We start from the raw sequence: 440,807 nt of genomic DNA on the forward strand, positions 1-440,807 counted from the left end.
GCTTTTTTTCATGAGTGACGTCACTACACACACACACACACACATTTGACGTTTCTTTGTTACTGCCCTACTATTATGACGTCACAAGGTCACAATGCTGCCTTTTTGGTGCGAACATTTATTGTTAAAATTTTAAACCATTTTTCTTTTCATATAGCGATGTTATTTTCACGATAATAAAATAACGAAATCAAAGATATATACATATATACGAAAATATATAAATTTATTTGAAAATAATGTAGTAGCCTATTGCAATACTAATGCTAATGCGTTGTGCGAGGAAGCTTTACGGTTGACCAAATTTAGCGAGTTTTTTTACTGTCCTGTCGAAATACAGGTTTAGAAGGTACAAAAATAAGTTTAGTATCTGTAGGGTTAAGATGGTCGGCTCTTTATCATTTGTCACCATACCTGTCACGTTCTAACAAGTATGTACCTAAGCGCGAAAGTGACAAGTGATAAAGATGAAACCATGCTGCCAGCGCTGTAGGCTTAAGATGGTCGGCTCTTTATCATTTGTCACCATGCCTGTCATGTTCTAACTGTAAGTGCGAAAGTGATGGGGATAGTGACAGGTGTTAAAAATTAAACCATCCTGGCCATGCTGCGGCGGTATCAAGGTTCCATTTTTATCACTTGTCACTATGCCCGTCCCGTTCGTGCTTACATACTTATAAGAAAGTGACAGGTGTGGTGACAAATGATAAAGAGCCGACCATCTTAAACCTACTGGATTACATAAAGAGAGATGTGTTAGATAAGATAAGATAATAATTAATTGTGAAAATTCAAAATTTATTGTCTTTCCAGGGTGTGTACGTTTTCAACAACATAGATTACGACTTCGTGGACCATGTGTTCATGATGTCCAGGGATTACGGCAGGGTCCTGAGGATAGTAATGATCACCAGCAAGGCGGGGACTTCCGTGTGTCTGGAGTTCGAGTCTGTAGTCACCGCTAAGACCCAATAAACCGAAAATTTGGCTGAATCAACTTTTTCTTTTGTAACGCTTTCAACTGGTACCTATAATACCTTCATAAATAAATAACCGGCCAAGAGCATGTCGGGCCACGCTCAGTGTAGGGTTCCGTAGTTACTCTTCCGTCACAATAAGCTAAACTGGAGCTTAAAGTATAGTAAATTGTTAACCAAGGGATGAAACGGTACCTTTCACCCGAGTTAAACAAATAGGCAAATTTGCATAATCAGTACCTAATTAAAGTAAGTCTTTTTACTATGAAGGGAAAACTTTTTGCGATAACTCAAAAACAGCTAAACTGATCATGTCCGCTATAGTTTTCATTTAATGTCTTTCTTAAGCTCTACTTACACGATTTTTTTCATATTTTTTGGACCTATGGTTCAAAAGTTAGAGGGGGGGGGGGGCACATTTTTTTTTCTTTCGGAGCGATTATCTCCGAATATATTTACTTTATCAAAAAATGTTTCCTGAAAACCCCTATTAGTTTTGAAAGACCTTTCCAACGATACCCCACACTCTAGGGTTGAAGCGAAAAAAAAAAATTCACCCCCACTTTACGTGTAGGGGAGGTACCCTAAAAAAAATTAAATTTTTAGATTTTATTGTACGACTTTGTCGGCTTTATTGATTTATATATCCATGCCAAATTTCAGCTTTCTAGCACTAACGACCACGGAGGAAAGCCTCGGACAGACAGACAGACAGACAGACAGACGGACATGGCGAAACTATAAGGGTTCCGTTTTATGCCATTTGGCTACGGAACCCTAAAAAAGCCTTTATTTCTTACAGATTTAAATTTACAGTAATATTTTTATTTTTATTTAGTCGTATGGCACAAGTAGATAAAAATATAGGCAATCAATGAACATTTAAATATTACAACATAATAAGGTCAAATGTCAACATTCAGTGTGTTCAGCCATGCAGCTGCATGGGTTGTGAGATGTAGTAGGTCTTCTGGTGGTCCAGAGTATGACAGCGCTGGATATACTCGAAATGCACATAAGCTCGTTGCTATCAGCCGCAAGCTTGCCAAGTCCTCGAAACTGACTCATGTGACGGGCCCCACAGTATATAACCATCTACCAAAAAATATAACTGGGGCCCCAAGCGTAAGCAGCTTTAAACATCGCCTAAGAAGTTGGCTTATTGAGCGCCCGTTCTACAATTATGACGAGTTCATAATGACCAATTAATAATTGTGCTATTTACTTTGATTACTCTCTATTGAAAGTATTGACATTTTATTATTATTATTAGTGACTTGTAAATTAGATTTACAAATAAATGATTATGATTATTATGATTATGATAATGTGTTCCATGGTTTGGGCCTCTTCACCACATTCACACAATGCCGAGTCCTTCCATCCCCACCTGTGCAAAAAGTAGTTGCATCGGCCGTGTCCCGTTCTCAGTCCGTTCAAACGGCACAATTGCTGTTTAGGAAGATCAAATCCAAGACGACGTGCTGGGTTAACAACTCTCGAGTCTACATTTGCAGCGCTCCACTCATCTTCCCAGGCTTCAGACACATTAAAGCCTTGCACATTCTGAGCATATGGAGGGCGTCGGGACTTCAAGCGCTGATGTGGTGGGCAGCAGAACTCTCGATGGATGGGTAAAGCGCTATTTGACCTAATTTTCTCAGCTTCTCTCAATAGCGCATGCTTCTTACGCACGAAGTAATATTATATTTAGTTACAAAAATTAGTATTGTTAGTAGGTAAGTATAGTGAAAAAAGTTGTGTTTTTTTATATACTACGTCTAGCATTAATTGAGCATTAGAGTCCCGAGTATGTCCTTAAACTACGTCCACAAGAGAGGTATGGGCACTGTGAATGTCATCTCGCTTTGTGTGGTAGGGCACAGCACAGCGGATGTCATTCCAAATCTAGAGCAGATCCCAACTGGGCAAGTACCTCCACCTTAGAGAAAACCACAGCCAAATAACACTAGACCCATACTACTCATAGGACATAGTGTTGTGTTCCTGCCAGTGAGTAAGGTTGCCAGAGCTCAACGAGGGTAGGTACGAGGTAACACGCATGTAACTCCTCTGGAGCAGCCCGTATGCTTGTTTGCCACCGACGTAGTATAAAAAAGCACAACAAAGCTCTACTCTTTCTTGTCGGACTGTACATGAAAAAAAAATCTATGTTCCTATAGGTATCCGACTCGCAGACATATGTAAATAGAAATTTTGAACTTTCTCCGCGCCTAACAAATAAGTCTGTAGGTATGTCTTTACTTCAAAGTCATAATAGTCTTAATAATGCCATAAGATTTACTTTCTTCTAAATGTTGAGGTTTCGCGTGTGGGAACAAGATAAATTTATTTGCATAAATTTAAAATTTCGTCGCTAACTTTCAACTCGGGATAATTTTGATAGGGATGTTTTTAGGTTTCGGATTTTGCATGATTTTAATGGCATGTGCGTGTACAATACAATGACGCGTTCAGGGTGATGTTGCGGCTGCCGCAATACTGCAGCGCGTCGGGCATGTTCGCCGACGCGCATGTGAATGGTTTCCACGTAGGGTTCGCAACAGCCGCCATAGTCCGCCGTAGAGATAGGATTGTGCATTAGTTAGTCACTGGACCTGGACTGAATTTAACTTTATTTGTAACTAACAAACTGTGGACTTAATCGTCCGAAATAAATTATTTTTATTTTATTTATTTATTTGAGTAAAGTTTTATATTAATTAACCTTGTTTTAATGACTCACTTCTGGATGATCAGACATAATTGATACTCGATCTCCGATGAATGATGACTGGATCATAAAAAAAAAAAATATTATCAGAATGTAAACATATACTGACAGAGCAATACAGAATATTTGTTCAAAATTTGAAGTACCTAATATGCCTTTCCAAAAGTATAAAAAAAATTAACCAGCAAACTGATGATTTTTTGCCCTAAATTTGCCGCCCCCTTAAATCTGCCGCCCTAGGCTTCAGTCTACTCAGTCTTGTGGTAAATCCGCATCTGGGCAAATGTATGATAGACATATATGTCAGGTGTATTGTGAAACTCTGGATGTCACTTAAAATTGTTGTTTCTGTTATTTCTTGCGTATGTTACGGGTAATGTTAGAAGGTTAATTAAACTTAAGTTTACCTGGGTATACCTAGTATTACCCAACCTTTTTGGGTAAAGACCGAAAATTAAATCTAATTTGTATTTGGCGTTTACCCGTACACATCTAGGTCTACCCAAAAATACTGGGAGGGTAATGTCAGAAGTGTTGATGCAACACCTAACATTACCCAGCCAGTATTATGTAGATCTAGATGTGTATGGGTAAACGCCGAATACAGATTAATTTTGTGTAAATTTTCGGACTTTATCCAAAAGTCTTAGGCGAACATTGTTTAATTAACTTTCTAACATTACTCGTATCTTATATACTTTTTCTTAAAGGTTATATGCTACCTGCGTAGGCACACTGGCACCGTCCCACCTCCAACGGACTAAGGTAAAAGCGGGCGCAGCGGCGGAAAGTGCCAAAGTTGTGAAACGTAATAAATATAAGAGCCTCGGTAGAGAGTACCATTTTGTACCATTTGGCTTGAAACTCTAGGTCCATGGGGTCCCAGTGCGCACAATTTTTTTGGAGAAATCGCGAAACGTCTGGTTGACGTAACTGGTGACCGAAGAGCTGGCGGCTTCCTCGCACAACGTATCAGTATTGCGATACAACGAGGAAATGCCGCCAGCATCCTTGGTACAATGCCTCAAGGGCCTATTTTAGATATAAGCTAGTTATAGAAATCATCTGTATATATCCATTATGTATATTGTTATTGTAAATAAATACTTTTTCTTTTATTCATTTATTTGTATAGTAGTGTCTTAGTTTTCACTGTAATGCTGTACAAGTTTTGTATGTAACAATAAAAAATCAAGCAAAATAATGAATATACGTTGTAGGTATTTAATCTGCTTTTCGGTTTCAGTCCAAACTGCCGCTATCCGACACTAATTAGTACGGTCAAATTAACTCAAATTTCACTAAAGTCAGGAACTAATTCTGAGGACTAATAAAATCACTACGGATTGTTTTGTATGGGCTAAAAATCGAATTTTATACAATCGTTACTAAATTCACCCCCCCGGAAAGGGGTGAAATCGGCTGAAAATAATGTAATGGTTATAACTAAGAAGAGAAAAAAGGTGTACTCGGTGTAATTTGGCGTACGTTTTACAACACTTATATCTAAATTCGCACGTGTTATTTATGTTAATTTAAGCTACGGAACAGGTAAAAAAAAAAACAACATTAAAAAAAATCTATTTTGGCCATTGCGGGTCTGGGGAAAGTAATGTACTCGGTGCAAATTGAGTAAATAATTAGAAAAAATATCTAAATCCAATGTCAAATTCGCACCATGGTGCGACACCCGGAAAGTAGTTTTTCATGTTTTACTGTCGTTGTACTTCGGGGGAAATTTTAATACTATTGGAAATTGATGCAATCATATTCATTTGATTTTGTTTACATTCGCACCCCATAAAAAATTGGCATTTTTATACGGAACATGCAGTTTTGTAATCAAGTACCAAAAACGTAGAGCAATAAATACACAGAAGCGACAAGCGCGTGATTAGTGGCAAGAGAAGGAACGCGCGTAGATGCACCGACGAAGCACGGCTCTTGAGGCACGAGTAGTGGCATGTACTGCAAAAATAGTAGGGTTTCTGAGTATGCAGACAGACAGTCAACAAATTAAATACAGGTACGCTCAATGTTTGTTAAATTCGAAAAATCGCGTTTTTCCATATACTTACGAAAACGTTAGACTACTTAGTTCACTCAATGATTGTTTAAAACAATAGTTCCGTTTTAATGCCAGAAGAAAGATTTGTGCTCGTTGCCCGTCAAAAGTGTCAAACAAACTGTCTCGGAACAATCGCTGCGCGTAGGGTTTGAGATCCGGATATCCGAAATATCCGGATATCGGGTCATAAGATCCGGATATTACGGATCCGTTAAATATGGTTATTGTATTGACCTATAACCGGAACAATTTTCTAATGAAATTTATGAATAATTTCATACCATTTTGTCATTTAAATATAGTATTTTCATATATTTAATCAATTCAAATACTAACAGCACATCAATTTTGATAGGTACATCATGTCACGCAGTAACTTTATACAATGAATGCGAATGTTGCTTAATGCAAACATTAGATCATTGGATATCTTGATGACTTGGGGCTATAGGCTCAAAACAAAAGCAACCTGAAGGCCAAGGCTAGGATAGTAGAGTAGGAAGGAGAGAAAATTGGTCTGATAATCAACCACTAGAATATCTCCAAATGAATAGGGCTAAGATGGTCGGCTCTTTATCATTTGTCATGAAGGGCATAGTGACAAGTGATAAAAATAGAACCATGCTGCCACCGCAGATCGAAAAGAAAAGACCTACCTAAAGTAATCGGGAAGAGGAGATAGATGTTCGAATCCAAAATGCCCTAAGATGCTCAGCAGCGCTTCGTCGAGTTCTAGTGTCCAAGCTGATCAGTAGATGTCCATGATTCAAGTCTATAAGACAATAATTAGATTTTGATGAATGACATCTGGACATTGGACTCTGAATCAGAAAAAAAAGAACAAGTTCTTAGTGAAGAAGACGAAATTCTGGCGGAATATTCTGGGACCTATCAGAGATGAAGATAGAGAAGATGAAAGCGTAGGAAAAATAGGGAGCTAGAGTAGCCCTAAAACGCCCTCGGAGTATCCAACTAGCGTGGAGTGGTGCAGAATAGAGCAGAGTGACGTTGTTCTTGTATCAAAGGCTAAGATTCTTTTTGGGTCACTGATCCAGTGAAGTAAGTAAGTATTGCTTTCATAGTTAGTATTTCATGACGAATGAACACGAGGTGAGGCATTGGATGTATTTCCAACTATGCACCAGCTAATCCAGATATAAACCCTCCTTATTAAGTACGGTTTTAGAGATAACATTATGTTAGCTATTATAGTAATCAAGTAATCATTTAAAATTAGTTGGGGTGATATCATTGTATTAAAACATAGTTAAAAACGTTATTTCTTTGTTATCTAAATCAGTTTATTCGGATATTTATTTTGGTGGATATTCGAATAATTAGAACATCACAATATTCTAATTGCAAACCCTACATATAACTTCCCAGTAGGGACACAAATAGGTAATGTAAATACTGCGAGGATGATCTTGTTTAGGAAAAACCAGAGCGATCGAGTATATTCCTTCAACAGGATGCTCTCCTACAGCATATAAAAAGGGCTTAACAGACCCACATTGGGACCAATTTACCTGAATAGCGACCCACAAATGCTAGATTCTTGCAACTAGGCTTGGCGAAAGAAAAATGATGGACCAGCGTACACCTCTGCAAGGAGCTATTGTCTTGCAAGTGCAAAGAATGCTGTACAGGGTGTGGGGGAGTAAAACACGGATTTAAATACACTATGCTTTGCGCATGCGAAGGTGCATGCTCTGGGACAAAATAATACGTAAAAAAAAAATATTTTTGTTTAATTAGTGTGTAACTTTAAATAGCTAGATCCGGAGTAAATTACAATAAAACGATCTCAGTTTTGTTAATTTTGATAATAATACTTTTATCGAAAATATTTTAAGTTACCTTTACTTAAACATCATTTGCCTTGCAAATTGTATTGAAACAGCCATTCGACTCTTGGTGGTGTCATCCGGTATGGAACAAAAATAGTGTAATTTGCTTGTTTATAAACCGATTTTCAAAATTTTAATGGAATTTTATAGCTTATTAATGTAGCATTCATATCTTGATACAATGTTTTCCTGTAAAGTTACTAGTAAAGTTGATGAAAACAAAAAACGGATTTCTTTTCGGGAAAATTTAAATAAATCTTAAAATTTCTCGCAAACTATGGTATTTACAAGGTCAAATATATAAACGATATTGTAGCGCATTTAATTTTGCTTTTTATGACACCCCACACAAGCTTACATGTGATATACTTGCTGTGGTATACGCAATATCCTGAACACGGCACCGGCCATTTTGATGACGTCATAACTGGTGACTTAACCACGTTAGAAACTGTCTCCCGATGGTTTTTTAGTCAAAATAACATGCTTAACAACATACTAAAATATGGTGCTGGTTTCATCAAAGGCACCTATTGGGCCCTATATGACCCTAAGGGAAGCGACTTCATACCTACTCGTATAACATTTTTTTATACAATCAAACACATTTGAATAAGTAGTCGATAAAGAGGTCATACACCGATAGATTATTAATATGTTGTAACATGACATCACTATTTTTGATCTCACATTGACAATTTACGCACAAACTTGCATTTCATTTTTGGTCGCACTTTTGAAGTTTGACAGTCGTTCTTGATATCCTATTTCTATGTATCCGGATCCGAAAAATTGTCGGATATTGCAAACCCTAGCTGCGCGCTGCGCTATCTCCCCGCGCCGCGCGCCCCTCGCCGCGTGCTGCCAACCACCTTCGCTTGCAGTTCGTTGCGATTAATTCTATTTACTTTTTGACAAACTTCCGGTAAAAAAAATCTATTTTTTATTTAGTGCAAATGTAGTGTCTTTAGATGAGTACCGTTTTTAAAATTTTCACGTCTCTCTTAATTTCCCCCGAAGCACAATGTACAAAATAATTAAAAATACATGTTCCATAATTTGCCCAGGCGTGCAAAGTTAACTAAATGTTTATAATGCTTTAAAAAGCTTAACTTGAGATTGCACCAACCGACTGACTTATCCTCGAGCCGCAATCGAAAAAAAAATTTTTTTTAGGGTATCATACATTGCACATCTTTTTAATTAAGATATACTATGCACCAAGGTGTTCTCTATACACTACTTAGCTTGAACCTAATAGCTTTTAATTTACTCCAAAATTACGGCACTTTATAGTTTATACCTAAAATTTAACGGTCTTCCGTACATAATAGAAACGGTGCAACTCGGGGGAAACAATCTAGTTGCGCCATCTAACAAATCCAAAAAAAGCACGACTACACGACTTACTTCCATACTTTTTCTTAACTTGACTATACTAAATGCCACCATTCTTGGCAAACTGAAATTTGCAACGAAATATTCACCGATTTATGTCATTCTGCCGGACGTATTTATTCCCCGACTAGTAAAATGGAAAGAATAGAGTTTGGGAATGCAAAATGTAGCCGGAAATTAAACGGTGAAAGAAGATTTATGCATCAGTGGTTATAAATAAGTAGGTAAATAAATCTTGTAGGAATGATTAATTACAATTCTTCCCTATTAAAACGAGTCATTCAGGATTTTTGAGCCACGGATAACTTGAATTCGCGACGTTATTGTATTACTGTCGACGACACACGTGTTGCTTGACGCAGACTTGAAACGTTGTGAGTGGCTGTTTTAATATAATTAATTAGTTACAGTAGATATGTGGCGTTGCGTTGGTGGCCTAGCGGTAAGAGCATGCGTCTGGCAATCCGGAGGCCTTGGGTTCAAACCCAAACTGATGAGTTTTGCGGAACTTATGTACGAAATATCATTTCGTATTTACCAGTCGCTTTTCGGCGAAAGAAAACATCGTCAGGAAGCCGGCCTAATAAGGCCTAGTTTACCCTCTGGGTTGGAAGGTCCGATGGCAGTTGCTTTCGTAAAAACTACTACGCCAGTTCTAGGGCTTAGTTGCCAAACGGACCCCAGGCTCCCATGAGCCGTGGCAAAATGCCGGAACAACGCGAGGAAGATGTACTTATATTGAACGACACACGTAAGTTGTTTGACGCAGACTTGAAACATGGTGAGTGGCGAGTGGCCGTTTTAGAAAATCTAATGACCGTATATTGTTTTATGCCGTAAACGCAGCGGTAAGCGCATTGTCATTTTCCCTAGATTCTGTCATCGCATGCGTTCCACGCTCCATCTATCGCATAAAACTACCGCGATGCCTTTTCTAACCAACATTTGTTTTAGTGCATTTACATTCTGCATGACGGTGCTCTTACGTGAGACGGTCTCGCAAACACAATTTGTCGGTGTCTTGGCATTTGCATACATATTGGAGTGTTTCGGCATTGAAAGATTACCCGTTATCGAGTTAGAGTGGAGGGATGGAACGGCAGAGGAAAACCTAGGAAACGGTGGATGGATTGTGTGAGAGATGACATGAAACGAACGCGTGTGAACGGTGAGATGACGGGTGACAGAAAGATATGGAAGGAAAAGACATGCTGCGCCGACCACAAATGAATGGGATAAGGGCAAGCGAATGATGACGAGTTACGACATAGTGGGAATACGTTAGCTTCTAAATATTCAATACCACAATAGATATGTAAAAACCCACAATGTTCGCCTAAAAACAATCCCTAGTTAATTGATTTACTGCCGTTCCATCGCCGGCACACTGTTTCAAATAGAATTTGCATCAAATCGCAACGTATTCAAAGCTTTTAACTGAAATAAATCGCATGTAGAAGAGAATAAAAGTGGTTTTTAGAAGGCTACTAGTCATAGAAAACATTTTCGATTTTCGTTTCCTATACCTAACGATTGTCATTCTGCTAGAGGCTTGTAGCTCCGCGACAGTAGCTGTATCTCGCACGCGAGGTAGACTATCTGTCCCTTAATTAATACAGTTAGGGTATGTTTTTGGCAAAAAGAAGCACTTTTGGTAGGTACAAACTTTTGTCGCTGACTGTAATCTTCTTACCAGGGTCAAAATTATTATCGCTATTTTGTTTTTCGTCCCCAGAAAATGTGCCAGAGTGTAGCTTTTTGTATGAGATGAAATTTATTTTTTAGTTTTTCTCATTAAATTATAATACTGCTAGAAAGACATGCAATAGAACTCTGCTTTTTTATTTCTTTGATAGAAGTCTCAAAAACAAGCGTAACAGAGTGGGCAGAGGGTCAAAAAAATAATTTTGACCCACCACGGGCAACTAATACTCATAGAGACAATTCTTAAAACCCCAAACACAATTAGATTATTATTTTTACTTAATTAAAAAATCTAAAAAAGTCAAACATATGGGCATAGCTATAGCTATGGTTAATAAACATCAAAATATGTAAAAAAAAACATAATGTCAATATCCAGAAAGTAGAATGGCTACTACGTTTGTATGGAGAAGCAACCGTGGCCTATCCACTTAATTAACAAATAATAAAACTGAAATAACTACAAAGTAATTCCATTGCAAACTGTCGCCTAAATAATGGCCGCATGGGAAACGAGAAATAATCTTTATTTAGTAAGAACCGAGAACTAATGCAGTGCCATTTATTAATCGGAGTTCCGAACTTGTGCTATTGGAAATGGGGTGGCTTTTGGGGATACACATGGAGAAGGGAACAGTCGGACAAAACAATATATTTTTGCTCTTCTGTAGCTCGGCAATCGGCTCTGCATGCATGGCCACGTGCCGCTATCGGACGCTTCGGGTATTCGGCACTATACGGCCTTCGGCTTCGCCCTTATTTGGCCATTGGTTCAATTGCAAGCTCTGCTCTCCCGGGACTCGGTCTTCGGCCTCCCAGGTAATCCCGGTGTTGGGCCGTAGGTGGAATTCGGCCTCGCATTTTAATATCACGTTTGACTGAGCTCAGCTTCCCTGAAGGCCTTTGGCCTCGTATGAAAATGTCTCTTCTCTCCAAGCGCTCTGGTCTACCAGTCATAATTATGTAGGGGTGCATTTGTCTTAACTATTTAATACACTTGACGATTGGTTCATGTGCAAGCTCTAGTCAAAAAATCTTTTTAATTTAAGATTAGTAGTTAAGCTTGTAAAAATGCATGTTTTTAGTAGTAGTAGTAGTAGTAAACACTTTATTGCTCAAAACAAGTATGTACATAACACAGAAATAATACATACAGTAAATGTGTACAAAGGCGAACTTATTATTACTTTTTCAACACGCTCAAAACGACGTTTTTATTCAACCGATTTTTGGCTCATAAAATATTAAACACGCGTGCTTTTTCAATATATGTATTATAACACTCGTGATTTTTTATTATAGTATCCGACTGAGTTAAGAAGGAAACTGATTGCTAATAATATGCATGGAAACGGAGCCTTCTTAATTTCGTCGAGTAATACATTTTTTTAACCAACTATTAGGTTTAAAATGTTAGTTCAAAGAGGTTTTACCACACCAAACATAATTCATAGATTAAATTATCTCGTAAATTACATTAATGATTCATGAATAAACATAACATTTTATCGATTTGATCTCCATCCGTCGAATAGAAATATGAAAATATTAGCTTTTTACATTTTTTTAATTGGCTGTTTGTCGATTTCGTTCGCGCCATTGCCTTGCGCGCGCATTGGAATTGGGCGTAAAAAAAAACATCGCGCCAGCCATTTTCCGTATTTGTCATAAAATTGGAATAGTTTTGCATCTTTTTAGTTTATTTATTGATGAAATGTCATTTTCAAGCACTGAAAATGAAGAACACATAAAATTGACGCTGCCAGTAATACTAATAGAGGCAAGAGTCGAGAACGATAACCTTTTACCATCAAAATCGGGTGAAAAATAATTGGCGGCATAAGAAACTTTTATTCAATGGAAAATCATCAAAAACGCCCAGTCTTTCTTGGAAAACGTGTTAGTAGCTTACTTCAATGAACTGGCGAATAAGTGCCTACAAGCCCAGCACGCTTTGGTGCAATTATTCGACGTTAAAACTGTAAGCCACCATTTTGAAAATTGTACTTTTACTGCTTTGACAAAAAAAAATCTATTTTTAAGTTTTGTTTTTTCCTCGCAAGTGTGTTGAAAAACGTCGTATGAAACGCGTGTGCATTGGTAATTACCCACATCGGCTTTCTTAGGGCGTGGCCACATGTCCACGACACGGCGCCGTAAACGTAAAACGACGCGGTGTCGCGTCGGGGCGCGGCACGTTATCCACCGTGCGAATATACGTTGCCGCGTCGTGAAAACACACGTTACTGCACCGGGCACCGCAGGTCGCGCCGCGCGCATGGCAGATTAACGTTGCCATGTTGAGTTGAGTTGAGAGAGTTGAGTACACAGTGACACCGTGTATAAAATTTGTTAATAGTGTTACCTAATTATTTTCAAATAGTTACAAGTTTGACTAAGTACTTATAATACATTCTTGTTTGATTGACAATGACAATAAACAATAACATAAATATATATATTTTTTTTAATTCTTACCTTATTGTTAATCCCAACATCTCCAGAGGTCGAACTGGTTTCCTAAATACATGTTGCCTTTTTAAACGGGGCGATATTTTTCATAATAGTTCTTCAAAACTTGACACAGACATTCTAAAATAATCATAAAACCTGTGATCACTTATTTTTAAAGCCTCGTACTTCCTTTTGAAATGACTGTCATCATGATTGATAATAGAAAGATATGGATTTATCCAATATTTTCTTTTCCTCTGCTTTTTCTTCATGCTTCTTCTTAAAAGCAACAAGAGAATATACGTGTGATAGGATCCATGCCGAATTGAAAACTGATCGCAAAATATTTTGAAGATGTACGAGAAGCTGCGGCATTTCAGATCGTTTTAAGGCAGAGTCCTTTTATGTTTAAAGTCATCCGTTTTAACTGTCTGCATTTTTTCATGATACTTAGTTTTCTGAACTAACATACAGTGTGTCCCGATTTCCAAGAGCCATAAATCGGCTTGTGTAAGTTCCCCTGGTTTGTATTCCGCGTGTTCAGCCGTGATAGCATTATAACTTCATAGGAGAGACCTTTAAGGGTTGACCTTCAGTTTTTGGGAAAATTTAGATACGGTTCCATTCTTTACTCTGAACTGAGGGGGGATGATCTTGTTAAATTTAAGTCTTTGACCTCGAGACCTCACTATCATTGTCAAATACTAAGGTACGATACCCACCGACCGGTTGGAGTCGGGCCGGCCGGAGCGCATTTTCGATATGTCTATACATTATGTATGGCAGAAGCGATGAGTCCGAATGGAACCGTCTGCGTCCGCGAGGAGCCGACCGGCTTGCGGTCATATGGCTCGGAAACGGTTTTAAAATACCGGTAAATATCGGTTTGTTTATCTTCTTTATGTATCTTTTATAAGAAAGCGAACGTTTTAGCACTCTATTTTAACCTACAAAAACCGGTTTATTCGACAAGCGACAAAACAGCCGGCCGACCAGTTGGTGTGCTACCTAAACATAGGAAGAAACCGGTTTTTATTGCTCTAAACCGGGTAATTAAAAACTGGTTTAAAAATAACAGTTTTTCGAGTGAAGCCGAAATTGAAAGGTTTTGCACCAAGTACATGATAACGGTTTAGAAATTTAACCGGTTTCTGAGCCTTGCGCCGTCCAAATGTGAAATGCGCTCCGAGTGGCTCCGACTCCGCCCGTTTGGTGGCAATTATCATGAAATTGACTAAATTTTTTTTTTTTAATTTTTGTTTATTTAATTGTAAATTTGAGAAAAGCATTATACAAAACTCGGCGAGAAAAAGGGTTCCCGGTCTATATTTACTTAGCTTGCTCCCTTCGTTTTCCGGCCTCTATAGTAATGTACTAATCATTATTAAAGCCATGTAAAAAGTAATAAGCATGTTTTTTAGTTCGGAATACAACCGGTATACATTTAGTACGAGAAATACCGGTAAGTTACCGTTTGCCGGTAATTTCTATGCAACTTTTACCTGGTTGCATTCTCTACTTTTAAGCCTTCCCTAGATCCACTCCTAACATCTGTGTACAGCGTCACGTACCAACTTTATGCGAGAAGTTTTGACTAAAAATTTTACACAAAACATGTGCAGAAACGTGAGTGCTGGCTGCTCGTTATGGTTTCATACTTTTCAAGTCTTTGTATTCAACATTTTCGCTTAGAATTACGTTGAAATAAAAATTTGTGTTTAATAGAACACGATGGTATTTGGATATTTTTGCAGGCACGATGACAATAGTAAATAAATATTTTGTCAATTTTATTAAAAAAGTTGATTTCAATTATTTATTATTCCATCACTAGTATAAGGTCAGGTAGGGGAAGTGCGCCATGCCGTCTAAGTGCACAACACTTAGACTCTAAGAGAGTTGTAGAATACTAGTAATATTAGTAGTATATAAGCAGTTTTCGATATATTCAAGGTAGGCGCACTCTACCTCACCTTATATATGTTCTCTCTGCGACAAGGGGAATATAACTAGAAACAAATTAAATATAAGTATATTTTTTAATGTTTTAGTTTGTGGTATTTCAAGTAAAATCACTACTATATAAATTATAAACCGAAATAAATGTTATAGACGAAGAAAAACGCTTTTTTTCGTATATGACATTTATTTCGGTTTGTAAGGGAAATATATTCCCGTAAAATTAAGGGTTTAATTGGTTTGGTGCTGCCGCATCGAATGTCTTGAGAAAACCGTATTTTAGACAAATTGCGATCGCCGTAAAAAAAAGCCGCAGCGTAAAACATAAACACCAAAAATTTAAATGTTTCTTTTTTTTTTTTTCTTTACATTGATTCGATTTTTAATGTCTTTATTAACTGTCAGGTTTGACTTCAGACTCGAACTCGCGACAAAAGATGGTCCCAGCTGTGCACCGCACCTCCAGACGTCGTATCATCCGCCCGTAGACGCGTAGAGGTACCCAGAGGTGATCTAACTTGTTATAGTCAAACTTGAACAGGAATGAGCCCTGAAATAAAAGAGAGCATAGACAATTAGGGCGTCGCCTAGCTGGCGCGGGTGCACGGTGCGTGCGCACGCGCGCGGGTGCCATTTTAGGTCAAATCCGTCGCACGCGTCTGCGCTTGTTACGCAGCGGCTGACGTGAGGAAATAACTCGTGAACGCGAAGCGGGCGCGGCGCGGGTGAATTCAATCCTTTGATACCTATGGAAGTGTCCTACGTGGGCGATCTCTTTGTGAACGCGAATGCCGTTGGGCCGCCGCGCCGCGCCGCGTCGCATTCGCGAGTTACTCGCTCACGTAAGCCGCTGCGTTAGTGTTGCTCATGCTATTTTTCCTTAAGTCCCTAACGCCAATGACCTTTGATCTGAATCCCTTAGTTTTCTAATGTTTTTTGTGTTTTATGTTTTTTTCTAGTGTTTTTCATATTAACATCAACGGCTGTAAGCAATATAGTATCCCACATTTACTTCAAAGTACATAATCTTCGAGATATTTGGCATCAAAGTTGAAGAATTTTAGGCCAAAAAACTGGTTTTCTGGCCATGACTTTTTTGTTAATTAATTTAAAATTTTTACAAATTTTTAGAGAAGTCAAAGACGAACCTAAATATGTAGATCTCATATATGTAAGATCCTTCATAGCAATCTAGTTACGAAAATAGTGTTTGTTTATAAAAATCATAAAAAAATAAGTATTAATTTCTTTCAAAATCCGGCAGACAAAAATGGAGATTAAAGATTAAAGAACCCATAGCCGTTTGTGTTATAATTCTATCTGTAGTGCAAATAAAGGAGTAACGACTCAAAACTGGAAAATCGCGGGGAGCCTCTTAACCCGCTCACCGGCTTCGTGCAACCGCGCCAGATTCCGGACGCCCTAATAATCGTTTATAGTAAACGCCAAACTTAAAATAAATAAATATATTTTCGGGACATTCTTACACAAATTGACGAAAATTTGAAGATAACCGCTTCACTAGCCTAGATATAAAACGCCCGTTACGGAAAGAGAGTTACCCTCTTACATTGTTAAATTAAAACTATGGTTTTTTGGCTCCAGTCATCGGATGTATGCCGCCATTAATGTTAAAATAAATAAAAATCAATAAAACATCAAACTCTATGGTAAAATGCCAGTGTTGAAAAACTGATGATAATTAAGTACTTATTTTACAGGATTTGTCTATACCATCCCATTACTGGTGCCTGTTCCATTATAGGGGTGTTTACTATAGAGATGCAACGAATATTCGGCCACTATTCGGTATCCGGGTTATTCGGCCACAATTTCACTATTCAGCCGAATATCGAATAGTGGCATAGTACGGATACCGAATAGTACGTTAACATGTAGATAACGGTAAACGAGGGGTAAAAAAGTAACAAACTACAAGTAATCAGTATAATCTTTCAGACTACCTTTAAGTATATATTATTTTTTTATACTACTTCGGTGGCAAACAAGTATGCGGCCCGCCTGATAATAAGCAGTCTCCATATCCTATGTACGCCTGCAACTCCAGAGGAGTTACATGCGCGTTGTTGACTCTCGGCGGGCGGGAGTTACATGCGCGTTGCCCCCCTCGTTGAGCTCTGGTAACCTTACTCACCGGTAGGAACACAACACTATGAATAGGGTCAACTAGGGTCTAGTGTTATTTGGATGCGGTTTTCATAGATATTACCTACAATATTTTCATAGATAGAACAAAAAGATGAGAAGAATAATAAAAAATAGAAAAATTACACACACGACGAAAACTAACGCACCACCGCAATATCCGCAATTCAATACGCAATTTCTATCAAAGACTGCTTACAGCGAGAAACAAGTTGCAACTTGCACAGCGCACGTACGCGCGCGTTCGAATTTACTTCATTTTAGGTAAAACTTCTTGCCGAATATTCGGATATTCGGCCGATGGCTATGCAGTATATTCGGTATTCGGCCAGGCCACTATTCGTTGCATCTCTAGTTATTTACTCAAGGTTCGTGTGGTTCCATATCACCTACCTTAGCTACAGTACAGTTTTTCTTGTTATATCCCAAACCAATGAACTCCATCAGAATAGAAATCAATTTGCTGTGACAACTCAAATTTCTGGCGATGAAGGTTGTCTGCCATTTGCCGTCGATATAGTACATATCTTTAAAAGTGGCCTGTGGATAATTATTGAATTAATAAGTTCTAGTCATGTTGGCCGGGACATGTTGCTAGGCAGAGTGATGGCAGGTGGACTAAATTGAAAACGGAGTGGTGACTGAATGAAGCGCTGGTGGCCTAGCGGTAAGAGTGTGCGACTTGTAATCCGGAGGTCGCAGGTTCAAACCCCGGCTCGTACCAATGAGTTTTTCGGAACTTATGTACGAAATATCATTTGATATTTACCAGTCGCTTTTCGGTGAAGGAAAACATCGTGAGGAAACCGGACTAATCCCAACCAGGCCTAGTTTACCCTCTGGGTTGGAAGGTCAGATGGCAGTCGCTTTCGTAAAAACTAGTGCCTACGCCAAATCTTGGGATTAGTTGTCAAGCGGACCCCAGGCTCCCATGAGCTGTGGCAATATGCCGGGACAACGCCAGGAAGAAGGAAGGAGTGGTGGCCGCTTTTGGATGAAAGAAGCCCCTGGCGTCCGTTGGCTCGTTGGGTGGACGACATTCGGAAGATTGCGGGTCACTTCTGGATGAGATAAGCTCAGAACTGGGACAAATGGCATACTAAAAGACAGACCTATGCTCTGCAGAGGGCGATGAAGTTATGATGATGATGATGAGTCATCATAATATACCACCCGAAACTTCGAAGCGTCAACATTTAGCAACCTACACCATGGAAGAGTTTTGGCCGAAGGGTGTCAATTGTCTCAAGTTTCGGTGGTTCTGTCGCCAGCTCCCTGATACCACAGGGTTGCGGAATACAGGCCAATTCGAACGTACACTGACACCAAAATGATGTAAGCGAGACGCACGATAACTAAAGGACATCATTTAGATATAATTTTGATGTTAGTATTTCGAATTGGTCTGGCATTTTCTTTATATTTGTTCTCTAGTTGCTCTAGTTTGTTTTTTAGGATTAGGAAAAAGGTAAGTGATCTTGACGTGTTTTTTATTAAAAAAAACACGAAAAATAAGTCACCGCGTATATTATATATATTTTTTTATTTTATTCTACGACTTTGTCGGCTTTATTGATTTATATATCCATGCCAAATTTCAGCTTTCTAGCACTAACGACCACGGAGCAAAGCCTCGGACAGACAGACAGACAGACGGACATGGCGAAACTATAAGGGTTCCTAGTTGACTACGGAACCCTAAAAAGAGGTTGATTTTCAAAAGGTTTAAATTTGACAATTTTATTAAAGTAACGAAATCTTGAGCAATATTCTAAAAAGAAAAATATGACATTGGTGAAGAGATTACTAGTAAAGTAACATATTTGATCATGTAACAAATACTTTACTTGCCTGGACATTATTCGTTTTCCCAGTAAAAGTTATATTTGCTGTAATTATATTATCTTTGACACGAAAATCGATAAAACCTTTTGGATCCTTCATGAAGGGCACTGCAGGGTTCTCGCATGGTACTACACGATTAACTACATTAATGTAGGATTTCTGGAAAATATATTAAAACATTATTAAAACATATTTTTGGTACAAGCTTTTATTTCCACAGGCAAGTTACTCATGGAGACAATTCTAAGACTCCAAAACTAAAATGTTGCATTCATGTGTAAATCGGATGATAATGCAATATTGGGTATCATGACATGAAGCTGATCTGATGATGGAGACAGAAGGTGGCCATAGACAAACTAATTGTGTTTGGGATTGTTATAATTGTCATGATGACTATTAGTTGCCTGTGAAAGAAAAGTACAGCCAGCGATTAAAGCTTAAACCAAAAATATATTCTTTTTGCGAAAAAAAATATTAATGATCCTCCATATTCTAAGTAGAACAATACCCTTAAACACCTCTTTATAAAACAAAAACAAAAAAGATGTTCTTACCGAAGTCTCTTTAGGTTTTGCGCCAGTTTTGACCGTGGACACAAAAACCAAAAAACCACAAAACACAAAAATTAACGAGGTAAACGACATATCTTTACTGTAATAGCGGCCAGTAATATTTGTGCGTGTAAATTATGTTGTTATGGATATAAATGTTTAAAAATAGATTAGGTGTAGATGTTTGATCATATCAATATGTTAAAATTGCTCAATCACAGATGGATGACTCACCCTAGACCGGGCCGGAGCGTCCGGCGCTTCGTTTTTAATGGAAAGCACCACATCGTCGCCTCGGCCCGGGCCCGGGCCCGGGTTACCAGCTTTTGTTTATTTTTTGCAATCATATTAAATAAATATGATAGGACATATTTACACAAATTGACTAAGTCCCACGGTAAGCTCAATAAGGCTAATTGTATTGTGGGTACTTAGACAACGATATGTATATAATAATGTTTTATACACTTAAATACATAGAAAACACCCATGACTCGGGAACAAATGTTTATGCTCATCACACAAATAAAATAATATCCTTACCAGTAGGGCTAAGATGGTCGGCTCTTCATATCATTTGTCACTATACTTGTCACGTTCTAACAAGTATATAAGCGCGAAAGTGACGGGCATAGTGACAAGTGATAAAAATGGAACCGTGATACCGCCGCTGAATTTGAACCCAGGGCTTCATAGGCCGGGTCACTACTAGGCCAGACCGGTCGTCTAAAATATTATAAGTAAACTGAAAAAAACTACGAATTTTCAAAAACTGCTGGCTGGCATAGCACTTTAAGTATATATGCCTAACCTTGTAGTTAAGGTGATGTATATCTCAATACCAAGGTGCAAGACGTCGTACACGTCATTACCAAATTAAAATGGAGCTGGGCCCGACATGTTACCAGGCAGAGTGATGGCAGGTGGGCCAAAATGTTAACGGAATGGTGGCCGCTTTCAGACGAAAGGAGAGTACCTGGCGTCCGTCGGCTCGTTGGGTGGACGAAGCTCGGAAGACTGCGGGTCACTTCTGGCTGAGATTGGCTCAGGACCGGGATAAAAGGCGTACTGGACAAGAGGCCTATATATGCTCAGCAATGGGCGATAAAAGGCTGATATGATGATGATGAAATCTCAATAAAGAACTTTCGTTTGTGCGTCTCCTTTATTATATAGTGATTTGATTAATAGTTAAGTATCTGTCTCACTCTCAATTAATTGGATTGACCGAGCGAAAGCGACGGTCGACGAAAATTATTTTGTATGTCCGGATATACTCGTCTAATGGTCGCATTTTTTAACTGATTGTCGTTGGACTATTAGGTTGTGTAAGTTTTTGGAAATTTTATAAAATGGCGTAGCCAATGGGGGTCCACAAGGTCTACTCGTACAGCTCACACAGCCACTAGTTATTAGGTTCTAGGTCCCGTAATTCCACGAGACTGTAAACAATTCTTTCGTGTGTAATACATTAATTAAGCAAAATTTAAATGTCTGTATGTCTGGCGTAGCCCTACAGGTGGATATCTGAGGGCCTACAGCGAAAATCGAAATTCGTAAATTGCGGGGATCTTTCTCTTTTACTCTCACTAAGACGTAATTAGAGTGACAGAGAAAAATGCCCGCAATTGACGAACTTCGATTTTCGCGGTAATAGCCCTGGATACTTAAATTTGTTTAATTCATGTACGAACACACGAAAGAATTGGTAACTGACGTTACAGTCTCGTGGAATTACCCGGTTTACCACACTAAAGGCCACTTGCATGGTTTATTTATTTATTTCTATTTCGATTTCTCGCTTGCACCAATGTCAATACGAGGTAGAATCATTGTGACTATTGTGAGTTAGTTTACGCAGTCGCTAGCGAAATGTCAATGTCTAACTCATGGTAAGGATACTGACCATAATAACTTCTTCCCAAATGCAGAGTTTCCGGAAACTTACAAGATAATAAGTGCATGTTTCCATTTAAAAAGTTTCTTGTGGGAATTTTTCAAAAAAGTTTTTTTTATTTTTTATTATTCTTTATTAATTTGCCGGTTTTATATCAGAATCGAACTCGCAGCACACTATGGTCCCCTCTTTGTTGTGCGCCTCCAGACGTCGCAGCAGCCTCCCATACTCCCGGAAAGGCATCCAGGTGTGATCGAGTTTGTTGTAGTCCACCTCAAATACGTATGAACCCTGAAATGACAAATATTTTTGAGTACAGCTAAAAATACTTGTGAGTTGTCAAAGTGCGTCTTGCATGAGGATACCAATAAAGAATAGTCCTTGTTGACAACTGTACCCCTAGTGTAAATTTATTCGATAGTGAAACGTGACGTACACGTTTGCGTAAAGTCTCATTTTGTATGGGATTTAGAGTTTCCTAAACGTTCCGCTTGGCGCGGTGTGTCTAAATCCCATACTAAATGAGACTCAACGCAAACGCGTACGGTCACGTTTCGAAATCGAATAAAGTTACACTAGGGGCTCTGATAATCTGTATTGATTGTAAACGTAAAATTCTACCATATTTTTATAGCTATGAATAGAATATAATAGAATATGTTTTATTCATAAACGCACAAACAGTAATAGGCAGACATAAAAGAGAACATAGTGAGAGTAAAGTGTCATGAAATGGCCTCATCTCAGCATGTTGCTGGCGACTTCCAGCGCTGATCTTCCGATGAGACCATCGAGTGCGAAATAATCACGGAAGGTAACAGAAAAAAGGAAAGAAACATAAAATAAACATGACGAACATACTTAACACTAAGTTTAAATATGCATACCTATTTAAACATTTTTATTCTTGGAGGAGTTAACAACTGGAGACGCCTTGTCTGTAATTTTCTGTACAAAACAGTCTGCCGATTTTTGCGGGGGAGGGGCACGTCAAGTGTACGTATGGCTATTTGTACTTAACAATCAGCCATGTCAGATAAACGTCAATTTGTACAATACATATTATGACCATTGGCCGAGGGTTTCGACAGGATAACCGCACCATTTCGATACTTCCCTGAGATTCTCACGGTACAGAGGCTGAGCCTAGTGTGGAGATCAATGTACTGCTTCTCTTGTTATGCCAATTTCTTGATAAATAAATATATTTTTAATTTTTGTGCTCCATATTTATTTCGCGACTTGATTAGTATCCAAAACGCTCATGCATGAAGTTAATTGTAGCGTTTCATGTCTAAACGGTCCTTAATATGCTCCATGTTCATAAGTCATAAGGACCATTCTCTGATGGAAAGAATTATCTAGTTTGACCTTTTTTTGAGTCATGGATGTTTTCTATGTATTTAAGTATTTGTATATTAAATAGTCTTCTTGACTTACCGTAGGAGTGCCCCTATAATATTTATTTATTTACCTTAGGAACCGCGCAAGTTTTCTTATCATGCCGCACCCCCAGGAACTCCAGCATCATGCTGATCCATTTACTGCGACAACTCATGTTCTTTGCAATAAAAGTCGTCTGCCATTGGCCGTCAATGTAGTACATGTCTTGCATGGTAACCTGATAATAGCAATTGGGTATATACTTCACTAGACTAAAGGGGCCCACTGAATACCAGTTTGCCGGACGATAATGGCCTGTCAGTTATTCGCAAAAGGTGTCAATCGCGAATAACTGATGATAGGCCGATATCGTCCGGCGAACTGGTAATCAGTGAGCCCCTTTCCATTGACCGGGATATGGACCATGATTAACTTTTGTATTGTTTTCGAGCTCTCGATATCCTGGTTAATCTAAGTCTAGTGAAACTAAGTTGAATCATTTAAAACTGTTAGGGTGTTAGGTATATACTTAACTTACCTAACCCTTTGATTGATTTGATTGATCGCCAATGACCGCTGACGCGTGTGGAAATACCAAAATCGTGAAAAAATAATTGGGTGCGTCATAAATTTGGACTAAGTAGTCAAATGTCGAGTTTGCTAAGATAGGCCAAGCAACAAGAAGGTATAGAGGGAAATGCTTGGAACACAATTTTTGGCTCCGTAACTTTGCTTGGACTAGTTAGGAGATGAACATACCAAAAGTCCCCGGCCGTAGTCCTTGAGCCGTGGGGAGAGGAGGGTTTGAAGGTCCCAATTTCCGATTACTCACTTATATCTTGGAAACTTTGCGACTTAGCGATATGACTACTTACACAAAACGACAGCTTTTCCTTATTTAAGTCAAGTGTTTCGATATCTTGAATAGTTTTCGAGATATCCTCTCTTGAAAGTTTATTTGTGGCTTACAATTTCATCTTGATATCTACATCATCATGTTTGGTATCACCTGGCCTAACAGTGGAGGCGTAATTTGGGGCATAATAAAGATGTATTTTTTAGATAATTTTGGAGATTAATTCAATAACGTTACCTCATTTTAGTTAATAGAATGACACAATACTTACTTATTTGCTCTGGTAGTGGGTACATCGTTTTTTTCCGGGTACATATTTGTCCATTTAATAATTTAGAATAAATGAAAAACTATAGCGACAGACTCTGACGGTTTTGTAAGATTGTCTTATAATGTTTATTCGTTTTACTTACCTGGAGATTCTTATTAGTTCCAATGATAGTGAAATTTCCTTTAACTATGTTGTTCTTTACGCTAATTTCTAGCAAACCTTTTGGATCCTTCACGTACGGCACCACAGGCTTCTCGCATGATACTATACTTTTAAGGACCGTAACGTAAGATCCCTGCAAAATATTTACTTTGTTAATATACAAACTATTAATAGCACAGACTGTGAAAGTATTATTTTAAATGTCCAACTTCTATGAAATTATGACGTTTAAAATAATACTTGCATAGTCTGTGCTGTCAATTTATGTTATTGTTTTTATTAGGATTATTAAAATTTTATGCATGTACCTGATGTACTCTACTAGTAAATGTAAATTACAAACATTTTGCATGTTGGCTTTATGTCGACTGAATACTGATACTAAAACTGTTTTAAGACCTTATTGTAACGTATTCTGGCAAATAAACATTTCTAATTTCTAATTTCAAAATCGCTGCCAGCTTAGCTTGGTCCAATCGAGTAAGCCGACTTCTAGCCGAAGGGCATCGTGTTACAGAGGTTCTGGGGCAAGTTGCCGACATAAGAGATAATTCAACGGAGCTACGCCGTCTCTGTCGCCAAAATAGTGAAATGTATATGCATCTCTGGGCCGGTGATGTTTGAAAAAAAAAGTTTGTATGTAGTACTAGTTAAGAAGCAGGGCACCACGCAAAGGTCCTCTTTTAACATGGAAAGTATTAACCTGAGAACGGCGTCTAAAGAAATTAAAAACTGTAATGTCTTTTTCAGGCAACTAATTGGCCCAGAGATAAAAATACCTAAAAACTAGCATACAAAAACACCCAGTTTTGCCTGCTATGCATTCCGCAACCCCTTAGTGCCAGGGAGCCGGCCGCGGTACCGCCGGAATTAAACCCCTAGTGTAAAAAATTTCGGTAGCGTGCCGTGATGTACACGTTTGCGATAAGTCTCATTTTGTATGAGACTTAACGCAAACGCGTACGTCACGTCTCTCTATCGAATAAATTTACACTAGGGATTCTTAACACCCTTGAAGGTGAAGTAATCTTAGTATAGTCGGTAGAGCGATCCTGCCTACGAAGCTAAAGAACCCGGGTCGAATTCAGTAAAGGGTTCATATACAGAGTGTATTATATGACTACTAGATACTGAAAGGCATTAAAATACGAGTGTGGGTTTATGAAACGAATGAAATGAGTGAATGCGCATGATATGTTTATTCTCCACAAATGAGAGGATATATAAATATGTATTGTATACCGCGTGGTATCCAAAGTACAAGTTTTTCTCAGGTTGGTTCTAGGTTGATCTGTATAAAATAAATAAATAAAATAATAATAAAATAAAAATAAAAATTATTTATTTCGTATTAAATCATGTATAGATTGCACGATTGTAACAGAATATTTATTTATATTATTATATTTTATCTTACCGATTTCTCCTTAGGTTTGGAGCCTGTGCCAAATACTAAAAATCTACAAAGTGCAATAATCAGTAACCATTTAAACGTCATGTTTTGACTGGCTTTTAACGTCACGATTTGGACGAACTGCGTATTGGACAAACGGCTAACAAATCGTTAAAATCGCAAATGATCCTCGTTTACCGCAAAATGATATTTTGAATAATGCTTAAAAATACATTAAGCATAGATTTTGGATCTATATCGATGCATATATAATTACGGAAACCGCCGCATGAATAATTTAACGACATAATTGGTTATTATTTACTAAAATCGCATATAATTTATTTATTTAAACTTTAGTGCACAAAATACAAATAAATGGCGGACTTTATGCCTAAAGATATTCTCTACCAGTCAACCATAAGGGCTAAACAGGGATGTAATAAAATAATTTAATTTGGAACTATTGAAAACAACTGAAAATCAGTAAACTTCCTACATATAGAATAAACAAATAAAAATATAATATAATATGTATATATACTGAATATACTCCAAATTACTGCAGAATTATCTTGGTCTAGCTCTATATGAATAGTTCATATCATATCTGAGCGAGCATCCGCTGGATTTGTATGCACGGCGTGCGTTGACGTAATTCCGTAACACAATTCATCTTGGAGTACCGTTAGCAGCGGTTTTTAGGGTTCCGTAGCCAAATGGCAAAAAACGGAACCCTTATAGATTCGTCATGTCCGTCTGTCTGTCCGATTATGTCACAGCCACTTTTTTCCGAAACTATAAGAGCTATACCGTTCAAACTTGGTGAGTAGATGTATTCTATGAACCGCATTAATATTTTTACACAAAAACAGAAAAAAAAAATTTGGGGGCTCCCCATACTTAGAACTGAAACTCAAAAAATCTTTTTTCATCAAACCCATACGTGTGGGGTATCTATGGATAGGTCTTTAAAAATGATATTGAGGTTTGTAATATCATTTTTTTCTAAGCTGAATAGTTTGCGCGAGAGACACTTCCAAAGTGGTAAAATGTGTCCCCCCCCCCCGTAACTTTTAAAATAACAGAATGAAAAATCAAAAAAAATATATATGATATACATTGCCATGCAAACTTCCACCGAAAATTGGTTTGAACGAGATCTAGTAAGTAGTTTTTTTTTAATACATCATAAAATTAAAAAAAAAAAAACATCAAACCCATACGTGTGGGGTATCTATGGATAGGTCTTAAAAATTATATTTAGGTTTCTAATATCATTTTTTTCTAAACTGAATAGTTTGCGCGAGAGACACTTCCAAAGTGAAAAAATGTGTGTCCCCCCCCCGTAACTTCAAAAATAACAGAATGAAAAATCTAAAAAAAATATATGATATACATTACCATGCAAACTTCCACCGAAAATTGGTTTGAACGAGATCTAGTAAGTAGTTTTTTTTTTAAATACGTCATAAAATTTATAAAAAAATATTTTTTTTCATCAAACCCATACTTGTGGGGTATTTTTAATATACGGAACCCTTCATGGGCGAGTCCGACTCGCACTTGGCCGCTTTTTTTTTATAATACATATTTGGTCACTTTAAGGTGCATGGGACTTCAGATACGAATATCATAATCGCATAAATCTACGAAGCGCGGCAGAGGTGTAATAGTCAAAGTACAAAATATTTTTAGTTCCGTAGCTCTTTGCATACCTTTCTGGTTTTCGAAGTTACCCTACTGTCATATTCATGCTTGCTCAAAGACAGAATCAAAGCACTGTAATTCTATAATGGTTCGTGTAACACACGGCCGCTGCGTCGTCGCCAGTTCTCTTCTGTTGAACTTGGCTTGACACGCTGCCGCTTTTCTAATTGCCCTATGTTGTGCAAATTCGTTAATATAAGACACTGTTTGTTTCTAAATAAATAAAAAAGAATAAAAATAGACCCTGTAAAAAGATGTAAAAAAAATATTGCTAAATTAATTTCTCGTGAAATCACTTTCGTTTACGATCGCCTGCCGACAGATACATAACGCTCGTGTGTCCAATTCCATTTAACACCCAATACTTTATTAGTGTCTGAATGCTCCCACTGCTAGAGCTCTAGCACTTTAATGAGGTTTTTAACATCAAACATAATGCTGACGTATACTACGATAGCATCGGTGTCTTTCTTAGAAAATTATATATTTCATTAATGTATATTAGTATATTTATGTGTATATTTTTGTATATAATGTGTGTAAGTTTAAGTTTGACATCCTCTCCTCTGTTTCATTTAATTTAATTTATAAATGTGTGATGTTTTTTGTTAATTTGATTTGAACTTATTTGTTTGATTTTGGTTTGTTTTAAGATAGTTTTGGTTTATTAGTTCTTAGACTATTTTTAATTCTCAATGTATGTATGGAGTCAAATATATAATAATAATGATGAAATTGATAATTCAACGTATATATTAGGTAATCCGTATTTTTTGACATTTAGATTTATTGTAGAAAGTTTCTAGACTAGTTTTTTTTATAAAATGTTGGTGTTTGACGATCCTTTTGAAGTTTGTCATATCTATAATAATTCAACGTTTTTTAAGAACAATAATAACTGCATCAATAAATTGCTTTGATATTTAGATTAAGATGATATTTGTAAAATTTGACAATTTAAAAGTGCTTGTTGCTAGGCCTATTTCAATAAAGAATATATTGACTTGACTTTACTCCAACGCATAAGCGTCTTGACATCCTTTGCTGCAAGTTTATGCATGTAACTAAACTACATACAATAAAGAAATAAAGAAGTAATTTATTTTAAAACTATTACTTTAATATTTGCAACTCTTTTTAACCGACTTCATAATTTCAAAGGCAGAGATAGAGATAGTTTTTTTTTGCATTTGTATTTACTTAGCGTAGTGAGCAGAAACATTACATCTTCCTCCTAAAACACGTTAAATAAAACAAGGATATATTTTCAGTTTGCCTGACATGGTATTGCTGACCAGTGTTGGCCGAACGTTACTAAGAATTGACCAATTAGTGGTCAATTGCATTAAAGTTTCGGCCAATACTTTTGCTGACGCTACAGCAATGTCCAAGCCGGTTGGTTACGAAGTTTCAATCCCGTTTCCCGACTCGAGACATTCGTATTTAAGTACGTCGTATGGATATAACCTATTTCTTATTATTCATTTGTGTACTTCTATGTTTATGAAAATATGGTACATTTATTCGCATTGAAATATGTTTGCGAGTTATTCAGGCAATGAATAATACTAATCCTTACTAATATTATTAATTCAAAACTCTGTCTGTCTGTTATCTCTTTACGCTTTGATCTTAAAATTTAGAAATTCGAAATACTGCATACAAAAATAAAAATAAAAACTTTGTAATAATTAAATAAATATTATAGGACATTCATACATAGACTGACTCAGACAATGATATACATAAATTACATATTATATGTATAAACACATAAGTTTATTACCGTTACTATAAATTATTTACTTATCGCTATATTGGGTGTTTTAAGTTATTCTGTTTCTGTTTAGCCTGATGGTTGACTGGTAGAGAATGCCTTTAGGCATTAAGTTCGCCATTTGTACTATATTTGTTATATTGTGCAATAAAGTTTAAATAAACAAATACATACATAAAAAAACACCAAAATAAGTGTTCATCACACAAATAAACGCCCTTACCGTGATTTGAACCCAGGAATATCGGCTTCATAGGCCGGGTCACTACCCACTAGGCCAGACCGGTTGTTAAATCCACCGGGAATCCGAAAATCTCGAATCCGGAAAAAAATGGGCACTATAAGTACTTTGTTTCCAAAACACATAAGTCCAAATTTAAAGTCAATAGTAATGCAATAGCTAAGGATATAGGTCTAGTACCGGTCTTTTATTGATCTATCTTCGATTTATTCTTATATATTATATCTTATAAACTTAAAATGCTATATGCATGCCAAGTTTCTTGCATCTGCCGGATGGGACCGTACCTCCATGCTAAATCTAGCTAATGAGCCGTACCATATACGTAAAAATATAATTGAGGTCATTTACCCCGAGTTGCAACCAAAATGCCGATCATTGGTACAAATGTGTCTGCCGAAAATCTATTTACATGTTAAATATCTACATTAAACGTATTAATCATAATCATTTACATGTTAACATACAACAATAGTTCACACAATACACAATAGTAGTTCGCCCCGAACCGAACTGAGAACTCACGGTTCGCCAGAAAGACAGATCAATTGAATGCACCTACTCGGCAAATACCAACTACCGCGGGCTATTATTAAATATACATTACAATATTTTTTTTTATCATTTACAACGATTTGTATCAGTTTACACAGTTCACATACACATTACATTTGGATGTAACGTCACGGTCCTTACCTCATTTAGCTCGAGTAAAGGCCTAATTTTGACAGTACCTACATTAGTACTGCGCTGTAATTTGGACCTCATCTACTATTTACGGCACTGCGGTCTCGTACTGTTAATAGTATACTCCGGGAATTGGGTGCTGAAATTGTTTAGTATTAAAAAAATGTATTAGTATCTACTCCAAATGTGCTTAGTACCTAATATGTAGTAGAGTAGATATATTATAAGTGCTTAATTTTTACTTTGTTTTTACCACTCAAGCATAAGTAAAAAAATTAAAACATTGTGTAAAGTCATTGAGTTATTATTACTACATATAGAGAAGCCATACCAAACAATGAAACTGTCGCAATTGCAATCTGTACCACGCGACCAAAACGTCGTAAGCGCCGTGAAATTCACGGCACTTTACACGTTTAGATCACGAGATTTACACTCCGCCAACTATGGATAGTTTTTTGTCGGCCGACAACAACTCATGACGCAAAATCACGCAAAATACTACTTCTCTGTGCCGGTTCTATACGTAGTAATAATAGTTCAATGTATAAACTTCGTCCAACTTGGACTTGCCTCATCTTTTGCAACTTTTTGCATATTTGATTGTACCGTCATGTCTGATAACATCAACTTCCTTAAATAAAGCCTCAAAGCAAGTATACTATAAACAGAATAATTATACGCATTACCTACGCAATGCGACAAAATTAAAAACACGTTTCAACATTTCTGACTACATATCAAAAACAACCTACGTAATTTAGTTGGATTCATTTTTGTCCACCAATACACAACAATACGTCTACCATTTTGGCGTTTTACTTAGAACTTTTGAGAAGTAGGTAAACATGAAAAATGAGAAAGCGCCATAAGACTATCTCGTTCGGTCATCTCCCCCCTCCCCCTGTCTCTTTTATGGTATTGTTGCTCTGAGTATGGAAGGTAGAGGCAAGGAATAGAATCTCCATAGGCATAACTGTTGCAAAATTGACCAGCTGTCGGCTATAAATAATATTTCCAAACCTCTCCAGAGTAGCTAAGAACCTAGGCGTTATTGATGGAGTGAAGTGGGCTGTCTATGATTTTTTTTTTCAAGTAGTCTAGGTATTGTAGCGCACCTATCTGTGGTATTTTATCGGACACTTCTTGGTATACTATTCCTTAACTGTACCTTCCATAGCTCTGAGTATAAAGCCTTAATTTTGACAGCACAAACATTAGTGGTGCGCTGTAATTTGGGCCTCATCTACTATTTACCATACTGCAGTCTAGTTCTGTTATTAGCGGATATTTATTAGAGTTGATTCGGCTGTGTGGTTGTAATTAAATGAAAACAAATTAATAGTAAATATATATCCTATAGCCCTGACAGATGCACCACTTAAAAAATATAATAAATAAATATATACGGTAAAATAATCACGAGTATTTTTACAGCTGATAGTATTCGGCTCCTAGAGCAGTGTTGGCCGAACGTTAATTGCAATTGACCATTACAAATTGAACCGAAAACCTCAACATTTGTATATAGTTTGACATTTGGACATTATAAACGGACGGTTTACAATATACGGTTCAATTTCAACACTGTCCTGGAGCATACATATTTAAGTAATTTTATGTTTTTTGGAGAAAACAGGAAAACAAATTTGCTACATAAAAACATCCTGTTAATGCGATAATTAAATGGGGTGTGTAATGTTTAATATAATTATAATAAAGCTATACACTTGCCATAATGTCATTTCATATATTATTACTTGTTATAATGTAATTATTATTATACGTTGATTTTGTTATACATATTATGATTTAATCTAAACCGTAATTGATATAATGCCGATTTTTTTTATATATTATTTTAACGTATAAGTTAATACTTTATACAATCTAAAACAATTTTTATACCGGGTCACAGTTCTAACCTTACCCTTACCCTTACAATAATTATGACAGTGTATAATAGACGAAAAGTAGTGTAAATATACCCTATAACCATTTATTTATTTATTGAAGTGTAAACTTCTTTAGCGGCGCTGTGCACTTTTTGTGATGGGGATAAAATGTTAAACTCGCGACAGGTCACGTGACCGACAGATTCGTAAGATTGAAAATTCGTAAGACGGACACGTGACCTGATCAAAAAACTGTTACAATGTCATTGAAGCCAGTAGACGTAAAGTAATATAAATTGTCATGTTTGTGTACGATAGCGCAATAAATGAATATTGTATTTTACCACATAAATGATAGTACTTTTAAACTGATAATTAAAGCAATTCGTGCAAAATTATTCCCTAACCATTACAAAATATCAGAAATGCACAACGTTCATATACAAGTTTTAACTTCTGCCGGCACTCCCGGAGAGCAACCCGTTGTAGACCAATAGTGGGACCGGATTTTTGCCCTATAAGTTTCGATAATTCTAAAGAGTGAAAAGTGATATTTATCTGTTATGGGACATATTTTTAAGCATATTTGTAATATATGAAGAAAATTTAGAACGAGCGTTAGATATAAATAAGGTATTTATGTATTTTTATTGATGAATTTTGAATATTGAATTAAAGTACAAAATTTAAGCATCGTCTTTTATAATATGTATGAGGCTTTATGCTATCAAATTTTTAGAAAAAAAAATCAACGTGCTACTTTGTCAAACTCAAATTAGCTTATTATTTTGTCAATATTGAATTAAAGTTTGAAAAATCCACAATATCATATCTAAATTCTTAAGTTAATAGGCAAGGCAAAAAATTAGAAGAATAGGATATGTGCTTTACAATTAATATGCGTTTTTTGTCCTGTAAGATCTAATATTGAATTAAAGTCCGTAGAGATAAGTCTATTACTATAAAATAATATATGCAGCCATTTTATGGAAAGTAAGAAATATCTGTGTGTAGCTTGCATTGTAATAGTAAAATCAACTTAAAAAGGCGCGAAATTCATAATCACGCCGCGCTGGTCCGTCAACATGTCGGCTCGGCGCGCGGGAGCCTATCGTAGCCGACCTAGTGAGCGATAGATACCTCGCCCCGCCCGCGCCCCCCGCTCAGCTTCGCAAGCGCTGTTTGTCTTTTCTTTCAAATCATTCATTTGTTTGTTTATCGTGCACATAAATTAGATGCGGACATTACATGAATTTAATTATAGAATAAAAGTTATTATGACTTCAAAATGAGTGAAAAATGTTTGATATGTGTACTGTACTGACTTAGTAACAGAGAAAAAAACGAGGAATTGAGCAGCTAATAACTGCGAGCAAATAATCTTTCTTGGTGATGGGAAAGTTAAATATTTCTACGGGAAGGAGGAACTACGTTTCCATAAAAAGTGTAGATTATACATTGAGTCGAAGGCTATACCGGCGTACAAAAGACTAATGGAGGTGGCATCAGAGGGCTTACCGCGAACCACGTTCGACGTGTTGCCTCCCTGTCATACTTACGTACGAATTTACAAGTGCGACAGAGAGGTAATACGTCGAACGTGGTTCGCGATAGGCCCTCAAATGTACAGCCAAGTGACGATGATGAAAATTACATTTTCAAAACTTTTGTCTTTTGTTACCATTGTGTTAGCCGCCTGTACTTACTTTCAACATATATTAGTAGTTTATGTTACTGCTACATAATAAAAGGCATTAAAATACACGAGTGTGGGCTTAGGAAACGAACGAAGTGAGTTTCTTAAAAAGATCACACGAGTGTTTTAATGCCTAATTATCTTATACCTTTAAACGAGCAATTCTTGTATATATATATTTCCGGGATCTCGGAAACGGCTCTAACGATTTTGCTGAAATTTGGTATATGGGGGTTTTTGGGGGTAAACAATCGATCTAGATTAGTCTTATGTTTGGGAAAACGCGTGTTTTCGAGTTTTCATGCGTTTTTCTTTCGACGCAGAATATGGTCGCTAATTTCGTGTTGCCGGCCACTGTCCGTCTGGTCCAGCGGGTTAAGACGCGGACTGCTAAACGAGTGTTACGGGTTCGAATCTCGCCTGGTGACTAACTTTTGTTTTTTTTATATGTTCAATTTTATATATAATTTTTTTAATTTTTAATGTTTTAGACAAGTTTAATTTAGTAAAAGAATTTAGTTAAGATTATCACCTATACACCACCATATTACAATAAATAGTTAGTTATAACCGAGCAAAGCTCGGTCGCCCAGGTACTGTATAGTTATTGTAGGTAGTTCGCAATCACATTTTTAGCACAGGCATTATAAGAGAGGTATGGGCATTGTAAATGTCATCTGGCGCTGTGTGGTAGGGCACAGCACAGCGGATGTCATTCCTTACAGAAAATCGCAGCCAAATAACACTAGACCCTACTCATAGTGTTGTGTTCCTGCCGGTGAGTAAGGTTGCCAGAGCTCAACGAGGGGTGGGAGGGTGTTAGGGTCGGCAACGCGCATGTAACTCCTCTGGAGTTGCAGGCGTACATAGGCTACGGATACTGCTTACCATCAGGCAGGCCGTATGCTTGTTTGCCACCGACGTAGTATAAAAATAAATAAAAAAAAACACACAATTAAAATACTTCATACGACATGTGCTAATTATTTGTCTCAGTGTAAACAAAAATATATCATAATTATGATATCAATTTTCAAATTCAAAATGGCGGACATGTTTTATAACTTATTTTAAGAAATTATGAGTAGTTTAAGACTTTAAAAAGCAAGAAATTGTTTCTTGCTTCTGTTTGTATATGTATCATGTAGTATTTGATGTTTTCATTATTTTTTAAAGTCCTCAGGGTGCCGATTACGAAAATGACATCCATTATGGAACCCAAGATGACGGACATTCATTTTTCTTAAAAATCGGTATGGGTGTCATCTCCGAGGTTCTTTGAGGTTCCGATTACGAAAATGACGTCCATTTTGCAATCCAAGATGGCGAACATTATTTTTTCTTAAAAATCAATATGGGTGTCATCTCCGAGGTTCCTCGGGGATCCGATTACGAAAATGACGTTCATTTTGAAATCCAAGATGGCGGAAATTATTTTTTCTTAAGTCGATATGGGTGTCATATCCGAGGTTCCTCGGGATTCCGATTACGAAAATGACGTCTATTTTGAAATCCAAGATGGCGGATATTAATTTTTCTTAAAAATTGATATGGGTGTCATCTCCGAGGTTCCTCGGGGTTCCGATTACGAAAATGACGTTCATTTTGAAATCCAAGATGGCGGACATTAATTTTTCTTAAAAATCGATATGGGTGTCAGCTCCGAGGTTCCTCGGGGATCCGATTACGAAAATGACGTTCATTTTGAAATCCAAGATGGCGGAAATTATTTATTCTTAAAAGTCGATATGGGTGTCATATCCGAGGTTCCTCGGGATTCCGATTACGAAAATGACGTCTATTTTGAAATCCAAGATGGCGGACATTAATTTTTCTTAAAAATCGATATGGGTGTCATCTCCGAGGTTCCTCGGGGTTCCAATTACAAAAATGACGTCAATTTTGGCGGTTCTTGTTGGTGCAGATTTCAAAAATAGAGACCATTTTAGAATTAAAGGTGGTTGATATCACGGCTACACACATCGACACCCATTTCAAAAAGTAGCGTCCGCCATATTTATTTTCAAAATAGATGCCATTTTTGAAATCCACACCCCTAAAAACCCAGAAAACAACACCCATGACGACTTTTTCAAAAAAGTGACGTCCGCCATCTTTATTTCCAAAATGGACGTCATTTGTAAAATTAGTACACATACATCATACAACATGAAAACTAAAAACATTTCCATCCTCTTTTGGGCAGTTGTGTAAGTCTGTGATAACCCTAGGTAGGTACGGAGACCTTGAGCGGTGTCGGTATTTACGCAAACATCAAAGGCGTCGGCTCACTGTTACTTTTTACACTGTGCTTTTAGTGTGTAAACGAAAACGTCACATGATATATCAAAAGAAAAGTTATTTTATCTTATACCTTTAAACGAGCAGTTCTTGTATATATATATATATATATAATTATATTTCTGTGATCTCGGAAACGGCTCTAACGATTTCGCTGAAATTTGGTACATAGGGGTTTTTGGGGGTATACAATCTATCTAGATTAGTCTTATGTTTGGGAAAACGCGTGTTTTCGAGTTTTCATGCGTTTTTCTTTCGACGCAGAATATGGTCACTAATTTCGTGTTGCCGGCCACTGTCCGTCTGGTCCAGCGGGTTAAGACGCGGACTGCTAAACGAGTGTTACGGGTTCGAATCTCGCCCGGTGACTAACTTTTGTTTTTTTTTTATATGTTCAAGTTTTATATAATTTTTTAATTTTTATTGTTTTACACAAGTTTAATTTAGTAAAAAAAATGACCTATGTAATAAGAGAAATCGACAATAGATGGCGTTACTCTGTGACAAGTGCTGTAAGGTTAAAATCGATTGTAAATAATAATAATTGTCAGTTCACATTTTACTTTTTAAGTTTATGTAGATTATCACCACCATATTACAATAAATCGCCCAGGTACTATATTACTAACTGTACTAGGTTGCCTTTCTAACAAGTTGGTCCAGTCCATGGTTGCCTACATTTTATATAAAAATCGGTTAATCTAGGCGACCATTAACTGGACCAACTTTTTTAATACGGCAACTTTCAATAAGCTTTCATTTGATATAATATATCATACGATGAAATAACAAACAAAAAAACTATCCGTACGCAATCTTACAAGGCAACCTACTTGAAATGTATCACTGTGAATTTTGTCTTACATTTATTTCTTATCAGAAATAAATAACATGAGGGTGCATATACCTTATAACGTATCTCTATATAACTATCGGTTATCAATATTAGCATTAGCGGTTAACAACAACATTCCCCTTAAAACAAATAACTATCGCGAGGAAAATACCAAGTCCAAACATCTGAAAAAAATCGGGAAAGAAAAGCTGCAACTGGCTTTTAAAATGGTACAAGGAAGGGTGGTCATCGGTATGAGAATGTGTTTTTTTTGTCTCTATTTGACCCAATGGTTGACTGGTAGAGAATGCCTTTTGGCATTAAGTCCGCCATTTGTTTTTTTTTGTTTGTGCAATAAAGTTTAAATAAATAAATAATATTCATGTAACGCGATAACGAATTCTACGTGAACGAAACCGCGGGCAATACCTATTATAGTAACAACAAAATAACAATTTTCTATTGCTATTAATTTAAAACACGCTTTAGGAATTTTTTTGATGGACCGTAGACGCAGTCAAGGGCACCCCGCTCCCCACTACCGTTGTTCGCTGCCTCCTGCCACAGCGCGCGACGCGCGCAAACTTGCCGCGCGTTTGAAACGTAACGTATTTATATAAGCAAGGAATGCATACATACATATCAGTAATGAGTGTCGCCGTGATTTTATATTTCTAAATTTTTGTTTAGTAACTGAGATCATTGTTGATGATCGATTATTATTAACTCTACAAACTTTAATTCAATATTAGCTATACTGCTTAACCTGAAATCAATATCTAGACAAGCACATTGTCTACATGTCTAACTTTTTACTAGAATACTAAGTTGATCGATAATATCGTAATTTTGCAATATCAGCAACTCTAATTCTATATTTACAAAATAACTCGTGTTTTTACGTTTACCAGAAAGCAGCTGTTCCAGATTTCTAAAAACTGAAAATTGTACATAAATTGAAGTGTTATTGGATATGATAAAGTTTTCTGTAACTTTAATTCTATATTTACTTAGTTATTAGCAAAAATTAAAATATTTAAATATAACCGAAAGCTCAACCTTAAAATTTCTAACTTTTTACCAAAGTATTATTTAACATACTCCCAATGACATATCAAAAAAGAAAAAACTTTAATATTATCGAAACCCATTTTTGTTCAACCGCTGGTCTATTGTTTTTAATACACATTTCAATGATTTTTTTTATTTAATCTTTTTTGCACATAAGAAAACAAAAGGCGAACTTAATGTCATAAGGCACCACCAACTACCACCATTAACCATTATACCGAGAATATACTTATGTAATGCTGACACATATAATTCACTTATCTAACTTTCTTTCTTCTTTTCTTGATATCGGCGCCGTCTCTCCTCGCTAGTAAAGTTCATAAAATATGACAGTTAAACTTTGCAGCTAAATTTGACAGCGGCGCGCACCTTCATTAGTGCGGGTCGTAATTTTGGCCTCATCTACTATTAACCGTTCTGCAGTCTCATTCGGTTAAATATTAGCCTTACTTAATTCTCTTGTTTTAGTTCCAGGGAGGTTAATTATTAAATTATTTTCATTCATTGTGAAGTCCCCACAAGTCACAGTCACAGTCTCCTTTTGGAGGCCAGGACCCTCTTTGGATCACTGCGCCACAATAGTTAGATAGTTAGTCATTGTGAAGTGGGTAGATAATCTTGATTAATTTTAAATTTTATGTTGTTTTGTTGTCGGTCAAATACGATAAATCATCAGTAGTGACGACTAAAACTCACTAGTACTTAAAAAAATAAACAAAAATCATCCTTGTATTCATCTTTTTTTTTATATATACTACAACGGTGGCAATCAAGCATACGGCCCGCCCTATGGCAAGCAGTCTCCGCAGCCTATGTACGCCAGCAACTCCAGAGTAGTTACATGCGCGTTGCCGACCTTAAACCCGCCCCCCCTCGTTGAGCTCTGGCAACCTTACTCACCGGCAGGAACACAACACTATGAGTAGGGACTAGTGTTATTTGGCTGCTGTTTTCTGTAAGGTGGAGGTACTGCCCCAGTTGGGCTCTGCTCTAGATCTGGAATGATATCCGCTGCGCTGTGCCCTACCACACAAAGCGAGATGACATTCACAATGCCCATACCTCTCTTTAGGACGTAGTTTAAGGACGTACCCGGGTCCAAGGACGTACCCGGGTCCAAAATCTTGTTTTAAGATCGTTTTTTTTAGCACGAGAAAAGAGGTAAACAATATTGACGTGCCTTTTTATTGAAAATTATTGAATTATATTTTTGAGAGATAAATAAACTAAACTAAACTAAACTATAAAATTAGTTTATATTGCTTATGTAAGCAAAATAATGTAAATATTTGCTATGACTTACTTTTCATACGTGTTTTTTAATAAAAAGACACGGCAAGGTTACCTACATACGTTTACCTTCTTTATAATGCTAAAAAAACAAACTATAGTAAGTACTCCGGTTCGCCATGGTTCTGAGTAGGTAGTATTTAGTAAGTTTTGATTGTCATCTGCCAAAAAATAAACTTAATAATAATAATAAAGACTACAAATAAACTTAAAGTAAATAAAAAACGTCTCCCAAGTCGCTGCCGATGGGCAGCGTGCCTAGAAGGCTGGCCGCATTGCCGTTGGACGCCAATGCTTATACTTTGAGCAAAATACTGGCCATCGATGAAAATAAAATAAAAAAGTTAACTAAAATCCTTTGGGTTCTACGATATTTGAAGAAGATAAAACCTATGAAGGCATTTTTAGTTAAACCTAGATAATGTACTCGTACTTATAAAAATACGATTTTTAATTGTAAGTATCGTAATAATTACGACTACAAATTTGAAAATTAATGGCCGTCATTTAAAATACTCACTACTAGTTTTTTTTTAATCGATTACCTAGTCAATTATTACGATTCAATAATTATTAATAACTAATTTGTAGGTACATAGTGGTTTAATTAAAATCAATAATAAAAATATTAATTGATATAATATCAGATTGGACGTCTGAGGTTTCAGATGCGTTTGTTACTGATTACATATATACTTTTACAAATAATTATTATAAAAATAATGGCATTCAGTACTCAATTACCGTTATCAGATGATAAATTAAGTTACAAATGTAATTAAAACAAAAATCAGTTATTGCATTTATTATTACGCAAATATAGCGATGGCTTTGCTGTGGGTGATCGTTTTAAGTGTGTTACTACCAGCAGCATGGGGTTTTGGTAAGTAAATTACCTACAATAGGTATAATGACTAATATATAAACAGGTTATTTACAATTGTACTATTGCCCCAGGCTCAAAGCAATATGCCGTAGCGGACGACGGGGTGAGCATAAGCATGGTAGGCTGTTAAAAAGAGTCCGCAGCAAGTTCGGTTCTCCATATAAACTTAGTTACGCTCTCGATTTAAAACGGCTAGCTAGATTGCTCTGAAACGTTATACTTACAATAGAATAAAGTATATCTATGCCTGTGATTAGTCTATGTAGCTTAAGAATCTTAAGATACCATAGTTAAAAAATTACAGCGAATTAAAGTTTTCCATACAAAACTTGTTTTTGCTCTAATTCGTTTGTTTTATAAACAAGAGCTATATAAACTACTTACAGCAGTGGCAGCATGGTTCCATTTTTATCACTTGTCACTATACCCGTCACTTTCGCGCTTACATACTTGTTAGAACGTGACAGGTATGGTGACAAATGATAAAGAGCCGACCATCTTAGCCCTACTGGACTAGATATACCTCATATCATTGTATGTGCAAGGTTTCATTACAATCCAACACGTAGTTTGAAAATTAGAACGAAACTCCTTTTGTATGGGAAAGTGAAATCCAGCCGAGCTTGCAAGTCAGTATTTAAGTCGGTGGTCGTTCCAAGTTAATTTAGACGGACTCTAAAGTCTGATCACGCTAAGGCGCTCGCCAAGTTAATTTAGACGGACTCTAAAGTCTGATCACGCTAAGGCGCTCGCCAAGTTAATTTAGACGGACTCTAAAGTCTGATCACGCTAAGGCGCTCGCCAAGTTAAAAGTAAAGTACAGAAAGGCCATATGTTGTCACTATTTTAAATGCCAAGTCAGTGCGAACACAATTCTCTTTAGTGCGGACTAAGAGAGTCTGTTTGTATATTTTCAGGTTTACAAGCAAATACCGGAGATAATTATGGTATTTACGGTGGACACGAAATTAGTATCGAAGAAGCCCCCTATATGGTGGGAATATACGCCAGCACATTCTTGTATTGGGTATTCAGATTTAAGTGTGGAGGTTCCATCATTCACGAAAAATTCGTTTTGACTGCTGCTCATTGTGCCGTGTAAGTATTTGAAATTGGATTGGATTTGAAAGCATACCAAAAAAAAATCAAAGTAAGATCGTTAAAAATGAAATAAAAAATTATTAAAAAGTACCTAGACCTAATATAGTGTTTCTAAAATAACATTTAAATATCAGAAAGTCAAGAAACTTCTTAAAATTTTAACCAAATAATTATTATTTGTCAAATAATTACATTAAAACGACAATATCTACATAATAAAAGACTATCCTATCCTGTTATGATTATAATCTAGTATGTTCCATCGTCCAAACTAATTCGCTTATTCGGTTAATGCGGATTCAATGGACACTTTTTTGAGGCGCGAGTGACAAGCCACATTTTAAGGAAAAAGAGTTGTTTTTAATTCAGCCTACCCCTCTCAACCTCCTAAATTTCCCCCCAAATTAAGGTATAGGTATTTACGTCAAACGGTCTTTCAGAAAAACGCATTCAACTGATTCCGCGCTGATTCAACGCAAGACCGAAGTGAACTCAGGAGTTCCGCAAACAGTTTTGTGCGGAGCTCTAAACACACAAATTTTCTAAACAGTTCAAAGTTTCTAAATCTTTTGCTTGTTATTAAACTAAAAATCAAAGGACATAAAAAATGTAAAATACTTACTAACTAATTTATGTATCTATTTCACATATACATATTTAACGTTTACACAAATATTACAGGGATTTCTACTCAGTCCAAGTCGCTGTTGGATCAAACCATTTAGACCAAGGAGACTTCATGGCCGTGGATGTGAGAATCACTCGCGACTCTTACGACAACTCCTTACTATTCAACGACATTTGTCTGTTGAAGCTGGTGAAATCTATACAGTTTGGGCCTAAGATGGCCCCGGTACAGCTGCCTGAGGATGGATTTGAGCTGGATTCTTTTACTCTAGTTAATGTGACCGGGTGGGGAGAAACTGAAACTGAGGTATATTTACAGGATGTAACAAAAATAGTGGGAATCAATTAAAGGGTGTATTCTTTATCAAAATCTGAATAGAAAAAAGTAGACGGAAGGTTTTTGAAGCAAAAAAAAAGCCAAAAAAATTTCATGGCAAATATTTTTTTCTTCTACTCTTTATCACGATTTGCTGCGACAAAGCAGCCGCTGTAGTATGACTGTAGATACCTTATTCACTTTAATTTTTATTTGTTTTGAGCTCGGGGGCTATTCACCATTTTAAATAAATTGAATATATAGAATGACACGGGAGTTTAAAAAAAAGTAAAAATGTATGTGTTTAAACAGTCTTCGGCAGCTACAACTCTCCGCCAAGTATCAGTACAGATCTTGCCAGAATCGTACTGCCCCATGGACACCGTGATCTGCGCCGGCTCGCAAGGGCAGGGAACTTGCAATGTAAGACAACACTCTTCTTTAATATGTTTGTTTAAACAGTCTTCGGCAGCAACGACTCTCCGCCAAGTGACAGTTCAAATCTTGCTAGAATGATACTGCCCCATGGACACCGTGATTCGCGCCAGCTCGTAAGGCTAGAGAATTTGCAATGTAAGACAACAGTCTTTTTTAATATGTCTGTGTTTAAACAGTCTGCGGCAGCTACAACTCTCCGCTAAGTGACAGTACAGATCATGCTAGAATGGTACTGTCCCATGGACACCGTGATCTGCACCGGCTCGCAAGGGCAAGGAACTTGCAATGTAAGACAACACGTGCCATAATTTCTACCGTTTTTAGTTTTAGCTTCGCGGTGATGTGTCACGTCAGGTTCTGATGATGGGTCCTAGATAAACCAAGTGAACTCTTGAATAATGGCACATTTATAGTGATTCCAGTATTGCTTAGCACTCTCCTGTGCATACACATTTTTGTTCAGTCAGGGACTTTAATTGATTGTAATTTTGAAATGCCTACATAATATGTAGATCGTATGACAATTATGATGACATGGAGTTGATTTGGTGATGGAGCCAGGAAGTGGCTATGGCAACCCTCTGATAAAATATGGCAAAATAATTATTTTTGGGGTTAGTAGAATTGTCTCGATGAGTCATAGTTGCCTGTTTCCACAGGGTTATAAAAGGTTTTTATAATATGAATATAAAAGTAAAATACAAAAAGTTATACAAAATACGTTTAAACATATTATAAAAAACCTAACCTAGGGTGCCGCCAGCAGCGGGGCAGGGCCCAAGCTGCCGGTGGTCAGGGCCGCAGAGAGAGGAACCGACGCGCCGTGTCCAAGATTACCGCCTTCTGCATCTGACCCTTGATCCAGCCACCCAGCGAGAGCCTCTCTAGGTGTTGGTCGAGACTCTTCGCTGTGAGATCGTTCATTGACACGACTATCACTATCATTACTATTATTACAGTCAGCGATAAAAGCTTGTACCAAAAATGATTTTTTTGTTTAAAACTTATTGTAATTTGGTTCCTATTTACAGGGTGATAGTGGAGGTCCCTTAGTTTACAACAACGTGCTGGTTGGTTTGGTGTCCTACCGTCGACAGAAGCAATGTGCTGGACCATTCGGCACCGTCTACATGAGAGTGGCCAGCTATTCCGAGTGGATCAAACGTCATTTGTCTTAAGATTGCATTTTTCAATTTGACTGTTTTATTAAACTGACGAAAGAATATTGATGTATTATTTTGACATAAAAGTTTAAAAACCTAAGTTTCATGTTAAACTATTATGTTATCTTCAAAAAATTATTCTACTTTAAAAGTCGTATAGTTACAAAATGTTCCCAAATATTTTATACAAGTAACAAAATGTTACAAAAATAGTGGGGATCCTTTCTAGGGCAAATGAGGTATCGTGATCTGATCAGGAAAAACTAGGTTTAATTTTTTTTACGTGGAAGTTTTTTTCTGTGGGTCAGGTTGTCAAAGTTGGCCAAACCTCCATACAAAGGCCAAAAACTTTCGCGTCAATTTTTCTGGTATACTTTGTATTATCCACAGGGATAACTCCTGCTTTCCTAACGTTTTTGTCTCATCCAGTGTCGTCTTTGTGCAAAAAGCTAAAATCAGAAGTATACTTCAAATTTCTTAAATTGGTAATTAAGATAATATCAAGCAGCAATAAGAGATCAAGCTCAAAATGTATTTTAAAATAAGATCAACGTGGTCAAGTCCGGATATACATTTTTTGGTTGGGGAGACCGTCATACAGAAACAACCCTCATATTTGTATACGTACTTTGACAGACACTGTCAGAAAGGAAGAACTTCGATCATTCTCCTCAACCGACATTCTGTAAGTGGAGTATGTGTTTTACCTGATAGACGACCGTCCGACCCACATTGACCTTATATATAGTTAGATTTCAATTTGGTTAAGATCTGCAGCAAAATTTGACAGCAGCACGCACCTTCATTAGTAAGTATACGAGGGATCGTAATTTTGGCCCCATTTACTATTTAAGTACCAAGTATTAAAGTACTAATTTAGTACCAAGCATTTAATTGAGGAATTAATTATTTTACATTATAACATTTTCAGGTAGCATGATGGGTTGATTGCCAAGCAGAATAATTTTAATTGAGAAATATACCTAGTCTTGTTTTCGGAAAAGTTGAAATACGAAAAAAAAACAACTAATAAAGTCGGGTCTAGGATTTTTGAAGTAGATAAATCCGAATAGGACATTTTAAATTATAAACTGAAATAGATGTCATATATAGCTAAGTATGCAACGATTCGAATAAGTAGAACAAAGTAAGGAAGAGTCAGTCTTTGTCAATAGCCGTCGTCCGACTTTTGTGGTTTATTTTTAATATATTCAGATTGCATGTCTGAGGTTTTCGGTTGCATTTGTTACTCATTACGTACTATACAAGTAATTACTTATTTAAAAAATAATCACATTCTGTAATCAATTACCATTATCAGATGTTTATTAAAGTTAATAATGTAATTAAAACAAAATGCAGTGGCATTATTTGTGCATTTATTATTTCACAAGTCTAGCGATGGCTGTACTGTGGGTGACCGTTTTCGGTAGTGTTTTACTTTCAGCAGTATGGGGTTTTGGTAAGTGATATGGGAGGAGGATAGGTAAATGTAATATTTTATAGTGAAACAACAAAGTGTGGTTGCATAAGCACAAACTTCATCGACTCATGCCACGCTAATTTTACATAAGCTTGCCAGTAAGAACGCATACATAACATATCCCTACGAGTGTAAGGCCTGAGTGGAAGCTCAAAGCGGAGCGTTCGGCGGGGCGTGCAGCGTGGCGTCGCGCTCCCAAGTGTTTTGAGCAGCGTGCACTAAGGCCGCTCCTATACGTTTGCATTTGTTTAATATGCACGCCACACGCCCCGCCCCGCTGCACGCCCAACTCGGAAGTCCACTCAAGCCTTACACTTAAGCTCCTTACTTGACGTAGCACTTGGCATAAACACTTAGCGTACTTCGACTCTATTTTCATAAGAATATTAATGATCATTGGAAGCGCGCCACACTCTGTCACTTGCCAAGTTGATTCCAATTTGCAAATTAACTTATAAGGACTTTATATTCCACGCTAAGTCGCTTGTTAAGTTTTACGTATAGTGTGGTACCATAAGAACCAAGTTAGTGCAACCTTATACTTCGTTTCTTTAGCATTAGAAATAAGTTAAACAAGTTTAATATGTCTTTTTATTGGAAATATTATATGCTATATAATTGTTACATTTAAGCTGCAACTTATTTTTCAAAAGTGTTTATCAATAAACACGTCAAGATCGCTTACCTTCTTTCCAATGTTAAAACAGACGAAATATTAAGTATTTTTATAATATTTTCATCAGGTTTACCAGCCAGTACTGGAGAAAATTATGGTATCTATGGTGGACATGAAATTAGTATCGAAGAAGCCCCCTATATGGTGGGAATATACGCCAGCACATTCTTGTATTGGGTATTCAGATTTAAGTGTGGAGGTTCCATCATTCACGAAAAATTCGTTGTGACTGCTGCTCATTGCGTCGTGTAAGTATTTCTTCATTTGAATGCATATTTAGGTAGGATTTTGTCCAGAAATTTCTTTGAATTTTAGCCAATTAAATGTATAGTATACAAGGACAAAACAATTTTACAAGAATACCCTTTCCTGTTGTTTTTAACCATACAGGGTTTCATCGTCTAAACCTATTAACCTGTTTTGGTCAATGCGGAATCAATGAATACGTTTTTGAGGCACGAGTGACATGCCATATTTTTAAAGATAAAGAGCTGTTTTTATTATTATTTTGCTCGTTAAACTACCCACACCACAAATAAACAAACCACTTTAAAAAAATCAAGTACCTGCTTACTAATTTATTATATGTACCTATTTATACATGCGCAAGTTTTACCCACGACACAATTACAGGGATTTCTACTCTGTCCAAGTCGCCGTTGGATCAAACCATTTAGACCAAGGAGACTTCATGTCTGTAGACGTGAGAATCACTCGCAATTATGACCACTCCGTAATATTCAACGACATTTGTCTGTTGAAGCTGGTGAAATCTATACAGTTTGGGTCTAGGATGGCTCCAGTGCAGCTGCCTGAGGATGGGTTTGAGCTGGATTCTTTTACTCTGGTTAATGTGACCGGGTGGGGAAAAACTGAAACTAAGGTATTTTTATATTTTGTTATAATGATTTGGCTGAAATAGCCGGATAATCAATCCAGTATTTTATGGGACATTTATGTCTGTTATTAAAAGCGCTTCGAATATTATGACAAACATAGAAACGACGAAAAGTGTACATGTTATTGAAATTATGCTTAGACACCATTGACATATATCTATGGCCTTACGGGCACTAAGAATGGTGCTAGTTCATCGGTGTCACTCACGAATTCGAGCCATTAGTGCAGTCTTAACGCAACTAGTTGCGACCAATCACGTTGTGGCGATGGCGTTAGACTGCACCATTGGCTCGAAATCGTGAGCGTGACACCGCTGTACTGGCCCCAATCTTATTGCCCGTGAGGCCCGTCCTTTATCTGTCTTTGTTAGAAACAAAGAGACACGTTTTTATTGATTTTAATTGTTGATTTGTGTTCAACACAATTTAGGATCAAATAATATGACTCAGGATACCATATTCACTTTTTTTTCCTTTAGCTTTAAGCCCGGGGGCTATTCACCGTTTTAAATTAATTGAATATATTAGAGTATTACGAGAAATTTATAAATAGGTAATATGTCCGTGTTTAAACAGTCTTCGGCAGCGACTCTCCGCCAAGTTACAGTACAGATCTTGCCAGAATGGTACTGCCCCATGGATACCGTGATTTGCGCCGGCTCGCAAGGCCAGGGAACTTGCAATGTAAGACAACACTCTTCTTTAATATATTTGTGTTTAAACAGTCTATGAGAGTGACGACTCTCCGGCAAGTGACAACATGATCTGCGCCGGCCCGCAAGCTCAGGGAACTTTAATGTAAGACAGCACTCTTCTTTAATATGTCTGCGTTTAACCCGTCTACGGCAGCAACAACTCTCCGCCAAGTATCAGTACAGAACTTGCCAGAACGGTACTGCTATTGGACACCGTGATCTGCACCGGCTCCCAATGCGAGGGAACTTCAATGTAAAACATCACTCTTCTTTAATATGTCTGCGTTTAAACCGTCTACGGCAACAACGACTCTCCACCAAGTCTTAGAACAGATTTTGCTAGAATGGTACTGTCCCATGGATACCGTGATTTGCGCTGGCTCGCAAGGGCAGGGAACTTGCAATGGAAGACAATACGTGCCACAATTTCTACCGTTTTTAGTTTAAGCTTTGCGTTTATGTGTCGTGTTAGGTTCTGATGATGGGTTCTAAAGAACCTGTTAGAGTACTTGCTAACTCTAAGTGTTCAATAGCGAGAGAGTGGACTGTAATTCGGAAAAGGGGGGCGATAGGGAATGAAATTTAGGGGCCGGTTGAGCAAGAAAGTTGTGAGATATTAACATTAGAATATTAAATTAAAACTAAAATGTGAAATAGTGTAGGGCGAAGTTACCTTTCAGTCCGGGAGTTGTGGGGCTGAATCGTTGGTCGCCGTTGAAGACCGCTGGTGGTGATTCTGGCTGTCCTTGTCGCCAGCTAGAAGTAAGCTCAGAACCGTTACCTTGAGTCGTCCAACTTAGACCTCGGATTTTCCACTTCGGATGTGCCTGGTGCCCTTCGTCCACACAACACTGAGTCTAAATGCTAGAGACGTGATTGGCAGTAGTGCTTTCAATAAGTTGCGAAAATTAGCGAGAACGATGAAATACGATGTTAACTAGTGGTAGGTTGATGACACAGTGACTCTGACGTGTCTATGACAGAGCAATATTCAAATTTCAACTGTGAGCTGGTGTTGCCACAGTAAATACGAAAAAATCTTGTAGAATACAAGGCCAAAGCTGAACACTAAGATTTACTTGATGGGTATTTTGTTAGTAATGTGGAACACGAAAGACGATTTATTGATATAAACTTGATGTATTTTAACTTGATTGGTGTGCATACTTACAGAATAGCGAACGTCAATAATTAGTGTATAGAAAGAGGCGGGCTTGTTGACTAATTACGACACTTTTATATAAACTAAATGCTGATAGGGCAAATGACCAATATGATCCATGTGCAATTTATTTGTGCATATTCTGGGGGCGGTTGAGATGAGAAGGAGATGCTGCTTGAGACTTTAAATGAAGGGGATGTTGCTTTATCTACTCGCGAAATGTCCGCGAAAAGCGAACTCTTGAATTATGGCACACTTATAGTGATTCCTCCTGAGTACTGAGTCGTAGTGGATTATCCTGCTGATAAATTTTTGTCACGGACTTTAATTGTTGAGGGTAAGGCTAGGGTTTACTTTACATTGGCCATTTATAGCATTAGTATTTACAACCAAATTAGCTTGAACCCTAGTTTGGTTCAACTATTAAAGTCTGTGACAGTACATAATCCGAAAATTTTGAATATTTTCTGATGGATTTATATTCAAAAACAAAGAAGTGTTCCGGGTCTTGGGAGGGTCTCTTCCTAAGGCCCAGCCATACTAATGAAACGTTCAAAATTTTCCTCTAAAATTTGAACCTATAGTGCAGAGAATAGTCGATTATATTTTGTTAGAAAATTTAACGAAACAAACAAATGCAACTATGTTCCGAATTATCATGACTTAAATTCCATCGAAATAAATAAATGGTATAGGTAGGACGTTGGGCCTTAAGTTAGGCGGTTTAAAATCGACACGAGTTGCGAATTACCTATTCGCACATGTATCATACAACATTTTACAGTGTATATGTCTCTTTAAAGTTTTGATATATACACGGAAAGTGCTCATTCCCGCACGCGTACGGGAAAGTAGCACCATATGTCAGTACATACCATATTTGCTCTTCGAAACAAACTTAGATTAGGGCCGTTCCACGGCCGATGCTGCTTCGGTACTCATTAAACATATTTATTATATTTGGGAAAATTCTTGTGATGCAATTGGCATATTTTGTGATCTCTCTAAAGCATTTGATTGTGTGGAGCATGGAACGCTCATTATGATATTAAAACACTAAAGTCTATCAGAAAATGCCCTAAACTTTATATCTTAATATTAAGATATGAAGATATAAAGTCAATAGAACACAAACAGTTGTTTTAAACGAAACCCAGTCTAGCGGAACTATAGTCCAATTAGGAGTACCACAAACGCAGCTGCTTCCATAAGCGAATTAACTCACGAACGCGAAGCGGCGCGGCGCGGTGCGGCGGCCCACGGCATTCGCGTTCGCAATGAGATCGCCCACGTTGGACACTTCCATAGGTATCAAAGGATTTATTCACCCGCGCCGCGCCGCGCCGCTACGCGTTTGCAAGTTCGGTCACGTAAGCCGCTGCGTAACATGTTTACTTAAAGCCCGACCAGAAATAGTTATATGATCATTCTCAAGAGGGCGCTGTTATTCTCATAGGGTGACAGTTCAGTTTGGTATGAAAAATTGAAATTCCGTAATATGGCGCGTGATAATACCAATACATTTACTGGTCAGGTAAGTATATATGTATATACTTTTTACAAGCTTTTATTTAACTTGCTCTATTAGTATTTTATTTATGATGTAAACTGTGGGGTGTAAACACTAAAGTGTGGGTCAAATCTTGGATACAATGTTAATCGGATGACAATGCAAAATTATGAGACATGAAGCTGATCTAATGATGGAGACAAGAGTTGACAATGGGAACTCTGTGACAAAACAACGCAAACGTATTGTGTTTAGGGTTGTTAGAATTGTCTCGATGAGTTATTAGTTGCCTGTGGAAAGAAAAATACATATAGCGATAAAAGCTTGTAGCAATTTTTTTTTTTTGCAAGAAACTTATAATATATATTTTTATATATATCTTCTTCTTTCTCATTCATACTAATGAAGATTCTTTAAGATGGTAGTTTTAATCCACTTCAAGTACTTGTTCACCCTGGTGTGTCTCGTCCCGATGAAGCCGCACGGGGTGTTACGTTTTATGCCTCCAGATACCACCCCGATAAGGACACGGCCGTAGGTTAGTGGTCCTCCGCTATCACCCTTTAAAAAAACGAAAAATTCTGGAGATTGATTCTAATTTTAACAATTTGTTCTGGTTTTGATACGACATCGATCTTGACAATCGTCTTGATGATTGGCGTGCACCTCACCACGTATGGTGATCCCAGTACTAGGTTTCTATACAAATAAGGTACCGGAACTGAAAACCGTAATAAGTTATAAATCTGAATCGGGCTCCTGGTGTCAAACCAAGCTAACTCTGCATAAGTGCCACCATAAAAGATGACTCACGCTAAACCAGGCCGTGTCCGGGCCGAGGAATCTGACACGTCATTTTCTAAGACAGCTGATCGGGAACACGTGCTGCTTTGCCGGAAGCTCCGGCCCAGCCCTGGCCCGGTCTAGCATGGGTCATCCTTAATCGAGACATTTCTATGAAAACACTTAAAAATCAGTGCAAAGTTAGTTTAGACGCTCAAGATTTGTTTACTAATCATCTGAGGTGTTGGTAAAGAAATTGTGCAGTAATTTTTCTAGGTGAAGGTACCTAGCTGAGGTTTGGATCAAAACCATTTTTACCTACTTAACTACACAAATAGAATATAAATCCTCTTTATTGCACAACTTTAAAATATCATTTACAGGAAGACAGACAGAGGTGACAACAGGCAGTCATATGCTAAAGAGTGATCTCTACCAGACAACCTTTAGAGACCTACTTAACATAATTCAAATCAGCTTCATGCAGCTGATCCCCTGTCTGTAGCTGGCCATAATAACAACTTACCAGCCACATCAGATAAATAGTAGACCTCATCATCACAGGCCTTTGCATCTACTGCAGACGATTTATGCATTGCTTTTTAGACAACGGGTTTGGTGACTGTGCAGGCCGATGCGTGAACGGCATGAACTCCCACATTTTTGGCAGTTCTAGTCCTGGTTTGCTTTCTGCGACACCTGCTATCTGACGCACTAAACTAGACTTGGTTGCATAGCCTTATAGTAGACCTACAGCTACCCTATTATAGATACTAAATATTGAAATCTTACATGGCAAGATGTATGGCCTTGAAACCCGGTGCAAATGATAGTCTTACGTTGTCCACGACATTCTTCCGTAGATATCGGGACTGTTACCAGTCGCAAGGCATCTTGAAGTTCGTGCTGTTGAAAAAAAAAAACTGAGTTAAGATTCAATTCCGTTTGCGAAAGCATTGCCACAGAATAAGTAGTAATACTATCGTACAGAAAAGAAACTTCCTACAAAACCGAAGTTTGACAGCGATTCAGGTACGAATGCTACGTCTTTCTAATGTATGGCACTATCTAACTTATCTGATGTGCACGCAAAGGGACGTCAAGTTGTGCTAACCCCAATAATTGCTCGAAGCAATGCTGAGCTGAACGGAGCCGATAATGCCCGAATGCCGCAGTTTCTCCCCCTGGCTACGTAGCATTGCAGCATGCGGTATGCTGCGGGCGTTGTTCCCGACGTTACTGTTAATTTTGATAGATAAATTTCGGTTTTTTGCAACATTACTGTAGCTTTTATAACACTTCGTCACTCTTTTTACCAAGGAGAATGGTAATGTCATATTTTGGAAAACGCACGCTGCAATTCTGTGCGATAATGCTTTCGTATTCAGTTTTTAACATTATTTTTAATTGAAGTATATCTGAATAAACAGATAAGTTTTGAGATTTGTTTTTTTATTGTTCTTTATGTATATTCAGATTCACGAGGTCTTTCAACCCTAATATAACAATTTGCAAGATGCAGAACTTAAATAACGTTCTCAAAATTTCTGGAAACTTTTATACATGATGTTTTTTTAAACTCCGTTAATTTCATTTAAGGAAACTGAATGGCATAGTATTTTTTTTTTCGTAAAAAGTAAATAAGCGCTGCATATAGCGTTAGTGTGACATGGGCATTGGGATACAATGTTATTTAAAAAATTTGATGTAAAAATACGCAAGTAGGTATAACGGGTTAGCACTGATTGACTAGCACGATATTTTTTCGCGGATTAGATTATTTTTTTGTTTTAATTAGTATGGATTTCCGCAAAGTAACGCCTAATTCTATTCATTACAATTTAACTTAACCAAACAATTGAAAACTTTGACATATCAATATCATTTCGAACATCGAATTTCCGAGACTTGCGTTTAGTAGCAAATACAACTCATAACTCATATTAAACACTAATTAACGTGTTAACAAGCTCTAAGGTACGTGTACACGTTCATAAGGGCCTTATTAGACAAAAAAGAATTTTTGGTTATATTCGAAATGGCGTTAATTAGAATACCAGTGTATTTGAGAGTGTAACTTAATTGAAGCTCTTAATTTCACTAAATTTAATTAAAACACTTGTATATGAAGTGTCTTTCTAAAATATTTCATTGGATACTTACACTGTGTTCGGTATACCCCCATCCAGTTAAGTTGACCAGAGTACCTTCTTCTAATTCATAACGTTCATAAGGCAACGTGGCTCTATTTACATTGCTTCCAAAGTGTAAAGGATCTTTCAGTTTCAACAAACATATGTCATTAATATCATCAATAGGGTCGTATTCCTCATGGCAAAATTTCTTTTCTGGTTTGATGACTACTCTGTTTGCATTCTTTAAACTGTCGGTGCCGACATATACCCACCCAGATAAGGGGATAACACTATTTCTGAAAAAGAAAACACAACTGTTAAATTTACTGGAAATAGGTTGCTGTAAAAAGTTTTAATGTGTTTGTCTTAACTAGCACTCACGATTTATTATGAGTAGGTTTTAAATATTTTTAACTATGGCCTTATTGTATGGGGTATCTCTTTGAATGTCCCGACCCCGACAGTATTCAGACTGACGTGCAGAAGGAACAGTTAGAAGTTTTATTTTACGAGTCTATTTTTCAGCAGTGAGACACAATAATATGCTCAATCTCGGTGTTTTTACGGATCTTGTGGATGCAACCTCGCTATTACCTGCGAGACTAACGCCCACCGCCTCAGCTGGCTTGGTCACGTATTAAGATTGGATGAGGATCGCGGCGCTACATGGGTATACGGGACGCTCGGTAGGGCAAACGTCGATCAGCGTCCTAGGTAACGCTGGCGCTGGGGCGATGCGGTTGAAGCAGACTTGCGCGATTTCCAAGCCTATAACTGGCGTGAGATTGCGCAGGATCGATACAACTGGCATTTCGTGTCGGAGGCCAAAACTCATTTTGGGTCGCTGCGCCATTAAGTAGGCTCCAAAGAAATATGTGAGTAATACTAACCAGTAGCGGAGCATCCGCACAAGTGGGTTCCCAACGGTTTCCATAATTAGAACAAAAAATACAGGTTACAAGTTATGAAGAAACATCAGACTAAATCAGCTATGAGGACCTTGCCAAGATGACAATCATACATCGACTAACGCCAAACGAATAGAAAAAATGTATCGAATGACAGATGCTACGAAATCACGCAACTCTTTCTATACATTATTCAAGTATCGATTGGCGTTTTCTATCAACGATTATTATCTTGGCTAGTGCACGTGGTTTGCCCAAACGGCTATACGATAATAAGGCTAAACATATGCTGAGACACAGGCGACGCAGATCCAATCCACGCAGCGCAGGGCAGAGCAGATTTTGTAAAGTATGATACATCCTTGCACAACAGCGTGCGTAGCTAAAGACCGTAACGCTTAGCCTTAATACTTACCGCATGCAAGTTGCATAACGCTTAGGCTACATGCTTACCGCATGCATGTTGCGTATAACGCTTAGCCTACATACTTACCGCATGCAAGTTGCCTGACGCTTAGCCTACATATTTACCGCATGCAAGTTGCGTAACGCTTAGCCTAAATACTTACCGCATGCAAGTATCGCAATGCTTAGCCTACATACTTACCGCATGCAAGTTGCGTAACGCTTAGCTTACATACTTACCGCATGCAAGTTGCGTAACGCTTAGGCTACATACTTACCGCAAGCAATGTGCCGCAGTCAGGATGAACCTATCGCTGATGATAGTGCCTCCGCAAAAATATGTTCTATTATTATTTTTGGGTATGTATAAAGCAGCCATGAAGGGCACTTCTTTAATCGAGATCTTTTTTCCTCCGTAGATTCCTAAGTTATCACTGGTGCTAGCTGCGCGAAATATGAAAATGTATCTTATTATTTAATACTCTTAATTTTCAATGAAAGTAAACATCATGTTTTACAATCCTATGCGGCAGAAACAATGTAGACTATTCGTTTTAGATTTTTCGGGATATATATTTGTATTGTTCTAGGAATCTATTCAAAGTTGATAACTTTATATGTACTAACAAAAAATAATTCATTTCCGTTGGGAGGAGTCAAATAAAAAAGAAAATTCATATAAAATATCGAGGGGTTGATCATTTTTTCTTTAATATACATCTACCTATTTCTGTTTATGGTGCAGAAAGAGCGTTGGCAGCCTAGCGGTAAAAGCGTGCGACTTTCAATCCGGAGATCGCGGGTTCAAACCCCTGGTACTAATTAACCTTTTTCGGAAGTTATATACAGTCAGCTGCAAAAATATATATTGAGAGAATTGTCTCCTAAATATGGTACTACGCTCTTATTACACTGGAATAAGATGCTATGGGACATATTTTTGAGTAAGATGTGTACACCCATATTTTTACACTTGACTGTACGATATATGATTTGATATTTAGCTGTCGCTTTTCGGTGACAGAATAATCGTGAGGAAACCGGACTTATCCTAACCTGGCCTATAGTTTCCCCTCTAGGTCGAAAGGTCAGATGACAGTCGCTTTCGTAAAAATTAGTGCCTACGCCGTTTCTCGAGATTAGTTGCTAATCGAACCGCAGGCTCTCGTGAGCCCGGAGAAACGCTAGGAAGAAAAAGAGGATACAGAAAAAGTCATAGAGATATACCAGTACTTACCATAACCTCGTGGAAATGATACAATAAAAAAGAAAACTAAGAACAATTGTAGGCCAGCCATGTCGAACGTTTGAAATATATTTACTAAGTTTTTACATTTATAACCAATGCACAGCAAAATAATTAGTTAGATAAGGTGTTCAAAATTATTAATTTATTTTATCGTACAATTTATTAATAGATGTTAATTACTTTCATAACTAAAGGGAATAATTGAAGAACCACACTAAACAATAAGATTTATTTATTTGGCACATTTAAGAGCAAGAGGAAATAAGTTGACATTAACACTTAGAAAATAAGTTTGTCTAAAATGAAATTTATGATACAAGTTTTTATTTGCTAGACTTTACTAAAACCACGATGGATTGCTGGGTATTGATTAAAACATGGTGAAACGCTTTTCAAGTTTAGTCTTTCATTAGCTGCACATTTACACGATAGTTCTCTGCTAGACCGCGAGCCAGGAACAGATTGCCATGACCAATCGCCTCCCGGGCGAAAACTCGAATAGTGGTTAGCGGCTATGTATGACGAACCCTCGTGGACGTCAGCTGCCGCTCCGATGGTGGGTTCAGCAATGGCAGCCACCGGAACACGTATAAAAAATTTGTCATCGCCTCCTGTTTGATACTTTGTGTACTGTTAATGACAGTTCAGATGCGATTGTCAGCCGATTGTATCGCGATGGTAAGAACGTCAGCTGGTCGTATGAACGTGTAAAAAATAAGCGCTTTACCTTTTTATGGTAGTAATAACAAAATCGTGAAACTTTGCATGTAGCATTCCATCAGGCGATTTAAATAAATCAAATAAATGGATTGCGCAATTTACACATTATGCATACTTTGCGGTCATAAAGTAGCAAGGCGCGTATTTTTTGACATGTTCATGTCAATCAATGACGGTTTTTTCACGGAGATACAACCGGCTGACGCTTTTTTAAATTTAAAACAGCATCTAAACTATCATCTGACAAAGTATCAGCCGGGAGTCGATGACTGACGACATATGCTCCTGGCCCGCGGTCTATGCATAATAAGATAATATGCTAAAATCACACTCAATAGTACTTTGAACAACATTATTTAGCAAAAAAACTATAAAAATAGTCTCTTGTCTTGTCTTCGCCATCTTGAATCTCAACAACTTTTTTGTCAGTTTGATTGTCATTTTCTATCAATAATTGTCATCTTTTGGAATTTGGAAAATAACCTTTTGGTGGAATGCAGTATTCATTCAGAATGGAGTATTTTTTCGGAGGAAAATTATTTTAAAATAAAACAACCAGTATTTTATAGTTCGTTTAATCCCAGAAAGGTACTCTAGGAATACAGTGGAGCTAATATCAGGTGAATTTTTCGGGCTGGTGGAGTGACGAAAATTCACCTGGCGCCTATTTCTCCAACCTGACAATATGACACTTGATAGATTCCAACAAAATACTAATCGTTCAGGCTCCGTGGCGAATGAAACGCAACTGTCTCTGAAGAGTGATACCTACCCTTTGGAGCGTGAACGACTGGTAATTTGTATACGTATCCTGTACATTCCTGAGTCGGTAAATAAACGACGGTACATAACGTCAATGTTTACTTGTTAAACCAGCAATGTACGGTGCATTGTTAATATCTGGCGACAATTGTCAGTGTGGTGAAACAGGGGCTGTTAACTCGACTATAATAGCTTACAAGTTATCGTTAATGGTAGTGGCGATCCAGTCAAGGTAGCTGTTGACTCTGACGTAGACGGCACCATTGGGCTGGCCACACCCTCGGCCGTAGGATACGATCCCGACTTGGACGTTGTACCGAGTTAGAGGACCTCCGCTGTCACCCTGTTTAAAAATAAAGAAGGGTCAGAAGGATGAGTAGAAATAAACACTTTTACTAAATATGCATGGTGCAAAGCAAGGACATATTGAAGTTCAGAGTTTAGTCTCGCCAAGCAGTGAATTTATCTACTTTTTCTTTATTTCTAAGCAGGTGTAGATTATTCTGCTTAAAACAAAATCAATTTGGGTCAGAATCAGATCGTTAGTGTTTGTCGTTTTCGATCAAAATAATGTTTTTTAACAGTCCACTTATCTCGGTGATTACGTGACCCTTTTTCGTAAAGAAATCAAAGTGGTGAACGCCTTGGCCCACACCCAGATCGTTTTAGCATGAGTCGTTCTTAATCATAATTAATAATTAAAGTGGCCCCAAATGCCAGGTAATGGAGAAAAATCTTGAGTGCTTACCACGCAGGAATCGTGGCCTTTATTTCCGGCACATATTTGCTTTGCAGTGGTAGACGGATAATATTTTCGGCAATTCTTATCCGAAATAATTGGTACCAACACTTGACGCAAGTCCTCTACAGCGCCTTTCTGTATGACATAAAAATGTATTATTTTTTATTTAATAAGTTTTTTGACAGAAAATACATTTTGTTCCAAGTTTTTGTCGCTGACTGTCCTTTTCTTTTAACATGCAACAATTGAAACAAGCCCAAACACAATTAGGTTGCGTTGTTTTATTACAGATGTCCTATTGCAGATCAGCTCAATGGTACCATAATATTGCATTGTCAGCCAGCTTACATAAGTATACAACTATACACGTGTTCCAGCTCAGTCAAATAATGAGATGTGGGTCTAATACAGCTTTCATGATTTGACAGACATTGCAAGTTAAACCTTGGACAAAAATCTAAAGTATTTGATGGACATGTGATTTCTTTGAAAATAAATCCAGTAGCCCTATTTATTTTTGTCCCTTATTTACAATAGCCCTATACACTGTGCTTATCCTTGGGTGCATTGCTATAGTGCATACAGGGATAATCGACGGTTGGTGTCACATCACAATTAGTAAATTGTGATGTGACACCAACGTTGGCTTCGGCCCCACGCACGCCTTCCAAATGTCCGGGACCGGTCCCGAGATAAAGTAAAGACAGATAATAATAATAATAATTCAGCCTATAAACGTCTCACTGCTGGGCACAGGCCTCCTCTCATGCACTAGAGGGTTTACTAGGTTAGGTAAATACTCAAACACATATAAAATAGTCATTAATTAATTAGCATTTTATATAGCATGTATGACTTAGTCTTTTTACGCCATCTGTCAAATCCAAAAACGCCATGCCCAGGTCAATCAAATATCAAATATCAAACATTTATTCAGCAAATAGGCCACAGGGGCACTTTTACATGTCCATTTTTACAAAAAAAAAAAAACAATTACAAATATGGAATCGATGAAATAATAAATACTTTATTAGAGATGTATACTGTCTCTAAATGTCAAATTACACAAATAAAACTATGATAAAAAAAAACCATAAAATACTAAAATTCTTTAGAGATGTATAAGTCTCTGTGCAGAGATAAAATATAAAAAAAGATATTAAATTATCCTTAGAGATGTAGAGGGTCGCCAAGGCTTGAATTCTTATATAAATAATTAAAAGACAAAAAAATAAAACAGACAAGAACCGAATGAAGTGTCTCACGTTAATGCCACTCAAAAGTAAAGTTACATACTTTAACAAAACATGTACGCCGTGTAAGCTTAAACAGACCGGTCTCCACTAACAGCACCCGTTCACGAGTATGACGCGTATCTCAGCCATCGCCTCTCTCAACCTTCATTCGGGAAAGTGGCGACCCGATCAACGACGCCACCGTAAGTAAAGACTTTTAAGCGAGCATGACATGTTCAAGCTGCCGGGTTGTATTAATATAAATATAATAAAAAATTTGTGAGATACAACATTTGTGCTTGTAAGTTACATTAAAGACGGCATAGCGCCACATAAACGCGACTACATATTATTTATAAGGAGTGCCTACCTATAAAACTAAATTATAAATTTCCGAATCATTAAAATATGTATTAAAATAAAATGAAATCTTAGAGGTATATAAGGTCTCTAAGTGTCCAAAACTAAAATAATACAATCAAACGAGAACATGATGTTCTCTTGTGTCAGTTCTACTGGATATCTCTGGCATAAGCTACCAAATATAAACCGTACTGAAAAATTTGGAAGGTAGAGGTAAGAAATGCAATTTCCATAGGCAGAACTAATGCAAAAGCGTCCAGTTGTCAGCTATAAATAATAGTTCCAAATCTCTCCACAGTAGCGCTAGAGTAACTAAGAATGTAGGCGTTATTGACGGAGAAAAGTACGCTATCTATGATTTGATTTTTTTTCAAGTAGGTATAAGGTATTGTAGCGCCACCTATTTAAGGTTTTTTAATGACACTTTTTGGTATATTCCATTCCTTACCTCCACCTTCCATACAGAAGATGTTGAAGGTTACCTTGACAACGTACGCCATAGCACTTATTAGCATGACTTACGGTGCCTTTATAAGTTCTTGGCGTTCAAAGTGTTAAAAAAAATTTGTACAGCTGTGGGAAACTGAGGGCTTACCGTGAACCACGTTCGACGTGTTACCTCTCTGTCGCTCTTGTAAATTCGTACGTAAGTGTAACAGGGAGGCAATACGTCGAACGTGGTTCGCAATAAGCCCTCAGATACTTACACTATTTTCAGTCTTTCCCCACCCAGTAACGTTAACCATAGTTCCCGGGCTTATCGAAACAGATTCATCAAACGTGATCAATGCTATCTTGTCATTATTATCAAAATCACTTATCGGCTCCTTCAGTTTCAGCAAACATATGTCGTTGGCATGGCTAGGGAACTGAAACTCGTCATGGCAAAATTTTTGCTCGGGTTTAATGAACACTCCTTCTTCGTCAAACAAGTTTGATAAACCAATGTAGCCCCACGTGTTTAAAGGTTCTTCGGCATTTCTGTAATATTTTTTAAATTTACTGAAGTTAATGTTGAACTTAAACCAGGGTTCGAATTAGAGTGGTGCCGTTGTATGAGAATCGTTATCGCTAGAGAATCTTCCTCCAACTAAAACTATCTCAAGAACGCCACGGCACAACCCTACTTTGAATATTAACGGAATTATTTTAAAACAAATTAACCAGCGGGGACCCAGCGCGCATAAGTTTTTGCAGAAATCGCGAAGCGTCTGGTTGACGCTATTGGTGACCGAAGAGCTGGCGGCTTCCTCGCACAACGTATCAGCATTGCGATACAACGAGGAAATACCGCCAGCATCCTTGGTTCAATGCTTCAAGGGCCTATTTTAACTTAAGCTAGTTGTAGTCATACCACTGAATATATTTATTATGTATAATGTTATTGTAAATAAAACGTTTGTCTAATTCCTTAACCATAATTTACATTACATAAACTTTTAGCCTCAGATAGCGTCAAATTACGGAGAAACATGAAGGAGTAAAACTATACTGAGTTTATTTTGTTTAGGTACTTAAATAAATGTAAACAATGGGTTTATACATTTTCGAGCAGGTAACTGAAACAAAGATATGCATAGAGGGTTGTTGGTGCCTACACTTATGTATAGTAGCGAAAGTTGGGTATGGCAGAAGAGGCATCATGGCCAAGTGAATGTAGTGGAAATGAGAAATTACAAGATAGAATTAGGAAAAATGTGATGAGGGAGAGAAAGAAAGGTATGTTGAGATAGTTTGGACATGTGGAAAGAATGTGTGAAAGAAGCTTAACAAAGAGAGTGTATAAGGGAGAAGTAGAAGAGGGAGCTTGAAGGGGTAGACCTCGGCGGACTTTCTCTGATCAAATCGGGGAAATCCTGAAGAAAGGCCAGGTCAAGAGCGCCCTAAACCGACGAGCGTGTATGAGGAATGTTATGAAAGTGAAGGAAGCAAAAGAGGTATGTTAAGATCGTAGTAAGTGGAAATCCGTGGTCTCTGCCTACCCCTCCAGGAAATAGGCGTTGCTTGAAACATTTGTCAATTAACTAACCAAATAGAAAACTGCCTGGACCTGTTTATTGGTACTAATCATACACTGTCAACGTTGGTTGAAAATTACAATTACTATCAAAATTAAATATGTACAATAAATTAGGTCAATGGGTATACAAAATTTTAATTATCGATTCGAAAATAAATACAATAGTAAACGAAGGCAGCCCAATTAAAAATTAAAAACTATAATAATAAATAAAACATAAACTATAAATGCAATTATGTAAAGTCAAATGATATGGTTTTTTTAGGGACTTTTATTCATCAAAGAACTCGTTTACTGTGTAATTCGCCTTCATCAAGGTAGCATTTTAAGTTTATTCATAAATTGACGTTCCGTGTTAACGTTTCTAATAGCACAACAAATCCATTTAAAACCAAAATTTTAATTGCATATCGCAAAAAAAAAACTTAAAAAGTACAGTGCTCTAGAGGAGAAACGTATCATTTTCTGTGCACTTTTTAGTTAGAACAACAGCGACCCACTTTTAGAGCATGAGCAATGAAAACTAAATTAGGTAATATTGATTGATCAAATTACCCCGAGATATTCCTATTAGCAAATTAGCACGATTATAGCAGTTTCATTTTTACGTTCAGTAAGTAATATAATCTGTAAATTAAATTGACTTGAAGAATATTCTTGCCCAATAAATAATATATCTTATTGTGGTTTGTTTACATACAATACCTAAAGAAATACACTGTAAAAATCAAGCTCCGTGGCATGCCACAGAAGATACTAATGTATATTCAAAATAACTAACCGGAAGCAATGCGCAGCAGTCAAGATAAACTGTTCGTGGATGATGGATCCTCCGCAAAAAGACGTATTTCCATCTTTGTTCGCCGTCCATAACGCAGCCATCCAGGGAGCGTCTTCGATATCGGTTATATGACCACCGATAATGCGCTGGGTGAGATCATCTGAAGCTGCCACTTGTAAAACTGTAAATATAACAGCTATTCCTACACCCTTTTTAAATAAATAGATGCATAGGAAACATCCATGACTCAAGAACAAATATGTGTGTTCATCACACAAATGGCATCAGGCATGCCAGAAAATTGGCGGTGCAGACTCAACTTAAAAAAAAACAGAGAGCTCATCAAAACAGATTTGGAAAGTAGTAAACAGACACCGCAACAAAAGTAGCGGTAAATCGCCTGAAAATATGCTATGAAGTAATCGGACAGACAGACGGACATGACGAATCTATAAGGGTTCCGTTTTTTGCCATTTGGCTACGGAACCCTAAAAATGAAGATCCAAATGGGCAATTCTCAATTTTAAACGGTCCCAGCGCTTTTTGTACAATGTTCCTGGAGCAATTTTGTGACGAAAGTGTTTCAGATAACACTGGTAACCTTGCTCTGTCAATACTTCGTACACACGTTGAAAGAGTAGAAAATGACATGGTGTTTGAGCAGGTGGACCCACAGGAAATTACTGTGATGGTCAAGAAACTAAAATCCAAGACATCGAGCGGGTATTATCAAAGATAATGTTGATATATCCTAGCGGGTCCAGTGCGTTGAAAATACTGTATTTCCAGACCAATTCAAGATAGCTAAAATTTTACTAGTGCACAAAAAGGGTTCGAAAACTGATCAGAATAAGTAAGTAAGTAAGTAAGTAAATATTCTTTATTGCACCACAAAGAAGACAAATTTAAAAAACAGATAACCCAACTAACTATAGGCCCATCTCACTTTTACCTACACTATCCAAGCTGCTTGAAAGAGTTATGAAAGACAGGCTCACCAGGCATCTGTATCTGAATAAAATTATAAATGAGAGACAGTTCGGGTATCAGAAGAGTAGAGGCACAAATGACGCGATTAGCACTCTCATTGCTGACGCAGTTGGCCAACTTAACCACAAGAAAAAAGGGCGGGAGTGCTGCTGGATCTTAGCTCCGCTTTTGATATGCTCAACCACAACATACTGCTATTGAAGCTGGAGCACAATGGAGTCAGAGGCAACTCGCTGGCCCTATTTCAGGCGTCTCTAACAAATAGAAAGCTCTTTGTAGAAATACAGTGGAACCATGATCAACATGAAAAAGTCGACAGATCACGCATTCGTATCGAGGGGTTCCACAGGGCTCCATATTAGGCCCTACTTTCTTCATTATTTTTACCAACGATCTAATTAATTACATTGAAGATAATGTCCCCGACACCACCTTAGTTGTTTTTGCGGATGATACGAATGCCGTTATATCAGGAAGCTGCATATCAGAATTAAACATTAAGGTTAATTATGCTCTGGGAACATTCACGAGGTGGTTTCAGGCTAATCATTTCTGAAAGCCAAAATGACCAATGTAATGTTATTTAGAACCACTGCCAAAAATAAAGATGCATTGCAGATTTCCCTTGAGGGCGATAAGATAGATCAGATGGAGGCTGCTAAACTTTTAGGGGTGTACATTAATTCCTATTTAAACAAGAAGCCTTAATTATCTGCTGTGATAAACGCAGTAAATTGCGCATGCTATGCCCTCAGAAGTCTTAGGGATGAGTTGTGATCGACTCAACTGAGAATGGTTTACCATGCACTGGTCGAATCCAAATTGCGTTATAGTATCCAACTCTAGGGCAATAGTTACAAATATAATGTACAGTAAACTAATGTGGTAGTGTAAAAAAACACTCTACCCTCGCAGTTTACTCATACATACAAACTATACTACAATACCTTAAAAATAAATATTAAGCTCTCGGTCTTCTGCTGGATATGTCTAAAGCGTACGACAGAGTATCCCATCCAATCCTCTTAACGAAGCTGTATGAAATAGGTATCCGAGGCAATGCCTACTACTGGCTTAAATCATACCTCAAAAACCGACCACAATTCGTACAAATAAACATATATTTCGGTTTATTTTTTACTCCAAATATAGGACTCGGTTGTGTTTTTAGATAACGACTTCGTATTATTAGATTGCCCAATTAGAAATGAAATAATTGACAAAGAACGAAAAAATACCGTTTTCGTTCCCATAGATAAAATACCGGTTTCCGATCCCTGGTACAAATCGAACATCACCATACAGACTCTGGACAACTGCAAAAAATACAATCTAAGTGGATTACAATTAACAACTCCATCCCCCAAGCTAGTGTCCTTGGATGCGTGCATTCTTAATATATATCAACGACCTCCCAAAAGTCACTAACCATAAATGTATCCTATTCGCGGACGATATATCCCTCTTTTCTAAACACGAAAACTACTCTAAATATTTTTCATGTATAAACGTAGCGTTCACTAATATATCGGAGTGTCTACGAAACCACAACTTGGTAATAAACACAACAAAAACAATACAATTTAGACTATATCAAAAACGACCTCTTGATCTAACACCAGTTCTAAAGGACCTGACCATCCAAGAAGAGGCTGAATGCAACCTTTTAGGACTAACTATAGACACCCATCTCAACTGGAAAAAACATAAAGCAAAAAAACCAAAATTATCTTCTTTCCTTTTCGCCTTCAGCATACTAAAGTCTAACACACCAATTGCGCCTTGTCTGCTTACTACGCATATGTGCAATCCTGGCTGAGCTACGGTCTATTGCTCTGGGGCCATACCAGCGACGATAACCTATTAATCATGCAAAAAAATGCATTCGCATATTAATTAACACTCCCCACTAGACTGAAAATTGTAAATCTCATTTCCAGAATCTTCGAATATTGACCCTCCCCTCACTATACATTCTAGAAATAACGACCTTCGTAGAAATCAATATAAATCTTTTCCAGTATAGTAAAAGTGAGCGCCTTAAGGACATCTTAATGCTCCCAGAACCCGTTTTAGATATCTTTAAAAAAGGACCATATTACCGTGCGATAAAAATATATAATAGGCTACCAAAGGTTATAAAAAACATACGAAAAGTACATTTATTTGCAAATCGACTCAAGACTATCCTTATAAAAAAATCATACTATTCTATAGACGAATTCATGCAGGACAACGATATAGATATTATATAGTGGTAGCTTCACAATTGTCGCACGAATTAGTTAAAAACGAGTATAAATTCAATATCATCAATTCATAGCTCATGGGAGCCTGGGGTCCGCTTGGCAACTAATCCCAGTAAATGGTGTGGGCACTAGTTTTGTATAAATTCAATATAATAATAATAATTCAGCCTATATACGTTCCACTGCTGGGCACAGGCCTCCTCTCATGCGCGAGAGGGCTTGGACTTTAGTCCCCACGCTAGCCCAATGCGGATTGGGGGATTTCACATACACCTTTGAATTTCTTCGCAGATGTACGCAGATGTTTTCCTTCACCGAAAAGCTTGTTGGAAAATATCAAATGATATTTCGTACATAAGTTCCGAAAAACTCATTGGTACTAGCCAGGATTGTAACCCGCGACCTCCGGATTAAAAGTCGGACGTCATATCCACTCGGCCACCAGCGCTTTTCAATATAGAAAGTAAAAAGTAAAATATCGTTCGGCCCTTTTAACCTCGTCAAAAACAAAAGAGAGAAGAGCGTAATGAGTATATTTAAATGTTATTATATTAAATTTTATAAAACTTAACCTTTTGAACGCTTTTCCACACGTGTCAAGAAATGCCATGGACGCCAAAAAGTTAACTGGTGAAGAGCGAATATGAAGCTTAACTGACAGTAGGAAAGTCGCTTTGACAACGTCCGCCATAGCCTTTTTAATGGTCATTGGCGTCGCGGGCACGACAGACGATGACCGTTTTAGTGGTCTTTGGCGTTGAAAAGGTTAAAGGACCGACCTGTCGCTTTTTGGTGAAGGAAAACATCGCGACGAAACCAGATTAATAAGGCCTAGTTTCTCCTCTGGGTTGGAAGGTCAGATGGCGCTAGCTTTTGTAAACACTAGTGTGCCTACGGGCATTCTTGCTTCCATCACAGGCTCCCATGAGCCGTGGCAAAAACGCCGGGACAACGCAAGGAAGATGAATAAAAATAGTCACCTGATCCTGCTAATAACACACTTATAGCGACTAACGCCATTGTCAGCGAACGCGCCATGGTAATAAACCTGACAAATTCTACAACGTATCAAATTTTGGTTAATTAAAAGTGTTTATTACAAATGCGACCTGCAATTTCCATTTCCTTAATTTATACCGAACAAGAAGTTTACTTTAATTACGTGTATTATCAGCGTTGATAAGTCAAGTTTATGATCCCGTTGAGCTCGTTTTTACGAGTTGTCGATAATAATCATTATATACTTAATTGAGGCGGGCATGATACTGAAAATATACGATATATATTAGTTTCACAGTTTTTTTGATTACTGTTATGCAGTAAAATTTAATGAATAAATAATGCCCTCATACCGGTGTCGCCCTTGCGCCATCCTAGATGTCGCTTTTTCCGGGGGCGCATCTTGTAGGGGCGAGTCATCAATGTCATCATCTGTGGGAAATAAAATTGTATACCGTTTTATTAGGCAGGCGTCCGGTTTTTTATCACATAGCCCAGTATTTAGTCCATCGCTTTCACCTAATTGTCTAATTCATTTTAGATCCCATCAACCTTTAATAGTCCTTACACCCTAGCGGGTGCAGCCTCTGCATGCGTCCCATGACACGGGCAAGGGCAGCATCCCCTCGGTGTATCCCTTATATTTCATTCAAAAAAGGGACTCTATGTATTGGTTTCTGCTCCGCGCACGCCTCCCAAATGTCCGAAACATCATTGTTAAATACAAGTTAAAGTGTTTTAATATTTTTATTCCTTAAAAGTTTAATCTCAATAATTAAACGACTATGAAGTAATATTAGTTGTACATTAATTACCTTTAAAATGTTTTGAATATTCTAAAAATAAATCTTATCGTCAATTTTCTAATTTATTTCTGCAAAATTGATAAGAATTTGCTTTCATTTTAATTGTGAACCCAACAACAACTTTAATTATAAATTATCTGCAAACGTAAGTTTAATTAATTACAATGATTTTGTTAAACTCGATTACTAATTATAAATGAATAAATGATTTATAGTAATAAGCTAAAAGTATTACTTGCTAGTTACTAATAATCATGCAGTGGTTTATAATAGGAACGTCAACATTACAGTCCACATTTTCAATGAACGTTGTGAAAATGAAGACCATTGGATTATTATCGGTAGTTTTTTCAGTTAATCTATTAAGTCAATCAGCTGGGATTTCCGTTTCATATAGTGTAGTTGTACAAGTTTTTTATATGTTTCTTAATGTTAAAATTGTTTTATACCACGTCGGTGGCACGCCGCTTTTAACGGTTTTAACACAAATATATTATCTGTATTTGTGTTAAAACCGTTAAAAGCGGTATAAAGCTTGGAAATAGTTTCTTATATATCCTATAATTTATTTAAGTATAGTCGGATCAAGCGCAAACTTTGCAATGGCAGAGTGTGGAAGTGTCTATGAAAATGCGAAGGTTTATTTTGCGACTCTTCCACACGCTGTGGTGTCAATATCCTTATAAAATGTAAACCTTTTCTTAACAGAATACCACTGTACAGAACCTCCGTCAATTGTCAGTTCCTCTCATGTCGGCAGAAACCTGCACGGAGCACTATCCTAGTGTAAACAATGACTTACAGATTTGTGCTGGGTCGCTCGGCCTAGACGCATGTGTGGTAAGAGAACCGTTTTAGTATTTTTATAGAAATATTATTCATAATATACATATAGGACAAACATACCTATAAAGACCAAAGGGCCACGCCACGAAATGTTGCTGGCGACTTCCAGCGATCATCTGATGAAGATGGATGATGATTTTAAATGTATATTCAAGCCAAACAAAAGACGTTATAAAATGAATTTCGCTACATATGTTAATAGTACATTATCTTAGAATAGCTAGGATAAATATTCATGATCTTAACAACAGGTACTTTAACTTCGCCGATTAGCGTTTTTCAAGAGAAAAATAGCATTCATTATAAAAATGCGCAAATCAATAAAAATTTGCAAAAAACCGATGACACCGTTTTAGCACTTTCAACATTATTTATCATGGAGGACTTAATTTTCTCCTGTCAACCATCGGTCGAAACAGAAATGCGTTAAGAAAAAAATCCATTCAACTAGGAATAAAATAATAAATAGGGTTGCCATCTCTAAAATTTGGAAACCAGGACAAGACGCGTGAAAACCCCGCATTTTACAGTCCAGAACCCGGACATGTCAACAGGTTTTTTTAAACAGGTTGTGCGTGTGTCGCGGGCGGCCTACGATCTGAAACTTTTAAACCCGGACTACAAATGAAGTTTCCCCGGACGCTCTCCGGATGCCCTCTAAACTATGTCAAATCCGGGGAAACCCGGACGGATAGCAACCCTATCTGTACGCTTAACCCGTTCATCAAAACACCTTGTAACACAAAGTCCCCCTATAGACTCAAAAACTACTGAACGGATTCTGTTTTCATTAGGTACATAATATCAATAGAGTGATTCTTGAGGACAGGTTAAGGTGTATAATTTTACTAAGTCGAGGACTAAGTACTTGACAGACAAACATGCATGTCCTGTGACAACATACTATTTATTACATATGATTCTGACTATACCCACGTCACTACACACAACATATTACTATAATAGTGATTTGTCAAGGGAACTGCATGACGAATCACCTCATCAGGGCAGCGTAATTTGGAATCACGGAGGCTGGAAAATAAATAACAAAACTCGTTTATAAGGGCTATTTTCTAAATTGGGGGTGGTTTTGTTGGTTACAGGGGCTATTGTTGCTTGTTTTGGATTGAAATGTACAGTCTGTGGGTATTTTTGAGAGATACACGATGAATTTTTCTTTTTCCGTACCACTACTATTACACCTTATAAACCTAGAGCGGTACCTGTTATAAAAAAAAATTCTACTCGTCGACTGTAATGGTTGAATTAATATTTTGTATACCAAACTGTCATTGGGTACTTTTCATGTATGGGCTCCCAACTCAACTGTAATATTCATTTCGAAACGGTTTAATCAACTATAATGAAATTGAACAATCACAGCTCGCTGCGGTCAAGACCACTATTACACCCTATAAACCTAGAGCGGTTCCTGTTATAATATATTTTTTTATTAAAAATGTAAGGTATAAATATGGCCGACCGTTCTAGACAGCTCAGTCAGTTGTCGGGTGTCAGACCGTCAACCTCTCCAGCATCTCCTGAGGATGCCTCGTAGAGAGGCGAAACACGTGTCGAGTTTTGTACTTTTGGTGGTGGGTTGTTATATTTATTTGCGTATTTATTTTTGCGGTGGGAGGGTGGGAACATTAATTGCATGTAAAAATACGCAAGTAAGTATAACGGGTTAGCACTGTTTGACTAACACGTTATTTTCTCGCGGATTAGCAAAGTAATATTTCTTGCTTTAATTAATTAATCTATCGTTCACTGGTACTAATATACTCCCTCTGTTTTCTTTGCGTAACAGTTTTTAGAAAAGTACGTAACATAGAAATATATTTTACGTACGTATAAGTTCATGTTCATCAAGATTTGTAATGAATCGTTTTATAATGAGAGCGTAATTTTAATTGTATGGTAGCGGTTTTGTAGCGCATGCAACATGCAGAATTCCACTTGCTTTATATTTCGTGTTTGGGCAAAAAATCTCGATTTTCCGGTTTTGTCTATACCTCTAACCCTATGCTAGGTTGGTACCGCGGGGGCTACCTAATTTCTCACTAGTGAAAAGAATCACGTCCGTTAAAAAGGCAATTTTAGCATCCCACTTATATGATTCAAATTCAGGTAACAGCATTCGGATTATTCCGCGATAACGTTTGTGTAATGTAGGACGATAGGTAAGAATATTCGAAGATATCAAAAAGCTGTTATATAAATTAGAGCCATATTTATAGGATGCTAAAATTGCCTTTTGAACGGGCGTGATCCTTCTCACTAATTCGGTGTTCGGTAGCCACCGCGGTTCACAAAAGAAACACATTTGAGGGAAAAAATCATTTAAGATAATTCGTACTATAATTCTCTACAAGTGTTGCCTGAATTGGTGACTTCACAACGAGTTGTCTAGCCAAAGGGTTTGTTATAAAATTGTAGATCATTCGGTTAAATATTGGTGCTATAAATCATAAACGGCCGGTCGTTAGTCAGGCGACAGATGTGGATTAATGTGCTTGCACCGCGGTCCGATGGATCTTCATATCTGAGAGCTAGCACCGGAAAAGCGTAACGTTTCGGTAATTTAGTGTTTTTTTTACGAAAAAAAACTTATTGTACATAAAGCAGACTTAAAAGTCCGAAGCAAACTCGGTTCTCCACTACATTTTTTTTTTTTTTTTTTTTTTTTTTTTTTTTTTTTTTTTTTTTTTTTTTATTTATTATCACAAATAGTATGGTACATTTTAAACTTGTGTTAGGTTCGCCAAACTGGCGTTTAACGGCGAAATGAGGCACTCATTTTCAACGTTAGTACCTTAATCTAAATTATATGATTAACTTATAATACTAAGGTTAATACATATTTATATCATATTAACACAGTATAAGTAGTTGTAGTATATTTACCTATCCTATTTATTTATTCAGACATGCGTTGTACCTATTAGCAACTTCTTAATTTTTGATTTAAAGATGTTTTTACTAGCACATTCGTCTTCTACTGATAACTCATTAAATATTCGCGGTGTGATATAGCTACGCGTCCTTTTACCATAGTAGTTGCTAGCGGTTGGTTCCACGTATTTACGACGCTTTAACCCTCTTGGCGCTCGGGTATATACTCGCGGAGTTTTAAATTTGGGATTATTAAATTGCTCAGCTGCTATTAAGTACTTAACTTTATCATGCACTGGCAGGATGTTCAGTTTCTTAAATAAGACCGTGTAATCGTTTCTACAGTTTGCTTTAGTTTTTTTATCAATTATATTTTTTAATAGCCGTAGTTGTAAGTTTAATATTTTGTCCAGATAAGTTTTGAAGGTGCGTCCATAAGCTATTAAACCGTATCCAATTATAGCATCCGCCAGCGCATGGTATAACATTCGTAATATTTTATTATTAACTATATTTTTTAAACTAATAATTTTACACAGTATAGATCTTAATCTATTACATACAGAATCTATGTGTATTTTCCAGTTAATGTGTTTATCTATAGTTAGGCCTAGGTATTTAAATTTATCAACTACTTCTATTGATTTACATTTACAATCTCGTTTCTCGATATGCAAACAATCGTATGTGTGACCAATAATTTTAATAGGCTCCTGGGTTGGTTTTATGTATGGTGAATGTATGAGTAGAAATTTGGTTTTTTCAGTGTTCAATATTAAACCATTATCGTGAGACCATTTAAGTATATTTTCGAAGTCCTGCTGTATATAAGTCTGTACGTTAATAAGGTCTTTATCAGCAAATAGTAAGCAAGTGTCATCCGCATACATGTATGTGGAACAGTTCCGTACAACATTAGTTACGCTGTTCACATGCATTATGTACCCGAGTGGGCCATACACCGAGCCGGTCGGCACCCCGGTCTGCACCTCTGCCTCGTCACCGCTGACACCGTCCACGGAGACACGCAGGGTTCGTCGCGACAAATATGTACGGAACCATTCCAACACCGGACCACGAACCCCACATTCGTCCATCGCCTGCAATAGTTGTTCGTGGTCCAAGGTATCGAAGGCTTTTTTAAAATCAATAAAAAGCACCCCTATGTACTTTTTATTATTTAAATTACTATAAACTTCATCTGTAAATTGAGCCAGGGCCGTAGACGTACTTCTTGATTGCCTAAAACCATGCTGCGCATCCGAGATAATGTTATATTTCTCAAGGAAAGTACTTATCTGGTTCACAATTACTTTTTCCATGATTTTATTGATGACAGGTAAAATCGCTATAGGCCTATAGTTTGAGTACTCGGAATGACTCCCCTGTTTATGTATTGGCCTTATAATATGCAAACGTTGCATTCTCATTTTAAAACGACTAGCTAGATTGCTTTGAAAATTTGTACTTACAATAATATAAGGTTCTAGGCTTGTAATTAGTTTATGTAGCTTCAGATATCATAGTAAAAAAAATACATTTTATTATTGGCAAAACCTGCATAAATTTGATGAAAGTAATTTTTAGTGTTCCGTACAAAACTTTGTTCACGGAACACTTATTTAAAAGTAAAAAGAACTATTTCTATAGAAATTTGAAAACTTTGTAAACTTCTTGGCACAATGCTAACTGCCGGTACAAAATTGTAGCCCGACTAAATAACGAATTAAAGAAAAATACATGAAAATCTTGCTTATGTTATTCTTATTTCTCAGAATATCTTGCAATATCTTGTTAAAATTATAATGACACAAAACGGCAAAGTTTTATCCGGGCAACCTATTTTATTGGAAAATATAAGACGGTCTTTGTACAACCAGATCCAATTAAAAATAACTTCGCGTACTACTTTAAAGTCTTCGGTTTTACGAAACAGAATTTAATTAAAGCTTAATGAACAATAAAGCAACAGACCATAGAGTGCCTAGAAAATGGCAGTTCATTGCAGAGTGGCAAGACTGGAAATAATTTTCCGTTCGCGCCAAAAGTTCGGGAGTTGTTACAAATGCTTTTTAGCTGAGGTGTAATTTCTCGTTGAATTTCAAATTGGTGAAGAAGTTTAATTTTTTTTTGCTCACTGTAAGACCTGCAGATCTGTTTAACCACTCTTTAATCCATACCCGGCAATTCAACATGGTATACGTGGCTATTACAGTGCGTTTTTTTAGCATTAGAATAAAGGTAAACAATCTTGACGTGTCTTATTACTGAAAATTATTTAATAACGTTTTAAAAAATAGTTAAAATTACTTATAAAAGCAAAAGTATGTAAATAATCGTGTATGATTTTTAATTGTTACATTTGCTGTGGCTTATTTTTCAACAGAGTTTTTTAATTTATTCCCTCAAACCCTGAGCTGTTAAATAAAACTGTCTTTCTTTTGTGCACCGCGGTGGCTACCGAACACCGAATTAGTGAGAAGGATCACGCCCATTCAAAAGGCAATTTTAGCATCCTATGACTCAAATTTATGTAACAGATTTTTGTTATCTTCGAATATTCTTACCTATCGTCCTACATTACATTACACATGCGTATAACATGTGTATTGTTTTGTATAATAAGCTCCCTCATGAATTGACAATGTTGCGTGGAAATGAATTTAGGATAAAACTGACTAAATGGCTACAAGACAATTGCTTTTATACTGTTAAGGACTATTTAAATTTCAAATTGTAATTTATAATTTTTCATTATCATATTATGACATAACTTTGACATACCTACGAATCTATTTTAGTTTAGCTTAGTATTTCTATTTTAATCTCATTTATTTTTATTTGCATTATGTCATTGTTTTTATTAGGATTATTAAAATTTTATGCATGTACCTGATGTACTCTACTAGTAAATGTAAATTACAAACATTTTGCATGTTGGCTATATGTCGACTGAATACTGATGCTAAAACTGTTTTAAGACCTTATTGTAACGTATTCTGGCAAATAAACATTTCTAATTTCTAATTTCTAATTTCACAAACGTGTTATCGCGGAATAATCCTAATGCTGCTACTTAAATTTGAATCATATAAGTGGAATGCTAAAATTGCGTTTTAAACGGGCGTGATCCTTTTCACTAGTGAGAAATTAGGTAGCCACCGCGGTGCACAAAAGAAACGATGCCTTTTATTTAACAGCTTAGGGATTATGGTGAAAATAAAAGATCATTTCAGAGAATTCGTATTATACTTATCATCCTAGCATAGGTTTAAGGCAATGGTAAAAGTAAAAATGGGAATTTTTTATAGGAAAGTTTTATAAGGAATACAAAGCAGGTTGAATTCTGCATGCTGCATGTTCTTACAATCCGCTACCTTAGCTACCGCTACCTCAGTCTCAATTGAAGAATCAAAATCAAAATTCTCCATGTAGATTAGTGTAAACACACACTTTAATTCTGTAGTTGTGATTTTTCCATTATTACTTTTTTTTACTGAACGGTAAAACCCGTTTTGCCGCATAGGACCTAATAGAATATAAGCATCGGAATGTGCGCCGTATCCGGAAAACAAGTAAGCAGTCAAGTGCCGCATTTTTAGATTTTATTGTTTAATGATGCATCAACCTAACACGTTCAATAAAATAAATATCGACACTGTAAACAATTGCAAATCAAGGAACAATCTATCGGATCGTTGAGACCCGATCCGATAGATTGTTCCTTGATTTGCAATCAAACTATAAAGTCAATCTACCTGCGATTTGAAGATTAACTAGGATAACTATTTAAGAAAATATTGTTTTCAAAACGTGTGCATGAATTATCAAAATGTTATAGATGATGGCAATTAAACAAGAGCATATCCACCAGATATTTTCAACCCGTTAACCTCGGATCTGTATTCCTACAAATGAAGAATTATGAATTGTGAATTATGTCCTAAAAAAACCCATCTCATACCCAGGTAAAGTCACTGAAATTCTTTGCCGTAGTGAACGTGTTAAGATGTTAGAGCGCGGGCCAGGAGTATATTTCGTCAGTTGATAGGTTAGATGTTGTTTTAAATAAAATAAACACCGTCAGCCGATTGTATCGCGGTGGAAAGACCGTCAGGTGTAAAATGAACATGTAAAAAATACACGCATTATCACTTTATGTCCACAAAGTATGCGTAATGGGTAAATTGCGTAATCCATTTATGGCGTTTCAGGCGTTCACCTGATGATATGCTACATGCAAAACTTCATGATTTGTTATTTCTATCATAAAAAGGTAAAGTGCTTATTTTTACATGTTCATGCGACCAGCTGACGTTCTTACCACCACGATATAACCGGCTGACGATTTTTTTAATTAACAATAGCATCTGAACTATCATCTGACAAAGTATCAAACGGAATGCGATGTCAATCTTTTTTACGTGTTTCGGTAGCTGCCATTCCTCAACCCACTAACGAAGCGGGAGCTGACGTCCACGAGGGTTCATCATACATAGCCGTTAACGTTAACCACTATTCGAATTTTCGCCGGAGAGGCGATTGGTCATTGAATCTGTTCCTGGCACTCGGTCTAGGTGAGAGTAAGTAATAGGTACGCTCTTTTCTTGAAGGTTTGAAGGTAGGTTTCATCATTTCCCTTCGCTCGCCAAGCAAGAAGAATAAACCAGGAAGTAAAATGGCCGCCAGATAATGTCCTCGGCTAATTGTTGAGCGAATCGCAGTAATCGGACGTCGCAATAAAGGCGCAGGAGGATTAAATGATTACTGTTTCGAAATTAAACAATTAAGAATGCCCGTTGAATGCTTTTTGGCAGAGGTTTTGTAAGTAGCTATTGAATTTAAAAAATAGGGTTTGAATCAGACGTTATTTTGCGGAATTATTTTTGTCTTTTATTTTTTTTTAATTTAAGTTCTTTATAGGAAGCGCTGGTGGCCTAGCGGCAAGAACGTGCGGCTTGCATTTCGGAGATCACGGGTTCTAACCCCGACTCGTACTAATGAGGTTTTCGGAACTTATGTACGAAATTACATTTGATATTTACTGCGCTTTACGGTGAAGGAAACATCGTGAGAAAACTGGACTAAGATAGGTAAATGAAGTTTAGTGTTTCTATTGGTTTATGACAAATACCTCCCTCGCTACGTGTCCTGTGTCCTCGCACAGCTTTGATGAAAACGCAGCCTAAGAATGCATACATAAATATCCCTATAAACTATGGAGTTTATGAGGATATTTATGTATGGACGACGTAGCACTTGGTGTGAAAACTTAGCGTGGTTCAACTCTCCTTGTGTTTATTTTGATAGGCCCATGATACTTCCTAGATATCTATATTTTTTGTGAGCCGTAAGTACACTGCATGCGAAAAAATACATATCCTCGCTTATTTTTATTATATAACAGTCTTTTTTTTCTATTTAGTAGAAAAAAATACTCTTTTCACTAAAAAAAAGTCCGATAGACTTTAAGGTAATAATAAAGTACCTAAACTGTCATTTCGACATCAAAGCGTCAAATTCTAGGATCCCAAATATCTTACAAAATTACAATAAAATGCTTAATCAGAATTTCTCTGAAGTAAATTTTGCGCAGCGCGCCAAAGTACCGCAACGAATTGGTGATTCAAAATGTAAAATTACAGATGGGAGTTTCAAGCGTAAATGTCCTTACAAAGCTTGCAATAAGGTCGGTTGTCGTAAGTTCTGGCACACGCCCTATGCGGCATATGACCCTGGATTTGTAGGACAGCTATGGCCCACGGTGTTATCTGTTGGGATAGCGGAGTGTTTTTTCGGTGTGATTCTGGTAGCAATTGTGATCGCTAATAGAGAAAAATATGAAAGTATATATGGAACTGACGCTGCTAAGAGTAAGTGATTTTGAACGTTTTAATGTAGGAACAATGTGCGGAATTCTTCATAGCAAAAATCAAACTGTCAGAGGGATTGACCTAACTGTTTTATCGACTTATCGATGTTACGGAATAATATCGCATTAGGTATCCATAATCAACTTAAAAGATTATTCTGTAACATTTAACCTCTTTGATAAGCAACTTGCATCTCCGTATTAAAGTAAATCATGTCAGCGTCACATATGTCATTTATGTCACTTGAGTTTTCGTAAGTGATTTCCATGCCGTGTTACTAAAATGGTTAATCCTAACTAAAAGAAAACAATAAAAAAATGGATACAGAAAGATTCTTATTTCAGTTTCAAAGAAGATTCTTCCACAATATATTGCTCTAAATGTTACGTTCATTTACATCATAAAAGTATTTTCTGTTTTATTCTTTACTATTATACCAAAATACGGTGGCGGTCAGCTAATTAGGGACACCTGTGTTTCGTTAAGTGACAAATATTTATCGATAAGTCGATAAAACAGTTAGGTCAATCCCTCTGACAGTTTGATTTTTGCTATGAAGAATTCCGCTCATTGGTAGGAACTTAGTGGCGAGCGTGCAGCGGAGCGTTTGGCGGCGCGTGCAGAGTGGCGTCGAGCGTCCGAGGGATGTGATGTGACGATGTGAGGGCCACCACGAACCTTTCTCTTTTACTCCAATTAAGGCGTAATTAGAGTGACAGAGAAAGATGCCTGCAATTCGCGAACTTCGGTGTTGACGGTAGACCCTCTGAGCAGCCACTTGCACGTGATCCTCTGGGGTTGCAGGTGTCCATAGGCTACGGAGACAGCTTACTATCAGGCGGGCCGTACACTTGTTTACGACGTAGTATAAAACCCAAAGCTATCAACTAGGAGATTAGGGTTTCCTCTCCCCCTCTTTTCGACGCGGAATCGGCAAAAGCCGATAGAAAAAGCACGCAATAAAAGGGAAAAAGGCGTTCGGTTCGTCTCGACGACGCTGACGACACGTCGACATCGTTTTCGGTCTTATTGCTTTTTAATTTCACATGCTCTGAAAAAGAGTCATTGTTGTATGTACTAAAACGTGTGCAGAAAGTAATACGTTTCTGCTTCCAAGTACGACTTTTCCTTTTTTTACGATAAGCAATTAAAATTTGGTTTTAAACGGTTGGTGTTAAACGGATTTGTTTAAAACCAAATTTCCATTCTGATATTTAACTCCCCGTTCCATAAATAACGATACTTTTACCAAAACGGTAAGCAAAAAAAATTGAAAGTCTCACGAATTGCTATAAAAAAATATATTTAGTCATGTTAAAAAAAAACAAATGTATTTTACTCTCCTCGTATTCGAAATGAAAATAGAGTGTTAACTCCGGTGAAAGGCATCTTTTAATTTCTCTCTCGGAATTCTCGGATACTTGGCGGATAAAACTACCTCGGATGGACTATAAATGAGTGCCTTTCGTGCTAAAGTCAATTTCAGGTCGATAAGTGTGGGGAGACCCCTAACGATCATATCTAAGCCATAATTAAGTATCTCTTACTGATGCCTACTGATATAAAGTTCTTTAACTCTTCCTCTGTGTCTGCAACTTAGGTAATCAGAGCTTAAAATCTGCTTTTTTACACACTTCACACGTGAACCACTGTCAGCGGCGTACAATCTTATAATGTGTCTTTAAATAATTACCGTATGTCTCAAATTCATTGTAATTCTACAGTAGTAAGTCTAACAAGTATTGTTGGACTTGTGACACTGATGCTGTGTGGGGTGATGCTGCTCGTGGCGATCATCCTGGACATGCGCAAAATCATGTGGGTAAGTAGATCTATGAAAATATTGCAGGGACCGGACAACACTTTCCTCGATAAAAGCCTGTCAATGAGCATCCCTTTAAGACGCCTAACCCAGTGAAAAGCTTACTAGTTCTAGCTGCTAGCCCTTTCATTTTACTATCCCTTATAGAACAGTAAAGCTAGCCCTGTGCAATTGCTTACTGCTATTCTATATGCCTCGCAATCCCTTTATAAGGGATACCCTAATAATTTAGCGCTTTTTATGAAACTTTCCCTTGTTGTATACTAGTTCTAAATACAACTTTTGTAGGTAGCCAGTATTTTGACTTTTACAGTCCCTAGTAAAATAGTAACTGTCAATATGTGATTTATAAACAAGGTAGACGATTAAAAATTACCACGCCTATATGCTAAAAGGGAAATCCTTCATAAGGCTAATCATTATAAGTAATATGCAAGGTATTGGTGAGGGGATGATTAGGGTTTTATACGGGTATTGAGATACCGATTAATTAAATGGGCTACCGCTTAGACAAGATCTTGAAAAGTAAAATGATAGGGTTTTGTCAGACAAAAAGTATGGTGACTTAAGGCTTATGCAAAACCCTGTGACGTCACGGCTACGTCACAACCCATACAAAACCTTTATAAGGAATAGCGAGCCGGTCTCTCAAGTATTGTCTGCCATCTGCTACATCTTTTCTCATGTGCGCTTATAAGAAATGAATACACAAACGCAATGAACTTTGATGAAGATCTTAAGAGAAAGGTCTTCTCAAGACAAACATAGTCCCCATTTTCCTCTCACCTATGGAAAAGCGGTCGTCCACTATCATATTAATGGTTGCATAAATTCCACATACTTATCTGCTTCTGTTTGAATTTTTGAATTAAAGTCTGTTGCTATTGTCGTTTGCTATTGAATGTCTTTCTAACTGTAGATTATACCTATTTTGCAAAAAATAAAAATAAGATTACATCTCATACAAAAAGCTTCTACTCCGTCACATTTTTTTGGACAAAAAAATAATACAACTAAAAGGATTTCGATTCAAATATGACGGATTATTACTTTATTTTCAGATCCGCATTATGACCTCTACGGGTTTGGGCGGTTATGTGGTGATACTTTCAGTAATTAAAATGCATTTCGCTCTTCTTGCGATTGAACGAGGTAAGACTTAAATTAATTGTCGCTATCATTATCTATATCTATATACATCTCTTAGATCGGTCTACATCTATAGGTCTAATTAAATACCCTTTACCCTTTGAACTCTTTATGTCATAAATAAAAACAGTACTCCAAGCTCCCGGGAGCAAGGGACCTACTGTAAACCTTACTCGAAAGTGTGAAGGTTACTTCGACAGCGTCCGCTATGGCGCTGTGGGCACGTCGGCAAACGACACCTGTAAAGATTTATGGCGTTCAAATGGTTAATGTCAGTTTAGGCTATAATATTATGATGTGCTACCTGCACTTTTTGCAGCAATTTAGTAGCGATACTAGCGATACAGCCATCAGATATATCGGAGCGGCCTAGGTACTTTAAAGTATCTGAACACGAACTCTAACGCCTTGACAATAGGGGCGTGTTCAGATATTTGTGAGCATTTTGGCCGCTCCAATATATCTAATGGCGACTGTGCCTGCAGTTGCCCCATAGTTGCAATTGCCCTGGCTGATCGTATGTGGAATTTCATACCCCAGACGCTCCCGGAGGTTCCTTAAGAGACTAAAGTGAGGGATTCTTTAAAAAATAAAGTGTAAGGGTTTTTAAAGTCTCTGCAACACACATGTAACACCTTAAAAATTGCAGGAGTCGATAGGCTACAGTGATTACTTGCCCTCGAGCGGGCTGTATGCGTGATAAAAAATATCACTACGATCTTTATCCAAATACTGTAGAAGGCTTTATTAAGTTTTCTACACTACAAGGTTAATTTACGTAAGATTGACACAATTTTAATATTTGTTTTCTTTTTCTAGACCCATCTGTATCGACAACTCAAACAATCATATTGAGCGACGCGGGCATGCTAGAGGTTTTTACTCTTCTCGGAGCAGGTAAATTCCCCACACATCCATATGTTAACGGCACCAATCATAGGATATTTAAGAGAATATTTGGAGTATTTTCGATATTTCACAGACATCTGTAACATTTCTACCGCTTTATGCTTTAAAAGTTGAATATCCAATTCCTTCTTTATGTATTCTATGTATTTAATGAAAGCTACTGAAATTGGTTTCAATATTATTAACCAATTAAAACTATGGTTTTTTGCTCCAGTCATGGGATGTATGGCGCTATTAATTTTCAATTTCACAAAACAATTCTCAACGACTATGCGTTTAGTCAGCCGACATGAAAATATTCATGGTAGCACTGTCGGCGTGGTTGACACCACAGGTACCCACAGGGGACCCCAGGGCTGGCGCGTCCCTCTCTCAACGTATTTCCCTTGCGATACAGAGAGGTAACGCCACCAGTTTCATGGGGTCCATGCCGCAGGCGGACCCTTTAGTAGGGGTATTCTCTTTGTAATTGGTTTTTGTTTTTGTGGATAGGTAAATGGGCATTCCATACTATTTCCTTTAGGCAGTAGGTAATTCATAGTAATAAATAAAACAACTATACAGAATAAGTAATAGTACTACCGTACAGAAAAGAAACTTCCTACAAAACCGAAGTTTGGCAGCGATTCAGATCCCTGTCCCTTTCAGATCACTATCCCTTTCGGCTATTTAGGGTTGTCGAAGTTCAACTCATTGTCTTATCTATGGTTGTGCACCCAAAGGGACGTCAAATTGTGCTTACCCTAATAATTGCTCGTAGCCATTCTGAGCCGAACGCAGCCGAGAATGCCCGATAGGATCATTTTCACCCCTCTGCTAGCCTCTCCAAAGGTCGGTCAACTTTATAGACGAATTTTCCAGGACATTGCTATCACGTACGTGATTTTTGAAAACTCATTCTTCGTATCGTAACATGTGTCCAGCATGTTGCCTCTTCTATTATCTATTGTTTTCAACAAATTTTTCTCCTATTATTCGTAAAACATCTTTGTTGGTTTTCTTTTCAGTCCAACTAATCTTTGCTATTTAAGGGCAGCACCACATCTCAAATGTTTCCAGCCTTTCCCTAATCTCCCTATCACATTGCTTCATATTAGGCTCATAGTCTATTTTTCATAGCTGTGCAGTGCTATACACCATACGTACACTTTTTGGATTAAAATATGGACTTATTTGTGCTAATAATTTCTTGAAATCATTTATTCTCGCTGTGTATTCATAGTGATCAAATCTGTAGGTCTTAAAGTCTTCCATGCTTGATTGTTTATGATTAGCTCTCGTTTGATCCAAACTGCTTTATCCTTCGTCCGATACGTATAATTTTAGTAAAGTCTATAGACTTCCACAAGCAAATATATTATATTATATTACTAGCCTATACTGTGTCCCACTGCTAGGCAATGGAGGCCTCCTCGATCTCTATCCGTCTCGGTTTTGAGCTAACTCCGGCCAGCCGTTGAGATATGCGTCCAGGTCATCCCGCCATCTCCACCTGGGCCTGCCAGCTCCGCGTCCATCTTGCGTCATCCACTCCTTGGCTATTTTAGCCCACCTCTAGGTGCATGCGGCAGACATGACCGGCCCAGTCCCATTTCAGCTTGGCAATCTTAGCTCCAACATCAGTGATGATACAAGCAAATAATAAAATAAAATATTTTTTGGGCCACTTGCGCTTAATCTTGAAGTGTAGGTATTTTTTATGTTCCCTTTGGCTTTCAAATAGCTACGAATCAGTCTAATAATACAATAACTAGTAACGACTAACAATACTAGGGTATACGTAATGCGGTGTCGCGAACGAGTGATGCAAGTATAATAGGGGTTAATGTCGCTATATTATGCAAATGTTAATGTATTCGAAATCGTAACTAAAAGACAGGTTTATTTTTTCTATTATTACGCCTAGGTTAGGTTTTATACTACGTCGGTGGCAAACAAGCATACGGCCCGCCTGATGGTAAGCAGTCTCCGTAGCCTATGAAGTCTATAGAGATAAAAGCCAGCAATGTAGGTGTAAAAAAGAATTAATTTGACCGTTCAAATGCTGCAATAAAACAAATCGCATGCAATTACCAGTGAATTAATAAAGACAACATTAAAGCAATTAGTAATATTTCAGGATTTATGGTACTACTCGTATACTAGGTAAAACTATATTATCCACAAATTAAGTACCTACTAACTAATGTTAACTGTTTTGAATGATTCACGGTTTGTTTCACTAGACTTAAATCGATCGGGATATGGACCGTGATTACCTTTTGTATTGTTTCCGAGCTTCCGATATTTCGATGCAGTTACTACATGCATCTTGTTTACGGGGAGGTAACTGAAGATAGCGGATGGGTGTCAAAGTTGTGTAGGCCGCGTTCGGTCTATAATACGTTGGGAGCTCTAAAACAGTACAAAAGGTAATCACGGACATCACGGTCCATATCCCGGTCGACTTAATACCAATGCTATATTTAGTACATATTTTCTGGATATTTTTCGCTATTTATGAATTAGTTTGGGCTCAGAATTAAGTAACTACCCAATTCAAATAATAGTCAAACCTAAACCAAGATATTTGATATAAGTAGTTGGGATATTTTGGACTGAAGTTAGTTGGTTTTAATTTAAGGTATTTAAAATCTCCAACATGATTTTCGTTGTAAGCCGTTTTCAAAAGAGCCATCTACTAAACATGTTAAGTACTTGAAAGTGATAGAACTGATAGAACAATTATTTTTACAAACCATGATACTATAATACGATACTATGTATACAGGTGACCTGACTGCAATAATCGACAACAAAAAGAAACACACTGTGTTAATCTTTGGCAGTGTTTTTGACAATTTGTTCGAAATATTTGATAATGATGACATTTTTCAAAAGTCAGAAGCTTATTAGTGTCATAAATAAAAAAGATGGACCCGGGTATGTCCTTAAACTACGTCCAAAAGAGAGGTATGGGCAATGTGAATGTCATCTCGCCTTGTGTGGTAGGGCACAGCACAGCAGATGTCATTCCAGATCTAGAGCAGAGCCCAACTGGGGAAGTACCTCCACCTTACAGAAAACCGCAGCCAAATAACACTTGACCCTACTCATAGTGTTGTGTTCCTGCCGGTGACTAAGGTTGCCAGAGCTCAACGAGGGGGGTGGGGTTAGGGTCGGCAACGCGCATGTAAATCCTCTGGAGTTGCAGGTACATAGGCTACGGAGACTGCTTACCATCAGGCAGGCCGTATGCTTGTTTGCCACTATATGATACTATATTCGTAGTTGATCCACCTACATACTTATTACCAACAAGCTGTGTTACCAACTTGATCCACCTACTGCCAACAATTACCCATTAGTCTCTAGATTAGAATTTTGACTAGTGCCAACTTAAAATTTAAACTATATACGTATTCATCAAATCAAATCAACGCCGTAGCGAACGAAACGGTAGGTAATTTCTTTCTCTCGCAATATGGTGATAGAGAGACATTACCATTTCGTTCGCTACGGCGCAAACTATTGGCACCTTGGCTAGTCTCTCTGGTGTTACAGGCCACGGTAATTGCTTATCATCACGCGGTTCGTCTGCTCGTTTGCCTCCTATATCATAAAAAAACTAAGGTTGACTGGTAGAGAATGCCTCGTGGCATTAAGTCCGCCTTTTGTACTATAAGATTGTTTTTCTTTTGTGCAATAAAGATTAAATAAATAAATAAATAAAAACCGGCCAAGTGCGAGTCGGACTCGCGCACCGAGGGTTCCGTACAAACCTGTAGGCATATTATTATAAGATGTAACGAAAAGATTACGGTTTTCGCAATTTTTCCGTTATCTGTGCTATAAGACGTTGCTTCGTACCAAATTTCAAGATTCTAAGTTCACGGGAAGTGGAATCAAAACCTATAGGTTTTGATTCCCATGCTAGTGTCGAAAATTTGCGGAAATGTGCGGCATAAACGGCTGTATCTTTTGATTGCGTTGGCTTAGAAGTTTAATTTTTTCACAGCTCCAAGGGACAGTAACCTTGAGTATTCGCTATAAATTGACACTTCCACGAGTTCCTGAGGAAAAGGGTCTTGACAGACAGACGGACGAACAGACAACAAAGTGTTCCTATAAGGGTTCCGTTTTTTCCTTTCGAGGTACGGAACCCTAAAAATAAGAAAAAATAAAATAACTCCCCCAAATTAATTTTGTGTCAAGCAGATATGTGTGCGAACGATGCTATTAAGCTTAGGAATAAATTAAAAGTGGAAAAATTCACTATCTTGTGTTGGACTTGAACCCACGACTACTGGATCACTACTACAGTGCTCTACCATCTAAGCTACCAAGACCGTACTCAGTACAGCGAATATTTCCTCCATATATGAGCCATAGGGACGCTCTAGCAACATCTACCGTGAGAAGGGGTTTTCAGAAAAAAATGTACCCGTTTTGCCTTAATTATCCTTAATTTTCCACACAAAGTTTATTAGTCAATTTTTAACGGTCTATGCAACATGTATGGTTAACTGCGTTACAAAACTGACAGTTAAAAGTGGGACACATTTTTTAAGGGTTCCGTAGTCAACTAGGAACCTTTATAGTTTCGCCATGTCCGTCTGTCTGTCCGAGGCTTTGCTCCGTGGTCGTTAGTGCTAGAAAGCTAAAATTTGGGATGGATATATAAATCAATAAAGGCGACAAAGTCGTACAATAAATTCTAAAAATTTAATTTTTTTTAGGGTACCTCCCCTACACGTGGGTGTGAAATATTCTTTGCTTCAACCCTACAGTGTGGGATATCGTTGGAAAGGTCTTTTAAAACGAATTTGGGGTCTTCAAATAACATTTTTTGATAAAGTTGATATATTCGGAGATAATCACTCCGAAAGAAAAAAAATGTCCCCCCCCCCCTCTAACTTTTGAACCATAGGTCCAAAAAATATGAAAAAAACCGTGGAAGTAGAGCTTAAGAAAGAAAGTAAATGAAAACTATAGCGGATATGATCAGTTTAGCTGTTTTTGAATTATCGTAAAAAGTTTCCTTGGTTAACAATCTGCTGTACTTTAAGCTCCAGTTTAGCTTATTGTGACGGAAGAGTAACTACGGAACCCTACTCTGAGCATGGCCCGACATGCTCTTGGCCGGTTCATTAATTACTTAAATCGACAGTGTTCTTGATTCTGAGTAGAAATAATCCAAAATTTGTTAGGTTTAAAAAATAGTACATGGTACACAACCAACCGGAGTCGCCTTTAAGAGCTTAACCGTCTGTCGAAAACGTCGGCCAATGGTCATACCTACGTCATACTTATTGTATCATTTTCTAATAAATTAAAAAAAATGGCTAATTGACAACGCCTTTTATGACATTGATGAAATATTGGAAATGTGATTTTTAATTTGTAATTTAATTGAACACATTATGTGAATAATTTTTACATTCTTATTTAGATGTCGGTATTAATTAAAATCCGCTTAGTGATCATTTCACTAATTGTAATTTTGACATGTAATGTATGTGTACGTTATTAATAAATATAAATATGAATATGAATATGAATATAGACTGACGTTTATCTATCTAATCATCATCATCGGTCACAGCAACTTTGAAGATGATGTTGTCTAAGGTGATGATAAGTAGATGACGTTTCCAATGGTCATACTTATGTTATATTGTATTGTATGGACTGACGTTTATCTGACATAGCTATTTGTACGTTACGTACAAGTCATTTTTTTTTCAAATATTTACACGGGATTACAGCATATGCCAATACACCGAATAATTAGACTATACAAATACAAAACATATATAAAATAAAAAACAAATATTCATTAATAATCAAATGCAAGTGCTGGAAAGCCTATCATCCATCATCTCACAGAACCTAAGACACTCCTGGCACACATTCGCCCATCTCCCCGCAAACAAGTCACACTCTGGTGCTGATGTCAAGAGTGCATTGAGCAGCGATAAAGCGCGGAGGAGTGGCGAGTTCCTGCGCGATACTGTGCGCGCCGCCGGTACGGCCAACAGTGGACGCGTTCGCGGCGTCAAGAAGACTCAAGGAATATCCGGGACGTACAACCTCAAGACTCGATCTACCAGTTCCGGGCAGTCCGAGTCACCGCGCAATATGCGACAAGCTGTAGTCAGCAAGATGTTGTTGCGCCTCACCTCACGTCATACATTTGACATGCCCCTCCTCCGCAAAAATCGGCAGACTGTTTTGTAAAGAAAATTACAGAAAAGACGTCTCCAGTTGGTTAAATACTCTGAGATTTAAACTGTTTAGTAAAGTAAGGTTTTTGACGAACATCATTTTGGATTTAAGGTTTTATCGCTGACTGTACTTTTCTTTCTACAGGTAACTAATACTCATCGATTCAATATTAACCTACCTAGTGCCGAAAATATTTTTTTAATTTAATTTATTTTTGTAATCATTTATTTAATCTATTTTTAGTATTTTTTGTAATGTCTCTTATGGGTATACCTGTTTTTTTTATTTTATTAACACACCCAAACACAATTAGGTTGCGTTGTTTTATCACAGAGTTCCTATCTACCTCCTGTGTCCATCATCAGATTAGCTCGATGGCACCATATTAAATTGTCATCCAACTTACATTTACTATATATTACAAACAATATGACTTGGTATAATATCACTAATGATATATGTTAATAATTGTTACGTTAATAGCCTTTAGACGCATGCCAAAAATGCAAAACGCCATTCATACGCGAAACTCCAAAGACGTGCCAAAGCTGTATAAAAACCAAATACGCATAATACCAATAATTTTAAAAAACCAAATACGTATAATGCCAAAATATATTATTGACTTGATGGAAAATATTTTTACAGAATATGATGTATTATTTTAATTATAGCTTAGCTCGATTTTTTAATAATTATAAAAGTTAGGATCATAAAACAGGATCATACAATTTTTTAAAAGCTGATCAAATAATATTACCAGTAAATAGTTTCTGTTAACATATTTTTCTTTCTGCGTTTTTGGCGGTATGGGGGATTTGTTTTCTTCAATACGCGAAACGACAAAATGGCGTTTTGCGTTTTTGGCATTATGCGCTTTTTGGCATTCTGCGTTTATGGCATAAAGCGTATTTGGCGTTATGCGTATTTTTTTTTAATTACGCGAAACGACAAAACGGCGTTTTGCGTTTTTGGAATTATGCGTATAAATGATTAATAGTTGCTGTGTTCTGAAATAAATATATCACTGCTGGGTGCAGTATTTACTCGTAGCCCAACAAGTTTTATAACTAAGCGGACATAGTCAAAAAGAAATATGTGTAAACTCTCTCACTCTCTCTCTTTCTTTCTTACACATGTCCTGTCTTGTTGCTATTCTGTTCTGTTTTAGTTTTGTTGCTGTTTTAGTTTTAAGTTTTCGTTTTTAATTTTGGATGCCCTGAATCTGAATTAAAAGTTTAAAACCAGTGCCGCGTCTAACAGACACGGCTTATGCTGAGCGGCATCCTATTTGGTGTACGTTACATTATCTAATTTGTTGTTCTTATGTATGTTTTTATGATAAGTATTTTTTTTTCTATTCTAAGTTAAATAAAAGCTTGTAAAGTTGCAAAAAGACCGTCAATGGTTTAATATAACGGCAATTAAATGGTTGTTTTCAGTTCTCCATTTCTTCGGCGATATTGCAGTATTCACCTACTACAATCTGAGGTACCTGCAACCAACGTTGTTCTACACTGGACACGTTGAACAAATTTAATCGATGAGGTTAAACCGAAGCGAAATGCAGATGGCGCTAGAGAAAGATTTCAAGTGACAGATGAGCACTTGATACCACAAAAAAATAATAAACTTAAAATTTGCTAGTTGTGTTTTTTCATTGTTCCTATTGCTGTTTTTATCATATTATATACCTGGCCTAGTGGGTAGTGAAGTGACCCTGCCTATGAAGCCGATGGTCTTGGATTCGAATACCGGTGTAAGGGCATTTATTCGTGTGATAAGCACGGATATTTGTTTCTAGGTCATGGGTGTTTTCTATGTAATTAATAAATTGACTAATTATGTATTTATATATTATATTTACTTCCCGTTGTCAAAGTACCCACAACACAAACCTTCTTGAGCTTACTGTGGGACTTAGTCAATGTGTGTAATAAAAATGTCTAATATTAAGTAATTTAGGTATTTATTTTATTTATTCGCATACCAGGTGTCTCCTGTAACACAAGCACACATAACATTACAAAACGTTTGTACAATAAGGTTGCCAGAGCTCAACGAGGGGGGGGAATGCTAGGGTCGGCAACGCGCATGTGACTCCTCTGGACACCTTTATAGTCAAGGCGTTAGAGTGCGTGTTCCGATATTTTTGAGCACTTCGACCGCTCCGATATATCTGATGGCGATTGTACAAACACTTAAAATGATGAAGTCTTTAAATTTTCACTGTTTCATAAAAATTAAATATTATTGTTAATGTACGTATTATCAGTGCGTGTAAGTAATGGCGGTTTTTAAACGTAACAAAATTCGCAATACCTACTATTCCATGCTCTTTGGTGTAAGGTTGGGGTAAGACTATCAGCGGGATAATACAAACATTTGAATGGAATACTCATACTGTTTGTCTTGCCCCGAGCAAAATAAACTATGTTCGTCTTACCCCACCTTAACCTATACATACATATAAGTCGCATACAGACAGAAGTTTTTGTGGCAAAATAAGTGTTTGACAAAATGAAATATCGACATGTCTGTTATCAATGTTACCTTAACGTTACCTAATTAATTTTCATTCTTGAAATTTCTCTGTTATTAACAGCGAGTAGTATTTACATATCTTAATTATGAATCTATGACTGACTTATCGATAACAGATTTATCGATGTTTAATTTATTCAAACACTCGTTTTTGCCACAAAAATCTATGTCAGTACCCCTAGTGTAAATAAATTCGGTTTCGAAACGTGACGTACGCGTTTGCGTTTAGTCTCATTTTGTATGGGTTTTTGAACAGCGCGCCAAGCGGGACGTTTTGGAAAGTCAAAAATCTCATACAAAATGACACTTAACGCAAACGCGTACGTCACGTTTCGCTGTCGAAAATATTTACACTAGGGGTACTGGTCGCACCACTAACACTCGGCTTCCCGTAAATTAATTTCTAAAAACTTTAATTCATTATAATAATTATAATTAAAATTTTAAACTCATTTATTGGTATCCTAAAATTTCAAACCACGTGAATTTTAGTATGTAATTCAACTAACTTCGACAACCGAAGCTCTCATTACATTCCCATTTAAATTTGAACCTTATTTGTCTTAAAATAAGGTTTTAATTCTTATAATAAAATAATAAGTTATAGGATGTTTTGAAATTTGTGCAATATATTTTCACGCAGTAAATTTCCTGAGTAAAAGACAACTTATATTAAATTTACGGGAGGTCCCTTTTAGATAATTTGAAGCTGGAAATAGTTTAATATCGGTATTTACAAGTTTAGGGGCGTTTAAGGACCCTTATAGATTTTATCGAAAGTATTAAGGTTTGTTTGTTTAATATAGGTAGGGTTGCCATAATTATTTGGACCCGGGTACGTCCTTAAACTACATCCAAAGGAGAGGTATGGGCATTGTGAATGTCATCTCGCTTTGTGTGGTAGGGCTCAGCGTAGCAGATGTCATTCCAGATCTAGAGCGGAGCCCAACTGGGGAAGTAGTTATACTCATAGTGTTGCGTTCCTGCCGGTAAAGTTGCTAGAGCTCAACGAGGGGGGCGGAAGGTAGGGTTGGCAACGTGCATGTAACTTCTCTGGAGTTGCAGGCGTACATAGGCTACGGAGACTGCTTACCATCAGGCGGGCCGCTTGCTTGTTTGCCACCGACGTAGTATTAAAAAAAAGAACGGATACGGGACAATGGGGTATTAACGGCATGTCAATACATATTGCTAGCTTTGACTCACATAGGTATAGAAAAATGTAGTTAAATCTGTGAAAAATTAAAAGGTGATTGTGACCATTTACGTATTCTACAGCGGCATTGATATCGGGACAAAAACGGGACGAGTAAAAATACTGGCCGCGATACTTAAATTCAATAAAATTCAATTTATTTATTTCGGACTATGTCCATAATGTTAGTGTACATTCCCATAATCCTATGTTAGTTAAACCTATACTAAATTATAATAAGTTATAAACTAACCCCCTTATTCATAAACGTATACTAAAGTTAACAAGTTACCGAAAAACTTACCGAAATCCATCGCGAGACACTTGCAAGGTGTCAAAGGGCAATGGAGCGTAGTAAATATGTTAGGGATCAAATTATCGGATAAGATCAGAAACTCAGAGATAAGAAAGAAAACAAAGATTACGGACATACTTGCTCGCATTGACCATCTAAAGTGGGGATGGACAGGCCACATGCTGCGCTGCCCAATAGAAAAATGGAGCAAACAGGTTACTCTATGGTACCCTAGAAGCTGTACTAGAAAGCAAGCGCACCCAATTACAAGATGGAAAGATGACATTCGTCTGACTCTGGGGCCATACTGGATGAGGGTTGCTTCAGACAGAGCCCAATGGAGACAGTTGGAGGAGGCCTATGCCTTACGGCACACCGAACTGAAGGATATATTATAAAAAAAAACTCATTTGAAATGTATATAGTTCGGAATAAATGGCTTTATTATTAAAGTTAACAAGCCGCTAATCATCGTTTGTCCCTTTCCGACGTATTGGTATGATGGAAAAGGGACGAACGATTATTAGCGGCTTGTTTTAACTTTAGTAGATGTTTATGAATAAGGGGGTAAGCCTCTAGATCCCATATGAACATCCTCCCAGTGTTTCCAGAAGGCGCAAGCAGGCGACTCTAACACTAGGCGCAAGAGGCTGTTGGTACCGCACGCGACGTATCAGGGAGGCAGTTCTTTTGCGTATTCTTGCACCGAAGCAGTCAGTGCGCGCCTCCGCGAACATACCTGACGCGCTGCAAAAACGAGGCAGTTAAAAACAGTGACAGTCTCGTATATATGGGATGTATAGCAAGTTGGCAACCGTAAATATAGGTAATATATTTTATGTTTAATTTAATATTTTGGACTTGGATTTTAAGGTATGAGATTGAATAGGTACAGAGAAATAAGTATATAGTGCTAATTCCACACATCCGTTCTCTTACCAAAACGCTTATTATTTTCGTAGTAGACATTTAGCGTCAAGTAGTGCATTTATCAGTACTGCTACTTGACAATAGATATCGCGAAGAACAAAAAGTTGAATGCTTGTTGCGCATTCGACTTCAACTACTCTTTTCAGCTAATCAGATTAACCGGACTCTATTTTCAACTCCTTCTGCTTGTAACATTAGTCGTAAATTGTTAAGCATTACACTTTTCGTCAGTCGCGATACTCGTGACATCTAGTGTCAAGTATCATCATCGGTACTGATAAAGACGCTACTTGACGCTAGATGTCGACTAAGTAGGACTAGGTCATGCGTACTTGGGACGACCGACTGGTAGCTGTCCGGTGGGTCAGCCCAGGGCTATAACCGCGAAAATCGGAGATCGTCAATTACGGTCATTTTTCTCTATCACTCTAATTACGTCTTAGTAAGAGTATAAGAGAAAGATCCCTAATGCGACTTTCGGTTTTCGCGGTAGGCCCTCAGGTATCGCTGGGAAGATGGTGTGGCAGCGGATCTGCTTCAGCTTCGCGTCGGTAACTGGCAGGAAGGTGCGCAGGATCGGGACAGGTGGCACGCTCTCGCTTCGGAGGCCAAGATTCTTTTTGGATCACTGAGCCCTGAGCCAAAATAGTTAGCTAGTTAGTTAAGTTAGAATCGCGTTCGGTATTTTCAACTTCATAGAGCCATTAGAAGTATTAGAACAAGTTAAATTATTTTCAGAAAATATTCATATATATATCCAGGGGGCGCCATAAGGCTTCAGTAAGAAATGCATATACTTGGAACAATTCGATCCATGCCGCTTTGACCCCGGTGGCCGACTGGCTCAGGCACCTGCCGCAATAGCAGAGGACGCTAGTTTGATTCCAGCCTGGGGCACTGGAGACCTTGCTCGTTTTTTCATAGTATATGACATTTATTTCAGTTTATAATTTGTCTTAGAGCCGTGTTTTTTTTAACATTGGTTAAAAGATATTTGTGAACTGTAAATGCAATTTTCATCAGTTATACAAATCCTTCATAAATACAGATACTGTTCAGATCTTATTGAGCGCCTAAACTGCTCCTATACTGCCACACCTAATCTCTCCCCCTCGTATCTCCGATACGGTGCATACTATATAATACATTCTGCTTTACATGCATCTATTATGTATGTATGTGTGTTCGATTTATTGGTTAAACTTGTTAAAACTTTAGCTCGTGAATTATATGGGCTACAACTTGTACAAAACTTTAGTCCCGGGAGACAAAGCCACAACTTTAGAGAAAAGTAACCGGTGTGCTCATTTTGGTGTGCTGTTAGATGTAACATTATTTGAACACAGTGTGTAAATTCAATACGGGCGAATATTAAACGGTGGTTATCATACAACCTTAGAAGTATATTGAGATAATTATTGCTTAGGAATACAATGAAAACACTAAATATACAAAATAATTCGGCCCGCAATGTAAAGCAACACATATGTTACAAGATACGAGCCTTTCAAAGTAACTCCCAGTGGCGCCCTCCGACGTTTCTTCAAATAAAATCACTTTTGACACTGAAATATCCGATCCATATCGTATCTAGACCTAATATTTGATGTATCATAAAGTTCGAATCGGGCCGTTAGCTATGTTTGATAAAAATCGAATCAACAGTTTAAGAGTACCTAGTACTTTTCCAAAATGATGTAATACGTTTTTGGAATAAAATGGATTCAATTTGGTATACTGCGCAGTTTTTTATTTTATTTAATAGTTACCTTCGAATTTAATAATGCGTATAAGAATGAACCATGCCTAAAACTTGATTTAATAAAGCTTGATAATATGAACATTATTTATGTGTAATACAGACGCACTGTGGCTCAGCGTTTTATGAAGCGTCATAAATTTGTTGAAGCGCGGCTGGGCGAAAATAACCTCTTAAACTGAATCGTAATTATTAGGCGTACGCACTGGGCGGGGAAAAGGGCGAATTTTTGTGTCATTTTTTTAACCGCTCAATCTTAGAAAATAAATATAGGACATTATTACACAAATTGACTATGTCCCACGGTAAGCTCAATAAGGCCTGTGTTGCGGGTTAGTAAATTCTTCGTTGAGGAATCTGGAGGAGTGAAGATGTCTGCAAATTTTGCTGACGTCGTGTGCTTTAGTCATTACAAACATCGGCTTTCTTATTGCGCGCTCGCTAGTTACATCTCGCGCGCATAATATCGCCTCGAGTGTGATGACTAACGTAGCAAACTTGTATAATAATATTAATAATAACCCAACAAAACTAACTCTCGACACCCCTGAGCCGCTCACACCGGTGTTGCTGCTGGTCGTCATCACGACGGCATTTTCAGGGGCCCATCTAGTGGGCGGCGAGTCACCGCCTGCCTCGATAACTAGTGAAAACATTGTTATGGCAGGTGTCCGGACGTCTTTGCAATAACCCAGTCTCATTATCCTCCCAAACTTCAATCCATAGACCGTTATACTGTTCACTTTTACTACAATAGTCCCAATGCCTGCTGCGACCGGTTCATGGGTGTCTATTGTTGCGTCTGTGAACGGGTTCCAGCAGGCGTTCTACATGACATTAAAGCTCTCCAAGGGGCCTCTACGTGTTGGATCTATATCCCCACGCAAGCCTATCAAAAGACCGGGATTTATAGGCCCGTGAAATCCAAGGAGATACATTAATAATAATCATTGCATCGCAATTTTTTACTCGCACATCATGCAGTTACATGCTAAGTATAAGGCATAACAACTGTAGTCGATAAGGGTGATATCAAAATTGCATCCTTTTTCTTTAAATCAACACGTATTTGGTCTTGGGAAAATATGTATATGGCAGTCCGCAGTTACTTTCATTGTTATAATTTGCTTGACGCTGAACGCTGCGTAAGTGCAGTGTCGCATTCAATACGAATGTTATTGCACTTATTGCCGAAGACCAATAAATAGATACAATGTGGCGCATTATGCAGCGTACGGTGACGACCAACCGCAGTCCCACTCAAGGCTTTCTTTAACTATAGATACATAACAAGAATTATTATTATAAAAAGAAAAACCCGACCGTCTACATATATTGTCTTTTTACTAACTTTTATTTGGTACCCATATTGCTAAAATAAAAAGAACCACTTCCCCTTTTCTTTTCATTTGTAGACGCCATTTTCTTTATATAGCCTATGTCACTACCACAATTCTGACAAATTCAAAGACAGTATATGCCAAAAACCGTCCAGCCGTGTGGGTGAAGCGCGTGCCAAAGAAATGGACATACATACATACATTACATACCTCTTTCTCACGCAGTCGGCTAAAAAAGCGCCGCATGCATAGGTACCGTGCGTTTACCAGAGCCGTCTACGCACAGTTTCTTCCGTTTTGCACGTTTAATTAAAACCCTCCCACTCTTAATGTCGGCTGATATTGTCAAACTTGAATTCCTGGGAGATTTACGTGGTTTTAAAAATTTCCTCAAAATTTTTAGGTGAGTTTTTTACGTTTTAGGGGATATTTATTAAACCCCGGAGTCTGGTTTTGTGTAATGAGGATGGTTTACGTATTTTTTCGTTTGTTTTAGCTCAATTTATTTGTGTTTCTCTCATGCAAGGGTGCTGAAATGAATTTGCAATTTAACATACATTGGAAAATGTAAAAACAAACACGCTGTAAATTACAAAGAAATGAATCGAATTAATTTATGAAAATGTTTTAATTTGTGCTTTTAAGAAACAGTACTTATAAATTTTAAACTAAAATATATGTCATATAAATAAAAGGAGGGCTGTAAATTCCTAGTAAAACAACAATTTGTATATAGGTGAATATCATTAGCAAAAACTCTCAAAAGAACATTGGACGAAAATCAAGTTATAATATAATAAAATAGATAAAATATAATAGCGATTTTGACAGCACAGCCTGTGCAAGTGTTAAGTAAACGTCATAATTTAATAGAAGTTTGACGTTTAAAATAACACTTGTACTGTCTGGGCTGTCAAATCGCTGCCAACTTATCTTGGTCTGACTCTAAACTCATTGTTTTCATCGAGAGAGATGCATAAATCGCGGCTGACAATGTATTGCTCCGTTGATGCTGTATTAACCGAACATTGTTGTGTAGGGAGATAAATCAGAGCCAGTCAGCGACAGAACACAGATCCTAGTATATTAAATAAGCCATGCCTGTAAATTCCCGTTGTACTCAAAACAACAAATTTTCGTGAGACACATACAAATTAAACCGGTATTAAAACGGTTTACTCGCGACGAGAAAAAAATCCTGAATCTAAATAAAATAAAAATAATTTATTCCAGATCAATGATCCATAGGATGTTAGTAACAATTTTGAATTAATAACTAACCCCAACGCTCAACGAGGGGGGGGCGGGTTTAGGGTCGGCAACGCGCATGTAACTCCTCTGGAGTTGCAGGCGTACATAGGCTACGGAGACTGCTTACCATCAGGTGGGCCGTATGCTTGTTTGCCACCGACGTAGTATAAAAAAAAAACCCTTATTCATAAACGTGTACTAAAGTTACGATGCCGCTAATCATCGTTTGTCCCTTTCCATCCTACCAATACGTCGGAAAGGGACAAACGATGATTAGCGGCATCGTAACTTTAGAACACGTTTACGAATTAGAGAAAATATACAAGAAGGAGAAACACGGCAAATTGGCCCGAGATTGGTCGCGGCCTCATTCTATTTGGCCCTGCCGATGACCACTTCGACCCAGTATTTAGTTAAAGGGCAGTCAAGACTCCGACAATACTCTGGGGATAATTTGCCAGCCCAAACATTTACTTTCATACTCCTAATTTTTTTCCTTAATTTCACACGTTAATGTCACAGTTTTCAATTGTTTGGTTGAGTACAGTCACGTCTGAAAATATCGATACGAAAAATGTGCCAAAAATATGTTTACACTACCTTAATATATCGGCAATAAAATCGTGTATACATATTTTTGGCACATTTTTGTATCGATATTTTCAGACGTGACCGTACAATAGGCATATATACCAATAGGTACCAGTTCCAATAGGCAAACAGAACTTCAAGCACTCCGTTAACTCGTGTTTTGCCATTAAGTTTCCTTAATATACTTACCCATACCCGGAAGTTAACGGAATTCAATAAAAAAACGGTTGTCTGATGGCGACCGTATCAACTCTTTCTTACCTGCTTATACGAGTATAAATAAAAAAATAAAAAATAAAATATTATAGGACATTATTACACAAATTGACTAAGTCCCACAGTAAGCTCAATAAGGCTTGTGTTGAGGCTACTTACACAACGATATATATAATATATAAATATTTATAAATACTTAAATACATAGAAAACACCCATGACTCAGGAACAAATATCGATGCTCATCACACGAATAAATGCCCTTACCAGGATTTGAACCCGGAACCATCGGCTTCGTAGGCAGGGTCACTACCCACTAGGCCAGACTGGTCGTCAAAATACGTCGAGTATATACCCATCCTTAAATTCATTCTGAATTACCAACACGGTAATTTTTCATAAATCTCTAAAAGGTTCTCTTGGATTGTCAATTGCCTGAAAGCCATTGACCGCTTACCATAAGGCGGGCTGCGCGTTTATTAACCATTGTCGATCTTGAATAAAAAATAATTGGCTCCAAAACTCGATTACTAAGCGAAACGAGAGAGAAAAATATGTTAAGCACAACTTAACCGGCCGAAAACCGCTCCCTTTACAAACAAATCACGTTACTTGAAGGGATGGGGTAAGGGTAAGGCTCGAACGGTTTAGCAACTCGACTCAAGACGAGAATGTCTATTCGAGAATTTAACCAACTTGAGACGCCTTGTCTGTAATTTTCTGTACAAACAGTCTGCCGATTTTTGCGGGAGAGGGGCACGTCAAATGTGTGACTTGTACGTAACGTACAAATAGCTATGTCAGATAAACGTCAGTCCATACATTATAACATGAGTATGACCATTGGAAACGTCATTTTCTTATCATCATCTTAGATAACGTCATCTTCAAAGTTGCTGTGACCGATGATGATAAATACATAACGAAACCTTCTCACCGTCCGCAATATTGAATAAAAAGTTGTGAATGGTTTGTAAAAAACATTGACATAGTTCTAGACTTCGCCTCTTATTTAAATAAAATAAAATAAATAATTATCATTTTCAGGCCCATACACATAGCTTACAAACGAACATATATACAATAATAAAATCTTGAAATCTAAAAATCATTTCGGCAACGCAGTTTTCTGTTGCGCCACCTGTTCCGGTGCGGGGTTCGGCAGATTTCCACGGAACCGCCGGCACCCTTTGGCCAGAACTCCGCGCTCGCGATGGTTTCCAGCAGCGGCCGCGGGACGCGCACCATCGCAGCTGGAATACTTTCAGCTCGTAACAGCCCAAAAATAAAGTCGACCGTTCTCAACTCGACTCAATGTCCCACCCCTATTATTTCTCCCAGTGGCAGACCCCAAGGACCCATAAATAATAATAAGTGTGACACCGCAAGGATCGCGAGGCTTAGCCATTGGTATTATTCTTATGGTCTTCATAAAAGTGGATGGTTTTTTTCTCTGGGTAATGGCACCATGCCAATGTAGGTATGGTAGTTATATGACTAAGGTTATGTTTAGAAGGGTTTGATGGAGATTTGGATGTATGAAAAAGTGCTGTTGAAAAATTCAGATGTGTACATGTAGGTATAAATCTTCAAATAAGAGTCTCCCTGGGATTTTCATCGATTTTTGACTAGTTTTGAGTCGTTACTCCTACTTTGGCTTTATATATAGAATTGTAAGACAAACGGCTATCGGTTCTTCAATCTTTTATCTTCACTTTGGTCTGCCGGATTTCGAAAGAAATGAACACTTATTTTTGTATATTTTTTAAAAATATTGTCTAAAAAAACACTTTATTTAGACTTATTAAGAATAAGACAGTAACAGAATAGGACTTAGAAAGACAGGGACATATAGCGAACAAAACGAAAAAAGAATCAGTGATGAATTAAGAATTGAACGAAAAACGAATGGAACGAATAACGCTGATACCGTCAAATTACATTTTCGACACATGATTGAACTTTTAGAACGCCATTTGACTTTGATCCTTATCCTTTGACTGATATGTGTTAAATTTGTTGGTATGGCGGCATCGTTTAATGTTCGATGCGCGGTAAGATGGCGTCGCTTTTTGATAAATAGTTAACAAATTTAACGCATCCCAACTAGCAAAGTAGTGATAATAGAAAATTTCTTATCCCTAACCAGAGTTACAAGAGTCGTATAACAGCAATGCGGTGACCGTTTGTTGTATATTGGTGACTAGTATCATTATTCAGCGTTATAATCTTGTACAGCCAAATAGTGATAATAACTGATGATAGAAACGTTTCCTGGACCGCATTATATAGCACATATAACGCAGCTGTTTAACCCTGTTCATAACAGTGATTTGGAGCAAATCTCTTGCATAGCAGCTATAAACGGTACTGTTGTACAGCTATGTCATTCTATTGCTGATTTTAAGTCACTATAATAACACTTGTGATATATCTGGCACAAATATAACTATTCAATGATATATAAGGTCATAACGCAGCTGATATACGTCTTATTTATCGCACATGCGCTTCTATGGGGACAAGTTTACGTTAACAGCATTAAGGCCTAACGGGATCTGTATTAACCCTTAATAGTTGTTAAACGATTTCGTGAGACCTTATTTATCACCAATTATATAGCACATATAACGCAGCTGTTCAACACTGTTTACAACAGTGATTTAGAGCAAATCTCTTGCATAGGAGCGATAAACGGTACTGTTGTACAGTTATGTCACTCTATTGCGGATTTTAAATCACTATAATAACACTTGTGATATATATGGCACAAATATGACTACGCGATGATATATAAGGTCATAACGCAGATGATATAAATCTTATTTATCGCACATTAGCTTTTAAGGGGATAATTTTACGCTAGCAGCATTAAAGTCTTAACGGGATCTATATTAACCCTTAATAATTGTTAATGGATTTCGTGAGACCTTATTTATCACCAAATACTTATAAACGTCTGTCTTGCCCCAATATATAGTTGTATAGACACATATTGGTTGTTTTAAACTCTTCTATAGAAAAAAGATGCTCTAAGGGAAAGAATTAAACACTTAAATATCAAAATACGGTCGTTGTATCACATTAATAATTGAAAATTTGGATTTATTGCAATAAAATGGATTTAAAGTCTTGGAAAATATTTAAGAGAAGTGGTTCTTACAAAAGAAAAGTTAAAAGCAAACTTCAACAATCGCGATTTATATTGGACAACAATGAACCTGAAAATAATAATCATAAACAAGTCAGCATCGAGAATTTACAAGCAGGTTCCGTACATACGGAAAAAAATGTTGAATCAGAACCGTGTGTCAGCGTGAAAGATGACTCATTTGTAAATTTGGATGATAATTCTGGAGCTCAAAAAGCCAGTTTTGGCCAATACTATGTAATGTTCATGAGATTCCGCAACTTCCTCCAATTGTAATTGGAATTTATTCTGGTTATGGGAAACCGCCCGAAGTAAAAACATACTTGAGGAGCTTTGTGGACGAAATAAAACAGCTTTTCGAAGATGGTGTCGTTGTAACAAATGAACGAGGTTCCGAATTAAAAGTCATTCTAAACATAAGAGCCTTTATATGTGATTCTCCTGCACGGGCTTTTGTTAAAGTTAACTTTTATGTACAATTATGCATTTCTCTACTATATAATTTCGTATACTATCGCTTAGTACTCACTTATATGTACTTAAACAATAAAAATATTATTTGGTGTATGAAAAAATTATATTACTTATAGAAACAATAATTTTTAGGTGTATGTAATTTTAATGGAAAAGATGGATGCCAAAAATGCACAGTATATGGGGAGTACTGACATGTATCTCATACTGTCGTTTTTCCAAAAATTGGTTGCCCGAAGAGGATTGATACAGACTTTCGAGCTAGCAATATATAGTATAAAGTTGTACACTAACGTGTATAATTATGAAGGTTTACTTCTATTTTCCTAAGGAACCCTAAAGCATTGTAATGGCGGCGAGAAACTACATATCAATGATATATCAGTAATCTGAACATGTATTAGTTATATATCGGTGACTACAAAATAATAAGCTAATTTAAACATTTTATAATTAATTAAATAAGCATTTTTAATGGGGGGCGTGGAAAAAACATTAATAATATGCTACTACTTTATCAATACAATTTAAAGCGCAAGGTAAATTAACTGCGCTATGCACGCACATCAATACTTACTTACTTAAAAGTCTTAAAACATGATGTGATAAAAACATGATATTGTAACTTACCGATATTCTCCTTTTTATTTTGTGCTTTGACACCACTTTTTCACCGAGTCACTGAGCTTCGAACATACGAATACAACAGAAATTATATCAACAAAATATCAACTAAAAGCTTACTAGCGGAATAGTGGTAGCTCTTATGTGTGTATTAGTGATATAGCGATTATAGTGTCATTGATATAACACCAATTTGATTTCTGCAACATTGAAATAACGCTGATATACATCTAAGTTATTGTCAAACGACATCAATATACAAACGATATATCATCAATTAGTTGTAAAAGTGGGGCCACTTTCCAATGATAGAAACATTTCTATCACGGATATAACACTCCATATATCATTGATATACCACAAAATCTGCGCATTTTTGCTAGTTGGGATGTCAGTCAAAGAATAAGGTCAAAGTCAAAGGCGTTCTAAAAGTTACAATCATGTGTCGAAAGATGGCGGTAAATTTACTGCGGCTACAAAATTTTCTTTCACAATCCACCTCTATTTCAAGCTCTCTTTGTCACAACACAGCTTTAAATCGTCAGGTGACAACCAAAACTCACTAATTACTACACTATACTGGGTGTGGTCTGTAACAGGAGCAAAAAATTAAACTTTAGGCTGTACTACATTTGTTCAGCAACTTTTAAAAATAACTTTAATTTTTATTTTTAGAACACTTTAAAGTTTATTCTAAGACGCAATGTATTGCGAATTTTGTTATGTTTAAAGCGTGACAATCAACGCCAATTACACTGATGACAGCGTACATTGAAGGTAATATTTAATTTGTATGAAATAAAGGGAATTTAAATTATTCATAATTTTCAAAAATCGGTGAACAGATGTTGGTTAGTTTGAGGGGTACAGTCAGCATCAAAAGTAGCGGATCAAACAAGGTTTCAAAAGTATCTGTTACAACTTAACAAAATGTGGTGGTTCTATATGTAGAACAATTAAGACGGTAAAAGATATACTTTTGAATGTAAATTTTAGAGATTTATCTAATATAAAAGTTATCCGGAATATCAGATACTTTTGGCGCGTTGTTTCATCCGCTACTATTGATGCTGACTGTACAACCTACAATTTTTTTTTATTGTCAAAATTGTGTAAAAATATTAACATGTTATAAATATATAGGTATCAACAATTTTGCCCATTTCGAGCGTACAATATAACTTATATAACTAAATTAAATTTATTGCTCGTGTTACAGTCCACACCCTATATAAATAATGAAATAAAAATCAATCTTGTTTTGGTACTACGGTTCACTGTAGCTCTGAACTTGTGGTAGTCATAATTGAGTTTTGGTTGTCACCTGGCGAAAACCTTCGTTTCACGTTGGAAAGTCACAAAGATATATTTTCTGTTTCAAAACAAACAGACCACATTTCCTCGACCACTAATTATATCGGGTCCCGTATAATTGAGAACAACGGAAAGCCTTTGATCATTCGTATAATTGGTGACTGACGCTGACCGTAACGTAACGTATTTTGTCCCTGTCTGTTCTTATGAAAAAATACAACTGGTAGCTCTGTGGGCTGTAGACCTCACCAACCCCTATGACTTCGCCATTTTGAAAGATTCCCGAATACTGAAGTGACAAAAAAAAAAAAACAACGGGTTGCACTCTGGGAGTGCCGGCAGAAGCGAAAATTCAATATTAACGTTGTACATTTTTAGGGTTCCGTACCCAATTTTATAGAAAGAGATAATTCTCTATTTATACATATGAAAATAAATTTGAGTGTGGAAGATATTTTGAAATGCGAATTTTAGTGTTAATATATAACATATACAGAGTAATTCATGAGACGTGAGCAGGACTACAGCCTACACAATCAGCAAATATTAATGAATCGTTCACCATCATATTAAGTAAAACAATCACGCTTCTTTTCTGTTATTTAACTTTTTGGTAAGGAAAAATTGAGTATCTACAATCATGGACACCCAACAACACTAAGATACAATACAACACAATTAACGAAGATTAAAAATCTCTTTAACTTTATGACAGCACTTTGATTATGAAGGAAATAAAATGTCACACTTGAATGAGATATGATTTTTCAAAAGTAACCAGGCTTCGATGACATTCAATTCACGATCACCATGATGTCACGTGTCCGTCTCACGAATTTTGAATCTGACGGTCACGTGACCTGACGCGAGTTTAAGATTTTTTCCCCATCACAAAAAGTGCACAGCGCCGCTAAAGAAGTTTTCACTTCAAAAAAGGAAAACTAAAAGCATTGCTCGTACAAAAGGCCTTCTATTCCATCAAGGAATATATGTCATGTTTTGACTGAGGTAGGTGATATAATATTAAAATATAGGCCTTGACCATGATTGTTTCAACTTAGTTTTAGTTGTATGTTTAGTTTTAAGGTTTTTGCATGCCAGATGCCGGTGAAATATGTGTTAAGTATAATATTGTCTGACCATCTTTTGTACCATATTTCATGCAAAATAAAGTTATTTATATTTGTATTTCTTTGTATCAAACCTGATCACCTAATTTCACGAAAATAGGTTGAGAAAAACCTCTAGAGAGCACAGCACAACCGGATATAGGAAAGAATCATTGGCCAAGCTGAAACGGAATCCTTCGCTTTTGCTCGGTCAATAAATGGCTCGCGATCCTGACTTGAAAACAACACAAAAGTAACAAAAAAGGTCACATAAAAAAGTATCAAAAAATATTAACCATAAATCGGATCCCTTTTGTTTGACATTATTATTGAAAGTCATAATGATTGTCAGATTATAATTAGTCCTAAATTCATAATTCTGAAACCGTTAACTTCTCAGGATTTTCGTAAGGTTATCCTATGGATAACCTATCCATAGGTTAGGTTAGTTTTATGGCAATCCAGAAAAGTTACGGGTTTTTGAGAAAAAACAAATTATGACTAACGAAAATTCGGACAAAATACATAATAACTACAACACATTACATTTATACATAATGACTCAATACCTTATGGGACATATTAGAGACCCTATTGGCTGTCATACATATAGTAAATGATACTAAGTATGTATTTTTCATGTCACTATATGTTGCGAAAGAGCTTGAGACCTATTTGCAGAAGAATTATTTTTAATTTGGGATATGGATAGGTATTTTGTTCATTTCGTCAAGCGATCGTTATTGTTATTTTATTTCTGGCACCCATACAGCGTTTATAGGACAGAGGGCCTACCGCGAAACTACAAAATCGAAATTTCTTTATTTTCTCTCTCTATCGATGGAATATGCAAGAGTGACAGAGACTAGTGCGAGACATCCTGAGGGCTTATCGCTAAACACAAAAATCTTAACTTAACTAATTAAGGCCATACCGGCAACAAAAACGCACGGTCTTTGATCATTGCTCTAATTAGAAGCAAAAAAAGGTTCTCATTTTGTATGTATTGGGGCAAAACAGGGCTTAGAAATGGAAATATAATAAAAGTGGAATACAGATATGATTAGAATTGTCAAAATTAAACAGTGTCCGAACAGATTTGCTTTGAAAAATACTTGTACTGGAAAGATGGCCAAACAATATTTTTGGCGACATTTATATGGCAACATTTGTACGGCTACTTTGACCATACAAATGTCGAATGGGGCAAACAAATGTCGACACGGTGCCATACAAAAGTCCATACTGCTATACAATCAATGTCGAAAAAATGCCATATATATGTCAAGAACGCCATACAAATGACTGTATAGTTCCATAATAATGTCGATACTGCCTGTATTATGTTTCTATTATTTATTTGTGCGAGTGACTAAAAATACGTGAGAGTAATAAGTAGTATTATTTTAATATAATATCGTTGTCTGAGCTGAGTACTCACAACACAAGCCTTATCGATAAACTCGACTATCGATGCTAGTTCTATATACTAGTGATGACTCAAGGGTTTGCTTGTTTTATACTTTACAATAGAGTACATTTTAAAATAACATTCAAAGAGTGCGTGTCATGAAGCCCTTACGAGAGGTTTGTAATCATTTAATTTAGGTGTCCCATAATTTCACATATCAGACAAAGATAAATCTGCGAGGGATGGCCATATTATATGATTTCATAAAAGATAGCTGCTTTATAAATTAGGACATCATAAAGTTAAATGAGGGTTGAAGATCATTTTTTTTCTAAAAAAATCTACATTCGAAGTTTTATAATATCTTATCGCTAAAGATACACATAAAGACGGGTGTTTTTTTTAGGAAAACTTGAGTTTAAGCAGATATAACAAAACTCGTGCTCATTATTTTTTCCTGCTCTCAAACATATAGGTACTCAAATCAGCCAGTAACTAGCAAGTTGCTTGAGCATCACTTTCTATAGGAGTTAGAAGATTTAGTAATTTTTTAATACTTTAGAGGACGATTTCTCTCAATAGGTTGAGTTTGGGCAGCTAAAAAAATACGTGTCCGTTATTTTAGGCTACTATATAACATATATTATTATAAAATTGAATGAAATCGTTAATATGCTATTAAGGCCCTCTTTATAAATAAATATGTTCACATCGAGCAGATACGAACATTTTTTCAGAGCGAGCACCCCATTAAGTTTATCTCGCGGATGTGCTATCTCGTCGGATCTCGAGTTCCGCCGCGGTTCCACCTGCCGCGTGTTTCCATTGTCTGTTTTTCCATAAATTTACAAGGGACAGGTTCGCCCAAATGTCGAATACTGTACTCATCTGTGGGCAGGGGCACCCCAGGTCCAGCTTTTCTCTTTGAACTCTGAACCTAATTTAATAGAGAGAGAAAAACGTACAAAACGTGGGCCGGCTCTCGTGAGTCTACCTATACCTTCAAACTTAACTACCTAGTACCTATATTATGTTTTAGTTGTTTTATAGACTGCAATGTATATACAATAACGAAACCCCAGGTCTTAATTTAAGAAATATTTTTGTTTCGTTTGTAAACGACTGTTTCTTAATGACTTCAATTCTCGACTACCAGCATATTTCAAATCAGCTCGACTCCCTGGCGCTGCGTAGAAATGTAGCCTCAATCTGCATATTACATCGTATGTATGACGGGGAGCTTTCCGAGGATGTTTTCGGATTAATCCTTGACGCTTTTGTTCATCGCCATCACTCTACAACCACACTTACATTTTCACCACTTAGATGGTTGGCGTTCTTCAACTCTGTTTTTCCAGAAACTTCCTCCCTAGGAAAACTAAACTATGGAATAACTGTCACCCGTGCGGTAGTTTCGGACCGGTGTTGTTGTAGGTGTCCATGAGAGACGGTATTTGCTTACCGTCAGGCGAATTGTCTTCTCGTCCTATAGAACGTTAGGGGTTTTTATGATATATCATAAAAAAGAATTAGTCAATCCGTCTTTGTGAAAGTCGGGAAAATACCCACATTAAAAAATACACAGTTTCCGACAAATTGCCAACCTTCTAAAATTGAAGTTCTTCTAAAATTTGAAGTTGGTTCATGGTACAAGGCATCAAGGGCCTGTTTTAGATTTAAGCTAGTTAATAATTTAGTTAAGTATTACTGTAATACCTCTGTATATATATATTTACTCAGTTGGTCAATAAATAAATCAGTTTATGGCTAAAATTTGTATTTTTCTTTCCACAGGCAACTAATACTCATCGAGACAATTCTAACCACACCACACTATTAGTTTGCGTTGTTTTAACACAGGTGTTCATAGGCCACGGTATTTGCTTACCGTCAGGCGATTTGTCTGCTCGTTTGCCTCCTGTATCGTAAAAAAATTGACCAAGTGCGAGTCGGACTCGCACAGGAAGGGTTCCGTACCATTATCTATAAAAACGGTCACCCATCCAAGTACTGACCCCGCCCGACGTTGCTTAACTTCGGTGATTGGATGAGAACCTCGAGATTGGAAAGATATATTTATTTTACTCTGTTTTTAGTATTTGTTGTTATAGCGGCAACAGAAATACATAAAAAGTTCATGAGATACAGCCTGGTGACAGACGGACGGACGGACGGACGAACGGACGGACAGCGGAGTCTCAATAATAGGGTCCCGTTTGACCCTTGGGGTACGGAACCCTAAAAAGAATTAGTCAAGCCGTCTTTGAGAAACTCGGGAAAAATGGAAAATACCTATGTTAAAAAATACAGTTTCCGACAAATTGGCAACCTGTTCCTTCTAAAATTAAAGTTGTTCTAAAATTTTAAGTTAATAAATAAAAAAAGTTTCGTTACACAATATAGTGGAAACACGTCATGTTAAAACAACTTGCACCAAATAGAGTATATTCCATATTTTCTGCTAGACGTCGGCTTCTCATGATATTCAAGCTAACATTTTTAAGAAGTTTCTAGATATGACCAAATTTTCATAAGAATTGTATGGCTGCTAAGTCCTTTTAAAATAATAACGGTTGAGATATTTCTATCTTACCGAATGAATAAATGATGTTTACCGTACACATGTTACGTGTTTGCAAATGTACAGAATTCGTGCATGAAGCATGAAATTACTTTCATGTATTGTAAATGTAAATTACTTTTATCTAACTTCTTTAGTATTTAATTTATAGATAGGATTGCTTCAGGCTAACACATCAAAATATAGCTCGATAAAAAAAACAGTAGCACTCCGGGAGAGCCCACAAAAGTTAAGAAAACTTGAAAGCCATCTCAACAAATGCCGACATGCATGTGTATCTATGTACCACGGGTGACCAAAGGGCTGGTCAGTATTTTGCCCAAAGAATTAGCATCGCAATTCAACGGGGAAATGCGGCCAGCCTACTGGGCACACTGCCTGCTGATGGCGAGTTAGAAGGTGCTTTATATTTGTAGGTTTTTTTTTAATGTATACTTTTAGAGTAAGTTGACGAAGCCTGTTGCAGATTTTACCGTTGTATTGTATTGTGAAGACGCCTGTAGCTGATTCTGAGTTTATGTTCACCTGACGAAGCCTGCGTTGCGGATATACAATTCTGGTCCCTGAATAAATCTATGTACGTACATACAAAATATATGTACATACTTATAAACAGGGGTGTCGGTTACGGTAACGGTAACAGTGTCGCGAGTTGAATGATTTTTTCCCATCTCAAAAAATGCCCAATGCGTTAAGAGGCTGTCAACACCCAATGTCCTTGAAATTGATGTTACTTAAACAGTTTTTTAAGAAAGACTATTTGTTTGAGTCAAGTAAGAAAAATATATGTTCATATTAATTATATTTCAAAGACCGTGGTTGTACTCGATACACGATTGAACGAAATCGGCTCGATAGAAAATAATTGCAAAGATTGGTCTTAAAATGACAATTAAACGGTTTTATGTCTTTATTGTTTTGACTTATGGGTCTGCAATTAAAATCACAATTTGAAAACATTTATATCTAAACCGTGGTTGAGTAAAATATTACACTAATAATCCACTTTTTTTTATTTAAATATTTTTCTTATTATTCCCTTGCCCAGGCCCAGTAACATGCGACAGTGCTATCTCATTTACTCCGATACAAATAGACAGTGTGCGCGCTTTAGGTATTGACAGCCTCTTAATGTGATTATATGTATAGGTCATACTGAGCAACTTTTACCATGGGACCCTGAAATCACAAAAAAAATGGCAGTTTCATGCATTTTGGCTAGTCTGACGTAGCCATTATCTATGGGTGAGTCCATTTTGTTACGCGATTTCGGGGATGGTCCCATAAAAGTTGCTCAGTATGACCTATATATCCACATCGTAAAATATTGCAAGTGACTAAATTTACACCTTGTATCAACTTTAAAGAAAAGCGGCTTTTCGCGTCTTCTGAAAACCAGCTTTTTAGGGTTCCGTAGCCAAATGGCAAAAAACGGAACCCTTATAGATTCGTCATGTCCGTCTGTCTGTCCGATTATGTCACATCCACTTTTTTGTCCTTTACGGCAGTTGAACCCAAAGGTATAGACATTATATTTCGCAACTTCATTCTTTGCGATTTATTGTTTACATATTGTAGTTACGCTCCCACGCATCAGCCTTGCACGATTTTTAAAGTTTTTTTTCTTTTCTTATACTGGTAACACTGAAAACTTGCTCCCATCCCCTCTACGGCATCATGGTAGGTCCGTAAACCGCCATATTCTAATCATTCAACGGTTCCGTGCTCAAGCCTTCGCACGTCACGCAACACTCAATACTCATCAATATGAAGAGGAAAAGCAGCAACAACGACGACGATGAATATATTCGTAATAAAATAAAAAAATTGGAGCGCAGACTTTGGCAGAAGTCTCGCCGCCGCATAAGAATAACCGACTCGTCGGATAATGATAGCAGCGGTAAGTCTATAAAGAACACATTATATTATAAAAGTGATGCGTACTGCTAAAATTGGGCTGTTACTCTCACGCTATAAAACGATGCGAGCTACTATCCTGGGTAGTCTCTGTCGTAATTCAAAAACCTGTAAGACTTTTGTAAAAAGCTTCAATGTAATGCGAGAAACTATCCTGGGTTATCTCTGTTACAAAACACAAGCTAAGATTTTAGCTACACACCCTTTAAAAAACGTTTTTGTTCGAAAACAGGCGAAGACAGGTCCGTTTCGGCCGATATTGAACCACGTGCTTCACGTCGAGCCTCGGCGGGTCAAGGGTCACAACAGTCTGCTTCGCCAGTACCGGGGACATCGCACAAGGAGCAAACAGCTGCAGCGCAACCCAGCCGAGATCCTGTACGTCCAACATCTCCTCAACCTGGCCCGTCGTCTGCACCAGATCAGTATGTACCCGCCGAGCCCGCAGACCCCCCGGAGCCCGCACCGTCCTCGCTCGAGGACATAAAATTAGACGAGGACGTCCTCAATTTACTGGGCGAGGCCCCAAAATTGGATACACCTTTGGGAAAAGGTATTCACAAAGACGTAGCTTGTAGATGGCAGGAGGTATTAAACAGGGGATTACAAAAAGAAGTTAAGGACAAGTTAACTGAAGAATACCTAATACCTAACAATTGTACTTTGTTAGTCCCTCCCATTTTAAACCCTGAAGCAAAAGTAGCGTTGCCGGATGCCTTGATAAAAAGAGACACCTCATTAATGCTGAGACAAAAACAGATAGCGTTAGCGTTGTCGGCACTCTCGCACGCTATGGATATAGTAATAAAACAAAAGTCTTCAGCGCCTGATATACTAAAACCTATTAGCGACGCATGTCGTATTCTATGCGATTCTCATTTTACAGAAACAAAAATGAGAAGAAACTTTGTGATTTCCGCTATAAACACTGATTTAAAGGATACTCTAATTAATACAGAAAGGGACAAATTTTTATTTGGCGAGAACGTGTCTGAAAAACTGAAAGCTGCGCAGACTGTACAAAAATCAGGAGATACATTAAAAAATACACAAAAGTCATACAATCCATTTAATAAAGCAAATTTTATAAAGAAAAATAGGTATCAACAAAATAAAGGGAATTTAAACTACAACACCCCGTATCGGAAGATGACGAATTACAACAGCAAGTCAGATGCGGGGCGGCCTCGTGCAGCAGCGCGGCCCGCGCCGGCGCCCTCCAGCAGGTACAACACCCGCTACCGGGCCCGCGAGCGCCAGCGCGAGCGCTCGCGCACACCTCCTCGGAGATACCAGCGGAGACAATAGACCATGAGGTAAAATACGCCGGCCGCTTACAGCACTTCACTGAATCCTGGTCAGACATCACTGATGATCCTGTTATTTTATCGTGGACACAGGGTTATAAGATACCATTTTATCTTCTCCAATTTGCCAAGATCCTCCTTTAGTGTATTCAAAATCAGAGCAAGAAAGATTTGATTACAATATGTCTATTAAAAAGCTATTAGAAATAAACGCAATTTCAATATGCGAACACCACCCTGACGAATTCCTATCTAGCGTATTTTTAATACCTAAACCTGACGGTAGTAAGAGATTTATATTAAATTTAAAACGTTTAAATGAATTTGTAAAAACAACCCATTTTAAAATGGAGGATTATCGTACAGCGTCAAAACTAATTACTAAGAATTGTTACATGGCTACGATTGATTTAAAAGATGCATATTATCTAATCCCCATTTACGAACCACATAGAAAGTACTTTCGGTTCATGTTAGATGATGTTTTATACGAATTTAATTGTTTATGTTTTGGGTTATCGTCCTCGCCGTATGTGTTTACAAAAATTCTGAAACCAGTATACGAATACCTCAGATGCGAGAAATATCTATCTTGTTGTTATTTAGATGATACCCTCTGTATAGGAAAAACATACGATGAATGCAAACAGAACGTAAATTTAACAATATCTACATTAAAAAAGCTTGGTTTTCTAATTAACTATGAAAAAAGTTGCTTGATCCCAAGTACCAGTTGCAAATATCTAGGATTTATATTCGATTCAAAGAATATGCAATTAAAATTACCCTCATCAAAAATAAATAAAATAAGAGAACTTGTCAATTCATTTTTAAATGTTAATAAGTGTAAATTACGCGACTTTGCAAAACTAATTGGTCTTCTTACGTCAGCTTGCCCTGCATTGCAATATTCCTGGTTGTACACCAAATTACTTGAAAGACACAAATATTTGTGTTTACTAGATAACCCTAGTTACCATGCAGTTATATCAATCCCAAAAACCTTACATTCTGATTTATTATGGTGGGCACAACACGTAGATCGTAATTTCAACCCTTTTAAATTTAATCAATTTAAAACAGAAATTTATTCTGACGCTTCTACTACAGGATGGGGGGCTTACAACGATGGTAATGAAGCTCACGGGTATTGGAAGGAATCTGAAAGATTATGTCACATAAATGAACTGGAATTGAAAGCAGCATTGTTTGGCTTAAAGGTTTTCGCTCATGATATGTATGATTGCGAAATACTCTTACGTATTGACAACACCACGGCCATTTCATGCATAAATAGAATGGGTAGTGTACAATTCGAACATTTAAACTTAATTGCAAGGGAATTATGGCAGTGGTGCGAAAATCGTAAAATTATGGTTTTTGCTTCATACATAAACACGAAGGAAAACATTCAAGCTGATGAATTATCCCGTAAAAAATTTAGTGATACTGAATGGGAATTAGGAAACTATGCTTATGATCAAATAAAACAGTTATTCGGTGAACCGGAGGTAGATTTATTTGCCAGCAGATGTAATGCCAAATGTCACAAATATATCACATGGAAAAATGATCCCGACGCTTGGAAAATAGATGCTTTTACAATATCTTGGAGAAAACTATATTTTTACGCATTCCCTCCATTCGCTTTGATTTTAAAAATGCTTCAAAAAATTATACACGACCGAGCAGAGGGCATTGTAGTTGTTCCAAATTGGCCAACACAACCTTGGTTCCCATTATTTAAACAATTAATCGTTTCAGAGTCCATACATTTTGATCCTAATGTTTATTTGTTGCAATCTCCTTTCAGAACAACCCACAGTCTTCACAAGACTCTGTCACTAGTTGCCGCCAGATTATCAGGAAAACATTATTGAAGAGGTCATTGACCCCTAGGTCTGTAGAAATAATGTTGTCATCGTTAAGCGATAGCACTTACAAACAATATAATGGTTGTATACAGTCATGGCTTACCTTTTGCAAATATAATGGATATGATTATGAAAATACGTCTGTAGATGTTGTAATTAATTTTCTAACTGAGATATTCGATTCAGGTGCCAAGTATGGCACTCTTAATAATTATAGATCTGCTTTGTCATTGTTATTAGGAAAAACCCTTGATGACGAAAAAATCAAGCGTTTTATGAAGGGTGTTTTATAGATTGAGACCTACAGCACCGAAATATAACTTAACATGGGATCCTAGCATTGTGTTAAACTTTCTGGCTCAAAAATGGCCCAACGAAGGTCTAAATCTAGAAATACTTTCCAAAAAGACACTCACTCTGTTGGCTTTAGCTACCGCACACCGTGTACAAACTTTTTCGTTGATTCAAATGCAAAATATTGATATGAGCTATGCTTCTGAAATAATTATTAAAATACCTGATATAATAAAGACGTCTCGACCAAATACTTCACAACCGGTGTTGAGACTTCCATTTTTTAATGAAAAACCAGAAATTTGTCCAGCTAGATGTATACAGACATACATAAATAAAACTAATTCACTTCGCAGTTTAGAAAACAACACTTTATTTATCAGCTATAAGAAACCACACTCAAAAGTATCATCACAAACATTGAGTCACTGGATTAAAGACACACTTCACAATAGCGGTATAGACACAAAAATATTCACTGCCCATAGTACTAGGCATTCGGCCACTTCTACAGCCAACAGATTGGGTGTTAGCTTAGATGTTATACGCAAGACTGCAGGTTGGAGTGATTCCTCTTGCGTTTTTTGCCAAATTTTACAATAAAGAAATTGTAGTTGATTGCAATCAGTTTGCTCAGGCAATTCTCTCATCAACGAAGAACCTGTAAAGAAGAAATTATATGATGAAAAATAAATAGCAAATTATATATACTATCTTGTTTTGATTACATAACCTGTATGCTTACCTTAGAAGAGGTATTTTTTTGTCTTTAATTTGATTTATTTTATCTCCTCTGTGAGTTTGAGAATTATTTCACATTTGCTCTGAACATCCTACAATATGTAAACAATAAATCGCAAAGAATGAAGTTGCGAAATATAATTGATGATCAAACGAACTTACCAAGTGAAGTTCGATCACAATTATGTGAGCAACTTCATTCGACGCGATTTATCACAACCCACCCTCAACATTCAAAAATATTGTTGGCTGACGGCACCCTACCACATAAGTAAAAATGGTGAAATAAATTCTCAGTAATTATGTATGCTTTAAACAAAATGATTAGAATATGGCGGTTTACGGACCTACCATGATGCCGTAGAGGGGATGGGAGCAAGTTTTCAGTGTTACCAGTATAAGAAAAGAAAAAAAACTTTAAAAATCGTGCAAGGCTGATGCGTGGGAGCGTAACTACAATATGTAAACAATAAATCGCGTCGAATGAAGTTGCTCACATAATTGTGATCGAACTTCACTTGGTAAGTTCGTTTGATCATCAATTATTGATTGCCTCCAAAATCGAGTTATCTAAAATACCGTTTTTTAGAAGCTGCGCCCTTAAAATTAACGGACTTAAAACAAAACTTTTTTTTAGGTACAATCATACACAGATCGACCTAGCTCCAAACTAGGCATAGGCAAAGCTTGTAGGTACTATGGGTACTAGGCGCCGATATAAGCTAGTGTTTAAAAAACAATTCTGAAAATAAATACAAATGTAGCATATTGTTTATTTCGGGCCTTATTATTTTGGTGGTGTCAAATTTCGAAGCTCTGTTACGTGGTATATATTGAAATATATGAATAAAAATGATATAATTTTCTTCTATTACAGTCTTTTTTATTTATTATCATAAATTATAAAAAAAATGTCATATAAAATATTTTAGTACCTTTTGGAAATTGTCCTTAATTTCATTGTTTATCGGCTGGTAGAACCCTAAAACTATATGTCTAGATTTTTTAAATTATTTTTCCCGTAATCTATAAATAAATACGCAACTATTGAGCCCTACTGCGATGTTGGTTTCAAGAATTAATAAAATACGGGACACCCTACTAGGCAAAGCTTGTACTATGGGTACTAGGTGCCGATATACATACGTATATAGATACATACTTATACATAGAAAACACCCATGACTCAGGAACACATATATCTGTGTTCATCACACAACTAATTGCCTTACCAGGATTCGAACGCGAGACCATCGGCTTCATAGGCAGGGTCACTACCCACTAGGCCAGACCTGACTTTAATGTTATATATATCTATTAGATAGATAGATAGATAAACCATTTATTCGCTTGCCACAATACACACAACACAACAAAAAAATAATACAAAGAATAGCAACACCAAAATAAAAATTAAATAAAGAACAAAAAGCATCAATACAAGGTAATGTATGCTGGGTGAATTAGCTAGTGATAAAGAAATTTTTTAATAGATATAGTTATACTTTTAGAGTTATTTAAGTAAAAGGTAAAACCCGCGCGGCGGTCATATCTTCTGTCGCAAGTTTCCGGCGGCGCGCCATATCTTTTGTTTCCCCATAATTTCCCGGTTTTCCGCCCGCTCTTAAGGCCCAGTAAGATTGTGTTCTTCCCTCACTCTCACCTCACTGAGCGAAAGCGTGAGCGAAATGAAAGTATGTGCGCGGGAGCGGGGATATCAAGTTTTTTGTTAATCTTTAATTTTTTGCACGTTATTTGCTATTTTGTATCACTATAAATTTAATTAGCAATCTTTAGGCCTTCCTCGAGGAACTGTATTGATTCAAATCTTGAGTTTGTGACTTTAAAGGTTGACTCACGCTAGACCGGCCCGTGCCCGGGCCGAGGCGTCCGACACGTCATTTTCTATGACGGCTGATCGGTGATCACGTTGTGCTTTCCATAGAAAACGAAGCAACGGAAGCTCCGGCCTGGCCCCGGCCCGGTCCAGCGTGAGTCATCCTTAAGAGGCCTTATTCCTACAGACGAGCGTATTTTGTAAAATGCTTCCTTTTTCATTCAAGATTACGACGTAACTATTAGTATTTATTCAAAAACTGATAACGTACTTAAATAATCGTTTCCTAAACTAGGGGCTTCAACAGTTCAAATTTTCATTTTCTCTTTTAAACCTCTTTTTTAATGAGGTTTTTTGGGAGTCTTTTCCAAATTTTGCAGTGAGATGTGGCGTTTCGGTTCTCAATTTTGCTATAAACAAGAATCATTTGGTACATGAATGACTACAATTTGATTCAACATATCTCATACGAGGGGCTGGAATGATTGACAATCGAATATTCATTTGAAAAAACTGATAAAATACCTTCCGAGTTTTCTTCAATTTTTTGGCGAAAACAGGGTTTTATTATATTTTATTTCCGCAAATTGTACGCATATTTTGCTTTAAAAATAATATTATAGCAAACTGTAACTTTATGTTAACCTATAAAAAAATCGTAACTATGGAACCTACATTGCCGTAAATTTATATTTTTTTTAAACACGTATAAATCACGCAACAGCGACGCCCCGCTCTCAGTCCGCGCGGAGCGCGCTTAGAGGACGGACCTGTGCTCGATTGTCAGGCATTCGTTGCGTTCGTAATCAGCTACGGAGTTCCGAGAAGTGCTATATACTGCGATTAGAAAATCTTAATAAAAGTTAATTTTTTACAGTATGCCTAATAACAGACTCGCTTATTGATGGATTTTCAGTGTTACTTTTTTTTTATACTACGTCGGTGGCAAACAAGCATACGGCCCGCATATGTACGCCTGCAACTCCAGAGGAGTTACATGCGCGTTACCGACCCTAACCCCCTCCCGCCCCTCGTTGAGCTCTGGCAACCTTACTCACCGGCAGGAACACAACACTATGAGTAAGGTCTAGTGTTATTTGGCTGCGATTTTCAGAAAAACGCATTTTCACTTGAAATTACGTTAGGGTTTGCATTATTATTTTTGACCCGGATGAAGTCCAAGTTCTCATGATGGAGTCAGGAGTTGGTCACCAGAACTCCTAATCTACTAATTATAATCCCATCGTGATTGGGCTCAAAAGATTTGCCCTGACGAACACCATCGATCTAGATGAGGTCCAGGGTCTCATGATGGAGTCAGGAGTTGGTCACCAGAACTCCTACTCTACTCATCATAACTCCATCGTGTTTGGACTCAATAGAGTTGCCCTGACGAGCACCATCAATCTAGATGAGGTCCAGGGTCTAATGATGGAGTCAGGAACTGGTCACCAGAACTCCTAATCTACTTATCATAACTCCATCGTTTTTGGGCTTGTGGCGCATTATCAAGACTGCATGCGCACATCACTATTCGCAAACCCGTCCAGGCGACAGCGGGGCGATGAAGACGCGCGGAGGGAACCTACACGGACCGGCTCCCAGATCGCTGCACGGAGCCTCAGAGCGCATCCGATCGCCTTCGACGCCGCACCTGTGCCGCTCTGCCCCGCCGCTCGCGCTTACGCAAACGCAACCTATCGCTTCGTTCGCTATAGCATTATTCATTGCGCTTTTGTAGATTTTAATATTATAGTTTATATTTATACGTGGAGTTCGTGTTTGATTTAACGATCATATAGATAAGAACACCACATTGGTGACCCGAGAGTGCTTACGGACCGCGGGATATTTTATCGCGTTATAATTATGAGCGAGGATGGTAACGGCGCGGGCACGGCGCCGCCGCCTCGGTCGGTCGACGATTTTGCTGATGCACAAGTTGGCGCGCCGGTGGCCGTTAACCGCGTGGCAATTCGATTGCCGCCATTTTGGCCGGACGACCCCGAAGTCTGGTTTGGACAAGCAGAGGCGCAGTTTCACGTGTCAGGTATTAAGGACGACGCCACGAAATTTTATTGCGTCGTTGCACAACTCGATCACAGGTATGCCAAAGAGATTAAAGGTATTATTAAGAATCCCCCAGCTACTGATAAGTACCCAAAGTTAAAGGCTGAATTAAACTAAGTACCTGTGTGTTTCCCGTCAGCAACAGATTACCCAGGTGCTGTCTAATGAGGAACTGGGGGATCGTAAGCCCTCACAATTTCTGCACCATTTACAGCATTTGGCTGACGGCGGAATGAACGATGAGTTTATGAAAAGTATGTGGATGAAAAGGCTACCGACGCATGTTCAACCTATTTTAATTTCGCAGGCCTCAGCTAGTTTGGAGGAGCTAGCAGATCTCGCCGACAGAATTTGCGAGGCCACGTCACCGTCGCCGCCATTACACGTTGCGGCCGCGACGTCCGATTTCGGCGGGTTATTGAAACGCATCGACGACCTGACACGTGCACAGTCCGAGATGACTAAGCAAATTGCGCAAATGTCCATGCATCAAGGCCGAGGGCGCTCAACATCTCGTCGAGGAGGCAACGCGAGATCGAGGAGCAGGGGTCGGAGCCGAAGTAGAACTGCAGGTACGTGCTGGTATCATTCTATTTTTGGTGAAAAAGCGAAGAAATGCACTACCCCCTGCAACTACTCGTCGGGAAATGCAAACGGCTGTCAGTAAATGCGGCGACTGATTGCCGCGCCACAAGCCGCCTCTTCATAACCGACAAAAGGTCTAAAATGCAGTTCCTAATTGATACCGGTTCCGACCTCTGCGTGGTGCCACGTGGGAGTTGGCCCGATGGCAAACCGACTGAGTACAGCCTCACCGCTGCCAACGGCACTCCTATTCAGACATTTGGAGCCGTCACGCTGCATCTTGACCTAGGCCTACGGCGGGATTTCGTGTGGAACTTCGTGGTAGCCAGTGTTGGCAAGCCCATCATTGGAGCTGATCTCCTCGCACACTATGGGTTGCTCGTGGACTGTCAGGACGGTAGATTATTAGATAAGCTCACTCTTCTCTCCACAGCAGCGATACGGATGAAATGTGACATCTCCAGCATTAAGACGATTTCCGGTGACAGCGAGTACCACGCCCTGCTTTCAAAGTACTCGCAACTTACCAAACCGTCAGGCATCACACGTCAAGTGAAGCATAACACCGTTCATTTTATCCGTACCTTACCTGGCCCTCCAGTATTTTCCAGACCACGCCGCCTGGCTCCTGATAGACTGAAGGTGGCCAAAGAACAGTTCGAAGAGATGGTTAGAGATGGCACCGCTCGTCGCTCCGATTCACCCTGGGCTTCTGCGCTTCATCTCGCTCCAAAGAAGGACGGCTGGAGACCTTGCGGAGACTACCGCGCGCTTAACGCGCGAACAATTCCGGACAGGTACCCCATTAGGCATATTGAAGACTATGCTCACAGTTTGGCAGGCTGCAGTATTTTCTCTAAAATTGATTTGGTCAAAGCTTATAACCAGATCCCGGTCTTTCATGAAGACATTGCCAAGACTGCTATAACCACACCGTTCGGACTTTTCGAGTTTCCTTTTATGTCTTTTGGCCTAAGAAATGCAGGACAGACCTTCCAGCGTTTCCTCGACGAAGTACTTCGCGACATGGATTGCTGCTATTCTTATATCGATGATATTTTGGTATATTCCAGAAGCCACAGCGAACACCTAGAGCACCTGGAGCAGGTTTTCAAACGTCTAGCAGAGTACGGCCTGCTTATCAACGAGAGGAAGTGCGTCTTCGGTCAGAGCGAGGTAACCTTCCTGGGTTTCCACATATCGGAGCAAGGTACACGCCCTCTGGATACCAGAATCGAAGTCATCCGAGATTTCCCTCCCCCGAAGACTGTAAGCGGCCTACGCAGGTTCTTAGGCATATTAAATTTTTATAGGCGTTTCATCCCACACGCTGCTGAAGAGCAAGCACCACTTCATGACCTGCTAGCCGGTCCAAAAGTCAAGGGCTCGCATCCCATCAGTTGGACTCCTGAACTTCTCCAGGTCTTCGCCAGCTGCAAAGCAAGTATCGTTAGATGTACCCTTCTCGCTCACCCAGTAATGAATGCACCACTGGCTCTCGTATGTGACGCCTCAAACTCAGCCTTGGGCTCGGTGCTTCAGCAATTGGTGGACAAAGAATGGCAGCCACTGGCATTTTTCTCAAAGAAGATGAACAAGGCCCAGTCTCGTTATAGCGCTTACGACAGGGAACTTCTCGCAGTGTACGAAAGCGTCAAGCATTTCAGGTTCATGGTTGAAGGCAGGCATTTTGTGATCTACACCGACCATAAACCAATCACATTTGCATTCCAGCAGAGAGACCGTCACTGTTCACCTCGCCAGTTAAATCAGCTCGATTTCATCTCGCAATTCAGCACCGATATCAGACACATATCTGGTAAGGATAACATTACAGCAGATGCCCTTTCTCGTATCGAGGCCATTTCGAAACCACCAGACGTGGAGACCCTGGCTCGTATGCAGAAAGCAGATCCTGAGATGCAACAGCTACTAGACCCTAACAATTTCTCCATCAATCTCAAGGAAGTCCAAGTACCAGGCACCCTCATCACGTTGGTCTGCGACGTCTCACAGTCTAGGCCTCGTCCCTACGTACCACGCGAGCTACGACGGCAGGTTTTCGACGCCATACACTGTCTGAGTCATCCAGGTGTGAAGACAACAACCAAGCTGGTCACGGAAAGGTATATCTGGCCCAACGCACGGAAAGATTGCCGCGCCTGGACCCAAGCCTGCATCGCGTGCCAAACATCGAAGGTACAGCGTCACACCTCTTCTCCACTCGGGCAGTTCGCGCTTCCTGGTGAGAGATTCAGCCACGTGCACATCGATCTAATAGGACCTCTCCCACCTTCACACGACTTCAGATACTGTTTCACAGCTGTAGACAGGTTCACACGCTGGCCCGAAGTACTGCCACTTCATGATATCACCGCCGAGTCGGTGGCAAAGGCACTATGTGAAACATGGGTCTCGAGATTTGGTTGCCCGCAGGTTATTACAACTGATCAAGGACGCCAGTTTAATTCACAACTTTTTCAGGCGTTAACGCGCCTCTGCGGCGTACACCTGCGCCACACAACGGCGTATCATCCTGCGGCGAACGGGATCGTGGAACGTCTCCACCGCACCCTCAAGACCGCCATCATGGCCCACGACGAAAAGAGCTGGACTGACGTGCTCCCCGTCGTTTTGCTGGGGCTGCGGACGGCTTGGAAGGCGGACCTGCGGTGCTCGGCTGCGGAGATGGTTTATGGTGAGCCATTACGGATCCCGGGTGAGTTCTTCAATTCTAACACACACCCTCACAACATGTTGCAGCCATCCGACTTCGTGTCACGGCTTAAAGAGCACATTACTCACCTTAAACCGCAGCCGGCATCTCATCACACACCAAAGTCGATTTTTGTACACGAGGATCTCAAAACAGCACCATATGTTTTCATTCGCAAGGACGCCGTCCGCCGTTCCTTGGAAAAGCCTTACACTGGACCACACAAAGTACTCTCAAGAACTGATAAAACAATTACAGTAGAATCGAATAGAGGACCTGTGACAGTTTCAATAGATAGAGTAAAGCCAGCTTTCACTTTAGCCGAAAGAGACACTCGTCAGCAAGCTGCTGCCCCGTCTTCCGATGCTCAGCAGGAAGATCCTGTTAGGAAAACACGTTCTGGTCGCATTGTCAGATTTCCTAATTTTTTTTTCCGCAGATGGACCTTAGTACTCCCAGGGGGGTGATGTGGCGTATTATCAAGACTGCATGCGCACATCACTATTCGCAAACCCGTCCAGGCGACAGCGGGGCGATGAAGACGCGCGGAGGGAACCTACACGGACCGGCTCCCAGATCGCTGCACGGAGCCTCAGAGCGCATCCGATCGCCTTCGACGCCGCACCTGTGCCGCTCTGCCCCGCCGCTCGCGCTTACGCAAACGCAACCTATCGCTTCGTTCGCTATAGCATTATTCATTGCGCTTTTGTAGATTTTAATATTATAGTTTATATTTATACGTGGAGTTCGTGTTTGATTTAACGATCATATAGATAAGAACACCACAGGCTCATTAGATTTGCCCTGACCAGCACCATCGATCTAAATGAGGTTCAGGGTCTCATGATGGAGTCAGGAGTTGGTCACCAGAACTCCTAATCTACTCATCATAACTCCATCGTGTTTGGGCTCAATAGATTTGCCCTGATGAACACCATCGATCTAGATGAGCTCCAGGGTCTCATGATGGAGTCAGGAGTTGGTCACCAGAACTCCTAAACTACTCATCATAACCTCATCGTGTTTGGGCTCAATAGATTTGCCCTGACGAGCATCATCAATCTAGATAAAGTCCAGGGTCTCATGATGGAGTCAGGAGTTGGTCACTAGAACTCCTAATCTACTCATTATAATTCCAACGTGTTTGGGCTCAAAAGATTTGCCCTGACGAGCACCCTCGATCTAGATGAGGTCCAGGGTCTCATGATGGAGTCAGGAGTTGTTCACCAGAACTCCTAATCTACTCATCATAACTCCGTCGTGTTTGGGCTCAATAGAGTTGCTCTGACGAGCACCATCAATCTAGATCAGGTCCAGGGTCTCATGATGGAGTCAGGAGTTGGTCACCAGAACTCCTAGTCTATTCATCATAACTCCATCGTGTTTGGGCTCAAAAGATTTGCCCTGACGAGTACCATCGATCTAGATTAAGTCGAGGGTCTCATGATAGACTCAGGAGTTGGTCACCAGAACTCCTAATCTATTCATCATAATGGTAATTTGATGGTGCTTGTCGGGGTAAATCTATTGAGCCCAAACACGATGGAGTTATGATAAATAGATTACGAGTTCTGGTGACCAACTCCTGACTCCATCATGAGACCCTGGACTTCATCTAGATCGATGGTACTCGTCAGGGCAAATCTTTTGAGCCCAAACACGATGGAATTATAATGAGTAGATTAGGAGTTCTAGTGACCAACTCCTGACTCCATCATGAGACCCTGAACATCATCTAGATTGATGGTGCTCGTGAGGGCAAATCTATTGAGCCCAAACACGATGGAGTTATGATGAGTAGATTAGGAATTATGGTGACCAACTCCTGACTCCATCATGAGACCCTGAACATCATCTAGATTGATGGTGCTCGTGAGGGCAAATCTATTGAGCCCAAACACGATGGAGATATGATGAGTAGATTAGGAATTATGGTGACCAACTCCTGACTCCATTATGAGACCCTGGACTTCATCTAGATCGATGGTACTCGTCAGGGCAAGTCTTTTGAGCCCAAACACGATGGAATTATAATGAGTAGATTAGGAGTTCTGGTGACCAACTCCTGACTCCGTCATGAGACCCTGGACCTCATCTAGATCGATGGTGTTCGTCAGGGCAAATCTTTTGAGCCCAAGCACGATGGAATTATAATGAGTAGATTAGGAGTTCTGGTGACCAACTCTTGACTCCATCATAAGAACCTGGATGGACTTCATTCGGGTCAAAAATAATAATACAAACCCTAACGTGATTTCAAATAACACTGAAACTCTAAAGCACTAATGTGCGCAAACGATTGGCATCTTGACTAGGCAGCATGGGTGCGTAGCCACCATGCCAATCGATACGACAACGAAACACTATCTGTCTCTCTCTCGTACTAATATGCACAAACGATTGGCATCTTGGCTGGGCAGCATGGGTGCGTAGCCAACATGCCAAACGTTTACGATACGACAAGGAAACACTATCTGTCTCTCTATCGCACTAATATGCGCAATCGATTGGCTTCTTGGCTAGGTATCATGGGTGCGTAGCCAACATGCCAATCGTTTACGATACGACAACGAAACACTACTCTCTCTCTATCGCACTAATATACGCAAACGATTGGCATTTTGGCTAGGCACCAAGCAAGTGTGTGGCCACCATGCCAATCGTTTACGATACGACAACGAAACATTATCTGTCTCTCTATCGCACTAATATACTTTATTTATACCTGCAGTCATTTACTAACTTCTTCATTTTCCATTGGTGTGAAAGAGACAGAATAAAGAGCAAGGGTTATAGTACACTCTGTAGTCTGTACACTTAGTAGTAGTGTACAAAAACTACTGTGCATATACAATAAAATAAAGAGTGCCCATATGATATTTATCATATGACACTAAAATTAATGTTGCTTGAAATTATATTGAAAACTATCAAGATTATTCTAGTCTGCATTGAAACGCGCGTCGCGTTGCCGGCGCTCGCGTACCGAGCGCCAACGCCATCTATCGAGCGTTATTTCGTGAAATCGGAGAACGCTCCAAGGATTAAGGGCTCTTAACTCGATGGAAAAACACAAACAACGAGTCTAAAATGCACTTCAAAAAATTTAAGTCAAAAACTACTTTTATGAAAAGTCCGTTTTCTGCACCTTCTGCACCTTAACTTCGGCGCAAGGCCGTGTTTCCGGCAAGCTTTCATCTTCCAAGACTCGAGGGCTGTACAGTTAACTTTAGACCTTTCACACTGAGAACTTGGGAACTCGCTCCGGAAATCCGGAAGGGTGTTGCTAAAGTGTAACTGAAATTTATGGGTGTACCCTGTTCTGGGGTAAAAGGCATTGTACGTATTGTACGTAAGTATGTTCACTTTGTAGGGTTAGAAAAAACGGTAATCGAAAGTTATTAGTAGTAAAATGTGTGTGAGCAGAGCCCATCTGGGGAAGTATCTCCGCCTTACAGAAAACGACGACCAAATAGAGCCTACTCGTACTCACTCTGGCTTTAGAGATGTTTGCTATTTCCAAAATTACCCCACTTACAAAGTGATTCCAATGCACCTTATTAGGGTTCCGTAGCCAAATGGCAAAAAACGGAACCCTTATGGATTCGTCATGTCTGTCTGTCGGTCCGTCCGTATGTCACAGCCACTTTTTTCCGAAACTATAAGAACTATACTGTTGAAACTTGATAAGTAGATGTATTTTGACGACCGGTTTGGCCTAGTGGGTAGTGACACTGCCTACGAAGCTGATGGTCCCGGGATCATTCGGGATATTTGTTCCTGAGTCATGGGTGTTTTCTATTTATTTCAGTATTTATAAATATTTATATATTATATATATCGTTGTCTAAGTACCCTCAAGACAAGCCTTATTGAGCTTACTGTGGGACTAAGTCAATTTGTGTTATAATGTCCTATAATATTTACTATTTATTTATTTATTTATTTTGTGGACCGCATTAAGATTTTCACACAAAAATAGAAAAAAAAACAATAATTCTTTTTTTCTAAACTGAATAATTTGCGCGAGAGACACTTCCAAAGTGGTAAAATGTGTGTCCCCCCCCCCCTGTAAATTCTAAAATAAGAGAATGATAAAACTAAAAAAAAATATATGATGTACATTACCATGCAAACTTCCATAGAAAATTGGTTTGAACGAGATCTAGTAAGTAGTTTTTTTAATACGTCATAAATGGTACGGATCCCTTCATCGGCGAATCAGACTCGCGCTTTATTTTTGTAAATATTGAAATTAAAATATCTTTTAAGACACGTCACGTAACTCAAGTCGAAACGACAATGAAGATTCTGATGTCGTCACAACTCCCGGTTTGACACTGGGCTATAACCGCGAAAATCGAAGTTCCTCATTGCGGGCATTTTTCTCTGTCATTCTAATTAAGTCTTAGTAAGAGTAAAAGAGAAAGATTCCCACAATATACGATTTTCGGTTTTTGCGGTAGGCCCCCCGTTGTCTGTTCTCAGTATGAAATTTAATACTCAAGCCGTAGTCATTTTGGTGGTGGGCAATTAATTAATTAATTGATTGGGATATTTGCACTAAAAATTAACATCATAGAAATGCTAATGGATAATGAATACTTTATGATATATATTTACTCAATTATTATAGAAAACATATTTTATTAGTTGGTTAAAAACCCACACGCACGCATACAGAGCTTGCCCACCTCCTAAATGGCTACGGCTTGAGTATCAAATTTTGTACTGAGAATCTCTGAGAATAGACAACGGGGGCCTTGGTATTACGTGTGTATGTACCTATATATTTACTTTACTCTTTGGTATGTACATAGTTGTGTCAAACAGTAAACTGTGACGTCATACAATTTTCAAAGAGCGTTTTGGGCGCGAAAGCATGGGTCAAAATATATTTTATTAATTTAACATATTTAAAGCCGTTTTTAGGGTAAAAGTTAAATTTTAGGGCAACTTTTGGTTAATATAGAAGGAATTACAAGCGTTTCAAAAAATTGGAAACAACCCTATTGAGTACCTCGGGACTAAAACGTAATTAATAATATGAACAAAGTCATTAACACCCCAGTGTCGTTAACTTTCGTAAGTATATCTATTTATTCCGCTTACGTATGCGGCGAGTGTATTATAATTAATTACATTAATTCATGTCTCTCTTTTCAATGTTAACGACCTTTCATATACTTACTACGTACTTACGCGAAATGGGTATTTTCGAGTCTTCATTGAACTGATGGGCGAGTAATGTTTCACTTTTATATATTAAATATTATAGGGACATTCTTACAGAAATTGGCTAAGTCCCACGGTAAGCCAAGAAGGCTTGTATTGTGGGTACTTAGATAACGATATATATAATATACAAATATATAAATACATAGAAAACACCCATGAGTCAGGAACAAATATCTGTGCTCATCACACAAATAAGTGCCCTTACCGGGATTCGAACCCAGGACCATCGGTTCCATTGGCAGGGTCACTACCCACTAGGTCAGACCGGTCGTCAAAATGCCATAATATTTAGGCCTAGCGGATCTGACGTTCAACTTTCAATTCGGAGGTCGCGAGTTCTATTCCAAAAACCAATGAGTTTTTCGGAACTTATTTACAAAATATCATTTGATTTTCACCACTAGCTTTTCGGTGAAGGAAAACATCGTGAGAAAACCTGCATACATCTGCGAAGAAATTCAAAGGTGTATCTGACTGAAGTCCCCAACCCGCATAGCCCAAGCCTTCTTGCGCATGAGAGGAGGCCTGTGCCCAGCAGTGGGGACATGTATAGGCTATTATTATTATTATTTATTAATGTCTGAGTTTTAACTGAGGCCGTTGGTAAGAAGTTATGGCCAGCTACTACTACTAGGACGAAAGTGGAGGGTTTTCATACAAACGTAGTCCTGATTTTCTTCCCAGGATATTAATGATATTGAAAATATTTTGACACAATGTTATATCAACACAGCTATAACCTAAGTTTGTTTTTTTTTCTCATTTTTAATTAGTTAAATCTCAATTCACGAGAGTTTTTAATATTAAGGATTTGGAATAAGTTTTAGTATAATTTTCATAATAAATAAACGCGAAAGACAAAATACGCATCTGCCAAAAATACTTACCTGCCGTAAATTGGCTTTTACTATACACCTTTTTTTTATTTCCGTTAATTTCAAGGGTGCATTCCTGAGCTTACATTAAGTAACTTTCTCATAGATACTGGTATTCTAATTAACTCCATTTCGAAGATAATCAATAATTTACGTCTTATTTAACCACCCCGTATTTATTTACTGGTAGGTAAATATTTTTGTCAAGGCTTCTTTTCAATGTATTGAAACATTGTTAACTGGATATAATAACAATACACCTCTTTCTAAGAAAAATTAAATGGTATGGCTTCAATGCGTTCCAAACTATTATGGTTTATGATTCCATTAAGTTAGGCTTAGCGTAATCCTATGATTGTGTTGGACCTAGGCCTAGATCGAGGCTTAGACCGGGCATTCAAGAACGGTAGAAGTCTAGTTACAATTATTTGCTTATTACTATGTATAATAATATAATGCTATAATAGAAATTATGTGCTTATTACTTGTACTATAAAGCTTAAGGCATTAAAATGTAGAATTATGAAATTAAAAATGTGGAATTGTTAATAGTTATCCAATATTGCTTATAGTTGTTATGTTTTCTGAATTATTTTTGCTCACTACACCCACATTCGAGAATTTCTGGATTGCCCTATGGTTGACTGGTAGAGAATACCTTAAGGCATTAAGTCCGCTATTTGTACTTTTATTATCGTGCAATAAAGTTCAAATAAATAATAATAAAGGATATTCATAAAAATATCTCACGTTATGTGTTCCGAACTATTATGGTTCTTTGCTCCATTTATTTAGGCTTAGCAATAATCCTATGATTGCGTTGAACCTAGGCCTAGAGTTCAAGTATAAAGGTTTTGAAATGGTGATTTTAGTCCAGACCCCATAAGTCAAAAATAAATAGCGATATAGAACCGTTTAATGGTGATTTTAAGACCAATATTTGCAATTATTTTCTATCGAGCTGAGTTCGTTCAATCATGTATCGAGTACGATCACGGTCTTTGAAATATCTAACAAAACTTACTTTGAAATATCTATAAAACTCAACATTCCTTGGTTTTGAGATAGACAGCGGCCTAACCTGGGGAGGTCATATTGATAAAACGTGTGTAAAACTGGCAACTGCTTGTTTTGCCTTAAAAAGACTGGCACGAATACTCCCAACTGAGATGGGCCGGGCCTGTTATTTTGCATCGGTGCATGCACACCTGTAATACGGGATCGAGTTGTGGGCAGCGGCCGCCGAGAGGGACAGGGCCTTCCGCCTCCAAAAATGAACTGTGCGAGCGATAGCGCGCGCTCCTCAAACCAGCTCTGCGAAACCACTCTTCAAGTCGTTGGGCATATTAACGCTGCCTTCACTCTTGATACTGCATATGGCAATTAACGTGCGTGAAGAATTGGACGCGAACCCCTTCATCGAACCCCCGCGAAGGTACGCGACCCGCAGCGCCCGCGCCGGACGGGTGCCGCTAGACCCTCATAGACTTGCGAAATCTAAAAAACTCACACACGTCATGGGTCGTAAGATGTACAATCATCTATCGCGGGAAATTATAGCAGCACCATGTGCGTCACTTTTTAAATCGAAACTTAAAAAATGGCTTCTCGAGCAGACGTTCTACGACCACAAGGAGCTATATAAAATGTAATTAATTAAGTTAAAATTAAACCTATAGTTTAACATTTTATAATATTGTAGTTACTTACAGTAACCCTGACATTTAATTTTAATATGAACATTTATTTGCTTTACTAAAACAAATATTTTTTCTTAAATAAACTGCTTAACTAACATAAATTTCATGGCCATTGGGTGTTGACAGATCTTGAAATATGTTAATTTTTTTAAATCCACGCCCATAATTGTCAATAATAATATATAATTTCCTATTCTGAGTACAAGTATAATCTGTTGGCCTTTTTCGCATACTTTTAACCATTTTTACCAAAAAATTATTTTAGTTTTATATTTAAAAGGTTTCCTTACAAGTCCATACAAAATATTTTGAAAATATGCGTGTTCTATGGCGGTAATGTAGGCGCCGGGGGTCAGGGGTTCCCATCCAGGTGGAGTACTGAAAACACCTGCTTTGCATACAATGCCGAGTACCGTATAATGTCGCTGTGATATCGATGGATAAGGATTTGGTTAAAATTTCCAGTATTTTATGTTGTAGGCTAATGTTGTTACCTGTGAACAAAAATATGTGTTCCGATTATGAAAAAGCAGAAAAAAATTTTTACACGCGTTAAACATTTCTTTGTCTATAGGACAGGACATCCAAGTCGGCCAACCCTTCATACAAAAGTCCACGATATTTTGCGTCAAAAAAATTTTTCTCTACTGTTTTCTAATCAGAATACGATACCAAATATGGGCTTAAAGGATTCCCCACAATTTTTGTTATACGCCGTAGTATGGAACGCTTCAGCTGTGGAATGAGCTTCCTGCCGAGGTTTTCCCGAGGGGCTACCTACAGTATGGGGTTCTTCAAAAGGAGTGTACATGTTATTAAAGGGTCGGCAACGCGCATGTAATAACTCTGGTGTTGCAGACGTCCATAGGCTACGGCGACTGCTTACCATCAGGCGGGCGTATGCTTTTTACTATAATCTTACAATTGTTCATAAACCTGCAACATGCCTCAACTAGCTATTAATTACTTGTCTTAATCTGTCATTTTGACTTATGTATTTATAAGAAAGGTATAAAAGAATATCTAGTAATTTAAGCTTAATTTTATGAATTGGCACAGTCTGGCGTGCGCAGTGATTGCGTTAGGACGCGTTCCTTTGTTTACCTTTTCGTAATACTGATTTTTTGTGTTTTGTTACGAGTCTTATAATTCTGAGTGTGTAGAAATTGTTTATAATGGCTTTAGTATTGATAATACGTGACAAACTAAGTTAATTAGTGGTTTCTGTTCGTGTAATCACATTATCAGTGGTTTTGTGGAACTACCCTCAATTTGTGATTATGAGTGGGTTGAGCGAGGAGCAGGCCCCGGAGCCGGCCTCTTGTGCTGAGATGTCCCCAGAATCAATCAGGAAGATTATCATGGGCTCCGAAGGTTCCTTCCTTCAAGGAGATGGTGAGATGGACTTGCAATGGGATGACGGAGATATGAATGTCGGTAACCAACGCGCCGTAGAACCCGAGGCAGACTCTGCAGAGCAGCGAGGCGATAAGCGACGGTTAGAGGAGGGGGAAGGTGGTGATGATGATGATGATGGGTTTACGGTCGTATCCAGGAATAAACGAAGAGTTGTACGCCGCACCCCCCCTTCGATTAGTCCACTACCGAAGTCTGACGATATATCTGACGTAGTCTACGAGATTTCAGTAAGTTCCAAAAATGTTCTCCCGAAACAACTGGGATTTGCAAAGATTTTGTCGAGTCATAAGGTGCAGGGTGTTTTGAGAGTAAAATATAAGAGTCCGTTCAAATTACTGATCAGTTTTAACACCAGTATTAACGCAAACAGTTTCCTGGAGAGTGAGGTTGCGAAGAAATATGAATGGATTTGTAGAAACACTAATGAGTTGCCATTCTGCTACGGGGTAGTTAGAGATATAGATTTTGATGTTGATGAAAAGGAGCTAAAAGATATTTTTGTGTGTGATTCAGATACAAAGATTTTAGATGTCAAACGTTTAAACAAAAGAAATGAGCAGGGTAAGTGGGTAAAGAGTGAAACCGTTCGTGTTTGTTTTCAAGGATCAATTCTGCCAACTTACGTTAAGGCGTATGGATGTCGTATGGCAGTAGACTCGTATATGTACCCAGTCACACAATGCTCGAAATGTTGGCGATTTGGCCATGTCATTAATTTTTGTCCATCCAAGGTACAAATCTGTCCTAAATGTGGAGAAAAGCATGAAAATTGTGAAACAAAGAAGTTCCAATGTGTGAACTGCAAGGGGAACCATTTATCCTTGATGAAAAGCGTATGTCCTGCATTTCTAAAAGAGAGATCCATTCGTATATTCATGGGGCAAAACAATTGCACATATAAAGTAGCCTTAAAGAAAATCAACGAGGAAAAAAAACAGAATAATGATGTAAGCAGTGGCTTCCAGGCGAGAGAAACTCTGCTACTGAATCCGAATCCCTCATTATTTTGTACCGAGGAATCCTCGAAACTTCTTTGTAGAGATGTATGTGCTGGGACTTCAATTAGTAATATCAATTTTGAAGAAGAGCATCCTGAAAGAAGATTAGAAGAAAGTGTACATCAAGAGAAGTGTATTGAAAGCAAAAATAAAAAGCAACGTGACAAAAAACTTCGCAAATCGAGGAGAAGCGAGAAACATAATGTGAGTGCCGATGAATCATCCGAAACAGAAAGTATTATTCTTCCTCCAATTGACGTAGCCTCCACTCAGCAATCTCGGAAAACTCGCAAAGAAAGAAAGTCCTTAATAGATAGGTTTTTAGACAAGATAAAAGAAGCAATGTCAACCGAGGGAGATTTTGGAAATAAAATTAAGGTATTTATGGAATTCATTTGGAGTGAGGTTAAGAATTTTGTTCAGAAATATATCACTATAGAGATGTTGCTTAAGCTATTTGGAAATCACAATAATGGGTAGTAACACAACAAACAAGGATTCGATAAGTATCTACCAATGGAATGCTAATAGTTTAAAACCTAAAGCTCGCAACTTTGAACTTTTATTACTACAAGATAAAATCCATATGGCATTTGTGAGTGAGACTTGGCTTTCTACTCAAACTATTCTCAAGTTTAGTGGATATAACGTAGTAAGAGCAGACAGGGACGACTCTTATGGCGGCTTGTGCGCTATCATACACAGATCAATAAAATTTTCACATAGGCCTAATAATGTAACTAATTCTCAAATGCAAGTTATGATTATTGAAATATTTAATATCCCTGGCCTTAAACATATTATATCTATATATTGCCCTCCCTCCGTAACCACTAATCAGCATGATTGGGACTCAATCTTCAGTTTTGGTAAGTCAGAGTGTCTAATATTTGGTGATATGAATGCTCATCATGCCCTATGGTCGTGTAAATCCGATCGAAGAGGAGAGGCTATCTACAAAGCTATGTTTGAAAATGATTTCGTGTGTCTAAACGATGGTTCACACACTCGCATTAAATGGGTTAATGGCAGCCTGCAGAAATCTTCACCTGACATCTCTTTCGCTTCAACGGACATTGCTACTAATGTTAGCTGGCAGACTTGTAATGAAAATTTAGGTAGTGATCATGTGATATTAAAGATGACCTGTGGTTATATCCGATCTAAAATGTTTACCAAGAAGAGGAATTATAAAGAGGCTAACTGGGCAGAGTACAATAAAGAAGCAGAAATAGTGTTTGACGTTTCAGTGAGTGATAACGTTCAAACTAATTATGATTTATTTATAAAAAGCATCCAAACATTAGCTGATAAACACATCCCTTGGATCAAAACAAGTGAGGACCCTTCATCAAAATTTCGACCCAAACATTATTGGAATTCAGAAATATCCAAAGCCGTGGCAGAAAGACGTCTAGCCCTAGCAAAGGTTCGACGTAATCCTACTCCTTCAAATCTTTCATGCTGGCAAACCAAGGTGTCAAAAGCCAATGAACTAATAAAAAGGGCTAGCTCAAAAGCGTGGAAAGATTTCTGTACGAGCATCGACCATGAATCATCAGCTACTATCATGTGGAGGAAAATGAGATGGATGAAAGGAAACTCTGGAGGCCGGGCTGGTGTCGATCCCGACAACGCCAGGAATCTGCTTCACTCGTTGACCCCGGATAGTGTTGCTGAACCCGTCCCATCCTTTCCTAGTGTACAATCTTCTGTGTTAGAAATCCCAATTACTCTCCCTGAATTACTAAATTGTTTAAAAAAGAAAGATACGTCTCCAGGGGTTGATAACATATCTTATTCTATGATTTTTAATCTTTCAAACAATGGTAAATTAATGTTGTTAAAAATATTTAATCTCATAATCCAGACTGGAGTTGTCCCGGATCAGTGGAGAGATGTCCAAATAGTCCCTATACTTAAGCCGGGGAGGGACCCCAGCTTACCATCTTCATTACGTCCGATTTCTTTAATGTCATGTCCATGTAAAATTTTACACTTGATTCTTATGAAGAGAATTGAATGGTTTGTGGAGAGTCAGGGTCTCCTTCCCGGCTCATCGACTGGTTTCAGACGGTCTCAGTCTTGTTTAGATAATTTAGCTCTACTTACATCTGATATTCAGCAAGGATTTGGTAATAAACAACCTACAGTTGCTTGCTTTATCGACATCGATAATGCATATAATAACATAAATGTAAGATCATTAATTAACATTTTACAAAACATAAGCATAGGTAATAAGATATGTAAATATCTATGGAATTTCCTTTCCGATAGACGCTGTAGAATTTTCCTAAATTGTGGAGGTAGCCCTTTAATTAGACATACACACCAAGGATTAGCCCAAGGAGATCCCATTTCTCCTCTCTTATTTAATATTGCAACCATGGAAATAGGTAATAGTATTAATAATGTTTGTATTTCACAATACGCTGATGATTTTGTGTTGTATAAAACAGTGGAAAGAGGGCGCACTTTAGATACAGTTAATGTTCTTCAATTCTCTATTGATAGTTTGATTGGTTGTCTAGAAAAAGTTGGCTTGTATATCTCAGAGACTAAATCAAAAATATGTGTGTTTAAAAGATCACGAAAAGATGTTAATGTTAACATAGTTGTTAATGGCAACTCTCTCGAGGTTGTTCGTAGAGTTAAGTATTTAGGGCTATGGCTCGATTCACCCTTGAGATGGGGGGTCCACGTTAAGGAGCTCTGTGAAAGAAATTACAAACATATTAATCTTTTAAAGGTTCTAGCAGGTAGGTCTTGGGGAGTTCACCCTAAACATCTTAGGCGCCTATACTTATCTCTAATAAGAAGTCGCCTGGACTATGGTAGTTTCATTTATGGAAACTGTGCTATTTGTCATTTAAAGAAAATAGATATTTTGCAAAATAGAGCTTTGCGTGTGTGCGGAGGTTTTATACGCAGCACTCCTATTATAGCTATGGAAAGTGAGCTCTCCATTCCTCCTCTGGCTGTGCGTCGTTATTGGTTGGGTTGTAGATTTTTACTAAGAATAAGATCGAGATCAAACAGCCCCATTATTTCAGCGTTACAGAGCATTTTGACTAAACGTAATCTATTTACTGATAAAAATTTTCCTTTGTTAGCAAACATTTATGAGGAATGGAAAGATTTACCTGTGTATCACTGTGACAAATTGGGTATGTACTCTTTGAATACGTGGGTGTCCTCGATCGACTCCAGATCATGTATAATGGATAGCATTGATTATATTGATGTTCCTAAGCGGCATCAACAGAATGAGGAGTTGAGAAATTCCACATTGAGGTTTTTTACTGAGCAGTATATCCAATTTTATAAAATATACACAGATGGCTCGAAGTGTGCACAAGGTGTTGGAGCAGCTCTGTTTGATCCCCAGTGTAATGTTTCACTCATGTGGAAGCTGCATGATGACGTGTGCGTTATGCGAGCTGAACTGGTTGCTATCAAAGAAGCTTTGAGTTATGCAAATAAGCTACCGAATAGTGCTCCAGTTGTGATACTATCTGACTCAAAGAGTGCACTTCAACACCTTAATCGTTGTGTTTACGGACAAAGAGGCATGCCTATTGCATATGAAGCTCTCCAGTTAATTCATGAGTTTACTTGTAATGATAAGGTTGTCAAAATTCAGTGGATTCCTTCCCACGTAGGGTTAGTAGGAAACGAGGCAGTAGACAAGCTTGCTAAAACCGCTGTAATGGGTGGCTCTGTACTAGATTCTATACCATATACAAGTGAAGTCATTCCTAGAATTAAAAAAAGATGTTTACAAAAATGGGAATACCATTTTGGAGAACAATCTTTATCAAGAGATGTAGGAATCTGGTACAGAACAATCCAAGCTAGACCCTTGTGGATACCCTGGTTTGATTCTGCCAACCTCGCTCGAAAAGTGTTAGTCTCAGCTTTCCGAGTCCGGTCCGGACACATCCCTACAAATAAGTTTCTATGTATGATGGGTGTTAAACCGTCACCACTGTGTGTAGACTGTCAGAAGCCTGATGACTTGTCTCACGTATTGTTGGACTGCGTCCGGAATTCGGACTTGAGAAAAAGGATATTTAGTAGTTTGGGCTCCATGCACAATGGACAGATCAATTGTTGGTTGGCAGAGCCTTTATCAGACATAGCAATCAGCGTATACCACTTTATTGATCTCTCCCTTGCGTAGGGAACTATGAAAGCACCCATGAGGCTGACATGTTCACCTAGAGTGTCCAAAGCCTCAATAAAAATCAGATTAAAAAAAAAAAAAAAAAAAAATGAATTGGCAGCCAAGGGCGTAGACAGGGGGGAGCAGCTGCCTCCCCCCATCCCTGGACTTAAAATTTTTCATACAATGTACGCACCTCTTTCCCTCCCCTAGGTCTGTACATTCCTTTATATTCATTCCTACTACCCTTGTGGCCTGTGGTATTGTTCTCATCAAATGATATAAACTTTTTGAAATTATGAAGACTTTAGATTTTCTCTTTTTCATACAAATTAAATATTACTTATTTATATTAATATTATTTATATTTTGCTTATTTTTTATTTCTTATTTTAATTTTATTGTATTTTAGTTCGTATTTTTACCTTATTCTATTATTATGGACTTTTGTCTGAATTAAAGTGATTTTATTTTATTTATTTATTTATTTTATTACTATCAATGTACGCTGTCATCAGTGTGTTTGGCGTTGCTTGTTACGCTTTAAACATAACAAAATTGCGTCATATAATAAATAAACTTTAAGGTGTATAAAAAGTCAAAACACAAGTTGTTTTTAAAAGACGCTGAACAAATGTTGGTTAGTATGAAATACAGCGTATAGTTTAATTTATAGCTCCTATTACAAGCCACAACCTGTATAAGTAGGAGCTAAAACGCTTGTTAACACCTTTCTAATTTAGTAACTGACAAGAGGGACGCCGCACTTTACTAAATCCGTCTTGTCAGTTATTAAATTCAGCGTCATGGTCGCATTTTTTATCACTTGTCAGGACGTGACAGGCATGACAACAGATGATAAAAAAACCGACCATCTTAGCCAAAGTAGGTATATAAGATCTTAGACCTACAGAAAAGTGTAACTGCTCTTTATTCTTAGCAGTAAGGGGTTAAATAGGTTATAAAAGAGGTGTCTATAGTGGGTGTCTGGGGGAGGTATAATTTTAGCCATTACGTAATAATACGTATATAGTTAGCAACTGTGACATACAACTTGAAATCCAGTCTGAAGTGAACATATACAGGGTGTTCATTTATTTTCGAGTTTTGTGAAAGTGTCAATGAACTTCAGACAACATAATGATACGCCCAAGCTGAGAGCAATGAAAATGGGAGAATTTCATGAAAATTCTTGCTTTAATTTGTATTCTTTCATTATGTTGTCTGTAATAAATAAATAAATTGATTGATAGATTTAATGAAGGCTGGTTATTTAAAAGAAAAGGTTTATAAGAAGCTGGCGCTTTTCATAAACGCCTGTAATTTTTTCTGACATCTGTTAATTTATATTTTTAATTATATTGTATAGTAATAGCGTGCATAAACTACAGACGGCTGCACAGAAGCCGCCTATTCATTCGCACGAAGCTTTATTTCATGTTTCCATTTTTAGATTTGCCACTAGATGGCCCTACTATGAGCCAGCGTTGAGTGTCTTTCGCTTCAGGTTACGAGATCCCCTCCAACTCGCATGTCCTCTATATATCCGAATTAAACGATGTTTTATTTTTTAATGATTTAACAGAAGTTTATAAGTTGAAGGAATAAGGGGGTTAAGGCCCCGTATGTTCGTGTTATTCTCTCACTCTCACAGAGCGTATGCATGAACCGCTTTGAAAAAAGGAAAAAAGTTATCGCTGAGTTCCCTCAAAAAGAAAATTTCGCATTTTTAGAAGCAATTTTCGTGTTTTTAGCTTTTGTGCATTAATTGTTACAAATGCAAGTAAAAAAAAACAGGATTCGAATCGCTGAAGACCCTAGAAAAAATCCTCAAGATTACTAAATTTTTTGGCAACCATTTTTTTTTTTTTTTAATAAGCAGGCAGGCAGTTTGACAACTGATATGACCTGTATCCAATATTCATAAAGATAGTTATCATGAACGAGTAGTAGATATAATATGCTTGTCTAATTTATTTTTAAACTGGTTCACATTTTGTGCTGAAACCACATCTTCTGGGAGTTTGTTCCAAGCCCTCACCACTCGATTGCTGAAAAAGTAATATTATTATCTAAAAAAATCGCTCAATAGCATCTCGGGCTATGATCAGTGTAGGGTTCTGTAATTACCATCCTGTCAGAATAGGCAAAACGGGGCTATTAGTAAGTATCATGTACATTACAAGCATAAGGAAGTACCTTCGCAGCGCTCTATACGTCTTTTTACTAAGAAGAGAAGACTTTTTGCAATAACTCAAAAACGGCTGGTCAGATCCATATTTACTATAGTTTCCTTTGAAAGTATTTATTAAGCTTTTGTATTTAAAAAACTTCCATACTTTTTGAAGATACCTGAAATAGTTATAACTTGTCCATTTTATACAGATACTAGTTTAACATGTAAGTACTTCATCATTATATTCTAGATTTGTGAAATGTTGCTATTTTTTTCTATTATAAATATTTTTATTGCTGTAATATTACTGATAATCCTAATTTAGGTAATTGATTTGTAATAATTTTATTATTAACATATGTATGTGACTTTTTTAAATATTTGTATGTCAATAGGCAAAACACAGAGTTCTATTTATTACTTTATATATAAGACCTTAAATGTAACACCTGTGTTCCACAAATAAAATTTACTTTACTTTACTTTACCTTGGATCCATGGTTAAAAAGTTAGAGAACACATACTTATTTTCTTCCGAAGAGATTACTTCCTACAATATTTTATAAAAAAATAGTCGTTGGAGACCCTTATTTATTTTTTGAAAGGCCTATCCAACGATACCCAACACCATTGTAGAAAACAAAAAAATAAAAATAAGATATTTTGTACGGGAGATACCCAAAAAAAATTCTTGTAGTTTTTAATTTTTCTGTTTTGTCACCATGCATGATTTATGTATCCATGCCAAATTGCAGCTTTCTAGGACTAACGATCACGGAGCAAAGCCTCGGACGGACGGACAGACGGACATGGCGAAACTATAAAGGTTCCTAGTTGACTACGGAACCCTAAAAGCGGTACGATTTTTCAAAACCTCCTTTTTCCAAACCTACTGCCGTTGGTTAAACTTTATTGAAATAAATAAGGCAGGTAAGGTTGCAGCGCGATATATCCCCAATGTAATCAAGCCTTCTATATACAATATAGTTTCCATCCAAACTATTTCTAAAGTAAACATAATCTCGCTGATCTCGCCGAGCGAACTTAAAAGCTATACAGCTATAAATTACAGTGTAGGTAATGAAGCCGATTCAGATTTTTTAAATTTGTCACGGTTTTTAGCTGATGTTGATACGACTTTTACGATCGTTTTGGTGATTGGCGCTATGAATGGTGCTAGTTCAGCGGTGCACCCACGAATTCGAGCCAATCGAACAATCTACACATACGCATGCATGCATACGTATGCGCATGTAACTCCTCTGGAGTTGCAGGCGTACATAGGCTACGGAGGCTGCTTACCATCAGGCGGGCCGTATGCTTGTTTGCCACCGACGTAGTATAAAAAAAAAATCTAACGCAACCGCGTGTGATGCGAACTCATCAACCAATCTCGTTGTGGCGTTACGGCGTTAGACTGCACGATTGGCTCGAATTCGTGAGCGTGACACCGCTGTACTGGGCCCCATTCTTAATACCCGTAAGGCCCGTCCTTATATGTACGAAACGCACGACTTTCGCTTCATAGGTCGCAATTAAGGTTTGCACGACGGATCTGAAATGTATAGGAAGATCCGTGGATCCGGATCCAGATCCGGAAAATTTCATGCATTTCGGATCTGGATTGAAAGACCTAGTTGAGATGCGCGAAAGAAAATTTTCAAAAATTACAGAGATCCCATGAAAGGTTCTCGGGTTTTTCTGCTTGTTTATCGCCACACCATCTTAGAGTTAGGTTTTATTTTGATAACACTTTAAATAGACGCCAGTGACGTAAATATCAATTTGTGAGAGTCGTCAGTCGTCACCAGTTAAAATTTTTTAGTAATATCCCTAATCTGAACGGGAACTTTCTAAGTGGAAACTTGCATGAGAATTTTTTCAAGTGTCCAGAAATTTGAAAAATAGAATGTTCTTCAACTTGTACATTGCTATTCATAGGGACACATCGTATCGTATCGTATATTTAAATCATGTTATTTGGTTATCACGCGTCTCGCCCGCACCAATACATGTACGGACAAGTATGAAGGAAATGTACGATAACTAAATCTTCTTCAGTCAGGTTCCTGAATACTGAGCATTGTGACATCATGTCCTTCTGTTGAAGATCAGGTTCCTCGCCTCACCAAGCGCCTGTCCTCGTGCAGTTTTAATTGCATAGGTCTGTGCAGTAAAATTTAAGCATGAACTAAATAACATGATTCAAATATCATTCTGATGTCAGTGGACGTTAGAATTGACCTGTCATTTTACATTCAACAATCAGCGTGTGCGATGTCCAAGGTCGTATCCAAGGCTTGGAAACCGGTTATATTTCCAAACCGTTATCATGTACTTGGCGCATAAACTTTTAATTTCGGTTTCGCTCGAAAAACCGTTATTTTTGAACCGGTTTTTAAGAGAACAGTTCTTGTCAAATTAACCGGTTTAGAACAATAAAAACCTATGTCGGTGTTTATGTTTACGTGGCACACCACTAGGCCGGCCGGCCGTTTCGTCGCTCGTCGAATAAACCATTTTTGTAGGCTACAATAAAGTTCTTAAAATGTTTGCGTTTTTATAAAAGTTCGGAGGAAAACCGAAACAAACCGGTTTTTGCCGGTATTTTATAAACAGGTTCCGAAACTTGGGCGTATCAAAATAAAATCAAAACAGTACAAGTTGTTGAATCTGAATCGTGCTCTATGCTTTAGTTCCAGATCGCTAATCCGCCTTCAGGGTGTCGTGTCACGTTTAGCGATAGCAGTTTTAGTTTGTAATTTCTGGAAACATCATCATCATATCAGCCGAAATATGTCCACTGATGGACAAAGGCCTTCCACAATGATCTCCACAGCGGCCGGTCGCGTGCTGACCTCATCCAACCTGTCCCTGCAAAAGACCAGATCGCCAATCCATCTTGTAGGAAGCCTTCCTACGCTACGTCTTCCAGTCCCACCCACCAATGGTTGGGAGTTTGGGAAATGCTGGCTTAGACACACTCTATCTATGTACGTAGGTACGTACAGTCAACCAATTAGAATCCTAGGCCACTATAGAACCTTGTCGCTTTAACTACTAGATACTTGACACGCATCATTCAATAAGCACTGTCGTAGAAGTCATTATGGCATGGTTCTATAGAGGCCTAGGAATCAAATTGGTTGACTGTACCTACAAGTCTATATCTCTCGCGTCAAATGTTCTTTCAAGTCTCTAAAGGTTGGGCATTACGTTTTAAGATTTTACACGGCGTATGGAAAAATTGCGCTTAATATTTATGTACGGTCGACGTCATAGATATAGAATAGAATAGAATAGAATTATTTTTATTCGTAAACACAAACAAGACACATAAAATTACATGATATAACAAAAACAAAGGGAGTATATAGTGCTACGAAATGGCCTCATCTCAGCATGTTGCTGGTGGCTTCCAGCGCTGATCTTCCAATATGTTTACACTTCTGCACCTTACTCCTTTGTAATAAGGCAAAAAATACCGGTGTACATAATAAGGAACTCTTTCCACCGAATTTTATCAAAATCTAAACAAAAACAATAAACAAAACTAAAAACTCAAAAAGCGATCGTCTCGCGACCAACAGTCAAGTTTGAACTATGTGACTATTCCATAGCATTGTTTACAAATCACCCTGTATGCAAATCTTTTTTAATTGTCCGTTTTATAAACATCGTCGAGCAGTGCCAACGGTCAGACGAGTAGTGGGTGCCTGCCGGTGTCCACGTCCGAGGTTCAGTTCCCGTTCAGTTCTGTGAAAGTTTATTGTGATATTACAAGGTTGGTTTTATATTTAGCTTTAAGGAGTGATCTACTATAAAGTTACGTATTTATGTATAAGTATAACCCGTAGTCGTAAAAAAATCAACCCTGTTTTCATCCCTTAAGGGGTTGATTTCATGATCCTTCAAGTTTAGACTGTACGTTATGTGTCGGTATTATATATGGACTATTTTCCTCAAGGGATCAACTCTAAGAGCGTTTTCACATTATCCGATATAATATCGGATGTCGGATACGACCTTAACCTAACTTCACAAAATACACTTTAGTCAAAAAAAATGTGGCTTGGCGGTTTCGTTACTACATGAACACAAGAACTATTGTATACCAGAAAAGTAATGAAGAATGAATGAATTTTTCACCTTACGCGCGTGACGGTAGCGAAACGAAAAGTGTTGAGTTTGTGGAGTTAGGGCGTGTAGAATTAGAAGCTTGGATCTTCATGAGATCTGATAACTTTTTAACAGTGCGATCCATTTATGGTCTCGTCTTGGCAACATGTTACATGAAAATGATTTTGGTGGGGTTTCACTTCTTTTTGTAATTCTAATTTAAAGGGTGGGGCGTGATTTCATCAGACGACAAGCAAAACTCACTAATTACCACCAAAAGTTCATAGCCATAATTAACCTTATTACTACTAAAATTAGGTTGATTTTTGTTTAATTATAATTTAGTAATTAGTGAGTTTTGCTTGACACCTGACGATTAATAAAAAAATCTGAAATATGTGCTATTGAACTAATATCCCGAGAATTTTGTTTATCTGGTCTACTTCAAACCCAAGTTATGAGGGTTCCAAAAACGACGAGCGTAGATAGTGCCCGTCCGCTTCGCTTGGCTCGTCTTAACGGGGGCATTACCGTGCCCCAGATTATTATTAGCAGGGAATTGTTAGTAAATACAGTACGTAGAACATAGTCAACACTGGCGGTAGTATTTCACCTATTTTTTCAAATGGTGTACGACCATAACCCATCCCAACAGCGGTAATTTCGATTTAATATTAAATAGTAGTTATGAGTAAAAAATATATATTTTCAAAAGAAAAATTGGTAATTAACTTCATAATATATACACTCCGGCCGGGCCGAAGCATCCGATACTTCGTTTTCTATAGAAAGGATCGCGTGCTCACCGATCATCCGTCATAGAAAACGACGTGTCGGGCGCCAGGCCCGGCACCGGGCCGGTCTAATGTGAGGCATCCTTTATGAATATTCAATTCAATATAATGTGCTAACAAATTTGCTACTGATATTTTAAGAAATGGTACTTTAAACTAAAACAATTAAGTTTGAATATAAATTAAGAAAACTTTTATATCGTTTTTTTGTTTTCATTTACCAAACAAAATAAATAAATTATAAATTGAACTGTCAAGATATTTAACACTTGCTGACATGTCAACAATTGTGACGTTTCAACTTCTTCTTCTTTTAAAATATGACTTCCATCGAATCTATGATAATTTTGCCAATGTCAAGTTTCGGTGTAAGTTTTAAGTGTGCTTCGTAGAGCATGACGTTGTTCGGTAGTTGCTTTTAGTAAAGAGATAGTTGGACTTTACTAAAAGCCACGATGGATTGCCGGGTATTGATTAAAACATGTTTAAAAGTGTTTCAAGATTAGTTTTCCATTAGCTGCACACGTCCACGATAGTTCACTGCATAATACCTACGCTATCAATATTACACTTTGAACAACATGAATGAGCAAAACACAAAAAAATATTCTCGAGACATCTTCGCCATCAAGATGGCTCTCAACGACAACCACGTTTCAACTTAATTTTGATTTAATTTTGAAGCTTTATGGAAATAGCGTCTTATTGACAAGCGAAAATAAGTACCCGTTTGGTTGAAAACACAATTGTATGGAGTGTGGAATTAACAGCAGTGGCATCTCTTATGGTAGAACTGTTGCAAAAGTGTCCAGCTGTAGATATAAATAATAGTTCCAAATCTCTCCAGAGTAGCGCTAGAGTAGCTAAGAACCTAGGCGTTATTGATGGAGTGAATTGCGCTGTCTATGATTTGATTTTTTTGTTCAAGTACTCTAGGTATTGTAGCGCCACCTATTTAAAGTTTTTTGATGGCACTTTTTGGTACATGGAGATTTCGTTCCTTATCTCCACCTCCCGTACACAATTGTTTGTCTTAAATGTCATTGTCACCGTGTCATTTGATTTATCAACGTGAAGTGGCCAGTTATGTGTTAAGCAAAAGAGGTTCTGTAATATGTTCAATGTGGTCTCGTTTAATTATCTCATTAACAGGGTGTTTTTACGTAGTAAAGTTTTCCAATTTTCCCCAAAAATACGTCATAAAACCTATAATGTTTCATTCTTAAATATATTCCAGGAGTCGTGTACCATAAGCTGCAAAAATATCGATAGCTAATTTGTAAGTACCTTATAAGTTAACGGCACCAGTCATGGGACATTTTAGAGAAAATTTTGAGTATTTTGATATTTTCTCGGCACCTGTAAATTTTCTACCACTTTATGCGTTAAAAGTTGAATGTCTTATTCGTTCATTATATTTTCAATGTATTTAATGAAAGATACTGCAAATGGTTTCAATATTATTACCAAATAAAAATAATGTTTTTTTACTCCCGTCATGGGATGTATGGCGCTATTAATTTTAAAATAAAGAAAAATTAATGAAACATCAAACTTAAGTAGCTCTATGGCTCTTGTTTATGGTAAAATATTGCCATTGCCGGTTTTACAGGATTTGTCTATACCATCCCATTATAGGGGTGTTTACTATATGTCCAATTATTTTGCAGGTGTTCTAATATAGCTAAGGTACTTTCTGGGCACTTTTGTGCACCTTTGTCTGAAAATGCCTTTGTCCCGTGCTCGTAATCTAAAAGTGCCTTCCAGCCTTTGAATACAAACGTTCTTGCAGTTTGTTCTTTTCGTACGATGCCTGGAACCTAGACAAGATGACAATCGTTCGCAGAGAAACTAAACGAAACGCTATCTGTCTCTATCGCACTAATATGGAGAATGATAAAGAGAGATTACTGTTTCGCACGCCAACGATTGGCATCTTGAAAGCCTTTATTTTCGAGACACTTTGCACCTCTTCTTAACGAAATGTAAATGACCTAAAAACATTCGTAGTTTACTCGATTGTATCACTTACGATACAAACTTTAGAGTTGATATTCGTTTAAAAATCTTGATACAATTGTGCTATTTTTCTACAATAGTTCGTTAGGTAAGTAGCTTTTTGCTTATGAGAGTAGATTGTCCATAGCAAAAACTAGCTTTCTTTGTTTGGTAAATAGTGACTTTCTTTAAAAATCAAGTTAATATCTTGTCTGAAAAATACGAAAAACATCAAAATTATTTTGAACATGATCGGTTGACGACACACACTAGACCTCTTTTTTGATACGTCAAATAGGTGCCCTGTTTGATATTATTTCATGTACAGTCAGCGTCAAATATTTTGTAGCAACCAAAGTAGCTAAATAGTTCGGTACACCATATATTTAGTATAGTGTACCGAACTATTTGCACCCGCTATCGGTACCCGAAGCAAAATCACAATGTTTAGCAAGTTTTTTTAATTCCGCGATGTACTGTGTTATGCTCTCGTCCTTATTCTGCCGCCGTTGACGGAAACGGTATCTTTCCGCCATGATGGAGCGTTTTGGTTGCAAGTGCTTACGTAACACCTCTGTGACTTGTTCGTAGGACATTTCTGCCGGCTTCTTCGGACTAACCAGATTACTCAACAAATCGTATGTTTCCTCGCCCATCACTGCAATTAACGTGGGCAACCACAAATCCTCAGCAATGGTATTCACCTTGAAGTACATCTCTAACCTCTCGACGTATAGCGACCAATTGCCCGACGCCGCGCAAATCTCGCCAATCTTGCCAATCGTCATGTTTGTGTGCCTTCTCCAACAACAATAAATCCCAAATCCTCGTTTGCCAGATGAAATATAGGAGCCTTGAAATAAAACAAGTAGTCACGGAGTAACGGTATATTCGGAATGACACATCCCATGACAGCAGATTATTTCTACCCGCTTATATAAACATCTAAAATATAGATATACCTACACTACAGACACCATGACTGCTACAAAGTATTTGACGCTGACTGTACGAATTTATATAACACTATAAAAAAGCGTCACGCATTTATTTCGTAAAATATACATGGATATTAAAGAAAAATATCTGTACGAACGACTTCAAAATTATATTGTGTTTTAACCTCGAATATTAAACAGATTATAACTGCATTTGATGAATAATTTACTAATTGAATATAGAATGGAAGTTTTTAAAAAGAAGCACCTTCATACGTCCGAAATAGCATTCGGTAAACAAATCAATAATGTATGGGTCTAAGAATAAGAATGATTGTTTTCTAGTAATTGTTTTTATACGATTAAAATAACACCAAGGAATTTTAATTATTTAAATGTTTTGACGTCGGAGGACATTGACGTGTACCTTAATGATTGTTCGCGGTGATATCGATCAAAATAAAAACTTACAGTATTTTTTTTTTTCTTACTTTTGGTAAAAATTTGGCTGGTTTGAAGAGCTCCTTATTCTGAGCAGAAAAAATACGTAATCAAAACTTGACCCTTAAAGAAGTATATAATTTTCTGTTGAGTTAAAAAAATACTCTACGTTTGAGTAACTCAGAGAAATATTTTTAGAACATTCGGTTGACGGTTGCTCTTATTGAACAACTTTATCTATCCAACGAAATCTGGCGAAAAAAAAAATGACAAGTAATCAAAAATCAATAATTGTTGGACGACGATCAAAACAGACCTGAGGGCCTATCGCGAACCACGTTCTGTCGCACTTATAAATTCGTACGTAAGTGTGACAGGGAGGCAACACGTCGAACGTGGTTCGCGGTAAGCCCTCAGACTACACAAAACCCCAAAATCACTCAAGCTCTTTATTACTCGCGTGAAAAAAAAAAAATAGAACACAGACTAAAAGGAAAAAAAAACAAGTGGTTTGGTCAATAAGAAGAGAATCATTTAGGCAACCTTTAATAGTCCACAGCAAGCTCGGCCGAATTTCACCTTCCCATAAAAACAGAGTTTCGTTCTCATTTTAAAACTGCGTGTTGTATTGTAATGAAACTTTGCACATACAATAATATGAGGTATATCTAGGCCTGTGATTACTTTATATAGCTCCAGTTTATAAAACAAACGAAATAAAGCAAAAACAAATTTTGTATAAAAAAACATAAGTCGCTGTATTTTTTAGGGTTCCGTACCCAAAGCGTCAAACAGGACCCTATTACTGAGACTTCGCTGTCCGTCCGTCCGTCTGTCACCAGGCTGTATCTCATGAACCGTGATAGCTAGACAGTTGAAATTTTCACAGATGATGTATTTCTGTTGCCGCTATAACAACAAATACTAAAAACAGAATAAAATAAATATTTAAGGGGGGCTCCCATACAACAAACATAATTTTTTGCCGTTTTTAGGGTTCCGTAGCCAAATGGCAAAAAACGGAACCCTTATAGATTCGTCATGTCCGTCTGTCTGTCCGATTACGTCACAGCCACTTTTTTCCGAAACTATAAGAGCTACACTGTTCAAACTTGGTAAGTATATGTATTCTATGAACCGCATTAAGATGTTTACACAAAAATAGAAAAAAACGATAAATTTTGGGGGTTCCCCATACTTAGAACTGAAACTCAAAAAATCTTTTTTCATCAAACCCATACGTGTGGGGTATCTATGGATAGGTCTTTAAAAATCATATTGAGGTTCCTAATATCATTTTTTTCTAAACTGAGTAGTTTGCGCGAGAGACACTTCCAAAGTGGTAAAATCCGATTACGTCACAGCCACTTTTTTCCGAAACTATAAGAGCTACACTGTTCAAACTTGGTAAGTATATGTATTCTATGAACCGCATTAAGATGTTTACACAAAAATAGAAAAAAACGATAAATTTTGGGGGTTCCCCATACTTAGAACTGAAACTCAAAAAATCTTTTTTCATCAAACCCATACGTGTGGGGTATCTATGGATAGGTCTTTAAAAATCATATTGAGGTTCCTAATATCATTTTTTTCTAAACTGAGTAGTTTGCGCGAGAGACACTTCCAAAGTGGTAAAATCCGATTACGTCACAGCCACTTTTTTCCGAAACTATAAAGGCTACACTGTTCAAACTTGGTAAGTATATGTATTCTATGAACCGCATTAAGATGTTTACACAAAAATAGAAAAAAACGATAAATTTTGGGGGTTCCCCATACTTAGAACTGAAACTCAAAAAATCTTTTTTCATCAAACCCATACGTGTGGGGTATCTATGGATAGGTCTTTAAAAATCATATTGAGGTTCCTAATATCATTTTTTTCTAAACTGAGTAGTTTGCGCGAGAGACACTTCCAAAGTGGTAAAATGTGTCCCCCCCCCCACCCCTGTAACTTCTAAAATAACAGAATGAAAAATCTATAAAAAATATATGATATACATTACCATGCAAACTTCCACCGAAAATTGGTTTGAACGAGATCTAGTAAGTAGTTTTTTTTAATACGTCATAAATGGTACGGAACCCTTCGTGCGCGAGTCCGACTCGCACTTGCCCGGTTTTTTTTAATATGGTATCTGAAGCTACATAAACTAATTACAGGACTAAATATACCTTTTCTTATTGTAAGTACATAGATTCAGAGCAATCTAGCCAGTCGATAGTTAAAACCAGTTTCCAGTTATTAATCAGAGGTTTAATTAAATGTTTAATTTTTACAGCACCAAAACGGATAGATATTGAAAAATGTTTCATTTTCAAAACTATAAAAATATATCGGGTTAGCAAACATTTTGGATAATTCTAAAAGTAAGAAAGTTCATATGTATTTAACAGATTCTAATTCTATGTCCATATTTGAATGCAACAGAAGCAAATCAATTATTAAAATTAAACTTAAATTGATTGCAGTAAGGGCTAATTTACAATTTTGTAAAATACAACGCTACTTATTATGACGTGCCGACCTCAGGGTTAAAAAACGCGAACATATTTTAATTATTCGATTACATCTACATTGATTACTGGTGTATATTCTATTGTGTAAATACGTTTTTTATTGATTTAATTTTTGTTGGAAACAACAAAATAACAAGCAGTACGGGGTTTGAGGTATTTTGTAGTTGGTTTAAGGGAAGTAATACTGTGCAGAGGTGTAAGTGGGAGTCCTTTAAAAAGGGGCAAAATTTTACATTTATATCGAATTTTGCACCTTTAAATCCTTTAAAGGATTTAAAGGTGCAAAATTAAAGGATTTAAAGGTTTTATACATTTGTTTTTTTTTGTATGACTGTATTTTGTGAAAGTTTTAGTATTAAATTTGATCTATGAATTATATTCGTTAGTATTATATATGGAATAATATTTACAACATCAATAAATTGCTCTGATAATTAGATTAAGATAATTATATGTAATACTGTCTTACTATTCATAAGTGCTTGTTGCTAGGCCTACATGAATAAAGTATATTTGAATTGAATTGAATTGAATTAAATATAAGAGCCAGGTTGAGAGTACCATTTTGTACCATTTGTCGTTGAAACTCTAGGTCCATGGGGTCAGCGCATACAAGATTTTTGCAGAAATCGCGAAGCGTCTGGTTGACGTAACTGGTGACCGGAGAGCTAGCGGCTTCCTCGCACAACCTATCATTGCGATACAACGAGGAAATGCCGCCAGCATCTTTGATACAATGCCTCAAGGGCCTGTTTTTAGATTAAAGCCGTGCTGCCGCCTAATCTTTCGTCGCAAATTTTCGCGCGGCGCATGGTATCTTTTGATTCCTTTATCCGCTAGACGGGCATCATAGTCGCGCTCACAGCCACTATATTTATCATATATTTATATAGTTTAATCATACTATACACACAATGTTTCTGCGAATTGTCTATCTATTCCTTCTATTTAAAATTAGATTATTTTAAATTATTTGCTTTACCAATACTTTCCGATTTTACTCCACAGATGGCGCCGACCACCAAAGTCGAAGATCGCCTTGAGTCCGGACATCGGCTGTCGCACCCTCCCCCCGGCGATGAGGTCCTCATTACTGGAGTATCCGGATATTTTCCGGATTCAGACTCTGTTGTGGAGTTGCAGGAGAACTTGTTTAACAAGGTATGTGGCTAACATCAGCTATCGTACCCTCCCCAGACGATTTTCCGAATTCAGACACCGTTGTGTACTTGCAGGAGAATTTGCTTAACAAGGTATGTAGCTAGCATCGACTGTCACACCCTCCTCTCAGCGATGAGATGAGATGTCCTCATCACTGGAGTGTCCGGATTCAGAATCCGTTGTGCACATGCAAAGAATTTGTTTAACAAGGCACGTGGATGGACTTCAGCTGTCGCACCATCCTTCACGATGAGATCCTCACCACTGGAGTGTCCGAATACTTTTCAGATTCTGACTCCTTATGACTTTTTATGATTGTGTGATCCGGACATTTAACCGTGACAGATGTGGCAATCTTAGATGTCGTGCTGGTATTAGAATATAGTTTAGACAATATAGATGCTAAGATACCAATTCTCATCAATATTCAATATTTCAATTTTGATGATTAAATTCTGATAACTTGTATAATCTTCCGCTGGTCAAGTTTCCGATATTCAGTTTGATGTCACAAAATGAGCTACATGTCACGCTCCACAACGCTCATATTCAATAATAAATAGTAAATAAATAATAAATATGATAGGACATTATTACACAAATTGACTAAGTCCCACAGTAAGCTCAATAAGGCTTGTGTTGAGGGTACTTTAGACAACGATATATATAATATATAAATATGTATAAATACTTAAATACATAGAAAACATCCATGACTCAGGAACAAACATCCATGCTCATCACACGAATAAATGCCCTTACCGGGATTTGAACCCGGGACCATCAGCTTCGTAGGCAGGGTCACTACCCACTAGGCCAAACTGGTCGTCAATGAATCCAAAAAAATCAAATAAACCCATTCCATTGCTTCTTTATCTTCCCCAGGTGGACTTGATCTCAGGCGACCCCCGCCGTTGGAAGCTAGCTCATCCCGAAATCCCGCAGCGCACAGGCAAGATCAACCATGTCAACAAGTTTGATGCCTCATTCTTCGGAGTCCACTATAAGCAGGCCCACACCATGGACCCTATGTGCAGGATCTTGCTAGAGAAGGCGTATGAAGCTGTTATTGATGCTGGTGAGTTTTTTACTGTTTCTAAACTCTATAAAATGACGTACGTACTCTAGAAGATGACGACCTGTTTATCCTTAAATTTTTTTAGGTTCAATCATATATTCTAATTAAATTGTTTGTCATTTAAGCGACGCATTTGTAAAGGTAACAAAGATGAATTAACATCTTTAGGCCTGATAAACTATTTTTAGAAAGAATATAGGTATGTCATAAATTATTTTCAAAAGCTGCCGCTATTCATCTTCTAAACACAAAAAAATACATAACTGCTTCCTACCGCAATTTCGTCCGCGTAGTTAGTATGTAAATTTTTTTTCAAATCACAAATCAAATGTAACAGAAATCCATACATTCCATGTTCTCATTTACCGGATGTGGCCTGTAACAGGAACAATAATTTAACTGTTGGCTGTACTCCTCAAACAAGCCTCAAACGGATCAACATTTGTTCAACGATATATAAAAATAACTTGTTTTGATTGTCATTACACTTTAAAGTTTATTCTAAGATAGGTACAATAGATTGCGAATTTTGCTATGTTTAAAGCGTGGCAAGCAACGTCAATTATACTGATGACAGTGTACATTGAAAATCTAAAGCCTTCATAATTTCTAAAATTTGTTTAACAAAAGATTTATCGTTTGAGAAGGACAACATGTGGTTTAATTGTTTGCTCGTGAGGCCGCACCCAGTGTAATATTCTTTTAATTAATTTGTATAACCTCTAAGAGTAAGTAGTAGTTCAGCAAGATTTAAAAAGTTAGCTCAGAAACTCATCACGTTGACTTGGTTCAGTCACATAAAAGGCACAGTTATTTAAGGCACTCTTCACTTCGTGTAGCAACTGAAGTGAACTTTAAGGTGAAGTTTCGGAGGTAGCTTGGTGACCCAGTTGCTATGTTGGCATAATACAGTCAGCATCAAAAGTTGTGGATGAAATAACGCGTCAAAAGTATCTGCGACCCTGGACGATTTTTCCAAATCTTTCTTCTTCGTCCAGCCCTATTTCCCAGTTCAGCTCCTCGTACGTCGGCGCCAAGATAATCTATCCTGTTTTCTGTGTGGACAGATTTTGTGTCCTCACCGACTTTTTTTTATCATATATTACATTGGACCACCAGGTTTCTGGCCTTCTGCCTCTTCTTCTGGGGTGGCTTGGGATGTTCATAGCCTACCTCACTGTGTAGTTTTCATCCCTTTCTTACCGACTTTTCCAAATAGAATAGTTCGTGTTCAAAATTATCTTTTCAGTCAAATTGTTATGTGAATATGGTTAGGTGGGGTTAAAAAAGACTAGGACAAGAGCAATACTTGTAGAAAAATTAAATAGAGATACTTAAAGATATTAAAAACTAAATTTTAAATAAACGCCAATTCCATTACAATATAGTTACAAACATTACAATAAAATCAACTAGAACTAAGCTAAACAAAGCCATAAATAAGAACTCAGTCAAACAACTCGTCCCGCACCGTTTCGGATGCAAAGGTGCCCATCACGCTCGCATAAAACTAAAACTAAATAAATTATAATACTTAAAGTAAAACTGATGCATAAATACAACCAACTGAAAAATACCTACGTAGAACTTTCTCAACACTGTTTCTCTTGCTCCGAGCAAACTACATGTTTATTTTACTCCATCGGGTCTGACCTTATCTTTTTTTTTGATAAGATACCTATTTGATAATGTAGATAATTTTGACGCGTACTCTGCTCCGCTACTTTTGATGCAGACTCTACAAAATTCCTGTTTACCAGTATATATTCTCAAGTATATCCGGATTTGTACGGTTCTATTGGATTTCTTGTTAGTTTCCGCCCCAGTTTCCTGTACGCACTTAGCATTGTACCGAAAGAGTTGGAATTCGGTTTAAGGAAATTATATTTCCTATAAGAACTTATATTCCACTTACTTTTATAAGATATTTGTATAACTATTTTGACTTCTACTTTTTAGGGCTCCGTACCTAATGGGGAAAACGAGACCCTATTGCTAATACTCCGCTGTCCGTCCATTTGTTCGTTTGTCACCAGGCTGTATCTCGTAAACCGCGATAGTTAGACACTTGAAATTTTCACAGATGATGTATTTCTATTGCCGCTATAACAACAAAATACTAAAAAGTACAGAACCCTCGTTGGGCTAGTCCGACTCGCACTTGGTCGGTTTTTATCCATACTATTTTTGCAAATGCGAAAGTAACACTTCAATTGCTGAACCGATTAAGATGAAATTTGGAATAGAGATTGAGGCCAGAGGAAAGACAGAGGATAGTTTTTATCCACCAATACTATCATCCTAATCATCCTACGTAGACGAATTCACGGACAGAAGCTATGTTAGGAGCACAAATCGGATATAAATATTTAGTTAACTAACTAGTAATCAGCTTTAGTGGTTAAAATACCAACCTCGCTTCATTTCATCTGCACTGCTCAAGAATCACTTAAATCGCAAAACCAATCTTGTATCTACCACATAAGGTTTATATTTCAATACGAAGCTAAGAAGCTCAGATTTTAAATAATTCTGCCCTATTTATACAAAATGGCGAATGTTGATATGTAAAAAGGAAAAGTTACGTCTTTTTGGGAATAAAGTGAATATGGATGTTCAACTTTCTGTGTGGGATTAATCAGCGTAAACCCCGAATTAATATGATTGGAAGCCATGATGAATCAACTTTTAAATATGTATAATTGGATTGTACGAAATGTGTCTAAAAGTTTGTGACGTGCGGTCAGAGGTTTTAAATTTCACAGATCCGCCGTGCAAGGAGTAAAAAGGGGATTTTGCCTGTATTTAAATTAAATTATTTTACACCATACATGAAATAAAGCACCAGAAAATAATTAGAAAAACGTATACAGCAGTAATTTTGAGATATATTGTATTTAATAGAATTATATAAAGTCTGTTACTTGACCGTAATGTTTTTGTTATATTATCCTCACGTGTCGAGCTTGTTATAAAATTTCAACGCCCGCCCATTACGGTTCTTTTATGAAATCCTAAAAAATCCCAACGTATTCTCTTTTTTTCCCTACGCAAATTGTTTTACGGGCAATGTGGCTTTTTTGTAGGCTTTCAAAATGTAGAATTTTCGAGTAAAGTCCTGTGACGTAAGTTTCGGCTTAAAATATTTATAGAGAAGCTTCAAAGTGATACAAATGCAACGCGTGAAATTGTTTTAACTAGTTAAGTTTGAATTGATTTTTGGCAGTTATGAATTGACCCTTATATTATATAGGTACTATGAATATAAAGTTTTTAACTTCATAAACTGTAATAGATATTGTATACTAAAATCGGCCAAGAGCATGCCGGCCATGCTCAGTGTAGGGTGCCGTAGTTACCATTCTGTCAGAAACTCAGAATAAGCCAAACGGGGGCTATAAGTATGTATCGTGTACATTATAAGCATAAGGGAGTACCTTCGCAGCGCTTTGTACGTCTTTTTACAAGGAAGAGAAGACAATAGTAAAAAAAACAAATAAAAAAATTGCATATTTCAAATAATAAATTTGAAATATGCAATAATTCAAAAACTTCTGGACCGATCATATTTGCTATAGTTTTAATTGAAAGTACTCGTTAAGATTTTGTTTCAAGATCTTTTTCATATTTTTTGGACTCATGGTTCAAAAGTTAGACCGGGGACACATATTTTTTTCTTACGGAGCGATTACTTCCGAAAATATTCACTCTATCAAAATGTGTCGTTTTACATATCCAACGATACCCCACATCATTGGATTAAAGCGAAAAAAAACTTTAAAAAATCATTTATTTTGAGAATTACCCCAAATATTTTTTTTTTACAATTTTTTACAGAACTGTCCTAATGCATTATTTATGTACCCATGCCAAATTACAGCTTTCTAACACTAACGATCACGGAGCAAAGCCGCGGACGGACGGACAGACGGACATGGCGAAACTATAAGGGTTCCTAGTTGACTACGGAACCCTAAAAAAGTGAGAAAGACCACTAGTGGAGGCCGGATTTGCACCGGCGTCTCGCGTCTTCATCTTACGTGTTTTATGTTCCGGGTTCCGGGGGCCTACCGCGAAAACAAAAATTCGCAAATTGCGAGGAATTTTCTTTTACTAAGACTTAATTACAGTGACAGAGAAAAATGCCCGCAACTTCGAATTTCGCGGTTATAGTTCTGGACCTCGACACGGCAGTAGATACCTGTCCCAATATCTCGAGTACCCATATGCAATCTTAGAAAAACTTGACGTCTGTGACCAACACACAATGCAACAAATCAAAATATTTCATAAAATTATTTGATTTGTTCCCAAAATTGTGAATTATAACTAAAAAACTTTTTTTTTTCGTATTCCAAACAACAATTTCGTACTTTTCATGTATGGGCTCCCCCACTCAACTTTAAGATTGCTTATAGGTAGATAGGTTAACTGGAAGAGTTTCCTCTTAGGGATAAGTTCGCCTTTGTACTACACATTAATTTTCTATCATCATTGGCCTTTAACATCAATTAAATGATGGTTTAAACAGCGGCCATAACATTGCGGCACTTACGTAAATGACTAGTAAGTCCAATTCGAGAGAATGTCATGCCCGGTGACGAAGGTGGGAAAACAGCGCGCTGGTGTCTCAGTTCTCGCCTAGTGTGAAGGAGTTTAAGCCATGCTTCATCGTGGGCAACTACTCCATCTCCCAGGGTCTTCCTCCAGTGCTCGCGGTCTTCAGCCTCCCTTTCCCAGTCGGTGGGATCGATCCGGAAGGACAACATATCACATATCAACATGTAATCAATATTTATGTTTCTCGTACAGAAAAGTGTTTACTTACTTTCTTAGGCAACTCAGCATATTTCGTTCTCTAAACACGGTACTCGACTGAAAAGGTCTCTATTATATCACTATTGTATAAAATACTATTAAAATTCCATTCCTTCGTCTGGTTAATATACTTACTTACTACTTACTCCGTTGGCTCAGCGACCCAAAATGAGACTTGGCCTCCGACACAAGACAGCGCCACTTTTCTCGGTCCTGTGCGACCTCTCGCCACATCTCTGTCTGTGGTGGTCCGGTTAATATGCATTGTTAAAAGAATTACCTCTATCCGAACCAGGTAAAAAAGGCAAAAGCAGAAATCCAGGGTTCAGCGTTCCGTAAGAAGGGTACCGTAACTTATGTACGGAACCCCTGCCTCAATTAAAGTGTCGTTTGCGGTCTAATTTAGTGCTCCCTGAACGAATGGAACGGGTGAATGGATTCGAGAATGGTCTCGTTATTGTCTTGCGAAGCAATTGAAAGTATTTCAATTACGTTTTGTAAGGTTTTACTTTGATTAAAGTGAGTGTTTTGGGCAGTTTAAAGGTTAAAGCGTCTGTAATTTATTTACATAAGTTTTAAAAAGCAATAAGGTTTTTTAGCTCGGCCCAATTTCACCATACAAACGGAGTTTCGTTCTCATTTTAATAATACGTAGGTATTGAATTGTAATAAACTTTGTACATATGAGACATTATCTATGAAAAGGGACCTTATTGTCGATGGCGCTCACGCCGCACTACGTAGCGCGGCGTTGTTTATAATATGGGAGCATCGTTGAAATGGCGTAAGCGCCACCGACAATAAGGTCCCTTTTCATAGATAATGTCACATATAATGACATGAAGTACAGACAGCATCAAAAGTAGCGGATCAAAGGTTTCAAAAGTATCTACCATTCTGTAACAGCTTAACAAAATGTGGTGGTTCTATATATAGAACAATTAAGTCTGTAAAAGATATACTTTTGAATATAAATTTAAGAGATTTATCCGTATTTGGAAAAGTTATCCGGAATATCAGAGGGCCTACCGCGAACCACGTTCGACGTGTTGCCTCTCTGTCGCACTTGTAAATTCGTACGTAAGCGTGACAGGGACGCAACACGTCGAACGTGGTTCGCGGTAAGCCCTCAGATACTTTAGGCGCGTTGTTTCATCCGCTACTATTGATGCTGACTGTACTTATATCTAGTCCTGTAATTAGGTCATACAGCTCCAGTTTATTAAACAAACTAAATAGAGCAAAAACAAGATTTGTATGATTTTTTTAATTCGCTGTATTTTTTAACTATGGGATCTAAAGCTACATAAACTAATTGCAATATACCTATTGTAAGTGTTTTCGAGTAATCTAGCTAGTCGTTTTAAAATAAAAACGTAACTACGTTTGTATGGAGAGCTTGCTGCGGACCCTTAAGTACTGTAGGTAAGTACCTTTGTCAAAAGCCACAATTTTACTCATATAAAATAAATCACATTGAATTGAGAAAAATCTCGAAAATTATTTTTTTAGGAATTACAAAAATAACACATGTGTCATCTACTCATCTATCATTTTTATGCTCGTATTTTCAACTGTTTATAAAAATTTGGCAATATTTTTAAAGCATTTTCCTGCACCTATGATTCCTATTTCTATTATATGGGAGTACATTCATTTGGCATTTAATTACAATATAAATATTATTTACTAGCTGTGCCCGCGGCTACGCCCGCGTGGATTTCGGTCTATGTCAGTAATAAGCGGCTAATTCACACCTAATTTCTTTCCCTCTCCCTTGAAGGCAGAACTTGAAGTAAAATAGACAGACTAGAAGACTGTAGTCCAGATCAAATATTTTATAATTAAGTACCACTAAATAAAAGTCCTGTGCGACCTCTCACCAATATATAATAGGACCGAGAAAAGTGGTGCTGTCTTGTGTCGGAGGCCAAGTCTCATTTTGGGTCGCTGAGCCAACGGAGTAAGTAAGTCAATATCAATAGTTTTCTTCGCCTTTGTTTAAAATTTTTACGTGATTTATACGATACACATTGAGCTCTGGTAGCAGGAATACACACTATGAGTAGGGTCTGGTGTTATTTGGCTGCGGTTTTCTGTAAGGTGGAGGTACTTCCCCAGTTGGGCATTTCTTCATTTTATATTCGGCGGTCGGGGTGCGATTTTCGTTAATAAAGTTCTTTGACCGACTTTGTAAAATGGGACTTGACATAACGAACTTGAAGTAATTTAAATATTTTGGATTTTCTAGATAATATATCTACCTACTACCTACACGCCAGTGTTGGCCGAGCGTTAATTAGAATTATTGACCATTAACCATTCAACTTCAACATTAATTCAGCAAATAGGCCACAAGGGCCTTTTTTCACGTCAACATGGAATTTACATACAAGTAAAAACAAGCATATCAACAATTATAAAATACAATTAACTGAAAATATTAATGCAAACTAAAGTATTATTATTACTTAGAGATGTATAAAGTGTCTCAATGTCGAATTAAAAAAAAAAACTAACATATCAATAATAATAAAACTCAACAGATACAAAATAAAATCTAAAATTATTTAGAGGTTTAAATATCTCTAAATGTCTCTAGACCTGGAATGACATCCGCTGTCCTGTGCCCTACGACAAAACGCGAGATTATTCACAGTATCCATACCTCTACCCCAGTATGGCAGTATTATCTTATACCTTTATAAAAGCAATTCTTGTATATTTACATATAACGGGGCTCTAACGATTTCGATGAAATTTGCTATATGGCGGTTTATGGGGGAAAAATCGATCTAACTATGACTTATCTCTGGGAAAACGCGCATTTTTGAGTTTTTGTATGTTTTCCGAACAAAGATCGGTTTCGCAGATATTATATATTTAAAATGCTAAAGTGTTTTTAGTATTTCTGTAACAACACCACATTTAAAACCAAATCCACTCACCAAATGGAAAAGTTTTATACTAAAACTTACTTAGTGTCTGTGGTCTTGCAGACGAGACACCATTTGCTACGCAAGTCCCCAGATATCATTATATTCTGGAGTGCATTAAACTCTCTAGTCTAGGGTTTAAGTATAAGTAAAACATAGAAATGCTTTTATCATTCTAACTTAGGTATGTATTTATTTATTGGTATAAATGATATAAATATGTTAAAACGGGTCTATTAATAAATTGTACATACTAAAAATTGTATATTAGGTAAGTAGAATATTGTTCGACATACTTATTTCGTTCTAAAACGAGTAGCTTTAACGCATTAGCGGAGCGACACACCCCCTTATTCATAAACGTCTACAAAAGTTAACATGCTGCTAATAATCATTTGTCCCTTTCTATCATACCAATACGGCGGAAAGGGACAAACAATTATTAGCGGCTTGTCAACTTTAGTAGACGTTTATGAATAAGTGGGACGGACTCTGCTGATGTCTGCCTCGGCTCGCCTTCTTATGCAGGCGTTACAATATGAAATAAAATAACTGGTGATAATATTTTCATGAAACTAATTGGACAGAGCACATTAGACATGGAATCTGACCGCGAATAGTGCTTATCAAGTACCATTAAATATTGGCTTCCCTTCCTTTCTTGAAGACCGCGTTTACACTGCAGTGTAATTCTTACCTGCTCATAAGTATATATACGTGGGCCATTCTGTTTACAGTTCTACAATGAGCTACGAAATTGCATGGAGATATTATGAATGAATTGATTGATAAAGTCGCCATGCACTCATGTGGCTGATGTGTACATTAAGGTTTTTTTGGTTTCAGAATATTTAGAGTCTGTGCGGAAAGAGAAGAGTCGTGGAATGTATGGGGTCTAATACATTCCAGTACTCTTCTCTTTTCAAACAGACTATATATATATATATACTACTTAGAAACACGAGCTATTTCGATCCTAACAAGAAGAAAATGTTTAAAAAATTTCACACTTATTATTTCTTTTGTGTATCGAATATTGTATCCAATTTCTTGATCCGTCTAAATGAAGCTTTACCATCATACAATTTTCTATAAAAAATAGGAACAGCATGGAAATAAAAAACTTGAGACACTTTCTTTCCCTTAATAGAATTGAAAATCTCGTTATTCTGAGTTGAAATAACACAAAAAATTCCAAACTAAAAAAGTGTACCGAAAAATGCGCCTACTTTGCCTACTATGCCCTAAACTGATCTCCAAAAACAAAATTACATTATTTTATTGTAGACCATCACATCATTCAGCATTTGTATCATGTTGTAACAAATAAATATTTCATTATACTTAGACAAATATTTTATTGTAGACCATCACATCATTGAGCAAATGTATCTTGTTGTAACAAATAAAATGGTCTTTATGCTTCGGTGTGATAGACGGCTCATTTATAAGATTACAGAACGAATGATGTACTCGACGGACGCGGAATTTTCCAATAATTAAGATCGGACGTGGGGCGACTATTGTCTTGAAATACTGTTATAGTTATTACAGCTTGCCTAATCATTAGCTACATATACTCACTAAGTAATTGACCGAGCGTCAGCGTAAGTCTTCGTTTCAGCTTAGACAAAAATGCTTTGGTATGTACGGATTTTCTCGTCTATTATATTATATGTCGCATTTCTCAACCGATTCTCGTGAAATCTTGTGAACAGCGGTGGCATCATGGTTCCATTTTTATCACTTGTCTCTATGCCCGTCACTTTTGGGCTTACATACTTGTTAGAACGTGACGGATATAATGACAAATGATAAAGAGCCGACCATCATAGCCCTACAGCGGCGGTACCATGCCCGTCACGTTCTAACAAGTATGTAAGTGCGAAAGAGACAGACTTACTGACAGGCGATAAAAATTGAACCATACTGCCACCACTCAAGAATTAAATGGAAAATAGATCCATAGGGGTTCGCGTGGTCTACAGCTTATAGAGCCACTTGACCCATTTCTATTAACTCTTCTTCTTCTTACCCTAAGCCTTTTAGTATTTAGAGATTCAATGATGTCCTTTGAGGTCTAGAACGACGCTCGCTTAAAGATAATTAAAGCGTGCAAAATGGAAGCCATCATGTATGAACAAGTCAGGAGTACGAAAAAGGCATAATGAAAAAATGTGACCACATCTGAGGTTTCTAGAACGTACCAAAACGTAAGGTAAATACGAGAATAGGTAATGGAATACGAGTATACGAGTATTCAGGAGATATGGTGAGCGATTAAATCTTGGAATATCTCATCATCTCATCTTCCTCGCGTTGTCCTGGTATTTTGCCACGGTCCATGGGAGCCTAAGGTCCGCTTGGCAACTAATCTCAGGAATTGGCGTAGATACTAGTTTTCACGGAAGCGACTGCCATCTGACTTTCCAAAGCAGAGGGCAAACTAGGCCTTATTGGGATTAATCAGGTGAAGGAAAGCGACTGGTAAATATAAAATTATATGTCGTACTTTTCTGAAAAACTACGTACGAGCCGGGGTTTGAACCTGCAACCTTCGGATTGCAAGTCGCACGCTCTTACCGCTAGGCCACCAGCGCTTCCAATTAAATCTTGGAATATACTTTTAAAAAGCAAATCGTTACACAGGTTTAAATTATTTTCGTTGTGTTGTTTCTTGTCCCCGAAAAATGTGACAGAGCTTTTTGTATGAGATGAAGTCTCGTTTTAATTATTCTCATATAAAATATAATAATCTACAGCTAGAATGACGCACTCGACTTTTTATTTATTTGATAAAAGACAGATACAAACGTGACAGAGTGGTCAGAAAAAACAACGAAAAGAATTTAGACCCACGTAATCAAATCACGTATTACTTATTTCTGAATTTAATTCTTCCAATGACACTCGACATCATTCCGATTATGGAGTGTGGAATTAAGAGGAGTGGCATCTCTTATGGTAGAACTGTTGCAAAAGTGTCCAGCTGTCAGCTATAAATAATAGTTCCAAATCTCTCCAGAGTAGCGCTAGAGTAGCTAAGAACCTAGGCGTTATTGACGGAGTAAATTGCGCTGTCTATGATTTGATTTTTTTGTTCAAGTACTCTAGGTATTGTAGCGCCACCTATTTAAAGTTTTTTTGATGACACGTTTTGGAACATGGAGATTTCTTTCCTTATCTCCACCTTCCGTAATTCCGATTTTAGTGTGATGTCGAGTTAAGAATTTCTACACCCCTTTTCCTCCCGTGGGTGTCGCAATGTCGTAGAAGTCGACTGTAGGATACGGTTTCAAGTGTGTTGTAGGCGATGGGCTGGCAACCTGTCACATTGTGCAATATCACGATTATGGAGTGTGGAATTAAAAGGAGTGAAATCTCTTATGGTAGAACTGTTGCAAAAGTGTCCAGCTGTCAGCTATAAATAACAGTTCAAAATCTCTCCAGAGTAGCCCTGAGTAGCTAAGAACGTAGGCGTTATTGACTGAGTGAAGTGCGCTGTCTATGATTCGATTTTTTTTTCAAGTATTCTAGGTATTGTAGCGCCACCTATTTAAAGTTTTTTGATGACACTTTTTGGTTACACTCCTTACCTTCCATTATTGATATTTCGTTATTTTTTTAAACCCCTTAATTGCTAGAAGTGCCACTAAAACTAGCAGTTTCATGTCTACCTACCCTTTTTGGGAATACAGGCGTGATTTTATGTCTGTAGGTATGTTTTAATATTTGACTGGCAATCTTGTAGATCTGTGGTACCTACGTAGCTATATTATTCCGTGATGTCGATCCTAAACGTAACGCCACACCTGCACACATACAGAATCACTTATTGAAACCTCCATCCATAATGAGGGCAATCTGTTTGATCCTTGGATTCAATTCTCGGTCATTGGGCCGCAATTCCTTTCCAGCCTTAAGTCCTTTCACATTAACCCCCTATTGAGAGTAGCGAGTGGTTTTTGTATTTAGAAATGGCGACGGCGGGAATACGAATTGACATTTCACAAATGTAATTGGGTAATTTACTGGGGATGTTCAATATTTCTTTTTTGGCGTTCCTTTTCTTTTATTTGACGTGTTTAGGAGTGCTGTTTTTAAGCGTTGATTAACTCGTGTCTCTTTTATATTTAGGGAAGCACAGAATAAAAACTTGAATTTTTAGAACTTTTTTCAAAATATCTCCTTTGCTTTTGAAATGATGCTCGTAAACCAGTATCTATAATAAAGCTTCCAGTAGAACAATATTCGTTAAACTTGCTTTAATTGGTAATTTTAAGCTTGTTTTTTTTTGTGTAATATATGTAAGTTACGACACCATTATATTTTTAATGTATAAGTATACAGTTTTAAAAATTATTCTGTTTTCATTGATAATTCGGGGGTAATTTAAGGGAATTCTAAAACGTACCGTGAAACTAGCCAACATTGTCCGCTTTTTTCGAAAATACACGAATTACTCAATTTTTTTGAAAAATTCGATCGATGACTTTTTGCTCAGCACGTCCACTGTGGTCAAACGCATCAGTTTATTTAAAGAAAAACAATCTTAGTATTACCCACTTTTTGGATGTTTTAGAGGGCGGGCAATGATATCCGTTGTCGCCGACGCCAACATTGCCCACGCTCGTGCTCAAATACAGCTCGTATGATAATGATGTCCAAGGATCACAAAAAGTTTATAGGTAATCCTAGCATTCTCTGTTAACACTTATCCCTAAGTTATTAACAGATAATGGAATGGAAATACGGAATAGTTTTCAAAACTATATAATTACATATTAAAAACTTGTCAAAACTTATACCTAAGCGAAGCAAAATATAAGCAAAGTACCGTAGTTATGTACCTCCCTACCAGTGTTTGCCGAAACGATAATGCAATAAAAAAATATTTGCCATTAACCATTATAAATTGAACCGTAAACTGTAACCGTCCGTTACAGTTACGGTTCAATTTATAATGGTTAATTGCAATTAACGTCCAACACTTCTCCCTACTAATCATACACAGTGGCAGCGTACAGTCTAAAACGCTTTAATGCACTAAGTTATCAACAGTTTCATTAAGTATTTTGGCATAAACTCGTCATATTTGTATCTAATACAACTTAAATAAATACCTATTCAATAGAGCCTTTGCCGTTTACTTTGAAACCTACAAGCGCCACTGAGTTAAGCACACCCTTAAAAATAAAACCTCATCACTGACGCAAACAAACTCCAAAGTAAAATTTCCCCATTTTTCCATAAAACTCCCAAGTTATCCACAGCCCTATCTCCGAATCCATTAGAGATATAACTGGTGATATAACTTTATATAACTCGTGATATAACTTTGTATAACTGGTGATTATAACTCAATATTGCCGACCACTCGGCTTACCATTCAAATTTCTTCATTTTATATTCGGCGGTTGGGGTGCGATTTTCGTTAATAAAGTCCTTTGACCGACTTTACAGAATGAGACTTGACACAACGAACTTGAAGTAATTTAAATATTTTGTTTTTATAGATAATAAACCTACCTACTACCTACACGCCAGTGTTGGCCGAGCGTTAATTAGAATTATTGACCATTAACCATTCAACTTCAACTTCAACATTTATTCAGCAAATAGGCCACAAGGGCTTACGCGTCAACTTGGAATTTATATAAATACAAGCAAAAAAAAGCATATCAACAATTATAAAATACAATTGATTGAAAATATTAATGCAAACTAAAGTATTAATGTTTAAAGTAAAAGTAAGTATTATTATTACTTAAAGATGTATATAGTCTCCAAATGTCGAATTACAAAAAAAAAAAAACTAAAACAATAATAATAAAAAACACAAACAGATACTTACAAAAAAAATCTAAAATTATTTAGAGGTGTAATCTCGACCCCACGGCAGACCAAAAAAGCGATGGCTCGATGAAGTGAAAGCGGATATGAGCGTAAACGGGCTTACACGAGAGGACGCCCAGGATTTCGCAAAGTGGAGGAAAGCAAGCAGGAAAGCATTACAAATTGAATCGTAAACTTTAACCGTCCGTTATGGTTTACGGTTCAATTTCTAATGGTCAATGGTCAGTTCTAATTAAATTAAGTTCCAAAAAAGCCTAATATTAATTTCTGCCCCTTCCTTATCAATTATTTATATATTTTGAGAAAAAAAAAATTAAATTTGGCATTTTACGGTTAATAAATTGCCGAAAAAAATCTTTTTAGTTTTAATTTGTTTATTCGTTATAGTAAACTAGGTAGCATTCGATTTTTGTTGAGAATCATGCTGCTGTTCATTTTTAATGTCGTAAATAATTACAGTTGCCAATCTCGTGTATTCTTTGCAAAATTAAATTTTAAAATTCGGTTTTTAGAGCCTGATGAATTAAAATAGCAATCATCATTAATTTTTAACTAATATCTAGTAATATTTTGTGTGAGCAATAATATCAACCCTACTTTATTATGACCATTCTTATTATCTAACTTATTTGTTCTGTGTCTGATTACAATGCGAATTTAATTGCCCCAGAATCAAACATTCCTTCAGCTAGGGACGCGATAAGTCGAGATTCGAATTCGAAGCTTCTAGAACGTTTTCTTCGTAACTTCGTTAAGTTTTTAGCTGTTTTATTCTACTCCTTTATTTCAAACTGTGTACTCGTAGCTCGTTAATTAGTATTAATTAATTTTATTACGTTGAACAAGTAGGTTTGTAGAGTTTCGTACCGTAATTTGAAAAAATGTAGAGTAAGGTATCAAATTCCACACCATATTAAAGAGTCACGAACCTAGCCACTACTATACAACTGAAGTTATTATTTCATTTAAAAATGCCCATAAAAAATCATTAAGAGTCCCCGGCAAGCTCGGATGAATTTCACCTTCACATACAAACAAACGGGGTTCGTTCTCAATTTAAAACTACATGTTGGATTGTAACGAAACTTTGCACATACAATGACATGAGGTATATCTAGGTCTGTAATTCATTAATATAGCTCCAGTTTAAAAAACAAACAAAATAGAGGAAAAGAAGAAGTATGTATGTATGTTTATACTTTATTGTACATAGAAATAAAAACACGAAAAACACAGTTACAGAGTAAATTAAATACAGCAAAGGCGAACTTATCCCTGTATGGGATCTCTTCCAAGTTTCAGAAGTTTTGTATGAAAAACTTAAATTAGCTGTATTGGTATCTGAAGCTACATAAACTAATTACAAGATAGATATACCTTATCTTATTGTAATTACAGAGTTTCAGAGCAATCTAGGTAGTTGTTTAAAATGAGAGCATAACTAAGTTTGTATGGAGAACCAAGCTTGCTGCGGACTCTTAAATTAGGTACATGAAACTTGGCATGAACAATTACGTAACATATATCAAAATATGTCCAGAAATGTTTGTCTTAAAAGTAGGTTTAAGTAAGTTTTTGGCAGAAAATTCACTTTTGGTACAAGCTTTTATTGCTGACTGTACTTTTCTTTCCACATGCAACTAAATACTCATCGAGACAATTCTAACAACCCCAAACACAATTAGTGTGCGTTGTATTATCACAGAATTCCCATGGCCATCTCTTGTCTCCAACATAAAATCAGCTTCATATCTTCATAATATTGCATTGTAATCCGATTTACGTGTACAAAATTTCAGCTCAAACGGAAATCGGGATGTGGGTCAAATTTAGCTTCCAAGATTTGGCCCACAGTAACTAACAAACATACTAAGATGGCAAGTTCAATAAAAGCTTGTAAAAAACGCACATGATTAATTTTTAAATATTCAATAAAATTCCCCAACCCTAAACAATCATGAAAGCGCTCAAATATTGCTGGCAGTGTTAGCAGATTATCATTTGGCTGGAATAATTTGGGCGCCGCCAGCGAAATGATAATCTGATGTAATGTGTCAGCTAATGGAATACTGAGACGGAAGAAACGAACGTCATCTGTCGGAATTTAAACGAAATTTCGATATTCTACAGGATTAATATCCTGGGTAGATTAGAAATTCAATTTGAGATAATGTCAGCTAGATGTTTGTATTCTCGGGAGGGAAATATAATTGATATTTTATGTTGTTTTGATAAGATCGTTTGGTTGATGTAGAATTTTATTAGTACCTTGTTTACTTAAAGTGTAGCATACGGGTAAGGCCCTCAGCACACGGCGCGTAAGCATAAGAGACCCGTAAGCGTGTCGTACGCGCGTAGAACAAGGGTCCTCCGAACACGTACAAGTTCATGTAAGTCCGCATATGAAGCGTCGTCGTAGCGTAGCGTATGAGATTTCTCTCGTCATTACGACAGGCGTAGCGTAATGCACGCGTAAAAAACAAAACTTCCTATATAATCAAGCAATAAAAAATCTTCAACTGACGAGAAAGTAAGATCGTCGATACACCCGCCGAAGACATCTGACGCCAGTGACACTATGAATTCAACTAATAGTATTTAACTTATAACACGATTACGCTTACGCGACGCTTACGCCATGGATGGTGCTCAACTTTAACTCTACGCGTCTCGTACTCGTAACGTTTTTACGATACGCTTATCGCGATTTTACTTGGTTTCCTTTATTTACGACGTTTCGATACAGGTTACACTGGTCATGGTTGCGGATAACTGATGTTCTCATTAACCCGACGAAAAGTTTGTGAAAAAGTATACGGGTAGACTAGAATTTAAACCACCCACCACTTACTCACTTGGCTGGCGCGATGACCCAAAATGAGTCTTGCCCTCCAACATAAGAGCATGCCATTTTGCTTGGTACTGAGCGGATTCATGCTAGTTTTCGCCGACGCCGAGTTTGCGGTGATCTACTTCCACTCTATACGCTCAACGTTATTTAGGATGACCGACAGGACAGCGTCCAGTTGTTCGACCCAAGTATGCTCTTTTGGCTGCCCGATCTTCACCTATCAATCCCAAACTAACCACCACACATATGTTAATTGTTGTTAATGAGTGTTGTCCGTCGTTGTCCCCAGGTGTGAACCCCAAAGAACTGAAGAACAAGAAAGTTGGCGTGTTCGTGGGCGCCTGCTTCTCGGAGTCGGAGAAAACATGGTTCTACGAGAAGATGCAGGTCAACGGATTCGGTATCACTGGGTAATTAATTCTCGATAACATCTTTTTGTAGCCTCTTTTGGTGCCTCACCATTTGAGTAGAACGCATCCAAGATAAGTCATTACAAAATTTCGGTTGAGGTTTGTATTTTCCCGGTTGCCCATCTGAATACATGACTTAGTCAAGATAAAATACTGGAGTATAAATGTATTGTCTAATTAATTTAATTACATTAGACAATGTTATAAAATGCATGTAGCATTCACTAGAAAATTATTTCCACTTTGTCAGATACCGTATTATTTTATTTTATAATAAAGCAGACATCATTATATAGATATATAGAACCTACAAAAGATAATCAAAACTGACTAGCAACTTAAAAAATCACCTCCCATTAACCGGATAAACTATTTCCAAGTACTTCTAGTCTCCAGCAATTATATTTTTCCAAGATTTAACTCTGCAGCCCAACTTTTCCGGCCCACTTGTCATTATTGGAAGCTACGGGCATTCCGGCTTCGATTCAAGTCGATAACTTTAAACTTTGTGCGACATAACAGTATTCTTAGGCAAGAGGTGTTTTGTCGACGGTGTTTTGATGTTTTGTTTAAATGTGTGTGTGTATGGTTTTGACGACCAGTTTGGCCTAGTGGGTAGTGACCCTGCCTACGAATCTGATGGTCCCGGGTTCAATCCTGGTAAGGGCATTTATTCGTGTGATGAGCATGGATATTTATTCCTGAGTCATGGGTGTTTTCTATGTATTTAAGTATTTATAAATATTTATAACTAACTACTAAGTCAATTTGTGTAATAATGTCCTATTAAAAAGAAAAGAAGAAAGGAAGAAAAGAAGAAAGAATAACGGATGTATTTATTTATTTAGTTTACAATAAGGATGATAGCAAATGAGCAATTTATCGCAATAATGAGGATATTAAAAGTCATGTGACGAGAAAGATATTACGAATGAATGTGGAGTGATGGAACGGGAGAGGAAAACCTAGGAAAAGGTGAATGGATTGTGTCAGTAGATACTGAAAATTTGAACAATGTACCTAGAGTCGAACTAGGCAAAATCTATATGGAAATAACAAAATGTGGCAATGCCACTTCATTCTGTTAAAATCGATGCAAAATTAGCTTAGACTGACACTAATCATCTTAGTTTATATTCTCGCAATTGCCCTGTAATCAATTACATTAATTAACTAACCCAACTGCACATCTACCTTACTAATGTATTTGCATTGAAATCCTTACCCAAAACCTAAAACACACCTTTAGTTTCCACCATTCAAATATGAACTTAATCCCGTTAAACTAAGATCCATTTTCATAAAACACGGAGTAGAAGTTTGAATTGAATTGCCTGAGCCTTTGCCGTCAGAGTTGCAGATTAGTTAAAATGCTTTTATAACTCAATATGAAACGCTACAATAGAAGAGAAACTATGAATCGAAAAGTTATATGAGGAAAGCATTTACCTTTCGCTTTAGTAATGTGAAAGTTGCTAATACGTGTTATTTATGAAAAGCAAAAACATTATGAAGGGTTTGTTTGGGAAATTTAAACGTTCTGAACATAGTAAAATTATTTGCCCTAATATACATAATGGATATATACAGAAGATTACTATAACTAGCTTAAATCTAAAATAGGCCCTTGAGGCGTTGTATCAAGGATGCTGGAGGCATTTCCACATTGTATCGCAATGTTGATACGTTGTGCGAGGAAGCCGCCAGCTCTTCGGTCTCCGCCAGTTTTTTTTTTTAATAAAATGGCTATTGTCCAATGGTACAATTTGACCAGTGTCAAGGTATTGAGAGTTAAAAGTATATGACGATTATTGTACGGTTATTATAAGACGGAGTACGAAACGTTGGTAGCCTAGCGGTAAGAGCGTGCGACTTTCAATCTGGAGGTCGTGGGTTCAAACCCGGTACCAATGAGTTTGTTGGAACTTATGTACGATTTATTATTTGATATTTACCAGTCGCTTTTCGGTGAAGGAAAACATCGTGAGGAAACCGGACTAATCCCAATAAGTCTTGTTATCCCTCTGGGTTGAAAGGTCAGATGGCAGTGGCTTTCGTAAAAACTAGCGCCTACGCCAATTATGACTGATCCGTGGCAATAAGCCGGGACAAATACTAGGAAGAAGAAGTACAAGTGTACGGCTATAAGCTCTTGTACTGCGGAATACTCGTTTTTTGATATTGGAAGAAAAATAATATATACGTATTAAAAAAATCATGCCTTTTTCATTTATAAATAAGATTAAATGCTAACTAGTTATAATGGGTATTTGTATAAACTATCTACAATGTTTGTTTAACAAAGATTTTTCAGACTCAAACAACAAAAACGTGATGTTATGTTCATTGTATTATTCACAGAAGTGACCTTTAAAAAAAATTATGTACATCCTTTTGTACACCTGTCAGTGTCAAAACGATATCTGACCCAAATATTTATAATCATCTTTCTCCACAGTTGCTCCCGCGCTATGCTCGCCAACCGCATCTCCTACTGGCTCGGCGTCACCGGACCATCTTACACCGTGGACTCAGCTTGCTCGAGCTCCCTCTACGCCTTGGAACACGCCTTCAGAGCTATCAGAGACGGTCACTGTGACTCCGCCATCGTCGGTGGTTCCAACCTGTGCCTGCATCCTTATGTCTCACTTCAGTTTTCTAGGTAAATAATTATTTAAATTTAAAAGCTCAAACTGGAGTCGTGTAAATCAAGAGGAGAGGCCTTTGCCCAAGAGAGAAGTAGAGAAGTAGTAGGAGAGAAGTAGAGAAGTAGAAGTAGCCTAGGAGAAGAAGAAGAAGAAAGTTTCTCTTCTGATAGCGGAATGGAGGACCAGCCACGATGATGCTCAAACTACGTTGACGCACCATAAATACGAAGATGTGACTCATGCACCATGTTTTTAACCCCCAACTGATGTGGCCACGTTCAAAATAACGCTTTGTAATCAGTTCTTGCGACAGCTTTACGTCGACGCATATATTTTAAGCACCGATGCAATGTGGCCAATCCTTGAATTGGGTTTAATTCAGAATGCAATACGCTTGTTTATTAACATAATATATTTACTATATTTTATGTGCCTCTAGGAATACCCCTTCAGATCTCCCGATATTCCTGTAGGTACAGTCAGCAATTAATACGCGCTTAACACCTTTGCATACACACTTCTATACAGGGGGGTACCTTTTCTCTGCAGCTGACTAAATATTTGAGATTTTCTGAGAATGCAAGGAAGCAGAATTGGTTTGACACTAAGTTATACTACCGTAAAAATGAATCAAATTTTTTACCACGTAGATATAATAGAGAGCTTTTCATTCGAGTGCCGTATTTACCGTATTTAACTCAGTAAGCTTGGTTGCCTAAATACAGTACTCCATTAAACTCCACTACGGTAAACCATTACAGTCGACGCGTAGAAACATACTTTTATAATCAATAAGTATTAATTGTTTTTTTTAGCTCTTTGTTTCAATTTGAGACCTAAGTTTTGCCGAGCTTTTATTATTTCTGTCTAAAACTTTGAAATTGCACGATTTGATCGTTAATGAGTGTCCAATAGGTACTACGCCACAACCTTTCTTTTGATAGATTGGGCGTATTATCGCCGGACGGCCGTTGCAAGAGTTTCGACAACAGCGCCAACGGTTACGCGCGATCAGAGGCCATCGTTGTCGTCTTCCTACAAAAGGCCAAAGATTCTAGAAGGTAAGCCCATTTTAGATACTTATAGCTAAAACCCTTTAGACGAATTATTTTAAGCAAGTATGTACAACCTAGGTCATAGCGTACATTGTCCATACCAGTGTTGGCCGAACGTTAATTAGAATTGACCATTAACAATTTAACATGAACATTACAAATTGAACCGTAAAATGTAACCGTCCGTTACGGTTTACGGTTCAATTGTAATGGTTAATTGTCAATTCTAATTAACGTTCGGCCAACACTGGTACATACGTTTAAAATAATATAAATCGCTTTTCAATAAATTTCCTAAGTCTTCATAAATTAAAGATTTTAAAACATAAGTGATAGAGTCACTGATAAATTCGGTAAACATTATTGACAAATTTGGGGTAAACTAGTTTTATGTTTTCAATTGCTAATTCATTTATCACTGAAAAAAAAAACATTTAAAGCAATTGAAATTGCATTAACGTTTAATGCTTTAAACTGTTTCATATGAGCCTATCGAACATAACAGTAAATTTTACTGTTCCGAAAAGACAGTAAATTTTACTTGAGTAGTTAAAATGTAGTGACTGTTCGTTTATTATTATCGTTTATTCAAAAGTTAGAAATGTTCAAACAGTTAAAGGTACTGTTTTGTATTTATTAAACATTTGCTGATATTGTATATGTAATGAGGTTTTTTAAACTTGTAACCGAAAGTAACTACAGACTGACTAGTGACGGCGATCGGTGTTTATTAAGTACAGACGCTGTTGAATATGAATGAACTGGGTAAGTATAGGGTTAGCTAGGTGAGAATCACTCGAAGCTTGATCGTGTTTGAACTCACATGTAAAACGTATTTCTTAAAATAATACCATAAACTCAGTGTTAAGATAACAAATATTTTATTACTAAACATTACAGTATAAAGTCGTTAATCTTAATGAAAATTACTTTAATGTGTGCTCGATAGATCATATTTTTTTCAATATGTATTGCAATATATTTAAGTATAGCAAGCATACACTATTACACAGAGCAGAGTCGCTGACAAACATGTATTTCTTAGGTTTCTGTAGGCACTGTGCTACTTTTCTTAATACCATTTTATAGTGAAAACGTTGCAACTGATAATTTACGAACTTTAATTTTGATCCATATATAAATAACGTTAAAGTTGATATTTCTTGGTATTTTACCTTTCAGTTGTGACGTTTTCTGACTAGATATGTAACTTCACCGCCCGTCTCACCTGTCATCTTGAATTCAACTATTCTCGTGAAAATTTCTCATCTTGAGAATGAGAACAACAGTCATTGCTATTTTAAGGGAAACATATACGTAGACTAAGATGCTTACTTGTACTTTAGTTATTATTTTCTTTCTTCATATATCATATGGCAGATATCATTTGAAATTTTCTTGGGAACCGTAACCTTCAAATCCACTTCTTATCAGATATGTATTTGCCATTGTGAGGGTCCTGTACCAAAAAAGTACAAAAGGAACCCTATGGTGCGACTCTATCCGTCCATCCGTCCGTCGGTCACATAGCCAATTATCTCGAGAACCACTTTAGCTATCGATTTGAAATTTGGAATATTTATAAAAAAATGCCAACCCAGACGCAATGAAAATATTATTTTGTTAATTATTTAAAATTTATTATGGAAAATGCTCAGTTTGAGAGGGGGTCAAAATTTCAAAGTTACTAGGTCAAATGGGGTATCGGTTGAAAGAGCTTAAATTATACAATTCAATCTAATTATTTTTTTTTTTTTAAAGAAAGATATTTATGAAGGAAAATATTTAAAAAATACGATACCCCCTTATCTCCGAAGTTTACCGAAGCAAAATTATGATTTTTATTTAGATAATATGAACATTATTATAAATTTTACAGAAAAAATAGAATCAGACCTTATCTGTTTTTTTTTTAATAATTACCAAAAACACTTCCATATTCAGTTTGCAGTTTAAGCAACTGTACGTGTGTTTATTATAAGTACTTGTTCAAATTGAAACTCCTTCTTTTACCTTAGGTAAGTACTTAAACTTAAAAACTAAATTTTCAACAGGACTTATAATTTTAGAAATCAATTTCTTACCATAAAATGTGGTTTCAAAAATACTCCTTGCAAAAAATACAGACGTTTTTTGCTAATGTCTAGTATGAAAGTGTCTTAAACCAAGTAACTAATATACAATTTTCTCACTTTAAACAGAGTATACGCCCAACTGCTGCATGCCAAGACAAACTGTGACGGCTACAAAGAACAGGGTATCACTTACCCCGCCGGGCATATACAGAAGATGTTGCTTCGGGAGTTCTATGAAGAGTGCTCAGTGCCTCCACAGAGCATGGAGTTCGTTGAAGCCCATGGAACTGGTAAGACTGTTATGTTCTTTCAACTGTGACGGCTACAAAGAACTGGGTATTACGTACCCCGCCGGGGATATACAGAAGATGTTGCTTCGGGAGTTCTATGAAGAGGGCTCAGTGCCTCCTAAGATCATGGAGTTTGTTGATGACTATGAAACTGGTAAGACTCTTATGATCTGTAATCTGTACAGGGTATCATATAACCCACTTTACATTGCTCACTTCCCCCGTAAGCAAACTTATCATTGGTATTTAGTGTGTATACCTACAATTAGAAATTGCACAATATATCATCGATTCCTTGACAACAGATTGGTCTCGTTTTTATCACGTCACATATGTTCGTTGTGCGCTTTTTATATCAACTGACTATTAGAAATGTTACCACAAGGAATTATAAATAAGTAATAAGTAAGTAAATAATACTTATAGTATTTTTCAAACACGAACGGTACTGTTACAGGAGTCATCCCCATACAAGTTATAACCTTCAAAATTGTATTGTCACTGTGCTCTTCGTGAGATTATAACACTTGCCAGTGAGCCATAAATTGGCTACACGACATAAACTAAATGTATAGATCTTAAAAGACATATTACATTAAGGACACACCGCCTTTTTGCGGACATATTTATATGTAACAAAAATGATAAATAATAAAGAACTTTCTATTCTATTCTATTCTTGAAACATACATTTTTTACACTTTTAGATACGTATCAAATAAATACTGTGCAAATTGATATTACCTATTATGAACGTTTGTCTTAATTAAAAAAATATCAACAAAATGAAAAACATCACAGCTTTTCTAAGTTTTTCTCGGAGATACTACTTTAGTTCCACTGCACAATATATTAATGGCTGATACGTACTGTGATTGACCGCAAAGACAATATCAGAGCTCCGGATATATCACGAAATGAACATTCGCAAATCCATCTCGAATCTAGGTTAGCCATGCAGCCGCTCGTATTAATTAAGGTGCAAATATAGCAGATACACATGTAGGTACCGTTCGAGTTCAGATTATACCAGACCGACCGAATTACTGCCGCAAATGTGAAAATATCGAATAATAATGATCGAGTGCCAGATTTTTATCATCTGTGGCTACAATGCAGTCACCAATGATAGCGCGCTGCAATACAGTCATTCAGTCAAGTATATTAACTGCAGGAAACTTCAAATTTATTATAAATTTGTAGGTAAAATGACCTGAATCTTAGAATTTTTAACTTGCTCGAGTGACAACAGTAAGGATGACTCACGCTAGATCAAGCCGGAGCTTCCGGCACTTCGTTTTCTACAGAAAGCACCACTTGATCATCATTATAGAAATTGACCCGTCGGACGCCTCGGCCCGGGCATGGGCCGGTCTAGCGTGAGTTATACTTTATTACGAAGAGTTAGTGCAAGGCCTGAGTGCACGCTCGAAGTGGAGTGTTCGGCGGGGCGTGCAGCGTGGCGTCGGGCTCACAAGTGATCTGAGCAGCGTGCACTAAGGCCGCTCCTATACGTTTACATTTGTATAACATGAACGCCACACGTCCCGCCCCGCTGCACGCCCAACTCGAGCGTCCACTCAAGCCTTACGCTTAAACAACCCTTTTGCCTTCTTGTAAAGCAATAGAAATTTCGATACGATGCGTAAAGCGATTTCTTTATTTTTCAACTGTGATTGTGAATGAAAATTCAATTTGCCTCACCCAGTCAACCTAGATAAATAATTAAAAGCAACAAAGCTGCAACGCTAAACCTAGTTTATCATAGCCATTGTTTATTCATGTCGAAAACAGCAATACGGTTCTCGAACTGACAAAAGGCTTTCTTCAATCGACAAATTGGACTTCCTCGAGTCTAAAACGTAGCAACGGGATGTTTATATATATTAGTACATTTTGACTTTAAAAAACGGTTCACATAACCACATAACTGACACTTATCTGACACGTATCATACACAATCTCTTACGCCGCAAGATGGCAGAACAATACACAAGATAGCGTGCGTGAACTGTAGGAGGCATCACCTACTTTAATGTGAAGAGTCAAAGTCAAGTTTAAGTTTCCGATTAAAACCACAAGATGGCAAATCCTCTAACGCGCACAATTCCTATAATACACAATTTGCTGCTAAGTATTAGGAAAAAGTTGAGGTCACTAAAAGTTAATAATATAATATAATAATAATATAAGCCTTTTATTCAGACAATTTTTACATTTTCAAGTTTAAATTGTACATTTCTTATCGTATATGTAGTTTGACATAAAATGTACTATTTCATACAACATCGGTTTGGTCTGTATGCCATTTTATTTATATTTATTTATTTAGACACATAATAAACTTACAGTAGTCACCAAGTCGTTTACATGTTAAATCTTAATTCTAATGTCAAGTCAAAATCAATATAATTTATAAACCAATAAAAAAATAACTTCTAACAATAAAAGACAAATTCAACAGACAGAAGCACAATAAAATAAATAAATTTAAACTTATCATAAAAAAAAATAACACAAAATTCTCAAATTAAAATTATAAATATGAAGGCTCTTTATCGCCATCATCAGCGTCTCCCATGATATGTAGCACTATGGGCGTTGGAATTCAAATTAAACGAGTCTTCGTACGAATGAAATATGTTTTATAATTATTAAATTAGAAAATAATATCACAATGATCTTCAATCAGGTGCCTAATATGATATTTTATAATCCAATATGATTTTAATCCGCAATCGGAGATGATTGAATTAGATTTAATTAACAGGCGTCGGCGATCCGTCAATGCCTTGTCACGCGCCGCCTTCATTGACCACCGTCGTAATCAATATGGCCGCCGGCAAAATGCCTTGACGTTCCGCCAGAGTGAATTGATAGCAACTTCACTCTCGTCTGTGTAAACGTCACTTTAGTTTGCAGTGTTAAATCTAGATGGCGCCACGTTGGGGGCGCCGTCACGGCCGGACTGACAAACGACCGTCCACGGGCGAACGATAACTGTAGTCACTCTGTAATCAAAAACACGGAAATATCACTATTAACACTCTACGCTCGTCCAGCCTGACGTCGTATGTAAAATTGAACTACTGCGTCCTTTCGACCATACCATCGTACGGACCGGACAACATAGTCCATTCACAGCGTAATCTCATTATGTCTCAATAATACTTCCCGGCCCAGACAACTGCGTCCCTTCGACCATCCTAATCTAAGGCATGGACCGGACAACAGCGTCCCTCCGACCAAACGTTAGAACGATTCAATAATGTGGACCGGACAAGCGCTTTTTCAAAGCGCCGTCCCCTCGACCACAATCATACACACATGGTACACGCGTCCCTCCAATCAAGCCAAAGCACATAGATCACTATTGCTTGGGCCCGAATCGGACAACGTTACCTCAGAAAACAATATCACTATACTACACAAGTACCAAATTTTCATACCTTTGATTTGCTGACTATCTTGATTATCAGTTGCACCTCTTTTCTTAATCTTCACAGTTGAAATCATTCATTTGTATTGAAAAAGCTATTGCTTGGATCGTAATTTTCAGAACAACAGGTGATGGTATCTGAGCCTGCGGTCATTGTATCGGAATCAGCGGACAAGGTATCGTAACTGCGTATTGAAATAGTGTCGCTATCTTGATCATTATTACTCTCGTCTCTAACATTATCTGGCGCCGTCTCGGCCTCCTCATCACTATTCTCGTTAAGCATGTTCGTGGCTATTTCGTTTAATCCTACCTGACCTATTGGTACAAGACGCAGGTTTTCGTGAGCGTACTTATATGTTCGATTAGTTCCGTTAAGATTTTTTAATAGATATCTGTCATTATCAAGAACATCCATTATGAGAAAAGGCCCTTTAAATTTTCGGTCTAATTTGGTCTGATTACGTTCTGAACTTTTAATGAAAACATAATCGCCTTTCGAGTATGGTTTAACAGTAGCACGACCTTTATTAAATCTGTCAGTATCGGATTTTGCAGATTTTTCAATATTTTTAGAAGCCTCCGTACGGATAGAATTCAAATCAAGACGGGCATTGGGCTGAAGGCCCGAAGAAGTTTTAGCTAAGCCTAACGATTGCGCACGAATACCGAACATGAGCTCTGTTGGGGTAAATTTGGTCACGGTTGACCTCGTACTATTGAGTGCTAATTGAACTTTGCCAAGTTCATCGCGCCAGGTCTTGTTTGGGTCATTTTCTACAATGGTAAGAAGACTTTTTAGAGTACGCATTACGCGTTCAACTTGCCCATTAGCCCTACTTGACCCCGTTGCAATAAAATGAAGTTCTATATTGTTATCTGAACAGAATGTTTTAAATTCGGTACTTGCATATGAACGTCCCTGGTCCGCAATAACGCGTTTTGGTGCTCCGAACAGATTTACAGCTTTTTCGAGAGCTATGACAGCACTAGTAGCGTTTAGGGAACAAGTATGTTCTAGTAACACATATTTTGTAAATCCGTCAATGATAACTGAACAATACTCTTTTTGATCACTTTTTCCACTTAGTTTGCCCGAAAAGTCTATATGAACCGTGTGCCAAGGCACAGAAACTTTAGGTATCGAATGGAGACGTATAGGCTGTGCTCCGGATGGACCTTTGGAAGCTTTGCAAAGAATACAAGAATCAACATACTTGCGAACGCATTTGGACATCTCTGGAAACCAGTAGTGCTCGTATAATTTATCTAAAGTTTTATCACTGCCCAAATGTTGTATTTCGGAGTGAACATGATTTATGAGTGTCCATATGAGTGAACGCGGTACTATAGGGAGCCAAGAACAGATTTTATTTCGATTAATCCTACGATAAAGTATCCCATTACGGACGTCGTACGTGTTCGCAACATTTTCAGGGAGTTCTTTATTAGTGTGTTGTTGTATAATATTCTGGATTTCAGTATCCCGTTTTTGTTCCACTAACAGCCAACCTTCATGAAGTTCTACGAAATTTACTTCCTTTGTCCCCGACCCTGTAGGCTCGATCAAATGGTTTCGTGATAAATAGTCTGCGTGTTCCATATTGCGACCTTCACGATAGATAATGTCAAAGTCGAAGGACTGTAGGAAAGCCCACCAGCGATGGACACGAGGAGTTAGATCAGTTTTGGACTTTGACGCCTTTAGTGAGTTACAGTCCGTAAAAATCGTGAAATTGCGTCCATAGAGGTAGTGGCGGAAATGCTCCACCGCCCGTACTACAGCCATCGTTTCGAGCTCATATGAGTGATATCTGGACTCAACTTCGGTTGTACGGCGACTGTTGTACGCTACAACGTGGGGCAAAGAGTCTTTTTTTTGAATAAGAATCGCGCCATAGCCCTCCGAACTCGCGTCAGTATGCAGTTCGACTGGGAGTTCGGGATCGAAAATCGTTAATACTGGACTAGATGTCAGTATAGCTATGATAGTTTGACGAATGGACTCATGTTTATCTGTCCACTTAATGGGGCCCTTTAAACCTGTCAAGGGATATAAGGGACCAACTATTTTCGAAAAATTTTTAATAAACTTCCTGAAGTACGAAGCTAGGCCTAAAAACTGTCGCACTTGCGTCGCCGTTTTCGGGGGTGGGGTATTCGATAGAGCTTGGATTTTAAGAGAATTAGCCCTTACTTTGCCTGATTCGATGGCGTAGCCTAAATAGTTAATTTTGGTTTTCATGAATTTACACTTGCGCAGGTTGAATGAGAACCCTGCGTCTGAAAGTGTTTTCAGTACCTCATCAAGTCGGCGAAGACCCTCAGTAACGTCTGTCGAGTAGCATAAGACGTCGTCCATATATGCTAAAGGCTTATGCTTTAAGGGTTTTAGGGCATTATTTATGCATCGCTGATACACGGAGGGTGCATTGCGCAGGCCGAAAGGCATAGCTACATACGCATACTGCCCCTCAGGGGTCACGAAAGCTGTCTTATCTATAGAATCAGGGTGTATCAAAATTTGATGGAACCCAGAAGCCATGTCCAGAGACGAAAAGAAGTGCGCGCCGGACAGTTGATCAATCTGCTCCTCAATGAGTGGTAAAGGGAAATGCTCGGGGACAGTATTCGAGTTTAAATTCCTATAATCTACGCACATTCGATCCGTGCCATCTTTCTTTTTAACTAACAGTATTGGACTAGCAAATGCCGAAGAACTTTCACGAATGACGCCAGCATCTAGTAACTCCTGAACTTTTTCCCTGACAATCTGTTTTTCGGCAGGTGCTAGTCTATACGGGTTTCTCTTGACTACTTTTTGAGGATCTTGTAATTTGATTTCCATTTCCCCTGTCTTAACTCGCCTAACTGGAATACCGTCGATAAAATGATCTGCATATTTGTCAAGAATTTCAATAAGTTTTAATTTATCATCTCCTGTCAAATCCGTGTCTATAGAATTAAGATCCATTTTATTATTTTGCACTTGGCATGTGTTAATTTTCTGTATTGCTTTAAACACAAGGTTATCATTATCAATTTCAACACGAACTCCCGTTTTTAGAATATCCCTACCAATTATAATTGGGTCTGTGATACTCGTATCAGGGACCACGTGAAAAAGCAAGGTTCTAGAAATATTACTTATTTTAACCTCACTATAGATCTGCATAGTGCATTCTACATCATCCTCCCCAATGCCGGTTAAATAAACTTGATTTATGTGTGTATCCCCTACAATCTGATTAGAAAAGCTACGTTTGATCAATGAACATGACGATCCAGTATCGAAAAGAAAAGGCAAAGTCTCACCAGATGATGTTGTAAGAGTACCTCGTGAAGTTTTACGCTCGCAGGTTAGTACGCTTTCCTTGGCTGCTGCTCCAGTAATCTTCTTTTCGTTGCACGCCGAAGATAAGTGTCCCAGTTTGCCGCAGGAGAAACATCTCACTTGTGCCTTTTCATTGGTACGTAACGACCCGTCACGCGTGTCATTCGATTTTTGTGTGTGCTTCTCATTTTGCCCACGCTTCCTACAGTCGATTTGTTTGTGTCCGGGTACTCCACATGTATGACACGTTCCAGTGAATTTCATGTCCGACAGTCGAGCCTTTTTTCTATCAGGCTCTTGGCTTTCATTCATTTCAGCTCGCCGCTTCAAGGAAATGCCACCAAGGATACGAAACATATGCGCTCTTGTTGTAATCACATGTGAGTTTAGCTCGCGGCGTATCATTCCATCTTTATAAGATAAAACGGATATGACAAAGCCAGTAATAATTTCCTCAGTCATTTCTAGTTTCGGTATGCGTTCGATCATATTCCATAACCTCATAGCTGCTCCAGCCGCCGACTCCTTTTCACCGATATGAAAACGTAGAATTTCGTCAAAATGATCTTGCACACACTTTGGTTTCGCAAATTTGGCTATTAAAGATTCTTTAACTGTAGTCCAGTTAAGATCATTTAGATTCATGGTAGTCAAACAATTTGCAGCTCGTCCTTTTAAGGCGCTGGTAAGTGCCATGAGTAGATCGACCCCTTTCAAGGCTTTTTTATTGACAATCATTTCTGTAACCCTGCACCATCCATCAATGTCCGCATCGGTGTCATCAGGGTTAAACTGGATAAATTGAGGGTTATTTTGACTCACGGTTTGTGTTTCAGACTTACTCAGAATACGTGATAATAGCGCTTCCATATTGCTGAAGAAATTCGTCGCGCTATCTTCATCACTTCGTTTTTCTTTTACAGTGGGCGCAATATATCCCACTTCTGATGAAGGCTCTTTATCGCCATCATCAGCGTCTCCCATGATATGTAGCACTATGGGCGTTGGAATTCAAATTAAACGAGTCTTCGTACGAATGAAATATGTTTTATAATTATTAAATTAGAAAATAATATCACAATGATCTTCAATCAGGTGCCTAATATGATATTTTATAATCCAATATGATTTTAATCCGCAATCGGAGATGATTGAATTAGATTTAATTAACAGGCGTCGGCGATCCGTCAATGCCTTGTCACGCGCCGCCTTCATTGACCACCGTCGTAATCAATATGGCCGCCGGCAAAATGCCTTGACGTTCCGCCAGAGTGAATTGATAGCAACTTCACTCTCGTCTGTGTAAACGTCACTTTAGTTTGCAGTGTTAAATCTAGATGGCGCCACGTTGGGGGCGCCGTCAAATACAAATTTATACAAACAATCGTCAGAGATACAAAATATTTAAAAATTGGTAACATTTGGCAAAGTCCTCTTCCATTCTTTTCCATTTTCTTCTATCTCACGCCAGTCTGGTCCAGTGCCTCCCTGCGAATTTTACGATTTCGCCTTCCGATCTCATTTTTTGTGGTCCATGTTTTCTTTTTCTATCTTTTAGAAACCACCATATAATTATCTTACTCCATTTTTCTTTGCCCCTGATCATATGTCCTGTCCACCTCCATTTGAGTGTTTTAACTTTAATTGTTACATCTTCCACACGTGTTTTGGATCTAATAAACCTGTTTCTTATTCCATCTTTAAAAGTTAAGACCAGCTAAAATAAAATTATATATGTATAATGTTTTCAAGCTGAGCGCAGTACAGTTGAGACGCTCGCGGCACAACAGTGTTGGCCGAACGTTAATTAGAATTGACCATTAACCATTACAAATTGAAGCGTAAACTGAAACCATCCGTTACGGTTTATGGTTCAAATTCTAATGGTTGATTGATGGTCAATTCTAATTAACGTTCGGCCAACACTGCGGCACAACATAATACACGTGGAGTGGAGTAATATTATGGAGGGTTCATATTTGAACTCAAGTCAGATGAACTCTCAATAACTGTAGATATTGAGAGAACGTTGCGTATCTAAGACCGTAGATAAGCATAATACGCTGCTTGGCTTTTGTATAGCACAATCTTGTGCAATCTCAGTTAGCACAGATTGCGAATAAATGGAAGCCGCGGTATCTAAATCCTAAGATCCGATTCGCAAACACAAGTGAAAAATAACGCTGTGCTGTTAGGAAGAGAGTTGAAAATCAAATGGATTTCGTATCCGAAAGGCTTCTAAATGCCACCGCTGTACCTAGTTCCCTAGCCAGGTTGTTAGGGGTGTTCGGTGTTACAAATTCATTTTCATTTGTGGCAGTATACAACTAGGTAGCAAACAGCGTACGTAGGTTATATATTTGTAAGAATTTGTTTCAGTTTAGGCACTTCAAATTTGAAACCAACACCAGTGAGAAACAATTTGAATTTCGAATATATTGCATAATATTATTTGATGCGGGAATTAAATATAAAAATATTAATTCATAATAATCTGGCAAAATATAATTTGAATTATTGTAATGGTCTTTTTTTTATACTCTGTAATAATAATTTTAAATATATGTCTATCAAGATATGCAATACAATACATATTGCACAACCTCAAAATAAAATTTACATAGAGACATATATAATACATGAAGATAGAGGTGACAACAGACGGTCTTATCGCTAAAGAGCGATCTATACCAGACAACCTTTAGGCAGTGGAGAAATTAAATATTATATTTTTATTACCCACAACACAAGCCTTCTTGAGCTTTGTCAATATGTATCAGAATGTCCAAAAATAAGTAAGTAAGTAAGTAAATATTCTTTATTGCACCAACAATTATACATTTTACATACATGTAAAACTACAAATGAATAAAAATATTAAAATATTATTTATTTATTAAAAAAAAGTAGTATTGCCCACAGATATATCAGCATGATAAAAAGTAGATTAAAAATGTGAATTCCCACGCTAGTTTCCAGGATATTTCCCGTTAAAATATACGGCCCCATTTAAACAGGGAAGCTAAACATAAACTAATTGTGTGGGCTTTGTGCTAAAGGAAAATGGGAGGCAAAATGGGAACGCGTGGCTGGGTGTTTTTATTGTCTATGCATAAACGAGCATGGCGAAAATAGAGGCAGGGCACAATATCGCTCGGGAAAGTAACATGTGATCTATCTATTTAGCAGTAATTACTATTCTTTTTCCCACACTAGGCACCAACACTTCTTCCTCGCGTTGTCCCGGCATTTTGCCACGGCTAATGGGAGCCTGGGGTCCGCTTGACAACTAATACCAAGATTTGGCGTAGGCACTAGTTTTTACGAAAGCGACTTCTATCTGACCTTCCAACCCATAGGGTAAACTAGCCCTTGTTGTGATTAGTCCGGTTTCCTCGCGATGTTTACCTTCACCGAAAAGCCACTGGTAAATATGAAATGATATATTATTTCGTACACAACTTCGGAAAAACTCATTGGTACGAGCCGGGGTTTGAACCCGCGACCTCCGGATTAAAAGTCACATGCTCTTAACGCTAGGTCACCAGCGCTAAACTAGTGCCTACGTCAATTCCTGGGATTAGTTGTCAAGCGGAACCCAGGCTCCCATGAGCCGTGGCAAAATGCCGGGACAACGCGAGGAAGAAGAAGATGATAAATCCGAAAAACATGGTATAGTCGGTATGGTTATATTCATTGGCACAACACTTGGCTACTCTAAACGTCGTTAAAAGTCTAAAGCAGATGTTAAAAAGCCTTTGTGAAAACTACACTTAATGCAAGAAGAAAATAACTAGAAGATGCAAAGTTTAAAGAGCAAAGTGTGGCCAATTTGGCTCGTTTGTGATGAAACTACAACATTGTTGTACAAAGTGTAACATCTAAACATAGACTACCAAGTAGACTCTGCATTGTGAAGCGGTTTCGAAGCCCACTGCGCATAGGCGCTCTTATACTTGTAAAAATTACGTAGCGTAGGGAATGCTCTCGGTACAGAGGGCCTACCGCGAACCACGTTCGACGTGTTACCTCTCTGTCGCACTTGTAAATTTGTACATAAGTGTGATAGGGAGGCAACACGTCGAACGTGGTTCGCGGTAGGCCTCCTGAGATTGTATGGCGAAAACCGGGAATTTTCGGTTCCGGTACTGTATTTTTTATAGAAATCCAGAACCGGGAACACTCCTTAGTAGCGGGCCGCTTGATTCGTCTTGCGTCTGACTTAGGACAACGGCATCAGCTGCATATTACACTACAACATTTTTACAAATCATGATTCTTGTTGATATTTGTAAATTAAATTAAAGGGACATAATATTTTGAAAACTTGCAATTTTAGCGGTTTTTTTTCAAACTACTTACTTCTATTAAGAAGCTGTTATATTTTATAAAGCGTTGTGCAACGGGCCCCAGGTTGTAAACTTGGAAACTAAAATGAGTCACAGCGTGCAATACTACTAGGCTGCCTTTCCAATGTTGCAGAGATAAGAGGAGTCATGAGAGAATCAACTAATAGCATCATCGTCTTCCTCGCGTTGTCCCGGCATTTTGGCACGGCTCGTGGGAGCCGGGGGTCCGCTTCCCAATTAATCCCAAGAATTGACGTAGGCACTAGTTTTTACAAAAGTGACTGCTATCTGACCTTCCAACCCAAAGGATAAACTAGGCTTATTGGGATTAGTCCGGTTTCCTCACGATGTTTTCCTTCACCAAAAAGCGGCTGGTAAGTATCAAATGATATTTCGTACATAATTTCCGAAAAACTCATTGGTACGAGCCGGAGTTTGAACCCGCGACCTCCGGATTCCATGTCGCACGCTCTTACGGCAAGGCCACTAGCGCTTCAGAGAATCAACTAATAGCATTGGTTGTAATCTAGCGGAGCGGAGAAGAGATGTGGTGTCCTCTTATCTCCGCTCATCTCCGCCTCACTAAGGCAGTCTGAAATTAGTGTGAAAGCCCAGTGAGTCGTGATCGCGAGCCATCTCTAGCTATACGAGTATAACGGTTTGGTGCAACATCTAGTGAGTTAGTCATCTGTGTTCCGAACGCTAACATAATAATGCTCACACGTTAAGGAGAGAAGCATGTAGGGTATTTTGTGGTTTTTAAATAGACTTGTGTAGAAAATATAGTTAGTTAAGGCTTGACTTTAAAAATACTATTCACATGAAATGCGCTAGAAATATAAATTTGCGTAAATATTTAGTTTACAAAAACGATTGGGTGCTGAAATACAAATATTATTTATTTTGTTGAATTGTTTTTATTAGAGGGAACAGTCCATAAAAATGGGTATCAATTTGCACAAGATTAATTTGATATTTATCATGAGAAGACCTTACTTTTTTTTTTGTGGAACGATTAATTAAATGTCATTCTAAAAACTTAAAAAATACTAACTCGTCATATTCCTAACACTGTTCAGGCATTGTGCCACGGCCTACTTGGGGAATCTATAATCCTCTCGGCAACCAAATCCCAGGAATTGATAAAGAATTCTAACAAAAACATACCTTTAATGTCATATTTTCCACACAGGTACCAAAGTCGGTGATCCAGAGGAGCTGGTCGCGATAGACGAGATCTTCTGCACTGGTCGAGACAAGCCGCTCCTGATCGGCTCCATCAAGTCTAATCTTGGACACAGCGAGCCTGCTTCTGGTCTCTGTTCCGTAGCCAAGGTAATTAAATGAAGAAGATATCAATGAAATGTCGTGATAAGTAAACGAGATTTTCTGCACTGGTCCTGGCAAGCTCTTCTTCTGCGCTTATGCTTCCTCATTTTTTAGGGTTCCGCACCCAAAGTATAAAAGGAAATTAACTCCACTGTCCGTCCGTCTGTCTGCCCGTCTGTCATCAGACTGTATCTCATAAACCGTGATAGAGGCAGTTGTACTTTTCACAGATGATGTATTTCTGTTGCCGCTATAACAAGCTATAACCACAAATACTAAACAGTACGGAACCCTCGGTGAGCGAGTCTGACTCACACTTGTCCGGATTTTTTTAAATATACTATGCCTAATTCCGGACTAAACGAACTAATGACAAGAAATGACTATTAGTAGCATACCTTAAATAAATTCTTCTATTCCATTAACTTATCAAGCGAAAAGTTATTTCAAGGAATTATTTCAATTGGATTTTTGACAACTTCTTTCTCATATATATTAAAACTAACAATACAAATGATTTATATTCAGGTTGAGCGAGTTTTATGAAATAATATCAGTTGACTTTCCACATTTGACTCCGTTTTTCCATTATTTTCTTCAGCTCCACCGAATAAAGCTTATAGAGCATCCCAAACAGAACTCCAGCGAATTTCACAGTAATATATTAAGGACTTAAGGCTTTGTAGTAGCTGGCCATTGTATGTCTTCACAGAATAATTTAATACGCTTTCGGACCAAAACGCTGTATAAAAGTAGGAAAAAACTGTTCTTAGTTTCTTATTTCACGGATAAAGGATACAGTTAGTGAGCCAAAAAGAAAACGATACATAAAATCTTAATGCATTGTACTAGGATTCGCTGAAAAATGTGTACATTCAAAGAAAATACTAAAGCTCTGGCATGCTTTTTTATTCTTGTTTCTTGGATTATATTTAGCACTTAAGCAAAACCGTGGTAAATTTGCTTTTTTTTTAAATCTTTAAATCTCCTTTTTTACCTAGACAATTAGTAAAGCTTAGTTGCTAAAATAGCGCAACTTCGTTTTACACTATTTTTAAAATCTGAAATATAGCAAATATCACATGCGCTAATAATCTTTTCCACCAAAAATAAGATTTAACAAGGTCATTGGTGTAGAATATTTACTAAAGTGTCAAATTTATGGTCTTTTAATATGTTTCTTCTTATTTGTCTCCCAGATGTGCATCGCCTACACCACCGGCTTCATCCCCCCCAACCTAAATTACCACACCCCCCGAGAGGGCGTGGAGGCCCTCGTCAACGGACACCTCCAGGTGGTCACAGAGAAGCATCCCTGGAACAAGGGGATGTGCTCCATTAACAGCTTCGGATTTGGGGGTGCCAATGCTCACGTCCTGCTAAAGAATGTAGCAAGGCCTAAGGTAAGATTATACCATTGACATATATCTAAGGATGAGCCTTACGGGCATAAGAATGGTGCTAGTTCAGTGGTGTCATTCACGAATTCGAACCAATCGTGCAGTCTAACGAAACTAGTTGCGACCAATCGTGGGCGTGATGCGATCTCTCGATCAATCGCGTTGAGGCTTTAGACTGCAGCGTTGGTTCGAATTCGTGTGCGTGACACCGCTGTACTGACCCCATTCTTATTGCCTGTAGGACCCGTCCTTAGATATTATATATACGATATATAGATATTTACCTATATTTATTTCCCATGGATTATACTAGATATTTTTTCCCCTCCATAAAATAAAGTTAAAATCTAAAGTAACACAAATCGCTTTCTTTTTCTACTATTACATAGTTTTGCTGTGCTATAGTCGGTTTATAGTAGATTATACACCAAGGGGATAAAATACTGTTCTATGTCACGGGCGCGATATTGAATCCTGAACGTAAGGAAGGACTCAGATTTAACTCCCGAGCGCAGCGAGGGGGTCATTATTTAATTCCCGAGCAAAGCGAGGGAATTTAGACTGAGTCCTGAGTGCCCTGGGGATTTAAGCGCGCCCAAGACAAAAACAGCTTTATCTCCGAGGAGTATAGTCTACTTTTCTTACCTCCTGCGAGACAATAAAAAAAAGTAAGGCTACCAGAAACAATATTTTATTGATTTGAATGTTTGATACACAGCGTCAAGCGTCTTGTAGCACTCGCGGCTTTTTTAATTTTTTAATTTATTTATTCATAAATAATATTCAGCTTGTGATGGCCAGTACGATCAGTGCGGCGGCCGCCGCGCCGCATGTGCCGCCGTACGGGCTTCACGAAATTAGACTTTATAAACATAAGAATAAGAACTATGAGAAGTGAAATCACATTAGAACCCATCACAAACTGCCATGCACATTTCGCAAGTTTAAGTCATATTATTAGCCCAAAAATATTAGCAATTTGTGGAATACATTCGTAGAATCGACAGCTTTAAATACGAACTAAAACAGCCGCTTCTGTAGGGTGGGCTACCTAAACCAAGCAACACTACGAACCCTTATGGGTTCGTAGTGTTGCTACATTATTGTAGACCACTAATGAGTGGCATTTGACAACAAGTTTCTCTAAACCCTTAATGCAGTCAGAACTTAAGAGTATTTTTCCAACAGATCAACAATGGTCTACCAGAAGACGACCTACCGCGCCTAGTCTGTGTATCCGGTCGAACAGAGTCCGCCGTAGCCAAGATCCTGGATGACTTGGAGTCGAGGACGGTGGATGTTGAGCAAGTTCGGCTGTGGCACGCTATACATGATGAGGATATTGGTGGACATGTTGTTAGGGGATACACGTTGTTGCGTAAGTATTTGCTGATGTTTGGAATTGTCAAAATATATACTCTTTTAATATCACATTTGATAGTGTACGTACCTACCTACTTCTGCTGCTGACGACAGATTAAGTAAACAAAATCGATGACGATGCATTGCTCTCTTACTATTGCCAATAGCGATATATTTTCGGGGTATGATCTGAGTAGTATGAACATACCGGTTCAACAAAATATCATGTCGAAGAACTTCAGACAGTAAGATGAGTATGAACGAAAAATGGCGTTGGCAAAATATCTCCTGCACTGATCTGTTCCCTGTCCGCAGGTGGCAAAAGGTAAACGACGCATTGGAAATTATTTGAAAGTGAAATAAGTTAAATCCAAGACGCGCCGTTGATCAGTGTGTTTATTTTAAAGAACTACTTACCTCTTATTGGTACCCTGTACGAATTAAAAATCGTATCTGTGCAGGCTCTACCCCCACAAAGAGCCAGTCCATGGCGCGCAGCATGGAGTACTTCTCCGGCTTGAAGCGGCCGGTCTGGTTCGTATACTCCGGCATGGGATCGCAATGGGCCGGAATGGCTACGCAGCTCATGAGGATTCCCATCTTCGCTGCTGCTATTCATAAGTAAGACACACCATTTTATACAGCATGGCAGCATTATTTTCGGTATAATTATTCTGAAAAAATTCAAACTTTGAAGGTTTCAGTAAATATAAATATGCTACTTAATTTTGTTTCTATTTGGTTCAAAATTAATCGAATTCCGGTAGACCCTGACACTACTGCTGAACATGAATGAATTAAGCCTTCCCTGTGAATGATGACCCTTAAACTGATAACGATTTCACCTTTTAAGTATTAGGTTCTCGGTCATTGTGACTCATCTGTGGCACTAATAATTCCTTTTTTTTCTTGTCAGATGCCACAAAGCCCTTGAGCCCAAAGGCATCAACCTAACCAGAATAATCACGGAACCCAACCCAAAGATCTACGACAACATCCTGCACTCATTCATCGGGATTGCCGCTGTTCAGATCGGTCTCACTGATGTGTTGAAGTCTCTTGGCATTGAGCCTGATCATATCATTGGTAAGTAAGCCTACTGTTAAAATATCGATTTGTATACTTAGTTACCTATCAATATATATTCTAGAAATATCTTATAACCACAATTTTTCACTAATTTACCCCAATACGCACAACAGCAATGTCCTCATAATTTCTCGTGTGCTTGAGAACCAAACCCTGGTTCCAATAAGAATTAATTTCAACCACAGAAAAATTACGTTAAACCGGTAGTACATTTTAGTCAATCTGGGCTCTGGGCTGAACCATCTTCTTTATTTATTTCCTTTTTATCTAAAAAGGGCATAACTGTAACCGGTTCACATACCACAAGTAAAGAGTTGCCTAAAACGCCCATGCTGACTCTTTATACTTGTACATATGTATATGAGTTGAATACGAGTTGTATAATTACCACTCCCAATTTAGTCTTATTGGATTTTAGTCCACACCCACATCTAGAACACCAGCTTAGGGAGACATTTCTCATATATTTTTATTCTATAAGCCTATATGACGTATCTTATTCTCAGGCCACAGTGTAGGCGAGCTAGGCTGCGCATACGCAGACGGCTGCTTCACCGCGGAACAGATGATTCTGGCTGCGTACTACCGCGGCAAGGCCTCTGTTGAGACTCCCTTCATCAAAGGATCTATGGCTGCTGTCGGTCTTGGATACAAACAGGTTAGATGAAAAAGTACATTAATTTATTCGTTATACAATGAAAAATCGCGTTAAATGCTGGCTGGATGTGGCGACGTATAATGGACAATGGTCCTATTAAAGAGGATGCAAAAGACCTAAAAATGAATAGTGGAACAGTGGATCTTCGAAGTATTAACAGGCTAAGATGAAGAATAAGATGACAGAGAAGAAAGAGAGAATGAAATTACTTCCGAGTAAATTCTCTTTATGTCTTGTTGAATTACTTCTCTATTTTGCATTATGGAATTCAATTTCACGTGTCACTTATGGTTAGCCTCCTTATGTGTGTTCTACCGCTTGTACAATGGGCTGTGCTCTGAGGAATTGTTTGACATGATGCCAACGGCCACTTTCTATCACCGCACCGCTCGCTGTCGGAAGGGTGTTCATCCTCACACCTTTGAACCTAAATGGTCGCGTACTGTGCGGTTCAAGAGGAATTTCCTCCCGCGGACGCTCCGGCTGCGGAATGAGCTCCCTTCCGAGGTTTTTCCGAGGGTCTACAGTATGGGGATCTTCAAAAAAGGAGAGTACAGGTTTTTAAAGGGTCGGCAAAGCGCATGTAACACCTCTGGAGTTGCAGGCGTCCATAGGCTGCGGTGACTGCTTACCACCAGGCGGACCGTATGCTTGTTTGCCACCGTCATGGTATAAAAAGAAAAAAGCCTACTGTTTAGGTGCTTAACGGATCTCAACCTAAACGAGGTGTTGACAGTAGATTAAGCGATGTTTGATATTTAAATTTAGTTTTGTCCTTAAAAATCTTAGGGCCTTTTCGTTGCTGCACGCTGCTAACGCTTTTGTTACTAACGCTGCACTAAGACATCACATTACAACTAATATGAACTATCCTTACCAGATGAAGACCATGTGCCCCCACGAGATCGAAGTCGCCTGCCGCAACGGCCCCGAGTCCAGCACCATCTCCGGCCCAGCTGATGCCATGAAGGAGTTCATCGGCAAGCTGACTGCCAAAGGCATCTTTGCTAAGGAAGTGCCTTGCTCCAATATCGCTTATCACTCCAGATATATCGCTGAGGCTGGTAAATAAAATGCTTAAAAGTAAAAATTCTTTTCTACTTTTTGGGAGCAAATTTAGTTAGGATAATTATTCGCCGCTGAAGTGCTTCGTCACTTTTTATTTACCAGAACAGGTCAAATAAGTAGGATGAGAAAATCTTGAATGTTACGGTTGAGTTAGCTTCACTTAATTTCGGTTTTGTCATATTTTCAGAGATCCTTCCTTTTGGTTTTATATCCCTTTATGCCTTGTAATGTGCGATATAAATAGGTACTGTAAAGGGATACGGTCTATCTGCGGTGGGGAATGTAAACGCTCGATGTAGATTTATGATAATCTATAATTATATTTTGTCTTCAAAAAGTAATAACACAAATATCGATTACCATTAATGATTGCCGCTTTCAGAATGAATCGCCTGCAGATCTTTATTCCTTCAGCAGGGCTATAGTTCTGAATTCAAATAATCGTTGCCAGTTATCTACCACGAGACTGTGAATATTTCCAACCTTTACAGTACTTTTAAGGAACCCTTAAAATCATTGACACAATTAACTCTTTCTTCTAAACAATAATAATAGTCATCAATCTTTAAAGGAACAATGCATATGACTATTAAATTTTGCTGAATTCTCTGCTTCTTGTTTTCTAGTTATTTTCTAATTCTATTTAGTATATTTTCTTCAATTTGATAATTTTCTCCAGGTCCTACCCTCCTGAAGTACCTCAAAGAGGTTATCCCCGACCCCAAACCTCGTTCGGAAAAGTGGGTGTCCACGTCAGTACCCCAGCACTTCTGGAACGACAAGAAGGCAGAACTCTCTTCTGCCGAGTACCACACCAACAATCTTTTGGTAAGTTTAAGCATCCGGTAACATTGTAGAACATCAGAAATTCTGATTGTCTGGCTTTGATTGATTTGGATAGATATTTTGAAAAAAGACAAAACGTTAGAAAAGCAAGTTTGGTGCCCGTGATCAAATATTTTTACATCAAAGAGATTTAATGGATTAATTATCTTAAAATATCGCGTCGACAGTTATCAGATAAAGTTCCACTAACGATTGTAATATTATAGACTGTTATTATTCTTAGTACTAATTGATAGTGATTGAAAAAAATACCCAATCCTAGAATCTGAAGCTGATCTCCAGTGCCAAGCGCCCTATTTCGAATACAAAATGAACGCGACTATCGGATTCATAGCATCGAAAGTGTTAAAACATACCTATGAATGACTCCAAATGTTGACAACCCAACTCTAAGTGCCTCTTGCAACAGACAGACGATTGTCTGTCATCGTCAATTTTTTTTGTAGTTTCTATTTTAATCCTGCAAGCTATTTTTGACATTTAGGCCTAGAGATTAATAATGTTGAGTCAAGCGTGATTTCATAAAAATCTTATATTAATGTTGGCATTTTTTATGTATGGGAAATTACATCGTACTTTGCGGAGTTACAGACTGACTAAAATCTGTCAATAGTTTGTAGTGCGACCCACCCACACAAGTTTCCTTTGGCTTTAACAGAGCCCAGTCCTCTTCGAAGAAGCCTCCCGCTTGATCCACCACAACGCCATCACCATCGAGATCGCGCCCCATGGCCTACTGCAGGCCATTCTGAGACGCTCTCTGAAGAAGGACGTCGTGAATGTACCGCTCACGCAGAAAGGACACGAGGACAACGTTCAGGTGTTCCTTACTGCTTTAGGAAAGTGAGTATTTTTAATCTTGCTCATTTGATCAAATAAATAAAGAGGATAAAACTGCAGGACACGGTCAAAAGGCATATTTTTAGCACTTTACCTACATTGCTGCTGCACTTGGACATCTTCTGAGTTTTGGGTTTGATACTTAGCTGTTAATTAATTAGTTAGTAATTAGTTATTGCCGCTTACTTTGACATTAATAATCACTTAGACATCATTTTTGGCCACACTGTGACGTTTTGGATATAAAATAAGTGCGTATTATAAAAGGCTATAAGATTCTCAAGATAAGGTTACTTTCAGATTGTACGAGGCTGGTTTGAACCCGCACCTGGCCGAAATCTACCCGCACATCCAATTCCCAGTGTCTTTGGGAACCCCAATGATGGCTCACTTAGTGGAGTGGGAGCACAGCGAAGACTGGTAAGAAAATTAATTACTCGCACCAAGACCCAGCGAAGGCCGAAAGCAGAGCCCCGCGTATAGTTGTGCCGACCTCGAGAATGTTCTTCGTTTACTATAGGGAATGTACATGGGAATGAACAAAACTAAGAACGTTCTCGAGAAAGGCATAACTATAGCCCCGCGTAGTGCCCAAGGCCTGAAGCGTCCCACAAGTTCACCCAAGCACGCGATGCCGAAGGCCGAGCTGCGGGAGTGCAGCGCTAAGAAGAAGTACAACTTTACTGCATTACCTTTACCCTTTGGACATCAAATATTAATTGTAGCTATATAACAGAGTCAGCGAATTATCTGAGAATCCTCAAGTCATTCGGGACGCAGCTGAATGTCTAAGCCTGCGTATATTTCATTTTACTATTGGCTATTTGAGCTGTAGACCTCTCGAACGAATGATTACGTCATTTTGCGTGTCATCTCCAAAAAATCCAAAATCTGAATTGAACCTGCTCTCAAAATTTTACCAGAATTGGTCGAGAAATACGATATTATGTGGAGCGGAACACACATTCGAAAGCTTTTTTTCTGAAGCAGAAATTCTTTACTCGTGTTTCGCCCTCGCTGGTTAATTGAAAAACAGTAATTTTGTTTGCGATTTCAAAATTACTTATTAACAAAGTAAAATATTTACTGGCTGTTTTGTTTTCATTTTGCTACGAATACCCAATATAAAGTCTCTTATTTTTTTAGCTAAAAGCTACTTAATCCTTTGTATTTATGAAAACAAAACAAATTTGTTTAAAAGTTGACGTTCAGGGGACCGATTTCTGAATTTTGAGCGCTCGATTTTGTGTGGCTCCTTTCAATATATCTCCACTACTAGGAATTTAAATACGAATTTAAACACGTGATCGTCCATAGAAAAAGAGAAAATGTTTTACCGCTTCTAAATATTTTAAATTCTTCATTTTTTTTGTATGTTAGTGACACAAGGTGTCAAAACTTGCAAAACAATTTTTTTTAAGAGAATCCTATAAGCCTAGAATATATTTTATTCGACATCAAAATCAAAGTGTTTATTAAAAATGTAGTTAGTGGAAAACGTAATCTCCCGAAAAATGCGTTGTTTCGCTAGAATCGCAAAGCTATTCTATAACTAAGCTATTCTTCACTCTTGAATTTTACAAATAGAATTGATAACCACTAGATTCCCAATTTCTATTGTTCGAATTTCTAAAACATCAATTCGCCGTTTTCCACAGACTTTCGAGTGACAAAATCGAGCGCTCGATATTCAAAAAGGGCCCCCTGGTTGTTAAAAGTTTTACGGTTGATTAAAATGTATGGCGTGGTATTAACCACATCAGTCTAACTAGTAGCATGATTTTATTTTAGACTTTAGGTATCTTCAAAAATCAATGGATCTTCAGCCAAAAAGCTTTCAACGAAATTCTTTCTTCCATTCAATCCTTAATGTACAAAAAAATTAGCCTCAAGCGAATCTACAGCGAGAATCTTTAATTAATTGCTTTTGCTATTTTTTTCTTTTCAATGTTTAAATATCTTGGAATATTTATTTTCTCTTTTGTCCGTTTTGATTAAGAGCCTTAACGACGAATTAGTATGCTGCTGGTTAAACCAGTTGTATTTGTTTAAATTTTTTATTTATTTATTATTATTAACTATTAATTTTGAAACAAGATTTAACACAAAAAGCCACTATTGAAAACCTCTAGGGTTTATGTAATAGTTGGCGAGATCGCGCGGACCGATCCGCGTATGCTTAATACTATTATTACATACTTAGTTATATTTTCCTGTCGAAGCTGTTATTGTATCTATCGTTTAAATATCGGCCTTATGTATGAGACAGTAGAATCAATTTACAACGACAGCTCTTACAGGTGATCAGTAAACTTAATTTATCTTTAAACATTATCTCTACTTATATCTAATATACATTACTCTGGGCTTAGGTAGTATTTTTTTAGTAATGACATACATTTGACATGGTTTCCTTCAGTGTTAATGAGATTATACAGTAAGTTCTTAGGTAAGGTGTTTAGTATATGTGGGAGTAGAAAGTCGGTTACTCTTTTACCATATACATTGTTACTTTTTGGTATTGGATATGAAGGTAAATAATCTAAAGTACGTAACTTACTTGAGCGAGTTTTTTTATCTAATGAGGGTAAAATTCACACTCCTCTAATACTAAGGACAGGCGATATAAATCTGTGTATTAATTTAATATACATATTTTAAACTCATAGGTACATAGATTCTAAAGGACCGCTTACACAAGTTTATGGCAACGTTAAGGCCCAGTAGGTTCTGGTTCTTCTCTCAGTCTGACTGAGCGTAAGCATGAACGGATATCAAGTTAATAAATATAATTTTGATGTAAGTTTACACAAAAAAAAGTACCTAATCGATGAGTTCCCTCAAAAAATGAACATATGCGCAATTTTAGAAGCAATTTTCATTGTCTTAATTTTGTGCACAAATTGTTTTTTTTTTTTCAAATTGTGCTGTAGATCTACGTACATGATTTTTTGTATCGAACGAAAATTAAAAAAATTAGGATTCTGTATCATGTTTTGATTAGGAAAATAAATAAATAATAAATATTATAGGACATTATTACACAAATTAACTAAGTCCCACAGTAAGCTCAATAAGGCTTGTGTTGAGGGTACTTAGACAACGATATATACAAGATATAAATATTTATAAATACTTAAATACATAGAAAACACCCATGACTCAGGAACAAATATCCATGCTCATCACACGAATAAATGCCCTTACCAGGATTTGAACCCGGGACCATCGGCTTCACAGGCAGGGTCACTACCCACTAGGCCAGACAGGTCGAAAAAGTAGAAGAAACGTAGAAGTAAACGTAGAAAAGTAATAGGAACGCCATTATTTTTGTTACACCTTCTATATAATCCGCCGCTGTAAATAAACGATGTTATTATTAATTCCTTCAACGACTCCAAAAACTGGAATATCAGGGATAATATTGAAAGGGTCGTCCTTTGTATAACAAGGGCTCTCAAGCCCTAGCCACTAGAATTAGAGGGCACAAGAATTAATCTCAATTTAGATGTCAATCAGTTGAGAAAATGAAAAGCTTTAGCCTGTCAGCAACAAATAAATAGATAATTAATTTCAGTCTTGGAAAGATGCGATAATTTATATTGAATTTTATAACTTGCCTGCCTGCTTGTTGCCTGCGACTTCGTTTGCGTAAAAGTTAACCATACTCCCTCTTTTACAAATAAATAAATATTATAAGGACATTCTTACACACATTTGGCCCGATTCGAAGAATGATTAAGACACGTTTAAGATTTTGTAAAGATGTTAAAAAGATAGATAACTATACGACATGTCAAAATTGACGTTTATTTCGATTCCGCTGTGATCCCAATAAGATCTATCTATAATATTTCTAACGGCAAAGTGACATTGGTTGCCCGAATCGAGCAGCTTCTGTCAATTATACGACATACAAACAATATCTAAATGAGAACTTATCTAAACCAGAACTTATCGTTATCGTATCTCATTCTTCGAATCGGGCCGTTTGCCTCCGAGTAAAACACAATATTTTTCACCACATCAACAAGTTAGGAAAATACTAACTATAAAGTCAATTCTACCAGCTAACATAAGGAAACGACTCTAACGCAGCGGCTTACGTGAGCGAATTCAAAATTCAAAAATTTATTCTGCAAGTAGGCCTCAAGGGTTTTTTTACAAGTCAATACAACATTTATAGTAACATCATATAGTGACATGAAAAATACATAACAACATTTATAAATACAACAGCCAATACCTGGGTAAACATTACATTATAATAATCTTAAAATAAATAATTACTACAATACAATAGAGATGTATAGTCTCTATGGTTAAAAACACATTAAATCTGGAGATGTAAAAGGTCCCCAATGTCAAAGTACTAATACTAATAAAATTTGGAGGTGTAAAGTCTCTCCAACTGTCAAAATAAAATTAATACTAAATAAATAAACCGCGTCTGAACTGTTAAACTAGCAGTCTCATAAACTAATGCTACAGAATACATAACTAGTATGTACCAAGTCAAGTATATTATACAATATGACAGAGACGTATAGTGTCCACGGTTAATACATTAAGTTTGGAGATGTATAAGGTCCCCCAAGAATAACTCGCGAATGCGACGCGGCGCGGTGCGGTGCGGCGCGGCAGCCCAACGGCATTCGCGTTCACAACGAGATCGCCCACGTAGGACGCTTCGATAGGTATCAAAGCTGCAAAGGATTGAATTCACCCGCGCCGCATCACATTCGCGAGTTATTCGCTCACCTAATAAGCCGCTTAGTAAATTAGCATCTGATTACTTTGCCCCACATGTGGATAAAATGCAACTTTCTCATTAGTTTTTGAACAATCAAGAAGGCCTTTTGAAAACACATTTACATTTAGTAATAGTGTTTCTATCTCTCACTATCTTAGTCGCCATTTGGACCATAAACTGGGATTTTAAGTCACACTCTAGTTCCATTGGCAACTCACCAAATAGTACGCATTGTCTTTATGAGCTGTGAGTGGCGTTTAGTGAGGAGAAATATTTCAGTTTTACTAGGAATATTTAATAAACTAGGAAAAACTGAATTTTACTACTAGGAAATAATAATTGCTTATGATTATGTTATTTAATTTGTTGCCATAAAATAAGATTAGCAAGTTGTCAAAAGTTATTTTTTATTATAACTCGTATTGGATGATTGGCGATGGCGGGATGAATTTGAGCACTGGATAAAGATCAGTGGAGAAATCGGTGAGAGGTCTTTGCACTCCCAACAGTGGGAGTGTTATGACATGCTCCAAATAATAGTTACCTGTATTAGGATTAGGAGTTATTATGAAATCAGAACTAAATGTTTGAACCGAAACAGGACTAAATAACGAAAAAAAAATGTATTTTATATAATCGTGTTATAATAGAGAGCTTTTCAGTCGAGTACCATGTTTAGGCAACGAAGCTTGCTAAGTTGCCTAAGTGAGGTACGAGATTGAAAAGCTTGATTATATCACTATTGTATACAATACTTTTACTACGATCAAAAATACCTTTTTTTTACTATGAAACGTAAATAAGTAATGAAAATTGATAAGTATCTAAGTAGACAAAAAGAAAAACACGCGACCCCCGCCCGCTCGTTCCCCGTTCTATCGGAGCGCGGCGGTACATGATTGGTATTTTTTTTTAATAGTTGACTACAGCGTATCGATAGAGATTTTATAGTTGAGTTGGGAGCCCATACATGAAGAGTACGCAATTATAGTTTAGTATACGAAATCTTAATTCAACCATTACAGTCGACGAGTAGAAAATAATTAACAGCATTTCGCCTTGCGCCATGATGATGATTAATGTCAATGTTAATTTTAAAAATGTTGATGACACAACATACTCGTAATATTAAAATTCAACAATTCCGATAGAGAAATGGCGAGATTGTCTACAAGAGTACTGGCGAACTACACAGTAGCATAACTTATAACAATAAGTATATAAATAAAGGATTTGTTCTTCTAAAATAGTTCATTCATTTCCGATTTTCATATATACTTTCATATCTTATATATATCTTATGTATTTTCACTTTTTTTTTCTTAGTAAAACTTACAGCTAGAGTAACAAAATAGGTTGCGAAATAGAAACAGTAAGCCAAACAAGTTTCCACAGGTAGAATAGAATCTACAAAATACACGTATTAACGACTTATTTATGGGTACTTATAATTTCCTATAATTCCTATGAATTTTCCCATGAATAGGGCATCACTAATTGTGTCTCATCGTAAATTCGGCCACTATAACATTGTCCACTCAACTAACGAGTCTAGACTTCTAGAGTCTAGCTGCAAAAGCTTAGATGTATTAGGTACCCTAATTTACTAAACTACTGTTGGCTTATACAGTACAGTTTATCTCTATTTATGAAACAAATTTTCACTACCCACTAGTCCAGACCGGTCGTCAAATTTATCAGAATATTTTATGTCTCTACCGTATTAAATACAGTTTAAAATTTCAGGGTCACTGACCCTGCCTATTAAACCGATGCTCGAGGGTTAGAATCCCGATAAGGGCGTTTATTTGTGTGATGAGCACTAATATTTATTTTGTTCCTGAGTCATAGGGGTTTTCTATGTCCAGTTTTATATATTATGTATATCGTTGTTTGAGTACCCACAACACAAGCCTTCTTGAGCTTACTGCGGGACTTGAAGAATGTCCTACCTATAATATTTCTTTCCTTATTTATATATATACATACTGTGAGAATAAAGGTAGTGATGCAGTTGTAAACTAATATAAAAAACAACTGTGAATTATTTAAGTATGCCAGATTAGTACAAATACGAGTATATTTAATTTTTGAAGTTTTATCATAACTGGCCCATAACCTGATGAAATAAATAACACAAGTAGACTTTTAACGATATATTGTAAGAAAATGTAAATTAAAATATGCAAGTAGATGGTGACGCGGCAACATGTACGGCACAGAGAGAGAGCCAATAAAAGGTGCGTGTCATGTCAACGCGGCGACCATGACACTACTTGTAGGGGTTTGCGTTCATACTATTACTCTAACAATCATCATACAATTTATAATTTGAACACGCCCCTATTGTCAAGCCGCTAAAGAGCGTGTTCAGATATTTTAGAGCACCTCAGCCGCCCCGATGTATCTGATGGCGACTGTACCTGGCGAGGTAGAGAGTAGAGATAGACACTAGACTAAATGTTCAGTAAGCATATTATAACCATTCTGTTGTATTATTACTGTAAAATTAAAAAGCTATTTATATGATGAATTAATAAGATAAGGTTACCTAAGAAACAAATTGCAATTTTATGCACGTGTAAAAGTGTACATCTGTGTAAATTGGTAAAGTGAGACCAAGCTATGTTGGCAGCGATTCTGGTAGCCCAGCTTGTGCAAGTGTTAAGTAAACGATATAATTTCATAGAATGTTGACGTTTAAAATAACACTTACACTCTCTAGGTTGTCAAAATCGTTATCAACTTATCTTGGTTTGCCTCTACAAATGGACTTCTTGGTTTTACCGCGTTCGGTCAAAATTCTTTTTTTTGTCTTGTTTCCGACCACTCTCTCACATTTGCATTTATGTCTTCCATCAAATAAATAAAAAAAGACAAGTGCTGTTGCATGTCTTTCTATCTGTAGATCATAATTTACGTCAGAAAAAAAAATCTATTCATACAAAAAGCTACACTCCGTCACATTTTTTGAAAATAATTTTGACTCGGCAAGCAATAGCTGAATGAATTAGTAATTTGTGAATAATAAAACTAAAATTGTTTTGACTAGATTATTTAACTCAATATTTTCAGCTGCATTTTTTTCTAAAATGATCCTATTGGAATTTTAGGATTGCTCGTTTCCTTATTGCCATACTACAGCCAAAGTAAGTTAACAGTATCTGTCTTGGAAACCGAACCCATCTGTCAGTTTCTTTTAATTAAAACTAGCAAGTCGGGAGTTCTCCCTTACGGCCCGGTCTCTACCGACCGCATAGCCTCTCCCTGTGACATGGCATCAAAATTTGTAGAACATTTCACTATTACCTCACACATTGATGCACCTGTTGTATGGAACTGAAGAAGGAAATTTCCATACAAATTCGTTTTGATTCTTCTGCTCTGTTTCCGTAACACTTTTACATGAGGACATACAGAATATTATTGTTACTCTAAGTGACATCCAAACCTTGTCAAATTGACGCCATTGAACAACGCTTCGAACGCAAATCCTTAATCCAAATATAATTTTACAAAAGTACATTACGATACAAGTAGGAAAAGTAGGAAATTCACAACGAGTGGCGATAAATTAAAACACGGCCGAGTGAGTGTTTTAAATCGACACGAGTTGCGAATTACCTTTTCGCACGTGTATTGTACAACGTTTGACAGTACATATGGCTCTTTAAATTTTCGCAATACGCACGTATAGTGCTAGTTACCGCACTAGAGCAGTAAATTAGCGCCATATGTACATATGTTTATACTACTAAATAAACTTGAATGAACGAACTTATGTAAAGTCTGTTTGCATTTACGATTATGGTCAGGATAGCGGAATGGACTGTTGTTCCTGTCAGAGTTTTCACTTATACATTACTCATCCCACGAGGACGTGTGGAAGGTCAGAATGGCCGTGTCGCTGATCGTTACTTATGACAGCTGCGTTTGATGGAATGTCTCTGCGTTTGGAGAGAATGGTGTAAATTATTTTGTGACATGTATGTGGTAGGTGCGAGCGCGACTAATAACGAGCGACTAATATTAATCGCAGCGCATCCGTCAGTCGCCGCAAACAAATCGCTGCCGGTGATCCGTCGCGCACTCACACATTGACACACGCACATTGCCGTTTGCATGGAACCAAATATTGACGCTTTTTAGGCTTTGAAAGAGTTGTTCGAAAAAAGTGTTCATACGAATATTCAATTCAATATTAAGGTATATTTACTTATAGTCTGCGTGGGAATATTAAACGAATCTCTTAGTACATTTTTCACTTCGATAAAAGCAACACTTACTTTACTCTTTGCATATGACTGACAATTATCTGACCCGTATTACTGACAGCCCCTTCTCACTAAATATAGCCTCCTTTGAATATTGCCCAATAGTCAATACATAGCTATTAAAAAATGAGGTGATTTGTCAATAAAAGCTTAAGGGATCAACTGATTAAGTACCAGTTCGCCGGACGATATCGGCCTGTCAGTTATTCGCAAAAGCTGACAATCGCGAATAACAGGCCGATAGCGTCCGGCGAACTGGTAATCAGTGGGCCCCCTATATACTTACTTTATTCTTTGGTGGACACCTTTAGATTAGCTAACATAAAGGTCCCTTTTTTAGTTTTTCGTAAATAACTCGAAAACAGTGGCCCATACCCAAAAATGTTCTACAAGAAAGATTCCCTACACTTTTTCGCTAGGATCAATAATTAAAAGATAATAAAGAGGGAAAGTTAATTAAAATCAATTATAGGGTTCCTTTTCTTTAGTTTTTCGTAAATAATTTGTAAAGTATAACCCATAGCAAAAAAATCTTGAACATAAATAATTATCATAAAATTTCCCACAAGAAACATTTAAAACACTTTTCGCTAGGATCGATATTTAAAAAGATACTAAACCGGGAATGTTAATAATAATCAATTTTAAAAGTCCCTTATCGCTTTTTAGTTTTTCGTAAATAACTCGTAAACGGTGGCCCATAGCGAAACACTTTTTGATTGGCGTTTCGATATACGTTTGTCTTCTTGGGTAGCCCCCCTGTATTCTGACAATCTTTTAATCTAGAATACAGGCAAAGAGTAAAGTAAGCATATAGGTAACTACAGGTACCTTAATCTTTCAACGAGCCATCTTAGATTATAGTGATATTGAACCTAATGTTACTTTACTCCCTACTCTGTCCCCAATTGCAACATTTATCGTTACATAAATACGTATTTATATGTATACTAAATTATAAAACGACTCAATTTACTAACTAAATGTAAATTAAACTAAATGAGATCTCTCCAAAGCATGGTACCAAAACGGTATTTCCCAGTTCAGTCGCAACAGTGACGCCATATGCGCTTCTAAGCAGAGTGCCGAATAAGAACCAACAATATGGCCACGTTTTGCCTAAATACTCTAAATAGTTATTTGAATACGTTTTATAATCTTATTTACCTATATTAGCCTTGTTAGCTGATATTTTTTATATATACCCACAACAATACAACTATAAAATGAAAATATTATTAGTATCCTTACTGTTTGGGGCTGTTCATAATGTCCTATGTCATTAAATTTTCCTTTTGCTGCAATAAAGTTTATAAAAAAATAAATCTTATAAACATCGATAATGTTCCCAATGCTGCCACACCACAAATTCGAAACAATATTTGAAGATTCATTCAACTACTTATATTTACTGTATTCTCGTGCAATGCGAAATTCGAAATTTAAACTAAGTAGTTTTTCAATGCCTGCTAGTGCTACGTGATTGGTTTTACGATGTACTTCACATGAGTAACCTAAATAAAATTTTTATTCTATTACAGGTACGTGACATCATACAAAGCTCAAGAGAAGATGAAGTCTGGAGAGCGCACCGTGAGGATGTCCATCGTGGACGAGGACAGCGAATACATGGCTGGACACGTTGTGGACGGTAAAATTGTTTTTTGATCTCCGTCAGAAAGCGTCAACTTTTGGCACGCTATGCTGAACGAAGTTGCCGCTTTCCGGCTCCGTCGAACAGAAAAATAATATACACACCTCGGGCAATGAATAAGAACACTTCAGAACACATGGAATTGTCGGCCGAGGTGAATCCGAAGATCTGGGATATTTATTGCTGCCTTATCTAGGTGTGTAATATACTGTACATCATGATATCACATGACATGAAGCAGTAACTTTTACTGGCCTTGGTTATTTAAAAGGCTCTATACAAGCAACAAAAGGCGCCCCATTTTAGATATTTTCTGGCTAAGTTAGACCAACGAATTCAATCGATCGATCAAATCTTGCAATGTATTTCAAATCGCATGCGATTATCGGTGACGTTTGGAGAGGTCAAAAGATGACATAGTGTGACCAGGCTTGTTCGATGATAAAGTAAGGCTCCAAGGAGCAATTCATGGAATTTTCTGTTTGTCATGTCAGCGTTTACTTTGTGGAGATTGCAGGTAACAGGATTTTCTGTGTCTGATAATGACGCGTAATAAACTCTAGCAGACTAAAATATATACTTCTGTAGAGCACATAGCTGTGGAATATTTCCAAAATCCATATCGGGGCACGTTTTCTGTTAAATTAATTATGTTAAACTGTTAGTTGTACCGCCGTAGATGTCTCTTGTTCATAATTCATAAAAACATGTATTGTAGGTTATACATATCGATATCGATAAACTTTCTATTTCGTAATATTTTTCCGATTGAAAATCTCAATAATAATGTTTTAAAATTAATTTACTCATACCGTTCTCAATACGAGTACCAATCCAATACCAATCTCATACAAGTTATATCGAACATGTCAGATACGAAATACAATTAACCAATTCAAATTGAATTTAGGTTTCCATATGGCTATGTCGCAGCCATTTCAATTCCGAGCCAGATTAGTTGCGGTCCGCTTCAATTAATACGGACCGAGTTTCATTTGAACTTTGAGCACTTCATCTAGATGGTATTTCTGTTCCATTTTCGGTGTCCGCTCCATTTAATGAAGCGTACATTGTGGGACGTTCAAATACCTGTTCTCGGTGCTAGGAAACCACCTAACTGTAGTTCTAGAGCTTCCTACTACGATCCAAGCCGATAACTGCATCCAGGTGCATGGGCAGGTGCAAGATAATAAGAGATAAGAAAGTACACGAGTTTTTTACTTTTATAATCAGGGTTGCCGAACGTTAATTGCAATTGACTATCAACCATTACAAATTGAGCCGTAAACTGATGGTTGCAGTTTACGGTTCAATTTGTAATGGTTAATGGTTAATTGCATTAACATTTCGGCCAACACTATCTATAATATAATAGGTATCGTCTTGATTAACCCCGTATTTATGAAGTTATTTATATTTAAGCACATAATATATCTACTTTTAGAGTAAAAATTAAGTCCGCCTTTTGTACTATAAGGTTTTCTTTTGTGCAATAAAGATTAAATAAATAAATAAATAAAAATACTTAATTCCATGTTTCGATCAACATAATATCCCGATGACAAAAAAATCCTATAGCCCGTCAGATAGTAAACGTTTAGGCAACCCGTAGCCGATAGACGCTTTCAACTACAAGGTGCGCACATGGTCACATGCTCATTACCAACCCTTTAAAAACTTTTATATTTATTTTCTGAAGATTTCCATACTGTACACGCTTGAGAAAATCTCGGCCGAGACTACATTTTTTTTTTTCTTCCAGGACGCAACCTGTACCCCGCCACCGGCTACCTGGTGCTGGTCTGGGAGACCCTCGGTATGATGATGGGCGAGCTGTTCACTGAGGTATCGGTGGTCTTCGAGAACGTGCGGTTCCAGCGAGCCACCAACATCCCGAAGGACGGGAACCTAGAGTTCATCATCATGATTCAGAAGGGCAGCGGTAACTTTGAGGTTAGTTAACTTTCGGTTTCAACTCTTTTGAAAAAGAGTACCTTTATTTTTCGTAAGTCATCTACTTCTTGAAGAAGTACTATTTTCGTAGGCCAGATTCCTTTACCTATGATACCTATCCCTTACGTCAAGTCAGGAAAAGGCCGATAAACAACAACGGCAATATGAAAATCATGTTTGATCTTTATTTGTAGATCGTCGAAAGCGGAGCGTCCATCGTGACAGGCCGCATTTACGCTCAGAAGGAAGTTGGCCAGAACTACAGAGTATTGCCAGCATTACCAGAGCTCAGTGGACCTAACATCAAACATATGCTGACCAAGGACTTCTACAAGGAACTCAGGCTTAGAGGATACCAATACAGGTAAGAATCTTGATGTAGCTATAGTCCATCTACTCTCTACTTAGTCTATCTACTGCTGAAAACCTTTTATACTACATCATCACTTCCTTAATCTAAATGATAAACAAATTTAACGTATTCTGGACGGTAACCCTTGATCACGTGTAAATCACTACAGCTTTTATAATTCGCAATGCATTTTGCTGCTGCTGCATGCTGATTAACTGACAATAGTAAGAGTAGACACAACTCATTTGTGATTCTTGCTCCAGCGGTCTCTTCCGAGGCGTCATCGGCTGCAACATCGAGGGCACCCGCGGCCGTCTGGCCTGGGTTAACAACTGGGTCACATTCATGGACTGCATGCTCCAACTGAAGATCATCGGGCACGACACGCGCGGTCTCTTCGTCCCCACCAGGATCGAGAGGCTGTCTATTGACGCTTCCATGCATTATAACGCTATTTCCAAAATGAATCCTGAGTCTACGAGACAATCGTTTGAAGTTCGAGTTTATCCTGACGTAGGAGTGATCAGGTTAGTTCAAAAAGAAAATCAAATTTTTACTTACCATGTAGTCGTATGCGATATCCATACCGTATGCCATGCATAATGTTGCACAAACAGAGTAGATATAGCTTTGAGGTTACTAAGCCAAATAACCAAGTCAAGGATGACCAAATCTTCAGCTAGTCCAGAATGCAAGTAGAGGGTGCAGGGCCGGAACGTATTTTCTAACAGATCGAAACTGTATAACCAACTTTTATTTCTCATATTTAGATCTGGTGGTGTAGAAATCCGTGGTCTCCATGCCACTCCTATTTCCAAAAGAGTACCTCTTGGAGTGCCTGTGCTCGAAAAGTATGAATTTGTGGCAAACTTCGGCAAGAACAAGATGAAGACTGAAGATATATTAAGAGCCAACATCCAAATCATCCTTGAAAACATTCAGACCTTCAAAGTAAAGAGCATTGAGCTGGTTGATGAAGAATATAAGAACAACAGCTATGAGCCCCTGATTACCCAAGTTGCTGACATACTTGGTGACATGCCACTGATGCAAGCTGAACTGCTGGTTATATCCGAGGAAACTTTGGAGATGCCGAGCAACATTACTGTGGAGAACAAAAAGATTTCGGGAGAAACAAATACGGTGCTATTTGTAGGAGCTAACCTTCTGTCTAGGCCCGATGTAAGTAAAAAAGGTCTTGATATGTAAGAGTATGAAAACATTAAATAATATAAATTGTATCATAAGCCACAAATGGATAATAATATAGTTCTATTATTTAGCCACCTTCAAATCAACACTAGCCGAGACAAATGCAAATTCGAATTTTCAATATACTTACAATGGAAGGAAATATTTAAAGGCGTCTGAGCGTTTAGGTGTTATACGAAAACTTTTTTTATATCTTGAGCTTATTTTATTCAAACAGGTAAAACCACTCAACTACAGTCCAGTACTACAACTATGATCCACAAGTTCAATACGTCAATATTTAATTATCAATACCAATGATCTTTTTTTATATTTTCTGGGTTTTTTCTTCCATCAGTTCTAAGGTATAAACCTTAGAACTGCCATACTCATTTTCGTGTACTCGCTTTTGGACTTGAGTGGTTTTACGGTAGGAACCTAAAGATCGTGTCAACACACTACAATAAAACATAAATACCAACTTCCTATTTTACAGACTCTTCAACAAGCTGCTTCAACTCTAAGAGATAAGTGCTTCATCATCAGCCGTGAAAAGGAACGTCCCAACCCCAAGGAATACGCTGAGAAATACGACATTATCACCATCCACGACACAGGCTGCGAATACCTGGTCCTCTTCAGAAAGAGAGTTGGTGCCAAACCAGCCAAATTCATCAAGATTGTTGCTGCTGATGACTCTTATTCCTGGATCGAGCAAGTCAAAGAGGAACTAAAAGAAGGCCAGAAAGTGGTACTTTACGGCCAAAATGAGCACATTAACGGGCTTCTTGGATTGGTTAATTGTTTAAGAAGAGAGCCTGGTGGTGAAATTGTTTATGCCTTTTTGATTTCTGATCCGTCAGCGCCTGAGTTCAATTCGGATTTGGAGTTGTATGAGGAGCAGTTGGATAAGGATTTGGCTATAAACATTTACCAAGATGTAAGTTAATACACGCGTCCTTAATTGTTTATGAAAAAAATGCTTTATTTCTATTATTGCAGCTTTTTTCACTATCTTTTACAAAGTCATCATCATTATCAACATCACACCGGCTCTAAACGTAGATTTCATTTGTTTTTTGTCCAGGGCCAATGGGGCACATATCGCCACTTGCTTCTGGGAGACTTGGAAACCACGCGAGCTGAACATGCCTTCGTGAATACCCTCACCATCGGAGACTTGTCCTCGATGCGATGGCTGGAGGGGCCACTGAAGCATGACACTGTGTTTAAGGATAAGGAAAGAGTTTTGCTTCACGTGAGTACCCCTTAAGTTACTATTAGGAAAGAAAATAAATGATTGTATGAAATTATACATCTTCTTCCTCGCGTTGTCCCGGCATTTTTGCCACGGCTCATGGGAGCCAGGGGTCCGTTTGACAACTAATCCCCAGAATTGGCGTAGGCACTAGTTTTTACGAAACCGACTGTCATCTGACCTTCCAACCCAGTGGGTAAACTAGGCCTTATTTGGATTAGTCCGGTTTCCTCACGATGTTTCCCTTCACCGAAAAGTGACTGGTAAATATTATGATATTTCGTACACAAGTTCCTAAAAACTCATTGGGGTTTGAACCCGCGACCTCCGGATTGAAAGTCGCATGCTCTTACCGCTAGGCCACCAGCGCTGTATGAAAATGTACAAGTATAAAATAATTTAATCTTATAGTACCTTTTATTATTTTTGAGAAAATTCGACCTATGCTCAGGGATCGGAAACCGGTATTTTTTGTATGGGAACGAAAACAGTATTTTTCGTTCTTTGTTAATTACTTCATTTCTAATTAGGCAATCTAATAATACGAAGTCGTTATCTGAAAACACAACTGAGTCCTACATTTAGAGTATAAAATAAACCGAAATATATGGTTATTTCGATGTTTTTGCAAAAACCGGTTCCGATCCCTGCCTATGCTGCCGTGACCTGAGTAGCCGAGTGGTCTAAGCGAATGAAGAGGACCCTGGTCAGATTCCAGCCCTGGGCACTGGAAGCCTTGGTCACTTTTTCTTTCATATAATATGACATCTATTTTAATTTGCCCATTAAGTGACCGAACAAGAGTTCTTTTCCGAAATCGGTTATTAATCTTGTTCTTTTATGTTCAGGTATATTGCGCAGCGTTGAACTTCCGTGACGTCATGACGGCGACGGGTCGCGTGACAGTGGACGCTGTCGCCCGAGGCAGGCTTGCCCAGGAGTGTGTTCAAGGATTTGAGATCGTCGGAAAGACTAGCAAGTAAGAATATTTCTATTTCATCACTTGGCAACATCAAGTATATTCGTTTGTGCAGTTGGGAATGGTCATACTTTTAAAAAGTTGGATAGTTTATGACTGAATGGTCGTGAATTAGGAGTTAATTCGCTACGATTGTAAAAGTGTTTGGTTATTCGTCACCATTTTATTGATACACTAAAGGTTACTCTTGGTGCTTTACAAACCTGATACTCTCACGACAATAACAACAAATTACAATTAAGTGTCTTAATTCAATCACATAATAGGTACTACTTGAAACTGGCAACACATCGTTATCCGACACGGACAAACTGTATAACATATGTCCCAGAGTGCTGTTATTCTGAAACTAGCACACACTAGCATTTCTCGTGGCTTAGTCCTCAGTCATTCCTGACCCAACGCTTCAGGTATTCCCAATTATGATGTGTTAAGTAACAAGAAAATAGAAAAGTATTTACTTCATAACAGGGATCGGAACCGGTTTTTTGGAAAAACTTTGAAATAAACATATATTTCGGTTTATTTTATACTCCAACTATAGGACTCGGTTGTGTTTTTAGATAACGACTTCGTATTATTAGATTGCCCAATTAGAACGGAAATAATTAATAAGGAACGAAAAAATACCGTTTTCGTTCCCATACAAAAAATACCGGTTTCCGATCCCTGCTTCATAAAGCACACTAGACTAAAAAAAGTGGCTCAAATAACACACTATAATATTTTGATTTCCACCCTGGATCCGGCAAAGAAAGCAAGCAAAGAAAAGAAAGAAGTGGATACTTACTTATATCCTGATATTTCGCAGTGGTTCCCGTGTCATGGCTATGGTAAAGAACAGCGGTATGGCGAACTTGGTGGAAGGCGACAGGGCGCTCATGTGGAGCATCCCTGACGACTGGACCTTTGAGGAGGCGGCCACTGTGCCGGTCGCTTACGGCACTGTCTACTATGCTATGGTAAGTCTCATTTTCTGATTCTAAATACCACAAATGACGTGAATTTTTATATTAATAGAAAAATAGAAAAGGTCGCAAGTTCGAGTCTTGCCGCAAGCGGTGAATTTTTCCATATTTGCTGTAATATAAAATTTCATAGAATCGCTCGCAGACGTGTCAGTTTGATAATAATTAGCTTATAAATGACGTGATTCTCGTGATTATCCTTTTATATGTGTGAGTTGGTTAAAAATTGGATTAAAGTGACCTTAGTCCACCACCATCAGCCCTGAATGGTACTCTTCTGTAAGTGATTATAACAAACTACGTTATTCTAGGTCATGGTTGGTCAGATCCAACCCGGCGAATCCGTTCTCATCCACGCCGGTTCTGGAGGTGTAGGCCAAGCTGCCATCAGCGTAGCGCTTCATAATGGCTGCGAAGTGTTCACCACCGTCGGTACAGCTGAGAAGAGGGCGTTTATTAAGAAGCTGTTCCCGCAACTAAAAGGTAGGATGTCTATTATTCCTGGTCTGGTGGACCCGACCACCGATCAATTTAAACCATGTTACTTCAGGAGACGTTGGTAAAGTGGTCTCCAGCCAGCTGAATCCATCTTGATCCGTGCTGGTTCTGGAGACGTAGGCCAAGCTTCTGTCAGCGTGGCGCTCCACAATGGCTGCGAAGTATTCACCACCGTCGGGACAGCTGAGAAGCTGTTTCCATAGCTTATAGGTAGGGTGACATTATGATTCACTCTGCATCTAGAAGCGTGGATCAAGTACTTACCTTGTTGTACATATGTCATCTTCTTTTCACTTTCGTCTAGTCAAAGGTACAGAAAGAGATTATTATAAATTTGCCTTTACTTTCCTGGTATAAATTGCACTCAACCTGCTTTATCGATTATTAGAAACAAATAGATAGTGCACAAAATGTATTACAATATTATTGGTAAATGTCCTAAAAGTTCCACTGTAACGAACATATTCATAATGTGATATAATTAAAAAAAAAAATCTTGTAAATCAGATAGCCATATTGGCAACTCCCGTGACACATCGTTCGAAGACATGATCCGAAGAGAGACCAACGGCAAGGGTGTCGATATGGTTCTCAACTCCTTGGCTGATGAAAAACTGCAGGTAAGAATCGATAGTAATTTTGTTTCCGTATTTATATGAAAAATAAACGTAAAAATTCACGAATTTCACGTTTCTTTAAAGGTTTTGCAAATAAATAGGTAAACTTGTGATTTCTTCAATTCTTCTTCAATTGTAACTCATTTCATAATATTATCATGAAGAAAATGTATGATATACAAAAGAAAAATAAAGACAATTTTTTTTTAAATAAAGATAAACCTAAAGCAACAGCTAAAGAGTGATTTAGTCCAAAAAAATCATACAATCTTTACCTTAACTCCGTGAGTTGTCACTATACATCTGAACTCGTACTCAACACATATTCTTTCCTACAGGCCTCAGTACGCTGTCTCGGCTACCGCGGCCGCTTCCTCGAGATCGGCAAATTCGACATCAGCCAGAACACGCCCATCGGCATGTACTTCTTCCTGAAGGAGACCTCCTTCCACGGCATTATGTTGGATTACATCTTTGACCAGAGCTTCGAGTTCAGAAGGGTTAGTTTTTTTTCTTGTGGTTTGATCTTTATCATTTATATATGGTGATGACAAGTTTTTGTCGAAATGTTTCGATTTTAGTCGATTATGTGTCGATATGTTGATACGCTAATCAATTGAGAAAGGTTGGTTTTTTGAAAGAGGTTTTGATTCGTTAAAATCATTTCGAGATATATAAGATATTTTGACTAAAATACAAGCAAATTGACTGTTTAAATGTAAGATTTTTCCGTTCTTCTAGTGTATGATAGATGATAGCGAAGTTATAAAGGTGGTTTATTCGCCTACCCTCTGTTGGTTTGTTTTTCTTGACGGCTACCCTTCCATTTTTGTTCATCTACATTTTTGGCTGAAATATTTCTATTATCATGAGTTGTTACTTCGGCAAGGGCATTGCAATGACCAAGCGTTTCAAGGGAATTCGTACTAAATCTAATATTTTGTTACAGAAACTTCAAGACCTCCTAATCGCTGGTATCGAGAGCGGAGCTGTACGCCCGTTGACTTACTGCACGTTCGAGAAACACGAAATCGAGACAGCCTTCCGTTACATGGCGGCCGGAAAACATATTGGCAAGGTATAAAGCTTTTACAGGCAGTTTCTATTAATCCTTGAAGTAGTAATATTGTCATTGTGGTCCAATGTCTATAGCGTGTAATTTCATCACTTGATTATTCTTGCCTATCCAAGTTACCCTGTCAAAAACATCAAACCCAACTCTTGGTGTTTTCTCTCTTTCTTTATCTCTTTCTGGTGGTTTAATGAAAATTGGTTTCAACTATTTTTCTTTGGCAGGTGATAGTGAAGGTCCGTGAAGATGAGCGCAGCCACAGGGCCGTGAAACCAGTGGCCATGCACGTTGAAGCTGTTCCAAGGTAAGAAACAAAGTAGTATCTAAAGTATCAGCCAACAATTCTCGAGAATTTTTGGGCTAGTAGTAGTACTGGACAATAATTCAAATAATATTTGACAACGTTAAGCAAGTGTTCCCATCATAAGATTTTCGATGGATGTACGTGGTTTCAATAAGATTGTGGATTTCAGTTTATCTGTTCAGGTTAAAATGGCTGACATCATCAGCCAAAAAAAAAGGAAAGTGATAAAAGGTAGGTTGATTAGATGATCAAAATATTGATTGTGAATCATCATTGTTTAATAAAAATCTTCACTGATGATAAGTTATAACTATACTACTATTGGTAGTTATATAACTGTGTAAATTTAAAAGTTCTCTGAAATTCGCCCCACGACAGTTGGTATTTAAAAAAAAGCAATATTACTAATCTAACCTTTGTTTTCAGATATATGTGCGATGCAGAGAAGGCATATGTGATCATCGGAGGCCTTGGCGGTTTTGGTCTCGAGCTGGCTGATTGGCTCATCATGCGTGGAGCCAGGAAGGTGCTGCTGACTTCACGCCGTGGCATCACCAATGGCTACCAGTCTTCGAGACTTCGGTGAGTCATTATCCCAATCCTGTCAGCATGCCTATCATGGCATGTATGAAGTATAGAAGGTATACCTGAAGATTGTATGCCTCCTGCATGATGATAGAAGGCTTACAGCGTGTTATCTTTAACACCAGAACCATCATACCTATTACCCAAAAGAAGCTCATCGCTGCACTTTTGCAACGCAGGCTTGATACATCTGGTTTCTTGCTTTGATTGTCATTATTATGAATTAAAGACAATTGCGTCAACTTTCTGCAGCCTACAGTTGTTATGAACTAGAATATATGTAATATATTATGATACAATAGAAGGCTCTATCCTTCAAAATGTTACTTCCTTGATTTTGTACATTAACCATCTTGACATCTCTTTCTTCTAACAGTGCATGGGCAGGATACGGAGCAGATATTCAAATCTCCACACACGACGTCACCACCGAAGCGGGTTGCGAAGAAATGCTAAAGACGGCGCTGAAAATGGGTCCCGTGCAAGCAGTTTTCAACCTTGCCGTCGTACTCAAAGATTCCATTTTCCAAAATCAGACCCCGGAGACTTTCAAGACTTCCTTCGCGCCTAAAGCCTTGGCGACGATGCATTTAGATAAATTGACTAAAAAACTTTGCCCCGGATTGCAGTAAGTTTGATTTCCCTCTTCTAATTCAATCGTTTTTACACCCTCCTGTTCTCCCCTTTTTACTAGTTTCTGAATTAAGCAATTAATTATCATATGTGACAGTAAAAAAAATCCTGTTTTATTTTCCACCATTTGTAGCTGTCACTGTCATGAAACATATTTTATCTAAATACAATCAAGCAGATTGGTTCCTGTGCATTTTTGAACCTCGTCAAGGTGACTATTAATATAAAAGCCTCTAAGCGTCACTTGCACCTTCTCACTAATTCGGGGTTGACCGGTTAAACTTGGAGTTAGCAGTACAATTTGACACTGGGTTCAACCGTTAGTTTAACCGCTTAACCGCAGGTTACTGGGATGGTGCAAGTGGCGCTAATATTCTCAAATAACTGTTGATGTTCAAGGTACAAAGTGGCATAGAAATAAAATTTCTTAACCATACATTATCATTATTAGAAAGTGAAGGCCCTATTCCTGGTCTGAGTTTTCATTCTTGTTCACTAGGCATCATCAAAGTTCACGTCAAGTTCTGTCAGAAAGTAAAGCCAACCTTACCTTTCACAGGGATTTCGTGGTATTCTCATCCGTATCATGCGGCCGTGGAAATGCTGGTCAGACCAACTATGGTCTGTCAAACTCTGTGATGGAGCGCATCTGCGAGTGGAGACGGAAGCTCGGACTTCCCGCTCTCGCTGTTCAGTGGGGAGCCGTTGGTGATGTGAGTATCTTAGTCTCAACATTCTTCGGAGTAAATTAGACACATTCAAGTATTGGTAGAGTAGTAAACTCACGCACTGATAACTGGAGTTAGTGGGCTTAAATACCGGCTCGTACCAATTAGTTTATGGGAACTTACCCATTTATGTACGAAATGTCATTTAATATTTAACTCCAATTGTTCTTCGATAAAGAGAAACATGGTAATCAGGAAACCTGCGGATATAAGCAAAGAAATTCAAAGGTGAATGCGAAGGTCAAAATTTGCATCCGACTAGCTTAAATGTGATACGCGAACTTATAATACAATGCGAGACGAAATGCATCCAATTGTAGAATAACTGGTAATGATAAGGTTCAATCAATAATTGTTCATTTCCCTATACTTCCAATTCAACTAGAATCCACTGTTGCGATATTCCATACCTAACTCGAACAATCCATCCAGGTGGGCCTAGTAGCGGATATGCAAGACGAAGACATGCAGCTCGAGATCGGTGGCACCCTGCAGCAGAGGATCTCCTCCTGTCTGCTGGCGCTAGACAAGTTCCTGAAGCAGGACCGGGCGGCCATCGTGTCGTCCATCGTGGTCGCCGAAAAGAAGGCGGGAGGTTCTGGATGCGGCAACCTGGTTGACGCTATTGCGCAGATCATGGGTGAATACATTTTATTTGCCTATATTTTAGGTATTTCATGGACTTTTGCAGCTCTAGAGTTCTCATTACTCCTCATTGTCAACTTCTCTAAAATTTGATCTATTTCCTACCTACTAGACCCAATCTAGTGCTCTACCGATGCAACTCCCCGAACCCCTCGAAGTAAGGAGAAAAATAGTCCTTTTTCACTTTCGCCTCTCACCAGCATATTGTGGCAAACTTGGGCTTAATTTAATAAAATTGTACTACTTACTTCCCAACCTCTTAAAGCTCACGGCTCTGCCATAAGACTTAATCATGTTGATAAATTTTTTAATCATTGTCAATTGAAACAAAATTTCGTTTAATTTGCAAACAAAACTATGTATGTACATTTTCAACTCAATTTCTTCTTCTCTCAACCCTATAGGTTAAAATTTCACTAGCAATTTTATATTTTCACTTGTATGACTTTAGGAGACTAATAAACTTACTACTTTTAAATACAATGATCGTCGTCGTTTTCATCAGGCATCAAGGACCTGAAGACAGTATCCCAGCAAGTGTCTCTGGCCGAGCTTGGCATGGACAGTATGATGGCGGTGGAAATCAAACAGACTTTGGAGAGAGAGTTTGAGATCTTCCTGACCGCGCAGGACATTAGGACACTCACATTCGCCAAGTAAGTATACGTACCAAACCTGCAAAAATCGTTTATATGGTACATTCGGGTAATTGCTATTGCATTTCGATTGTCAGGTAATTTTGTAAATCAACATTAATATCATATAATTAATGGTGATTTTCTGCACTATGCGAGGTTCGTGAATGATCAGAATAATCAGGAGATGACAAGAAGATACCTTGAAATTTGTCGCAAGACTATCTATAATCATTAACTCTTCAGTTTTAATCTAGGCTAAAAGAAAAATCAGAACCAGAAATTTGAGGTATAACGAATTACTCCAATTAAGTTTGTTATTCAGGCTGACCTTATAATTCCTATTTACAAGGTATTTTATAGTTTAGCCTGAATAACAAACTTAAGCTACATTTTCATAATTACCCTTTCTTCCATAGGCTGGTAGAACTGACAGCACAACGCGAAGCAGAATCCTCGACCACAGCCGCTCGTCCCAACACAGCTGAAGGTGCAGCTGGTCTCAGGGTACTCATGAGGAACTTTGGTGAAGAGCGATTGGTCTCTGAGCCTTTCATTTACATGCCGACCATGGTCACTGATGGCACTGAGGTGAGAATCGTTGATAACTTGTCCTATTTAACACAGCTGAAGGCGTGGCTGATGTCAGGGTCCTCATGACGAACTTCGGTGAACAACGATTGATCTCTGATCCTTTCATCTACAAGCCGACCATGGTCACTGATGGCACCGAGGTGGGAATCTTTGACAACTTGCCCAACAGGGCTGAAGGTGCTGCTGTTCGCCGAGTCCTCATGAGGAACTTGGTGTTACCGTGGTGACCGATGGCACTGAGGTGAGATCACGGTGAGATAGAAGCATTTACTAGTATTTCTTCTGTAAGCCTATGTAGTTGATGCCCAGTACTGTCGAAGGTGCAGCTAGTCGCAGAGTCCTAATGATGAACTTTGGCGAAGAGCGATTGATCGCTTAACCTTTCATCTACATGCCAATGGTGGCACTGAGCCAAAGTTCACTAAGTTTGTTCAGCCATATTTGCTCAAAGGTTAACTGGAAGAGATGCCAGAAAGGTATAAGTTCGCCTTTGTACAAATGATGTGTGTTCTTTCCTGTTTTATGTTTTTTTTTGTACAATAAAGTGTTTTACTACTACTACTACTACTTGTATGATTACGCGAGTCCCCAGATTAAGCCACCTCGCCAGGGAATTGCAGCGCAAAACAGCTCGATATGTGAAGATGTGCTTCGCCTGAGGCATTGAGCCCGCGTGTGCGTTTGCCTCGGGCGAGGTCTATTTGTCTAAACAGAGCTGCTTCGCAAGGAAATTGCCTCGCATGCAGGCGGTTCACAAGAGCTCGCACGAATGGAATGATGAGACGAGTAAATGAAAATATCTATGTGTGTATCACATTAACCAATAAAATGGTAGCTCTGATTGTATACCGATACTGGTGTCACTCTTACAATGAAAGTTTTGTTCATTCAATTCGTGCCAGCTCTCGTGAATCGACCTGTAACGGTTGGCTCTGTGTGAACCGGTATTAAGATAAAAATTATAAAATATATCCTACAACTAAATGTTATGTAAACCAAAATCAAGGCGGAAGTTCTATCAAAACATAATTTATAGTCAAGCCACATAAAGCCGATTAATTCTACTAAAAGCCTAACTCTTAAGCTTCATCGGTTGTGAAGTTCCGTATAAATTTTAATGACTATTGCCAGTAATTCGGTTTCTGAATAATAATTTGAATATCTCAGAGTAAAAGGCACTCAAGTATGCGGACTCACGAATTTATGCTAAAAATTTTCCCAAAATAGCTTGTCCTAATGTTTGAAATTTACTCCCACACAATATTTTTGAGGCGAGGGAAAAATCACGATTTGTTTCTAGTTATAAATTTAGCTATAAATATATTTTATTAGTTAATTTTCACGCCATTTGACTAAAAAACAACGCCTTTTCGTAAACTGTACACAACTACATCGGGGTTTCGTTTCAGCTATATTTTTGACCTATGATAGTTGCGTAATAGGTAACTAAAGTTCAGTTCAGTGTTAGGAAGTGAATAATATGCCTCGGTAAACTCTATGCTTCCTGGTATGGGTCTTAGCATTGGTTGGACTAACTTAGTAAGTTAGAGCCGAAACTTGTGTCAAGCAGCAGGATTCGGTCAACCATATTAGAAACGTTTAGAAACATACGAACCGTGCATTTGTCAATAATATAATATGAAATGGCTTTTTGGTAAAAAAAGAAGGTAGATAATTATATCAGTTAGTATTCTTTCGGGTCCGAGACCAAATTAGAATACTCAACTTAGTTTTTCAAATCTCTGCGCTAAGTAAACTTTTGAGTCGTGGTAGTAGGGAAATACGTATATTTTATGACCAGGATATTTTTGCGGCTTTGTTTGTTGATCATAACTCAAAAGAACTCAAAATCTATGTTTAAATAAACCAAGCACACAAAACGTAATATACGTACGGAGTCTTGGAGGATTTGGGAACTGGAAACGCCTTGTCTGTAATTTTCTGAACAAAACAGTCTGCCTTTTTTTGCGGGGGAGGGGCATGTCGTATATATGCGGACCGACGGAGATGCAGAGATTATGGTCGTTTTGGATACGGCCCTCTACAAATATTAACTACTAAACCCTACACATATTTCAGGGTCACGAAGCCATCCACGACACAGAGAACCCACCTATGTTCATCCTGCCGGGCCTAGAGGGCGCCGCGTCCGTCATGGAGCCGTTGTGCAGAAGGCTCAAGTGCAAGGTCTGCGTGCTGCAGCTGGGCGTGGAGCACCCCAATGAGGATATTGAGGCTATGGTCAACAGGCTTTACTTGGTACGTTGTAGGGTCACAAAGCCATCTATGACACAAAGAGCCCGCCCATGTTTGTCCTGCCTGGGCTGGAAGACACCGCGTGGAGTCACTTGGTGCTGTTATAATTTCCCGCGGTAGATGATTCTACATCTTACGACCCATGACGTGGTGAGTTTTTTTGAATTCGCAAGTCTATGCGGCTGTAGCGGCAGCATTCTGGCGCGCGCGCTGCTAGCTTCGCGGGGGTTCGATGATGGGGTTCGCCTCCACTTCTTCATGCACATTCGTTGCCATATTCAGCATTAAGAGTGACGGCAGCGTTAAATATGCCCACCAGCGATTTGCCAGCCCTTTTCATTCTTTCCCGCCATGCTTCTCTATTTATTGCCTGCCGCACGCACAGATTTAAAGGTGACCCGGTCAGAGCTTTCACCTGGTCGGTCCATCGCATTGAGCGCCGCAATCTGGGTCTTGTGCCATCCCCTCTGCCCTGAACAATCAGTTTCTCCATGGCGTCGTCTTCCCTGCGCGTAACGTGACTGAAAGTGAACGATTGCCGAAAGTCTTTGTGTAACCTTGAACTCCTGGAGAATTGATATATTAGTGCGACGCTGAGTCCACGATATCCGCAGCATCCTTCTCCAGCACCACTTTTCCAAAGCATAAATGCGTTTCCATTCACTCTCTCTCACTGTCCACGTTTCAGTACCGTAAAGCAAGTGGGAAAATGATATTCATTAGTATAAAGCCATGCCAAAAGGAATGTATTAGAAAAGACTGTATTTATCTGTATTTACTTAACCTAGTTATATATTTCAGACGGTGCGGACTCGGCTGGCCCCTGGAGGCCCCTTCACGCTGCTCGGCTACAGTTTCGGCTGCCAGTTGATGCTGGAGTTAGCTGCTAAGCTTGAGGCCGAAGGTTAGTGACCCACCATTAATTATTACGTTAATTAGCCTATCAACGTATAATTTTAGTTCTGCTTGACATAAATATATGACATTTACATTGTGTTTTGCATGCCGTTCGCGGATAAATTATTTTAATTTTTAAGACCTATTTATGTTACCATATTTAATTCAAATGTTTTTTACACAACCAATGTTTTTTATTGGTTGTTAATAGGCAAAACCAAAGCAACCAAAAATGAACACTTATGTGTATTCTGCCAATTATGAAAATAATTTTGACTCAATACTCCGTCATTTAAATAATAGTCACACCCATGTCACACCTATAAAAGAAACTCTGTATCTTTAGGTATTTAAATAAAAGTAAACAAACTATTTGTACATTTTCAGGTAGTTATAATATTTGTTGGTTAACCAACCAAATACAAAACCGCCTGGATCTGTCAATGAGCGACCTGACTTTAAACCTACATCATTTGATCGTGTAATGTTTTCATCTACCCTCAATTGGCTTAAGGAGCCATTTGAGGGTAGATTTTGTTTACCTTTTTTAAATACCTAAAGATACGGAGAAACGAAGATCTTATATGAGTTTTGGCCCTTAGTTGGGTGATTTTTCGGTAAGGTTTTTCTATAATGAATATAAAGGAAAGTACTTACCGTTTTTGAACACGAAGAACAACTTAAGGCGTCGTTACTAGTCGTGCCCAAAGCGTGGTAGGTGTTATGGTGGACGCTGTCAAAGTAACCTTCACACGTTTACATTAGATTCCCTTCCGCCCGGGAGCTTGGCGTTTGAGTGATGTTTGTGTTTACGATATAAAGCGCTCAAAAGGTTTCAAAACTATGTTGAGTACACGGGGGTTTTTATTTGTTTCCTGTCAAGTAACAAGACATTTGTATTGGTAACCAAACTTAAGTATTAAGTACTTAAGTTTGGTTACAATAGCATAAGTAACTAACTCAAAAGAAACGGCTAAACAATAAATCGAATTAGATATTGAGCAGTCTCGAACTCTCGACTTTACTCCGTCTGCGAAACGTCAGTGATAGTGAAAGTTAGTTAGTTAACTAATAATGAATGGACTAAACTTTAACGTCATTGTTCTCGAAACAGCTCGTAATTGTAAAGGATAGTTGTAGTTTCATGTTCAGACGGATTTTACGTTGTTGTACCTACTTTTATACCACATTTCATTTACCATGGCGGGAATCCACTTGAAACTACACTAAGAGAACCATAATGTTGATCTATTGTTTAACCATTGATTTTAATACCTACACTTTTAAAAAAAAAGTTTTGTGTTTAACGGAAAAAGCTTAAAAACTTAACTATTTACTTAATAACATCCAGCCTTAGAAATAGGATGCAGTCCAACAACAACTAGTTTTAAAATATTTTTATCAGACTGACATGACTGCCAAATAATAACACAAAAGGATCAAGACTGGACAGTTATATGCAAGTCACGACGCCGCAAAAAAACGTTTGCCGGGTATCTTTTGTTGTCACTCGTATTGGTTACGCCTAATGACCGTCTCAAGTAGAATCCTGCCATGTTATATGAAACGGGGTATACTTTTAACTAGCGAGGCTGGCGTTTGTTTATTACGAAATATTTTTTTTTTTTTAATTCGTAAATAGATTTTAATTTCATTAAATATATTTTGTTCAACTGTTAAATTTTAAGAAGCGCCTCTCAATACCTACGAGGCAAGACCTATGTTCTAAATTCACTTGCATACATCAACGAAAATGCAAAAATTAAGTGACAAAACATGTTTATATGTATTGTTTAATAACTTAACACATTGACTGACAACGCGAGCTACACGCTACGAGCGTAACCGATAACATGGAAAAAACCGTATGTAGCGAAAAACGACTACGAACAGAAAACCCGCCTAGCGGGTCGCTAATAGTCAATGTGTTGAAATTGTATGACATCATCACATACAATGATGACAATTATTTTTGTAAACTGCACCTATGTTAAGCTAGTGTATCAATCTTCTTTGAGTATCACTAATACGTATCATTACTTCCAACAGGTCACAAGAACGGTCTAGTGTTCTGCGTCGACGGAGCCCCAGACTTCCTCCAAGCCATCCTCACCACTGTCATCTGCTTCAAGAGCGACGCTCAACTCCAGAACGCCCTCATCTGCCACACCATGGACATCGTCGCCCCCAACAACGAAATCTCCACAGCCCTCATAGAAAAACTCAGCCAAATCGAGAACTTCGAAGAAAAAGTGAAGACTGCCATTGAAATGTCACCTATACAATCCAGATATACACCTAAATTCATTGCGTCAGTCGCAGCCGTCACTTATGATAGAGTCAAAGTTGTACTGAACTACAACTCTAAAGATGTTAAGAAAATCCACGCGCCAATAGTACTTCTACGTCCTAAAGAAAACCTTCCTAACTTAGTGTGTGATGAAAACTATGGTCTCGATAAGTTTACTCATAGTAACGTGACTGTGCACTATTTGGAAGGTACGCATGTAACTATTATTGAGAATAAAGACTGTGCGAATATTATTAATAAGGTGTTAATCGAGAAGGATGGACAGACGGGCAAGCAAATGCAGAGTGTTACTACTATGATCCAAAGTCACAGGCAATTTATTTGTAGCTAGATTTAATCAGATTATTGACTGTATAACTTTTTTCTCTCTATTTAGGAACTTATATGTACTTTTACTTGAATATTTTAAAGAAAGTTGTATTTGTGTTGATCGTTTCACGTAATTTATTGCGTTTGGTAGTTTTAATCACGAAATTCCTTTAGTAATTAGTTATTTAATTAAATATTTATTGTTTTGGGGGGTAAATTAATACTACCTAATATTGTAAGTGGCCGTATATATTTTTTAAATTAGTTTATAAGAAAATTGTTAAGTAGGTTCCTTTAGGTTATCACTGTCCAAAGAGACGCCAGTACCAAAAAAATATTCACTAATTAAGATTTAATCTTCTATGACATATTGTTTTAAATATTGGAAAAAGGTGAATAATAAGGTGCAATAATCAATAGCAATTATTTGGTGTTAAATAAGGGACTATTCAATTAAATATTATAATAAATTACAGATTTTCTTTTACCTTCCTTGTGACTTTCGCTCGCGCAGATGTGTAAAAAAAAAGAATATAGAATATAAAATACTACATAAATAGGTAAAAATTAAATACTTTAGTTTTTAACACAAAAAAGTATCTAGGTACAGTCGCAGTAGATATATCGGAGCGGCCGAGGCGCTTAAAAATATCTGAACATGCACTCTAAGGGCCTACGCTAGCTGACGCGGGTGCACGGAGCGGACGAGCGGGTTAACGAAAAATAGTATGAGCAACGGTAACTGAAGCGGACGCGTGCGGCGGATTTCACCTACAAATAGCACCCGCGTGCGTGCGCACGCGGCGGGCGTCCGCGTCAGCTAGCGTAGGCCCTAACGCCTTGACAATAGAGGCGTGTTCAGATATTTGTGAGCACCTCGGCCGCTCCGATATATCTGATGGCCACTGTACTAAGTCAGCTCTACTTTGTGAAATTTAATTAAGTCGTATCTAGAATTGAAATGAAAAGTAGGTTTGAATGTAGGATGTAGGTAGCTGAAAATGTTAATACTAACCTTATTGTAATAGCCTACTAAACGAATTTATACGATTAAATATTTATTCAGATGAATATGTAATATGGTAACTGAAACTAGGCGCTAAAATATTCAGTCACTACCATGTTTGACATACATAATTAACATCGGCTTCATAGGCAGGGTCACTATCGACTAGGCCATACCGGTCGTGTAAATTTATGTATGGATCAATTAAATTAAAATACATTAATCAAATAATTTCTCAGTAAAAATTCAAAACATGCCAGGAGCATAATTAAATAATTATATTTGCTAGATTTTTTTCGTTAGCCTGCTTTAGTATCCCACAGCTGAGCTGTCGTTTTCTCCACTCGACCCTGTCATTGGCATTTTCCCACCGTTTTGGATAGAACGCGTCCCGTTAGATTATTAAAAATTAAAAGAAATATTAATGTGTATGTTATGTTATTAAGCTAAATCAAAAGAAATGCTAAAGCTAAAAAATACTAAAGCTTCTTACCAATCTATATGAACTTACTAATTTTTTTGGTACGGACGGCTAAAGCATGGAAGGCGCTCCCGCCATCTGTATTCCCTGATAAATATGACCTCGGTCTCTTTAAAGCAAGAGTGAATACTGAATAGGCTACTACTGAACCGGTGAGCTCCATCTTAGGCCCTGTCTTCACTTTCCATCAGGTGTGACTTGAGCCAATCGCCGATCAGTTTTTTGATAAATTAAAAAAAAATACTAAATTAATATCTATATATTAATTTAGACAATTTACAAAATTAAAACTAAAATTAAACCTAGAAAAAAATCATAGACTATAATATATACTTACGTACAAAAATAAAAACCAATTACAAAGACCCCTCTAACAGCTCGGGCTGCGGCATGGACCCCATGACGCTGGCAGCGTTACCTCTCTGTATCGCAAGGGAAACACGTTGAGAGAGGTACGCGCCAGCTCTGGAGTCCCCTGTGGTGTCGACCAGCCGCACCTAAATTAAAATACATTTTGATCCGCACACTACTACTTTTATAAGACAGAAAAGCTTGTCATATATACTGACTGAAAATGAGCAGCCTAAACTGTTTAAGAGGCTGTCAACACCCAATGTCCTTGAAATTTATGTTACTTAAACAGTTTTTTAAGAAAGACTATTTGTTTTAGTCAAGTAAGAAAAATATATGTTCATATTAATTATATTTCAAAGACCGTGGCTGTACTCGATACACGATTGAACGAAATCGGCTCGATAGAAAATAATAGCAAAGATTGGTCTTAAAATCACAATTAAACGGTTTTATGTCTTTATTGTTTTGACTTATGGGTCTGCAATTAAAATTACAATTTCAAAACATTTATATCTAAACCGTGGTCGAGTTAAATATTACAATAATAATCCACTTTTTTTTATGTAAATATTTTTCTTATTATTCCCTTGCCCAGGCCCAGTAACATGCGACAGTGCTATCTCATTTACTCCGATACAAATAGACAGTGTGCGCGCTTTAGGTATTGACAGCCTCTTAAGTAAGACCTTGGCATTCAAGCAAGCTCCAATAATAAAGGATCTTTTAAATTCAGATTAGACTTAAATGTTTTTGATTTCTCATACAAATTTACATATAGAGTAAGTAAACTAAAAGCGACTGCGTAATAAAATAATTACGATAAGATAAAATATTTTTTGCCCTATAATTCAGAATATCACTTTCCGTCTGTAACATAATAACCTAGTTTCGTTCGGTTTTAATATGACAACATTCCAACACGCATTGTTCAAGAAACAAAACCTTATGAAATTCCACTGAAATCAACGTTTCGGAGACTCGTCCATGACTAGACATGTGTAAAGCTATATAATGGCGATATTTACGAGTGTTTTATTTTAATTCATTTGTTTAATTAAACAAATCTATTAATAGATATAACATGACACCATCATAATGAACTTAAGAGTTATTCTCTTTTCGGTGGAGTATTTATTTATTTATACTTTATTGCACATAAAATACAAATGGTGGATGCCTTAAGGCAATCTCTATCAGTCAACCACTGGGTCAAAAAGCCAAGTATCTTCCAGCTTTCCCGATCTTGCGCCAACTCTTTGACTTTTACAACTACTTATATAAACGACCCCTACTTTTTTAGGGTTCCGTAGCCACATGGCAAAAAACGGAACCCTTATAGATTCGTCATGTCCGTCTGTCTGTCCGATTATGTCACAGCCACTTTTCTTTGACTTGATCTGTAAGGTAGCTGCTTCTGGGTTTCCTATCCCTCCGTGTCGTATTAAACTTCCAATCATTTTTCCACGTCTATTGTCAATAATTCTCAGAAGCTCTTCTTTCACTCAGTCTTCGTAACACCTCATTCGTTATTGTGCCTCTCCATCGAATGCCTTCCATATGTCTCTAGCACCACATGACGTGCCAATGAGAATGGTTAAAAATATATTTAAACATATTTAGATACGATACGAGGTAAAACAAAGACTTTTAAAAATATTGCCGTCACTTTAAAAATACAACTTAACATAAAAAAAATCTTAGGACTATGAAGTTAAATGAAAACTAGCATACGTATAAAATATATATTTTTTAAACTGAAAATTACTTATCACATTATGCATTACGCATACCCGCAGTGTCAGGGATCCGGCCGCGGATCCACCGAAACTTGACACCCTTCGGCCAAAACTCCTCCTCCTCGCTAGATGTTCAGTCGGACTCGGAACACTCACGACAAACGAATCAAAATTCGCATTGTGTCGAGATTCAAACTTCGCGACCTTCAGGATGACTACGATTACCTGATTACTACAGCAGTAAATAAGACTACAAATTCGCTACCATTTCGACACCCAACAAAGGCACTATTTTATTTTTCTTAAAGTCTGCTGCTGCCGTTTTTCAGCCCACAGTCAGCATTGGATTATCCGGGCGGGGCTACTATCTTGTATTCTCATTGCTTTGACGAGCGTAAGCGAGTTTACGTTATAGGATCCCACAGACTAGGTACAGTCAGCATCAAAAGTAGCGGATCAAACAAGGTTTCAAAAGTATCTACCATTCTGTAACACCTTAACAAAATGTGATGGTTCCATATGTAGAACAATTAAGATGGTAAAATATATACTTTTGAATGTAAATTTTAGAGATTCATCTATATTTGGAAAAGTTATCCGGAATATCAAATACGTTCGGCGCGTTGTTTCATCCGCTACTATTGATGCTAACTGTACACAGACACCTCATTGTGAAATTTGCAAAGAGCACCAGGTCAGAATATAGGCCAGGCCGTAAACGTGGACGCAGCTGATATAAGTGCGCTTATATACTAAATTAATTTTATGTGTCTCATATGGTCCATCTTGATTTTCTTTGATCTTTTTTTTTATAAAGACGTGCAAAAGACTTTTTTTATATGATAGAAGCCACAAAGACAAGCGTGGCAAAGTGGTCAGAAACAAGACAACGTAAATAATTATGACCCGCCTTCCGACGTCGTCATTTTTCTAGAAACATTTTCATCGTGAAAAGTAAGCGAGTGGAATAAGACTCGGCCATAACGAAGTAGGTACGATCAGCTACGAAGAACTCTTCCAGCTTTTTTTTTTTTCGGAGATAACACAGAAACAATCATACAAGAAACAACCATATAACAATGTATAGATACAGATGTTTCTTTGGAAATATCTCACTAAGAACACAAAGTATATTCAGATGCGCAATGCGATAATACTTTGCTAAATTTGGATACTACAAAACCGTGTATTAAAAGTACATTTTATATTGTATTTTTTAATTTCTACTTTCTATTATATGTATTATATTTCGACCTGACTTTTTTGACTGCTATACTCAGTGACTGTTCTGTAAATATTAATTTTTATCTTTTGTCACACCCCTAGGGGTTTCATGTACTATACTGTCTATACTGTATAGTGTATTGAATGCAAATAAAGAAATTAACAAATGAATGAATTGTTGGTAAGTAGCTGAACTACTGTTTGTTGGAATTGAAAGGCAAAGCTGATATTACTAAGATGACATAAGAATGATAAGAAACATTTAAAGAAACATACAGCATACAGCGCTATGGTGCTTACGGTTTAAATAATATTCACATCATCTTACAACAATGGGTCATATATGTACAAATACAATATTACGCGGGTTGTGACTCAAGGCCAAGAGTTGTTTAATCACATACAAGTTAATATAAATTAATGTAAATGTCATTTTGTCCAATCAATTAATGATGTATCAAGCATTTTGTAGCTCAATGGTTGCGTTAAATAAACCACCATGGCTGGAGCTCTTAAAGTTCATTGAGTAATAACTAATAAGGCAAATACCAACTCTGGATCGCTCTACCTGGCTATTGGATTTAGCGCTTACAGCTTTTTACGCTCATTTTATATACTTTACAACGACAAAAATACTTTTTTATAAGTACCTAAAGGTTATATAGGTTAGCGTTTGTTTAGTTAATGTCAACGTTTTTAAATTCAAGCATATTATAATTTAGAATCTATAGAAACAAAAAACATGACTGTTAAAAACCCAGCACAACTTATAAGCCCACTTAGACGTACGTACATTAGGGATTAAAAGGAATTAGAATATTTAGTAATTTTACAGTACATTATGTAACTATGTCGAAAATTTAAAGAGCCATATGTAGGTACTGTAAAACGTTGTACGATACATGTGCGAATAGGTAATTCGCATTTCGTGTCGATTTAAAACACTTACTTCGATCGTTACTTTGCCTACTGGACAATACATATGAAAATCTAGAAGCCTAACAAATATGTCAATCGTTCGCAAGGAAATGAAACGAAAATCTATATCTCTCTATCGCACAAATAAGGAAGGGTAATAAAGAGATAAGCGTTTCGTTTCGTTTTCTGCAGATTCTCATCCTGGCTAGGCCCCCTGATCCCTAAGTTGAAAATAATTTTTAAGTAAGATATATTTGAATTTCTCCTGCTTTAAATATTTAGTAGCTCCGTGGTGGTGTAATATAAAGCGGCGAGGGCTGGAGCTCTTTAAGTTCATTGAGTAATAAGGCAAATAGAGCAACTCTGGATCGCTCTAACTAGCTATTGGAACTGGCGCTTACAGTTTTTATGTTTTATAAGTTTTTCAATCTTCCCGACTCTTACTTTATATCACGAACATTACCACTTTTTTGGCATTGTTGAAACACAATATCAACACGATTTTAACGATATAAACAATTAATTTAGTTTATTGCAATTCTCAAACGACAGAAGCTATTTGCACAACAAAACAATATGGCGTCCGGCATTGGCGCACGAGACGTAAATAGCGTGGAGCTCGGGAATATTTTCAAATATAAATCTTTAAACGTTTTGAAATGAAAACTCGAACGAGACGCTTCGTAAACCTTCGATCAAACTTCGCCTACCTTCGGCGTACTCGTCTGATAAAGCAATTTCAATAATAATCTAATCAAATTAGATCCATAAAAAAGCATTTTTAGGAATTAATTTGTAGTAAGCGGGAAATCGTTTTAATACCTTCATTTGGTCCTAAATGCCTGGAATCTGAGTTCTAACCTAACCTTACTTACATTTTTGGCAGCAGTTCATTTCCTTTAAGTTCGCAGTTATAACCTAACCTAACCTACGTTTCTCTCAACAGCTCGATTCTATAGAGGGTCGCAGTTCTAACCTAACCTAAGCTACTGTAGTCTATCAACAAATTTTACGAGAATAGGATGAGGACATATTAACGCAGTTTTTCCCAAGCTGAAACTTCGCTTGTCTACGCGATGAGAAATATTTGAGAAATAAAGATAAAAACTTTATTTTCTTAAATATTTCAGTCAACTTTAGGTATTTCGATTTTTAGGTGTTATTCCCATTCGAATAAATCTCGTTATCTAAGAGTTGAAATGTCACTTCGTTCGCTAGGGAAAACCCAATTATTTATTTATTTTGAGCAAACCGAGGTGAAGAGATAAAAGTAATGTGACATATTCTCCATAGGGATAATATGACGTTCCACACGGAACGTACGCCACGTTCCGCGTTATGGCGGTTGGCGCTTACGTCACGTGGCCCCGCATTAGTATTGGAGCGTCGTTAATAACAGCGTAAGCGCCAACAGCCATAAGGTACCTCGTGGAACGTCATATTTTACTATCATGGCTGAGCACTAGACCGATTCTTATTTAATAATTTGTTAAAGTATTGACATTGCTATGATACGACCTTGACAATGCATTTCGCGCGCATATATCAAGTAAGTGATCATAAAGCTCGTGTCATAACAAGATCAAACCTTAAGAGATAAGAATAGCTTTGCGATCCTAGCGAAATAACGCTACTTATTCTATGAAATTAAATTTCAGGAGAAAACATTTTCACTAACTAAATCTTAACAAATCACTTCGATTTTGATGTCAATCGCTTCATTATAATTCTAGGTAGGTTTCGCTTAAAGAAAAAAAAGTAGCAAATTTTGAAATAAGTATTTAGAAATGGAAAAACGTTTTCTCTTTTTGTATGGACAATCTGTGGTATTTCCATTAGAATAATTTTTTTTACCAGAAGTGGTCTCCAATACGATGTTAACTGTCCGTCTAAGTAAACTAAACTGTCAGAAGCACATTAAGTCCTTTACTTTTGAAATAAAATAACTAGTGGATCTGTGAGCTGTAGACCTCGCGATAAGCTTAGAAAATGTAAAAGTGAAAAATACTTCTTTGATTTATTATCACAGACTCACAGTACCCTCTATGGTACCCTTAAATGCATAGTGTTGCCAAATGTCCACAAAGCATTAGACAGCTCACAGATTTTAAAAATCTAATAATAAACTTTGGGCTTTTATTATTATTTTGATCGTAAATTTAATTAATACACTTTCAGATGTTTTATTTTAATCTGAGCAGTATTTTAGTTTAAAAAAATACATTAGTTTTAAGACCGAATGGCGGAAAATTTGGAAAATCTCGAAAAGTTGGTATATGTAATGTAATGGTGATTTAGGCGGTTTTTTTCGGGGTTTGCAATTATTTTATATTTAAAATCATTGTATATCACAAATAGTTTACCTTTCTGATAGTAGTAAGATTTTTCATATATCTCTTACTGAAAATTATATATTTACATAAATATGATTTAGCCTATGTATATTCTAACACTGATTTAGCAGTAAAACCGACGTTTTATATATTTTTTTATTTTTCCCAGAATCAGTAATCAATTATGTGATACATATATTAATTTCAGGCAAAAAGAAAAATCATGCATTTAAGGGTTAAGCGCCATAGACCGTATTGGTGCTTAAGGGTCCCCAGCAAGCTCGGTTCTCCATACAAACTTAGTTTCGTTCTCATTTTGAAATGACTAGCTAGATTGCTCTGAAACTTTGTACTTACAATAGGATAAGATATATCTAGTCCTGTAAGTAGTCGATGTGACCTCACATACCATAATTAAAAAAATACAACGAATTTAAGGTTTTCATACAAAACTTGTTTTTGCTCTATTTCGTTTGTTTTATATGGTGGAGCAATATAAATTAATTTAAGCCCTATATATACCGCATGTTATTGTTTGTGCTAAGTTTTATTACAACCCAATACGTAGTTTTAAAATGAGAACGAAACTTTTTTTGTATAGGAAGGTGAAATTCGGCCGAGCTTGTAAATTTCCGCATTTAGAAAATTTTCTAAAAACTGAATTGTCAGTTAAATTCTATTTCATTATAGAATCTGGTCACAAAATTTCACGAGAATCAGTTTGCCAAATTACCCGAGTTAAAACGGAGAACTTTCCTTCGGTCAATAAAGCAGCAGCACGATAAATAAATCTAACTGACACAAAAATTACGCATACGTGACATTATCTATGAAAAGGGACCTTATTGTCGGTGGCGCTCCCATGTTATAAACAACGCCGCGCTACGCAGTGCGGCGTAAGCGCCATCGACAATAAGGTCCCTTTTCATAGATAATGTCACATATCATGAACCATAACCATATTTAGCACCCTGATGTAATAATCCGCTTATTTTGGGCCATAACAAAAAACTTCCTTTTAAAAAACCCTTAAAATTTCCTTATATTTAACAACAACATGAACTGTACCCCTAGTGTAAATAAATTCGATTTCGAAACGTGACGTACGCGTTTGCGTTTAGTCTCATTTTGTATTGGATTTAGAAAGAGCGCGCCAAGCGGGACGTTTTGGAAACTCAAAATCCTATACAAAATGAGACTTAACGCAAACGCGTTCATCACGTTATGATGTCGATCAAATTTACACTAGGGGTACTGATCTTCAAAAAGGTCGTCATTACAAAAGCCTTTACACATTTTTTCACTGCATAAGAATTTCCTAAACTTTAGTAAAGTCATATTGTATACTGCAATTTAGACTTAAAAGTATACCGCAAAGGTTGAATTTGAAATATACAAGGTGGCCCAATGTGTGGGTAGGAAGATTACATCCCTTGTCCGAATAATCTGGGTTAGAATTAATTCTTTTCAGGGTGAAACGGTAGGAATGTCTGTCCCTTTTGTCAACATTTAATTAATTCAAGGCTCAGTATTTAGTTGGGACCCTCGAAATTATTTCGACCTCTCCGATTATAATACGGGAAAAAGATAAACAAGATGTTGTCGACCTTTTTAATATAGATATTTTAGGAAAACTATTACGAATACCATTCCTCCAATATGCATACATCTTAAGATTATTTTGATCATAAATAAATACAATTATTACTTATATAAAATAATTATTAGAATTAATAATAAAAACTATAAGTATACTAAAACTAAAATGTCAGTAAATTAAATCTAAAATAAAATTGGCCACTTCGGCATAGCACCGATGACGCTGGCAGCTTTTCCTCGCTGGACCGTTAAACTGATGCGATGGGCGAGGAAGTTGCCAGCTCTTTGATTTCCTGTGACGTTTCTGAGTCTCTTAGACAGATTTTTGAATAGACTGAGAGCGCCAGGCCCCGCGGACCAGGGGTCTCGACACCGAATGGAATAAAATTATACCCGGTCCCGAGACCCCTGTTTTCCTACCTTGGCGTTTTGAATTGAATTTCATTTGAACTAAATATTTCGACCAGTTAGCAGCGTAAACTAAACAGTGTAAATTTATTCGATAGCGAAACGTGACGTACGCGTTTGCGTTAAGTCTAATTTTGTATGGGATTATGAGTTTCCAAAAGGTCCCGCTTGGCGCGTTGTTTCTAAATCTTAATATATATATAAAATGCTAATGTGCGTACGTAAAGACAGGGTTTTCTCTACCACCACCAATTCCAATCAACTTCCTTTTGGGGTGGTAAATACCCCTCGATCTCCCGGTGGGAATAAGAGAGTTTGGTCGCGGTGGGTGGAAGTGGGTGGTTGTGGGTGGCAAAAATATGAAAAAATATACATCTGTCCTTTTCTAACTCATGAGAACTTCTGGAAAGTTCTAAAAATTTCTGGACTAATCTACAAAACTAGAATGTGTACAACTGTAACAATCGATCTAGAATGTTCGAGAAGGTTCTAAAAATTTCTAGAATGATCTAGAAAGATTCAAAATTGTGTGCAACTGCTAAAATCGATATAGAATGTTCCAGAAAATTCTAGAAATGTCTGAAATGATCTAGAAAGATTCAAAATTGTCTGCAACTGCTAAAATCGATGTGGAATGTTCCAGAAAATTCTAGAAATGTCTGGAATGATCTAGAAAGATTCAAAATTGTGTGCAACTGCTAAAATCGGTATGGAATGTTCCAGAAATATCTAAAAATTTCTGGACTAATCTAGAAAACTCTAAAATGTGTACAACTGTAACAATCGATCTAGAATGTTCGAGAAGGTTCTAAAAAATCCATATGGAATGCTCTAGATAGTTCTAGAAATGACTATAATAATCTAGAAGCTTCTAGAAAGTTCCGAAATGTGTGCAACTATTGAAATTAATCCGGACGATCCAGATCGAAATTAAGTACATCGGAATGTTCTAGAGTGTTCTGATACTAGAAATTTCGATTTCCAACGGTATATAAACCGAAAATAAGTGACTTTTTGTCAATTGAACCGTGTTTACAGTCGCGAAAAGATCAATTGAAGTCGAGAGTAAACAGTGATTACATAAATTCAAGTGATTTGAACAAATGAGAAAGTAAAAACTATTTGACTATTCTAGAGTGTTCTGATACTAGAAATTTCGATTTCCAACGGTATATAAACCGAAAATCAGTGACTTTTTGTCAGTTGAACCGTGTTTACAGTCGCGAAAAGATCAATTGAAGTCAAGAGTAAACAGTGATTACATAAATTCAAGTGATTTGAACAAATGAGAAAGTAAAAACTATTTGACTATTCTAGAGTGTTCTGATACTAGAAATTTCGATTTCTAACGGTATATAAACCGAAAGTGAGTGAGTTTTTGTTAGTTTTATCATTGTAACAACCAAGATATGCGTTTTGGTTAATTTTATTACACTTTTTATATTTACAAAGCCAAGACGAAAAAAAGTATTTGCAAAACCCAAAGTGGTTTCAAAAAGAAGGAAAATAGCACGTCACAATGAAACAGAAGAACAAAGAGAAAAACGTCTTTTGAACATTCGTAAAGGAGTAAAAAGAATTAGAGAAAATTTAACCGAAGAGGAAAGAGCACGTATTAATGAAGAAACACGATGTCGAGTAAGATCACTCCGAAATCGTCAATCGGCTGATCAACATGAACTGGAAAATACCAGAAAACAAGAAAGAATGACTACTTTACGCCAACGACGAGCTGCTTCATGTAAAATTGGAAGTTTAGAACTTCAGGCTTTCCATTATGATTGCAAAAAACAATACAATGAACATCCAAGTATTGTCATCGGAAAAATGGATACGATATGCGAGTATTGTCATGCACGGAAATTTAAAGGCGAATACTGCAGTTCTGTTAAATCGATAAAATATGTATGCAAATATATTAATAAAGGCAGTGATATGGCTGTTTTTACGTTAACCAATGAAAACCAGCATGATGAAATAGTACAGTATCAAATGGGTCGTTACATTAATACCAACGAAGCAATTTGGCGAATTTTAAGTTTTCCAATACACGATCGAGATCCACCGGTTCAACATTTATCCGTCCACCTATAAAATGGACAACGTGTGTTTTTCACAACAGAAACGGCATAAAAAGTTGCGACGGAACCACCGACTCGAACAACTTTAACAGCGTTTTTTGAATTATGCCAGAAAGACCAATTTGCTAAGACTTTACTCAGAAGTACCCAGCTATTATACATGGGATACAACAAGTAAACAATTTAATCCTCGAAAACGTGGAATGCAAGTAGAAGGACATGATGTGTTCAAGAGTGTAACACAATAGGAGGAGTCTACACAGTGCATCCAAAAAACGCTGAATGTTTCTATCTACGCTTATTACTTCACACTATTCGTGGTCCAACGAGTTTTGAAGACCTAAAAACTGTTAATGGTTACATTTTTGAGACATCGTGAAGCATGTCAAAGATTAGGTCTACTTGAAAACGATAATCATTGGGATACACATATAATGTGTAATATGTAAATGTATTTATCATATATGTAATACGTATAATATCATATGTAAATAATTGTGTGAATAAAACATAAATTTTCCATTTACTAAGGTGTTTTTTATTTTAACTTATAATTATTTCAATTAGTTAATTAATTAAATATACTTTCTATACACCGCATATTTAATGGTCGACTACTTACTTACTTACTTACTTTCAATATCTATGATAGAAATCTATATTATCTTCGTTAAAAAATGCATCCTCAAATATTTTTTATACCATTAAACATGCGATGTATTTTAACCCGAGCAACGCCGGGTTTCGCAGCTATCCCATATAAAATGAGACTTAACGCAAACGCGTACATCACGTTTCGCTATCGAATAAATTTACACTAGGGGCTCAGATGTCATAAACGAAAAAAAAGGTGACATATACAGTTGTGTATGAAAATGAAAATTCGGGGAAAACTATAACTTAGGATCAATTACATTCGATCTTTTTTTATAATTATTCTGCATTACTTGAAATTCTTTTAAAATTAACTGTAACCTATACTTAAATAATATTGGAGGTTAAAATATCGAAAACCCGGCTGTTTTACTAACTCGCCGAAATTCTTATAAAAACGTAAAACCCCACGAAAAAAATTCAACTGTGTACCTACTATAATTGTAGTTTTGTATCTTGCCTATTATTATATAGTATTTGATCAAATTTTTTTTTACGAGGATAATATATACTTTGTTAACAGAAAATTATCACACAAGTTGTGACAAATCTAAAACTTTGTGTCATCTCAACATTGTATATTAATTACACATATCAATTGACGAACCGGGAACTTGACATACTGGTAAATGGACGAACGGAAACAGACAAGACTAACGAGTAACAGGACGAACTAGGTAATGGACGAAATGGGAATTAGACGAACGGAACAATTCGCCGTGTGCCTGCTACACTGCCACATCTCAAAAAACCGTTTTTTCGAGAAATTGCGTCTCAAAGTTGTGAGAGTATAGTTCAGGGTGTTTAATAGGATCTTACTCCTTTAGTTTTAGGTCTATGAATTTAAAATTTAGCTTTTTTTACTCGGAATGATATAACCCTCCTTATGACGACGCCACTTTTCAAAAGAAAATGTATATTTTTAAGACACAAGGCCCAAAAGACAGGTATTTAGAGTTGTGGCCGTATTGCGGAAACGTTTTTTAAAGATTTTTGGATGCGGCCAAATTTAAACACAAAATTATTGGATAAAGGTTACCATGCAAATATAAATAAAAACACCAAAATAGTTAAAATCCCTTTATTTTATCAACTTTTATAGGAACAAGATCACTGTACGCGATAATATGTGTAACTAGCTTATAATCAGCAACATTATCCCATGGCATTACCAAATAATATTAATTGTTTAAAAGTTTCTTTATAAAATTTGAACAAATAAAACTTTGTAACTTCTTTTTTAAAACATTCAAAATAATAAAAAGTATTTAGAATACCCACTATAGTATAAAATAAGAAATCAAAACACAATACTGTTCCTTGCTAATTTGTGAAATCAACATCTTTAAGAACATTGCAGGCAATTTATTTATTATAATGTATTCGGTAAGTTAATTCTTACAAGTAGATAACTTCTTATAAGTAATCAGTTCAAGAAATAACGAATATCACAATGTATTTCAACTTAGCACTAATAAAAAAAGCGTTATAGAAAATATTTTGTTTTCGTTACTTTTGTATACGTTTATCAACGTATGTAATAATCAGTCTTCTTTAAGTAGACTTACAAAATACAAAGGTAGTAAATTGCTGTATATTTTCCTTTAAAAGGCCAATACACAATACACATAAATAACACGTAACTACTGGACACTAAACTTAATCATAGGTAATCAGTTCAAGAAATAAGGAATATCACAATGTATCACAACTTAGCACTAATAAAAAAAGCGTTGTTATACAAAATATTTTTTCTTCGTTACTTTAGTAGAATCAACGTATGTAATAATCAGTCTGTAATTGTAGTTCATCAATGCATTGTGTATATTGCGAGTGAGTTTCGGAAAAATTAAAATCGCTTATAGTTGGTGGTGAATCTTGTAGGGCTCGAGCAGCGTCCAATAATAGTCTTCCACGTCCTTTGAACATGTCTTTCATTAGGTCATAATCAAGACCGGAAAAACTTCTGTTTTCTGGTGAATCCTTCGCTTTTGACAAAGGTGTCACACGAGAGAGACTGTCCGAGGTGGCATTACGTGTGTTAGCAGATCTACTCGTAGTCCTCGAAATTTTAGATCTAAAACAAGCAAGCATATAAAACATAGCTATATCTAGTTTCTATCATTCTTCATAAAAGCATTTTAATTGAAATAAATTGAATAGCTAGGACACACACCGAAAAAAACATTAAACACAGTCATTACCACGAAAATGCCTTTACGATTATCAAATAAGTAAATAGTAAATGTAAACATATCAAAGTAACGACTTTCCAAGTGATTTAATTTTTGGCGCCAAAGTACCCAAAATAAAAGCAGTTATTATAATATTTAACAAAATTCCAATATTATGACACCATCCCGAATACAACCATCCCGAACATAGTTAGTAATTTACCTCACACAATAAAATCCGTTGTATATTATTGACAGTAAAGCGTGCTATAGAATTATATACAATAATATTATATACAATAAAATGTTAGTTAAATACATACACACTCTTCGAAAACATGCTCAATGCTTATCTTTCTTCAGACGGGCTAAAATATGAATTAGGCTGACGACCCTCACTGATGAGCCATATTGAACCGCACTTGTAAGAAAACAAAGTTGATATTTTTTTTTCTCTTTCTTCCTCTATATGTATTGTATAACTGTGTACTTATACTGAAATAAATGATATTCTATTCTATTCTATTCTATTCTATTCTATTCTATATTTGCTTAATCATTTTGTTGCGTTGTGGTAGTTTCGGTAGCGAGCTGGTAATTTTGTAATAATAAGTGTAATACTTACTGCTTTGACACAACCAATTGCCGTTTGTTTCTTTTATATTTATAGTGATTCATCGTAATTATCACTAAACTAATTATTATTTTCTAGGACGCAACTCAAAAGCTTCATTTATAACGTGTGCTATATAGCCACAACTCAAAAGTGGCTGTATTGCAGGGAATCTTCTGACAATTTATGGTCAAATCCATAAGGCCACTTGTGAGAAAAAGGCTCTTAAAGACCTTTTCTGCTATGGCTCTCGAAATAAGGTCGTAAATTGAACAATTTTGAATACGAATCTGCAATAATCCAGAAAATTAAAAATTTTGAATTGTGGCCGTATAGCAGGCACACGGCGAATTGACGAACCATGATATTGACGAACTGAGAAATGGACAAACAAATGCCGACTAGACGAACGGGGAATCGGACGAACAGTGCAGAATTGGTATGTTTAACATTTACTCATAAAATACGGATATGATAATAATAAAAATGCTTTTATTTCATGATTACCACTATATTTAAAATATTTGTATGGTACTCTAAATAGTAAACATATAAATGATAAATAAGTTCAATAATTGATAAATATAAAACTATTCGAAATAAAATATTTTGTTTCTTTTCGTTCTCCTGCAACCCAATGTAAGTGGCGTATGGCACAAACGTATTCTCACCCCGTCGGGTCGGGGCGAATGGTACATCGCTATATCGTCATATACCATTCGCACATCGAAGCAGCGTGCAAGTTCGCATCCAATGTGAAGACCGCCTAAACAATGTTACGAAACTATTTTCATACAAATCAGTAATATTGATGGGGGCGCACCCTGAATTCGTCGGTAAACGGATAGCGCTTACTCAGTGGTTTACGTGCATGCGGTGCCTTAAATATTCGAGTATACCAGGATCATTTATAGTTTCAAATTGACAGGCAACAAATAAAATACACTTTTATCTGTAATTTATTTTGTGCGTAATGTCCGAATGCGGAGATTCCAGCCAGACATGTAAGAAACTGTTTACAATTGGATTTTCATATTATTAGTGATTTAATACGTTTTAAAATTTATTATAAATTTTAAGATTAGTTTAGTAATTTGACATAGATACACGTTGACATTTTGTTTTTTTTTCTCAACATTTTTCACTGCTTCCTTTTTTTTGTAATATATTATTGTGATAAATATTTGAATGCTGGAATTCCAGCTAGACATATGAAGAACTGAATCTGTACATATTATATATACACCGTGGGCTGGTAAAACCCGACAGATTTTAACCACACATTCCTGAGGTTATAAGGAGCAAAAACTGTCATATGAGTTTTGGTCAAATTCGGCAATTTTGTTTTATTTTATGGCGAATATAATTTTTTTGAGATTTCTGCACAGCACCTCATTTCTTTTTAAATTTTGGCGAAAAATAACTTAGTGAAAAATATGTGATTTGGTTTAGATATCACCTACTGACAGACATTAATAATAATTTGATAAAAGCCATTTAGTTCTGACATTTAGACATATTTACACTTCTAAATAATTTTAGATTTTTTGTATCTGTTTTTTTTTATTATCATTATTTTAGTTTTTTTTTTTATTGTATTTTATACTTAATTGTTGATGTGCTTGTTTTTGTTTGTATGTAAATTCCATGTTGACGTGTAAAAGTGCCCTTGTGGCCTATTTGCTGAATAAATGTTGAAGTTGAAGTAAAGTTTTGAAAGAAAACTCGCAAAATTTATCTGTAAAAAAAACTATATTACTACTTATTCGTTGCAATGCTTTTTTTGCCAAAATGTAAAAAGAAGTGTTTTCATGGAAAACGGCCTCCCTCGAAATATTTACAGTATTTTTTTTATTGAGAGCCATCATGATAAGTATTATTTCTCGTAAGTTTCAGTTTCCTATCTCTGATATTTTCTGAGTTATTATTATTTTTACTTTTTATAAATAATATAAAAATCCCACACTGGCGTCACTGGCTGATGCGATTTACGTAAACTTTTGGTACGGTTACCTCTATATAGTTACTCATATATTCTTTAAATAATATTTTTTTTTTTCTTAAAAAAACTTTAATAAATATAACTCCAAGAACTGTTCGTGTCGCTCTTCTAGAAAGCTAGAAAATAAATACTGAAGTTTTAATTCCTACATTTATTAAAGATTTTTTTAATGAAATATAAAATGTTATTTAAAGAATATATGAGTATCTATATAGAGATTACCGTACCGAAAGTTTACATAAATCGCATTAGCCAGTGTGGGATTTTTTTTATTATTTATAAACAGTTTAAAAAAATCATAGCTTAGAACGAACGAAAGATAGGAAGCTGAAACTTACAAGAAATAATACTTGTCATGAGGGCGCTCAATAAAAAAATACTGTAAACATTTCGTGGTAGAGCTGCTTTTCCATGAAAACACTGCTCTTTGATCAAAAGTCATATAACATTTTTTGCTCCTTATGACCTCAGGAAATGCGTGAATAAAATCTGTCGGGTTATATGGGCTCACCGTGTATGAAAACGTGGCAAATGCCAAATCCGAGCGAGCGAGGAACGACATGAACGTGACACTCATACTCAAGTAAAAGATGTTGCTTGATTAATTTTTGACCACCTTAGGTATATATAAAATGTAGCGAACATGTCAAAACCATTAGTTCTAAGTTCTAACTTGCCGTCACTGCTGGTATGTGTGGAAGGAAAAAAAACACAAATTTTTAATTTAAAGGAAAAAAAAATCGCTTCAGGTATAATCACCGGTCCGATCGCTCTAAAGAGCTTAAGAGCTCAAATTTTGAAAAAAAGTTAAACTTATAAACCTAGTTTTTCATTGTGTCAATAACTAGTTGCGACCAATCGCGCGCCTGATGCATCAACCAATCGCCTTGTTGCGTTAGACAGCACGATTGGCTCGAATTGGTGTGCGTGACACCGCTGTACTGTTCTTATAGGCCGTAAGGCCCGTCATAAGATATATTTCAATGTATGCTAACAGTAGAATTAGAAAATAATTAAAATGTAGAATTAGAAACGAAACAAAAGAAATAAGATTGCTTTTTTTTTTTTTTTAATTAAAAAACTGATCGGCGATTGGCTCTAGTCACACCAGATGGAAAGTGAAGACAGGGCCTAAGATGGAGCTCACCGGTTCAGTAGTAGCCTATTCACTCTTGCTTTAAAGAGACCGAGGTCATATTTATCAGGGAATACAGATGGCGGGAGCGCATTCCATTCTTTAGCCGTCCGTAACAAAAAAGAGGAGGCAAACCGTTTAGTGCGAACAAATGGAATGTTTACCACGAACGGGTGCATTCGCTCCCCACGCCTGGATGTCCGATGATGGAAAGGGGAAGGTGGGATCAGATCGTGCAGTTCCTGTGCGCACTCCCCGAAATGTATCCGATAGAACACCGATAGGCTAGCGACTCGACGGCGATGCTCAAGGCTCTGTAATTTTGACTTGATAGTTGGGTCATCGCCAAAAAGTCTATGAGCCCGGCGCTCTATCGAGTCCAGGGCCGCCAGCTGATATTTGGCGGAACCGTCCCATAGGTGGCAGCAGTATTCCATGCTCGAGCGGACCTGTGCTTGGTATAGGGAGAGAAGCTGATTCGGCGTGAAATACCGCCTCACCTTAAATAGGACACCAAGTTTTTTGGCAGCAGTTTTAGCCCTGGACTCAATAGTCAACAGCGTTTGACAGCGTATCCTATAACTTATAAGTAGGCATCGGAGTTTTTATCGCATGGTAAGGTAAGACTAATAGCGAGCTATGGAGTCGACATTAGCAATAAAATTCAATTCATATTCATACTCATACTCATTCATCTCTTCAATAAGTGATTTTAATTTTATAACCAAGAACCAGAACTTTGACGAGTTAGATACTATGATTTAATTCTGTCTTTGAATATATAAATATTACAAATAAGAATAATTACTATTTTTGGTATTGATTATATTAAGAAATTTCATAAAAAAAAAATATGAATGTAAATTAATCAATACATGGTCATTATTTTTTATTAGTAATATTTATCTCCTGAAAGACAAAATTAAAGGATCGTTTACAAACGTTACACATAAATAAGGAATGAGTATGAGTATGAATATGAGTTGAATTTTATTGCTAATGTCGACTCCATGGCTCGCTACTAGTCTTACCATGCGATAAAAACTCCGATGCCTACAAGTATAAGCGTCATGCCTACTTATATGCCTACCTATAGGCACAACTATGGAAGGTAGAGGCAAGGAATAAAATCTCCATAGGCAGAACTGTTGCAAAAGTATCCAGCTCTTCTTCTTCCTCGCGTTGTCCCGGTATTTTGCCACGGCTCATGGGAGCCTGTCCAGCTGTCAGCTATAAATAATAGTTTCAAATCTCTCCAGAGTAGCGCTAGAGTAGCTAAGAACCTACTAGGCGTTACTGACGGAGTGAAGTGCGCTGTCTACTGATTACATTTTTTTCTCAAGTATTCTAGGTATTGTAGCGCCACCTATTTATGGATTTTTGTCGGACACTTTTTGGTAAATGGAGATTCTATTCCTTAACTCTACCTTCCATAGGCATAACCAACGCGTACATGACACTCTGGAGTTGATGGCGTTGATAGGTGATGGTACCAGTTCAAATCTTTTACAAATATCAATCAATCGCGTTTCCTTATCGTCTTTTCAAATTTAATTACTAACGAAAATCCCTAATTTACATACAGGGAACGAACTTTCTACATAATCTTAGTAAAGCTCTCTTAATTATTCAAAATCTCGAAAGTCATTAACTGAGTCTGAGATAAAACACACATGGTATATGCAAAATACGGTTCGAAGCCATTTATTAATATATAGGTAAGACTTTAAATTTAACATTATTATACGACTTCATTTAAAATGTACGTAACGTATTGCCGTCTATTTTATATAGTCATATAAATCGAGACTGTTTGGCAATAAACGTGCATAAAAATAGCGAGAACATAAATTCATGGGACTTTTTTGCAATTTTTGAAATTTAGATTTTTTTGGTAGACTGTTTTAAAAAATCAATTCTTATTTTATTAAGATTAAAATCATAAATAATAAACATACTAAGCATGTTTGGACAAAAAAGAAGAGAAAGTAAATAACAAGCTAGAGAAAAACCGGCGAGCACATTAATTTCTAAATGCAGACGAAAAAACTTTGTACAAAGGAATCGCGACCGCTGAGGAAGGTACAAAATTTAAAACTTGGCGTTCACCACAGACATATAACCATACATCGGCGTTTTTGGTGCGGGAATGTTTTACTCTAGCCAAAAAAACATGTATAAACTATAAAAACCGATACTATTTTAATATTTCTAAGCGCATTTGGAGCTTACTGTCTATTTTTAATTCATAGTTTGGTAATTATTTTACAATAAACAAAGTTATAAATACACGAAAACATTCACGCACCAAAAACCCCGATGTATGCATATAACGAAAGAATTAAGGAAAGGACAAACTGAGCTAGCATTGTGCCAAGGAGAAGATTCCGAAGTTTCCAAATTTCTATAGGAAAAGGTCTCAGTAATATAAATTTATACAACAATGAAAACATTTGAAGACCTTAAAATGGATATATGCTTTATTAGATATTATTTATTCTTGTCTAATATGTGCCGAATACAATTTTCTGCCTTTTGGCGTCGAGACCCTTGGCCTGTGGGATCCAAGTGCCCTTAAGCTCATTAAGTAACTTTCCAAAAGGTTAGCAGAGGTCACCGGCGACCACAGAGCTGGCAGCTTCCTCGCTCAAAGAATTAGTCTTGTAATACAGCGAGGAAATGCTGCCAGCATCTACGGCACCATGCCGTAGGGGGATATTTTTTAGTATTTTATTTTAAGTTTATTTTTATTTATTTTTAGATTTAGGTTTTAAGTTTTGGTAGTTAGTATAAATCAAAAAATAGTTATTGTATACATCAATAAATATGTTTTATTAATAATACTTGTTTGATAAATTCCCACAAGAATCTTTCTGATTGGAAACTTGCTCTATATTCTCGTGTAAGTTTCCAGAAACTTCCGAGAATATTCCTGCATTTTTGAGAATGTTCTCCAACTTGCACATTGCTAAACTGAGCCCACGGAACTGCCAAATGTCATACGCAACGTAAAAAATTACGAGTAAGTTTCCAAGCATACAAATTTTAGGTTTTAGATTGTCGTGATGAGGATATGATGATATGATGGGTATGTGCGAATGGCCTCTGTTTTTCCCTGCTTTTATTGCCTGAGTTCCGTGAGTAGATCATTATATAGTACCGTCTGAAAATATATCACCTTCAGATTTTTAAAGAAAACATTTTACGGTTCCGTAGTCAACTAGGAACGCTAAAAAGGTTGTGATATGTTTTTGGCAGATACTGTAGATGAATCGTAAGTGAAAGAGTTTACCAGCGGATATTAAAAGATAACGCCTTGGCGTGCACAAATATTGTAAAATAAATAAAACAAGTGCGACGAAAATTATGTTTTAATTTTATGACCATTTTTTTAAATAATTGACTATGGAATGTCTTGGATATAGGTTTTAAAATATCAGATAAAATACTACTCAAACATAAGTTTTCTTAATTTTTTATACAAATCACGGTTATGCGGCATCTATTCATGTGTTTGTCAGCGGCCTGCAAAACGAGACTAACAGAGAATTAAAACTGAATGTGGTTAGACTTTGAAGGTGTTTTCTTTTGCTATTGTTACGCACACGTTCATTCATTCATTGTTAATGTGCTTTTCACAAACAAAAAAATAGCTAAATATTTTAATGAGAAAACACATGAGATATTTTATCGGAATTTATTTATGAAAGAGTAATGACTCTTTCTGTTGCCTCTTGACGCTTAAATTGTTGAAACGATTTGGATAAAATTTAGTATGAAGATGGAAATGAAGAGAAATTTGGTATGGAGAGGAAGGACATAGGATAGTTTTTACCAATATCATCATCTTTTTTTTACAAAAATAGTGGGGATCGAAAAATAGTGAATGATGAAATGATCAAATGATGACAGACGTGCTAAAATAGCCACTAGCTGACATCCCCAGAGTACTCGTAGCAGAGGCAGACCGAGAAAGAGATTATACCTTATAATTATAACTAACATGCATTCAATAAAATAATACAATTTAAATTAATATGGAATATAACATATACGTTATATACACACGTTTGTATGGAATTTAAATATATATTTGCATTTTTTCTTACTTTTGTTCTATTATGAAGTAGTAATGTAGGTATGTGCTTAATTTTGACTCATTTGCTCATAATTTACTGGTCGCTCAAAATTGCTTTAAAATTGCAATCAAATAACACTAGACCCTACTCATAGTGTTGTGTTCCTGCTGGTGAGTAAGGTTGCCAGAGCTCAAAACGAGAGTGCGGAGTAATAAGGTTCGGCAGCGCGCATGTAATCCGGAGGTGCAGATGTCCATAGGCTATGGAGACTGCTTACCATCAGTCGGGCCTGCTTGTTTGCCGCCACCGACGTAGTATATAAAATAAGTTGAATAATTATGACGTAAAAAGTAAAAATGTCGTCCATCTCCCATTGAATTGTCCGATATCTGGTCGTCAACAAGCTATTAATCATATTTGTTTCTCTCTTTATTCGTCCATATTCATTAATCACTTAAATTGAATTTATCTTTCGGAAACAGCGAAATGGGAAACAATGGGGGTTACCTTTTACAAAAGCAATAAGTTATTACTTCTACTAGCTTTTGCCCGGGATTTAGAAAATAATTTGGGTAGCTTATTTTTTTTCCCCATACAAATTTATTTGAGAGACAACTATTTTGCCTAGATAAAGTGTAAAGGCAATCAGTCAATAGGGGATATTAAGTAAAACTCTGCGTAGAGGGTGCCTCTAGCACATATTGAGGGCCTACCATGAAACACGAAAATCGAAGTTTCATTATCTGCCTTTCTATAACTCTTGCATATTCGAGCGATAAAGAGGCAGATATCAACTTTTCGATATTCGTGTTTTGCGGTAAGCCTCTGTAAACAAACCGCCTTGATGCATCAATTGCATAGTAAAAACTTCTCAAAAATACTGTTTAAGGCATAGTCTGTATTGAGCTACTCTATGATTTACAATATGTGCGGGTAGGTACGGTAAATAATCTGTTGCTTTTTCTAGAATGTTCCACTATTTAGAAATCTAGACTTTCTCTTGACTTATTGTCTCTTGACACCTATTTGGGCCACAATGCCTCAGAAAAGGTATAAGGCTTCGTTTGAGTTCGCTTCAGGCATTCACTATTTGTGCCGGACCTGCACCTCAGATGGTGACATTAACATTGTATTTTCTAATTTCTATAGGAAAAGTTTTCAAACTTTAAATTTAGTAAACTATAAAAACATGTGAAGACATTATTATTCTATATTTTTACTGTCTGTCTAATTAAAATGAGATGTATAATAATAAAAATAATACCCCCGCGGGGGCAGCTTGTGGCGAGCTGACGGTGGCAACACCGCGGACCCCTATTTCAGAGGGCACTTTCATCTGGCCCTTGCCTCAGTGCTTGCCTTCACCGGCCGGCCAGAGTGGAGTCGCAAGAGCGGGACCTATGCTCCAGGTTGGAAGTGTAAAATGTCATTACGCCGGCGGCCTGCAGACCGGATTAGCGGGATCTGGCTACCGCAGACTCACCTCTTGAAAACCTCACATCAGCCACTCCAAAGTGTTGCCATGTTGTCGCACTGTGCGTGCGACCATTGCGGGGCCCACTCACTGAGATGGCGAGTCTTCCTCATCACTTGTCTTTCAGTTTCGAGACTGGTGTCACAGCAAGTGTCCGCTAATTTTCTCCCATAGCCCATTATCCAGTCCATCCAACTTGCAAATCAATAGCCTATGACCTTAAATCCCATCGCAGCACAAAAGTGCTGCACAGCAATAGTCTCTGCACCTGGCAGGGACCATCTCCGGATGTATCATATTGTGCGCTCGGGAATGGTATCCGCCACGTGTATCCCTTGCTTTTAGATTAAATTGTCTTTAAAGAGTCTCAGCACTGTTGCCTTCGGCCCATGCATGCCTCCCAAAGGTCCGGGACCCAATGTTCCCGAGATATGTGAAAGACACAAAAATCTTTTTTATTGGAAACTTACATTAAATTCTCTTGTAAATTTCCAGAAACTTAAAGGAATTTTCCTGCATTTTATGAATGTTAATTTGCACATTGCCACAACAACTGGTGACATGCACTAAGAGTACTTATTATTAAATATATTACAATTAAAACATTGGTAAATTGGATTTTGGTACTTTTCAGTTTCAAAGAAGGACAGGACACAAATTCTCAAAGGGCACACAAATTCACAGAAATGACAAAGTTCTTGTGGTTTTCCAACAACTGTATCTAAGTACTGTTGTCGGTATTTAAATCTTCTTTATTGGACAGGAAAGGGCTATTTGAATGAATTATATTGTGTTTTTGAAACTTGGTGGTCTAATAACTCATAGGGTCTATTACAAAAAGTCTGATTAAAGTATTGGATAGCAAATTAATAAATAAATTCACTGCCAGATAAAACTTAGCACTTTATCTACCAGTTAAGCTTATTTGTAATTATATAAGCACTTAAATTATGTCGGTAATTAAAACAGCGCACAGTTTCATAATGCATTTATTATAACATTGTATTTACACAAGTCGTCGAGGATATGTATTCACAAACTATTGTACTTATCCATACTTTATTGTAAAAATTAGTACACTAATACTAAATTATGAGTAATTATAACTGACCTGTATTTAATTTAAGTAATATTATTTTTCAGCAAAGCTCTAAGCATATATACTTCATAGGTAATTATGAAAAAAATTGAATTATAATAACTGATATGAACAATAATTTTCAAATGAGTTAATTTTCCCAAAAAATACAAGGTTTTATAAATCTTAATATTTGATCAACACAATATGCTGTTCGTATCATAAAATGAGACATAACAACAAACATTTGTGTATCAAGCCATTACAAAACAGATTGTCATCTAAAGTGAACATGACGCGACGCAGTCTCACCGCAATATGGACCATAACAGTAACACTTAGTTTTAGGTGGTTTTAGTATGCAAAGTGACGGAACCACAGATAAAGATGACTCGTGTTAACCTTTCGTATGCGCCTGTCAAAAAATTGTCATTTATTTAGCAACCATGACATCTTCAAATGTTTAAGTTGAATTTGGTTGAATATATATGGAGCAGATCTGCTCCTAAGCATACGAAGGTGAAGCTCAGGGGCCCATTTCTCGAACGGTATTAGACTAATATTATTAGTCCACGAACTGTCAAATCGTATGGGTTTCCATGACAACACATTAATAATATTAGCCTAATATGGGGGCTATTTCTCGAACGGTATTAGTTTAATATTATAAGTATGTTGCCATGGTAACCCATACGACTTGACTGGGGCCCATTTCTCGAACGGTATTAGACTAATATTATTACTCCACGAACTGTCAAATCGTATGGGTTACCATGGCAACACACTAATAATATTAGACTAATATGGTTCGAGAAATGGGCCTCAGTTCGTGGATTAATAATATTAGTCTAAAACCATTCGAGAAATAGGCCAATGGTTCGAAAAATGGGTCCCTGTTTTCCTAGGATAGCGGTGCAGTCATATAGCGGCCGTCTCCATACAAAAGAATACGGGTAAATATGGATGAGTAGTATTTTGTATGGAGAAAAAGCATTGCAAGAACGTGCGCCATTCGATCCAGAGATCGCGGGTTCATACCCCGGCTCATACTAATGAGTTTATCGGAACTTATGTACGAAATATCATTTGATATTTACCAGTCGCTTTTCGGTGAAGGAAAACATCATGAGGAAACCGGACTAATCCCAATAAGGCCTAGTTTCCTCTCTGTATTGGAAGCTCCGATGACAGTCTCTTTCGTAAAAATTACTGCCTACGCCAATTCTTAGGATTAGTTGCCAAGCGGACCCCAGGCTCCCATAAGCCGTGGCAAAAAATGCCGGGACAACGCGAGGATGATGATGGCTGGTATAAGAATGACATCTAGCTGATGTCATTCAGTTATCGTGCATTTCAGTCGTACATGTCCGTACATGTATTGGCGTGGGCGAGCACGATAAGTAAATAACATGATTCAAATATTATTCTGATGTCAGTGTACGATCGAATTGGCCTGTTAGTTTTAGTATGGAAATAAATTAAATAATCTGATTAAAGTATTAGTGAAACTGGTATGTGCTCATTTATTCACAATGTGTCTGATTTTGAGAGGTGATTTTGTTTCCGATCAATGATCGGGGGTGGCTCGAACGCTGACGGAGCATAAATAATAAAATAATAAGCATAAAATCACTTAGAGCCACTTGCACCATCTCATTAACCCGGGGTTAACCGGTTAAATCGTTAACCCAGTATCAAATTGTACCGGTAACCATGGTAACTCCAGGTTTAACCAGTTAACATCGGGTTAGTGATCAGAACAAGTGGCCCTCAAAAGCGTCTATAATTCGTTTTTATTTCGTTCATATTTTAGGTAGGTATTATTCATAAATGAAACATGAAACTATGCTTATAACTAATTCTTAAGGCTAATTACAAAACTATATAAATGCAAATTCAGTCAAACTAAATTACAGTAAATTAATGAAATAATGTCAAGAGTGTATATTTTCCGTAGCATTTGCTACGCGTCTATGTACGTAGCACCGTAGACGTGTACTTTACTATTTCAACACATACAAGTATTTAACACATTCACTGCCAACGATTTCGTAGCGCTACGCTCGTAGCCGATACGAACATTTTCCCGCTTTGTAGAGGAAAGCAACTACGAATAGAGAACCCGCCGAGCGGGTTCCCGGCACTAAAAAAAGCGGTTGTTAAAAGCTAGATTTTTATTAGATACTGTGTTAATGGTGTTGATTTTCTTCCTTTTCAATATTGAAATACACTGATAAATTAAATTATGAAAAAAAGTGCAATATCTTTGTTTAAAATATTTTTCATTTACTTTGAAAATAATTTTAAATTTAATTTGAACCCACTATTTTAGTTTACTACCACTGCATTTCCATTTTGCCCCAAGGATTTATTAGCATATTTATATACGGCTGAAAGTGGTTTTTAGTAGAGATGCCACAAATATTCGGCATCTAAGTATTCGGTATTCGGCCTATTCGGCCACTTTGCCGAATATTCGGTAACCGTCCGTACTAAAATAAAAATTAATATCTGTTGCATCTACCTAAAAAGAAAACGTACACAATAAAAATAACCATATAGTAGGTATATCTAATATGTAGTAAGAATGTAGTCTTTTAATAAATACGAAGACCCTTTTTTGAATATTTGTTGATTACATTACAAAGTATTTTATTTTTATCATGGGTCTGATTTGAGTTACAGTCAGCTAATTACATTCATTAACTCTGTTCAACAAACAATATACTCGTATCTAAACGTTGTGCTTTGTTGGCGAACACCGAACAGTTTTCATAATAATTGTAACTAAAAGTATTTGCATGTCATGCCAAATATTCGGTCTCCGTATTCGGCGCTTCGGCCGAGAGAGGTGCCGAATATTCGGTATTCGGCCAAAAGCACTATTCGGGGCATCTCTAGTTTTTAGTCTCTCACTAAAACGAAATACAGGTAATTTAGGTAATAACTCGAGAATTAATGGTTATAACAATGACAGCGAAATTGGCTTTATACCGCGCTCTGAGTAGTTACATTATTAATGAAGATTTGATTCCTATTCGACTGCGATTCGATAAGTTGACATTGAAGCATGGATAGTTAATCGAACTGACACTGAAAGCTTAATATTAATGGTCTTAATGGGATTGTGGTGCCTTTACACTAAAGGTTTTCTAAAATTAAACTTAGAAATTCAATTCATACAAAAGCGTTGGTAGCCTAGCGGTATGAGCGTGCGATTTTCAATCTGGAGGTCGCGAGTTCAAATCCCAGCGTACCAATGAGTTTTCGGAACTTATGTACGAAGTATCATTTGACATTTACCAGTCGCTTTTCGGTGAAGGAAAACATCGCGAGGAAACCGGACCAATCCCAATAAGGCCTAGTTCCCCTCAGAGTGGAAAGGTCAAATGGCAGTCACTTTCGTAAAAATTATTGCCTATTCCGATACTATGGATTAGTGGCCAAACGGGCCCCAGGCTTCCATGAGCAGTGGCAATAAGATGGGACAACCGCTAGAAAGATTTAAATCTTAGAAATTGATCAGCAAAGATCATCGTGTACAGTCTGCATCAATAGCGTATGAAAAAACGCGCCAGGAATACCTGCCACCCTCGAACTCGTTTTCAAATACTTAGAGATAACTGTATCACGTCAGTTTACGTTCAAAATTATCTACAACAATATCTCCTTCTATATGTAGAGACATCTCTTTTTGATAAGCTATGATATTTTATACGCAAAGTCTGATACATTTTTGATGCAGACTGTACAACATGATATATAGATATATAATATATATCTTCTTCTTCTTCCTCGCGTTGTCCTGGTATTTTTTGCCAGGGCTCATGGGAGCCTGGGGTCCGCTTGGCAACTAATTCCAAGACTAGTGTAAGTACTACTTTTTACGAAAACGACTGCCATCTCACCTTCCAACCCAGAGTGACTCAGAGGATAAAGTAGGCCTTTATTTCACCGAAAGTAACTGGTAAATATAAAATAAATAATAAATTTAATATGTTCCGAAAAAACTCATTGGTACGAGCCGGGGTTTGAACCCGCAACCTCCGAATTGCAAGTCGGACGCTCCTACCGCAAGGCCACCAGCGCTCTATGAAATATAATTAAATATACGTTAGTAAATTGGTTAATGAGCTGAATCATATTAAATCTACTATCAAAGGATTCCGCTCAACTAAGTAAAAGGTTTATTTTCAATTCAGTTAGTTTATTGGATGCAAAAATAAATTTAAAACTAAGCTGCCATAAAAATGCAAGTACAGTCAATATGTTTCAATCGAACTGGCAATAAATATCGAATCCACTGAAATTTTAATGCTTATTTATTTTCCTCGTGCCCAATTCTGCGGGAGAATGGGAACGAAGCCAGCAAAATAAAAATATGATAAAAACGTGTGTGCTTTATGAAATAAAACACGATTTGTGTATAACATTGTTTTACACACCGATTGTGTTTGCTTTTACTGAATACAAAAGACTTATTAGACCATAATTATAAATACCTAAGTTGGTTGCTCGGGATCCAAGTACTCAAAATCTTATTGGAGGAAGCTGTACCTCTTAAATGAGGCAAGAAGTTATTGTGCTACTCAAAATTTGCTTGACTATTTACTGGCTTGATTCGTAAAATGTATTTAAAATTAAACACGTCTTGAACAAGAAGACACATCAACAATAATATGAGCATGTATATTTTTATGACGACGGCAAATATGTAGGCTGCAACAATGATATATTATGTATTTACCAGTAAATGTTTACTAACACAACGAGGTAATACCCGCCTAAAAGAATTTTCTTAACCATAAAGTCTGCTACATACCTATGCCTACAAGCCTTGCCTGTAATGCCTTGTATGCCTGCAAGGTATGTTTAATTTAGCACTGGGAAAAACTTCGCCTCTGGCTGTAACTTTTTTTTTTAGTTCAGCCCTTAAAAAATAACAGGGCATTAAACAAAAGCCCTTTACATGTTCGAAATAAAGTTATCAATGAACATAATGACCGCAGAATGTCGAGCGAAATAAAAAAATTCAATGTCCATTATCATCAATCATTCTTATCAGTTCGATACGCTTTTCATGCTGACATGGAGGCTTACATTAAGTCCTATAAAATGAGGTAAGAGGGGTAATAATAGCAATTTTATAACAAGGTATGTAGTAAACAGCCTTTAGAACTTTCTCGCGACCTTACGATTATATAAGAATGCCTTTAGGTCTATACACTGTACCCTTTCGGCTGAAGTAAATTGAACCGGTACAGAATAGATCCGTATAGATTACCAACTTCCAGACTTTTTATTCGAGTGGAACGCATCCCTTGCCCACTGAAGCATGATAGTACCTGCCATATATATTTTCTCTAGTCAAAATCAAGCAAAACACGATCAAAAGGTTTTCAACCCTAACCTCATAGAGTTAAAGTTTTTTTTCGGGTGTGGTCCGTGGTACGTGGATTGATTGAAGTTAGATACTTTGTAAAATCAATGGGGAGCTCGAAGAATGGGACTATTCTGAAACTGCATTATAACTTCGTAAGGGTTCGGAGTTTGCGGTTGTAAAAATAGATACGCAATTTAGAGTGGCACAGATGTAACTTGTTTTTGATGGTTTTCTGTACGTTTAGGTTGACAAGTATAACAACTTTTTTGCGAAGTAAGGGTGTAATTTATTTTATATTAGAAAGTAAATAGATAATGGAGATAATACAATTTATTTTATATATGTTTCTATTTAGGAGTGATATATACAAAAGTTGCGTTACGTTAACAGAAAAAGTATTATCGTTATTTTTCACTGAACTGGTGCATACAAAACATTAGTGCATATAATTGAGGTAATTAGATAGACAGCTTTTAATACCTACTAATCATTATTTTTGCATTGCAATGGATTTTACAAACAAAAGAAAATCTTAAACGGCACTCATATTAAATCATATGTTTTTAACAAAAAAAAGACTACCATTAAGACAACTAAGACAAGCAACTCTGATGTATAAGGATGTCAAAAAACTCATACATTATATTAAAAGTTTATCTTAGTATAGATCGTGTCATTCACGACGACTCATGCCTTGACTCGTATTATTATTTCATTAAAGGTTAGATTTGACAAATCTGCGCGTCATCGTGGATGACACGAACTATAGTAGTGCTCGCGCCATTTTAGCTTTTTATGATTTTCTATACTTATCAGAAAAATATAACCGGTATTTTAATATTTTTAACAAACAATAGAATTACACCGTACAATTTTGCTGGTTAGATAGAAAGCGACAATCAGATCAATCAGAGTGCGACATGTTCATGTTCGCGAAGCGCGTATAGCCATTAGAGCGCGGGGCACTATGTGACGTCCCACGCGGTTGGCGCTTACGTCACGTGGCGCGTCACTATACCAACGATTAGTGCACAATGCAGTAGTTCTGGCTCTGTAACATCTACCTATGCGATTTTTTAAAATTGCAATGGATTTCACAAAACAAACTTAACTCATACTCACAAAAAAGGGTCACACTAAATGTGTTTACAGAAAAAATAGATTACCTTGAAGTTGCCAACTAAGAATGTAAGCCAATCCCTAATTTAAATCTGATATTGTATCTCAAAACTCATTTACAAGTACTAGCTAAGCATTTACACGAATATGAAGTTAGGGTTGGCGCAGCAGTGCTCACGCTTGTCCGGGCTGCCGGCGCGCTGCCACTTGCCGCGGCAGTGCGGCGCCACCAGCGCGTAGAAACGGGTGGAGTGCCCGGTGACGCCGTGTCCGCCGCAGCGCCATTTTAGGTCCCGACGGAGGGCTGCGGCTTCGCAAAGTACGCAGACTTTCTCGCCTGGAACAATTGAAAATAGTTAAGACTTCTATATCGCCAATCAGCTACGCGTTTAGACCAGGATCTCTAGACCTGTGGCGTAAGCAGTTTGACTTCTGATCTGATGATGATCGCTCTGGCCTAGTGACCGGTCTGCCTATGAAGCCGATGGTCCCGGGTTTGAATCCCGGTAAGGGCATTTGTTTGTGATGAACATTATGTATATTATGTTCCTAAGTCATGACGGTTTTCTATGTATACAAGTTTGTATTTACCTATATACCTATTTCGTCTAAGATGTCTCTTACATATTTTCTATATATAATATATTATGAACTTGTATTCCTCATTAAATACTCAAAGCAATTTAAAAAAAAGGCAAAGCAAAGGCATTATTTATTATAAAACCGAATCGGAAATTGGTATATTTATAAATACAAGCAGCCAAATTGTGGACAGCAGCATTAACTGAAAGCCGAGGTTAATATCAGGAACGGAAAATGCAATCAATTTGCAATTTAAAATGAAAATGTGGGCCCAGTTACTGAAGAATTAATTCAGTAGTTGTGCTTAATGAATTCTCAAAACTTGAATGATGAAAATATTTTTTTAAATTTATTTTTCGTAGCTAAAATATCAATAAATAATATGCGAACAGATTTATTTTATGTTAATCATATTAAAGACGTGCTATATAAGATGCTACCAATATATTTACAGCTGATAGTACTCGGTTCCAGGAGTATATTCAAGTATGAGACATTATAGGCTTTATGATAATGTTTTCTAGAAAACTGCTACGGAAAAACACCCTGTTAATGAGATAATTAAATGATACTTCATTGAACAGATTCTAGAACCTCTACTACCCAACACATAACTGGCCACTTCACGTGCCGCCAAACCATAATGACATTTAAAACAATAAATTGTTGACATGACAATCAAGCGTCAATTAAATGCACATAATTTTCAGTTAGAATTATAATTTTTTTTTGTTTGATAAAGAAAAAATATATAAAAAGTTCTCTTAATTCCTATTTAAATTAATTGTTTTAATGTAAAGAACCATCTCTTAAAATATGGCAGCGAATGTTAGCACCTTATATATTTTGAATGACGGTTTTTGGTGCAACTAAAATAATACAAAACTGTATTCAAATGGAATCAATATCCGGTGCAGGCCAAATTTCCGGCCAAAATGGACGTTAACATAGAATAATCTGATCAACGAGGCACAACAGAATGTCACTATCATAAGGCGTATGGCAATTTTGAGTGATAATATAAAAACTGAATAAATAACTATAACAACAACACAAAAACAATTCAAACAAAAAAAATAAGAAAAAAACCGACTTCAATGAGGGCGACAGGTGAAAGAAAGATTATTGTTGATTTTGGATTTCATACAATTGTCTTGGAAATCTAATTTGCTTAACATACCGCTAAGAGGACAAATCGCCAAACGTGAACTATGCATCATTGAATAGTTCCATTCTGATCATAATCAGCAGTTCCACATCATCAAATGTCACTTTTTTTCATTGTCATTTGTTAAAGAAAATACAAAAATATATGTATGCCTTTAGCATATGAGGAGTTTCCTCGATCCCTCATAGATTCTACCATCAGATCTCGAGCTTCACACACTTCAAAATGTGTCACGCACACAAATTCAAGCCAATCGTGCAGTCTAACACCACAACGCGATTGGTTGATGAATTAGCATCACGCGCGCGATTGGTCGCAACTAGTTGCGTAAGACTGAACGATTGGCTCAAATTTGTGAGTGACAACTAGCACCCTTCTTAGTGCCCGTAAGACCCGTACCGTCAATGGGCCAAACGTATTACTTAACAGCTCCAAGTCAAAATGAACTGTCATAGGAACCGTCATTCGATCCGAGAGGTTTAATCCGTCAAATCCATACCTTCTCTCAGCGCCTTGTAGTCCGAGTCCAGATGGCAGGCTTTCGACACCTTGGTCACTTGGAACTCCACGCAGTATCTGAAACAATTTCCGACTGTCAAAATTGGAATGACATTTTGTTATCTACGTTCTACTAAAGAGAATTTGAAATAGATGTGGATTGTCAAAGAAAACTTTGTAGCCACTGCAAATTTACTGCCATCTTTCGACACATGATTAAAATTTTTAGAACGCCATTTGACTTTGATCCTTATTATTTCACTGATATGTGCTAAATTTGTGAAATATCAAAAAGTGGCGCCCTCTTACCGGGCATAGGCTAAATATTGTGGCGCCATCGCTCGAAACGATGCCGCTATACCTTTGGTCTTCGATCTATTAGATCTCTATTAAGCGCGCCGACAAGTTACACTTAATTATGACCGCGTCATTATTTTTGAAAATTTACCGATCAGCATTGTACCTACTGACAACATTACGAGACATAACATATGACATGGCATTACGAGATACGAGCTTTTTATAGTAACTGTTGACAGCGAATTAATATAGAAGCAAAAATATGCCTGCCCAAAAGTTACAAAAGGGTTCCCACTTTAGAAACTTTTTAGAAAGAAATGTCCCTGATTCGTTCGCAACTCCCGCAAAATGTAAACGAAAATAATGGTAACATATTCTTATTTAGAATAGTTTATTTATTTTAATTATTATGACGGGAATAGCGCTTCCATTAATTGGCACAAATAAACCGATGAAATACCGTCTAGTGGGGTAACTGGGGACAAATCGGATAATTATACTAGACAATATTTTTTACTATGAACTTATTTAATTAAATTAATAATATTTAATTCATATATGTATGTATGTCACTTTATTGCACATAAACAGGTTAACATAAAACGGACAAAACAAAATAAAAATAAAAATGTTATGTACAAAGACTAACTTATCCCTAAAAGTAGTATATGTATAATATATATATATATACATTGTATATTTATTTGTGTATGTAAAATGTATAATTATTGGTGCTATAAAGAATATTTACTTACTTGGCTAGTTGAAAAATTAAGGTAAGTAAGTACTTACACTAAGATTAAAAACTGTAAAAAGTACACGATTATCAGCCACGTTCATATAATTGGCTGATATTTCCGTTGTTTAATAAAAAAAAATGAGAACCTTAAAAAGTTCATAAAACTTTGTTAGTACCATCATTATACCTAGGGGTTAGAAGTACATTAAAAGCAAATGTAAAACATAACATGAATAATAAATAATTAACTAATAATTAATGTTATCCCTCCTGTCCCTAGTCTTACTTGATGGTAATTTGATCGGTTGTCTAAAACCGATTTGCAATTATATGTATCGAGTACCAACTAAATGTTACTGATCCATAAGACAATAAATAGCGCCTACACCAGCTCAACAAAACAAAACCCTCTTAACGATAAATCAAAGTAAACCCGCACTTTACGAGCAGCCTAACCAATATTTACGATATCCCAAAAACTTGACACTATCGGCACATCGCGAAAATAGGTTGACGATCCCTGACGACAAACAAGAGACCTCCCAAACTGTGTGTTACGACACATCAAGGTTTACGATCGCTGCGGGTTGCGTAACTAAAATAACGTGAAAGAAAACGAAATCTCAATACATATAAATCGTGTCTTTCACGAAGACGCGTGTCTTGACTCGTATAATCATAGAATTAAAGGTTAGATTTGACAAATCTGCGCGTCATCGTGGATGACGCGAACTGTAACTATGGATCCGATATTCGCCTATAGAAAATGTTACAATAAAAGCCGGGAAATAGGGAATTGACGGACAAGTGCGATATAAAAGGCCGAGCGAACGAGGAATGTATTTTTTAACCCCACTTGGATCTTGGAGCGAAAAACAGGAAGCGCGGGGGGGGGGGGGGGGGTGACCTCCCATTAATACACACCCCAAGCCAAAATAATGGAAACACGGTTGTTTTCGTTAATATCTCATATTTCTATTATTATTATTGTATATTGGTTACCAAACGTATACGTAAGCTAACACCAAAAGATCAAAAATACGCCATAAGCAAAAATTGCATATAGTCTGTCAAACAACTTTGTCGGTAGAAAACGGCGCGAAATTTAAATTTTCTATGGGACGATAACCCTTTGCACCTATTTTTAGAGTTCCGTAGCCAAATGGCAAAAAACGGAACCCTTATAGATTCGTCATGTCCGTCTGTCTGTCCGATTATGTCACCGCCACTTTTCTCCGAAACTATAAGAGCTATACTGTTCAAACTTGGTAAGTAGATGTATTCTATGAACCGCATTTGGATTTTTACACAAACATAGAAAAAAACAATAAATTTTGGGGGTTCCCCATACTTAGAACTGAAACTCGAAAAATCTTTTTTCATCAAACCCATACGTGTGGGGTATTTATAGATAGGTCTTCAAAAATGATATGTAGGTTCCTAATATCATTTTTTTCTAAACTGAATAGTTTGCGCGAGAGACACTTCCAAAGTGAAAAAAGTGTGTCCCTGTAACTTCTAAAATAACAGAATGAAAAATCTAAAAAAAATATATGATATACATTACCATGCAAACTTCCACCGAAAATTGATTTGAACGAGATCTAGTAAGTAGTTTTTTTAATACGTCATAAATGGTACTGAACCCTTCATGGGCGAGTCCGACTAGCACTTGGCCGCTTTTTTTTAATTTGCCGCTTTTCTCTACTGACGGAAATGGCTTGACAGACTATATTGCCCTTTTTAATTGCCTTTTTACTAAATGTTGAACTGGCAACTGTGGTAACCAGAATTCAAATCACATATGTATTTACTTTTAAAATATTTTGTTTTACTAATTGTCAATGGGTAATATAAAAATGTACCGCATGAAAACCCAAGTTTTTTATTGTCATATTTATAAGCTTGTTTCCATACTTTTGGCCTGGGGTGTACCTGTCGGCGGCCGATCGTTAAATCAGGCCGATCGTAAAGTTCATATTTTGACGTTAGTTACATTCAACCAATAGGGTAGGATATGTCAGTTAGGTTGCTTCAAAAGCCCGAAGGGCAAACTGATATGATGGAACGGGACAATAATTTTCACGATTCACGATATGCCTAGAATTTACATGATATGCCTGATTTTACGATCTGCCGCCGCTATATGTCACAACTATTCCCATCACAACACCAACTAAATTACCCTACAATATTAATGGCCCTTTCTAATGAAAACATTAACACAAACAAACCTGTGCCTCGTACAAACAACCATAAGCACGCAGAAAATACACAAATAAACCCATCCAAATCTATACCTTAATCCTTATGAAGTAAGGTGCAAAATTGAATGATGTGTATTTGTATTTGCACCTAGGCGAAGTACGAGAACAATATGATATTATAAGGCATAACGCGTGAAACAGCACAAATATTTGTCTAAGGAGCCATTTCCATTGCTAAAATAGAGCTTCTGTAGCGAGAACTTTCGCGTTTTATTAAATATTAGCTAAACTTTACGATTTATTTATTATATAGGTTATACTAGCTTTGCCGAAATCGCGAAAAAACTGAGCTACCGAGATTTACCCATTGACAGCGAATATTCGCGATCCAGTCTAGACAATACACACATAAAGAATACACGACAAAATAGCTCTGTGTTCCAACAACGCATATAATAAATATTAAATAAATAAATAAATAATATATGACATATGACATTCTTACACAAATTGACTAACGGCCCGATTCAAAGAATGAGATACGATAACGATAAGTTCCGGTTTAGATAAGTTCTCATTTAAATATCGTTTGTATGTCGTATGACAGAAGCAGCTCGATTCAGGCAACCAATGTCACTCTGACGTTAGAAATATTGTAAATAGATCTCATTGGGATCACAGCGGAATCGAAATAAATGTCAATTTCGACATGTTGTTTAGCTATCGATCTTTTAAAGATCTTAAACGTGTCTTAATCATTCTTCGAATAGGGCCGTAAGTCCCACGGTAAGCTCAAAAAGGCTTGTGTTGTGGGTACTCAGACAACGATATATAATATATAAATACAAAACACCCATGACTCAAGAACAAATATTTGTGCTCATCACACCAATACATTTATTTATTTATTTATTTAATCTTTATTGCACAAAAGAAAACCTTATAGTACAAAAGGCGGACTTAATGCCATGAGGCATTCTCTACCAGTCAACCTTTAGGCAAAGCAGAGAGATTGTGCCCAGCCAGCACAAACCTTCTGAGTAAGTTTTTTATAATAGCAGTCACAGAAACGAATTGCTGAATAAGACTACCGTAATTAGCTGATTTGGCGCTTACTCAGACGTTACTCAAGCAATTTGGGCACAAAATTATACCGCTAATAGCTGAGTAATAGCAATATAACACATGGATAAGTTTTGAATAATTGTACGACAAGCTGAGTATCTTCTGCATAAAAGCATTTTGTTCTTTTATGCAAGTATTACAGCTCTGTTATCCAGAAGATGAATGAATGATGAATGAACTATATGCTTAGTTCTTCAAAGCTCAGATATTCAGATGATACACAGCTTTAAGCTTATTTCAGAACATTTTATCGAGAATTTATTCAAATTAAATTTGAAGTTGACATAATCGAACACAAAAATAAATTAAAAGTGCACGCGTTGTTTGGTGAGTGACAGCTAGCAGCAGAAAATAAATGGCCAAATTTTAATGTCCTAGCGGTAAGTAAATAATTTTATACGCTATTTGTGCTTGAAATAATAAATTCTAGGTGCGCATGCAACTTTACCGTGTATTCATATATACATTTCGTGCAAAAATTTTACGCGCTACCTGATTAGCCAGGTTTTTGAGAAATAAACAACATTTCGTCGTTGGTTTGTTTTTACGAGTGAAATATTTTTTATGTTCTTATACCATTTGAGGGTTCAAAAGTAACCTTGTAATACTTTTTACAAGAATATTATACCGATTTTGTTATCATAATTGAGTTTTCGAGTATAAAATTTCTCATCATTTAATAGGTTATGTTATTCATTATGGCGACGCTCATTCTGAATAAAGTCTGCTTGCACAGCGGCTCCTCGTCTAATGTCTGCATAACAGACCTTATGTGTCCACTTATTCAGATGTTCTCTGGTTAAAAGTGTTCTGCCCACAACATATTTTCGATAACTGTTCTATAATCATACACACTCGTAATATAAATCAAACAATTAGGATTCAGTCATAAAATAAATGAAAACCCACAGTATAGACCTAGGTCTATATCTTTGTTAAGTATTTGTTTTTTTTTAGCTCTAATCATATTCAGATTTATTATTAGTTAATACTTATTCAATATAAAAAGTGTTACGACACTAAAAATTACAACTAACGTAATTAATGTAGTACAGAATAAATAAGTAAGTATAGTAGGTTTTAACTACTTACTACACCTCTGTAGTGTTTAGGTAATCTCCTCGGTTCGGTCGGTGCGGGCGCGCGGCATAGGTGTGTTAACCCCCCCGCCTCCCCACTCGCTCCGCCGTAAAACACAGTATAGTCAGTCAGTCTGCCATCAGAGTGCATGCGTACGGCCGTTTGTGGAATATAGCAGATAGGGTTAAAAAGTTGATAAGTGGCAGACACAGGATAGGTAGGTTGAGCCGCTGCGCTACTAATGTAGATAGATGTAAGTTGTGCCTTGCAAAAAACATTTAGGTTATTTCAAGTGGCCAGTTGTGCCTACTTAAGGTAAGTACGTACTAATTAAGTTATTGATATTTTTCAGGGAACATGCCGTTTAAAATTGTGTCGACTCGTCGAAAAGGCAAGGTAGAACTTTGTACTGTGCCCGAAACATGGGAAGTCAAAGGAATATTGCGTTGGCCTAAGATGTACGGTGATATACTCGCAAAAAATGATAGTACCCAGCCCCAGACAGATTGGTTGACCTATAATTGTGTAATGAAAAGAAGAAACTATAGTACATACGAAGAAGCAGAGGATGAATTAGCAAAAATTTTTGTACTGAAAATAAAAGGAAGACTGATTGACTTAAATAATTGTTTTATTACAATTCACATTAATATTACACATTTAGTCAAATATCCAACACTTTTTATAAATAGCATGTGATCAAGATAAGTATTCCTTCCTTGGTTTTCATTCCTTTCCTTCCTTCCTACTGTTCTTAGTTACTAAACAGAAGCGTGCCCAAGTAAATACATAGCAATTGGAATACGGTCTATACAGTTTAAATTATTAATGTATGTAATAGAGGAATGAAATAAAGCTCATTTTTGTTTGTAGTTACTACAAACTTATAGCTAACGTTATTGAAACTTATGATTTCTGTTTTTACGGTTTCCATTTTGTACACCTGTTTTAAACATATTAAGATATGAAGACTTAATAGGTAATTCGAAGATGTCAGATACATTTTCAATTCTGTACCCTTTGATATGTTCATCGGTTATTTCTGCCACTTCTATAATTTCTTCTTCTGTAGTCATAAAATACTTATCCTGTATTTTGTTAGAAATTACAAACTTACCAAAATCTATTATTTTTCTATTTTTACTATTTGTTTTTATGACAGGATATTGGTTAGTTTCATTTTTCGCTTTACTTAATTTAGATTCAACATTCCAATCACTCTCTGTAAGCCTTTTAGCTATTTGTGATAATGGCTTGTTGCCAGCTCTAAGCATTTTTTTAATGCAGTACAGTTTGTTCTCAAAAGGGTAAGAATTAAAGGTGTTAAGTGGGCCGAATTTACGAACTTCATCAGTAATATGTACCAGATTATGAATGTTGCTAGTAATGTAGTTACCATAATTGAGCTGTACTTTAGGCTAGAGCAAATTGTTACCCCACAGAAAAGAGTCAAAAAATGTTCATAGGGTCCTTTCGACATAAAGTCAGGCAGAATAACAATACTCAAATAATAGAAAAATGACCGGAATTCAGATGCTTTCCAATGATGAAGCTCATCTAGACCTCGCATGGATCTATGAATTTCGGAGGGTAGTTTACAGGTGAGTAAGAACTGTGTTACTTTCAGCGTATCGTCAGCTCGCCATTTTGTAGTAAGATTCTTAAAATTTCCATCACGCCATCCCATGAGTAATCGTTTCATGACTCCTAAGTCAATCAGATGTAATGAATCGGAAATAGGAAAATCTTCGATCATATCTATGGGTAATTTTAAAAGGGGTGTATCAGATTTTAGATGATCTCTATATTTCTTATTTCTGAATTCTTCATTTGTTCTTTTAGGACATCTTGAGTTTGGAAAAACGACAGTATGATACTGATGCGAGTATTCTCCTACAGTCGTACATTTTAAACATCCATGCCTAGAGTTGAAGTTGCAAACACCTGAAAATGTAAAATGTTTTCAATAAAGGATTGTAGTTTATTGTAGTAAGGATCTGCAAGACCTCTTTTATATATAAATTAACTAGCTGACCCGGCGAACTTCGTACCCCCAGTCAATGAATGTCGTGTAACCTACCCTGTAGGATAGGGGTATCCTACTGTTTTTCGAACTGTTGAAAATAGGTAAGCCATCAAAATTCAAATTTAATTGTATAGATTCAGGGATTTCCAGCCATACAAAATTTATTATTTCTTTTAAAGGTTCAATTAGTCCTTTGTGCCAGTATTCTCCACCGTCAATTTTTTTTATTACGACATTTCTCTTAGTCTGTAATAATGTTCTCGGGTCTACTGGCAAAACTCCTGGCAATCTGTGATTGACGACAGCTAATAATTCCCTTAAGGCTTCTAGAGAAATGTTTTTATTTATGGCCCATTGTTTTAAGTTATTACGAAATAATAAATTTTTTTCATATTCCGTTTCACTTTTTTCAAAATTATTGGAACTCGCATCACTATCTTCAGACCTCTGAATTGATTCATAATCTTCACACAATGTAGATTCATAATTATTTATTACGGAACCCGTTTCTATGGATTGTGGTCGCACTTGATTTGTACTTGGATCAGATGAACTGGAAGAACTTCCTTCAGTCGTTTGTGGATTAGCACAAATAGATTTTTTTATGTTTTCATACTCGCGCAAGCACTTTCTTCGTATGCCTCCTGTTCTTTTTCTATTTTTCCATGAATTAGAGATGTTTTTAGCATTTTTTTTGATAGGCGGCATATTTACACAACACATTTAACGCGCACGAAATCGAAATGTCAAACTACTAGCCGCATAAATGCTGACAAATATTACAAAATAGTTCTGCTAGCTTAAAATATGTCTACTTTTCGTGAATACTCAGCCAACTTCTGCATAAGAATCTGTTACTTTTGCTTTTACCCCAGTTAGCTGCACATGACAGTAATTTCGTACTTAAAGCGGCATAAAGTAGTTATAACAGCTACCTTAAATTCTGTTAACTAACTACATGCTTCATAACAGGAACCACACCCTACTTTATACAGTAGCTGTGTAACTGTCAAGATGTGGTGTGTAATACAGCTAAAAGAGAACAGAACCTCAATTATTCAGTACTTTGCTGGATAATAGAATCTTATACCAGTGTTATACAAAAGGTTACACAAACTCTTGAGTAACAGGTCTATTTATGATGACTATTCAGCTTTAAGAAATAAAATCGGCAAATTACAGAACTAACTCAGCTAATAGCATTATCATAACAAAAAACAACTTTAATACAGAACTTGGCAATACACACAGCTTCTATACATATATAATAAAGCTTAACCCTGCATAAGGTTAAATTGTTGGCCAGTTATATGACTTGTGTGCTGCCTGGGTGGGCGGTGCTACTTTAACAACAACAACCAAATATAATACAATAACATACCATACATACATAATACATACATACATAAATATGTATGTATTATGTATGTATGGTATGTTATTGTGCCCTTTCCGGGATTCGAACACAGAACCATCGGCTTCATAGGCAGGGCCCACTAGGCCAGACCGCTCGGCATAGGGCAACATCATTGTTACAAGTCTCAACAGAGCACAGATTTCATTAACTGAATCATCTATTTAGGTATTCTACGTGCATGCATAGGTTTATAGGCCATTGATTGGGTAATATATGTACTTGTTAAGTGTGTATATTGTCTGCGTTAGTCAGTGTCCGCTGGTTACGTGCTAATTAGGCACACAAAATGGAGCCTAGTTTGATTATACCGGATTTTCCGCCGCAAATAGGGTTGCCACAAAAAAAAAAATTTACTATTCCCTATTTATATAAAACTAATGATAATTCCGCTATTCGATGCGAGATGTCGATTACTAAACAATAAGCGTTTTGGTATTAAAACTAACTGATGTATGGAGAAATCAGAATCTGTATAAAAACTCATAGGGAATCCAGTATCGAGATCTACTTACTATAACAAAATTTTGCTGACTTTGACCTAAACAGCTGCCTAAATAAAACCACAAGACTCTTTCTCGAAGTGGCAACCCTAGCGAAAATCGAATTTGGCGTTGGACACGATTTATATATTAAAGCTTACTGAGTTACAATGTTGGCTTTTGTTGTTAATAATTTACAATTCATTGCTGTTTGGGTAGTTTGTTTATTCTGTCCCTGATGCCCAGAATGACCTATGTTTTGTGTATGTTAAACTATTTTAAAACAAAAGTCCATATAAAATAGTGGTGAACCGGCCATTTTGTATTTCAGTTGGTTAGCAACAGAAAACTTGATTACGTTAAACCGTGAGGGGTTTGCAATTTTAAAACTTTATTCAATTACTTTGATAAAACTATGGACTGTTGTGGTTAAATTGAATAAGGTACGAGAATATATTCGCCGCTGCCCCGCGCCCTTTCACTGCTCTGCTCAATGCGCTCCTGGCATCGACGCCTGAATGCGACCTATTTGCGTGGCGATGGGCGGCAGTGTGTAGTGAATGCTTGAGATTCTGTGAGGCGATGGATGCTAGGTGCTCAACTGTTTCAATTCAATTTGTCAATGTGCTATTACTGTTTTTATATAATTGTTAATTCTTATATTTATTATTGCTGTTAGTCTAAGTTTCGTGACATATTGGCTCAACTGTAATATCATGTAAACATTTTTATCAATAAAATAAATAAATGTTGTTATTTTTAAGAAAAGTAACCTGGTAGTCTTCAGGACGGCAGTTTTTGGGGGCCATCTAGTGGGCGGCAAGTCCCCGCCTACCTCGATAACTAGTGAAAACTTTGTTATGGCAGGTGTCCGGACGTCTTTGCAATAACCCAGTCTCATTGTCCACCCAAACTTCAATCCATAGACCATTATACTGTTCACTTCAATAGTCCCAATGCCTGCTGCGACCGGTTTATGGGTGTCTATTGTTGCGCCTGTAAACAGGTTACAGCAGGCGTTCTACATGACGTTAAAGGTCTCCAAAGTGACTCTACGTGTTGGATCTACATCCCCAGTCAAGCCTATATTTCAAAAGACCGGGATTTACAGGCCTGTGAAATCCAAGGAATAATAACAATACACCGGAAATACGGTAAATGACCAAGAATTAAATCTTTTTTAAGTCACCATTTTTCTGCGCATTCCTGCTAACAACTCCAATTAGCCACGCAGCCAGTAAGCGATTAAGGCCTGAAATGTTGGTCTTCGTGCTTTGATAGCTTCGCAGGGTAAATCGTTTTTTTCCTGGTCGAAAAGCAAAGCATCAACTTTCGGCCCGCTGCGCTAAACAAATTTGCCACTTTCTGACTCCGTCGAGCACAAACATTGTGTACACATCTCGGACAGTGAATAATAAAGCCTCAGATCACATATTACATACCTAGCACAGTCAACCGGTGTGTAATGTACCTACTATTCCTATGTCTATGTGCGTATCAGGGTCACCACTCACTCTCTATGCGCGTTGGCCTCGGGCTTATTCGGGTTGCGGATATCGGAGGTCGCGTTGAAATGACGTCTGACGGACAAATCTCAACACTTGACTTATGCTAACTATACGCGTAATGGCAGGATATGGTAAAACACTTCCTGTATCTAAACGCGCGGCAGGGTCGCCCTGTAATACTCACTCTCTGTGCGCGTTGGCCTCGGGGTCATCCGGGTTGCGCATACGCAGATTCTTGCGGATATCGGAGGTCGCGTTGAAGTGGCGGCTGACGGACAACGCGCCAGGTAAGATCATCGCCGTCTCGTCTGCAACAATATGATAGTAAACGTATGATTTAAATAGACATTCATAATGTGTTACTTCCTTGGCTTATTTATTAAGGAAACCTGCATACATAAGCGAAGAAATTCATAGGTGTATATGAAGTCTTCAACCCCCATTGAGCCAGCGTGGCAGACTACAGGCCATAGGCTTAATAATAGCCGATGAACAACTGTATGTTCGAAATTTCAAAAAAGTTATTCGCCACTGGGTCCCTAGTTAGTTAGTTTTGTTGGGCATTTTCCGCAAATCGACAACCATTGTACCTATTTTGCGTGAAAACGAGGTAGGACTACTCTAGCCACCCCGGCTCCTCCACGAAATCTAGCAGTGTCTTCAGGTTGCTAACTGCCTCCTCATTGTGCAAGGAGTCCCTAGGTATTTGTTCCTGTATACTTCTGCCTGAGCCCCTAAAATTAACTAATATTATCATATAAGTAAGAAATCCAAACTTTTATGAGAAATGACAGTCATAGGCGAACCGTCTGTAAAGACGACTCAAACTTGAATGGTCCGAGTCCGGGCCGAAGCTTTCGATGTTTCTTTTTGTTTGAATGGCGATCGGTGACTACGGGATGGTTTTTAAAGGAAACTGAAGTGTCAGGCGCCTCGGCTCCATCATAAGCCAAAGGTCTTAATAATAAGGTACCGTTGGATAACGTAAGCGCACGACCGGACGTTGTCGAGATTTTTAACGGAGATCTTATATCCAGCAGTGAACTTCGGTATATTTACAATAAATTTGTAAGCGAATTACCCTCCGCATTATATACTATACCGTCTTATCACGCTCCATCAGCATGCTGTCATGCGGATATCCTTGATGATCCTGAAACGCGCGACGTTACACCAACAAGGGATACCTAATGTCCTCCTCGTGCTGGAGAGCTAATTACCCTCCGTACTATTATACCCTACCGTCTTACCTCGCTGCATCAACATGCTGTCATGCGGACATCCCTGATGTTCTTGGCATGCGCGCCTCTGAACGAGTGAGGGACAATGGCGGCCGCCTCGTGCTGGAGACCGAATTACGCGACGCGTGCGCACCATGCTGCCGGCGCCGCAGCGCGTGTCGCATGTGGACCACGCGCCCCAGGGCGACACGTCGCAGTCGACCACTGGAAAGAAAATAGATTGTTAGAAACAGTTCAGTATTTATTCAATTCTCATAATTATATTCTTAAGTGATCATGGTAGTCATGGTACGACTACAATACACAGCGCTCGTTCTTTAGGTACTGGTGCGTGATGTGTCAAAGTACTGTGTCATATCACGCGCGCGGTTGACGGGACCTCTATCGAATATAATGGTCGTTATTTGCTCCGTGACAGCGTGATATAGACAATGTCCATTACTTTGAGGGTCATTCTCGATCTAATTGCCGCGATCCATACAAAATGTATGAACAGAGTCGTGGCAATCAGGCGCAATCGCAAAAAGATTATCAAAGAATGACCCTTACGCGGTGTTTAAAAATGACAGTTGTTTTTTCACGTGGATAAAGTCAACCGGAATACGCCTTCGGCTTAAGCCCGTCGTTTTAATTTTTTGTTGTATAATTTCATTTAAAATATAAGTGTTCCATGACCAAGTTTTGTACCGAACACTAATATGTCCTGCGTACAAGTACTATAAAACCAATAAAAAAACAAATGTCAGTTCAAGCTGTGACCTGCCGATCATTATACAGACCTAAACCCAAGTTTCATTAATTATGACAACAGCGTCTTGCCCTCTGACCTCTGATCTCTGATTCGATTGCCGACAGATGTTGCAAATGTTGGGGTCAAATTACAGGCAGCATTTGATCGAACTTTGACTGATTGCATAATGATGGTTCGATTTCTTGTTTATGCAGAGGGATTCTGCTCTAGTTGTTACGAAACTGTCTAAGAATCTGCATTTATAGCCCTCTTATAGATCGTGTCATTCATGAAGACGCATGCCTTGACTCATATTGTTATGTTGTTAAAGGTTAGATTTGACAAACTACGCATCATCGTGGATGACATGAACGATACGTGATAGGGATTTCTATTTTCTAAGTACGCGGTAGGCCCTTTGTTCGGTTTTATTCGGTGTTCTCAGTGCGTTTTTTTCCTGCGACGAAAAGTTACGGTAATTTGGTATAACAGTCCGAGTTCATATATAGATATGTATAATTTTTTTCATCTTATTGTAATGAAGTTTAAGAAACCTTAAAGCTGAGAATTAAAATTGCCACATATTTGAAGGTTCATACTGTAAATTAGTTACCTTTCTCGCTAGATGTCTGTTTTAAAAAACAAAGCTTGCTTTTCCCAAATAAAATGGGGGATAATTAAAAACATGTAGGTATTTTATAATGCGATTAATAGTCAAGTTGGTATTATATGCTAGGCACTCCTAGGCATGCACCAATAATCGCGAGCTATAGTGGGGTTCAATAGAAACGACAAATAATGTAAACAAATATGACAGATTTTGTTAGCATTTGACGAATAACCTAAAAGTTTTACGATGGTTTTGGACGAAATATTAATATTGCAATTGCAAACCTATATTTTAACTAGTAACTGATATAAATGAAAGGTTTAAGTAAGCTGTTGATAAAAAGATGACTTCCAATGATGGCCACAAAAAGTCCGAGTTACGAAGAAATTAAGGTAAATTGGTTTGTTTGACATGATTTATCTTTTCTATTCAACTCCACTTTAGATGCATTGCAAGTCGTGTTGGTTGTATCAGTTGAGATTTTTGCCATAAATGAATTAAGCACTCCCGATGTATACGAAAACGATACCAAACATGGTCTCGTCTAGTAGCTTCACTGATGTAGTTATCAAGATAAAATTGACAGCCCAAAATAAACTTTCAAGATAGTATATCTCGCAAACTATTCAAGATAACGAAAAACTTGACCAAATTAAACTTGTGGAAAATTTATTAGCTTTCGTTTTGAGTCAGTAATCATGTCGCTAAGACGCAAAGTTTCTTAGATATAAGTGAAAAACTGAAAAATGGGACCTTCAAACCTCCCTCTCCACCCTGACTCAAGGGCTACGGCCGGGGACTTTTGATATGTTCATCTCCAAACTATATAAGTAGTACAAACAAAGTTACGGAGTAAAAAATTGTGTTCCTTCCATTTCCCTCTATACCTTCTTATTGCTTGGCCTATAAGGAAATGCAAAAGAAAAAGCTGTAATATTCGTTACTTATAACGACATTTCCGAAATCAAGTGTAAAACTTAAGTCTCTCATAGACATTACCGCAAAAGCTATTAAAAGTAAAGCCATTAATAAAAGACATCGAAATTATTAAATTTTAATTTATTCAAAACGAGCTTGGTACCGTGGAATGGCCAATAACTGGCAGTTAAGTGCAATTTGTCAGCTGCGTCCCTAATGGGATGAACCACGATAGCTTACCAGCCATTTGCCTCAAATATACTAGTATAAAATTCGGTACACAGCGGCGGGAAGAAGTTGATGACTTGAGATATACCATTACAGAAATTTGAACTCAATATAGAATGACATAAGGCTCAAATTTTTTAAATTTTATATATCTCGAGTTATCAAATTCTTGCCGCCGTGTACGGAATTGACCTTTGGATTCGTGACAGAAACGCGTAATCCGAGATCTCTTATTAGTGGATCGGTAGCCGCTGTATCGCAATGGGAAGTCGACGATTTGGCGAAGTGTGGTGACGGCAAACCACGTTCATCCAACTGCTACAGCCAGCGACAGAATATATCAGGGTTGTCATAAATGTCGCATTCGTCACATTCGCGAATGCGAATGCGAATCCGAATGCCCAGGATGCGAATGTCCGAATGCGAATACGAATGTTAGGAAATATGTAGTTGTTATTATCATTCCTAATTAGAAAAATCTGTAAGTACGGGATGTTATAAAGTGTTGAAAAATGCCGACTACTGGTCAAAATGCATTACTTCAAAACAGTTTGCGCGAACTGCCCATACGCGAGTCGACGAGACAGGACGCGACCAGCGCACATTCGCATTCGCAAAACATTCGGTTCATTTGATACGAATGCGAGATGCGAACATATAAAATGGTGCGAATATTCGTATATACAAATGCGAATGCGAATATTCGCGACATCCCATATCCATACAACCAGCGACAGAATATATATATACATACTCGTAGACAAAGCCCTCGGTTTTGACTTCGAAAAACGGTCCATATGACTTATCTGACATATATCAGCGTTACCCCTTATCGCCCATAGTTTAGAATATTACCCAATACACATTTTCCCGCTATTAAAAGATTGTTGAATAACTTAAAAATATGAATTCTTCGCATTTTTCATACAAATTAAAAAAAACGCTCAAATGCGAGTTCGTTTTACTCGCGAACCGAGGGTTCCGTACACACTTTATCTTGTGTAACTATTCACATTTTCCTTCATTTTTTTTTACTATGACAAAAAGAAAAAAATGTTCCGGAATGTGCAATTTGATTTGTGCTTCTAATGATAAGTACCTCACTAGACTTTGAAATGTTGCCCCCTCTTCATATTGGGCATTTTCCATAGTTCGTAAAAAAAAATAATAATAATACATTCAATATGTCCGAGTTAGCGTTGTTCATAACCATTCCAAATTTCAAATCGATAGCTTAAGTGATTCTCGGCATATTTAGCGATGTGACAGACAGACAGACGGACGGATGGACAGAGCCGCACCATAAGGGTTCCTTTTCTATCTTTTTGGTACGTAACCTAGTAATGCAAATACAAAACAAAATCCAAAAAAAAAATTAAGATGTTTTGACCCTTCCCAAGATAAGGGTTAAAATACTTTCAATAACATCCTTCGCAAGTTTTTTGAAACAAAAACTTTATTGATACCTATTGGTAGATGTGTTAAATTGATATGTAACGCGTGTAAAGAACCCTTTTCAAGGGAAAAAAGTTGTTTTTCTCTAAGAAGGGCAAAAAACTGTTTTGCAGAGTTAGCATCAGAATGAAAGAAACTCTAAGCATAAAATTTCCCTTCATATTTTATGATATCATAAAGGTAACTGCCGATATTTATGGTCTGGCAGTTATTTTTAACGTCTAATACGACACCCGCAATCAAATAAAACTACCTATTCGGTCTCATGTAACAAAGTCGGACTGTGAAAATCGAAAATCTCAATTTCTTTATCAGATACATCAGAATATGTGTAGGGTTTTCGATATTTGAAATAATAATAATAAATAATTCAGCCTATATACTTCCTTTTATATTTTTGTCAGATGTATATGCAGGCCAGATGTAAATGGCAAGAAATCGTACGGGTTGCTTGCCCTGATGTCAGCAGTTGACCACGAGCTCTGCAAAGAGTACAACTACAAAGAAGAAAAAGAAGAGTATCTGCAGGTTTCCTCACGATGTTTTCCTTCACTGAAAAGCTAGTGGTAAATATCAAATGACATTTTGCACATAAGTTCCGAAAAACTCATCGGTACGAGCCAGGATTTAAACCCGCGGCCTCCGAATTGAAAGCCGGATATCATGCTCACTCGACAACAACCAACGCTTCCATTTATTTAACATAATATTTTTATTTAACATAGGCTAACTGAATTAATTTTAAAGTTAAGGGTAGATTTGAAATTGAAAAGATGGTTATTGGTTGGGTATAAAAAGAATTGACACTCGGCCGATGGCGCTCGCCTTGGCTCGCGACAGCGGCGCTCGTTCTGGCTCGCGACGGCGCTCGTTTTCACTCGCTTGATTTGGAGTCGTGCTAACAAACGATTGATTACTTACAACCAGAGATTATTGTGATTGGTGAATAGGTATACGTTTCTTCAAACAAAGACGTCACTTTTGACACTGACAGATCCGATCCATATCGTATTTAGAACTAATATTTGACGTGTCTTAAAGTTAGAAACTAGCTGTTTTACGAATAATAACATAATCCGTAGCAAACTTTAGACTATATTGTTACCTATTAAGAGGGAAGAATAGCTTTGCGATCCTAACGAAATAACGGTATTTTTTCTATGAAATTTCATTTTGGGAGAAAACGTTTTCCACTAAATCTTAACAAATGACTTTGATTCTGATGTCGATCGCTTCAGCATATATATTCTAGTTATATAGGTTTCGCTTTAAAAAAATACGTTTTGTTTTGCAAATTTTGAAAAAAAGGCAAACCTATAAATCTTGTTTTTCATTGTGTCAATAACATACTAAAAAAATCATGGAGGATGGAAAGTTTTTAGAAGTGGAAAATCGTTTTCTCCGATCGCGTGGTATAAAAATATAAATCTCTTAAATGTTATGTTGTGAGCCGTTAAAAGGGAACGTGTGGCGATTTTAATTATTTTATCCGTATCTCCATTTGATGTCACCAGATTACTAAAACTAAGTCGAATGCCGCTCTGCAAATAAATCGTTATTATTTAAGGAGAAGGAAGCTTCGAGATCTCCGTTTAAAGAAAATTTATGGGCTCCTTAGAGCGGGTCTGTATTCTGTACATCTGAATTATTCGAGTCGCGCTAAGGGCTGGAATCATCTGCTTAGTGAGCGGGTTTACTAGCAAATAGAACGAAGAAAATCTTGCGAAGTAAATTATAGTTTATTTTGACTTTAATATTGCATAGTTTTAGTGTATATACACTGAAGTTGCCTTTAAGAGATTACGCCTCTGTCGAAAACCTCGGCCTCGGTCATATGTTTTGTATGAACTGCAGTTGCAGCATGGTTCCATTTTTATCGCTTGTCACTATGCCCGTCACTTTCGCACTTACGTACTTGTTAGAACATGACAGGCATGGTGACAAATGATAAAGCATCAACCATCTTAGCCCTACTGGCGTTTATCTGTCATGGCTATTTGTCGTTACGTACCAAAAAGCCATACATTTGACGTGCCTCTCCCCCGCAAAAATCGGCAAACTGTTTTGTACAGAAAATTACAGACAAGGCGTCTCCCTACACTCTAGTAGCCTTACCACGAACTTGACACTGACCTAACGCTGACAAGCGTGTTTGTAACTTACTTTCTATGCATCTCGCTCGTACTGGTATATTAGTGCGAGCGAGATATATAGAAAGTAAGTTACGCAGACGTTAGCGAATATGTCAGTGTCAATCTCGTGGTAGACGTATAGGACTCGATTACTGTTTCCGTTCATCTCTAATGCAGTTTTGATATTGGTGATACAGTGATGATAATTCTTAGATGGGTTAAAGTAAATTTTTGATTTTTTATTTAGAATTATGTATGTAAGTACACACTTGGGTCAAAAACTTAGGACTTTCTGGAGGACTGGACGAACGTGGCGCGCGGCGCGGTGAGCTGAAGGCCTACCGCGAATCACGTTTGACGTGTTGCCTCCTTGTCACACTTACGTACAAATTTACAAGTGCGACAGAGAGGCAACACGTCGAACGTGGTTCGCGGTAGGCCCTCTGGGCCGCGGGCACCGCGCCACGTGCGTCCAACACATGCCTTCTAGATTTTGCATTGCGGGTACAGTTTAGTTAATACTGCACAATATATATTTCAGTACTATATCCAGACTCGTATTCACTTCCGATCTAGGCACAGGCAATGTTATGTTATGTTATGTTTGAATTTATAATGAAGATTAAGCGCTCGAAATGCAGTATTCACATCCACATACATAACGAACTGTATTTTCATGCAAAATGCATATATGATAAACTAACTGTTGCCCACGACGTCGTGTGGATTTATTTCCCGAAACACACTTTCAACCTCTTTTCAACCCTATTAGGAATTTTCAAAAGTACTTAAATCCCGCTTTCTTGTGCTGCGGGTGTCCATGGGCGGCAGTAATCGCTTACCATCAGGTCCGTCCGCTAGTTTATCTCCTTTTTGAAAAATAATCTAATATAATCACTTATTGAAATCGTTCCTGTCACAGACTTTCCAGTTTTCAACCCCTTTCAACCCTAAACTCCTTCCTATCCTGTAAGAGTGCCGCATAAAAGTTAGCTTTAGGTCCCCCTAACTTTTCAATGTCTACAGGAAAAAGCAACAGTGTTTGCTAAAAAATGTGAATGACCCTTCTACTCTACTTTGTATCAAATCTCTAAAGCACCAGGAAGAAATATATAGAAGAAGCTTTTACTAGCTACGAGATAAACTATTTTATAATGAGATACGAATAAAATCTACGTTAAAAGGTTTCAGTCGACGAACAAGCTTCAAGCTTGTTAACTTGTGCCTGACAATTCTAACGAGTCTTTGTAACGTTTTAAATCGTTATTCAGTCAGAGGTACGGAGCACCCCGTAGCCGCGATACCAGAGGGCCTACCGCGAATCACGTTCGACGTGTTGCCTCTCTGTCGCACTTGTAAATTCGTACGTAAGTGTGACAGGGACGCAACACGTCGAACGTGGTTCGCGGTAGACCATCAGTACTCGTACCATGAGTCAGTACGTTTAACATTAACACATCAAAAACTGATATAGCAATAATAAAAATGCTTTTATTCATAATTACCACTAACAGTAAACATATTATAAGCCTAAATGAATAAGAAGTTGAATATTTTCTAAATATAAAAATTTACAAAAAAAATTTTTTTGCTTCTTTTCGCTCTCCTGCAAACCAATATAAGGGCGTATGGCACAACCGTATTCTCACCCGACGAATAGGTAAATATCTGTTAGACGTATACCTAGCTAAGCGAAGACACTACACAGGAAGTTGATCCTAGTTGTAAAACTTGTAAACAGCCAACGGCACCAGAACCCCTAGTGTAAATTTATTCGATAGCGTAACGTGACGTACGCGTTTGCGTTAAGTGTCATTTTGTATGGCATTTAAAGCAGTGCGCCAAGCGGGACGTTCTGGAAACTCACAATCTCATACAAAATGAGACTTAACGCAAACGCGTTCGTCACGTTTCGCTATCGAATAAATTTACACTAGGGGTACAGAATTTAGGTCACGCACACAAAGAGAGTGTTATTTTTTGTACCGATAGCAAGTTCAACAGCCAGCTGCAAAATTGACCAAAAAGTTGCTTTCGTTTTTTGCAAACGTTTTTCCACTTCTAAATATTTTCTATACTCCATAATTTTTTAGCTTGTCATGGACACAATGAAAAACTGGGTTTGCTTTTTGCTTTTTTCAAAATACAGAAAACAACTTTTTTTTTTTCAATAAAAAGCGAAACCTATAGATCTAGGATATATTATGCTAAAGCGATCGACATTAAAAACAATGTGATTTGTTAAGATTTAGTTGGTGGAAATAATTTTCTCCCGAAATGGAATTTCATAGAAAAATTACCATTTTTTTTCGTTATATTCGAAAAGCTATTCTTCCCTCTTAACTCTCTTGCTGACATCTATACCATGAAACCATGAAAAATAAACGCACAACGCAGTCACAGACAATTTGTTCAAGTATTGTTAATTTCCCCTTAAATTACCCACGTTTAAACCCACTGAAACACGTAAGTGCAGAAATATGTCCAAAAGGATTACTACAACGCGCTCCGAGGCACTTGTTACCACGAATATACCCCTGCAACTTTCACACAAAAAAACACCTTAATATAATATGAATTAAAGCGGAAATTGCCTGTGGGAAAACAACTCTATTTACATTTTTAAACACAACGTGGGGAATGAAAACAAATCGTATTTTGCTTTAAATAAAGTCGTTATTCCATTGCTAATGTACAGAATGCGCGTGCATTGTTTATGAAACCACTTTAGTTTGAAAAAGGACCGTATAATGGACAGCATAAAGTGTAAATTAGAATGAGTGTAGGTTCAGATGGAGAGGTGCGTGGTAGATTAAGGATATTTATTTTCATGTATGTAATGTAGCCTTTAAATTAAGTGTAGTGTGTTTCGTGCCAAGTAGGTACACTCTACTAGTATTACGGTCAGGATGAAATGTTTCTGTGGAACAATAATCTTTTAAAGAAACCTTTGTACTAGAAAATAAAAACCAGGCAGCCATTTTATGAGCATAGTCATAATTATTTTTTTTGTAATATCATTTGATATTTACCACTAGCTTTTCGGTGAAGGAAAACATCGTGAGGAAACCTGCAATACATCTGCGAAGAAATTCAAAGGTGTATGTGAAGTCCCCAATCCGCATCGGGCTAGCGTGGGGACTATAGCCCGAGCCCTCTCGCTCATGAGAGGAGGCCTGTGCCCAGCAGTGGGACGTATATAGGCTGAATTTTTTTTTTTTTTAATAGGATATAATAAAAAAAAAATTTTTTTTCGAATTTGGCATAGTTCCTAATACCTGATGGTACTCTAAACACGGCCGTATCTCCATACAAACGTAGACCCCATTTCCCTCTCTGGATGTTGACATTATGGAAAATCATTTTTAGGGTTCCGTACCCAAAGGGTCAAACGGGACCCTATTACTGAGACTCCGCTGTCCGTCCGTCCGTCTGTCTGTCACCAGGCTGTATCAAACGCAGACCCCATTTCCCTCTCTGGATATTGACATTATGGAAAATCATTTTTAGGGTTCCGTACCCAAAGGGTCAAACGGGACCCTATTACTGAGACTCCGCTGTCCGTCCGTCCGTCTGTCTGTCACCAGGCTGTATCTCATGAACTGTGATAGTTAGCCAGTTGAAATTTCTACAGATTATGTATTTCTGTTGCCGCTATAACAACAAATAGTAAAAACAGAATAAAATAAATATTTCTTTCCAATCTCGAGGCTCTCATCCAATCACCGAAGTTAAGCAACGTCGGACGGGGTCAGTACTTGGATGGGTGACCGTTTTTATAGTAATGGTATGGAACCCTTCCTGTGCGAGTCCGATTCGCATTTGGCCGATTTTTACATAATTCGATGTTATATTTGGATTCTTAAAAAAAATAGGAGTGAAAAACAAGTTCCATACAAATTTTATAATAACAAGGCGATTTTGCGCCAGTCGTCCACTTTCGTCATAACTACATAGGTTAGCACCATACTGAGTCGGGACCATTTCGTGGCGTATATGTTATGTTATGTCATGTCATGTCATGTCATATCATGTCATGTCATGTCATGTCATGTCACGTCACGTCACGTCACGTCACGTCACGTCACGTCACGTCACGTCACGTCACGTCACGTCACGTCACGTCACGTCACGTCACGTCACGTCACGTCACGTCACGTCACGTCACGTCACGTCACGTCACGTCGTGTCGTGTCGTGTCGTGTCGTGTCATGTCATGTCATGTTATGTTATGTTATGTTACGTTATGTTGTGTTATGTTATATTATTTGTTGTTTTCTTTTTTTATTTTGCAACTAATAAAGGCTCTCTACTCTACATAAACAATTTATAATAGAACCCACAATGTCTCCCCTGTCACTTAACTGTTTACAGTTAAGCGACAAATAACTTTTGTGCCTTTTACTTCGTTTTATTCTTAATCCCAACACCATGAACTTCACATATAACAGTTTTCGCTACATCTACCATTAACGGTACATCCATTTGAAATCCAATCTACTCAATGCGACGCCATCAATATTTAGCGAACAAACAGTATAGTAACTTATACGACATCCTATCTCGTTCGCTCCTGTCACCCTAAAAACTGCCTTGTGTCTTTCAGATAAAACTCAAATTCTAAGTGGCATCATAAGTGGGATAACAGTTTGAGGAGAACCTTTGTGTATCAACAATGGGGATGTGTGGTCTACAGAAATGCACTTAATTTTCCCGTCGCTTCGAAATATAAGTTCTCTATACTCTGCAGCAATGACGATATAGAGATGGAGATAGAAATATACAATCTACAAATTATTAAAGATTATGACAGGTAACCCTTTGTAATCTTAATAAGTATATTTTTATACCAAAAGCAACTGATAATCATGAGAAATGCATTCGATTGGCATGACATAGTGTGCCTGAGTGGACGCTCGAGTTGAGCGTGCAGCGGGGCGGAGCGTGCAGCGTGCATGATAAACAAATGAAGCTCATACTGGTGTCCTGAGTCGACGCTGCTCAAAGCGAATGCCGAGCGGGCAAGTTTGCGGGCAATGCGGCGTCGGTTAATATACATCAAATTATGTAAAAATATTTTCCATAATGTTAATATCCGGAGAAGAAAATTGTGACTACGTTTGTATAAATATAAATAAATAAATATTATAGAGGCATTTTTACACAAACTTAATACTAAGTCCCACAGTAAGCTCATGAAGGCTTGTATTGCGGGTATTCATACAACGATATATATAATATACAATATGCATAGAAAAATATCCATGACTCATGAACAAAGAGTTATCCGTGCTCCTCGCACAAATAAATGCCCTCACCTGGATTCGAACTCAGGATCATCGGCTTCATAGGCAGGGTCACTAATCCACTAGGCCAGACCGATCGTTGAATGGCGTCGCCGGCCGTCCCCTTTGATTTTAAAGACGGCGACCCCGCGGTATGACTACGCGGACGGATGTAGGATCCTACACCCGATTTCAGATCGGACAGTGTGGAATCGCTCTTAGGTATAATACAGTTACGGAGCTACCTCTTGTCTATTAGTTCAACTATGTTTGATTTATGGTTATGTGCGTATCTTGTTTGATTAATCGTTGATTGACACAAGTATCAATCCATACTTCAAATTGATTAGTATAACTTGAATGTGTTAATTCCATACAATTATGTTTGCATACAGTATGGTTTGTCAATAATTTCAGTACTATCACGTTCGTTTGCTGTTGTTTGTTTGCGTTTGTATATAAGTAGATACTACATAATATCTAATACAGCATGTTATACGTGATGGATTCTAATACGTTATCTAATTTTACAAGAACGAATGGAACGTATTATAAAAGTCGAGCAATATAGGATGACGTAAATTGTATTTTTTATTTATTTCCCCCTCCCTTATCTACTTCAAAATTTTATAATAGCTCTTTTACCTTCCGGGCTGTTCGGTTATGGAATGCTCTGCCAGAAGAATTAAAATTAGCTAAATCTCTCCCCATTTTCAAAAATCAGCTGAAACTATACTTTCTATCTCTACCTTAAGTTGCTATTTATATATTGTATATGTGTAAGTATAAATTTATATATATTGTATTATATTATATTGTATTGTATTATAAGCGCTGGTGGCCTAGCGGTAAGAGCGTGCGACTTGCAATCCGGAGGTCGCGGGTTCAAACCCCGGCTCGTACCAATGAGTTTTTCGGAACTTATGTACGAAATATCATTTGATATTTACCAGCCGCTTTTCGGTGAAGGAAAACATCGTGAGGAAACCGGACTAATCCCAACAAGGCCTAGTTTACCCTCTGGGTTGGAAGGGCAGATGGCAGTCGCTTTCGTAAAAATCAGTGCCTACGCCAAATCTTGGGATTAGTTGTCAAGCGGACCCCAGGCTCCCATGAGCCGTGGCAAAATGCCGGGACAACGCGAGGAAGAAGAGAAGATATTATATTGTATATTTATTAGTATATTAGGTATTGTTTTAATACTTATGTAAGTAGTATGTGTGTTTGTATTTAATAGTCTCCATATTTAGCTCCTTGCACTACCTGTTGACTTTTGTATGAGCTCGAAATTTCCTGCTACCTAAAGGTTGTCTGGAAGAGATCGATTTTTAGCGATAAGACCGCTTGTTGTTACCTGGTTCTATTTTCATTTAAAATTCATTTGTAGTTTTACATGTATGTAAAATGTATAATTGTTGGTGCAATAAAGAATATTTACTTACTTACTTATATACTTACATAATAAAGGTACATAATATTCGAGGTTTTCCAGAGGGGGTTCAGTATGGGGTTCTTCGAAAAAGGAGTGTACAGGTTATTAAAGGGTCGGCAACGCTCATGTAACACCTCTGGAGTTGCTGGTGTCCATAGGCTACGGTGACTGCTTACCATCAGGCGGGCCGTATGCTTGTTTGCCACCGACGTGGTATAAAAAAAAAAATTGTGACCACTTTATTTCTCGCCAAACTGCGATCGCAGTTTGTTAGCGAGATAGCGCTCATTTATACATTTTGATATCTATACTATGCACTTAATACTAATATTTTTTTACTTATAATTTAAATAATAAAATATCATTTGATATTTACCAGTCGCTTTTCGGTGAAGGAAAACATCGTAAGGAAACCGGACTAATCCCACCAAGGCCTAGTTTTACCCTCTGGGTTGGAAGGCCAGATGGCAGTCGCTTTCGTAAAAACTAGTGCCTACGCCAATTCTTGGGATTAGTTGCCAAGCGGATCCCAGGCTCCCATGAGCCGTGGCAATGTGCCGGGACAACGCTAAGGAGTTAAAAATAATATTACAATACCCCATAGCTATCTTCCTCGGTCCCTCATTGAATAAATAATAAATAATTAAGAAACTACATGGTTAATATACAATTATATATTAAAATGAAGTGTCTAATATAATATCCACCGAACTTCACTTCAAAATTGTTTGATCATCAATTATTATGTCATTTTTATATTTCCTGCACTCATATACAAACAACTAAGTAAATAATCCAATATGAAAACGTTCCCAGTACATAAATATTAGCTGAACCATTTTCTCCTTTCTGTTCGTTGTCTAATTAGGAGTGGATCAACAGTCCCGTGGGGGCTAGTATTTACATTGCTAATTGTGATGTTTTTTTCGGGAGATTCCATTTCAAATAGAGCATGGCTACGTGATGTATGTTTTAATTGGTACTTTTAATAATATTTTTGAAGCGAAAATTTCTTTAGCGGCGCTGTGCACTTTTTGTGATGGGGGAAACATGTTCGCGACAGGTCACGTGACCGACAGATTCGTCAGATTGAAAATTCGTAAGACGGGCACGTGACCTGATATATATAGTTGAAGTGTTAAATTTTTAATGTAATATAAATTGTCATGTTTCTGTACGATAGCGCAATAAATTAATATTGTATTTTACCACATAAATGATAGTACTTTTATACTAATAATTACAGCAATTCTTGCAAAATTAATCCCTAGCCATTCCAAAATATCAAAAATGCACAACGTTAATATTCAAGTTTTCACTTCTGCCGGCACTCCCGGAGTGCAACCCGTTGTTTTTTTTTTTGTTTCTTTTTATTATTCCCTTAGAATAGAATAGAAAAAAAACATTCGTACTCAAGCACAAACACAAAACAGAAAATTATACAAAATAGAGAAAAAAAGAGGTAAAAGAGGTTACGGTAAATAAATTATCTAGTTATGCGTGTTAGGAAAGCCCTGTATGTACTTTAAATTCATTTAGGCACTGTGGTCAATCAGACCTCCGAGAGCCTCCCTCAATCCGGACAAATTTCCAATTAAGTTGAATAATTAGAACGTCCCGCAATTAAAACCGGAATTAAATTCCGTTTCCGTTATTCCGGTTTTTAATTCGACCTTTGTATTGAGGGTTGTTTTGTATAAAATTATAATTACAGCGTGTTACAGAATAGATACTAATGAAACTAATTTTTACGGTTTAAACTCACGTGTTTTTAGTCACTCGCGCGACATGTTTAGGACAGCCTAGCATTTCTTACATAATTTCCGAAAAACTCATTGGTACGAGCTGGGGTTTGAATTTGAACCCGCGACCTCCGGATTGCACGTCGCACGCTCTTACCGCTAGGCCACCAGCGCTTCTTCGTTCGCGCCGTAACGTAAAAAAGCAAATAATGTTTTGCTGAAGTATTTAATCTGTAAAACTTAAATTTAATAACAATAAAATACTAAGCATAGTCTCAGAATGTGCAATTTCAAACAAAATGAATTCCAAAGCATTTTTGACTGCGAATAACCGAGCACGGAAATTGTAGAGTAATATAATTTCTGGCAGTTAGCGTTCAGACAGACAGTAGCTGTCTTTGAAAACTGACGGCTTCTTGTAGCCTTTGTGGAGTAAGTTTTACACAGCCTGCAGTGTACGTCGGTGGAGTTTTGTTGTGATATTTATTTATATTTTCATCACACTTGCTCGTAAACTGTGTTATTGTATATATATATGGTGGCATACTGAGATGGAAAGAGCTATAGTATGCTCACGGGCGCAATAGTTTTTTTTTTTAATTTCATTGCACCCATACACATATTAAGCCTAATGTTTTTTTTTTGGTTTAATTTTGTTTTTTTGTGTGTATTTAATAGGTAATATTAATTTGAATAATTTAAAAGCCGTTTAAAATATTTGTACACAATTTTCAATCAAGGATAGGTCTATGCCTTCGATGCCTCACCCATCAAAAATAACAATATGGCGGACGAATGTTTGAAATGTCACCGTATTTATGGATTATTTCGCTTAAAATTTAGCTTTTTTCTCACAAGGGTGATGAAAAACATAGTGTGTGCCGCGGGCGGTACAATAATTACGAACTAATGTTAGTTAAAATTAACACTTGTTCGAAAATTCTTGTTTACCGCCTTTAATACACAATGTACTATTTTTCTATGAAAAAAGTGCAATTTTCGAGTGTTTTCCATACAATATTTTATTAGCGTTGTATCTTTCTTCGAATAATCCAAAACTCTGCTTGCAAAATCCCTGACAACATTTTATTTGGCCTTCCCCATATTGCGGATTTTCAACGGTACAATTCTTTTCTTTACTGGCAAGGAAACTCGTTAACAATGGACGTTAAAAGTTATTGTATGTCACCGATGAAAACAAGGAAAACTTACGCAAATATAAACGATACCACAAAAATGCCAAGAAAGATTGTCAAAGATGCAAGAATAAAAAAATATTAAATTACTTTTTATTTATAACACGTACGCACATTTTTGCTGTGTATTATTATGAAAGCGGTTTGTAGCGGCACTATATTAGGGCCAAATAGAAAACTTGTCAGGCTATTAGCTACGTCAAAAAGGGACCCGTCTGAAAATCAGCGCTGGGTATATATCTAGCAATAAAGCTGAGACAGGTACCCATTGCCTATACCAAAAAACCAGATAGTTAAAAATTTAAGAGCTAAATTGTTTGTGATTTTTTTGGATAAATTATTTTGTGCAGTTAAGTGTATTTTGTTTTATCTCCCGTTGTATGTTATTTTTTATTTTGTATCTTTGGTAGTTGGGGCAATAAATATTTTTTATCTTTTATCTTTATCTTACGTGCGAAGTGCATGGTGTGGGTAAGTAAAGCGATCCCAGCGCATAAGGTGGTAAAAATTAGAACTAACTGCGGATAGCGTCTTTAACATTTCATACAAGTTATATGGCTCGCCCAGTCGTCTATCGCAACAGGCACCATTTTCATGTCCATTTCAGCGATTGCTTTTCTTAAAGATGACTTCAGACTCCTAATTTTTATGCGGTTAACACAGACCTTTGCCTTCTAAGACCTGCCAAATTTTATAGTCCAAAGGATTAACTGGACTGGAGGAATAATCTTCGTCTTATAAAGTCGATTTTTTGACGGTCAAACCAGGCTTGAGTTCAAAAATGGAATTCAATAACAATTTCTTAAAATCATGTTCTCAATTTAATACCTAATAATGTGCCAGTAACTGAACTTTGGGATCGACTACGTAGACTCATGAAAGAGACAACCCCATCATACATTGTGTTGTTGGTCAAACGGATTAGGCAGCATTTTCGATTAAAGCTCCTAGCCAGCGTGTTTTTTTCCGACAACATCGTTATATTTCAACCAATTTACATAAAACCTTAACAAGTTATATACCTAGACCTTCCTCAAGAATCACTCTATAGATACATGAAAGTCGTATGAAAATCCGTTCAATAGTTTTTAATTTTGAAGTAATTTTATAAGATGTAGTGAACTTACATTTTCCTCAAGATTTTCGGATGCTAGGTTGCGTGATAGTCGTGCACATAGCGACTATTTATTCTGTATTAGTGCCACTATCAATAATCAGAGTATATACAGCCCTATCCAAATATGAACGCATCATTTCCATGGAGATTGACAGCGTGATGGAGGACGCACTCAGCTCATAATGCCCTCATAACAATGACAGATTGCACTCATTCCAGATATTTATTATGATGTATGACATTTTTATTTATTTTCTTTGCTTTTGAGGATTTACTGGTAATAAAAAAATATATTATAGAACAGTCAGACAAACCGTCCTAGAACCACAGTAAGCAATAAGGCTTGTGTTTTGGGTACTAGGCGACGATATACCGGGTATGGCCTGTAACAGGAGCAATAAATAAAACTGTAGACTATAGTTCTCAAACTGACCAACATTTGTTAAGCAACTTTATAAAAATGACTTGTGTTTTATTTTATTTTTTGGTACCTTTTAAAGTTTATTCTAAGACGCAATGTATTGTTAATTTGGTTATGTTTCAAGCGTAACAAGCCAGGTCAATTACAATGATGTTAGCGTATATTGAAGACAATATTTATTTTGTATGAAAAATAGGAAGGCAAAAGGATTCATTGTTAAACAAAAGTTTTATCGTTTGAGGAATACAATATATGTTTTAATTCTTTGATCGTGTTACAGGCCACACCCACTGTAATAGGTACATAGATATGTATAAACACATCTATATATACATAGGAAACATCCGCAACTCAGAAACAAATACCCGTGATAAAAATGCTCTTACCAGGATTTGAAACCGGGACCTCCTGCTCCGTAAATAGGTTCCCTACCGACTAGACTAAGAGGCCGTATACGAGCAAGGAGTTGGATTTCACACGATGAATCCTTCCTTATACACCTTTAAAATTCAAATGGCCGACAACGCGCACGTGACATATTTAACGTTATAAAATCCACCTCATTCTAATTAGCCACAAGTTTGTAAAATTAAGAAATAACAATTTTATACACTGTCCAAAAATCATCCTGTGTCTTTATGGTACTGCAGTTAATGTGTTGTTATACAAGTTGATTTTCATTCGCATACCTAAGTAAACAAACAATCAAAGAAAAATAGAATGATTTAACCAAATTTACATTACACGGCGACCCTGTGACTGAGAGCTCACTTACCTCACACTCCACTCATAATGGGATCACAACACAACAATGATATAATCAACACGTTTTCGATATGTCGAGCTCATAATAAGATCGAGTAGGGGCGTTCTATTAATAACATGCTATATGTGAGTTAATTCACTAATTACATGTTTGGTCCTTAACAATTTGAAGGTTTTTGGTTTGGTTTGGAAGGTTTGGTTGGTTTTTAGGGTTCCGTAGTCAAATAGGAACCCTTATAGTTTCGCCATGTCCGTCTGTCTGTCTGTCCGAGGCTTTGCTCCGTGGTCGTTAGTGCTAGAAAGCTGAAATTTGGCATGGATATATAAATCAATAAAGCCGACAAAGTCGTACAATAAAAAACAACCCTAGAGTGTGGAGTATCGTTGGAAAGGTCTTTCAAAACTAATAGGGGTTTTCAAGAAACATTTTTTGATAAAGTGAATATATTCGGAGATAATCGCTCCGAAAGAAAAAAAAAAGTGTCCCCCCCCCTCTAACTTTTGAACCATAGGTCCAAAAAATATGAAAAAAATCGTGGAAGTAGAGCTTAAGAAAGACATTAAATGAAAACTATAGCGGGCATGATCAGTTTAGCTGTTTTTGAATTATCGCAAAAAGTTTCCCCTTCATAGTAAAAAGACTTACTTTAATTAGGTACTGATTATGCAAATTTGCCTATTTGTTTAACTCGCGTGAAAGGTACCGTTTCATCCCTTGGTTAACAATTTACTATAATTTACTATACTATAAAGCTCCAGTTTAGCTTATTGTGACGGAAGAGTAACTACGGAACCCTACACTGAGCGTGGCCCGACATGCTCTTGGCCGGTTTTTTATTTTGTTTTGGTTTTGGTGTTAACGTAGGGAAGAGCGGTGCCTCCCAACACAGGCAATTCTTTGCTTACCGGGCGGCTCCATCCCCTAAATCATGGCCATGTGTATTTTAAGGAAATAAGAAAAAATACAAAAATACAAAATTCTGTATTTTTTGTATTTTGTCTGTTTAGCAAGAAAGAAAAGAAAATATCAATATGCTATATTTAGGTATATATGGGTGATTCCATGAAAATCGATTAACTTTGTGTTTCAGATACCAGTTTCATATTAAACATATTACATATTTTTATTTTTAGGGTTTAAATATAAAAGCCGTTTAATAAGGTCAGGGTTCGTTTTGGTATCAATACTACGTTATTTATTATTGAAAATAATTATCATAATGTCTCAAGTGAGGTGTGTGTATTGAGTGAGGTTTAGGATTCGGTATATATTTTAGGTTTCGGTATATATTTTAGGTTTCGGTATATATTTTTGATTAAAAGTTATGTGCGATTACGCTTGCATCTATAAGTCCCTGGTCATGTCATGTAATTATCTAGGGGCTGATGATAGTAACATATGGACGATAATACACATACAATTTATTTTACATTTAAAAGTTAAACATAATTAAAATGTAGGCAACAAACATAAAAAAAATCTTAATTACGTACCTACCTAACACTTTTTTTAGAACATGGCGCCAAGCATGAAAAAATCTATATCTAAAGAACACAAAGAGATTTATTAAATCGAATGGTCCCTTTGAATATATCACACGTGGTGTTACACTTGTCCAATAGATGATGAAGTGTTTTTTTTTTCATTTAAAAATCACCAGGAAAAATCTGTCCAATAATTACCCAATATTCATGGAACCACCCATATACCTCAATAAAAACATGTATTTGCAAAGCGAAATTGCATTTTAATTCAACAAAACATCCACACACATCCACAACACACGAGGTACACCCGTATTTTCTAAAGCAAATATTTTGTTGGCATTTTGCTCAAAGCCCGTAGTCCCAACGCGATTAAAAAGATTTTTTTAAAGCCGTTTCATTCCACGCACACCGATAGCTATTTACACGTTCCTTTAAGAAAGTTGAAAGAGGCATGAATGCCTTTACGCCTATGAACTTATGAAGGCTGTAGCTTAATTTGAGTTCTTTCTAGGCTCGTTTCTTATTTTTTTCTTTATTAAGGATATTTTTTACTTGAGTTAAAAGGAAAATACTTGAACTCTGATTCGTTTCTCGTAAGATTTTCTGTTGTTTGGTTATTTATTTAGCTGTCGGAATTACTTGTCGGCTTTACATGGCTGCTCCGTATTGAATCATTGCCAGTTTTTAACTTCATTAAGAGGAATCTTTTTTAACATTGGTACTTTACATTTACAAACTGTAAAACCGGAGTAAAATAGAATATGGAAAGAATCCGTTAGTCATTGATGCTTGCAGCATTCGAAAGTCAGAACCAAAAGTAACTGGCCGCAAAGTTTTATTTGAAACAAAACTTGTTCGCGCGGAACGGTCCAGGTAAAATAAGTTTGATTTACGTACGTTTAAAACTATGGGGGAATTTTCGAAAATGGAATTTCTGCTATATTTCGTGGAGACTTTTAACTTCTTGGCGAAGTTTAGACGTTTGTTTCTTAATCTAGATAAACCGAGACATTTATTCGGTATACTGTTTCTGTTTTATCTCAGAAAATATTAGTAGTATTTCGTTTCAACTGCTTAGGTAGATAAGACTTCATAATTACGTAACTTCTGTTATATTTCTGCATGTTTTCGTTTTCTATTTCTTATTATATATTGTGCGACAGCTTGTTCGTTCAATTACAATTCGAATCCAATGTTGAATCTGTGTTGATTTTTGGCTGCGAAACGTGGAGAGTGATAACGAATAAACTTCAGGACTTCGTCAACAAGTCCCTCAGGTCGATCCTTCGCGTTTTCTGGCCAAAAACCATTCGAAAAAAGACCTATGGAGTATATGCCGGCAAACGACCATTGACGAAGAAATCGTGACACGGAAATGAAGCATAGGACATACTATTCGAAGAGGGGAAACGAATAACGCTACCATAGCTTTCGGTTGGAAACCGCCGGACGGAAGCCGTGGCTCCGGGCGCCCTGTACACTCTTGGAAACGGTCCGTCATGAGCTACAATCGGTCGGGTTGAGCTGGAGCGAGGCCAGAAGGGTTGCTAAAGATAAGAAGGCGTGGCGCGAGCTTGTGAAGGCCCTTTGCACCTCTGGGGTGCCTTAGGACAACAACAACAACATATTATGTGCGAAAACATTAATATTAACTAGAAATACGTAGTTGTTTGTATTTTATCCTTATTTATGATATTATTTGGATAGATAAAACGTAAGAGATAATGAAAATGATAAACATTTCTATAATTATGTTCTTACCGGGCAACGATATCAAATTACAGTTTATTTTCCTTATTTTCCTCAATAATAAGCATTATAAAAACAACAAAACGAAACAGAAGCATTTTTATGTTTCCACTGAAATCTGCAGAACGTTAGAACAGTGAAAAACGCCACAACGAAATTCGCACCCCATTTGACACCTCATAAATCCGCAAAACGCCTGAGCCATTGTTTTCTTAAGCTCTCTTCACAATTGTTCACTGTTTTTCTCAAATGACGTAAGTAGTATGTCTTTTCTATTGAGAAATGACCTTTTTGATAGAAAAAGAACAAGAATTTACTGCTAACATTTTTTTTAAATACAGAGGAACCTCGAGAACATGAATCTTAAGCGAAACGCCAAATAATTATATTTGGGCAACTTAAGTCTTATGGATAGATGTACGAATATAGTTTCTCACTTGATGGTCTCATCGAAAGCTCTGCGCTGGAAGTCGCCACAACACTCTTTTTCTTCACTTTTCTCTTCTATGTGTAAACACACAAACAGTCAATAGTGACTGTTTGTGTGTTTACGATTAAAAAAAACTATAGTATTTTTTTGTAGGCTTTTGTTCAACTTTTGATGATGATTTGATGAAACGAAGAGGTTTTGATGATTAACATTTCCAATTCTTAACGAATTATAAGTAACATAGAATACTGTAAAAGTGTATTAAGTTATCAGTAAACATCTGCTCCATATAGTTTAATATTTCGAGTTAATTAATGTTTTGGACTGAATAGCATATCAGTTCACATTGACGAGAATTTCGTCGTGTTAAGATTCGTTTTATCGAGGTTCCACTCGAACTCACGCCATTTGGTTAAATATTTATCAGTACCCCTAGTGTAACTTTGATCGACATCATAACGTGACGAACGCGTTTGCGTTAAGTCTCATTTTGTATAGGATTTTGAGGTTCCAAAACGTCCCGCTTGGCGCGCTCTTTCGAAATCCAATACAAAATGAGACTAAACGCAAACGCGTACGTCACGTTTGGAAATCGAATTTATTTACACTAGGGGTACAGTTTTATCTTATTTTTAATTCGTTATTTAAGAAATAGTGAGGACAAAAGAAAATGTTTAACCGAGTGAGCGAGCATAATCTCGTTCAAGCATTTAAAATACAAATTTGCTTGAACAAATGCAGTTAATTCTTATATTTTTCTGCGAAAACATTATAAATCATTAGTTATTAAGTAAATCAAATTCTAGTTAAAATTGTATAAATCTACATTCACAAAATATAATGAAATATTACATAATCCGTCGGTCTCTTGCCACCATCAATGTGCCAGCTCTTCTTGAGCCGACTGGCATTATCAGGGATGATGGCAAGAGGCCTGATAGGGTATCCTTAGTTCCTTGGAGCTTGGGACGAATGTTACTGTGGGATGCTACCTGCGTAGACACACTGGCACCGTCTCACCTCCAACGGACTAATGTAAAAGCGGGCGCAGCGGCGGAAAGCACCGAAATTTTGAAACGTAATAAATATAAGAGCCGGCAGAGAGTCCTATTTTGTACCATTTTGCGTTGAAACTCTAGGTCCATGGCGTCCCAGCGCGCACAATTTTTTTGCAGAAATCGCGAAGCACCTGGTTGACGTAAGAGGTGACTGAAGAGCTGGCGGTTTCCTCGAACAACGTATCAGTATTGCGATACAACGAGGAAATGCCGCCAGCATCCTTAGATTCCTTAGTACAATGCCTCAATTTTTTTGACTAGTTATAGTAATCCTCTGTATATATCCATTATGTATATTGTTATTGCAAATAAAATATTAATATACGAACCTATGAAATACGCTACTCGATGCTAGATGTCGACTGCGAAAATAATAAGCATTTTGATACCGAAACTGATGTATGAAGTGAGAACTTTATTACTTCTTATTACTCTATGGTCAAATTTAGCTTCCGAGATTTGACACACAATAACTAATTAACAGGACAAGTAAAATAAAATCTTGTAAAACATCAAGTGTACTGCAAAACTTCCTTTTCACCTGTACTCCAATGTTTCCATTTCCATCCGTTCTATCACATTTTGCAGTCTACATTACATATGAAATAGAATAAAGAAACTTCAGGCTGTGTTCCTAACGCTCAACTAGCATTCGGGTAAAGAAATAATACTTTCATTTCTCGTGTTCTGAAAGTGGGTCATTGTTGTTCTAATAAGTGTGCAGAAAATGATACGTTTCTGCTCTAGAGCACTGTACTTTCTCTGGTTTTTTTTACAGCATGCAATTAAAAATTTGGTTCTAAATGGATTTGTTGTACAATTTCGATACTGATAATTTACTCACGATATTTTTACCTAAATTGTTAATTGAAAGTACCCTCAAGAGATACTACTTTTTTTAAGGCACATGTATTTTACTTTTCTCCTATTCGAAATGAAAAGTAGAGTGTTTCACTCGGGTGAAAGGCATCATCCCTTGGTTAACAATCTACTATTATAGGTATAGTACATATGGTGCTAGTTTCGCGCACTAAGGCGGGAACGGAAAGAGCACTTTCCGTGCCTATGTGGAAAGTTTAAAGCGCTGCATGTACTGTAAAACGTTGTATGATACACGTGTGAATAAGTTATTCACGACGATAGACGAGAGATAGTCATACTGATAAATTAAAATACGACCAAAAGGAGTTCCTACTTTCCGCACTTGTATCGGAAATAACTATTTTATCGAACCAGGTCATAACGGCTATATTTATTATTGAGAGCCTGTTATTATATCCCACGACTGGTATGAGTAGCAATCTGCAAGTTCATACATCATGGTGTGATTTACATTACGATACAAGTGCGAAAAGAAATTCGCCACGAGTTGCGAATTACCTATTCGCACATGTGTCGTACAACATTTTACAGTACATATGAGTCATATAACCATTTCAATTTTCGACATAGTTACGTAAATGTGCTAATTATCGCACTAGTGAGGTTAAATAGCACTATATGTACTGTAATAGTACATTACGATACAAGTGCGAAAAATAAGAAATTCGAAACGAGTGGCGATAAATTAAAACACGGCCGAAGGAAGTGTTTTAAACCGACAGGAATTGCGAATTACCTTCGCACATGTATCGTACAATGTTTTACAGTACATATGGCCCTTTAAATTTTCGACATAGTTACGTAATATGCTAATTTTCGCACTAGTGCGGTAAAGTAGCGCCTTATGTACCTACTGTAAAATTATTAACGCCTAAATTACTGAACAGCATAAATTATATCAATTTAAAATGGTGAAAATTTGTAAAATATATTTGAATTCGCACCTCGCACAAGCAATAGGAATACAATATTTTGATACGTTTACGTAAGTGAAACTTCCGTCCCCCGGGCCCGAACACAGCCGGCTTGTTCCAAGTTCCAACGGCTTTTTCCGTGGCTCGAATAGCACGAACACCCCAAGGAATTTGGAACATGGCGTTATAACTGAAGCTCTATCTAAAAAAAACTAATCAGTTTGAAATTTTAAATTGATTCAAGGAGATACATACAACACATAGTAACAAATAGTGTAGACAGAATATAAATAATATCTCGACAGTTTGCAGTCAAAAGTATCTGCATTAATGTAACTGTTCTATACAATATATATCGTTGTATAATCCATAAAATATTAAACTTGTTTTCGTATTTTTGTGACGGCTAGTAAGAAGATGTTCAGCTTAATTGTCCTGTCAAACATTTGAACGATATGAATTTTACCATTTCAAAATCGAAAGTTTCCTTTATTTACTATAGAGATGCGCAAAACGCTTCACTGAGTTGAAAAGATCGATTCATATATTTCGCTCGCGGAGATATTTATCACTCATTTCGCTCAGTGGATCTGTATTGTTCACGAGTGAGTAAAGAGAGAGATGTCAATCAATCAGATTGAATAAAACCATAAGTGTGACCATGTTTCCCGACGCCCTCCGAATTCTTACGAACCACTCCGAAACTGATCGTTTCGCATATTCGCGTCGTCTCACACGTTTGGCTCAGCTACATATTTCAAATCATGAGTGGGAAAGAGCGAGCAACTAACACTGAGATAGATGAGTTATTGAGCGAGTTATATCAGCAGTGAGTTCAATCAAAAGATTTAGTTCATTTAGAACACTCACTCATGAACATGTTTAATTTACTGTATTTTTACAAGCTTTTATTTAACTTGCCCTGTTAGTATGTATGGGACAAATCTTGCAAGTTAAATTTGACTCACTTCCCGGTTTCTGATGAAGCTGAACCACATAAGTCGGGTAACAATGCAATAATATGGTACCATCACGCTGATCTGATGATGAAGACAGGTGGTAGCTATAGGAACTCTGTGATAAAACAACGCAACCTAATTATGTTTGGGGTTTTTAGAATTGTCGCGATGAGTATTAGTTGCTCGTGGAAAAAAAGTACAGTCAGCGATAAAAGCTTGTACCAAAAATGAAATTTTTGCCAAAATCTTATTTTTATTTCCAAGTTTTCTATCTTTTTTGGAAACTTTCCGCAACTTTCACATTTGTAATTTCACTATAATTATCTCCTAAACCCAATTCCTTTTATGGTCATCCCAAAAGTCAACATTGTAATTTGATTGTAAGATAAGTGTAAGAAATCCAAAGCACTCTGGTACCTTGGCAAGCGATAGAGGCAATCTGAAAGTTTAGTGGCCGTATGAAATTCAATATTCGCAGAAGTTTCAGGAAATGGACCCGCCTTAACAGTCTTCAGGGGGGAATTGAAATGGAATAAGTTGCATATTTGATGCAAAAATCGCAGGAATGCACCGGGATGCAAGTTTCTAGCGATATTGTAGGGGGAAAATTTGTGTTGAGTGTGATTTACCTACATATTTATTTATGATGCGTTCAAAAATCGGAAATAGCATTTTATGATATGCCTAGGAATTTCATGATCTGGCTGATGTTACGATCGGCAGCCGATAAATATAAGTATATTCCGTCGCTACTTAAAGATATATTTTTAATCATGTACGCAAATTACTTACCAGCAGTTTGTGTTGCCTAACTACGCCACGTAATAGGGTGACGGGGTAAAAGCTGAAACAATTTCCCGACCACCCCATCACCCTTCAATTTGATGGGGTGAAAAAATGGTTACTGCTTTTAGCGTTCCGCGGAGAAATGGGAAAGCTTTATTTTTTAAATTAAATTCTCGGTAGTAGTAGGACTTGGCGACATGTTTTTGAATAGCTGGGGAGATACCGAATTGCGTAAGTAAATAAAATCATCAAATCATCTTATCCTACAGTACAGTAAAGGCTCAATCGGGCTGGTATCGCGGGTTCTAGACGAAAGTAGAATAATACTTAATTACATATATATAGAAAATAACCAAAACTGAGGAATGAACATATATGACCGCGAGCCAGGAACAGATTTCCATGACCAATCGCCTCTCGGGCGATAACTCGTATAGTCGTTAACGGCTATGTATGATGAACCCTCGTGGACGTCAGCTGCCGCTCCGTTGGTGGGTTGAGGAATGGCAGCCACCGAAACACGTAAAAAATATTAGTCATCGGCTCCCGTTTGATACTTGTCAGATAATAGTTTAGATGCTATTATGAATTTAAAAAATCGTCAGCAGCCGGTTATATGGCGGTGAAAAGAACGGCAGTTGTGGCATGAACATGTAAAAAATAAGCGCCTTATCTTTTATGATATTTATAACAAAATCATGAAGCTTTGCATGTAGCATTCCATCAGGCGTTTCAATAAACGGATTGCGCATTACGCATACTTTGCGTACATAAGGTAAGGCGCGTATTTTTTACATGTTCATGTGACCAGCTGACGATCTTTCCGCCGCTACACAACAGGTTGACGGTTTTTTTTTATTTAAAATAGCATCTAAACTATCATCTGACACAATATCAATCGCGAGGCGATTACCGAAATCATTTTTTTTATCGACCGGCGACCAGCTGACGGTCTTTCCACCGCGATACAACCGACTGAATATTTTTTTAATTAATGACAATTAATTAACTAATAAACTATTATCTGACAAAGTACAGGGTGGACAAATAAGAATGATACACTTTGTTTTTAAATTTTAATTACATTAAGTGGAAATTTTACTAAATATTTTTTCATAAATATATTATTCAGGGTTGGCAATGTATACGGAAGATAATTTCTGCCAAATGTATACCACTAGCAGCAAGCAATTTTATCTCAAATGTTTCTGTTGTTTAAAACACGTTGTTTGCTCGATTAATTTTGAAAAAAAGTGTCAGTGATTGGCACCCAAATTCTCCAAATTTTGTAGCTCTTGACTTATTTCTGTGGGGCTATCTAAAATTACGTGTCTATGCTAACGAGCTGATGAAATTTAAACAGTTAAAACCGACTATTCGACACAAATGTACTAAGATAATGCCAAAAATGTGCGAATAGATGCTGAACATTGGGATGATAAGGGCTTACATTTGCCTGCTGTTAGAGGTGGACATATGTCAGACATTATGTTTCGCATGAATTTGCCAACCCTGAAGAATATAATTTTAAAACAATACCTAATAATTTTTGAACTTAATATAGTTAAAATTTAAAAACAAAATGTATACTTCTTATTTGGCCACCCTGTATCAGCCGGTAGGCGATGACAGACGATACGGTCTAATAGTGGAGGAACAATTCTCCATACAAATGTAGTCCCCTCTGCATGTTGACGTTATGTAAAATATTGTTATAACAATACACGATTTAATGAACATAGCCACACAACCATAGCTCAAATTTTTTTTTTTTTAGATTCACCGGTTTTACCATCGCGTCGTCGAAATTCCATCAAATTCGAAGACAAACACCAACTTAATTAGAGATATGTAAATGAGAAATTCATTTAAAAGACAAAGACATACGTTTGCTTCGAAGTTCCATTAAACAGTGCTGGATATTAACTTGTGATAGCAGTTTGAGTTTCACCAAAATTATGCGGAAAGCGGCAGCCATGCTTACGTTATGGCAGGCCTACCGACAACCACGAAGTTTTTGCCTCTCTGTCGCACTTATGTATAAATTTAAAAGTGCCATAGAGACGCATAACTTCGTTCGTGGTTCGCGGTAGGCCCTTAGGGGTCTCCAAAGTAAGATTTGCGGGCCATATCTGGCCCGAGAAAACTAAACCACGAACATAGTTTTGCTAATTATGTTCGTAGAAAATAAAGTTGAATTTCTAAAATCACAGGTGTTTCAGTATATTTGTAAAATATTCCTACTGTCTAATGCGTAAAGACAGTATTTTGGCCATACGAAACCGTCCCCTGCTCTATACCACCCTGTATTCCCGTAACGAATCTCGAGGGCTCAAAACAAAGTTACCGAAGGAAGGTTTCGTCGATTGTGCGTATAATAGCTGTTTTCCTCCCATTTACGAGTAACGAATATTGTAACTATTGTATTGGAACAAAACAAAAACTCTTTCAATTTGATTTGGTATCATAGAAAATAAATATGATTTTTCGATTCGATTTTTTATACAATAGAGCAAATATTAGATATAGCAGGTAGCATATAGCCATATCGCTAGTTTATTACGACTTCGTCCGCATAAAGTCATTAAAATATTTCTACACTAGGTTTAGGTATCCCTTAGGGTGTTGAATTTCAAAAAATCACATGTGTTACAGGGGATTTCACGAATATTCGCATTCGCATTCGTATACACGTATATTTGCATCCTTTTTGTTATTCGCTTTCGCATCAAGTGAAGCGAATGTTTTGCGAATGCGAATGTGCGCAGGTCGCCTCCTGTCTCGTCGACTCACACACGTATGGGCAGTGCGCACAAACTGTTTTCAAGTAATGCATTTTAACCAGTAGACAGCACTTCTCAACACTGTAATCCCGTGGTTACATAATTATGTTTTATGTACTAACAGATTTTTTTCTAATTAGGAATGATAATAACAACTACATACACCCTGGACTTTCGGATTCGCATTCGCGTTCGTAAACGTGAGGAATGCGACATTCGTGACATAAAATGTACCTGTGTGGCTACCACCAGTTCGGCACTGACATGAACGCTATCGAGAACGAAACTTACTTTCTATGCATCCCGCTCGTACTCGCATATAAGTGCGAGCGAGATGTATAAAAAATAAATTACGTTCCCGATAGCGTATACCTATGTCAGTTCTGACACTGTCAGTGACTCATACGGATACTAATGTCTAAGGCAGTAATTTTACCATACGGAACAGTCCCCTATTCTCTCCCACCCTGTATTCTCGTAACGAATCTCGAAGGCTCAAAATAAAGTTAGCGAAGGAAGGCATCGTCGATTGTGCTTATAATAGCTGTTTGCCTCCCATTTAACGGCGCATATTGGAACACAATACAATACAAAGGGCCTTTAATTTACTAAAATATCACACAAAACATTGCAGCAATTACATCAAAAATCATCTATGTAGTTTTGATGCAAACACACTCAGCTATCTATACACCGTGTTTTTTTGATTTCCGTTAATTTCAAGGGTGCATTCCTGAGCTTAAATTAAGTAACTTCCTCAAAGACACTGGTATTCTCATTAGCTCCATTACGGAAATAACCAATAAGTTATTTTTAACTTATAAAGCCCCTACAAGCGTGTACACTTGCCTTAGGGCCCGTTCACATATTGATTAGTGATTAGTACGAGTTAATACATTTGCTACTAAACCTAAGTTCTATCTCGGACGATCGATGTTTGAAATGTCATTGATATGGCATAGTTTTTAATTGTTTGGTTGAGTTAAATGTAACGCCCGTGTTACAATAACGCTATATGCAATATATAATCACTTTTTACATAAAAAAAAATTAAATTACTCATGCCGTTTAGTTTCCTTAAACTTACTCATGCCCCGAAGTTAATGGAATTATATAAAAACACGGTGTATATCTAGTTACAAAGGCTACTAAAATTACAACTTTTGAGTTGTGGCTTAAGACGAGAGAGGAAGACCCGTGTGAAATCGCCTTTTCATCCAAACGTAGCCCATTTTCCTCTCTGTATGTGTATATGAACATTATTGATAATATTTTGACATAATTTGTTGTATACCAACCGCAGCTATGCACCTACGTTTGACTTTTTTAGGTGTTTTTATTATTATAAGAGTTAGGAGCATTTAAAAATTAGTATGAAATCTGTTTTTTAATTCTATTCGATCATTTATTTCAGACATAATAAGCCCATATCATTCGTTAATAATACAATAAAATTAATCTTTATTTGCTAATGTTAGTAAAAGACGCATTCACATAAAAATAAAAATACTTACATTTTTTTTCAAGTTTACGTTGGACGATAGTGCAATGTTATAGGTACCCATGTACGTTGTATATAATATACATATTCAAACCAGTTTAGTCCGTCGCTCCGAACATACAGCCGCCTAGGGAGCCTCTATTGTCCTCTCTTAATACACATGTACCTACATAATCACGCATGAATCTATGCTATATATATCTATAACCCTGGTTATTGTTCTAATGGATCAGATAAGAAAAAAACACGATGCATCAACGAGCAAAAAATTTTTGTGCTAGAATGGAAAAACATAACAACATAATGTAATGTAGCACAAATATACCTCAAAGCTACTAGATGCCGCTAGTAGTCTCGCCCGCGCCACAGTAAATTCATAAGGGCCTACGCTAGCTGACGCGGGTGCACGGTGCGGACGAGCGAACGAGAAAAATAGTATATGTAAGCAACGGTAACTGAAGCGGACGCGTGCGGCGGATTTCACCTAGAAATAGCACCCGCGTGCGTGCGCACGCGGCGGGCGTCCGCATCAGCTAGCGTAGGCCCTAACATCGGCCCCGCTTACGCCGGCCACCCAGAGATGGCGCCGTCGGCGAGATTGCGTTAACGTTTGTCTTCCCTAGAATCATCACCCGTGGTATTGTAAATCGTATAACTTCAACTTAGTTTGGAAATTCTGGCAGAGCAACGGTGGTCTATAATTTAAGCACTAGAGTAGAACGTAAAGTAATAAAACTACTATTCACGTAAACTTCAGGATTTAAATTTTAAATCTCCCCCAATTTTGCCCAGATAGCCCCTCAGTAAGCTGAATAAGGCTTGTATGTAGGTATAGATAGGTAGGATAGGTTCGTTAGATTGCTTCAGATGCCCAATGGACAAACAGTTCAGAACAGTAACCTTGACGCCCTGGGTCTCAGAGACGCCATAGGAGACCGAAGAGCTAGCAGCTTCCTCGCTCAGCGTATTAGTTTAACAATCCAGCGAGGAAATGCTGCTAGCGTTTTCGGTACTTATTGTTATTTTAGATATATTTAGTCTTATTTTAATTTTAGTTAAGTTTGTAATTATAGTTTATACTTTAATGTTGCATATCATATTAAATACTTTACCTTTATCAATAAACCTACGAATAGTTCAACTGGACATTTAAAAGTTTGAAAATTGAGTTAAAGGTGATATTCCTATTAACGATGCATCTTCTTATAAATAATAAAAATAATTAAATAATTTCATACTTTCCCATTATTCGCCCTAATAAATCGCTCACCCTAGTCACCCTGTATACCCGATGCAGAATAGTTTCAAATAGTAAGCCCCTAACTAAGCCTTCCCCAACTTCCTAATGCTGTTACATACAGGTGTTACTCGTATTATATTCAACCTACACACAACGCCCAATGTCCCATAAAACACCCAAAAACTTATGTCCTTCTTCCAACTCAGGTATATGGAACATTGGAAGGTATTAGTTAACATGCGACCCAAATTAATTGACAACTAGTTTGATGGAGACGTTTTCAACTAAGTTAAACGAAATGGAGATTAGGTAAAAAGTTTTGGGTAAAATTGAAGTTAATTGAGAAGTCCTTCACAAATTGTTTATGTTGATGGGGTTTCGAGAATAATTTTACCAGTTTCTACACATAGTAATGTGCAAGTTCATGAACATTCTCAACATTTCTGGAAAATTCTCTTTGGCACATTGCTAGTTGTAAAGTTAGGTCTTAAAGTGTAACGCAGCGGCTTACGCGAGCGAATAACTCGGGAAAGCAAAGCGGCGCGGCGCGGTGGGGTGGCCCACGGCATTCGCGTTCGCAACGAGATCGCCCACGTTGGACACTTCCATAGGTATCAAAGGATTTATTCACCCGCGCCGCGCCGCTTCGTTTTCGCGAGTTTTTCGCTCACGTAAGCCGCTGCGTTACAGGTTTCGAGCACCAGCTTCCGACACGTCGGAAGGGAGAAGCCCAAGCGATATCTTCCCGTACCCACAAATCGTTCTGCCATTTTTTGCGTGGGATAACGTGCAACACATTCGCCCTTCGCACTCACTACATACAATGTCTAATCTATAATGACGACACAAATACATAGAAAATGACACACGTCAAAGACAAATCTTGTAGACCTCGATCTCTTTTTGAGTACGGACGAGACAAAACACGCACGGCGCTATGCCCAGTTGGGCAAGGGTTTTTCTTACACGACGTCGCTGGCAAACAAGCATACGGCCAGCTCATTGGTAAGCACTCTCCGTAGCCTGCTGACCCTAACACTTCGCACCCTCATTGAGCTCTGGCAACCTTACTCCTCGGCAAATATACGGCGGGGTAATAGTGCGAATGCCGACTCCCTTCCCGGTGTTGCTCGAAGGTTAGAGGCTTGGTTCTATGAAATCTAATGTCCTTTTCAGAGTTAATAAAATAAATAGATAAATATACGGAACTTGGAAACTGTGGCATTTCCGACAAATAATTAAAATCAGGTACCTAACAAAAAGCATTAACCAACTCTCATTTGGCATAATATCATCCAATATACACATCTATTAATCTAGAATCCTTGAAATTTAAACTCTATAACCAAGATACAATGATTATTTTCCTGTAATTGGGGAAAATGCGATATTATGAAATAATATCGCTTTATTCCCTTTTGCAGGGAGTTCTAATGAAATTATTATCGTTGTATGTACACAGCAAATAAATGGAGGTCTGATGATAATATTTGCAAACATGGCTGCCATTTTCCGTGTGTAAATCCAAAACGGGCGATAAATTAAACAAGATATAGAATTTATCCGTGTAACCATGAATTAAGAAGCTTAAATTACTTTTAATTATGACACCGTAATTAATTTTTGAAAATTTACCGAGCAACAATGTACTGCAAATATAACGAGACATGACCAGACATAGAAGTTTTTGTGGCACAATAAAGTGATTGACAAAATCAATTATCGATATGTCTATTATCGATGTTACCTTAGCGTTAAAAATATTTTTAACACTGTATAAAAAGATAGCTACCGCGAAATACACAACACGTCCGATATCTTCTTTGATACACCCATTGGTAGTTTTCTTATTTTTTGACCCTGTATTCTACAGTTTATTTACAGCAAGTAGAATTTACACCTTTTAATTATTAATCTATGACTGACTTATCGATGTTATTATTTGTCGATGTTTCATTTTCTCAAGCACTCGTTTTTGCCACAAAACTTCTATGTTTGGACATGACATTACGAGACGCGAGCTTTACATAGTAACTTTTTTTTTTAATACTACGTTGGTGGCAAACAAACATACGGCCCGCCTGGTGGTAAGCAGTCTCCGTAGCCTATGTACGCCTGCAACTCCAGAGGAGTTACATGCGCGTTGCCGACCCTAAACCCGCCCCCCCCCCCCACGTTGAGCTCTGGCAACCTTACTCACCGGCAGGAACACAACACTATGAGTAGGGTCTAGTGTTATTTGGCTGCTGTTTTCTGTAAGGTGGAGGTACTTCCCCAGTTGGGCTCTGCTCTAGATCTGGAATGACATCCACTGGCTGCTGCCAACAAGCGTTGAAAGTTATTTCAAAAAGCTCGTGTCTGGTAACTTTTGTTGCTTTACATTGCGGGCCGAATTAGTTTGTATGGTTAATATTTTCATTGTGTTTCTAAGCAAACTTTATCTCAATATACTTAGGTCCTATGGTAACATTGGTAACCACCGTTTAAATATTAGCCCATATAGAATTTACACACTGTAGGTACTCCCACTAACGAAATACGAAGGTGATATTAGGATTATGACCGCAGCGGTGTTAAGGGGCTCCCTGGCGCCAATGACCTTCGATCTGAATCCCTTAGGCCCTCAGCACACGGCGCGTAAGCGTAAGCGTAATGTTTTTATTACGAGTACGAGACGCGTAGAGTTCTGGGCACCGAGCGTCGCGTAGGCGTCGAGTAAGCGTTATCATTTTATAAGTGGAAAACTAATGGACTGTTTCACAATGTCCAAGTAAAGTACTGAATAAGCTACTTGCCACTTATCTGACGAATAAAGTCGTCGTTGGCATTTCACAATCATCAAATAAGCTTAACTGGTAGATAAAGTGCTACATTTGGGAAGTTTTATCTAGAAGTTAATTCATTTGTTGATTAGCTATTCAATACTTTACTTGGACATTGTAAAACTGGTGCTTAGCGTTTTACCTTTCAGTTAAAAAGTTAAGCGTTGACTTTATTCGTCAAATAAGTGACAAGTAGGACTTTACTTAGACATTATGAAACAGGCCCTTAAGTTATAACTATTATGTACAGCCAGCATCAAAAGTAGCGGATCAAACAAGGTTTCAAAAGTATGTACCATTCTGAAACAGCTTAACAAAATGTGGTGGTTCTATATGCAGAACAATTAAGATGGTAAAAGATATACTTTTGAATGTAAATTTTACAGATTTATCTATATTTGGAAAAGTTATCCGAAATATCAGATACTTTTGGTGCGTTGTTTCATCCGCTACTATTGATGCTGACTGTACGTACTGTAACACGTCTAGCTCAAATGTTAATTTAAACATAAGGTTTCTGCAAATTTCAAAATTACCTTTCGTAACTTAATACTATTTTAAATTACTTAAACATTTGTATGGCTTTAGGGATAAGTAATTGTAAACTGAATCGTATGTAGGGTATCAAAATACTGTTCAATAGAACCCCAACTCTGTTGTTGATTGTTATTAGATAAACATCCTTATGTGTATGACAACAAAGCCTCTAATTGAATACGAGTAGCTTAACAGACCAATTCGTGTATCAGTTATTCGATCTATTTCCGATACGATACTGATCTGTCTGTGTTAAAAGTGACATTTCATTCATCTTTTACAGTACCTATGGTGCTACTTTACCGAACTAGTGCGAAAATTAGCATATTATGTTACTGTGTCGAATATTTAAAGGGCCAAATATACTGTAAAACGTTGTACGATACATGTGCGAATCGGTAATTCGCAACTCGTGTCGATTTAAAATACCCCCTTCGGTCGTGTTTTAATTTATCGCCACTCGTTTCGAATTTCGTATTTTTCGCACTTGTATCGTAATGTATTAAAATTAAGGCTTCAGACCAGTGGGACAATTTCGCCAGTATCAAGGTATTAGGAGCTTTAAATACGACTAAATTGTACGGTTAGTACAAGACAGTACGCTGATTTTATTAGCTGTTGTAAAGCAATAGCTGGACTTTACAAGTAGGACGTGGACTACCGGCCGTTGATTCAAAAATGGTGGTTAAACGTACTTCCAGATTAAGTCTCCATTCACTGCAAATTACCACTTTCGTTTACTGTATAATAAGCTATCGATAAACAATATTAATGAGCAAAAAACAAAGGGATTCGTCACAAGGCTATCAAGATGGCGCTAGAACCAGAAGTACGAGTAACATTTCTTCAACCAAAAACGTCACTTTAGACATTGACAGATCAGTATCACATCGGAAACAGATCGAATAACTAAAACTCGAATTGGCCTGTAAGAATACAATATCTTACTTGGCTATGTTATTAGAAAATCTACCTTATTTTAAGAAAATTAAGTTTAGAATTAGATTGTCGGACAGTATTACAATTGTTCTAAAGACCTTTCGCTTTACTAACATAAATAAGGACATATATCTCATCCAATCGTGTTGTTGCAAAGACGACCTTGTCTAAATAGAAGTAAGGGTCAAAATCCGTGGTACCCCGTTGTTTAGTAGGTCCTTGCCTGAGGTCTTCGTTATCACATCACAATAGGACTTATACAGGGTGTTTGGTGCATCGTTAGCCAAAAAAAATTGGGGGATTGCTGGGGTTATTTTCTATCACCTTACGCCCTCTAAAAAATTCTTGGGCCCACGTATAATTTTTTTTCGTTTTTCTTGTAATTTATGAAAAATCTTCAGGGCCGATATGCTTAAACTTCATTAAAAAAATAAGTAAGTGATAAAGAGATGCAATTTTTACTGCATCGTAATCTCTAACGTTGCACGGCTCGAATGATGTCAAATTTACTGACACGTAACGTCTAATTTTTTTTTTATTGGCCCTCAAATGTTTACAACGTGTAAAAATTTAGTCTAATGTCAACTTTGATTTGCAATGAAAAAAAAATTAAAGAGACAGCGTTCTTGAAACTGTTTAAAAAAAAACTGTGTTTTGTGTTCTTTCTAACGATGTACAATTATCTTAAAAAAACCTTTCATAAACTTCATTTTTTTCACGATTTAGTAACGAACGCAACGGTAAAGTTATCGAGATTCAAACATTGACACTGTTCCCTTTTGCTGCCAGCTTTGAAGTCCCCATTTTCTTTCAACACACAGGTTGATCTACAGGTTGTAAAGATTTGAAACTTATCTTTCGTAAATTTGGACGTCAAGGTCAACTTTCACAAATTTGAGCGTAAGCGATTAGGCATCATAAGATAAGAAAAAAATCATGAAAACAACACGTGCGAAGCAGGTAAAGACTGTTATCTCTCTCTTACACAGCCAGCTCAATTAAGTGCAGTTGTCTTTTTGTGTTGAACTGAAAGATGACCTTGAACTTGAAGTCCAAGTTTATGACAGGTTTCTTTTTGAGATAATTGGATATTGGCAGAAAGACCGTGATTTCATAATTCTGACTTCTTTCTAACACGATGTACAATAATCCCAAAACACCTTTCATGAACTTCTTCAGATTTTGGGAAATGAAGGCATCATGGAATTGACGACATGCAATAAAAAAAAACATTTTTTTTGTAAGCTTTCAAGTTTTTTTTATTAAATCAAATCTTTTACACTACAAATCTTGCTCGAACTGACGACCTTCGTTGCGAATGCACGCGTAGCACCTGTTTCTTATTTCGACCGTAGTTGTTCGCATTCGGATTTCTCCTTTGATCACATCAAACGCCGCCAATATCCGCTGGGACAAATCTTCTGGTGATTCTACTTCCGTTGCGTAGACGAGTTCCTTTGCCCGTCCCCAGATGTGAAAGTCCAAGGGAGTTAGGTCCGGGGACCGTGGGGGCCATGGAATGGGGCCGTCTCTTCCAATCCATGAATTAGGGAAAGCATTGTCTAGGTGCTCCCTGACTGTTATCCTCCAGTGTGCGGGACAACCATCTTGTTGAAAAACGATACGCCTATCTTCATTGAAATGAGGTACATCAGCTAGTAATTCAGGTAGATCATGTTGTAAAAAATGAAGGTAGTTGTCTCCATTCAAATTATCGGGTAGGAAGTGTGGCCCAACCACTTGATCGCCAATAACTCCCGCCCATACATTGAAGCCGTATCTTCTCTGGAAACCTCTAGCTCTTTTCACGTGTGGATTTTCATTTATCGGCGACCAGTGGTGCAGGTTGTGTAAATTCAGTATCCCCTCTCGTGTAAATTTGGACTCGTCTGTCCAAAGAATGCTTCTTAAAAAGTCACGGTCCTCTAAATCCGTGTGCAGCAATAAACGACAAAACCGGACACGATTTCCAAAGTCGTTATCTTCAAGACCTGCAAAGAAAGAAAGACAAATAAGAATCTGACAAGGTTTGTGAAATGGAATGTGGGGTAATTAGGTACATACACGATAACGTAAAGGACACAGTGACGTTACGTTTCGAAGTCAATAACAGCAAAATAAACGCGAAAAGCTGAGGTTCAGTTCTCTAGTCAATTGGTATGGATTAAAAGTAATTCTAGCGTTTAATACCTTGGACTGGAGTGTAGTGAAATGCGTGCATGTTGTTTTGGCGAAGAACTTTCCACACCTTCCAGATTGAAATTTCCAGTTGTCCAGCTACATCTCTGATGCTCTTATTCGGGTCTTCTTCCATTATGGCTAAGATCCTTTCATCAACTGCAACATTGTGTCGAACCACAATTCCTCTCGGTTCATTTACGTTCAAATTACCAGTTTCCCTTAAGCGCCGGTAAGTGTTTTGAAACGTATTGCGGTTTGGTAAGCGTCTATTGGGGAATCGTTACTGGTAGATTCTTTGCGCTGCTCGTGCTACACCATCAGCTTTACCGTACGCCATCAACATGTCCGCATACTCTTCATTCGTAAAGGCAGCCGTTTTTGAACGATCAAAACTCAACAAAACAGAGATTAACAAAAACAACAGAAAACTAACAAAAAAACAACAGTACTAAGATCGCAAATGCTTCAACCACAAGAGACAGTCAAATCACGACTAATGTCTAATTGATACCACCACCACCCCCCAGGTTCATCTTTGCTGGGTTCTTGGGTTAAACGTCGAGTAAAAGAGAGAGACAACTGCACTTAATTGTGCTGTGTAAGAGAGAGATAGCAGTCTTTACCTGCTTCGCACGTGTTGTTTTCATGATTTTTTCCTTATCTTATCATGCCTAATCGCTTACGCTCAAATTTGTGAAAGTTGACCTTGAAGTCCAAATTTACGAAAGATAAGTTTCAAATCTTTACAACCTGTAGATCAACCTGTGTGTTGAAAGAAAATGGGGACTTCAAAGCTGTCAGCAAAAGGGAACAATGTCAATGTTTGAATCTCGATAACTTTACTGTTGCGTTCGTTACTAAATCGTGAAAAAAAATGAAGTTTATGAAAGGTTTTTTTAAGATAATTGTACATCGTTAGAAAGAACACAAAACACAGTTTTTTTTAAAACAGTTTCAAGACCGCTGTCTGTTTAATTTTTTTTTTCATTGCAAATCAAAGTTGACTTTAGACTAAATTTTTACACGTTGTAAACATTTGAGGGCCAATAAAAAAAAATTTGACGTTTTTCTTGTAATTTATGAAAAATCTTCAGGGCCGATATGCTTAAACTTGATTAAAAAAATAAGTAAGTGATAAAGAGATGCAATTTTTACAGTTTTCAGTAAATTTGATATTATTCGAGCCGTGCAACGTTAGAGATTACGATGCAGTAAAAATTGCATCTCTTTATCACTTACTTATTTTTTTAATCAAGTTTAAGCATATCGGCCCTGAAGATTTTTCATAAATTACAAGAAAAACGTCAAATTTTTTTTTATTGGCCCTCAAATGTTTACAACGTGTAAAAATTTAGTCTAAAGTCAACTTTGATTTGCAATGAAAAAAAAAATTAAACAGACAGCGGTCTTGAAACTGTTTTAAAAAAAACTGTGTTTTGTGTTCTTTCTAACGATGTACAATTATCTTAAAAAAACCTTTCATAAACTTCATTTTTTTTCACGATTTAGTAACGAACGCAACAGTAAAGTTATCGAGATTCAAACATTGACATTGTTCCCTTTTGCTGACAGCTTTGAAGTCCCCATTTTCTTTCAACACACAGGTTGATCTACAGGTTGTAAAGATTTGAAACTTATCTTTCGTAAATTTGGACTTCAAGGTCAACTTTCACAAATTTGAGCGTAAGCGATTAGGCATGATAAGATAAGGAAAAAATCATGAAAACAACACGTGCGAAGCAGGTAAAGACTGCTATCTCTCTCTTACACAGCACAATTAAGTGCAGTTGTCTCTCTCTTTTACTCGACGTTTAACCCAAGAACCCAGCAAAGATGAACCTGGGGGGTGGTGGTGGTATCAATTAGACATTAGTCGTGATTTGACTGTCTCTTGTGGTTGAAGCATTTGCGATCTTAGTACTGTTGTTTTTTTGTTAGTTTTCTGTTGTTTTTGTTAATCTCTGTTTTGTTGAGTTTTGATCGTTCAAAAACGGCTGCCTTTACGAATGAAGAGTATGCGGACATGTTGATGGCGTACGGTAAAGCTGATGGTGTAGCACGAGCAGCGCAAAGAATCTACCAGTAACGATTCCCCAATAGACGCTTACCAAACCGCAATACGTTTCAAAACACTTACCGGCGCTTAAGGGAAACTGGTAATTTGAACGTAAATGAACCGAGAGGAATTGTGGTTCGACACAATGTTGCAGTTGATGAAAGGATCTTAGCCATAATGGAAGAAGACCCGAATAAGAGCATCAGAGATGTAGCTGGACAACTGGAAATTTCAATCTGGAAGGTGTGGAAAGTTCTTCGCCAAAACAACATGCACGCATTTCACTACACTCCAGTCCAAGGTATTAAACGCTAGAATTACTTTTAATCCATACCAATTGACTAGAGAACTGAACCTCAGCTTTTCGCGTTTATTTTGCTGTTATTGACTTCGAAACGTAACGTCACTGTGTCCTTTACGTTATCGTGTATGTACCTAATTACCCCACATTCCATTTCACAAACCTTGTCAGATTCTTATTTGTCTTTCTTTCTTTGCAGGTCTTGAAGATAACGACTTTGGAAATCGTGTCCGGTTTTGTCGTTTATTGCTGCACACGGATTTAGAGGACCGTGACTTTTTAAGAAGCATTCTTTGGACAGACGAGTCCAAATTTACACGAGAGGGGATACTGAATTTACACAACCTGCACCACTGGTCGCCGATAAATGAAAATCCACACGTGAAAAGAGCTAGAGGTTTCCAGAGAAGATACGGCTTCAATGTATGGGCGGGAGTTATTGGCGATCAAGTGGTTGGGCCACACTTCCTACCCGATAATTTGAATGGAGACAACTACCTTCATTTTTTACAACATGATCTACCTGAATTACTAGCTGATGTACCTCATTTCAATGAAGATAGGCGTATCGTTTTTCAACAAGATGGTTGTCCCGCACACTGGAGGATAACAGTCAGGGAGCACCTAGACAATGCTTTCCCTAATTCATGGATTGGAAGAGACGGCCCCATTCCATGGCCCCCACGGTCCCCGGACCTAACTCCCTTGGACTTTCACATCTGGGGACGGGCAAAGGAACTCGTCTACGCAACGGAAGTAGAATCACCAGAAGATTTGTCCCAGCGGATATTGGCGGCGTTTGATGTGATCAAAGGAGAAATCCGAATGCGAACAACTACGGTCGAAATAAGAAACAGGTGCTACGCGTGCATTCGCAACGAAGGTCGTCAGTTCGAGCAAGATTTGTAGTGTAAAAGATTTGATTTAATAAAAAAAACTTGAAAGCTTACAAAAAAAATGTTTTTTTTTATTGCATGTCGTCAATTCCATGATGCCTTCATTTCCCAAAATCTGAAGAAGTTCATGAAAGGTGTTTTGGGATTATTGTACATCGTGTTAGAAAGAAGTCAGAATTATGAAATCACGGTCTTTCTGCCAATATCCAATTATCTCAAAAAGAAACCTGTCATAAACTTGGACTTCAAGTTCAAGGTCATCTTTCAGTTCAACACAAAAAGACAACTGCACTTAATTGAGCTGGCTGTGTAAGAGAGAGATAACAGTCTTTACCTGCTTCGCACGTGTTGTTTTCATGATTTTTTTCTTATCTTATGATGCCTAATCGCTTACGCTCAAATTTGTGAAAGTTGACCTTGACGTCCAAATTTACGAAAGATAAGTTTCAAATCTTTACAACCTGTAGATCAACCTGTGTGTTGAAAGAAAATGGGGACTTCAAAGCTGGCAGCAAAAGGGAACAGTGTCAATGTTTGAATCTCGATAACTTTACCGTTGCGTTCGTTACTAAATCGTGAAAAAAATGAAGTTTATGAAAGGTTTTTTTAAGATAATTGTACATCGTTAGAAAGAACACAAAACACAGTTTTTTTTTAAACAGTTTCAAGAACGCTGTCTCTTTAATTTTTTTTTCATTGCAAATCAAAGTTGACATTAGACTAAATTTTTACACGTTGTAAACATTTGAGGGCCAATAAAAAAAAAAATTAGACGTTACGTGTCAGTAAATTTGACATCATTCGAGCCGTGCAACGTTAGAGATTACGATGCAGTAAAAATTGCATCTCTTTATCACTTACTTATTTTTTTAATGAAGTTTAAGCATATCGGCCCTGAAGATTTTTCATAAATTACAAGAAAAACGAAAAAAAATTATACGTGGGCCCAAGAATTTTTTAGAGGGCGTAAGGTGATAGAAAATAACCCCAGCAATCCCCCAATTTTTTTTGGCTAACGATGCACCAAACACCCTGTATAGGACCTTATCATACCCTGTTTTGTTTATTACTGGGTAAATATAGCCGATAAAACAGTACTCATGACATCACTATACCGCAACTATGTTTTTAATATAATTTTATATATATCGCCAGCACTTGCTTCCTTAAAATATAAAAAGTAGCGGTGACATAATCGGACAAACAGACGGACATGACGAATCTATAAGGGTTCCGTTTTTTGCCATTTGGCTACGGAACCCTAAAAATCAGATATTTTCGATAACTTATTAAAATAAAAGTCCCCGGCAACCTCGGTCGAATTTCACCTTCCCATACAAACGGAGTTTCGTTCTCATTTCAAAACTACATGTTGGATTGTAATGAAACTTTGCACATACAATGATATAAGGTATATCTAGTCCTGTAATTAGTTTACATAGATCCAATTAATAAAACAAACGACATAGCAAACACAAGTTTCGTATGAAAAAAAATCGCTGTATTTTTTTAATTATGTTATCTGAAGCTACATAAACTAATTAGAGGCATAGTTATACCTTATCCTTTTGTAAGTACTAAGTTTTAGTGCTACCTTAGCTACTCGTTTTAAAATAAGAGCGTAACTACGTTTGTATGGAGAACCGAGCGTGCGGGGGACCCTTAACTCTATTCTTAAATGTGTGGTCAGCTGCCGTTGTTGTGCTATTTCTGGCCAGTTACTGATGAAGGTGTCTAAGTTGTCCCGCCATCTCCGTCTGGCCCTGCCACGTCCGCGCTTATCTTGCGGCATCCACTTAGTGGCTATACCAGCCCACGTATCTGGATGCATGCCGCAGACGTGACCCGCCCAGTCCCACTTCAGCCTGGCGGTCTTCGCCCCTACGTCAGCTATGCGTGTTTTGGAGCGCAATGTAGTGTTTCGGATGCGATCCTGACGGCCTACCGCGAACCACGTTCGACGTGTTGCCTCTCTGTCGCACTTGTAAATTTGTACGTAAGCATGACGACACCTAGATTGTGCGCTCCATTGCTCGCTGGCAAACAGGGACTGATTTCGATTACGGTATAACGGTATGGTAGCGGAGTAAAATCACGATACCGATACATTATACCTGTTGGGCCGTGCGGCTCCGATATAAAGGTATCACTACCGTTTTAAAATAACGGTACCGGTATTTTTTTCCGGTATATACCTTAATCGTTATAATAACCAAACTGATAGTATTAAATAAAATCAAAAGGGTTTACGGGCTTACACTTACCTAGACAGCTTCATCCAATAGGAATAAGTTGGCGCAAGGCGCGGGAGGCTTGGCAAACGACGCCTAAGCTGATAGGGTACCTTTATGAAAGCGGTTTAGGTACCCGAAAAAATAACGGTACCGTTATTTTTGGTAGCTCAATAAATTTATTCGGCTACCTAAATGGTTCGGATTAGACCGGTATGACGTCATACCATTATATAAAGTTATCGTTAATTTGGAATTCTGACTCTCCGTGAGCGACCATGTTTGGGCGCCATGATTATTTTTTTATTATTAAGCCTTAAACATTAGACAACCATGTCATTGTTCATGGCCATGAAAGCTATATCTCAAGTGTTAAACAGTCAGCTTAAAAAGTTTCAACTACTTCGTTAACACGCTTCGAACACATCCAGAGCCACAATCGACCCAAATGAAACCGACTTCTTTATTTCGCCGCCACGGGCCCAACGGGACGAAAAGCAATCTGCACGAAGCATTTTTTACAGCGCCATCGTCGTCCAATAAAACGTTAGTTATAACGGAACCGTAGAGTACCATCTAGTCTGCTATTTGTTCTATCAATAGGATCATACATAGATCACTAGATATTTAAGCAATAGAAAAATATAAAACAAAGAGGTGGCCTATCACATATTTTTTAAACTATATTTCCATAGGTAATTTTTGGCCGAAAAATATTTACTTTCTTTTTAAATCTACTTATTATAAAATAGATTTAAACTTTGAAAACGTCGACCTGGGCTAAGAAAGATTTACGCATTTTATACAAAATTTTCATTTCATACAAAGTTTAGATTTATTAATAAGTAAATTAAAAAAGAAAGAAACTGTTGATTGGCCATCATTGTGTATGGAAATATGGTTTTTACAAGTATATATGATAGTCCACCTCTTTGTTTCATATTTGTCTTTTGCAAAACTTATCTAGTGACCTATGTATTAGGCACATGGGTCAAATCCTTTTAGTTTTCTTGTTCCTGACTCTGGCAGTTTGGATGGCGCATTTTGCATCCGATCAATATATTACCTCGATACATTTACGTATAGAATACAAAAGCAAACCCGTTCGAAAAAAAGTCAACATTGCCTCAAAATAGAAGTTATCTTTCCGGATCGGCTGATGTTTGCTCAATTCGCCGAGAAATTGCCTTGAGCATAAACACGGTAAGCTTCATTTGGCTTCTATTTGGCCATGGCGGGTTTTGTCGATCAATTTTCGGGAGATAAATGGGTTATATCATATGTAGACTGATATATACTCTTGACTATCTATTCCAGGTCAAAAGAGAATTTTTGAAGGTTAAAAAACGGAAAAGTGCGAATCAGACTAGCCTACCAAGAGTGCCGCACAAATTTAATTTATTTTTAGGGTTCCGTTACCCAAAGGATAAAACGGGAACCTGTTACTAAGACTCCGCTGTCCGTCCGTCCGTACGTCCGTCTGTCACCAGGCTGTATGTCATGAACCGTGATAGCTAGACGCTAGACAGTTGAAATTTTCACAGATGATAATTTCGGTTGCCGCTATAACAACAAATAAGTACGGAACCCTCGGTGGGCGAGTCGAACTCGCACTTGTCCGGTTTTATTTATTTCATTTTTTATATAATAATAATAATAATTCAGCATACGTCCCACTGCTGGGCACAGGCCTCCTCTCATGAGCGAGAGGGCTCAGGCTATAGTCTCCACGCTAGCCCAATGCGGATTGGGGACTTCACATACACCTTTGAATTTCTTCGCAGATGTATGCAGGTTTCCTCACGATGTTTTCCTTCGCCGAAAAGCTAGTGGTCAATATCAAATGACATTTCGTACATAAGTTCCGAAAATTTAGGCGAAAAACTCATTGGTACGACCCAGGATTTGAACCCACGACCTCCGGATTGAAAGTCGGACGTCATATCCACTCGCCTACCACCGCTTATTTTTTATATTTAACTTTTTTTAATTTATAGTTTTAAGATTTTCCCCTGTATTTGTAGTGTAAGACGATATAACTTGCTTAATTTCATAGTTCTAGGTGATCAGGAAGTAAGTACACTATAAATTGTGATTCCCTTGAGTGTCGACATATACATATAAAGAATAAATCCCTTAACGAGCTCTTGCCTTAGCGAGAAGGCTACTTAGGTATTTAAACCTTAAATTACCCAAATGTAGTTTAGAAGTTTCAAAATCACCATTTTTACTAATCTAAAAAGCGTGCCCCTTTTCAGCCTACACTTAAAACCCTCATGCAATTTCCTCAAAATACGAGTATACGTAAGTCCCTTAACAATCCAACACCTTCCAACACGGTCATAAAGAAACGTCGTGTTTAAAAAGAAAATATAAATAAGGCGCAGTTCGCTTATCTTGATTGCAGATCTGCAGAATGATACTCGGGTGAAATTTAGTACGGTAGCGAGGGACATGTTACAAGCGCTTGCCGAAAGTGCGAGCCTCACGCATGAAACGTATGCTGCAAACGTACATTGTTCTGTGCATTAGACATGTGTCGTTCACGAGTGAGTTATTTAAATGAACTGTATCTTTTGATTGAACTCACTCACTCTTCCACTCACTGAATAATCTCTATCTCTCTCAGTGTTACTTGCTCGGTCTTTCTCGCTCATGATTCTAATGAGCAGGTCGAGTCAAACGAATAAGACGAAGCGAATATCGCGTGAATCGCCAACTTGGTCGCACTTATCGCTGTGTGTCCGATTCATTGACATCTATGACATAATTCTCTAGAGGTGAGGCGCAACAACATCTTGCTGACTACAGCTTGTCGCATATTGCGCGGTGACTCGGACTGCCCGGAACTGGTAGATCGAGTCTTGAGGTTGTACGTCCCGGATATTCCTTGAGTCTTCTTGAGGCCGCGAACGCGTCCACTGTTGGCCGTACCGGCGGCGCGCACAGTATCGCGCAGGAACTCGCCACTCCTCCGCGCGTTATCGCTGCTCAATGCACTCTTGACATCAGCACCAGAGTGTGACTTGTTTGCGGGGAGATGGGCGAATGTGTGCCAGGAGTGTCTGAGGTTCTGTGAGATGATGGATGATAGGCTTTCCAGCACTTGCATGTGATTATTAATGAATATCTGTTTTTTATTTTATATATGTTTTGTATTTGTATAGTCTAATTATTCGGTGTATTGGCATATGCTGTAATGCCGTGTAAATAAATGAAAAAAAATAAAAAATAAAAAATCTATCTCTACTCACTCCTGAACAATATAGTCTACAGATCCACTGAGCGAAATGAGTGATTTATGTATATCTCCGCGCAAGGAGATCCCTAGTTCACAATCGTACTGATTACGCGGAAATTTTGGTTGTAATTTAGACTTTATGTCTATGCACTACAATACTAATTTTTCCACGTAATTGTAAGCTAGGGTATCGATATCTCCATATTTCATCTAAATCGGTTTAGCGGTGTAAACTTTGCACAAGTGTGGCTACCACCAGTTCGGCACTGCCATAAACGCAATCGAGAACGTAACTTACTTTCTATGCATCTCGCTCGTACTCGCATATAAGTGCAAGCGGGGACTCCTTCTGGTCGCATAACAACTTATGTCTTATTTTTAATTGTCATAACACTTTATGCATAAAATTTGAAGTCATAAAAATCTTTAGTTCCTGAGCATAACTGGGTTTTTGTCATGAATGAGTTATATCATAATTGTTATAGCACAGATGTTATAGTCATAAATTTAATTATAAGACTTTTGCTCTACAAAGTGTATAGAAATAATACTTCATTTTACAACCCTATTGTAAGAATGTGCCGTCAGTACAACGACCTGGTATCTAAGCATAGTCATATTGATATTTTTAACTCGAAATTTGCCATCTTTCGGAAACAAGTTATGGAAATTCTTTGCCATCAATCACCACTACGTTAGGTTTGTATTAATCTTACATGTGTGTGTTCAATCTCCCTTTGTTCTTTGCTTTACTTTCTTTATGCAAATTGTTTCGTGTCTAAAAATTGTTTTATTGTGTAATTAAGTGTAGTTAGTATAGTTGTAGTTTTCGCTCTTTAATGTGTATTACATGCTGCGCATACATGCTTTGGATGGCATTCCCAACCAAAACCTCAACTTAAAATAATTATATCATATATTAGGTTCGTTAGGTATGCACAAAAAATATATGACAACTGCTATGTATGTCATCAAATATTATGGCTAAAAATGATATGACTTTTCATTACTATGCGCAATGATGATTATGACATAAGTTGTTATGCACCCATGCAAGCGAGGTATATAGAAAGTAAATTACGTTCTCGATAGCGTATATGTCAGTTTTGACACTGTCAGTGACTCATGGTACGGGTATAGTTCGCCTGAGCTCAACACGCCAGCCCTCGGGAACGATATAGGAATAACATGGGAATAACCGAGAGAATATAAGCGTTACGCAGAGAATTCATTTAGGTTACGAAGGTGAGGGTCTCAACTCACACGGCAAACATTTAGGGAAAAATGTTACTCTAAATGTATGCCTTCTATGTTTAAACGTAAACGGAACTTATAATTTGTTTTGTTTGAGAATTAAGTGAAAAGAAATTTCTTATTTGAATACTGTCGTTAACAACCAGAGATCGGACAAATTTGCGTCATTGCTCGCAATAATGTGGACATGACTCCAAAATTAATCAAATATGTAATCATTTAATTAATTTCTTACTTGACTTAAATTTTAATTCCTAGTCAATAAATACAAAAGTTTGTTAAAGTATAGATTTATTAAAGAAAATAATCAGTATTTTTTCCAAATTTTCTGCAGTCAGTCTATTTCTTTTTACATCAAAAATATACGTAAGTGCTGAAAAACTCCGCTCGCACTCCACTGATGTTAATGGGGCAAACTTAAGTAGTTTTATAGGAATATTATTATTCCAGTATAATTCAGAGTTTATTTTCTGTTCTAAGTTGTGGGCGATAACCTCAAAATCGGGATAAACTAAACAAAGAACAGGAAATAAACTCTGAATTATACTGGAATAATAATATTACTATAAACCTACTTAAGTTTGCCCCATTAACATCAGTGGAGTGCGAGCGGAGTTTTTCAGCACTTAAGTATATTTTTGATGTAAAAAGAAATAGACTGACTGCAGAAAATTTGGAAAAAATACTGATTATTTTCTTTAATAAATCTATACTTTAACAAACTTTTGTATTTATTGACTAGGAATTAAAATTTAAGTCAAGTAAGAAATTAATTAAATGATTACATATTTGATTAATTTTGGAGTCATGTCCACATTATTGCGAGCAATGACGCAAATTTGTCCGATCTCTGTTAACAACACACAAAACGCCAAGAATAAGTGACTGTCAAGATAATCTACGTAAGTTCAAGCTGATTTAATAAATAAATAAATATTATAGCACATTATTGCAAAAAATACTAAGTCCCACAGCAAGCTCAATAAGGCTTGTGTTGTGGGTACTTAGACAAAGATATACTTGTACTTATGAAATAAGACCAAAAATCGGCCAAAAGTTTAATAACTTTAGCAAAGTTTTTCTGTTAAGTTGGTCTGTAAATTTCGTGCAACATATTTGAATTATGGTATTTCTAAATCCCACAAATTTAACATAATGCCGTGTAAAAGTATCGTTATCACGTGGCACGGTGGCATATTTTACTTTACGAATAATAAGAAGGATAATCCTTAAATCCCCGTCGCGTTCGCCACCATTTTATTTTCGTATAGGTATTCGAAATTGCAGATTTGTTCCAGATAGGGTTTGAGAGTCCGCTGCAAGCTCGGTTCTCCATACAAACGTAGTTACGCTCTCATTTCAAAACGACTGGCTAGATTGCTCTGAAACTTTGGACTTACAATAGGATAAGATATATCTATGCCTCTAATTAGTTTATGTAGCTTCCGATACAATAGTTAAAAAATACAACGAATTGAAGTTTTTCATACAAAACTTGTTTTTGCTTTATTTCGTTTGTTTTATAAGCTAGTTACACTTGATGGACTTCAAGTCATTATATGTGTAGAGTTTCATTACTATCCAACTTATAGTTTTAAAATTAAAATGAAACCCCGTGGCGCGTTTGTATGGGAAGGTGAAATTCGGAAGCGAACTCTTAAATATTTGTTTAACAACACAAAAACTTGGAATAAAGTATTTATTACACGGTATGGTAAGGGGAATATTTCTGAAAATCCCAAAATAATAAATAAATAAATAAAATGCTGTGTTGTTTAATTGTTTAAATTGATAAACGGCCGTATCCGAAAAATGCTTATAAGACATCACAGCGATACGATAACGATCTGTCAGTGTCAAATGTGACGTTTTTCGTAGAAGAAATTTGACACTGACAGATCGGTATCGTATCGCTGTGACATCTTAGAAGCTTTGTTCGTATACGGCCGAAAATGATGACACTTATCGACTTTGCTCGAAAAAAACGATAGGCGCTCGACTTTTTTCTATCAACTGGATTAAATAAGGCTTGATTAATGTACTTATTTAAAACGGCTACATAATCACCATTTTTAGGGCTCCGTACCCAAAGGGTAGGTAAAAACAGGACCCTATTACTAAGACTCCACTGTCCGTCTGTCTGTCACCAGGCTTATTTCATGAACCGTGATAGCTAGACAGTTGAAATTTTCACAGATGATGTATTTCTGTTGCCGCTATAACAATATATACTAAAAACGGAATAAAATAAAAATTGAAGTGGGGCTCCCATACAACAAACCTGATTTTTTATGACGCCGTTTTTTTCGTAATGGTACGGAACGCCTTGTACGCGAGTTTTTTTTGTTTTATTTACTTAAGCTGTTCTGATAAACAATTAAAAGGGGTGAAAGAGGCACATATTTGCGTGCTAACTTAAAATTTTAATCAAAAAGCACCTACTAATATTAAAAACACCTATTACTAAGCCGCCGACGCCGTTTTTTTCGTAATGGTACGGAACGCTTTGTGCGCGAGTTTTTTTTGTTTTATTTACTTAAGCTGTTCTGATAAACAATTAAAAGGGGTGAAAGAGGCACATATTTGCGTGCTAACTTAAAATTTTAATCAAAAAGCACCTACTAATATTAAAAACACCTATTACTAAGCCGCCGCCGCCGTTTTTTTCGTAATGGTACGGAACGCTTTGTGCGCGAGTTTTTTTTGTTTTATTTACTTAAGCTGTTCTGATAAACAATTAAAAAGGGTGAAAGAGGCACATATTTGCGTGCTAACTTAAAATTTTAATCAAAAAGCACCCACTAATATTAAAAACACCTATTACTAAGCCCAGCTGGCAATCTGCCCCTTTGCAGAGCGCTGTAGCACCCATTTTGTTTGTACTTTGTACAGTAGGCGGCGAAATTACTGCCTTAAGCAAATTTATTATAGGTTTTAAAAATCGCGCTAAGTACCGGTTTATTTTGGGTTTACTCCGAACTTTCATAAGAACGCGAACGTTTCAAGAGGTTTATTGTAACCTAAATAAACTGGTTTATTAGACGAGCGACGAGACGTCCAGCCGTCCGGCCCGAGGACCTACCCCGAACCACGTTCGACGTAATGCCTCTCTGTCGCACTTGTAAATGTGTACGTAAGTGTGACGGGGACGCAACACGAGGAGCGTGGTTCGCTGTATGCCCTCTGAGGGCCTACTGCGAACCACGTTCCAAGTGTTGCCTCCAATGCCGAATTTAGAGGTCTGGAGGCCTCGGGCAATAAAGGAGTGGAGGCCCCCTTGTCCCAAATTTTTTCCAAATAAAATGGTAAATTTTCCGTATTCTCTATTGTGGGGGCCCCTCTTTTGTGGAGGCCCGGGGCAGCAGCCCCGGTTGCCCTCCCCTAAATCCGGCCCTGGTTGCCTCTCTTTTGAACTTGTAAATTCATACGTAAGCGTGATAGGGAGGCAACACGTCGAACGTGGTTCGCGGTTGGCCCTCTGGTGGTGTGCCGCGTAAACAAAGATTTAACAAAGCCACCCAAAATCAGTTAATCTGACATGAATTTCATGGAAATGTTCTCCTAAAAACCGAGCAAAACCGGAATTAAATTAAAAGGTTTTGCCGTTTGCGCCAAGTAAACAATACCGGTTTAGAAATTTAACCGGTTTCCAAGCCTTGCTTTCAACTGTTTTCTAAAATTAAAGACAATCAAATCAGAACGCAAAACTAGGGGGAGGAGGGAAACTAAACTATTGACTATTTTTTCGACCCCGGATAAGCTTACATTAATGCCAAAATTGGCATTTGCCTAAAATTATGCTTTGTGTCGAATGAGATCATACTTTGACTGAAGAAACCGAACTAACTGCAAATATTTAACACCGCAAAAATAAATACGCAAATAAATATAACAACCCACCACCAAAAGTACAAAACTCGACACGTGTTTCGCCTCTCTACGAGGCATCCTCAGGAGATGCTGGAGATGTTGACGGTCACACCCGACAACTGAAAAGTTACGCAGTAAAAATACGCAAGTAAGTATAACGGGTTAGTAGCTGATTGACTAATACGTTATTTTCTCGCGGATTAGCAAAGTAATATTTCTTGCTTTAATTAGCATGGATTTCCGCAAAGTAACGCCTGATTCTATTAATTATTTGTTAAACGTATTAGCAACAGGAGTACCTAGCGAAGGGGTAAAATTATCTGCAAACGTTCTTACCACCTTAACAACAAAAATGTATATAATTCTTTTGAACATCTCGCTCGCTCAACGGCTGCCACTGTTGACTGTACACGGGACTCGTAACCTCACGTTTTAATACGTTTTTTTAATATCCTGCGGCAGCTGCCTACCCCCATTCATGGCTAAGTAGCAGCTTAAACTCGGTACTTGACATCATGTTATGTGTTTAATGAAAAACTCATCCAACGGCTTTACTCCGCCAGACAAAAGGCTAAAGCTCATGATAATGTTACTGTCACAAGGTAAAATATAATCTTTAATTTAAATTGGTTAACTGTACACAGAAAACAGTCGTAGTCACTACATTTTACAGCGTCTTTGCGGTTTTTAGACAACTTTTGTTCCAGCTGTTTATTCAATAAAGTTAGCGCCTGCCACAAAAATGAAGGCAAAAAGTTGTTTTTACGATTGTTTTGGTCTGACCTCTATAGGTCAGGCGTTCTGCGAATATAGTATTGTTTTGTAGAATTAGTTTCTGATCGTGTTATTCACAACAATGCGTGTCTTGACTCCTATTATTAAAGGTTAGAGCTAAAGCTGCGCTTCATCTCAATTATACTATTCAACATGTATTCGAGAAATTTGTGTATTCGAGGGAAGCTGGCTGTAAAATTTGACAGACAGTCAGACGTAATTATGGAAGGTGGAGGCAAGGAACAGAATCTCTATATACCAAAAAGTGTGTAGAATACTTGACAAAAAATCTAATCATAGACAGCGCACTTCACTCCATCAATAACGTCTATGTTTTTAGCTACTCTAGCGCTACTCTGGAGATATTTGGAATTATTATTTATAGCTGACAGCTGGACACTTTTGCAACAGTTCTGCCTAAGGAGATTCTGTTCCTTGCCTCTACCTTCCATAGACGTAATCTTTAAGTAACCACAGTTAAGAAACTCTAGTTACTTGTTTTACAAGGAGGCAAAGTTGTTGTTTATCCGCTCGTGCCAATATCAATACCCGAGCAAGCGAAAAATTCCAAAATGGAACCAAGAACATAACGAGTGCTCTGAAAAATGGGATCGTGAGCCTTGCGAGAGTTTCAAGGCTCTAGGGTGAAACCAATTTTGCCTCCGAGTGTAACACAATTTTTTCACCATACCAACGCAAGGAAAAAACTAACTGTTAAATATCAAACGAAATCAAATCCAAGTGAACGTTATTAAATATCTATCATTGAAAATCATCATTTAAAAGTCAATTCTAGCAGCTAACATAAGGAAACAACTCAAAATTTGCATTAGATTACTTTGCCCCACATGTGGATAAAATGTAATTTCCTCATCCGTCTTTGCACAGTCAAGAGTACCTTTACCAGTGGTAATAGTTACTTGTTTTACAAGGGGGCAAAGTTGTTGTTTAACCGCTCGTGCTAATATTGATACCCGAGCAAGTGAAAGATTCTAAAATTGAACCACGAGCGTAGCGAGTTGAGTCTTGAGTGGAATCTTGAGTGGAATCTTGAGTATTGCGAGAGTTTCAAGGCACGAGGGTGAAACAAATTTTGCCTTCGAGTGTAACACAAACTTTTCACCACACCAACACGAGGAAAATACTAACTGTTAAATATCAAACAAAATCAAATCAAATCCATATTAATATATATCATTCAAAATCATCATTAAAAGTCACTTCTACTAGCTAACATAAGGAAACTACTCAAAATTTGCATCAGATTACTTTACCACACATGTGAATAAAATGTAAATTCCTCATCCGTTTTTGAATAATCAAGAGGGCCTTTACCAGCTGGTGTGGTGAAAAATCTGTACATTTTTGAACCTATTACACCATGAAATAAATTACAAAATATTATACTTATTATTGACGACGAGTCTCCTATAAGATAAGAAATAAGTTTCAGTTTCCATGATGAAGCGAATAGCGATATTCACGAACGTCCTATTATTTTTGAATTACATTTGCAATTTTCTTACCGATCCAATATCTATGGCAGTATTGAAGAAAAATGTTATTTCTAGCTCACCTCAGACATAGTGAATGAAGTGAGATGGAGTTGGTACAGGTGGGTAAGGTTAGAACTATATTGTTTTAGATTAAGTAAAACATTTCCGTCAGATAAGTATCTGAATGAAATACACTTCAAAATTCAAATACGATTAAATTATATCATTAGGTCACGGTTATAATGTTATAATTATAATGAATGTTTATACCATTAAGCCAAAAAAAAGCGCTGGTGGCCTAGCGGCAAGAGCGTGCGACTTGCAATCCGGAGGTCGCGGGTTCAAAGCCGGCTCGTACCAATGAGTTTTTCGGTGAAGGAAAATATCGTGAGGAAACCGGACTAATCCCAACCAGGCCTAGTTTACCCTCTGGGTTGGAAGGTCAGATGGCAGTCGTTTTCGTAAAAACTAGTGCCTACGCCAAATCTTGGGATTAGTTGTCAAGCGAATCCCATGAGCCGTGGCAAAATGCCGGGACAACGCGAGGAAGAAGAAGAGTTTATGCCATTAAGTTATGGTCATCTAGATATTAGAATTTGAAAAGTTATTTTTTGAATATAGGTATGTACTTACGTATGTCCTGCAGTTCCCGCATGCTTTCTGGTAAATTATTTTAATTTCGGGGTTCCATTCTGAATATACTTTTAGAGAGAAGAGCTGTTTTATACAGTTTATTTTTAAAGACACCAATTTTACGAAATAATAATTTTTTTTTTTTTTTTTAATTTGAATAAGGCACTTACTTTTTAATACCCGATTTTAACGGTAACGACATACCGACCGTTATTTTCTCGAAACCTCCCTTCCAATTTCAAAAAGTCTTATTTTGATATGGCTCTCTGGTTCAAAGGAGTCCAGTTACAAAAAGCATTTTTTTAGTACTAATTGTAAGGCGCTTACGCTGTTTGGTTTGCAGTTCAAGTTCCAGTTATTCCATATGCTTGAATACGGTTGGGGAGCCCAAGAGGGGATTTTATTAGTTACTTGAGCGCGTCAGATTTAGATATTGAGTGATATCTTGCTACCCCGTGGGGTCTACCTTATAAACCACTTTTAGCCGTCTATGTTGAGCCGTTGGTTGGATTGTGGATTTGGTCATTTTAGACCAAATTAATGCTATGACAGGCCACAAGATTGCAGATCCTATATATATGTTAACGGCACCAATCATGGGACATTTAAGAGGGAAATTGGAATATTTTTGATATTTCACCGACATCTGTAAAAATTCTACCGCTTTATGCTTTAAAAGTTGAATGTCTAATTCATCCTCTATGGTTTCTATGTATTTAATGAAAGCTACTGTAATTGGTTTCAATATTATTAACCAATTAAACCTAGAGTTTTTTTGCTCCAGTCGTGGGATGTATGACGCCATTAATTTTCAAACTAACAAATATCAATGAAAAATTAAACTTAAGCAGCTCTTTGGCTTTTGTTTATGGTAAAATGTTGTACCATCCCATTACTGGTGCCTGTTCCATTATAGGGGTGTTTACTATAATCTAACGTGCACGATCGTATAGTGGTTTCAAACTAAGGGCCTTCCCCTGCAGTCGGTAAGCGTTTTGAACAACACTCGTTAACTGCTTGTTAAATTTAAAAAGCGAACTCCAATGGCGGTTTAAGGAATGTTTAATGAGTATGACGGGACGGGACTAAATAAGACCGAGCTCGGTGATTGGGTTCCGTTTGGAACATGGAACTGAAAGTTTGATCTAAACTTTTTAATTAGCTTTATTCGTAGCTTTCTTAATTTCTAACCTATAGTTGGCCGAGCGTTAGCGAAGATCTCCGTTTCTGCTTCGACAAAAATGCTTTTTGAATTTTTACGTACGAATTTACAAGTGCGACAGAGAGGCAAGACGTCGAACGTGGTTCGCGGTAGGCCTCCTGCTCGCGAATTCTACAGCTCACAGGACCACTAATATTATTTATTTATTTATATTTATTTATTTTTTGTATGATTTTTTTTAATTAAACAAAATAGTCAAAGGCGTTTTATATAAAGGTGCATAATTTTTAACAGGATTAAAAGCCACACGCCACACTGTAAATTACCTAATGTTGTATGATTGTCAATCAATCACTGAGTGTAACATAGTACAGTCACGTCCAAAAACATCGACACGATCGAAGTGCCAAAAATATGTATACTCGGCTTTATGGCCCATATATTAGGGTAGTGTATACATATTTTTGGCGCTTTGTCCGTATTGATATTTTCAGATGTGACCGTACGACTAAAAAATTGTGGAATCCATTTTCTTAGCAGTGGCGTGAAATAAATAAGATATTCAAAACACTCACCTCCGCAAGTCTCTCTAAAATCCGAACAGCAGTCTCCCAACTTCAAGCACGCGTGGTCACAGTAGCACGGCTTGTCGGTCAAATCCTCGATTATCGCGTTCTGATGCGCCTTCTGCACCACACATGCACTGTCCCGCCCCGGACAGCAAAGGTTGGCGTCCCTACAGTTATTCGCACCGCAGTTACCCGCCAGGAAAAAAACAAAACACAACCAGTAACGGAACATTTTTCAATTTGGAACGTTGTTTTTATTTTTAAACCGCGTTGATCTGAAACCAAAGAAAAAGTTTGTGAGTTGAAATGAAAAATTATGTTGAGAGTTGATTGAAAAACGGTTGGATTGGAAATTTGAATGGCATGTTTTTCTATTGGTAATTGGATTTAGTTTTCTAGTTAAAAAACTAATTTGTTGTTAGTATACAGAAATAAATTCGTGTTCATTTTATGTTCTCATTGAGCTATTTCCTAGAAGGTACACCAAAGCTAAGCGAATAATTAGAAATATTTTTTTAATTAAACTAAAATTATTTTTAAAATATCAGGAATTCAAGTTATATAGACATATGCGTAATATAATTAGATTTGTTTTTTTTTCATACATTTAATAAAAAAAATACTGATTTTACTAGGTATTTAACTAATAAAAAATTATAAATAAATTATTTTTATTCAACAACAAATATTACTATACAAAAAGAACATTTAAAAATAACAAAAAGTAATTTTTCTTAAGTGCCTCCTGTGAGGTTTGAACTCACGACCCCTGGTTTACGAGACCAGTGCTCTACCACTGAGCTAAAGAGGCTTACATGAGAGGCGACGAAATAGTGGTTCACTTGCTGTGATGGCATACGAAGCATGGCAAGTAGGTATATAAATGATTTGATAATCTTCTGTAGGTAGATATTAAATGATAATGTAGTTTTTTGTATATTCTTTTTGAATGTGCTAAAATAAAATAATAATTCATTATGTTTATATTTTTTAATCAAACTATAAGTATAATAGACTTTCCTATGCTCTTAGTTCGTAAAAACTTGTGTGTGCGATAGGTACTGGCGCCTATCTTGCGGCTATATGACACATTAGGAATTTAGGATAAGATAAGATAAGATAAAATTATTTAATTGAAAATTATCCTTTTTTTGTGTTGACAGATGTAAAATAATATAAGTACTAAATTTGAGACCACGAACTTCAAATTTTTGCCACGTCGAGCGCGATCCATCTAATTTCCCACAAGTCTTTGTGGCCCACAACGAACTTTCGTGAAGCACTAACTTCTCACTAGCAAAATTTTTTTTTTTTATAAAACTTTTTCACAGGCTTGTTGACAAAAATGGTTTTATAGCATCTGATTTTTTAACAGAATAAAAAATAATATGTTAACTAATTTTGTAATGTGTAGCATAAGTTAGTATAGGTACGTCACGGTTGAAATTGCAGTACGAAAAATGTGCCTAAAATAAGTATACACTACCTAAATATATGGGCAATAAAGTCGTGTATACATATTTTTGGCACTTTTTTCGTATTGATATTTTCAGACATAAATGATCTCATTTAGAATTAAGTTCCCATATTGTACGCCCGAGTCTGAGGCAGGCCATGAAGACGGTTGTACATTAAGAATAACATCTCTGTAACTAATGACACCTAATGACTAGCCATGACCAACATTAAATATTTTGATTGATTGATTAACTATCATTAATAAGTGTTATATTTTTCCGTAATTGAAAAGGGGCGTTTATACTTTATGTCTAAATGGCAAAATAAACATCTAACCAGGAAAACCAAAATGATCGTTTATCAAACGTGCATCCTGAGCATACTCTTGTATGGGGCTGAGACTTGGACATCGTACGCCAAGCACGAGCGTCGTCTCAACGCTTTCCACATGCGCTGCATCCGGAACATTTTAGATATAAATTGGAAGGACAAGGTTACGAACGAGAGGGTTCTTGAGATTGCTCAGCTACCCAGCCTCTTTGCGCTGCTAAAGCAGAGACGCTTACGTTGGCTGGGGCATGTGCATCGAATGCAACCTTCTCGTTTGCCGCGGCGTGTTTTACTTGGCGCCATAGCTGATGCCAAGAGAAGCGTCGGTCGGCCTATGTTACGGCATAAGGACTGCGCCAAGCGAGACATGCACGCCTTCAACATCCCTGTTCATAAATGGGAGGAGCTTGCCGAGGACAGAGATAAGTGGCGCAAACTGGTGTTCGACGGACGTAAAATCCATGATGAGGCTTGGTTTAAGACACTTGCTAGTAAGCGAGCCAAGCGTCATCAGCCCGACACCTGTTCGCCACGGACACACTACACCTGCCTGGCTTGTGGTCGTGTTTGCCGCTCCCGTTGGCCTACACAGCCATGAAAAGCGCTGCCGCCCTACCTGACACTGTTTGATGATACACGACGACAAGTTTAGTGTGCACCGCTCATGTATCGAAAGGACATTGTGAAATCCGAACTCAACGCTTAGTACACACGATATCTACTAGAGATGAGCCGAATACGGACATTGCCGAATAAAATTATTCGGCCAAATGTTCAGAACCCCCTAGTGTAAATTTATTCGAAAGCGTAACGTGACGTACGTGTTTGCTAGTCTCATTTTGTATGGGATTTGAAACAGCGCGCCAAGCGGGACGTATTGGGAACTCAAATTCCCATACAAAATGAGACAACGCAAACGCGTACGTCACGTTTCGCTATCGAATAAATTTACACAAGGGGTACCGTTCAGATCTTACCGAATATCCGTTTATGATCTTACCGAATCGAATATTCGGCCGACGTATTCGGTTCATCTATGTCATTCGAGTAAACCATTTAAAAAATATTTTTAGTACAGTCAGCTGCAGAAAACAGGTACAGTCGCCATCACATATATCGGAGCGGCCGAGGTGTTCACGAATCTGAACACGCCTCTTTTGCCAAGGCGCTAGTGGGTGTTCAGATATTTTTGAGCACCTATATAATATAACTTATATATAACATGGCTTAAACAGTTCTTTGACAAGTTTTCATAGATTAGGTATTATAGTTACAAATAAATATGGCATTGATGCATCAAGGTTTTTTTACAGTTTGTGCTATTGGCGCCCCCTATGCATAGGTTTGCGGTCGAATACGAACATACATTGAAAAGCATTTGCAGTTTTACGTAATATTTCCTAATTTAAACCGAATAGTTCGGTCGAATACGAACATACATTGTAAAACTTGCCGAATATGCCGAATACCGAATAAATACCGACCCATCTCTAATATCTACGTATTCATTCGGTAGTTCGCTCGAATACGAACTACATTGTAAAACTTGCCGAATATGCCGAATACCGAATAAATACCGAACTACCTCTAATATCTACGTATTTATTCGGACGTAAGACGGTCGGACATCAAGACATATCTCTATCTTCCGCCTGTCAACTGGTCAGATATGCGTGAAATTGAATATAGTGAAGTTCTTATTGGCAGGCGGAAATCATCACTACGTAGGAAAAAACTCGTGTATTATTTATTGTCAACTAAAAGAAAAATAAGACAGTTCTACTCAATTACCTAACGGAGTTCAATAGAAATAGTCAATAATGTAAAAAAAAAATGCTTAATTACTTCGTAATCTCACACTTTTAAAAAACAATCATTATAACGAACGCGAACATCAACTGGGAGTCCTTTTATTGGATAGTCCACTTTATTCAGTAAATGATTAGGTATATGACCTCGACATTTGAATTTGTAAATTAAATTGTATATTGACATGTTCTCATTTATTGATTTCTGACGTAATATGTACCTAGTTTTTATTTTAAAACATGATGATCATTAGAAGATACTCGTACTTAGTTATTTTATTCCGATACTTTGTATTGACATGAATGATAAAATTGCTGACATAAGATTGATTCTTTTTAGGATTTTTTTAAATTGTATCCATTTTATTAAATAATATTATGTAAATAGTAATGACGATCATAATATAAATTCATGTAGATTAGTTTAGCATAATTTATATAATGAAATTAGATATCTAAATCTAAAACTATCGATTATTAGTTAAAATATATGTTAATTATTAGTATTTCAGTGAAAACAACCTTCGTATAAATTTGAGGTTATATGTATGTCAAATTATGCTAAATACAGCTCAAAATAAGTGAAAATTTTGTTTGTTCTTTATGTGTCTGTTTTGCATTTTTATTTTCTATGGTATACAATGACTGCTAATCGACATTTTATTTAATCTTTTGAACGCGAAGAACACTTAAAGTCGACGTAACTACTCGTGCTCACAGCGCCAAGGAAACCTATATAGCCTATAGGACCTAATATACCTTCACACTTTTGAGTAAGGTTTACAGTTTACATGCGTTTATGACGTAAGTAAAGCGTTCAAAGTGTTAAACGACGGCTCAAAAGTAGTGATAATATTAAAATTGCATATACTGGTTGTGAGATACCTAGCTATTATCTTATTTATACCTAAGTGCCTATATTTTTACATGGCTTGAGTACGATAACATCATAACAGCTGTCAGATCCATACAATTTATAACCTTCAAATGCATAACCTGTATTGACAATATGACAGCACCATACCAATATAAGTTGGCAGCGATTTTGATAGCCCAGAGAGTGCAAGTGCTATTTTAAACGTCAAACTTCTATGAAATTATGACGTTTACTAACACTTGCACAGGCTGGGCTATCAAAATCGCTGCCAACTTAGCTTGGTCTGACTTTATCCACTTTTCCTCGTACAGTCACGGACTTAAATTGTGGACCCATCTACGGTTCAAGCTAATTTGGTTTCAATACTAACGCTATGACGTCTCCAATGTAAAGTGAACCCTAAATACAAAATTGTTCCTTCTGCATTGCAATAGTTCACCATTCCTGTTCGATATTGGTCTGGTCTGTCATTGCCTTTTAGTTCATGTAGCTACCGTTGGCGCTTGATGCGTATGCAGCTGTAATGCTCAGCCAAGGCATGGTTCGACCGGACCGATACAGTGTTATGTGTGCGATGCTTGATTTATATAAATAATCCTTATTTAATTTAGTCGTTATGTTGTATCTTCTTGCTGTTTAACTTTTTCCTATTTATTTGTTCACTATATGTTATTTTATGTCTTTCTTCTTGTCTGTTACCTTCCGTGATTCTTCTCACTGATGGTCTCATCGGAAGATCAGGTGTGGAAGCCACCAGCAACATGCTGATATGAGTCCATTTCGTGGCCTTTATACTTTCTTTTTTTTGTTATATTATGTAAATTGTCTTGTTTGTGTTTACGAATTAAATAATTCTATTCTATTCTGAATTGCTCAACAATTAAAGTCCATGACTGTACGCTCAAAGGCAGTTAATATCAAAGGGTTCTATAAAACCGGACCCTAACGCCGGCCTATCTCAAAAAAATCAATCAGTGGACATTGACAAGTGGCTCGGCCTTATCTGTCATCTGTCAAGTAAGAGTTCGATGCCCGGTGATCCTCTCTTCACTAAAGGTCATATGAGTCATATGGGAATGTGTAGTTGTGCCTTTATGGTATTAGTGTGTGTGTGCGCATGTGTTTTAAGTCCCCGGCAACCACGGCCGAATTTCACCTTCCCATACAAATCGTTCTCGTGTTGGATTGTAATGAAACTTTACCATGTCAAGTACAATGATATGAGGTATATCTAGTCCTGTAATTAGGTTATATAGCTCCAGTTTATAAAACAAACCAAATAAAGCAATGATCAACAAGTTTTGTACGAAAATTTTAAATTCACCTTTTTTTAATTATGGTATCTGAAGGTACGTAAACTAATTACAGTACTAGATATACCTTATCCTATTGTATAGTTCAAAGTTTCAGAGCAATGTAGCTAGTCGTTTAAAAATGAGAGCGTAACTACGTTTGTATGGAGAACCGAGCTTGCTGGGGACCCTTAAGGTGTTTGACCCGTCTCCTGTTTAACACAGGTAAATACGTTAACTCCTGGCCGGATTGGAAAACTGGTTGACTTATTGTACAGTGAGCATCAGTAGAAGCCGATGAAGCAACGCGCCAAATATATCTAGATACTTATGACGTTGACATGACTGTACAAATGTAACTCTGTTAACAACAATACATTTTTACTTTTGTGAAGTGTAATTCTATTTAAGTATTCATTATTACTTCAAATATGTCATTATGGTATTACAATCTTAAAATTAAAAGATTTAGCAACGCAATGTAACTTGCATGTAAGATTTCTTTATATGTAATACTTAAATAATACTTAAATAGTTTAATTTTTTTATTAATTATTACTATGCTTATTATTTTAGAACATTCACCCTCGACAGTCGTAACTGACATTGAAAACTAGTTTGAATTTAGAATTGATTAGGGTCAGACCGAAGTTTCGGTTTCGGCAGGCTTTGGCATGAAAAGTTAGGTTTCAGTAAAAAATTTCGGCCGAGCCGAAACTGTATTTTCGGTACCTAGTGTGTGACAGAAGTTTCGATTTCGGGTACGGCTGATTTCGGCATACAAGTCCTGTTTCGACCAAAGGTCGTTTCGGTTTCGGTCGAAACGAGAGCAAAATCGAATCTTCGTTTTCGGTAAGAAATCCGGCTTCGGTCTGACACTAAGTAGAATTAATTACGCGAGTGTACGATAAACTAAACAAAATGAGTTTTGTAATTGATAGTATGCGTCGTGTGGGGCAAACAATGTCGCTTTTCAACTTTAAAATAACAAATTCTACTAACTACACAAACTACAAGAATGCTAAACGCTAACGTAATTACTAAGCTTTGTCTTCCATACGGTACTTTATTTTCTAAATTTTCTGTATTCGTCGAGTAATAATAGATTATTTTTATTGTTTAGTGTAGGTTTCCAGGTCGAGGACGGCCTGAATAATTTAGGAAATTCCTTTGTGTGGTGTGGACGATTGAATAAGTCCCATATTTGACATTCAGGATGAAATCTCCGCACTATGTCATTGAAAAACCATGCAGAACACAATTCTTCTCTTATTACTAAAATCTAAAATCTTATCAGACTTTGAAATAGAGGTGGATTGTCAAACAAAACTTGTACAGTGAAAGAATAAGGATCAAAGTCAAATAGCGTTCTAAAAGCTTTAATCATGTGTCAAAAGATGGCAGTAAATTTAATGTGGCTATAGGTAAAAAACTTAAGTAAGTCACATGTTGTATGTAGTTGTGACGTGTTCGAATAGACATTTGTTTTGTTTGTGTGTGTCTTTTAAACATGTATTGTCTATTCGAAAACGTCACAACTACATACAACAGGTGACTTACTTAAGTTTTTTACCTATACAAAATTTTCTTTGACAATCTATTTTCGAATTCTCTTTGCTAAAATTAATAATAAATAATAATTAATAATTTAAACTGTTTACTAAAGTCGATTCGGTTAAAAATAATAAAAGCACACAACACAAGCCATAACGAACATATACCCGAACGCATTCATTTTATACTTTTTAACTTATACGTTTCCTTTGAAAGCCCACGTTTTGTATTTTTTATCGACGCGGGAGCGATTCTTCGAATGCAAATATATCGGAATGAGTTCGTGGAGGTCGACACATTGCAAGGTAGGAATTTCGATTGGATTGCAGATTAAAATAATGCTTAGTACTAGGAACTTGAACTAATTTGTACCCCTAGTGTAGGTACATTTATTCGAGAGCGAAACGTGACGTACGCGTTTGCGTTAAGTCTCATTTTGTACAGGATTTTGAGTTTCCAAAACGTCCGGCTAGGCGCGCTGTTTCTAAATCTCATACAAAATGAGACTTAACGCAAACGCGTACGTTACGTTTCACTATCGAATAAATTTACACTAGGGGCTCTGTTTTCTCGGATAATTAAATGACAGTTCGATCGGCGGATTTATTTCCTATCCTGCGTTTACAAATTTTGTTCTTAAATAACAGATTGGTCTAACAAATTGGGGCAATCGACATGGCAAAAATTATACTAGGAAAGAACTATTATTATACTAGCTGTGGCCAGTAATAGACCAGCGGTTGAACAAAAATGGGTTTCGATAATATTAAAGTTTTTTCTTTTTTGATATGTCATTGGGAGTATGTTAAATAATACTTTGGTAAAAAGTTAGAAATTTTAAGGTTGAGCTTTCGGTTATATTTAAATATTTTAATTTTTGCTAATAACTAAGTAAATATAGAATTAAAGTTACAGAAAACTTTATCATATCCAATAACACTTCAATTTATGTACAATTTTCAGTTTTTAGAAATCTGGAACAGCTGCTTTCTGGTAAACGTAAAAACACGAGTTATTTTGTAAATATAGAATTAGAGTTGCTGATATTGCAAAATTACGATATTATCGATCAACTTAGTATTCTAGTAAAAAGTTAGACATGTAGACAATGTGCTTGTCTAGATATTGATTTCAGGTTAAGCAGTATAGCTAATATTGAATTAAAGTTTGTAGAGTTAATAATAATCGATCATCAACAATGATCTCAGTTACTAAACAAAAATTTAGAAATATAAAATCACGGCGACACTCATAACTGATATGTATGTATGCATTCCTTGCTTATATAAATACGTTACGTTTCAAACGCGCGGTAAGTTTGCGCGCGTCGCGCGCTGTGGCAGGAGGCAGCGAACAACGGTAGTGGGGAGCGGGGTGCCCTTGACTGCGTCTACGGTCCATCAAAAAAATTCCTAAAGCGTGTTTTAAATTAATAGCAATAGAAAATTGTTATTTTGTTGTTACTATAATAGGTATTGCCCGCGGTTTCGTTCACGTAGAATTCGTTATCGCGTTACATGAATATTATTTATTTATTTAAACTTTATTGCACAAACAAAAAAAAACAAATGGCGGACTTAATGCCAAAAGGCATTCTCTACCAGTCAACCATTGGGTCAAATAGAGACAAAAAAAAACACATTCTCATACCGATGACCACCCTTCCTTGTACCATTTTAAAAGCCAGTTGCAGCTTTTCTTTCCCGATTTTTTTCAGATGTTTGGACTTGGTATTTTCCTCGCGATAGTTATTTGTTTTAAGGGGAATGTTGTTGTTAACCGCTAATGCTAATATTGATAACCGATAGTTATATAGAGATACGTTATAAGGTATATGCACCCTCATGTTATTTATTTCTGATAAGAAATAAATGTAAGACAAAATTCACAGTGATACATTTCAAGTAGGTTGCCTTGTAAGATTGCGTACGGATAGTTTTTTTGTTTGTTATTTCATCGTATGATATATTATATCAAATGAAAGCTTATTGAAAGTTGCCGTATTAAAAAAGTTGGTCCAGTTAATGGTCGCCTAGATTAACCGATTTTTATATAAAATGTAGGCAACCATGGACTGGACCAACTTATTAGAAAGGCAACCTAGTACAGTTAGTAATATAGTACCTGGGCGATTTATTGTAATATGGTGGTGATAATCTACATAAACTTAAAAAGTAAAATGTGAACTGACAATTATTATTATTTACAATCGATTTTAACCTTACAGCACTTGTCACAGAGTAACGCCATCTATTGTCGATTTCTCTTATTACATAGGTCATTTTTTTTACTAAATTAAACTTGTGTAAAACAATAAAAATTAAAAAATTATATAAAACTTGAACATATAAAAAAAAAACAAAAGTTAGTCACCGGGCGAGATTCGAACCCGTAACACTCGTTTAGCAGTCCGCGTCTTAACCCGCTGGACCAGACGGACAGTGGCCGGCAACACGAAATTAGTGACCATATTCTGCGTCGAAAGAAAAACGCATGAAAACTCGAAAACACGCGTTTTCCCAAACATAAGACTAATCTAGATAGATTGTATACCCCCAAAAACCCCTATGTACCAAATTTCAGCGAAATCGTTAGAGCCGTTTCCGAGATCACAGAAATATAATTATATATATATATATATATATATATATACAAGAACTGCTCGTTTAAAGGTATAAGATAAAATAACTTTTCTTTTGATATATCATGTGACGTTTTCGTTTACACACTAAAAGCACAGTGTAAAAAGTAACAGTGAGCCGACGCCTTTGATGTTTGCGTAAATACCGACACCGCTCAAGGTCTCCGTACCTACCTAGGGTTATCACAGACTTACACAACTGCCCAAAAGAGGATGGAAATGTTTTTAGTTTTCATGTTGTATGATGTATGTGTACTAATTTTACAAATGACGTCCATTTTGGAAATAAAGATGGCGGACGTCACTTTTTTGAAAAAGTCGTCATGGGTGTTGTTTTCTGGGTTTTTAGGGGTGTGGATTTCAAAAATGGCATCTATTTTGAAAATAAATATGGCGGACGCTACTTTTTGAAATGGGTGTCGATGTGTGTAGCCGTGATATCAACCACCTTTAATTCTAAAATGGTCTCTATTTTTGAAATCTGCACCAACAAGAACCGCCAAAATTGACGTCATTTTTGTAATTGGAACCCCGAGGAACCTCGGAGATGACACCCATATCGATTTTTAAGAAAAATTAATGTCCGCCATCTTGGATTTCAAAATAGACGTCATTTTCGTAATCGGAATCCCGAGGAACCTCGGATATGACACCCATATCGACTTTTAAGAATAAATAATTTCCGCCATCTTGGATTTCAAAATGAACGTCATTTTCGTAATCGGATCCCCGAGGAACCTCGGAGATGACACCCATATCGATTTTTAAGAAAAATTAATGTCCGCCATCTTGGATTTCAAAATGAACGTCATTTTCGTAATCGGAACCCCGAGGAACCTCGGAGATGACACCCATATCAATTTTTAAGAAAAATTAATGTCCGCCATCTTGGATTTCAAAATAGACGTCATTTTCGTAATCGGAATCCCGAGGAACCTCGGATATGACACCCATATCGACTTAAGAAAAAATAATTTCCGCCATCTTGGATTTCAAAATGAACGTCATTTTCGTAATCGGATCCCCGAGGAACCTCGGAGATGACACCCATTAGTCCATTGAATAAAAAGTTCTAGAGTGCGTGAGTTAGTAACGTAAGATGTTTCTTCGGAAACATGTCAAGAGTCCCTAGGTAATAAACATACTAAAACCCCGGGACACTAGGTGGAGCCCCGGAGTGGGGGGAGGGGGGGAAAGGGTCCATTTTTTCATTTTTCGCTTAAATCTCAAAAACGGTACATGTTAGAGAAAAACTTTCAAGGAAAAGTTGAAAGGCCATAAAATTATCTACAAGTTGTACCTAAATCATTTTTTTCTATTCCCAGCCGTTTCTGAGTTACACGCAGTAAAAAATGATTTTGGCTCAAACAATTTCCCCATACTACATACCCATGTTTATCACATCAATCGATCAAAAAATATTTCTTTCTTCCAAAAAACTCAAATGTGCAACTTGTGACCGGTACTGATAGATTGCTCTTAATTAGGTCTATAATTGGTAAAATAAACACATTCCTCCATGGAAGCCTTTAGGAGGAATCGATTGTCAAAATATTATATTAGGGTAGTTTGAGTTACTGAACTTGATCTTTTTATTTTTTTCTTCCAAAAAACTCAAAAGTGCAACTTGTGACCGGTACAGATAGATTGCTCATAATTAGATCTATCATTGATAAAAATACCAGATTCCACCACGGAGGCGTTTACGGGGAATTGAATTTTATTAGAGTAGTTACGATACTTGAACTTTTTATTTTTTTTCTTCCAAAAAGCTCAAAAGTGCAACTTGTGACCGATACTGATAGATTGCTCTTAATTAGGTCTATCATTGGTAAAAAAAACACATTCCTCCATGGAAGCCTTTAGGAGGAATCGATTGTCAAAATATTATATCAGGGTAGTTACGCAACTTGACCTTTTTATTTTTTTTCTTCCAAAAAGCTCAAAAGTGCAATTTGTGACCGGTACCGATAGATTGCTCATAATTAGGTCTATCATTGATAAAAAAACCAGATTCCAACATGGAGGCGTTTAGGAGGAATTGAATTTTATTAGGGTAGTTACGATAACCCTAAGTTGGTAAAATAAAGTTTTCGAATTTTTCACCTTTCATGGGATGTAGCTCGAAAACGGCTGGGAATAGAAAAAAATGATTTAGGTACAACTTGTAGATAATTTTATGGCCTTTCAACTTTTGCTTGAAAGTTTTTCTCTAACATGTACCGTTTTTGAGATTTAAGCGAAAAATGAAAAAATGGACCCTTTCCCCCCCTCCCCCCACTCCGGGGCTCCTCCTAGTGTCCCGGGGTTTTAGTATGTTTATTACCTAGGGACTCTTGACATTAAGGTCCGACCGAGATCTCGGTCTCGGTCTCGGTCTCGGCATTCTCGGCCAAAAATCGGGCCGAGATCTCGGTCTCGGCTCTCGGCCAAAATGGGCCGAGATTCTTGCCGAGACCGAGAATGAGCAATGAGTTATCATTGGTGAATTTGAATTTTCCGCGCACGATCCCCGGGGTCTAAGCCACTCGTTGGTTGCATCGCCCGGTTGGTGTGACGTTTTTTGTGATTTAAATTGGTTTCATAGCCACATTTTAAGCCAATTACTTATCAAATACTAAGTGTTGGGATCGGATAGGCGCGGTTGCAAGTAATGACTTGTTCATTTGTTTCTTTTTCGTTTTGTGGTAGTTGTTATTGATGAATAAATGGGTGTATATTGTTATCGGGATGTAACTTAGATTAACTTGTTGTGAGTGGAAGATGACACTGGATATTTTGATACTAAATATATTTGTGTCAAAGGGAAAAAGCAAAGCAGTAGGTAAGTACAAAACGACACCTGTGGCGGATATTTTGGGTTACAATATAGAACTCTTTATTTTGATTATTGTTATTTTACCTCTTTTTGTGCACATCCGTACTGAAAAACCGGCCAAGTGCGTGTCGGACCACGCATAATGGAAGGTTCCGTACCTTCATATAATACAAAAAAGCCGTACAAGCAAAAGAGCGTATGTTAGTGGCACTTTTGTCGTTTTAATAAGAAGATCAGTTTTTTTTATAACTCTTCCATATTCAAAATAATTTTCCTGAAAAATTATTTGCTTATTTAGAATTTTTTTAATGGTTTTGCTCTCCCGGTTCAAAAGTTAGAGGGGATCACACAATTTTTTTTTAAATCGATTAATGTCAAAAGTATTTATTTGATAAAAAAAACGTTTTAGCAACCTTTCTGTATTTTTAAAGATCTATCTAATGATGAGCCACATGATTTTTTTTTTACTTCTTGTTACATTTATACGGAGTATATATTTGAAAATATATTTTACATTATTTTTTTTCGAAACTAAGAAGCGACTTACATAATACATCTACACCTACGTTCCAACTTTAGTTATAAAATATACCGTATAGTTTTTGAGTAAAATGGCTGTGACATACGCACAGACCGACAGACATAGGACATGACGTAACTACAAGGGTTCGATTTTTGCCATTATGGCTACAGAACCCTAAAAATACTGTTTAATAGCGCTAGGAATTGATTATGATAACTTTTTTCTGATAAATCGTCGAATTTCGATTATAAAAACAATTTTAGTGCAAAATTCGTATTTTTTCTCTATTTTATAAATTCTCGGTCTCGGTCTCGGTCTCGGCCGAGAATCCCATTGAATCTCGGTCTCGGTCTCGGTCTCGGCCGAGACAAAAAAAGCGTTCTCGGTCGGACCTTACTTGACATGTTTCCGAAGAAACATCTTACGTTACTAACTCACGCACTCTAGACCCCCCTTGGAGGGACTCATTCAATGGACTACATATTGATTTTTAAGAAAAAATAATGTTCGCCATCTTGGATTGCAAAATGGACGTCATTTTCGTAATCGGAACCTCGAAGAACCTCGGAGATGACACCCATACCGATTTTTAAGAAAAATGAATGTCCGCCACTTCGATCAACCGCCATCTTGGGTTCCATAATGGATGTCATTTTCGTAATCGGCACCCTGAGGACTTTAAAAAATAATGAAAACATCAAATACTACATGATACATATACAAACAGAAGCAAGAAACAATTTCTTGCTTTTTAAAGTCTTAAACTACTCATAATTTCTTAAAATAAGTTATAAAACATGTCCGCCATTTTGAATTTGAAAATTGATATCATAATTATGATATATTTTTGTTTACACTGAGACAAATAATTAGCACATGTCGTATGAAGTATTTTAATTGTGTGTTTTTTTTTATTTATTTTTATACTACGTCGGTGGCAAACAAGCATACGGCCTGCCTGATGGTAAGCAGTATCCGTAGCCTATGTACGCCTGCAACTCCAGAGGAGTTACATGCGCGTTGCCGACCCTAACACCCTCCCACCCCTCGTTGAGCTCTGGCAACCTTACTCACCGGCAGGAACACAACACTATGAGTAGGGTCTAGTGTTATTTGGCTGCGATTTTCTGTAAGACCACACAGAGCCAGATGACATTTACAATGCCCATACCTCTCTTATAATGCCTGTGCTAAAAATGTGATTGCGAACTACCTACAATAACTATACAGTACCTGGGCGACCGAGCTTTGCTCGGTTATAACTAACTATTTATTGTAATATGGTGGTGTATAGGTGATAATCTTAACTAAATTCTTTTACTAAATTAAACTTGTCTAAAACATTAAAAATTAAAAAATTATATATAAAATTGAACATATAAAAAAAAACAAAAGTTAGTCACCAGGCGAGATTCGAACCCGTAACACTCGTTTAGCAGTCCGCGTCTTAACCCGCTGGACCAGACGGACAGTGGCCGGCAACACGAAATTAGCGACCATATTCTGCGTCGAAAGAAAAACGCATGAAAACTCGAAAACACGCGTTTTCCCAAACATAAGACTAATCTAGATCGATTGTTTACCCCCAAAAACCCCCATATACCAAATTTCAGCAAAATCGTTAGAGCCGTTTCCGAGATCCCGGAAATATATATATACAAGAATTGCTCGTTTAAAGGTATAAGATAATTAGGCATTAAAACACTCGTGTGATCTTTTTAAGAAACTCACTTCGTTCGTTTCCTAAGCCCACACTCGTGTATTTTAATGCCTTTTATTATGTAGCAGTAACATAAACTACTAATATATGTTGAAAGTAAGTACAGGCGGCTAACACAATGGTAACAAAAGACAAAAGTTTTGAAAATGTAATTTTCATCATCGTCACTTGGCTGTACATTTGAGGGCCTATCGCGAACCACGTTCGACGTGTTACCTCTCTGTCGCACTTGTAAATTCGTACGTAAGTATGACAGGGAGGCAACACGTCGAACGTGGTTCGCGGTAAGCCCTCTGATGCCACCTCCATTAGTCTTTTGTACGCCGGTATAGCCTTCGACTCAATGTATAATCTACACTTTTTATGGAAACGTAGTTCCTCCTTCCCGTAGAAATATTTAACTTTCCCATCACCAAGAAAGATTATTTGCTCGCAGTTATTAGCTGCTCAATTCCTCGTTTTTTCTCTGTTACTAAGTCAGTACAGTACACATATCAAACATTTTTCACTCATTTTGAAGTCATAATAACTTTTATTCTATAATTAAATTCATGTAATGTCCGCATCTAATTTATGTGCACGATAAACAAACAAATGAATGATTTGAAAGAAAAGACAAACAGCGCTTGCGAAGCTGAGCGGGGGGCGCGGGCGGGGCGAGGTATCTATCGCTCACTAGGTCGGCTACGATAGGCTCCCGCGCGCCGAGCCGACATGTTGACGGACCAGCGCGGCGTGATTATGAATTTCGCGCCTTTTTAAGTTGATTTTACTATTACAATGCAAGCTACACAGAGATATTTCTTACTTTCCATAAAATGGCTGCATATATTATTTTATAGTAATAGACTTATCTCTACGGACTTTAATTCAATATTAGATCTTACAGGACAAAAAACGCATATTAATTGTAAAGCACATATCCTATTCTTCTAATTTTTTGCCTTGCCTATTAACTTAAGAATTTAGATATGATATTGTGGATTTTTCAAACTTTAATTCAATATTGACAAAATAATAAGCTAATTTGAGTTTGACAAAGTAGCACGTTGATTTTTTTTCTAAAAATTTGATAGCATAAAGCCTCATACATATTATAAAAGACGATGCTTAAATTTTGTACTTTAATTCAATATTCAAAATTCATCAATAAAAATACATAAATACCTTATTTATATCTAACGCTCGTTCTAAATTTTCTTCATATATTACAAATATGCTTAAAAATATGTCCCATAACAGATAAACATCACTTTTCACTCTTTAGAATTATCGAAACTTATAGGGCAAAAATCCGGTCCCACTATTGGTCTATAACAGGAGCAAAATATTATATTGTGACTGTAACCGCCCGTTATGGCTTACGGTTCAACCATAACGGACGGTTACAGTTTACGGTTCAATTTATAATGGTTACTTACAATTATCGTTCGGCCAACACTGCCCCAATGTCACATTTCCGCTATAATTTCGGATATCAGCAATGATGACTTTATTCGTCAAATAAATGACAAGTAGCTTATTCAGAACTTGACTTAGACATCGTGAAACAGGCTTAATCTAAAAAAACTCAGTTAAAAAAACGTAAATGACGTTACATATATATTAAAACTGTTCAATTCTCCGTTAAAGGGTTAAGTCAGGGTTAACGGTCTACCCCCCGATGGTTGCCCACCTTGTCGTGGTGGAGGGGCTTAGTAGCCGTGGCTTGGTCTCCCACGGTGAAGCGAAGAGGCAACCAGGGCCGGCCTGTTTGAGGTGCTGGCTGGCCCGAGGAGGACGCTCCAAGTGGGCTTGATAAGCCCGCTTGTGACGCGTTGGAGGCGGACCGTCGAGGAAGAGGAGTGTCGGTATTGCGGTTAGCCGTTCTCCCTATCCTCGACGGCCGAGGTGGGATCGCAGGGGAAGAGGCGTGATGGTATCACGATGCGCCACTCTCCCTATCCCCTGCGACCTTGGCGGGGCCGTTCCGCTGTAGCGGCGTTGGTGGGGCTGCAGAGGAAGAGGAGTGTCGGTGTTACGGTGTGCCGTTCTCCCTGTCCTCTGCAGCCGAGTTGTGGTTTGCGGCAGAACCATGGACCTCATCTGCCGCCGGGCGCTGGGGAGTTTTCTGGCGCCCGTGGCCTCCTTGTGGCGGGCTCGGGGGGGTCCGCTACACTGCAGGACGGAGGCCGAGGAGGAAGGCGCGTCGAACCATCTGGCGCGCCTCGCGTGAAGGGCCTTCGGGCATCCGCGAAGGAGCCGCTCGCGGGCGGCTGCCGCCGGTGGGGTCGCGGATGAGTACGCAAGTGTTCCCGTAACCCCACCAATAAGGCGGCGAGGTGGCATATGGGGGGTTTTTAGTGGGTATACCGTGGGCCTCATTAGCCTAGACGGGAGTCCCACATAACCACTCGGGTCGCCCCCCGCACCTGGGTGGTATGCGGAATGCATTTTCCCCTCGAGAAAAAAAAAAAAAAAAAAAAAGGGTTAACGGTCTAAGTAATTAACACCCGTGTAGTAACTTAACTAATACTAGGGTCGAGTCTTCCGAGTTGGACACGCATGTTTCTCTATTAATAAGTTGGGACCCGAGATTAGCACCTTGGGTATTGTTTTCAAGCAAGGCTCGAAACCGGTTAAATTTCTAAACCGTTATCATGTACTTGGCGCAAAACCTTTTTCATTTCGGTTTCCGTCGTAAAACCGTTATTTTAAGAGAACATTTCCATAGTCAGATTAACCGGTTTAGAACAATAAAAACCGGTTTCTTCTTTTGTCGATGTCTTTGTTTACGCCACTAGGCCGACCAACCGTCTCGTCGCTTGTCGAATAACCCCGTTTATTTAGGTTACAATAAAGTTCTTCAAATGTTCGCGTTCTAATGAAAGTTCGGAGTAAAACCGAAATAAACCGGTATTTACCGCTATTTTTAGAACCGTTTCCGAGCCTTGTTTTCAAGTTTATATCCGCACTAACTTCTGCCCACGACTTGGTATGTTTCTAACTATATAGCACTTCCATAGTAAAATCCTCCTTTTTCGCGCCGTTATCGAAATATACCACGTATATAAATGTTTTTCCATTGTTATTGACACAATGAAAAACTAGTTTTATAGATGTTCCTTTTTTTAAATTTGCAATATTAAAAAAATGTATAAAAAGCGAAACCTATAAACCTAGAATATATTATGCTGAAGCGATCGACCTCAAAATCAAAGTGATTTGTGAAGATTTTAGTTCGTGGAAACTGTTTTCTCCCGAAATAGAAATTTCATAGGAAGAGTACCGTTATTTCGGTAGGATCGCAAAGATATTCTTCCCTCTTAAGGTATGATTTCTGGGATTAAAACTATCCTATGTCCTTACCTTCTATGCACAAAGCCGTGACGGGTGGCGGAAGACAGTGGAGGCCTTTGGCCAGCAGTGGGACACAATGTACGCTAATAAAAAATAAAAATTAAATGTTCTTTCCGGGGCCTGAAACTATCTCCATACGAAATGTCATCAATTGGTTCAGGGATAAAAGCATGATGAGATAATAGACAGACAAACTCGTATCGTGAACGATATCTGCTGCCTCAAGGTTTTTTTATTGGCCGTAGTGTTAGCAACCGTCTCCGTTTTGATCGGGCATTTTGCTTTTTAGGTACATTTTTTTTAGTTTTTATTTTACCGTTCTGTCGCCATTCTTGATTTATGAATCCATGCCAAATTGCAGCTTTCTAGCCCTAACGATCACTAACGAAAACTATAAGGGTTCCTAGTTGACTACGGAACCCTAAAAAGTGGTTCTCTTTAAACGCCCCACATCTCAAAACGAAGACGTCTTCACATTTTCAGAAAATATCAATCTTATAACTTTGTGATCGATATACGAAAATAATTATAGTAATATAAATTATAATTACTGCCTGAAACCAATTAGACATCTATAATATATATCGAATAGAAATAATGACGTTCTCCATGAAAAGGTACCACATTGTCGCTTACCATAAGGACGAAATTTGCTCGAAATCTCTATAGGAATAACCTGTCAGCCCGTCCTTATGGCAAGCGACAATGTAGTTACCTTTTGCTTGAGAACGTCTAAGATACGCATTTTGATTTTACATTAAATAATGATGAAGAATTATTTGAAATTAATATTAAATTTGGATATTTGGAGTCTATTTTCTCTCTCAATTGGACTAATTGATTCGTTTCGTTGCCGAGCAACGAAATAATGACAAGCAAATGAGTTTTGCTTCTTAGAATTTTCTATAAGTTGCCTATATTTCTTACCAAGGTAGTCAACGTGCCAATCGTTAACGCTCCGTGGCGTACGAAACGCAACTATCACTGTCGCACAAATTCGGAAGAGTGATAGAGAGAAACGACCACGCTACGTTACGGAGTGTTAATGATTAGCACGTTGGCTAGGCGCCCTGGGTGCGTAACCAACATGTTCTAAGTAAGTTGCCTATATTTCTTACCAAGGTAGTCAACGTGCCAATCGTTCACGCTCCGTGGCGAACGAAACGCAACTATCACTATCGCACTAATTCGGAAGAGTGATAGAGAGAGATGACCACGCTCCGTAGCGAACGAAACGCAACTGTCACTGTCACACTAATGTCGAAGAGTGATAGAGAGACACAAAGCGTTTCGTTGTTGTAGCCTCGCTGCGTCGTAAGGTGACAATAGTTTGGATTGTCACCTTAGCAAGGCACCCTGATGAGAAAAAATAGAAGAGATCAATTTTCTTTTCTTTTCTTCTACGAGTTAGATCATCCAAATAGACAAACCCGCCATAAAAAATATTTTTGTTTTACTTTGTATACAAACATCAATGTACCTTTTTGGACCCGGGTACGTCCTTAAACGACATCCAAAAGAGAGGTATGGCCATTGTGAATGTCATCTCGCTTTGTGTGGTAGCGCACAGCCAGTGGGTGTCATTCCAGATCTAGAGCAGAGCCCAACTAGGGAAGTACCTCCACCTTACAGAAAACCGCAGCCAAATAACACTAGAACCTACTCATAGTCATTATTGTATAACGCTTCATTGTGTTCCTGCCGGTGAGTAAGGTTGCCAGCTGTCGACGACGGGGGGTTTAGGGTCGGCAACGCGTATGTAACTCCTCTGGAGTTGCAGGCGTACATAGGCTACAGAGACTGCTTACCATCAGGCGCGCCGTATTGTATGCTTGTTTGCCCGGTGGCAAGCCTTTGCCCAGCAGTGGCACACAAATGTACGCTAATAAAAAATTGAAAAAATGTTCTTTCCGGGGCTTGAAACTATCTCTATACGAAATGTCATCAATTGGTTCAGGGATAAAAGCATGATGAGATAACAGACAGACAAACTTGTATCGTGAACGTCGGTACGTAGTATAAAAAAATTATTACAAATTCTTCATTAATTCTAGTCAAAAGACCATTTATATTAATCCTAAATTCTAACGTCCTTAATATCGGGACAAATTAACGTTCCTTCTCGGATTACTCGGGTCGGATGATAATCAGCTAATCTGCTTAAGTTGAGATTAAAATTTACGTTAATTTGATGAAAACTTCCGGATATCGAGGGTTGAGACAGTAAGCCTCTTGACTACAAGTTATTTCAGTTCTTGTAACCTAATTTTAAGTTGAAACTGAAGTAATATTACTGTCGGCCGATCGTAAAATCCACCAGATCAAGAAATTCCTAGGCCGATTATGAAACGCCACCATTTCATGTTTCTACTATAGCGATCATCCGCCATACCGTAATACTCGTACCGATATTTTCAGACGTGACTGTACAAGCCTCATCATTTAACGATTAGCCTAACGACGTTTAGGCGTATCGAATAACGTGTCTTCAAACAAAGATGTATCTTAAGGGGCCCAATGATTACCAGTTCGCCGGACGATATTGACCTGTCAAGTTATTCGCAATTGTCAGCTTTTGCGAATAACTGACAGGCAATGCAATTGCTGATAGCAAATTTTTGTCTTCATAGCTAAGTTAACAAGGGTCGTAATAGATGATATTAAGTACTTTATACTCTAGAACATAATAAGCAATTTTATGCCGCACACACGCGACTTAAACGTCAATTTTACGAGCACGAGAAGTAAAATATATATTATTGTATTATGTTTGTGTTATTGTTTTAAATTTTAATGATTTTATGTTTCTATCTTTATTGGCCCAAAAATGCGTTGTTTTTTTTACTGCGACATACTCTTAATAACTGATACCCACGTAAAGAAATAAGTATTCCTAAAAATCTTCACAACTCATTCATAATAGTTTAGATAATTATTTCAGGAGGGGTAAGATGTCAGACTTTTATTATCCGTCACCATGCCTGTCACGTTCTAACAAGTATGTAAGTGCGAAAGTGACGCATGACATGACAGATGATAAAAATGCAACCATGATACCGCCGCAGGATGAGTGCATGACGAGCTCGCAATCCAGAGTATGAATATGTAGGTAAGTAAATAAATTATTGATGAATTGGCTACAGCAGCCGGTCTATATTAATACTGTCCATAATAATAACGTGCGGTCATAGCTGAAACGAACAAAATCTACATTATTATTTTAATCCTAACCTCACTCAACAGAGTATAATACTTTGATAATACTCTTAGCTTGTGTTCGAACTAACCAGAACTAATGCCGTAAAACTAATAAACAAAGTTTGATAAGCTTGGTTAAAGCTAATTTAATTACTTCGCACCTAAACGCAACCGTCACAATTAGGTGAAACTTCGTAAATACTTTACTTAATCGCTTTTATACGACACGATAAAGAATGGCTCACGCTAGAACTGTCCTGTAGGGCTAAGATGGTCGGCTCTTTATCATTTGTCACCCATGCCAGTCACGTTCTAACAAGTATGTAAGTGGGACAGTGACAGGCATAGTGACAAGCGATATAAATGGAACCATGCTGCCACTGCTGTGACTGCTGCTGCTGTAGAACGGTCATGTTTATCACTTGTCATTGTTATATATAGATAGTTATTATGTATAGATAGTTCTAACACTTTGATAAGATTTACTAACACAATGATCCCTGCGCGACTAAGATGGTCGGCTCTTTATTATTTTTCACTATGCCTGTCACGTTCTAACAAGTATGTAAGTGTATATATATTTGTTAAAACGTGACAAGCATGGTGACAAATGATAAAGAACCGATCGTCTTAGCCGCGACCCGCTTAGTAGCGATCGAAACGCAGCTGTCACTGTCGCACTAATATGAAAGAGTGATAGAGAATACTTATATGTATATGTACGTATCTATAATAATTTAACTGCCAGAACTTAAATTATTAAGTCATAAATATGTTTTTTTAAGAAACATGTGCTAAAATATTTCAATTCCGTTAATTTGTAAACTTGTGACGAAGTTACGAAGTTGTCAAATCCGAGCATGTTAACAAGCAAAGTCTAACGAGCAAGTAATTGCCTAATGAGGTATAATACTTGGATCCAGTTGAGTTTTACGGTAACTTATTCAAGTTTATAACTCAGAGTACCTATATTGTATGGATACTGTGACCAGATGTCCCGTATTTTACGGATTGTTTTATATTTCAGGCACAAATTATTCATTGTCCCATAATTTGGCGGAACCAATACGAGACAGTCATACCTGTTCGAACAATATTTGTTTTACACACAGCGCTGAACAACGCGCGATCCGATTTAATATTTTTTTTTTTAATTATTCCATTAAGAATTTACCAATTGTGTATGTTTTTAATTGATTATGCGAAACTGTAGTAATAAAATACTAAAAAAATTGATTTTTATAATAAAAAATGGCCTGCATTTTAACCTTGAATCCCGTATTTTCAATGCAATTGTCCCGTAGAATCGGAAATTAGATCTATTCAATTTCGTGACGAGAAGTACGCGTTTGCGTTGAGGCTCATTTTATATGGGATTTAGAAACAGCGCGCCAAGCTGAACGTTTTGGAAACTCAAAATCCCATACAAAATGAGACTTAACGCAAACGCGTACGTCACGTTACGGCATCGAATAAATTTACACTAGGGGTACTGGTCACCCTAAGTATGGATGTTAGGAGGAAAATAATATGTGATGTTCATGTTCCACGAGTAATGGGGGTTGGCGCTTACGCCATGTAACACCGCTTTAGTATTTAAATTAAAAAAATTTTTTTTTTTGAATTTACAAAAATGGTCTTCGGAAGAAATGGCAATACAATGGCACCAAATTACCACTATATCTACGTAATTACGTTATCAAGAACACAACAAACATAAACCATTCAAGATTTTTTTTATACAAATTCAGATATTTTATATGTTGATTAATATAAGTAGTATAGGTACGTATGTTGCAAAATCACGAAGCTCTGAATTTCGACTTTGAAAAACAATCCATAAGACTGATACTTACCTGACACATATAACTGAAAGGTAGCCCTACGCCATAAATATAGATACCCCGCCCGCAACTTTTAATATTACCAAGACACCTTTTCCCGCTATTAAAAAAAGCGCTGGTGGCCTAGCGGTAAGAGCGTGCGACTTGCAATCCGGAGGTTGCGGGTTCAAACCCCGGTTCGTACCAATGAGTTTTTCGGAACTTATGTACGAAATATCATTTGATATTTACCAGTCGCTTTTAGGTGAAGGAAAACATCGTGAGGAAACCGGACTAATACCAACAAGGCCTAGTTTACCCTCTGGGTTGGAAGGGCAGATGGCAGTCGCTTTCGTCAAACCAACTGCCTACGCCAAATCTTGGGATTAGTTGTCAAGCGGACCCCAGGCTCCCATGAGCCGTGGCAAAATGCCGGGACAACGCGAGGAAGAAGAGAAAAAAAGTGGTGCTTGGCCAATGAAAGTTTCTTTTTACCATACATCAACATTTCATTTACAATAACAATATACATAATGGATATAGTCAGAGGATAAAATGCTAAATTAAAAGTCAAATTTCTTGCGCAGTATTACAAATTGCAATATTTCACGTTGTCTACATGCACGCAGTAGGTACAGTTGAGTTGATCATTCTTGTGGGGACAATTTTTTAGCTCTAGTCAGTCTTTTACGGTTATTCTAGCTCGTTGTTCAAAGATATCCCCATAAACTATGCATCCTGTATGCTTTTATGGGTAGTTAGGTATATTCTGTGCGTAAAGGCATGGCATGGCGGATTGGGACGCCGCGGCTTACGCGGTTTTTCCTCTAAGCCTCTTACCTCGCTACTCTGTGATTCTAAACGCTTTCAAAGCATTGATCTGTTAGATATTTTTTCTCAAACTTGCAATGAAATTTTGACATGACTTACTTCAAATTTGGTCCGGAAATATTACGTATCCGGTGCGATGAGTGAAGATGATATGTAAAGGAATTTCATACAGCCTTACATACCTAGGCCTGGAAAGCAACCTTCTTCTGTTTTGAAACGTCAAATTATGACACAACGTCTTGGCATTCAACCATCAAATAGAGTAGACTCATAATTTGTTTTTAGCTGTGTAAACCTACGAATAAAACAAATATTTTTTTTTTCATTGCAAGTATAAGAAAAGCACTATACAAATCTCGGCGAGAGGCCAAGTAGATAGACGGCCGAGCGTAACGTAGCGAGCTACATTTCCCGGTCACTATAGTAATGTACTATTTCATAACCAAGACATACGCTGTTTTCGAAGGCAAAATTTAATTAAATCAGAATCCAAAATCATTTATTTTCGGGCAACCAAGGCATACCAGCGCGACATGACTGCCGACTGCATTGCTGCCTCACAAATGGCGGCCAGCAGGAATGTCGCGTTGCAATACTGCTGCAGTAATGCTGCTGACTATCATACCATACTACCTCAAACGTGAAATTTTAAAATAGTTGTCTCATTTTTTATCCATTTAGCTAAATTTTTTTATAATATTCAACATATGTCAAGTACCCAATTATTATAAGCTGTTGTTTCGTACTAGTGAAATCAAAACAAAACAAACAAACAAAAACAAAACAAAAAAAAAGTGAACGACCTCGCTAAATCGCCCATACATATGTAGTAAAATGAGTTTCCTTTCTGAATGTAACTTTATAAGGACTATATCTATAGAATATGATGTTTATTAATTATTGCTCCTTCTTTTGATTTTTTACAAGCTTTTATTTAACTTGCCCTGTTAGTATGTATGGGACAAATCTTGCAAGTTAATTTGACCCACTTCCCGGTTTCCGATGAAGCTGAAAATTTGCATACATTATGTAAGTCGGGTGACAATTCAATATTATGGTACCATCAAGCTGATCTGATGATGGAAACAGGAGGTAGCCATAGGAACTCTATGATAAAACAACGCAACCTTGTGTTTGGGGTTTTAGAATTGTCTCGATGATTATTAGTTGCCTGTGGAAAAAAGTACAGTCAGCGATAAAAGCTTGTACCAACAATTTAATGTTTGCCAAAAACTTATTTCGATTTTTAATCGAACGTTATTTAGATCAGCAGCGGCAGCAAAAACTTCCGAAGTTCCGACTAGGCTTTACGTAGACTGAAATAGAAATGTTTGCTCCAGATGAAACTTTGGTGAACTGAACCCAAATGTTTGCCTTTGAAGTCAATTTACATATAGCGCTTTCAACAACTTTATAGTTTTAGCCTGAACCAAAAATGTGGGTGTTTTTTACGGAACTATAGTCAACAGTAGGCTATAGTTTTTATTTTTCTCCGTGAGCTTCTACGGATTATCGTCTTATCTATTGTTTAAAAACCGCAAAGGCGCGTGCCACTATGAAAAAATGGTCAGGCCGCATAGGTAGCGTTTATTGAATTACTACTCTATTGAGCACGGAATAAGATTCATTATGAACAAATACAGAAATCTAACAGAATAGCTGTCTGATCTCTATTGGTGCGTCTAAGGTAGGCGACTAAACGCTCTCAAACCAGCTTAACTTGTGACACTGCGATCCGAAATATACGTATTCGAAGACCTCGCTTGCACTGGTAATGCAAGCGCACGGCTAGCTAGCGCCAAGGAAGCAATGTTATGTTTCTCGAAGAGCAGGTAAAAAACAGGGCCGGATTTTTACACAAATATATTTGGGTGGTTTTACGTTCTTTAATTTAAAGAGATAAAACATAACACTATTTAAATAATAGGTACACATCTAACAGAATGGGTTTGTGTAATTACAATAATAACGAGATATACTCATTTTTTTAATCAACTGTTTAAACAGTTGTTTGCTAATTTTAAACTTTAAACAGGCTAATTTTAAATAAACAATAAAAAAATGGTAACATAGTAATAAATATGTATATCCATTTAACAATCCCGTACTACTAATGTTAAAATAGACCTAACATCAATTGACAGTTCAATCGACAACTTTTTTTTTGTAAAAAAAAACTTGGTAAGATCCGGTCCGAATTGCGGATACTACTATTTGTCAACTATAGTAGAGATCGTTAAAAGAAGTTAAGTAGAATTATTTACTGCGTAACAATTGCGTAAATTTGTATAAGTTCATTGTTTTGATTGTATAATAAAATACAATATGGTGTTTTTATTAAATTTTAAACTTTTATTTCATTAATTAATTATTATATTAGGGTGTTTTGGAACGATGCGGTCTGACTTATTTCGGGGGTCTATTATAAACCGTCGATATACCGTTGAATTACGTATGCACTTTTTTTGTCTCTTTCTTTTTGCTAATGACGTGAAAGGAATAAAGACAATAGAATCCAAATATTTTGAACTTGTATTAGGCCCCGCACGTTGAAATGACATTCGAATCTAAAGGTCACTTGAATGTTATTTTGTCTCACTCGGTGAGCAAAATGCGATTTTGCTCACTGTTTTTAAGCAGCAAATTACCCTTGTTCGAGCTGCTTACGTGAAATAGTTATTTATACAACAAGAGAGCAAAGTTTGATATTTCTTCGAGTGCTTATTTTGAGTCCCGTGCAAGCGAAATATTCTATAATTTAGAATCTTGAGCGTAGTAAGGGACTCAAAAGCGCACGAGATATAAATAACTTTGATCTCGTGTGGTACACAACATTTTTCACGTCGGCAGTGAGGACATATTTGGAAGGTAAAGATACAACCTGAAAAAATTTAATCCATCTTCATCACTATTTCACTCATGTTTTCTGAAGGTATTCTAACACATAAGTTTAATTACCGCAATAAAACAAGACAAAAGAAATTTCAATAAAATAATACGAAAATAATGAAATTATAAAAAAACGAACATTAATTGACAGTTCAATCGATAACTTAAAAAAAAAAAATTGTATTTTCGGTCCGAATTGCGGATAGGTACTACTTTTGTCAAATAAAGGAGTGATCGTTAAATGTAAAATTATTTACTTTGCGTTACAATTCCGTAAATTATTATAAGTTCATTGTTTTGATTGTATAATAAAATACGACCATATTTCAATTGTGTTTTTAGTTAATTTAAAACTTTTATTTCATTCATTAATTATTACGAATGAAGACTCGTAGGGTGTTTTGGAACGATACGGTTGACTTATTTCGGGGGTCTATTATTAACCGGCAATATACTGTTGAATTACGTGTGAACTTTTTTGTCTCTTTCTTTTTGCTAATGACGTGAAAGGGACAAAGACAATACAATCCAAATATTTCGAACTTGTATTAGGCCCCGCACGTTGAAATGACATTCGAATATAAAGGTCAATTGAATGATATTTTGTCTCACTCAGTGAGCAAAATGCGATTTTGCTCACTGTTTTTAAGCAACAAGTTACCCTTGTTCGAGCTACTGACATGAAAATAACATTTTTAGTATCGATGTCAGAGTTATCGAGGTTCCACTATTATAAGAATCTCATTAGCGACTGACCCTAGCCAAACCCATGTATAACTAGTTTCGAACCTGCAACCTATATCACCAAAATCGCCGTTTAATTACGCTGAGTGCTTGGGAATTATTAATGAAAACATTACTGGCTTGCCGCCAGCTGCGTATGAAATTGATACTGTATTTTTCACCTTATCACAAAGGAGTAAGGTATAAAACTGTAAACATATTTTTGACGGTGAATACACGTAAATATATGAAAGAATATCATCGTATACGTAATTAGAGAATATCAACTTTACCGTGATCGGAATTGCGTTCCGATTGACATCTAAAGGTACCAAAAAGTATAAGATCGAATATCGTTATTGTGTGTCGACCGGGTAACATCCCTTGTGTGCAAAACGTTCTAGTTAAAAAGCAAGACTTGTGCGGATAGTTCGAATAACTCTCGCAGCTAGAAGATGCTGATGTTAATTTTAAGGATGCTCACACTGGCCAGGCCAGAGCTTCCGCCACGTCATTTTCTATGACGGCTGAACGGTGATCACGTGGTGCTTTCCATAGAAAACGAAGCGCTGGAAGCTCCGGGCCGGCCCCGGGCCGGTCTAGCGTGAGTTATCCTTAGCCAGTTTCTCCGAGACTACGGGGACAATGCCGTCGGAGGTAATCTTAAAACTTAATTATACGCGATAAAGTCCCATTTATAATTAAAACGATGAAATTAATTTCAAATATCGTAAGCAGAGCAGGGCTCTTAGAACAAAATAATTTAGTATGGGATGGCATTTTGCTACTGATAAATTCTCAGTATGATTTAGAACTTTATCACTAAACGAGTCGAATTCACAACCGTACTGAGTTCCTGGGAATTATAAGCAAATTCATTGCGCACTTGCGGCGAAATTAGCGATGTGTAAATTGGAGAATATTCTCAAAAATTCTAGAAATTATAATGAGAAAATTCTCACGCTAGTTTCCACTTGGAAAGTTCCCGTTCAGATTAAGGATTAGGTATTACTCTATTGTTCTTAACTTTTGACTGTTTCATTTAATATTAACGTCACTTATTGGCGCTCGTTCTAGGAAATCGAAATTAACTGCAAGAAGGTTTGACAATAAATGTACAGAAATAAATACTGAGAAACTTTCATTTTAATTTGGAAATTTTTGGAAATTCTCTTAGGCACATTGCTAGGTTTTCACTTTCACAGAACAACATAGTTTGAACAAAATCGTTTATCTCCCGCAAATCGCCAGTGTGTGAGGCTCTTAAGACTTGAGGGTTCCGAAGAACCATGGTGTCTCGGATGACGCCAATATAGGCACGACACACATGCCAGCCTAAATTGCCGGTCGCCTTCACTGCGAACCCGAAAACTGGGCGCCTACTTATCTTTCTCTTTTGCTCTCTACGAGCTTAGTAGACGTAATTAGAGTGACAGAGAAAAATGCCCGCAATTGACGAACTTCGATTTTCGCGGTTATAGCTCTGGCCCCTGGCATCACCGGACTAAGGGTCGCGGGGTTGGATGACGGTAGCGATAAAGCTGACCCACACCAGATCGCACAGTCGTCCTTAAAAAGTGTGGGGCGGCGAACGGACAGTCCCCAAAGCAGGGATGCGGAAGAGACCCCTCACACCCTCCCACAAGGAAGCGTGTCGAAAGAAACCCACGAGGTACCATGGTCACGTGCATATATCATGTCATTCACGACTACGCCGGTCATCGTGGATGACATGAACTATAGGGTAGCTATATTGTATTTTGAATTTTCAGATCTCCCCCGAGGCTGTCAATTTTCCTTTTCACCAAGGAAATTCCACTAAGCCCCTTACCTTGCCTTACTCAAATTGATAAAAACATCTCGTAAATACTTATTGAAAAAAATCCGATCCAGATTAGCCGGAAAACCCCTATTGTCACAGTAGGTCCTATTGTGCCCACTTCATAACGGATTTTGTTCGGGACGGAAAATAAATTCCGTAAATAAACTCATTTCTCGTCACGTTTGGGAATGTGTTCTTTGAAGCGATATAAGATTGTGTTTGGTCGTTTGGTGGAGCGTTGGAAATGGCGGGTACAGTTGATAGTTTGTTGCAGTAACTTAAGACAAAACGTAATCCTCATTTCCCTCTCTGGATATTATTATTATTCAAAATATTTTGACACAATTTGTTGTAGATCACAACCACAGCTATGTTTTTTTTTAATTTTAATTGTTTTAAAAAAATATATGAAATGTTTATCGCTCCCAATTTATTTGGTTTGTTACAAATATAAAAAAATGACAAATGTCAAACGTAGGGCATAGCTATGGTTAATATACATTAAATGATGTAAAAATGGTTTTCATAATGTCAATATTTAGAGAGGAAAATGGGTACTACGTTTTGGTGGACAAGCGGCCGTCCCCTTTCCTCTTAATTAGTAGAAAACCACTACATATAAGAGGTACCTACTTAAAGCCAGAAAATAAGAAGAGAAACTTGCGAGGGAAGTTTAACCTGATATAATACCTATTTATTTTTAAAATATTGCTCATCAGATCTCTCGGTAATATCACTCGATTTTACACTAAAATTATACTACTATATTATGCAGGATAACGATATAATACAACTGAAAATTAATGAAAATTAGAAAATTTTTATCGCGTTTTTTTTTCAATTGAACCAACTTTAACCTTTTCATGTTTTTTTTAAAGTCTACACTTGTAAATATCCTCCCTCCCTCCCTTCGGCCGTGTTTTAATTTATCACTACTCGTTGCAAATTTCCTATTTTCCGCACATGTACCATAATGTACTATTTCTTTATCAACATCACCGTCTGTAAGTAATAGCTTAAAGACTATTATCCATACGAATATCGGAGTGGCTTGAAAGTTTTATTTATTTTTAAAATTTGTCCAACAGGTGTCCATCGCCATACAGCGTGGCACGTTGCGAGTGTGATGGAGACTTTTGGACAAGGCATGTCAGAGGACGGGCTTTAGGTTAGTTAAATACTTTTAAGATTGTGTTTGTATAGTAGTGCCTGTGTTTTTTTTTTGTTGCAATAGTAGTGATTTATTTAAGTTTCGTTTTGTTTAACTAATTATTGAATATTCATTTGATAAAATAATGTGATAATTAAAATATAGTCATTTTTAAACTTATTTTCAACAAAATGTTCACAAGAACCGCAACTGGTATATTAATTGCCGTACTGCACAGATGTGGGTACTATTACGCCCGTGGGCGCAATATCCTTCCTTTATTTCCCCGGACCGATATCCAGTGGACGTTTTTAATTCGGAGATTAATCCACCCAACTGATTGAGGTTTGCTGACAGAGGTCTAAAATGGGTTTTTGTAAAATTTACTCCTTTACTCCCTTCCTGTAGAATACTGGGTTGGCAGCATGGTTCCATTTTCATCACTTGTCGCTATACCTGTCACTTTCGCGCTTACATACTTGTAGAACGTGACAGAGGTGACAAATGATAAAGAGCCGACCATCTTAGCCCTACTGATATTATTGAGCAGGGGCCTATTTCTCGAACGTTATTAGACTAATATTATTACTCCACGAACTGTCAAGTCGTATGGGTTACCATGGCAACACACTAATAATATTAGACTAATACCGTTCTAGAAATGGGCTCCATAATGTAGGTAGAACCCGAAGAAAAAGTTATATATAAAGAGATTATGTAAAAACCTCAATGAATTAGAATAAATATTTGTAAACTTTCTTGAATATTTTTTTTTTTTAATTTATTCAGGCAACAAACAGTCTTATACAAAAAATAATGTAAAAATAAGCAAAAAATAATGTAAAAATAAGAATAATGTCATGTTTGACTCAAGGTTTTAGCTGGCGGTACTTTTATTTCCACTGGCAAACTAATTCTAACAACCCCAAACACATTTAGTTTGCGTTGTTTTATCACAGAGTTCCCATGGCCACCTTTTGTCTACATCATCAGATCAGCTCCATGTCATCATAATATTGTGCAAAATTTCAGCTCAATCGGAAATCGGGAAGTGGGTCAAATTTAGCTTTCAAGATTTGACCCACACTAACAAACATACATACTTCCATGGCAAGTTTTTTATTTTCAAAATGAAAAAAGAAATTATTAAAATGTTTCGGAATGTACAATTTGAGCTCTTTCAAATGATACTCCACTTGACCTAGTCACTAGAAATTGAAATTTTGCCTCCTCTTCATATTGGGCATTTTCCATAGTTAATAGTTAATAAAAAATTCAATGCGTCTGGGTTAGCGTTGATCATAAATATTCCAAATTTCAAATCTGACAGACAGACAGATGGACAGACGGACGGACAAAGTCGCACCGTAAGGGTTCCTTTTGTACCTTTTTTCTTACGGAACCCTTAAAAGTAGGTAGCACAGCAATAAAACAAGCCGCAACATCATATTACCTACTCCTACACTACAAAATGAATACGCCAAAATGCCAAGAATCCAGAACACCCCAATATCCCTTCAATAAATCAAACCAGCATTGTACTAGCTTACACCAGAGACTAGTAACTATAGTAGACGAACAACCTCCACACATCGCGTTCCTTGCGTTCCTTGCGTGCCTTTTTACTATTTTTCCATTTTAGCTTTATACATGTTTTACCTACTGCTTTTTTTATACTACGTCGGTGGCAAACAAGCATACGGCCTGCTGGTAAGCGGTTACCGTAGCCTATGGACGCCTGCAACTCCAGATGAGAGGGCCCTAACACTCCGCACCCTCATATTATACATATATTAATTTATTTGAACTTAATACTAGAAGACTTTTTCTACCAGTTAACCCTCGAGCCAAACAGAGATCAAGCAGTGTAGGTACAGTCAGCATCAAAAGTAGCGGATGAAACAACGCGCCAAAAGTATCTGATATTCTGGATAACTTTTCCAAATAAAGATAAATTTCTAAAATTCGCGTTCAAAAGTATATCTTTTACAGTCTTAGTTGTTCTGTATTAAAGACATTACTTTTTGTTAAACTGTTACGGAATGGTAGATACTTATAAAGCGTTGTTTGATACGTTACTTTTGATGCTGACTGTACTAACGAGAAATTGAATATTAAATATAAACTATATGACTGACTTTTATGACTTCTATACATAAAATTCGACTTTCCTGCTGTTATATGTTATATGCATAACAGTAATAATTAAAACATTATAGGTAATCATTTATGGCATTTAAATATTTATTTAAATGGTGCTATCTAGTTTTAGGATAATTATACCATTACGAAGGCCTTAAAATGCTTTTTCCTACTCCTCTACTGTTATCTGTCATTTATGCATTCATTAACACGAATATAAGAACATACATAAAAGGTTTCAAGAAAAGTCTATATTGTCTATTCCTCATAAAAGCTCTTGTGCTTTTAATCGCTATAACGTTACTGCGATTAATGGCTACCAACCTAACAAAACCAAAACGAATACAGTTTTAAACTAAGTGCATTACTGCCAACTTACAAATTATTAAATATTAAAATATTTGGTTGCATAGTAAAAATAATTACTTCATAAGTCAGAAACACGCATGTGACACCCGTAATATAGCAACACCCATAGACTACGAAGACCGCTTAGCGTTGCTTGTTAGTCTCCGTAGTCTACGGTGGCCAAAATTGAGAAAAAACTGTCCAAAAATTTAATATAGCAAGTAGCAAGTACCAGGGCCTCATGATTTACGAGGTGTCGCCGACCGGCCGGCCGCGGCCCGGGGCGGGCCGGGCGCGGAACAAGGTATGCTCGCGCATCTTGGCTATATACTTTTGCTTTGTTTACCTTAATTAAGATTTATTTTTGTTGACTCGTAGGAAAAATATTGTATGCAACGTTGTATAAGTAGGTCAAAAAATGCTCGTGGCGTATTCCTTTACAATGTTCGTTCTTATACAACTGTTGCATAAAATACTATAAATCTACTTTTGTGACTATAAGTTCAGACAGTCAAGTCTATTGTTACGTTTTAAAATTTTAATAGGAAATTGTGTGAAATTTTTTAACACCAAAAGTAAAAATGTAAGAATAAGATTCAAGGAACAGTGGGTTCAGAGGGAAATTAAAAAAAAAGTCGTAGCGCTTTTTCGGATCACAATACGGCTGGCATAAATTTAATTAGCAATCTTGAGGCCTTTCTCGAGGGACTACAGGATATTTATTTAGTCACCTGCAATAAGTTACGGGCTGAATACCTATATAGGTATACTGAGAAACTTTTACTATGAGACCAACCCCTGAAATAACGGAAAAAATTGATTCTTCCATAGAAAATGTCAAGATCCGACAGACAAAATGTATGAAACAGCCAATTTTTTTCTCGATTTTGGGATTGGTCCCAGATATAGTAAAAACTGCCCAGTATGACCCCTGTAAATTATAGCAGGCGACTAAATAAACACCCTTTTCTTTTTTCGCTCGATAGAAAAAAAATAGGTCTAAAATGCACTTTAAAATTTTAAAACTGCTTCTAATAATCGGCAATCTCATGTTTGAGGCAGGGATTGGAAACCGGTATTTTTTGTATGGGAACGAAAACGGTATATTTCGTTCTTTGTTAATTACTTCATTTCTAATAAGGCAATCTAATAATACGAAGTCGTTATCTGAAAACACAACTGAGTCCTACATTTAGAGTATAAAATAAACCGAAATATATGGTTATTTCGATGTTTTTGCAAAAAACCGGTTCCGATCCCTGGTTTGAGGTAACGTATCGATTTTATTTTTTACAAAATTGAAATTAAAAAACATGATATCCGCGCTCCCGGGCACGCGCAACCATCTCGCTTACGCTTACTCTCAGTTAGAGTGAGAGAACACGAACTTACTGGACCTTAATGTCATCTGGACCTGGGTATGTCCTTAAACTACGTCCAAAAGAGAGGTATGGGCAATGTGAATGTCATCTCGCCTTGTGTGGTAGGGCACAGCACAGCAGATGTCATTCCAGATCTAGAGCAGAGCCCAACTGGGGAAGTACCTCCACCTTGCAGAAAACCGCAGCCAAATAACACTTGACCCTACTCATAGTGTTGTGTTCCTGCCGGTGAGTAAGGTTGCCAGAGCTCAATGAGGGGGGTGGGGTTAGGGTCGGCAACGCGCATGTAACTCCTCTGGAGTTGCAGGTGTACATAGGCTACGGAGACTGCTTACCATCAGGCAGGCCGTATGCTTGTTTGCCACCGACGTAGAATAAAAATAAAAAAATCTACATCATTGATTATTGACGATTCTCGCGGTGTTGTATGTTGGTTGTCAGTCTTCTTTATTTTCTAGACTGCTTACACTGAAATATGTACGTAACTTACAGTGATTTATTTAGATAGTTTTGAGGGAAAACACTTGGCTACTTGGAGAGATTGTTTCTAAAAAGCTAGGGAATATGAAGTTTTCTAGATTGCTTTGTGAGTTGGTAACTTCACTCAGACGTGCTTGAAAATATCATACGTAAGTCTTTCAATAGTTATTTACTATACAAGTGCGAAAAATAGGAATTTCCTAACGAGTGACGATAAATTAAAACACGACCGAAGGGAGACATATGACCCTTTAAATTTTCGACATAGTTACATTATGTGCTTATTTACGCACGAGTGCGGAAAGTAGTACCATATGTACTGTAATAGTACATTACGATACAAGTGCGAAAAATAGGAAATTCGAAACGAGTGCCGATAAATTTCGACACGAGTTGCGAATTACCTATTCGCACATGTATCGTACAACGTTTTACAGTACATAATGGCCCTTTAAATGCTCGACACAGTAATGTAATATGCTAATTTTCGCACTCGTGCGGTAAAGTAGCACCATGTGTACTGTAAAAAATATTTATGTGACAATGATTATTATAAGTTAAATTGGACATATTACACTTTGAATCGTCGTTCCACGATAAAATAAAATAAAAGTGCAGTAGGGACCCCAAAAATGTATTTAAAAATGAATATGAATACATTGGTTTTTAGCGGTAGCTTTTACATTAAGCGTGTGCCCCGTAGAAACATATAACTTCGACGAAATAACCACCCTAATATATTCCGTCGCTGTTAGATACTCAATTCTAGACACACTGCGGAAACTATATTTCCTAGACTATCCAATAGTAACATAGTAAATCACAGCTCCAGCTATAACGTGATAGTAATTGGAATTGAAATTGGAATCTCTTGCCATTGATGAGAGATGCTTTGATACTGAGAGAGGTACTAGGGCTGACCTCAATATCGGATAGCCAAAGCCTGTTTCACTGGTGTATTTACTGTGTTATGTAGTTTAGCTGCTAATACGTAGGTTACAGGTTAGGTTAAAAACGTGTATAACATATTGATAGGTGACGAAACATGGCTATATGACTGCGATCCTGAAACAAAGCTGCAATCGACAGTATAGTCCTTTGGAGATGAACCGACTCAAATAAAATGTCGTCGAGCGCGCAGCACACACAAACAAATGGTTGCCTCATTTTTCTGCAAGACGGGACTATATTTCTACTGTAGTGCTGCAGGATCAACAAACAGTTACCTCGGAATGGTATGTCATCGTTCGTGCCTCAAAAGTTTTATCAGCAGGCGTGACAAGCGGCCGAAGTCAGGAACCCGGCATCTGAAGGCCTACTGCGAACCACGTTCGGGATGTTGCCTCTCTGTTGCACTCGTAAATTCGTACGTAAGTGTGACAGGGAGGCAACACATCGAACATGGTTCGCGGTAGGCCTTCTGCTCTGGCACCACGACTACGCCGCTCCACTCACTTCAGGCAGAACACTCGACTATTTTGCTTCAAAAATATGTGATTCAGCACTCTGTGATTTTTACTTGTTACCGAAAATTAAAGAAAAGTTAAGAGGAAAGTGGTATGATAGCAAAGAAGATGCCCAGGCAAAAATTCGGACGTGTTCGGTATTTTCTAAATGGTTTAAATGTATACGTGTTCATGGTACTTTGAAAAAATAGAACCCTCATATGCACCATTTTTATTGACACGATTTACCTCAACGGTCCTTTTATTATATTTTACAAAGTTTAAAATTGCCATTTCCCCACTGAATTATGTTACACAATATTAATTTTGCCTCACGCTAACTTTGCCACCCGCAGGCACAGAATGTCTCTTCCTTGCTGCCTTTACGATAAATTGTGTCGCCACTTGCAAACGTTTTATCGAATGTTTGTCGTTTGCAAATGCAGAAATATTGGCATTTTGTTGCATACTGTATTTGACTTTACTTTGTATTATAGTATTTTGAAATGTTTTGCTGAACTGTGTTGTATGTACGGCGAGTTATATTATAGAAGCTAAGCGTTTAAGCTAACTGTGTGTGGTGTGTAACTGTGTGTGTGTTTTCTGTTAACAAGATCACACACATCGACTACCCTTAATGACTTCGTTCTGAATTCAAATATATAATCGTTGCCAGTTACCTGCCAAAAGACGGTGAAGGTTTCAAAACCTTCACAGTACACACTACCTTATTGTATGGGCAATTAGGTTGTGTATACATTTTCGTTATTTTGTTTCGTGTCGATATTTAAAACATTGACTGTTCATCGACTAAAAAGCCGGCCAAGAGCGAGTTGGACTCGCGCACGAAGGGTTCCGTACTTCCGTACCATTACGCGAACGTTTACAATCACGTTTGTCGTATGGGAGCCCCAGTTAAATATTTATTTTATTCTGTTTTTAGTATTTTTAGGGTTCCGTACCCAAAGAGTCAAAACGGGACCCTATTACTCAGACTCCGCTGTCCATCCGTCCGTCTGTCACCAGGCTGTATCTCATGAACAGTGATAGTTAGCCAGTTGAAATTTCTACAGATTATGTCAAAATTCAAAATTCAAATTCAAAATTCAAAAATTTATTCTGCAAGTAGGCCTCAAGGGCTCTTTTACAAGTCAATACAACATTTATAGTAACATCATATAGTGACATGAAAAATACATAACAACATTTTATAAATACAACAGCCAATACCTGGGTAAACATTACATTATAATAATCTTAAAATAAATAATTACTACAATACAATAGAGATGTATAGTCTCTATGGTTAAAAACACATTAAATCTGGAGATGTAAAAGGTCCCCAATGTCAGAGTACTAATACTAATAAAATTTGGAGGTGTAAAGTCTCTCCAAGTATCAAAATAAAATGTATACTAAATAAATAAACCGTGTTTGGACTGTTAAACTAGCAGTCTCATAAACTAATGCTACATTCTGTACATAACTAGTATGTACCAAGTCAAGTATATTATACAATATGACAGAGACGTATAGTCTCCACGGTTAATACATTAAGTATTAACCGTGCGGCAACAGAAACACGTGATCTGTGAAAATTTCAACTGTCTAGCTATCACGGTTCATGAGATACAGCCTGAAGACTGACAGACAGACGGACAGTGGAGTCTTAGTAATAGGGTCCTGTTTTACCCTTTGGGTAGGTAACCCTAAAAATGTTTAGGGATGATAGATATTACGAAAAGCACGTAACTAAAGTCTGTCAAGCCATTTCCATATGTAGAAAAAAGCGGCAAATTTTAAAAATCTAGGCGCCAACGTTTATCGTCCCATAGAAAATTTGAATTTCGCGCCTTTTCTACTGACAAAGTTTGTCAGACTATATATCATACATGACTGTGCAAACATTAATAGCCTAAGTATACTCGTACCTAACAAGAACAGCGAAGATAATAAAAGTTATAAACGACCAAATCTATACAAGTTAAAGTTGAATGGAGTCAAGTTTCTAAACATTAGCCGATATCTGCCCTTTGCATCCGCGGCACGTACGCACTAAACGAATTTTGATTGGTCCGCTTTAGCGATTTCGAGCTTCATTTCGTTAAATCGAAAATTGCTGACCATAATCCCAATAAATAGCCTCTAAAGCGATTTCTACCTTTAGGGACAGAATAGATAATAGTTTGGCCATGTCTGGCACGATCAAAGAATAAATGGATCAAATGACGGATGGTACGAAAATTCACGTGACTATTTCCAATTTCGATATATCAGTTAAGTTTCAAAGTTTCTATTAGCGTTTATTAGAACGGTCGCCATCTTGGCTAGGTCTGGGGGCCTCAAATATAATAATTATATAGCCCCAAAAAAAGTTAAAAAATTAACTGCGGTATTTTGTTGAAATTTTGAGAAATTTTTGGGTTTGCTTATCAAAGCTAATACAGGAAAATATTTTGATATAGATAGGTTTTTTTTAGTTAAATTAGTGTAGTTTTAATTATTAATTAATAACAGTTTTGAAAGACGCACGTGTAAGAAAAATATTCTTTTATTTGTTTGACAACGTATTTTTACATCAACTTATATAGATATGATAACTTAATATGATAACTTAATATGATAATAATAATAGATACCATGTTCAGACGGAATATGGTCTCATGCAGCAGAGAAAGCGCTATGCCCTTTTTATAGTTTTACTTATTTCTCTATCTATCCATCGGCACAAAAATGTTTAGTATTACGTATTCACCCGAGTATGGTCCGACATAACCAAAACACTATTTATTTATTTATCGCTTTTTAATAACAAAGGTCATTAGAGATCACAAGAAAATCCGAGTACATATAAATATCATTTTGCATCAATAAGTATTATAAAATAATGGGTGGTCTTATCACTAAAAAGCAATCTCTTCACCAAAAACTGTGTGCGTGTTTCTGCCTATTATAATTCCATGTTACCACCCACGTATGTTTACAAACGTCGTTACACACCAAGACAAGAGAAAGAACTTGCCTCACTTCCTGTGAAGGTTCAATAAACCTCGGTGATATGTTATATTGACAAGGAGGTTAGGTTAAAAGTCAACGATAGCGTTAAAATGTGTGTTAACCGATAAACTTAGGATGACCCGTTCGCAAAAACAGAGGGCGCGGATTTGGCTTGTCTTATCGATGTTGCTTTAATTAGCTTGCTCGATAATGAGAGTGGAATAACCGAACCATACCTATAGTCTTTTTCAAACTGAAAGGGTACGCTGTACGGGTACTGGAAGGGTACGCTGATAGATGTGAATTCAATACAATTTTGCGACATTTGGCATTTTTAGGTTATAAATTAAACCCTTCCAGTTTGAATAATACTGTACAGACTAAGTAAGTTTAAAATTGGTTTACTGGTTTACTTTACTGGTTTGACGATACTTTTGTAGTTAAATTTAGGATAGTGTTGTAATTACCTGAATAAATAAATAAAATAGGTACTGCACATTTTTCCAAGTAAAAAATAACTTTAAATATGTACCTACTTAAAACAGTGCATTAAACTTATATAAATATACTTAATCCTTCTCATTTGGCCCATATCCAGAGATTGAAAAAATAAGTTTTAATCTGTTTGATTTCATGTTAAAGTTAACGCATTAAAATAAGTACATATAAATATTAGCGACTTTACTTAAAAATGATTAGATATTGTTTAGCATTAAATTTTATCAATAAATGATCGTATCGTAAATTAGAAAATCATTGTTTGTCTTCGTTCCAAGTAGGTATGTCCTTCAATTTCAATTGCAAAAGACTTCAAAAATAACTCATCATACAAATAGAATAGAATAATATTTATTCAGACAACACATCAATTATTACAAAGAAAATACATTAGCAATAACAACAATTAATAAATACCGGCCAAGAGCATGTCGGGCCACGCTCAGTGTAGGGTTCCGTAGTTACTCTTCCGTCACAATAAGCTAAACTGGATTTCAAAAGTTAGAGGGGTGGGGGGGGACACAATTTCTTTCTTTTGGAGCGATTATCTCCGAATATATTCACTTTATCAAAAAATGTTCGTTGAAGACCCCTATTAGTTTTGAAAGACCTTTTCAACGATACCCCACACTGTAGGGTTGAAGCAAAAAAAAAATTCACCCCCAATTTACGTGTAGGTTATATTGTACGACTTTATCGGCTTTATTGATTTATATATCCATGCCAAATTTCAGCTTTGTAGCACTATCGACCACGGAGCAAAGCCTCGGACAGACAGACAGACAGACGGACATGGCGAAACTATAAGGGTTCCTAGTTGACTACGGAACCCTAAAAAAGAAACAGTGGAAGTTGAAGAATACAGAACAGATAAGGATTTGAGGCTGAAATGGTCTCCACTCAGCATTGCAGTTGGCACGACTAAGCGTTGTCAACGGCGCTGGTTTTCTGTGGAGCCAGCGAGGCGAGCAAATCAACTTTAGGTTTGACTTTATATGTATATAAATTCTTAAACGTGTACGGTCCCTTATTTAGTGAACGACTTATACCACTATCATCCATTTTATTAGGGATCCCTGTTACGCCTGTTGCGTGTCCGGGCACCTTTACGACCGTACATTGGTTTATGACCGGCGATAATGTGTAGAGGGTACTTAAGAAATTACCCTTGAGATCTTTTGAGGGTGAAGTTAGAATGATTAAAAATTCAATTAACTTTTTATACCGTCTCTTAGAAGTATTATTTAACACAACTTAGCTAAATATAATTAAAAAACTTATTGTCTTATTTTCTTCGCTTTGATGTGGTGACATTTTTTGTGTTATACGTATACTCGGTAGCAAAGTCTGTTTAACTCTAAACACGACTTGACACCATCGCAACGCTTAAGATTCTACTTTTCGAACCACTCACTAGTAAAACAAATAACTATTTAATTATTACTGACTTAACGCAGAATTTGCTAACGGACTCTAGGGACCCTGCCTACGTAGCTGTTGGTCCGGGTTCAAGTCTCGGTAAAGGTTTTTATTTCTGTGCCGAACACGAATATTTATTCTTGACTTCTGGTTTTTTATTACAGTAGCCGCAAAACCAATCTGAGGGCCGGGGTCATATCACTATCTCTTTCGCTCTTGCCACGATCGGAAAGTGCGAATGAAAAGTTTTACGACCCCGGTTGGCGGTTTGGTGTTCGGATCGTTCTACCATTTTTTGCGGGGCGAACCGTGCACAGTCGCACTTCTCACTCACTACATCCAAAATCCAATCCATAATGACAACACATATACATAGAAAATGACACTTGTCAAAGACAAATCTTGCACACCTCGATCTCTTTTTGTGTACAGACGATGCACCGCGTTATGCCCAGTTGGTACAGCAGTTCCTAGGTCACATAGATTGTAAGTTAGTTTTAAGTAGTTATTATGAACCCAACAAAGAAGTTTAAATGATAGTTGTCCTTATATAAAGTAACTTACATAAATCAAATACACCATACTTGCACTTTTTTTTTTTTTTATACTACGTCGGTGGCAAACAAGCATACGGCCCGCCTGATGGTAAACAGACTCCGTAGCCTATGTACGCCTGCAACTCCAGAGGAGTTACATGCGCGTTGCCGACCCTAAACCCGCCCCGCCCCTCATTGAGCACTGATCTCACCTAGACTTGGCAAGCTTACACCCCTGAGACTCAAGCGGGAGCAGGGACACAAATTGTAACTGATACTTAACTATGAAAATAAACCATTTCTGATTCTGATTCTGATTACGTAGCGTATTACGGTTGCGTATTACTGAGCCAGAACCTTTTTGTTTTGCTGCAACGCACACAGCACACCTTACCTTTATTGATGATTTTTGCTCTTTAATTTTTATTTTGGTGTTGCTATTGTTTGTATTATTTTTTTGTTTAATTGTGTGTATTTTGGCAAGCTAATAAATGGTTTATCTATCTATCTATCTATCTGATTGGGTATGTGCTTCGGCAGAGGGGATTTGTGCGAATTCTCGAAGCGTAATAACCATAGTACAGCCAGTGCTCTAACATGTATCCACTTTTCTATACTTCTAGTATGGCCATGGGGCACTTGCTCCATCAATCAATGTTAGATTATCCCTAAAAATGTATTTATTTACAATTCCAACAAACCACAACCAAACAAAAACACTAAACACATTAAGACCGTTAAAAACAAAGCCGATATTGCGAACGCCGGATTCAAACCCGCACTTAGCAGGTACAATAGGCAGTAAAGATAATTGAATAGCCCAAATAGTGCTATTAAGCTAAAAAGACTGATTTTAACGTGCCTTTCTTGCAAAGAAACTTATGTAAATTGGCGCTTACGTCATTTTTGATAAAGCTTCAATACAAATTTAAAGGATTTTCACGTAAAAGCCAAGTGCATTACGGCCCGTAACTACCCGTTTTTGTCGTATACGCCGTTATTACGCGGAGCCGAGAATAGGCCCGGGGAACCAGGTTTAATGGAACTTATATTGGGTTAACAATAGTTTTGACAACCGTGACAGGTATTTGTTTGTTTACCTGAGGGTCAGGACTAAAGTAAGTACCTTTTAATTGTTGTATTCGCCATTAGAATGAATAATTTATAGTTCTTCGGCAGATACACCTGTCTAATTCCCGCCATATATTGATAAGTAGGTCCGCTTGTAACTTCTGCCGGATAAGATTTGTTGGACATTATATCCTTAGCTTTTCTTATTCAAAGGATATCGATGATAATATTTCTGTCACAGCTGATAGCATAAGTCGTATTTCGTGATTCTGTTTTCACACAATCTATATATAAAATGTTTAGTCATATACGCTCGAGGATATTCTGGGCCCAAGTGTTTAACAAAATCGACGGTCTTTGCAGTATAAAGTACAGATGTAGTGAATAATCATTTTCCTTCGTATTTTTACGAACGTGTCTTGCTATTTCAGTCAGTCTCGGTACAAAAAGTACTGACACTGAACTAGCATAAATACGAACGTTTCCGAGAAAATACGATGAAAAACAAATTATGCACATCTGTACAAAATGAACTTTTAAAACATTCTGCACCGCCATAATATTTAAACGAATCTAAAATGATTGGACAATCCTACCAACATTACATTCTTATTACCTAGACCACAAAAAGGACCTGGAATTGCCTGAAATCGAGGATTACTGCGAATAAAGGAGGAAAAACGATGGACCCAATTTCACGGGACAAATACGGAACACCAGAATGATATTGGAAGAAAACATAATATAAGTACCTTAGAATAAAATGTAATATAAGACGATTTATAACTTGTTTTATAAATAGAAGAAAGTTTTGTTATTAAAATGCTTAATTAAGTGCCCAGATAATTAAGTTCATAGGTATATTTTTACCATTAGAAAAAACGAATAAACTAACCTATGTTTCAAATCGAAACAAATGTCATGTATACGAAGGAATAAGTAACCAAGGCCTCTAGTGGACAGTTTTTTTCGTATATTTATGACATTTATTTTGATTTGTGATTTACATATATAAGTAGTAGTACTTATTTATAATTTTTCAAAAAAATAGTTTGCTTCTAATATATTAAAACCGTTTATTTCAGATCACTGATCCATAACGACTATTAATATAAGCATAAAACTAGGTTAATTAGGTAGGTACGAGTATAATAGCCTATGTTTATTTACTTGTTTCTAAGATAGTTTACGCAGTCTCTAGCGAACATGTAAGTGTCAATTTCGTGGTAAGGATACTGTACCCCTAGTGTAAATTTGATCGACATCATAACGTGACGAACGCGTTTGCGTTAAGTCTCATTTTGTATAGGATTTTGAGTTTCCAAAACGTCCCGCTTGGCGCGCTCTTTCTAAATCACATACAAAATGAGACTAAACGCAAACGCGTACGTCACGTTTCGAAATCGAATTTATTTACACTAGGGGTACTGATTTGTTCTGAAAATCCGATCCCACATTTAATAAATACAAACGTCATTGACATACGCATAAAGGTGAATGAACCAAACAGCGTAATTTAACGTCCGCGCCAATAATTATTGTAATTGTATGTATTACACTTACTGTAATCTTACTAAAAACAGAATATACTGTTAGGCGAAGTTTTTTGGGGTACAAAAACAACCTATTAGTAGTTATTTAGATACGTAGATGGCGACGGCCGATCGTAAGATCAGGCAGATTGTAATGTACCGCTTAATGTTTTGACGGTAGTCACATTAAACCTGTGGTGGACAAAGTACGGCCCGAGGGCCATTTCCGGCCCGCGAAAGGATTTTATCCGGCTCGCCGCCAGCCCTATGAAATAATTAGTATATAGCATTGGCCCACGATGCCGGCAAATAAAAATACATTTTTGCTGCCATTCTGGCCCTCTTAAATTTACATAGATGCAAACGGTTGACTGTTTTTTTTTTAAATTTAAAACAGCATCTAAACTATTATCTGAGGACAAAGTATCAGCCAGGAGGCGATGACTGACGATATATGTTCCTGGCCCGCGATCTAACATCAATATAAACAGTTAATGCAATGCAGTATATTGCAAGGCCCTCATCAATTTCGAGCCACTAAACTCAATTATGTTCATTCGTTTGGAACAATAGTGATCGAAGCCCGGTAAATGTCACGCCATTTGTCACAATTACAAATTATAGGTCCAATGGAGCCGACAATTTAAATGGCGACGCTGAGCAACGCGTAATGGGTTTCTAGGGACTTGTCACTAAATATCATTTGATATTTAGATAAAAGATGTTTATTATAATAAACAGCGGTCATATATGAAAACAGCGGTGGTATGAGTGGATTATGACGTCCGACTTTCAATTCGGAGGAGGAGGAAATCCTGGCTCGTACCAATGAGTATTTCGGAACTTATGTACTAAATATCGTTTGATATTTACCACTGGCTTTTCAGTGACGGAAAACATCGTGAGGAAACCTGAATACATCTGCGAAGAAATTCAAAGGTGTATGTGAAGTCCTCAATCCGCATTGAGCTAGCGTAGCGTGGGGACTATAGCCCGAGCCCTCTCGCGCATGCGAGGAGGCCTGTGTCCAGCTGTGGGATGTATAGAGGCTGAATTATTATTATATTATTTATTATACATATGTTGTCTGGCCTAGGGCCTATAGTATTTTTCCAACTGGAAAGATGATACAAATTTGCGACAATTGGCCATTTTTATAGTTTATAAATTGTATGGAGATGACACCTTTCAGCGTACCCTTCTTGTTTGAAAAATACTATAGTGGGTAGTAACCTAGTAACCCTGCCTATCAAGACGATGGTCTTTTCTTCGATTTTTGTGATGAGCACAGATATCTGTTCCTGAGTCATGGTGTTTTATATGTACGTAAATAAGTATGTGTAGTACCTGGGCGACCGAGCTTTGCTCGGTTATAACTATTCATTGTAATATGGTGGTGTATAGGTGATAATCTACATAAACTTAAAAAGTAAAATGTGAACTGACAATTATTATTATTTACAATCGATTTCAATTTCTCTTATTACATAGGTCATTTTTTTACTAAATTAAACTTGTCTAAAACAATAAAAATTAAAAAATTATAATTGTATAAACTTGAACATATAAAAAAAACAAAAGTTAGCCACCGGGCGAGATTCGAACCAGTAACACTCGTTTAGCAGTCCGCGTCTTAACCCGCTGGACCAGACGGACATTGGCTGGCAACACGAAATTAGCGACCATATTTTGCGTCGAAGGAAAAACGCATGAAAACTCGAAAACACGCGTTTTCCCAAACATAAGACTAATCTAGATCGATTGTTTACCCCCAAAAACCCCCATATACCAAATTTCAGCAAAATCGTTAGAGCCGTTCCCGAGATCCCGGAAATATATATATATTCGCCGTGTGGTGCCGGCGTCTTAGAATAGCACCACCGCATCTCGTCCCGTGGGTGTCGTAAAAGGCGACAGGGAATGACCGACGGATGGGCAGCAGCATCCGTTGAGTGTTGTTATAACGCCTACTGCGGTCCCAACTCGTAAAACCAACTTATACATTTCAAACTAAACCCCCATCTAAAATCAAACCCCCATCATCTTAACAACTCAACAACCAACTAATAATCGCAAATTTCAAAACCAATTATTATCTACAAGTTCAAATATCTCGCAACACAATCCAACTCAACAAAACTCAACCAGGGCCCATGGTCGCCCGTACTCAATGCGGGGACCATGGGTTCAACAAAGCTCAATCACAAAAATAACGCCGGGTCTCTAAACTGAGCATCACCATTGTTTTCGACTGATGGTGATGCCGGACCCGGCATCGTATAAATACTATAAATCATAACAGCCTCTCGAAATGTCACCGCGGACACAGGGTCGCCCGTATCATTAGCGAGGGCCCTGTGTCTTCAATCGACACTTATAAACCTTAAAAATATATATATATACAAGAATTGCTCGTTTAAAGGTATAAGATATTGTTGGCTAAGTACCCACAACACAAGCTTTTAGGAGCTTAGCGTGGGACTTAGTTAATTTGTGTAAGAATGTCCCTACTGCATTTTTCAAGTTATTTATTTATTTAAACAATATACAATTTAAGATAGAATTATGATTTAATGCAGTATTAGTTAGGTCGAAGGTTCGTACTAATAAATTAAAGCAAAGCGCGAAGAATTTCTTTTGCGATTTTTTATCTCTATCGCAAAATTATATTGCTGTCCTCTATTGCGCCAATCTCAACTTCAACACCCCTGTTATAGATCGTCTCATTCACGAAGATGCGTGCCTTGACTCGTATTGTCGTGTAACTAAAGGTTAGATTTGACCAATCTGCGCGTCATCGTGGATGTCACGAACTATACTGAAAACCTAATCTCTTATTTCCCAAACTTCTCAGAATTAGAATAAATTATGATTGATTCAAGCCAAGTTAGGTGCGCAGTTTGAGGAGTTTATTAAAACAATTTTGTTAATGAAATTAATTATGAAATCAGGAGTTTTGTTATCAATCTTGGGATGTTCGTCTAAACAGTGAAGTGCAGAAGTTTTGGGGTGATCTTTTGAATTCTTGTTATACTTATTATGAACAAGATAAATCTTAGCAAAAAAAGTAAACGAATTCACAAAACAGTTTTTATTTTTGTTTGATCGAGAGAAATCGAGTTCCTACTATAATAATTGTAGAGTTTCCTCGACTTTTCTACATCTAAATTAATTTGTAACAAGCAGAAACGTCACACGATGCTATTAAGCTTAGAATAAATTTAAAAGTGGAAAAATTACTGCCTTGGGTGAGACTTGAACTCACGGCCTCTGGATCTATACTCCAGCGCTCTGCCAACTGAGCCACCAAGACCTCATTCATTGCCAGTGAATCTTTCCACCATATGTTTTGGAGGACCCTAACATCTACCGTAAGAGCTTGCTTTTATATTTTTTGTGCAGTACAAAAAGTACGGAAACCTCGGTGGGCGAGTCCAACTCGCACTTGCCCTGTTTTTTTTTATTATTATTTATGCTAAACTGTATTTGTGACATTATCTATGAAAAGGGACCTTATTGTCGATGGCGCTTACGCCGCACTACGTAGCGCGGCGTTGTTTATAATATGGGAGCATCGGTGATAATGGCATAAGCGCCACCGACAATAAGGTCCCTTTTCATAGATAATGTCACATTTATAAACCTGATAGTTACTTAGTTAGTTAGTGACTTAATCAATTTGTGTAATAATAATAATGTCCTATAATATTTATTCATTTATTTATAGTTAACTTTGATTAAAAAAATTGTAGTGAAGCTTCCGGTATAGTTTGACATGTCATGACAATGACCGATAACATCACACTTAGAGGTCACAGCTCTATAAGGTCACTGGACTCTAATCTCGACTATTTTATTTTACTATTGTTTATATACTGGCGCCAAGTCAATCAGATGGGTGATTTATTTCGCTTAAGTATATTTTGTTATGGATATTCGAATCAGGATTTTAGTTAAATTCATTCAGTGTTGCCAGGCGTACGATAATTTGGGCTCCGGTACGATGTACGTTCCAAAGAGCATTATCGTTCGCAAAAGTACGATAATTTGAGCTCTTGGACGATGCCACCTAAAAGTCTTATATTAGTATTTGAAGCAAAATATGACACTTTCCCTCAGAAATAGGCTAAAATTAGTAGCTTTTCGGTGTTCGGCTCTTTGGAATCTATCACAAAAATACACAAATATACAACTGTTTTTGGTGCAATTTACACGAGAATTGGGTTTTCTTTGATTATGTTCTTTTTCTTTATTTAGTAACAAGCAATCTCTTATAGTAATACATCATTACAATATAGGGTATTCAGACTTATAGACTTACAGTTTATTTAATTAGAATATGAAAACCGTGTGAAAACCATATAACTTATACAAGAACTAAACTAGAAATATATAATTTGCCAGAATTTTTTGGGATACCTTTAGATAGGCGAACGATGATTTTTTCCAATGGTACGATAATTTTGACATTCAAATACGATAATTCTCTCCGCTCACCTGGAAATACTGAATTTGTTTGTTTGTTTAATTTGTTTTATTCGGAATGCAACATGGGGCCTATACTTACCGCAAAATTAACTGGCAACTGAGATCATTATGCTATCTCCTTTACCTTTGTTAATACCAACCAAGAATGAAAGAGACGGCATTATGACCTTACTCGCCACTTAGTTTTGCGGCAAGTAGAGCTAAAATGACAATCGTTGATAAAAAACGCAAATCGAAATAAATATAACCCCAACAGACTATATCAGCAAAAATTAGTTTGCTAATAAATTAATATAGTCTGTCAATCAACTATATCGGTAGAAAAAGGCGCCAAATCCGTATTTTCTATGGGCCGATAACCATTCGTGCCTACATTTTCTAAATTTGTCGCTTTTTTTTTTACTGACAGCGGTTGGCTTGATAGACTATAATATTTTATATAGTATAATATAATTATAGTAAATAATATAAGAATATAATATAATTCTATGAATTTTATATTTTTTACACTTTTGATTAATTAATAAATATCCCAAAAATTATCCTCTGTTGTGTCTTTCCCATTTTATTTATAATGCATGAAGATATTTATATAGATATAGATAAAGATATTTTATTATTCAAGTAGGCATATAACAATGCGCTTATGAACGTCAAATAAAGCTCCATTAATTACATCACACGTTTAGGGGGAGGAAGGGGGTCAAGAAAATGTGACATGTTGTTATTACTATATGATATTTATGTGTGATGTGTTGTTGCTATATGTAATAGTTGTGACAAGGGGGAGGGGGTAGTCACAAACATTGTGACGTCACCTTAACTCCATCAGTAACCTTTTTTGAGTAATTTTTTTATTCGCTGTACAGTTAAATAACAAGTTTTTGGGACGATAATCTTTTTATTCGTTTAATTTTCTTTCCTAATCAGTTTTGGGTTATAATTACTAATATTTCTTTTATCAAAAATATTTTAATAAAATATTTGCCGATTTCGTTGAAAACAAAATTGCCAAAAATGTGACGTCACACCAGGGGGAAGGGTTCGCCAAATGTGACCAAGTGCGACAAGGAGGGGTCAAAAAACCTAGAAATTCGTATCACGTAATTAATGGATGACCCCTAACTTCGATTGTATAGAAGCGGGTTCGTTGTGACTCTTAAGTTTGGTTCGAGCAAACTGCTGTCTCTCAGTAGTAAAATAATGTTGAAACTATTCCTATCTATGTTTGATCAGGCTTTGCACCCGTTTCAACGAAAAGTGACAAGACCTTCGGAGGAAATAGTTTAGTAGTTCTATTTCCATAATATAGTACGGCTTTGGTTTAACACGTCCACTGCGCCATCGGGTTCATTCGGCTCGATATGCATGTGACTATTTGCCGGAGCTAAAGTGTTCAGGATTTTTTTTAATACTTTGTCGGTGGCAAACAAGCATACGGCCTGCCTGATGGTAAGCAGTATCCGTAATCTATGTACGCCTGCAACTCCAGAGGAGTTACATACGCGTTGCCGACTCTAAACCCGCCACCCCTCATTAAGCTCTGGCAACCTTACTCACCGGCAGGAACACAACACTATGAGTAGGGTCTAGTGTTATTTGGCTGCGGTTTTGAAGGAATTGATGGTCTAATATAAATCAAATATTATTTAAATGAAATTTTATCGCGTTGTACCCGCTAATGATATTAAATGCAATAATGTGTGTTATTCCATGCGATTTCTATTATTAAACCTTAATAGCACTATTAACCAACAGAAGACACACAGCACAATATCACAACCTGATTTCTAGATGCGGTGCCATCCGTAAGTCTAGACCTTTAGATAAAAAAATGGAGCAGGTTAGTAGCTCACGCGTTTGTAGACTTTGTAGCTCCATCTTGCAAGAAACGACGCACGGAACTTAAATGTGGCTTTCCATTAGAGAAGGATCCTTATGCTTCATGTGCATAAGGACCCTTTTCTTCCACTAGAATATGAAGATTTCCTTATGAAGATGAAGAATAAGAACCTTTCTCCTATGGAAAGTCACAAAGTTTCGTAATACACCATTAAACATTATGATCTACATGTTCACCGTTTCAGGGACCCATTTACTGTCAAGTCGTATGAGTTACCATGGTAACACACTAATAATATTAGACTAATACCGTTCGAGAAATGGGCCCCTGTCAAGTTGTATGTGTTATCATGGCAACCCACTAATAATATTAGACTAATAGCGTTCGAGAAATGGGCCCCTGTCAAGTCGTATGGGTTATCATGGCAACCCACTAATAATATTAGACTAATAGCGTTCGAGAAATGGGCCCCTGTCAAGTCGTATGGGCTACCATGGCAACACACTAATAATATTAGACTTATACCGTTCGAGAAATGGGCCCCTGTCAAGTCGTATGGGCTACCATGGCAACACACTAATAATATTAAACTAATACCGTTCGAGAAATGGGCCCCTGTCAAGTCGTATGGGCTACCATGGCAACACACTAATAATATTAAACTAATACCGTTCGAGAAATGGGCCCCTGTCAAGTCGTATGGGGTACCATGGCAACACACTAATAATATTAGACTAATACCGTTCGAGAAATGGACCCCTGTCAAGTCGTATGGGCTACCATGGCAATACACTAATAATATTAGACTTATACCGTTCGAGAAATGGGCCCCTGTCAAGTCGTATGGGCTACCATGGCAACACACTAATAATATTAGACTAATACCGTTCGAGAAATGGACCCCTGTCAAGTCGTATGGGCTACCATGGCAACACACTAATAATATTAGACTTATACCGTTCGAGAAATGGGCCCCTGTCAAGTCGTATGGGCTACCATGGCAACACACTAATAATATTAGACTAATACCGTTCGATAAATGGGCCCCTGTCAAGTCGTATGGGCTACCATGGCAACACACTAATAATATTAGACTAATACCGTTCGAGAAATGGGCCCCAGCACAGAAAGTATGGCTTTTGGGTTAGTTCCATAATTCGATACGTAGAGGTATATTCATATTTGGAACTATCGCTTGAGCCTAAATATAATAATATCCTATAAACACGTTGACACGTAGAAGGAAACAAGGAAGGAATATAATAAAATAATCAGTATAGGCAGGCATCTTACCTAATGTCAGAGGCAATTTTCTTAATTTGATATCGAATATTATACCCACCATATACCTACATTTAATCCATTTATCGATATAAGACTAGTAATATTAGATAACTGTCATTTCTTGCAGGATTTTACGACTACGTTTGATATTATATTAGCCCATGAAGTTTTTTTGTATATTTTACTAGATGTCACAGTCCACATCAAAAGGGACCTTATGGCGGTCGGCACTTACGCGTTTTTTTATACCATGCCGGTAGCAAACAAGCATAGGGCCCGCCTGATGGTAAGCAGTCACCGTAGCCTATGGACACCTGCCTGCTATTGCCGACCCTTTAAAAGCTTGTACACACCTTTTTGGAGAACCCCATACTGTAGCCCCTCGGGAAAACCTCGGCAAGAAGCTCATTCCCCAGCCGAAGCGTCCGCGGGAGGAAAAGCGGTTGGCATCATATCAAACAATTCTTCAGAGCACACCCATTGTACAGTCAGCATCAAAAGTAGCGGATCAAACAAGGTTTCAAAAGTATCTATCTGTAACAGCTTAACAAAATGTGATGGTTCTATATGTAGAACAATTAAGACGGTAAAAGCACAGATCATATAATACTAGTAGTAAAAGATATGCTTTTGAATGTAAATTTTAGAGACTTGTCTTTATTTGGAATAGTTATCCAGAATATCAGATACTTTTGGCGCGTTGTTTCATCCGCTACTATTGATGCTGACTGTACAAGCGGCAGAACACACACAAGGAGGCAAAGTCTCTCCTTAGATTTAAAGGCTCAATACCTCTTGTGAGTTTGGGATCGTCGACGATTCGTACAGCGCAGCGCGCCTTTGGACCGAGTCGCGTCGAGCGTTATTAGACTTATTAGCGGCGCGTCAATACTAATGCGGCACTACGCGACATAAGCGCCAACCGCCATAAGGTCCCTTTTGATATGGACTGTCACAAATGTGCGTTGAGTCAATATGATATCAAAAATACGTTCACAGCATAAAAAAATATTTGTTTGTTAGTGAGAATATTTTCTGCAAACTAACATATATGAAAAGTTCATATCATAAAAGATAGGAAACTTCCATGACCCTACACTTTCAAAGATAAAAACTTGCGAAGTTTTGTCTTTAGGCAAAACCTCTCAAAGTTGACTTCGGAGAAAAAGTTTAGAAACTTAATCCATCCCACCTCTAAAATACTTACAAAACTCAAACTTACAGCTAACATATCAAAGTCCAAATTTCAAAAAAATGTACTTTAAAAAAAGAACTTGAAAGTTTATTGTAAAGGGACCACAATAGTCTTTTAAAAACCTTAGGACTTCATTGTTAAAAAGACAATGCAACTTTGTCGGCTTAACTAACTTTGGGGCTACTTAGTAATGGGTCTAATAGGTAAGGGTGATATGTAGTGATGTGCCGTTTTCCACGTTCCGAGGAATATTAAAACTTTTTTTTATGATAAAGGAGGCAAACGAGCCGACGATGATGGTAAGCGATTACCGCCGCCCATGGACACCTGCAACACCAGAGGGGTTGTAAGTGCGTTGCTGGCATTTAAGATGGGAGCACGCTCTTTTCTTGAAGGTTTGAAGGTCGTATCGGTCCGGAAATACCGCAGCGCAGGCGACAGTTCATTCCACAGTTTAGCTGTGCGAGGCAGAAAGTTCCTGGAGAAACAGACAGTTGAGGACTGCCAATCATCTAAGTGGTGAGGATGGAAATTTTGTCGTGTAGGGCGATGGCGAAAAGAAGCGGCAGGGATTAATCCGAACAATTCCTCGGAGCACTCCCCGTTTTTTTATGTGATAGTGAGCAGACGAGCCGCCTGATGGGAAGCGGTCATCGGCCATGGATAGCAACATGACGGGAGCCACTTAAGCGTTAACCCTAAATACCCGCTTCTTGAAGAATTCCATGTCGTAGCGCAAAGAAAATACCTCATGAGGCAACTCATTCTACATTTTTTACTTCAATTATGGTTGTAATTTAAAAAAAAATTGACCACTATTTACAAAAAAAAAATGTCCGTAATTATCACGAGTGTGAACTAGGGTATCGATTTACAATACATCACTATTTAAGGTGCTTCATTGTGTATCGGTTACGGCCATAATTTATAATACACCACCCGCGGCTAATTTATGCTAATGAGTGTGGCGTTGATGTATTGTATTTGAATGAATATTGATTAGTTTTTAATATGGGATGAGTTTCAATTTTTTTTTAATTCTTACAACTAGTCAAAGCACGCCCATATTATAAGATGGTTTAGGAACTAAAAAAAATTTTTTTTCTTGTTGCATCGGAATTAGAAAAAAACATTGATTCATGGCTGTACATATTATTAGTTGTTCGTGAGTACTCAATATTCCATCAAAATATGTAATTCATGATAGAAAAAATGTTTCATAAATATTTTTTTGCTAATTTGCTTCTAGGTTGGAACATTGGTTAAGATAACCATTTTTCTATTTGTGTATAAATATGTGTGTTTTGGGTAGGTACAGTCGCTATCAATTCAGATATATCGGAGTAACCGAAGTACTCAAAAATATTCTATAATAAAATTGAATCCTGAGCTTAGTGAGAGATTCAAGTGTGTTACACCCAAGATATAAATAATTTTGCTATCATGTGACACACTGCTTTTCACATCACCTGTGAGGAAATTGCTGTCTCAAAATATTATTTAAACTAAAAAAAAAGTATGCGAAAAAATATAAAAATATCTAGGACCCTAGAACAGAAAAGTGTTACTTTGATTCCTCCTAACAGGGAAGAAAAGTGCCATTTTGATCCCTTCTAGCAGGAAAGAAAACGTCCTTTACCGAATAGGTTAGGTGAAAATTATTTTTATTTTTTATTAATTTAGATTTGTGTTTTAAGTAGTCACACTTATTTCTATAAATTATACCTTAACTGTAAAATATGTCATATAGGTGCTAAAGAAATATTTTAGTTTACAAACAGGAAAAACTGATAGAAAATATTTTTCCACTGAGCAGTCCGGAGTTGACCGTTTCCTTCGCCGTTGCTCGCCGACACTTGTAATTTAATTTCTCTCAGAAAAGTGATTAATTTTCTTGCGTCACTTTTTTATATTTGCTAGAAACTTCCTGTAATAAATTCCGCGATAAATTTCAATTAAATTGGCGGTTTTTTTTTAACTAGGAGAAATTTTGTTAAAGATAAAGATAATTTATTTGCATTAAACATTACCAGGTACAAGGCGCTAAAAAGTAATTAATGAATACGTTTTTAAGGAAATGTTTAGCCCTGAAATAATCGTTACTGGATATAAGTTTTTGGCAGATATTGAATTTTTGGTAAAATCAAGATTTTATCGCTGACTGTACTTTTCTTTCTACAGGCAACTAATACTTATCGAGACAAATCTAAAAACGCCAGACACAATTAGGTTGCATTGTTTTATCACAGAGTTCCTATGGCTACCTCCTGTCTCCATCATCAGATCAGCTCGATGGTACCATAATATTGAATTGTCACCCGACTTACATATGTATGCAAATTTTCAGCTTTTTTTTTTTTTTTTTTATACTACGTCGGTGGCAAACAAGCATACGGCCCGCCTGATGGTAAGCAGTCTCCGTAGCCTATGTACGCCTGCAACTCCAGAGGAGTTACATGCGCGTTGCCGATCCTAAACCCGCCCCCCCTCGTTGAGCTCTGGCAACCTTACTCACCGGCAGGAACACAACACTATGAGTAGGCTTCATCGGGGAGTGAGCTTCATCGGAAACCAGGAAGTGGGTCAAATTTATCTTGCAAGATTTGACCCGTACTAACATACATGGATACATTGCAAGTTAATAAATCATAATAATAATAAAAAGCTTGTAAAAATACAATACGGTGGTTGATTTTGTTTTTTATCTCAGAATTTAAGTACTTCGTTCTATTTGTCGGTAACAAGTTTAAACGTACTGAAACACACATAGTATTTATCTATCACTTCAAAACAAACTACTAGGTATTTTTATAATATATAATCAATTAATGAAAGTCATTTTGAACTTAAACATAATAAAGTCATACCGCCAAAAAATAATTTTTCATACCCTAAATACTTATTTTTTTCCATTTTCCTACAATCTCTAAACACATTTTTAAATACAAGTTTTATTTCTCTACATTCACATAATTAAAAAGCCTTATTTAAATAACTTAATGTGAACTTAGTCTTCTAAAATTTCAAAAAGAAATAGTAGTATTAAAAATCACAACAAATCCCCAAATACAAACGCCTTAAAATAAAAAAAAAACTTACTTGCCTCCCGCGAAAAGCACTGTCACTTTAACTTTTTAAAACTACGTATTCGAACCGGTCCGAATCGCGGCGCGGGACGTGCGTCTGCCGCGGGTACCGAGAGAGGTATGACGGAGTACCACCACTGAGGGCGTAGGGTTCATACCGTATTGTTTAATGTAACCTACATTTGTGTTTAAGATTATTTGGAGCTTTGTCTCATTTGTATAGACTATGATACAAGATTATTACATTGTTGAGGTGGTCTGCTTGTTTAGAGAACTTGTTCGGAATATTAATAACATTTCATGTTTGTCTTAACATCAACGATAAATATATTACCTACATGTTGTCTTATAGGTATGTATAAAATCAAAGACCTACATGTCAAAGTATTAAATTTTAGTAGAATTTTATTGCAATTAGGTATAAGACCCAGTAATTTCATCAAATAAGATCTTCAAGATATCTTGGAATAATTATTTGATCAGAGGAATTAAAATCACCGACGAATAAATTTAATAGTATTTAGTTCCAGCACCTGTTCATATCATAGACGGTGCAACATATGGCATACGATTTTAGTTAATTGCTGTCTAATCAGGAGCAATGAATTCATTCGATCGATCAAATGCCGCAATGCATTGCCAATTACATTCGATTATCGGTGACGTTTGTCAATTTAGTATTGACGGTATGAAATGTCCAATATAAAGTAAAACCTAACTTGATCAACAATTAAAGTCCGTGACTGCACCATCTTCGTCAAGTATTCAAGTATTTTTGTTGCTTTCATGTTGTTATACAGATGATAATGTTTACAATAGGAGCTTCAAACATGAACCCTGTAACAATTCTAAACTTAAAAATGTAATATTAAGATTAAAGCTAACACCAATATTGTTAGGTACATTTTATGTGAGTGTGTGTGTGTGTGTTAGTGTGTATATATGTATCACATATGAGTATATATCGTCCGTTGTAGCTTATAGGTATTATAATTACACTTAAGTACAATAAACTCAACATACATCATTGTACAACACCAACACATTACAGTTTCTGCAAAACGAACAAACGAGTTTATTTTGAACGGAAACAACATTCTCATTTCAAAACGAGCGTAACTAACACACTGACATAAATGAACTGAAAAACAAACAAATACAACTCTATTGTACGCAAAATATTTCTCGAAGGAGTATTTTACATTTTTTTTATTTTTAGTTACTAGTAGATCAAGTTTGAATTATTTCAAGCGAAATTTGAAAAATACTAACTTGCTCTTCATAATTTGAGATTTCATGATTTTGAGTCTATATGTGTAGATAAGATAACAATAAGTGGAACTGGCACACAATCAAGACTAGTTTCACTCTAATTAAAAAAAATGACAGTATCGTTAATGGGGTCCCCCATTAACGGGGCTGGAGTGATTATAGATATAGTTAAGGGCAAAACTTAAAATGTAATTTAACTGACAATTTCTTTAAAAAATACCAAAGTAAATTGTATCATTCCATTGAAAATTATAGTAGATTTTATATGATGCAATTTGTATTGGTATTTTTAAGAATATGTCAGGAACATCACATATATTATTAAAATTTGTCCCGATTGACGGTACCGCTTATAATTCTTCCTCATCTATCCAGAGTCCTAGACTACTTGGGCATGACAAAAGGGGCCCACTGGAGTCCGCCGGACGGTATCGGCCTGTCAGTTGTTCGGAACTCTCAAGTTTTTGTTCTAACTGACAGCCCGATACCGTCCGGCGGACTGTTAATCAGTCGGCCCCTTTACATTTGGGTGCTTACGTCATTACGTAGTGCAGTGGCTAGCGAGCCATGTGGCCTCCCCTGCAAGGCGTCAACTTTGACGCATTTACACTTTTGTTTTTTACCCGTAACAGTACCCCTAGTGTAAATAAATTCGATTTCGAAACGTGACGTACGCGTTTGCGTTTAGTCTCATTTTGTATTGGATTTAGAAAGAGCGCGCCAAGCGGGACGTTTTGGAAACTCAAAATCCTATACAAAATGAGACTTAACGCAAACGCGTTCGTCACGTTATGATGTCCATAAAATTTACACTAGGGGTACAGACACAGGATAAATGTTACAAGTAGTTAAACACCCCAATTATATTATATATCCTTGTTGTAGAAACAAAAATGAATAAAAATTAATTTTTTATTAAATATTTTATCACTGGCTGAACTTTTCTTTGAACAAGTAACTATATAATATTCATAGAGACAATTCTAATAAACGCAACTAGGTTGCGATCATAGAGTTGCAATGGCTACCTCCTGAGTCCATCATCAGATCAGCTCGATCTGAACGCATACATACAGAAAATTGGATCCTGCAAAAAACCGTACCCATAAAAAACTGGACGTAAGTAGGAAAGAGGTCTGAAAATGTCGTCCAACATCGCACAGAACTAATATGTTACTATACTGATAAAACCGTTTGAAAATGATAGGTAACATTCAAAATCAATTGATTGTCCAGTAAAAACGCTACATGGGACTTATATTCGTTTGGTGATTGACTAATTCAAAAATTATATACAAAATAATCATTATTAAGTTAAAAGTCATCTTCTTCCTCGCGTTATCCCGGCATCTTGCCACGGCTCATGGGGGCCTAGGGTCCGCTTGGCAACTAAACCCAAGATTTGGCGTAGGCACTAGTTTTACGAAAGCGACTGCCATCTGATCTTCCAACCCAGAGGGTAAACTAGGCCTCATTGGGATAAATCCGGTTTCCTCACGATGTTTTCCTTCACTGAAAAGCGACTTGTGAATATCAAATGATATTTCGTGCATAAGTTTCGAAAAATTCATTGGTACGAGCCGGGATTTGCACCCGCGACCTCCGGATTGCAAGTCGCACGCTCTTACCGCTAGGCCACCAGAATTGTTAAATTGGAAGTATTAAAATAAAAATAATATTTCAATATTTACTATTGTTAAATTCCACCTCGTATACTGCTTATTTATAAAACGTACTTTTTTTATTAGCCTACTTAGTGTCCCATTACTGGGCAAAGGCCTCCTCTAGTTTCTTCCAGTCAACCCTGTCGTTGGTAAAACTTACTAAAACTAACTAAATAAACTTATATATGAAAGGCTCTACAGAAACGGCTGTTACACTTGCAAAACTTTTTCGAAACTTAAATGCTGAAAAATGTTCTCTAAACTAAACTTTTACCGAAACTTAATTCTTGCTAATGCTTTTACCGAAAGCTGCGAAAGCTTCGGAAGTTCAACTTGTAAAGTAAAAGCTTGTGTCAGCGTACAAACGAGTTGCTTCCAAGAAGTTTGCCTCAACAAAATAAGTGTTAAAACGTATTAACTCCTTAGGATCTTAAAGGCGGTTACGACGTTTTAAAAGGAACATTGTAAAGTTACTTATGTACATGTAGTGTGATCAGGGTCGGAAAGATTCATTAATGTTTTTTTTTGTGAGTTTTCTGAAGACGGAAGTATCGAAAGTTGTGGGCGGATAATGGAGAAACGGGAGGAGTCGGCGCGTATTTCACATTTGTATGGCCGCAAGCCGGTCGGCTCCTCGCGGACGCGGACGGCGCCGCCGGACGGACACCATCGCTTCTGCCATACATAATGTACAGGCACAGGCATATTGAAAATGCGCTCCGACGCGGCTCGACACCAGCCCGTTGGTGGGAATCGTAAAATAACGTCTGGTCATAAGTTTGTTGAGATAAGACACAGTTAAGTGCCGGGCCCGGGCCGAGGCATCCGACACTTCGTTTCCTATAGAAAACATCACATGATCACCGTAGAAAACAAAGTGTCGGTTGCCCCGTCCCAGACCCGGGACGTTCTAACGTGAGTTATCCTTTAAGTTGCCGTAGGTTCAGCCATCACAAATTATTAATAGTGCGTTTAAAGGGGTCCATTGATTACCAGTTCGCCGGACGATATCGGCCCGGCCTGTCAGTTCGGAAAAGCTGACAATCGCGAATAACTGACAGGCCGATATCGTCCGGCGAACTGGTAATCAGTGGGCCCCTTTAGATATAAGTTCGTGTTTTTTTCTATCGAGCGAAAGTTGTTGAATTCGAATTTCGAATCGATGAAATTACTTTTAGAATAAAACGGCCAAGTGCGAGTCGGACTCGCCCATGAAGGGTTCCGTACCATTTACTACTTAGGTACTAGTTTCTATTTTTGTGTGGAAATCTTAATGCGGTTCACAGAATAAATCTACTTACCAAGTTTCAACAGTATAGTGCTTATAGTTTCGGAAAAAAGTGGCTGTGAAATACGGACAGACAGACAGACAGATATGACGAATCCATAAGGGTTCCGTTTTTTGCCATTTGGCTACGGAACCCTAAAAAGGCTTCAATATTGCTATTCACATTTTTTGGCAACTGTATTATTGCAGTTTTTGGCAAAAAATCCATTTTTGGTATAAGCTTTTATCGCTGACTATACTTTTCTTTCCACAGGCAACTAATACTCATCGAGCCAATTCTAAAAACCCCAAACACAATTAGATTGCGTTGTCTTATCACAGAGTTCATATGGTCACCTCCTATCTCCATCATCAGATCAGCTACCACAGGTCGATGGTAGCATAATATTGCATTGTCACGCGATTTCCATATGTATGCAAACTTTCAGCTTCGTCTGAAACCGGAAAGTGTGTCAAAATTTAACTTGCAAGATTTGACCCGTACATACATACATATAGTAGATAAATTGCAAGTTAATAAAAAGCTTGTAAAAACTCTTAAATTTGCAAAAAAAATATTAAACCTACTGCACCAAACTGTGTTTAGTGTTTAAAAAGTCGTGTCGTCAAATACTATAAAAGTATTTTAGACAAAGCGGTTTGTGTCCCATCTTATGGTAATTAAGGTTAATTAATAGATTAAGATTAATTGAGACACTGTTTCAGACAATCAGTCATCATCTAATTACTTGTCATTACATCAGATGTAACTGCTACAGGAAAAAAACAAATACTTAAACGAAATAAATTATTTTTTAACAAAATTTTCATTGTGTCAATAACATATTAAAATTCATGGAGAATGGAAAATATTTAGAAGTAGAAAAACGTTTTGTCTTTTAGTATGAATGATCACGTGGTATACTTCCCTCTTAAAATTGTACACTTAACTTAGCAATGTGCTAGTCGTAGAACTTAAAATTTTACACTTAACTTAGCAATGTGCTAGTCGCAGAACTTAAAATTTTACATTTAACTTAGCAATGTGCCAGTTCCCGAACTTAAAATTGTACACTTAACTTAGAAATGTGCTAGTTGCAGAACTTAAAATTTTTTATTTATTTATTTTACCTACATGCTTTTAATATCCAAAAACAAAGAAATAAACATACATAATAAAACTTACTAACAACTTAAATTAAAGATAAAAAAATTGGCCCAAATCGCCGTCAATGGGCAAGGTGCCTAGAAGGCTGGCCGTATTTCCCCGCTGTATGGCGATACTTATACGCTGTGCGAAATAGTGGCCAGCCCTCTCGTCGCCCGAGGCCTCTATTAGGCGCGCCGACAAATCTTTAAAAACTTAGCAATGTGCTAGTTGCAGAACTTAAAATTGTACACTTAACTTAGCAATGTGCTAGTTGCAGAACTTAAAGCACACTCTCAAAATTTCCGAAAATTTCTGGAAACTTTCATGAGAAAATTCTTATGCAAAATCAACTTAGAAAATTCCCGTTCAGATTGGGGATTGTTACTTACTCAATATCCTTAAAACGAAAGTGAATACTTTTCATAGTCCTCAGTTTCCTCTCTGGATATTAACATTATTGGAAATATTTTGACACAATTCGTATATCAACCACAGTTATGCCCTTACGTTTGATTTTTTCGAATATTTTAATATTGTAAAAGCTAGAAGCATTTCAAATTTTAAATGAAATCAATTTTTCGCTCCAAATTTTTACAATAATCAAAAAACCAAAAAAAGTCAAACGTAAGGGCGTAGCTAATATATACCAAATGATGTAAAAATATTTTCCATAATGTCAATATACAGAGAGGAAAATGGGGACTATGTTTGCATGGAGAAGCGGCCGTTTCATTATATTTACGTCGCTCATTGGTGTTTATTTCAAGTGTCATAGAAAACAAAGGTTTGACAATAATTTGCAGAAACGGGAGGAGGAAACTAGAGCGTTCAGGCATTCTCGAGTCCGTTCGGTTCGTGAATTTTGACAACCCTAAACACTCGAAAGGGATAATTCCATACATTAGAAAGGGACAATATGATTAAGCCCTGAATCACTGTCACGGTTTTGTAGGAAGTTTCCTTTCTGTACGGTAACAACAAATGTAAGTCCTCAACATAGTTCCGCACATTTTCGGCGTTATTTTAGTAAATTTGTATCGAATAGTCGGTTTTAACTGTTAAAATTTCATCAACTTGTTAGCGTAGACACGTAAGTTTGGATAGCAAAATTAAGGTGCCAATCACTGTCACTTGACAATCTCGAAACTAATTGAGCAAACAACGTGTTTTAAACAACACAAACATTTGAGAAAAAATTGCCTGCTGCCAGAGGTAGACATTTGGCAGAAATTGTCTTCCGTATACATTAGGGTTGTTTCCATCTCCAAATCTTAGGGCAGAATTGTATCCCAATAAATTATTTTGGATTATAAGAACATGTTAAACTACTTTTAGGGGACCTGTAATGACCATATTTTTGTAAATATTGAATTTAAAATATCTTTGAAAATTCTGATGACGTCACAACTCTCGGATTGACACTGTTGACAGTTAGGCGATAAACAACAAATGATAAATGTCAGTTGTCAGTTCGTATCTTCTACGTGTGTATGAAGTTATGTGTCAAACCGTAAACTGTGACGTCACACAATTTTCAAAGAGCGTTTTGGGCGCGAAAGCATCTGTCAAAATATACTTTGTTAATTTAACATATTTAAAGCCGTTTTTAGTATAAAAGTTGAATTTTAGGGCAACTTTTAGCTAATATAGAACGTAATACAAGCGTTTCAAAAAATTGGAAACAACCCTATTGATAACCTTGAATAATATATTTATGAAAAATATACCTATAATTAAAATTTAAAAACAAAGTGTGTCACTCTTATTTTCCTACCCTGTATTTTATTGTGTTACCTATGCTTCGACAATATGTCGCCAAGTCTGATCAACAGACAATACCTTATTTGCGCACCTGCCAGATTTGTCCGTAATTAAATCGCGCGGATCAGGGATTCCGGAATCCGGTTTATTCGGGAAACAGTGTAAACACGTTTTCCCTATCACAATACTGGATTATGCGGAGAATCGGTGTTTGTTTGTTCAATTTTGTCATAGGTTTTTTTTTTATTATCTAAAATATACTGAAAAACCATTAGAAGAAAAAAGTGTGTCCTACAGAAAGTATTAGAAATTGGTTCGACTTAACTTAGTCCGTTTTAACCCTACCAAGAGACAGGTTAAAGTTAGAGTTTATCTTGACCTCTCGTTTTGAGAGCATTTTCTTGACTGCCTCAGCCAATATCGGAATCCTTAGCGTCGACCTCTCGAGTGAAGTCCAGTTCCGCCGCCAACTAGAGGGTAAGGCCAAATTAGCCTCAAAAAAGCTCGGTGTGCTCGACAAATCGAGACAGTAGTCCAAACCGGCCCTTCACCTACAGGCCGCAGGTGCGCCCACACATGGAATACTGTTCTCATCTATGGGTAGGGGCACCCGATTACCTCTGGACAGTGGCGGGACAAGAGACAAGACCAAAATTTGGTGTGGGCAAGGTACATTTAGCGAGGCCCTCTGGTGGCACAAGAAATAACGAATAATTTTTAGGGCCAGCCACATCAGGGCACATGCTAGACAACGTCCGTCCATAATAATTATTTAGGGTCACCGTCATCGAAAACGATGAGGAGGACTATACATATATATATATGTATTTGAGGCACGAGGCTCCTCGGGCCGCAAGGCCGTAGGTGGTGGCCCACGTCGCCCATGCCGAGCACCGCCTCTGCCTCTGGACCGCATCCAACGAAGAGCGACTCGAATTGCCGATTGCCAACGTATTCCGGATCGGCTTGACTCAACCGGACAACAACCTACGGTCAACCTACAAGCAAAGCAGATAACTTGTAGGCGGCGGAACATCATGATGCAATTACTAAAAGTATTAGGTACTTTTACACAACTCATACAACTAAACAAATACAATAAATATAAATAGTACATAGGTATAATACACACATACATATATAAGTAAATAACATAGTTTAAAAATACATTTTACATAACTTCTAAAGTAAAGCGATAATTTTAAATGCAATGAAATGAACCGTAACCGATAAAATGAGGTAAGTAATAAAATTGGTAAGTACCTACCTACTTTGTAACTGGTTAATTATAATGTTTGAAACAGATTTCAAAAGCCAAATAGTCCAATTAATTGTGGATAAATTAATAGCGATATTCCAATAATTGCTTGCTCGTATGTTCTGGCTGATGAACAATAATTTTATTTGACATTTATTCAATTTATTATGACGTAAATATCGTTTGTAGCTCGCAGTCGTTTCTGTTTGGTAAAAAATACCGGTGAATTCTCAATATAGGTAACTTGACACACCAATACCCTTAAGAAGAAACATTGTGGTAATTTTTCGATACAAACGTACTCGATATTTTCCTCTCCGGATCCTGCCTTAGATATTTTTTATTAAGTAGATGAGATTCAATCTTCGAACAACACCGGCTTCCGACACGTCGGAAGGGAGGAGCCTAAGCGACATCTTACCGATCAACAAATCCGAAATTCGCAAATTGCGGTGATCTTTCTCTTTTACTCTCACTAAGACGTAATTAGAGTGACAGAGAAAATGCCCGCAATAGGGAATATTACTGCAATGTTCTGCCGCCAGAGTGCAGCACTAGCCCGTATCTTAAACCATAGAGTAACATACATACTGTGCCTTAAACTGTATTTTGAACAGATTTCATAGATAATAAAATGTGACATTGATGCATCAAGGCGGTTTGTTTACAACTACCGGGAAACGTGAAAATCGAAATTTAGTTATCTGCGTCTTTATCGCTCAAATATGTAAGAGTGATAGAGAGGTTAGATAACAAATTTTCGATTATCTTGTTCTGCGGTAGACCCTCAGATTATGATGGATTGTGGTAGTTGCGGCCCCTACGCAGTTCGATTTTCGCGGGTAGCCCTGTTGTCAAGTCGCCTTGAAAATAAATGAGGGTAGTTCATAAAAAAGCGCGGCAACCAATTTGTGATCGTATCACGATCGTACGCAACGTTGAATTAAATAAATTTAATAATGGCTTTTTATACAAAGGAAATGGCGGAAAACGCCGAAATTATGCAAGCTTGGAGGGCAGGGCACGGCGTGAGTAGAGAACGCGATGAAGTCATTAATATACCTCAGATATGGTAAGTACTCCTTACTGGCAAACACGTATATATAGAAAAGCATGTGCAATGAGCGCAATATTTTTCGTTACGAACAACGCAAAATTAATACGAAAGAAAACGGCTCGGAGTTAGGTATATTATATTTTCCATAATTTCCCATATTTTCAATTGTTTTGCTGAGATGAGAGCGGAGAGAACATTTCGTGGCATTTTTTCCTTTTTATGTTTCTCTGTTTTGTATGATTTTCTATTTTGTCTTTATTATGCTTACGAGTAAATTATTTATATTCTATTCTATAAATACATACTTAAATATTATACGACATTATTACACAAATTGACTACTTAAGTCCCACAGTAAGCTCAATAAGGCTCGTGTTGAGGGTACTTAGACAACGATGTATATAATATATAAATATTTTATAAATACTTAAATACATAGAAAACACCCATGACTCAGGAACAAATATCCGTGCTCGTCAAACGAATAAATGCCCTTACCAAGATTAAAATACCGGACCATCGGTTTCATAGGCAGGGTCACTACCCACTAGGCCAAACCGGTCGTCAACATTCTATTCTGTAATGTGAATATCCAGAGAAGAAAATGGGGATTACGTACTACGTACTTTGAAGAAATGATAACTGTGCCGGTAACAAAATATTACTGGATTAAAAGTAACTAAATGTCGTATATTTGCTTCAACTCAAATAGTTTTCATTCTAAATTTGTTCTTCTAATATTATGCGGCCAGTCTCACTCAACTGAATTCAAATATGAAAATGAAAAGTAGCCGTTAGTCGTTCTACATTTGAATTTGTAATTTTCCAACGGATTTTGCTCGATACTAAAGTTGTTCGCTTAAATTTTATTTCGTCCTGATTTTCATATTTAGGAAAGCAATATTTATAATGCTACGGCCACATTATAGGGCGAAGATTCGTGGCGCGTTGTCGCGACAGAAACTTCGCGGTACAACGAACACGAACTACATGGCCACATATTGTCGCGATAAAAGCTTCGGGCGAACTAGATCGGTCAATGTGGATCTGGCGGCAAGATGGAGAAAGCGTGAACTCTTGAAGTGTAGCCACTTGCACGAACTTTGTCGCGATAAAATTCCTTTGATGTGTGGCAAGAAACCGACAGGACCCCGAACACAGTTCGAGTTCGCCCAAATGATTCGCGCCACAGCGAACTACGTGGCTATACGTGTCGCGACAGGTCGAACATTCGCCGAATCCCGATAATGTGGCCGCAGCATAAATGCATAACTACCTATATGAAAGAAATTCGGTTGCTTAAAATAAAATTCGAAGCGTGAGCGTGAGAACAAGCCAAAATAGCATCCTGAAAATTATTGTAGGCAGGTTTAACTGTTTCATTTTATGTCATTGGATTATATAAATTAAAACGCTAGTCAGATATGTTAAATAAAATGGTAACATTTGTTTATTTATTTACATTGTCATTTTTGTATGGGTTCATTATTATTTAATCTTTTTCATCATCATCATCATCATCCTGGACCTTTATCCCTATTTGGGGTCGGCCTTCCTTGTCCTAAGCCTCCAGGTGGCACGATTCCTGGTTAGGTTATTGTCGATTTTTTGTACTATAAGGTCTTTTTGGACCGTCGTCAACCAAGTGGCGAGGGGCCTTCCGCTTCCACGCTTCGTCGTCGGCAAGTTTAAGGCTGTTTTGACGATAAGGTCATCGGGTCGTCTTTGTATATGTCCGTACTATCTATCTAAGGCGTTTTTCAATAACTTTCTCGTTAATAGGAGAATTATTTAATCTTTTTAATAATTTAATTTAATGATTGCTTGTAGACATTTTTATATCTCTTCAAGTGGCATATGCCGTTTTTGTGTTATTGGAATATTGATTTTATTTCAATTAAGTAATCATATTTGAAAAAATGACATTATCGGACGGGAGTCGACGGCCTACCACTCCAAGGGACATTTTAATTGCAATTTCATGTTTCAATTTCATTTTGACATTTAATATGATATTGTTTTATTTTTATTTTTTCAATTTTGTATAATGTTAATGTGTAATTAAATCTACTATAAATCTTTATTTTCTTTTTATAAATGTTATATATGGATCAATGTTGTATGCAATAAATGATTTTATTGTTATTATAAGTAATTACTCGTACTAACAAACTATATGGGCCTATTTTGAACTGAAATAACTAAATACAATTGAATTGAAATAAAAAAAGTGAGGTTTTGTGACGATTTGTGACGTATAGGGTCTCCTACATGCAGCTTTAAGTATTTTCCAGTCCGCTAACCAATCATTCAAGCGGCCCATTAAGGTGACCAGATGTCCCGTATTTTACGGGTTGTCCCGTTTTCAGCCAAAATTTTTAATCCCGTAATTTGGCGAAATTTGAAATTTGAATTTTGGACAGTACATTATCCCGTAATTTTATGATCGAATGCCATTAAATGATAAAAATACCTATTTGTATTACTGCACATTTTCCTTTCTTAAGCGCGATAAAAATTAGTTGTCACAGATTTTTTTCTTTACTTGTTGTTTATCTCTTTCGCACTCTTGAAATGTTCATATAGGTACGCCGTGGCTTCCTTTTTGCACACTTCCCTTAAATAGTCTTTAAGCGTAAGCGTCATTCCAGTAGGGCTATGATGGTCGACTCTTTATCATTTGTCACCATTCCTGTCACGTTCTAACACGTATGTAAGCGCGAAAGTGACGGGCATAGTGACAAATTATAAAAATGGAACCATGCTGCCACGGCAGATCTGCGTTCTACGCTGACAATGATCAATACAATTTTTTTTAGCGACGAGATTGGAAACTTGATGCGGCGCGAGCGCCACCCCCGCAAGCGTCTCTCTCTACGCAGCTTCTCTGTCCTGCTCTCCGGCACCACACGGCTCTACAGGGACCAAGTCGATTCTTTGTTGAAAGGTAAGATTTTCAATACATTGCCGACTAAATAGGTGAAAGAAATGCAATCGATCGGTCAAATGCCGAAGTGTATCGAAAATCGCACGCGATTTGTTGCAAGGTCTTTATTCTTTCTTTATTGCATCCATGGTTTGTACAGGTGTTACATACTCGTAGTAGTTGTGAGTTTCACATGGACCCTGACAGGGTACAGCAATAGTCTTAAATCTAAGTTATGTACTTAAACGAGGTTTTATAACAATGGTTAGTTGATTTTATACTATACTATTCTATACTAATTCCAATTTTAAATTTTATGTCAACAAATTCATTCACAACTAAAAGATAATATTATTGATAGTTAACATTTTATATGCAATAAAATTGTAGTGTATATAATATTAATTTTAATAGTAATGTCAAAAAATAAAAAAATAAAATCTCATATAATGTAAAATATTAACAATAATGCGATGCGAAATATAGCGATGAGTAGATATCTAATAACATTCGTCATTATTTTTATCATCCAAAAAATCATTAAGTTTATAATAGCATTTGTTAAGTAAAAAGTTCTTCAACTGTTTATTAAATTGTTTTTCTGAGGCCTGCAGTTTTATTTCGTCACTGATTTTATTATATATTTTTATTGCCATCATTTTTGGACTTGTTTTGTGTAGCTGTAGTTCTGATCGTTCGGGTGGCGCCAGGTTATGCTTGAATCTACTTTCATATCTCCGAGGTTTGTCGACCGATTTTGGGAAATGATATATAAATGAAATATGAGGATATTTTCTGACAAATTTACAAATTTCTAATATACATATAAATGGATGTCAAGGTCAGGATTTTAAATTTAATAAAATAGGGTTTACAACTGTCAGTGGAGTGTTTAACAAATAAGTTGTAAGTATGGGTATAGTTTATAATTAAAATCTTACAAAAAAGTAGGAATGAAATACGAGTAAGATGAGACTATGTAAAGAACCGACCACACGCTTAAAAACGGTGACGTTACGGAATCGCACTGACAGATAACGCAAAAATACTAAATCTACAGTTACATTTTTCAAAATTTCGTTCCTCCCTTTTTCTACTGACTATTTTAGCTTGACTATATATTTAATTACTTTTTGGCCTCTTAAGTATACAAACATACATTAAACTATAGTCAGTTTTGGTTAGTGATATTTAATCTAAAATTTAAATTGCAAAGCTGAATATCTTGCATACTTCAGCCGAGATCCATCACGATAAGATTGATCGCATGCTGCAATCTCGGTTGAGAGCTGGCAGAAAACCAAATCGGTCTATTCGTTAGGGAGCTGAGGGCTTAGGTACCGCAAACCACGTTCGACGTATTGCCTCTCTGTCGCACTTGTAAATTCGTACGTAAGTGCGACAGGGAGGCAACATGGTTCGTGGTTCGCGGTCGGCCCTCTAATGCGGTGGGTATAGAATAGAGTATAGTAAAACAAAGTGGGGATGTTAAATAATTTTTAATGAATTGAGAAAGATATTATCAAACAATTAAAAACGTCGAGTGCTATCTTTCTAGCTGTAGAATATATAACATGAGTAAAATGCCGTATTCATAAACGTGTACTAAAGTTACGATGCCGCTAATCGTTTGTCCCTTTCCATCATACCAATACGTCGGAAAGGGACAAACGATTATTAACGGCATCGTAACTTTAGTACACGTTTATAAATAAGGGGGTAAGTTTCACCCCATATACAAAAAGCTCCACTACGTCACATTTTTTGGCAACAAAAAACAAAACAGCAAAAAGAATTTTGCCCCAAAAGATAAAATATAGACGCATGTCAGTACTGGCTAGCACGTGCTGCAAATTTCTAAGCAATATACTATATATTATTTTTGAAATACAAGTATATCTTCTCTTTCTTTTCAGATACTTTTGAATGCAGTATAAATCCAGTGTCAGTCCCGCCGACTGTTGACGACACAATCGCAGGTCTGATTTTTGTCATAATTTACAAATTCTTTCTCAATATCCTGCCTATTTTTGTCGACCTGTCTGGCCTAGCGGGTAGTGACCCTGCCTATGAAGCCGACTTGTAATAGGTAGGTTTCATATTTTCGTAAATAGCATATAAATAGCACTAAGCAATATGTTTACTGCCGTGCAATCCCTAAACTGCAGTAACTGCACAAAAAACGATTTCGAGATAAACGCAAAAAACGGTTTAATATAGTTAAAAAACTTAAGTAAGTCACCTGTTTTATGTAGCTGTGACGTGTTCGAATAGACATTTGTTTTGTTTTTGTGTGTCTTTTAAACATGTATTGTCTATTCGAACACGTCACAACTACATACAACAGGTGACTTACTTAAGTTTTTTACCTATACTGATTTATTTTCGGCACTGCAACATTAGATTCTGTGTTATGTAATGCATGCAAAATCTGCCATAATTGTTGACATTTCTGGCAATTTCTTGAATATTATTTTACCTAAAATTAGAAATATGTAGGTACGACGTTGTTCTTCAAAATGTGTTTTTTTTTCAGAGCCTTCAGATGAAGAATTGCCCGAGTCTATATCTAATATAGACGCAACTAATACGATAGGTAAGTTTCATATTTTCATGAATGATAAATAGCATCTAACCAATATCTATACTGCCGTGCAATCCCTAAACTGCAATAACTAGAAAAAAAAAAACCGATTTTAAGATTTTAAAGTTATTTATTTTCGGGAATGCAATATTAGATTCTGTGTTATGTAAATGCATACATAATCTGCCATAATTGTTGACATTTCTGCCAATTTCTCGAATAATATTTTACATATAGATAGAAATATGTTGGTACGGTAATTTTCTTCTATTTTTTTTCAGAGTCTCCAGGTGAAGAATTGCCCGAGTCTAATATAGACGCAAGTAATACGATAGGTATGTTTCATATTTTCATGAATTATAAATAGCATCTAACCAATATCTACACTGCCGTGCAATCCCTAAACTGCAATAACTAGAAAAAAAAAACCGATTTTAAGATTTTAAAATTATTTATTTTCGGGAATGCAATATTAGATTATGTGTTATGTAAATGCATACATAATCTGCCATAATTGTTGACATTTCTGCCAATTTCTCGAATAATATTTTACATATAGATAGAAATATGTTGGTACGGTAATTTTCTTCTATTTTTTTTTCAGAGTCTCCAGGTGAAGAATTGCCCGAGTCTAATATAGACGCAAGTAATACGATAGGTATGTTTCATATTTTCATGAATTATAAATAGCATCTAAAAATATATATATACTGCCGTGCAATCCCTAAACTGCAATAACTAGAAAAAAAAACCGATTTTAAGATTTTAAAGTTATTTATTTTCGGGAATGCAATATTAGATTCTGTGTTATGTAAATGCATACATAATCTGCCATAATTGTTGACATTTCTGCCAATTTCTCGAATAATATTTTACATATAGATAGAAATATGTTGGTACGGTAATTTTCTTTTTTTTTTCAGAGTCTCCAGGTGAAGAATTGCCCGAGTCTAATATAGACGCAAGTAATACGATAGGTATGTTTCATATTTTCATGAATTATAAATAGCATCTAAAAATATATATATACTGCCGTGCAATCCCTAAACTGCAGTAACTGCAAAAAAACGATTTCGAGATAAAAGCAAATAACAGTTTAAAAGTGATTTATTTTCGGCAATGCAATATTAGATTCTATATTATGTAAATGCATACAAAATCTGCCATAATTATTGACATTTCTGCCAATTTCTCGAATAATATTTTACATATAGATAGAAATATGTTGGTACGGTAATTTTCTTCTATTTTTTTTTCAGAGTCTCCTGAAGAATTGCCCGAGTCTAATATAGACGCAAGTAATACGATAGGTATGTTTCATATTTTCATGAATTATAAATAGCATCTAACCAATATATATACTGCCGTGCAATCCCTAAGCTGCAGTAACTGCAAAAAAACGATTTCGAGATAAAAGCAAATGACAGTTTAACAGTGATTTATTTTCGGTTAATGCAATATTAGATTCTGTGTTATGTAAATGCATGCAAAATCTGCCATAATTGTTGACATTTCTGGCAATATCTCGAATAATATTTTACATATAGATAGAAATATGTTGGTACGGTAATTTTCTTCTATTTTTTTTTTCAGAGTCTCCAGGTGAAGAATTGCCCGAGTCTAATATAGACGCAAGTAATACGATAGGTATGTTTCATATTTTCATGAATTATAAATAGCATCTAACCAATATATATACTGCCGTGCAATCCCTAAACTGCAGGAACTGCAAAAAAACGATTTCGAGATAAAAGCAAATAACAGTTTAAAAGTGATTTATTTTCGGCAATGCAATATTAGATTCTGTGTTATGTAAATGCAAGCAAAATCTCCCATAAATGTTGACGTTCCTGGAATTTCTTGAATGATATTTTACCTAAAATTAGAAATATGTAGTACGCAACTAATACGATAAGTAAGTTTCATATTTTCATGAATTAAAAATAGCATCTAACCAATATATATATATATATATATATATACTGCCGTGCAATCCCTAAACTGCAGTAACTGCAAAAAACGATTACGAGATAAACGCAAAAAGCATTAGATTTTTTTACAGAAAAACTGAAGTACTGAAACACACAATTAATGCAGTAAGTTAAAAAACACATACTTCAGTCTTTCCTGAAATAAAACATTAGACTTTAATAAATATTACAGTTTGTGTTGCGCTCCCAGGTATTCAATAAAAAATAGCAAATACTACTTAAAGCGCAAGAAAAAGTCCGTATACTGCGCATTTGGCACTACTCTTTTAGACAATTTTAGCTATATTTATATCGTTGCGGCACTGGCAGACGAAAGGGAAAAAAGGCACCGTAGCGAAACGTCACAGTCCGTCGCGAAACGTCACAGTCCGTCGCGAAACGTCACAGTCCGTCGCGAACTTCCCTTGCCAGCTCTGTGGCAAAGTATGCCGCTCTCGCATCGGTCTTTTCAGTCACCAAAAAAGATGTTTTGCGGAAATTGCACCATAGATCATCTGAAATAGACGCTATGGACAGTATATATATAGTTTAAACCGCAGTAACAGAGCCTCATCTACTACATTTATTTTGCTAGTATTTTAATTGAATTTTAGTGTCACGGGAGTTAGTTACTGCATAAATTATACGTGTTCGTAACGAAATTTAACTGCTTTTATTGCATTTAAGGTAGTAAATAAATAAATATTAGGGGACATCTGACACAGATCAAGCTAGTCCCAAACTAAGCAAAGCTTGTACTATTTGTATCGGCTTGTAATATACCTACGTAAAAAGTTAACATATTTGGACATCATAATTGCAAACTGAATTTTAATTTGTTTTGTCGCTACAAATGTTACTAATAGTACAGATTAGTGTTTGCACTATTATGTTTGTACCGCGTTTTTAGTCTGCATTGCCCCAATATTCGAAGCAGTGGGGAATTTTAGTGCTTTTCACGCAATAGTACGTAGGAAAAACTAGTCTCTTACTGTATTTGGGAATTTTGATTTTCATTAGACTTTAATGGACTGGGATATGGACCGTGATTACCTTAAAATAACAATAAAAACAATATAAAAGGTAATCACGGTCCATACCCCGGTCGGTTTAAGGCTAGTGATATTAACCGTGAAACATCCAAAACTGTTTTTTTTTTTTTCATGTTCCTATTGTCCAAATCGATAAGCGATTGCGTATCTGTGAGTCCACCTACTGATTACAGATCACCCAAAAACGAAAAATCGGAAAATAGCCAGTGAGTGTGATTTAGGGTCTCCACGACGCGCACGACGCGAAAGATCAGCGTACTTACACGTTTGAATTGAACTTGGGAGAAAATCTTCTCAAACTTGCAATAGAATGTTGACTTCAAATTAGGTCCGCAAATACTACGTATCCGGTGCGATGACTCAAAATGATATGTAAAGGAATTTCATACAGCCTTGCACAAATGCACACCTAGGTCTAGGCCTGACACAACGTCTTGGCATTTTACCATCAAAATATTAATATATTTGTAATTTGTTTTTACCTGCGTAAACCTACAAATAAAACAAATTGACTACTTTTTTTTCATTGCAAGTTTGAAAAAAGGATCGCACTGTACAAATCTCCACGAGAAACGGGGTTGCCGGTCGCGTATCCCTATCTATATCTACTTGGCCTGCAACCCTTCTTTTCCGGCCTCTATAGTAATGTACTATTGAATACTTCCAATTACATTACACTTTTTGCAGAAAATAATAGCCCGGAAAACAGAAACGTCTCAGAACCAATGAAGTACAATACGGACACAGAATCATTGCCTTCTGAAGATTCAAATGAAACTATTGCTGATGACGACTCTACGGTGTTTACAGTTACACCCAATAGTAAAGAAGTAAGTACCTACATGTTTTTTTTTTCTTTCAAAATGGCCGTTTGGTTATAAAGTGTGGAATTAAAATTAGGAAAATCTCTTATGGCAGGACTATTGCAAAAGTGAAATAGTTATTTGTTTTACAAGGGGGCAAAGTTGTTGTTTAAGAGGCTGTCAACACCCAATGTCCTTGAAATTGATGTTACTTAAACAGTTTTTTAAGAAAGACTATTTGTTTTAGTCAAGTAAGAAAAATATATGTTCATATTAATTATATTTCAAAGACCGTGGTTGTACTCGATACATGATTGAACGAAATCGGCTCGATAGAAAATAATTGAAAAGATTGGTCTTAAAATCACAATTAAACGGTTTTATGTCTTTATTGTTTTGACTTATGGGTCTGCAATTAAAATCACAATTTTAAAACATTTATATCTAAACCGTGGTCGAGTTAAATATTACACTAATAATCCACTTTTTTTATTTAAATATTTTTCTTATTATTCCCTTGCCCAGGCCCAGTAACATGCGACAGTGCTATCTCATTTACTCCAATACAAATAGACAGTGTGCGCGCTTTAGGTATTGACAGCCTCTTAAACGCTCGAGCTAATTTTGAATAAATTGATACCCGAGCAAGCGAAAGATTCCAAAATTGAACCACAAGCGTACCGAGTCGTTCGAGAAGTGGAATCTTGAGCGTTGCGAGGGTTTCAAGGCACAAGGTTTAAACAAACTTTGCCTCCGAGTGAAACACAAAAATTTTCACCACACCAACGCGAGGAAAATACTAACTATGAAATACCAAAAAAAATCAAACCTAATCAAATTCAACTGAACGTAATAATAAATGTATCATTCAAAATCATCATTTAAAAGTCAATTCTACCAGCTAACAAGGAAAGAACTCAAAATTTGCATCGATTACTTTGCCCCACGTATGGATTAAATGCCACTTTCTCATTCGTTTTGAACAATTAAGAGGGCCTTTACCAGTTAATGTGGTGAAAAATTATTTTCGTTGTCTTGTTTTTTATCCTCTAAAAATATGACGGAGTTGAGCTTTTTGTATGAGATGAAATTTTGTTTTTAATTTACTTATATTAAATATAATCTACAGCTAGAAAGACGTTTCTTTTTGACCCACACTATTCTTTTTTATTAGTGCTCTAGTTGACATAAATAATTCGTGGCGGTTTCGTAAGTTGGCCTTAGGAATTATAATAAAAACCCTTCTAATAAATAAATGAGTTCTGAAACACACTTTTATTTTTCAGCAAATTAACTCCAAAGAACAGGACGCGGCTGAAAAAACAAGAGATCAAATTGAAACATCTCCAACTGCATCTGGAACTCTCACCAATTTCGACCCCGACCTCCCCTTCGGGTACATCATAGTGCACGATAATTATCACTCTAGGATACCTAGCAAGATATTAGTCTGTAACCTTTCCGAGGACGTTAAATTTGTGCCATTCACAGACCAATGAACTGAGAATAGTGCGCCTGATAAATTCGGTGCCAATTTTTTTTAATTTATTTTGTTCAGTCGTCGTTTAAGGTTTAAGTGTTTTCTTACAGGCTGATTTGAAAATTTGATTTGATTTTTATCTACTGTGATTTAGAGGAAAGAGGATGGCCGCTTATGCATACCAAAGTAGTCCTCATTTTCCTCTAGATTTTTTTTTCCATAATTTTATGTATATCAACCATAGCTATGCCTCTACGTTTAGACTTTTTTCGATTTTTTTATCATTATAAAAGTTTAATGATTAAAAAACAGATTTCATACTAATTTTTAAGTGCCTGTAACTCTTATAATACTTAAAAATTCGAAAAAAATCAAACATAGGGGCATGGCTATGGTTGATATACAACTAATTGTATCAAAATATTTTCAAAAATGTTAATATCCAGAGAGGAAAATGAGGTCTACGTTTGTATGAAAAGACGATTTCGCGCGGATCCTTCACTTTCGTCTTAAAGGATTTGTTTGCGTTTGAAATGAATATAAATTATTTAAAGAAATTATTAATAGCTTAACAATTATTTTTTTGTGTGTATCACATATAGTTAGACATATTTAAGTTACATGTAATAATTATGATTGGAAATAATTCAAGATTAACTGTTTGTGATAATTGATTATGGTTACATTATTAATACCAAAGAAAATTTGAAACAGGTGAATTGTTAAAGAAAATTTTGTAGCCACAGTAAATTTACTGCCATCTTTCGACACATTATTAAAACTTTTAGAACGCCATTTGACTTTGATCCTGATTATTTCACTGATATAAGTAGCACAGTCGGAATAGAACAAACCTCGAAATCTCTGGAACAGTCCTGAAATATGGTATGTATGTAAATTAAAGGCCCCTTTTTCATGTCCACACAATTTGACATTTGGGGACCTCGAGGAATCGCAGCCATCTTGGAAAAAGGGGTACCATACCGGAGAAATACCCGTTTTACTCTAAATCTACGTTACCTAGGAAAATATGGTGTAAAAGAAACTTTAAAGCTTATTAAATTCTACACAAAACAGTTCTAGACATCTTTGCGGAAATAATACATTTTGTTATAGAAAATACTTGCTGAATCTAGGTTTAGCGCTTACATACTTCCAGGTTGAGAAGTTAAACAGGTTGTGAAGGGCGAGAGGAATCTACCGATATGTCATTGTAAAAAAATCCGGCCAGTATCCTAAGCAGTAAGTGTAAGTAGGGTGTACTGAATCATCAGTACTTAAACCCTACTTTTTTTCTGGTTAAGTCACAGTCGAGTTAAATGTTGATATTGGGGTAGATCATGTACAAATGTATAGACAAAAGTGGAATACATATTCCTCCGAGTTTCCTATTAAGAGAATGTCCCATGGAAATATGTAAGCGCTAAACCTAGATTCAGTATTTTCTATAACGAGATGTATTTTTTCCGCACAGCTATTTCGTACTTTTCTGTGTAGAATTTAATAAGCTTAGAATTTTATGTTTTTTTACACCATATTTTCCTAGGTAACGTAGATTTAGAGTAAAACGCGAACATCTCCAGTATGGTACACATTTTTTTAAGATGGCTGCAATTCCTCGAGGTCCCCAAATGTCAAATGGTATAGACATGAAAAAGGGGCCTTTAATTTACATACATACCAAATTTCAGTACTGTTCCAGAGATTTCGAGGTTTGTTCTAGTCCGACTTTGCTAGTGTTAAATATCAAAAAGTGGCGCCATCTTACTGGGCATCGGCTAAAGGTTGTGGCGTCATCGCTCGAAATGATGCCGTTATATCTTTGACCTTTGATATATTAGATGGCGCCAATCTTTGATATTTGACAAATTTAACACATATTAGTGAAAGTTCTAAAAGTTATAATCATGTGTCGAGAGTTAGCAGTAAATTTACCGTGGCTACAAAGTTTTCTTTGACAATACACCTCTATTTCAAATTTCTTATACATAATATACAAAATAATTATTTATCTAATGTGTTTAATTTAAAAATTCCCCTCCTGTTACGATAAGACAGGGCGAAAATTGTAACTATTTCTAAGGTCATTATGTACCAATTAGATGGTTTATAGCTTCGAGCAACACCGGCTTCCGATACAACACGTCGGAAGGGAAGAGCCCAAGCTTTCTGCCATATTTTGCGGGGGAAACGTGCACACAGTCGCACTTGTCACTCACTAGTCACTACATACAAAATCCTATCTGTAATGACGACACAAATATAGAAAATGGCACATGTCAAAGATAAATCTTGCACACCTCGATCTCGTTTTGTGTACGGACGAGTCACAATACGCACCGCGCTATGCCCAGTTGGGCATGTGCTTCGGCAGAGGGGAAATAGTGCGAATGCCGACTCCCTTCCCGGTGTTACTCGAAGGGTTAGGCTGGTTTTAGTGTCATGTGGACCGTCAGTACGGATCGCTCCGGACCGGACCAATATGTTAAGTACCGTAAAACCACCCAACTATAGTCCAAAGCTCCCAACTATGGTCCACAAATAAACTAAATTTTTCTCGTTCAGGTGTGTATTTTACTATATTTTAGTAGTTCTAAGGCAAAGTATGTTTATAAATGGAAGGTAAAACTAGGAGCAAACCACAAGGTACATTTGTATAGATACTTAATTTCCTTTTGAACTTGTGGACCATAGTTGCAGTATTGGACTATAGTTGGGTGGTTTTACAGTACAGAGAGCGTTTTAATAGAGTAAAGCTGACGAGTCCCTGAACTACATCGTATACTACATGTAGTTGGTGAGGATCGCTCCGCACCGAAGGCACAGACCGAAGGTCAGCGTGACACTAATAGACTCGAACTTCACGCAAGTCCCGGCGAATGATTAGTAGGAAAATTCAGTTTAATTACTCAATTAATTACCCAGATTTTTGTTTTATATCTGTACATTTGTTTATTCGTCCTTCTGATCAACATTTTGTCATAACAATAAGTTTGGAAATAACACATGATGACTGCACATCTACATCGACACTATTGTGACGCATCCAGTTTTTTCCAGTGAACGCTCCTATACAACTTTTATATTGCTTCCCCAGCGCACTCAGATTATTTTTCAACAACTTGTAATCTAATCTACAAGGCGGCGTTGCGTTCAACACCCGTGGAAAGTGCAGGAGCTAACTTTAATAATGCACCGAGGCACTTTCGAGGCAATCCTGTCGCGAGCTTCTCATATGTCAAAGATAAGTACAAATTAGACCTGTAACTCTGCCTCAGGAGCAATATCAGAGTGAAGGGCTGTCGACGGTGTACCTAATAAACTGAAGTGCAATCAAAAGGGGTCGCTGTATGAAAATATTGGAAATTCTATACTAAGTTTGCTCTGCGGCGATATCGTGGTTCCATTTTTATCATTTGTCACTATGTCCGTCACTTTCGCGCTTACATATTTGTTAGAACGTGACAGGCATGGTGACAAATGATAAAGAGCCAACCATCTAAGCCCAGCTGGAGTGTACTTCGTGTCAACTTATAGTAAAATACCAATCACGACTTGAGCTGGCCAATAGCGGTGGCGCTTATAATATCCGAAGAATGTTTCCTTCAGTTGTAATTTTTCAATACAGAGTTCAATATGACCAGTACCTGTGTCTGTACGTTTTGCTCTTTTTGATATTCTTGTTTTTAGAAGAACTAGGTTATTTTCAAAAGCTCTAAAAACGGTCAAAAGCGCCGTATATACAGACGCGTGGCATACAAAATCGGCAACAATAAACTCAAAAATCATAACGGTCAGACAAAGATAATTTCTTTCCCGTATAAACTTTTCTCATAGTTTCTTTACGATTGGATAAGTTTTGGACGAGGAAATCGTCGGGCATGGCCCAAGCTGCTGGTGCACAATATGCAGTGACGAACCGCCGGACTATCCGCGCCGTGTCCAAAATCACCGCCTGCATCTGACCCTTGATCCAACCACCGAGCGAGAGTCTCGAGAGTCTCTCTAAGGTGTTCGTCGAGACTCTTCGCTATGAGACCGTTCGCTAAAACTACTATCGGGACAATGATCGTCGAATCAACATCCCACATGGCGGTTATCTCGTGAGCCAAGTCTAGGTACTTACTGGACTTGTCCTTCTCGGCTTTCACGAGATTTTCATCATGGGGGATAGTAATGACGACGAGCACGGTCCGGCGTTGCGACCTGTTATTTATTATTACTAATATTTATATTTTTAGATGTAATATTTTAGAGACTATATTCAACCTACTTTTGTTTTGCGTATCATTGCAATATGAACAAGTTTGTTCTTGTATTATTCGGCTAGAAAATATAGGAAGATCGTAACCAAAGGCACAAAGTTAAAAGCTACTTTAATAATACATCTCAGAGCACTCTGTAAAACTCTGGATAAAACGCAATAAATCGGTACGATCAGCGGGTCTCGTGAAAGTTTAAAACGCAAAGTGCTGCGATATGTCGGAATCGGGGAGTTTTACTTACATTTAAAACATAAGATAAGTGCACCTATTTATTACTATTGCGAAGCTAAAAACAGTACTTTAGTTATTTATACGCAGTTTTTCCAAGGATCCAGCCAGTTTTAAGGAAATCGGAATGTAGTAAAGGAAATTAAGAAATTATTTTTACAGAGTCGTATCAAGCTAATTCTGCGTGGCATTTGTAAGGAAAAGTGTGGCAATGTCATCATTAAGACCCGTGCGAAATCGCCTTTTCATACAAACGTAGTCCTCATATTCCTCATGTGCTGCCCCCTACAGTTTATACACGCTCCCTATTCCGCTGCATTTCGCTTTTAAATTGCATTTCCATATTCGATTAACCAATAGTACAGTAGCTAATAGGAACTGTCTAACAAATGTTCGCAATCGGGTGATAAAAGTAAATCACGTGGCTCGAGCGACTCCTAGATAGAGGTGTCTTAAGCTTGAGTTATAGGACTGAGCCGTGGAGAGAAATAAATGCGTTCGACTTTACTTACACATCCAACCCCTTACATTAGAGCCTCGTACCGCCCAATGTACATTACAATATACACTCTGTTTCACTGGAATTTCAAGTCACCGCGTAAATATTGCTGTTGAACCCTTTGATTAGAGCTTTCGAGTGTTGTCTGACGAAATTCTATCACAGGTAAACAAACATTCCTTCAATAGCTTCCCAGGATTGATAATTCATATTTCTATAAGGAAAACATACATAAAAGCCTTTATAATAAAATAAGACCGATATTTCACATGAAATAGGGGTTGATTGAGCTACAAATGTGGCTTATTCACTAGCCCTGCCGTGCCCCGTCATAGCATTACGACTCATACGGCGGGCGGCGACAAGGAGAAATGTGGGCGCTTTATAAAATGCATGTTTTCCTCCTTTCTGCGATCGGCCGCCTGTGACACAGGAACGAACGTATTGACGAACGAATGAACAATCCAGCGGGCCTACCGCGAAAGCCGAAATTCGCAAGACGTAATAAGAGTGACGGAGAAAAATACCCGCAATTGACGAACTTCGATTTTCGCGGTTATAGCCCAGACACATGGGATTCTATCTAGATCGTCGAGAAAGTTCTTAAGATAGTCAGGTAACGTATTTAAACCTTGTTAGTTGTTAAGGGTCACAAACGCGCATGTGGCACCTCTGGGGTTGCAGGCGTCCATAGGCTACGATGACTGCTTACCATCAGGCGGTCCGTATGCTTGTTTGCCACTGTCGTGGTATAAAGAAAATAAAATAAAAATTGACGAAGTGAAAATTATATTGAATGACAAAAATTAGACTAACTTGGAAGGCTTTACGGAGTTAAACAGTCTATTTTAATTTTTATGGTCTTCCAGAGAAGGGAGGTTAGAAGGTTCAAGGTTAAATTGTATTGGTATTGATAATGCAAAGCGTTCAATATTTACACAGGCCTATATAAAGTACAAGATTGCATGTCAAATACTTAATGTGCTACCAAAATCTATAGAAGTCGTTGGAAGTATTAAATTCAGAAATAATATGTGATTGTGCCTAATTGTATACATTATTTGCTTTTAGTTAGTATAATCCAAGTTATAATCTGACAGCCTTACGTTTTGGTACATTAAAGCACCATATTTCCTCCGTTTTTTTTAGATTACAATTTTTCTAACCTCGAAAGTAGTGGTAAAATTACCTTTCTCTTTCGGAATGCTAGGGTTCCTATGATATCTAATATTGCGGTACAATAATATGTAAACGACACTATAATTCAGTGAATAGTTACTCAGGTTTAATGTTGGAACGACTACTTTTGTGAATTGTGGTTATAAAATTTCTAATATGACAAATACGGGCTATAGAAGCTAGCGGTTACTATGAAGCTCAAAACTGGTCACATTTTTTTCCAGGTCTGCCTCTTCGCACTTGGCTTCTCTTTGCATACTTTAGTTATCTTGAAGCGTATCTTGAAGATCTGTCGCCTACGTAGCAACGCACTCAATTCCATCAACCATTATCTCGCTAGATGGCGTGCAAGATTGGCTTGATCCGGTAGAATGCATACATTATTCGACAGCCCATCCGGTGTAACGGACGGCTGAAATGAAGAACGGCTAACCCGGCACGATATCGGGACGTTTCATTCAAGTTTTACACAGTATATAAATAAATTATGTAGCACATTGTTGCTGGCGGACATCTTGGATACTTCCATATTCGAGCTTTAGCTTGAATACTTGGTGCATAATTGTAAGTAGGTATGGTACCTGGGTCGAATATGGCCACCCCCCTACACGCCCAAGACTATGGCAGCAGCTAAACTATGGCGACTATGGCGCTAGATAGCGTGCAAGATTGGCTTGATCCGGTAGAATGCATACATTAATCGACAGCCCATCCGGTGTAACAGACGGCCGGAAATGAAGAACAGTACCCCTAGTGTAAGTTTTATCGACATCATAACGTGACGAACGCGTTTGCGTTAAGTGTCATTTTGTATAGGATTTTGAGTTTCCAAAACGTCCCGCTTGGCGCGCTCTTTCTAAATCACATACAAAATGAGACTAAACGCAAACGCGTACGTCACGTTTCGAAATCGAATTTATTTACACTAGGGGTACGGGTAACCCGGCACGGTATCGGGACGTTTCATTCACGTTGTATACTGTATATAAATGAATTATGTTGCACATTGTTGCTGGCAGACATCTTGGATACTTCCATATGGATTTTTAGCGGAATTCTTATTACAATTTATAAAATATGTATGGTGAAATTTGTTATGTAAATCCAGTATTTTGACGCAAACCAAACGACAGGCTGGTATTGTCACTTCCCATATTATAACCTTTAATTACTTCAGGCAACATTCATCTATGTTAGGGTTGGTATAAACATGTAGGGACGTCGACCGGGACAATTGTCTTTATTTGCATTTTTTTTTAATTGAATGACATAGACAATATGCTTAATGACACCGGGACACCAAGCTTCAAACGGACATATCCCGGATACGGGGACGTATGGCAACACTAATCTATGTATGTATGCTTTATACACGGTCCTCTTTGGTTTGTAAAATGAAAATAATTCCAATATTTATTAAATAACATTAACTAGTACCATTATTAATAATCAAATTTAAACACTGCCCACACATCATCCTATAATTTTAATAAAGTAGGTGTGTACCTAAAACCTGATGTGTATCCAGTTCATCATGGTGACAGTATACGAGTAGTTTAGTTGGACACGCCGCCATGTATCACCGAAACTTTGCCCTCGAGTACCCTCCATCGCTCACGCCTCTGTCACACGCTTAACCTATGTACAGCAAGCCTTTGATATGTGACATTTTCAGAGGGCCTACCGTGAACATCTAAAAGGGTCATACACATAACACATTATTTAGCAAACGCGTTCGCGTCTTTCCTGTAGACATCGCAAATTTAAGGGAACCTAAAGCTAATTTTTATGCGACACCACTACAGGCGGGATAAGTTTTTTCAGTACTTGAGACTTAAATAAGATAATGGTTCTTTTTGTACCTTTTTGGTACGGAACCCTAAAAAAACGTTATAGATATCGGGTACTGTACCACAGTCGTTAACTTTGATTGTATTATCCACTGAGGCGACCTTTTTCTTAAATGTGTTTGACCCAAAATCGAAATTTCTGTATCTGTCACTCCATCGCTCTTGCATGCGTATTAGCGGAGTGGCAGATAACGAAATTTCAATTTTCGATTTACACGATAGGAAGGAAAAGTTACTATAGGTACGGTCAACCAATTTGATTCCTAGGCCACTATAGAACCATGCCATAATGACTTCTACGACAGTGCTTATTGAGTGATGCATGTCATGTATAGAGTAGTTAAAGCGACAAGGTTCTATAGTGGCCTAGGATTCAAATTGGTGGACTGTACATGTAGTCGGTTGTTATGTTATTATTATTAAAAACTTTAAGTTATAACAGTAGCGCTTTAGGTGTTTTTCACATTGGATGCGGATCCCCAGTATCCCCACGCCGCTCCCATGTACATCTGTACAATTGCCATCGAGATATATAGGAGTGACCAAAGTGCTCATAAATATCGGTACACGCCTGGTCAAGGTATTAGAGCGCTTGTTCAGATATTTTAGAGCACCTTGGCCGCTCCGATATACCTGATGGCGATTGTACATATGAGAGGCGTTTTTTCATACCTACAAATATATATGAATTTACAGTACATATGGTGCTACTTTCCCGCACGCGTGCGGGAATGAGCACTTTCCGTGCATTTGCCGAAACTTTAAAGAGCCATATGTACTGTAAAACGTTCTACGATACACGTGCGAAGAGGTAATTCGCAACTCGTGTCGATTTAAAACACTCCCTTCGGTCGTGTTTTAATATATCACCACTCGTTGCGAATTTCGTATTTTCTGCACTTATATCGTAAATCACTATTCTGTTTCAAACAGCCCGTCGTAAAGATATGTATACTGTTTATTATGTAGGCACGGTATCATTCAATATTGGATTGAAATGCACATAAGACAAAACCCGGACCCGGGTACGTCCTTAAACTACGTCCATAAGAGAGGTATGGGCATTGTGAATGTCATCTCGCTTTGTGTGGTAGGGCACAGCCAGTGGATGTCATTCCGGATCTAGAGCAGAGCCCAACTGGGGAAGTACCTCCACCTTACAGAAAACAGCAGCCAAATAACACTAGACCCTACTCATAGTGTTGTGTTCCTGCCGGTGAGTAAGGTTGCCAGAGCTCAACGAGGGGGGGCGGGTTTAGGGTCGGCAACGCGCATGTAACTCCTCTGGAGTTGCAGGCGTACATAGGCTACGGAGACTGCTTACCATCAGGCGGGCCGTATGCTTGTTTGCCACCGACGTAGTATTAAAAAAAAAAAACTTATTACATTTTTAACGCGTAGATAAATAATCCATAGATTTAAGATAAAAACAAACCGTGGCAGGAAATATTGGCAACATATTACATCACTCTGCGGCTGGAAACCTCAGACAACTCGACTTTCATCACGGTGCCCCCGGGCACGCTTTAATTAAATCATGAAACGTGTGGAACCATTATTATGCACTCACTCATTAATTTGTAGAAAAATAATGATCATAATTAAATAATTTAGGAGTGTCTTTTCAAAAAGACATACCTACTTCCTTTTTTAAAGACATCAATTCAGTTCTGCTTATAACATAAAATTTCGCACTCTCTTCTTGTTTTCTAAAAAAGGTTCAAATATCGAAGTTCGGGTCAAAAGGGCTTGTTTCATCCACGTTTCATCCGTCACACACACACACACACACACACACACACACACACACACACACACACACACACACAGCATTTCTTGGCCGATATTGTTATTGTATTTTGATTATTTTCTGACTCAGTACCTAAGTAACAATAAGTTGTAAACATGTTTATTTAATACACTTGAAGGTTTATTTGAAACAATTAAATCATCAAAAATTGCACTTTATTTTGCACCCTACTTATGTATGTAACATAATAATTTTATTACTTATATCTTACATGGCCACAAGTGGCCACAACAAAAGGGCTTGGTTCCTAAAGTTCGCATCAAAACATAAATCTAAACAATTATTACCCCAAAAGCTCCATACAAAATGACTGCGGGCTCAAATTTTCATACAAAAAGTGTCTCAGGAAAAATGGACCATGAACTTTTCAGGATAATAAAGAAAATTTGTACACTCCACAAATTTGTACACTACTGTCATGAAGAATTAAGAAATGAAATATTCCGTTTTTAGGGTCCCGTAGCCAAATGGCATAAAACGGAACCCTTATAGTTTCGCCATGTCCGTCTGTCTGTCTGTCTGTCTGTCTGTCTGTCCGTCTGTCTGTCTGTCTGTCTGTCCGAGGCTTTGCTCCGTGGTCGTTAGTGCTAGAAAGCTGAAATTTGGCATGGATATATAAATCAATAAAGCCGACAAAGTCGTACAATAAAATCTAAAAATTTAATTTTTTTAGGGTACCTCCCCTACACGTAAAGTGGGGGTGAATTTTTTTTTTCGCTTCAACCCTAGAGTGTGGGGTATCGTTGGAAAGGTCTTTCAAAACTAATAGGGGTTTTCAAGAAACATTTTTTGATAAAGTGAATATATTCGGAGATAATCGCTCCGAAAGAAAAAAAAATATGTGTCCCCCCCTCTAACTTTTGAACCATAGGTCCAAAAAATATGAAAAAAATCGTGGAAGTAGAGCTTAAGAAATACATTAAATGAAAACTATAGCGGACATGATCAGTTTAGCTGTTTTTGAGTTATCGCAAAAAGTTTTACCTTCATAGTAAAAACACTTACTTTAATTAGGTACTGATTATGCAAATTTGCCTATTTGTTTAACTCGGGTGAAAGGTACCATTGACTACACTTTAAGCTCCAGTTTAGCTTATTATGACGGAAGAGTAACTACGGAACCCTACACTGAGCGTGGCCCGACATGCTCTTGGCCGGTTATTGAATTTATTATAAGAACTAAGAACTTTCTGTATGACCTAAGTAGTAGGAGGGGGAAAAGTACGACTAGCCGGTCCCTTCTTAGCCATTGGAATAAACCTAGCACGTGACTCCTAGTATCCTCGCCCACTCTGTTAACTGCCATCGGTGCACCTTATTACAAAAGACATAAGGTCCACCGATGGTCAGTTAAGAGTGTTGCTGTATGTACCTACACTTTTCATTGTGCGGGTAATGGCTCGTTAGCGGACAATAGGCACTTGTTCATTTGTTTCACCACTTATTGCCATTCTGTTTTGATTAATTAGCTCTTCATTAAGAAGGGTTACTTCATATTAATGGGCAGGAAGCGTGGTATTTTTTGAGGAAACGCACGTAAGTCTTTTACTTTACTGTTTCACAATGTACAAGTAAATAGCATAGCTAATTAACAAATACATTTACTGCCAGATAAAACTTCCTGCAAAACCTAGCACTTTATCTACCAGTAAGCATATTAAAATATTATAAAACGCCAACGATGACTTTATTCGTCAGATAAGTTGCACGTAGCTTTTTCAGGACTTGGACATTGTGAAACAGGCCCTAAATAGTGTCCTAATAAAGTTTCAGTTTCAGCAGGTTTCAGCATAAAAAGTCATGTTTCAGCCGAAGGTTCGGCTTCGATCAATAACCTGCCGTACCTTTCAGCCGCTCTGAAACTTGTATTTCAGTTTCGGCTGATTTTCTCATAAAAAAATCATGCTTCGGCCGAAGGTTCAGTTTCGGCAAAACGCTACACAACACACTTCAATTCAACAATACAATTACTTTTAACCATTCAGCTAGGTGAATGGTATGGAAGTATGATTACTTAAGTATGATAACGAAATACAAGTAGATATAAATATAATAAAATACTTAAATGATAAAGTTACAAATAAAAAATTGGTCCTAAATCTTGGTCGCTAGGTAGGCTGGCCGCATTGCCCCACTGGATAGCAATGCTAATCCATTGAGCAAAATATGACCAGCCGTCAGGTCACCCCAGGCCTCTGTAATGTAGGTAAGGCACTTTGCTAACTCCACAGAAAACCGCCAGGGGTGGTCTGTGGCTAACTCCTTATAGAGGCGATGCGCGCTAGGCTCCCACGGCCTCAGGGTTCCAACCCAAAACGCCTCAAATATCTTTCAGCTCTTATCAGATTTTAAAATAAATTTTGAATTTAACCTTGACTAACAGAGTGCAATTAATTTTACGAACGGCAATGTATTGTGCAAATTATGGAAGGTAGAGTTAAGGAATAGAATCTCCATGTACCAAAAAGTCTGGTGTCTGGTACTATGGCTACTACTGGCCTATGGAGATTCTATTCCTTGTGTTCTACCTTCCATAGTGCACATGATCATTATGTCCTTGTGACAGCTGTCGCGTCAGTAATTGCGTCGTTTTGGAAAAAAAGTAATGACATATTGCGTGATGAATTATTTTACAGGGAGTCTCCCATCATGGGTCTTAATTGCAGGACTCGATTTTCTCGCTACACTGAGCTACTTTTATGATGGGAGGATGGGACCAACCCGTGAAAAAAGTTTTGGCTTTTTCATACATTTTGGCTGATCTTATGTCGATGTTTTCTATGGAAAAGCCAAACATTTTTTCGTGATTTCGGGGTTGGTCCCATAGTATTAGCTCCAATTAGTGAGTAGAATCGAGCCCTGCATTTAAAGTATATGGAATAATGAGTGGTCGTATCAAAAATACACGCTGTATAAATAAGTAAATAATACTTAAGTATAGGTATATTAAAGAGCTTACCGATATACCTACTTATACTTAGGTAGATAGGTACTTAGGCGTTCTACTTCTGCAAATAAACTCTAACCCTTGTCCCTTTCTATCATACAAATACGTCGGAAAGGGACAAACGATTATAAGCGGCATCGTAACTTTAGTATCTACACGTTTATGAATAAGGGGATAAATCTTTAGAGCGTTTTGGGAATTGGATAATGTAAATACTAAAAGTTGTAAAAGTAAGTATCTACTTACCTAGGCTTTTTGTTAGAAAACACATTGTATCGATCCCCAGAGCCCCAGAGTGGTATTTTATTTTCTAGCACCACTTCAGAAGTTCTGATGGAGCCTATAAGATAACGTCTAGTTACTTATGATTCCGCAGTAAGCTCGCCCGAATGTCACCTTCCCATACAAATGGAGTTTCGTTCTCATTTTAAAACTACGTGTTGGATTGTAATGAAACTTTGCACATACAATGACATAAGGTATATCTAGGCCTGTGATTGGTTTATACAGCTCCAGTTTATAAAACAAACGAAATAGAGCAAAAACAAGTTTTGTATGAAATAATTAATTCCTTGTATTTATTAAACTATGGTATATCAAGCTACATAAAGTAATTACAGGACTAGATATACCCTATCCTATTGTAAGTACAAAGTTTCAGAGCAATCTAGCTTAGTCGTTTTAAAACGAGGGCGTACGTAACTACGTTAGTATGGAGAACCGAGCTTACTGTGACCCTTAAATATATTTTTATGATATAGGAGTAAGCGATTACTGTTGCCCATAGACACTCGCAACACCACGAATAAAGTGTTTTACTGGCTTTTAAGATGTAAGTACGCTCTCTTTTCTTGAAGGTTTGAAGAACGTATCGGTCCGGAAATACCACAGGCGATAGTTCTTACTTAGTTATATATGGCGTAAATCGACTCCAAAATTGTGATGACAGCTATTTTAACCAATAGGGTCGATAATAAAATCATACATTAAAAACGCCTACAACCTTTATCTCCATTGTACAAAAGTTTACACATAGGAATAATTGAATCCGCCACATTCATTCAAAGTTTACCGAGGCAAACGAAAGCATCCATCTGAGAACTGTCACGTCCCGAAATGGCCGGTGATTCAAAATGGCACCATTCCAAAATGGCCGCTCAAAATGCCCGATGATTTGCGGCCAGGCGCAATTGATGGATGAACATGTCGCTTGATGCTGGCAGCTTTGTTTTAAATCAGAGACGATTGAATCATGTAGACTATTCATTTCTATAAAAACGTCTCACCTGTACTTTGTTCTCGCTCGCTCCACTTCTTGGTTCTTAATCTTTTTGATACTTCCAAAAAGCACATTAGATGGCGTTATGTTTTTAATTTTTATTTCTGTCTGGTACTTTTTTTTTGTTACGCAAGAAAATAGAGCGAGTAAACGTTTACATACAAAACTTAGACTAAAACTAGTAGCAAACCAGACATAATAAGTAGGTATATACTTACATGTTCACGCCAAGTTTCATGTTATTTTATTGCTATAAAATGAGATGATGTCGTTTTAAAATGAGAGCGTAACGACGATTGCATAGAAGCGGCATTTTGGCAGGGGGTTCGTGAGACTGTACTTTACATGAATATTGTTATTGAAAATAAACACCATTAAAAGTTTTTATTATTTGCTTTTCTCAAATTTAAACGCGAAATGTGTGTCAATTCATTGAGTTTTGGTGCTCAGTGAATAAGTGGGCAGAACGTTTAAATTTGATTAATTATTCGGGGGTGTGATTTTATGATAGTGTCTATCGATCCGTACACTACATTAATATAATAATATACCCACCTATATATGTTAACGGCACCAATCATGGGACATTTAAGAGAAAAATTGGAGTATTTTTGATATCTGTACCATTTGTGAATATCCAATTCATCCTCCATGTTTTCTATGGATTTAATGAAAGCTTTTGCAATTGGTTTCAGTATTATCAACCAATTAAAACTATGGTTTTTTGCTCCAGTCATGGGATGTATGGCGTCATTAACTTTCAAACTAACAAATATCAATCAAAAATTAAACTTAGCAGCTCTTTGGCTCATGTTTGTACATGTGGTAAAATGTTATCAGCGCTTATGAGGCTGACAACACCCAATGTCCTTGAAATTGATGTTAGTTAAACAGTTTTAAAAAAAAGACTATTTGTTTTAGTCAAGTAAGAAAAATATATGTTCATATTAATTATATTTCAAAGACCGTGGTTGTACTCGATACATGATTGAACGAAATCGGCTCGATAGAAAATAATTGCAAAGATTGGTCTTAAAAATCACAATTAAACGGTTCTATGTCTTTATTGTTTTGACTCATGGGTCTGCAATTAAAATCACAATTTCAAAACATTTATATCTGTATATTGAGTAAAATATTACACTAATAATCCACTTTTTTTTATTTAAATATTTTTCTTATTATTCCCTTGCCCAGGCTCAGTAACATGCGACAGTGCTATCTCATTTACTCCGATACAAATAGACAGTGTGCGCGCTTTAGGTATTGACAGCCTCTTAAAAACAGATAGTACCTAAATAGGTACTTGTTTTACAGGATTTGTCTACACCATCCCATTACTGGTGCCTGTTCCATTATAGAGGTGTTTACTATAGTTACTTAGTATTTTATCGGCAATCTGTCTGCGTAACTTACTTTCCAAACATCTCGCTCGCAGTAATATATATATGAGTAATAGAGAGTTTTTAAGACGAGTACCCGTGTTTAGGCAACAAAGCTTGCCGAGATTCCTAAGTAAGGTAAGAGACTGAAAAGCTTGATTATATCACTATTGTATGCAATAATTTTTCTTCGAGTCATCTAATATAATACTTATTTTCAATATAAAACCAAAATAATCACTTAAGTAATGAAAATTGATAAGTATCTCAGTAATTGATAAGAAATCTTAATTCAACTATTACAGTCAACGAGTAGAAAAAACATTTATGGCCCGTTTCTAGAACGCAATATCAAACAGTATAACTAACTAGAGGAGTTGAAGTGATATTAAAATTACATTTCCGAGTCAGAGGTTGTCCGTGTCCGAGGCAGCTGCTGAAAAAAGATGCAAAAGTTTCACTACTTTTTGCGCAGTTTTTTTAAATAGTTAGAACTTCGGGCAGTTGCAGTCTGAATACTTTATTTTGTACAGAAAGGTTTCAAATGCTACGCTCTGTTTGGGGCGAACCGAGCTTCCAATTTATCCCATTGTGAGGATCTAAATATCAGCTCATGTGTAAAAGTGCAGTGTTTTCATTGGTGCCAAGAGGATTCAAAAAGGTGCTTTTCGTGAACCATTTATGCTCCGTTTACTTTAGTCTGCTTGGCTCGTTTACACACATATTTCCTGCTACACTACAGCAAATACGCTATTTATTGGACATTGGTCAGACCTAAAAGAATTGGGTCAATATTATTTTCGTTGTAATGTTTCTAACCACTCTGTCACGCTTGTATTGGTGTCTATCGAAAATAAAAAAGCAAAGTGCGAATAATATGTCTATATAGATGTAAATTATATTTACTTAAGAGAAATTAAAAACCGGACAAGTGCGAGTCGGACTCGCCCACCGAGGGTATCCGTACTTTTTAGTACTTATTTGTTGTTAATATATCGGCAACACAGCAACATTTTTTTTCTTCCTCGCATTTTCCCGGCATTCCAGCATCGCATCCTATCTATTTTAGTTCTACCATAGATTCTAAAAATGCATGGAACCACATGGGAACCACAGAAACATCTAAAAGGACTCCACAACTCGTACAGATTCTAGACAAAAGGGCTCCACACATTACACAGTTTCATAACATTACTCATACTTCATTCAAGAGTCGGACTGATATTGAAAGAGCTACTTCAAACTTGAAAACTGATCAAAAAGTTGACTGTGATGAAACAGCCTGCCTCATAAAAGGCCTTTTTTATTTACCTTTACGAACGGTAAATTCAATATTCGGCCTTACCATTCAGAACTGAATACAGACTCGTGGAACTCTTAACTCAAGCTCTGTTTGCCTTGCACTCCTCAATACCTAACTACGACGATTAAATATTGGTTCGGATTACATCTGAATCTTATAGACCTGTGTCCCGCGCCTAGAAACCTAATGTCATCGAGTACAAAAAAAAGGTCTATTCACAACACCAACTCTATGGAGTTTGGAATTAAAAGGAGTTAAATCTGTTATGGTACAGCAGTTGCGAAAGTGTCCAACTGTCAGCTATAAATAATAGTTCCAAATCTCTCCAGAGTAGCGCTAGAGTAGCTAAGAACCTAGGCGTTATTGACGAAGTGACGTGCGCTGTCTATGATTTAATATTTTTTCCAAGTATTGTAGCGCCACCTATTTAAGGTTTTTTGACGTCATTTTTTGGTACATGGAGATTTAATTCCTTACCTCCACCTTCCATAACCAACTCATTATTAACATTAGATGTTGTAAAGTTACATACGTCTTCGAATTTGATAGCTAATGTAGATGGTGATATACGACTCCGTGCATTATACAGTAACTCTTTTTGCAAAAGTTGACGTTTTCAGCTGTCTTAGACTTTACTCTTTACATATCTTATAAGTACAAGCAAAAGCAACATTTTTTAATTTTTTATGCAATTTCAGCAGGTAGGAGTAGGAAAATAAAAGTTGTATATTTTTTGGTTATTAAAACAGCCTTTTTGTTATTTACAAAATCTTTAAGAATTGTAAATTAATGGAAACCCTTAGCTCAAGCTCTGGTTGCCTTGCACTCCTCAATACCTAACTACGGCGATTAAATATTGGTTCAGAATATGTCTGAATCCTATAGACCTGCGTCTCGCACCTTGAAACCTAATGTCATCGAGTACACAACCAAAAACAAGTAAATGCCAACTGATTCCTTGATAAGGTAGGTATTAGATGTAAATTTTGTGCTTTGAACTTGACAACTAATGTATATTGTGCTGTAGAACTTTTTATCAAATGTTGACGATTTCAGCTTTCTAGCCTTTTTTCTTAGACTACTCATTTTATACAAGCAATGCAACGCATTTTTGTTTTTTTCGCAATTTCAGCGAGATAATAGAAGAACAAAGAGTAACTTTTTAAATGAAAACACCTTACAATATGTGGCACTTTTCTTATTTACATTTGGTAATGATGGTTCAATATTCGAGCTTGATCATTCAAAACTGAATACAGACTCGTGGAAACCCTTAACTCGAGCTCTGTTTGCCTTGCACTTGCCTTGCCTTGCTTTGCACAATACCTAACTACAGCGATTCATTATTGATTTAAATTATGTCTTCTGAATCTTATGGGCCTGCGTTTCACGGCCAGAAAACTCAAATCATTGACTAAGTACGCTAAGATAAATAAAAGCTAGACATATACGTATTATTTTTTATAAGATAACATATAAGTAAGCTTATAAGATTCTTTTTACATATTGTGGTATCATTAATACGAGGGTGCGGAGTGTTAGGGTCGGCAACGCGCGAGTTGTAGGCGTCCATAGGCTACGGAGACTTCTAACCATCAGGCGGGCCGTATTCTTGTTTGCCAAGGACGTAGTTAACGTCGTTTCGGTAACTTTATCAAGTGACGTCAATGTTATAATAATGTGCTCTCGGTCTATAACGTAAATATTTCCAGCGATTCCAGTTGATCGATTCAGTCGTATTTAAATCGGAGGCACTGACAACGGCACTGTAGGTTTGATTTGATTTGTTGTAGAGCATTTACAAAGATGTTTTTTCTCTGGGGACAGTGTAAGCATTTATGGCTCTATTGAGAGTCCCCGGCAAGCTCGGCCGAATTTCACCTTGCATACAAATGGGGTTTCGTTCTCATTTTAAAACTACGTGTGGGATTGTAATGAAACTTTGCACATACACACCCTGCAATAACACTAGACCCTACTCATAGTGTTGTGTTCCTGCCGGTGAGTAAGGTTGCCAGAGCTCAACGAGGGGGGGGGGGGGCGGGTTTAAGGTCGGCAACGCGCATGTAACTCTTCTGGAGTTGCAGGCGTACATAGGCTACGGAGACTGCTTACCATCAGGCGGGCCGTATGCTTGTTTGCCACCGACGTAGGATTAAAAAAAAAATTCATTATATGTAGTCCTGCAATTACCTCTAATTGATATAGCTCCAGTTTATAAAACAAACAAAATAGAGCAAAAACAAGTTTTGTATGAAAAACTTAAATCCGCTTTATTTTTTAACTATGGCATTTGAAACTCATAAACTAATTACAGGACTAGATATACTTTATCCTATTGTAAGTACGAAGTTTCAGAGCAATCTAGCCAGTCGTTTATAAAATGAGAGCGTAAATATGTTTGTATGGAGAACCGAGCTTGCTGGGAGCTCTTTAGGTTATGCACACTCAACTTAGTGTTACAATAAGCAGATAAACTATGTTAGTACCCCTAGTGTAAATAAATTCGATTTCGAAACGTGACGTACGCGTTTGCGTTTAGTCTCATTTTGTATGTGATTTAGAAAGAGCGCGCCAAGCGGGACGTTTTGGAAACTCAAAATCCTATACAAAATTACACTTAACGCAAACGCGTTCGTCACGTTATGATGTCGATTAAATTTACACTAGGGGTACAGTATCAAAGTATCAATAGTAATAGATGAAACTTCTTTTCAAAAGTATGTAACATTTTCGTTTTATTTTTTTGAACGGAATGAGAAATTATCTGTGATTGACAGTTTTGATTATTGCGTTTATTGTTGCCGATTGCTTACGATGCTGTTTTTGGCAGTTTTTTTGCTGTTTGAAGTAACCTACATACTTAGTTCTTAGAAAAAACAAGAATATCATAAAAAGTAAAACATACCTAGAGAGTTGGCAGCGTTTTTGATAGCCCAGATGGTGCAAGTGTTAAGTAAACGTCATAATTTCATAGAAGTTTGACCCGTGCACCGTAAAAAAATATTCATCTCGAGATTCTCGAGCCACAATCCAGAGTGGAAAATGCCGAGAACATTTGTATGGAAAAATTACCACTATTTAATCCTTATTTCCTCTTAATTTGATTAGTCGTGGAACTCGTAGAGTACCTATCTTACAAACTTAGCCTTCCTCTGGGGACTTGAACAGTGCAGTTTTTTATGGATGTTAGAGTCGGATCTACCTAATTCTCCATTTTGCCAGTGAAAAAGGGTCGTTATAAACTTCGTATATAAAAAAATCGTATGTATCTAGTATGTATGTATGTATGTTGCAGCTTTAAAAATAATAATTATATTCAGTGAAAATAAGAGCCGCAACATTTTGATACTTCTCTGAGATTCCCACGTTACAGGCTGATCCTAGTGTGGGTGTGGGGATCATTGTACTTACTGCTTCTTTTGTACCTTATGCTAATTTCTTTAATATTTTTTTTTTAATAATAATAATATTAAATTATGACGACTATTACAGTGACACTAGTCCGACCGAAACTGATTTTTTTGCCGTAATCGAAACCGAAAGATTGGTCGGACGCTACCGAAAATACAGTTTTTTTTATACTACCTACGTCGATGGCAAACAAGCATACGGCCCGCTTGATGGTAAGCAGTCTCCGTAGCCTATGGACGCCTGCAACTCCAAAGGAGTCAAATCCGGCCGAAACATATTTTTTATGCCGAAAACTGTCCAAATTGAAACCGAAACTTCGGTCGAACAGTAAGTGACACCCTCACTTTGTCACCTCAAAGTCAGCTTAGATATATGGTAAAATGGTGTCTGAAAATATGCTCCTCTGTTTTATGAAGTTTATAGTGGAACTCCGTAGTCTCCGTACATTGTAACATCAAAATCCAAATTCATCAAAATTAACTTAGACCAATAAACAAAAACAAATGAACAAATGGAGAAACATGGCCGGATGGGGACTGCTTCGCGGCCACTCTACTCAATGCGCCTGCAACACAGCACCGCAAACCATGGCGCACCTCTTGGCATGCCCCGCGTGCCCGTACTCCTGCTCGGAATCTGAGGGCCTACCGCGAACCACGATCGACGTGTTACCCCTCTGTCGCACTTGTAAATTAGTACGTAAGTGTGACAGGGAGGCAACACGTCGAATGTGGTTCGCGGTAAGCCCTCTGACCTGAGAGACGTGACGGTCAGGGCCGTCAGCACTGCTGCTTTCTGGGCATCCACTGTTTACGGGAACCTCGACATGAAAGAAGAAGAACTTAGACCAACTCCATCGACAGTAGGCAGAGATTAGCTTAATTAGAACAATAATACGTAAATGACACCAACACAGCAAATGTAATAAAAGTACCTAAGCACTAAGTAACAAGTTAACATCACACGCCAGCATAATTACTAAGTTTTAATGTATTTACTAAGCAGGTTTATCTGCGCACAACAATGTAACGCTACATAGGTACTTGGCTGGAATCTAGATACCGTATAACGGGGTGAGTTGAACACTGACATTCAAACCTCGATAAAACTTTATTTTTACATATGGCTAACTGATTTTTATTCATAATAAATGTTCGGCTTGTTTGATTTTTTAATGTTTTTGTGTAGTTCCATAAGTTCCATTTCATAACTTTAAAGATTAAATACGAAGTAGTAGGAAATCCCAGCTCACCCCGTGATAGGGCTGAGGGGGGATTTCCTACTAAGATGAGTTTTGAAAATTGTTGGATTGACATTTTGGAATTATGAACATTATAATAGCTTGATTTGTTATTAGAATATATAATTTACGTAGCAGGAGCCTGTAAAAGCCAATTCACCCCTCTGTCATCCCTCCTCACCCCATTTTACGGTATTGAATTTAATAGCTGAAACTACTGTGGTAAGTTTAGCAGCTAGTTAGGCAACCTGACATTAAACTATAAGCACAAATTATTACTTTGAAACTTGCTCTTGAGCACCTAAGCTAAGAGGGAAGAATAACTTTGCGATCCTAAGGAAATAACGGTACTTTTTCTATGAAATTACATTTCGGGAGAAAGTGTTTTCCACTAACTAAATCCACTGACATATATGTACAAGACAGGCTATCGAGAACGAGAACAAATTGTGTCCGCCATTTTCGGCGTTTGACGTATGTGACTAAGCTAAAGAATAAGCATAGCTGTTTAGCTAGCCAATCTGTAGACATTTCAACTGGCTAACTATCACGGTTCATGAGACACAGCCTGGTGACGGACGGATGGACGGACAGCGGAGTCTCAGTAATAGGGTCCCGTTTGACCCTTTGGGTACGGAAAGATTCATGGAAAATGGAAAATATTTAGAAGTGGAAATACAGTTCTCTATTTTTTTGGACGATCACGTGCTAGGGTAACGGCGGCTATTAACGCGGGTATCAAAATCGACGTCTAACACCGCGGTGTTTACAAATACGCATTTTGCAAGCAAACAGATCTATCCCCTAAGAAATAAAGCATACACAAAACAAGTTCATTCATTGGTCTATCGTGCCCATTAGTGTGCATTTGTGTGAGTGTAACAAAAAACTCGCGATTCGTCAGTTTGTGCGACGGCGGCGCAAGAACCGGTTGTTCCATACAGACGCGTGACACCACAGGTAAGTGCACTCCAATCTTACTTAGTGTTTTACGTAATAGTTATGGCAAATAAACTAGTGCAATGCCTTTTAAGAGGTTGTGTATTGTTTTCTACACGATTTTGAATTACTTTTAACTTAGTTTTTGACCCGGAAATACGTTTAAAATTGAAAATAAAATACAGTGGTGATAGGCGCCAATTACTTCTGTGGTAAGTAATTCCGTGGTATGCCACGGTAATAGAAAAAGTGGTAGTTTTTTTATTTACTCTTTAGTTTTGGTAAAAATTATCAATTTTATAATTTATTTTATTTATTCCAATCTTGATCTATTCACGCTATTAAAGAGCTATTTCCGTGGTATGGAAAGTACTAACCCTTAATTTTTAACAAAAACTTCAGCACCGATTTCCTTGTTTCTATGGGAATCCTTAATCTGTCAACTTTTTTTTATTTTGAGTTAAAACCTAAAATTTACTTGCCAGTTATGTGATTTTGTCTTTACAAGAAGCTTGTAATATACGTGTTTGATTTGATTTGAAAAACCATCTGTGTTTTATTATTTATATGGGTCGGAATTAGGTTTAATTAAACTCCAAATTAAGCCTATTACCGATGGTATGATCAGATTACCCTCGGTAATAGAATGTATAGAAATCTATTACCGACCCAGAGAAATATCGAATGGGTCGGTAATAGGCTCTTAAAGAGTTATCTATTACCGAGTGACTATTTGGTATTGTATTGAAATATCGCATTTAGGGTACCGCAAGTACAGATTTCGTTGATAAAATTTACACTTCAGTTATCATTATCAGATTTAAATTCTTCTGTTTTCTGATTCAGTTATTACTCTGACAAGGAAAGGTACCCAACTGCCGGACATTTCCGATTAGATTTTTTTTTATATAATTTTATTTATACAGTAGTCCAAAATCTCAGACATGATTTTTTTAGCTATAAGAATCAGCAATAAGAAAAGTACTGTGATTTGTTAATTATAAACGGGTAAATTATAACACATAATATGTGAGAGACTTTATTTAACTTAATTACCTTATCAAAAATATTAGAATTAAAAATTTTCATGTTTTTTATATAGTCGAAATTTTATAAGGTGGACGTTTACCATTTCACTGTGGTAAACTTTCACTCAGGTGGTAAACGTCCAGCTTATAAAATTTCGACTATAATTTACGCTGTGCCTTATGAGTAAATGTTACTTACTTGTTTTTTTTGTGCAGCTAATTATGTCAGTAAGACAAATTCTTATCAATCTTTTAATAACAGGCAGGCCTATTTGTCATATACGTCCTTAGTAAAACTTTACTAATAGTAATTTTTGTTGTTTTACATGTAAAACATTCAACTTATAACTTGTTATACAGGTACTCGTGGGTACTTGGTAAGTTAACTATTTAATAGTATTTGATTGTGCCAAAGTGTAATTATAATCTCTTCGAATATATCTCTTATTTTTAAACATGTACTCCTATAGTATTATTTTTTATTTTTGTGTCATTATTAAAGTTAATGACACAAAAATAATATACAGAACCCACGTCGTTATTATTGTTTTAACCCTCGATATTAGGTTTCGAATTTTGAGTTTGATTTCTATTAACGAGTGCAGAAAAATCATGCCAATTGTACCCTCGGTAATGAAAGCTCAATTCGCGATAATAGAATCACAGCCTGTCCCTTGCCACGGTAATAGAAGATTTGGTCATTTTGGCTTCAAAAAATATTTTAGTACATATAATAACCCAAAATGAATCCAAAAACGTGTGAAACGAAAAGTTCATTAAATGCTCTGATGAAAAAAAAATATTCCTGGCTGTTAGACAGCATTGATACCCTTAATTTTTGGATCTCTTTTGAAAAGTTCCTTAACTACCACGGTAATAGGTGCCTTTACCCTATTCCCTTTTAAGATGAATGTGGACGGCCTTCCAAAAACCACATTTCCATACAAGCGTAGTCCCCATTTTCCTCTCTGAATACCTATTAAACATTATTGAAAATATTTTGTAAGTATGTAAGTACATCAATCATGACTATAACTCTGCATGTTTTTTCGATTTTTTAGTTATTAGTTAAGACTAAAGAGCATTTCTTTTCGCTCCTACTTTATAATACAATAATAAAATAAAAAACACAAACATCAAATTTAATCATCATCAAATCGTATAAAAATATTTTCTTATAGAGTTAATATCCAGGGAGGAAAATGGGGACTACGTTTGAAAGGATAAGCGGTCGTCCCCTCTCCCCTATCTCGGGACATTATACTTGTCCTAATAGGATTAAAAACTACTAATTGCTTAAAAAATTTGGCCCCTTTGGCATGGTGCCGCTGCCGAGGATGCTGGCAGCATTTCCCCGCTGTATATCGATGCTAATACGTTGTGCGGGGAAATGCTGCCAGCATCCTCGGCACCATGCCAAAGGGGCCAAATTTTTTAGACATATTTTAATTTTATTTAGTATTAGTTTTTAGTTTTAATTTAGTTTTATTTAATAGATAAGTTAGTTTATTTTTATTGTGCCCGACATTTAATTACTTTTTAATAAATCTAATTTGGTATATTGCTTAATATAGAGTGCACTTAGGAGCCGTTGGGGAAAGGACTAATTAATCCATAGGCAGGTGGTCTGTTAGGTAATTCTTGGCACCAGAGAGTCCAGAGACTTAGTAAAAAGGGCCCCAACTGATTACCCAGCGGTGGCAGCATGGTTCCATTTTTATCACTTGTCACTATGCCCGTCACTTCCGCGCGTACATACTTGTTAGAACGTGACAGGCATGGTGACAAATGATAAAGAGCCGACCATCTTAGCTCTACATTTCGCCGGACGATATCGGCCTGTCAGTTATTCGCGATTGTCAGTTTTTGCGAATAACTGACAGGCCGATATCACCCTGTGAATGGTAATCAGATCTGATTATAGTATCCTTCCCGTCCCGTCGGTCCGTAAATCCAAAATTTCGGCTTAGGGCTATAATGTATTTTTTCATCACACTTGCTTGGCGATGCGGTTCATAAATCTTAAATTTCGACCTAGGGCTGTAACTGTAACTGCCTCACAAGTGTGATGAAAAACATTGTGTGTGCCATTAAGCCACGGGCGGTACAGGAATTACGTATTCGTGATAATTAAATCAATTCACACTCGTTCATAAATTCTTGTTTAATGATTACACAAGTTCCTAAAAATATGTTATTTACGACTTGTCTGGCCTAGTGGGTTAGTGACCCTGCCTATGAAGCCAATGGTCCCGGGTTCAAATCCTGGTAAGGGCATTTATTTGTGTGATGAGCACGGTAAATACTCTAAAGAATTGAAACCTTCTTTATTCTATTTTTGTTCAAAATTTGATTTTGTCCTATAAAAAGACATCGGGACTGAGGAGGCTAAATTAACTCTGCACTGATTTTGCAGAGACAAAGTGTGAAGGTGCCACTACTGATTTTTAGGGTTCCGTACCCAAAGGGTCAAACGGGACCCTATTACTGAGACTCCGCTGTCCGTCCGTCCGTCCATCTGTCACCAGGCTGTATCTCATGAACCGTGATAGTTAGCCAGTTGAAATTTCTACAGATTATGTATTTCTGTTGTCGCTATAAGAGCAAATACTAAAAACAGAATAAAATAAATATAATTATTTCCAATCTCGAGGTTCTCATCCAATCACCGAAGTTAAGCAACGTCGGGCGGGGTCAGTACTTGGATGGGTGACCGTTTTTGTAGATAATGGTACGGAACCCTTCCAGTGCGAGTCCGACTCGCACTTGGCCGGCGAAACGCCCACTGCAGAGATAACTTAGTCGGATTTTAGTTATCTTTCCCGCTTTTTGCCATAAGTTTACTTAATCCGTAGGAAGGTAATAGTAATAGGTATTCCGCTAAAACTTAAAGCTTCATAGCTCCAATTGGAAACGAAATGCTTTCATCCTATTCAAAAACACGGCAAAGTAAAAATCTAAAGAAAATTATAGCTAAGTAATCTCAACAAAAGATTACAAACTGCAAAGCAAGCCAATCTAATTAAGGCTCGTAGGTTCCGAGTGGTTTCAAGACGTCGACTTGGCTTGTTCGTCACAGATAATTTGCCCTAGATAGAGCATATCGATTAGAGTCCGACCATCCTAAACAGGGCCCTTATTCGACATGCTAAAAGTGACGTTTCGTGTTGATTTCCATTTGATGTGAGAAATATTGTGACTTGTCGAATTGCTATTATCACCACCTGTCAGTGAACAATATCCACACTAGAGGCGGGGCGTTGTACCGGAATAGTTTTTGGAACAGGTTATTTGTAATAGACTACTTTTAGCTTATCGAGTATTTAAAAGTACGGACTTTGATTTCTGAAATAAACAAATATGAAACTTTTATCACCTCGTACCTCCATTCTTACCGTTACTTTAGGTAAAATAAAATTTTGTTAACAGATGGTCGTCTGGGTGTCTGTTGTATCTAAAAATAATGTAATAATATATAACAAAAATATGACAATAGATTCATAGCCTTCACTCAAAACGTCACCATATTTCCGACTCTTACCGAAATAATAAGTCGATATTTGTATAAATAATCCTTATTTGTAAGACGCCTAAGCACGGCAAATACGTAAACTGCCTATTGGGGGTCATACTCGTAAAACTGGTATTTTAGACGTACTTTTGGTACGAGTAACAGAGACGTACTTTTGGTACGCAGTCCCAGCTCTAGTCAGGATTCTAGTTGTCAAATATAAGCGTGTCGAATACGTATTAGTTAACTGTCAAATGAAATTAGATCAACGGTAGACTTTTTTGTCGATGGGTATGGCTGCCATGTTTGGATTTATGACATTTAAAAGGGGATCCTAAGGCAGAGAGTAGTTTTACCTGTACGATTTTGATTCTTCTACTGGACGCAAGATGGAGTTAGCTGCCAAATTCCGATCAGGCTGACGCAACTAGGAAGAAAAAAGTTTTGTATGGAATTTGTTTCGCAAATCATTGCCAACGAAGAAAAAGACAACGTCAGTGCTATTTATTCTGTCAAGTTTACATCAAGTCTACTGTCAGCCTAATTGCTTTGTTTGTTTTGAAGGCTTCAATGTTTTGTTCGGGTATTTCGTGTAATTTCTTTATTATTTAGTGCAAAAATCGAAAATAGTCAACCGTGATCAGAGTAAAGAGCGAGTTTGTTACAATGCCAGCGAGAAAACGATTTACTAAGTGTGAAATATGTGGCAAGCGAGCCACTCGAGAAAATCACGAAAAAAGGGATTTTATGGCGAAATTTCCCTTGGATGAAGACTGGTAAGTATTGCTTTAGATACTTTTGACCTTATTTTGGGTCAGCAGGCTATAAACACATCGAAAATTAGATATTTTACATTATTTTTCGTTGTGAACTAGGGATGTACTATAAGTATCGATAACTGTAGTTTTATTTGTATATCAGTGTAAATAATTAAATTAAATATGTGAAATTTCCTTAGAACTAGCATGCAATATGACCATAATTAATTCGTCGAAGATTAATAATGCATAAATTATCTATTACTTATGCATTAATGGTCGTTAGTTAACATATTTTTTTTATCTTTATTCTAAAATGTAAGAAAATTAATCTCTGTTTTTATGATAAATAAAGAAATATTATAGGACATTATTACACAAACTGACTTAGTACTAAAGTATGAATGGCATGTGTTGTGGGTACTTAGACAACAATATATATATATACCCACAACACATGCCATTCATACTTTAGTACTAAGTCAGTTTGTGTAATAATGTATATATTTATAAATACATAGGAAATACCCATGTCTCAGGAACAAATATTCATGCTCATCACACTAATAAATGCCCGTTCCAGGATTTGAACCTGGGACCATCGGCTTCATAGGCAGGGTCGCTGCCAACAAGGCCAGACCCGTTCTCATGATTAACAGACATATAAATACATAAAAAGTTAAAGCATTGATAAAGGGTTGTTGATAACTGGATGCCGAAAAACATGATTTATAGATGCATATTAGCGCGAAATAATCAGTTGATCATCTCATTAGCAAACACATGGAATATAAACTGTAGATAAAGTCATGTTTTTCCAAGGCTGTATGTTTTCAGATGCAGGCAGTGGGCCAAATTTGTTGGGAACGAAGACCTGATACATCTTCCCATAGAAAAGTTACATTTATTCAAACATGTATGTGCACATAATTATGAAAATCAAGCATTTAATAAAATAAAAAAACACGACTTAAAAACTGTATTAAAATAATTCGGCTCCACATTAAGCCCGACCAGATAGTAGTCCAATTAAGAACTATCCACTATATAACATACAACTTAAATGTGGACTCGACGCTAACCTGATTTCGAGTACAAAGTTTGTAGACAGGAGCCTATGTTTCAACCCTCCCCATTTTATCGATATCGATAAGAATCGTAAGCGTGTAGCGTACTACACTATTTAAATCGCTTATGTTGGTACTATGGTTCTTTGACAGTTCTTTGTCGTACATTTTGGTAATGATTTGCGAAACAAACTGATTCCACTCGCTAGTATGGAAGTCCCGTCTCTTAAAACGTAGTGATTATATGCTCTTTGACAATGACATGCAGTTGCGTCGATGTAGATCTATCATAAAACGTACATGTGACGCATGTGACAATTGTCCAGGATGAAAGAACTATCTTGACAATTAACATAAAGCAATACAATACCACAAAATGTCAACAAGAAAACAGATTTATTATAAAAATACAAATTATATACAAAGCTTCATTTTAAAACCAATGGTCGTGGGTTCTAACCCCGGCTCTTAACAATGTGCATCTTGTAACATGTACCGATTGCTTTTCAGTAAAGTAAAATATATTATCATGAGGAAGATGAAGTAGCCCCAATAAGGTATATTTTCCCCTCTGGGTTAGAAGGTCAGATAGTAGTGAGACAGGGAGTTAACAAGCATTTATTGTGTTGTTAGGCTAGTTCTTTTTTTCAAAATTTGAAAACGAACGCAACAGCATGCTCAAAGCCCCCTGTGAGTCAGAATCTGTTAAATTCAGGCTTAAGACGAAACAGGAGCTGAGCCCGTACACAAATTTGAGATTTTTAGGTAAAAGGTAAAAAATATCGCCGTCGCGCTGACGAGTGTGGCACCCCGTACCTAGCTAGAGACTATCCCTTGTGTGTGTACCAACAAACCAAATTTTAGACAAATATGATACGTCTTCTTCTTCTTTGTCGTTGTACTCTTTGCAGAGCGTCGTGGTCAACTGCTGATATCAGGCGCAGATGTTGCTTGCCATACGATTTCTCGCCATTTTTCGCGGTTGGGGGCCATTCTGGCAAATGCGTTCAGGGGACCCTTCATGGCAGATTTGATTTGGTCAGTCCATCGCATAGGTGGCCTTTTGCGCGGTCTTTTTCCGTTTGCTCTACCCTGCACCACTAGACGCTCTATGGAGTCGTTGTTCCTCCTCGAGACGTGACCGAAAAAACTGAGTATGCGGGTCTTTACGAGAGTCGAAAGGCGCTGCTTGATACGGAGTTCTTTAAGGATGGAGACATTAGTCCGAAACTCGGTCCAGGATATCCCCAGCATTTTCCTCCAGCACCATATTTCTAGGGCGTCTATCGTCTTCTCCTCTGTCTTTCGGATAGTCCAGGTCTCCGCAGCGTATAAGAATATAGGAAAAACGAGGGCCCGTACAAGCCGAACCTTCGTGGTGTTTGTGACGTTTCGGTGATACGTAGCCTATACGTAAAAACTAGCCAAGACAAATCCTTTATAATTTCAGGATTTTCTACACAGCACAGAACATGGCACCCATATAGATCTCAATTCCGTTGTCGGCGAGTCAACAACGACACATATTCTTAATATTTAGTTTAGTTAAGCGCTGGTGGCCTAGCGGTAAGAGCGTGCGACTTGCAATCCGGAGGTCGCGGGTTCAAACCCCGGCTCGTACCAATGAGTTTTTCGGAACTTATGTACGAAATATCATTTGATATTTACCAGTCGCTTTTCGGTGAAGGAAAACATCGTGAGGAAACCGGACTAAACCCAACAAGGCCTAGTTTATCCTCTGGGTTGGAAGGTCTGATGGCAGTCGCTTTCGTAAAAACTAGTGCCTACGCCAAATCTTGGGATTAGTTGTCAAGCGGACCCCAGGCTCCCATGAGCCGTGGCAAATGCCGGGACAACGCGAGGAAGAGAAGAGAGAGAACTTAATTGGCTCTCATTTCACATTTATGTTTTAAATTAATTATAGGCATAGACATACCATATCCTATTGTAAGTACAAAGTTTCAGAGCAATCTAGCAAGTCATTTTAAAATGAGAGCGTAACTACATTTGTATGGAGAACCGAATTTGCTGCGGACGCACAATGTAGCATAATCGGATTAGGACCAACCTCTAAATCTCTGTAACAGTCATCACATTAAATTCTACACAAAAAAGTCCTCGATATCTTTGCAGAACAATACATCTTGTTATAGAGAATACTTGCTGAATCTAAGTTTAACGCTTATACACTTCCAGGGGACATTCTCTTAAAAGGAAACTCGGAGGAATATGAATTCTATTTTTAACTATACATTTGTACGTGGTCTACCCCAATATTAACATTTTACTCTACTGTGACTAAACCAGAAAGAAGGGTTATGGGTGTAAGTACTGATGATTCAGTACACCCAGTAGCTAGGTATTAGGATACTGGACGGATTTTTTTAAATGACGTATCGTTAGATTCCTCTTGCCATTCACAACCTACTTTTACTTGTTCTATTAAAGAAAAATCAATACAGCCGCCTTGAGAGGACTCCGAATATTAAATCATATTTTTTCTTCTAGCGCCTAAACTATTGAGCGGAGTACAGTAAAACAGACATCAGTAGATCCACAGTTAGTATACAAGTGCTATGCAATACAAAGTTACTAAAATTAACGGAAGAAAAAGGTTTAGGGCTAAATAATACGTCATTTAAAAAATCCGTCCAGTATCCTAAGCTACAGGGTGTCCTGAATCTTCAGTACTTATACCCATAACCCTACTTTCTGGTTAAGTTGCAGTCAAGTAAAATATTGATATTGGGGTAGATTATGTACAAATGTATAGTTAAAAGTGGAATTTTTATTCTTCCAAGTTTCCTATTAAGAGAATATCCCATGAAAAGGTATAAGGGCTAAATCTGGGTTTAGCAAGTATTTTTTAAAGCAAGATCATTTTTTTTCGTAAAGATGTCTAAAACTATTTTATGTAGAATTTTATAAGCTTGAATGTTGCCTTACACGATTATTGAATAAAGAACGTAGATTTAGAGTAAAACGCGAATTTCTCCTGGATGGTCCACATTTTCCAAGATGGCTGCCGTTCCTCGAGGTCCCCAAATGTCAAATGGTGTGGGCATGAAAAAGGGGCCTTTAACGTATATACATACCAAATTTCATGACTGTTCAGACATTTCGAGTTTGGTCCTAATCCGACTGTGCTAATGCCACTATGTACGTAAACTGTAATTGTACTGCGGACTCAACCTTCACGTTATAATTTTTTAAGTATTAACGTTGACATAGTAACGAAAATAATAAACACGTCAATTGAAGTAAACAATATTATTATATACAAGAAAATTTTGCAAAATAGGTACATTAATGATTAATATGTAAAACACCATTAATTATTGAATTAAAATTACGATTTTGTGTTAAAAAATATGAGACCAATGATACAGCCCGATTACACGGGCTACATATTAAAAATGATTATCATGGAAACAGTAAATATACACAGGTGAACAAAGTTATAGTAAAATAGGTGCATAATTTCAGAGCTTGCCTGGCCCACCTGTACCACCTACCATGACCACGGCCGTGTCCTACTATTATTTTTTTCTAATACCTATGGCCTTACTAGCGAACAGTATTCCATGTTCTTGATCCAGAATTTAAACCCTTTACTACATATTTGTGGCACTTGGGGTTGAATTTGAAACTCTAGGGCACTAGTGTGGCTCTATGAGAGCGCCTTATATAGGCTTCTGGTGACCAGAGGATCAGCATTGTTAACCAGCGCGGAAATGCACCCAGCCTTCTGAGCACCCTACAGAGCGACCAGAATATAGGGCAAATATATTATGTATACGTTTTTGACTTAAGTGTTTTTATCATGTTTTATATTTAAACTTACAGATGTCGAACTACCAGCAAAGTTTTTGAAGAGGTGTAGTTTTTATATTTCCTGGTACCAAACTGATACAGGAAATTGGAACATCAGTAAATAATCTACACCGAAGACAATGAAATATAGTCACATAATACTTTAATGTTTTATTTTATTAAAGAAATCGGTAAAAAAATGTGTTAACTGAAAAAGATAAATTTTATTTTATTTGTAGTTGAATAACAAAATATGTATTTAATTTCCTTTTAACATAGGAATTCTCTTTGTGTAGGTACATATAAATAATAGGTACTTAGGTCTTGGTAAGTAATATATCTGATGGCGACTGTACATACAATGGGGTCGCGTATACGAGTACAAAGAGCATTAAAATAGTTGTTGATAGACCAAGTGAGCGAGCTACTATGGTACCTATCTTTATATCTATTTTATGCATTATGTAATAGCGCAATACAGAAAAAAAAATTGACAAATGTAGTATTATTTTTATAGTAATAAAGGTTATTCATGAACCATCTCGTAATTTAAAAAAAACGGACTTTATCTCTAAATCATATGCCTTATATTTACAGATGTGTTAGGTTACAACTTGGTTCGTGAACGTGGTTTAGAAGCAACTTGAGACTGGGTGCGGAGTAAATTGCATCAATTTTTTTTACTATTTTGAGCGTTTATAGGAGAATATGTGGAGCGAGCATTATTCGACGTGTAGGTGTGGGTTCAACAAAAAGATCGCATGTCAATAGTTCTTTATTGTCGTTAAAATTCAATTAATAATCGCCTTTATCGACCATCAACGGTGTGGTCACTTTTTAATTGATTGACGTTGTCAGGTACAGTTTCACTACTCGCCGCCGCATTGTTCATAGCGCATTACTTATCCTATCGAATACAAGATGTCGCTGATTCCTGTAAACTTATGTTTAAAAAAAAAAGACGCTTTACTCTATGCCATATATTGTAGGAAAGGAAGGGTATTCCCTGTCGTACGTCAAAAAATCCAAGATGGTGCCCAAGCCCATGGACAATAAAGTCTAGCAATAAAATCAACACTTGTCAAAATTTGACATTAGCAATCCACAGTCAGGTGACAATCAAATCAAACCGAACCACTTCGAGTTCAGAGCCATTTCAAACTATATAGTAGTAATAAACAAAGTTGATTTTTGTTTGATTATTTTTTCTATGAATGAGTTTTGATTGTTCCAAATGATAATATCCACAGTTGATAGAATCAACACTTGATACAATCAACATGCGATAGAATCAAGTGTTGATTTGATGTGGACGCGAAATTTGACAGTTGTGCATCTCGAATAAGGCCCCAGGTTATTACCTGTACCTATCCTTTCAACGGACACTTTCTGCTGTCTTGCTGCGGGACGGGGAAAAAATAAATATAATAAACACTCACCACCAGCAGAAAGTCACCGAAAAAATATGTAATAAAATAACCCCTGAAATCATCCTAAGTGCTACGCCAAGTATATCCCATACTACCACCATACATGTATGCCGCAAATAAAACTACGTCAAAATGTCAGAATCGCAAGAAATTATTGCATAGCGTTCGTATGGACGCGAAAAAGCAAGTCAGCGGGTAAAACTATGACGTACGAATCACGTTACGGCATTTACGCTGCGTCAGCGCATTTTGAGTAGCGATGTGGTCGATTCTTTATAAACACCAGCGTACATGAGTGTTAAAAGCGCATTTTTTATGATACAGGAGGCAAACGAGCCGACGAATTGCCGTCGCCCATGGAGTGTCCATGAGGGCAACACCAGAGGCGGTAAATGCGTTGCCGGCCTTTAAGACGGGCACGCTCTTTTCTTAAAGGTTGAAGGAAATACCGCAGGCGACAGTTCATGTTTTGTCAAGCGCATGTTTTGGGAATTGCGGAAGCTAGTGACAGGTAATCGGTGAGGGGGGGGGGGGGGGGGGGGGGGCTTGAAGTGCATTCGTCGGGCTTTCAGTAATTACATGTTGGTATACATCCATTCTAGAGAAACGAGTTATTGTGAGCTAATTAGTGGTAGTTACGGTAGACGAGGCGAATTAGATCAAACGAGTCGGACTAGGCTAAAAAATATGTTGATGTTTAAAATATTTTTCACCACACCAACTGGTAAAGGCAGATTGTTCAAAAACTAATGAGAAAGTTGCATTTTATCCACATGTGGGGCAAAGTAATCGAATGCAAATTTTTAGTTGTTTCCATAGCTGGTACAATTGACTTTTAAATTATGATTTTGAATGATACATTTTTTATTACCATTTGTATTTGATTTGCTTTGTTTTTTTTTTTGGTATTTCATGATTAGTATTTTCCTCGCGTTGGTGTGGTGAAAATTTTTTGTGTTTCACTCGGAGGCAAAGTTTGTTTGGGGGTTAAACACCTTGAAACCCTTGCAACGCTCAAGATTCCACTTCTCGAAGCTTCAATTGTAGAATATTTCGCTTGCTCGGGTATCAATATTAACACCTTATAAAACTAATAACGTCAGGTTTGTGATCGTCCATACAAAAAGAGAAAACGTTTTTCCACTTCTAAATATTATCCATTCTCCATGATTTTTAGTATGTTATTGAAACAATATATTATGCTGAAGCGATCACGATCGACATCAAAATCAAATTAATTTGTTAAGATTTAGTGGAAAACGTTATCTCAGAAATGGAATTTCATATAAAAAGTACCGTTATTTCGCCAGGATCGCAACGCTATTCTTCCCTCTTAACGCAACGTTTTTTAATCTCTAGAGCGAATGAGGCATAATGATGACATTGGCCCAATTTGTAAAATGAATATGGATAGAGTTAGGTTAGTCCGACTCTAATCGCATGTTGGTATGTATTCAGCTACTCCCGTTAGACGAGTTATTGTGAGCTAATTAATGGTAGTTACGCAAAGCATTAGGAATACTTAAGGGAATGTTTAGAACTATACATAAGTGGTAGTCATTGGATAGAAGATCATAAAAGGCGAAGAATTAAAGTAATAACGGCCATTAATCAAAGGGGCCCACTGATTACCACTATTACCAGTTCGCCGGACGATATCGGCCTGTCAGTTATTCGCGATTTTGCGAATAACTGACAGGCCGATATCGTCCGGCGAACTGGTAATCGGTGGGTCCCTTTAGCGTTGCTTACGGCATAATATGGCGCTACGCTATCAAATCAGCCTGTAAGAACAATTTATGCTCCCAGTTTGACAGACTACTTATTTATAGTGACAATCCAAACCAATAGGGACCTTAATGGCAGTACCTCGACCTCACCTCACTTACCTATTGTAGCAATCTTTCTTACAGTTTCCATGGCCCCTTTTTTTCGTATCATATTCCCATCTTAAAAGAGTGCAATCTCACTGCGCGTAGCCATTTTGTTTCAAATTCACGTCACGTTCAGACAAAATGGCCGCCATCGGAACGCCGAGTCGTCGGGAAGCGTACGTTCTCAGAGCGTTGAAATTCTGCAACCGTGTAAGTATTTTCCTTGTTTAGTTTTCGAGTCTAACGGTCATAGACAGATTTAAGGCCGATTCACACTGCTTGCGTATGCAGTACGGCTCCCGTTGCATTTACTGGTGAAAAGGTTATGTTATCTACATACCTACTCACTAAGTACGCGTATGTTTCTGGCACGAGAAAATATTTATGCTTAAAGGGGCCCACTTAGTGTTGTGAATTTAAGCTTCGAGGCGTAAACTACAAGACTCGAGTCGCGACTGCTGAGTCTAGAAGCCTTGAACCTTAAAGCCTCGACCGTATAAACCTCAAATTAATAAGTTCGCGTTGCTGCTTACGAACACAGAAACCTCGAGTCTTTAGGCCTCAAGTTTTGAAGGTTTTTTTTTTAATAAATAAATAAATATTATAGGACTTTATTACACAAATTGACTAAGTCCCACAGTAAGCTCAATAGGGCTTGTGTTGAGGGTACTTAGACAACGATACATATAATATATAAATATTTATAAGCACTTAAATACATAGAAAACACCCATGACTCAGGAACAAATATCCATGCTCATCACACGAATAAATGCCCTTACCAGGATTTGAACCCGGGACCATCAGCTTCGTAGGCAGGGTCACTACCCACTAGGCCAAACCGGTCGTCAAAAGTCGTCATCGTCATATTTTATAAAAAACACAATAATACTTTCTGCCTAGAACGCTTATTGTTTGAGCTCTTAACGCTCGACTCAGGCCTTCGAGGTTCGGGAGGCTTGAGCTTTCAATAGGCCCGAGTTTTTAAAGCTTGAGCTCTCTATGAGGCCCGAGTCTTAAAAACTTACTCTTAAAAGCTCGTAAAAAGATTGAGTCGTTAAGGTTCTGAACCGTTTTTGAGCTCAAACCTTCAACACTTAAGTCTTCAAAGCTTGAACCTTCAAGGTTCGAATTTTTAAGGTTTCAAAGTCTTCAAGACTAGTCTTTTAACAACACTAGCCCCCCCCCCCCCCCCCCCCTTTGATTACCAGTTCGCCGGACATGATAATGCTGTCACAGTGCTGTATAGTTGGGCCGTGCTCGAGAACGTTCTCGCAGGGACCGTGCGCGTTGGAGGGTCTGCCATCTTGTGGCCTGAATCGGAACCGTAAACATGTACATTTACACGTCACGTGTTTTCTTGTACATAGTAGGTTCTGCCATCTTGTGGGCTATATCGGAACAATAAACATCACATTTACGCCTCGCGCCAACAATCTGACGGCTCCTACAGTTCACGCACGCTTTCTATACAGTGCGCATACCTCTCTCTTTTGGACAGCGGTTGCAAATCTACAGTGGCGTAGCGTGCCTTGGCGGGGCCCCGTATAAAAATTCGTTTGGGGGCCCTTAGGAAGGGTAAAGATTTCTCACAAAAACGCACGTTGGGGGCCCCCGTGGCCCGAGGGCCCCGTATAATTGATACGGCAGATACGGCGGTAGCTACGCCCCTGCAAATCTATATAATTCGCTTCTTAAGACCTTGTTCTTCGTGGCCTGGTAAAGGGTTAAGGACGTACCCTGGTCCTATTAACGAAAACGACTGCCATCTGTTCTTGCAACTCGGAGATGAAAGAGGGCATATTCAGTACCCCTAGTATAAATTTATTTGATGGCGTAATGTGAGGTATGCGGTTGTTGACGTCGCATTTTGTATGGGATTTCCAGTTTCCAAAACGTTCCGCTTGGCTTGTTTCTAAATCCCATACTAAATAGACTAAACGCAAACGCGTACGTCACGTTACGAATTCGAATAAATTTACACTAGGAGCTCAGATTAGTCCGTATATTTTTCTTCGCCGAATCGCACTGTGACCAATACATTCGTGGATAAGTCAGAGCAATTAGCAAATTACTTACTTTGGATTACTTTAATCTTTGGATTACAAAGGGTCTAGCAGGCTAAGCGAACAAGAAGTGCCCCCAACGACGGATTTTGTCGATATTTCTGGTAGTGTACTGTTAGGTCCGAAGGACCCTCCATGCTTAACATCAGACCTCGATTCTCTTTTGTTTGCGAGTTATTCAGGATAACGTAAAATAATTAGGGTATCATTGTAAGTGTCATATTTTATAAACGATTCAAGTTACGTGAACCAAACAAAATTATATTTGATAACAATAAAAAAAACT

The 440,807-nt window shown here is 37.2% G+C and overlaps 8 protein-coding genes, 1 long non-coding RNA gene and 2 other non-coding genes across 13 annotated transcripts; 6 read left to right on the forward strand and 5 right to left on the reverse strand.

Annotated features, from left to right (window-relative positions):
• The first annotated feature begins 39,837 nt into the window (after positions 1-39,837).
• LOC133529233 (chymotrypsin-1-like) lies at positions 39,838-43,767 on the forward strand. The gene is made up of 5 exons (XM_061866912.1): positions 39,838-40,057; positions 40,978-41,158; positions 41,843-42,095; positions 42,417-42,527; positions 43,574-43,767. Exons 1-5 carry the CDS (start codon positions 40,000-40,002, stop codon positions 43,718-43,720), a joined length of 750 nt encoding a protein of 249 aa, XP_061722896.1. The 5' UTR covers positions 39,838-39,999; the 3' UTR covers positions 43,721-43,767.
• Positions 43,768-44,889: 1,122 nt separating this feature from the next.
• Positions 44,890-47,016, forward strand: LOC133529234 (trypsin-3-like). Its single transcript, XM_061866913.1, has 3 exons — positions 44,890-45,167; positions 45,932-46,112; positions 46,498-47,016. Exons 1-3 carry the CDS (start codon positions 45,062-45,064, stop codon positions 46,784-46,786), a joined length of 576 nt encoding a protein of 191 aa, XP_061722897.1. The 5' UTR covers positions 44,890-45,061; the 3' UTR covers positions 46,787-47,016.
• Positions 47,017-50,149: 3,133 nt separating this feature from the next.
• LOC133529036 (trypsin 5G1-like) lies at positions 50,150-55,817 on the reverse strand. 2 transcript variants are annotated; one of them, XM_061866623.1, is made up of 6 exons: positions 55,599-55,817; positions 54,640-54,805; positions 53,077-53,344; positions 51,706-51,819; positions 50,584-50,691; positions 50,150-50,420 (listed from the first exon to the last, which is right to left on the reverse strand). In XM_061866623.1, the coding sequence occupies exons 1-6, from the start codon at positions 55,657-55,659 to the stop codon at positions 50,391-50,393; spliced, it is 747 nt and encodes a 248-aa protein (XP_061722607.1). In that variant the 5' UTR covers positions 55,660-55,817; the 3' UTR covers positions 50,150-50,390. The 2 variants fall into 2 exon arrangements, with proteins under 2 accessions (XP_061722607.1, XP_061722606.1); XM_061866622.1 differs by having other exon boundaries at positions 50,150-50,691.
• Positions 55,818-57,767: 1,950 nt separating this feature from the next.
• On the reverse strand, positions 57,768-66,627 carry LOC133529299 (serine protease 1-like). The gene is made up of 4 exons (XM_061866996.1): positions 66,453-66,627; positions 62,210-62,414; positions 60,140-60,434; positions 57,768-57,969 (listed from the first exon to the last, which is right to left on the reverse strand). The coding sequence occupies exons 1-4, from the start codon at positions 66,508-66,510 to the stop codon at positions 57,784-57,786; spliced, it is 744 nt and encodes a 247-aa protein (XP_061722980.1). The 5' UTR covers positions 66,511-66,627; the 3' UTR covers positions 57,768-57,783.
• Positions 66,628-78,366: 11,739 nt separating this feature from the next.
• On the forward strand, positions 78,367-82,615 carry LOC133529219 (uncharacterized). The gene is made up of 3 exons (XR_009801106.1): positions 78,367-78,713; positions 79,775-79,865; positions 80,682-82,615. It is a non-coding gene; the product is annotated as an uncharacterized LOC133529219 (long non-coding RNA).
• A 26,915-nt stretch (positions 82,616-109,530) lies between these two features.
• On the forward strand, positions 109,531-111,092 carry LOC133529300 (uncharacterized). The gene is made up of 2 exons (XM_061866997.1): positions 109,531-109,663; positions 109,913-111,092. Exons 1-2 carry the CDS (start codon positions 109,531-109,533, stop codon positions 110,986-110,988), a joined length of 1,209 nt encoding a protein of 402 aa, XP_061722981.1. The 3' UTR covers positions 110,989-111,092.
• A 30,278-nt stretch (positions 111,093-141,370) lies between these two features.
• On the forward strand, positions 141,371-223,344 carry LOC133529178 (fatty acid synthase-like). The gene is made up of 40 exons (XM_061866829.1): positions 141,371-141,462; positions 149,500-149,652; positions 150,538-150,730; positions 167,481-167,601; positions 170,060-170,263; positions 171,194-171,310; positions 173,506-173,669; positions 185,984-186,126; positions 187,320-187,523; positions 188,709-188,898; positions 189,344-189,503; positions 189,799-189,968; positions 190,478-190,629; positions 191,510-191,693; positions 192,377-192,525; positions 193,202-193,386; positions 193,684-193,803; positions 203,952-204,061; positions 205,827-206,017; positions 206,212-206,381; positions 206,633-206,896; positions 207,140-207,551; positions 208,057-208,500; positions 208,648-208,818; positions 209,667-209,797; positions 210,609-210,759; positions 211,077-211,248; positions 211,771-211,883; positions 212,219-212,380; positions 212,830-212,958; positions 213,177-213,256; positions 213,683-213,838; positions 214,218-214,469; positions 215,034-215,187; positions 215,635-215,842; positions 216,353-216,503; positions 216,902-217,073; positions 219,156-219,335; positions 220,134-220,236; positions 222,279-223,344. Exons 2-40 carry the CDS (start codon positions 149,500-149,502, stop codon positions 222,869-222,871), a joined length of 7,278 nt encoding a protein of 2,425 aa, XP_061722813.1. The 5' UTR covers positions 141,371-141,462; the 3' UTR covers positions 222,872-223,344.
• Positions 223,345-248,093: 24,749 nt separating this feature from the next.
• Positions 248,094-383,232, reverse strand: LOC133529182 (somatomedin-B and thrombospondin type-1 domain-containing protein-like). Its single transcript, XM_061866835.1, has 6 exons — positions 382,409-383,232; positions 325,860-326,128; positions 269,080-269,274; positions 268,014-268,137; positions 256,950-257,026; positions 248,094-255,037 (listed from the first exon to the last, which is right to left on the reverse strand). The coding sequence occupies exons 2-6, from the start codon at positions 326,083-326,085 to the stop codon at positions 254,838-254,840; spliced, it is 822 nt and encodes a 273-aa protein (XP_061722819.1). The 5' UTR covers positions 326,086-326,128; positions 382,409-383,232; the 3' UTR covers positions 248,094-254,837.
• On the reverse strand, positions 326,593-326,664 carry Trnat-cgu (transfer RNA threonine (anticodon CGU)). Its single transcript has one exon. It is a non-coding gene; the product is annotated as a tRNA-Thr (tRNA).
• Positions 373,740-373,812, reverse strand: Trnay-aua (transfer RNA tyrosine (anticodon AUA)). Its single transcript has one exon. It is a non-coding gene; the product is annotated as a tRNA-Tyr (tRNA).
• Positions 383,233-391,495: 8,263 nt separating the features above from the next.
• On the forward strand, positions 391,496-402,881 carry LOC133529181 (uncharacterized). 2 transcript variants are annotated; one of them, XM_061866833.1, is made up of 11 exons: positions 391,497-391,839; positions 394,644-394,771; positions 396,667-396,729; positions 397,287-397,346; positions 397,616-397,669; positions 397,939-397,992; positions 398,258-398,311; positions 398,594-398,644; positions 398,928-398,981; positions 401,044-401,186; positions 402,446-402,881. In XM_061866833.1, the coding sequence occupies exons 1-11, from the start codon at positions 391,727-391,729 to the stop codon at positions 402,656-402,658; spliced, it is 987 nt and encodes a 328-aa protein (XP_061722817.1). In that variant the 5' UTR covers positions 391,497-391,726; the 3' UTR covers positions 402,659-402,881. The 2 variants fall into 2 exon arrangements, with proteins under 2 accessions (XP_061722818.1, XP_061722817.1); XM_061866834.1 differs by lacking the exon at positions 398,594-398,644 and having other exon boundaries at positions 391,496-391,839.
• Positions 402,882-440,807: the final 37,926 nt, after the last annotated feature.

Source organism: Cydia pomonella, chromosome 20 (assembly GCF_033807575.1).
Source record: "Cydia pomonella isolate Wapato2018A chromosome 20, ilCydPomo1, whole genome shotgun sequence".
Lineage (NCBI taxonomy): Eukaryota > Metazoa > Arthropoda > Insecta > Lepidoptera > Tortricidae > Cydia > Cydia pomonella.

Excerpts from the sequence above, each read along its gene's own strand:
- LOC133529233 (XM_061866912.1), top strand. The coding sequence starts at position 40,000 with ATGGCTTTGCTGTGGGTGATCGTTTTAAGTGTGTTACTACCAGCAGCA. Across the intron at positions 42,096-42,416 it reads GGGGAGAAACTGAAACTGAG|TCTTCGGCAGCTACAACTCT; the intron begins GTATATTTACAG and ends GTGTTTAAACAG. Across the intron at positions 42,528-43,573 it reads AAGGGCAGGGAACTTGCAAT|GGTGATAGTGGAGGTCCCTT; the intron begins GTAAGACAACAC and ends TCCTATTTACAG.
- LOC133529234 (XM_061866913.1), top strand. The coding sequence starts at position 45,062 with ATGCAGTGGCATTATTTGTGCATTTATTATTTCACAAGTCTAGCGATG. Across the intron at positions 45,168-45,931 it reads TTCAGCAGTATGGGGTTTTG|GTTTACCAGCCAGTACTGGA; the intron begins GTAAGTGATATG and ends TATTTTCATCAG. Across the intron at positions 46,113-46,497 it reads ACTGCTGCTCATTGCGTCGT|GGATTTCTACTCTGTCCAAG; the intron begins GTAAGTATTTCT and ends ACACAATTACAG.
- LOC133529036 (XM_061866622.1), bottom strand. The coding sequence starts at position 55,659 with ATGGCTGGCCTACAATTGTTCTTAGTTTTCTTTTTTATTGTATCATTT. Across the intron at positions 53,345-54,639 it reads ACTGCGGCACATTGCTTGCG|AAATAGTGTTATCCCCTTAT; the intron begins GTAAGTATGTAG and ends TTTCTTTTTCAG. Across the intron at positions 51,820-53,076 it reads GGGGGTATACCGAACACAGT|CACGAACTTCAAGATGCCTT; the intron begins GTAAGTATCCAA and ends TTTTTTCAACAG.
- LOC133529299 (XM_061866996.1), bottom strand. The coding sequence starts at position 66,510 with ATGGCGCGTTCGCTGACAATGGCGTTAGTCGCTATAAGTGTGTTATTA. Across the intron at positions 62,415-66,452 it reads TGTGTTATTAGCAGGATCAG|TTTTACAAGTGGCAGCTTCA; the intron begins GTGACTATTTTT and ends TTATATTTACAG. Across the intron at positions 57,970-60,139 it reads GGGGAAAGACTGAAAATAGT|AAAGGCGCTGTAGAGGACTT; the intron begins GTAAGTATCTGA and ends TATGTCATACAG.
- LOC133529300 (XM_061866997.1), top strand. The coding sequence starts at position 109,531 with ATGAAGAGGAAAAGCAGCAACAACGACGACGATGAATATATTCGTAAT. Across the intron at positions 109,664-109,912 it reads GTCGGATAATGATAGCAGCG|GCGAAGACAGGTCCGTTTCG; the intron begins GTAAGTCTATAA and ends GTTCGAAAACAG.
- LOC133529178 (XM_061866829.1), top strand. The coding sequence starts at position 149,500 with ATGGCGCCGACCACCAAAGTCGAAGATCGCCTTGAGTCCGGACATCGG. Across the intron at positions 150,731-167,480 it reads TGAAGCTGTTATTGATGCTG|GTGTGAACCCCAAAGAACTG; the intron begins GTGAGTTTTTTA and ends CGTTGTCCCCAG. Across the intron at positions 212,381-212,829 it reads AGAGCTTCGAGTTCAGAAGG|AAACTTCAAGACCTCCTAAT; the intron begins GTTAGTTTTTTT and ends ATTTTGTTACAG.
- LOC133529182 (XM_061866835.1), bottom strand. The coding sequence starts at position 326,085 with ATGTTCCGTTACTGGTTGTGTTTTGTTTTTTTCCTGGCGGGTAACTGC. Across the intron at positions 269,275-325,859 it reads TTTTAGAGAGACTTGCGGAG|TGGTCGACTGCGACGTGTCG; the intron begins GTGAGTGTTTTG and ends TTTTCTTTCCAG. Across the intron at positions 257,027-268,013 it reads GAGGCCAACGCGCACAGAGA|ATACTGCGTGGAGTTCCAAG; the intron begins GTGAGTATTACA and ends AAATTGTTTCAG.
- LOC133529181 (XM_061866833.1), top strand. The coding sequence starts at position 391,727 with ATGGCTTTTTATACAAAGGAAATGGCGGAAAACGCCGAAATTATGCAA. Across the intron at positions 397,993-398,257 it reads AGACGCAAGTAATACGATAG|AGTCTCCAGGTGAAGAATTG; the intron begins GTATGTTTCATA and ends TTTTTTTTTCAG. Across the intron at positions 398,312-398,593 it reads AGACGCAAGTAATACGATAG|AGTCTCCTGAAGAATTGCCC; the intron begins GTATGTTTCATA and ends TTTTTTTTTCAG.